The 576,716-nt window shown below is 44.0% G+C and overlaps 4 protein-coding genes and 5 long non-coding RNA genes across 29 annotated transcripts; 5 read left to right on the top strand and 4 right to left on the bottom strand.

The window, feature by feature from the left end:
- Nucleotides 1-195,683: 195,683 nt before the first annotated feature.
- Nucleotides 195,684-197,788, bottom strand: RPLP1 (ribosomal protein lateral stalk subunit P1). Its single transcript, XM_082383536.1, has 4 exons — nucleotides 197,585-197,788; nucleotides 196,804-196,878; nucleotides 196,032-196,149; nucleotides 195,684-195,819 (listed from the first exon to the last, which is right to left on the bottom strand). The coding sequence occupies exons 1-4, from the start codon at nucleotides 197,654-197,656 to the stop codon at nucleotides 195,740-195,742; spliced, it is 345 nt and encodes a 114-aa protein (XP_082239662.1). The 5' UTR covers nucleotides 197,657-197,788; the 3' UTR covers nucleotides 195,684-195,739.
- Nucleotides 197,789-197,928: 140 nt separating this feature from the next.
- Nucleotides 197,929-231,287, top strand: LOC309624843. The gene is made up of 3 exons (XR_014242141.1): nucleotides 197,929-198,290; nucleotides 224,857-224,971; nucleotides 230,972-231,287. It is a non-coding gene; the product is annotated as an uncharacterized lncRNA (long non-coding RNA).
- Nucleotides 222,259-263,219, bottom strand: KIF23 (kinesin family member 23; the record flags this gene model as incomplete). 10 transcript variants are annotated; one of them, XM_082383283.1, is made up of 24 exons in its annotated part: nucleotides 263,066-263,218; nucleotides 260,996-261,065; nucleotides 259,726-259,854; nucleotides 255,512-255,617; nucleotides 241,130-241,266; nucleotides 240,809-240,918; nucleotides 240,243-240,413; nucleotides 238,359-238,400; nucleotides 237,533-237,645; nucleotides 237,256-237,377; nucleotides 235,874-235,976; nucleotides 231,977-232,056; nucleotides 231,773-231,892; nucleotides 231,424-231,550; nucleotides 230,935-231,093; nucleotides 230,160-230,317; nucleotides 229,344-229,517; nucleotides 228,884-229,063; nucleotides 228,288-228,599; nucleotides 225,289-225,519; nucleotides 224,361-224,443; nucleotides 224,090-224,168; nucleotides 223,388-223,458; nucleotides 222,259-222,664 (listed from the first exon to the last, which is right to left on the bottom strand). In XM_082383283.1, the coding sequence occupies exons 1-24, from the start codon at nucleotides 263,074-263,076 to the stop codon at nucleotides 222,649-222,651; spliced, it is 2,904 nt and encodes a 967-aa protein (XP_082239409.1). In that variant the 5' UTR covers nucleotides 263,077-263,218. The 10 variants fall into 10 exon arrangements, with proteins under 10 accessions (XP_082239409.1, XP_082239412.1, XP_082239411.1 ...); XM_082383286.1 differs by lacking the exon at nucleotides 225,289-225,519 and having other exon boundaries at nucleotides 263,066-263,219; XM_082383285.1 differs by lacking the exon at nucleotides 238,359-238,400.
- Nucleotides 263,220-263,255: 36 nt separating this feature from the next.
- Nucleotides 263,256-354,166, bottom strand: PAQR5 (progestin and adipoQ receptor family member 5). 11 transcript variants are annotated; one of them, XM_082383474.1, is made up of 9 exons: nucleotides 353,957-354,123; nucleotides 340,537-340,670; nucleotides 312,317-312,483; nucleotides 292,926-293,053; nucleotides 290,069-290,274; nucleotides 286,026-286,152; nucleotides 277,813-277,909; nucleotides 275,096-275,237; nucleotides 268,714-271,981 (listed from the first exon to the last, which is right to left on the bottom strand). In XM_082383474.1, the coding sequence occupies exons 3-9, from the start codon at nucleotides 312,365-312,367 to the stop codon at nucleotides 271,740-271,742; spliced, it is 993 nt and encodes a 330-aa protein (XP_082239600.1). In that variant the 5' UTR covers nucleotides 312,368-312,483; nucleotides 340,537-340,670; nucleotides 353,957-354,123; the 3' UTR covers nucleotides 268,714-271,739. The 11 variants fall into 11 exon arrangements, with proteins under 11 accessions (XP_082239599.1, XP_082239598.1, XP_082239600.1 ...); XM_082383476.1 differs by lacking the exons at nucleotides 340,537-340,670; nucleotides 353,957-354,123 and adding exons at nucleotides 341,821-341,913; nucleotides 344,210-344,718; XM_082383477.1 differs by lacking the exon at nucleotides 353,957-354,123 and adding an exon at nucleotides 291,670-291,790.
- Nucleotides 290,281-302,244, top strand: LOC309624870. Its single transcript, XR_014242184.1, has 2 exons — nucleotides 290,281-290,417; nucleotides 293,240-302,244. It is a non-coding gene; the product is annotated as an uncharacterized lncRNA (long non-coding RNA).
- LOC309624866 lies at nucleotides 316,328-317,788 on the top strand. The gene is made up of 2 exons (XR_014242180.1): nucleotides 316,328-317,487; nucleotides 317,532-317,788. It is a non-coding gene; the product is annotated as an uncharacterized lncRNA (long non-coding RNA).
- Nucleotides 354,167-354,842: 676 nt separating the features above from the next.
- Nucleotides 354,843-379,765, top strand: LOC309624874. Its single transcript, XR_014242188.1, has 2 exons — nucleotides 354,843-358,162; nucleotides 361,790-379,765. It is a non-coding gene; the product is annotated as an uncharacterized lncRNA (long non-coding RNA).
- GLCE (glucuronic acid epimerase) lies at nucleotides 377,716-506,872 on the bottom strand. 2 transcript variants are annotated; one of them, XM_082383323.1, is made up of 4 exons: nucleotides 506,672-506,872; nucleotides 395,740-396,335; nucleotides 392,247-392,492; nucleotides 377,716-381,719 (listed from the first exon to the last, which is right to left on the bottom strand). In XM_082383323.1, the coding sequence occupies exons 2-4, from the start codon at nucleotides 396,320-396,322 to the stop codon at nucleotides 380,695-380,697; spliced, it is 1,854 nt and encodes a 617-aa protein (XP_082239449.1). In that variant the 5' UTR covers nucleotides 396,323-396,335; nucleotides 506,672-506,872; the 3' UTR covers nucleotides 377,716-380,694. The 2 variants fall into 2 exon arrangements, with proteins under 2 accessions (XP_082239449.1, XP_082239450.1); XM_082383324.1 differs by having other exon boundaries at nucleotides 377,716-380,423; nucleotides 506,672-506,803.
- Nucleotides 399,559-445,288, top strand: LOC309624873. The gene is made up of 2 exons (XR_014242187.1): nucleotides 399,559-409,137; nucleotides 443,258-445,288. It is a non-coding gene; the product is annotated as an uncharacterized lncRNA (long non-coding RNA).
- Nucleotides 506,873-576,716: the final 69,844 nt, after the last annotated feature.

Here is a 576,716-nt window from a genome sequence, read left to right as displayed (position 1 = left end):
GCCCTTTAAGAAATGCAACATCTCAGGTCCCTCCGGGAATCAGGGTTGTTACTTTGACAAGACCCCCCAGGGGATTCTTGTGCATATTTAAATTTGAGAAGGGCTGGTCTATACACCTTTCAAGTACTGGGACTTTTTCCAGCCTCAGAGGCTTCCAATTCACAGGCTGTTCCTGCACTTTGCTGCTGCCATAAATACCTTCATTACTGCCTTAGTGGGTTTACACTTGGGGATTCCCAAAGTACAGCTGGCCCTTGTGTACCTGAAGATGGTACTGGCTCTCCAGTTTCCAAGGAGGCGAGTCAGGGAAGCCATGGTCCTAAGCTGTCATCAATACACAGAGAAGGAGGTTCACAGAGGTCTCTTGGCTGTTCCTGCTTCCGTTCCTCCATCATCTCTGGCACATGATGCCTGCATGCCTTGCCCCTTAAACACTGTGTTTGTAAACAAACCCACGCATGAACCCATCAGGGCTGGAGCTCTGCATCGCCAAGACCCAGCATCTGTGTTTTTATGAAACGCCACCATCCTGGATCAGAGGAGACCAGCTTTTCCCCTTTCACTGTGATTCTTCTCCTCCAGTGCAATTTAATCATTTTTTAAACAGATGTCAGTCCCCATTTTTGGATAAATGGTAAAATCCTGGTTTCTCTTCTCTTTCTTCCTTCTCAACTGAGTCTCTAAGAGCTGGTATAAACATATTATAGAGAACAGCAGGGATCAGTGATACAAAGTCTTGGTGAAAACTAAGAAAGAAAATAGAAAAGCTTTCATCTTCTCTCTATTTAGCACAAAACTATAGTGGGAGGAACATTTTCTAATTCCTCAGTAAGGGAGTGTCCCATCCCCACCATGAGTCCCTGGGAAGGTGGGCAGATGTGTGTTGACATTACTTGTTAGAGGGGGCCCATTTGACCATATGTGCTATCACCAAAGAATTAAAATTAAAAACAAAACAAAGTACGGTGTCCCCCTCATTGTCGTTTATTTTGCGTTGATGGGATTTAACATAAAATACTGCTGACCCAGCTGAAATCTTCAGAATTTGAAGTCGGCATCAAATCCTCACGCACCATATTTTTGACTTGCAAATGCCTCCAAGAATAGCTGGAGTGTCCTTATTAAGCCCGGCTTGTGATGCATCCGTACTTTGCGCCGTCTGTTCCAGCACTGTATAATTCATGGACTTGCCTTATGAAGTTAAGGAGGGATCGAAACTGTGACCAGCCCGTGAACCCAAGCTGACACTTCCATTATTTTAAAAGGAACACAAAGAAAGCTGAAACCTGACCCATCTCTCAGCCCCATCCACCCTGCAGGGACGCCAAGCCCACCTTCCCTCAGCCAGGTCCCAGGTCCATCTGTCCGCATGGAATCTGGGGCCATTATATTGGGGGGACAGAAGACTTACTCCCATCCTGTGCTGGGCCATGACTCACCATCTCTGGTGACTATACAGAAGGTCAGAAAACATGCTTGCAGCCCATAGTATCTGGGGTTGAGTTTAAATAATTTTAACACGAAAGAGGAAACCCAGCCGTGATCATCATCACCATAGTTACCATATGGGGCTCTTCCTGCCTGCCAGGCCCTGGATCCTGCACCGCATTTAAGCCACACAGCAAAGTAGGAATTATTATCCCACCTTACAGAAGAAGAAAGAGTGGCCCAGAGGCGGGCCTAATGCCACACGGATAATCACAAGAAAGGCCTGGATTCAAACAGAGGTCTGTTGGGCTCCAAAGCCCATGTTCTTAGTCAGTGGTTCCCAAATGGGGTGTAAAATCTCCAAGCTGGACGTTGGTGAATGGGAAGAAATAACAGGATGGGAAGAAAATAACAGGAATGTTATTTACATTTTAAAATCGCATTTCAAAACATCTCTATTTGTACATTTTCGTTGTATACATAATATATTATTACATTTAAATGTGCATAATGAGTAAACAATACATATACATATATTGGTGGAGGTGGGATCTATTTTTTTCTTGATAGTGAGGCAGAGGTTGATATGCTTAGAGACCACTGCCCTTGGCTCCTCCCTGTCGTGACCCCTCCCTGCCGGGGGCCCCAAAAACGAGCTCCAGGCAGCCATGCCTGGGCCACCCTCCTCAGGACCCTTTCTGAGACCCTCATCTGAGACCCCTTTAGCTGCAAACATAATGTCTCCGGCCTGCCCTCCCGGCCTGGCAAATGAAGAAACTGATGGAAATGAAATTGAAGACCACTTGTAATTTGCACTGTGACCTCCGGCCACGGCACCTCCCCGGTCCTCGGCCCCTCTTCTGTTGGCAGGAGAGGCTTTATTGGGGGGGTCTTGCACCCTCAGGAGGGGTAGCCTGAGGCTCCACTCGCAGGTGCAAACGTGCCTCCTTGTGCCCGGTTTCCTAAGCCTGATGCAACTACAGGACAGGCAGACACACGCCCGCGGCTGTCCCTCCAGCCAACTGCGTCATCTTGACTGTGACGCTTCCCCTCCCTGGGTCTCCATACCTTCACCTGTGCGGGGAGTGGCCGTGGTCCTGCTGTGGAGGATTCTCCAGGGGACCTAATGCGCTAAGCGTCATGAACAATAGGAAAGTCAGAAGAACTTTCTAAATGAACTTCCTGTTCCTCCTCAGAGTCCTGTCATCATTTATCCAGCTTGGCAGGATGACGGGGGCTCGCATTCATTTAGGACAGTGCTCCCCAACCTTTTTGGCCCCAGGGACTGGTTTCGTGAAAGGCAATTTTTCCACGGATGGGGGCAGGAATTGTTCAGCCGGTAATGTGAGTGATGGGGGTGATGTTTCAGGTGGTAACGTGAGCGATGGGGAGCGATGCAGAGCGGCAGATGACACTTTGCTCGCTCACCCACCTGCTGTTCATCTCCTGCTGTGTGGCCCGGCTCCTAACAGGCCGCGGACTGGTACCAGGGGTTGGGGACCCTGATTTAGGAGATATTTACTGAGCACCTTCGGCGCTAGGCACTGGGGTCACAGCGCAGATTAAACGTCCATGGTCTTGGTGGGAGGGTTTCTACTGTCATGGGGGAGACAGAAAAGAAGCAAGAAACAATCTAATAAAAATAACACCTGGGAGTTTGGGATTAGCAGATGCAAACTACTGTATATAGGATGGATAAGCAACAAGGTCCTACTGTATAGCGCAGGGAACTATATTCAATATCCTGTGATAAACCATAATGGAAAAGAATATAAAAAAGAATATATATATATGTATAAATGAGTCACTTTGACGTCCAGCAAAAATTAAACACAACACTGTAAATCAACTATACTTCAATAAAATTTAAAAAAACAAAAAAACATAACTCCTGCTGGAGACATGTGCTCTGAAGATCATAAAAGAGGGCCACCTGCCCCAGGGCACAGGGACCCACAGGAGCTGGGTGGTCTTGATAAGAAAGAGTCCCCTGTGTAATGATCAGGTTCTGAGCGTCTCCAGGGGAGAAGACAGCCTTGGTTTACTCAGTGGGGCAGGAAACAGCCTGGAGTAGCTAGAGCAGAGGGAACGACTCAGCTGCCAGTGGGAGAGGCCAGGGAAGTGGGCAGGAGCAAATAGAGCCATAGATCTGGCAGCACTGCGTTTGCCATCATAGGTTGGAATCTCTGACCCCCCCCCCTCCTCACCTCTCCCCAGGTGATAATTCAGTGCAAAGAAGAAAACTCAGGGCTATCAGCACTCCAGGTCTGCTTGGTTCTTGAGCACCCAAGGAAGCCGTTGTCACTGAAGACCACGGATGGGAGAGCTAGCTGGAAGCTCAGATTGTACGGCAGGGCCTCCCCATCCCACCTCCTGATGGTGACTTGAGCGGCTCCCTGTCTCCCTCCCCCAGCTTCCTCCATCAGAACCGGGGTCTCGGCAGCTGACACGTGGTGGCGGAGGTGTGACTGGCCGGCAGCGTGTATGCAGCAAGTGTCCAGCCTGTGCTCTGCTCAACGACCCGCACCCCCTTGGCCGTGAAGCCCAGAGTTCACCTTGCAGGGCTCCTCCCCAGCTCAGGGCGGGACGGGGGGAGCCAGCGCCTTCGCTGAGTTCCTTGCCTCCCTGTGGGCGTTTGGAGGTGCCAAGGACCCCGGCCTCAGTTCTCAGGATTATCAGTGTGGAGGCGGGGCGGGGGCACACTGGGAGTGCAGTTTTCACAGCTGCCACCCACAGCTAGTGACACAAAGGCAAACAGGCCCCCGTGCGCCATCCGCTAGATCCAGGCCCCCGCACACACAGGGGCTCAGGAGAATCAGGCGTCCTCCAGGAGGGGAGGGCTAGGTGGTAGCTGGGGGTGGAGATGGGGGCCACCCCCGAGATGCCCCTGACACAAGCGAGCTCATGAGAGCAGTCACTGCCTCGGCTTGTGCACCCCCTGTGCCAGGTTCCACGCTGGGCACTTGATGCTGGGAACTCGGTCCCTCCCCCAAACTTCACTCAGTGAGCCTGAGGCTTGGGGTTATTACCACCCCACTTTATGGATGAGGACGCTGAGGCTCTGAGAGGTGAATTAAGATCCAAGGTCCTGCTGCTAGGAAGTGGCAGATGGGGGATCTGAAACCCACCCACCTGCTCCAGGGCCCACGCTGCCTCCGCCCCATCATTGCCTTCTCAGGGCCTCGAGTCTTTGCTGCCTGTGCCCCGGGGCCAAGCCCCAGGTCAGCCGCAGGGTGCACACAAGGACAGGCTCTTCAGAGTCGGTGGACTTAGAGCTGAATCACAGAGACAAGACAGCACCCAGGAAACATTCTAGAATAAAAATATGCGGTTGAATAAGGGAGAAAAACGCATTGATCTTGGGAATCAGACAGATGTGGTTTGGACCTGAGCTCTCTGAAGCTCAGTCTCCTCATCTGTAAAATGAGTCCTTCACAGGACGGTCCATAAGGATCCCGAGAGCACCTGCACAGTACTTGGCAAGGAGTGGGTGTTTCATGAAGGTTTCCTTGCTTCCTTCTTATCCTTATTTTCTTTTGCTATCCCTCAAAATGAGTGTATTAAGACTGGAAAAGGAAGCACTCCAGGTGGGCTTCCTGGAGGGGCTGGGACCTGGGCCTCCACTGCACCTGTGGCATCTGATCTCAGCAGAGACGAAGGTGTAATTGCTCTGAGCTTCAGTTTCCTCACCTGTAAAATGGGGATAATCAAAACTACTTTATAAATAACCATGCACCTAAAGGTAACTAACAGACTGTCGTTGAAGAGAATTAGGAGCTAGGAGCCCAGAGATTTGGGTTCCAGGCAGAGCTCTCCACTGTGGTGTGACCCTGGGCAAGCCATGTTTCATCTCTAAGACTTTGTTTCCTCATCTGTAAAGTGGGACTATTAAGTCACTGGGTGAGTCACATAGCCTCTATGGGATTCCTGCTTCCTCTGGGATTAAATGGCCTGGTTATAGCTCTCCAAGGTTTCCTCCTGAGTTTAAAGCCCCCTGATGCTTGGGTCCTAAGCTAGGGCTCAGCCTGTCCCAATGTCCTCCCCACCCTACATGCCAGCCAAGACCCCACACCCATGGGGAACAGTGTTCATGTCCAGGGTGGGAAAGGAATTGCTTCTGGGCCAAGTCCTTTTGCCAAATGGCCTTTGCAAGAAACAAGAAGAGAGACAGAGGACCAAGAGGAAGAAATCTGCCTTGAAAAAAATCCCAAGACAGAAATCGAGGTCTCCCATCTAGCCAATAGCAGGGCACACCTGTGCCCTTCAGAGGCACCTCAGAGCACTTCCTGCCTGGGTTGGAGGCAGAGCAGGCCAGGATGTTGGTGGCAGGTGACAAAATCTGGGTAGGGAGCCACAAATGGGCCCTGGGCTCCTCTCCTCGGCATGGAAAGTCTCCCCTTTCTTGTTTTCCTACTTCCTGGGATGCATTACTCTCAACCACCACCCCACATCCACACCCTCACTCAGGGACCAGCTAAATCCCATCCTTCCAAGACAGACAGGGGTCTACAACACACACGCCTTCAGCAGGGCTTTGCGGGGGGAGCGGTTTGCCAAGGTTCGGGGCTCGGGGTACTCAGTTTTGAGTACTCCTGCTACCCGGAGGGCTCCTCAGGGGAGGAGGTCTGGAGAATTGAAGCAGAATTTCCCTAGTCTCTACAATTAAGCTCCGCTTTGCAGGGAGTTTCCTCCAGCGCCCCTCCCCACCATCCCTTCCAGGATGACCTCCATGGAGAGGAGGGGAAGTGGCCAGAGCGGGAAAGTGGGGGGAGAGTGAGGGGTTGTGCAGGAGCCAGCTGGGTCAGGAGGGAAAGGACTAGTCAGCTGATGGGGCCGCACATCCCAGCCTGACCCCACCTATCTCTCTCCCTCCCCCTTCTTTCCCCCTCTCTCCCCATAGACATTAAAAGAGCACCTACTATGTGCCAGCCTGTCTGAGTTACTGCGTACCCAGCGGTCAGGGAGACAGGCATGGCCGTCTCGTGCTCTGACTCCTCATCCCCACCCCATCCCCGCTCTCCTGCTGAGGCTGAGGGGCCTGTGGAGGGTAAGAGCCGAAGGGCTCCTCCGCCTACGAGCCTGACCACCACCCCCATTTCCCAGATGTGGCCACTTCCCACCCAGGAAGGAGCCTTGCTCGAGGGCGCCCCTCTTCGAACCATGCCTCCAAGGCTTGCAGGGCTGAGAGGGCCCTGGCCGGGTGCGTGGACTCCAGCCACTGGGTGTCCCCGGGGCTCCGGCTGTGCAGCCAGCACTGTGTCGGACTGCGGGGACATGTGGTGAGTCAGGCCTGATCTGGCGGTTGGAGGTGCAAACACACACACACACACACACACGCACACACTCACAGCTGATTCACTCCTCCGGCTGGTGCAGGGGGCTAAGGAGGGCATGGGGAGAGAAGCCCAGACACCCTTGCCCAAGGGGCTGCCCCGGCCAAACTTGAGGCATGCCCAGCCACCTTTCATACCCCCAGAGGCCCAGGGTACCATTTGCTCACTTCTCACCACCTGCATGTTGGTACGGAGCCGGGCGCTAATGGCGTGGCAGGGGGCTGCCTCTACTTCTGCATCATTCGCTCCTGAGTTGAGAGCGTGAAAGAGGAGGGCTGGGACCCAAGTCACTTGTCTGAGCTGCTGGCCTTTCACCTGTTAACCCTCTGCCCCTGGCTGGCTCCCTCCCACCTCTAGCCTCCTCCCCACCCCACCCCACCCCCAGCACCCTCACACCTGCAGCATCCCAGGCTGCAGTTATTCAGGGAGCAAAGGAATGGAACACTACCGTGGAATTCCAGGACAGCAGGGCAGAAGCGGGGGTTCAGGATAGAGTGAGCCTTGCAGGATCATTCCTCACATGGCAGCCCAAGGGCACTGACAGGACTGACAGTGAGCATCCCAGTGCTGAGGCCCAGAGAGGTACAGCACCTGGCCCAAAGTCACACAGCAAGAAGGGGCAGCACTTGGCCTGGAGCCCAGGTCTCTGCTCCCATCTCAGACTCCATCCACCCTTCCAAGTGGGTGACCCCCTGCTGGTTCCACTCCCTGTTGGACGTCCAGGCCTGGTGTTCCTATAGCTCAGAGAGGGTGCCTGGTGAGGGATGGGGTGTTGGGGGGGGGGTAGTGTGGCAGGGAGGAGGGAAAAACAGAGAGTGCCAGCTGATTCAGATTTCTAAATGTCATGTTATTCCAGGCGTGTTCTCGCTTTGCCACCACCTTCATCCACCCCCTGCTTGCCATCTTGAGGACCGGCTGCAGAGCGGCTGGTGGGGGAGGGCTGTGAGACCATGGTCTGGGGGCTGTGTTTCCGCCCTGCCCCCCGAACGAGGGGTGGGGTGAGCACTGTGCTGGGAGCCAGGAGGCCTGCGTTCTAGCCCTGGTTCTGGACTGGGGGCTGTGGGTCACTGAGGCTGTCTGTACTCCTTCCGCATACTTCCCTGTGTAAGATGGGGAGGGCCTGTGGTTCCCAAGACTGGCTGCATCTCAGTATCCCCTCAGAACGAAACAAAACACAGAACAGATTCTTAGGCTGTACCCCTGGAGATTCTGATTCAATAAGGCAGAAGTGAGTCTGGGAATCTGTATTTTTAAAGCATTTCCCCAGCCCCGCCCCCCTAACATGGTCTACTCAGGGTGCTTGGCTACACGGTTCCATTCAGATTCTAATTCCTTTTCAGTACTCACTCACCTCCTCCAGAAGGCCCTCCTTGATTTACCCACCCCATCTGTCATCTCCAGTCCTCATCAGTCCTGGCCCTGCCCCCTACTCGTGCTCACCTACTGCTCCCAAAAGGCATTTTGTCCTCCGTGCGTGTGTGTGCAGGTGTGTTCACGTGTTTCCTATGTGAGTTCAGCAAGGTGAGCCTCCCTCACAGCACAGAGGAAGGTGTTCAGCCCTGGAGCCAGCGAGCCCCGAGTTCCAAGCTGTCCTCTGCTGCCTAAGGTTGGATGACCCTGGGGAAGTGACTTAACCTCTCCAAGCCTCAATGTCCACATCTCTGAAATGCGCCTAAAAAGACATTAGCTCACTGGGCTGCCCTGAGCTCCGCTGAGGTGAAGTGTGCGAGCACTTATCACAGGGCCCGGTGGGGAGGGGACAGGGCAGCTGGGTTAATGGCAGAATGCTCCCAGAGGGCCCCGACTCCCTGGGAAGCCTGCCCCCCATGTGTACCTGCAGGACTGAGCAAGCATGGGTCCTCAGAGAAGAACAGGGTCACTCAGAGTCCCCACAGGAAACAGAATCCCCCCAGATGGTTCAACCAAAGAGACATGAATGGAGGGACCGTTGACAGGTGTGGGCAGGGTTAAGGGAATCCAAAAGTGTGGTGAGGCTCTGGGAGACCAGCAATGACAGATGGCTGGCTGTTAGCACCCCAAACCTAAAGAGGTAGGGGCCAGAGGCATCACCAGAGCCCAGTGGGAGCTGGAGCCGTGGAAGAGGGGCTACCCCACAAGAGCAGCGGGCCAGAGGGAGGCAGCCATTCCCAGAGTTACAGCATCCCGGCAGGGAGAAGCAGAGAAGAAGTAGCCCTCCCACCCTGCCTTCTCATTCTAGAACCTTCTATAGGCCAAGCCCAGGCAGCAGCCAAAGGCAGCAGCCAAAGGCAGCAGCAGCCCCTAGAAGTCCCCTCCCAGGACACAGAGCAGGGCAGAGAAAGCAGAGAGAGTCTTTCCTGTAGACAAGTGGGGGGCCAGGGGGACAAATGGAGAATAACCAGTTCTCAGGCAGCCTGGCCATCACCCAGCTGCTCCACTCCCCACCCACCTTCTCCACTCCACAGGCGGCGGGGGAGGTAGAGGGCGCCTGACACAGCCCCATCTCTGCCACAAACACACAGGGTGACATCAGGAAGTCACCTCCCCTCTCCAGGCCTCAGTCTCCTCCTCTGTAAACCGTAGGGGCTAAACCAGCTGTCCCAGGCTACCTTCCCCAGTCCTAACCTGAGATTTTCCTCTTCTGCCTCTTCTAGAAGGGAGAGAGGCCCGCTCGACAGGAAAATGGGCTTGGAGAAGAAGGGATCTTAGCAAATGGAAAATTATTTCTGGGCGGTAAGGAGCAGAGGCTGTTGTTTGTGATGTATAACTTACTCTTTGTGTCAAACTGTGTACTGTGAATATCAGTGGGATGGCAAGAAAACCAAGATCTATTACTTAGAGTTTAATCTGTTCTCCTTGTTGGAGAAGGGAGAGGGAGGGGGGAAGAAGACTACAACTTTAATCACAGGCCCAACTCGAGATGTCAAGCTGCTCTGGGGTGTGCTAGTAAAATGATGTCATATTACAGGCCTCCCAGACAGCACCCTGCAACGCAGCTTTAGCTGCGGAGCTGTAAATTAGCACACCTACTTCACGCTCTTCAGGTAAAACCCGTAATTTAGCTGAAAAATACACACACACACATACACACACACACACACAGAGCATGGGAGGGGCGAGCTTAGGAGAGGGGGTTGCTCCCCTTGAGCAAGGAATAGCTAAAAACACGTGCAAAGACAGAGGAAATGACACGTGGACTTCACCTCCCGTCATTGGCGCCGTGGGCTCCTGGTGCAAGCCTGACGCTGGCCCCCCTTACTTTCTACCTGCCTCAGTGCCTCCCCCCACCCCCTGCCCCCCTTCTCACCGTGAACCGTAAATTACACGCTGACACCTTTAATTTGTGCAAAGGATGCCTGGCTGCGCCTGGCACCAGCAGCTGGCTGCTATAATAAGGTCAATCTATATTCATTGTCGCAGCACTTGATATGCCAGATAACACAGGGAGGCAGCCTGGGGTGGCTTCTCCGGGCCGGGCGTGGGGGGCTGGCGGTGCCCGCTGCCACTCAGTGCGGCCTGGCACCAGTTGGGTCATCACTTATGCATGTTATGATTTAGCTTAATCACCATCAGTTATTCACCCTACTGCTGCCTGGAGACAGCTGCTGCACACGCCGGCCCGCTCCAGCCAGAGGGGGGGCCCACCCACCAACACCACGGAGAGACCACCCAGTGGGCCTGATTGTCCTTTCTGGGTAGTGGCCCCTGGTGGTGGATGTCTCAGAGCCCCTAGCCTCGAGGAGCAGAAGCTGTTGGGGGCATCCCTCGGGGAAGGGCACTAATGTAATGTCTCTGCATCCTGGGGCCCAGCCAGGGACGGGCATCTCAGTGATGTGTCACACAGCACGAGGCCAGGCATTGAAGTCATGGAGTTCTGGGTTCTAATCCCAGCTCTGCCTCTTGCAAGCTGTGAGAGCTTTGTTAAGTCACTTAACCTCTCTGGGCCACAGATTCTTCACCTGTACAACTCCATCCCTGGCAGGGAGAGTGTAAGGATGCAAAATAATATATGGATATAGTTTCCAGCGTGCCTGCACATGGTAGGCACCCTGTCAACGGCAGCTCCCATTATCATAGCCCCAGCGGGTCCATCACATGTGTTTTGGATGAATGTCCGCTTTCAGTCGGGAATTCAGGTCCATAAGGCTCCTAAGGGGCGGGGCTGGAACCCACAGGTGAGCCCATTTTAAGACAAACCGCACTTGGATGGGGCTGTGTCGAGACAGATCTCAGATCCTAAAATGTTTAAGCTGAAGAGGACGTGAGACGCATCTAATCCACAGCTGGGGAGGGTCAGGGGGGCAAAGATGAAGCAAGTTCTCAGCCTCAAGCAGGCTGGAAGCAACAGATGAAGCACAAGTAGCCCAGTTTATCGCAGTGAAAGGACTTAGAGGTTGTTCAGCCGCACCTCTCCAGCTATGGATGGGGAAGAGGAGAGAGGACCAATGGGTCCGACGTGGCCCAGCAGTGAGGGGCAGAGCTGACGTCCCCCTGGGCTTCTGCCTTCACAGTTCTCCTCGCTGCCCCACTGGACAGCCTCAGAGAGAGACAGATGTCCATCAGTCTCCTGGGGGCTGCCCTTGGGATCACCAGGCACCCTCTCCCCTCTGCGTGGTGCTTAGTCAGGGGTGCACCACATGTGTTCCCAGCTTCATCCGTGGCCATGTGAGTGGTGGGAGGTACAAGGTCAAATCTTAAGGCCTTTGGCTGACCCTCAGTTTCCTTATTTGCACCATGGAGCCAAAAGCAGCTGCCCCTCAGGGCTGATGAGAAGATTAAGTGAGCCGTTTTCCCTTCAGTCAACAAGCTTAGAGTCTAAAGAGGGGTGGCTGGGAAGATACCAACCTCAGGGGCCACTTCAATCCAACTACACACAAAAAGCCAATTTAAATAATAAATTCTGCGGCCTGGAAGCTCATCCTCCTGCCACACCTTTGTCCCTGCTGTTCCCTTCCCCAGGAATGCCCTTCCCTTCTCACCTCTCCAGGTCCAGCCCATCCTCCCAGGTCCCGGTCAGATCCTGCTTCTTCCAAAAAGCCTTTCTTCCTCGTCGGCATCAGGAATGCCTTCCCCTGCCCACAGCCCCACACCTTTCCCGACTGCAAGTGGGCTCCTTCTCTGTGCACTAGTGATCTGACCCCAGATTAGAAGCACTGGGTAGAGGAGCCATTATTTAAGAGCTAAGCAGCCTTTGGCCTCGCTGGGTCTCCACCGGCTCATCTGCAAAATGGGCAGGAAAAGGAGACATGCGGTGCTCTTGGGGGCCCCAGGCATCACATTCCCAGGCAAAGCTTCTACCAAAATTTTGACTCTGAAAGGGTATCTCTATGGAAACCAGTGCCACGAGGTTAAATTTCCCCCATCTTGATAGGATAGTGACTCAGAGTCCGAATTAATTTAATTAAGAAATGCAAATGTTTTCACCCACCTGGTTTCTTCCCATTGCAAGGTAAAACCACCTGCCCTGGTGGGCCTGTGCCTGCCCCTGCCCCAGGCCAGCCCACGGCTGCATCTCCACGCATCTCTGCGTGTATCACAATTATCCACACACCTGTGTCACGAGTGCCTGCCCAGCCACAAAGCTTCCAGTGCTCAATTGCCCTTGAAATGCATTTCAGCTCTTACCTGCAAAACTTGGGCAGCGCGGAGGGCGGGGCCTGCCACAGCAAGCAGGGCCATCAACCTCCCACCACCAACTGGTGGATTTGCCTGGCTGGGCACCCCACGCCCGGCAGCCTCAAGCAAGATCGGAGAGCTCCTGCCTGGCTGGCCTGGGTCCAGGCCCACCCCCTTGTTTCATAGCATCCTTATATCATCCGTGACCATGATGCCATTTTGCTACTGAGGAGCCAGAAGCTAGAGGGCCATGGGGCTGGTGCCTCTTAAATGGAGCAGAAGCTAAGCCTCCCACAGAAACCAAGGCATCCAGGCCCTGGGAGCACCACGCTCTCAGCTCCAGGAGCTCAGGGCCTGTCATCCCAAACACCCCATCTCCCCAACATCTTTCCTGAACTTCTTGCTTTGACTGACACCTGGCTGGCCCCTGACACACCACTTCCTGCTCCCTCCCAAGTTCTCTCTTCCACATCCCACATCACCTGGGGCTGGGAGGCGAGGTGGGTGTCCTCCCAGCTCCCCGTTGTCCTCCCAGAACATTTATCCTCCCTCTCAACTCAAAACCCTCGCTCCTCTGAACTCCGTACCAAGAGACTTGACCTCTCACCACTGTCCTCGTTGCAGGGTCATGCACTGCCCCACTGCGTTGCACCCCTCATTCATTACAGAATTAACCAACACCCTCACCCTCTGTCTTCCTCACCACCCCCATGCTGGCATCATTTGGGGTGACTCCAACATCCACTCTGAACATCCATCCAACACTGGGGCCTCTCTGTTCTCCACCTGGTGAGTCCCACCCACCCACCTGCTCCCGTGGGTGTCCCACCCTTGACCTTACCATGGTGGAAATGGCAGCATCTCCACCATCTCCACCTCAAGCATCCCTCCGGGTGATCACCTGTCACCTCTTATCCTTCCGGGTCGCCCTCCCTCAGCCATGCTGGAGCCCTCCAGCCGCTGACTACCATTGACTCAGGATCCGCGCCGCTCTGCCGCCTCTCCTCCATCTTTCACTTTCTTTCCTCTCTCTCCCTTCTTTATTCTTAGAAACCATGCCCAACCTTGGTTAAATCCATCCACACACCTACTCGATGCCTGCATCCAAGCAGCAGAACACGGCTGGAGAAAAAGAGAGCTGACTTTCCTCTAAACTCCTAGCCTCGAATCTCAAAAGGGTCCCGTCATCACTCAGCAGCACTATGACAGTTGTCTAGCTACCTTGTTGTGCGTTCCCCATTCTCCCAAACAAGTGTCTCGTTTCTCCTCTCCACAGACCCCACTCACTGCCCCCACCCTCACTGGCCTTGTGCTTTGTTCGGAACATGGTCCCAATCAGAAAGAGCGCCCTCATCCTCCCATCAGGACACGTGGCAAGCTTCCCATATCTGCACCCACACTCTGCCTCCCTCCCACTCAATGCATGGATGAAGGTCACTGCTCTGCCCGAGGCAACCCCCCACCACAGGGCCTGGATCCCCACCTCTCACCTGCTCTAGGACCTGGGGGGGGTCCCCTCTTTCTGCATCACCATCTTCTCACTCTCCACCAGGTCATCCATGGCAGGAAGTGCACCTGCTCCAGGATCTCTGGTAATACACAACCAACTCTGTCCATCTCCACACCTGTCCCCAGCTCCCATCCCGTTCTCTTGCTCCCCTTCACTCCAGAACGTGTTGAAAGGATGGTCTGCAGCTCCTGTCTCCTCTTTCTCACTGGGCTTTCTGTCCACCACGGCTAGAGATGTGCATCTGCATCCCCAGCTCAGGAACTGATGGGCTCATGTCTGAGAGGAGGAGGGAAGGGCAGCTCCGGGGGAGAGGAAAAGACCTGAACTATGAAGGGCCTCGGAGGTCACACAAAGAAGTGGGCTGTTTCCTGTGCCAGTCTTCAGATTTGTGTTGTAGAAAGGATACTCTGGTAGCACTGGGTGGGGTGGGCTGGAGGTCAAGAGAGGCGACCAGTTAGGAGGACACATCGAAGTGATCCAAGTGAGAAATCAGGAAGGCCTGAATTAGGCCAGACAGCAGACACAGCGAAGGATGAATTCTGAAGACGGAGTGAGAGAGTGTAGAATCATCATCGGGACTAATGGACCAATTAGCATTTCCAGCATCAGGAAAGATCAGGAACTGACCTTCTCCTCTGCCTGGAACACTCCCTCCTACTCCTTGGATGCTGCTTTATCACCAGGTACTTTCTCATCATGAAACTGACCAGACTGGCTGCCTCTCAGTTTGTTTGGTGACTGTCTCTCCCACACTAGCTGTGATCACTCCACTGCCGGTGCCTTCTCACCACTGCCCTCCCAGCTCCTCCACCCCGCCCTTCATAGCTGGCACGTGGTAGGCACTCAGCACACATTCAAGGAAACGGTGGACGATGCAGAGGCAAGGATGGACTGGAGTGGAACAAAGGGCCAGGTTGTGGAGGTGTAAATGCTTGCCTCAGAGCCTGGATTTCATCCTAAACGGGTACCAGGGAGACACAGAGGGTTTTAAGTACAGAAGTGACAGGGCCAGCTCTGTGTGTGAGCTGTGGAAGATGAATGTGAATAGGACAAGACTAGAGGAAGACGGACCGGTCTGAAGCCTGTTCTGATACTCCAGGCAAGGGAGGGAGAATGAGGCCTGGTCTTGGGAAAGAAGACAGAACAGAGAAGAAGCCTCGGTCTTAGAAATACCAAGGAGGTCAGATTGGCGAGGTAGCAGGGTAAACTTGAATAGAGTTCATTGGTTGGTGGCTTAGGCAGCTGGGTAGATGGCGTCACTCTCTAGGATGGGGCAGTGGTGGGGGGGGGTGCTGTAATGAACTCCACTTTGGACATGTTGAGTTTAAGGTAACTGTGGAACATTCGGGGAGAAATACACTAGACTGGAGGGTAGTAGAGATGTGAGTGTGATGCTCACGGGGGGGCCCAGGACTAGAGAGGAGACTTGGGAGCCATGAGCAAGGAAGGATGGTGACCACGATGACAGGACGATGAGGGAGTCTCCCGGAAAGGTCACATCAAGTGAGAAGAGCAGCAGCTCCAGGGCAGAGCCATGGAGAGTGCCCAGCTTTGAGGGTCGTCAGAGGGAAAGGATCCTACAAAGAGACAGAGGAGAAAAGGAAACCAGGGGGAAAGCCAGGACAGAGTGGTATCCCAGGCGTCAGGGAAGAAGGTCCAGGAAGGACAGGTGGGTGGTCAGTGGGGTCACTACGAACGGCAGGTAGAGAAAGACTAGACGCGTCCACTGGAGGTGGCAGCATGGAGGTCACTGGTGATCTTTGCCAAAGCACTTCCCAGGGAGCCGGGGGGTGGAGGGGGTCACACAGCTCTGGGCTGAGGAGTGAGTCAGGAGTAAGAAAGTACAGGCAGCTCGATTAGTTAATCCATGTCTTTGTTATCATTGTTACTCTGCCTTCTTCCAAAAAGAAGCAATGTCTCAACGGTAAAATAGAGATTACAATGGATCAAACGATAAAACCTATTTAAAGAACTTAGAACTGTGCCAGGTGTGCAGTGCTACTCAGTACAGGTTAGGTGCACTTGACTCTTATATCAATAGGCACAGAGCCAATGAAGCTGTTGAAATAGAAAATTAAAAATCATGTTCAGGGCTTCCCTCGTGGCCCAGTGGTTAAGAATCAGCCTGCCAATGCAGGGGACACGGGTTCGAGCCCTGGTCTGGGAAGATCCCACATGCCACGGAGCAACTAAGCCCATGAGCCACAACAACTGAGCCCATGTGCTGCAACTACTGAAGCCCATGAGCCTAGAGCCCATGCTCCACAACAAGAGAAGCCACCGCAGTGAGAAGCCCGCACACCGCAACTAAATGTAGCCCCCGCTCGCCACAACTAGAGAAAGCCCACACACAGCAACGAAGACCCAACGCAGCCAAAAAAAAAAAATCACGTGCAGATACAGACAAAAAAGAATTAAAACAGGGGCCTGAACAGATACTTGTACACCCAGGTCCATAGCAGCATTAGTCACAATAGCCAAAAGATGGAAGCAACTCAAGGGTCCATCAGTGGATGGATGGATAAACAAAATGTGGTATATCCATACAATGGAGTATTACTCAGCCTTAAAAAGGAAGGAAATTTTGGCATGTAACAATATAGATGTTATGCTTGTGATGTCACACTAAGTGAAATAAGTCAGTCACAAAAGAGCAAATACTGTATGATTCCACTCATATGAAGTACCCAGTTTTAGTTTATGGCAACATGAGAGTCACTTGTTCAGACTGCAAGATTTTTTTATGGCAGAGACCATATCATACGGATCATTGATCCTCCAGGATATTGGACAAAATGCATATTTTTGAATGAATTTTAGCCTACTAGTGTAAAATGTTTATATTAATTCAAACAGTCAAGTTCATAGAGACAGGAAGTAGAATGGTGGTGGCCAGGGGCAGGGGAGAGTGGGGAATGGGGAATATTATTTAATGGGTATGGGTTTCAGTTTGGGAAGGTGAAAAGAATTCTGGAGATGGATGGTGGTAATGGTGCACAACAGATTGAACATACTTAATGCCACTGAACTGTACACTTTAAAATGGTTAAAATGGTAAATTTCATGTTGTGTCTATTTTACCACAATAAAAACAATGTACAAAATGAAAGAAAATAGGTATTACAGTGTGGGCTAATAAAATTAGTAGGACTGAGCATTTCTTTATGTTCTGAGCTTCCTAGTAACCAAGATATAAAGGGAAACGTTTACATCTTGATGTTTAATGAGTGGAAAAATATTACAGTATTTTTATGAAAAAATATTTCAGGAGATCTCAAGTCCACCCACCCGCATCCCTGGCCAGGACTGGTTATAACAGGCATGTGCCTTAGAGATTCTCACAAGAGGTATTCACAGAATAAAGGACAATTTATTCTACAAAGGTAGAAGACTAACACTATACAAGGACATATTCATTACATAACCATTTGTGGCAGTGATTCTTGAAGAAATGTGAGAGAAAAATCAATAAAACCTAATTCCAAAAAGACTTTCCGGTAGGAGTGAAGTTAATAAGGTCTAGATGTGACGATTTCCAGTGTGGGACTTAGAATTCCCCAAAAAGAGTGTCACTTAGTGCCCGTAGGATTTCTAGGGGGAGGTGTCCAGGAGGTGGTTGGCAATTTGCTCCCAAGCTCAGGGGAAAGGTCTGGTTAGAGGTGCAGGTCTGAGTGCCATCAGCACAGAGAAGGTGTTCAAAGCCATGGGCAAGAGTGCAACGAGCAGGATGGGTGTGGAGTCCTGGGAGACGCTGCCTCGGAAATACCCCCATTTCCCCAGGGCCAACCCAAGTATCGGAGCCGCAGGCGGCGGTGCAGAACAGGAGTGAGAACTCATGTCCTGACTCTCGGTCAGTGTACATCATTGTCCCAGGGCCCTTCTCTGTTCAGGAAGAAGAACATGGTGCTGGACATCAGCGGACCTGGGTGAGAATCTCACAGTCTCACTTCCAGCCTTGTGGCCTTGGACAACGTACACGGGAAGCTGGTGTCGACAATGCAAGCACGCTGCATCTGATGAGTGTGTGGAGGCTCAGGTGGAGAAGCCCAGGAGTCACCTGCACTTAGAGGTCCAAAACCCCCAAGGGGTCTGGGGGAAAGAGAGAAATGTGATGATCATCAGCAGAGAGGTAGAAGTGGAAATTTTCAAAGTATTCAATTATTAATGACTTTAACAGTGACTTCAATTGGGCATTAGGAAGGGACTGGGGAAGGTCTGAGAAGACTGGGGGGGTTCTACACACGTCAGAGTGTGCACCACACACACCTGCTCAAGCCCACGTGGGCTGGACCCTCAGCGTTCATGGCTCAGGCCTCTTGACGCAGGAGAGTCCGCAGAGAGGAGCCCTGCATTAGGTTGGACGGGCTTCCTCGCCGGACCCTTTCAGACACATCATCCCTTAAAACCGCAGCCCGGATGGCTGCGCTCAGCAATCATGTGTTTAAAAAGCAATAAGACTAAATGCTTTTCCGTTTCCCCTTTGAGAGACCATGTATGATAAATGATAGGCAATTTCATGGTTGGAGTTTCAATTTCCGAAAATATTAGCGCTAGTCCCCAAGCTCCACTTCAGAGATAAATTCTTTTTGGCAGCCTCCTCTGTTGTCTCCTAATTCCCTGATTCTGAATATATTTGGAAGTCTGGTGTGAATTTCATCCTCTCAGTCCCAGCATCCCCCTGTCTGGGCTGCGTTGGAAAGGGTATTACCCATCTGCCACTCTTCCGGGTTCTTTCTGCATTGGCTTCAAGTCGAAGGTGTTTATTAAGTGCCTCTGTCTTCCCAGCCCTGCGCTCAGTGTTGTTATGGTGGGTGTAAGGGAGCTACAATCAATCCTTCGATCGACAAACATCGGTCGTGGGTCTAGTGCCTCCAAGCTCAAAGCAATAGTAACGCTACAGTACCTGATACCTCATGTTTGTTTCACACTGTCCCCATTTCATTGCTGGGGAAACTGAGGCTCAGCGCTAACCTAGTAGAGTTGGGATGGACTAGTGGATGAGGGCAAAGTGGGAGAGAGCAAGAATTTACTGAGCACCTAGGATGGATCGAGTGCGGTGCTGAATGCTTGTTCAACCCTCGGCACAGGAGTATAAGCTATTCATCTGCACATAACTCTAGATGAGAGCAATTATCCCTTTTTTACAGAAGTGCAAACTGAGAATCAGAAAGGCTAGTCACCTTACCCAAGGATTCTCATCCACGGGACCACGCTGCCTCTCCTGGTGTCAGCAGAATGGATGGCGTCCCAATAATCGTCGCTAAACCACAGGAGTTCTCTTGTTGGAAAACATCAAAGCACCAAGTCAAGCCATAGAAGGAGACTAACCCACCTTTGCCCCTTTATCTGTCATTACTCAGCACCCTCTGCCTGCCCTAACCTTGGGCTCCCTCTTAAGTTTCCCAGGCCGGTGTCCTCATGTATCACCGGCCCTCGGGCCCATCCCCTGCTTTCTCTCATGTCAGCATCCTCCCCAAACCCTCCCCATCATGGGTCAGCTTAGATCCCTGTGGCAATCTCTCTCCTCTCTCCCATTCACTCACCCTTTAGAGGGGCTAGCTCGTACCCAGGATGACATTTTCTTCTTTTATAATCTCATAGATTGCTATCAAAATACCGAGCACAAAGCAGGTATTCCAAAAATCTTGAGGGAAGCACTGGAATAAAATGAAACGGAATGAAGTGGGGCAAAATGAGATTGAATCTCTCAGAATAGAGCAAGTGGAATGAATTGGAACAGAATGTAACGGAGTAGAACCAAGAAGAATAGGATGGCATAGGTGAAAAGAAGGAGAAAGAACAAAAATACAGAGTAGAACAGTATGGAACAGAATAAGAGAGGGTGGAACAGACTAAACAGGTTGAACTAGACTAGGCCAGCGTGGAACAGAATAGACCAGGATGGAAGAGAATAGAACCAGATGGAACAGAATAGAACAGGATGGAACAGATTAGACCAGGTCAGAACAGAATGGAACAGGATAGAAAAGAATAGAATTCAACAGACTAAAATAGAATGGAAGAGACTGGAACAGGTCTGAACAGAAGAGAGTGCAATGGAATAACAGGACTGTGGCTAAATGTTATATAACTGGATAAAATAAAACTCATTCCATTCATTCAATAAATATTTATCGGGTGCTAATCCATGCCAGGTGAGAAAAAAAATAGACATAGTTCCTGCCCTCATAGAGCATACTGTCTGGTGAAAGGGACCAAAAAAAAAAAGACATAAGTAAGCATTAATAAATACATAATTACCAAATATGAGTGTTCATGAGATACCATGAAAGAATGGACAGGTGGCCATTATTAAGAATAATTGGATGGGGAAAAAAAGAAGAATAGGATGGATGTGATAATATTAATAATAAAGAGGTCAGGAAAGCTGAGACCTAAAAAGTGAGGAGGAGCCAGAGACACTTGAAGGACTAGGGAAGAGCATTCTAGGCAGAGGGAACAGCATGTACAAAAGCCCTGAGGCAGGAAAGTGTTTAACCTGTTCAGGAGCTTAAAGAAGTTCAGTGTGAACAGAGCTCAGGGAGCAAGGTCTAGAGTGACAGGGGAAGATGGGGAAGGCAGGCAGGGGCCAGATGTCAGAGGGCCTGGGGGGAGTTTGGATTTCCAACTAAGTGTGATGAGAAGCCACTAAAGGGAGCAACAGGAACTACGGTGTGTTTCATGCTTCCTCTTTGGCTGCGGTAAAGGAATGAATTAGGGCAGGGAGGCCATTTAGGTCTCTACTGTGGTCGACCAGGTAGTGATGTAAGTGGCTGGGAGCAGAGTAGCAGTGGCACCAGAGCGGGAGAGATGCAGCTGACTGGAGAAATCCTTGTAAACACAGCCCAGGGATTTGCCAATGTTTTGGACATGGGGGTGGCAGAAAGGGCGATCTGAAGGCGCTACCGGGGGTTGGTGTTTCTATTTCCTGAGATGATGCTAAAGAGAGGTGGTTTAAGGAGGAAACTCAAGTTTTCTTTTAAATTCTAAGGCTCAGATGCTTAGGTCATGTCCAAATAGAGATGTTAAGCAGGTCTGGAGATAGAAGCCTGGAGCTCTGAGGTGGGAGGTCTGAGCTGGAGGTCTAAACTGAGGAGTTGTCAGCATATAAATACTGTGCAATGCCTTGGGATTGAATGAATCACATATGCAGTCGTGCAATGCAGAACTTCATCAAAGCGTGTTCCATGGACTCCTTGCATAGGAATCCCTCGGGGTGCTAGTTGAACGTGCAAATTTCTAGGCCTCCAGGCCACTAAAATGGATCTCTGGGGATGGGGCTCAGGAGCCTGCATGGTTAGCAATTGCCCTTGGAGTGTTTGGATGCCGTCTAAGATGTGTGAAACACTGGTCTGGGGAGAGAATAGAGGAGGGCAGAGCCCCATCACAGAGAAAGGTGTACATCTGCACATTGAGAAGGAGAAGCCAGCAAAGAAGACAGAGCAGGAGTAGCCAGAGAAATAGGAGATAAATCAGGAGAGGATGGTGTCTCAGAGGCCAGGAGAGGGGGTGTTATCAAGACCTGGTGCTCAACTGAGCCTGTGTAGGCTGTGCTGAGTAGGATGAGCCCAGGAGCGCTCCCGTGGGACGTGGCCATGCGCACACCACCGGGCTGGGGATGGCTGGGCCACACCAGAGTGGAGTGGACACGAGGAGGACACTCCAGCAACAAAGTGGGGGCGTGGAATGGACCACGTGCTAGACCTGCCATCCAAGTCAATGGAACATTTGAGGACAGACGCACCAACATATTTCACTTGCGATTTTATCCGCTCTGGTACCAGCTCCCAGAGTCCTCTGGCTGAGGGGAGTAGACAGGCTAGCACATACCACGAAGGCTTCCGTTCCCACCTTCCTCACACCGAGCCCAGCATCCTCAGATGTCCTGCTCCTCCCGAGAGACCACGCCGCTGAGGACTTCCTTTAGGTCCCGTCTCCCTCCCTAGGCATGTTCCCACCTGTGCCTCTCCCCTCTTCTTTAGAGCGCTTTGCAGGCTGCAGTCAACTGGTATATGTACTACGGACCCACTGTGATCTGTGCCCGCGGGCTCCACCTCCCAGGAGTGAATGGCTAAGGATGCAATATCTTGCCATAGCAGGTTGGCACTTTTTGGCAAGAAGGCCTTCCTGGCATCGCACAGATCTTCTTGACCACCCCCCTCCAACCCCAAGCAGCTGCCGGGTCCACCAGAGCCCTGATGCTCAGCTGGCAATGAAATGGGCACCTTTTTTTTTTTTTCAGAGAGGAAACCAAAGCTCACGTTTATTGATACCATCAAGGCTTGGCGCTGGGTCCGGGGTATAGAAATTGTTGCCTCGCCCCCATCTCCCCTCCGGTAGGAGTGAAGCCCCCGGAGAAGGGAGGGAGGAGGGCGGCGGCGGAAGGACCCTGGAGCCACAGGGACGGGCCGCAGGGAGCTCAAGGGGCACCTTTTAAAAGACACATTCAACGGCATATTCGACTTTCATGTTCACAAAACAGAAGCCAAAAACCTATCGCTTGCATAACACGAACCTCAAAAAGCAAGCCAAGAGCATTTTCTTGTTGATGGGGGCTACTGGAAACAAAAAGAGATTTTCAGCTGGGGACAAACCCCTGGGGGGATCTTTCAAAACCAAAATTGTTGGGGTGTTTATGTTTTTCAAAAGGTTAAATGAGGGCTTCCCTGGTGGCGCAGTGGTTGAGAATCTGCCTGCCAATGCAGGGGACACGGGTTCGAGCCCTGGTCTGGGAAGATCCCACATGCCGCGGAGCAACTAGGCCCGTGAGCCACAACTACTGAGCCTGCGCCCCGCAACAAGAGAGGCCGCGATAGCGAGAGGCCCGCGCACCGCGATGAAAAGGGGCTCCCGCTCGCCACAACTAGAGACAGCCCTCGCGCAAAACCAAAGACCCAACACAGCCATAAATAAATAAATAAATAAAATATTAAAAAAAAAAAAAAAGTTAAATGATATTAGGAGGTAGTGACAGGAGCAAAGCCCAGCCTTGCTTCCCCCAGGTGGGAATTTCATTCTGTTACAAGTGTGCCTCTCCAGCCCACGCTCCCGAGGGGCCGCACACAGCTCAGAAGACCTGAGGAGGCCCTGCCATCCATCTGGAGGCAAATTCCTGGCAAGAAGCAGCACGGAGAGACTTCACAGCCCTCCCTGAACCTCTCCAGAAGAATCTGCTGCAGCAGAGGGATTTTCCCCAGGAGAGCAAATGACAACACAGCTCCTGTTTGTTTTTGATGCAGCAAGGAGCCAGGAACATCTGCTCCAAGAAGCCACTTGAAAGATAATCAGGCAGCAATGTTGGCAAAACAGCTGTGTGGCAGGCAGGGAAGAGGGTGGCCAGGAGCAGGGAGGGTGGGGGAGTAGGAGGAGGGACCTTAAGCTCTGAGCTCGGAGCAGCCGCCTGGGAAGCCCCCCACCCCAGCCCACAACCATGGAGCTCAGAGGGAACTTCTGCTTGGCTGAGAGCAGCTCACATGAGAGACCCACTCTGCTAACATCCCTAATTATCCTCACGGAGAAATGCTGGATCTATTTCATATTTCCTGCAGGATTCAACTCAATTTTTAGGACAGGACTGAAAATGTTGAATTTTTCCTGAACCTGTGACCCTGGAACACAGCAAGGGTTAGAGAAATCCCCCCATCCTTTTTTGTTTCAGAACAAAATGTAGTTCATCATCATCCTTCCCCATGTGACTCAGAAAAGACTCATGATTTCCCCTTGTTTACCCATGACAGAGCAGACACAGACCCTCCAAATTCCATTCCCTTTCTTATAAATGATTAGCTGAACTGTTTTGTCTCCAGTAATCAAATGGAACAAGATGCTTGTTAACCAAACAGTTTAAGTTTCTCTCCTTCATCCAGGCCCCTGAACTTGAAGCCACCCTCAGCCTGAGCCAGCGTACAACCCCTCCTTAACGGCCCCTCTAAAGAACAGGCTGGCCTCAGGGTAAAACATCTTCTGATCTACTGTCCCTTTGAACTCGGAGGAGAGTGCAAGGAGGACAGATCACTCTTATTTGTTATTTCCGGGTCAGTCCATCACCATCATTCACACACACAGTGCTGATTACATTAATTAAACATGCGTGTGTGTGTTGTGTGTACGTGTGTGTGTGTGTGTGTGTGTGTGTGTGTGTGTGTGGTCTTAGTTTGGCTCCTCCCAGAGGGAGACCCTGAGACAAGAATTTGAGGGAAAGTACTTCATTTGAGAGGTAATCGCAGGAAACACCAAGAAGGGAGTGTAGGAAGCAGTCAGGGAAGGGAAGGTGGCCAGTGTGGGCTCTGTTAATGGGCAGGTGATGGCTGTGAGCAGCAATGGCTCATTTGGGAGGTAGCCAGGTGGCTCTTACTTGTCCAAAATCTACCTATACCCTAAAGTCCTCAAGTCTCCCCTCTTGTGTGGAATTTCTCCCCATGGATGTCCCAGAAGGTAGGAAAAGGAAGGGTCATTTAGGACTCTGGTTTTCAAGCTGCATTCCCCATGGAAACTCAGAACTCTGGGAGTTACTTCAGTGGCTACTAGTGCCAGGGAACTAGTGGTCAGAGCTGCCATCTCCACCCTCACTTCAACTGGAACATCTCAATTTTTTTCTCCTTAAAATACTGTGCTTTCACTTCCAATATTTTTGGAAAGGTTCAGCAGCTTAAAAGTAAAGGCCAGGTCTACTTCTGGTTCCAGGTAGGTGGAACAGATGTGCTTTCCCCTATTCCTCCGGCTAAGGACAACTGCATCCCTGGACATTATATATAAAACAATCATAGGCAGACTCTGAGAGGTGGATAGACAAAAGCAGACCAACTAGGGATATCAGGACCCAAGGAACTATACACTGATGAGTTCCTTGGTTTTTCTTTGTGCTTCATACATCCCAGACTTGGAGCTGAAAAAGCCAACAACCCAGAAACTTCAATGACCACAGACCAAAAAAATTTCCAATAAAAGCTTGTTCTCTTGTCAAAGCACAACCTAGAAAGACAGGAAAGAGTTAGACAATACTGTTCTACTCTAGGCAAACACCACAGGAAAAACTGTGGCCCCTTCCCTACCCATGCCAGCAAAGTTCAAGTGGGGAGCCTAGACTTCTACCCTACTCAGCAGTAACAAGGCATTCCTTCCTTCTCCCCACTGGGGTGTGGTGTTAGAGGAGGCCCAGTGGGGAGTCAAGACTTTTACCATAGCTCAGGGAGCAGGGCCACCCCCACCTCAGTAGCAATGTAGACTGCTGGAACTCCCAACCCCACCCAGGGGTGATGAGGGGTCCCCTCCTCACATGTCAGTGGAGGCTGAGTGCAGAATCTGGACTTCTACAGCACTTTGCAGTAACAAGTCAGTGTCTTCCCATCCCTCCCTGGCTGGAGTGGTGTCCAAAAAAGCCAGCTAACCCAGAGCATTTAAAATAAGATCCAGAGTCTCATAACACAATACAAAAATATCCAGATTTTAAAAAAAAAATTACTCATCATACCAAAAAAGATCTCAACTGAATGAAAAAAAGACAACCAATAGATGCCAACACCAAGATGACAAAGATGTGAGGATTATCTGACAAAGATTTGAAGGCAACCATGATAAAATGCTTCAATGAGAGATTATGAACATGCCCGAAACACATGAAAAAATAGCCTCAGCAAAGAAATAGAAGATATAAGAGAGAAACAAAAGGAAATTTTAGAACTGAAAAATATAATAACCAAAATTTAAAACTCACTGAATGGGCTCCACAGCATGGTAGAGGGAACAGAGAAAAGAATTCATGAACTGGAAGATAGAATAATATACACAACCTGAAAAGCAAAGAGAATATAGACTAAATAAATAAATAAACACAGCCTCGGAGATCTATGGGACTATAACAAAAGATCTAATTTCATGTCCTTGGAGTCTCAGAAGGAGAAGAGATAGAGGGCAGGATTGAAAAAGTCTAGAAGAAATAATGGCTGAAAACTTTGCAAATCTTAGTGAACCATAAACAGGACAAAGCCAAAGAAACCTATGCCAAGACTTCTGAAAACTAAAGACAAAATCTTGAAAGCAGGGCTTCCCTGGTGGCGCAGTGGTTGAGAGTCCGCCTGCCAATGCAGGGGACGCGGGTTCGAGCCCTGGTCTGGGAAGATCCCACATGCCGCGGAGCGGCTGGGCCCGTGAGCCACAACTACTGAGCCTGCGCGTCTGGAGCCTGTGCTCCGCAACAAGAGAGGCCGCGACAGTGAGAGGCCCACGACCGCGATGAAGAGTGGCCCCCGCTCGCCACAACCAAAGAAAGCCCTCACACAGAAACGAAGACCCAACACAGCCAAAAATAAATAAATAAATAAATAAATAAATTTAAGAATAGTTTTTAAAAAAAAAAAAAAAAAATCTTGAAAGCAGCCAGAGAGAAATAACACCTCAGCTATATAGGAAAAACTATTCAAAGGACAACATATTTCTCATCAGAAATCATGGAGACCTGAAGAAGTGGCACAATATTCTTCAAGTGCTGAAGGAAAAAAAAGGGTCAACCCAGAATCCTATACTCAGCAGAAATATCCTTAGAAAATGAAGATGCATACTGAATAAGGAAAATTAGGAGAATTTGTTTACAACACACCTACTCAAAAATAAATAAAGGAAGTTCTCTATGCACAAAGGAGACAATAGAAGAAGAAAACTTGAAACATTAGGAAGGAATAAAGAACACTGAGCATAAATGTGGGTAAAAAAAAAATAGACTTTCCTTCTGTTATTGAATTTTCTAGATTATGTTTGTTGGAGAAACAATTATAACACTATCTGACGTGGTTTTAAATGGCAGGAGGGGAAAGAGTTAAGACAATTTAAACTGGGGGAGAGTAAAAAGACATAAAAGGAGGTAAGGTTTTTACACTTCACTGGATGAGAAAAATGGTGATACCAGTAGATTGTGATACGTTATATATATATATATATAATGTAATACTGAGAGCAACCACTAAAATGCTATACAAAGAGATATGATCAAGACACTATAGATGAATTTGATAAAGTTGCAGGATACAAAATTAATGCACAGAAATCTCTTGTATTCCTATACACTAATGATGAAAAATCTGAAAGAGAAATTAAGGAAACACTCCCATTTACCATTGCAACAAAAAGAATAAAATATCTAGGAATAAACCTACCTAGGGAGACAAAAGACCTGTATGCAGAAAACTACAAGACACTGATGAAAGAAATTAAAGATGATACCAACAGATGGAGAGATATACCATGTTCTTGGATTGGAAGAAACAATATTGTGAAAATGACTATACTACCCAAAGCAACCTACAGATTCAATGCAATCCCTATCAAATTGCAAATGGCATTTTTTTTACAGAACTAGAACAAAAAATCTTAAAATTTGTATGGAGACACAAAAGACCCCGAATAGCCAAAGCAGTCTTGAGGGAAAAAACAGAGCTGGAGGAATCAGACTCCCTGACTTCAGATGATACTACAAAGCTACAGTCATCAAGACAATATGGTACTGGCACAAAAACAGAAATGTAGATCAATGGAACAAGATAGAAAGCCCAGAGATAAACCCATGCACCTATGGTCAACTAATCTATGACAAAGGAGACAAGGATATACAACGGAGAAAAGACAGTCTCTTCAATAAATGGTGCTGGGAAAACAGGACAGCTACATGTAAAAGAATGAAATTAGAACACTCGCTAACACCATACAGAAAAATAAACTCAAAATGGATTAGAGACCTAAATCTAAGACTGGACACTATCAAACTCTTAGAGGAAAACATAGGAAGAACACTCTTTGACATAAATCACAGCAAGATCTTTTTTGATCCACCTCCTAGAGTAATGGAAATAAAAACAAAAATAAACAAATGGGACCTAATGAAACTTCAAAGCTTTTGCACAGCAAAGGAAACCATAAACAAGACGAAAAGACAACCCTCAGAATGGGAGAAAATATTTGCAAACGAATCAACAGACAAAGGATTAATCTCCAAAATATATAAACAGCTCATTCAGCTCAATATTAAAGAAAAAAACAACCCAATCCAAAAATGGGCAGAAGACCTAAATAAACATTTCTCCAAAGAAGACATACAGATGGCCAAGAAGCACATGAAAAGCTGCTCAACATCACTAATTACTAGAGAAATGCAAATCAAAACTACAATGAGGTATCACCTCACACCAGTTAGAATGGGCATCATCAGAAAATCTACAAACAGCAAATGCTGGAGAGGGTGTGGAGAAAAGGGAACCCTCTTGCACTGTTGGTGGGAATGTAAATTGATACAGCCACTATGGAGAACAGTAGGGAGATTCCTTAGAAAACTAAAAATAGAATTACCATGTGACCCAGCAATCCCACTACTGGGCATATACCCAGAGAAAACCATAATTCAAAAAGACACATGCACCCCAATGTTCATTGCAGCACTATTTACAATAGCCAGGTCACGGAAGCAACCTAAATGTCCGTCAACAGACAAACGGATAAAGAAGATGTGGTACATATATACAATGGAATATTACTCAGCCATAAAAAGGAACGAAATTGGGGCATTTGTAGAGACATGGATGGATCTAGACACTGTCATAGAGAGTGAAGTAAGTCAGAGAAAAACAAATATTGTATATTAACGCATATATGTGGAACCTAGAAAAATGGTACAGATGAACCGGTTTGCAGGGCAGAAATGGAGACACAGATGTAGAGAACAAATGTATGGACACCAAGGGGGGAAAGTGGCAGGGAGTGATGGTGGTGGTGGTGGTGTGATGAATTGGGAGATTGGGATTGACATATATACACTAATATGTATAAAATGGATAATTAATAAGAACCTGCTGTATAAAAAAATAAATTAAATTAAATTAAAAAAAAAAGACACTATAGATAAATCAAAACGGAATTCTATAAAATGTTCATGTAACTCATAGAAAGTATGAAAAAGAAAACAGAGAGATAAAAAACAGAGAAAAGAAACAGAAAATAAAACACAAAATTAAATCTTGAAATATAAAACATTAAATTAATTATAAATGGTCTAAATATACCAGTTAAAGGACAGAGATTGGAAGAGTGAATTAAAAAGCATGACCCAACCAAATGCTACCACAGCACACTCACTTCAAATGCGACATAGGCAGGATGAAATAAAAGAAAGGAAAGATACATCATGCAAATATTAACCAAAAGGAAGCAGGAGTGGCTATATTAATAATCAACCAAAGTAGACTTCAGAGCACAAAAAAAATTACTGGAGACAAGAGAAGGACATTGTAAAACCAGGAAGACATAGAAATCCTAAATGCTAATTCACCAAAAAACAGTGATGCAAAATACATGAAGCAAAAGCCAATAGAACTAAAAGGAGAAATAATCAAATCCACAATTATAATTAAAGACTTAAATATCCCTCTCTCAGTAATTTATATACAACTATACAGAAAACAAGCAAGAATATAGAAGAAATCAACACCATCAACCAACAGGTTCTCATCAACTTTTATAGAACACTCTACTCAACAACAGCAGACTACACATTATTTTCAAGTGCCCAAAGAACATATACCAAGATAGACTATATCCTGGGCTATAAAATAAACCTCAAATTTAAAACAATTGAGACCATACAGAGTGTGTTCTCCAACAACAATGAAACCAAGCTAGAAATCAGTAACAGAAAAATAACAGGAAAATCTCCAAACATCTAGAAACTAAGGAAGCCACTATTAAATAACCCATAGGTCAAAGAGGAAGTCTCAAGGGGGATTTAAAAATACATGGAACTCAATGAAAATGAAAATATAACAAGTCAAAATTTGTGGGACACAGCTAAAGTCATGCTGAAAGGAAAATTTGTAGCACTAAGTGCTTACATTAGAAAAGAGGAAAAGTTTCAAACCAATAATCTAAGCTCCCACCTCAAGACCCGAAACAAAGAAGAGTAAAATAAACCTAAAGCAAACAGAATGAAGGAAATAATAAATATAAGCATAAATTTGATGAAATTGACAACAGAAAAACAATTGAGAAAACAAATGAAACAAAGAGCTGGTTCTTTGAAAAAATCAATAGAATTGACTAATTTCTAGAAAACCTCACAAAGAAAAAAAAAAGAGATAGAAAACACAAATTACCAATATCAGAAATGAAACAAGAGATATCACTACAGACCCTGCAGACATCAAAAGCATAACAGGGAATACTACAGCAATCTACATAAATAAATTTGATAATTTAGATGAAATGGACCAACTCCTTAAAAAATACAAACTACCACAATTCACCTAATATGAAATAAATCATTTGAATAGTGCTGTAATCTAAAATTATTCAAGGAAACTGAATTCACAATTTTTTTTTAATTCCCAGGAAAGAAATCTCCAGACTCAAATGGGTTCACAGGAGAATTCTACCAAATGCTTAAAGAAGAATTAACACCAATTCTACACAATCTCTTCCAGAAAGAGGAAGACTCAACAGAGTAAAATTGTCAATTCTTCCAAAGTAGTATATAGGTTTAACACAATTCCTATCAAAATCTCAGAAAGACTTTTTGTAGACAAGATTATTCTAAAATTTATATGAAAAGGCAAAGAACTAAAATAGCTAAAACAGTTTTGAAAAAGAATAAAGTGGGAGGAATCTATCTACCAGATTTCAGACTTATATAGCCACTGTAATCAAGGCTGTATAGTAAGGGCAGAAGGATAGACATATGTATCAATAGAACAGAACAGAGAGCCCAGAAATAGACCCACACAAATATGCCCAACTGATTTTGACAAAGATACAAAAGCAATTCGATGGAATAAACATAGCCTTTTCTACAAATGGTGCTGGAGCAATTGGACATCCATAGGCTTGCTGGGTCAGCTTCCAGACTCACCTGTGTCTTTAGAAAATCTAGATAATGGGTGAAACAAACAGAACGTGATAAGAAGCCCAAGTGTATAAATTGCTGTACAAAATTAAAGGGATTGAGGGAAGGAGAGGAGAAAGGAGAGAAACAGAAAGTCTGGGTATTGGAAAGAGTGTTGGTGGAACATTGAGGAGCAGGCATGTTTAGATGGGGAGAGGCCATAGAGCAGCTACAGGACTGAGAAGATCGGAGGAGAGGCAATGGGATTTTGAGAAGGGTCATCATGCGGATCTCCTTTAACGCCCTGTGAGAGATGCAATCTAGATTGGAATTGCTTTTATTTTTGTTTTCTGGAATATTTTCTTTGAATGTAATGTCGTGGTGAGACTGGGCACTGTGGGGCTCCACTTAATATTAGAGTTACACATTCTTCACGTCTCCTCCTCCCTAAAGCTCCGTGCTGCAGCCGAGCCAAGGAGCCATAGACAACATGGGTAACTTGCCTCCGGGCTTGACCTAGACCCTCAGAACCATCTACCTGCAAATCATGCTCCCATTCAGCTCTTTAAAGTCCACAAGGTGGCACAAATTTTAGGGACTGAAAAGTAAGATGACAAAAGGGTGCTTTAGGAAGGCCAGTTGGATAGTGATGTGCCAACTAGAGAGATCTACCACTGGGTACAAGTTGTCACCCTAGCACGGTGTCTGGTGTAGAGTATAATCCCTGGAAATATTTGACTGACGGCTGGCCCAATCGATCACATTACTGATGTGGACTAGAATTAAAGCAACAAAAACAGAAGAGAAGAATTAACAGAACTGAACGTGAGGCCCTTGGAGAGAATGATGAGATAAGACGACCATGAGATTTGGGACACTGGAGACTGGCAAGAACTTTCATTGCAGTAAGGAAGCCAGAAGGGAGACCAGGGTGGACAGGTGACCACAGTTTGGGATCTTCCAAGCTTGTGGTATTGTTGGGTTGTCTGAGTAAAGCTGTCCAGTGGGCAGGTAGACAAGGGGTGCTGGGGTCCAAGAGGCAGCTTTGGGAATCTTCTTCACCAAGGTGACCTCTGGAGCAAAGGAGACAGAAAGCAAAAGGTCCTGGCAGGCCACGGAGCCCCCTTTGCTGTCTGTAAAGGGAGAAAGAGAAGTTTCCAGTCCTGGACCCATGTCCTTCCAGCAACCACACCTCCTCCCACAGCTCCTCCATCCCCCAGAGGAACAAGGCCCCACCAAGATCAGATAAAGAGGTTCCCCATGATGTCTGTGCTCAACGCCAAAGCTGGCATGCCTAAGTTGCTTTCTGACTCTCTCCTGCTTCTTTTCCTTTTCATCTCTCTCTGCCTCTCTTTTCTCACCCTCTCTCTATCTCTCCGTCTCTCTGTTTCTGCCTCCCTCTCTTATGCTCTCTCTCTATGCTCACACAAACTCACAAGAACATATGAATTTTTAAGAGACCAAGAACTCAGGGAGACTCATGGAAAGGGCTCTAGCTGACTGGCATCAGCGGGCCTCCTTAGCCACCTTCAGTGGGTGATATATTATGGAAATACATTAAGGAGCTGTCCCGCTGACAGCAAGCTAAGGTACAATGTCAAGGTACCAGCCCTGGGATGATGAACGTCCCCCATAGATCAGGACACCATCACCCTGATTACACTCCAGCACTGTGTGTCAGTGTGCTGCGGGGGTGTGATGAACGGTGGGGATCCATCATCAGCTGATGGCCCATTCCCAACACAACACTCATATCCAGGAGATGATTTAGGGGCAGAGCTGGAACCCCTCCCAAGATGCACACACAGCAAAAGTGGACTTTTTCCTTTCTACTAAAGGGAGAAGTTTGAGGAGAGAAACACTTGTAGAGTATAGCTTCAGGGTCAAGGGCTTGGGATTCAGATAGTCCTGGGTTTAAATTCTAGCTCCTCTATTTAAAAGCTACATGACATGGGGGCAAAATTTCCTCTCTCTCTGAGATCATTGCCTTGTATGTAAAATGGGGATAATAATACTAGCCTCCCAGGATTAAAGTGAGGTTCAAATGAAATAATGCAGGTTAAAACATACAGCACAGAGCCAGACTCAGTGTCCTGGGACAACCACCCTGACCTGTTCAGTGTGCACACAGCAGGAGTTGCAAGCCCCAACCTCCAGCTGTTAGTGGAGGCCCAGGAGGCTGCAGACTCCTGCACCTCTCTTCAATTGCACCACCTTAACCTCTACCTTCCCTCTTCCTTCCCTGATGGCGCCAAGGCCTGTGGGAGAGGTCCTGAGGACACCCATCTCAAGTCAGCCACCTAGCCTTCTTTCAGGATTGCCCATCAATCCATCTCCCCATCCATTCTTCATTCACTTGATAGGTATTGAGTACCCACTAGGTGCCAGACACTGTTCTAGGCACTGAGAACACAGAAGTGAATGAAACAGAAGAAAACTCCTGTCGTCATGTGCCAACATAATTACTGAGTCCTTTGATCAATTGATACATCTGTCTGTGGGCAGTAGCCCTGCCAGAGGGCCCATGAGCCCAGCCCTGACCCAAATGAACTATGAGATGACTGTGACTTTTAACTGTGAGGTTCAAAGAGAATTGCATCATGAGAGCTCTCAACGGGACCATAGTCATGCCCTCATCAGATCCCAAGAGGCTGAAGTCCAGGGGTGGATGGTGAGTTGCCTAAGGTCATGCAAGGAGCATGAGGTTAAGTCAGGGCTAGAACTCAACAGAGTCCTGGAACTTAAAGTTTACCTGTGGATCTTAATGAACACCAGTCCAATTCCTCCTCTTATAGGTAAAGGAGCCACTTGGTTCCTGCCCTTAGGAAAATCCAGCCTCCCTGGAGAGAGGTGATACAGGTGCATGAAAAATTAGAACTTATATCATGTTCTCATAGGCTGTCCCATTTATCCTCACACAGCCCTGAGAGTCAAGTATCATGATCCCATTTTACAGGTGAGAGGACTGAGGGCAAGAAGTTAAGTAACAGGCCATGTTAATTCTTCCTCTCCTCCACCCTACACACAGAGGAGTAGCAAACTGAGATTCACTATACATACATGTGCACACCCTCACACACACACTTTTGATTATTTTTTAATTTTTAACATTTTATTGTAAGCATATTCCCATGTTGTTAAATATACCCTGATATATGCTTTTAAAAACGTATTCTACAAGATAAATATACCCCATTTTATTAATCTTTTGTTGTCATATGCCTCAATGACTTCCAATATTTAGGTTTGATAAATAATGTTGTGATGAACATTCTGACTCTATCACCAGTGTTTTCTCAGGGTATATGCCCAGTAGTGGGATTGCTGGATCATATGGTAGCTCTATTTTTAGTTTTTTAAGGAACCTCCATACTGTTCTCCATAGTGGCTGTATCCATTTACATTCCCACCAACAGGGTAGGAGGGTTCCCTTTTCTCCACACCCACTCCAGCATTTATTGTTTGTAGATTTTTTGATGATGGCCATTCTGACTGCTGTGAGGTAATACCTCCCTGTAGCTTTGATTTGCATTTCTCTAATGATTAGTGATGTTGAGCATCCTTTCATGTGTTTGTTGGCAATCTATATCTTCTTTGGAGAAATGTCTATTTAGGTCTTCTGCCTAAATTGGGTTCTTTGTGTTTTTTTTGACATTGAGCTGCATGAGCTGCTTGTATATTTTGGAGATTAATCCTTTGTCAGCTGCTTTGTTTGCAAATATTTTCTCCCATTCTGTGGGTTGTCTTTTCAACTTGTTTATGGTTTCCTTTGCTGTGCAAAAGCTTTTAAGTTTCATTAGGTCCCATGTGTTTATTTTTGTTTTTATTTCCATTTCTCTAGGAGGTGGGTCAAAAAGGATCTTGCTGTGATATATGTCATAGAGTGTTCTGCCTATGTTTTCCTCTAAGAGTTTTATACTGTCTGGCCTTACATTTAGGTCTTTAATCTATTTTGAGTTTATTTTTGTGTATGGCATTAGGGAGTGTTCTAATTTCATTCTTTTACATGTAGCTGTCCAGTTTTCCCAGCACCACTTATTGAAGAGATTGTCTTTTCTCCATTGTATATCCTTTCCTCCTTTATCAAAGATACGGTGACCATATGTGTGTGGGCTTATTTCTGGGCTTTCTATCCTGTTCCATTGATCTATATTTCTGTTTTTGTGCCAGTACCATACTGTCTTGATTACTGTAGCTTTGTAGTATAGTCTGAAGTCAGGGAGCCTGATTCCTCCAGCTCCATTCCTCCTTCTCAAGATCGCCCTGGCCATTTGGGATCCTTTGTGTTTCCATACAAATTGTGAAATTCTTTGTTCTAGTTCTGTGAAAAATGCCATTGGCAGTCTGATAGGGATTGCATTAAATCTGCAGACTGCCCTGGGCAATACAGTCATTTTCATAACGTTGATTCTTCCAGTCCAAGAACATGGTATATCTCTCCATCTGTTTGTATCATCTTTAATTTCTTTCATCAGTGTCCTACAGTTCTCTGCATACAGGTCCCTTGTCTTCTTAGGCAGGTCCACTCCCAGGCATTCCATTCCCTTTGCTGCAATGGCAAACAGGAGTGACTCCTTAATTTCCCTTTCAGATCTTTCGTCCTTAGTGTATAGGAATGCAAGAGATTTCTGTGCATTAATTTTGTATCCTGCTACTTTACCAAATTCATTGATTGGCTCTAGTAGTTTTCTGGTAGCATCTTTAGGATTCTCTATGTATAGTATCATGTCACCTGCAAACAGTGACGTTTTACTTCTTATTTTCTGATTTGGATTCCTTTTATTTCTTTTTCTGCTCTGATTGCTGTGGCTAAAACTTCCAAAGCTACATTGAATAATAGTGGTGAGAGTGGGCAACCTTGTCTTGTTCCTGAAGTGGAAGTGGTTTCAGTTTTTCACCAATGAGAACAATGTTGACTGTGGTTTTGTCATATATGGCCTTTATTATGTTGAGGTAAGTTCCCTCTTTGCCTACTTTCTGAAGAGTTTTTATCATAAATGGGTGTTGAATTTTGTCGAAAGCTTTTTCTGCATCTATTGAGATGATCATATGGTTTTTCTTATTCAATTTGTTAATATGGTGTATCACATTGATTGATTTGCATATATTGAAGAATCCTTGCATCTCTGGGATAAACCCCACTTGATCATGGTGTATGAACCGTTTAATGTGCTGTTGGATTCTGTTTGCTAGTATTTTGTTGAGGATTTTTGCATCTATGTTCATCAGTGATATTGGCCTGCAGTCTTCTTTTTTTGTGGCATCTTTGTCTGGTTTTGGTATCAGGGTGATGGTGGCCTCATAGAATGAGTTTGGGAGTGTTCCTCCCTCTGCTATATTTTGGAAGAGTTTGAGAAGGATGGGTGTTAGCTCTTCTCTAAATGTTTGATAGAATTCACCTGTGAAGCCATCTGGTCCTGGGCTTTTGCTTGTTGGAAGATTTTAAATCACAGTTTCAATTTCAGTGCTTGTGATTGGTCTGTTTATATTTTCTATTTCTTCCTGGTTCAGTCTCATATAGTTGCTTGTAGTAATCTCTCATGATCGTTTGTATTTCTGCAGTGTCGGTTGTTACTTCTCCTTTTTCATTTCTAATTCTGTTATTTGAGTCTTCTCCCTTTTTTTCTTGATGAGTCTGGCTAATGGTTTATCAATTTTGTTTATCTTCTCAAAGAACCAGCTTTTAGTTTTATTGATCTTTGCTGTCGTTCCTTCATTTCTTTTTCATTTATTTCTGATCAGTTCTCTGTCGAATCTGAATGAGATCCTTGCTGGGTAGAGTAATCTTTGTTGTAGATTTTTCCCTTTCATCACTTTAAATATGTCCTGCCACACCCTTCTGGCTTGCAGAGTTTCTGCTGAAAGATCAGCTGTTAACCTTATGGGGATTCACTTATATGTTATTTGTTGCTTTTCCCTTGCTGGTTTCAATATTTTTTCTTTGTATTTAGTTTTTGATAGTTTGATTAATAGGTGTCTTGGCATGTTTCTCCTTGGATTTATCCCGTGTGGGACTATCTGCACTTCCTGGACTTGATTGACTATTTCCTTTCCCATGTTAGGGAAATTTTCAACTATAATCTCTTCAAATATTTTCTCAGTCCCTTTCTTTTTCTCTTCTTCTTCTGGGACCCCTATAATTTGATTGTTGTTGTGTTTAATGTTGTCCCAGAAGTCTCTGAAACTGTCCTAAATTCTTTTCATTCTTTTTTCTTTATTCTGCTCTGTGGCAGTTATTTCCACTATTTTATCTTCCAGGTTACTTATCCGTTCTTCTGCCTCAGTTATTCTGCTATTGATTCCTTCTAGAGAATTTTTAATTTCATTTATTGTGTTGTTCATCATTGTTTGTTTCCTCTTTAGTTCTTCTAGGTCCTTATTAAACGTTTCTTATATTTTCTCCATTCTATTTCCAAGATTTTGGATCATCTTTACTATCATTACTCTGAATTCTTTTTCAGGTAGACTGCCTATTTCCTCTTCATTTGTTTGGTCTGGTGGATTTTTACCTTGCTCCTTCATCTGCTGTGTATTTCTCTGTCTTCTCATTTTGCTTATCTTACTGTGTTTGGGGTCTCCTTTTCACAGGCTGCAGGTTCGTAGTTCCCATTGCTTTTGGTGTCTGCCCCCAGGGGGTAAGGTTGGTTCAGTGGGTTGTGTAGGCTTCCTGGTGGAGGGGACTGGTGCCTGTGTTCTAGTGGATGAGGCTGGATCTTGCCTTTCTGGTGGGCAGGACCACGTCCGGTGGTGTGTTTTGGAGTGTCTGTGAACTTATTATGATTTTAGGCAGCCTCTCTGCTAATGGGTGGGGTTGTATTCCTGTCTTGCTAATAGTTTGGCATGGGGTGTCCAGCACTGGAGCTTGCTGGTCGTTGAGTGGGGCTGGGTCTTAGCGTTGAGACCAAGATCTCTGGGACAGCTCTCGCAGATTGATATTATGTGGGGCCAGGAGGTCTCTGGTGGTCCAATATCCTAACTCGGCTCTCCCACCTCAGAGGCTCAGGCCTGACAGCCAGCCAGAGCACCAAGACCCTGTCAGCCACACGGCTCTAAGCCACCTATATGCTTAGGAAGGTCGGAGAGCCACCTGTGGCACAGCACTTTGCAAGGTCAGGATGCTTTCCTATAGGCCATGAAACTGCCCTTAAACAAACAACCAATACATTGTATCATTACCCCCAGTAGCCAGATAACTCAGGAACTTGCTTCCAATCCCAGTGACTTTGGACCAGTGAGCTTGGCGGATTGATCACCAGTGTTTTCTTATGATGGATTCCTAGAAATAGAACTGTTGAGTCAAAAAACATTAAGACTGTTGAAATTCAACAGATTGTGACAATCTATGTTCCAGTTTCATCACACGGTCACAATATTTATTTCATCGTCTTCATCATCATTTTCATCATCATCATCAATCTTAACAACTGAACAGGTGAAATGGAATCTTGTTTTATTTTGCATTTCTTTGGCTAACAGTAAAATTAAACATTTTTTCATATGTTAGCCATTTGTATGTCTTATTTTGTAAATGTTTTTGCCAATTTTTCTACTGAGATCTTAGTCTTTTTTTTTTTTTTGGCTTTGTAAGAGCTCTTATAAGCTAAGGCTGTTAACCTTTTGCCATATCTGTTAGTAATATTTTTCTCAATTTGTCATTTATGTTTTAATTTTTTCATCTCTTAAAATATATTTTTGGAAGTTTTGCATAGACAATTTCCTTTGTGATTTCTTCAATTCCTTTTAAGTTTAGATAGGTGTTTCCCACTCTACGATAATTTAAATATTCACTTATGTTTTCTTCTATTGTTGTGGGGTTCCTTGTGTTTAATGCTATAATTTATCTGAAATTTACTTGAGAAAAAAGTAAAGATCTAAAATGATTGTCTCCCAAGTAGTCAACTTTCTCAACATCAGTTGTTAATCCACCCCTTTCGTATTGATTTGCAATGATTCTTTTTATCTCATGTGGCTTTTATACCCACAGTAAGGTTGGTTTTACAGTGATCAGTTATGTGCCACTGATACTGGCTGGTTCTGGAGCCAGTGCCTTGCTATACAATCGCTGCAGCTTTTAAATACATTAGAATATTGTTAAACAAATCATGTTTTCTTGCTCTTTCAAATATTTCTTAGCTATTTTTAGCTTGTTATTCTTTCAGGTTCATTACCAAATTACCACGTTTCCATTGAGATTTTGGTTCTAATTTTGCTAGATCTCCATATTAATTCAGGAAAAATGAATGTCTCTTCATCGTTCCTTTTTCCCAACGAAAAACATATTACAATTCTCCACTTACTCAAATCTTCTCTTACACAAAACTAATCAAGTTTTGTGGCTTCCTGCATGAAAATCCCACAGAATTCTCTCTGCGAATCATTCAGAGGCAGATGATGCTTTTGATTGCTTTTATCTTCAAACTGGTTATTGTGGGTATATAAGAAATTGATTGATTTTTGTATATTTTAGCTTGCATCTATTTTACCTTGCAGGGAGGAGAATATATTCACTAGCAATGTTCCCAGTGATTATTCACAAGAAAATTAGTGAGAGCAAAAGAATGGCTCTGCTCCCCGGGGTTCAGCCCTCCCCTTGCTGTGGGTGTGGGGACAGCCAGAAGGCACAGGATGCCCACTCCTCCAGCCATCTTCAAGTCTCAGACACAGGGCAGTGGGGTCCACCGGTGAAAGACAAAGTGTAGGTGGGAGAGGGGACCACAGTGATGAAAGCACCACCTGAATGGAGAAGCGCCAGGGGACGAGCTGCCACCATGAAAGTGTAGCTTTGGGAAGAGGAAAGAATGTCTAGAGAGAATTTCTGCAAAACTTTCTATGTATTTGGATGTGTAAATCCTCTGGGCATAGCTAGCCCTCCTAAGAAATCCTGCAGTAAAAATCCACATGATTCTTCAAGGTTCCTGCAGTCAAACTTAGGTTTCCTTTGAGTATAACTGTGTTCTGCGACTAAGCCACATGGGACCCTGAGGTTATTAGGGTTACCATTCCTTTGGCCACTTTAGCAAGTTCTATTATAAACTCTAAGAGTTCCTCTATTGATTCTCCTTGTTTTCTAGATATATGATTATATACCCTAAAATCCATAATAATTTTCTCTTATTTTCAATAGTTAAGGTGCTTTTTTTCCTGTACTTTATGAAATTTTGCCTTGGCTAAAAGTTCCAGGGAAATGTTTTAAAAGATATTGTTGACAGAGGATGTCTTTGTCTTATTCCTATCTTAAGATAGGTTTTCTTTATCAGATTAGGGAACGATCCTCTCTCCCAAGTCTTTTGAGTTGTATCTGGGTTGGGTTTTCTCCCCTGAGAATGTGTGCTTTCATGGTCATTTCAGTGGGAAGGGAGGGAGAGGCATAACTCCAATAACTCCTGCAGCACCAGCTATACCTCTACTAGTTACAGAGGACGCATGGGATGGTTCTGACTGATCACAGGGACACCATGCTCATGGCAACATACAGTGGACCAGAGGGAGAGGACCCCAGACGGCTGCTCCTTTGTCTCTCTGCAAAAGCAGAAACAGCCATCTGGAAAGGCAGTTGATTTTGTGATTAACCCCGAGGAGTTGGTCCTTCTGTGGCATTTTGGTTCTGTGGGATCCAGATATGTATCCCAAGTATTTGGGGCAAGAGATAGCCAAAGCTCTCGGGAGGGTGAAGCAGATGCCAGTGGCTTTTTCAACTCTTCTTGTTCCTCTGTTTTCTCTCCTTTTCTCATTCCCCTTTTTTCTCTTCTCTCTTTTCCTTTCTCTCCCCCTCCCTCTCCTTTGTTTCCTCCCCACCCCATCTCCTCTCTCCTCCTTTTCCCTCTTTTCCTTTTTTCTTCTCTCCCCCTTCCAGCCTCCCTGTAACTGTATCACTTCTCTGCCCATTGCCTTGTCTTCCCTATATTTCAACATCTTAACTTCTCCCTATATCATCTGTTCCTTTTCCTCCCTTCTCCCCTCTCTTTTTCTCTCTACCTTTTTCCTTTTCGACTCACATTTTTTACTTTGTTTCTCTCTTTCCTACAAAAAAACCCCAAAGAAAAACAAAACAAAAGACACACACACACACACACACACACACACACACAAACCACACAAATAAAATAGAGAGAGAACGAAAACAATTTGATAATGTTTGGATTGCCAAAGGCTGAAAGAGGCAAAGGCCATTTTATTACCCAAGGAGGAGCACCCATGTTTCTCGTCAAAGCTGGAGGGAAAATTACCGAGCTGTTACCTCCTCAAACTTCAGGTTCAACCAACACAAAGCCAAACAGTCAAGCACAGAAGGGCTGGAGGCAGGTTCTGACACAGTCTCCTGCCCATAAACCTCCCCCTCCCCACGCCCACCCATGCCTGCCCACATGCTCGCCTCTTCCCCCCACCCCCCGTCCTCCCTGCACACTTCCACTTACCTGGCCTGGACACCTCTCCAGAGCCCCATGAACATACACAAACCTTCACTTCTTCTTCTGCCACCAACCTCGGCCTATGCTCCCCTCATCTTTTTTTTTTTTTTTTTTTAACATCTTTATTGGAGTATAATTGCTTTACAATGTTGTGTTAGTTTCTGCTGTATAACAAAGTGAATCAGTTATACATATACATATATCCCCATATCTCCTCCCTCTTGCGTCTCCCTCCCACCCTTCCTATCCCACCCCTCTAGGTGGTCACAAAGCAGCGAGCTGATCTCCCTGTGCCATGTGGCTGCTTCCCACTAGCTATCTATTTTACCTTTGGTAGTGTATATATGTCCATGCCACTCTCCCACTTCGTCCCAGCTTACCCTTCCCCCTCCCCACGTCCTCAAGTCCATTCTCTACGTCTGTGTCTGCTCCCTTCATCTTCATCTTTGTAAATCCTCCCCAAACTCCCAAGCTGAGTTCAAATCCTACCTCTTCCGAGAAGCCTTCCCTGACCACCCCAGCTATCAGAAACTTCCTTTCTCTAAACTCCTGCAGAAGCACAGGATTCCAGCACTGCAGGAGCCTAAAACTCACCTAACCCAGCATCTCCCCAACCAAAACACATCTGAGACTTCAGAAAGCTAAATGACTTATAGAAGTCAGTAGCATCGATCAGCCCTAAGTGGTAAGAACAAATGAAAATACAACCTATGTGACTGGGAAATCATATATTACATTCTTTCCCATAGTTTCTCAAAGTATAAGCTTCTCAAAGTCAAGAATCACAACTTAGGGCTTCCCTGGTGGCGCAGTGGTTGACAATCTGCCTGCCAATGCAGGGGACACTGGTTCGAGCCCTGGTCTTGGAGGATCCCACATGCCGCGGAGCAACCAGGCCCGTGAGCCACAGCTACTGAGCCTGCGCGTCTGGAGCCTGTGCTCCACAACAAGAGAGGCCGTGACAGTGAGAGGTCCGCGCACAACGATGAAGAGTGGCCCCCGCTCGCCACAACTAGAGAAAGCCCTCACACAGAAACGAAGACCCAACACAGCCAAAAATAAATTAATTAATTGATTAAAAAAAAAATCACAACTTAGCATTCTTCTTATTCCCTAAAGTGGCCACAATGTAAATACTCAAGGACTTGAATGAATGAATGAATGGCTAAATGATGGGAGAGCAGCTAAATAAATGGAGTGACTATGTAAACGAATGATTCAGAGAGTGAGTGAATAAATGAATGACTGTAGGAACAAATCATTAAGCTGTTGTGTTAATAACTCAGGCAGGATAAGAAATGCCAAGGAAACTTCATCAGTAATGGTCCCCTTTTCAGTGATGGAGAAATCTGAAATGAGGATGAGGACAGACTGAGGTTGGGAGGTCTTGGAGTGGAGAGTGAAAAGCACTGGATTTAGATTCCAAAGACCTGGAGTGGTCCCTACCTGCCTCCCTCCTAGTGTTGCATGAGATCAAATGAGATCACGGATAGGAAAGCACTGGGCAAACTCTGAAGTGTTGTACATAGAACTTGTGGTGCCTCTTGACCACGATTATGAGGCCAGAGGGAGTCAATGGCGGGCCAGGCCATGTCTGCGTGTGAACAGGAACCAGGCCGACCTTGCTGACCAGGAGAGACCTTACCCACACAGGTGCTGCCAGTGTCATGCCTTGGCTGCTCTCCAAACCTTAGACACCTGGGACAAGAAGAGACATGCAAGATGCAAGGGCCATGGAGCACATGGGCTGACCAGGGACTTGTTCCTGGGAAGGGCTGCAGGCAGGAAAGGCTTTTCACCCACAGTGTGTACCACCCACAGTGGAAATGTCAGGTGCCCACCCAGCCCTCCATTCTCGCCCACATCCCCTTTGGACTGTGGGACTTTTAGCATCTGCATTTCGCTGAAGCATACACTTATAGCTTCTTATGAAAGAGTGTATTGGGCAGAGGAAATGGAAAACCTGGGGCCTGATTCACACTTGCCAATACTCAGAAAGTCCCCAAAACAGCCTCCATGGTGGGGACCCAGCTGCCTCATGATGGATGTCCCAGTTTGCTAATGGTGGCCACACAGACAGCATAGCCATGCGAGCCCTGCAGGACAGCTCCCCTCACTGCAGCCAGGAAGGCTTATATATTTCACCAGAGCCTTGCACCCCCAATGTCAGCTATACCAGAAGTTGTCAAGTCCTTTTGAAGTAATGGAAATCTTTCTTTGATTAGAAGGCTTAATGAAAGCCCAGTCATTAGAACAGATATAAGTGGAGCTTCCTCCAGTTGGATTGGGGGTGAAAAGCCCTGAATCCTCCCCTCCCCACCCTTAAAGCCACACACATACCTGGAGTCAAGTATGCCACCCCTTGAAGGCACCTGAGACATTGCTACAAATTTCTAGGACAGTGCCAAACACAGAGCTATTTTTTTTTTTTTTTTAGAGTTTCACTTAATTTTATCTATGTATTTATTTATTTATTTATTTATGGCTGTGTTGGGTCTTCGTTTCTGTGCGAGGGCCCTCCCCAGTTGCGGCAAGCGGGGGCCACTTTTCATCGCGGTGCGCCGGCCCCTCACTATCACGGCCTCTCCCGTTGCGGAGCACAGGCTCCAGACGCGCAGGCTCAGTAGTTGTGGCTCACGGGCCCAGCTGCTCCGCGGCATGTGGGATCTTCCCAGACCAGGGCTCGAACCCGTGTCCCCTGCATCGGCAGACAGACTCTCAACCACTGCACCACTAGGGAAGCCCACAGATCTATTTTTAAGGGTGAGTAAACTGAGACCTGAAGAGAAGACATCTCCGGGCCAAGACCAAGCAGCATATTAATGAGTGAGAATCCTGGCTCTGTCTGTCAGCCCAAGGCCGGTGAAGAGGCAGAAGAGCTATGACCGTGAGAATGACCTTCTGAGTCGGGGTGAGGTGATGATGAAGCACCAGTAGGAGTCATCGGGCAGTCTGCTTGGACCACGTGGTCTGACCCCGAAGCCTGCTCCTAACTGCAATGCTTGTAAAAGTGCATTGGAATCCTGAGTTTCTCAGGGAATCAATTAATCAGCGGGAGCATGAATGCCAGGGGCCTAGGTTCTAGCTCCTACTCTGCCTCTCACCTGCCAGAGACCTTGAGCCATTGCCTGTCTAACTTGAGTTTGACTCATGATCTTCAGGATCCCTTCTAGCTTCTGCGCTCCACATACAGGCAATGAGGTGAAGCTTTATCACCTACAGCTGGTACCAGAATTCCTCTAAGGCACAGAAGGTCTCTATTTGGGGAGATACCTTGAAGAGCAGATGGTGAGGTCTGAAGGCATGGGTGTGTGCCAGATCCAAGGCCATGGGGGCAGAGGTCAGCCTGCTCTGCAGGAAATGAGGCAAGGATCAGGGATTGCTTAAAATGGGGAAAATGAGAAGGGAGTGAGAGAGCCAGAGATGGGAGGAATTGGAGAGCAGAAGATGGTGCAAAAAGCTGTAGCTGCCTGGAGTAAAAGGCAAGGGAGAAGCATGAGTGGTGGGGTGGCCAGAGGGCATTTTAAGATCAGAAACACCTAATGTTCAACATGAAGTTGTTTGCCTTGCTGTGGTGTAAAACCTTCCTTCATTCCCACCCCCGCCCCACCCTGTATCTTCAAATTAATCTGCCTGACCCACAAATGCTTTGTACCATAGAATTGTTCTATGGAAAATGAGACGAGGCTGAACTTCCCGTCTGGGTCCATGAGCCATGAGATAGAGTAGGTGTGAAAGCAAGAGCCTGGGGCAGCGGGAGCTGATAGCATGTGATCCCCCAGCGGGTCTCAGGAATCTTGGGGTCCCTGGATCTCCACAGGGAGGAACTTTGGAGGTCTAAGCCAATCTTAGCTGGAACTCAAGAGGCAGAGACCACACATGACATATTAGCTGATTTCAATCATATGAAGTATTTATGTTGTACCCACTGTGTGTCCAGCTCAGAAGCGGAAGGCAGTGGTCGTGACATTTTAGTGCTTAATCAGGACCTTGGGAGCTTGTTAAAGATGAAGATTTCTAGGGCCAGATCTGACTTCAATGAGACTTAGACAACCACTAGGATGAGGTGGTGATATGATACCAGCCGTCAAGGAGCTTACAATGCCCCTGACTACTTTAGTGGCAGGATTCACCTGCAGGCCTCTGGCCACTGCCAGTTCCTATTGGTCAAGAGACCCCAGGCCTCGCACAGAGCAACCAATCTCAGCTGAGAGCCACGAGTCTTTGCCTTGGGATCTGAGCTCCAGACGCCAACATTACTGTCACCGGCACAGCGTTTCTCTGCCAATGTTAGCCCTCGGGAATGCTGTACCTTCTAGATGGAAAAACCCATTGACTTGAGCTCTAAAATCCTGACCTCACATGCCTGATCTCACATCCCCGGTGTCCCGGCCTGTTTCCAGCACCTGACTCCTTTCCTACCTCGACCAATGATTCCATCTGTCCTTCTCTGCCTCAGCTGGACCCTCTGGAATGACCTTGGCCAGCTTGCCTTACAGCCCTTCTTCTAGGACCAGTTTAGTTGGGGGAAATAAGACAAAGAGGATTAGAAGACAGAGAGGATTTCTCCAACATAGCCAAGCAAGTCTGGGAGGCTGGAGCCAAACAGAGATCAGAGCATCCAGAGGTACAGCCAGGAGGTCAGTCCAGTGGGAGGGAGAGAGTCTGATGGGCTGGAGGGGTTTCTGAGAAGGACATTAAAAAGGAATCAGAATGGGGAAACGTAAAGTTTTGTTCATTCATTCAGGCAGCAGACACGTGCTGAGGCCCTCTGCCTTAGGATACAAACATAAATTAGTCCAACCTTTTTCCTAAGGGGAGTGTACCATCTACCAGGGGGTGGAATCGATCCTTGAAGGTTGACAAGATTCTGAACAGTCAAAAGTTGGTGGAAGGGGACTTTCCTGGTGGCGCAGTGGTTGAGAATCCGCCTGCCAATGCAGGGGACACGGGTTCGAGCCCTGGTCCGGGAAGATCCCACATGCCGCAGAGCAACTAGGCCCGTGAGCCACAACTACTGAGCCTGCACGTCTGGATCCTGTGCTCCGCAACAAGAGAGGCCGCGATAGTGAGAGGCCCACGCACTGCGATGAAGAGTGGCCCCCGCTCGCCGCAACTAGAGAAAGCCCTCGCACAGAAACGAAGACCCAACACAGCCAAAAATATAAATAAATAAATAAATAAAATTTTTAAAAAAGAAAAGAAGTACATGGAGATACACTGTAACTCAACAGAACTTTCCTGTGCTCTGAGCCGGGCCTGCGCTGGGTGCTGGGGATGCAAAGGTGAATAATGCAATCTCTGCCCTGAATCACTAGAGCCAGTGTTACAACTCCAGAAAGTACAAGGGAGCCAGACGGCGGACGCCTCCTCTCACAAAGCATTGCCGTCCATCAGCGCGGGTGACACCGCAGACGCCGGGAGCCTCACCTCCCAGCAAAAGGACGGGTCAGCCGCTAATGTAAAGATAGCCGGCAGGGAGGGCTCCAGGGGCCTGAGAAGAGATGAAATTCAGTTTGGGGAGATAATCTCCCGCAGCTGCAATTAAGTCCCTGGCTCTGCCTGGGAGAGGCAGAGCCTTAATGAAAACAGCCCAAGAAAAACAAGTGGCAGCGAAAAATAAAATAAAATAAAAATAAGGTGGAAAAAAAAAAAAAGTGGCAGGACTGGTGCTCTTGAAGACAATGTAACCTAAATGGACAAACATAAAGCACCTACAAAAGGCAGGGTGGGGTGATATCCCCAGATGTGCTGCTTTCCCCTGCAGAATGATCCTGGGCAGAGCAGGCCGTGGGGAAACGCCTCCCTCCGATTTGTGCGGTAAAAAGGCTTCTCAGGTCAGGGCTGGGGAATCGCGGAAGGTTTTATTAATTTCTGGTTTTGTTGCTTTGTTGCTGTTGCTGCTCTTTTGCTTTTTTTGTTCTCAGTGAGGTCTGAAAAGTCAAGGTAGTTCTAGGTGGTGATGTTTTAAGCCAAAAGGCAGCCTGCTTTTTCACCAGGCAGCTTGTTGCGGGGTGGGGGGGGGGTGGGGGAGGGGTGGAGCTTTAGAGGAAAACACCCTGTCCTGAGAATCAGAGAAAGTCTGGCCCCGACAAGCTGTGTGACCTTGGGCAAGTCTCTTCCCCTCTCTGGGCCCGCTCCTCAGCTACCTTCCTCACCATACTGGGCGAGGGTCTATAACTATAAAAATAAGCAATTATTCCTTTTCAAGATGTAGAGAGAGAGGGAGAGGGGCAAGAATGAGGCCCTAGGCAAAGCAGGAGCTTCTGGAAGCAGATCTGGATCTTTGGCCAGCGTAAGTAGAGGTTGTTAGAAAAGGGGGCTGTGGCAGTAGGAAGTCTGAAGGGCGGTTCCCCTAGAAACAAACCGTGTGGGATGGGGTGTGCATTTCATCTGGTTTGGGAGTAGGGCTTGATTTCTAGCTCCTTCCCACCAACACAGCTTGAGGCTGAAATAACACCCTGTGTGTGTGCTGACCAGTCAGCTGAGGACCTCTAAGTGCCCGGGGAGATGCTAAAGGAGTGAAAATCAGAAGGACCACTACATCCAGCTTTTCCTTAACTCAGGGAGAGAGGAGATCCCAGAACTTTCTCTCTACTCTTTGCCAGTAGATGTTTTTTTTTAAAAAAAAACAAAACCAAAAACACACCTCATCAACGGATGAATGGATAAAGAGGTTGTGTTGTGAAAATTAGAATGCGTAACTTCTGTGAAAACCCCAATACAAAGCTGGTACTCCAAAATATCAAAGGGCTGAAGTACCTGCCCAGTGACGCCCAGCTCCTAAGAGAGCCAAGACTGGAACCCAGGGAAGTCTGACTCTAAAATCAGAACTTTTCCACACCAAACTGCCGCACCCTGACCTGCTTGGAGATAATGTCACTGAGCCAAACACTTAGTCACATGGTCTTTTCAGACAATGCAGTGACTCCCACCCAGGGTGCTCAGAATTCCCCACAGACCCCAACAAATAATGCAGGGGAAAAACAGCTCGTGCTGGGATTCACCAGAGGAAATAACCTGTTGAGAGACTGGAGGAGGAGGTAGGGAGAGACCAGTGAACCCCAGGCTTCCCTTCAGGCTGACGTCACTAACTTGATGCTGCAGAGGGACTTGGATTCACTGCCTCGGGAGCCTCCGCCCTGCTCCAGTACTACATGGGTTGTCACGTGTTGTTCTCTTTCCTTTAAACCATCTCAGTGCCCCACTGGTACTGTCAGCCAGGAGCTGGTAAGCAGACCTTCTGGTCACCAGGGAGGTAGGGAGCCAGGATCCAGCTCTGGGGGAGGCTGGGAGGTGTGATGGGGTTTGGGGGTTTGTCCCTCCACAGTTCTAGTTTATCTCAGTAAATTAAGGAAGGAAGGAGAGACTTTCCAATCAAGGTGGAAATTAACATCATTTGTATAATTCCCAGGACACAACTTTATTTTCCTTGAAAATGTGTGGTGCAAACAATGAGTTTCTTTCCTTTCACTAAACAGAGATCTGGGTGACCTGGAAGCTGCCTGGGGTGAGGATGAAGTGTGTTTACTGAGGGCATCCCTGTGCTGTGTCCTAAAGACCCATTCAATCCTCAAGACCACCCACAGGAGAGGGAGGGCTTAGTCTCTTTCAGGTGAAGAACCTGAAATTCCAAGAATATAAATGATTTCCCCAGGACACGTCAGATTCCACTTTCCGGCTACTTACATTCAAAGCCAGTCATGGTCCCACTACTTTCTTTCTGGTTTTTTTAAGTTTCCCCAAACAAGAACCCATCTCCTCCCTCTGCACCCAAGGTCATGGTGCTCCTAAAATCTCCTGGATTTTAGTTCTCTGCCAGCTCTGCTCTTAATTAAAGACAAAGATTGAACGCTCCTGGATTTGTTTTCAAGACCCCCCGTTGTGGAGCGAATGTTAACGTCAATAATCAAGGCTGAAGAAATTTTCAGTGTTTTTATTACAGTTTATCGAAATTGATGTGCCAATTGGCGACCAAGTGTCAGTCCGTGCCCATGCCGGGCTTGATGCAGGATTCAAATGAAGGCCAAGATGATGTCCTTAGCAGCCTGGCTGGTTAGATAAGACATAGGAAACGGCAGAGAACAATGTGGGACTGTTTTAACCAAGAACACAGAAACTCGGCTTCACCGCTGCGTGCTTTAATCTCTCTGAGGCTCCATTTCCTCATCTGCAAAATGGGAACAATGATGCTATCTGCCTACAGAGTTATTGTGAGGATTACACGAGACAGTCATCATAAACCGTTCAGCACAGTGCCAGCAGAACCAGCTTTAATAAATGCCCATTAAGATCGTTGTTGTCACAAGGGAGGTTGGAAACTGAAATTTATTAAGCAGCTCCTGTGTATCTCTGATCATTCAAGACAACTTTCAATCCTCAATCTAGTTAGTCCTCTATTATCATCTTTGCTTTCTAGATGAGAAAACTGAGGTTTGGGGACCCATCATGTGATGACTCACTAGCAAAGTGAAGATTGGGAACTAGGTCTGTTTGACAGTAAGACAGACACCAACAGATCAAAGCAAACAAACAGGTCTGTGGGTTTTTTGTGGGTTTTTTTGGCATTGTTGGGACCCTAAAATCTCTAGGATGTTCTGGACCAGGCTGTACTATAGGACATTCTGTGATGATGGAAATGTCCTAACTTGCACTGGCCAACACAGTAGAGCACTTGAAATGTGGCTAGTGTGACCAAGGAACTGAATTTTTAATTTTAGTAAAGTTTAGTTAATTGAAATGGAAATAGCCACACATGGCCAGTGGCTGCCATATTGGATAGCAAGGTCTAGACTGCAGCTCTCCATCCTCTCTAAACTTGCTTCCTAAACCCCCTCCCCACCCCTCCCGATGTCTCCCTGATGGTGACTCACTTACTCAGGTCCCCCCCCAGCACTGTGTTACCAACTCACATCCCACTTCAATCCCTGTCTCTGGTCCCTGGGTTTTGGTGACACTCCCTGTGCCCATCATGCCAACTTCTCCTCTTGAATTGACCTTTAGCTTCTCTCTGCCAACTGTTGTGCTCTGGTTTCCTGCTGCATCTAGCTCCCCAAACCAGGCCCAGGACCCTCAGAATCTTCACCCTTACCTGAACAGCCATCAACATCCCAGGCCCAGGTCCAGATGCCCTGGAGGGGCAACAAAGGGACAGAATGTTCAAAATTGACAAGACCAAGAAATCCCAAGATGTCTGGTTGTTTCCCTATGAGAAGTACACAGAGGATAAGTGAAGGTGCCCACTTCAGGGAGCTTACGCAGTCAGCGGGGAGACAGGATACACTGAAAATACCAAGAAGCCTATGGTTCCTCCAGGGCGAATGTGCTCCGGGGGCTAGGAGAAAAGAGCCGCATTCTGGGCTGGATTCCCCAGAGGAGCTCCCGGGAGAAGGTGAGGGCCCTCCCTGTCCAGGCTCCAGCCTCCTCCCTGCTGCTCTGACCTGTAAGGGCAGCTGGCAAGAAGGACATCGTGTCTTCCACCTGCAAGTTGGGTTTGGCCAAGTCGAGCAGCAGCAGGGGCTAGACGGCAGGAGGAAAGAGCAGGTCTCTGTGTTCCTCTGGCTTTCTCTCTGCCAGGTGGAGGGTTGGCAATGACCAAGTTCCTCTAGTGAAGGTGTGGCTCCTGCTTGCAGCCGTGGTTCTCTCGTGGTTCTGGTAAACGCTCCCTCCTCTCGCGCCTTCCAGCCAGGGATGGTAGCAGCTCCCCGCTGTCAGCAGGCGCCGAGCACTGAAGCATCACTTGTTGCTTTGCCTGTGCCCAAGCCACTCCCTTAGACTGTCCCTTCCTTAGTGCTCTTCAGTCATCCTTTCTGATGCATCATCACCAACTTCTTGCCAGGATCCTGATTTGATACAGGGTCTATGCTGGGTCTTAAAGGATGAGTAGGACTGATGCAGGCAGAGAAGAAAAGAAACTCAGAAAACAGGAGAAGACCAGGCAGAGGAGCAGGGGCAGAAGAGCCAAAGTCCTGGTCAGGATGGTGAGGCCAGGGGGCTGGAGACGGGACTCCGGGTCGGGGGAGCTGGAGCTGAAGCTGGGGCCGGGCGGTGGAGGCTTTCATCATAGGAGTCAGAACTGTGAGAGTGGGAAACCAAGGGACCCATGTCAAACTAGGATGATGCCCTGTTTCAACGTCCCTTGTGCACTGAAAGTTTCTATGGAACCAGGTATAGTAGGCTTCTAAGAGTCTCGTGAGCTAGGTGGGTGACCACACAACTGGCTTTTAAGTACACATGACACCACTGGTGAATAAACAAAGCTGCACTTGAATAGATTTCCTCTCTGGCTTCCATGAAAATCAAGTGAGAAATATTCCATTAATATTCAAGCTTATCTATCCTGTATCCAATTACCTATGGAGTCATAAATATATACTTCTGTCTGTTAGACAGGAACATTCAAATCCTGCCTCTTCGTATCTTATTGGCTAAGCAAATGCAAGGACACATTACGTAGTACCCAAGTGTAGATATATCACTGAGATCACTGTACTTGTCAATTTTCCCCTGCATAATTCAGATCTACTTTAGTTTGGGGAAAAAAAATGTTTCTAATACATATTTTATGCCAGATGCTGTATGAACAGAGTATGACATGCCTGAAATATTACATGTAATGAGACTGGGGCTATTCTTTAGCCATACTCAGCAGCTCCTAGGAAAGCATAGTGACCTCTGCTACCTTTATAGCCAAGAGAATGTGGGCACCTGGGCTGGCATTTGCAAAGACCCCACTGGCAGAATGACCATTGCTCCCTTAGCTGAAGGGATACAGAATTCTTTAATGGAATCATGAATTCATACATACAGAACTATGATAATACCTAAAAAGACAGGTGAAAAAATTCTGACTATATTTCTCAAACTTAAAAAAAGAAAAGATAGACTGCTTTGGCTGATATCTTGCCAAGATACCGTGATAACAAAAAGATTTTTGCATCATTTGCTTCCACCTGTTTACTTGCTGAGTGTCGGGATGATGGTACTTTGATCATCAGCAATGTTTTTAAAGAAAGATTTTATAAGGCTTATCCTTTTTCACAGGTTAATTGGTAACCTGAATTAACTAAATAGACCTAAAATTCAGGGTGAAGTGCAATGCCTGACTTGTTTGCATTTTTTTCCGCCATCCTTATTAATTCATGCAGGTAAAAAGTCCACAGTGAAGAACACACAGGAGGTGAAAAATAAATGTCCCAGTGACCCATTAGAAGCATTACCAATTAAACCACTGCTTTGTGAAAATCATTAACCAGCAAAATTGACAAAATTGAAAGTATCCATGTATTTGCCAAGGGAGTATGTAGAACAGTACAGCGTGTCTACACTGTTTTTCAATAGAATGTTATCTGTTCCTTTTATTTTTGACAATTCCTGTCCCTGTATCTTAAGCAGAACATTCTTTCTCCAAATTAAAACCAATTAAAAACTATTTAAGGAACACTCCTGCGACAACAACTTCTAACAGAAATAACAGCACTCACTGCAGAAACAAGGCAGCAGAAGTTGTGAAACTTATCGATGGCTTCGCTAATGTCACAATGGAGACATTCAAAGATTGCTTCTCATTTTCAAATTTGTCTGTGTTGACTGAATATCTTGGGGTGCTGACATGCTTTACTTTAGCGTATAAGTTTTGATGTTTGTTCAAATAGTTACTTTTTTTGCTCTATAGGATAGAATGGGATTTCATATTTAATACAGTTTCCTGTTTTATCATATATGGCTAAGGTGCCACATTAAACTTCTACTTTGGAAGTTTTACAGATGATGCCGTTGCATTGAAGGAGAATCTAAAATGCTTATATTTGCGCGGTGAATAGCAAAAACTAAACCATTACAGTTTTCAGAAGGGCAAAAGGGGGAAATTGAGTGTTCCGTCTGTATTGTGCACTGTATGATCCATTTTACTGCATTATTAATTTCCATCTTCCCAACAATTTTGAAAAGCAAGAATGTTTATTATCTCTTTGAACAAGTGAGGGGGCCCCCTTCACTCAGGGAGGTTTAGCAACTTGCTCAAGGTCAAGTAATATGGCTAGATTCCCACCTGGGTCTGTCTGGCTCCAAAACCCTCGTAAGGTCAAAGAGGGCTCTTTCCCACGAACCCAGGATCACGGGATGTTTCCTGCCAGCCTTAATGACCGTCTAAAATGGTGGAGCCAGCGGTCACCGAGGCAGAACTCGGCCCTCTGACGTGATCTGAGGGCACATTTGGCATCAGGCCAATCCCATGGCATAGCTCCAAGAGCTGCCCCATTTGAGTAGAGGGCACTCACACCATTAGCCCTACGATTACACTTCTGTGTTAGGTGCTCAAAGGGCCAGGCAGGTGCAGGGGTGAGTCCCAGCTCTGCCATATATAGACCTTGGGCTAAGCCGTAAAATCCACTGCACCTGCAAAAAAATCCTTAAAAATCAAAAAAATAAAGTGGGTGGTGGGTGGGAAATAATCTATCCAACATGAAAAGGCTGTCTGGAGGAATAAATTAAATGATCGGTGAAAAATCCTTGGAAAGGAGCATATACACAGAAGGCGTACGTCGGCTGCACGTAGAAGTTGTTAAGCCTGCAGTGAAGGGGCGCTGCCCCAGGTCCAGAGTGCTGCCTCGGATCCGCTATTCAAAGTGCAGCCCACAGACCAACGGCATCGGCATCACCCGGGAGATGGTTAGAAATGCAGGCTCTACCCCAGACCTACAGATTCCTTTCTAACAAGATTCAAGTGTGCGCATTCGAGTTTGAGAAGCACTGCCTTAGGCCTCCTGGTCTAACTCCCTAGGTCTCAACCTCCAGAGAGAGACATTAGCAATTATTCCTTATCACAAAAATAGAATCAAAGGGCCTGTGAAGCTCATGCAATCCAGGAACGGTGAATACCTGGCATAGGTGCCACCTTTCCGTTCCGAGCAACCAGGACAGACATTGCTAATCAATCAGGGAATTCTTTTTCACTGAGCTTCGAAGGAGCTGCTTTATCCTTCACGACGCACTCCAGGAACTCACTCTTTCTCTTGGCGTTAATATGCATATGAAACCTACTTCCTACCCTCCACCATGCTTTATTCATAGGTGGACCTTATCTCCCATTTAAGGCTGTTTTCCCAACTTTCCGACCAATTTAACATTTATCCCCTACAAAAATATTCCATTATCTGGTTACCTCGAGTCAGCAGAAACTGAGTGCTACCAGGGTTAAATGACATCCCCAAAGTAGAGAATCCTATTCCTCTGGCTCAACTCTTCTCTTTTTGTCCCGGTCCATCTCTGCTCCACCATCCACATCAGTGTTTCAGACCAAGGGAGGGAAGACTTGAAACCTCACAAAGAACCTAGGACATTATACTGATGCACACAAAAGCCAAGGTAGAAAGACACCAGGAAATTTTTTAAAATGTTCTGAGACCTTGAAGCACTCCTATGTGCCCTGGCAACCCAGCCCTGTCTCCTCCTGGGAGCTTGAGCCGGCATCTTTGCCAGCAGGAAAGGATGGTGTGCCGAGCCGGCCTCACTCCTGTGGCCTTCACCCAGTTTCCCAGCCGCCTGCCTCAAATGCTTTGTGCGAAAAGCTCCAAAATAGGAGTGATTTTCTGAACTTAATTTTTGTTCACATGTAATAGGAGACAGATACCCCCACTAAGCTGTTGTGCCAGTCGGCCAGTGGGAAGCAGCCCATATTTTTGGAAGATAAATCATTAAGAACTGGAATACAGGGTAGGCATATATACCAGCTGGATCCATTTTAAGTGAAAATTAATGGCAAATTCTTGTAACCACATTAAGGGCCATTGTCGTTCATTCGAAATCAGTTAAACATGAAAACCATTTTGAGTTCATGGAATATAAATATTTGTCTATGTTTTTTTGCCAGTGCTCCAGAGAGACTAGGAGGGGTTGGCAGATCGGTGCTCTATAAACACGCTCACAAAGGGCAAAAAATAAGGAACTTGACTCTTGTTGGGTTAAACTGTTTGTCAACTTTTCCATTTCCTCAGTCGGAAGATAATTAAACAGTAAGCAGATGTCAGAATCTAATTGTTTCAAGGAAAGATTGCTTAACGACTTATGTTGCCTGCAATTTCTGTGTATTGTCTGCAAACAACACTTTGGTGGGTACAGGAAGCAGAAAGCAACCACTTAGTCGCTCTCTCCATGGAGGCAAAGGCTCTCCTAACAAATACATCCAAGCAGTCACTCTTGATAACAAGAAGCAAGCAGAAAAGTCCCTGAAACAATGCTTTGGGTGCATTGGACCAGAGAAAACGTTGGCTTCTCAGAAGAAGGACAGAGGGAAAAAGAAGAAGGGAGGGGGAGATGGAAAAGAGAGGATGGGAAGATGGAGATGAGGAAAGGGAAGAGCTGGGAAAAGGAGGGAGAGAAAGAATAGGAGAAGATTCAGAAACAGGCAGTGTTTGTGGAGGGAGGGGACTGGATATGATCCCATCCAAAGGGCCTGGTCTTCAGAGTCAAGCCCACTGTTTGGTTCCATCACTTTCCACATTTGGGAGCTTGGACTATTTATTTGACCTCCCTGAATTCATTCCCTCGTCTGACAACTGGATGTATTGATAGTAATCCCTGCCCTAGCTCGATCACAGGCCTGTTGTGAGCTATAAAGAGTAATATATATGAATGTCTCAAAATTGTGAAACACTATACAATTGCTTTAATTTTTCATAGAAGAGCGGAGGGGAATTGGGTGGAGAGTTGAAACAAAATGAGGTCTGTCGGGGGGTGAGGGATGCGCTCTTGTAGGGGTCCCACAGCAGGGCTGCTTGGGATCCAAGGTGTTTCAGAATTTAATAAAACAGCTCCTTGAAGCCCTCCCCTTAAAATACACACACACGCACACGCGCACACACACACAGCCCTGCATGGGATTCAAGTATGTGTCCAGGAAGTCAGGTGAGGAACAGGCTTGAGAAACAGGCCCCATGCTGCGTTCCTAACTTCCGGTCACTTACACCTGGGTCAAAGGCATTGCTAGTGGCCTCTCCCTTCAGGATGAATCTCCTCCCTGGGGGTTGTCAACCACCCCTTACAAACAGACCCCCCAACTAGGGCACTCCACAGGTTACCAAGCATGGCCAGCATGGCCAGTAAGACTTAAACTCAGAATCCTATTATGTGATTTATTATGTAGTCTTTCCAAAAGAACCAATTTACTAATGAACTATGGGGCCCACACTCGCTCTGGGCTCAGCTCTGACACTCCCTTACTGTGTGGTCTCAGACCAGCACCAACCCCTCTCTGAGCTTCCATGTTCCCATCTGTGAAATAAAGTTGAACAGCTTGATCCTAAGGACCTTTCTCCTTGTGACATTCAAAGTTCTCGTCACTTACCCATCGGAAGTCTAAGGTATAAAGCATAGTCCAGAGTCCTCTCTGCCCTCCCGCGCTCAGCTGCCTGCCCTGGGGGGGGACCTGTGGGGACTACAGAATGGGCTCCCTTGCCCTCTGGCTTCTACGTGGCCTCAGCCAACAGCAAGCCCCAGCAGGAGGCCAGAAAGAGGAGACTGGGGTCTGAGTGTTCCATCTCCCGCCCCGTCCCTGGAAGCTCTCCCCCAGCGGACCACCTCAGCCCCTCCTTCTCCACCGGACTCTCTCCTTCAGGTGTGATGGGCAGCTTCCTCCCCTCTTTTCTGCAGGCCTGGGGGTGGTAATAGCCCTGCTGTGACTAGCCCTGGGTAACTGTATTATCCCCTGTGGTTCTCCCACTCCCTGGCAGCACCTTAGTAAGTGGCCCCTTTGTAAAGAACCCTCCTCAGTGGGGGAAGTCATGGGTGGTCAGTCACAGGAGACTGACCCATGAGAGGCATGGGTGGTCCAATGGGGCCGGGGGTGAATGAACAAAGGGACCAAGGGAGCAGGCAGGCCTTTGCCAGTTTGTCTGAGAGAACGTGAAGAAGTTTAGACAGACAAGAAGGGGATGGGAGAGGGCATTTTAACCGAGAGTCAGTGTGCGAACAGCTGTGATGCCAGCATACTCTGGGAAAGCAGAGAGGCCTGGTTTCCCCGGGGGGAAGACCTTGGTGGAGAAGGAATGAGGGACATGGGTGGAAAAGCTGATGAGGGCCAAACTGTAGGGGGCTTGAAGGCGAAAATGAAGCCTGGGACTTTATTCCAGGGGCAACAAGAGACTTTGGATTGTTCTAGAGCAGGGGACTGGCCCGATCACACCGAGACATTTTAGGAATGATAAGCTGGCTGTGGGGAGCAGACCACAGTGTTTCCAGTGGGGTAGCCCTGTGCAAAGGGCACACATGATGATGCCAAAATTGACTCACCCATCCCCCAATAAGGGAGCAGTGAAGGCAGAGGCAGCGCAGGTGTTACCCCGCCCCAAGCAATCTCACACTCGTGTCAGCCTCAAAAGAGCAGAGAGTGAAACGCATCGCATCCTGAAGATGAAAGGGAAAACACATTCTTGGAAGAGAGCTTCTCTCCAACCCGTCCACCCACAGCCCCCAGAATAAGGGATAGGCAATCTGCTTCTCCTGGCATCAGATTCAAAATACTCCTGAGGCCAAGAGGACCTAAAAGGGTACCTCTGCTCACGTGTGTGAGAACAGCCCAACGGGGGACCATCTGTCTCAGGATGGGCCCAGTGTGGAGGAGGAAACAGTAGCCCCCAAAGGGGTGCTATTTCAGAGTTTCCAGGAAAGCATCCCGTGAATACCCTCAGCCACTAACTGGAGATCTCTATTTAGCTCTCTGCTTAGTTCTTTGCTAAGTGGGAACCGCCCCCCGCCGCCCAGTGGTGGGTGCCACTCTCTAAGAGGTTCCGTCACTGGCATCTCGGCATGGACGTGTTTGAGGGAAGAAGGAGTCCAAGGGCTCTGATCTCCTGAGACAATGCAGACCCAGCAAGCGAGAAAAGTTGGAAGGATGCAGATTCGAGAGGCAGAGGCCCCTCAAACTACCTGCAAACACTTGTGCTCAGGATTAGCCCTACATCTCCTCCTTGGAAAGGTAGTTTTTAGTCCCAGATGGGTCTGGGAAGGGGCCCTCCTTCCTCAGGGGGGCTCCACAGCCTACTCTAGGGTCCACTTCCCTGGCCATCCCCTGGTGATGGGAAGGTCGCTGTAGTGTTCCCGGGGGGTCACGATGGTTGCATGGACCAGGGAGGAAGCAGTTGGAGAGTTTGGATGAAGACAGGAGGGGCTAGATCCAAGCTTTGGAACATCCAAATACTTAGAGGTCCAGTAGAAGAGATGGAGCCAACAGAGGACGAGCAATCGGTGAGTTAGAAGGAAAACTAGAAAGTGAGTGTCATAAAAGCCAGGAGGAGCAAAGCAGGAAGTAGTGGTCAGACGCCTCCAATTCTCATGGGGGGCGAATATCATGACCACAGTTACATAGGTCATCGATGATCTCTACAAGAGCAGTTTCAGTGGAATGGAGGAAACCAAAGACTGATTTCAGCATCTCACCTGCCCTCCGAGGGAGATATGATTATCCCATTTTATAGATAAGGAAGCTGAAGCTGAGAGAGATGATCTGACTTACCCAAAGCCTAGTTACCTGTTACCTAGTTACCTATCAGACTGTTACCCAACTGCCTGTGATCATGGGGCCATTGATGGGATGTCACAGTTGAGGTTGACGGAGACTTTGGTGGGATTGACAGTCATGATGATGTTGATGATGATGGTGATGGTGACAGTGATGCTGCTGGCGGTTGTTCAGACGGGGAAGTTGATAAGGACGGTGATGTGAAAATTCCCTGGTCTGCGGAATCAGACAGATCCAGATCTATACCCCAGACAGTCAGCAGCACATAAGCTTTTCAACTTCGGAGGCTTTTTGTTCCTAGCTGTAAAGTGGAGATAATATTACCTGCCTCAGAGGACTGCTGTGAGAATGACATGGATGGGAAAGCACCTTGAAGACTCCTAGTAGGCTCTCAATTAATGTTTGTTTAATTCATTTGTCTACAGGCCAAATTTAGGGAGTGCAGTGAACATTGCTGCATGAGCCTTACCTTCCCAGCCAGAGCCATCCCTTTCGGGTCTAACTCCACTCCCCAACCAGAGTTAACTCTACCCTCAAGGTCAGTCATGGCCATCTCGGTGGCTGCCTGCTCCCCAGCCCCACCACCTTACCTGCTTGCTCTGAGCACGCTGCCCTGCCAGAAGCCCCGCCCTCATGTCTGTCCACCCTGGTGGATGGGTGCCCAAGAGACCCTACAAGGAAGAAGAATGGGCGTGGAACAAACACTTACTGAGCGCTATGATGCATCCAGCTCTCTGGGCTGATTCAGCTGGGAAAGAGGGAGTGTAGGCTTATGAGTTTGGGCTTTGGAATCCGACATGCCTAGAATTAAGTACCTCTCCTCCTTCAAGTCCTTACCCAAATTACACCTTCTCCACGAGGCCTACCCTGACCACCCTGTTTATACTGCAGCCCCATCCATAAGACTTTCCCTCTCACCCTTACCCTGCTCAATTTTTTCATCCCCTTTTTCACTGGCAACATGTTTTTCTTATATATTATGTTTGTCTGTCTTCTTCCACTGGAACGTTGTTCCAAAGGGCAGAGGCTATTACCTGTTTTGTTCACTGATGCATCCTCACACCTGGCACATAGGAAGCGCTCACTAAACACGTATAGAATAAATGAAGTACCAGCTCAGTCCTTAGCAACACACACATAACAAACAGCTTACCCGTAACTGAAGTTGACCAGATCTGTCTGGCTCTAGACCCAGGGCCCTTGCACACCCACAATTTCCAGTTTTTTTCTTGTTCACAGCCCCTCCACCCAATCCCACCCATCATCTCTAGAACCCTTTCATTTTGAAGCCTCACTCTTACTTCAATCCATTGAAGTATTACAGGGTCGGGCTGCTATTTGAGGAAGATGGAATGTTTCCTAACCTCAAGAGAACCTCAGGCCCAGCTCAGGCACCTCGTACGGTGGCGACAGCACTGTGTGCTTTGAGGTAAACCAGCGAGAACGGCCTGACCCACCCCGGCCTGGCTTGAGGGAAGCCCTTTCAGTTTAAATGCTCCACAGTCAACTCAGGTCCAAGGGGCAGAAGGCAGGGCTACTCGGTGTTTGCTCCGAGGGGTCCACCTACTGGGAAAATGCAGGTAAGTCAAACAAGCCTGTTTGTTCTCCCAGTACAGCAAACAAAAAACAGGACTAATTCTCCTCCAAGGTTCCCCCCTGGACCCGGGAGGCATGATTAAAGTAATGGGAAGACAAATATTTTCCTGGAGAAAATGATAAAACTGGAGGCAGGAAAAGCAAACAGCATCTTCAAAAGGGCAGCTGTGGAGTTGGTGTGGAGTTGCCCCAGGAGCAGTTAGGGAAGGTTCTGGAACGGGGGGTGAGGTGGCAGGCGGGTGGCCTGTGGGCTCCTGGCTTGGAGGAATGGGCTGAGGGGAGAGAGGTCTTTTCTGAAAGCAACCAGCACACCCGGCATAGGGGGAAGCTGTGTGATTCACTCTCCCCATCATTAGGATTTCATTATTGTTACGGAGGTGGAGAGAATTCAGGTGACATGGTCCAAGACAGGCCAGAGCTTGAGCTGAGAGCCATTCATGCTTGGGCTTGAATTCTATCATTCATTCATTCATTCACTCATTCACTCCTGCGGTCAGTCAGTCAGCCTTTTCTTATAATACATCTATACTGAGCACCTCCTGTGCCCTAGGCTCTGGCCCGTGCTGTGTGGTCTTAAGTGAGTCCTCCATCCTCTCAGAGACTCCCTGTTTTCATCTGGTAAACAAGCTGGTGCAGGATTGTTGGAAGCCCCGCTGCAGGTCCCATCTTGCCTTGCATCCTCAGGACTGTAGCTGGGAACCCATTTTCCTCCTTCCTTTTCGGCCTCAGGTATCCTAGCAAGACCTTAAAACTCCAGTTCAGCAATTCTTCCTCCAGGAAGCCCTTCTTGACCCCCTCAGGCTGGGTTACCTGTCTTCCCTGTGCTGCTTCCCAGAGATCCGAGCTTACCTTGGCCAGCACATCGCCCCACCTGGCGTGGACCTGCATCTCACTCTCATGGTGAGCTCCACCAGGCCCAGGAACACGGTGCGTTTATCTCTGTGTCCTCAAGGTTGAGGCAAGGGCCTGGAACTTGGACGACTCAAGAAAGACATGTGACTCAGGGCTAGGCCCTAGAGCTGAGACAAGAGGTGGGGCTCTGACAACATGGGACAAGTGGACTCACCCCCATCACCTGGTGGGGGCGGGGAGAGAGGGGTGTCATGGACAGCTGCCAAGAGAAGGAAATGCTCTGAGAATGGAAGGAAGAGAAGAAATTAGCCAGAGACAGAGGGTGAGAAGGGAAGAGCATGTGCAAAGGCCAGGAGGAGGCTCTGGTGACACCTGAGAGGCTGTGGACGGACTGTGGCCAAGAGGCCTCTGAAGTTCTCTCTGGACCTTTTCCTCCAGGGATGGAAAGGCCCTGGGGAATCCTGAGCTAAGGTGGGGCCTGATCACACTGTGTCTTAGAAAGACCCTGTAGAGGGCTCTGTGGGTAGACAAGGGGGTCAAGAGACGTCACATTCTTATCTTGTTGCAATATTAGCTCCAACCATGGAAACCACAGTCCTAACAAATGTCAGGGTCTGCATTTGGGTTCAAAATGATGAACTACCCCAGGAACATCATGACCTGGCTGCAGTCCAGGTGAAAAAGACCTGAGGGTTTTAGGTGGTCCCACAGCTTCATGGGAACCCACTCAGGGCTGCGGCTGCTTCAGGAGTGAAAGGCATTCTGGGAAGGGAGATGCAGTATAAAGTTCAGGCCAATAGAGGTGACAGGCACAGGGCGCAGACTTCGTTTGGGAAGGTTCCAGCCCTGGGTGCCACTTCACTAGGAACACAGACGAGAATGTCACCCAAGCGGTGAGAAGTCAGAGACCCTTGCTTCTTGAAGAGGTATCTAGAGAGAATTCGATCACAGGGCTGGACAGAGAAAGGAAAGGCGTGGTTGAGCGTGGGCACCATCTTCAAATACCCATCATGGGCCTGAGCCAGCCTAGAGAGGCCGACCCATGTCCACGTGCCAGCTCCACCCCTACTGAGCTGGGGGATCTCAGCAGGGTACTTCATTCCCCTGGGCCTCAGTTTCTCCATTTGAAAGATGGGAATATGGAGTTGTGAAAGTTAAATGAGATGGCGGAGCTGGACACACAGCGGTGCTCAATAAAGCTTAATCTCCTTGCTTCTCTAAGATGTTGAAGGCCTGTGTTGAAAGGAAGAGCATGACTGTCGCGGTGGGGGGAGGGCCAGCCGCATGCACTCGTCAGCACATTTGCGGAGGGCAGAGTCCCAGGGAAATGTCCACCAGGATTCAAGGCCCCCAGAAGCTCTGCAGGAGGGGCACAAGCTACAAGCACCAAGGATTGAATGCTGCAAGTGAGGAGGGGGGACCTGGGGAGTCAGGGTTCACTGAAGACAACCCTCTCCTGCTTCAGACCCCCCGCAAGGGCCCATCACTCTCCCCACCTGCTCTGCCGTCACCCACAGCTAAACCCCATGGCTCCAAGGAAACAGTCATCTCCAAGGTCTTGGTTTGGGTCCCCCTCCAGAAGCAGACCCTGAACAAGGACACGGGTACATGATTGGGAGGCGTTCCCAGGAAGTGAGGATGGGAGCAAGGGGGTTAGAAGGGAGTGGGACAGGGAAGGAAGAAAAGCCAAACAAGTGAATTAGGAGCAGGTCACCACTGTGGACAACTGAGAGCCATCCGGTGGGTCCCCTCTGGGGAACTCAATGGACTGAACTCAGAGGCAGGGAGGCTGGGACACAAAAACCCCAATGGCATCCTGCAGGGGTGAGGATTGCCCTGGGACATTCGCTCCCCTGCGTCTCCAGGCTGTGCCTGTCTGCAGCAAGCTACGCTGAGGACAGCCCTTAGGCAGAGAAGCAGAGACATGCTGGGCGCTCTCACCGTGCTCCGGGAACAGCCCACAGCTGCAGGGTGACTCTGGGGAACGCAGAGGGGTTGCGGTAGGGAGTCCACGACTCTGCTAGGGTCACCACTGACCCCACCATGGCAATCAATGGCCTCTTCTCAGTGCGCCCCTTACAGCCCCTCACTGAGCTGCCACCTGTGCTCACCGCCTGCCTATTCCTCAGGACCCCAGTAATACCACCCCAGGCCCACCTTCCTCCTGCTCATCTCTCCCTTCTTGGGTGTGTTTGTGGACTTCTGTCTTCTCCTGCCCTTAAGTGCTGAGATCCCTGGGGTCTGCCCCTGAGCCCTCTCCCTGCCTCACTCTCCTTCAATATGTGTCACAGGTCTAACTGCATATGAGACCCTACAGGGGAGCATGTTAAATGCAGGTTCCCAGGGCTCACCCCCAGCCCTACTGAACCAGACTCTCTGAAAATGGAGCCCACGAACGTGCCTTTTCACAAGCTCCCTAAGTTGAGTTGCCAGATAAAATTCAGGATGTCCAGAGGTGCATGCCACATCTGAGACATACTAAAAACTTCCGTGTAGTTTATCTGAAATTCACATTTAACGGGGCATCCTGTATTTTCGTTTGCTAAACCTGCCAACCCTATCCCCAGGTGATTCTGATGCGCCATAAAGTTCAAGAACTTTTTTTTAACGTATTCTCCCTGAGTTACCGTATCCATGCCCCCAATTTCAGTTACCAATCACATGACAGTGACTCGGATTTCTTTCTTGCCCAGACCCCTCCCCTGAATTCCATAGATCTGATGGCCCACTGGACATCTCGAATTTGATATGTTCAACATAGAGAGCTCATTGCTCTCCACCTGCCCCCACACCTACTCCCCAAATCTGCGCTTCTTCCTTCTTTCTCTGTCGGTAGCCCCGCCATCCACTTGCCCAAGCCAGTAACCAGAGGGGTTATCTCAACCACTCCTTTCTCACCCCGCTCAACCCCTAGTCAGTCACCAAACTATTGTGTACATCTCTCAAAATCCCTTGCATCCTTGTGGTAGGCTGCCTTCCAATTATATCCACCTCCTAATCCCTGGAACCTGTGAATGTTAATTTATATGGTAAAAGGGCAGTCGCAAATGTGATTAAATGAAGGCCTTGAGATGAGAGATTATCCTGGATTATCCAGGTGGGCCCAGGATATCCACTGTCCTTGTAAGAGGGGTGCAGGAGGCTCAGAAGATGAAGTGATGATGGAAGCAGAGACTGGAGTGTTGTGGAGTGATTTGTTACAGCAGCAAAAAGAAACTAACACCGTCTATCATCTTTCTCCTTTCACATTGCCCCTGCCTGACTTTATTCTCTATCCATTGCAATCTCCCCGTGAGGGTCTTCTGCTTCCAGCCTTGCATCCTCCATAGCACCAGCAAAGTGGTCTTTCCCCTGATTCACGCCCTTGGATGACCCCCAGCACTAAGGAAAAGTCCAGACCCATCATCAGCTCAGCTTTCTGGGTTGAGCCCCTCCCCTGTCTCTCTTCATCTCCCTCCACTAAATACCTTCAGACTGCTGGCTTCTGAACTCAATTCCTGGTTTAATAAACCCTTGTTCTCCTTCTTTCTGACAAGAATGTTTTTCCCCACCTTTTTTTCTTGCCTAACTCCTATTCATACAGCAAAACCCAACTCAGATATAACTTCCTCCAGCAAGCCTTTCCTGGCTCTCTCGCCACCCACAAAAGAGTTAACGAGAGCCCACTCTAACCTCATACAACTTTTATTCCTTGACCAAATTCCCACTTTTGCAGTTTCCCCACTGGTCATCGTCTCTACTAGATTCTGAGTTCCTTGAGGACTGGAAAAACAGTTTCTTGTTTGCTTTTGAATCCCCAGGACCTAGGAAATACTCCATACATGTTTGTTGAATTAGCACAAATAAACGTTTCTCTCGGTTTCAATATTCAATGATTTTTATGCTACTGTTTTTTAGGCTTTTCTCCAAATCAGCTGTTCCCTACAAAGGAGCAGAAGAACAATTATTTTTTTTTCCATTGCTAGTTCCTGTTAATTCACTCAAGATAAATAAAAATTAATAGGCACTCATTTGTCATGTGGACTTAAGGATCCAAGATTACATTTGTCTTGGCCCAGAGTGTTAATACATTTCATAATATTTGTAATTTATGAAGAAAAATTTATGATCCAGTGTCTCCCTCACTTAAATGAATACACACATGCACACAGTCACAAATGCTGGCCTGGGGTCTGCAGGAACTAGGGAAGGAAAACAGAACAAAACTGTGGACTCCGAGAATCCCTAAAGAAAGCCCCACCCAGACCAGGAAGCTGTTCTTCATCAACAATGTCCCCAGTCCTCAAGCCAAAGCTATTCGAGGAAAAGATGGTGAAGCTCACGGAAAAGTGTAGTCAAAGGGACACAACTTTCTTTTTAGCTCCATTCCTAGATATTACACCTCGAGGTCCCACTCCTCTCCAAAGGAGCCTGGTCTCTGCCCTATAAAAGCCCCCCACCAGAGTGGAAGGAAAGAAATGAAGGTCTTTTTCTGGGCATTTCCCTCCCACAATCCTCTGCTACTTGCCAGCATTTTCTGGGCTGATAGGAAGCATCTCCCCCACCCCTTCCTGCTTGCTGTTCTCCAGAACCTGCTGTTACCCATCCCTGCCCAGGGAGGACAGAAGACGGACAGTCAGCAGGGTACCAAGCAGTCCCACAGGACCCTCCATGTAGAGTGGAATTATGTGTAATATTTGAATGAAGGATTCTGCTTCTAAAAGAACCTCAAAAACTACAGGTTGGAAACTGACACCTCGAGTTGTTTGAGTTTGATTCTAAAGCGAGAAGTATTATTTCAGAAGAAGGAAAGGGCCTGAAGGTTTAGTCCACAGTCAGTGGCCCACAGCCTTCCACGTCCTCTGATGGTTGAAAGGATTTCAGACGATTCTAGAGCAGCAGGGGCAGGAAAGACACAAGTTCTTCAAGAGGAAGTTGCACAGCGGTCAGCATGGTTTGGGAAATGGAGCAGAGGATTTGAAAGCCTGCAGATCTGAGTTCAGACCCCGGCCTCGCCCGGCAGCAGCTGTGCTGGACCGTCTGTCATCACCTGGGTATCCCGCCACCCTCCTCCACAGTCTCCCCCAGGAACGGGGCTCCCAGGTTCCCCTTCTGCACAGGGTCCCAATGAGATGCTCTGCTAATGAAACCCTCATGTGTTTTTTGGAAGGCAAAGGAGGGGAGAGGCCATTCTTCTCCAGAGGCACTGGAGGCAGGCCCACTGGCAGACGTGAGGTTTGCAGGCGCTTCCCGGCCGGCGCCTGCCCTCACCTGCTCCCAGCTGCAGGGGTCAGCACGAGCCTCCAGGAGGTTCCACACAGCCTCGGGGCCGGCTCTGGACAACCATCCATTTTGGAACCTGCAGGATGACCTTCAATGATGGCTTCCTGACCTTCGTTCTTCTGCCCTTCCAGCAGCTGCCTCAGCCTCTAATTCCCTGAATGAACAACCTGTGTACTTGGAATGCACAGCGTCAGTACGGCAGCTCTGCTCCGGCCTGGCCACCATCTCCTCCCCTACCAGGCCTCCGTTTCTCTGCCCTTTTACCCTCCCCCAACCCCACCCCCCAAACAAAGGCAAATGGCCATTTTATTTTATGGCCGGTTCTTTGTGAGTAATCTCGTCAGTGAGACTGACCTGCATGAGGTTCAGCAAACAGTTAATATTATTACCAATAATAAAATGGAAGAGCTGGAGATGAAAGGAACGAGGCAATGGAAAAGAAGAGGCTGGACATTTGAGAGGAGACCTAATCCCTGACGGGCCTGGCAGGGGAGGGGAGAACCAGGGAGCAGAGGAGAGGCTGATGGTGAAGCAGGAAGGGCGCCTCCTCCAGCGAGAACACAGGCAAGGAGACCAGGGGTTGTGGACACCGCAGGTGTGTAAACAGAGCAGGACTGGTTGTTGAAAGCAGTTCCCACCTAATGGCTTCATTTCCCTGTAAGGCAGGTGGCCCGGCGTTGCACTTGGCCTTCTTCACAATCCAGAGACTGATAATGATTGTTTGTCTGTTTCCCACTTTAGGCTGGGAGCTCCAGGAGGGCAGGGGCCCTGTCTGACTTGCACGGCACATAGTGGGTGTACGAGGTGTGGGTGCTGGGACGGGGGATCGAGGATAAGAGTGGAAGCTAGCAATGGCTGTCGAGGGGACTGGGAGACGGGGCTGACAACCATGAGAGGATTGCCAGGCATCCCAAAGAACTCAGGGGGGTGTGGATTCCTTGCCTGTGTGTGTGGCAGCAATCCCAGGGAACGGGAGGAGTGGAGAAGGTTGCAGTCTGGTTCTATCAACAGGTGCAGTGGGAAGCAAGCAGGGTCGAGGGACCAGGGTATGGGCACGAGTGCTGACATGTGGCTCCTGCGCTCCAGGCTGATGCGATGGACATTGACCAAGGCAGGAGGAGGCTGATGGACAGGAGGAAAAGAGAAGGGTCAGAAGCCTGGAAGACTTGATGAGGGGACCCAGTACGGTGAGGGAGGGGCCTGGAGGTGACACGTGTGGCAGGGGGTAGGCTGCTGTCAGGCTGAATTCCAGAGAGAGTCACAACAGAGGATGACAAGATCCAGGGGTCCCCAACCTGGCTGATCATCAGCATGTCAAATCTAGTTTCTGTGTCCCATTTCTGGAGTTTCTGGCACCTGGGAATGTGTATTTTAAAGCCCCCCAAATGGTGTTGATGAGAGCCAGCTTGGGGAATCCCTAGCCTTTAAGGTAGAACTGGGGGTGTGTGCAGTAGCATGAAGTGGTGGTGATGGCCAACAGGTCTGAAAAGGTTTAGGGGGTCCGTGAGGTGTGGGTGATGGATGCGTCATGCACAAGGATGCTGAAGTCCCCTGGGAGGATGGCAGGCCTTTGGGAGGAGGAAGACGGTGATCGGCCGCCAAGGCCCTAGATGAATATAGGGGCGTATTCTCACAGGGATGATGAGAAGTCGTCCTGGCGGCCGGAGCCTCCGTCCCCTCAGAGCTACCAACCAGTTCCACAAGCTCTTACCAGGTTTAGACTCTGCGCCCAGCCCTTGGTAAGATGCCATGGGACTGCAAAAGGGAGACCCGTGTCTACCGCATCAGGAGCTCAGCATCTTGTGGGGAAGGGGCGGCATCTGGGCCCTGCCCAGTCCTTGGACTATTTTCAGCTCCAGTAGGATGCAGATGCTGGCCAGAGGCCTTGAGGAGCTTTTAGCCCGAGGCTCTCTCTAGGATTTTGTGCAGTCTTAGGGCCCAGTGGCAACTGTAAAACCGAGTTGCACAGAGTGGCCCCCCATATTCTGCCTGGGACCTCACCCCATCTGACAGCGCTTCGTGGCAGACACACCCAGAGGCAACACCCTCGTCCCGGACAACGGCTGCGACACTCAGCAGCCTCGGGAGCAAACGGCATGGACAGGTGTGGGATGGGACACGACGGGAAGTGAGTGGTGACCACGGCGTGACGTGGCGCTTTGCGGGGATGTCAGAAGTGCTCGAGAAGACTCTGCAGGCAGTCCTGCCTGAGCAGCTGGACAGAAGAGTGTGGCGCCGTACGGCGGCCTCACATGCACCACCTGGTGAGGCCCTGGGACCCCGGGGTCACACGCACGCTCTTCCATTTCTCAGTGGGCTGTCCACATCACAGCCCCCACCTGCTTGTCTAGAATGCACATTCTCGGGCTCCACCCAGACCAACTGCATCAGAAGCTCTGGGTAGGAGGGCCAAGAAATCTGCATAACTATGCCAACATTTCTGAAGCCCTGCCTTACCCTGACTTCTTGTTACTCCTGAGTAAAATATTGTCAGACCCATTATACAGATGAGGAAATGACGGCTCAGAGAGGTTAAGTCTCTGACCTGATATCTTACAGCTATTAAGTGGCTGAGTTGGAATTCAAAGCCAGGGCTTTTGATCCCGTGTTCTTTCTATTAGCTCTCCGTCTCTCAAAGAAGGAAGAGATGATTGGGAGCTGGAGAAGTAAGGTCATCAGAGACTCCTGTAGGGCTGAACTTAGGCTGGGCTGTGAAGCTGGGCAGGGTCAAGTGGGTGAAAGGCGAGGGGCATCGAGGATGGACACTTCCTGAGTGCCTGTGACATTGTGCACAGCACCATTACCACGTACACATACCACCGCATTGCATTCTAATGCCAGCCCTATGGGCTAAATGTATTGTCGTCACCTTGCAGGTGGGACAACTTATGCTCAGAACAGTTATATCACCTTAAGGGGATGTGGCCAGTAAGTGGGGGGACATAGATTAGAACTCAGTTACTCCTGGCTTGAGAGTCAAATCATTTTCTACTACAACTGTAACTGCTCTTTTCTTAAACAGCACAAGCCTCTACTCAGCCAAAACCTGACACAGAATCTCAGGATGCAAGAGAGAGAGGAGAGAGGTCCTCTGGCTGGAACCATCGTGCAGAACCCAGAGCCGCCCTACCTACCCCCCTCGCTGCCCCCGAGGCTTCTCCATCCACGGCCACAGCCCCTCTTCACACCACCTTCCTGGCAGGAAGAGAAATACACCAGCAGGGAGTCAGGAACAGGCCAAGCAGCCTCCAGCCAAGTCTCTAAAGAAATAGGGCAGCAGGTCTGAAAAGTTTTGAAGGACTTCCGTCGCCCTGTGAGACATCGTCCTTTGCGATGTCGTGTCTGCGGCAGGTTTCTCGCACACCTTCTCCTAACCCCATCTAAGGGACAGAGACGTGGCGGGGGGTGGGGTGGTGAGAGCGAGGCCCCCCTCATGGGGTGCTGCAAGGAGAAGTGTGTGCGTTAACTTTGGAAAAAGCAAATAAAAAACAAAAACGAAAACTTTCTACCTTTCTGCAGCTGCTTAAACACATTAAAACTGCCCAGCTCCGCTCTGACTGCCCACGTCCTTCCTTCCTGACAATAAACACATTTCCTTGCTTTGCAACATCTGAGCACACAGGAGTCTTCCCTCCCCCTAAGATGCCACCTCCTGGAGCTGAAGCCAATGGGTATAGTGGGCAGGACCCACATCGTTATGGCTGCCTAGGGATGGCCCTCCCGCTCCTGCTCCCATCACAGCAAAGGGATCACCATGCAGGAAGGGAACACGCTTCAAGCTCACTTAATGGCCGGTGTCCTTATTGTCATTGCTAATCTACCCCAGCCTGGCCATCTTGAGAGCCCAGCCTGGAGAGGAAACCTCCAGGCCCTAGGACGTGGCCAGAGCTGTTCTGCGCAGGTTCTCTGGCCATCTTCCTGCCCCAGCTTAAGGGCTGGCAGCGAGGACAGCGGTTATGACACAGAAAGCCCCGGACACAGTCTCTGCCAGCCCCAGGCTGTAAACACTTTCTCTCTTGCCCTCCCAAGGGAGGACCAAAGGTGAGCCCGGAGGTGACCCTGCAGAGCGGCCTGTGCCCAGGGAGGGCCCTGTGGCTGGCATGCCCTCCCCTGGGACCCAGCCTTGGCTACTTGCAGAATTCAACAGTGCACAGGCCAACCCCCGGGTGGCAAACAGGAGGACGGAGAGCCAGGGACAGAGTGTTATAAATAGGCGTGTGTGACTGAGAAGGTCACCGGCCAGAGTGAAACATGCCAGAATTCTACAAGAGAGAGACAGATGTAAATTATCTGAGCGTCTCACAACCTTTCTCTCTCGGGATGAACTGAGGGTTCCAAGACAGGGCAAGGGTGAGTAGGCGGCCACAGATACTCAGCCAACAGCTGAAAAGCCTCTTCCACTGAAGAGGCACTTGGACATGGCATTTATTTCTTAAAGAGGCTGGCTTTTCTGGGTGCTCACGAGAGACTGGCCATCCGAGCTGGAGAGTGGGAGGGTCTCACCCTTTACACCCTCCTGCTCCTCATCCTGGGTCTCTGCACAGGGAGATGGGCCCCCAGGGACATTTGGCAATGTCTAGAGACATTTCTGCTTGTCATGCCTGGGGAGGGGGTGATACTGGCATCTAATGGGTGAAGGCCAGGGACGCTGCTCTACACCCTACAATGCACAGGACGGGCACCTCACAACAAAGAATGATCCAGCTCCAACTGTCAACAGCTCCGAGGTGAGAAATCCTGGCCCAGCCCCCCTCCCTGGCCCCTCTACCTCCAGACACCACCTCCTTTCCCATTCATTTCCAAGGGCCCTGTCGAGGCAGCCGGAGCCACAAGTACGCATAGCTACGCAAATAGCAACTCCTTATTTGCCGTGTTTGCTCAGCCAATATTGACTTTGCAGCCTAACACTGGTGCTATTGAGCCAGGGTTATTCTCAATATTGTTTGAGCAGCATTAGAACAGCCTGTGATAACCGGCAGCAGAACAGGAAGCTGCACCCCACCCCTGGCACACCCCCTTCCCCAGCCGCACCTCCTCCGGAGGACACTCCTGTAAAGACAGAGAAACCTGTGTGCTCGTGGAGTCAAGCGGACCTAACGCCCGCTCCTTGGCTGAGCAAACACACAGAGGTTAGAGAAGGAGCACGCTCTCCGCTCTCTGGCTGAGTCAACACTCCAGGGAAGCTGGAGCAACTGAAAAAGCTTACAGGGGAGGCCGACCTCTGGTGAGGGGGCTGGGCAGTGAAAAATGATGGCAAAGCAGCCCCAGGCTATACACCAAACCCTGCGGTTGGGAAAGACCCCCAGAGACTAGGGTTCTTTGGCTCCTGGTGACTAAGCAGTAGGATGGTGAATCCATCCATGAACCGAGCACCCATTAGGTGAGGGCCTACTAGGTGCCAGACACTGTGCAGATCAGGACCAGAAGCTTAGAATGAGAGGGCCCCTATGGATAAGCTAAGGCAGCCGCCATGTTTGAATGATGAAGACCTAGGAAAACAGCCTCCAGCTTGGGGCTGGTCTTTGCTGTAAGGGAGTAACCAGCTCCTGGGCACGAGTTCAGAACTGAGAACAACCTGGTCCTTAGGAAACACTCTCCCTGCCAGCTGGGCTCAAGTCCCTTTAACAGGAGCCAACATTGAATGTGCCATAGTGAGAGGCCTTAAACTAAGTCCAGGAGAGGAACTACGGTCATCTCCATTTGAATATATCTAGGTATAAGGATGGTTGTCATGTTCTTCCTGAGAGCCATCTCGGAGGGGTAGAGGGATCAGGGGAGAGAAACCAGTAGCCAGGCCTGTACAAGCCACATGGGTGATAAGAGGAAGGCATATCTCCTGCATTCCAGAGGGGAAGGAAACGAAACTGTGAAACCAATGTGGAATCAGGGCTCCTGAGGGATTTTAATGAGAATTATGATCACGGCCACCGCATATGGCTGTGTACCACCTGCCCAACCACAGCCAGCAGCTCCACAGTAAGACCAGACAAGACAGAGAATGTTTACAGATGAGAAATCCACATGGAATAAATGGGGCGGCTTTTCCTTGCCCACAGTGAAGTAAATCTAGGCTTAGCTGTACGTTTGGATCTGGGCCCATGGTATGTCTCTAGGTCAACATTAAACAAGTTGCCAGAATCATTGAGGGGGCATTCTGAAAATTAGCTCTGGCCAGCCCCAGTGGCCTGAGAACACCAAAATGGTCATTTGCTAAAATTGGTCATTAACACTTTCTACTAACTGCTCTCTCCAAAGACTTGGAAAATGAGGGGGGAAACTCCTCAGAAATCAGCTATTATGTAGGCCCTTATGATGACCCAAACTCTAAGCTTCAGAAAATATTCATTTTTAAAAGTATGTGGTGGGCCTTTTCTACACATGGTGGAATATTTTTATTCAACAGCCAAGTCATTCCACTTTCCCCCCAAAGCAGACATGTTAGCCAATGTGCCTGCCGGGTCTGTGCCCCCTTCTCTGAGGAACACCTTCCCACCGACAGGAGTGGTCCCTGCTGCCCTGTTTATCACCAGAATGCACCCTGTTGGAACAGAGACAGACACCTGACTAAAAAGAGATACCCCATTGGCTGGCCACTGACCAATCTGCTTCCTTCCTCTGGGAATTATTAGGATTTAGACTCTTGATGTCAGGTCCATGATCTGAGAGATCACGTCCCACTTGAGGTGAACATTTTTGGACCTAGAGAAGGCCAGTCTGCAGAGAAAAGAATGAAACAGACCGACTGAGAGAGACTGAGGTAAAAGACCACAAGGCCCCAGAGAAGAAGAGACACAGAGTGCAGGCAAACAGCTGTCTGGGGCTCTGATAACTTTCCAGTAGTTCCACCTTGAGCATCTCACGGGGACTGGTTGTCATCCCTGCCCTTGGATTCAGTGAGATTCCTCGTAGCCTTCCAACAAATTTATTATTATTATTATTATTATTGAGAGCTAAGTCTATAATAATTCTGATTCTTGCACCAAACAGTTATTGACCAAGACACCTAGTAAGAAATGCCCTGTTTTCTGGACTACACTTGTTCATCACTGAGCATCTCACCCTACCTATCTTCTTCCCCACCTTTGGTCTAACTTGATTCCTACCTCTCCCGGCATTTCCATGGAGATGGCTCATGCTTCCTTTGAGTGTTTCAGGTAATGATAACCCACAGTGCACCCCAGTGATCAACAGGTGAGTACGCTGTGTAACCTAGACACCACGTTCCACTCAGTGGTTTGTTTGCTCAGCCTACTTCAATAGAGGCTGTTAGACTACCAGTCAATAATTAGTCATTCAACAAACATCCATCAAGCTATATCCCAACCCCAGCAAAGACATGTTGAAAACACAAACAAACTTTTAAAGACCACAGAGCAAATGTAAGCACATTTTTCCATTTTCCTGTCACAGGAGAGGAGCAATTCTGATGCGTTATCAGCCCTAATGCAGCTAGAAGTCATCAGTTACACCAACCGCCCAGTCGGAACGAGAAGTGACAACGGAGGCACAGCTCTTGCTTTGCTAACTCTGGAGGGGTATTAGCTAGTTGTTGCCCATGAAGGGAAACAAATAGTCCCATTAATCCCCAAGATCAGTGGAAATATAACTGGACCACCTGTAGTATCAGGGCTTCCTTCAGGGACTCCCCACTGCCCTGAGTCCCCACCACAGGAGTAGACCTAGAGGGCATTCATCCATCCTATTTTTATTGGGTACCCTTTTATTATGTGATAAGGAACCTCAAGGAAACATCTCCCACCTCCATAAGCTTTGGTATTGTTCTACCTCTCAATTTTATTATTACTATGATAAGATTATAACTATTAACATAATAAGATAAACATTTAAAACCATCTAACAAATCACTCAGCCTTGCCTTTAATGCAATTAACAGTCTTTTCTTTTTTTTCCTTTTTTTTTTTTTTCGCACATTACCTTCCATAGGTAGTATTTTTACATAGACGTGACTCTACCAAGCATATCAGGTTGTAATTTGCCACTTGGTCTTATCTGCCACTTTTCTATGTGTAAGCAATGTTTCTCAGGCTCGTGTTCCCCACCCATGGCCTCCCACCCCATTCAAAGCTCTACCCAAGTATGCCCACATGGGGTGCCCGTTTTCCCCTCCTCTACTTCCCCAGCTCCCCTTTGGTGCCTCTGCACTTGCAGAGCTGCAGGATGGTACTGCACTCTTTCTCCCAGGGCCCGATGCCCAGCCAGGGAGGCCCCTTCCAGCTGGCACAGCCACCCTGCTGCCCACCGCCCCTCCTGCCTGGAATCTCTACACATGCCCATCACCCACCCACTGCCTTCCTTGGTCCCATCATTTCCCCAGAGCACTCTAGCCTTTGCAGGGACCATCACTCTCTTTTCTACCTTTGAATACCCAGCACCTGACACAGAACATAATGCATAGCAGATGTTCAAAAATTTTAGGTGAAAAAATGAGTGAATAAATTAACTAACGCTTTGTGATGACCAAATGAGCCATCGGGGCCCCCGGCTTCTTCTTTCTGCACATGCTTCCCCTCCACCCAGCGCTCTCTGCCACCCTGGCCAAAGTATGTACTTTGAGGGCTTATTCCCCAGACCTTCACACCCAGGTCCTGTAACCTGGACACACAAGAAGAGCCAGGCTGCAGGAATTTGGGCCTGGTTCAGTTCATGTGGTCTTGACAGAGAAAGAAGCAGCCCAGGACTTTTCTCATGGTTGCCTCTTCCCTCTCACTCCTTCCCGTCCCAGCTCTAGCTTCCCTTCCCATCTTGCCAAGAACTCTTCCCATCACATCTGGGCATTTCCCTTCCCTCGTCCGCTTAAAACAGGGAGTGAGCCCCTGCTGTGTCCCAGGTATAGAGACGAATCAGAGAGAATCCCTGCCCTCAAGGAGCTCATCGTCTGATCAGGGCCCAGAATGAAAAGAAATACAATAATGTAATCTCCTGGAGCAGAAGGTAGAAAGCCTCATTACAGAGTCAAAGTGGCATCTTCGGCTGTTGACATGAGTAGCTTACATGCCAAGCTGTGCTCGGGTCCCTCAGGGGCCTGCAGTGGGGTCTCATGTTCTGGTCCAGAGCTGTCCGTTCAGGTTAAGCATTGCCCTCCTCCTGCATCTGCCTTCAAAGGTGAATCCCCACCCCCATAGGAGACACCACACAGGCCCTCAGACTCAGTGGGGATCAGAAGCTCTCCTCCCTCCCAGGAAGGGTTAAGGTTGCAATAAAGTACATGCTTGCTGGGAGATGGGGAGAAGTGTAAAAGTGAGGAAGACACAGAAAGGGGGCCTGGAGGCTCCAATGACCCACTTTCACAGGCAGGATCAGCTCCAGGCAGGATGAACAGCAGGTACTGGCCGATATGCCCAGGTCTCTGCCTGCCTCCCCATCTCATGACCTCGTGCCCTGAAAGATGTCAGAGGCCTCATCTCCAACTGTCAGCAGAACTCCCACCCTGTAAGGGAATCTGGAGCCCTGTAGTCTGACCTGCTCAGTTTACAGCCGGAGAAACTGAGCCTAGAGAAAAGTAACAGGACAGAGTCTCTCTTTCCCTTTAATTTTACATTGACTCCTGTTATGCAAAATGACGTTGGGACATGTTTATCTCCCTTGATCAAATAATTCCATTTCTGAGACTCTCCTCTAAGGAAATAGTAATCCTAAGCACAGGAAAAGTTTGGGCACAAAGATGGTCATCACAGCATCATTCCAGCTAAAAGTGGCAGAAGAGAGGGCAGGCTAAGCAATTCCCCTCGATGGAAAACAGGTTGCAGGCAATCCACTAAAAATTATAGTTCAGTCTAGCTTTTAATAAATGGGAAGATTCTGGTATGATATTGGAGGGGAGGAAAAGATACCAATTTTTATATGAGCCTAACTATGTGAGAAAAGCAACTGCAGAGAAGCAAGACTGAGAAGAAAAAACTGGTTTTCTTGTGTGTTCCTTTTGTTCCTTGTGTATTTTTAAGTAACTAGCTATGATAGGTAGTGAGATTACAGGAGAGTCCCCTCAAAGAGACATTCAGATTGGGAAAAAATTAAAATTATATTTTTTAAATGATTATATTGGGGAGCCAATTTACTAGGAAAAGAAAGGTCGTTCCTGACAGCCTGGGGAGTTAAAGTTGCTTCTCAAAATTATTATAAAGGCCACTGTCAGAGCCACTCTTTCCTCAAACCATCCTGTAGGACCCTGCTAGACACCACATACTCATTGGGATATATTCATTCAAGAAAATTTACCTACTGGCACAAACAGTGCCAGGCACTGTGTTGGTTGTTAGGGATACAGGAGTAAACAAGGCCGATGGAGTCTCTGCCCTCATCAAGCACGCTGTCTAATGACAGAGACATTAAAAGGGTCTGCACATCACTAGCATAAACAATGATAAGCACTACAAGGATGTTCTCTCAATTGGGATTGTGTTTGGCTGCCAGGAATAGAAATTCAACTACAGTGATGAAAACAAATGAGGGTTTTAGCTCTTACAAGTCCAGAAATAGGCAGCCCAGGGCTGTAGGGATGGCTTCCACAAAGCCCTCAGGGACCCAAACTCTTGCTATGCTTCTGCTCTAACATACAAACATCCTTCATATCCTTAACCTAAAGGTCCAAGACTGCTGCGAGAGCTCCAGCCATCACATCTGTGTTCCAGGAATAATAAAGGAAAGACACAGAGAGCAAAATGCAAAGAGAAAAAGTAATCAGCTCTTTCTCAATTTCTCAGAAGCTCTACCCAGCAATTTCGTAGCTGTCAGGAAGGCTATGAAAGGTAGTCTTTTAACTGTACACATTGCTTCCCTGTTAAATTGGGATCTGATAAAACAAGAAGGTAATCATGTACGTCAGGAAAGGGCCAGCAATCTCTGATCCAGATGATGTTGTGGGAGCAAAACACAGAGAGATTCAACCAGGTCAAGGAGGGGACTCAAAGCCATAACGTTTAAGCTGAGGCCTAAAGGTTACATGGGAGCAAGATAAGCAAAGGGGTAGGGGAAGAATTCCGAGCAGAGGATCAGAAGCTCCACCCAGTGGACAACTCTGCTGTGAATTCAGCAAGGCCACGGGGAGAGCCTGAAGTGAGGTCAGGAGACATGGCTTTAAGTCCTGGCTCTGAGGAAACATCACATCCCCCTCTGAGCCTCTCCAGCTGTAAAGTGAGTACTCTGCACTCGAATCCTATGAAATATTTATCAGGGCCTCTGCTGGGTTATGTGGGGCAGGGAGAGGGCACACCACCTTATGCCGTATCCCCATTCTCTCAGGGCTTTCAGACAAGACGGACGGAGGAAACTCATACAATTTGAAAGCTGTAAGGGGAGAACTGGATCAGGCAAAGAAACCAAGCCCCACTGGAGGGTTCAGAGGAGTTCACCTCTGAGCACCACCAGCCTCATGTCAACCCTGGGATACAGGGACCACAGAGACCACAGCTCTCTCTGCAGGGGTGGACGGGGTGGCTGCAGGCATCCCTGAAGGCCTCTACTTGGACAGGATTCTTGACGATGCCACACAGTGGGGTGGACAGTGGTGGTGGCGTGGGGACGACCACCACTTCCTAAGCATGTTCTGCATGCCCGGCACTGGGCAGCTTTGCATCTATCATCCCGTGTAATCCTCCCAAGGGAGCCACTGGATAGGTATGAGTTATTTCCATTTCACAAATGAGAAAGCTAAGGCTCAGAGAGGTAATTTGTCCGCATGATGATTCAGAGTGATGGGAAACACTGGTGAAATCACGCTGGTGAGGGTCCTCTGAAAACCTAAATCTCTTCCCATGACCATGTGACTTTGGTCAAGTTTCGCCTTGGGGCTCAGTTTCCTCATCTGTCAAATGAGGTCACTTTGGTTTGCTACTCACAGCTGTTGCAGCTCTCATGCCTCCAGTGTCTGCCACATGCAGCCGCCTTCCCCTCCGTGTTTTGCTGCATCTTCACGATGCAGCCCTTCCGGGTAGGTGTTGTTCGCCCCAGGTCATGGACAAGGAGTTGACCGGGTCCCTCTTGGCTCTCTCTCCACCACGACAGGCTGGCTCGTGGAGATCCAGAAAAGACAGTTCCCTGTGCCAGGTGGACGCTGGCCCCTGCTTGACCTCTGTCCTCGCGAGCATCTGGAGCAGGGCGGGGATGCGCAGATGGGCCCATGGCTCGTGGGCCAGCCATGGGGAGACACCAAAGGAGGCCCATCACAGTGTTGCTATTCAGGTCAAAACACCTCCCTATGGTTAAACAATTACAATCCATAATTAGTTGCCATCACAGTGTAACAAGCCTGCTGTGGTTTCAAAATCACAGTGACTGCTTTATTTAGCTAAAGCGACCGCAGCTGGGGACCACTGGATTCTTTGTCAAAGAAAATGTCTCGGCTTTGGCTTCCCAACCTTCTCTTAGCCTGTCTCTCCTGGTTCCACAAGCACACACCCACCCCACCCACTGCCCCCTGCTCTACCGCTGTCTCAAGCTGGGCTCCTCGCACCCATCCTTGAGCTTTTCTATAGCTTATCCTTCCTCCTCAGCACTTCTTCAAACCCTGTCCGTCCTTTAAAGCCCGGTCTGGGACCTCCTCCTCCAGGAAGTCTGCCTTGACTACTGCAGCCCCATTGGCCTCTCCCGCCAATCCAGTCCCAATGCTCCTTCACACACTAGTTGGCTCACTGGTCTCTCAGTGTGGGGGCTGGGAGGAGAGAAGGAAGAGGAAGTAGACTATGGAACAGGAGGGAGAAAGATGGGCCACAACACAGGCCTTAGTACCAACCAAGCTCCTGTGCTCCAGGGAAAAGGGAGCCAAGCTGGGGGGTGGGAGGGACATGCTGATGGAGCAAGGCCAATGGGTCCTTCCTGCTTGGGTCTCGAGGGGTCTCAGCAGGACTAAAGCTCTGTATTTCTGAGGGAGGAGATTATCAGGGAAGGTATATTATCAGGGAGGAGAGGCTGGAGATGTGCCCTGGGGCACAGCTAGGTTCTCTCTCAGTGATGCTGAGCTAAGACAGTGCTTTCCTATCAAAGGCCAGGACTTGCGAGACATCAGGGGTGAGGACAAAAGATTCCCATGGTACTGAGAAACATACAGTCACTCACTTGCCAAATGCTAGAGGAAATTTTTGAATTTTTCTTAAGAAAGAACAGCTCAGTGTATTTCCTCCCAATAGGCTTTTCTAACAGGAATCTAGTGATGGTGGACATCAGGCCTTGTAATCCTTGTAACTCTGAGCGGTGGGTCTACAGTCAACCTGGCCCAGGGAGGCTGGGACAGGTGGCCGGTCAGAGAGGGGCCCAAGAGAAGCTGATGTTTCTCCCCCTTGCCCAGGGGGTGACCCCTCCCACACTGCTCACTTTTGGACTTCAAGCCTTTAAGAGCCTCCCACTGCTTCCAGCCCAGGCTCCAAAACAGACACACCTAAAATTACAGGGGGACTTCAGAAATCAGGCAGCTCAACCTCCATCTAATCATGAAACACTTCCCAACCTCCCTGGTGAGTAGTCATCCAGGGGCAAGATTATTATCCCATTCGACAGATGAAGAAACTGAGGCTCTGAAAGGGTGGACAACTCTCAGAAGCCTGTGAAGAGTCCTGTGCTGTCTCGATTCTTGGGGGCTGTACCCCACTTCCCATTCCCACGGGGCCTGGCTCTTAGCTCCTTGTCCATTGACCACCCCTCAAAAAAAAAATATGGCACTCAACAACGGCTTAAGGCATCAGGTCCAATATTTCTGAAAGAAAGGCATGCATCACTTACGTGTGATAGGTGGTTCAGGGAGTCTCAGTTTATTGCCTGGAGTCTGAGCCTCCTTCTCTTGCAAAGGTCAAGTTGAACTAGCCTCCCTTCAGCTCCATCGTTCTCTGGTTCCATAAAATATTTTTAAGAAGGGGCGGGAGAGGGGAGCACAACTAATTCTATACATTGTCCATGTATTTTTTTATATGTTTTATATATTTTTTTATATTTTTATATCCAGGGACATGGGGGAGGGGAGAGGAGCTGATGCAGAACGAGCTCACTGCCCTCTGAAGAAGCTGAAGGTCAGAAAATGGATTCAAGGGGTGAGGTGCCTGTGAGAAACCACAGGATTAGGGCTTCTTCCTCCTCAGCCCACCCGAGGCGTGCGAGCTGGAGACCTGTGTGGACCCCAGTCCACACACCCCCACCCATCCTGGACGAACAGGAAAAAGAAGGTACTGGCAGGAGGTCTTCCAGGTTCGAGCAACCCTTCTCCCCGAAGGGCCAGGCTAACTGCGGGCTCCGCAAAGACTAGGGGGCTTGCTCCCCCAGGCTGCCCTGTCCTGAGCCAGCCATCACGCTGACAGCGGATGGGACCGGTTGAGGTCCTCACGGCATTGCTGACCCAACTGGCCAGGCCTCCCTCCGAGCTTTATTCAACTCAGACTGCAAGTCCCACCTCCTCCATGCGGCCCCCGAGTTACCCTACTCCCCAGAGCTGCTTCCCTCCTCAGAACACCTTATTTTATGTGTCACCCAGGCTGCCCGCTGTGCCACCTCATGGAATGTTTGCTGATTGACGGACTCCAGTGCTCAGAGCAGAGGCCAAGACCTGAACTGGGGACAGACCAAGGAGGGAAAGTGAACCAAGCTCTACTGGGGAGTGCCAGAATGAGTCAAAAAGAGAAGTGTCCAGCAGACATTCATCCTTCCCTGCCCTGTTGCCCCAACTTCATTCATTCATTCAAAAGTGCTTAGCCAACACCTGCTATGTGCCAGGCACAGTGCTAAATGCTGGGCCACTGCAATGAACAAGACACAGCCTCTGACTACATTGTTTTTATAGATCAGTCAAAAGGGCAGACATTAAACAAATAATTACACAATGAATTAATTAACTGCCGTTGTAACTGATGCTGTGAAGAATAACTAAGGGCAGGTGCTAAGAGAGAATGCTTGCCAGGAGGTGCTTACCTGTAGGAGGGTCACAGAAAGTTCACAGAAGAAGGGATATCTTGGCTAAGACCTAAAGATGGTCTTTAGCGGGGAGATGGCAAAGTAGAAACAACCTGTGCAAAAGTCCCGAGGCAGGAAGGAGCATGGAACATTCCAGAAATCTGTGGAGAGTCAGTGTGGCTGGAGCTCAGAGCCATGCAGAGAAGAGGGGGCTATGACGAGGCTGGGGCAGCAGCAAAGAATCTAGTCTGGATGGGTGAGGAGCCCATGAAGAATCTCAGCAAAGAAAGAGCTCTCTGCTTTTTAACTTGGCCATGGCAAATTTTTCTTCTGGCCTAGCCCATCTCTCTTCTAAAGGTCAACAGACATTGGGACTTGCTCTTTCTAACCAGAATTTGGGCCATAATAACAGCCTACATCTGCACAACTCCATGAATGGTTACAGCGCTTTCCCACCCAGTATTTCTTTCCATACCCACAGGAACCACATCAGGGAGGCATTTTTAGCCCCACTTTGCAGATGAAGACATTAGGACTCAGTGAGGGCTTCCCTGGTGGCGCAGTGGTTAAGAATCCGCCTGCCAATGCAGGGGACACGGGTTCGAGCCCTGGTCTGGGAAGATCCCACATGCTGCGGAGCAACTAAGCCCGTGCGCCACAACTACTGAGCCTGCACTCTAGAGCCCGTGAGCCACAACTACTGAGCCTGTGCTCTAGAGAAAGCCCGCACACAGCAACGAAGATTTAATGCAGCCAAGAAAAAAAACAGACAGTGAAATTGATGAACCTGCCCAGAGGTCACCCGCACAGTGTTCTCTTCAAGATACCATGGTGGCCGGATGAAAGGACAAAGCAGAAGAAAAACTGGCCTTCACTAGGTACAAGTATGCAAATAGGTGCAAATGTAAATGAAGCCTACTAAGAAGGAAAATCTAGCAATAAAAAGTATCATGCATTTCAAAGCAAATGAAAATATTCAGAATGAATCTGCTTTTTGAATTGCCTACTAATAGATATAGGTATAGGGACAGATACAGATACAGATGTAGGTGTAGCAATAGGTAAGAGCCATAGAAAATCAAGAGTTGAAATAACTTATTTTTTCCTATAACTCTAGACCTTAAGCTGCTCATTTTGGGTGATTAGCAAATTTTATGGTCCTATGTGCTGGCAATGAGATGGTTCTAAACTAAATTTCAATCTTAAATTTAATAAATAAATAAATACAAGGTTAGAGCTCTTCATTTATAAATGCTATTTCAATGTCTATTGCAACGTCAATTAAAATGATAACTAATAATAACAGGGGCATGAATCCTAGATCACAAACCCAAGTATGCAAGAAATACCACTTTCTTCCATCCTTCTAATTACCCCAATGCAAGGTCCTGAGCCCCCTCAGAGGAAGGGTCTGAGCCTCCACTCCATCAGGGATCCACCTTCATTGCCCATATGCAAGGGCAAACACGGAGTAAGCTTGCAAAAGGAGAGAAGACAGAAACTGCATTAGAAGAGAAAGCCCACCTAGGAAGCAGAGCAGAGACGGATCCAGGGGCAGGGGTAGCGGGTGGGCAAACCCATCCTTTCCGTGTAAAATACTGAGGGCTGGAGTCGGGCTCAGCATTAGACATTTGACACTCATGTGAAATTCTGCTGCCAAAACTGCTGTGCAAAGGCACAGGGAAACTGAAATTTAAAAAATGAATCCTCAGTCCTATGGCAAATGAGTCATTCAGCAAATTGATCATTTGGCAAATTGGCTTTTAGCAAATTGATTTGGGCCATCTAGGCCTGCTCCTGGAAGGCTGTCTACTAGCCAGGAGAGTGTGCAGAGTCTGGTGGAGAAGAACACATCTCCCAGGGAGCAGACCTTTCCCCTCTGCCCCCCACAAGAGAGACCTCCAGGTGCACAGAGGTCCCCAAGTAGACGCAATGTCAGGGGATTTGGGGAAGCCTGGCCGCCTTCCAGGGCGGCCTGAGGTCTGAGTCCATGGGAAGCAGCTCTCCCGCCCACATAATGGACCTTGAAGTCATTTATGGATAGTTAAACCTCAAAGCTTAATCTGTACAACCGATGATCCTCCGCACCTCTGTAATCTTCTGCTGGGCTGCCCGAATCTGAACATCTGCATGGATGTCGGATGATGGATGGGGTGCATCTGTGCAGGGCCCTGCACTTGAAGCCCACCCACCTTGGCCCTCCCGATTCATGCAGGGCAGAGGGCTGGCAGGATCGCAGAAAAAGCCACTCACACTTGAGGGGCGCCATCCAAGCAATTTTTTTATCCACCTGTTATTTTCAGTCAGAGTGCACGCTCTGCAAGGCTTCCTCCTGCCCTGATATTTTGTGATTCTGAGGCCCAGAATCCTGTGGGTTACGACCTCCATAAATCGTAATAAAATAGAGTCAGGACAGTAAGTCAGCAAATCCTGCCCAGCCAGCCAGGCACTCAGCGGTCATTTAGATCCGCAGAAGAATAAGTGGGGGACACACTTTGATGGATGTCCTACTGAGTAGACACGTTACAGAGGGATCCATCAGAAGAAGGGAAGAGTGGGATGGAGCCCAGAAAGGTGGGCCAATGATGATGATGTTGATGAATTGACATCAGTGGAAGAGGAGGAGGAGGCATCTTTACAATACTCAAAATTCTCTCACACCCTCACCGTATCTTCGCAAGGCACACAGGACAGGTATTGAGTCCCATATTGCAGAAGGGGAAGTTGAGTCTCATCAAGGTTAAGCACCTCATCCAAGCTCACCTACCCAATTTGAACCCAGGTCTTTCATACCCAGGAGCCAGCTGTGTCCACCGAGCTGCCTCTGATGACCATCTGTGGCCCTGGGGTCCTCTTACATGCACAAAGAGCAGTGACTTTGCCCATGTCAATGGCCGATGTGCCATTACTGCCAGATAACAAATGAGGCAGCCTCTGGGGTCAAGATGACAAAGCAGGAAAACAACCCTAGACACTACTTAGTATAAACTCTTCCCCACCAGAACAGAGAGAGAAGGAATTCCTAGTGTCATAGACTCCCAAGCAGCAGAGCCTACTGACCGTAGTGCAACATCAGGGCTGGTGGCCGCCCCCCTCCCCACCAGCCTGGAGCACCGATGCCCACCGACCCATCAGCCCCACCCTTCCCTTTCCCCTGCAGACAGTGAGGGGATGGCATAAATATGGCCAAAGGCAGGCTCTGATCACAAGCTCTGCCCATCTGTTCTGCCCCCAAACACTTAGTATTTTATAATCATAGCATCTAGTGAGCATTTTGTCATTCTTTGCTGAATGAATGCATGCATGTATCCATGAATGAGTGAATGAATGAAGAAAACTCTGGCCTGTGTACAGCACTTCCTCCTTTACACAGGACCTTTGCATCCAGTATCCCATCTTATCCTTGGGATACCCTGGTGAATGCAGTATTGGAATCCCTGCTTTAGAGATGGGGCGACGGAGGCCCAAAGCGATGACCATCTCACACGAGCTAATGGCAGAGACTGGCCTAGAATCCCAGCCAGGTTCCCACTTCAGTGTTCCTTCCCTGTGCTGGCTGCTGACCTGGGCTACGATCTCCAGAGAGAGGAGCTTGGCCTCCAGAGCCCAGCAAGCCAGACTTCCCCTGGTCACCCACCTCACCACCAGCGGGGACCGTGGAGGCTGGAACTATGGGACATCCCCAGAGAAAGAGTTCTCACCCCTTGGCTAGGGAGGGAGCATTTGTGACTTTCCAAACAGGCCTCCACGTTTTCCTCAAGTTAGCTCCTAATTTCCAGATCTGGATGAGGACCGGAAACCACCCCTGTCCTTTACCTTTCTGATTGTGGCTCACTCTGGGAGCAAGGAAGTGGGAGGGGTGAGATGCCCAAGGCTCAAGTCTCACCAATCTTTTGGGTTTTTTTCTGGTAGCTTTATATTTTTTTAAAACAGCTTTACTGAGATATAATTCATATACCGTACAACTCACCCATTTTTTTTACAATACCATTTAAAAAATTTTTTATTTTATATTGGAGTATAGTTGATTTACAATGTTCTGTTAGTTTCAGGTGTACAGCAAAGTGATTCAGTTATATATATACATGTATCTATTCTTTTTCAGATTCTTTTTCCATTTGGGTTATTATAGAGTATTGAGCAGAGTTCCCTGTGCTATACAGTAGGTCCTCGTTGGTTATCTATTTTATGTATAGTAGTGTGTGTATGTTAATCCCAACCTCCTAATTTATCCCTACCCCACCCACCTTTCCCCTTTGGTGACCACCAGTTTGTTTTCTAAGTCTGACAACTCACCCATTTGAAAGTGCACAATTCAATGGCTTTTAATATCTTCACAAAGGGGCTTCCCTGGTGGCGCAGTGGTTAAGAATCTACCTGCCAATGCAGGGGACAAGGGTTCGAGCCCTGCTCCGGGAAGATCCCACATGCCGTGGAGCAACTAAGCGCATGCACCACAACTAGTGAGCCTGCGTGCCACATCTGCTGAAGCCTGCGTGCCTAGAGCCCATGCTCTGCAACAAGAGAAGCCACCACAATGAGAAGCCCATGCACCGCAACGAAGAGCAGCCCCTGCTCACTGCAACTAGAAGAAAGTCCACACACAGCAATGCAACCAATAATAAATAAATAAAATAAGTAAAACATAAAAAAAAAACTTCACAGAGTTGTGCATCCATCACTACAGTCAATTTTCGTACATTTTCATTATCCCAAAAAAGAAACCCTACACCCCTTAGCCATTACCCCAACTGTCCAAACTGATGACCCAGCCTTAGATGACAATCATCTACTTTTTTTTTTTTTTTTTGGCTGCGTTGGGTCTTTGCTGCTGCGCGCGGGCTTTCTCTAGTTGTGGTGAGCAGGGGCTACTCTTCGTTGCTGCACACAGGTTTATTGCGGTGGCTTCTCTTGTTGCAGAACACGGGCTCTAGGTGCACAGGCTTCAGTAGTTGTGGCACGTGGGCTCAGTAGTTGTGGCGCACGGGCTTAGTTGCTCCACGGCATGTGGGATCTTCCTGGACCAGGGCTCGAACCCATGTCCCCTGCATTGGCAGGCGGATTCTTAACCACTGCACCACGAGGGAAGTCCATCATCTACTTTTTGTTCTATAGATTTCCCTGTTCAATTCTCACCAGTCTTTAAAACAAAAAAGTCCCCTCTTTGACCCCTCAGTCATTCATTCATCAAAGTTTTCCTGACCACACACTCTACTGGGCACTGATTGCCCAGCGCTGTGCTCAGGGCCGTGCAGGCAGGGTGGGCACGGCAGCCTGCCTCTCAGGGGTCAGCACCACGGCCGACGCCCTCTCCTGCCAGGCGTGCCAATGACCTTCCTGCCCGAGGTCAACCCCAGGCTTCTCTGCCTTAGTCTTGGACGTGTTACTCCTCCTCCACAGCCTTCCCTTGACCTCCATCACACCATCCTCAGACTCTGTTGCCCACTCCCTTCCCTGCATCCTCTATCCCCTCATTAAATGCCGGTACTCCCCAGAGCTGTGACCTGGGCCTTTCCTTTTATCTCCCTCTATTCAGCCCCTTTAATCATCTCATCGACACCACAGGGATTCCAACGCTACCTGGATGCTGAGGGACACCCGAGTCAGTTCTCCAAACTCTACACCAAGTGCTTGTTGGACAGCCTCTCCTGAGGTGGCCACCGGCATCCCAAATTCAGCACATCCACACCTGAATCCACCCTCACGCCCCACACCCAACCTGCTGCTCTTCTCCCCGAGCCTGGAGAGTGAGGGGTGCCCCCCCCCCAATCAGCCACTGGAGCCAGGAACCTGGGGGTCAGCCTCAGCTGCTCCCTCTTCCTCGTCACCACGTGCAAATGGTCATCCCATTGGATGGCTTCTACCCACCCAGTGTCTCTGAGAGCTGTTCTTCTACTCCTCCCCCTGCCTGCCCTAACTGACCTCCCCCTCCTGCTTTCTGAACTAGAACACTAAGCTCCACATGGCCTACCAGCCGCAGCCCAATTGGCTGCTCTAGCCTGCATCCCAAGGCCCTGCTTGATCCAAGCCCCACCTTCTTCTCGGCCTCATCTCCAGCCCCCGTGCATTGGCTCCAGCAGCTCTGAACTCTCCAATTCGAGAGCAGACCCTGCTCTCTCCTCTGCCAGCTTTTGTGTGAGTTTTTCCCCTTTCCTGGGAAACTCTCTCCCAGCCCTCCATCCCCACCTAGGGAACTCTTACTGCTTTTCCTTCAACACCCAACTCAAACCTCACCTTCTGTGAGAAGCCTCGCTCCCAGGCCCCTTACCTGCAAGGCACCATCACTCGCCCCCCTGAACCGCAAGACCCATTCAACTCAGCCCCTTCGAGGACCGTGTTCTGCTCCTTCATCTCTCTGTACGTCTAGTCCCTGGTGATGTCACACCCACGGGGGCCTCAGCCAATGACTGAATGAATGAATAGTGCAGGTGGGTAGACTGGATGGGACACAGAGACGCTCACCAGGGACGGAGCGTGACAGCACCAACAGATCAAGAGGAAGGAAAACGCCCAAACCCCTCTGCCAGGTAAGCTGTTTACCACCAGCTCGTGCAAGACCAGACTCAACACATCAGACACAGAGGAATGGCTTACAGGTAGCGCTGCGGTGCCCTGATTCCCTCTAGGGCTCAGAGGAACCAGACACGGGGGAGAGCTGAGGAAGCCTTCGGAAGCAGCCTGCCTCTGTGCTGCGGCCCAGTCTTCCAGGATCTGAGCAGAACGAAGGTTGAAGGGTTGAAGGAGACACTGCTTCTCCAGGGAAATCGTACCCAGAAGGCGTCTTTTTTTTTTTTTTTTTTTTTAATTATTTATTTATTTATTTATTTATTTATTTATGGCTGTGTTGGGTCTTCGTTTCTGTGCGAGGGCTTTCTCTAGTTGTGGCAAGTGGAGGCCACTCTTCATCGCGGTGCGCAGGCCTCTCATTATCGCGGCCTCTCTTGTTGCGGAGCACAGGCTCCAGACGCGCAGGCTCAGTAGTTGTGGCTCACGGGCCTAGTTGCTCCGCGGCATGTGGGATCTTCCCAGACCAGGGCTCGAACCCGTGTTCCCTGCATTGGCAGGCAGACTCTCAACCACTGCGCCACTCGGGAAGCCCCAGAAGGCGTCTTCCAGAGCTCCAGGGCTCTTGCTGGGAAAAGCTTGGTGCCTCCTTTTCACCAGGGACCCTGACTAGCTGGTGAGGGTCAGGGAAGGGGTGACAAAGGCATTTCAAAGCCAAAGGCCGATGTTCCCCACCTACCCCACCCCCAAGGTCATGGCCTGGAGTGTCCATCTGCTTGACCTTGTGGAAGACAGGCCTGACTAGGGCTCCAGAGACCAGGCCAGACGCCCTGCCCAAGTGGGAGGGAAGCAGCACCAGGACACTCAGGAGGCGAGGGGCAGCACTTAGAAAAGGCAGGAAGGGAGGGCTGGAGACTCAGGTGCCACTGGCAACCTCTTCTGTTTGACTTCGGGCCAAGGTTAGGTGTAATGCTCTGCCCAACCTCAGTCGCGCTGACACAAAAGGAAAGCAAGTGGACACGGGCAACCCAGCTGCTCCTGGCAAATGTCACATCCAGCTAGCGACTCTCAGTGGCCCAAGTCCCCCCTGGCCTGCACCCTTTTCCCTCCCGGTAGCCCCCTCCTCTCCTTCCTCCCACCCCTTCCCCAGGGCCGGGCTTTGTCCCTGTTCCTGAGTGGGAAAATCTGCTCCCAGAAACATAGGTGCCTGGCCCCAACCCCCTTTTTACAGCCGAGGAAACTGAGGCCCAGAGAGGGGAAGGGACTTCGAAGCATCACACAGCAGCCCGCCCCCCAGGACAAAGCTCTTTGTGTGACTGTCCTCCCCGCGTGCTAGGCTGTCAGTCTAGGAAAAGCTGCGCTTAGCCCCGCCCCCCGACCTCCACCACATCCTCCCACCAAAAAGAGAAACAGGGCTGCATCTGAACGCAAATGAAAGCTGTGTGCTAAAGGGACAAATTCTAGTGGGGGGATTCGAGACATCAAGAGCAGAAGCCTCAGGGAAGGCCTGAGCTCACCCTGCTCTGTGCCCAGGTGGGCTGGCTCTGTGTAAGCCATGCCCGATACACTCCATCCCAGCTCCTGCCGGCAGCTTCCAGCCTGACTCTGGGCCTGATGTCTGACAGCTAAAGCAGAGCCAGGCCAAGAGAGAAAGAATGAAAGAAAGACCCGCTCTTTAGAAGCCGCAGCAGGGCCCCACGGCTCCTGGTCTCCAGTGTTCTCTGACGCCTACTGAGGGGCGAGGCTGCATCATGCAAACACTTGCCCACAGGTGCAGTGACACGGAAGAGGGGCAGGCCCTGAGGTCACTCCCTGCTTAGGGCCGGAGTGCCACCCTCCTCCAGTGCCAGCTTCCCCAACATCAACACCGGGTGATGGCACTGGGATGGGGAGAGCAGACACAGGCCTCTGGTGCCCTCTGCTGTTCAGCACTCCTGTCCCACAGCCTGAGGGATGGCACTGAGGCTGGCAGGAGACAGTAAAGGAATGTCACCAGTCCCTGGGGTTGCCCTAGCTCGTAGCAACCCCTCCATCTACTTTCTAAAAGGAGCCAGGACAAACGCCATGCTTAAGCCCTGAGAAGGGCAGTGTATCAGTCAGAATACACCAGGGTATGTCACGGTAACAAACACCCCCTAGAGTGAAACAGCTTGTAACAGTTTTTATTTCTTGGACCTGGGTTGTCTGGGGGTGATGCTCCACGTTTCCTCCCTCCAGGATCCAGGACAAGGGAGCAGCCATCATCTTGAATGTTGCCAGTGACAGTGACAGAAGGCAAGAGACTGAAGGGCCTCCACAGACCTTTAAGACTTCCACTCACAACTCATTGTCCAGATCAGGTCTCATGGCCCCGTCCTATACAAGGGGCTGGGATATGCAATCCTACCAGGTGCCCAGACATCTGGGGGCTGGAAATATTCAGAGAACGGTATGATGACTAGTAGTTAGTTTGCTCTTCGGGTCACCAAACATTCGGCTCATTCTCCCTCCTACAAGCAAAACACCCTCACCTCTCCCCGAGGAATACAGCCCCAAATTCCACCACCACCACCCCGCCCCCTGGCATAGTATCAGGACCAGGAACAGGACCTCAGGGTGGCCTGTTAGGGTTTCCTTATCAGCAATGAGATGTAATAATCCCTTTATCGCTCACAGGTGGGGCATCTCCTGATCCGGAGATCAACGACCTGAAAATTAAAGTTATTTGCCTCCCTCAAATTCAATATTCAATGAAATAACAAGTACAAGATAACGTCAACAATACACCCAGTTAGAAAGGATAAGTGGGAGACGCACCTCGGCAGACGCTGCTCCACAGTTACCCTGATGTTCCATGGACAGACCTTTTAAGGGTCCCTGCCCTAGGACTGGGGCACCCTCCTTGCTCAGGGACTGGGGCTGTCCCTCGGGTATCTCTCCCCATGGTTCCTTGTGCCTCCCCTGTCTGGCTGGCTCCCTGGGTTTCTTCTTACTCAGAACCTTGGGATGTTTGTAGCCCTGTAATGGCCACCCCACCCTTGAGTCTACTTGACCTCCAAGTTCCAGCATGACACCAGTTGCAATGTCCCTTAGGTCTCAGTTCAAATTCCAGAGAGAAGGAGAAAGAGAGAGAGAGAGAGAGCCTGATTGATTGGCACAGTTGTATCACTTAGGACCAGGCACACGAGTCGTAGTTACCCAGCTTATGAATGGACCTGCTTGGGAAGGGACCATATGCTGCCTGCACAGCCTGGGTTGCTCTGGAGGTAAAAGTAGGGAAGACAATGGATGCTTGTTTTCTCTGAGACAAATTGCTTGGAGTTGCCTTTGAATGACTCCGAAGAAAACACACAATTTGGGGTGAGAAAGTGAGGTTTGGCCTTCTCCCATCTCAGGCTGCTAAACTGTTTTCTTTATTTCCCTAAGTCTCAGTTTCCTCATCTGTAAAATGGGACAACAATCTCTGTCCCCATCTCTGTCTTCCACTCACTCCCTTTGTTCTCTCAGGCTCCCAGTGGAAACAGTCTCAGGTCCCAATTGCCTGAACTGGAACACAGTCCAGACTTACCTGTCGCCTCTCTCAAGAAATTTTGCATTTGTAATAGAGAACTCTCAGAGACTGAATAACCAAAGGAATACATCTCTAACAGTAAAGTGTAAGGCCGTGAGAGAGGCGAAAGGGGGAAATATTTTGGCAGAAAGGAGGGAGGAGAGATGGGGCACTCAAGGTCACCTAGATATGAAGTCTGCTCTCTATAGCTGACTTTCCATTTCCTCTTTTGTAGGAGAAGTGAGTCAAGGCCTATGTTGAATGATAACTCTTGTTACCAGAATCCTTGGTCATTTTCAGTGGAAAACTTGTGTTTGAGCCATGTGTGTGGGCATGGTGCCCACATAGGTACACGCTCTCCTTCCCTGTCCCCTGTCCTCTAAATTCTACCCCAAAGTGATTCAGGCATAGTTTTGATGATAGCAAAACTATTACAGCCCACATTTCTCAACCTCAGGGTTTTTCTTTGGAAAATTCTCTTTCCTCCCTCGTCTGTGGTAGTCTGAAGATTTGCTTTGTGTGTTTATTTCACCCTGTTTCTGAAGCAGAAGTCACATACCAGGGATGACTTGTACCATCTTTGTGTCCTTGCACTCAGAGCCCCAACATGGGTTTTGGTAAACATCTTTTTTAGGACATATCAAAAAAATAACAATAGCTAATGTTGGTACAACGCTTTCCAGTCTGTAAAACACGGCCACACTTATTATTTCATTTAAGACTACTGATGACTCCAAAAGGGTAATTATTTTACAGAAGCAGAAACTGAGGCTCATAGAGGTTAAGTGACTTGTCTAAGATCACACAGCTAGTAATAAAAATAATAATTGAGATTAAAATTCAGGTGTTTAGACCATACGCCCCTTCCACCTTATCAGATGGTATCTCTCCCACACCCCCTGGCTTGATGGCCACAATCCTTATTCCCCAGGGAGAGCACCTTTCATACCAGAGTCAACAAGAATAGACTTAGGGTGTAACCTTCCCCTCACTTCCCTGGGAAAGGGGACAGAGGGTCACAGAACGTCACCACAAAATGAGTTGCCTTGGATCTTAGTGAACTGTAAGGAAAGAAAAAAGTTGATTTTAAAGCCTGTCCACATGCTCTCCTATCACTGGCCTGGGTCTCTTTGGAGCAGCTGAGCTGGTTCTAATTTTCAAGGCCAGGGTAAGTGGTGCCCTGTCTACCCACAGTGACAGACCAGGGCTTCCCTGGGGCCAATACCTGCAGGTCTCTCCTCCCCTGCACTCCATTCCCGGTTTGCCACAGTCAGAAGCTAGTTGTACCCTTCTCTGCACCTCGGTTTCTCTCTCTGTAAGATGGGAATGATCTCTGCTTTCCTGTCACAACTCTCCAGTAGGAGTGGAGAGGAAGATGAAAGGGCACAAGTCACGGTTTCTTACAGAACTTTGGTCTTTTTATAGAGGTGATATCTGAATAAAAGATAAGAGCAAGAGTGGCCTCAATGCTACCTGGTAAGAGGACTCCAGAGGAGAAATTAATTCCCTGGTACATTCTGGGGAACTGAATTTTCTAAATGATTAGAAGTTCCTTTGATTCCAACTCATGTGGCTACAAACCCTTCTAGTATTCCAGAGAGAGAACCTTGCTGGGGCCATGACTGGAGATGGTTTTGCTGGTGTGGATCCTGCCCAGGTCCACCTTGCCCAGGGCGGGACCAGGGGCAACTGCAGGAGATAGCGGCCAAGTGGACCTGGAGCTCAGATGGACTCAGGAGTCACTTAGTTCTGAGTCCGTAGTTCCTTAGTTCCTTTGGTTCTTTCTCAAAAGGGTCAAGTACGGTAAAATTCCAAGTTGTGGAGGGGGAGGCAGTAATTCATTTTTTCACAGCCATAGAAAAGTGTACTGAAATGTATATGAATAGCTGCTATTATTTCTGTGAATAAATCTTCCTGGTCACCATGATCTGGTACCTCTGTCACTTTGATAAAAAAGCTCTCAAAGACATGGTTTCCTCATCTGTACAATGAAAGAGTTGCATTTCATTGTCTTTGAGGTCCCTTCTAGAGTGAATACTTGCTTGGAATAATAAAACATCAGAGACTTTAAGACTTAGAGGGAAAGAGACTCCAGGTTTAGTGGGGAGAAATGGTGTTGCTTGGCTGAACAATCTCCGCCTGTTTCCCTCCCTCTTGTCTTTCCTTTGGGAGTCCTTAACGCATAGCCCAACATTGCCACTGCTTATACAGAAATTGGTTACCATATTGGAAGCCTAGGCTGTTTCCTATAATTGTCTGCTTCTGTGCCTACCATCCTCCAGCAACATGTTAACGTGTGAGCTTCCTGAGGGAAAGGAGCACATCTCCATCTGTATTAGTCAGAGTTCTCCAGAGAAACAGAATTAATAGGCAATAAGATAGATGACAGATAGATAGATAGACAGATAGACAGATAGATGGTAGATAGATGTGTATATGTATACCTGTATATATACTGGGGGCTGGGGAAGCAAGGGAGGGAGAGAGGGAGAGAGAGAGAAATAGATTTATTTTAAGGAATTGGTTCATACAATTGTGGGGCTGGCAAGTCCAAAATCTGTAAGGTAGACTGACAGGCTGGAAAGTTAGGTAAGAGTTAATGTTGCAGCCTTGTGTTTAAATGCCACAGGGTAGCAGGCTGGAAACTCAGGCAGCATTTCTATGGTGCAGTCTTGAGAATTCCCTCTTCTTTGAGAAACTCAATCTTTGCGCTTAAGGCCTTCAACTGATTGGATGAGACCCACCTACAGGATGGAGGGTAATCTGCTTTACTCAAAGTCTACTGATTTAAATGTTAATTGCATCTAATAAATAACTCACAGCAACGTCTAGACTGATGTTTGACCAAATGGCTGGTCACCATAGCCTAGCCAAGTTGACACATAAAATTAACCATCACACCACCTCTCACTCACCTTTGTGTGCCCACCTGGCTCTTAGGGATGGCCAAGCCTAAGCAGATCAACAGTGAGGAGTCCTCAGTGTGCCCTGACGTATCTTGATTCCTCTCTTCTCTAATACTTCTTACTTTCCCACTTTTATTAACTCAGTTCTTCTGAGCCAAAGACTCAGCCCCATTCAGCACCATCCAATGCTCATCCCTTGGTCACACTCAGTGGATGTTGCAGAAAGAGGTGACAAGCCTGGACTTGACCCTTGGCTCCACCACTCATTAGCCCAGGGACCCTGAGCAAGGAGTTTAATCCCTTAGAACATGAGTTCCGTGTCTGCGAAGTGGGGGCGTGTGGTGCCCACGTCACGGCGGAATTTTTTTGAGGCGAACGGCACGATGCACGTGGCATGCCCAGCTCAGTGTCTGCCATGAATGAAGCACCCCATCATCTTAGTAATGTTTATTTTATTGCGTCTTTACACACAATTAAAACTCACTAATTCAGACCTATCAGAGAGGGCAGTCAATGGCTGGAAAGTCCACATTAAAAAATAATTTAAAAATAATGTCATTTTATTACTTTAAAATATATTACTCAATCCAGGCTAATAAAGTGTTGCATGGTGAGCCCTTGGGGGACTTATGTTAATGAACAAATAAGAACAATTTCAGGTTAGTCTATCAATTATTGGTGTGGAAAAGCGTGTCTTGGAAAGTACTTGAAAACAGTGTATTATCCTCTGTAGATTAAGTGTTCCTCCTGCAATCATCTTAATGCATTTTATTAATTTAACAACTTCTCACTACCTTGAGAGCCCTCCAGGCAACTTGGGTGTAGGACTGACTGGACTTCTACAAATTCTGACTCGGCGCTTACTGAGTATAAGATATTTCACTGAGTTAGGTCAAGACCTTTATTTCGTGTTCTTTTCTTTTCTTAGAAGCATATTTCGGGGTGGCCATCTTCACATGTAACTCCCAGAGGTAGAACTGTTTCTATCAAATAGCAAAGAGGCTGGACTTGGAAACCTGGGCTCTGGACTCAGACAGACCTGGATTCAAATCCCAGCTCTGGCTCTTGCGAGCTGTGTGATCTTGGGCAAGCCACTTAGCTTCTCTGAGACACAGTAAAGTGGAGATAAAACAACCTCCCTCACAGGGTTGCTGTGGGATTCAATTAGGTGATACATCAAAAGTAGCTGAAATATTGGCCCTGGTACAGGTGCCAATCCAGAGATGAGTCAGGAGGTCATAGGCATGGTCCGAATGAGGCTCTGAGGGTAGGGAATGCTGAATTACTATCCTGCATACTGGGCCAGTCCTTGGGTGAGTGACTAAAGTTACCTATAGACAGACTATGATCTCAGGGCAGGAGCCCAGGAATCATTGTCATTATTATTATTAGCAACAAAAATGACAATTTATAGCTCATAAGAGCTATCCAACTTCTCTCAAAAGCTCCGCTGAGACAATTTATATTTGAGGAAGGTTGTGCAAGGGCCACAGTATTTGCCTGTTTCTCTAGGCATTCCGAGTCTGGATTAGGTTCGCCCAGCCCCTGCGGAAAGGCCTTCCCTGAGTGCAGGTGCAGGTTAAGCCCTTGATTCTACTGTGCCTCAGGGTCAAGAACCACCAGTGAAGGGGAGTCTCATGGGAGACCCTGGGAGCATGACATCAGAACTTCCTCTGGGGAGGGGCGGGAGCTGTACAATCCCCTTACTCTGTCCTCGCTACAGCTACATCTGGCCACTAGTGCCCCCAACCCCAGTTTCTCAGAGGAGGGAGCTGAGTTCCAGAAGACAGGGGGACCTGCTCAAGGTCACAGAGCTGGTGAGTGAGTGGTGATCCTAGGGTATGAGCACAGCATGTCGGCCTCCAAAGGATGTTCTCTCTTCCTGTCTCAGGTTCTACGAAGGCTCCCAGACTTCTGCGAGACCCCTTGGGGCAAGTTCTCTCGCCCTCCTTTAACTGCCCAGACAATGGCCACCTGCCTCTCTCTACAGCTGCCTCTGCCCTTGCTCTGATTCCAGCCACACTCCTGAATGTCAAAACGGCCCCGTGAAGGCAGACCTGGGTCTTGTCTGATTTTGTTGACCCACGGTGGCCAGCACAAGGCCTGGGCCTAAAGAAGGCCCTTAATACCTGTTGGTCGACTGTGTTGACAAAATTAGTAAGAATTTCCCTGAGGACCTGTGGAGAAGCATTGGACCTATCTGCCTCTGTTACATGACCTTGCTCTAAACACAGCTGACTAAAGGTAGATGAAGGGCAACCCCAGGGACTGGTGACGTTCCCTCGGTCTCCCTGCCCGCTCAGCGCCAGGCATCAGGAGAGGATAGGATGATGAGCAGCCCAACGCCATTGACTCGGACCAGGCTACGCACGGGTGCTGCTATTCACAACAAAAGAGCCCAAAGAGACGCCTCTTCTCAAGGGGGCGGGAACCAGTTAAGGAAGAGAGTCTCATGGTAACTGACTTTGCCCCACCTTGATCCCTGCCTGAGACCCTCCACGCAGCCCATGTAGCCCAACCAGAGGTGGCCAATCAGTGCTGTAACAAGACTACTGGATACCCAGGAGATCATTTCTTTTAACTTATGCTTCTCCTGTACAACACAATTATTTTCTGGAAGACTCATGAAATGCAATGAACTACAAGAGTATAGGTGCGCCAGATATAGTCCCGTTGGCATTTCTTCAGCATTTTCGTTCACTACACATGATTTTGAAAGCAGTACCTACTTTTAAAAACCTCCAGACATGGTTTCAATTGCCTCCTCTCTCGTTCTTTTCATTTTTCTTAATTGAGCTCCACCAAATTCATGTCATTTCCAGTTGACACAAGTGTCCCCCTTGAAATTGCTCTAGACCTTCAGAAAAATGATGAGCCTCTTGCCTCACGGTAATGCAAGACATTTCAAGTCACTCCAAATGCCTATGGGGCAAAAAGGCACAATTATTTATACAATGGTTTTTATACATGCCTACCAGTTTGAAATTTGATCCTTCGGTTACTGTCTGGCATAATAATAATAACTTATGTAAATAATTATCCAGTCACCAGTGAGTGGATTTTAATAAAACTAAAATATCAGCAAAAGGTACAGTTATCGATAAATCCACTTTCTGGATTTTGTTCTGTCTTCTTAAAACACTTAAATAATAAGCTTCAATTTAAAAAATCTTATTAAAACTCAGTAAAACATTTCCAGCATGAGCTAAAATATGCACTTACTAAACAAAAATATGACACCTCACCGTTCACACCCTTGCACCGTTTTAAATTTTCAACAAAAATAAACTCCAGTGGTCCCCTAGAATGACTGAATTAAAGAACTCAAGTTACCTTTTTCCATTTTACAATCACTGCACTATCATTGTTCATTTCAAATCTACTTTTTAAGCGCAAGAATGCTCAATACCACAGGGAGTTGGAGACACAAACTGTACCCAGAGAGAAAGCAAACAATTCTGTAGCCTGACTCTCAAAACAAATGCATATGGGTAGGTCCATGTTTGGAGAGCCAACTCTATAACTAGGAGTTCTCCAAATTAACTTCTGTGTACAATAAAATGTTTATTAAAGGACAAGTAATAAAACTGTCCTAATGTGAAGGGTATATTATTATTATTATTATTATTATTATTATTATTAAACTCTACGGTATGACTACAATTGTTTACACCTTAGGCCAAGGAAAGATTGTTCATGGAGGAGAATTTTATCACTGACATTGCTTACAATTGCCAGTGTACAATGGTAATAAAAGTAGACCAAATTTCAGTCAAATGTATTGTTTTTTTGTTTTTTGGCGTTCTTTAAATTTTATTTATTTATTTATTTATTTTTGGCTGCGTTGGGTCTTCGTTGCTGCTCACGGGCTTTCTCTAGTTGCAGTGAGCGGGGGCTACTCTTCGTTGCGGTGCACAGGCTTCTCATTGTGGTGGCTTCTCTTGTTGCGGTGCACGGGCTCTAGGCATGTGGGCTTCAGTAGTTGTGGCACGCGGGCTCAGTAGCTGTGGCTCACGGGCTCTAGAGCGCAGGCTCAGTAGTTGTGGCGCACGGGCTTAGTTGCTCCGCAGCATGTGGGATCTTCCCAGACCAGGGCTCGAACCTGTGTCCCCTGCATTGGCAGGTGGATTCTTAACCACTGCGCCACCAGGGAAGCCCAAATGTATTATTTTTTTTTAACTCCTCTGCACCTGCTTATTGCTTGCACTAGGGGACTGTGCCTATCGTTCCACCCTTAGTACACAGGCCAAGATACCCTAAATAAAGCCCCCAGAGTTGTCTCTCAGAGCTGGCCAGAGGGAAATGCTATATCTCTTTCCTTCATAGACAATGAAAAGCATGTGACTGATTATATTGCCCTTACTGCTTTGGCACCATGAAGCTCAGAGCCAAATTCATGGCTCACTTTGTAGGACCTTATTCATTTCTCCCCTTTAACTTCTCCCCCGAGTGCTTAGGTGTCAACCTAATGTATACCTTCCCAGTCCCAATATTCAACTTACTGTTTCCAAGTTTTCAAAATGACTTCCCACACAGTCTCGTTAACTTGTAGCATCCTTCTGTTTAATTTTGTCTTTTGCGTTTCAGTGGCTTTAGGTGGGGCACAAAACCTCCAGTTTACCACAGTCTCCACCACTCCTTATGCACTGCCCTGTAGACTCTTTTTTTTTTTTTTTTTTAATTTTTACTTATTTTATTTATTTATTTTTTTGGCTGTGTTGGGTCTTCGTCTCTGTGCGAGGGCTTTCTCTAGTTGCGGCAAGCGGGGGCCACTCTTCATCGCGGTGTGCGGGCCTCTCACTGTCGCGGCCTCTGTTGCTGCGGAGCACAGGCTCCAGACGCGCAGGCTCAGTAGTTGTGGCTCACAGGCCTAGTAGCTCCGTGGCATGTGGGATCTTCCCAGACCAGGGCTCGAACCCGTATCCCCTGCATTGGCAGGCAGATTCTCAACCACTGTGCCACCAGGGAAGCCCTAGACTGTCTCTTTCATATCTTCTCTGCTTAGCCTCTGACAGACTTTGAGTTTGCAACCCATGTGTGGTTTTTTTTTTGTTTATAGATTCTTGTAAGCCAACTCATCTCCTCTGTGGAGTGGAGAGGGAGCTCAGTCCAGCTTGGTCTCGTGTGAGACGTGCTGTGATCTGGGAAGAGGGGCACCGTGTATCGGGCACTGTGCCAGGTTCTTTTGCATCCTCTCATTTAACCCCTCAATAACCTGCTGAGACAAGCATCGGCACCATTCTGTAAGTGAGGAATCGAGGCTCTGAGGAGGGAAGTGCCCCATCCCAAGTCACACAGAGTCTTGGTAGCAGAAATAGGATGGAAACCCAGAAGGGTCTGGAGCCTGCTCTGAGCATTGGGTGAGGGTGGAAGTGGACTGGAATTTTCCCCAAGGCAGCAGGGACGCCCTAGGGAAAAGGTGAGCTTCTATTTCTGCTGCCCCCCACTACCTCCTGGCTCCACGCAGCTCCCACAGAGATGCCCACCAGGAGGCCTGGCAGGATGACTGCATCGCCAGCGAGCGGTGCAGCCTCTCAGGCCCTGTCCTCAGAGGGACACCTGCTGGGTTCAATGCTCTGCTGTTGCCATCTTGAAATTCTCAATTTTTGAATGAGGGGTCCACCACCCACACCTAGACTGTCAAGTGACCGTGACAAGATGACCCGGCCACCACCAGGCTCCCCCGCTCACAGCGCCGTTGGTGTGTGGAGGACACCTTGCACCAGCAAAGGCTTCTGGGAGGCAGCACTCATAAACCCCGGCTCCTCCTCCTAGACTCCTAACAGCCAGAGTGCTTTGGTGTCATTGATACCCTAAGCTGCCTGTGCTTTGCTCTGGATGGTCGCCACAGCAACCAGAAGTTAGCCTCGGCCCCTGAATGAATCGGCAAATAATTATCAAGCACTGTGCTAGCAACTGTGGTGGAGAACAGACAGCTTCACTGGACAGTCCAGTCTTTAAATAATTTTAGTAAAAAATGCCCTAGAAGAAGGGGGAGGTAACATTTGTAAGACTCTTCCTCTCCCATCCTGGAAACCATGAGGTAGACACAACAGGTAATTTTACAGGCACAGACTTTGAAGCCAGAGACTTTGGGGTTCAAACCCCAGCCCCATCACTACTAGCTGTGCATCCTCTCTAAGCCTCAGTTTCCCCCTTAAAAGGTGAGGGCACTCACCCCTGCCCACCTCACAGGGCTCTCTCTTTAAGGATGAAGTGAGCTCATGTATAACAAAGAGCTTTGTTGACTGTGCAAATGTTAGGTTGTTCTTTCAATAAACATTTATTAAGCATTTACTCTGAGCCAAAACCTGAGTTAGGCATTAGAGCCTCTCAAATGTAAACGTCCTGGGCTCTTTGGGATTCACCCTTTTTTTTTCCAACTGAGGTGAAAGTCACATAACATAAAAGTAACCATTATAAAGCGAACACTTCAGTGGCATTTAGTGCGTTCACACACCATTATCAAGTTCCAAAACAGGAAAAGCCTGTACCCATTACACGTCCTCCTCTTTTCAGGGTATATTTTCTCTTGCTATCATTTTATTCTTCTCAGGAGTTGATTTCCTGGGCTTGATAATATCCTGATGTCCCTCTGATCACCTATGACTCCAAGCCAACCCCTGGATCCAACCTCAAGCTTCACAAGATGAAGCCCAGTTTCCTTTGCCAGCACTGGAGAAACCAGAGCCCCAAGCTGGCCATTTTTAATTACACTGGGGCTGGCTGAGCAGGTAATCGCTGTGTATTTCAGTAAATTACCTCTCATAAAGGAGCTATCATGTTTGCTCGTGTGCCCTTCTTTCCTGCAATCAGCTCCCTGTCTGCTACCATGGCCTCTTCCCAGCATCCTGTGCGCTTGGCGTGTGTCCATCTTGTCAAACCGAGGAGAGTCAGGTGCAGAGGGAGGGGATGGCGTATGGGCAAATATTGGACTTGGCCACACTTGCTGTCCATATCAGGAACCTGATTGGCGGTATTGATTGACAGATGCGGGGACCAACTGTTTGGAAAGCTGAGCCCCCTCGGATTGGGGTAGGTGTTTCGGCAAACAGCCGTAATACTGGGCAAACAGGCCTGTTGGAAGAAGTGCCTGGCGTGTCAGCAGAGCAAACCAAACGCTGAGCAAACAGCTTAAAAGAATGTGGCCACCTCCACGTAACCTCAACCGAGGTATTGATCCCACTGGAGGCGGGAGAGGGGCTGAGCAGGGAACAGAGAGGTACAAACCCCGGCAGAATGTAAATGTTATCTTTAAGCTGCGGCTGTCAGGGCCCTAATGGGCATCTGTTTGGAATTTGTCTTCTTGCAAATCTTTAAATCCAGGTCAGGGCCACGCACAGAATTTAATAACAACTTTTCAGAGAGATCGGGGCTTGGGACTGATTTCATTTTTCATAAGCCCAACTGGGACTTTCTATTCTTCTTGGAGGTAGCAGCCTCGCATGGAAACTTTCTAGGTGCAAGTTCCAAGCTAGGAAGAGGCAGATCTTCTGAACCTGAGCCAGAAGGCTACCAGAGAGAAGAAAATCCAGAAATAAAGTTTCTTTCTCTGACCCCTGAACTGGCCATGCATGAGAGCTGGTCGAATGGAAAGAATCCTGGAATCAGTGCCAAGAAACCGGGGCTTACTACAGCTGCTGGGTCTCCCTGACTGGGCCTTCCATCGTCACCTCCCTAGGCCTCAGCTTCTGCAACTTCCAAGGGGAAGATGCAGGCCCTGCCAGGGATACACAAGGGCACAGTTCAGACAAGCCCACTCAAGCTTGGGAGAACACTCTTGCCAGAGAACACGGCCCCTGTATAAAGAGTTGGGCTGTTTGCTGTGAGACCCTGGAGGATGCCCTTCCTTGACCCAAGACCCTCTGAGATCACCATGTGACAACGGAATGGACCACAGCCATGACTGTCATCTGTTGTTTTAGACAAGTGGCCACCTGGATCTTTCCTGCAAGCTGGGCAGGAGGAAGGAAATATACGATTTTGGCAAATCCCTTGAAAATCTAAAAACCATGCTTGCTTGCCTTTTAATATTTCTGTAAAAGAATAGAGTGGGAAATACTTGCTCCTGGGTGTCCAAATGATGTAAGAGGACTGTGATCAGATGTCACCATTGGTCCACAGCTTCTCTCTGAGAATAGTCACAGAAAGAATAAAACCTTGCCCTCTACCTCCTTCCCCTGACTGGCCTGGTCCCCTAGAAGCTGCCCCCACCCCCAGACAAGGAGGGGGCACGCCCATGCTGGGTCTTGGCCAGTTCAGAGGACTGACTCCTGTCTTTAATGGCAGCCATGAGCAGTGTGGCTAACCCCAGGGTATTACTTTGCATGGCATTTTATAAGAGTAAAAGGAGCTTATAAACCATTCTGGTCATCTCTGACTTTTGGCATTTGGTCTCCCGGTGATAAGAAGAATCAGAGAAGGCTGTGGCTCAGAGAAGGGAATGTTCCTAATTTTAATGGATCTTTAAACAGACACTTAATGGAAGGATGTAGGCCAAATGATTAAGAGTCGTGGGCTTCAGAGTCGACTGCCTGGGGTAGAATCCCAGCTCTGCCTGTCACTAGCTGTGTGGCCTTGGGCAAGTTACCTAACTTCTCTGAGCTTAACACTCCTCCCTGTAAAACGGAAATACTAATACACTCCTGAAAGGATTGTTGTAAGGATTCAATGGGCTACTGTGTGTAGGCCCCTCGGTGCAGCCACTCACCTACGTAACCCCTCAGGAAATAGTAGGGACTCATTACTTCTGTGACATGGGCATGACAGACCCTAGTGGGAACACGCTGTAACATCCATATGTGACTATTGGAGGACACCCCATTCTCAATGAGGAAGCCCATCAGTCTTGCCTAGAAAACCGACTGTCAGACTGGGGTCAGCACAGAGATTCTACCAGGCAAGTCGGGAAAGGCACTAAGTTTCTAAGAGCACAGCCTGTGAGAGCTTTTCAGGTGGACTTCCTCCCCAGAGGGGACACTCTAAGGCCTCCTGCTCCTGTACCCTCAGCCCTACCTGGACGCCAGGCAGCCAGAAGTCTACGTGCAGTGGAGACAAAGTGTGTCTCAGAGAAATGGACCGCTCTGTTATCCCCTGATTAGAGACGGGGCAGAGGAAGCCCCAGCAAGGGAGGGACTTGCCCAAGGTCACAGAGAAGGTCAGCTGCCCAGCAAGTTATTTGTGACAATAAGGAAATGGGTGATAAGACTGGGTCTTCTAAGGCAGGAGCACTGACAGGTTATCAGGAAGAAGCTAACGCTGGCCTTCAGAGAGGGGTGGATGGTGACCTAATTCATTCCCCTCACCAGAAAGTTCTTAATTAATTAGGGTTCTTCGGCTGCAACTGGAAACAAGTAAGTAAACTGCCCCTATGTTGATATTCCTGCTCTCATCCCGGTGACTAACCCACCCTCAGTGACACGTCTGTCTCCGCAAAGGTTGTCTCAAAACCATTTGCTTTGGGACACAGGGACAATCTATGATATGCTTTAAGTAGAGACGACGAGATTTCCCACATCTGCACAGCCTGACATCTGGATAAATACAGAAGATCCCCCTCTTAAGGAGAAGGCTCTTAGCCATGGTCATGCATTTGGTCAAAGTCCACCATGGCTGTCCCACCTCCCGGGCCTCAGGCGCCCCCCACTGCCCTAGTGGCCCCAGAGCTCAGGCAGAGCCGAAAGGTTCCAGGACCCCCTCAGACCCCTGCTTTCCCTCCTTCCCAGCTCTCCCCCCTAGCTCTTCAGAACCATGACATGGTTAAAAGTGAAAAGGGGGAAACTTGTTGAGTAAAACCATTGCTGTTTTCAAAGGTCCAGGAAGCATGCCCTCACTGGCCTGGAAGTGGGAAAACAGGGCACACAGCCATCACTCCACCCATCCCTGACCATCGTCAGGTTCCAGACCTTACTCTCACGTCTGTCGGGCAAAGTCCTCTTTTCTTGAACAGCGAGATGGTTGCTGAGCAGACCTGGAGGAGCTTTCGTTTGGAGGCAGAAGCCCAGCCGAGCGTGCGCTTGGTAAGGGTTTCTGGATGCCTCGGCCCAGAATGGATTAAGGAAAAGATAGAGATGGTTCAGAGTGGATCTCTAACCCCTCCTGCATCCACGCTGGGCCGCAGGAGCCCAGATATCCCATATCAGGTGCCTGCTTTACCTCACCTGCAGGGACCACCCCCTCTGAAAGCCTAAATCAGGAGGTAGGGAAAGCCTTGGCCCCTTCTTCTGCTGCTGTGGCATCTCCAGGCACATGCCGCATTCCTGCCGCTGCCAAGATGCAGGCCTGAAAACAGGAGCTGCGGTTCCCCCCCCACCCCACCCCCGCGTGTCCCCACTCTCTCCCCACATCACTGTACTCATAATTACCAACTGTTTACAGCAAAGACAATTAGACTGAATCCCCTGATAGAAGGGGTTAATTATTACAAGCCAGGAAAAGAGGGACTTATTGCAAGCTGACCCCCATCTACCTGGACACATAGTAACTAGCACTGCTTTGGAAAGCACCCAGGTTAGAAGAGGGTTTTCACTTGAGAAGCCCCAAGCTAATTACAACCATAAATGTGAACTACACAGCAGCACTGCTGATGAATCACTGAAAAGGCTGAGGGATGCCGAGAATGTTCAATTAACCATCCACCTCTGTAAAAATGTATCTCCACGGCCCGGTGCCCAGCTCTGGTGTAGTCTACTAAAATCATAGTCCTGTCTTAAATCACTGGACCTTCCATACAGACTCTCAGTATCTTCAGAACTTTGAACTTTGAAATAAGTAAATACAAATATGCACTTAAGCAGGACCGGCCTCATGGGTCGTGAGTCTGTGATCCACACAGCCACTCAGGGCCCGAGCTCAGAAGGGCCCCTCACGTGGTTTAATGCTCTGCTGTCTCTCTCTTGACATTCTTAATACTTTCTGAGCAGGGGCCCCCAGCATTTTCACTTTGCACAGGGACCTGCAAACGATGTCACCGGTCTTGCACCAGACTCTTAAAGGAAAGAACAAGATGACGCTAAGAGAAAGTGAAACACGGAAATCCATACATCAAGCCCCTTTGCCCTCATTTGAATCAAAACGCTCCATTCTTTTAAATTTCCGAGCAAGAGGACATCTGAGTTGCAGAATCTTTTTTGAGGAAAGGATTTGATTACATTAAAAAATTCCTAATGAGTAGGTCTGACTCTGTCCTCCAAGCTAAGCCCTCTCCTCCCGACCAGCCGCTGTCAGAAAAGCATCTTTCTGACAAATCGAGGTCAGGGAGAGTCAGTCTTTTCCAGCCTGCTTCTCAGTTGTTCAAAAATATTCACCCAGAGTCTCTACAGCAAAAACAAGTTTTGGAAACTCTAGGTCAAATAAAGTTAATGTTCTGAACTGCAAGACTTCTCAGAACCTTTAAAGAGTTACCAGAAATGTGATTCTCCACTAAGCAGACAGCACTTCCCAAGCTTATTTGACTACATCAATCTACCACCCACCCACTCAGGGGAGTATTTACCATCAGGTTCATGCAACTTTAACTTCAGAGCCTCTCACCTGCCTAGGTCATTCCAAGGCTCTAGAAGGACCCTATCAAAGTGTTCATCAGGTCATATGCTTGTGTATCCTTTGAAGAAGTAAGATCTTGCTTTATCTATCTTCTTAAAGAGCACCCCAAAAATTGTACAAGCTTTGGACCCCGCAAAATGTGTACCCTGCTCTGCACTCATTCCCACCTCTGGAGGCCCCATCCCTACGTTATGCCAAACATCTTAAAAATGCACTCACATCCCCCCCTTTCATGTGATTTATAAATAACTCTAGGAGTTGAGTTGGAGATAGCATAATGTCATTTGCTTAGTAGACTTTTAATTAAACATTCTTTCATATTGGTTTTGCTCGATTACAAGGAATGTTAATTTTGGAGGCAACATTTTTTACATTTCCACGTGGCAATCATTTTCTCAGGCCCTGGGGAAGCTGGTGGGCCCTGAGTACCAAGCTTATAATACCTAATGCGTAAGATGGTGCTGTGCTTACCAGCCTCAACCGTTTGAGAAACGCTGCACTAGATTATTTTCATAGTTGTTTCTAATTCAGGAGAAATATCTATCCAGTGTCTAATTCAGACTAAAGGGAGGTTGGAGTGGTGAGGAGAGAGGAGTCTGGATTATAGAAATGGAAATTTTTATTGTCAAGAGTCAGCAGGTTTCCTGGAACTGGGTTAACAAGGTGCTATCTAAGGAGACCTGAGAGGCTGCTTTAATGTTAGGACAAGATTGCTGTGCAATTAGCTTCTCAACTCTGTATATGGAAATGAAGGCTTTTAAAATATTTGAAAATGGCTCTTGCTCTTAAGTAATTGAACTGTTTCCCCTTGATGTTCTTCATTCTCTCCTGCTTGGACACTTCTTCCTTTAACTAAGCATTAATAGAAATACACCTTGTGCAAAGCGCTGTGCCCAGGGGGAGAAAATATGAATAAGGTCCAGTCCCTGCCCTCTACCAGCCTACCGTCTAATCAGGAATTGGCAACCTTTTTCTGCAAAGGGCCAGATAGTAACTATTTTCGGCTTTGCAGATCATCTCTGTGTCAAGAACACAGCTGGGCCCTTCTAGCACAAAAGCAGCCAGAGACCACAGGCAGATGAATGAGAGGAGTCATGTTCCATTAAACTTTCATTTACAAAAACTACCTGGGCTACAGTGTGCTGACCCCTGGTCTAACAGAGAGACAGACACATAAAGAATTTACTATGTGCAGGTAAAACCTAATTCTGTGCAATGACAGAAGAGCTGGCCAAGGACTGTGGATTGCAGAGGGGAAGGAAGAAGCAACTGATTGCCAGGGGAAGGACAGAGGCTTCCTGGAAGAGGTATCTGAGCTTATGGAACCATTGAGTCTCAGTTCAGGCCTTTATTGTTCCCCAGTTGCTTTGTTCTTGCCTGATTTTCCTCCCAGCGAGGCTGGCACCTCTGAGACCTGGCATCTCCTTGCATGATTCACGAGGCTTAGCTAAAATGGGTGCGTATGTCCTGCCTACAAAGTCTAAGTCAGCATCCAGTCAAATAAAATCAATGTTGTAAGAAGGAAACTCTTGATACCAGGCTCTGTCCCCCAGGCTTCAGATAACCATTTCTTGTTTGGGAAACCAAACCACCTGTGCCTTTGAGGGGAATTAGACAATGTAATCTCCTCCTGCGCTGCAACCTTGGCTGTAATTCTTTACTGTTCTTGAGACACTTTCTCTTTGCATTCTCAATATCCAAATGTCATGTAGTTTATTGTGACTTGTTTGCTCAAGGCTGGGCAAATAAAAGAACAAAGGCGGCTGTATCACCCCAGCCTTTGCTATCACCTGCTCTCACCCTGAGCTCAGCAGCCTTCAGCACCCCATCCCCTTCCAGCCTGTGGGCAAGGTTGCTTGAGACGTGGGGCTACCAAGATTGGACAGGAGACAAGGTACTTTCTGAAAGGCCTCCCAATAGCGTAGCTTCAATTCCACCAGGAACCGGGAAACTGATGACACCCTGGCAATAACAGCAGGTAAATGACTTACCCATTACAATGGATGGAACTGATAACGCCAAGAACCAGACGTGGTGGGGTCAGAGGTCTCACCAAGAGACGGCTAAGGGGGGTTAGTCCCTGCACCATCTCCAGCAGCCCCCCTGCAAAGCCTCTCTGAATTAATATCTAATCTACCTGTGAGTGCAGTGTGCTGGCTGGACCACCCATCTGAATACAGCCCCTGAGCTCCTTCTCCAGAGACATTCTAGAGTCCCCACTAGATGCCTGGTCCACTTATGCCTGGTTTACACCCGGAAGGAAACAACGCTCACGTGTGTGACTCCCTGCCAACACGTGTGGGACTCTCCAGGAAGCTAGAGGAGGTCAAACCAGAAAACGCTGGATCCAAAATGTACCTCCTCTCGGTTTATCAAATGCAGTTAGCACGTGCAAGCACCCTGCCCCTCACCTCCTAACCAGTTAGCACCCCAAGCTGCAGTTTTCTCATCTGCAATAGTGAGGAAGTATCTGTGACAAGCAGTCCTCCAGTTTCGAACCCCAGACCCTGGGTTGTGGTGAGATGTAACTGAGCGGCCAGCACAACTCCTGACTGAAGGGGACTCCCTCTCCCGTCTAAACCCGGCCAGGGTGGTCAGCATTCCACAGAGGAATCTCTCTACCTGGATGGCCCTCCTGCCTCCTCTCCACCTTCGCAGGTGTTGCCCACCCTTCAAGCTCCAGCTCCTGGCTGCCTCTTCCAGGAAGCCTGCCCCATCACCCTAGCTCTCCCACACCAGCCCCCTCTCAATACCCTTCCCCTGCTTTCAGGCAGGCTCACACAATGTCAAATTTAATAACACCCTGTCCAATCCCGCAGTCTCATTACTCTGCATGTGTTCATTATCTCCCCAGAGCGTGAGCTCGTTGGCTGGAAACTATGCCTTCTCTTTTAACCCCCTAAGTGCACTGCACGGGGCTAGACAAACAGCAGGTGTCCAATAAAGACTAGCTAATATAAATCCCAAGGATTTAAAAAGGGTCCAATCCCAGCTTCCTCCTCTTTTAAAAGACATGACCATAGCTGTAACCAATACCTGAAAGGCATCGCATATTTGAAAGTTATGCCACATTCATTATCTCACTTAATCCGCAACCCAGGGAGGTGGGTGGAATTAATCCCACAAGGCAGATGTGGAAACTGACAGCCAGTGAGAGTGGGTGATTTGCCTGAGAGCACAGCAGTAAGTGGCAAAGTCACAATTTGAAGCTAGGTCTTATGACCCCCAAGCCCATTCTTTTTTTCCATCATATGGGGCTGTGAGCCTTCAAGACCAAAAGAGGGTTCAAGGGATGACCGGCAGTTCTGCTAGAGAGAAAACGGCAACCGTCGTTACAGGAACCATAGAGAAGCAAGTTTCCACCAGACCTCGAAGAAGTGATGGAATCTGGATTAAAAGAGAGTCAGAGGAGAAGCGGCAGGAGCAAAGGCATAGAGGGAGCAAGCAGAGGCATCCGAGGCAGATGGCAGATGCCACCCCGACGGTGTGGCCAGAGCTGGGCTCGTGGAGGAGCTGTAAGTAAAAGGCAAAGCCGGCGGGGAGGTAAAGCAGAGCCAAACTTTAAGAGGGTCTCAAATCCCAAGTAGAAGATTGTGGGGACGGTGTGAACAAAGAGGAGAAGGAGGGTGGGGGGCACTGGTGAGCGACCTCTCTGCAGGAATCGGGAGGGACCGGACGGGGAGGGGAGCAAGTAAGAATAAGCCAAAGTCATTCCAAGCTCCCAAGCCAGAGAGATTGCTAAAATGTAGGTGTCATTAACCGACATGGGGGTGGCAAAAATTGCCACTGATTTTGACTGGGAAGGAAACAGGCAGTATCACACAATGTCAAATTTAATAATATCCTGTCACCAGGCACTATCTCATTATTCCACACATGTTCATTATCTCCCCAGATTGTGCACTAGCTGACTTTTAGAAACTGTACCTTCTCTTTTAGCCTCCACAGCTCCTTGTGCGGGGCTGAGCAGATAGCAGGGACCCAAGGCATACCAGCGTGTGTTAATTTCCAGACCATAAAACAGACCAAAACCCCAAGGTCAGTGAAGGGCATTACAGAGAGATAGACAGCAACTCAATGTTTTCTTAAAAGCACTTTGCAGTAGCAGCCAGAGGAATCCAACATAGCCCAGTAATGAAATGCTGCCCCTCGAGGTAGAGAGCTCCCCGTCACTTGAGGTATCCAAGCAGAAACTAGACAATCGTCAGAGGCTCCATGAAAGGAATTCCTGCATGGGAAGGGAGACTAGACAGAACAGCTCCTACAGCCCCCTCCATCTCTCAGACGCTATGGTTCAAAAATGCTGTGAATTTGATCTCCGGTTTCCTTGGCATGTCCCATTCAGAAATAGCCAGACTGATTTAAAAAAAGAAATCTCCATGCCTCTTTCTATTTCTTTCAAACCCTTTAAATGTCAAGTTCCAGACCACTGCTCTGCCTTGCCGGGTAGTTGGATACCAAACCCATGAGTGCTGGGTTTAGAATAGCACGGCTGGCGTGGCCAGAGGAGGGGGTCTGACTTCATGCATTCCTAATGCACGTCTATTTTTACAGCCATGAGACATGTCGCCTTCTTTCGCTGTTCACATCAATATCACACAGGGACGCTGACACAGGGCCATCTGTCCCCGCAGACACATTTTTGGGGGAGAGGAGGCAGAGGGAACCAGAGGGAGATAGATATGCATTTTTGTTCAAGTCTGAAAATTGATTCAGGATATGATAGCTCCCAAACTCAAGCTGGCCAGAGATGCCATTTGCCAATACCTCTTGGGAACAGAGTGTCTTATTTTTTTCACCGCCTTCTGAAGTTTAGCACAGTCGGTCAGTCCACCCACCCACTCACTCATTCATTCATTCACTCACTCATTCATTCATTCATTTGCCTGAGGCGGGCCAGGTCTGGGCCACCCATCCTCTCACCATGCTTGACTCTTCTGGAAGCCCGTGATGCAAGAGGGCATGGAGAAGAGAAGGGAGCATGACCGGGAGGGTGAATAGATGAAGCAAGTCTTTTTTGAGCACCTCCAGCACATCGAGGCTGTGCCCAAACTGAAGTCTGACCAGGTGGAGTTTTCCCCCAAAATAAGGGTTCCTGAGCTGAGACAGAAGATGAGTCCAGACTTGGGAGCCAAAGAAGGAGGGACTTCTTGTGTTCTTCCCAAGAAGAACCTACAAGTAGTCACAAGGGGAATGGGGGCTCTAGATCAGTGTGGCTATGGGCCCCAGAACTGGCCTGAGCCTGCTCTTCTGGGAGAGCCCCACACTCTGGGGAAGAAGATCTAGGAATGAATTTAAGGACCCACAGTGGGAGCCTACCCATTTGGGGCTTGTTATGGACTCCGATTCTTAAAGCCTTTGAGGGCCCATCACAATCTCCCATCTCCCTTCTCTGATAACACATCCACTTTTCCCTTGACACGCTGCTCCCCCATCCCTGGGGGTCCTGCTGGACCAGTCAATCATACGAGTCCACCTCCCCTTGGTAATGGTGCAGTGTCAGGCCCAGCCAATCAGAACAGTCCTCCACAAAGCATTAACGGCGATTAATTCAGGGAGGCACAAATGCTCCGGGTGTGATCAATTAGAGGCTGTCCTGGGATGCTTCTGCCAGAGCTAACAAGGAAGACGAACTCTCTCAATTGCTGTTGCTAAATTGAGAGAATGAGTCTGAAACCACCAGTTGCCCTCTTGCCTCCTCCATGAAAAGGACCTGTGTGTAGAATAGAACCAATCAGAGAGCACACAGGCCAAGAAGGAGAAGAGAGAAAAAGTCTTGATGATTTCAACTGACCCCTGGGTCCACCCTGCAGAAGCCAACCCCAAATATGGCCATGTGTGAAAGCCAATACATTCTTTTTCCCCTCTTCCTCAAGTGAATTCATTTTGAACTTGCAGCCAACAATTTCCTTACTGATTTGCACTGACAACTTCCATGGCCAGGTGGGGCGTTAAAGAACAGGACCGCAGGATGGCTTGTGCTCGCCCTCTGAGAATCCCTGAACCCTGATCTGGCAGGTGTCCTGGGGCAGGATGCAGCACCAGGGTCCCTGGTCCAGCACCAACACTCCAGTGAGGCAGCTGCAGCCCGCGGGGCATCTTCTTAGACCCCGCCCCAGACTTCAGCTGTCCCTGGCTTGGAGAGAGTCTGGGTGGCACTGCAGTTTCTAGATGCAAGGATCATCTTCTGGTCTCAGGAAGCTGTCCCTTTGTTCCAGCTCTGGGAATGGACTGGACTGACCCCATGCAAGGTTGGGGAATGCCTGGACATTTGGGAGAAGAGGGCCTGAGAAACAGGGCTCCTGGGACATCTGAGCGTATGGGGCCAAAACCTTCCTCTTTCAGCCATTACTGGAAAGAGCATTATTCATACTCTGACTCTGAAGTTAGTCACCCCGCCGGGTCCACAGGACTGCAGGGAAGAGGACCAGCCTCCAGGCTGCGAGTTGGACCACTTTCACTCCAACACATGGCAAATTTAGGAGTGGGGAGGTGACTAAAAGCCACAGGACACACACAGATGAAGACAAGATGGTCTTGCCCTAGAGGAGCCCACGACCCTTGGTTAGGAGACCCTCTCCCGAACAGAAAGCTATAATGCAGTATGGACTGAGGCGCACTTTTTCATCCAAAAAAATTTTTGTGGTAAAATATACATAAACATAAAATTTACTATTTTAACCATTTTTAAGTGTACGATTCATTGGCATTAAGTACATTCAGAATGTTGTATAACTATCACCATTATGTATTTCCAGAAGTCTTTTATCATCCCATATTGAAACCCTGTACCCCTTAAGCGATAATTCCTGTTTCCCACCCCAGGCCCTGGTAACCAGTACTGTGCTTTCTGTCTGTGTGTATTTGACTGTTCTGGGTACTTCGCATAAGTGGAGTCATACAATATTCATCCTTTTATGCCTGGCTCATTTCACTTAGCATAATGTTTTCAAGGTCCATCCATGTTGTAGCACGTGTCAGAATTTCCTTCCTTTTAAAGACTGAATATATTCCATTGTGTGGGTATACTACATTTTGTTTATCCATTCATCCATTTATGGACACTTGAGTTTTTTCTACCTTTTGGCTACTGTGAAAAATGCTGCAATGAACATGGGTGTACCAGTACCTGTATGAGTGTCTCCTTTCAGTTTTGGGGGAATTTATACCTAGAAGTGGAATTTCTAGATCATATGGTAACTCTGTGGTTAACTTTTTGAGGCAGGGCTGAGGCATATTTGAGGTACATGGATGGCAGATGGGTGGAGGGCACGAGGGGAAGAAATGGGGAGCGAAAGCTTTAGGTTCAGAGAAACCTCAGAGTCCCCACTTGGCCTCTTACTGTGGCTTTGGACCTATGATTAACCTTCTGTGTCTGTTTGTTCATTTATAAAGTGGAGGCAATATCTCCACCTCACAGGTGTGTGGTGAGGATAAGGTAGAGGAAAGTCATTGCCAATCACAGGTGGCCGCAAATCCCTCTTAGGGGAAAATTGGCCTTTGTTGAGATGATACTTAGCAAGTGCTTCTGATAGAAGCAGGAACGTCACATATGGTTTGTAGGTTATTCACTGGACAAGGGCACCTGTCCAAAGGGAAGAAGAGGGGCTGAGATATAGCCTGCTCTATACTCACCAAGCCAGGGACCCAGCATAGGGCTGTGCCCACCCCTGTTCTATTCCCACACAGCAGTGAAAGTGGGCCTCTCAATTCAAATCTGAGCACCCTCTTCCCCCAAGGTTCTGTGGCTCCCCACTGTCCTAGGGATAAAGTCCAAACTACACTGCAAGGCAGCAGATACAACCCTTACCTGCCTCCATAGCCCCCATTCTAGCTATCTACTCCTTGAACCCTAACTCCAGCCCTCCTGAATTTTGTTCCACTATTTCAAAGTGAAATTCTCCCTCTCTCTCCACTCAGATGGGGAAATTAAAGCTCTGTCAAGGTAAACATCGTGCCCAAGGTCACACTGCTGGCAGTTAGGTCAGAACCCAAACCCAGTAAAGCCAGAATCTATGGTCTTTGGCTACAGGGTTAGAGATGGCACCAGACCAGAGTGCAGAAAGCATTAGGGGTCAGAAGACTTGGGCAGATATGGCCCACACTAGCTGGGTGACCTTGGGCAATCACTCTTCAATGACTCTTGGCCCTACCACATAGTAGCTCTGTTATCACAAAGTACTATTCAACCTGAGGATCATTAGGGGATATTGCAATGAGCGTATATTATTGCTGTTATGTGTGAGTTGGCTGTTCTGGTCCCTCTGTCCTCAGTGGGAACTCTGTTGTGTCTTCTGAATAAACTTTGTAAAATGAAGCACAATTGGAAATGGAAAATTCCCTGGCTGGAGCAGCTCAATTTCCAATGGCCTGGGACATCAAAATGGCCCCAGTATCTGGGGATTGCTAAAGCATTCTAAATAAAACAGGCATCCAACTCCAGCAGTTCATTTCCTTAACAAAGATTGGAGAGAGCAGAGAAATGACACTGCAGAAATCTATGTTATAGCCCAAGATTGGAAAAATAAGAGAAAATGAATTTCCGTCCCTTCAATCTGCAAATTGAAGCTTTTCAACAGCCTGGCCAAATGCAATTGCACTGTGTCCGCATATCATGCAGCCAGGTCACGTTAGCTGAGCTCGAGGGGTCAGCTCACTGCAAGAGTCCCCAGGCTCTTGCTAGCCCAACCAGGGTTTAGAGTGCTTTGACCCACAATAGATAGTCCTCTGGGACAATCCTTTGGAATTTCTCTGGAAATGCTGGCCTCTGGCACAGACAATCTTCTCCCAGTAGCATTCACAGAATCTGACACTATTCTAGGGCCTTATGACTAGGGTATTCCATTCACCTACTCCCTATCAGTCAGATGGAAAAGGGCTGGACAAATACAAACAACTCCATTATATTCTTTAAAACATATTGATTCTCTAAACTATGCACATGATCTAAACTTGTACTGGAACACCCAATGAGCTTGCAACTCCCTCCTGGGTTTTGTTAGTTTGTATTAGTCAACTACTGTCGCATAACAAATTGCCTCAAAATTTAATGGCTTAAAACAATAATAAAATCCATAATCTCAGTTTCTGTAGGTTAGGGCAGTTTTGTGCAGTTTTGCTGGATGCTTCTGGCTTACATGAGTTTTCAGTCAAGACGTCAGTTGGGGCTCAGTCAACTGAAGGCTTGACTGAGGCTGAAGGACCCAGCTCCACGGTGGTTCACTCACACGGAAAGCAAGCCAGTGCTGGTTGTTGACAGGATGCCTTCTTCTCTCCACATGCATCCGGAGCCCCAGGGCTGCTTGAGTGTCTTTACAACATGGCAGCTGCTGTCCCCAGGGTGATCCAAGAGTGAGCATGTTTGTAATCTCATTTATGACCTCACCTTGGAAGTCACATTCCAGCCTTTCTGCAGTACCCGACAGACTACACAGGCCAGCCCTGTTTAAAATGGGAGGGCATGAATTTCAGGAGGCAAGAAACACTGGGCCTTCTTGGAGGCTGACAATGACACAGGCCCATATCCCACAGAAATCCTCACCAGGATCATAAGTTGATATGTGCAAGGATGTTTACTGCAACATTATGCAGGGCGGCCGGGAGTGGAAGTGCTCCAGGCAGAGAAGGGGATGTGGAGGACATGTACAATGGATACTGTGCATCAGGTCAAAGAAAGGGATTAAATGAACACATGGCAACATGGATGCATCTTAAAAACATGGTACTTTGTGAAGAAAGTAAACTATAGAGTGAGTTCTATAGCACCATCCCATTTACATCAGTTAAAACAACAAAACGTTTTGCAGGAACACATCCAAACTACAAGATACATGTTAAACCCATTGGAATAGCTGCCTGGGCACAGGTGGAAAGGGGAATGGAGATTTTTTTTTTTTTTTTTTTTTGGCCGCACCTCACAGCATGCAGGATCTTATTTCCCCGACCAGGGATCGAACTTGTGCCCCCTGCAGTAGAAATGCAGAGTCTTAGCCACTGGACCACCAGGGAAGTCCCAGGAATGGAGATTATTGGGAATAAATAACAAATATAAACAAATACATAGGGCCTTATGGGGACCAGTAAGAGGAGTGCTATGACCTGAGAAATAAATTAACTCAATCCTCTGCCCCTGAGACTCAAAAATACCCTTGCACAAGGAAAGAGACCTCTTTCCCTACAGCTGGGTCACCTGGAGTGACACCACCTACCACAGATCTCCCTTCAGAGCGGCTGATTTGTTGTTGTTGGTGGTGGTTTGGTGGTTTTCTTTTGCATCCAAACCCTTGTCTCCAACTCACTTTTTCTCTAGAATTCCAGACTCCATTCCCACCTGGGTGTTGCGCAAACTGAATTCATTTCCCATCCTGCAAATCAGTTCTCCTGTAGTTTCTCTCTCAGGCAGGAGCCCCCCCATCCACCATCCACGCCATCAGAAACCGTGTCATCATCCACCGTCCCGCCCTCTCACTCAGCCCCACATCTGGTGGGGATGCCCTGTAGATAGCAGTTCAAACTGTCATCATCCCTTGCTTAACAGACAGAACCTTCCTGTCTGCAACATGGAAATATGAGTGATACATGCCCTTCTATCAGCTCAGACACTTTGAGTTGCAAGTAACATACAAATAAACAGCTCAGACTGGTTCCAGCAAAAACAAGCAAACATATCACCAGGCCCTTGTTTTCTATCTTCAGCCCCAGCTCTGCTCTCCGCCTTGGGGAGACATCACCTACCCACGGCTCTCAGAGAGGCTCTCCTCTCGTGGTCACAAGCTGCAGGCAGAAATTCCTGGTCTTACATCCTCTCAGCTTCTCATCCTTGAGGGAAGAGTCAGATCTTGTTCCCCAGCGTCATTGGTTCTCCTTGGGTCACGTTACCATCCCTGAACCAACCACCATGGCCAGGGAAATGCTCTGATTGGCTAGGCCTGAGTCACGTGTCACATCTCTGCACTGGGGTAGAGTCACCTACAGAAGCACGAGGAATGAGAATTGAGGGGAATGGGTGCCCCATGGGAATCAGGACGTGGTGACCAGCTAAAGGGCAAATGGAAACTGGGTGGCTCCAGAGTTGATGACCTCCAGGACCTCATGGAGTGTCACGAGGATGCCATGAGATTATGTGCCTGGCACATAGAACATTCTCAGTAAACGTGGCTCTCGCCGGCACCTGCCTCAGTATCAGCATTATTAACTTTGGGTAATATTTGAGCATACTAATATTTTTAAAAGCTAGAAATTCCAAAACTTGGCAGTGCAAGTATACAGACCTTAAAATCCTTAAGACTTCTTAGCAACTTTAAATAATGCCCAATGACTTTATTTTGCTTCCATAAATTAAAAAGCTTTTACGTGTCACAACTTTCTAATTGAGTACATGCAGTATGGCAGAGAGCATCTCTGTTTTCCATTTGAAACATTGTAGTAAAGTGAATCACAGTCTCAGGGAGAAGAAATATTCCCATTTATCAGAATTCCTGCAGCTCTCCTGGTTGGTTCCACAAACACAAGTCAGGCCCAGAATTTTACCCAGGATCTTGTTTTATTCTTCAAGTCTTTTCTATGGTGAAGTCTTCCCACTTCAACTAAAACGTGTGCTCCTAGAAGCTGAGAGCTCATCTACACTTCCCCAAGCTCCCTAAAACAGTCTCCCTGGGTAAAGATTCTGAGTTGGTTGGCTGGCCGGCTGGCTGGCTAGACGTCTGGCCGGCTGGCCCACTGTCTGGCCGTCCGGCTGACTGACAGGGCAGCCTGGATCCCGGTAGCTGGCAGAATTCCCATCTGTCTGCACAGCCCACATACCCCCAGCTCCGCTGCCAACCAGGGCTTAGGCCCTGGCCATAAGAGACTCCATTTGTGCCATTAACGGCAACTTCAGCGACAGCTGTGGCAGCAGGTGCAAAGCCAAACAGAGCCCAGCTCTGGAGAGAAATCTTTTGCTCGTCAAGCCAGCTGTAGAGACAGTGAAGAGAAGTGGGAGGGGGGACGGTTCTTTCTGAAAGCCAGCTCAGAGCAGGGAAAGTTTGGTCTGGGCCTTTTTCGTCATCAAGTCAATCAGTCGGATGGGCCAGCTGGATGGCCACCCAGCCACACTAGAGCCGAAGGCCCCTCATCATGGGGACTGAGATCGTCCCACCTGCTCCTCTCATTTCCAAGGAGTTCTTGTCCCACCTCCAAATCCAGATTGCCCTCCTTCTCGAGAGAGGAGGGGACACATGCAAGAGAAGCAAAGGCACCGCTATTTAGAGCCTCCAGCCATAGATTAGCAGAACCCCCATCACCTGGAGACCTGAGAAATGCAGACTCTCAGTCTCTACCCCAGACCTCCTGAGTCAGAATCTGCAGTTTAACAATTTCCCCAGTGGATATGTGTGCACATCCAAGTCTGAGAAGCACTGGTTTGGAGACTCAGGCATTCACTTAATCCTTCGAAATTTTTACGGAGCGTCCACTCTGTGCCTGGCGGTGTTGTAGGTTCCGCAGGTACCTCGGTGACAAAAGAGAGAAAATACCTCAGCTCTTGCGGAGCTTACTTTCTAGTGGAGAGAAGCACAATCAATGAGATAAATACATAAAATAGTGTGCTACTGGGTGGTAACTTCTAAGAGGAAAAATTAAGTGGGAAAGAGGAACAGAGGATGTGAGTTGGGGAGGGAGCAGTTGTAAAGAGGATGCCTCGCTGAGACGTGGTGATGGAGTAAGGACCTGGGAGGAAGTGAGCCCAAGGGGAGGGGCGGGGGAGGGCACCCAACAGTTGCAGGGAGGGAATTCCTGGGAGTAGGACTTCCAATTTTAAAACCAAGACTGTCCTGGGCAAACAGGGACAGCTGGTCACCCTGGAAGGAAGGCGAGGGTAGTAGAGGCACTCAGAAGAGGGGCCACCGTCCTGGAGCCTCACCGCTCACAGTGTGGTCCTCAGCTCAGTGGCATCACATCCACAGGGAATGGGAGTATCTTCTTGTTAGAAATGCAGAATCCCAGGCCCTGCCCCAGACCTCCTGAATCAGAATCTGCATTTCATAAGATCCCCCAGGGGATTCGGACTACATATATGCTCCTTCTAGACTTTTATAAGGACTGAGGCATTTCCTTTGAGCTGGGAAACCATCACAGATGACATGATTTAGCATTTAACAGGCTGCTGAGTTGAAAACAAATTGAGAGGGGAGGGAGACCAATTAGGAGAGGCGTGATACAATCCAGGTGAGCAAAGATGGCAGCTTCTGGTCCCGGGCTGGTCACGATAGAGGTTGTGAAAGCGGTCGGATTCTAAATGTATTTTTAAAGGTGAGTGCAGGTTTGGGGTGTGGAAACCAAGTCTCTGAGGAGGTAAGCACATGAGCTACTTTTCACAACACGCTTTCTCTTAGGTTCACCTCCCTTGTATTTCTTGTAGTAATTTCCTTCCTTCCACCAACATTTGGGGGGAGGGGGCTGGTTTCTGGAAGTCCCTGTGCTGGAGGAATGAGGCCGGATCTATGTGATGTGCTCTCTGATGAAGAAAACCCCAGGGGCTCTGGGAGTCCAAGCGAAGAACCACTCAGTCTGGGTGAGGGTGGGGTTTGGGGTAAGGTTCCCCCAGAGGACTTGTTCTCACAGCAAAGCTAAATCTCAAGGAACCTGAGGTGAAGGATGTCGCAGATGCAGGAAGCAGCCCATGTGAGTCCCCGAGGGCAGGAGAGGGGAACATTCCTGGATGTGGGATCGAATACCCCAGGGCTCCCCGTCGCCCACAAGAACAAGTCCAATCTCTGTAGCTTGAAGTCCAATGCCATCCTCAATCAAGCCCAAATATATTTTCAATTTTATTTCCCAACTCTCCCCTCCAAATCTCACTCTCCTCTGCGACCCCACCTGGGCACCTCCACTCCTCGCTCCCCACCAGTAACAGCCCTCGATCTGGGCAAGAGGGCCACTGCTCTGGACCCGGCTCTTCTGGTGGCCCTTCTTCTGGCCACACCCCTCTCCTTGGAATGAGCAGTCTATGGGGCCACAGGGATGTGCCCACCTGGAGCCCACATACCCTTCTCAATGCTGCTACCGAACCAGGTCCTTGGGCTCGTTAATCAATAGAAATTGATAAGAGGACAGACGAGAAATTCAGGCAAGGTTTTGTTGGGACTTGTGCTGCAGCAGGGGGAGGGGGAGCGAAAACAGGTAACAGGTGCTTGCTCACTCTCTGCTCTCTGAGGAGGGCGGCCTGCTTTCTTAAATGGGGGGAGGATGGGGCGAATCGGTGGGTCTGAGTCAGGCGGAGGCGCAGCTTAGAGGGTCTGCCCACCCCCTTGGTGGTGCTGTGTGCAGGGATCATGCAAAGTACCCTGCTTTTGCTCCCAGTACCTCAGAAGTGGCAGCTGGCTTGTGGCCTTTTTGTATCTTACTGTTCATAATTGCCCCGACTGCACATGCATGCAGTTCTTTTTAGTTCCTTATAGTTTTTTGGTGTTCTGTTGCTTGAGGAGACGTTTGTCTAGGTGCAAGCACTCCGGTAAAGGGTCTCAGGTCCCAGCCTGTCTCAGTGCCACACTCCAGCATCTAGAGTCACAGCATTCACTGCTCAGATGGCCCCAGCTCCCTTCCACAGCCTGCACAGGCCTCTTTCCAGGCCAATCCCCCTGAAGGTGAACAGGGAATGTCAGCGTGTACGCCCAGGCCAGCTATTTCCAACGATTCAGACATTGGACGTGTGTGCTGAGGTGCTTCCTCAGTGTGGGAGGGAGTCAGGGGTGGAAAGAGGAGAGAAAGGCTACAGGCTCCGCTGTTCCATCTCATTCTGGTGCAGAATTCCAAGGATGCTGAAAATTCTGAATAGGAACCTGCCTTCAGGTCATTATGAAGGTACATGCATCTAGATGAGCAGAGAAACCTATTTTATTTAACAGATTGCTAGTGTGAGTTATGACTCTTTAATAGTTAGACATATGGTCTGTGGCCTGCATTTGGGCTCTTGCCTTGGGCCCACAAATATTCTGGCCAGGCCTGTGGCATAGCTTCGACCCCGCATTCTCCTTGGAATGCTCCTCACCTCCTCCTCTTCTTCTTTCTGAACCTAAAATGCACTCAGCGCCCATGTGGAGATCATCTGTCAATTTTGCCTGCCATCAATCCTATCTCCTTTCAGCTGGTACCTGAAACTTTCTTTTCTGGGAGAAACCCATTCCCTTTGGTTTAGATGGGACTGAGCAACTAGGGGCTATCAAAAAAGACCTTCTCCTTATGATGGAGAGACAAGCCAGCTCAGAGAGAAGAAAACATAAACCAGGATGGAGCAGGAGGAAGACAGAGCTCAAGGAAACCTTTGTCAGCTCCTGGATCCATCCATACCTGATCCCAGCCCTCCCTTGGCCTTTACAATTACCTCCAGTAAATGCCCCCTTTTTGATTAATCTGGTTGGAGCTGGATTTCCATTACTGGCAACTGAAACAGCCTTACTAATCATTCTAATTCATAGAATCATAGGTGTCAGAGCATGAAGGGGCCTTAGAAACCATCTGACCAACCTCCACTATTCAACACATGACGAATCTGGGACTCAGAAAGGTGAAAGGGTTTGTCCCAAGTCACACAGTAAATCCGGGCCAGAATTGAGACAGGAATATAGACCTTGCTCCTAAGTTGTGACCCCATGTTTCCTCTCCATGTCCCCTTCTTCAAACCTGCCTAGACCAGAGCTGCACCCTCTCCTTCTCCTCAGCTTGAGATCTGTTCCCAGCATCTCTGGGTCTTGTTCTGCATTTGTATTATCACTTCATTGGTCCCAGTGGGTGTTGTATCCAAATTCCAACAGCAAACCACTTGAGGGAGGAATGCCAGCCTTCCCTCATTCTGAAGCCCCCCACTGGGCCGAGCACCACTCCCATCACAGAGTAGGCACTGAATGAGCCCTTGCTAATTTACCAGTCAAAGGCCTTGATGCTTGATTGGCTAAATCCAGCCTCCTTTTCCACCCAAGGCTCCATCTCTGAGTTAATGTTTCTCACAGGCAAGACCTTTTCAATTCAACAAACTATTTCCCAGGCCATTAGAAGAAAGTACAGTCAGAGGTAGGAATGTTATGTGGCTTTTTTTCTCCATTTCTTTTTGTTTTCAATTTTCTGCCTGTGGAGTTTTGTTTTTTGGGGTTTTTTTTTTTTTTCTCTCTCTCTCCCTTCTTTTTTAACAGCCCAACTTGCTAAATTGCACATCGCCAGCAACTCCTGTGAGTTTAGTCCTTAAGTGTTACATTTCTGTAACAGATACTCCAAAAGCAGCACTTATCTTCAGGAGGGGCCTGGTGAGGCCCGCTAAAATTATATTTCCATTTCTGTTCCTATGTTTTTAAGCTGTTATTTTAGCATTTCTGACTAGTTCACAGTTGACACCTACTGATGGAAAATTAGATGAAACTTGGCCAAGAAGGAGCCTTCCCTCTCCTCCCCAGGCTGAGAACTAGCTCCTTTTTATAATGAGACGCAGCTGTGGAGAGGCCGAAAGACTCCTAGATTTGGAAATGCAAGATCCTGCTGTACTGTCCCAGCTCCGCTGCTAACTAGTTCTTGGACCTGGTGTCAATCAGCTAAGCCCTCTGAACCTCGTTTGTCTTCTCTGTCAAATGGGAATCATACCTGCAGAAACTGGGGTTATTGTGAGGTTTTCTATTATGTAAAAATGTCTGGCCAGACACTGACAACATGAATCCTATACCATGAAAATTCTTGGCACATAGTAGGTGTTCAATGAATGTTAGTTATTTGTAGGTCTTAGTCTTTTTTTCTTAGCCGTTTGATATCCTTTGGATTGGTTTATACTCTGAACTTAAGTGATTAAATATGGGAATTATGGGATTCCTCTCCTTCTCAGTTAAATTAGCAGACCATGCCCCAGATACAGGGACACTCAGGCCAAGGGGTCAGTCTCAGTTAAAACCCTTCAGCCATGCGCTGTTGTTCTGGAGATCGAGCCCAGACTCTATAACACTACGTACAGCAGAGGCAGCTCTCAACTCCCTCCTCCTCTCCTGACACAGCCCCACCTGGAATCTTTGGTCATACCTTTTCATCTGCCCAGGAGACCCTTTCCCTGGCTAACTCCCCTTCAAACTACGCAACAGTTTCATTGCACCCTGTCTTTGGGCTCCCACCGTGCCTTGTGCCTCCCCCTTAGGACCAGCATCAATGGTCTTGCCCATCTCCCACTAGACTGTGAGCCTCTCTGGCATGGGTTGTACCCTGTTCATCTTTTATCTTTGGTACCAGCAAAATGCTTGGCATATAGTAGGAGCTCAGAAAATATTTCTTAAAGTATAAGAGGGTTAGTATGTGAAAAATAAATGAGGACGTTTCCATATGTAAAGTCGGAAATTCTCCTTCAATTAATATATAAATTCAACCCATATTCTAATGGGGTTTTTATGAAACTTGAACGACTGATTCTAAAGTCTGTCTAAAGAGTAAATTCAAGAATAAGAAATAAATCATAAGAAAAAGTAAAATAAGCTTGAAAACCTGCTCTGCGAAACATCAAAATATATTATGAGGCTTTACCCTTTAAAACAGTTGATTTTGGTAGAAGAATAGGCAAGTGGATGTATGGATGGCACTCAAGAGTCCAGATATATACCTGGGTATAAATGAGAATTGGGGAAGTGATAAGCATGGCATTTTATATCAGCAGGGAAAGATGGACCATTTTAAAAGAACAGAAAGGCAATAATGAGCTGTCCATATGGAAAAAAGCAAAGGTATCAGCCTTATCAGCCTGACTATCAGTCAGGATAGTCTATGCTGTGCCGCGGTGATAAACTGCCCCCAAATCTCAGTGACTTAACACACTGAAGGCTGATTTCTGGCTCGGGGCACATGTCTGTTTGCAGGTTGGTAGGGTGGCTCTGCTCATTAAAATCACATCGGAACCAGCTGACGGAGCAGCCACAGTCTCAAACGTTGCCATGGAGGGTGTAGGCATGGGCTGGAAGGTCTTGCATTAGCAATTAAATGCTTGGTCCTGAGGTGACCCCATCAATTCTGCTCACAAGTCGAGCTAGAGCTAGTCACACCGCCCCACCCGACCACAAGGAGTGCAGGAAGTGAAGTCCTACCATATGCTGTGAAGTGAAGAGGACCAAAAGGGCACTGTGGTGAAGAGCACAACGACTACACACTACCTTCCCCGGTTCATGCCCTACCGCCCCCCGCAAAAAAGTATTTTTAATTTTTTTAAAGCAGAATAAACTATAGGGTAAAATTTTTTTTAATAACCTTGGAGAGGAAGATGACTTCCTATTCAAGGTATTAATTGCATAAAATTGTAAATTTTTTGCTTGGCAAAATAATCCATAAATGAAGATAAGGGTCAAGTAACAGACCAGGGAAAATATTTGTACCATGATGCATAACTGACAAAGGGTAAATATCCATAATATACAAAGAGTTCTTGAAAATCAATAAGAAGAATCAACATGTAGAATAATGGGCACAGGATAGATAGCCTTGTTTAGAGGATTTGGGAAAATAGACATGTTCATATACTTGTTAGAAGTAAAGTGATTTTTCTTTTTTCTTTTTTGAGAGTAATTTGAAAGTACCTATCAACATGTTAAATGCACGTACATTTGTTTTTGTTTTTCTTTAAATTAATTAATTAATTTATTTTTATGGCTGTGTTGGGTCTTCGTTTCTGTGCGAGGGCTTTCTCTAGTTGTGGCAAGCAGGGGCCACTCTTCATTGCGGTGCGCGGGCCTCTCACTATCGCGACCTCTCTTGTTGCGGAGCACAGGCTCCAGATGCGCAGGCTCAGTAATTGTGGCTCACGGGCCCAGCTGTTCCGTGGCATGTGGGATCTTCCCAGACCAGGGCTCAAACCCGTGTCCCCTGCATTGGCAGGCAGATTCTCAACCACTGCGCCACCAGGGAAGCGCAAAATGCACGTACATTTAATTCAGCAATTCCTCTAAGTCCTTATACAAAATACTATCTGTAAACGTGTAATGCACAATGTTATCAAACAAAATATTATTTACAAATGTATTTGTACCCTGTTGGTCATTACAGAATTACTGGTAATGGCAAAAAGTATTACTTTTAAAAGGACAAAAAGACTAATATATTGCTTTTAAACAAACATGGTACCTGCATGCCTTGAAATATTATGCCATCATTAAAAAGTGTGAGGTAGTGTTGTAAGTATGGACATGAAAAGATGTTCATGATACACTTATTGTGTGAGGTTTCTGGCACTCACTGATCACCCCTCCTGCCCTCCAATTTCTAACATAGTTGTAATGAATCCTAAGAACCAAGTAAGATCAGCTTTCATTGACAATGATATGGGATGAGAGGACTCAATGAAGTGTCCAGCCATATCCCATGGACCCAGACCTGACTCTTTACAAATTAGAAATCAATTTTGGTTTTTTTTTAAGTCCCTATAATTACAATACTAGTTCTTCTGGAATTTTTAAGCATAGAAAGAAAAGGGTTCCAGAGGCCACTTAACCTTGGTATGAAATGATATAATTGATTAGCCGGCCTAGGGTCACCCACCAGGCAGGTGGCAGACAGGGATTCAAATTCAGATCTGACAATAGGATGCCTCAAGGCACTTTCCCACTTCAAGGTTCCATGTTGTAAGACAAATCACCAGGAAGCTGCATTCCTGGGGTCAAGACTTTGGTGTCCTCCCTCCAAACCAATCTCTGACCTTAACGTTGTGATTTGACCTTCACCACTATTACCTCTGCTCTTGCTCCAAAAACAGAAGCCAGAGAGGTGCCTCCTGCTGGTCTGCATGGCCCCTGGGGAGATGGTGCCGCGTTCCTGGGGTTGTCCCTATTGCACAGGCAGGCCCTTCCCTGTAGTAGTGAGAACACCGTGACCCTGCCCGTGCTCCTCCCCCCTGCCCACTCGCCTCCTCCCTTAGGAAGCATGGAATCATATTTTGCCTTTAACAGCCAAAGAGGTATGCGATGCCGTTTCCCACTCCCAGCTACCTCTTTTTTCATTACATTTTGTTCTTCTGTCTGGTGAGCTCCAAGCCCATGGTGCCTGTATTTCATGGCACAGCCATGTGGCCCAGGTAGCTGGGGTTAAAGCCCAGCTCCATAAGACCTGGGAAAGTTCAGTTCTTTTTGCCTCAGTTTCCCTGTCTGTACAATGGCAGTGGTAGTCACAATATCTCTCTCATGGCTATATCCTCAGGATTAAATGAGATAATGCATTTAATCTGTACCTGTACACAGATTTTAACCATAGAGGTTAAAATCACCACTTTATTCCAAAATGGTTGAACTTGGCAATTTCATGTGGTTCGACCTAATTGGTTTTTTTTTTTTAATGTCTGAAACATTTATATTAACATATTTCCATACATATTTCCATACAAATACAAATATAAGATTTTTAGAAATTTCATGTAATGTCTGAAACAATTATATTAACATATTTCCATACAAATAACCCAATGAAAGTTTAGTATTAGTTGTTTTGTTTGTTTTTTTATACTGCAGGTTCTTATTAGGCATCAATTTTATACACATCAGTGTATACATGTCAATCCCAATCGCCCAATTCAGCACACCACCATCCCCACCCCACCACAGTTTTCCCCCCTTGGTGTCCATATGTCCATTCTCTACATCTGTGTCTCAACTTCTGCCCTGCAAACTGGCTCATCTGTACCATTTTTCTAGGTTCCACATACATGCATTAATATACGATATTTGTTTTTCTCTTTCTGACTTACTTCACTCTGCATGACAGTCTCTAGATCCATCCACGTCTCAACAAATGACTCAATTTCGTTCCTTTTTATGGCTGAGTAATATTCCATTGTATATATGTACCACAACTTCTTTATCCATGCGTCTGTCGATGGGCATTTAGGTTGCTTCCATGACCTGACTGTTGTAAATAGTGCTGCAATGAACATTCGGGTGCATGTGTCTTTTTGAATTATGGTTTTCTCTGGGTATATGCCCAGTAGTGGGGTTGCTGGGTCATATGGTAATTCTATTTTTAGTTTTTTAAGGAACCTCCATATTGTTCTCCATAGTGGCTGTATCAATTTACATTCCCACCAACAGTGCAAGAGGGTTCCCTTTTCTCCACACCCTCTCCAGCATTTGTTGTTTGTAGATTTTCTGATGATGCCCATTCTAACAGGAGTGAGGTGATACCTCATTGTACTTTTGATTTGCATTTCTCTAATAATTAGTGATGTTGAGCATCTTTTCATGTGCTTTGTGGCCGTCTGTATGTCTTCTTTGGAGAAATGTCTATTTAGGTCTTCTGCCCATTTTTGGATTGGGGTGTTTGTTTCTTTGATATTGAGCTGAATGAGCTGTTTATATATTTTGGAGATTAATCCTTTGTCTGTTGATTCGTTTGCAAATATTTTCTCTCATTCTGAGGGTTGTCTTTTCATCTTGTTTATGGTTTCCTTTGCTGTGCAAAAGCTTTGAAGTTTCATTAGGTCCCACTTGTTTATTTTTGTTTTTATTTCCATTACTCTAGGAGGTGGATCAAAAAAGATCTTGCTGTGATTTATGTCAAACAGTGTTCTTCCTATGTTCTCCTCTAAGAGTTTTATAGTGTCCAGTCTTATATTTAGGTCTCGAATCCATTTTGAGTTTATTTTTGTGTATGGTGTTAGGGAGTATTCTAATTTCATTCTTTTACATGTACCTGTCCAGTTTTTCCAGCACCACTTATTGAAGACACTGTCTATTCTCCATTGTATATCTTTGCCTCCTTTGTCATAGATTAGTTGACCATAGGTGCGTGGGTTAATCTCTGGGCTTTCTATCTTGTTCCATTGATCTACGTTTCTGTTTTTGTGCCAGTACCATATTGTCTTGATTACTGTAGCTTTGTAGTAGAGTCTGAAGTCAGGGAGTCTGATTCCTCCAGCTCTGTTTTTTTCCCTCAAGACTGCTTTGGCTATTCGGGGTCTTTTGTGTCTCCATACAAATTTTAAGATGATTTGTTCTAGCTCCGTAAAAAATGCCATTGGTAATTTGATAGGGATTGCATTGAATCTGTAGATTGCTTTGGGTAGTATACTCATTTTCACAATGTTGATTCTTCCAATCCAAGAACATGGTATATCTCTCCATCTGTTGGTATCATCTTTAATTTCTTTCATCAGTGTCTTATAGTTTTCTGCATACAGGTCTTTTGTCTCCCTAGGTAGGTTTATTCCTAGGTATTTTATTGTTTTTGTTGCAATGGTAAATGGGAGTGTTTCCATAATTTCTCTTCCAGATTTTTCATCCTTAGTGTATAGGAATGCAAGAGATTTCTGTGCATTAATTTTGTATCCTGCAACTTTACCATATTCATTAATTAGCTCTAGCAGTTTTCTGGTGGCAGTTTTAGGATTCTCTATGTATAGTATCATGTCATCCGCAAACAGTGACAGTTTTACTTCTTCTTTTCCAATTTGTATTCCTTTTATTTCTTTTTCTTCTCTGATTGCCGTGGCTAGGACTTCCAGAACTATGTTGAATAATAGTGGTGAGAGTGGACATCCTTGTCTCGTTCCTGATCTTAGAGGAAATGCTTTCAGTTTTTCACCATTGAGAATGATGTTTGCTGTGGGTTTGTCGTATATGGCCTTTATTATGTTGAGGTAGGTTCCCTCTATGCCCACTTTCTGGAGAGTTTTTATCATAAATGGGTGTTGAATTTTGTCAAAAGCTTTTTCTGCATCTATTGAGATGATCATATGGTTTTTATTCTTCAATTTGTTAATATGGTGTATCACATTGATTGATTTGCATATATTGAAGAATCCTTGCATCCCTGGGATAAATCCCACTTGATTGTGGTGTATGATCCTTTTAATGTGTTGTTGGATTCTGTTTGCTAGTATTTTGTGGAGGATTTTTGCATCTATATTCATCAGTGATATTGGTCTGTAATTTTCTTTTTTTGTAGTATCTTTGTCTGGTTTTGGTATCAGGGTGATGGTGGCCTCATAGAATGAGTTTGGGAGTGTTCCTTCCTCTGCAATTTTTTGGAAGAGTTTGAGAAGGATGGGTGTTAGCTCTTCTCTAAATGTTTGATAGAATTCACCTGTGAAGCCATCTGGTCCTGGACTTTTGTTTGTTGGAAGATTTTTAATCACAGTTTCAATTTCATTACTTGTGATTGGTCTGTTCATATTTTCTGTTTCTTCCTGGTTCAGTCTTGGAAGGTTATACCTTTCTAAGAATTTGTCCATTTCTTCCAGGTTGTCCATTTTATTGGCATAGAGTTGCTTGTAGTAGTCTCTTAGGATGCTTTGTATTTCTGCGGTGTCTGTTGTAACTTCTCCTTTTTCATTTCTGATTTTATAGATTTGAGTCCTCTCCCTCTTTTTCTTGATGAGTCTGGCTAATGGCTTATCAATTTTTTTTATCTTCTCAAAGAACCAACTTTTAGTTTTATTGATCTTTGCTATTGTTTTCTTTGTTTCTATTTCATTTATTTCTGCTCTGATCTTTATGATTTCTTTCCTTCTGCTAACTTTGGGTTTTGTTTGTTCTTCTTTCTCTAGTTTCTTTAGGTGTAAGGTTAGATTGTTTACTTGAGACTTTTCTTGTTTCTTTAGGTAAGCTTGTATAGCTATAAATTTCCCTCTTAGAACTGCTTTTGCTGCATCCCATAGGTTTTGGGTCGTCGTGTTTTCATTGTCATTTGTCTCTAGGTATTTTTTTATTTCCTCTTTGATTTCTTCAGTGATCTCTTGGTTATTTAGTAACGTATTGTTTAGCCTCCATGTGTTTGTCTTTTTTACGTTTTTTTCCCTGTAATTCATTTCTAATCTCATAGCGTTGTGGTCAGAAAAGATGCTTGATATGATTTCAATTTTCTTAAATTTACTGAGGCTTGATTTGTGACCCAAGATATGATCTATCCTGGAGAATGTTCCGTGCGCACTTGAGAAGAACGTGTAATCTGCTGTTTTTGGATGGAATGTCCTATATATATCAATTAAATCTATCTGGTCTATTGTGTCATTTAAAGCTTCTGTTTCCTTATTTATTTTCATTTTGGATGATCTGTCCATTGGTGTAAGTGAGGCGTTAAAGTCCCCCACTATTATTGTGTTACAGTCGATTTCCTCTTTTATAGCTGTTAGCAGTTGCCTTATGTATTGAGGTGCTCCTATGTTGGGTGCATATATATTTATAATTGTTATATCTTCTTCCTGGATTGATCCCTGGATCATTATGTAGTGTCCTTCCTTGTCTCTTGTAACATTCTTTATTTTAAAGTCTATTTTATCTGAATATGAGTATAGCTACTCCAGCTTTCTTTTGATTTCCATGTGCATGGAATATCTTTTTCCATCCCCTCACTTTCAGTCTGTATGTGTCCCTAGGTCTAAAGTGGGTCTCTTGTAGACAGCATATATATGGGTCTTGTTTTTGTATCCATTCAGCCAGTCTATGTCTTTTGGTTGGGGCATTTAATCCATTCACGTTTAAGGTAATTATCGATATGTATGTTCCTATGACCATTTTCTTAATTGTTTTGGGTTTGTTTTTGTAGGTCCTTTTCTTCTCTTGTGTTTCCCACTTAGAGAAGTTCCTTTAGCATTTGTTGTAGAGCTGGTTTGGTGGTGCTGAATTCTCGTAGCTTTTGCTTGTCTGTAAAGCTTTTGATTTCTCCATCAAATCTAAATGAGATCCTTGCCGGGTAGAGTAATCTTGGTTGTAGGTTCTTCCCTTTCATCACTTTAAGTATATCATGCCACTCCCTTCTGGCTTGCAGAGTTTCTGCTGAGAAATCAGCTGTTAACCTTATGGGAGGTCCCTTGTATGTTATTTGTCGTTTTTCCCTTGCTGCTTTCAATAATTTTTCTTTGTCTTTAATTTTTGCCACTTTGATTACTATGTGTCTCGGCGTGTTTCTCCTTGGGTTTATTCTGTATGGGACTCTCTGCGCTTCCTGGACTTGGGTGGCTCTTTCCTTTCCCATGTTAGGGAAGTTTTCGACTATAATCTCTTCAAATATTTTCTCTGATCCTTTCTCTCTCTCTCCTCCTTCTGGGACCCCTATAATGCGAATGTTGTTGCGTTTAATGTTGTCCCAGAGGTCTCTTAGGCTGTCTTCATTTCTTTTCATTCTTTTTTCTTTAGTCTGTTCCGCAGCAGTGAATTCCACCATTCTGTCTTCCAGGTCACTTATCCGTTCTTCTGCCTCAGTTATTCTGCTATTGATTCCTTCTAGTGTAGTTTTCATTTCAGTTATTGTATTGGTCATCTCTGTTTGTTTGTTCTTTAATTCTTCTAGGTCTTTGTTAATCATTTCTTACATCTTCTCAATCTTTGCCTCCATTCTTATTCCGAGGTCCTGGATCATCTTCACTATCATTATTCTGAATTCTTTTTCTGGAAGGTTGCCTATCTCCACTTCATTTAGTTGTTTTTCTGGGGTTTTTTCTTGTTCCTTCATCTGGTACATAGCCCTCTGCCTTTTCATCTTCTCTATCTTTCTGTAACTGTGGTTTTTGGTCCACAGGCTGCAGGATTGTAGTTTTTCTTGCTTCTACTGTCTGCCCTCTGGTGGTTGAGGCTATCTAAGAGGCTTGATGGGAGGCTCTGGTGGTGGGTAGAGCTGACTGTTGCTGTGGCGGTCAGAGCTCAGTAAAACCTTAATCCACTTGACTGTTGATGGGTGGGGCTGGGTTCCCTCCCTGTTGGTTGTTTTGCCTGAGGCAACCCAACACTGGAGCCTACCCGTGCTCTTTGGTGGGGTTAATGGCAGACTCTGGGAGGGCTCACGCCAAGGAGAACTTCCCAGAACCTCTGCTGCCAGTGTCCTTATCCCCACGGTGAAACACGGCCACCACCCGCCTCTGCAGGAGACCCCCCCAACACCAGCTGGTAGGTCTGGTTCAGTCTCCCCCAGGGTCACTGCTCCTTCCCCTGGGTCCCGATGCACACATTACTTTGTGTGTGCCCTCCAAGAGTGGGGTCTCTGTTTCCCCCAGTCCTGTCAAAGTCCTGCAATCAATTCCCACTAGGCTTCAAAGTCTGATTCTCTAGGAATTCCTCCTCCCGTTGCCGGACCCCCAGGTTGGGAAGGGGAAGCCTGACGTGGGGCTCAGAACCTTCACTCCAGTGGGTGGACTTCTGTGGTATAAGTGTTCGCCAGTCTGTGAGTCACCCACCCAGCAGTTATGGGATTTGATTTTTCTCTGATTGCGCCCCTCCTACCGTCTCACTGTGGCTTCCCTTCTGTCCTTGGACGAGGGGTATCCTCCTTGGTGAAGTCCAGGGTCTTCCTGTCAATGATTGTCCAGCAGCCAGTTGTGATTCTGGTGCTCTCGCAAGAGGGAGTGAGAGCACGTCCTTCTACTCCGCCATCTTGGTTAATCCTCCCTAATTGGTTTTTTGACGAAAGTCGGCAGGCTGTAAATAAAGGTGATGCACTTTCTCTTTTTTTGTGATTTTTCATTTATATTGGAGTATAGTTGATTTACAATGTTGTGTTAGTTTCAGGTGTACAGTGAAGTGATTTGGTTATACATATGCATATATCTATTCTTTTTTAGATTATTTTCCCATAGAGGTTATTACAGAGTATTGGGCAGAGCTCCCTGTGCTATACAGTAGGTCTTTATTTGTTACCTATTTTACATATAGTAGTGTGCATATGTTGATCCCAACCTCCTAATTTATCCCTCCCCCCACCACCTTTCTCCTTTGGTGACCACAAGTCTGTTCTCAAAGTCTGTGAGTCTGTTTCTGTTTTGTAAATAGGTTCATTTGTATCATTTTTTAGATTCCACATATGTGATATCATGCTATTTGTCTTTCTCTGTCTGATTTACTTCATTTAGTATGATAATCTCTAGTTCCATCCATGTTGCTGCAAATGGCATTATTTCATTCTTTTTAATGACTAATATTCCCTTATATATATGTACCACATCTTCTTTATCCATTCATCTGTAAATGGACATTTAGGTTGCTTCCATGCCTTGGTTATTGTAAATAGTGCTGCTATGAACATTGGGGTGCACGTCTCTTTTCAAATAGAGTTTTCTCCAGATATATGCCCAGGAATAGGATTGCTGCATCCTGTGGTAGCTCTATTTTTAGTTCTTTAAGGAACCTCCATAGTGGCTGTACCAATTTACATTCCCCCCAACAGCGTAGGAGGGTTCCCTTCTCTCCACACCCTCTCCAGCATTTGTTTGTAGACTTTTTAATGATGGCCGTTCTGACTGGTGTGAGGTGATACTTTATTGTAGTTTTGATTTGCATTTCTCTAATAATTAGTGATGTTGAGCATCTTTTCATGTGCTTTTTGGCCATCTGTATGTCTTCTTGGGGAAGTGTCTATTTAGATCTTCTGCCCATTTTTTGATTGGACTGTTTGGTTTTTTGATATTGAACTGCATGAACTGTTTGTATATTTTGGAGATTAACCCCTTGTTGGTTGCATAGTCTGCAAATATTTTCTCCCATTCTGTGGGTCATCTTTTCCTTTTGCCTATGGTTTCCTTTGATGTGCAAAAGCTTTTGAATTTAATTAGGTCCCATTTGTTTATTTTGGTTTTTATTTTCATTACTCTAGGAGGTGTATTCAAAAAGATATTGCTGTGATTTATGTCAAAGAATGTTCTGCCTATGTTTTCCTCTAACAGTTATATAATATCCAGTCTTACATTTAGGTCTTTAACCCATTTTGAGTTTTTTTTTTGTACGGTGTTAGAAAATGTTCTAGTTTCATTCTTTCACATGTAGCTGTCCAGGTTTCCCAGCACCACTTATTGAAGAGATTGTCTTTTCTCCATTATATATTCTTGCCTCCTTTGTCGTAGATTAATTGACCATAGGTGTGTGGGTTTATTTCTGGGCTTTCTATCCTGTTTCACTGATCTATATTTCTGTTTTTGTGCCAGTACCACACTGCTTTGATGACTGTAGCTTTGTAGCATAGTCTGAAGTCAGGGAGTCTGATTCCTCCAGCTCCGTTTTTCTTTCTCAAGATTGTTTTGGCTATTCGGGGTCTTTTGTGTTTCCATACAAATTTTAAGATTTTCTTGTTCTAGATCTGCAAAAAACACCATTGGTAATTTGATAGGGATTGCATTGAATCTGTAGATTGCCTTGGGTAGTATAGTCATCTTGACAATATTGTTCTTCTAATCCAAGAACATGATATATCTCTCCATCTGTTTGTGTTGTCTTTGATTTCTTTCATCAGAGTCTTACAGTTTTCAGAGTATAGGTCTTTTGCCTCCTTAGGTAGGTTTATTCCTCAGTATTTTATTCTTTTTGATGTGATGGTAAATGGGATTGTTTCCTTAATTTCTCTTTCTAATCTTTTGTTTAGTGTATAGAAATGCAAGAGATTTCTGCGTGTTAATTTTGGTTTTTTGTTTTAATTTGGTTTTTTGTTTTTTTTAATTTTGGTTTTTTGTTTTAATTTGGTTTTTTGTTTTTATTTATTTGGTTGCGCCAGTTCTTAGTTGCGGCAGGCAGGCTCCTTAGTTGTGGCAGGTGGGCTCCTGAGTTGTGGCACGCAAACTCTTAGTTGCGGCACGCATGTGGGATCTAGTTCCCTGACCAGGGATCAAACCTGGGCCCCCTGCATTGGGAGCACAGAGTCTTAACCACTGCGCCACCAGGGAAGTCCCATCTGTGTATTAATTTTGTATCCTGCAACTTTACTGAGTTCATTGATGAGCTCTAGTAGTTTTCTGGTAGCATCTTTAGGATTTTCTATGTATAGTATCATGTCATCTGCAAACAGTGCCAGTTTTACTTCTTCTTTTCCAATTTGGATTCCTTTTATTTCTTTTTCTTCTCTGATTGCCATGGCTAGAACTTCCAAAACTATGTTGAATAAAGGTGGCGGGAGTGGACATCCTTGTCTTGTTCCTGATCTTAGAGGAAATGCTTTCAGCTTTTCATTGTTGAGTATGATATTAGCTGTGGGCTTGTCATATATGACCTTTATTATGTTGAGGTATGTTCCCTCTGTGTCCACTTTCTGGAGAGATTTTTTGTCATAAATGGGTGTTGAATTTTGTCAAAAGCTTTCTCGGCATCTGTTGAGATGATCATCTTGTTTCTATTCTTCGTTAATGTAGTATATAACACTGATTGATTTGTGGATATTGAAAAATTCTTGCATCCCTGGGATAAATCCCACTTGAACATGGTGTATGATCCTTTTAATATATTGTTGGATTCAATTTGCCAGTATTTTATTGAGGATTTTTGCATCTATGTTCATCAGTGATATTGGCTGGCCTGTAATTTTCTTTTCTTTTCTTTTCTTTTGTGGTATCTTTGTCTGGTTTTGGTATCAGGGTGCTGGTGGCCTCATAGAGTGAGTTTGGAAAGGTGTTGCACTTTCTACCCCATTGGTCATAGTTGGACATAGATGGTTTCCTATTTGGTAACTTTGGAGGCCTGGCATGCCTTACAGTGGCCTGGGGGTGGGAAGGAGGGGCAGCCAGGAGGCAGCTGAGAACCCTCGGTCAGGAGATAGGAGTCTCTGGAGGGACACTGGGAAGCGGCAAAGGAAAACTTTCTTGGCTCTGATGTTGCCCCAACACATCCCAAACCCTGAGCCTCCCTCTGCTCCAGTGGTTCCCAACGCCAGCCCGAACCCCACCTGGCCTTCAAAAGGCAGCTTCCTGGCCACAATCGGCCTTGCTACCCACCGGATGTATGCCTCACTCCCCACATGGTGGCTTTGCAAAGAGCTGGGGTCTCAGGCCCCTGACAAATGTGCCTGCCTCCCCATTGATGGTGAACTAGGACAGGCAGGCCCCCGTACCACCTGTGTAGTCCCCTAAGGCTTAGCTTGGTGTGTGGGACCACCAAGGACTTAGAAAATGATTACTGAAATGAAACTTCACTGAGCTCACAGTTTTCCCTGGGGGCCAGTTCTATCATCCTAGTGGGATATTAATCTGATAAAGCTGTTCCGCTTGGGAGGAAAGGAGGGAGCGGGGAAGGGGGATAAAAGAACTCCTGTAGGCAGGCACCAGAGGCAGCTCAGAAATTTCTACCCAGAGGGCTGAGGGGCATTCCCAGTTGGGAAGGGGGTTGCTTAGAAATGGTCTCAAAGCCGCATTGACATAGCAAGCTGACTGCTTCAACTTATACGGCATGTTTATTTGGGGTGGCTTGGAGGGCAGCTGATAGAAACGGCAGCTGGAGCCACCAACCCTTCCCCCAGCCACCCAGGCTCGCAACCTGAAATGCATTCTTTCCCTGCTAAATGTAAATGCAATCCTTTCCCTGGCATGGACCCTCGCCTGATTTCAGATAAAGAGCATCAGCCTCTGATGGTAAACTGGGCTGCATCTTGGCCCCATCCCTGCCGGGTGACCTTGGCAAACCCACTTAACCCCTGGGACCTCAATTTCCCCCCGCTGTAAATTGAGCTCAACTTCTCTGCCCCCCCTTCTCTGCATCTTGAACCAAGCCCAAGAATCCTGCGGCCCACCTCCTTGGAGACATCCACACAAAAGGGAGCGATTTAGAACTGGAGCCCCGGTCTATGGTATCATGGATCTGAGCCAGCGTTCCGTCCCTGTGAGAGGCACAGGCTGCAGCTGGGGGATTACAGGGCCGTCTCCAGAGGCCACCACCGGTGGCACCGCCTGCCCAAGAGGCCCCACTCTCGTCAGAATATTAACACCCTGGATGCATTTGTGTGTTACTCATGATTGCGACCACGGTTCCAAAAGGATTCTGCAGCATGCATATTTATGAGACAAGCCCAGACAAAGACTACCACATTTTAAAAGATGCAATTATCTCTAAAAAGTTCAGCTTTATTTTCATGCTAATGAATACAATATTTTTAAGCAAACCTAATTGGTTTGCCTGGGTTCCCATAAAAGCTCTCAACTCATTAGAGCTCCGAGGTCCCCTTCAAAAGGGGCTTTAGAGGGAGCTGGGGGGCCAGCGAGGGGGCTGGCACCCAGGCAGCGTGTTTTCAGAAGTTTTCAGCCCATGCGTGCTGCTGTCCCCTTCCCAAGCCCTCCTGCTGGATGGATGACAGGTGAGGCCTTTCAGGAGGGGCCGCCCCAGGGGTCTGGGCCCTGGGAATGTGGGAGCGTCAGGAGAACCTGAGGGCCAAGGGGAATGTCCTCCCTTCTCTCTGCAGAGGAAGCAAGGCCAGTGTCCCCATCCCACCCTGCTGCTCCCACAAGTCTCACTCACCACTGTCACAAAACCCCTGGCTCCCTGGTGGATGCTGGAATTCCACCCAGAAACAGGGTCTTCTACCGGGTCATCAGCCCAGGCCTCAGGCTCAGAGCAGAGGGAAGGGGCTTCTCAGACCCTAAGCCCCCATCCCAGGTACTCCTGTGCTCTGCCATCTGATCATTAGCTTTGATGCCCCCAGCTCTCGGCTTTTGCCTTCTGCCTCTGAAGCACTGCCACACCTATTTTCTCATCACCTGCCCTTGTAAATTACATGTTGTTTTCACTCTTTTACAAGCGAGGAACCTGAGGCCTGGAGCTGCAGAGTGTGTTTGCGCCCACCTGCAGGCTCCAGATGCTCCCCATCACAAGGCAGATACGGGGCTTTCTGGGAGAAGGGCTGTCCTCTTTCCTGCTGAGTTCTTGCCCTGCTTCTTTCCTGGTCTCAGCCACGTCCCTGCAGTTTAAGCTGGGTCTTTTCTTGACATGCCTACATACTCCCTGGTTCTTGGCCCCAGGGCACAGTGTACAGCTGTGTGGGCTGTGCATTGTGCAATGCCAGGGGACGGTATAGGCTATGAGTGGCGCCCCCTGGAATTGTGCGGCACTATGTCCTCCCTACTCAGCATCTTTACCTTCCACTGGCTTCCTGCTGGGCCATTCGGGGATCTTGGGCCTGCGAGTTGCCCAGGAAATCCAGGCAGTGGAATTTCAGAGTGCTGTTCAGGAAATGACTAGTAAGTTGAACGAGGGGCAAAGAGGGGGGTTAGAGCAGAACAGAAACAATGCAAAATACAGGCTGGGGTAAGTTCCGGCCTGGAAGTGAAGAGATAAGAGAACCAGGCCTGGTCCTGCCACTAAGTGTCTTTGTGCCTCCATTTCCCCCTCCATGAAGGAGGACGTGGGGCCCGCTGATCTCTGAGGGCCCATCTCTGAGGGGCATCTTTTGCTTCTACTGAAGATATTCCAGCGAATCCCTGAAAGAAACGATGACATAAAACTAGATTGTTTTGGGCCTTATAAAACATTATAAGGGTCAAAACCTTATAACCTTATAACCATTCATCCGTTTCCACTCCTGGCTGGGGACGCAATCCCAAGGTCAGGCTCAGGGGGCTCAGGGAGGTGGCTCAGAGGCCAGCAGGAGTATATAGGAAGGAGGGTATTGACTGAACCTTAAAACCTAAGCCAGTTAACCAGAGAAGAGGAGGTAGGATGTTCCAGAGAGGGCTGCATGGCCCTAGCAACAAGGGGGACCCAGAAACGATGGTGAGCTGAGTGGCCAGGCCAGGAAAGCTAGCCAGCTGCTAAGAAGGGGGAGAGAGCAAAAGGGAGGCCTCAAAGGGCATCTGTGGTTTATAAAGCCCCATGACGATCATCTCCTGTGATTCTCACAACCGCCTGAGAAGGAAGCTACTGTGTTTCCCATTTTATAGGGGAGTAAATGGAAGCCCAAACAGGTGAAGGGGTCTGTCTGAGAACACCCAGCATGGACTAGGCCAGGACTGAACCTAAGACCTCAGTCTCCTCATCCCCAATTTGGTTATCATTTTCCCTAAATTACCAGGAGGCCAGATTCACAGGGCCTTGAATAATAAGATCAAGGTTTGGGATGGTGTCTTACGGGCAATAGGGAGGCCCTGGAAGTCTCTGAGGAGAGAAATGACCTGGAAACCCAGAGTTCAAGAATGAGCTTGAACGGCTGGAACGGGGGGGAGAGAAATGGAGGTGGTCCCACTTAGGAGGAATATTGTTTTGGATTTATTGAGAGATCTGTCCAAGGCCCTGTACGGTTTTGCCTTGGAGAAGCTGAGTTACATGCTCTCCACTGGGCCTTCAAGAGGTCCCCAGGGGTATGGCCCAAAGGGCTTAAGAACTGAACTATGGCCCTGGGATGTCACTGCAGGGACCTAACCTAAGCTCAGGGCCAAACCCCGCACCCCAGTTGCTACACTGCCTAATTGGCTTAGATTTATCAAAGTAATTTTTAAAGTGGAATTTTATATGAAGGTAATTACGCTCAGCTGAACTAATTTTATTAAACAATGCTGCTTTAATGACAAACAAATTTGTTATTAATTTGTAACCAAGCAGCTATTTCATTCAATTTGTAGCATCAGTAATGAGCCCTGTGGCCAGAATAGCCGAGAAGCACCCCTTTCTGAGGAAGGCAGCATGACCACCCAAAGGCCAGAACCCTAACCTGGCCCCAGCTTTGCTGTGGACTTGGTGTGACTCCCTCTTCTCTCTGGGCTGTGTCTCTCTGTAAAATCAGGGCTTGGTAAAGTGCCCAGAAGGAATGCCCACTCAACAGCTTCAGGGCCTGAGAGCCTGTTTGGACATTCAGTCCTTTCTGAGTGCCTCAGTTTCCTCATCTGTAAAGTGGGGAGAATAATAGTGCCCGTCTCAGAGGGTAAATGTGAGGATTGATTGAGTTAGTCCATGCAAAGCTCTTCAGCCAGTGCCCAGGCTCATAGGAAGCATTATGTAAACACTTCTTATTTGTATTAATATTCCCAGAACCAGGGATGTGGGCTGGGGATGGCAGAGAGCCCATTGCCACGGATAGCATGAGTGAGCGTCCTGCTTCCCCTAATGGCTATCATCCCTTGATTCTGGGTTCCTCAGCTGCAGGGCCTCCCAACCCCTCCTAGGAGGGTGAGGAACCTCACTGCAGCCAGTGGAAAGGGCCTAAGGAGTGAGGTTCCAGACTCCACCCTGCCCTCAGGTGACCCTGGGCATCACCTTGGCCTCTTTAGCTCTCCCATGCGGGTTGATCACCCTGCCTGCCCAATCGCCAGGCCATCCCAGGGCTCAGACAGGCTCAGTGGGTGGCACTCAGACATGCAGAGTGGGTCAGGATAACCTGGAGCGCTTATAGGAAAATGCCAATTCCTGGGCCCTGTCCCAAGAGACTTGATGCCATGGATGTCTCCCCAGATCTGTGCACCTGGGGCATCCTTTTGAGAACCCCTGAATTTCTGACACCCCCCTACAGGTCTGCAGGGCACTCCACACCCGCTGCCTTTGGAGTCTTACTGGTCTGTGTTCATTTGAGGAAAGAGTAGTTTCTCAAAATTAACTGACTTGCACACATAAGGTTAAATGGGGAGCAATATCCATCACCAGATCCATGGGTTCCCTGTCCTTTGGAATGCACTGGTGTGGGAGCAGGGCAGGACAGTTTGTACTGGTTTCAGTCACCATGGGGCTGGGATGATGGGACACCTCTGAGTCCACCTGCTGTAGAGACCCGCCATGTTGGTGGCTCTAGAGAATGAACCACTTGAAAGTCAGCCTTTCAATGAGTGGCTATTTCCATACCATCCATGGACTGTCACACAGACAGTCTCTTATCCAGGGTCCCAAGAGCCCCCAGGCCCATCACAGTGCCTGACCTTCTGCAGTTAGGGAGAGGAAGATTGCGTCTCCACAAGGCCTCTATTCCATCCCGACATATAAATGTACATGTATCATGTAGCCCCTTAGTGAGGTCTGAGTTTTGTCCAGAAAACTTTTCCTGAGGTTCATTGCCCAGGGCTGCACAGAGAGGCGGAGCCAGCTCCACACAATCCCCTTTATCCAAAAGGAAGGTGAATTCTGGTCAAGAGCATAGGCTGAGGTTGAGAGAGCAACAGAGACTCCCGCAGGCCCCACTGCATTGGCGACAAGAAGGGGACCCTGAGGATTCGGGGGCATTTCACCTCAGCTGGGCCCACGGTCACCCTCAGCAGGGAGGTTCACAGGGAACGCTAGTCAGCCCTCCAGTGGGCCCATCAGGGAGGATGGGGAGTTTCATTCAACACCAGGGTCAGGCCAACATCCATCGCTTTCTGTGGCCTGATCCTCTAAAGTCCCCTGTCTCCCTCTTCTCACTCCATCCAACATCAAAATTCTACTCATCCTTTGGGCCTAACTCTGTCCCTACCTCCTCCTCCTAGAAGCCTTCATGTACTTCTTGGCATTTCCCCATCTCCCTTCTAGTTGGGTGGAGGTCATGTGACCTCTGCTGGCCAATGAAATGTGGCTGGAAGTAGCCCACATCTCCTCTGGGCTGGGGCAGTAGGGAGCTGGTGGGCTTCCTCCTTTGGTGACAAGTAACCGAATCCCTGACTAACCATGAATTAAGGGCTTTTATTATCTCATGTACCGAGAAGCCTCACAATAGGCAACCTCTTGTCATTTCATGGTTCCAAGATGGTTTTATGAAGTGTATTTATCATCAATCGCTGTGTAACAAATGACCCCAAAACATAGTGCCTTAAAACAATAAACAGTTACAATCTTCCCCAGTTTCTGTAGATTAGGAACTCTGAAGCAGCTTGACTCGGGAGTTGTGGCTTGAGGTCTCTCATGAGGGGGCCATCAAGATGCTAGCCAGGGCCGCAGCCATCTGAAGGCTTGGCTGGGGCTGGAAAAGGAGCTCCCAGGGTGGCTGATGCACACGCCTGGCAAATTGGTGCTGGTTGTTGGGAGGAAGCCTCAGTTCCTCCCCATGTGGGTCTCTGCAGGCTGCTTGAACATCCTTATGACACGGCAGGTGGCTTCCCCCACCTACTGAGCAGTCTGTGAGAGCAAAACTAAAGCATCAAGATCTTTGTTAGCCTGTCTTCAAAAGGCACACAGCTTCACTTCTGTCACATTCTCTTCATTAGAATCAGGTCACTAAGTCTGGCCCACAGTCAAGGGGAGGTGAGCTAGGCTTTACCTTTGGAAGGGAGAAAGATCAAAGATATAGTGGACATGTTTTTAAAACAACCAGAAATTGTGTCCATACAGCAAGAGGGTAAAGGAAGCAAAAGGGTTCCTCTCCACACCACTCTGTCATCAGAGAAGTTTTTCCCACGAGGCCCTGTCAGTCTTTCCCTCGTGTGCAATTGGCCATAAATGAGGCAGATGCCTCCAGACCCATCACTGGCAAAGACAGAATTCTATGACTCATCTTCCAAGATCTGCCCTGAGAAGGGTGTTTGCTTACTTTGGTCTGTTTTGTCCCTTGGGTGGCGTGGTTTTAGATGCAGAGGACCTGGCGTGGAGCCCCTGCTCTATCACATCTGCTACACGAGCCTGGACCACAGGGTTGCCCGTGCAACCCTGCAGAAGTTCAGTTACCCTCTTTGCAAGAATTCCTGCTTCACAGGGTTCTGAGAAGAGTTGAATGTGCTTTGTAATATAGCAAGCATTAGGCCCATGTACATTCTGATCACTGCCATTTGCCCTGGGTTTTGGGTGAGAGGCCAGATACCACCAGAGGTTTTTTTTTTTGTCCCCTGTTTCTTCTCATCTCTAATTTCCAGCACAGAGCGCTCAGCCAAAAAGAGGAGATCTGGGCACAGAGGCCAAATCCCCAGCGTAGAAACAGTGTGCCATTGTAAACGCCTCCAGCAATGGCACCCCACCCAGCTGAGGAAGCCTTGTTCCCAGCCCCACTTAACAACGCGCCGGATTTAATATGAGCAGCTGATCTCATTGCTTCCATAGCAAGTTTAATTTGCTGGGAAAGTGAGTTGGTGAAGTTCTAATAATGCAGAGCTGCAAATAATACCAAAGAGAGTTTGCATTATGATAACTTTCCAATTAAAATGGATTAATGGAGGAGACACAGCAGCAGTAGTGTCTAGACAACATGTTACTAAATCCTTGGAGAGGGAGATGGAAAGGAGTTGGGGGAACAGGAGAAATAAAACAAACAGGGGAACTTCATGAGTTGGAGGCACCCTTGTGTGACGTGACAGGAGATACCAGGAGTGGGTGCCTTATCCCTGGTGTCGCATCTGTTACAGTGCCTAGAATTTCCGTCATTTGGGAGAATCAGTCTTTCAGGACTCAAAGGCCTTTGGTCTGTGGACATCCTTTATTAAAATGCAAACAGCACCTTTAGTTTCCTTGGCTGGCCTGTCACTGGGATTAGGCTTCAGCTACCTGACGGTGCTGTGTGCGACAGAGCAAAGGCCCTGGCTGAGAGTCAGGGGAGCAGTGTAGACCAGATGTGCACATCTGTAGTGGCAGATGTGTCTGGGCTTCACTGCAGGACCTGTTGAAACAACTCCTCCACATCTGCACGGTGACACTGACCCCTGACCATTGCTGAGTGATCCAGGAGGGTTCGTTCAGAATCTCTCTCCTGGGAAGCTGAATTTTAAACCTGAGAGATACAAGACCTGGGAGGAGCAAGAGGTGGGGCTCGGTCATGTAGGGGCTTCCAGGAGAGAAAGGGCCACCGTCTGCTGCCTGTGGTTTTTGAATAGCCTCGGGCCCCGGCCCCTTGGCCCAGTTGACTGGGCCAAGCCAGTCAACCCTCTTGCCGTTCTGTGAGATGCCTCAGGATCCATGTTCCTCCCCTTTGCTTAAGCTAACTAGTCATTTCTGTTGCCTGCAAACAAAAGAAATGTAACTAATGATCACTTCTTATCTGTGGGACCTAGGGAAAGTCACTTAAGCTCGCTGAGCCTCTGTTGTCTTTTCTGTAAGATGGGGATACACACATCCCTGCCTTGCCAGGTTGCTCGCCTCCTGCTTTGGTTAAAATGATGTATCAGGGTTAGATCTCCATCTAGGTCCCTCTCAGGTCTGAAGCTGGGAGATTTTATAAGTGGGTCCTTGAGGGACTGGAGAAGAGTTTGCCTGGAACCACCGGGACCAGGAGACCAGGAAGCCCAAGACCCCAATTTTACCAGCATCACTACTTTGCAGGGCAGAATCATGTGCGTCTCAGCAACAGAGCTGAGCCTCCTTCCAGAAATCCTCAGTGTTCCCCTATACCTGGGAAGGCTTTGATTTCTTGCAAAGCCCATAGGCCCCTGAGCCAGTCCCTCAGGGGTGAAGTACTGGCCAGGTGCTGCCCCCTGCAGGCCTCCATTTCTCATCAAATAAGCGAAGAAAAATCCTATTTGATTAAATACAGTCGCATGTGCAGCATTTAGCATGAACAGTCATTCTCCCGTTTTATCTCATCCTTTCAAGTCCTTCACTATCTACAGGTGGCTATGAAACTACCATTGAAAACAAGTAATTCTGGGGATAAGGGAAAATATGAGGCAAGAAACCACGAGGGGACAAAGATCACCACTTCATATTCAACAGGCACTCCGCTTCATCCCACCTACACACACACACACACACACACACACAGTCAGAACTGGGTCCCGTGCAGCTTTGGGTGGGGAGAGGAGTCACATTCATTGCACACCTGCTGTGAGTCATGCATTATATCTTCCATTATCTCATTGTTGTCATGATCTTTCAAAACAAGTAATGCCAATGCCCATTTTACAGATGATGAAACTAAGGCTCAGAGCAGTAAACTTGCCCACGGTCAAGCAGTTCACAAATATAAGGTGTGTTTGAGTTCAAAGATTTCCCTCTTAACCAAAGGTTTTCAACTTTTTTTTTGAGTAGAGGCTGTGTTCTCAAATGAAATCTCATGCCCAGTGCATAAAAGAAATAATAAAAGCAGAGCTCTCTGGTTGAATGTGTTGGTGGCTGTCTGGAGATGTGGAGAGGAGAGCTTGTCCAGCCCTGCCCACCCGTCCTGTCTCTCAGCCCTCCCCTTTGGGCACAGATGCTGGGACCCCGAGTTTAGGGGGAGAGCAGCTGCTTCTCTTCCAGGCAGGTTTTGTTGGAGGCCCTAGATCAAACCAACAAGGTTTTCCAATTAACCGAATAGAAAGAACTCCCGCTTTGCAGATCTAGGTTGAAATTCTGGTTCTGCCACTTACTAGCTATGCAAGTTTCTCAGCTAATCCAAGCTTCCTCAGGATACTGCAGTACCCAATAGAAATATAATATGAGCCACACATATAATTTTAAATTTTCTAGTAGCCTCATAAAAGGCAAAAAGCTACAAAGGTAAAAAGGTGAAATCAAAATTAATAATGTTTTTATTTAACCCAATATATTCAAAACATTATTATGTCAACATGTAATCAATACACAAAATTATTAGTGAGCTATTTCGCACTCTTCTTCATATTAAGTCTTCAAAATCTGATGCACATTTCACCCAGTACATCTCAATTCAGACTCTAAATTGGCATTGGAAATCTTTGATCTGGATTTAGATTTTGTAAAATTTATAGTGAAAGAAGTGAATTCCTGAAGCCAAGTTGTTCCAAACATTTTTTAAAGTTTTCCAATAAATAGGGGGACTATCTGTTTTTAAATAGAAATTAAAATTAAATAAAATTGCTCTGGGTGGCATCGTAGTTTGCCATTCTAATAGGTATGTAACATTGTAGAGATGCTCTCAAAATATCTTTCTATAATGGTCTGAGGGTGGGAAGGCTCCAGAAAGCTGCCATGGGGATTTAGGATAGGAATTGAAGTCCAGCCGCGCCTCAGATGCCTCTGGCGAACGTAGGGACAAGGCAAGGCCATGCTGAGTCAGCGCTTCTGACACCAGGGGAGCTGCCAGCTCCTCAGAGGCCTTTGACCCGTCTCCAGGAGTGTCTGGACCTTGCCTCCACATTGCTCAGTTTCCCCAGCAAGGACTGCTGTCCTGGTCAACTAGCACGTCCACATTACCTGAAGAATATTGTAGAAAACTCTCTGCTTTTTTTTTTTTATAAAGTTATTTATTTTATTTTTGGCTGCATTGGGTCTTTGTTGCTGTGCGTGGGCTTTGTCTAGTTGCGGCAAGCGGGGGCTGCCCTTCGTCACGGTGCGCGGGCTTCTCATTGCGGTGGCTTCTCTTGTTGCGGAGTGCGGGCTCTAGGCGCGTGGGCTTCAGTAGTTGTGGCATGCGGGCCCAGTAGTTGTGGCGCACGGGCTCAGGTGCTCCGCGGCATGTGTGATCTTCCCGGACCAGGGCTCGAACCAGTGTCCCCTGCATTGGCAGGCGGATTCTTAACCACTGCGCCACCAGGGAAGTCCAAGGCTCCACTTTTAAAGAATGGGCTCCTCTCCTGCTTGGATTTTTTTTTTTTTTTTTTTTTCAGTTTTTAAAACTTGTGGTAAAATACACATAACACAAAATTTATCATTTTAACCACTTTCGAGTGTACAGTTCTGGGGCATTAAGTATATTCACGTTGTTGTACAACCATCACCATCATCCATCTCCAGAACTTTTGCATCTTCTCAACTGAAACGCCGTCTCCATTAAACTCAAACTCCCCCTTCCTCCTCCTCCCAGCCCCTGGCAACCATCAGTCTATTTTCTGTCTCTATGAATTTGACCATTCTAACTACCTCATGTATAGATGGAATCATACAATATTTGTTCTTATTCCACTTAGTATAATGTCTTGAAGATTCACCCATGTTGTAGTGTGTGTCATAGTTTCCTTCCTTTTGAAGGTTGAATAATATTCCACTGTATGTATACACTACAATTTGTTTTCCATTCATCCATCAGTGGATACTTGGGTTGCTTCTACTTTTTGGCTATTGTGAATAGTGCTCCTATAAATTTGTGTGTGCAAATATCTGTTTGAGACCTTGCTTTCACTTCTTTTGGGTATATACCCAGAGTGAAATTGCTAGATCATGTGATAATTCTATGTTTAATTTTTTGAGGAATTATACCGTTTTTCACAGTGGCTGCACCATTTTATATTCCTATCAACACTGTGAGAGGGTTCCAGTTTCCCCACATCCTTGTCAACAGTTATTTTCTGTTTGTTTTTTTTAAAAATATAATTGCCATTCTAATAGGTATGTAGCATTGTAGTTTTGATTTGTAGTTCCCTAATGATTAGGGATATTGAGTATCCTTTCATATGTTTATTAGACACTTATATGTCTTCTTTGAAGAAATAATCTGTTCAAGTCCGTTGCCCATTGTAATCCGGTTGTTTTGTTGTTGCTGAGTTGGAAGAGTTCTTTATATATTCTGGATATCCATCCTTATTAAGTATATGATTTGCAAATACTTTCTCCCATTCTGTGGGTTCCCTTTTCACCCTGTTGATAGTGTCCTTTGATGCACAAAAATTTTTAATCTTGATGAAGTCCACCTTATCTATTTTTTCTTTTATTGCCTGTGCTTTTGGTGTCATATTCAAGAAATCTTTGCCAAATATTAATACAATGTCTTGAAGCTTTCTTCTTATGTTTTTTTCTAAGAGTTTTATAGTTTTAGATTTTACATTTAGGTCTTTAATCTGTCTTGATTTCATTTTTGCAGGTGGTGTAAGGTAAAGGGTCAATTTCATTCTTTTGCATGTGGATATCCAGTTTTCCCAATATCATGTGTTGAAAAGACTGCTTTCCTCATTGCAGGTTCTTGGCACCCTTGTCAAAAATCATTTGACCATATATACAAGAGTTTATTTCTGGCTTTCTATTCTATTCCATTGGTCTATATGTCTGTCTTTATGCCAGTACCACACTGTTTTGATTACCATACTTGGTAGTAAGTTTTGAAATCATGAAGTGTAAGACCTCCAAATTTGTTCTTTTTCAAGATGGTTTTGGCTATATGGGGTCCCTTGAGATTCCATATAAATGTTAGGATGGATTTCTCTATTTATGCAAAAAAAATCTTTGGGATTTTGATAGGAATTGCATTGAATCTATAGATCATTTTGTGTAGTACTGACATATTACAAATATTGTCTTCCAATCCGTGAACATGGGATGTTTTACTATTTATTTATGTTTTCTTTAAGTTCTTTCAGCAAGGTTTTGTACTTTTCAGAATGCAAGTCTTTTGCCTCCTGGTTGAGTTTATTCCTAAGTAATTTTTATGCTATTTTAAAGAAATTGTTTTCTTGATTTTCTTTTCAGAGTTTTCATTGTTAATGGATAGAAATGCAACTGATTTTTGTGTGTTGTTTTTGTATACTGCCGCTTTGCTGAATTCATTTTTCCCTGTTTGTTTCTTATGCTGGGTGGTGGGTATATGGTTTTACGTGTTTGGAATATTTTATTAAAAAAAAAATACCTTGAACCCCAAACTTGCTCCTGCTAAAGTAACTAACTCCCTTCCAGCTACAGTTGGAAGGGGGAGCAGTCTTTGGGCTCTTACTGGCCCCATAGAGAGCCCATCTCTTTTCCATACCCTGGGAGACACCAGCTTCCCAAAACGTAAAAAATGCTTCCTGAGCTGAGCAATACCACCAGGGAACTGTCTAAAGAAGCAAAGGGGCCCCCTAACCAGTGTCAGACCTCTGGGTGGGAGGACGGGTTCCATCACCGATGCTTGTGGAGCCCTGATAAATCCCTTCCTGGGCCTTAGTTTCCTCCTCTGTCAAATAAGCAGGTAAGACTCGATCTCCAGGGCCCTTTGAGTGTAAAGAAAGCCAAAGGTTGGGCAGGTGGAGAGAACGTGGGTGGAGTCACCAGGCTTTGATGGCAGTGAGGTTCTGGTCCACGGCACAGCATCCCTTCATCTGGCTGATCACTTTCCCCAGGCCACACCCAAATTCCATCATTTCCCTTCCATGTGGAATGCTACAGTCAGAGGACAACATGTAAGGAACGTAGATGGTAGTCGTATTGATATATCTGCAAGATGTGAGGAAGGTGGAGACAGGGAGAGAGACAGGGAGACAGGGAAACAGGAAGAGACTAAGACTGACAGAATTTTTGACAGGGGTACCAAGATCATTCAATGGCGGAAAGAGTGGTCTCTTCAACAAATGGTGCCAGGACTAGATATTCACATGCCAAAGGATGAAGTTAGACTCTTACTCCATATTCAGAAATTAACTCAAATGGATCAACGACCTCAATATAAGAGCCAAAACTTTATAAAAACCATCAGAAGAAAACATAGGGGTAAATCTTCATGGTATTGGATTTGGCAATGGATTCTTAGACGTGACACTAAAAGCATAAGCAACAAAATTAAAAATTGGTAAATTGGACTTCACAAAAGTGAAAAATTTTGTGCATCAAGGTTTATTATCAAAATGTGAAAAGACTGGGCTTCCCTGGTGGCACAGTGGTTAAGAATCCGCCTGCCAATGCAGGGGACATGGGTTCGAGCCCTGGTCTGGGAAGATCCCACATGCCATGGAACAACTAAGCCCGTGAGCCACAACTACTGAGCCTGTGTGCCTAGAGCCCATGCTCTGCAACAAGAGAAGCCACTGCAATGAGAAGCCTGCGCACCACAACAAAGAGTAGCCCCTCCTCGCCACAACTAGAGAAAAAGCCCACACGCAGCAACAAAGACCCAACACAGCCAAAAATAAAATATATATATATACACAGATGACCAGCAAGTGCATGAAAAGATGTTCAACACCACTGGGCAGTAAGGGAATGCAAATCAAAACCACAATGAAATACCACGTCATACCCACTGCAATGACTATAATTTTTTTTTTATAGTTTGTTAGTTTCTGCTTTATAACAAAGTGAATCAGTTATACATATGTTCCCATATCCCTTCCCTCTTGCATCTCCCTCCCTCCCACCCTCCCTATCCCACCCCTCTAGGTGGTCACAAAGCACAGAGCTGATCTCCCTGTGCTATGCAGTTGCTTCCCACTAGCTATCTATTTTACGTTTGGTAGTGTATATATGTCCATGCCACTCTCTCTGTCACATCTTACCCTTCCCCCTCCCCATATCCTCAAGCCATTCTCTAGTATGTCTGTGTCTTTATTCCCGGACTATAATTTTTTAAATGAGGATATTTTTAGTTAGTGAGGTTGTGGAGAAATAGAAACCCTCATAACATCACTTGAGGCAGGGGGCAAGGGTTGTAAAATGGCCTAGCTGCTGTGGAAAACAGTATGGTATTTCCTCATAAGGTTAAATATACAATTAATATATGACCCAGCAGTTCCACTCTTATATATCCAAGACAGATGAAAAAGTATGTCCACATATAACCTGTACATGAATGTTCACAGCAGCATTATTCATAATAGCCAAAAAGTGGAAACAGCCCACTGTCCATCAGCAGATGAATTTATAAACAACTTGTGGTACGTCCATACAATGGAATATTATTCAGCAATAAAAAGGAATGGAGTACTGATGCATGCTACAGTTTAGATGAACCTCGAAAACTAAGTGAAAGAAGCTAGATACCAAAGGTCACATGTTATATGATTCGTTTTATATGAAATATCCAGAATAGGCAAATCCATAGAGACAGAAAGTGGATTAGTGATCAACTGGAGATAGGAGGAGGAAGGAATGGGGAGTGTTTACTTAACAGGTGTGGGGTGTTCTGCTGAGGGGGGATGAAAATTTTTGAAACTAGAGAGAGCTGGTGGTTGCACAGCATTGTGAATGCACTAAATGCCACTAAATTGTACACATTAAAATGGTTAAGTGTATATTGTGTGAATTCCACCACAATTTTTTTTTTAATTTTATGTTATGTGTATTTTGCCACCATTTTTATTTTTTTTTAATAAATTTATTTATTTATTTATTTTTGGCTGTGTTGGGTCTTCGTTTCTGTGCGAGGGCTTTCTCTAGTTGTGGCAAGCGGGGGCCACTCTTCATCGCGGTGCGCGGGCCTCTCACTGTCGCGGCCTCTCCCGTTGCGGAGCACAGGCTCCAGATGCGCAGGCTCAGTAGTTGTGGCTCACGGGCCTAGCCGCTCCGCGGCATGTGGGATCTTCCCAGACCGGGGCACGAACCCGTGTTCCCTGCATTGGCAGGCGGATTCCTAACCATTGCGCCACCAGGGAAGCCCCACAATTTTTTTTAAGTGACATTGAGATAGCTAGGCCAAGACAGAAGCAGGGACCTGGAGAGAGGGAAGAGATGGAGAAATCAGGACAAGCTGCAGCCCATTACAGGGAATTTATTAGTACTGTTCGGTCAGCGGATTGCCAGCTAAATGTAATATAGATCTATATACAAAGAAAGTGCCTCTTTCTAGATAATGAATATTTAATCATGCATGGGTCGGGCAATTTCACAGAAGTAATTAAAAGCAGTCTTTTGTTTATTGCTCAAAAATGATAGTGACCTGCTGACCGGAGCTGCAGACACAGTGACATATTGAAAATGTTACCTACTAACATATGTTATTAAAGAGGAATTAAGGGTCACTTTCTTCCCCTCCCCTTAAAAGCTAATCATTCCTAAGCCTCCTGTCTGCTCACGTGCAGAGTACAGCTTCAAGGGGAGCCCACCTCCCAGATGAGGCCAGAGAGCTAGGCTGACCCCCCTATATCTACAACCTTCCCTCCACGACCATAAATTGAAACAGATGAGATGGTTATTGAGAAGACCATAGAGAGGAAATAGGCCACAATATGTAGTCTCTGTGGAAAGTTCTCCCCACTCTCCTGCCATATCCAGCCAGTTGCAAAATCCTGTAGATTCTACTAATTCTACTTCAGCGACCCTTGTCACAGTGTCTCCTCTTTGTCACTATCTCTTTCCTGCTTCAGCTCCCCACTGCTCCTGAAGTTTTGTTCCTCCCCATTCTGATCTACTGATGACTCTTCCTGGATCTGTGAATCAAGTCCCTACTTTGCTCATGCACCACCCATGGCTTCCCATTGTCCGTAGTCCTCTTCACCCTGGCATTAAAAGCCCCGTCGTCTGACCATGGCCCCAGCTGACCATTCCACATCAGGGTTCTTGGTTCCCAACAACAGAAAGTGACTGTGGCTAATTTAAGGCAGAAAGAACCTATCAGGAAGACACTAGGGAGCTCATAGAATCAATGGGAAGCTGGGAAGTCTGCCAGCAAAAGGCAGAGATAAAGTCATGTGTACCAGGGGGTGGTCCAACCAGGATGCCACAGCTGACACCACCCCTGGGCACTTGCCACCATCCAACAGCCCTACAGGCTCCATGAATAACCCCTAAGCATCCCCACCTCCTCATGTCTGTCTGCAGACTCCCAGTCCTATGTGGGAGTCTCCAACAGAGACTGGTCTCCTTCTGCAGCCTCATCACCACCATCCAGGGAGAAAGGAGCTGGCCCTCTTCCACAGGGAGAGGTGAAGCCCTCACTTCCCAAACATACTGCCTGTCCCACAGCTAAATCAATATTTCCTTCATACCCCCCATCCACTCGATGCTCTCCCATCACCCCAACTCTGTTTTTGCCTTCTCTCCCCACCGGAATGCCTCACCCTACCTCCTCATAACCAGTTGGATCATCCTTCAAATGACCCAATCAAATGTCACCTCCTCTAGGAAGCCTTCCCTGATTGCCTCCACCACCCCCAATCTAGATGTGTTGCCATCTGGGTCTCTCTGGTGGCATTGAAGGCTCTCCATTGTGTTTTATAGCTTGTCACGCTCCTGGGTGACCCTCCCCTATGAGACAGTGAGTCCCTAGAAGGCAGGACTCATGACTTCTCTTAACCCCAGAGCCAAGCACAGAGCCAGCCTGGTGTGTGCACAGATGCCTGGATGGGCAGAAACGAGGTCTGGTCCAGAATTTCTATTGCATTCCTGGTCTGCAACACATGGTTTGGGTGTCCTTTATTTTCCAAGTGTGTTTTGGAAACTATGCACTATAAGGGCCCATGAGTATGGGGATAACATTTTTTTTTAGATATCCCCTCAATTGATGGCACAGGGCTGGGCACATATTAGGTGCTTAATAAACACACGATTCGACCTTCCCCTTTCTTGCCCCTATTGTGTCTTTTGAGTTTCCTGAAGTGCATCACCATTGAGCTGATATTGAATCAAATCAAACCTAAAAGAGCTTAATAGCAACCACAGCCTTGCAGATTTTTTTTTTTTTGACCATTTCTTCTAGCTCGTGGCAGAGAATGCCAGCTGTCAATCAAAATCCCTTTCCCTTCCTCCAGAGTATTAGCAGTGTAGCCCAGCATACAACTATCTGGTTATTTCCCAGACTCATTTGCACTTAGGTGTGACCCTGTGTCCAAGTTCCTGCCAGTGGAATGTGAGAGAAAACTCCAAGCCCAGTGCTCTCTTAGCACTGCCTCAAGGATACCCATTTTTTAATTCCTTTCATCTCTTTACATAAGCTCTCTTAGGAAGAATCCTATTAAAAGCCCAAGTGGGTCAAAATAGGAAGACATATGACATTCAGCAAGTCACTTTGCCTCTCTGGGCTTCCATTTCTCCAGCTCTCACGCTGAATGAGTCTAAACTGAACCTGCATATTCCCTCCCCACATTTCCCCTTTTCACCTGCCCGCACTTGCTGCCAGGCAGGTGGGCTAACACTGTATCTGGGAAACAGCTGTCTCTGGGATCCCTTCTAAATCATCAAGTCCCAACTCTTTCTGACTTTTAAAGACCTGCATGCCTCCCCTCATGATGTTTGAATGATAGTTCAATTCTGTTGATTTCCTGGGGAACAGTAGTTTTCTCAGATATTCTGCTGCAGACTGCCTCTCCCTAGAATAGAAAACCCCAGAGAGCTGTCCCAGGCAGGTTCCCTCTCCGTCACCTGCAGCCATGGTCAACGCCACCAAACCTTCCTCACAGAGCCCCCCTGACCTACCTTTGGGCTGAGGGCAGCCCAGCATGGGAGCAGGGAAGAGCCTTATATCCGACATGGAGATGTGGCCCATATATAGCAATGTGGCCATACCAGTTAAAATATTGAGACACACAGATGTAGAAAAGAAACTTATGGTTATCAAGGAGGAGAGGGTGGAGGAGGGATAAACTGGGAGACTAGAACTGACATATATACACTACTATATATAAAATAGACAACTAATAAGAGCCTACTGTATAGCACAGGGAACTTTACTCAATACTCTGTAATGACCTATATGGGAAAAGAATCTAAAAAAGAGGGGATATATGTACATGTGTAACTGATGCACTTTGCTATACAGCAGAAACTAACACAACATTGTAAAGCAACTATACTCCAATAAACATTAATTAAAAAGAAAATATATTGAGATGCTTTCATGAATAGCCACTGCCCCTAGGCCTCCTCCAAATCCCTCCAGGCTAGCCGCCCCACCGTGTCCCATCCTTACCTGGTAAAGGACATCTGCACAGGGCAACAACAATGTCCACATTATGATTCTGGATTTTGTGATGTCTGTGGTATTCGTCAGCTTTTAAAATTTTCTGTTTTATTATAATTTATTATCTTATTCTAAATAAGCATTCAGTCTTGTTTTGTATTCTTTTTATGAGACGGTCAGTCAGGTACGGCCACAAGAGGAGACAGAGAAGAGGCTCAGGAAGACAGTTTATTGCACTCAGAGGTCCTAGGGACAGGAGGCAGGGCTCCTGCAGGGCCACATGGTAAAGCACCAGGCTCAGGAGGCAGAAGACAGTAACAAGGAAGTGCTTACACCATGGCCTTTATTGAGGTTTCCATGGGAAAGGCAAGGCAGGGCAGGGTGAACAGCTTAGGATTGGCTAGTTTAAATAATTCCAGCAGGTTTTGGCCATAGGAGCTGTCCCCAGATTCCTGGTACCAGGCCCTGGAATGATTAAGGCAGAGAAATATTGCCTCTGGGGTGCAAGGCCCAGGTGGAGGGGGTCTGGCTCTGCATTGGTTAGTTCGCATATCAAAGGCCTGCTCTCCAAGAATTGGCTAGCCCCCGGGAGGGACAGTCTCTCCTCAGCCACAAAGGTTTTTTTAAGATGTCAAGACATCATAAAATATAGTAAATAAAATGATGGATAGATATAGGTGTAGGTACAACTTTATACCTAATTTTGTATTCATAACTGTGTATTCTTAAAGAGAACCCCCAAGCTGCATGTGCCTCAAGCCCTACAAAACCCTGGGTGCCCCCCACCTTGGTGATCACTGGTCACAGGAGTGTAGATAATGAAGAGGTTCACACACCCTGCAGGCCAAACATCCACCCACATTCCCTCCATCTACTCGGTGAGCTCTGCTTGTTATGGGTTATGGATTGAACTGTGTCACCCCGAAAGATATATTGAAGTTCTAATCCCCTACACCTCAGAATGTGACCTTATTTGGAAATAGGGTCCTTGCACAGGCCATTGGCTGAGATGAGGTCGTGCTGGAGTAGGGTGACCCGTAATCCAATATGACTGGTGTCCTTATAAGAAGAGGAGAGACAGAGACACAGGAGGAGAAGACAGCTGTGTGATGAGGGAGACAGAGACACGTGCTGTAGCTGCAGGCCAAGGAGGGCCAAGGATCGCCAGCAAATGCCAGACCCAAAGAGGAAGGCAAGGGAAAGATTCTGCCTGGCTCTTCAGAGAAGTATGGTCCTGCCAACACCTTGATTGTGAGAGAATAAATTTGTTGTTTTAAGCCCTCCCAGTTTGTGATGCTTTGAAAAAAAATTTTTTTTAATTTATTTTTAATTTCTTTATTTTATTTATTTATTTTTGGCTGCATTGGGTCTTCGTTACTGTGTGTGGGCTTTCTTTAGTTGCAGTGAGCAGGGGCTACTCTTCATTGCGGTGCACAGGCTTCTCATTGCGGTGGCTTCTCTTGTTGTGGAGCACTGGCTCTAGGCAGGCGGGCTTCATTAGTTGTGGCTCATGGGCTCTAGAACACAGGCTCAGTAGTTGTGGCACACGGGCTTAGTTGCTCCGTGGCATGTGGGATCTTCCCCGACCAGGAATCGAACCTGTGTCTCCCGCATTGGCAGGTGGATTCTTAAAAACTGCGCCACCAGGGAAACCCCCAGTTTGTGATGCTTTGTTACAGCAGCCCTAGGAAATGAATACACTCCTACAGGAAGCTCCTTCCTAGGTGCCATTCACTGAGACCTTATCTCTCCAGCTCCCAGAGAAATAGTGCCAGCACAGAGGATAAAACGGGCAGAACAAAAGACAGATGACAGACAGAATTAGGGCAGTGGGTTTGAGGAAGTAACAAGGGGCTGGACAAACTGTTTAGGCCCTCAGCACAGAGCACTAGATGGAAAGGGTCAGAAGAAGGGTTTGACTGCAGCAGGAGAGTCGGGCCCGAAGAACAGCGCACAGGCCAAGTCCCAAGATCAAGTCTTGGCAACTGGAGCAGGCTTTGTCCCCAACGTTTCAGTGATCTAAGCGCCAGGGAGCACAGTGACCTGGGCACCTGAAGCCCAGGTAGAAGTCCACACCCTGCTCATTCAGAGCCCATAGCCAGGGAACCGTTGGATGGAGCGCCAGGCCATCGAGTCAGCACTAGTCAGGGGCCCGTATGGCTGACCTTTCTGCTCACGGCTCTCCCGGGAGCCGGGCTGAACATAATTGAGGTCTGTGCATGAGCCGTGAAGGGACTTTAACATGTGATACCAGAGTGTGAAGGACAGAGAAAAGGGTAGCACTCCTCACCAGCAGGACCTGCCCTCAGCCCAGTTGTCCTCAAGATGAAATTAAAGAGATCAACTCAATTATCTCAAAGGCCTCTTCTGCTTCAATTTCCTCAACTCCGGTAACCCACACCCTGCCAGGGGCCACGCACTTTCATTCTCCCTCCTGGCTTCCCAGCCCTTCATCCGCATGCTGCAGACCTCCCACCCCCAAGCGCATCATTACAACCTGCCAGGACCCTGCCCCAGCCCAGGTTCTGCTCTGCCGCAGAAATTCTGCAGCAGCCAGAAAGCCATTAAACTAATCAAGTCATGAAAGCCGGGTACAGGCAACTCTCTCTATGAGGTTTTATAATTAAAAAGGAGGCAGACTGCTTGAGAACAGGGACCATGGCTGCTTTTATTCACCATCGAATCCCTAGCCCTAGCACAGATCTGACACACTGCAGGTGGTCAATAAATATTTGTTGAATGAATGAATGAACGAACGAATGAACAAATGAATGGGAATCTCAGTCACTGCAACAGAATGTGCAAGGCTGGGATGGGAGGAGCAGAGGCCTTCCTAGGCCCCTTCAACTCAAACTTTTAAACACAGGGTCTGCTGTCTCCCCAGACTTGGAGACGAGTACCCAGCCTGTTAATGCTCGAGCTACACTCCCTCCCAAGGGGCCAGAAGGACGCTGCCCCAGTGCCTGAAATCAACCCAAAACAAGTCATGAGGCTTGCATGGCTGCACGCATTGCATATTTTCTCAACCGTCTGGGGCTAAATACAAAACAATGAAAATGAAAGGAGGTGGGAAAGGAGACTTGTTGAAAGGAGAAATCAAAGAGGAACCAGCCATCAGCTTATGTTTAGCAATAAGCAGGATAATCACAAAGGAAATTAAAAGCGAGTCTCCTTGAAGGAGAAGAAGGAGGGGGAAAAAAACTGTAATTGGTTCCCTCTGCTCTGAAATCACCGCACCTGCCCTCCATCTGCACCCAGAGAAGTGGCCCGAGGTCGGGGGACAGATCTGCCAAAGCTCTTTCAGGCAGTCTCGAAATGCACACGTGCACGTGCATACACACACACACACACACACACATGGGCCGTCCATGTGCTATTTAAAACACACAAAGCTTCAGTACTTAGAGGCCAACACTCGGACCCATCCTCCCATCCTTCATTTTGTATTATATTGATACTAAACCTTCAATCACCTGGAAGGAGAATTTACAGGTAGGAGCGGTGACCCTCTGATAGGCAGTGATTGGCTGTGAAGGGCGGAGCAAATAATTTGTTACTGACAGATGTCAAAGTTCGGGAATGGTTTATTTAACTGTATAAATTGGAGAGGATTCAAAGTTACACCTATGGCATCATCACTTTTTTTTTACTGAAGTAGAGTTGATTTACAATACTGTGTTAGTTTCAGGTGTACAGCAAAGAGATTCAGTTATATATAATTTTTTTCAGATTATTTTCCACTATAGGTTATTACAAGATTGGATATAGTTCCCTGTGTTATACAGTAAATCCTTGCTGCTATTTTACGTTTAGTAGTTTGTGTCTGTTAATTCCATACTCCTAGTTTATCCCTCCCCCACACCTTTCCCCTTTGGTAGCTGTAAGTTTGTTCTCTGTGTCTGTGAATCTGTTCCTTAATCGCACTTACACCCTTCTGCTTTCTCATAGGCAGGGGGTGGAGTCGACAGCCAGGACACAGAAAATGTGCTTTACTGAGAGGAGTGAGCAGCCCTCCTTGATGGTCTCAGCCATGCGTTTGCAGCAGAAAACTGTCGATCGTCTCTAGTCCAGAATGTGGACCACAGAAGGCAGGCAAAGTTGAAGACACATCTCAGAGAGGGGAATTGGCCCATCAGCAACCAACATTAATTAAGGACCTGGGGCTAGATGCTAGTGGAATCAGCTGATCTAAATGTGAGAGAGAAAGTCAGAGGGAGACAGAGAGAGACAGAGAGAGCAGCGAAGAGAAGGGGCGAGGGGGAGGGAGCCCAGGTTCCTGTCGGCTACAGGCCTTTGTGACGCTGTCCTGCCCTGTGTTGTGTGACCCACCCCCTCTGCTCTCCCAATCAAGTCACCTTTTTGCTTAAGCCAGTTTAGTATTGATAGAATCCTGTGACTTGCAAACAAAGGGGCCTCGGTCAAGGCCCAACCCTTGGCTTACCAGCTGCAGAGGGTTAGATAAGAGGGCTCAGGGGATCTCCCAGAGGCCACGAGGAGTTAGGAGAGCGCGTTGAGCCTGCCGGACTGCACAGCTGAGCTCCTTGGAGCTGTCGGGGTTCTGGAGAAGACCCCAGGGACCAACCCATTTTCTCTTCCAGTCTAAGTTTGGTTTGAACAAAAGTTCCCATGGCTTGACTTTTTTTGAAACCCACTGGTCAAGGTACAAGACCCTGGCAGGAAGTCTGGTTGGTTTCTAGCTGTTCCCACTCCCTCTATCACTCGTTCTACTTTAATAAGCAGAGGGAAACTCCAGCTGCTTATTATTTCAAGCTGATCAGCCAGGGAAAGGCTTGAGCGGAAGTTTGAAGGGGGGCCACCATCTTGCGCGTCTACAGTGGTGATGTCGGTACTGTGTCTGTGGAAGATGCCCCTACTAGGCCCTCGCACATTGGCAGAGGAGGCCCCTAGGGTTCTTGGCAAGTGGAACCCCAGGTACAGCAGGACCACATCTTCGGCTTCAGGCACAGAGAGCGACACGGAGCAAACGCTCCTCCCCGAGATGAAAGCCCTGCCGTGGAGATCCCTGCTGGGTGCTGCAAGGGCCCCGACCTCCCTGCAGAGTGGACGCTGCAGGCAGCGAAGAGTCTGAGGGCTTTCTGTCCAATAGGAACTTTCAGAGACCTGCTAATCCAGTACCTGTTTCACAGAACAGGAGACCGGAGGCCTCCGAGAGGGAAGGACTTGCCCCAGGCTACACAGTGAGTAACTCGTCACCAGATCCCTCCCTTGGGATAATGTCCCCTGAAGAGCCAGTTGGGCCCTTCTCTAGGTTACTGAGCCGAGTGTCCAAAGACTCAAGTCCCTTCTTCCAAAGGATTGCCAGGCACTTTCAGCCCCCTTCCCCTCTAGCTTCGGGAATCCGTGATATGATGCCAGAGCCGGGTCCAGGACTTGGCAGCTAGTCTGTCCCACAGGACATCATGGGACAGTAGAAGGAGCACTGGAATTGGTGTCCAAAACTGTCTTTGAGGCTACACAGAGGAGTCAAGTCAAAGACACCACTTAACCTCTGGTTCCCGGTCTCCTCATTTGTACAATGGGATAATAAAATCTGTCCTGCCGGTTTCTCAGGCCATGAGGATCAAGTAGGATAGAGTCTGGGACCAGGATGGCCACGCTGGTGGAAGTGTTACTTCCACTCCCCCAGGAGAGCCCTCAGCTCACCTGCCTGATGAGGCATTCCTGGTCCCACACTCATCTCTTATGGAATTTGCCTAAAGCAACTGCCTTTTCGCAGTACCTGGCATGGACCCTATACACCAACATTCAAAACACTCCCGTCTTGCTTTTATGGGGTATGGGGACCAGGGACCATCCTAGCCGAGGCTTCTAAATATAGGATCCCATGATGCCAGGGACCCACAAAATGTGGCCCTGGAACCTCCAGCCTATTATCAAGATTTCAAAAATTCTTACGGAAGATATTTCCCTAGGTAAACTCAAGGGCCAATCTTCTTTGCTTTGGACTAGAATGTTCTTTCAAAGTGTAGTAGTTAACACCATTATCTCGTGTTAGCCAGGAGCTTGGCTTGGTAATACAGATGTTTCTGATTAATATAAATGCACACCCTAATTAGCTGTTATATGATATGTGAGGTGCGTTTGTTAGGAAGATCTTTTTTCAAAATGTACAATCTCCAGCAATTCCACTTTTAGGTATTTCTACTAAGAAATAATTATGAATACATGCAATGATTTATGGACAAGGCTATTTGTTGATACCTTGCGTACATTTTTAAAAGTTCAACAGTTGGTTAATGTTATGGTACATTCAAATGGTGGGATTATATGTAGTCACTAAAAATCACCTTTTAGAAGAATATTTAACAACAATGTGAATTATGATTTGAATATTGTTGAGCAGAGGAGAAAAGCTCACAAAGCTGCACATCTAGTATGATTCCAATTTTGTGTATTAAAAAGAAAGATTATACAGACCAATGTTAAAAACAGTTATGAGATCAAAAGTGACTTTTACTGTACTTTTCAAGTTTTCTACAAATAATATGTATGATTTTTATAATTGGGGAGGAAAGGCAGGAAATGTCCTTTTGAGAATCTCTGCAAGAATAAAGTCTCTAAAAGGGTCTTGAAAGTTGAGAGTTCAAGGAGACCCCAAGGGCAGGCACTAGGAAGCCTCCCCCCCCCAACTTGTAACATAACAATTGGTTTTCAAAGCTTTCATACCGCCATTTGTCAAAATCTCAAGCTGGCACGCCAAGTGTTGGTGAGCATGTGGATGTGTGGTATCTCTTGCACATTGCAGTGGAGTGGAAATTGGTGCAACCGCTTTGCAAAACCCTTGACTTTATCTCCTAAAGCTGAACATTCCCATACTTAACACTCTACAGGGAACACGTGTTCATTAGTAGCTATTACAAGAGTGGTCATTAACAGCGCTGTTCACAATAGCAAAACCCTGGAAAGACCCTTGTTGTTCATCAACACAGAAATGAATGAATAATCTATGGTGTATTCCCACAATGTGCAGTAGAGTCAAATCAAATTAATTGGTGTTTCAGTTCGAGAAGGTGAAAAAAGTTCTGGATTTGGATGGTGGTGACGGTTGCACAACACTATGTACTTAAATGCCACTGAATTTGTACACTTAAAAATAGTTAAAATAGTAAATTTTACATTATATATATATAACCATAATAAAAAACAAATTAAATAACAGTGAACTCGATAATACAGATTAACTTAATCATGATAATATTAAGTAAAAAAAAAAAAAGAAACTGCCGAAGGTGACATACAGCATGATGTCCTCTTTATAAAGTTAAAACAACTAAAATTTAAAATAGGCTTTTTGAGAAAGCAAATAAAATACAGTACAAAAAAATAAGCAAAGCAAGAGAACAGTGAACAGAGAATTCAGGGTGCTAGTTACTCGGGTTAGGTAGGGTAGCTTGATGTGGGCTATTATTAAGGTCCTGCCTTTTGTTGGTGGAGCCACAGGTGCTTTTTACATTAAAAGAAAGAAAATGGAAGGGGGGGAAGAAAGGAAGAGAAGATGAGAGGGAGGGAGGAGAGGAGGAGAGAAAGGTGTCCTACCAGAGATGAGGGTATGCCACGAAGCAAGGATTTTGATTCATCCAATTCTGGTCACCCGGGGTCCTTTAAAAAAAAAAAAATGCTAGGGACTTCCCTGGTGGCGCAGTGGTTAAGAATCTGCCTGCCAAGGCAGGGGACACGGGTTCGAGCCCTGGTCCGGGAAGATCCCACATGCCGCGGAGCAACTAAGCCCGTGCACCACAACTACTGAGCCTGTGCTCTAGAGCCTGTGAGCCACAGCTACTGAAGCCCGCGTGCCTAGAGCCCGTGCTCCATAACAAGAGAAGCCACCGCAATGAGAAGCCCGCACACCACAGCAAAGAGTAGCCCCACTCACCGCAACTAGAGAAACCCCGGGCACAGCAACGAAGACTCAATGCAGCCAAAAATAAATTAATTTTTTTTAAATTGCTAAACGGAGCATATATTGTTCAGTAATACATAGGCACATGAAAAGCATTTGTAAAGTGTAAACGGATGACTTTGCCGGGGGGGGAGGGGGTGGTGTTCTAGAACAGTGCCTGTGCACATAATAGGTGCTCAATAAATATTTGCTGTTTGTTGAGGGGGAAGAAAAGTAAATGGATGTTTAATACAACATTTAGGATAGTGATTGCTCTGGGATGTGGAGGGGGATGTGTATGTGGCTTCCCTGATCCCGGCACTCAATTTCTTAAACTCAGTTGTGGATACACAATTGTTCATTTTACTATTATTCCTAAAGCATGCACATACTTTATATGCACTTTTTTGTATGTATGATTTATTTCACAATTAAAAAGTAAAAAAGGAGAGAGTATAAATTAAATAGAATGCAAAAAAAAGAGAATTTTTAGTGTTCTCTAAAAACACTAATAGATCATCAGCTCTGGCAAGGTGGATCAAGAAAGAAATAGAGAAGGCACAGATATTCAGAATGAAAAAGAGGATAGAACTACAGATACAGTCGAGTTTTTTCAACTCTTTAATGAATTCTGTGACCAATTCTATGCCAGTAAATTTTAAAACAGACCAAATAAGTCATGCTCTAGAAAAAATAAGTCATGCTCTAGAAAAATGTGTAACAGGATATTAAAATGGGACTTTCTCCATCTCCGCTTCAGCTGAGGGTCCCGAGACCAAGAACTAGATGCAGTTGCCAAATGCTTTCCCATTCCTAAACAAGATGCCAAATGACCTCACTCACTTCTGCAGGGTGAGCTAAGGTTTTGTGAAACCACTTCTGCCGGTGCTGGCCTTCACCGGGTCGAGCTGCTAAAAGGGTACAAATTGGAGAGGCCTGGAAGAAAGGAGGATGTCTTAGGAGATGGGCCTGTAGGCAGGTGCTTCCTTTTAACCTCAAACCAATTGAGAGGCGCTTGACGAGGACCGCTCAGAGGGCTTGAGGAGCTCCCAGGACTGGGAGTAATAAAGGCATACAAGTACCTGAAAAACCTAAAGGCAAGTCACGGTGAGTTGCCTGGCAACAGAGGGAGAGTGCGGAGCAAGGGCTGTCTTAGGGAGCTGTACTCTGCTGACAGTGGGCAAGGAAGCAAAGGGCCGGAGGGAAGGAGGTGAAGAGAAAGGAGTCTGCCCTCTGGGGGACAGGCCCAAATAGACAGGATCTGGTGGAGAAGACCAGAGAGCCAGCTGGAGTCAAGATGTCACCATGCCATAGGCATTGCAGCTGGAGATCCCAATGGAGCAGATGGGGCTCTGAGAAAATCCAAGTAGAGTAAGAGCCAGCTTTAGACATCCACAAGCCTAGGAAGCACCAACCCTTCATAAATGTCTTCTACAACAGTGCCCTTTCCCTTATAGCCCTCGCCCCAGATGGTCCTGCAAATTGAATGTGGTAACCTATCCATCTGTCTTTTTATCTGTCTGTCTATCCATCTATCTATCCATCTATCCATCCATCTATCTATCTATCCATCTATCTATCCATCTATCTATCCATCTACCTATCTATCTATCCTGGCCAAGTAAAGCTTATCCCAGAAATGCAAGGAAGATTCAACTTCAGGAAAATGTCTAATGTGATTCACCGTATTACCAGAGAGAGAGGAGAAAAACTATATGAAAAAACATTTGATAAAATTCAAACCTACTTATATTTTAAGTCAAAGCTTCATATGAGGGACTTCCCTGGTGGCACAGTGGTTAAGAATCCACCTGCCAATGCAAGGAACACGAGTTCGAGCCCTGGTCCAGGAAGATCCCACATGCCACAGAGCAGCTAAACCCGTGCGCCACAACTACTGATCCCACGCACCTAGAGCCCGTGCTCCACAGCAAGAGAAAAGCCCCCGCTCGCCGCAACTAGAGAAAGCCTGCACGCAGCAACGAAGACCCAACACAGCCAAAAATAAATAATAAATAAAATTTTTTAAAAAAGCTTCATATTAAAGACAACTCCTAGAAAATTAGGGAGAGTGAGATCTTCCTTAACTTAATAAAGGGTATCTTTGGAAAACATGCAGCAAATGTTGTACTCAGAGGTGAAACATCAGATGTATTTTCTTTAAAATGACAGATCATGTTATCTGGCATTAAATCTAACCGAAAAATGCCCAGGAACTATAAGGAGAAAAAAGGAAAACTGTTTTGAAGGGCAGATTTAAATAATAGAAGTGATATAGCACATCTATGGATAGGAGAACTCTACATCTTAAAAATCGTGATTCTCCCCACTTCTGTCTATAAATTCAATGCCACTCCCACTAAAATCCCAAAGGGTTTTATCACAGAACTTGATAAGATTATCTTAAAGTTAATATGGAAGGAAAGAGGGCCAAGAAAAGCCAAGGAGATTTTGAAAGAACAAAATAGGGAGACTTAGCTTGCCAGATATGAGGAATTATTATAAAGCTATTATAATTAAAAACAGGGTGGTATTGCTCCAGGAATAAATAAACCATGGAATAGAATATAAAGGCCAGAAATAAACCCATAAACATAGCTTACATGTAACAGAATTACAAATCAGTGTAATGAATTATTCTATAAATAATAAATGATTAGATGAATTATTCTATAAATGGTACTGGAAAAATTGGTTAGCCATTTAGAAAAATAGTAAAATTAGGCCTTTTCCTCACATTGTATATACACACACACCACACGCACACACAATCCAAGGAGATGAAAGATCTAAATGTGAAAAACGTCATTTTTTTAATTTTCAGAAAAAAATAGAAATATAGAAGGATATTTTTATACTATCAGCATAGAAAAAATGTATCAAATTTTTATCAAGATATGTTAACTACAAACTATAAAGGAAAATTTTGTAATGTTGGAATATATTGAAATTTGAAACTTCTGCCTGACAAAGACTTTTATAAATGAAATGGAAAAGACAAGTGACAGACTGAGAAAAGACATTTTTATTTTTTTAATTTTATTGAAGTATAGTTGATTTACAATATTGTGTTAATTTCTGCTGTACAACAAAGCAACTCAGTTATACATATATATATTCTTTTTCATATTCTTTTCCATTATGGTGTGTCACAGGATATTGAATACAGTTCCCTGTGCTATACATTAGGACCTTGTTGTTTATCCATCCTATATATACTAGTTTGCATCTGCTAATCCCGAACTCCCAGATAACATCCCTCCCCAACACTCCCTCCCTCTTGGCAACCACAAGTCTGTTCTCTATGTCTGTGAGTCTGTTTCTGTTTCGTAGATAAGTTTATTTGTGTCATATTTTAGATTCCACATATAAGTGATATCACATTGTATTTGTCTTTCCCTTTCTGACTTACTTTGCTTACTATGATAATCTCTAGGTCCATCCATGTTGCTGAAAATGGCATTATTTCATTCATTATTTCATCATATGGCAACTCTAGTTTTAGTTTTTTGAGGAACCTCCATACTGTTTTCCATAATGGCTGCACCAATTTATATTCCCACCATCAGTGCAAGAGGGTTCCCTTTTCTCCACACCCTCTCTAACATTTATTATTTGTAGACTTTTTGGTGATAACCATTCTGACCAGTGTGTGGTGGTACTTCATTGTAGTTTTGATTTGGTTACTCTAATAATTAGCGATGTTGAGCATCCTTTCTTGTGCCTATTGGCCATCTGTATGTCTTCTTCGGAGAAATGTCTATTTAGGTCTTCTGTCCATTTTTCGGTCGGGTTTTCTGTTGTTATTGAGTTGTATGAGCTGTTTGTATATTTTGGAAATTAAGCCCTTGTTGATTGCATCATTTGCAAATATTTTCTCCCAGTGCATAGGTTGTCTTTTCGTTTTGCTTATGGTTTCCTTTACTATGTGAAAGCTTGTGAGTTTGATTAGGTCCCATTTGTTTATTTTTGCTTTTAGAGAAAAGATATCTAACTACCAAAAGATTAGTATTCAGAATATATAAAGAACTCCAACAAATCAGTAAGAAAAAAACAGAACTGGGCCAAGCGTATGAAGAGGCAATTCACAGAAGAAGAAAGCAGGGTGGTGAATAATCATATAAAAATAGGCTTAATCTCACTAGGATTCAGGGAAGCAAATTGCAACAACAGAGAGATTCCATTTCACACTGATTAAATTGGCAGTATCTTGCAAGTCTGATTGTAACAGATTCATAAGCAGTGGGGGAAAGGAACTCCTATACTTGTTGATGGGAGAGTGTGTTGGTACAATCACTTTGTGGAGGAGTTTGAGAATATCTAGTAGATTCGAAGATGGTCAGACCTCACAACACAGCAAAACCAATTCTAGGTAACCACTCTAAAGAGAGTTCCAGGTGTACAGGGAGACAGGTATGAAGATGTTTGTATGAAGATGTTTGTTGCAGACCTATTTGTAATAGTGAGAAAGTGGAAATAACCATTAGGAGAATGGAGATCTAAAAATGTGGTTTATTCACCCAATGGAATATCATACAGCAGTTAAAATGAACTAGATGTATACATATTACCTCTCACATTTGCTCCCTACGCTTGCTTTATAGATTCCACCTCTTTGATGTCTGTAAGATCTGTTTGCTCCTTTCCATCACCCCGACAATCCCATGCCACCATTTTTGCTTAGATGATGTAACAGACACCTAACTGACCCCCCTACTCCCCATTGGTTCTAGGCAGCCAAGGGCATCTTTCTAAGGTGCACACCTGACATTGTCACTTACCTGCTTAAAAACCCTCCAATGACTGTAGCCTACAGGACCAAGCACAGATGCCTTAGCAGAGCTCAAGAAAGCCTCATCTTTCACTTTGCCCCTTCCAATCCAGCCTCATGGGATTGTTCGTGGTTCACCAGACAGGCTGGGTATTCAGCCACCCTGCCTGGATCACGTGACTTGCTCCCTCTGCCAGGAGGGAGCTTTCCTTTAACTCAGCCCCTTCCCACCCGCACTGATCCACCTGGCAAAGTGGATCCGCCTGCAAGCAGCCATCCCCAAAACTCAGCTCAAGAATCTGTGTGAAGAATTTGCCCACAGACCCCTCTCCCCACATTTTGCTTTCTACTGTGATCCCCTCCGGCCACACCTCAAGGCACAAGACCGAACTCTCTTCTCTGTGGGAACCAAGGCAAGTCATTTCCCACTCCGAGCCAAAGCTCACCCCTGAGCAATTGCACCCGTCATCGCTTGCAGCTTCTCTGCAGGCCAGTGCCGGCTGGAGAGCAGGGTGAGAGGGCAGTTCTCACCTGGATGCCACTGCGCCTTCCCACACCTTGTCAAACTGCATCACTTTCCCTGGCTGTTTCCCTGCCTCCTTCCTCCTCATTCCTGCATCAAGTTCACACTCTGGGACCAGCAGTGAAAACTCACCAGTTGAGCCCCCAAATCCAGGTGCTCAGACTGGTGGGGCTTATTGTGGGAGAGCTTCAGGAGGGGAGAGCCCCCGACCCCCACTCCAGGAGGATTCCTGTGAGCAGATGCTCCAAGCTAAACTCCCATGGCCTCCTCCACTTCCCACAGACATGGTGCAGAGACTCAGCCAAGGAGGAGAAGGAGCCTGGCTCGCCAAGGAAGGAGGACAGTCAGGAGAGAAAGGTTGGACTCAGCCAGGGAGGAAGGAAGGGTGTCAAATGTTAGCGGATATTCTCCTAGGTCGGTCTGCCGGAAAGACAGTGCAGGGCTCAGCCTGTGGATGGTGAATTAGAAGTATGTAGTATCATCACCCCGATCCCGCCCAAGTGGCATCAGACTGTAGCCTCATAAAACCTTTTTTAAAATCTTTATGATGACACCTCCTTTCTGTAGAAGGTTGGTCCTATTAAGTGGGAGTCTTTTTGCCTGGCAAGTACCCTGACAGGTTTGGTGTGTGCGCTTGTAGGTTGGAGCAGCTGAGTGGTGGAACGGCTCTGCAAAATAGAAGGAAAAGAATCTGGACATCTGGGGGATAGAGAGGAGGAGCGTCAGAAAAGGAAAGAGAGGGAGAAACCAGTAAGTGGGGGAGTTTGGGCAGTTGGAGGTGAGGAGGTGAGTCAGCATTTTAAAATAACAAAGACCAGGGTTATCCGTGCTGGGGGATGCTTCGTGGGGCCCCACACCCGGGGCGGAAGAATCTGCCACATTCACGGATCTTGGTGTGCGCGGATCTCTTAGGTGTGGAGATGGAGCGATGGGTCGTGTGGAGTGAAAGAGAGGGGTCTTGGATCTGCACCTTGAGAGCCTGGGGTCCCTTGGGGATCTGTGGAATTCTTCAGAGAGGCGGAAGGAGCTTCAGAATCGGAGTTCAAGACAGGCTGATCTAGATCTTAACTGCCTACAGCTGACATCTGGATCACTCTTGTTAACTGCATATCATCTAATAAACTTAGAAAATACTATTCACCTTTCCAAAGTCCATCAGAGCCCTCTAACACACCATTTCCTCAAGAATAAATGGGTAAGTGTGCACATCCAGCACACGTGGTGTTTAACCCCCCCCCCCACCCCCCCTCGCTTCCTTGCACTTGGCCACAGGTCAGAGTCACTCAGAGTTGTGGAGGCAGGAGAGATAAGCCAGGTGAAAGCCTATTTAAAGACTGGGCAGTGGAGGCTCAGAGAGGGAGAGCAACTTCCTCAAGACCACACAGCTAATGGGGGCAGAGCTAGGACTTATTTTTTCCTGCCCCCAGGTTTGGGCTCCCCCCTCCCTGAGGACTGCAGCTGCTGTGAGTTAGGATGGAGCCAATTTGGGTCTGAGGGCAATTCATTAAAACATATCCTGAGAGAGCAGGAGACAAGGAGGCCTTGTTTTCTAAGGGATTCTCCCAGGGCTCTGAGCTCCAAGCAAACACATTCCTGAATCTTTGCCACCACATTTAAAACCAGAGGAGAAAAGTTATAAATGGACTTTTTCTCTCTACAGATAAGAGAACCACAGAATATTAGGTCTGTGAGAGATGGGCTAGCAAGACGTCTCCCTGCCCAGACTCCCTGTGACCTAAGAATCTGAATTCTCGCCATGCACTTTTAGAGTCCCATAGGCAGAGATGTGTGACCTTAGTAGCTTCTTCAACAAACATTGTAAATATTGTTAAAGTTTTTACTTTTATCATAGAAAAATAATAGGCATTGAATGAATTACATGGAATATTTTGCAAAATTCTAATTTATTCAACTAAGCAAGAATTTGTTTATTCAAGGAATGGCCAAACGTTCACCACTGAAGTTGGAACCTGGACACATTGGTCTGGGGGGTGGGGTGCGGGGTGTCATTAAACTATTCTCTTTATTTTTTAAATGTTTTCAAAATTCTGTAATAAAAAGTTAAAACTATATGTATATATATATTTTTATAAATTTATTTTATTTATTTATTTTTGGCTGCATTGGGTCTTCATTGCTGCGTGCAGGCTTTCTCTAGTTGCGGCGAGCTGGAGCTACTCTTCATTGAGGTGTGTGGGCTTCTCATTGTGGTGGCTTCTCTTGTTGTGGAGCACAGGCTCTAGGCGCACAGGCTCAGTAGTTGTGGCGTGTAGGCTCAGTAGTTGTGGCGTGTGGGCTCAGTAGTTGTGGCTTGTGGGTGATAGAGCGCAGGCTCAGTAGTTGTGGTGCACGGGCTTAGTTGCTCCGCAGCATGTGGGACCTTCCCGGACCAGGGATCAAACCTGTGACCGCTGCATTGGCAGGCAGATTCTTAACCACTGCGCCACCAGGGAGGTCCCTATGTGTATTTTTTTTAAAGTTTGCTGCTTAAATAAGTGTCAGAAGTAAGAACTTCCATTGTAAATATTTTGCATGTTGATTTTTTTAAAAAATGCCAATTTGCTGTCAACAAACTCAGTCTGTCAATCTGTCCTTGTATCAAAGTTCTCATTTTAAAGGTACAATTAAGGGAATTCCCTGGCGGTCCAGTGGTTAGGACTCTGCACTCTCACTGCCAAGGGCCCGGGTTCCATCCCTGGTCAGGGAACTAAGATCCCACAAGCTGCGCAGCACGGCCAAATAAATAAATAAAGGTGCAATTAAAAAGCGCTTTGTTTAAAGTGGCGATTAGGACTCAATGCAATTGGGGGCACTATATAACCCACACCATAAGTTGAGGCAGCATCTATGTCTCATTACTCCTTGTCACAATCATTTCACACTAGTGGGCACACACAGACACAACCACACGTAAAACACCAGCGGTGAGTAGATGGAGCCCATGCTCATCACTCACACTGCTAGGCTCTCTGACTCCCTAGCAAAAGCAGGTGCCCCATAGCACCGCGTCCATCCCGCTATCCCGTACCTGCCGCACGTTCTTAGAATTCCTTACTATGCATCTGCTTCCCCAGCTAGTTGCTGAGCTCCTTGAAGGCAAGGATGAGGCTGGCCACTCTCTGGGTCCTGGTCTGGGACCTTGCCCCATAAAGAGTGAGGACTCAATAAATAAGTGTTAGATGATATAAAAGTCAAACTGTGTAGCATTCTGGGCTTGGCGTAGAGAATTGGGAGAAAAACAGAAGAGAAGTGACCTGGGACGTGGAGCAAGGTCGGGGCTCCCTATCTACCTGATTATATGTGGGGCCTCAGTCTCTCCATCAACAAAATGGGAATAATTATCTTTACTTTGCAGAGTCGTGGTGAAGAAGAGAGATGATGGCTGTGCGGTGCTACAGAAGAGGCTGCTATACCTAGAATGATGACCCTAGGATGAAGATAACATCTGGTGCAGAGCTTGGGACAGAGGTGAGTGTTTTAAACACAGGCAATGAAGGGTTACCAGGCTGACATTAGCCAAAAAGCCCAGGATCTTTTAATAAAAGTCAGGGAGGAGAGAGAGAGTTCGCAGGTATTTAGTTGTTTTGTATGCCGTGACTTTAACTAATCCTCATGTCAACCTGTGAAGTGCGTGGTTTGTGACCAAGTCCTCAGGAGAGGAGGAGGAAACATTAACACAGGCTGGTGCAGCCCTCAAATCTCTCAGGGAGGGCAAGGCTGGAATTTCTGGCATGTGGGGCAGGAAGCGTTTCTGGGCTCCTTGTACTCTCCCTATTCTTTTTAAGTCAAATCAAGTCCTGGAAGCAGCTCAAAGCTCACCCTCTTTGGGGCCCAGTCCCTGTACCTTTGTTTAACAACAGACACAGATTCATTCCAGGCTGGCCTAGTTCAAGTTGACCTGGGCAGGGCTGTTGCCTGGGAGGTGGACAGATCCTCCCTTCCCCTCCCCACTGCCCAGTCAGAGGACATGACTCTCTCTCTTCTCCCACCTTGAAACCCTGCTTGCCTGGGGTTCAGCTCTGAGTACTTGACCCTGGAGACCCCTTACCCCTTGGAACATGGAATGAAGAGCTTCCAGGGGCTCAAAGGACAGAGAGGTCCCCTTTGTTCCCATCTTAAATATTTCCCTACCGAATTTTGTATCACAGTCCTAGATTCTTTTTCCTAAAGAGCGTTCGCAAAAATTAGATAAGCTTCAGGTCCCACAGAGTCTGGTCTGCCCCTGGTGGTCAGGACAGGTCTCTCTGAGAAGGTGACATTTGAGTAGAGACATCAATAAATAGAAAGTAGCCATTAAAATGAGCAAAACAAAATTATTGGCCCTAGGTTGCCCACTCTCACCACTATTATTCAACATAGTTTTGGAAGTTTTAGCCACAGCAATCAGAGAGGAAAAAGAAATAAAAGGAATCCAAATTGGAAAAGAAGCAGTAAAGCTGTCACTGTTTGCAGATGACATGATACTATACATAGAGAATCCTAAAGATGCTACCAGAAAACTACTAGAGCTAAACAATGAATTTGGTAAAGTAGCAGGATACAAAATTAAAGCACAGAAATCTCTTGCATTCCTATACACTATTGATGAAAAATCTGAAAGTGAAATTAAGAAAACACTCCCATTTACCATTGCAACAACAAGAATAAAATATCTAGGAATAAACCTACCTAAGGAGACAAAAGAACTGTATGCAGAAAATTATAAGACACTGATGAAAGAAATTAAAGATGATACAAATAGATGGAGAGATATACCATGTTCTTGGATTGGAAGAATCAACATTGTGAAAATGACTCTACTAACCAAAGCAATCTACAGATTCAATGCAATCCCTATCAAACTACCAATGGCATTTTTCACAGAACTAGAACAAAAAATTTCACAATTTGTATGGAAACACAAAAGACCCCGAATAGCCAAAGCAATCTTGAGAAAGAAAAACGGAGCTGGAGGAATCCGGCTCCCTGACTTCAGACTATACTACAAAGCTACAGTAATCAAGACAGTATGGTACTGGCACAGAAACAGAAATATAGATCAATGGAACAGGATAGAAAGCCCAGAGATAAACCCACGCACATATGGTCACCTTATCTTTGATAAAGGAGGCAAGAATATACAGTGGAGAAAAGACAGCCTCTTCAATAAGTGGTGCTGGGAAAACTGGACAGCTACATGTAAAAGTATGAAATTAGAACACTCCCTAACACCATACACAAAAATAAGCTCAAAATGGATTAAAGACCTAAATGTAAGGCCAGACACCATCAAACTCTTAGAGGAAACTATAGGCAGAACACTCTATGACATAAATCACAGCAAGAGCCTTTTTGACCCACCTCCTAGAGAAATGGAAATGAAAACAAAAATAAACAAATGGGACCTAATGAAACTTCAAAGCTTTTGCACAGCAAAGGAAACCATAAACAAGACAAAAAGACAACCCTCAGAATGGGAGAACATATTTGCAAATGAAGCAACTGAGAAAGGATTAATCTCCAAAATTTACAAGCAGCTCATGCAGCTCTATATCAAAAAAAAAAAAAACCCAATCCAAGAATGGGCAGAAGACCTAAATAGACATTTCTCCAAAGAAGATATACAGATTGCCAACAAACACATGAAAGAATGCTCAACATCACTAATCATTAGAGAAATGCAAATCAAAACTACAATGAGATATCATCTCACACCAGTCAGAATGGCCATCATCCAAAAATCTACAAACAATAAATGCTGGAGAGGGTGTGGAGAAAAGGGAACCCTCTTGCACTGTTGGTGGGAATGTAAATTGATACAGCCACTATGGAGAACAGTCTGGAGGTTCCTTAAAAAACTAAAAATAGAACTACCATACGACCCAGCAATCCCACTACTGAGCATATACCCTGAGAAAACCATAATTCAAAAAGAGTCATGTACCAAAATGTTCATTGCAGCTCTATTTACAATAGCCAGGACATGGAAGCAACCTAAGTGTCCATTGACAGATGAATGGATAAGGAAGATGTGGTACATATATACAATGGAATATTACTCAGCCATAAAAAGGAACGAAACTGAGTTATTTGTAGTGAGGTGGATGGACCTAGAGACTGTCATACAGAGTGAAGTAAGTCAGAAAGAGAAAAACAAATACAGTATGCTAACACATATATATGGAATCTAAAAAAAAAGAAAAAAGAAAAAAAAAATGGTCAGAAGAACCTAGGGGCAAGAAGGGAATAAAGATGCAGACCTACTAGAGAATGGACTTGAGGATACGGGGAGGGGGAAGGGTAAGCTGGGACAAAGTGAGAGAGTGGCATGGGCATATATACACTACCAAACGTAAAATAGATAGCTAGTGGGAAGCAGCCGCATAGCACAGGGAGATCAGCTCAGTGCTTTGTGACCACCTAGAGGGGGTGGGATAGGGAGGGTGGGAGGGAGGGAGATGCAAGAAGGAATAGATATGGGGATATATGTATATGTATAACTGATTCACTATGTTATAAAGCAGAAACTAACACACCATTGTAAAGCAATTATACTCCAATAAAGATGTTAAAAAAAAAAAAAAAATTCTTGGCCCTGTGGGAGCCAGTGATTCTGAAAAGGCCCCAATCTATCTGCTTTGCTAAGTTGAAAGACTGCATTTGAAATTCCATCTCAGGCCAGGTCTCCAAAACAAGTTGAGCCTAAAAGTTTACATGTATCTCCAGACCCCACCCACCCACCCACCCAGGCTATTGGCCTATGCCAGGCCTGAGAAGCAGGGCAGAGAAGGCAGGAGAGCCTGGGAAGATGAGAGGCATCAATCGGCAGGCCTTGGGTCTCAGAGAATGATGGGTAGTGGAGACCAGTAGGAGGAAGGAACCCAGACAGACAATATCAAGCGTTGATGAAATTGTGGAGCAACTGGAACCCTCATACACTCCTGGTGGGAATGCAGAGTGGTCCAGCTACTTTGGAAGACAGTGTTGCAGTTTCTTACAAAGTTGAACACATACAGGGACTTCCCTGGTGGTCCAGTGGTTAAGAATCCATCTTGCAATGCAGGGGACGCGGGTTCGATCCCTGGTCGGGGAACTAAGATCCCACATGCTGCAGGGCAACTAAGCCTGCACATCACAACTACTGAGCCTGCACGCCACAACTAGAGAGATGCCCGCACACCGCAACGAAAGATCCCATGTGCCACAACTAAGACCCAACGCAGCCAAAAAAAATAATAAAATAAATGAATAAATATAAAATATGTTAAAAAAAAAAAAGTTAAACACATACAGTTGACCTTTGAACAACATGGGTTTGAACTGCGGGGGTCCACTCATACGTGGATTTTTTCAATAGTAAATATTACAGTACTACACGATCCACAATCCGTTGTTTGTTGAATCCCTGGATGCAGAGGGACCTCGGGTACAGAGGGCCAACTGTGCTGAGGGTTGGTGCCCCTAACCTCCACGTTGTCCAAGAGTCAACTGTACTTAATACATGACTCAGCAATACCTTCCCTGGTATTTACCCTAGAGAAATGAAAACTTATGTTCACATAAAAACCTGTACACAGATATTCATAGGAGCTTTATTCATAATAGGCAAAAATTGCAAAAAAGCCAAAAACAGCCCAAATGTCCAACAACAAATTGTGATGTGTTCATGCAATGGAATACTCCTCAGTGTCACAAAGGCACAGACAACTGATACACCCAGCAACATGCATGAATCTCACAGACGTGCTGACTTCTGGAAGAAACCAGACTCAAAAGAATTTATCTGTAGGATTCCATTATATGACACTCTAGCTATAGGAACAGAAAGCAGATGACTGTGCAGGGGCACGAGAGAATTTTCTAGAGAGATTGAAATGAATCTTGATTGTGATGTATGCATTTGTCAAAACTCATTGAATTGTGTACTTAGGGGCACATTTACTATATAGAAGTTACAGCTTAATTAAAATATAGCTTAGTAAAATTGATATAAAAATCACACCCCAACACATTGTCCACTGGAAAAACCCTCCTTGAGGTCAATCATCTACCCCGTTCGCTTTACACATCAGGAAATGGAGGCCCGGAGAGGGCAGTGACTTCTCCAAGGTCACACTCTGAGTTAGGACTATTATTGCACAGGGGAATGTCTAACTGAGGTTCACAGGGCACGTTCTCAACCTCCTGACTTAGTGCTCACTACAGCTTTGTGAGGCCGCAGTCATGCCATTATGCCCAGATTTCAGATGAGCACACTAAGGCCCAGAAGAGTTGGAAGACTCGCCCGAGTCCACACATCCAGCTTCACCATGACCTAGGCTGCCTGGGCAGCTGCCAATGGAGCAGGAAGGCAAACCCAGGTCCTCAAAGCCCAGATCTTCCCTCTTCCCCACAGTCCACCTCCTAGCAGAGGATGTGTGAGCTGGAGACCCTTCACTGAAGCCCAAGGGCCCAGAGCCCAGCCCTGAGGCAGGCAGAGGAGGGAAAGGAGAATGTGGAGCATCTGTGAGCTTCCCCTGGTGAGGTTGTGGGCTGGGCGACAGGAGCCACTTCTGTTCCCAGTGGGGCAGAGCCAGGGAGTAGGTGAAGAGACAGCCCTGGCTGTGCTCAGAAAGATCCGGTTTCCCCTGGATGCTTTTTCCAGCATGGCCTGCCAGGAGAGATTAAGATCACAGAGAGCAACACGATGCTCTGGAGAAAGAGATTAGTGGGTTCCGGGGTGTTTGTCTCCCTGAGAAAGGCGGTTTGTTTGGGATCTGACTCCAAGCCACAGCTGAAGCTGTGCCAGGTCCCACTGGAGTTGACATGAGGAGAGAGAAGGCCCCTCAGGCAAGGAGGCCAAGCATAACAGGACTAGGCCTTCCAGAACCCTGAGAGGCGGTGGAGGGTGATCTGGGGTCCCCTGTAAGCCTTGCTCCAACGCCTCCTGCAGAGGATGGTTCCCATCATAGCAGACCCCTGGGTTTGCTGAGAACACAGATGGCCTTCGCCCTGCGGAGCTGGCATGGACTGGGAAGAACCTAATTTGTTTTCTCCAGAGTGGGAGGGTCTGGACCCAGAGGGTGGGGGAGGGCTGGTCCCAAGAGAGGGAGGGGGAAAAATAGCCAATTAGCACGGAAGCTGGGAGAAATTTTTTTTAAATTATTTTTTATTTATTTATTTTTTGGCTGCATTGGGTCTTTGTTGCTGTGCGTGGGTTTTTCTCTAGTTGCGGCGAGAGGGGGCTACTCTTCGTTGTGGTGTGTGGGCCTCTCATTGCGGTGGCTTCTCTTGTTGCGGAGCACGGGCTCTAGGCATGCGGGCTTCAGTAGTTGTGGCTCACGAGTTCTAGAGCACAGGCTCAGTAATTGCGGCGCACGGGCTTAGTTGCTCCGTGGCATGTGGGAACTTCCGGGACCAGGGCTCGAACCTATGTCCCCTACTTTGGCAGGCGGATTCTTAACCACTGTGCCACCAGGGAAGCCCCTGGGAGAACTTTTTAAAACCTGAAATGCGTTAACATGAAATATTTCTGTGGCTACCATCGTAGAGGGCACGATGAGACACGATGGTGACCCAAGAACCTTCAGTAAGGTTTCTACTGACTGAGCGACTTTGGAGTGAAAGATCCAGGAGAACGACCCAGGCCCTATGTTTGGGGCAACTCCAGGGGAGAGAGAAGGCACAACTGCAGGAAAACAGAGGCAGGTGTCTAGAGCCAGAGTGGCTGGTGACAATTTGCAGGAATTTGCATTTTAAGGGCTTTGGGTTCCCCACAGGGATGGAATGAGGTTTCAGTCTGTCTCATTCGGGTTTTGAGGAGCTGAGGACTCTGGCTGCCATCTGAGTTACATGTGCTCCTGCCAGACACAGCGGTGGAGGTGGGAGAAGTCAGGAAAATGGAGGTGGCTTGTCTTCTGCCCTCAATGGGCGCCAGTGGCATTCAGCAGATAGGACAAAGCACACAGCCAGTGTGTGTGAATAGAAAAGGGCACGTGGAGGGAGCAGAGAATGATGGAGGAAGATAGAAAAGGTGAGCGAGAGTGAGGAAGAGCCAGGGAGAGGGACAGAGACTGATTTTTTTTTTCCAGCCTAGAGACGGTAACATAAGGAAGCCTTCTGAAGGGACATCACATTTAGGGCCATACTGTTGGATCAGTAGGATATGGCCCTGGTGATATATGGAGGGGTCACTCCCTGCAGAGAGCACTGCCTAAGCAGAGGCCCAGAGGGGCAAGGCTGGGCGTTTCCAGAGCGCTGAGAAGCTGAAGCGATGGCAGGAGGTCTGGGGACCCCGGGTGATCACGTTGACCCTCGTCCTTGCTAGTCATGCCAGGAGCTTGCTCGAGGCTTGCGGTCTAGGGAAGGAGATGCATATTAAATAACCCCACAATCAAATACAACGTTATAGATGATGGTAGTGTTACAAAGACACCGTTTAAGGAGGCGTTTCAGAGCCAATAGCAGAGGGCACTTAGTGGGCGGTGATGTCTGCATTCACACCCGAAGGATGTGCAGAATTGAGTGGGTAAGGAGGGGGGTGGGGAAGAGCACACAGGCCGAGGCAACAGCCCGTGCAAAGACCTCGAGGCGGGTCGGAGCACGTGCCGCCCCCGGCCCACCATACCCCCTGCCGTCCAGGGACTCCCAGGGAGTTTTCTCCTCCTACCTTCCCCACGGCACCGCGCACAGGCCTAGGCACACTGACTGTGCTCTGGAATTCACACGCCCACACCCCCTGCTGATTAGCTCCCAAGTTTATCCCTTCCAGCCACTCGTACTGATTGCCTCCTGGCACCACCTTCCCATCCCCTTGACCGCCTATCTTACCCCCCACCCCGGCCCCAAGGTCACCTGCTCCCCACAAGATTTGCTCCGTTTTGTGAAGGTACCACCAGCCTGAGTCTGGCTTGGGGCCCCCTCACTCCCCCTCCTCACTCATCCTGCCCCAGCCCTTTTCCAGGATGCCTGGGGAGCCGAGGGGCAGGAACATCCCATGGTAACCCCGGATCAAAGGGGGATGAATAAATGGTGTCCTCCTTCCCCCGCAGGCTGTTCTGAGACTTGTTGTGTGCATTTTGCAGAAGGCCCTGTGACACAGAAGAGAGGCAACTCCATCTTGCCTCTGGTGTTGGTTGCCCCTGCCCGGCTTCACTCTCCCACCCTGCACTCTGCTTCCTGGGCATCGCATTCCTGAAAAAACTCCTCCACCACAGGCCTCTAACTGGGGTTCCACTTTAGGGAGCCAGAGCTAAGACCCCCCCGTCAGGATGAACCTGTATGTCTGAAGCAGGGGCTGCCTCAGACTCTCCCCATCTCCAGCAACGCGTGCATCAGTGGGCTTTTCAGACCCTGGGCCCCAAGCCCCTGGCCCCTCTGCTCGGCTGCCACATCCCTGACTCGACCCTGTTCAAACGCCCAGTCTCGTCCCCGTGCTGACTTCTGTAAATAGCCAGGCAGCATGTTTACCAAGAACACTTTTTTTCTTAGTTTTTTTTTTTTTTTTGGCTGCGTTGGGTCTTCGTTGCTGCGCACGGGCTTTCTCTAGTTGCGGTGAGCGGGGGCTACTCTTCATTGTGGTGCGCGGGCTTCTCATTGCAGTGGCTTCTCTTGTTGCGGAGCACGGGCTCTAGTCGCACAGGCTTCAGTAGTGGTGGCACGCGGGCTCTAGAGCGCAGGCTCAGTAGTTGTGGCGCACGGGCTCAGGTGCTCCACGGCATGTGGGATCTTCCCGGACCAGGGCTCAAACCCGTGCCCCCTGCATTGTCAGGTGGACTCTTAACCACTGTGCCACCAGGGAAGTCTTACCAAGAACACTTTGACACTTACTTTCCAATGGCAGAGACAGCATGGTACATTACTTGCTTCTTGTTTGCCATGGTACATGGCAAAGTGACTGATTCCCCAAACCTGTCTGGTGGCCTGTATTTCCACAGGCTGCTCCAAAGCCAGCCTGAAGTCCTGGTGTAGAACCCAGAGCCACTGCCTGGATGCCAGCAGCCTGGGCTCCCAGCCAGATTCTGCCACAGGCTCTTTGTGACCCTAGACAAGCCGCAGGTTCCTTGGTCTCTTCCTTGTGAACTGAAGAAGGAGAGACATTCTCCAAGGTCCTTTGAGTTCCAACCAGAGAATCATGCTCTCTCCAGTGCCCAGAGAAGATCAAGTTCGGGTCTGCCCTGCACACCACACCCCCAGCTAGCATTCTCCCTAGAGATCACGCCTTTATAGAACACACATGTCTTCAGTACGATGTTTTCTGGCTGGTATTTACGTGGGTGGGGACTTCCCTGGCGGTCCAGTGGTTAAGACTCCGTGCTTCCACTGCAGGGGGTGCGGGTTCCATCCCTGGTCGCGGAACAAATATCCCGCATGCCACACCGTGCGGCCAAAAACAAAAAACAAAAAACAAAAAAAAAAACATGGGAGAAAAAAATATGTGTACAGCTCCAAAATTTAATATTTTTTTTTTTTGGCCATGCCGTGTGGCTTGCAGGATCTCAGTACCCCCACCAGGGATTGAACCCCGGGGCACTGCAGTGAAAGTACCGAATCCTAACCACTAGACCACCAGGGAGCTCCCTAATACAACATTTTTTAATGAAACAATGTGCAGGAAAAGAATCAAGATACTTTCCAAATACAATTAGTAGAAGGTTTAAATCAAGTTGTGTTTTGAAGAACATGAAAGTAATGAAGTGGATGGTGTCTCTTAGCTGTTGCTGGCACTGAGGTCAGATTCCTGTATACTGAGCAGCTGCTTGGTTTTTGTTGTTGTTGTTTGTTTTGTTTCTGTTTTATTTTTAAAGAGGCTTTTATAGTCCTGTCGGTAAGAAAATACATAAATACAAAGATCAGCATATCAACCCACGTGGTCTGGTTGAATGAAGATTGGATTTATCTGACAAAGCCCACTAGAGGGGCACATTCTTTTTTTTTCTTGAAATATAGTTGATTTACAACGTTATGTTAGTTTCAGGTGTACAGCAAAGTGATTCAGTTATGTGTGTGTGTGTGTGTGTTCTTTTTCAGATCCTTTTCCATTATAGGTTATTACAGGATATTGAATTTAGTTTCCTGTGCTATACAGTAGGTCCTTGTCATTTATTTCACAGAGAAACTGCTTGTTAATGTCCCTATTAATTATAGGTGACCAGGAAGCAGAGCTTTAAGCATCTTACAACCTAACCTGATCCTTTGTTACATATATAAGCATTTTACCATATTTTAGTTAGACCTAGGAAATTGGTTAAGGGATTGGGGTGGACAGATAACAATATAATTTTCCCCTTTAAAAAGAAGGGAAAGGGACTCCCCTGGTGGCACAGTGGTTAAGAAGCTGCCCGCCAATGCAGGGGACACGAGTTCGAGCCCTGATCCGGGAAGATCCCACATGCCGCGGAGCAACTAAGCCCATGCGCCACAACTACTGAGCCTGCGCTCTAGAGCCCGCGAGCCACAACTACTGAAGCCCGCGTGCCTAGAGCTTGTGCTCCACAACAAGAGAAGCCACCACAATTAGAAGCCCGCGCACCGCAACGAAGAGTAGCCCTCACTCGCCACAACTAGAGAAAGCCCATGTGCAGCAACGAAGACCCAATGCAGCCAAAACTAACTAAATAAAATAAAATAAGGTTTAAAAAGAAAGGAAAGAAAATAAACAAAAGGAAAGGAAAAGAAAGGAAAGATGTTTCCAGAAGCATTTCACCCAGAACATCTCATTTTCAGGAATAGATAACTGACGTTAAATAGGAGATGCCGTACGATCTTCTTCATGTGCCGTTCACATGGTAGTCATATTCCTGGGAAATTCAGTGGATATTAAAACCTTGCAAATATACTTGGTGTTTATTACGTAAAGCAGAGTTTAGTTTTGAGCTCAGATAATCACCTACATCAGTGTCGTGAGAGACATTCAGAAGTCGCGTGGAGGGCAAGGCAATTCTTCACCGTGAGCTGGCCCCAGGCATTGCAATATGTCCAGCATCCCTGGTTCCTCATAACCCCCACCCCAGTGCCAGCAGTGCTCTCCTCAACATGGGGACCCCCAGAAATACTCCCATATGTAGTCATGCCCCTTGGGGCATCCCTACCTGCATGGAGAGATTACCCTTAAAAAAAGTATAAACTGTAATTTTAGTATAATCACAAAGTTGTGCAACTGTCACCACTATCTAATTCCAGAACACAATCATCACCCCCAAAAAAGGAACCCTGTACCCATTAGTTGTCACTCCCCATTCTCCCCTCCCCCAAGTCCTAGCAACCACTAGCCCACTTGCCATCTCTGTATCTGCCTCGTCTGGACATTCCATACAAATGGAATCATATAATACGTGGCTTTTTGTGTTTGGCTTTTTCACTTAAACTAATGTTTTCAAGGTTCATATATGTCGTAGCCTGTATCAGTACTTCATTCCTTTCAGTGGCTGAATAATATTCCATTATATGGACATACCACAATTTATTGATTCATCAGTTGAGTGGTTTCCTCTTTTTGGATCTTATGAACATTCATGTATATGTTTTATGTCTTCCATTTTTATTGAGATATAATTGATGTACAGCACTGTGTAAGTTTAAGGTGTACAGCATAATGATTTGACTTTACGTAATCATGAAATGATTATCACAATAAGTTTAGTTAACATCCAGCATCTCATATAGATACAAAACTAAAGAAATGGAAAAATATATTTTTTCTTGTGATGAGAACTCTTAGGATTTACTTTCTTAACAACTTTCCTGCATAACATACAGCAGTGTTCATTATATTTATCATGTTGTACATTACATCCCTGGTACTTATAACTGGAATTTTGTGCTTTTCGACTGCCTTCATCCAATTCCCCCTCCCCTCACCCCTCATCATGTACAAATTCTTGTGTGGATGTATGTTTTCAATTCTCTTGGGTGTATACCTATAAGTTTCTGGGTCATATGGTAACTCTATGCCTAACTTTTTGAGGACCTGCCATACTTTTTCCAAAGTGACTGCACTATTTTAAGATTCCGCCAACAATGTATGGGGGTTCCAATTTCCCCACATCCTTGCCAACACTTGTTATTGTCTGTCTTTTTGATAATAGCTGTCCTAGTGGGTGTGAGGTGGTATCTCATCAGGGTTTTGATTTGCATTTTCCTAGTGACCGATGATGTGGAGCAGCTTTTCATGTGCTTATTGGCCATTTGCACATCTTCTTTGGAGAAATGTCTATTCAAGTCTTTTGCTCATTTTTAAATTGGGTCATTTGACTTGCTGTTGTTGAGTTGTAAGTGTTCTTTATATATTCTGGATACAAGCCTCTTATCAGACATATAATTTGCAAAATTTTCTCCCGTTGTGTGGGATGTCTTTTCACTTTCTTGATGGGGTCTTTTGAAGTACAAACATTTTTAACTGTGATGAAATTCAGTTCGTCTATTTTCCTTTGATTGCTGTGTGCCATGGGCTTTGAATCAGTTGTCCTAGCCCCCACCTCATGGCCAAGGCCAGGAAATGGAGGCTGCTGTAATTTGACTGGGGGCAACATCTTCCAGCTTCAAAGGCTCTTGATGGGATTCCATATATAGAGTTTAATTTCTCTAGATAAAAACTCTATACCTGCCAAGTTCAATGCCCTCAGAATGAGTAGCACCAGCGCTCCCAGTCATTCATACCTTAGAGCAAACTAGTCCATCAGACTAAGAGCAGACCCTGCTGGGGGTGGGGACCCTGAACCCTGGGCGTGCACCAGGTGGGTAGAGGCACACGGGAGAGGCAAGCTGGACGTGAGGAAGGCCAAGGTCGCCTCTTAGCTGAGGGAAGTCGCCACCAGCTCTCCTACATAAGCATTAGCTAAGAGCCTCCCCATTCCCTACCTCAGGCCATACTTTGGGTTTTGCAGCAAAAGGCCCTGCTAAAACGTAAATATGTTTGCAGGATGGGGACACATTCTTAGATGGCTGGTGCTGGACTAAGAGGAACCTCCATGCTTATCTCCTGCAGGCCCTCCAGCTGTGCATGGAGAAACAGAGGCCCAGAGAAGGCAAGGGACTTACAGCAAATCCACAGCAGGGCAGGGACCACGTGGCCCTCCCACTCCCCACGGCCCTCCCACAAGCACCTTGGCCCTAATGGGATCCACAAGCCTCTGACAACAAACATTGTCCTTGGGCATAGGCAGTTTGCTTGGGCAGAAAGAGGCCCACATAGGTCAGTGTCCCCGGGGGGGTGAGCCCATGAAGGGCCGCAGCAGGGGGACAGAGCAGCACAGGGCCCCAGACCTTGAGGGGAAGGGGCCTCACCTCTTTGGGACGACCCTGCAAATCACATATCTCTTAGTAATAGCTGCCATTCACTGAATGCTCATGAGGTGCCAGGCGCACGCTAAGAAATGTACCCACATCATCACACTGATCCTCCCAACAGCCCCATGGAACAGATTTTTTGGTTTTGGTTTTGGTTGAGGCCACTGAGGCTCCAAAGAAGTGAAGCGACTTGCCCAGCATCACATAACTATTGATAGAAAGAGCTGAGCAGACTTTCAAATCCAAGTCCACCAGCTCCAAAGTCAGGGCTCACAATGCCCATTCTGACTGACTTCTGGAGACCCCTCTAGTTCTCAGCTCCCATGTGGAGGATGCAGTGTGGACCCGTAGGCTCGTGTCCTGCTGCCCGCCTCATGCAGCTGAGCTTTGCCCAGGAGCAGTCAGAGCCCTGGGTCCGTTCCCAGGGAAGCCTCGGCCCTCTTCCGCTGTCACAGTGCCCCCTGCTGCTCTCTCCCACTCTCTTCTGCAAGACCGTTTAACGCCAAGGGGCTACCTGTTAACAGAGGCTCTGGGGGTTCCCCCAAATAGGAGCCCCAGTCTCTCACTAACACCCCTGTCTTCTCGAAAGTTCTCTAGGTTTGGGGCAAATCAGAGAGAAAAGTGTGATGTTATTTCTGGGCTTTTAGGTCTGTGCCTAGGGGGCCCAAAACCCCCGCATTGTCCTACCCTCCTGTCACAAAGCAGGCAGAGGGGCTTTCCTGGTGGTCCAGTGGTTAAGAATCCGCCTTCCAATGCAGGCGACACGGGTTTGAGCCCAGGTCAGGGAACTAAGATCTCACATGCCGCGGGGCAACTAAGCCCACACGCCACAACTACTGAGCATGCGAGCCACAACTAGAGAACCTGCACACTGCAGCTACTGAGCCTGCGCACCACAGCTAGAGAGAGAAGCCTGCACACCACAACGAAGAGGCCACATGCCGCAGTTAAGACCCGAAGCAGCCAAAAATAAACTTAAATAAATAAATAAATAAATATTAAAAAAAAAAATAAAAGCAGGCAGAGAGGAACTCTGGACTTTGTATCAGACACTGGAGGTCAGCAACCCAACTCCAATTCTTCATAGTCCTACAGATGTATGTAAACTGAGTCTCAGTTCCCTGATCTGCCAACTGGAGACAAAAGTGCCCACCTCTCTGCTGGGGGTTGTCTAGAGTCTAATATACAGCAAGTACCCAGTAGCTGAGCGTGTCTCCTTCCTGAGCCTCAGTTTCCTCATCTGCTGATGTCCCTTGGCACCTGACCTTCACCCACATTACCTCACTCAATTATCACAGTAATACATAAGGTAGAATAAGGAGAGCTCAGAGGAGTCAAGCAAGTTGCCCAAAGTCACACAGCTGGAAAGACGTAGAGCCAGGGTTCCAACCCAAGCAGCCTGGCTCCAGGTTCAAGGCTTGTAACCACCACGTCACAGTGCCTTCCAGTGGCAACGTGCCTTATATACTATGAAATGTGCAGAGTCTGTGCAAAGCTGGGGCGATGTGGAGTAGGAAGAAATTAGAAAAAAAAAATAGTACTTAGAAAAATGAAGCCAGGATGGACAGACTCCTGCAGTTTGCATCTATCACAGCAGACTTCCTGGAGGAGGCGGGGACTGAGCCAAATCTCCCCGTGTCACAGGGTCCAGAGTGACTGGTGGAAAGGATCCTGGCTGCCCTCCACTTGCCCATCTAGAAATGGGGGTGTTTCCCAACCTTGCAGGGACTGAGAGAGAACAAGGCATAATGGGACTGTCCTGATAGTGAAGACATATATTGACTGTTTATACAGACCAGGCACAGTACTAAGTGCTTTACGTGGATCATCTCCTTAAATCCCCCAAGAGCCCTGTGGGGTAGATACCATTATCGTGGCCCCTTTACGCTTGAAGAAACTGGCTTTCCCAGAGGTTAAGAGGCTTTGCCAAGGTCTCACAGCAACTAAGAGGAGGAGTCAGGATTCAAACCCAGGCTCAGAGCTCTACTCCTATATGTCCAAGCCACAGCTACACTTCCCCAGGAAGAACGTCCCTGGCTGGGATCCACACTTTCCTGCCATCTCCATGTGGCCAGCCCTACTGGACATTCTCTCTGGTGACTCTTCTCTCAGCTGAGGCAAACATAAAGAAGAAAGACTTCCTTTCTCCCCATGTCCCAGCATCCAGAAGTGGTCAAATGGAGGATGCTTGGAGAATGAACTGGCCTTGCTGGAGGAAGGACGGATTACCTATGTCTCTGTCGCCCCCTCCTGCCCCAAAGGGGAACTTCACAGGACCACGGCTCTGGGGAGCACCCCAGTGCAGGTTGGAAAATGAGGTCAGGCGCAGTGCTTCCTAAGACATCCGTGGAAAAGGACCACGCTGTCACTTTTTTTTTTCAACTTTCAATTTGTCATGGACCAATACTTTTTGTTAAAATTCATAAAAATGAATTACTTTTAAAAAACGAAATGCTGCTTGAATGATATGGCACTGTCAAGTTGCTATAAAAGTTTCTAAATACTTCCTCACAAGTCCTCAGTGAGTACTTCCTGTACCTGTCTTCAGGTAACAATAGTTCGTGAGCCAGCACAGTTCTGGGATCACACTTTGAGTGGCACTGGTCCAAATGGCCACTGGGCAAAATGTCTGCCTGAGGTCCCATGGCTAGTCATGAGGAACCCATTCCCAAGGGCACTGCCTCAGTAGAGGCAGGGACTCTGTGCCGTCCTGAGACTTGGGTCCTGATGCTGACTCGGGGTGCATCCCTGCACTTGCAGCTGGAGCAGAGGGATAGCATAGGCCTGAGAAATCCCCAGGGGCAGGGCCCCAAAGACAGCGGTCAGAAGCCAGATCCTGGGTTCTGCGCTCTCCATCTGTGAGAGACATGAGCAGGAAAGCTGAGGCTGTCAGAGCCAAGGAGGCCTATGGGAAGGCAGATCCTTCCCCTGGCAAGCTGGGAGGTAGGGGTGGGGATCTTAACCTGCTGTAGGGCAAGGGTGATAGACACCCTAAGCTTAAGTCCAAAATTGGATGGTCACATCACCTTGCCACTCTGAGCTTCCTCTTCCACAGATGCTCTCTGAGATCCTTTCTAAATCTAATATGCTGTGCTTGTCCGGGAAGATCAACTGCCTGCCCTCAGGGATGGGGCGACAAGGCTGTTCCACTGCCGAGAGGAGAAACCAGACCAAGCGGAAGGAAAATGGACAGTAGTTGTGCATTGCAGGCTGCCCCCAGCGGGCAAGGAGGATCCAGGCCCGGAAAGGCCAGAGAAGGCCTCTGGGCACGGTGCACCCAGGGGATGCCTTGGAGGGGAGAGGTGTTTCCGATCAGCTGGGGAAGGCTCTTGGTGGAACTGAAGGAGCGCTTGAGGGAAGTAAAACCAGCCCTCTCCACGTTAACATCGGCTACATGCACACAGCCGCATTCAACCGGCCCCACTGTCTCTGGTCCCCACCGTCACCTCTAAGTAAAGTAACCCAACAGCTTGAAAGAAAGCAAACAGCTGCAGAGCAAGGAGCAAGCTTCCCACTCATTCCCAGCCAAGGTGAACAGGCCGCGAGTTTGTTGACAGAGAAAAAAGTCATCAATTTTTCATGAGCCAGCGAAGGCAACAGCGTGTCTCCGGATGTCAACAGTTTCCAGGCAACGAAGACAAACCAAATACACAGTCCCCTCACCTGCAAAGGTGTTTCCTTCACAAGCATCAGCTTGGATGGGGAGCCGGGAGGAGATGGAGACGGAGGCAAGTGAAAGCCCTTGGCAGCCACAACGGCTGATTCAGACGTTGGGGGTTTGTGGTTGTCTGCAATGACCCCATTAGCAGATCTTGTCAGACGATGACTCAAGGCCAAGCCGGTCTTTGGGGAGGATTCGGCCACAAGAGCAAGGCGGGAGGGATCAGCTGGCGTGTCTTATTCATCCATTTATTCAACAAACATTTTTGAGCGCTCTTAGGATCAGTGCTCAGGCCCCGGGCCCAGTCTAGCTGGGGAGATGCACAAGGAAACCACTTCCCCTCACCCTATGGATGAGAAAGCCAAGAGCCAGAGAGAGGAAGCAACTGTCTCAAAATCACAGGGCCACCTAGAGGCCAAGCTGTACTTGATCCCCCAGCCCAGGTTCTTTGCAGCTGTGCCAGGAAGGAGGTTGGCACAGACACGGTCTCGTCCAGAATTAATGCTGCAAAAGCTTTCCAGAGCCCTTTAGCCTAAGTGTTCAGAAACCGAATCTAAAACCAAAAAGGAGATCATTAGAATCTCGTCATGAGGTACATGACTGTTATTTTTAACTATCGAGGTGGTTCTAACCAAAACAGAAAGGATGGCCCTTTCCAGAGCACTTTGTCAGGGCTGCAGCTCCCAGGATGTCTCCTTGTGTTTGCGTTAACGTTTCCCAGTGAATGTCAACGGAGGCTCGAGAATAAGTCAACACAGGTCCTCACAGTAAATGGCAAGGCTTCTTAGCAGAGTAAACCGTGTGCTTAGCCTGTCTTAAAAGAATCTTTGCTGAGTAAACAGAAGGAAGGCTTTACTTGAGAGTAAACAGAGCCAGGAGCTGTGGTGTGGAGACTCCACTGGCACCGGCTGCTTCCCGGGGCCCTGGGAGGGAGCTGGCATCGGCCTTGTGTGAGGCAGAAGCTTCCTTGCAAGCCCTTCATGCCAGGAGGGGTGTGGGGACCAGAGAGGTCATGGGACTTATTGTCACACAGCCAGCTGAAGCAGAACCGGACTCTGAAAGGACCCTCAGAAAGGAGAATCTGAGAGTCCATCTCATTTGCTCTGAGGTGTCAAGGAACTTATGTCTTAACCTTCCCAGGACAATTTTTATACTTAAAGACCACTTCAAGGAAGTGAAGCCCTAATGAAGACAGAGATGAGAAAATATTTTTCGTCCAAATAGGTGACCAACTTTCTGTCTGCAAATATTAATGCTGATTCAATATTGTCCTTAGTGGTAGTGGCTAAGGAAACAAACCCTAATAGCTTCTGGTCCTTTGCCCACACCTCATAACTTCCTTGATGGCCTTGTTTACATGAGCTTCTCATTTTCCCAGGTAAAAAAACATTTGGGTCTGAAATCTTTGACCCGTAAACTTGTTAGTCTCAAAAACCCAAGTGCAACCACTGACTTAAAATCATCTCAAATAACTTTACACACACACACACACACACACACACACACACCAACCAACTTGAAACATTCCACTCTTTGTTTAATTTATGGATTCCTTTCCTCTTTCTTGAAAGGATATGAGAACATAGATCAAAGTACAAGTATGCCGTGAAGTCATTACAAGAGCCACAAAAAAAGAAAAAAAAAATTTTTTTTAAATCAGTACCAAGAAAAGGATGAGGAAGCAAATCCATTATCCATTTAGGTCAATTTAATGGCTGAGATTGGGCATTAAGCCTGGTGCTGTTTCTCAGGCAGAGACGCGAGCGTGATAAGTCACAGAGCTCTTGTTATTATAAAGGAGGACTGGCTACCAATTCCCTGGAGGATACAAACTTTCTTCTGGTCCTAAATTTTTTTCTTTTTTAACAAATTTATTTATTTTTGGCTGTGTGTTGGGTCTTCGTTGCTGCATGTGGGCTTTCTCTAGTTGCAGCGAGCGGGGGCTACTCTTCGTTGCGGTGTGCAGGCTTCTCATTGCGGTGGCTTCTCGTGGAGCACGGGCTCTAGGCACACGGGCTTCGGTAGTTGTGGCACGTGGGCTCAGTAGTTGTGGCTCGTGGGCGCTAGAGCGCAGGCTCAGTAGTTGTGACGCACGGGCTTAGTTGCTCCGCGGCATGTGGGATCTTCCCAGACCAGGGCTCGAACCCGTGTCCCCTGCATTGGCAGGCGGATTCTTAACCACTGCGCCACCAGGGAAGCCCCTTCCAGTCCTAAATCTAAAAGAATTTTTCACACAAGACCTTATTTAGGAGACAGTAACAACACAACAGCCTCCATAAGTTTTATGGAAAAAGCAGAAGTGGTTTTCATGTGGCCGTTTCTTCCAACAACCTTGGAGGAAAGCCAAGGGTACAGCAGCTTGCACAGCAGCTCAGTAAAGTTCTTCCTTGTTCTTAGACAAGAAATGAACTTAGCACATTTGACTTTTCCTCTTAATATGCTTAAGTAAATTACACAGGAGGCAAGACCACGTGAAAATGCACTTGGTTTCTTCCTGACTGGGTCACTGGTGGGCACACAAACATGCCTTTCCTTTCATATGTGTGGACTGCCTTGCTCACCCCTGGGCCGACAGCCCGCACCCCTACCTGCCTGCCTCACCACACAGGGGCAGCACTGAGCAAGCATCTGGAAGAAAGAAACTTTCAAAAATTCCATTTGTAAGCAAAGCCGTCCGGCATGAATGCAATTCTACCAATCTACTAATTCCATTAATCCTGAAAATCCAGTATGTGGCTGTTTCCATGAAAATTTAAAGGGTGTAAAAATAAAACAGCTGCTCCAATAGTAGGCATTTTTTCTCTGATACTCTTTTTAATTTTTTAAATGTCAATCCATCATATGAGATAGCAAAGAAATGCTAACATTTTTTGAACAGGAACTGTGCTAAGTGTTTTACATGTGCCATCTCATTGAATCCTACAAGAACTCTATGAGGTCGGTATCATCATTAACCCCACCATGCATATGAAGAAACGGAGGCACAGAGAGGTTAGACAGTTCTCCTAAGGTCACACAGCCCTATTTAGTGGCAGAGTGGGATTTGAGTCAACCCAGGTAGTCTGACATCAGAGCCCTTAACCCTCTATCCCAAAAGACTGATGGGATCTCACTAGTGGAAGACATATCTAGTCCACACTCATTCCCTAAACAGACATTGTCTTATTTATCCCAGCCTCTGCCTAATGCCCAGCAAAGTTTTTCCCTATTTGGAGCTAAAACGCTCTCAAAATTGGTCAGAGTTCTTCCCTCCATAGCTCCCTGGAATAAAGTGAGTTTCTCTTTCATATTAAAGCCCCTCCAATTTTTGAAAAATTAATAATAACGTTCATTGTTGCTCCCCAACCCTCAAATAGCCCTACAGCAAGAACAGGGTGATTATTCCCCATTTACAAATATGTCCCATCCCGTTCCTGCTGGCTAATGAAAGTGCTGGACGCTCCTGACATAGACGTTTCACAACAGATTAGTTGCTTTAATCCACTCACCAGCGTCAGAGACCACATTGCCATTACTAAACCGGACTTAAGAGCTATTAAAAGTAATGCATGGTCATGGTTTTTTTAAATGCAAGCAATATGGAAAAGGATAAATTGAAATGGAAAAAAATCTCTCTCCTGCCCTGTCCAATCTCTCCTTTCAGAGGTAATCACATGTTACTTTTGAATCCTTCCAGAAATTTTATTTACACATATAAACATATGCATGTGAATCTTTTAGGGATATTATGTATAATAGTCTGTAATTTGCCTTTTTCACTTAACAAGGTGTCATAGATATCTTTCAATAGCAGCACTCCTGTTAATGGCTACATGAAGGCCTCCTCTCATGCACTTTTTTTTTCCCCCCTCTTACAAATAATGCTTCAGTGAAATTGTACATATATTTTTGGATGGGTTCCTATAAGTGAAATTCCTGAGTGGAAGGTAAGGGCACTTTAAATTCTGAGAGATGGAAACCAATTACACTCCTTAAAGAGTTGTAGTCATTTTTTTTTTTTAATTTATTTATTTATGGCTGTGTTGGGTCTTCGTTTCTGTGCGAGGGCTTTCTCTAGTTGTGGCAAGTGGGGGCCAGTCTTCATCGCGGTGCACGGGCCTCTCACTGTCGTGGCCTCTCTTGTTGCGGAGCATGGGCTCCAGACGCGCAGGCTCAGTAATTGTGGCGCACGGGCTCAGCTGCTCCATGGCATGTGGGATCTTCCCAGACCAGGGCTCGAACCCGTGTCCCCTGCATTGGCAGGCAGATTCTTAACCACTGCGCCACCAGGGAAGCCCAGCTGTAGTCATTTTCACTCAAAGCAACGGTCCATCTTCCAAGTGTTGACAACATGGTTTATAATTCAACTGTTAAATCTTCCTTCAGTATCTGAAGACAGTTATTAATTGTCGTTCTTTTTGTTTTGTTTTTAATTTTTATTTTATATTATAGTTGATTTACAATGTTGGGTTAGTTTCAGGTGTACACAGTCATTCTTTCAAACAATGCTTATTATGCACCACCTACATGGCAGGCACTGCGTGAGGAGCTGGGTTTGCCCTAAACCAGGAGTTCCCAACCCTACTCATCAAAATCCTCAGGAGAGCTAGTTAAAATGCAGACTCCCTGCCGCCTTCCGGGAGGTCCTGGTTCATCGACCTGTGGAGGGGTCCAGGAAGCTATTTAGTTGTTGTTTGTTGCATTCGGGTATTTTGTTTTGTTTCGTTTTGTTTAATAGCTTCCCAGATGACTCAGCTAATGATAAGCAGTCAAAAGTAGAACAAATCTTCCCGCTTCTTTCTCTGGGCAAAAAACCGCTTTCTGGAAACCAAGGTGCTGGGAACAGGTAGGATCCACTGCCCCCAAAATAAAAGAACAGGGAGCTAACTCCGTGATATTAATTAGTAACGTCCAAACGCCGAAATCTGTTGTTGCTCCCCACCCCTCAAAAAAACAGCCTTATGGCAGGAATGGGCTCATTATTCCCAGTTTACAAATATGCCCCATCCCATTCCTGTTGGTTAATGATAGAGCAGGAATCTCCTGACCTAGAGGTTTCACAACAGATTAGTTGCCTTGATCCACTCACCGGCGCCCGCGACTGCGATGCCGCCACCAAACCAGACTTAAAAACTTTTACTAGCGGGATTGATGGTAACGGGCACGCGCAAAAGCCCCGAGGCGCGCGCGCCCCTAGCGGTCAATAAGTCTCAGTGCAATTGAGGAGTTCGCTTCCCTTGGCCACACTCCTCTTCTAACCCCGCCTCCCGTCCCGCCCCTTCCTCCCAGCGCGGACGTTGATTGGCGAAAGGCGCACTATAAGAATTTGAGCGCGGGTGCCCGAAGCCCAGGCATCAGTGCCAGTTGAGGAGAGTGATTTCGCTGGAAGGTACGGCTGAGGAGAGCTGAGAACACTTCACCCGGTCGCCTGGTCTCAGTCTCCAAGATTTCCTGCATATTCTCCCCTCATCCCAGGCGATGTAGACGTGATGGGGGAGGTGACAGGTCACAGTGTCCGGAAGGAAGTTTGCGGGCTGCGGGGCGCCACTCCTTGCTTCTGCTGTCCCGCCTGCTGAGAATTCCACGCTCATCAATAAGGCGTGGCCCTGGCATCACTTGGGGGAATGCCGGGACGCTCTCGTTTGAGTCCGCGGACCCGGGTCTTGCGGATTCAGGATTATGGAATGAGTAAAGCCAGACCTGGTACCAGCGTCTTGCGCCTTCAGTCCTCATGTGGGTCCGTGGGTTCCCATCTCAGGGCCTGAACACCTACATCTGTACCTGGCGACCTGGAAGGTGCGTACTAAGTGTGAATTGACTGAATGAGGCTTGTGGTAGGGGGCAGGCCTGCTGCAGTGGAAAGGGCATTCGCTAGTCCAGAGACTTGGGTTCCACTTCTGGCTTGGCCACTCACTGCTGCTGAGCAAGGTCCTCCTTCTGTCTGGGCACTGATTACCTTCCGTGTGAAAGGAGAGGGTTTGGCTCTGATAAATATAAGAGTAATGCCAACAATAAGCCAGGCGTTGTGATAAGTACTGGGGATACAGGTGAGCAACACAGCCCCGATCCCCGAACTCACTGCATGGAGGCAGGAAGATATTGAACAAACTGTCAAAAATGCACAATTACACATTTACAAATTATGGGGGAGAAAGGATTTGACACATTTTATTTGAATTTGTAGCAATATACCAAGTTGTTTTGTTGCATAAATATTTTGAATTCTTTCAATTGGTTTTTCTTTTCCAAAAGGTGGTTTTAAAACTTCACATTTCATGTATGGATCTCTCCTTATCATTTTTAGCTGAGAAGAAAGAACAAAAAAAAAAAAAAAGAATTAGAGTAAAACAGTTGATAGGCGCTTCGGATTTTTTTTTAAACCTATCCCATTGTCCAACACATTCTGTGGACTTTTTTTTTTAATAATTTTTTAAAAATTTTATTTATTTTTGGCTGCGTTGGGTCTTTGTTGCTATGCACAGGCTTTTCTCTAGTTGCGGCGAGCGCAGGCTTCTCATTGCCGTGGCTTCTCTTGTTGCAGAGCAAAGGCTCTAGGCATGCAGACTTCAGTAGTTGTGGCACATGGGCTCAGTAGTTGCGACTCGCAGGCTCTAGAGCACAGGCTCAGTAGTTGTGGTGCAGGGGCTTAGTGGCTCGGCGACATGTGGGATCTTCCTGGACCAGGGCTCAAACCCGTGTCCCCTGCATTGACAGGCAGATTCTTAACCACTGCACCACCAGGGAAGCCCCTGCGAACTTTTTAAAAAGTTGTCTTCTTAGGTGGTTTGTCAATGAACATGTCTGTTCCCAAGATTCTTCAGAAGATGAGGATTAGAGCCCATATACCTAATGCTGGCTTCCTGCTAATGCAGGATTATTAGAGGGGTGAGTGAGCTGGCCATGGACCGAGGTATGCTTTCAGTAGCCACAGGAGATGTGAATAGAATTTTAAGAACAAGGAACTGTTTAAACAAAGTAACAAGTATGCTTGGTGAACATCAGAAGTGTGAAACTATAAGAAACCAACCAGGTACGCAACCCTCAAGTGTCATAATAAAGAAGCCATGACTGGGCAGGATCGGCAGGGAGGGGGCTTGGGGAGCACAAGGTTGGACCTGGGATTCTGGAAACCAGGGATGCCAGCTGTGTTGTGCCTTATGCAGAAGGGAAATAACAGTCGCATGCCAGCAAGCATTACTTCGTTCATTCTCTAACATGAAGGAGGTATGATTTCCATTTTGCAAATCTGAAATCAAGGCTCAGAGAACTTAAAGGTCAGTGGAACTGGACAGGTTTTATTACTGATATCTAATGAATAAAAGACTGGCATTCCTATATGTGGATGTGGGTCCCCTAATTTGATTATCAGATCATTCTTTGGAAAGGTTTTTTAGCTCTATTAGATTCTTACTATATTAAAGGTTTCTTTTAAAAAGCTGGGCCATCCATTAGGCCATGTTAACATGAGTCTTGCTAGAGTGAACGTTTGCGATTGCATTGTTTGGTTTGGATAACTTAAATTTATAATATCCCAATTTACCACTAATTTTCAGCTGTTTTAGATGCTGTGCTTTTATCTTGTATTCTCTTTAACCCATCCAAAAAATATTTCAGCTAAGTGAAATGTGGATGTTCCCTCCTTGAATGCTAGATGCAAGGAAGCCGTTATCTCCAAACTCTAGAGGATGTACTCTCATCACTTCAGATGAGAAAGCTGATGCAGGAGGAAGGAGCAGGAGCATGGGGAGATGCAGTTAAAGCAGGCTTCCAAGTCATTGCCTGGTTTTAATCCTTCCAGGCACTTACTACTTTGTAACCAAAAGGCATGAAAACCTGAGCTTCTACTTATCCACCTGACGTGGGGTCTTACCAGCATGGGATTGTTGTACAGAACGACGCCTGAGATTAGCACAGTGCTGGCCTTCATTTAGGTGAGCTATGGATGAGGAAAGTGAGGAAAAGTAGGCACTTACCATGTGGATGTAGATCATCTTTGTTTTATGACACATTCCTTAGTGCTCCGCGATGCCCTTTTCCATGTCTAAATTTGAACCATGACGTCTATGTTCTCTCATTGTATCCCACCCACCTCAGGTCCTAAATTATTTACCCTACCTTATCTTTTTTATCAGATATGAATGCCTTAATTTCTAAAAATTTGAGCTTTACAAAAAGGGTAACGTGCTATATATATGTTATTTACTAAGACTTGCTTTTAAATTTCACTCTGTAAGAATTCCTCCATATCTGTAGTTTCCACCACTGACAACTTAGGGCCACTTATTTGATGGACCTCTGAGATTTTCATTTTTCAGCACTGCTTTAAACATTACCAGAGATGTATCTTGATGTCCAATTTTACAGGATACACCAGCCACTTGCCCAAATGGCTACAGTAACATATACAAATGGTCCTGTACACTGGAGTGAGGACGGCTGGGGCCAGGAAGTCCTGCTCAACTCCTCAATCCCATGTCCCCAGCTATTAATTGCACAGATGTCCCAAGTGCCTGTCACCTAACATGCTCTGAATACACAAGAATCATGTTATATAAATCCCAAGTTCTAGGGTGGCCCTGGCATTTTGAAAAGCGAACCAATTTCCACTTCACACCACCATTCAATCACCTCTCCCCCAAAAGCTACTTCATTTGTTAGTTTTTCAGAAATCTGAGGGCTGGATCACCCCCAACAGTGACTCTTATCGAGGTCTAGAGGACAGAGCCTGTAATCATGAAGTCATGTGGGCAGTCCGGACAAGGTGTCTGCTCTGAACCTTTCTCCTCCTGCCTCTCCATGCAGTTCTCAATGCTGCACCCAGCTTCTTCTTTCAGGAAGAGACCACTGAAAGCCACAGTTCATCTTTACACAACACATCCCCAGAACTATCAGTAAGACCAACAGCAGCAAAGAGCTCAGCTTTTTATTGAACGTGCTACTAAAGAGGTTTAGTCAAAAAGACCAAAGCCCATGTCATCATCAGACTCTTCAGATTCTTCTTTCTTTGCTTCCACTTTCTTCTCCTCAGCTAAAAACAAAACAAAAAATAGTCAGTTACCTCTCTCAAACTCCAAAGAGCTCCAGGCCCTTCAACTTACGCGGTCAAAAATACCCTAGATTTCCCTCATCAAACTATGCCTCTGGTTTTAAGATTTCTATACATCATCTACTCTTAGCAAATGAAGAACAATTTTGCCTATACTACTTTTAATCTCCACGCTCTGATACCAAGTTTCCTACCTGGGGCAGCAGTGGTGGAGGGGGCAGGACCTCCTGCTGGTGCAGCACCAGCTGCTGGGGCAGGTCCACCTGCCCCCACATTGCAGATGAGGCTCCCGATGTTGACATTGGCCAAAGCCTGCAATACACACGCATATATAGGTAAATGCCTAGTTCTGTCCTTTTGTTCTAGCACCAAAATGCTGGCTTAACTTGCTAGGAGAAATTTCAAGCTTCCTTAAACACTCAAACCAAGATGCTTTCCACAGTTCATGTCTCCTCTTTAGAATGAATTCAGTTTTTTATACTATGTAATTCTAGGACTTTTCCCAAGGGAATTCACTGAGGATGATTTAGGAACAATGTTTCCAATCTTTCAAGTCTCAAGGTTGAAGGACAGGAGGTGAATAGTTAGAGGCTATCAGTTTCACTTGCCAGAGATTAAGTAGCCTACACAATGGAAGGTAGCCAGTGCTAAGTTCCTTGGGTAGGAATCCGGTTTTCATTAGTCTGTTACCTCCTGGGTTACCAGTTTTATGAAGGAATGACCTGGTTAATATATTTTCCTCATGATTTTAGAACAGAAGGAAACAGAAAGCAGAGTCTGAGACCAAGAGAAAAAGACATAACAAAGGAAAACCTTAATTAGCTCCTAGAGATAGAAATGAGGAAATTATTGCTCATACTTGGACAAGTCCAGTGGAATTCTGGCACTTCTGGAGGTTAGAATGAGCACCTGACTTAATGGCCTTACAAAATTTGCTTCTCCAAATCACTGCCACCATCACCTTACCTTTGCAAACAAGCCTGGCCAAAAAGGTTCAACATTTACACCGGCTGCTTTAATGAGGGCATTGATCTTATCCTCCTAAAACAAATAAAAACGGCAATCCATCAGACAGCAAAGTTTAGCTTTCCTAAATGTCTCCGAAATACTGCAAATTGAAAGCAAATCACTCGTAACATGTGTACAAAACTACGTTTACCCAGTTCAAATATTCTATCGGCACCGCATGTATGCTAATTTAAGACGACTCTTTCTTCCACTCTAAAGGCAAAAAAAAAAAAAAAGCCTCTGCTCTTGTGTGCCAGGTACTTTGCACGGCCTCGAGTTCATCGCTGCCACTTCACAGGCTGGGACTTGCCCAAGTCACGCAGCTATTTTAAGTTGTGAGGCAAGGCCAGAGGTGGAGCAGAGCCTCCACACCACGCAGCCAGGCCCCAGGAGGTCTTCTCAAGAGCACGAAAGGAAATCACACCAAATGGAGGTATAAAGCGTCCTGGGGCATTTTCTAGCTGCGGATGAGGCTGCCCACGTGTTGCACAAGTTTCTCTAAATACAGGTTCTCAAAGCCCGAGCGCGCCGCCGCCAAGTGAAAGCCACTCCCTCCGGGGCGGGCACGTGGCCGAGGCCCCAGGCCGCCCCGCACATGGGACCACCCGATGGGAGCCCGTCCCGCCCGTCCCCCTCCGTTGGGGTGTCGACTGCCGCGGCTCCGGCCAGAAGAGTCCGCCCCGGACGCCTGCGAAGGCGGGGAACCTGCGCCCCGCCACCGGCCCACGCCCGCACTCACCGTGACCGTCACCTCATCGTCGTGCAGGATGAGGGCTGAGTAGATGCAGGCGAGCTCCGAGACGGAGGCCATGGTGCGGACGAGTGCTAGGCAGGGTCTGCCGGGCGCGGTGCTAGTCGCCGGATGAAGTGAGGATCTCACCCCAACGCGGCCTTAGCTTCCTCGGAAGGACCGAGCACCTTAGCGGAAACTGAGGAAAAGGAAGTGCCCGCCTTCGTGCAGCATCTTATACTAGCCAAGCGGACCAATCGGCGCCCGAGTCTACCGGAAGAGGCGGGACTAGAACATCTCGCGACAACACACCAAAGACGCCTGCGCAAACACGTATCTCTCTCGTTTGCGGCTTCAAAAAGTTAATAGGCGTTTGCAGACGCTAGTTCCCGAGGCTTGGGTAAAAACTTAGGGCTTGTGAACAGTAAAAATATTTTTAGCAAAAAGTTGCCTAGATAAACAGGTATCACTCCCACCTTCTGTAGCCCGTGTGAGAGTGTTTAAGCAGGCAGAGACCTGCCGAAGAGCAGGAAACAGGTTTTAACCTGGAGGTCCCGGTGCTTAGCGCAGCTTCTCGGATAAAATGCTAAGTGAATATAGGAGAAAATGAGAAACCTGCAACGTTACTGTAGCAGAGGCATTTGAGCGCCTACTGTGACCCAGGCACTGAGCCACACTCTGCAAGGATTCGTTTAATCCTCACCCAGTATAAGAGGTAAGTACTATTATCTCCATTTTGTGGATGGCAAAACTAAGGTGTAGGCCCGGTAACTACACAAGATTCCGCAGTTACTACGAGGCCGAACCTGGATTTGGAATCTAGGAACCTAAATTCAGTGCTTCCTTGTGTGTGCAGAGAGGGATGGGTTTGGGGATTATGAGTAAATTTTGTCTTCTTTTTTTTTTTCCCTCCAAAGCATAAAAGATATATTAGGAATATAGGAGAACTTGCCACTTAAGCTTCATTTTTTTTTTTTTTTTTTTTTTTTTTGTAAATAAGGGAACCCGTGGTTGGATGTAAATGCCTTGAAACTGTACTTGTGATGTTAAAAGACCTCTTGATGTAACTGCTGTCTGGCTAGGTGCTGTATTGCCTTCTCGGGTCCTTTGAAGCTAATGAAACTGGTGTTGGGTTCATGCTGAGAGGTTTTCTTTAGAATTTTTTAAATTGAGGTATAATTGATATATTAGTTTCAGGTGTACAACATAATATTCGACATTTGTTTGTACTGGGAAGTGATCATCATAATAAGTCTAGTTAACATCCATCAATCATACATAGAGAACAAATTTATTTGTGTGTGATGAGGTCTACTCTGTAAGCAACTTTTCAGTGTGTGGTACATTATTCACAGTAGTCACCATGCTGTACCTTACATCCCCATGACTTATTTATTTTATAACTGGAAATTTGTAGCTTTGATCCCCCTTCACCAATTTCACTCAGCCCCGCATCCCCACCTCGGGCAACCGCAAATCTGTTTTCTGTATCTATGAGCTTGTTTTTGGTTTTTTTGGTTTTTTTTTTTTTGTCTGTTTGTTTAGATTCCACATATAATGAGGTCATATGGTATTTGCCTTTCTCTGACTTATTTCACTTAGCATAACGCTCTCAAGTTCCACCTGTGTTGTCTCAAATGGCAAGAGTTTATTCTTTTTTTGCTGAATAGTATTCCATCACATTTTCTTTATCCATTCATCCGTTGGTGGACGCTTAGGTCGTTTCCATGCGTTGGAGATTGTAAATAATGCTGCAGTGAACATGGGGGTGCAGGTATCTTTTTAAGTTAGTGTTTTCCGTTGTCTTCTAGTGAATACTCAGAAGTAGAATTTCTGGATTTTTTTTTTTTTTTCTTCCCATGGATCCAACTCATGTTTAATAGCACCGATGTGTAGCAGGGACACGAGGTTGACTGCTGGAGCCCTGCCCTAGGGGCTCACAGTCAATCCAGAGACACAGGTCGTTACAGCGCTGGGCGTGAGTGCTGAAGCAGCCAAGTGCACGAGTGGGCATGGAGGCAGGACTCCTGAAGAGCAGAGGGGAGGGCAGCGCGGGCCCTAACAAGACTAGCTGCTAACACAACAGGCAAGTGCCTGGAAGGGAGCCGAGACTGGCGAGGAGGCCCCGCACCCCACCCTCCTGCGTTGAAGCTGTCCCAGTGGGCCAGGGCTGCTGGTACGCCTGTACATAGGGAAGCACCCTTCCCTGCCAAGACACCCTCCCACTTACACTGAATAATGAGAGCAGCTGCTTCCTGCATGCAGCCTTCCTTAACTTCCAGTCCAGAGGACAGGGGACACAGGGAGCAGAGACTGGGGCAGGGGTCAAAGCAGACACTACAGGAGTTAGGTCCAAAAGGGCTGGCACGGCGGACCCAGTCCAGTCCCAGCCAGCACCGAAGTGGGTGGGTTTGGGGGGGGAGTAGTTACAAGGACTGTACAAACTTGATGGGAACTGATCTACGCAGCTCTTTCCAACTAGCGGGAACAGGCCAGGTGAGAAGGCGCTCCCCAACAAGGTGTGGGGATGCAGCCGAGAGCCCAGTGGGAGGCAGCCTCTGGGCCACTGAGGGAGTCGGAGAATGAGGGGCACAGAGCAGAGGCCATTGTCCTGCTTTGCCCTCGGGTGGCGGTTTAAGGGGCACTGTTTGTGCCGACACATGGTAGACGCCAAACAAGTGCATCTCCTGCCCAGCAGTGGGGCAAGTGGACAGGGCACTACCTGGTGCACTATATCTAGAGTTGGCTGGCAATGCCACACTGTCCTGACAGGCGGCCGTGGGGTTCCCTGGCCACGCAGGCCACTTCATGACAAGGGGGCACTGCCACAACTGCCCGGGCCGTGTTTGGAATCCAGTGCTGTGGGTTGGGGCGTGGGACAGATTATAGTAGTTTTAATTTTCGAAGGAACCTCCATACTGTTTTGTGTAGCGCCTGCACCAATTTACATTCCCACCAACAGTGCATGAGGGTTCCCTTTCTCCCCATCTTCGCCAACACTTGTTAGCTCTTGTTGATGATAGCCATTCTTAACAGGTGGGAGATGATAGCTCATTGTGGTTTAAGTTTGTGTTTCCCTGATTAGTAGCGATGTTGAGCACCTTTTCAAGTACCTGTTGCCCATCTGTATGTCTTTGAAAAAATATCTATTCAGATCTGCCTGTTTTTTAATTTGATTGTTTGTTTTTTTGTTATTGAGTTGTATGAGTTTTTAATATATTTTGGATATTAACGCTTTGTCAGGTACATGATTTGCAAATATCTTTTCCCATTCAGTAGGTTGCCTTTTCATTTTGTTGATAGTTTCCTTTTCAGTGCACATGCTTTTTAGTTTAATGTAATCCCACTAATTTGTTTTTGCTTTTATTGCCTTTGCTTTTGGAGTCAGATCCAAAAAATCATCACCAAGACCTGTGACAAGGAGCTTACTGCTTTATGCTTTCTTCTAGGAGTTTTATGATTTCAGGCCTTACATTCAGTTCTTTAATCCGTTTTGAGTTAATTTTTTGTGTATGGTGTAAGATAGTGGTCTACTTTCATTCTTTTGCATGTGGCTGTCTAGTTTCCCAATGGCATTTATTGAATATTGTATATTCTTAGCTCCTTTGTCATAAATTAATTGACTGTATATGCATGAGTTTATTCCTGGGCTCTCTATTCTGTTTCATGGATCTATGTGTTTGTTTTTATACTGTTTGATGACTATAGCTTTGTGATGTCTCCAGCTTTGTTCTTCTTTATCAAGATTGCTTTGGCTATTCAGGATGTGTTGTGGTTCCATATAAATTTTAGGGTTGTTTTATTTCTGTGAAAAATGCCATTGGAATTTTGACAGGGATTGCATTGAATCTGTAGATTGCTTTGGGTAGTATGGACATTTTATCAGTATTCTTACAACCATGAGCATGGAATATCTTTCCATTTATTTGGGTCTTCAGTCTCTTTCATCAGTGTCTTAACTTTTCCTTTATTTTTGGTATTTTGAATTGTCTACAACGTGTATGTGTATCATTTATTACATATCTGAACCTTAAATATAACTCCTACTAACAAAATGGTAATCTTTACATTTCATCAATTATTTCCCTCTTGGAATTTGCCTAGTTTCCTGGAAAGGTGATTCAGTTTTTTGTTTTTTGTTTTCCCCAGGAACCTGCTTTGTTTAATCAATGCCATTATCTCATCATCCCTGACCAAACATTTCCATTGGAATCCCCCAATTTAGAGTCCCACTTGGGTTCATCTTATCCACAAATGTAAACATATCTTAATATCCCAAACTTTTTTTTTTTAAAGTGATGGGAGTGTCAAATCTTCTAGATTTTTACAAGTTTTGTTTCCCATCTTATCTTCTTTTTTTAAAAAATATATTTATTTATTTATTTATTTTTGGCTGTGTTGGGTCTTCGTTTCTGTGCGAGGGCTTTCTCCAGTTGCGGCGAGCGGGGGCCACTCTTCATCGCGGTGCGTGGGCCTCTCACTGTCGTGGCCTCTCATTGCGGAGCACAGGCTCCAGACGCGCAGGCTCAGTAGTTGTGGCTCACGGGCCCAGCCGCTCCGCGGCATGTGGGATCTTCCCAGACCAGGGCTCGAACCCGTGTCCCCTGCATCGGCAGGCAGACTGTCAACCACTGTGCCACCAGGGAAGCCCCCAAACTTTGTAAAAAGCTTTTTAAAAAAAAACTATCAAGGTTTCTAAAAATAAAACTTGTTTTGAGTTTTCATCTAAATCTAGGAAGCAGTTATAGTGGAATTTGGGAGGAAAAATGTAAAATTATTGAAAAATTCAAACGTTTCCAAAGCCAGAATGAATCAGTCCAAAACATACTTCCCTCACCAGTGTACTTAACAAAAAACCGATCTGGTGAATATAATACATATCAACACACAGTAAAACAAGATTTTTCCCATTTTAAACTATACTAATAAGAAATAGTTTTTTTTTATTGAAGTATAGTTGTTTTGCAATGTTGTGTTAATTTGTGCTGTACAGCAAAGTGATTCAGTTATACATATATGTACATTCTTTTTTTTAACGTTCTTTTCCCTTATGGTTTATCATAGGATATTGAATATAGTTCCCTGTGCTATACAGTAGGACCTTGTTGTTTATGCATTCTATATATAATAGTTTGCATCTGCTAACCCCAACCTCCCAATCCATCCGTCCTCCAACCCCCTCCCCATTGGCAACCACAAGTTTGTTCTCTGTGTCTCTGACTCTGTTTCTGTTTCATAGATAAGTTTATTTGTGTCATATTTTAGATCCCACATACAAGGAATATCATATGGTATTTGCCTTTCTTTTTTTTTGAATTTTATTTATTTATTTTATACAGCAGGTTCTTATTAGTCATCAGTTTTATGCACATCAGTGTATACATGTCAGTCCCAATCTCCCAATTCATCACACCACCACCCCCAGCCGCTTTCCCCCCTTGGTGTCCATACATTGGTTCTCTACATCTGTGTCTCTATTTCTGCCCTGCAAACCGGTTCACCTGTACCATTTTTCTAGATTCCACATATATGCGTTAATATACGGTATTTGTTTTTCTCTTTTTGACTTACTTCACTCTGTATGACAGTCTCTAGATGCATCCACGTCTCTACAAATGCCCCAATTTCGTTCCTTTTTATGCCTGAGTAATATTCCATTGTATATATGTCCCACATCTTCTTTATCCATTCGTCTGTCGATGGGCATTTAGGTTGCTTCCGTGACCTGGCTATTGTAACTGGTGCTGCAGTGAACATTGGGGTGCATGTGTCTTTTTGAATTATGGTTTTCTCTGGGTATATGCCCAGTAGTGGGATTGCTGGGTCACATGGTAATTCTGTTTTTAGTTTTTTAAGGAGCCTCCATACTGATCTCCATAGTGGCTGTATCAATTTACATTCCCACCAACAGTGCAAGAGGGTTTCCTTTTCTCCACACCCTCTCCAGCATTTGTTGTTTGTAGATTTTCTGATGATGCCCATTCTAACCTGGTATGAGGTGATACCTCATTGTAGTTTTGATTTTCATTTCTCTAATAATTAGTGATGTTGAGCAGCTTTTCATGTGCTTCTTGGCCATCTGTATGTCTTCTTTGGAGAAATGTCTATTTAGGTCTTCTGCCTATTTTTTGATTGGGCTGTTTTTTTAATATTGAGCTGCATGAGCTGTTTATATATTTGGAGATTAATCCTTTGTCCGTTGATTTGTTTGCAAATATTTTCTCTTATTCTGAGGGTTGTCTTTTCGTCTTGTTTGTAGTTTCCTCTGCTTTGCAAAACCTTTTAAGTTTCATTAGGTCCCATTTGTTTATTTTTGTTTTTATTTCCATTAGTCTAGGAGGTGGATCAAAAAAGATCTTGCTGTGATTTATGTCAAACAGTGTTCTTCCTGTGTTTTCCTCGAAGGGTTTTATAGTGTCCAGTCTTAGATTTAGGTCTCGAATCCATTTTGAGTTTATTTTTGTGTATGGTGTTAGGGAGTGTTCTGATTTCATTCTTTTACATGTAGCTGTCCAGTTTTCCCAGCACCGCTTATTGAAGAGACTGTCTTTTCTCTCTTGTATATCTTTGCCTCCTTTGTCATAGATTAGTTGACCATAGGTGTGTGGGTTTATCTCTGGGCTTTCTGTCTTGTTCCATTGATCTATATTTCTGTTTTTGTGCTACTACCATATTGTCTTGATGACTGTAGCTTTGTAGTATAGTCTGAAGTCAGAGAGTCTGATTCCTCCAGCTCTGTTTTTTCCATCAAGACTGCTTTGGCTATTTGAGGTCTTTTGTGTTTCCATACAAATTTTAAGATTTTTTGTTCTAGTTCTGTAAAAAATGCCACTGGTAATTTGCTAGGGATTGCATTGAATCTGTAGATTGCTTTGGATCATATAGTCATTTTCACAGTATTGATTCTTCCAATCCAAGAACATGGTATATCTCTCCATCTGTTTGTATCATCTTTAATTTCTTTCAGCATTGTTTTATGGTTTTCTGCATACAGGTCTTTTGTCTCCCTAGGTAAGTTTATTCCTAGGTATTTTATTCTTTTTGTTGCAGTGGTAGATGGGAGTGTTTCCTTAATTTCTCTTTCAGATTTTTCATCATTAGTGTATAGGAATGCAAGAGATTTCTGTGCATGAATTTTGTATCCTGAAACTTTACCAAATTCATTGATTAGCTGTAGTAGTTTTCTGGTGGCATCTTTAGGATTTTCTATGTATAGTATGATGTCATCTGCAAACAGTGACAGTTTTACTTCTTCTTTTCCAATTCGTATTCCTTTTATTTCTTTTCCTTCTCTGATTGCCGTGGCTAGGACTTCCAAAACTATGTTGAATAATAGTAATGAGAGTGGACATCCTTGTCTTGTTCCTGATCTTAGAGGAAATGCTGTCAGTTTTTCACCATTGAGAATGATGTTTGCTGTGGGTTTGTCATATATGGCCTTTATTATGTTGAACTAGTTTCCCTCTATGCCCATTTTCTGGAGAGTTTTTATCATAAATGGGTGTTGAATTTTGTCAAAAGCTTTTTCTGCATCTATTGAGATGATCATGGTTTTTCTTTTTCGATTTATTAATATGGTGTATCACATTGATTGATTTGCATATATTGAAGAATCCTTGCATCTCTGGGATAAATCCCACTTGATCATGTTGTGTGATCCTTTTCATGTGTTGTTGGATTCTGTTTGCTAGTATTTTGTTGAGGATTTTTGCATCTATATTCATCAGTGATATTGGTCTGTAATTTTCTTTTTTTGTAGTATCTTTGTCTGGTTTTGGTATCAGGGTGATGGTGGCCTCATAGAATTAGTTTGGGAGTTTTCCTTCCTCTGCAGTTTTTTGGAAGAGTTTGAGAAGGACGGGTGTTAGCTCTTCTCTAAATGTTTGATAGAATTCACCTGTGAAGCCATCTGGTCCTGGACTTTTGTTTGTTGGAAAATTTTTAATCACAGTTTCAATTTCAGTGCTTGTGATTGGTCTGTTCATATTTTCTGTTTCTTCCTGGTTCAGTCTTGGAAGGTTATACCATTCTAAGAATTTGTCCATTTCTTCCAGGTTGTCCATTTTATTGGCATAGAGTTGCTTGTAGTAGTCTCTTAGGATGCTTTGTATTTCTGTGGTGTCCGTTGTAACTTCTCCTTTTTCATTTCTAATTCTATTGATTTGAGTCTTCTCCCTCTTTTTCTTGATGAGTCTGGCTAATGGTTTGTCAATTTTATCTTCTCAAAGAACCAGCTTTTAGTTTTATTGATCTTTGCTATTTTCTTTGCTTCTGTTTCATTTATTTCTGCTCTGATCTTTATGGTTTCTTTCCTTCTGCTAACTTTGGGTTTTGTTTGTTCTTCTTTCTCTAGTTCCGTTAGGTGTAAGCTTAGATTGTTTGAGATTTTTCTTGTTTCTTGAGGTAGGCTTGTATTGCTATAAACTTCCCTGTTAGAACTGCTTTTGCTGCATCCCATAGGTTTTAGATCATCGTGTTTTCATTGTCATTTGTCTCTAGGTATTTTTTGATTTCCTCTTTGATTTCTTCAGTGATCTCTTGGTTATGTAGTAATGTATTGTTTAGCCTCCATGTGTTTGTGTTTTTTACGTGTTTTTCCCTGTAATTGATTTCTAACCTCATAGTGTTGTGGTCAGAAAAGATGCTTGATATGATTTCAGTTTTCTTAAATTTACTGCTACTTGATTTGTTACCCAAGATGTGATCTATCCTGGAGAATGTTCTGTGTGCGCTTGAGAAGAGTGTGTAATCTGTTTTTGGATGGAATGTCCCGTAAATATCAATTAAATCTATCTGGTCTATTGTGTCATTTAAAGCTTGTGTTTCCTTATTAATTTTCTGTTTGGATGATCTGTCCATTGGTGTAAGTGAGGTGTTAAAGTCCCCCACTGTTATTGCGTTATTGTCGATTTCAACTTTTATAGCTGTTAGCAGTCGCCTTATTTATTGAGGTGCTCCTATGTTGGGTGCATATATATGTATAATTGTTATGTCTTCTTCTTGGATTGATCCCTTGATCATTATGTAGTGTCCTGCCTTGTCTCTTGTAGCATTCTTTATTTTAAAGTCTCTTTTATCTGATAATGAGTATTGCTACTCCAGCTTTCTTTTGATTTCCATTTGCATGGAATATCTTTTTCCATCCCCTCACTTTCAGTCTGTATGTGTCCCTAGGTCTGAAGTGGGTCTCTTGTAGGCAGCATATAGATGGGTCTTGTTTTTGTATCCATTCAGCGAGCCTGTGTCTTTTGGTTGGAGCATTTAATCCACTCATGTTTAAGGTAATTATCGATATGTATGTTCCTGTTACCATTTTCTTAATTTTGGGGGGTTTGTTTTTGTAGGTCCTTTTCTTCTCTTGTGTTTCCCACTTAGAGAAGTTCCTTTAGCATTTGTTGTAGAGCTGGTTTGGTGGTGCTGAATTCTCTTAGCTTTTGCTTGTCTGTAAAGCTTTTGATTTCTCCATTTGAATCTGAATGAGATCCTTGCCGGGTAATCTTGGTTGTAGGTTCTTCCCTTTCTTCACTTTAAATATAGCATGCCACTCCCTTCTGTCTTGAGTTTCTGCTGAGAAATCGACTGTTAACCTTCTGGGAGTTCCCTTGTATGTTATTTGTTGTTTTTCCCTTGTTGCTTTTAATAATTTTTCTTTGTCTTTAATTTTTGTCAGTTTGATTACTATGTGTCTTGACATGTCTCTCCTTGGGTTTATCCTGTATGGGACTCTCTGCGCTTCCTGGACTTGGGTGGCTATTTCCTTTCCCATATTAGGGAAGTTTTCGACTATAATCTCTTCAAATATTTTCTCTGGTCCTTTCTCTCTCTCTTCTCCTTCTGGGACCGCTATAATGCAAATGTTGTTGCATTTAATGTTGTCCCAGAGGTCTCTTAGGCTGTCTTCATTTCTTTTCATTCTTTTTTCTTTAGTCTGTTCCGCAGCAGTGAATTCCACCATTCTGTCTTCCAGGTCACTTATCCGTTCTTCTGCCTCAGTTATTCTGTTACTGATTCCTTCTAGTGTATTTTTCATTTCAGTTATTGTATTTTCATCTTTGTTTGTTTGTTCTTTAACTCTTCTGTGTGTTTGTTCTTTAATTCTTCTAGGTCTTTGTTAAACATTTCTTGCATCTTCTTGATCTTTGCCTCCATTCTTTTTCCGAGGTCCTGGATCATCTTCAGTATCATTATTCTGAATTCTTTTTCTGGAAGGTTGCCTATCTCCACTTCATTTAGTTGTTTTTCTGGGGTTTTGTCTTGTTCCTTCATCTGGTACAAAGTCCTCTGCCTTTTCATTTTGTCTGTTTTTCTGTGAATGTGGTTTTCCTTTTACAGGCTGTAGAATTGTAGTTCTTCTTGCTTCTGCTGTCTGTGCTCCTTGTCTTTCTCTTTCTGAGTTACTTCACTTAGTATGATAATCTCTAGTTGCATCACGTTGCTGCAAATGGCATTATTTATTTCATTTTTATAGCTGAGTAATATTCCATTGTGTATATGTACCACATCTTCTTTATCCATTCATCTGTCGATGGACATTTAGGTTGTTTCCATGGCTTGGCTATTGTGAATAGTGCTGCTATGAACATAGGAGTGCATGTATCTTTTTTTTTCTTTCAATCAAAGGGAGAAGTTATCTTTTTCTTAAATATATGTTTTATTTATTTTAGTACATTACAGTTGCCATTCTTTTTGATACTCTAATTATCTTGTTTCTGACCGGTGGGAACCATTTCCAGTTGTCTCTTGAGTCTTCTAATATCCCGATAGTCTTCAATAGCTTCTTTGACTTCTGATATTCTCTTTTTTAAAAAAATATTTATTTACTTATTTATTTATTTATTTTTGGCTGCGTTGGATCTTTGTTGCATGGGATCTTCATTGCAGCATGGGGGATCTTTCATTGCGGCACACGAGCTTCTCTGTAGTTGTGGCATGTGGGCTCAGTAGTTGCGGCATGCGGGCTCTCTAGTTGTGGCGCGCGGGCGCCAGAGCACGTGGGCTCTGTAGTTGTGGCGTGCAGGCTCCAGAGCACATGGACTCTGCAGTTGCGGCGCGCGGGCTCTCTAGTTGTGGCTTGTGTGCTCAGTAGTTGCAGCGCGCATGGTCTTAGTTGCTCCATGGCATGTGGGATCTTAGTTCCCCGACCAGGGATTGAACCCATGTCCCCTGCATTGGAAAGTGGGTTCTTAACCACTGGACCACCAGGGAAGTCCCAGGGTGCATGTATCTTTTTGAATTACAGTTTTGTCTGGATATATGCCCAGGAGTGGGACTGATGGATCATATGGTAATTCTATTTTTAGTTTTCTGAGGAACTCTCATACTCTTTTCCATAGTGGCTGCACCAACTTACATTCCCACCAACAGTGTAGGAGGGTTCCCTTTGCTCCACATCCACATCCAGCATTTGTTATTTGTAGATTTTTTAATGATGGCCATTCTGACAGTGTGAAGTGGTACCTTATTGTAATTTTGATACACATTTATGTAATAATTAACGATGTTGAACATCTTTTCATGTGCCTATTGGCCATCTGTATAAGAAATACTTTTTGAATTAAATTAATACTTTGTTCCACAAGTTGTTTTATAACCGTAGTAACAAAACCTGAACCTTAGAGTGCGAGAAAGGTAAATTATAGGCTCGTCTCAGTTATGAATGTAAACACATTCCAAAATAAAATATTACTGTCAGTTATATCTCAATTAAACTGGGGGAAAAAAGCCAAAATATTAATGAACTGAATCTGTACTGTATGTAAAAATATGGTATATCATTACTAAACAGGATAGTTCAACATAATGAAATCTATTAAAAATAATTCATTAACAAAGAGGAAAATCTACATGAACTTCTTATAGACTCAGAAAAATCACTTGATAAAATTAAGTAACTATTCCCATAGATTGTAGAAAACTGGGTTAGAAGGTAACTTCCATATCCTAAGGTATCTACCAAAAATGTACAGTAAACATCATACTTAATGATGAAACTTTAGAAACAAACTCCTTAAAATCAGGAACAGAAAAGGATGCCTGTTTTCTCTGCTTCAGTTCCAATTACTATTTTAGAGTTTAGCCATCTCCGGAAGATAAGAAAAAGTATTAAAATTGGAAAGTCGTAAACTTCATTATTCATAGATGATATGATTGTTTACCCAGAAGTTCCAAGAGGTTCCATAGACAAACAGTTCAGATTAATAAGTAGTTTGGCAAGGTTACTAGAGTCAAGATTAATATACAAAACCCAGCAGCATTCCTGTACTCAGCAGAAGTCAATTAGAAGATACAATATTAAAAGATATACCTCATACAATAGCAATTAAAGTCATATGGTTTCTAGGAATAAATCTAGCAAGATGTGGATGGCCATCATTTTAAAAGTCGTAAAATTTTATGGAACAACATCAAAAGCAAACTAAAAAGAGTGATACATTCACAGATGGAAGGATCTTTTTTTTTTTTTTTTTAAATTATTTTTGGCTGTGTTGGATCCTGGTTGCTGCACGCAGGTTTTCTCTAGTTGCGGCGAGCGGGGGCTACTCTTTGTTGCGGTGCATGGGTTTCTCATTGTGGTGGCTTCTCGTTGTGGAGCATGGGCTCGAGGCGTGAGGGATTCTGTAGTTGTGGCTCACGGGCTCTATAGTACAGACTCAGTAGTTGTGGTGCACGGCTTAGTTGCTCCGTGGCATGTGAGATCTTCCCGGACCAGGGCTCGAACCCGTGTCCCCTGCATTGGCAGGAGGATTCTTAACCACTGTGCCACCAGGGAAGTCCGTAAGGATCTTAAAGTGGGTAATTCTCTCCAAATTGTGTAATGTCAATCAAAATTCCATTATGCTTTTCAGTGGAATTTGACAAATTGACCTTAAGTTTTAATGGAAGGATCAAAGGCCATTAATAGCTTTCTACGTTATAAGGGAGGATTAACTTTAATGTAAATTTCACTGAGGGCACAAACTGTGGTTTACTGCTGCATTTCTTATTCCTAAAACAGTGCCTGGCACATAGGAGGTACTCAGATAAATACATATGGAATTAATTAAAAGTGTTATTGACATACAAATAAACAGACCATCAGAACAGAGAACCCAGACATACACTCTATTTGTAAGGGAACTTGGTAAGGTCACAGGTATGGCTTTATAAGTGGGAAAGAGGTGGTTAGGAGGAAGAGTACCTTTTCAAAAACCAGCAGTGGGACAACTAGTTTTCTATCTGTATGGGAGTGGGGAAAGAATGTTTTTAATTCCCTCCTCATACCATACATAATGTGAAAAGCAAAACTATAAAATTTTAGAGGAAAACATAGGAGTTTTTCTGTGATATCAGTGTATGAAAATTTTCATTAGGCACAGAATAGAAAGGAAAAGATTGATGTGTTTGATAACATTAAAATTGAAAACTATTCTGTTGGCCAAAAGGTTCATTAGTTTTTTTCCGTAAGATGGCTCTAGTAGCACTCAGTTGTCTTTAACTTCATTCAAAACAATTTTGTTAGATTGTATGTGACAGTTGAAATATCAGCATGCATTTAAAAAAAGATTTATCAAAATTGGTAAATTTTTGTGTAGCCATTTTAATATTGAAGATGGAAGAAAACATTTTTGGCATATTATGCTTTATTATTTCAAGAAAGGTAAAAACACAACTGAAACGCAAAAAAAGATTTGTGCAGTGTATGGAGAAGGGGCTGTGACTGACCGAACACGTTAAAAGTGGTTTGCGAAGTTTCGTGCTGGAGATTTCTCACTGGACGATGCTCCACAGTCATGTAGACCAATTGAAGTTGACAGTGATCAAATCGAGGCATTAATTGAGAACAGTCAACATTATACCACACGAGAGATAGCCGACATACTCAGAATACCCAAATCAAGTGCTGAAAATCATTTGCACCAGCTTGGTTATGTCAATCGAAATGGCCTACCACCAACCACACCAAAGGCTGGTCTTTATCCAAAGAAGGTGATGTGTATTCGGTGGTATTGGAAGGGAGTCCTCTATTATGAGCTCCTTGTGGAAAACCAAACGGTTAATTCCAACAAGTACTGCTCCCAATTAGACCAACTGAAAGCAGCACTCCATGAAAAGCATCCAGAATTAGTCAACAGAAAATGCATAATATTCCATCAGGATAATTCAAGACCACATGTTTCTTTGATGACCAGGCAAAAACTGTTATAGCTTGTGGACTTCCCTGGTGGCGCAGTGGTTAAGAATTGCTTGCCAAAGCAGGGGACACGGGTTCGATCCCTGGTTCGGGAGGATCCCACGTGCTGCGGAGCAAATAAGCCCGTGCACCACAAATACTGAGCCTGCGCTCTAGAGCCCGTGAGCCACAACTACTGAGCTCATGTGCCACAACTATTGAAGCCCGGGCACCTAGAGCCTGTGCTCCACAACAAGAGAAGCCACTGCAATGAGAAACCCGTGCACCACAACAGAGTAGCCGCCTCTCGCCGCAACTAGAGAAAGCCTGCACGCAGCAGTGAACACCCAACGCAGCCAAAAATAAATAAATTTATTTAAAAAAAAAAAACTGTTACAGCTTGGCTGGCAAGTTCTGATTCATCTGCCATATTTACCAGACATTGCACCTTCAGGATTTCCATTTATTTTGGTCTTTACAAAATTTTCTTCATGGAAAAAATTTCAGTTCTCTGGAAGACTGTAAAAAGCATCCAGAACAGTTATTTGCTCAAAAAGATAAAAAGTTTTGGGAAGATGGCATTATGAAGTTGCCTGAAAAATGGCAGAAGGTAGTGGAACAGAAGGGTGAATACGTTGCTCAATAAAGTTCTTGGTGAAAATGAAAAACGTGTCTTTTATTTTTACTTGAAGACCGAAGGCACTTTTTGGCCAATCCGATAAAAGCCAAAAGTCTGAAAAAACCAAGTCTGAAAAACTGTCACAGCCAAGAAGAGCCTAAGGAAACACAATGACTGAATGTAATATGGTTTCCTGCGTGGAATTTTGGGAAAGACAAAAGATATTAGGTAAAAACTAAGGAAACCTAAATACAATATGGACTTTAGTTAATATATCAATACTGGTTTATTAATTGTAACAAATATATTGGTGTGTTAAAAAATAGGGGCAGCTTGTCAATCAGTGGGGCTTAACCGCTGGTTGTGGCCAGGGAAAGAAACAGTCAAAGAGAGCCCTGCCGAAATCACTGCCATCCCAGAGTGACTATGCATGCTCAAGGCTGCTCCATCTAAGAGCAACGTTAGTTGTTTCGCAGTGTGGGGAGAAAACAGACTTCACTAGACTCATCAAGCCAATCACTAAACAAATAAGCAAAAAGCCAGAGAACCAATACCTAGTCTTGCTATGTTACCTAAAATGTCTAGTTTCCAAAGGGAAAAAAAAGAATGCAAGACATACAAAGAAAGGAAAACCTACATGTTTGGGGAAATAGGCAACAAAAACTGCCAGTGAGAACAATCGCATATTAGATTTAATAAAGACCTTAAAGTAGCCATTATAAATATGTTCAAAGAACCAAAGGAAACCATGCTTAAAGAAAGAAAGGAAGAAGTGTTGACAGTGTCTCATCAAATAGAGAATATAAAGAGATTATTAAAATTAATGACTTTTTCAGTAAATTTCAAAATTTTTCAATAAAGATATCATTAAAAAGAAAAAAAATAGGGACAGCTAGCTGTGAGATATGTGGGAACTCTCTATACTATCCTCCAATTATTCTGTAAGTCTTAAACTTTTCTAAAAATTAAGTTTTTATTTATTTATTTGGCTGCACCGGGTCTTAGATGCGGCATGTAGGATCTTTGTTGCGGCATGCGGGATCTAGTTCCCCGACCAGGGAGGATTGAACCCGGGCCCCCTACCTTGGGAGCGTGGAGTCTTAACCACTGGACCACCAGGGAAGTCCCTTAAGTTTTTTTTAAAAAAATACTATAACCAAAGTGGGAAAAGAAAGTCAGATTGGGAGAAGATATGAGGCCCAGAGTACCCAAAGGATATATAAAGTTCTACAAACCAATAAGAAAAGACTAAAAACTAGTCCTGTTTTGTAAAACATCAGAAATTATCAGGTGAAATTGACTAGGGCTAAGAAATGTTTAGTTAAACTATAAAAATGAGTCACAGTCATTAGCAAAGTAGTTAACAGCTTTGATGTCAGACTTGGGTTTAAAAATCAGCTCCATCATTTATGACTTTGGGGGGGTCCTTGAGTGGGTCATTAACTCTTTCCATCTATTTCTTCACCTGTAAATGATAAATAACACCTTTACAGGGCATCAGAGACTGAGCATCCAATTAACTACAGCTATTCTTCATGACTATTTAAGAGAGCTATTTAAGCAAAACATCAACTGCCCATGCATTTCCCTTTATTTTGTGTAGTTCAGGGGCTTACTAGATTCAACATACTGTTCAGACAAATTCTACTACCCCACGTTCCCGTATCATAGTAAAAACTTCCTGTTAAGATGTATTTCACAGGAATTCCCTGGTGGTCCAGTGGTTAGGACTCCACACCTCTGCTTGGGACCCGGGTTTGATCCCTGGTCAGGGAACTGAGATCCCAAAAGCCACGTGGCATGGCCAAAAAACAAAAGTATTGCAATATGATATTTAAAAAAAATAAAAATAGTCAAGAAATAGAAAGATGAAATACAGTAGCATCTATTGAGAGAGGTGCTCTGAAGCATTTCTAGAAACACACCTATGACACTGCTTACTACTATACTATTAGTGACAAGAAAGTGGATTTTGTCTTTTTCCTTAACCTTTGAATCTGTGTTTGGCTAGGACTAATATCATGCCTTCACTATTAATAAAAAACAGATAAACTATAATTTTAGTAATAAAAAGGTTCAGCCTCAAAAAAAAACAACTAACTTATAGAAAAATGTATGTTCACCCAGATAAGAATGGATATTTCACCATGATGTTCAATAGTACTTCTAATTTATGTTGTCCCCCAACCTTGTTTTTTGTTGAAATGTCTAGAAGAGCATACTTAATACATATATATTATGGTTGTCAGGCAATTCGTTGAATTCATGAATTCAGTGGCAAATTATTTTATATTATCTAGTGCTTTCTTTTTTTTTACAATTGCAAAAATCTACTTTTCATTTTTTATTGAAATATATTTGACATATAACCTTGTGTAATTTTAAGGTGTTCAACACCTTATAATGTATAGTTAGATCATTTATATATTATAATATTGCCATTGTAGCAATACTTAGCACCTCTATCACATTTCATAATTATTCTTTCTTTTTACTAGTTGGAATAATCAAGTTCTAGTCTCTTAGGAAGTTTGATGTTTATAATACAGTATTGTTGTCTATATTCACTGTACTGTGTGTTATATCTCTAGGGCTTATTTATACTTGTTGCAAGTAAACTTAACATCTTTCCTGTCCTCCCACCTCCTATCCCCAAGTAACCACCATATTACTCTCGAGTTTTACAAGTTTGGCTTTTTAAAATTCCACATATAAGTGACATCAGACAGTACTTCTCTAACTTATCTCGCTTAGCAAAATGTGCTCAGGGTTTATCCATGTCGTCTCAAATGGCAAGATTTCATTCCTTTTTATAGTTGAATAATATTCCATTGTTATTATATATAACACATTTTCTTTGTCCATTCATTCATTGGTGGATGCTTAGGTTGTTTCCATGTCTTGGCTATTGTAAATAATGCTGCAGTGAACATGGGGGTGTAGATATCTTTTCAAGGTAGCATTTTCGTTGTCTTCAGATAGATACCTAGAAGTACTTATTTATTATTTATCTTTGATGTCTGGATCATATGGTGGTTCTACTTTTAATTTTTTGAGGAACCTCCATACTGTTTTCCATAGTGCCTGCACCATTTACATTCCCACTGACAGTGCGTAAGGGTTACCTTTTCTTCACATCCTTGCCAGCACTTGTTACCTCTTGTCTTCTTGATGATTGCCATTCTTAACAGGCATGAGGTGAGCTCACTGTGATTTTAATTCGCATTTCCCTGATGATTAGTGATATTGAGCATCTTTTCATGAACCTATTGGCCTTTTGAAAGTATTCTTTGAAAAAATGTCTGTTTAGTTCTTCTACTCACTTTTTAATCAGATTGGGGTTTTTTGTTTGTTTTTCTGATATTGAGTTGTATGAGTTTTTTAAATATGTTTTGGATATTAACGCTTTATCTGATACATAGTTTGTAAAAATTTTCTCTCATTTTGTAGGTTGCCTATTCATTTTGTTAATTGGACCTTACTGTGCAAAACCTTTTAAGCTTGATGTACTCCCATTTGTTGCTTTTGTTGTTTGTACTTTTGTTGTCATATCCAAAAAAATCAATGCCAAAACCAATGTTGAGAAACTTCTTCCCTATGTTTCATTCTAGGAGTTTTATAGTATCAGATCTTATGTTTGAGTCTGTGATACATTTTGAGTTAATTTTTGTGAGTGATGTAAGGTATGGGTTTAATTTCATTGCTCAACATATGTTAATCCAGTTTCCCAGCACCATTTGTTGAAGAAACTGTCTTCTCCACTTTGGGTGCTCTTGGCTCCCTTGTTGAATATTAGTTGACCATATAGGCTGGGGTTAATTCTGGGCTCTTTATTCTGTTCTTGCTCTGTGTGTCTATTTTTGTGCCAGTACCATACTGTTTTTATTACTGTAGCTTTGTAGTACAGTTTGAAATCAGGAAGTGTGTGATACCTCCAGCTTTGTTCTTTTTCTTCAGGATTACTTTGGCTATTTGGGGTCTTTTGTGGTTCCATACAAATTTTAGGATTTTTTTTCTATTTCTGTGAAGAATACTGTTGATATTTTGATGGGGATTGCATTGAATCTATAGATGGTTTTCAGTATTATAGACATTTTAACAATATTAATTCTTCTGATCCATGAGCACAGATATTTTTCTATTTGTTGTGTCTTCTTTGATTTCTTTCAGCAGTCTTATAATTTTTGTTGTACATATCTTTCACTTCCTTGGTTAAATTTATTCCTGGGACTTACCTGGTAGTCCAGTGGTTAAGACTGTGCACTTCCACTGCAGGGGGTGTGGGTTTAATTCCTGTTCAGGGAACTAAGATCCCACATGCCACGAGGCACAACCAAAAAAATTAAAAAAAAAAAAAAAACTCCTAAGTATGTTACTGTTTCGATGCTGTTGCAAATGGGATAGTTTCATTTCTTTTTCATATGTTTTCTCCTTAGTGTATAGAAATGCAACTAATTTCTGTATGTTGATGTTGTATCCTGCAACTTTACTGACATCATTGATTAGTTCCAACAGTTTTTTAGTAGAGTCTTTGGGATTATCTTTATACAGGATCATATCACCTGCATTTCTATATACAGGAAGAGTAACTTATTCTTCCCCAATTTGGATGCCTTTTATTTCTTTGGCTTGCCTAGTTACACTATCTAGGGCTTCCAATACTATATTGAATAAGAATAGTGAGAGTGGACATCCTTGTCTTATTCCTGATCTTAAAAGAAAAGCTTTCAGTCTTTCTCCATTGAGTATAATGTTAGGTTTGCATTTGTTACACATGACCTTTATCATGTTTAGGTATGTTCCTTCTATACCCAATCTGCTAAAGGTTTTTATCATGAAAGGATGTTGTATTTTGTTAAATGTTTTTTCTGCATCTATTGAGATGATCAAGTGACTTTTATCTTTCATTTTATGAATATATATTATGTTTATTAATTTGCATATGTTGAACCATCCTTGCATACAAGGCATAAATCCCACTTGGTCATGGTGTACAATCCTTCTTAAGAGTTCTTGAATTCAATTTGCTGATACTTTGTTGAGAGTTTTTGTTCCTATATTCATCAGGGATATTGAACTATCGTTTTCATTTCTGTAGTGTCCTTATCTGGCTTTGGCTTCAGGGTATTGCTGGCCTCATATCAATAGAATCAGTTTGGAAGTATTACCTTCTCAAATTTTTGTAAGAGTTTGGGAAGGATTGATGTTGATTATTCTTTGAATGTTTGGTAGAATTCGCCAGTGTAGCCATCTGGTCCTGGGGTTTTCTCTGTTGGGAGGTTTATTATTACAGACTTAATCTAGTTGGCTATTATTGATCTGTTCATATTTTCTATTTTTTCCTGATTTAGTCTTTTTTTAATTTATATTTTATATTGGAGTGTAGTTGATTAAGAATGTTGTGTTAGGGCTTCCCTGGTGGTGCAGTGGTTGAGAATCTGCCTGCTAATGCAGGGGACACGGGTTCGAGCCCTGGTCTGGGAAGACCCCACATGCCGTGGAGCAACTAGGCCCGTGAGCCACAACTACTGAGCCTGCGCATCTGGAGCCTGTGCTCCGCAAGAAGAGAGGCCACGAGAGTGAGAGGCCCGCGCACCATGATGAAGAGTGTGGCCCCTGCTTGCCACAACTAGAGAAAGCCCTCGCACAGAAATGAAGACCCAACACAGCCAAAAAAAAATTAATTAATTAATAAAAAAAGAATGTCATGTTAGTTTCAGGTGTACAGCAAAGTAGTTCAGTTATACATATACATGTATCTATTCTTTTTCAAATTCTTTTCCCATTTAGGTTATTACAGAATATTTAGCAGAGTTCCCTGTGCTATACAATAGGTCCTTGTTGTTATCTGTTTTAAATATAGTAGTGTGTATATGTCAATCCCAAACTCCCAATTTATTCCTCCCCTTTGGTAACCATAAATTTGTTTTCTAAGTCTGGGAGTCTTTCTGTTTTGTAAACAGGTTCATTTGTATCCTTTTTTTTTTTTTTTTTTTTTTTAGATTCTGCATATAAGTGATATCATCTGATATTTGTCTTTCTGGGTTTTTTTTAAATATTTATTTATTTAGGCTGCACTGGGTCTTAGTTGTGGCATGTGGGCTCTTAGTTGCGGCACGCGTACTTCTTAGTTGTGGCATGCTTCTTAGTGGCGGCATGCAGACGCTTAGTTGTGGCATGCGAACTTTTAGTTGCGACATGCATGAGAGATCTAGTTCCCTGACCAGGGATCAAACCTGGGCCCCCTGCATTGGGAATTCGTAGTACCCACTGGACCACCAGGGAAGTCCCTTTCTCTGTCTGACTTACTTTACTCAGTATGACAATCTCTAGGTCCATCCATGTTGCTGCAAGGGGCATTATTTTGTTCTTTTTTATGGCTGAGTAATATTCCATTGTATATATGTACACATCTTTATCCATTCCTCTGTTGATGGATATTTAGTTTTCTTCCATATCCTGGCTATTGTAAATAGTGCTACAATGAACATTGGGGTGCATGTATGTTTTCAAATTATGGTTTTCTTTGGGTAGGTGCCTGGGCATGGGATTGCTGGGTCATACAGTAGTTCTATTTTTAGTTTTGTAAGGAACCTCCACACTGTTCTCCATAGTGGCTGTACCAGTTTACATTTCCACCAACAGTGTAGGAGGGTTCCCTTTTCTCTACACTCTCTCCAGCATATATTATTTGTAGATTTTTTGATGATGGCTATTCTGACCAATGTGAGGTGATGTCTCGTAGTTTTGATTTGCATTTCTCTAATAATAATTAGTGATGTTGAGCATCTTTTCATGTGCTTTTTGGCCATCTGTATATCTTCTTTGGAGAAATGTCTATTTAGATTTGGGTTGTTTTTGATTGGGTTGTTTTGTTTGTTTTTGATATTGAGCTGCGTGAGCTGTTTGTATATTTTGGAGATTAATCCCTTGTGGGTAACATCATTTACAAATCCCATTCTGTGGGTTGTCTTTTCATTTTAGATATTTTAAATATAGTAGCGTGGATGCATCAATCCCAAACTGTGAACTTATCCCTCCCCTTTGGTAACCTTTGGTAACCAGAAGTTTATTTTCTTAGTCTGTTAGTCTGTTTCTGTTTTGTGAGTAGGTTCATTTGTATCCTTTTTTTTTTTTTTTTTTTTTTTGATTCCACGTATAAGTGATATCATATATTTGAAGTGATTATTGGTATCACTCCTTTCTGTCTCCTTTCTTTTTTTTTTGTTTCTACCTTTGTAAAGTGGTGGTTTTCCTTAGTGATTTGCTCAGTCTTCCCCCCACTCCCACCCTTTTTTTTTTTTAATGTTTCATGCCTCTAGATTTTTGTTCTGTGGTTACCTTGTGGCTTATAATATATCTCATAGGTAAAATAGTTCTTTTCATGCTGTTGATAGCACCTTGTTCTCATTCACCTATAAAGATTCAACAATTTTTACTCCTCCCCTTTTATACTTTTGATGTCCCAATTTACTTCTTTTTATGTGTACTTTCATTTGTTTTTATGTCACTAATTAGCATCATTCTGTTTCAGCTGAAGAACTCCTTTCAGCATTTCCTGCATGGCAGGTTTTGTTTGTCTGGGAAAGCCTTTATTTCTCCTTCATAGCTGAAGGTCAACTTCGCTGGATAAAGTATTCTTGGCTGGCTGTATTTATCTTCAACACTTTGAATATGTCATTCCACTCTCTCCTGGCCTGTAGAATTTCTGCTGGGAAATCCGCTGATAGCCTTGTGGGGATTCCTTTGTAGGTTACTTTTTTTTTTAACCCCTGGATGCCTTTAAGATTTTTTCTTTTTTTTCTTTGATTTTTGACAGTTTCATTATAGTGTGTTTTGGAGGTTTTTTTGCATTGAGATAATAGGGTGTCCTGTTAGCTTCTTGGACTTTTATATCCAATTCCCTCCCCAGGCTTGGGAGATTCTCAGCTATTATTTTTTTAAATACACACTCTCTGCTCCCCTCTCTCTCTCTGCTCCTTCTGGTAGACCATTATTCTTATATTTATTTTCTCGTCATATATGAGAGTTCTCGTAGGTTTTCTTCACTTTTTAAAAATCTTAGTTCTCTCTCCTCCTGAGTCGTTTCTAAATTTCTACCCTCCGAGTTGCAGATTCTTTCCCAGATCTCATCTGCCTTATTTCCTAAGCTTTCTATACATTCTTGATCTCATTCATTGAATTCTTCAGCTCCAGAATTTGTCTGGTTCTTTTTAAAAATTTCAGTATATTTGGTAAACAACACCTTACATTCAGTAACTTTATTTCTATATTCTTGAATTGCCTGAGTTTTCTTGTAGCTCAGCAAATAAATCCTTCATCACAGCTGTTTTTAATTCTTTATCAGATCACAGTATTCTGTGCCTTCGGGTTCAGTTGCTGGAGAATTATTGTTTTTCTCATTGTGATACCATATCACCGTGATTTTTCATAGTGCTTGGTAAAATGTGCCCCTGCCACATTTTTCTTTTATTAGTTGCTTACTTTGTTCAACACTGGCAATTAGAAACCTTGCTTTTATTCTCCAGAAGGTGGCACCATAGCTCAAGTTTTCGGTTTCTCTACCTGAGCTGGCTCTGGGGCTGTGCTAGGGAGTGCCTGTAAAAAAGCTGGCAGCAGAGTGGGCACGTGTGGGCTCAGCCCCTGTGGTTGCCCACAGCCTGGCAGGGAGATCCTCCACTGCGGGGAGCCCCCAGAGGGCCATGCATGGACCTCCTGCTGAAATCTGAGGCAGACGGCAGGGAGTGAGATACTTCAGTGCCCTTTGTTCTTGTCTCCCTCTTTCCACTTCCACTCGTCAGGGAGGTGGCTCCTGAGGAATTCGTGCTGCTGGAGAGAAACAGGTTCGTCCAGCTGTGACCAGCCAGGCAGCCCCATAGAGGCCTCTGTGAGGGAGGTGGCCGCTGTCCCTGGCAGTGGGCGCCCAGTGTGCTCCTGCTCCTCCTCTGCCTCCAAACTGGTCTCCGTCCCGCTCCCCACAGTGTGCCTGGTTCTCTGTCGGGCTGGCTGGACTCCTGTCCACCCGGTGCTGCACTCTCCAGTCTAGCTTCCCACCGCGCCCACAGCAAGTGGGGCTGAGGCAGGCCCAGCAGCTCCCTTGGATCTGCAGCCCTCTCCAAGGTCCATCCACCTAACCTTCCGAAGGGCTCATCGGTAGAAATCTTTTGGATGTTCTGGTGTAATGTACAGGGGTACTTTTATTCAGTTATGAACGACCCATTAGTTGTTCCGTTTTTTTCCCTCTTTTATTTACAACTCACACTGCCGTGATGCTGCCATCACTTGCTCCTCTACCTTATATCTATGCATGTGAGTTGGGTATAATATCAATAATTTAAAATTTTCATACCTGGAGACTGATGAGTGCTGGGCTTGAAACCCTAAGTTGAATGAAGTAAAAGGAAGATTCCAAATCAAACACAGTCTGTGTGTGAAGGATTGCCCAGGGGCTGCAGTACACCCAGTGGGCTGGGAGAATATTCCTGGTTTTCAGCAGAGGAAATAGCCCCTTTTGAAGCTGTTCCTTTGCATGCTGAAACAGGTATCAACGTGGTGAGAGAAATTTCTAGTGCTTTCTTTTAATTCATCCCACAAATGTGCCAGCTAAATGCAAGGCACAATGCTAGGTTCTGGGACTAAGTGTTAAATTACTATCACACAACCTTGTATTTCTTAGTGCTTTTTGTTTCAATTCTTTTGGTATATCTAAATGTCAGAAAGTACATACATACAAAATTCAGAACACCTTCCTAAAATGGTTTTAGTATTGGCCAGTCTCTGACATCTTTATTTATTTTGAAAGTTTGAATTGTCAAATATATGTCTAAAGTGCATTCTTGCAGCTAATCAATAGCAGCATTTGTTTTGTTTATAAACCCTTAAGAAATATTCAGACAAGAAGTAGAAAAGTCACAATAAAAAGCAAAGCGTGATCTAGATATATTCTTCCTTAATCACCCAAGACAAATACATGCATGAATTAGTTTATAAGTATACAAGAAATATACAAAAAAAATAGCATTATAAAAAAGTTCATACGGCATGAGAAAGAGGGGTCTTTCTCTGCTATTAATATTAAATATGGCAAGGTGTATAATATAAAAAAAGTTTGTAGAATCCTAGATATCTTTGGAGCCATGGGGGAATCTTTATGTAGGCCAGTGTATGATGATATATCTGAGGTCTGTGGTATTCAACAAAGCTGGAGTTCTACAAGATGATTCATTCAGAAGACTCCTTCTGGTATTGCTTTGGAGACATCACCAACACAAGTGAAAATGTTCTTTTGTTATTGGGACTGTCAATTCATGGTTTCTTGCGCCTAAAATGAAAAAAAATGAAAACCAGCATTTAGTGCTGAATTTTGCAATGAACCTTTAGGAGGGCTTTGAGAGAATTCCTGTTTTATCATGGGAAGAGTTAAAAGTCCTTCAAAGAAAGCAAATAACTTATAAAATATGCTTATCTAGTATTAAATTTAAAAAACAGAACTTTCCATCTTTATCCTGTTGCATTGACTTTCCAAACTGCCTAAGGAATACGTGTGTCAAAAATGGACACATGGACCTGTATAGGTAGATATTTGAAAAGCAGCGGGTTTGATTAATATGGGGAGAAAAATGGGCCATAAATTCTGCCATTCTGTTTTATTTTAGCGAACACTTTTTGCTGTAACAAGAGGGGAATTAGGAAAGAATGAATTACACGAGGAGCTGTCATCCCTGACTCCAGCCTCCCATCCTCATAGCTGATCTCAGTTCAGCCTCTGAAAACTTTATGAGCACAGGCAAAAACAGGAACAAGAGCGAATGTTCTTACAGCTCTAATTGCTCTTATTCAGCACCCCCCGCCCCCGCCCCCGGGTTCTCAGCACTGCTACTGCCTAGCGCAGTCTGCCAGTAGGGCCCAGATATTCCAACGGGCAAACAAAAACCACATAGGTCCTCTAAAAAAAAAAAAAAAAAAAAAAAAAGTGGTTGGTAGGGAGAAGGGGTGGTGGGGAGGGAAAACACAGAGAGAAAGGCCACACATGGTCGGTACTCACTTGGGTTGTGCGTGGTGCTGATATCCAGGCCCCAGCTGAGACCCTGCTCTCATCTCTACAGCCACAGAACACTGAGAGAAAAACCACAGAAGAGGAAAGATTAGCTCCTCTCAGCAGTCTATTAAACAGACCTATTTAGATAGATTCAACCAAGGTGAAATCCAACATTGCTTTCTAGTCCAGTGCAGATACGTATGTTAAAATACCAATCAGGTACTTGAAATTTATTTGATGTGCCACAAAAATTGTGAGGTAGAAGGGTCTTTAGAGATCATACAGGTAAATCTCCTCATTTTCTATCAGGAAGAAGAAAGTGGCAAAGGCTAGAGCTTGGCCGGCTGACCCCCACCTTCCCATGATCTTTATGTGAATCTCTCCTCAGGAGTTAACAGTTGCACAGGGAAGTTCTTCTCCTGAGAAGATTCCCATCAGTTTGATGGGCATTCTTGTTATTCTAGGGTGATGCTCTCTGACTGGATTCTTGGGCCCTATCCCTCTACACTCAAAACGGGCTTTGCACTGAAGAGCTCCAGGAAAACCAGAGCAGAAAGACAAATACCTTCTCCGCTGTGCTGGGGACAGGCCTACAGGCTGCACTGGCCATGTGGGATCAGACCTTAGTTGTTTGTTTCAAAGAGCATGAAAAGCTACAGCTGTAGGGCTTCAAATATGACATCCCTAGCAAATACTTCGTCCTCCTACCCTTGTTTCTACGTCGGTCCATTCAGACTCTGTTCCATCTGGTTGGGCAGGTGCTCCTGTGGAAGATCTTCGTTTTCGACTACAGAAAAAGGGAAAACACAATGCAACAGTTATTTTTTGTATCTAAGAACAGGAAATATATTAGAAATTGGGAAATACCATATATACTCCTTCAGAGAATTGATACATTTTACAGGCTAGTCTGTTCCTCAAGAATGAGCAGCTAAGAAAATGACAGCCCTCTAAAGAAAGGAATTTGATGATCACTCACCCAGTTGGTGATTCTTGTTTCAAAGTCTCAATTTCAGTAAACTGGACGGATTGTCCACCACCCCTTGTTTTATAAACATCACCCTACAGCCAAGAGAAAAGGTCACCATTACACTTTTTATACATCCAAAGGATAAATTTAATTTGATATACATATGTATGTTTAAGACTCTGTTTTATGGAAACTCCCATCCACAAAGCCAGATGGTGCTTGGACTGCTGGGTCTGTACTGTTAAAATACTTTAAAGATTTGTGTACATATCTCTCACTAAACAAAAGAAGTCCAATGCAATATAATTAGTAGCATTCTTAATTGCAGAAAATAACATTCCTTTTTATTCAACCTATAATTTAAAAACTACACTAGAGATCAAGAAATCTGTCAGAAATTTGTAAATGTTAGAAGGCAATATACTTTCTTCTCTGGATGTACCCCTCCTCTCATATTCAAATAACAGTACAGTTGTTTTTGTTTTTGTTTTGCCGCACTGTACAGCTTGTGGGATCTTAGTTCCTGGTCCAGGGATCGAACTCGGGCCCTCAGCAGTGAAGGCGCAGAGTCCTAACCACGGACTGCCAGGGAATTCCCTCAAGTGACAGTACAGTCAAAGGTAGGAGTTCTTTGTTTGGTTTACTTCTTAAGTAGGGGTTAAAACAAAATACATATTAATTAAAAGCACATAATACATCTGGAGTTCCTCTAACAAATCTGAGACTCTAAGCGTCATTTGACGGAAAGGAGCAGATTTAGTTCCAATTTAGCAGATTCATAATCTAAGTAGTTACTTTAGTTTTCTAACAAAGAGGTTTTATCAAATACCCATTTAAGTTCCAGTTGACACTGCCTGTGTGTCATCAGAGGAAGAGTAAATGGTTTTTTGTTCAGTTGACTTTTTGAATATTTTCTTCTCTTGTGTAAATTTTTTACCTTAATTAGCTTAGTTTCAATCTCCCCATCGGAGGCTAGTTCCTGGTGGGTCAGCATGTACTTCTCACACTTAGCTAGTGCCTTTTCATTTGCAACAGATACAGTGATGGCATGAGGGACATGTGGCTGCATGACTGTTTCAGTTTGCAGGTTAGAGGCAGGCTTATGATCTACCCATCTGTCTCCCGCAGAGCGTGATCGTCTGTGTCGCAGACGAACTGGTGGTGCATTCTGATCAGGTTGAAAGAGGAATCAAGAAACAAGCATAACCCAGAATTAATTTAAGGGGGCTATTAGAAGTGCAGCAGTTTTGGCTACATTAGTTGGTGACAATATCAAAACAAATGCATGAACCTTTTCAAAAGCTAAACGTTACTCAGGCAATTCAAATGTTCTCTTTGTATTTAAACAAAACCAACGAACATCTTTTAACACCAGCTTGTGTATATGTATTATATATTCTACTAGGGAGCTTCCCTTTCAACAAAGAATGGAAGGAAAAGTTCTGGTCATGCCGCTAGTCTTTCCTGCATAGGTGGTATTCAGGACAAGTAATTCATTTTGCATTCTTAATCAAAAACCAGTATTTGTGCCTGTTATTGTGAGGTAATCTGTTAGGTCCATGACTATGTTAAAAGCTTCAGAAAGATCAGCAGAAGCCCTAAACATATCATAAGCCTCTAAACAAAAGAGAAAATACTCCTATTACAAACCAGGACCCTCCCCAAAGCTGATGGAGCTGTAGACTACAGAATGCTAAAGAACATAAGGTATAATGAGAACCTTGTGTATAAAATGATTAAAAGAATGTAAATAAAATACTTCTGAGTACTTTAAAAAATCTCAAAACAGAACTTTTTGAAAAGTTCAAAAAACAGTAATGGCTAAAACATACCAACTTTTTTCCCCCAAGCGTTTCATAAAGGTTCCAAGAACTAGATAAAGAATATACTGTCAAATCAGCCTCTATCATACAATGAAAAACTAAAGGCTTCCAGTAAAATGTTATATAACTTTAGGACAGTTAAATTTAGCACATTCAGCCTAAGGGGGGGAAAAAAAAAATCACATACAGAACATAGTTAATAGTTTCTTTGTAACTTTGCAAACATCTTTCTGTTTACAAAACTGAAAGGAAATGAAACAGTCTGCCACAGCCCAAATCCTTCCAAGCTGGTCAAGTATGAACATCTAATTTAAAATGCGTATATGGAGAACTGAAGTGTTTTTCCCTGTACGAGAAACAAGTGAAGCACTAGTGACAAATCAGGATACTAAAACATGGGCAACAGAGGTTGCCACTATGGATGCCCAAACCTCACAACAAGCAGGAAACTCCCCATTCTTAAAATAGCTTAATGCTGAAAAGGAAGAATGTGGCTCTCATGTCCTACCATTTAGCAAAGGTGACGGATTTCTCAAACACACTTAGCAATAAATACATTCTGAGACAAGCTTTGGAAAGATGACAGTCCTTACATTCTACTATCATTTATGAAATAAATGATATTTTAAATTTCTTCCTCACTGAAGTATAAATTCAGTCCACCTGACCTAATTTTTGACCAACAAACCTAGATGCATAGATACTAGCCTAAACTTTTCTCTGCTGCACTTCTAAAGAGATTTTGATTTCAAATGAAGAAGTTAAAGGACCTCTAGTAAATCCTCTTAAATATCTCATAGCCAAATTAGATATTACATTAATGTTGACCAGGCATAAGTAGGCCTTGAATAGTTTTCAGTCTATAGACTTGCATGAAATAAGGGGGATTTATTAGAGTTGATCAGAAAGACCAGCCACCATGATTTGCTCCCGAAAAGGGTTTAAAGCAAAATCTGCAAAGTAAAGAACTTAAGCGATTTTAGAATTATCCGTTGCCTTGGTAAATACCTTGTAATTCATCATCATCCCTTAATAATCAGGAATGCAGGCCACCTGAATGAAATTTTTCTGCACCCTAAATTATACAACAAGAAAATCTAAAGCAAATATTTACTGTAAGATTAAGTTGTTTAGAAGAAAAATTCTTAGAGATATATTAAAATTTTACTAAATGTAAATTCACAGTATTAACTTTGTCCACTTACTCAGATTCAAAGGAAAAGTTTACCTTAACCCTTAAGAAGAAAATATAGACATGACTTTGTTTAAACAAACACCCTTGAATGAGGCAGAGCCCTTGTAAATTGTAATAAAGGCCTTGAGATTAAAAGCAATGTATTGGAGATGGAAACCTTCCTTCAGCAGTTATAAAACAGCTGGCCTGGGCTCTTCAAAAAATAGTCAATGTCATGAAAATCAAAAAAGGGGAGGATGGACTATTTTATATTGAAAGAGATTAAAGAGAGATAATAACCACATATAATGTCACCTTGATAGGACCAAGGTTTGAAAAAAGAAAAGCCATTATTGGGACAACTGGGGAAATGTAAACATGAACTGTATGTTAGAAGGTACTTTTCAGGGTTAATGCTTTCTTAGGTGTGATGAAGATTGTGGTTATGTAGGACACGAAGTCTATGACTTACTGTCAAAGGTTCAAGAAAAAAAATATTTACAAATCTATTTTTCAAAATAAAAGTCTGGGAAAGCAATTTTAAAAATGAAAGTTCGAAAACAGCAAAAAGTCTAATTTGGGGAAGAGAAACCAAAATCAGAAATGGAAAACGTGCTCTTAAGACACTCAGTCACTGGCTTTGTGGGTGCTCATCAGTTTATGCAGCTGAAAAGCACATGTGACTCTGGGATGTGCCCCACTGACCTGCTTTCACTGAACACGAGGCAGTATTTCTGTGCCAAATGGGTTTAGGCTTTTTCAGATGAAGAGCTAGGCCTCAATTTCAGGGTGATTTGATCTTTCAAACTAACAGAAAAATTAGACCTTGTTTATATTAGAGCTCACCCATCTTTCCGTTGAACTTTCTGAACCAAGTTAAAAAAACACAGACGATTAAAATCTATTGCTACGATGCTTTAAAATAATACTGGCACTAACCCTGCTGCAGTGATCCTCTTCTATTTCTATCTCATTTCTGAGTGAAGGAACCACCTCCCTGCCTTCAGTCCAGTACATCCCTCGCCTTCTGTCTGACACGATACAAGTTTTACTTTGTCCTGGCTCCCGCTGCCTACGCCTTGCAATAGATGTGACATTGAGAGGTGTGTTGTACGCAGGAATTTTCTGCTCCCATTCCGAAATACAGGAAGCTACAGAAATGCTGCTGCAAGAGTTAGAGCGCCTATGTAGCTGTGGCTGGCTCATGAGTTGCTGGCCGTTGGAAATCTGAGCAATATAGTTACTAGAAGGCTAAAAAAATTGAAGAGAAATTAATGAGCAAGACTTGAAAAAGTGAAACAGTTCATTACTTTTCTATAATATTAGCACGGGAAGACAACATGATAATTTTTGTACTAAATTACTAACTTTTATACTAAATTTGTGTTTATACTAAATTTTAAAATATTTGTAAATAGAAATTTGAGAAAAATAATAATATAAAACAAAAAATTGATTCTCACAGAAATAGTCACCTAATCTGAACAAACTTTCTCTAGTACTACTAAGTTACTATACAACTACAAATAACTTACAGGTACTGGTGATGGAGAAACAGATCTTCGAGTAGCTTTTTCTCGATCGCGCTCCCGAGAGGGTCTCTCTGGCCTTTCAGTTTTGGGTTCAGTAACGATAGCCTTCAGTTGTTTCAGTTTTTCATCTTTCACCCAGAGTTTATTTTGCATCTCCAGCTGTTTGGCTGCCACTCGACGCTCCTGAAGATTATGTATGGCGATAAATATTCTAATTAATTCAGTTCTAGCAAACAAGTGCGCCAGTTTACCTGAACACTTTACTTCCTAAAGATGACAGTTCTCCAGTTCTTCATAATGCTTATTAATTTGTTGTGACTTGTAAGGGCAGAGGAAGGAAGGAACTGAATAGGGGCTGCTGTGGCCACCACCACTAAAACCCTACCCCAAGTACAAGTGATTCAGAATGCTACAATTAGAGGTGAATCATCCCTGACATGAGCACCGTGTGAATGACACTCACGCATTCTTTCTCCCACTTCATGGTTGTTTCTGTCACCATGCCTTGCAGCCTGGCTTCTAGTCTGCGCTTGTCAGAAAACTGTCGCTGAAGTTTCTGATTCTGGGTTTCCAGCTCCTGTTGCAGATTGCGCTTATCTTCTTCATAGATAGTCGTTGTTTTCTCTAAAATCTCAACCTGGGAAAGTAGCCCATTATGTTCAGCATTTGGTATGTAAACATTTCAAGTAGCTTTAAAATAATCTCTCTCATAATCTTCTTATGCAAGCATAGTTACGGAAAGAAAAATCACGGAGAAAGCGTTTCCTTCTAAAATTTCATCTGAATTCCCACCTCCATTCCTAGAAATGAGAACTTTTAAACAAGTTCCTCACTGGAAGATGAAGTTATAACTGATTTCATGTAAATTACTTTTCCTGAAAATTAAGGCCTAAAATTTAATTTTTAGGCTACTTTCAGAATAGAGAACACTATATTGGTTGAGATTAGCTTCTCTCTAGAATGAATGTGTACCCCCTAAATGATCCTCAGTAAATGAGAGAACAAACATTACACAGTAGTAAATCAAAAAGCAAGCTATAATCAATGCTACACTGTAGAACATTCTCTTCGATTGCTATAGAGTCTATCTCATAAAATTAAAGAGTGTATTATCCCTTTTATGCTTTTCACTCATATTTCCTCTTTTTGGGGATGGGATGAAGATTAGTAAATAACCAAATGATAACTCCCAGTAAGCAGCAGCTGCAGGCCAGTCTAGCAGAACGGCTAAGTCAGAGACCAGTGCTAAATATACATCCATTATAATACCAAAGCCAACCTTGTATTCTAAAGTTTTGTTTTTCTTCTCCAGTCGTTCAATTTCCGATTTCTGTCCTGAGATCACCTTTTCCTTTTCATTTAGTTTTCCTTGAACGTAATTTTCTTTATTTAAAACAGCATTGTCAAATTCTTGCAACAAAGCTTTAAAAGTAATAGCTGAAACAAGAGCATGCAGGCCAAGTTTACTCCGATTCAAAAATAACCAATGAAATCAACTTTTATGTGATGTGGGCAAGTTGTTATTTTTTTCTGAGCACATTTCCTCATTTCAAAATGGGGATTTAAATACCACTTATCTCACATTTTTCTTATGAAGATGATAAGTGTAAGTACATTCACTGAGCACTTACTATGTACCAAGCTGTTCCTGTCCTACATGATTTTCATACATTATCTCATTTATCCTTACAGCACCCTCTGAGGTAGGAGCAATTACAATCCCCATTTTGCAGATGGAAACTAGAAATAAAGGATTAAGTGATTTTCTCAAAGATAGTTATTATGATGTAATACATGTTAAATGCCTTGCAAATAAGTAACTAGTAGGAACTAAAAAGTAGCTGTTATCCCTTTGATCATCACTGTTGATTTTTGAAAGGGAGAAATTCATACTCACTTTTCTCTTTTGCTTTACTTTCTTGGAATATAAAATGATGCCTTGGGGACTGCTAAGTTCAGAGACAAAATAACCCTTCCTTGCAGATTCTATCCCAACATAGAACTGAATTCCCTGCAAATTTCTGGTGTTAAAATGACTGCAGTTTTGCCCTTACACTGTTTGTGAAACTCATCAATCATCATTTGTCGCAGGTGATGTCGTTTCTCGAGTGCTTCAACCAGCCTGGGGAGAGTCCGCTCGTCATTGATATCCAAAATTTCGCAGGATGGCAGAGGTGGAAAACTCTGCAAAACCACTTCTGAAACCAGCAGTTCTGTATTGAGTTATTAAAAATAAAAAGTTACTTACACAGGAAAAAATGTTATTCAAACAAGTTTTAACACTGTGGTAAGAGCCCCAGTCCAGTTAACATTGTACCTTGTTGGGCTGTCATTAATACTTCCTTAAAAATGTGTTATAAAGAAGGAAAAATGAAAAAAAGGTATATAATAAAAGAAATGTCACTTATACTTTGGTTCAGATTTTTTTTTGCACTTGTCTTTCGAGGGGAAAGGAAGTAAACAGTTTTCTTATGTGAAACAGATTTTTTTAAAAAGAGAGAGACAGAGACTCATCAGTGGGCAAATGACATAGCAGCTCATACCGTCTCCAACAGGACCTCCCCGGGCCTGGTTTCTGTATCGCCTTCCCGGCGTTAAACCACATATTGCCTTGTCTGTTGGTCTTGCTACTTCAACTTCTTGGGTCACTTCTGCAAATCTCATGACTTGCTAAGACACAAAATAAATGGGGTTTGTTTTTTTTAAACAAATAAGCGTATCCAAGTCTTTCTAAAGAAATTAGTAAATGAAACGGTAATAGATTGGTCATTAGTTCACTTCTGTAACTAATGGTTCTGTATCAGTTTAAAAAATGTTCAAAATGTTATTTTTCACATCCAAATGGTTGTTTTCTCTATAGAAAGTCAGACTCTATAAAGGCATTAAAATTACCAAGCTTTCTTCATAATCTTCGGCCTTTGGATTCACACACACGATCAGGCGTACTTTCCCTTCCCCGTCAAAGTAGTTCTTGAACAGATGGGTTAACTTTGAATCTCGATATGGAACCATCTATAAATATATTCAAATCCAAATACATAAGGCAGAAAATGCACACAAACAAAACTATACAAATGTCCAAAGGCTGCTGCTTACCTTGTTAGTTCCATACGTTTGGTTCTCTCTCAGGACCTCCATACATGTTCTTAGCGTCATTAGTGACTGATTAATGTTACCTGACAGAAAAATGTACACAGAAGACATTTGAAGACAACAATTGAGTAGCTAGAGTGTGGTCTGTTTGCCTATGAAATCCCTGCTTCATAGAACTAGTGGATGGAAATTACAAATGACAGATTTTAGTGGCTCAACTTAAAGAGCCGTCCATATCTGGCAGTGTTGCAGGAGAGGGTGAGTACCGTCCTTCGGGGACTCCTTCATAAAGACCCTCCACTGAATGCAGCATTATGTTTCATGACCCATAAAGTTTCTTCCAAATCTTAAATACTGTGATGTGAAAAGAGTATATTAGATACAGATGTTTAATATCCTCATAAGAAACTATTTTCTCTAAAGCATGACCATTTCAGGCTACAGTTGGCTCCATCCAGACACTGAAGTCTCCCCTGCACCAGGAGGAGCTCCTGTTTCTACCAGTCAAGTGTCTTGAGAGCCAACTAAATCTGTTCCCTCAGTATCTAAACAAGGGTTTCTTAGGCAGCATACTTGTTAGTCCTGGCCACTCGTTTGAATTTCTGAGTCAAGGCAAGTCTGACAGATCTATCAAGCCAACAATACAGGAGAGCTCACCTGCATAGACCCCAGAAGTACCTGAGAATTTTTTCATCCTGAAACCTTAAGGTCAGCTGACTCCACCATGCTTTCATTCTTAGCCACCTCTCAAAACACAGAGCTTGGGCTTCCCTGGTGGCGCAGTGGTTAAGAATCTGCCTGCCAATGCAGGGGACACGGGTTCGAGCCCTGGTCCAGGAAGATCCCACGTGCCGTGGAGCAACTAAGCCCGTGCGCCACAACTACTGAGCCTGCGCTCTAGAGCCCGGGAGCCACAACTAGAGAAAACCCGCACGCAGCAATGAAGACCCAACACATCCAAAAATAAATAAATAAAAATTAAAAGAACAAAAACAAAACCAAAAGACCACAGAGCTCATCTGCACCTCCGTGATATTCCATGATGCGTGCTTTATTTTTCTTGACCCCAACTCCCACTGCCTTTCCTCCTTTTCTTCCATTGTGTCTCCAAAATCGATATTCCTGTTAACAGACTTCCCTCATCCTCAGGCCTCTCACAGAATGATCCATTCACCTCTTTCCCTAATGCCAGGGGTTCCTAACCTGGGGTCCGTGTTGTCCATGGGTACACTTCAGGGAGTCTGCATACATGGATGGGAAATAAATTACATCTTTATTTCTATTGATCTCTGAAATTTAACTATTCCTTCCATTATGAATGTAGGCCAAAAACCTACAGTGGTGGTAGTAGTGCCACCTGTGATTTTTTAATCAGTAGAAGTCACAGATACTTTTATAACACTATGGTTTATTGCTGATCTCAAGATACTTTGAAATTATGCAGTTATTAGACATGCTGTTGGGATTTTATTTAAGGCCTTAATAAAGCACATAAATTATGACAGAGGTTTTAAGAATACTTTAAAAAACACATTTCAGTCTAATCGGTTTCCTTTTTAATCCTGTATTTTATGTTATACATTCTAAAATACCATTCTGAGTCGTGTGCACAAGCTTCACCCCACCCCATGGTGCAAAGCCCTGCAACCTTACTTTTATTTCCCAGAAGGGTGGTGCTTCCCCTGCAGCCCTGTAGTCTTGTGAATAAAAGTTGCTTGTTTTCTAAAGCCTGACATTTTAAAAGGATGGTGAGTAGAGGGAGGCCAGCAACATTTTCCTAGTTCCTTACTGCTGCCTTCAAATAGATGTGCCCCATACATGCCAGCTCCTGGGTCAACTTCAGGATCTAAGAGGAAGGTCACTCTGACCTGCCATCAGAGAGCCCCAGCCTCCTCAAGTCCAGTAATCTTTCTCTCTTTACCACTGTAACCACGCCCTGAACCTTGTCACTCAGAACTGCAGCACCTCTAGAAACCTGAGGCTAAACTATGCCCCAGGCACAATATCCTCTTCTTCTAGTTCTCACTCCCTAACCATGTCACACCTGTTCCCCATCCATATCAACACTGATAGTCCTTTCTGGTTTTCTCCCCAAAGCATCAGAACCCTCAGGTTTCTACTTTCCTCCCAATCCAGCTAGACCTCTTTTCCCATCAAGGTTAATCCTTCCTCTTGTGATCTGGATTCTGGATGCGCTGTCTTCTTATAAAGATGTGTATAAAGTGTGTGTGTGTGGTTAGTCATTCCATACTCCCTCAAGTCACCTAGCTACCCCCCCCCCCCGACTCTCTCCTTCCCAGTCTCTCTAAATTAATCATCTCAAGGACTTGTCCTCAAGGCCCTGCCCTCAGTTTGTTCCTCTTTGTTTTCCATGAATAATCTTATCTTCCCCATTGCTTAAATCATGCTTTTATTGGCAAAACCTAAACCTATAAACCTCAAGTCAAATCTCTTTCCTTCCAAATCCATGTACTTCTCTGCATCCAATTACTAGGCACCTACACTTGAATAAATGGAATATATCCAACACAAAACTCTTAACTGCCCATACCTGCACCTCAGGCTACTTCTCCTCAATCAAGATCTTCCTTGATTTACCCTCTTCTCTTCCTTCGTCTCCACATCCAGATGGGCCTACTTCCGAACTAGCTCTTAGTTTCGGCTGACCTTTGCCTCCAGGTGACACGCTGGCTCATCTGAATTACTGCAAGAGGCTCCTGACTGCTTTTCATCTCTCTAGACGTGCCTCTGGTAAATTAATCTGCTACACTGGGGAAATGGTCTTTCTAAAAGTAATCCTTCATTGACTGTGTAACAGCAGAAAGATACAGTTCTGAAAGTTCAGCCAACCTGGGTTTGAACCAGGCTCTAACCTTGGGAAAATTACTTAACCTCTTCCAATCTGAAAACTGGGTATGATACAACCCTGAAAAGTCACAATCAAGAAATCAAGCCCACGTATAGTAGATACTAGGACACACACTAGCCCCTTAGTAATTGGTAGTCACCATTATTCCTTCAAGAAAAAATTCAGACTTTCTAATATGATAGTCAAGGGTCTTAATGACCTTGCCTTGCCCTCCTGCCTCAGTGGTCACGGTTCACAAATCCACACCCTACACTTCAGCTACCATGACCCTGCCATGTTCTCTCAGGAATGATGCCTTTAATTCTATCCTCCTTCAGAGAGCTCACGCCTCAGTTTAAGTGTCAACTCCACACCTTCTTCCCCAAAGCCCCCCCTCACACACACAGCCCCAGAACGGCTGGAGCAGCCCTGCTCTGCACTCCCACAGCACCCTGTGCTCTCCTCCTTCATACTCTACTGAGACACTCTAGTTACCTGCCTCTCTTGTACTAGATGGGCTCTCTAGGGCAGGGTGCCATCCTTTATATCTGTGTTCAACTCCTGTAACACAGTAGGTACTCCATAAATGTTATTAACATAAAACATAACATGAATGGCTGTACTGAATGAAAGATTAAAAGAGAAAAACACACACAGATTTCCTTTCAACTGGCTTTTGTATTCAAAGATTTTTCCTATCTCCAGAAGCCAATCTTTACCACTTTGAATGTTGGAGTAACTATTCGATCACTTAATTTAATGCACCCAGTACTGACACACCAGCCATAGATATAGTAGACACTTTCAATATGAATATAACCTATTTTATATTTATTTTACTCAGTTTTCCTCATTCTTAAAGAAATCAATGTGTTGTAATAGATCAATACCAAACCAGCATAACTGAAGAAAAAGCACTGGTCACTTAGCCTCTAAATTTTTAGTCAAATTGAAGATAGTTATGCATAAACCACCTATCAATAAGTGACGATAAAGTGGCAGGGCAAGTTTTTGAAAGTTGTAGCAATAAGTAAGTACTATGCTTTGCTCACCAGCTTCACGTAACCTGTTCCCTTCTGCTTTTGTCCGGTTGGTTCTTTCACTTCCAGCAAGATCTACCAAGGACAACTGGCTAATAGTGATTTGTTCTTTTTCCTGAAGGGAAGATTATAATGCCAGTAACATAAGTTATAACTGGTTTACAGTGTTCTTTAAATATATTCAAATCAAATTAAGTCTGACGAATACAATGTTTGCACAATACAAAATGTATAGCAGGGGCGAAGGATACATGTTTTTGGGGAAGAGTTTGCTAAAAGCATATGATAAATATCCTCATGACATTACTTGCCCATTGTCTGGTCTTCTACATTATACTGTAAGCTCCACAAGAACAGGAGTTCTACCTTTTAACCACTTCATCTCCAGCACCTTGCACAGTGCCTAGCACTCAGCAGGAGCTCAATGTCTGCTAAATAGTGAGTCTACAGCAAGGCTAAATATCTGTATAATGAGATCTTTGATAATTTTACAGTCTAATAATTTCATAATACTCTAATAACTTATAAGAAATGAAAGTCAAGAGATACTGTAATATTAGCTGTGATTCCATGGAAAGCAAGTGTATAGAGACTTGACTTACAAGGATTTTCTAGCTAACATTTATCAAGTGCTGACTGTAAGCCAGGCAATGGACTAAAAACTTTACATGCCTCGCCTCCTTTAACCCTCACAGCATTACAAGTTTATTACAATTAGGTGAGACAAGCTAGTAAATGCCGAGGAATCAATTCAAATCCTGGCGGTCTTTAGTACCATGCTGTACCATCTACTCCTGCTACCTGAAAACCTTCGTGATATACCACAATTTCACAATATGTTTTGAATGGAATTACATTTTAATAGCTTAAAGTTATTAAATGATTTATATATTCAGGCTCAAATGCTGTTACTAATTGATATAAGCCTTGTAGCATGACAGGCCCAGCAGTAAAGCGTGATCAGCAGATGGGGGGCCCTACTGGCCTATCAGCCAAGAGGAGAACAATTTAGAATTGGCCACTCCTGAACTGTACCTAGCCTGGAAAGTTAACTGCTGACATTTAAAAACCATTAACTGAATTTCTACATACAAAATGAGTCTTCAGAGATAAAATAAAATATATGTTATGATTCATTGTTTTATCTCCTCTATTAGATATTTATAAAGATTTGTAAACCTTTTTCACAACAAAATTCCAGGTTCTAAGATTTAATAGCCAGTTTCCCAAAACTATACTACCTAATTAATGGAACATTTTTTTTTAAATGTCATCACCTACACATATATTAATTCTAGAGCAATATTCAGTGTAATGAAACCTCCATGATTTACCTCTGACTCACAAAATTAAGGATTCAGAACAAGAAAACACTCCACACATTAAATCTTTACCTGTAAGACATTGTCTCCATCTGCATCCAAGGGAGCCTGAACTAATTTAATGTTGAACACGCTATGGGAACGGCTGGACTCATGATTCAAATGTGTGTTAGCAATTCGTCGCTTTTTCTGGCCTACAGTGACAGAGAAATCACTGATCAAATCTCTACCGAGTCATTTCAGTGTACATACTTTCTACCAAACCAAAAAGTATTGTCAAATGAGAGCAGCAACTTGCAGGATTCTATTTATCACTGTATATATCTGTAATTCTAGCTCTGCTTCTAACCTCTCCAGAAAACTTCAAAAGCCTCCTCAGTAGACTTCACTTCTACTTCTGTACATCCTGCAACGTACATGTTATGGTTCTTATCTTCACGAAGCAACTTAGATTGTGGAGGTCTATGGGAAAGAAAAAACATTAGTTTCCTATATTATGAGATACTGATATTGCAACTTAAGACAAGGACTAAAATGTCAGGCAACATGACATCCATTCTTATAACGGGAATAAGCCTAAGCAAGACTCCAGAAGCATATTACACTTGGATAAGAATAAGGATATATAGTAAAAAGATTAGTTACATAACAGGACAACAGGAATCTATTTTGTTTTAAAAGCTTTGCTCTAATTTGTTCTAACAAAGCACATGAAACAACACTTACTAAACAACTAGAGATCAAAGTAGTAGTATAGCACCATCACATACATGCACAGGTTAAGCATCAAAATGTAGCATTTTCTTAATTTTAAAAGATCAACAGATAGAGCTGGTTCTGACTTCAGTGTCAACAAAAAACAAATTCAGAAGGAGTTTGGTATATACCAGGAGTGGCAATCCTTTCAAAGTGGCTGGTCAAGTTTTAGTCTAAGGTAGGTTGAGGATGGGAAAGGTGCTGCCTGTTTGGCCTCAGTCTTGTGAATGGTGGGGGTAGAAACATTTACCAGCCACCATTATTCAGCAAATGGCAGATTTCTCAGGGACCAAGGAGGGGCTTAGAAGTAGCAGCCGGCCCAGTACCAATGAAAAACCACCTACATGCAAACATGCCACAGATGCCAACCACTAGTATAACTGCACCCTTCTCCTTAAGAAAAGAGCACCATCACATACACAAAATCTGTGTTCCTCATGGGCGTGCTGCAACTATTCCACCTACCAAAGGAATAAGGTAGAAGTTACTGTTTCTATAGCAGCCATCTCACAGCAACACGTTCAGTCCAGAGTATCTGACAGTCAAAATGAGTCGTATCTTAAAAATCCTCTGCTTCTAATATTTCTTCATTGTATTAAAAACTAAACCTTAAACCAGCTCAAAAAAAGCAGGTTAATCACCACCCTAACAAATAAAATCTGAATTCACTGCCAAATAAGCACCCTGTGAGTTCATTCAAGTAGTTACCAGAAAGGTTACAAGGCATAGTCACATTTGTCAGTCTTCATTTACATAACAAAACCAAGATAGGCTTCTTAGAAAACAATCTCATTTGCAACAAATCAAACAGAAACTTGGCACATGTGCAGACATGAAAGTAATTGGTAGCAGTGAATGACATCACAAAAGTTTAGGAAAATGGGTACATACAACTGATACTCTGAAACAAATGGGAAAGTAATTAGTCTATAAATTGTTTAATATAAATAAAAGTGGATATACAGACACCTGTTCTCAGTCTAATGGTTTTCCAAATCTAGCTGTTCCTCCAATAATATTCACTGAGTCATATACACAAAAGTTAAGTAATACAACACAGGTCTTAATATTATTTGTCTTGAGAGGCCCTGACAAAGACAGCATTGAAGATAAGCATTTAGCTTAAGAACAAAACCATCAAGGAACAAGATAACCGTTATTAGACATGAGATTCCAGAGTCAGCTCTGGCACAAATGTAGTTTGTGATGCCAGATTGTAATTGCTCTTCAGTCTCAGCAGGGCAAGACCCAAGGAAATCTAAGTAATAGTCTTTTAACTCTGGTGGAATGACAACACAGATGCCACTTCTTATTGGTCAGTGATGGAAGGTCTGTGACTATTGTGCAGACAACAGCTTTAGGCTCCATTCTGTGGGGATCACCAGAACACAGATTAGAGGCTACAAACTCCCAACATTAAGTGTCAGGTTCTTAAAGGTAGCCCCAGGGCACATCTATAGGGACACTTCTTTATACAATTAAGGTCCTTGTCAAAATACAGCCCAGGGCCCACATATATACAGTAGAATATTACTCAGCCATAAAAAGAAATGAAGTTGAGTTATTTGTAGTGAGGTGGATGGACCTAGAGTCTGTCATACAAAGTGAAGTAAGTCAGAAAGAAAAAAACAAATACCATATGCTAACACATATATATGGAATCTAAAAAAAAAAAAAAAAAAGGTTCTGAAGAACCTCGGGGCAGGACAGGAATAAAGACGCAGACGTAGAGAATGGACTTGAGGACATGGGGAGGGGGAAGTGTAAGATGGGATGAAGTAAGAGAGTTGCACTGACATATATACACTACCAAATGTAAAATAGCTAGTGGGAAGCAGCCACATAGCACCGGGAGATCAGCTCGGTGCTTTGTGACCACCTAGAGGGGTGGAATAGGGAGGGTGGGAGGGAGATGCAAGAGGGAGGGGATATGGGGACATATGTATACATATAGCTGATTCACTTCATTATACAGCAGAAACTAACACAACAGTGTGAAACAATTATACTCCAATAAAGATGTTAAAAAAATACAGCCTAGGGCCAAGAGTTTTTCAAAAGTAAAGTCTAAGGTGAATATTCTCCTTAGATGCCTTAACCCAGTGGTTTTCCTAATACAGCTACATATCTAGTTAATATACAGAACTATTCACCAAGCACCAACTGCATGATATATGAGTTACATTTCATTTTGAAAACAAAAGTAAGCTTTATCCCCATTTATAGCTGAGGAAACTAAACCTCACTGATGTGAAGTGATTTCACCAAGGTTAAGCAGCTAAGGGACTCTCTCCACTACTTACTTAGGCTTTATGGGATCAAATGGCACCTCTTCCAATAGATCATATATGTAATTATTATATATTTCAATATAAGAGACAAATACACCGTAGACACTATCTTCATCAACCTCTTCTGCTTTGCAAAATTCTTGTACATTTATCATATCTGCAAACTCTGGATCTACTTGTCGTCTGAAAAAAAGAAAAAAAAAGTCCCAAAGTCTCATCTTACACACTGTGAGGAAATAAATGACCTCCATTACAAGCAGGAATGCACAGAGCAACTTTATTCATACTCATGGTTGGGCCAACAGTTCTCCCAAATCTCCCCAGATATACAACACAGGCTTTTACACCCTCTCTCACCAAGAGTGGCACCTTCCCTAAACAGTGATTCAAGGGCAGTGTGCTCAGAACCAAACAGAACATCTGAGCAAATAAACTCACTTAAGAACATCCCTCAACTTTGATCTCACTAAAGTCAACTGTCAGACCAACTTCTCCACTTCTGTTCACCATTCCCTATGCCTGAGGAAACCACTGGACAGGGTTCCCATGAGGCCAGTGTTACAAATGTAATTACTTACTTGCTAGAGGGGGTCTTTGGATTGGGCGTGGCTTCTCTTTTCTGCCGTTCTAATAAAGCATCAACTTCACACTGTATATCCATACTATTCCTATCATTAGATTTAAAAACCTTAAAGTGGGGGCAAAAATCAGACCATAATTTTTAGACTTTGACTTAAATAGTAAGAAATATATTTAAGAAATAAAAAACAATATTTAAACATATTTAAAGTTTCAAAAGGTATCCGATGCCTTAGTTCTCCCTTAATACTACTGTATCCACAGGTATTTTGGCACCTATGCCCTCTAGTGAGTCACAACACACACAAAATTAAACTTACGTATCGTTTAGCTTGAAACGACCCTATACTGTTAAAGAGCATGTCCAAACAGCGAGGAAGCAGTCCTCCTTCCCTTGGAGAACCAGTCATAGTGTGAGTTTTTCCACTTCCCGTCACACCATATGTAAAAAGGAGACCTACAATGTAACAAGTCACAGTTATATATTAAATGTCACACTTGGCTATATCTTAAAAGTCCTCCACGTATATTTTTTGTATTAGAAAACACTTAAAATTAACTGCTCAACACCTCAATATATAAGGCAAATGCTAACAGCCATGAAAGGAGAAATCAACAGTAACACAGTAGGGAGACTTTAACACCCACTTACATCAATGGACAGATCATCCAGACAGAAAATCAATAACGAAACATGGGCCATAAATGAAACATTAAACCAGATGGACTTAATTGATATTTCTAGAACATTCCATCCAAAAGCAGCAGAATACACATTCTTCTCAGGTGCACATGGAACATTCTCCAAGACTGACCACATGCTGGACAACAAAACAAGCCTCAGTAAATTTAAGAAAACTGAAATCATATCAAGTATCTTTTCTGACCACAACGCTAAGAGATTTGAAATCAATCACAAGAAAAAAATTGTCAAAAAAAACAAACAAGTGGAAGCTAAACAATATGTTACTAAACAACCAATGGATCACTGAAGACGTAAAAAAATACCTAGAGACAAATGACAACAAAAAGATGACAATCAAAAACCTATGTGAGGGGCTTCCCTGGTGGCGCAGTGGTTGAGAATCTGCCTGCCAATGCAGGGGACACAGGTTCGAGCCCTGGTCTGGGAAGATCCCACATGCCGCGGAGCGGCTGGGCCCGTGAGCCACAATTGCTGAGCCTGTGCGTCTGGAGCCCGTGCTCCGCAACAAGAGAGGCCGCGATAGTGAGAGGCCCGCGCACTGCGATGAAGAGTGGCCCCCACTTGCCGCAACTAGAGAAAGCCCTCGCACAGAAACGAAGACCCAACACAGCCATAACTTAATTAATTAATTAATTAATAATAATAAAAAAAAAACCTATGTGACGCAGGAAAAGCAGTTCTAGCAGGGAAGTTTATAGCAATAAAATCTTACCTCAGGAAACAAGAAAAATCTCAAACAACTTAACCTTACACCTAAAGCAACTAAAGAAAAAAGAATAAACAAAACCCAAAGTGAGTAGAAGGAAAGAAATCATAAAGATCACAGCAGAAATAAATGAAACAGAGATGAAGAAAACAACAGGAAAGAGCAATGAAACCAAAAGCTGGTTCTTTTAAAAGGTAAACAAGACTGATAAACCTTTAGCCAGACTCATCAAGAAAAAAGAGGGCTCAAATCAAGAAAATCAGAAGTGAAAACGGAGAAGTTACAACAGACACCACAGAAATACAAGCGATTATAAGAGACTACTGCAAGCAAGTGTACGCCAATAAAATGGATAACCTAGAAGAAATGGACAAATTCTTAGAAAGGTACAAGCTCCCAAGACTAAACCAGGAAGAAATAGAAAAATATGAAAGGACCAATCATAAGTACTGAAACTGAAACTGTGATTAAAACCTCCCAGCAAACAAAAGTCCAGGACCAGATCGCTTCAGAGGCAAATTCTATCACACATTTAGAGAAGAGTTAACACCTATCCTTCTGAAACTATTCCCAAAAATTCCAGAGGAAGGAACACTCCCAAATTCATTCTACAAGGCCACTATCACCCTGATACCAAAACTGGACAAGGGTAACACAGAAAAAATTACAGGCCAGTATCTTTGATAAATATAGACACAAAAATTCTCAACAAAATACTAGCAAACCGAATCCAACAACACATAAAAAAGGTCACGGGCTTCCCTGGTGGCGCAGTGGTTAAGAATCCGCCTGCCAATACAGGGGACACGGGTTCAAGCCCTGGTCCCGGAAGATCCCACATGCCGCAGAGCAGCTGGGCCCGTGAGCCACAATTACTGAGCCTGCGCGTCTGGAGCCTGTGCTCCGCAACAAGAGAGGCCGCGATACTGAGAGGCCCGCGCACTGCGATGAAGAGTGGCCCCCACTTGCCACAACTGGAGAAAGCCCCCGCACAGAAACGAAGACCCAAACACAGCCATAAATAAAAAATAAAAATAAAAAAGCTACATTAAAAAAAAAAAAAAAAAAGTCACACATCATGACCACGTTGGATTCATCCCAGGGTTCCAAGGATGATCCAACATACATAAATCAATCAATGAGATACACCACATCAACAGAAGAAAGGAAAAAAGCCTCGTGATCATCAATAGATGCAGAAAAAGCATTTGACAAAATTCAACATTCACTCATGATAAAAACCTTTATGAAACTGGGTAGAGAGGGAACGTATCTCAACATAATAAAAGCTATTTATGACAAACCCACAGCCAATATAATATTCAATGGTGAAAAGCTGAAAGACTTCCTGCTAAAATATGGAACAAGACAAGGATGCCCACTCTCACCACTTCTCTTCAACATAGTATTGGAAGTCCTAGCCAGAGCAATCAGACAAGAAAAAGAAATAAAATGTATTTAAATTCATAGGGAAGAGATAAAATTGTCATTACATGCAAATGACATGATAATATATGTAGAAAAGCCTAAAGACTCCACACTAAAACCACTAGAACTGATAAATGAATCCAGCAAGGTAGCAGGATACAAGATTAACATACAGAAATAGGTTGCACTTCTTTACACTAACAATGAAATATAAAGGGAATGTAAACAAACAATCCCTTTTAAACTCCCACAAAAAATAAAATACTTAGAAATAAACCTCACCAAGGAGGTGAAAGACTTATATGCTGAGAACTACAAAACATTATTAAAGGAAATTAAAGATGATTCAAAGAAATGGAAAGATATCCCATGCTCTTGGATTGGAAGAATTAATATTGCTAAAATGGCCATACTACCCAAAGCAATCTACAGATTTAATGTGATCCCTATTAAATTACCAATGGTATTTTTCACAGAAATAGAACAAATAATACCAAAATTTACATGGAACCATAAAAGACCCAGAATTGCCAAAGCAATCCTGAGGAAAAAGAAAAAAGCAGGAGGCATAACACTCCCAGACTTGACTACAAGGCTACAGTAATCAAAACAGCATGGTATTGGCACAAAAACAGATATACAGATCAATGGAACAGAAGAGAGAGCCCAGAAATAAACCCACAAACCTGTGGCTTAAAGACCTAATTATAAGACCAGACACCGGGAATTCCCTGGTGGCCTAGTGGTTAGGATCTGGCGCTTTCACTGCAGAGGCCCAGGTTCGATCCCTGGATTGCACCATCCTGCATACCGCATGGCACGGCCAAAATGGAAAAATATAAAAAAGAAAGAAAAAGACACCATAAAACTCCTAGTAGAGAACATAGGCAAAACATTCTCTGACATAAATCATACCCATGTTTTCTTAGGTCAGACTCCCAAGGCAATAGAAATAAAAGCAAAAATAAACAAATGGGACCTAATCAAACTTATAAGCTTTTGCACAGCAAAGGAAACCGCAAACAAAATGAAAAGACAACTTACGGACTGGGAGAAAATATTTGCAAATGATGCGACTGACAAGGGCTTAATTTCCCAAATCAGCAAACAGCTCATACAACTCAATAACAAAAAAAACAAACAACCCAATAAAAAATGGGCAGAAGACTTAAATAGACATTTCTCCAAAGAAGACAAACGGATGGCCAATAGGCACATGAAAAGATACTCAATGTCGCTAATTACTAGAGAAATGTAAATCAAAACTACAACGAGGTACCACCTCACACCAGTCAGAATGGCCATCAATAAAAAGTCTACAAATAGCAAATGCTGGAGAAGTTGTGGAGAAACCCTCCTACCCCGTTGGTGGGAATGTAAATTGGTAGAGCCACTATGGAGAACAGTATGGAGGTTCCTTAAAAAACTAAAAATAGAGCTACCATAAGATGCAGCAATCCCATTCCTGGGCATATATCCAGAGAAAACCATGATCTGAAGGGATACATGCACCCCAGTGTTCATTGAAGTGCTGTTTACAATAGCCAAAACATGGAAACAACATAATGTCCACTGACAGATGAATGGATAAGGAAGATGTGGTACATATATACAATGTAATATTACTCAGCCATAAAAAAGAATGAAATACTGCCATTTGCAGCAACATGGATGGACCTAGAGATTATCACACTCTAGGTATAATAGTAAGCGAAGTAAGTTAGAAAGGCAAATACCATGATAAAACTTATTATGTGGAATCTTAAATATGACACAACTCAACATATCTGTGAAACAAAAACAGACTCACAAATATAGAGAACAGACTTGTGGTTGCCAAGGGGAGGGGGGATAGGAGAGGGAAGAAGTGGGAGTTTGGGATTAGCAGAGGCAAACTATTATATATAGGATGGATAACAACAAGGTCCTATTGTATAGCACAAGGAACTATATTCAATATCCTGTGACAAACCATAATTGAAAAGAATACGAAAAAGAATATATATATGTATAACTGAACCACTTTGCCATACAGAAGAAATTAACACAACATTGTAAATCAACTACACTTCAATAAAATTAAAAAAAACACTCCCAACAAACAAAAGTCCAGGACCAGATGGTTTCACAGGCGAATTCTGTCAACATTTAGAGAAGAGTTAACACTTATTCTTCTGAAACTCTTCTAAAAAATTGCAGAGGAAGGAACACTCCCAAACTCATTCTACAAGGCCACCATAATCCTGATACTAAAACCAGACAAGAATATCACAAAAAAAGAAAATTACAGGCCAATATCACTGATGAATACAGATGCAAAAATTCTCAACAAAATAATAGCAAACTGAATCCAACAATACATTAAAAGGATCATACATCATGATCAAGTGGGATTTATCCCAGGGATGCAAGGATTCTTCAGTATCCACAAATCAATCAGTGTGATACACCACATTAACAAACTGAAGAATACAAACCCTTTGATCATCTCAATAGATGCAGAAAATGCTTTTGACAATATCAACACCCATTTATGATAAAAACTCTCCAGAAAGTGGGCATAGAGGGAACACACCTTAACATAATAAAGGTCATGTAAGACAAACCTACAGCTAACATCATACTCAATGGTGAAAAGCCTAAAGCATTCCCTATAAGATCAGGAACAAGACAAGTATATTCACTGTCACCACTTTTATTCAACATAGTTTTGAAGTCCTAGCCATGGCAATCAGAGAAGAAAAAGGAATAAAAGGAATCCAAATTGGAAAAGAAGAAGAAAACTGTCACTGTTTTCAGATGACATGATACTATATATAGAAAATCCTAAAGATGCTACCAGAAAACTACTAGAGCTGGTCAATGAATTTGGTAAAGTTGCAAGATACAAAATTAATACACAGAAATCTCTTGCATTCCTATACACTAATAACGAAAGATTAGAAAGAGAAATTAAGAAAACAATCCCATTTACAATCTCATCAGAAAGAATAAAATACCTAGGAATAAACCTACCTAAGGAGGCAAAAGACCTGTATGCAGAAAACTATAAGATGTTGATGAAAGAAATTGAAGATGACATAAACTGATGGAAAGATATACCATGTTCTTGGATTGGAAGAATCAATATTGTCAAAATGGCTATACTACAATGCAATCTACATATTCAACGCAATCCCTATCAAATAACCAATGGCATTTTCCACATAACTAGAACAAAAAAATTTTTACACTTGTGTGGAAACGCAAGAGATCCCCAAGAGCCAAAGCAATCCTGAGAAAGAAAAACGGAGCTGGAGGAATCAGGCTCCCTGACTTCAGACTATACTATAAAACTACAGAAATCTGGCACAAAAACAGAAATATAGATCAATGGAAAAGGATAGAAAGCCCAGAAATAAACCCACGCACCTACGGTCAATTAATTTAGGACAAAGGAGGCAAGAATATATAATGGAGAAATGACAGTCTCTTCAATAAGTGGTGCTGGGAAAACTGGACAGCTACATGTAAAAGAATGAAATTAGAACAGTCTCTAACACCATACACAAAAATAAACTCAAAATGGATTAGAGACCTAAATGTAAGACCTGATACTATAAAACTCTTAGCACACTCTTTGACATAAATCACAGCAAGATCTTTTTGGATCCACCTCCTAGAGTAATAAAAACCAAAAGAAAAGTAAACAAATGGGACCTAATTATACTGTAAAGCTTTTGCACAGAAAAGGAAACGATAATCAAAATGAAAAGACAACCCACAGAATGGGAGAAAATATTTGCAAATGATGAGACCGACAAGGGATTAATTTCCAAAATATACAAACAGCTCATGCAGCATCACAAAAAAAAAAAAAAAAAAACAACCCAATCAAAAAATGGGCAGAAGACCTAAATAGACATTTCTCCAAAGAAGACATACAGATGGCCAAGAGGCACATGAAAAGGTGGTCAACATTGCTTAGTATTAGAGAAATGCAAATCAAAACTACAATGAGGAGGATTAACCAAGATGGCGGAGTAGAAGGACGTGCTCTCACTCCCACTTGCGAGAGCACCAGAATCACAACTGGCTGCTGGACAATCATTGACAGGAAGACCCTGGACTTCACCAAGGAGGATACCCCACGTCCAAGGACAGAGGAGAAGCCACAGTGAGACGGTAGGAGGGGCGCAATCAGAGTAAAATCAAATCCCGTAACTGCTGGGTGGGTGGCTCACAGACTGGCGAACACTTATACCACAGAAGTCCACCCACTGGAGTGAAGGTTCTGAGCCCCACGTCAGGCTTCCCAACCTGGGGGTCCGGCTACGGGAGGAGGAATTCCTAGAGAATCAGACTTTGAAGCCTAGTGGGAATTGATTGCAGGACTTTGACAGGACTGGGGGAAACAGAGACCCCACTCTTGGAGGGCACACACAAAGTAATGTGTGCATCGGGACCCAGGGGAAGGAGCAGTGACCCTGGGGGAGACTGAACTAGACCTACCTGCTGGTGTTGGGGGGTCCCCTGCAGAGGCGAGTGGTGGCTCTGTTTCACCGTGGGGATAAGGACACTGGCAGCAGAGGTTCTGGGAAGTTCTCCTTGGCGTGAGCCCTCCCAGAGTCTGCCATTAACCCCACCAAAGAGCACGGGTAGGCTCCAGTGTTGGGTTGCCTCAGGCAAAACAACCAACAGGGAGGGAACCCAGCCCCACCCATCAACAGTCAAGTGGATTAAGGTTTTACTGAGCTCTGACGCCACAGCAACAGTCAGCTCTACCCACCACCAGAGCCTCCCATCAAGCCTCTTAGATAGCCTCAACCACCAGAGGGCAGACAACAGAAGCAAGAAAAACTACAATCCTGCAGCCTGTGGACCAAAAACCACAGTTACAGAAAGATAGAGAAGATGAAAAGGCAGAGGGTTATGTACCAGATGAAGGAACAAGAAAAAACCCCAGAAAAACAACTAAATGAAGTGGAGATAGGCAACCTTCCAGAAAAAGAATTCAGAATAATGATAGTGAAGATGATCCAGGACCTCGGAATAAGAATGGAGGCAAAGATTGAGAAGATGCAAGAAATGATTAACAAAGACCTAGAAGAATTAAAGAACAAACAAACAGAGAGGAACAATACAATAACTGAAATGAAAACTACACTAGAAGGAATCAATAGCAGAATAACTGAGGCAGAAGAACGGATAAGTGACCTGGAAGACAGAATGGTGGAATTCACTGCTGCGGAACAGACTAAAGAAAAAAGAATGAAAAGAAATGAAGACAGCCTAAGAGACCTCTGGGACAACATTAAACGCAACAACAGTCGCATTATAGGGGTCCCAGAAGGAGAAGAGAGAGAGTAAGGACCAGAGAAAATATTTGAAGAGATTATAGTCGAAAACTTCCCTAACATGGGAAAGGAAAGAGCCACCCAAGTCCAGGAAGCGCAGAGAGTCCCATACAGAATAAACCCAAGGAGAAACACGCCGAGACACATAGTAATCAAAGTGGCAAAAATTAAAGACAAAGAAAAATTATTGAAAGCAGCAAGGGAAAAATGACAAATAACATACAAGGGAACTCCCATAAGGTTAACAGCTGATTTCTCAGCAGAAACTCTGCAAGCCAGAAGGGAGTGGCATGATATACTTAAAGTGATGAAAGGGAAGAACCTACAACCAAGATTACTCTACCCGGCAAGGATCTCATTTAGATTTGATGGAGAAATCAAAAGCTTTACAGACAAGCAAAAGCTAAGAGAATTCAGCACCACCAAACCAGCTCTACAACAAATGCTAAAGGAACTTCTCTAAGTGGGAAACACAAGAGAAGAAAAGGACCTACAAAAACAAACCCAAAACAATTAAGAAAATGGTCATAGGAACATACATATCGATAATTACCTTAAACGTGAATGGATTAAATGCCCCAACCAAAAGACATAGACTGGCTGAATGGATACAAAAACAAGACCCATATATATGCTGTCTACAAGAGACCCACCTTCGACCTAGGGACACATACAGACTGAAAGTGAGGGGATGGAAAAAGATATTCCATGCAAATGGAAATCAAAAGAAAGCTGGAGTAGCTATACTCATATCAGATAAAATAGACTTTAAAATAAAGAATGTTACAAGAGACAAGGAAGGACACTACATAATGATCCAGGGATCAATCCAAGAAGAAGATATAACAATTATAAATATATATGCACCCAACATAGGAGCACCTCAATACATAAGGCAACTGCTAACAGCTATAAAAGAGGAAATCGACAGTAACACAATAATAGTGGGGGACTTTAACACTTCACTTACACCAATGGACAGATCATCCAAAATGAAAATAAATAAGGAAACAGAAGCTTTAAATGACACAATAGACCAGATAGATTTAATTGATATATATATAGGACATTCCATCCAAAAACAGCAGATTACACATTCTTCTCAAGCGTGCACGGAACATTCTCCAGGATAGATCACATCTTGGGTCACAAATCAAGCCTCAGTAAATTTAAGAAAATTGAAATCATATCAAGCATCTTTTCTGACCACAACGCTATGAGATTAGAAATGAATTACAGGGAAAAAAACGTAAAAAAGACAAACACATGGAGGCTAAACAATACGTTACTAAATAACCAAGAGATCACTGAAGAAATCAAAGAGGAAATCAAAAAATACCTAGAGACAAGTGACAATGAAAACACGACGACCCAAAACCTATGGGATGCAGCAAAAGCGGTTCTAAGAGGGAAGTTTATAGCTATACAAGCCTACCTAAAGAAACAAGAAAAATCTCAAGTAAACAATCTAACCTTACACCTAAAGAAACTAGAGAAAGAAGAACAAACAAAACCCAAAGTTAGCAGAAGGAAAGAAATCATAAAGATCAGAGCAGAAATAAATGAAATAGAAACAAAGAAAACAATAGCAAAGATCAATAAAACTAAAAGTTGGTTCTTTGAGAAGATAAACAAAATTGATAAGCCATTAGCCAGACTCATCAAGAAAAAGAGGGAGAGGGCTCAAATCAATAAAATCAGAAATGAAAAAGAAGTTACAACAGACACCGCAGAAATACAAAGCATCCTAAGAGACTACTACAAGCAACTCTATGCCAATAAAATGGACAACCTGGAAGAAATGGACAAATTCTTAGAAAGGTATAACCTTCCAAGACTGAACCAGGAAGAAACAGAAAATATGAACAGACCAATCACAAGTAATGAAATTGAAACTGTGATTAAAAATCTTCCAACAAACAAAAGTGCAGGACCAGATGGCTTCACAGGTGAATTCTATCAAACATTTAGAGAAGAGCTAACACCCATCCTTCTCAAACTCTTCCAAAAAATTGCAGAGGAAGGAACACTCCCAAACTCATTCTGTGAGGCCACCATCACCCTGATACCAAAACCAGACAAAGACACTACAAAAAAAGAAAATTACAGACCAATATCACTGATGAATATAGATGCAAAAATCCTCCACAAAATACTAGCAAACAGAATCCAACAACACATTAAAAGGATCATACACCACGATCAAGTGGGATTTATCCCAGGGATGCAAGGATTCTTCAATATACGCAAATCAATCAATGTGATACACCATATTAACAAATTGAAGAATAAAAACCATATGATCATCTCAATAGATGCAGAAAAAGCTTTTGACAAAATTCAACACCCATTTCTGATAAAAACTCTCCAGAAAGTGGGCATAGAGGGAACCTACCTCAACATAATAAAGGCCATATATGACAAACCCACAGCAAACATCATTCTCAATGGTGAAAAACTGAAAGCATTTCCTCTAAGATCAGGAACGAGACAAGGATGTCCACTCTCACCACTATTATTCAACATAGTTCTGGAAGTCCTAGCCATGGCAATCAGAGAAGAAAAAGAAATAAAAGGAATACAAATTGGAAAAGAAGAAGTAAAACTGTCACTGTTTGCGGATGACATGATACTATACATAGAGAATCCTAAAACTGCCACCAGAAAACTGCTAGAGCTAATTAATGAATATGGTAAAGTTGCAGGATACAAAATGAATGCACAGAAATCTCTTGCATTCCTCACTAATGATGAAAAATCTGAAAGAGAAATTATGGAAACACTCCCATTTACCATTGCAACAAAAAGAATAAAATACCTAGGAATAAACCTACCTAGGGAGACAAAAGACCTGTATGCAGAAAACCATAAAACAATGCTGAAAGAAATTAAAGATGATACCAACAGATGGAGAGATATACCATGTTCTTGGATTGGAAGAATCAACATTGTGAAAATGAGTATACTACCCAAAGCAATCTACAGATTCAATGCAATCCCTATCAAATTACCAATGGCATTTTTTACGGAGCTAGAACAAATCATCTTAAAATTTGTATGGAGACACAAAAGACCCCGAATAGCCAAAGCAGTCTTGAGGCAAAAAAATGGAGCTGGAGGAATCAGACTCCCTGACTTCAGACTCTACTACAAAGCTACAGTAATCAAGACAATATGGTACTGGCACAAAAACAGAAACATAGATCAATGGAACAAGATAGAAAGCCCAGAGATTAACCCACGCACTTATGGTCAACTAATCTATGACAAAGGAGGCAAAGATATACAATGGAGAAAAGACAGTCTCTTCAATAAGTGGTGCTGGGAAAACTGGACAGCTACATGTAAAAGAATGAAATTAGAATACTCCCTAACACCATACACAAAAATAAACTCAAAATGGATTAGGGACCTAAATATAAGACTGGACACTATAAAACTCTTAGAGGAAAACATAGGAAGAACACTCTTTGACATAAATCACAGCAAGATCTTTTTTGATCCACCTCCTAGGGTAATGGAAATAAAAACAAAAATAAACAAGTGGGACCTAATGAAACTTCAAAGCTTTTGCACAGCAAAGGAAACCATAAACAAGACCAAAAGACAACCCTCAGAATGGGAGAAAATATTTGCAAATGAATCAACGGACAAAGGATTAATCTCCAAAATATATAAACAGCTCATTCAGCTCAATATCAAAGAAACAAACACCCCAATCCAAAAATGGGCAGAAGACCTAAATAGACATTTCTCCAAAGAAGACATACAGACGGCCACAAAGCACATGAAAAGATGCTCAACATCACTAATTATTAGAGAAATGCAAATCAAAACTACAATGAGGTATCACCTCACTCCTGTTAGAATGGGCATCATCAGAAAATCTACAAACAACAAATGCTGGAAAGGGTGTGGAGAAAAGGGAACCCTCTTGCACTGTTGGTGGGAATGTAAATTGATACAGCCACTATGGAGAACAATATGGAGGTTCCTTAAAAAACTAAAAATAGAATTACTATATGACCCAGCAATCCCACTACTGGGCATATACCCAGAGAAAACCGTAATTCAAAAAGACACATGCACCCGAATGTTCATTGCAGCACTATTTACAATAGCCAGGTCATGGAAGCAACCTAAATGCCCATCAACAGACGCATGGATAAAGAAGTTGTGGTACATATATACAATGGAATATTACTCAGCCATAAAAAGGAACGAAATTGAGTCATTTGTTGAGACGTGGATGGATCTAGAGAGTGTCATACAGAGTGAAGTAAGTCAGAAAGAGAAAAACAAATATCGTATATTAATGCATGTATGTGGAACCTAGAAAAATGGTACAGATGAGCCAGTTTGCAGGGCAGAAGTTGAGACACAGATGTAGAGAATGGACATATGGACACCAAGGGGGGAAAACTGCGGTGGGGTTGGGATGGTGGTGTGCTGAATTGGGCGATTGGGATTGACATGTATACACTGATGTGTATAAAATTGATGCCTAATAAGAACCTGCAGTATAAAAAAACAAACAAAACAACTAATACTAAACTTTCATTGGGTTATTTGTATGGAAATATGTTAATATAAATGTTTCAGACATTACATGAAATTTCTAAAAATCTTATATTTGTATTTGTATGGAAATATGTTAATATAAATGTTTCAGACATTACATGAAATTTCTAAAAATCTTATATTTGTATTTGTATGGAAATATGTATGGAAATATGTTAATATAAATGTTTCAGACATTACATGAAATTTCTAAAAATCTTATATGTTCTGGTATAATGTTATAAGTAATAATCCTAGTTATTACTTTAAAATGTATATCTCAGAAATAACTAATTTTCTTGTCAACTGCATTATTATGAACTTTCATCAAATCTTTAACCGTGGTCATTTTTAAGTCTTTTGTCATTTACAGACAGTTCTGGGTGTACTCTGATGATTTTGCAAATATGTTCCTATAAGAGGGTTTCATCTTCAAGAAATTCATGGAAAAGACTCTGACAAGTACAGGTTTCTGGTAACTGACTGTACTGCTGAACTGAATGAATAAGCATTTTCAGAACTCTAATGAAAAACTGATGAACTCATAAAAGTGCTAACAAAATATCAAGATGAAAAAAAAAATGAATTACATGGGACTGAGTGAACTGATGAGGATGAGTATAATTTTTGTGACTTTCTGTCTGAATTTAAAAAAAAAAAAATCCCACAAGGACTCAGAGGCAAAGAATATACAAATCAATTTTCACTGCAAAGTAAAGGAGCTGTTACAGTGGAGGATTACTGGACTGAATGTCAATATTATGACATAGTATGAGTGTGTTTCATGTTTGGTAATTGCAATCATTGTTGCTTTTGTTGTGGTCATCCATGTACAATGCTTGGTGTCAGTCTATTTATCTCTTGTAAAAATAAAATACAGTGGGTGTGTGTGAAAAAAAAAAAAAAAGAATAAACAAACACAATCTGGGTTCAAAAAAAAAAAAGAAATACTACAATGAGATATTGCCTCACACAAGTCAGAATGGCCATCATCAAAAAGTCTACAAATAACAAATGCTGGAGAGGGTGTGGAGAAAAGGGAACCCTCCTACCCTGTTGATGGGAATGTAAATTGGTATAGCCACTATGGAGAACAGTATGGAGGTTCCTTAAAAAACTAAAAATAGAGCTACCATAGGATGCAGCAATCCCAGGCCTGGGCATATATCCAGAGAATACCATGGTTCAAAAGGATACATGCACCCCAATGTTCAGTGAAGCACTGTTTATAATAGCCAAGACATGGAAGCAACCTAAATGTCCATCAACAGGTGAATAGATAAAGAAGATGTGGTACATATATAAAATGTACATATATAAAATGGAATATTACTCAGCCATTAAAAAGAATGAAATAATGCCATTTGCAGTAACATGGATGGACCTGGAGATTATCATACTAAGTGAAGTAAGTCAGACAGAAAAAGACAAGTATCATATGATATTGCTTATATGCAGAATCTAAAAAATAAAAAAATAAAAAAGTGATACAAATGAACCTATTTACAAAACAGACTCACAGACTTAGAAAACAAACTTATGGTTACCAAAGGGGAGGGATAAATTGGGAGTTTGGGATTGACATATACACACTACTATATTTAAAATAGATAATCAACAAGGACCTACTGTATAGCACAGGGAAATCTATTCAATATTCTGTAATAACCTATATGGGAAAAGAATCTGAAAAAGAATGGATATATGTATAACTGAGTCACTTAGCTGTACACCTGAAACTAACACAACACTGTAAATCAACTATACTCCAATGCAAAATAAAAATTAAATTTGAAAAATAAGCAAATTAAAAAAATAAAAATAACTGCTCAGAAAAGCAGGTTTAACACTACTCTGGAAAATTAACTGGGTTCAAGGCTGAACATAAATCAAATACCTAAGTATCAAAAAAGTTTTATCAGAGGGGGAGAAAAAGAAAAATTCAACAAAACTCCAAGAATCATACCATTTTTGCCATGAATGAGGTCATCTACCAAGGGATTAGCCACAACATCAAAGAGCTCCTTTTGGGTGGTATGAATGCCAAATACTTGTTTAAATGAATACTGAGTCTGTGGAGAAGGAAAAAAATAAAAAGCACATAAACGGAATTCCACTATAGCTAGGCTAGAAATATATCTGTTTAAACATATTCAGATGTTTCCTTATGAACAATTAGATCTAGACATGAAAAAAAAATACCAATAGTCTTTAAACTTGGAATCTTTAAAAAATTCATGACATACTTAAATTATACCAATTATAAACTGGTAAATATTTACAGTTATAACTACTGAAGAGACTGTAGAAAAGTCTTGTCTACTAATGCTTCATAGACTAAGGCTGATTTTGTTTTAATTAAGTGACAAAGGAGTTCAAAAGGTATTACAACGATTCAGTCATAGACTTGTGAAAATCCTCAAGCATTACTTCATATACTATTTTACTGCTATCTATTTTTCTTTATAAAGGTGTCATTTAAAATGGCATAGCAGTATAAAACCAAGAGTTTTGATGTACTGCTTTTTTAAAACTAGAAAATAACTGTCAATATAATCTCATCTGAGTTTTTTTGTTTGTTTGTTTTTGGCTGTGCCACAAGGCATGCAGGATACTAGCTCCCTGACCAGGGATATAACCCTGGTGCACTGGAGTGGAAGCATGGAGTCTCAACCACTGGACCACCAGGGAAGTCCCTCATCTGAGTTCTTCTATGAAATAAATTTTAAATAAACTGTGACCTTTAAAAAAGCAATAATACTTCAATTATCAAATCTTTCAAAATATGACTATTATTATAAAGCATATCTATATTATCAGAAATATTACCAAACTCCTACTTGGAAAATAAGACTGGGGACTAGGGTATATATTTCAAGGTAAATTAAAATGCCCTAATTGTCCAGGGACTGGAGTTCTATTCTTTCTATATTTGTTGTCTTCAAGCTTTATTAGTTTGTAGATGTTGCAATTGTTCCTGTAGGCTTCCTGAATTTCTTGCAATTTTTGCTCCATGAATGTCAATGCTATTATTTGGTGCATGAGTATTCACTAGAATTTATTGTGGATTATAGCCTTTGTCACATGACCCCTTTTCCATGTTTTATACGTTTTATCTTAAATCCAACCTGCTCACATATCAATATCATGACCCTTATGTTTTTAAAATTAGTAGTTTTGTCCCCCAAAAGGAGACATGTATAGATTAGGACTCAAATACATCATCATCATCATAACAACAACAACTTGCACTTAACACTAACCATGTCCCAAGCACTGCCTTAGCATATTAGTGAATCATCATTTTTACAACCTTTGATGTAGGTACTATCAATTATTATGGCTCATTTTATAACTTGTTAAAGATCACACACCTACTTCAGCTAAGCTAACTCTCACCTTTGTAGAAGTTTTTATTCCAATCCTGTAAAACAGCTTTAGAGTTCACAGAAAGAACAAAGACTCTTAGAACTGAAAAGATACATATAGGTTAGTGCTGACAGGTCAATCAGATGACCTCCAAGTCCTCATGAACAATCCCCACCCTCTTCCAGGTGAAGAAAACTGAGGCAAGAAGGAACTTGCCCAAACTCATGAAGCTAATTAGTGTCAAAGCCATTTTCATTCCAACACTTCTTCCATTATCCAGTGTTGCCTTCTGTCAAAAAGCACTGAGAACTTTTAATCCCCACCAAACCTTTAGTACTATTTACACATACATGAAATTAACTCTAATAAAGAAGCAAAATTCAATAAGTCAGTTCTCAACTATTTTACATTCTCAAAGGCCTACTCCTCCATGAAGCCTTCCCAGACCATTCCTTCATGCTTAATCCGTATCTACTGAGTGTTTGGCAAACAGGACAGATAAGGTACATATCCCCTAGAAGTGCATATTACACCAGGGGAGAGACAATAAACAAGTAAATAAATCTATAGGTTGGGGTAAGTGCTGTCAAGGAAGTATAGAGAGTACAGACCAGGAGAGAAGTGGGAGGGGTGCTACTGTTGATGGGGGTAATCTGGACACACTCTCGGAGGAAGTGATTTAAGCTAAAACCTAAGGATGAGGAGCCATCCTGCTAAGAGCTAAGGGAAAAGCCCTGAGGCAAGATTCTGGCTTATCCAAGCAATTTAGGATTGTATGAGTACTAAGAGGTGAGGTGGAGAGAGAGATAGCAGGAAGATTAAGCAGGACTGCGCCCATTTGAAAACTTTATTCCTTAGAAGGTTTTAAACAGGAAAATGGTGACGGGAAGGGGGGGGGGAATTAGGAGTTTGGGATTAGCAGATACAAACTGCTATACATAAAATAGATAAACAACATCCTACTGTATAACACAGGCAAGTGTATTCAATATGTTGTAGTAAACCATAATGGAAAAGAATATGAAAAAGAATATATACATATATGTATAACTGAATCACTTTGCTGTATACAAGAAGCTAATACAGCATTGTAAATTAATGGTACTTCAGTTAAAAAAAGAAAAAGGAAAATGTGAGGTCTGATTTCTGCTTTAAAAGATGAGTGGCTGCTCTGTGGCAATGGATTAGAGAAGATTCAGAGTGGAAGCAGGTGGTCCAGCTGGCTTCAGCATAGTCTTGTTAATGTTACTCAAAGTGTGGTCAGCAGGCAGGCCAATGCCCCTCTGAGAGCTGTCTGTCTCCAGTCCAGGGAGGGGTAATTACAGAGATGGAGGGTAAATGCTTAGAACCTCTGTAGCCATTTCACATGGCTGCAACATCCCAGCATGTGACCAGTGGGTTTATCTCTGAACAGATTATAAACCAGTCCTCTGCTGTCTAACTTTGCCTAACAGTTGTCTAACAGTTTCTTGTGGCAAAGCTGCACAAAAGTATCAGTCACCATGCATTGAAAATAAAAAAGCTGCTTCTTCACCACAGTTTGAGAAGCACTTGTCTCAGTAATTAATAACAGGCCTCAGACGAGGGTAGTGGCAGTGGAGATAGAACTGAAAGGACAGTTTCAAGATACACACTGGAGTAGAACTGATAGGATCTACTAATGAATGGGATATGAGGGGGGACAAGAGAAAGGTAGGGACAGGGTGTCTGGTTTGAGCAAATAGATGGTGGTGGTGCTATTTATTGACAAGAAAAAACAAGGGAGGAAGTGATCTAGAGGGGAAAAAACTCAAGAGTTCTTTTGGACATGCCTGTGTGACATCCAAGCAGTGGACGTTCAAGTTGAGAGAGAAAAGATTTAGGCTGGAGATAAAAATTCCAAAATTATTACCATATCATCAACCTGTAAAGCCATGGAAAAGTATAGATAGGGAAGAGAGCCCTGGGTATAGCCCAACCTGGTATTTAGAGGTTGGAAAAGGAGGCAAAGCCTGCAGACGGTGGCCAGTGAAAGACAGAACATGGAGCATTGGAGCGGAAGACAGGACAGTGCTGCTGAGAAATAGATCGTAATGAAGACAAAGAGGCGTCCATCACATCTAGCAGCAAAGAGGCCACTGGTGGGCTTTTGACTAGCAATCTCCCTCGAGTAGTGTACACGAAAGAGTGAAGGCAGCTTGAAAGAAGAGATGACACCCTGAATTAATCCTTTCTTCTGCATTCCCAGAGTCCATTTCTTTAAACACACCTGTCTTACCAATGAGGGTCACTTGCTTAGCATCTGTGCTCCCAACTAAGTTGTAAGCTCCATAAAGGCAAGGACCGTGTCTTACTCAGTTTTTAAAGTCTCCTTCTATGCTCCAGCTTAGCACATGTTTGTTGAACTGAATTGAACTCTCTTTGTTTAACATTTTACTAAAAATAAAAACACTTCATAAAAGATCGATACAAGTATACAATGCCTATTAAATGTTATTTCAGTCCCACACATGAAACTACATATACACATGTAACTGCCTAGCACCATCAGATATCATTCCACATTAAACTATCCCTAATATATGCTCTAAAAATCAATAATTATCCAATACAAGAAATTAATCATCTAAAAGCAATCTTCTAACTCCAGTATACCAAAGGTGTGTCTGTACAGCCCAGAAATTAAAGATACTTTTGATATGGTGGTTAGAGTGAAGTAAATAAGTCTTTCAATAAAGTGGAAACACATGAATGTTGTTAAATGTAGAAAATGGAAAAGCCATTCAGGAAAGAACCTATCAATTAAAAACAGTTGCTTCCAACAGGAATTACCTCCTTATAGTCTCCATTTCGGTTGAGCCTATAACCCTCAGGAGTATGAAGTTGAACTGTTGTATTATTGATCACTTCTATGCAACACTCTTGCTCTGGGAGGCTCAGTGGGCGTACCCTGCAGTACACCTGAAAATACAAGAAGGTGCTTAAAGAACAAAGGTTGACTTTTTACCTGACTTTTCATTCATTCATTCATTCAAACATTTGGTCTCTAAACTTAAGTATATATACTTAGAGCTATGAAAGCCAAGATCTGCTACCCTGCTACCCGATTTGCTGATTGTCAAATGCAAACAGATATTTTAGATATGAGAGAATTTTAAATGCACATAATATCAAAACTCACTCTAAAAATCAAAAACATATCACACAACGAGAATTATTTGAAAAGCTGTTAGGATTGTCTGGAATTGGATGTCAGTTAAAACTTGCCAGCTTAACACTTAGTATACTAAAGTGCGAGATCTGAAACATGGTCTTCTTTTTTTGTTTTTTAATTTAATTTTATTTATTTAATTTTTGGCTGCGTTGGCTTCGTTGCTGCGTGCGGGCTTTCTCTAGTTGCAGCAAGCGGGGGCTACTCTTCGTTGTGGTGCACGGGCTTCTCATTGCAATGGCTTCTCTTGTTGTGGAGCACGGGCTCTAGGTGCGCAGGCTTCAGTAGTTGTGGCGCACGGGCTTAGTTGCTCCGCGTCATGTGGGATCTTCCCAGACCGGGGCTCGAACCCGTGTCCCCTGCATTGGCAGGCGGATTCTTAACCACTGTGCTACCAGGGAAGTCTGAAATATGCTCTTCTTAATCAGTGATAGGGTTGAGGAAAAACTGGTCAGCACTACATGCAAGGCATCTGGTTCCCACAACTCAGATCAAGAAATACATTCCAGTGCCAATGAAGGGAAGATTTAAAAACCCCAGAGCAAACCACCTTTCTTTTATTTGCCATTTGCTTTTAAAAGCAAGTTCCCAAGCCTGCATGAAGAATTCTCCAAGATAGTTGAAGAATATTTTTTCATTATCTAACTTTTCAAATATAATTAGTTATAGGAAGTATGCAACTGACAACCAAACACTTCATTTTACTGGCCTAATGTATCCAACATAGAAACAAAATTTCAAAGCTGGAACCAGCCTAAGCAATTTAGTATCGTCCTTTTAGCTAAATGTTCTTTGACTCCACTTGCACGTCTCCATCCCTTCCAAGCATAAGCATAAGACATAAAAGGACTGAAGAAAGAAGACACACACAAATTCACAGGGAGACCTTACCCCAACGGGGTCTTTAAGACTCGTTTGGGATCCTTTCTTCACTGGTGGTTTCCTGGGTGTCTTAGTTCTCCTGGTCATAGATACAAAAACATTTCAGTTCAACACTAACATATAAAAACTTCACCTGTAATTCATACAGAGATGACCTTCCTAGGGTTTATAAAATTATTCTTTAGCAGTTCCACAACACTATATCCCAAATAACATGAATAAGAATAAATTTCCTTAGTAGAAGAGTGTTTGTGGCATGGATAACCCAAAAGTAATTAAAATTTGGCTTAGGAGACATTTTTGCTACTAAAAAATAGAGATAACAGGCCCAAAATGGGGTCACTTGTGCTAAGCCCCACATCACCAAACTGAGACTTCATACCTAACTTAATTATAGTTCCAACCTCTCCCAGGAGTAGAATCTTAAACCAATCTGGAACTACCTGGTCAGCGCTAGTGAGGTAATCTGCCTGATAGACCCCTGCCATCCACTAAAGGATGTTCACCTTGCCACAGACAATCCACTCATTGCTAGTATAATTCCCTTGTTCCATCCCCCTCTGCCTATAAAAAACTTCCATTTTGTACAGCTCTTAGGAGCACCTTTCTGTGTGCTAGATGGATGCTGCCTGATTCATGAATCACTGAAAAAAGCCGGTAAGATCTTTAAAATTTACCTAGTTGAATTCTGTTTTTTAATATCTATTTATAGTTCTGTATGTAAAATAGCTTATTTTCTTGAGCAACAATTTTACAGACACTACAAATTTGAAAAATCTAGATAGTTGACCACACTTATCTCGAAAGTCATTTATGTAGGTACATAAGCACACACGCTGTGCCAACAGCCCACTGCCAAGGCAGACTGGCAAGTGATTAACTTCAATAAATTATAAAAATGCAGATGGAGGAATCCATTCTTTCATCAAGATTTGTCTTTACTTTCAAGGAACAAGGGATTATTGAATTCTCAAAACTATCATCCTTTGTCCTCAAACAAAATGTGGTCCCCAAACTGCAATTTCGTGCTCTCTTAAGTAGGGACAGTAGCAAAAGATATTTTGATTTATTCACCATTTCTCTAGCATGCCACTCTCCCCTTTCCCCCATTTATCTATAGACTAGAAAAACATTTAACACTAAGTGAAATTACTGGCTTGGATTTTAGGTTATTAAAATACTTCTACAACCCCTTCCCAGATGAAACAAGCAAATTCGTGTTTTAAGTGCAAAATATTACGGTAGGTTTACTTAAACTCAACATTTTTCCCCAACGATTTTGACTTTAGCCTCTTAAGAAAACAAGCTGCCTTTGCAAACGACTAGCTACGTGACGGTGCTAATTATAAAGGCAGCCCTCTTCTTTGCACAAGTATTTCGTTACCCAGCAGCAGTCAAGGAATTAGGCTGAGCTGCAAATGTCACCGACTCCGAGAGGAATGTGGGCGTGGGCTTTTGTGTCGGGGGCGGGGCTGTCTGAGACCCAGGAACAGAGCAAAATAACTGGCCTTCACCCGGGGGTGGTCGCGGCCCCCAGGCTACCGCGCTAGGCTAAGAAAATCACGCAGTGCGCTCGGACGCCGGGGCTCTCCGGGGGCTGAGAGCACCTACCCAACCCCAACCCCAGGACACAACACTCGGCCCACACGCTAGACGACCCCCGGCCCGCACTAACTCCGCAAAATGCAACCCGCGGGTGCGGGCGGCAGGGGATGGAAAGGGAAACTTAAGAAAGGGTTGAGGCGGCGGTCCCGGAGCCAGGTGGAGGGCGACCTGGCTAACCCGAACTGGGGTTGCCGCCCAAACTTCCCCCTCCTCCCAACTTGGGGCCGACATTTCCTGGCCGAGTGAAGCTAGGGCGGGGAGCCGGGCGCCCGACTCTGGGCGGCGGGGAGCCAGACGGGGTCGACGCGGACAGGGTCTCCGCTCCCGGTCTCCCCCTGGGCGGTCCTGATGGGGGCTCCCTCCCACTTTGGGGGCCGCGGCCCGGGAGACGCGGGGCTCGGTACCGACGGCGTGTCCCGGGGCCTGCTGCGGCATGAGGAGACGCCGGCCCCGGCTCCGCGGCCCGGTACTCACGCTGGCTTCATGGCAGCAGGCTCCGCGCTGCCCAGACGCGTGCACGGTACGCCGGACTCGGTCGGGCGGGCTGGCGAGGACGGCGGGCCGCAGGGACGGGCCGCGGGCACCGGGACTCGGCAGCTCAGGCGCGGTGCTCAGAAAAGCCTGGAGAACAGCTCCGGGACCAGGTGAGCTCGCGCCCGGCGCATTTCAAACGGGCCAATCAGCGCCCGCCTGCGGGGAAGGGGCGGGGCCTCAGGAAGCGCCTGCGTCTCCGGGAGAGGCGCTCGTCTCCTAGGAGACCGACGCAGAAAGGGCAAGGGTTGTCTGCGTGCCTGGGCTTCAGGGCTGGAGGGGGAAGTGGAGCTCAAATATTAGAAAATACAACCCCTTGAATTTTCTGATAAGGACACTGAGAGTTTCTTCTCCCACAGCACAAGAAGTCCAATGGAAGGGCAAATCCAGGGTTGATTCAGAAGTCAGCTGTGTCGTTCCGGCCCAGGAGTGTCCTATCCTTGGGCTGTACCCTGCGCAGTCTCAGGCTCCCTCTCTGGCTTCCAGAGCATCACAACACCTTGGCTTCCTTTCTTATCTCGTCTTCACCCTTCCTGGGATCTCCCTCCAGCTCTTTCCAGAACCAGTATTTTCTAAGATGAACTGATTCTATCTCACTTCAACCTTTGCGCCTAAACCGATGACTATCAAATATGCATCTACATCTGTGCTCTCATGGAACTGTAGTCCCATCTCCTCAACTTCCTACAGGACCAGACACCAGTAAGGATACACATAATTAATATCCTCGGCCCATAATGTTCCACATAAAGATGGTTCCAATCTCTGCTGTTACAAACATACAGTGAATAAACTTGGAAATTCATCATTTTACACAGAATGGCTGTGTTAAAGAGTATATGTGTACGTAATATTTCACAGGTATTGACAAATTGTCCTCCATAAAGGTTGTCCAAAGGCACAATCCCACCAGCCATGTATGAGAGCACCTGTTTCTCCACAATTCTCAGATAGCAAAGTGTTACCAAACTTTTCTGTGACTGTTGATCTAATAGATGAAAAAAAGTCACCAATTTAAATTTCTCTTATGATGAATGAGGTTGGGCATCTGTGCCTACGTTCAATAGCCATTTGTGTTTCCTTCTCTGAGAACTAGGTTCATATCCTTTGCCTCCTTGTTCTATTGGGTTGTTAGTTTTTCTTATTGATTTGTAAAAGCTCTTCACATATTAAGGAAATTGGTCCTCATCCAAAATCTGAGTTCAAAGATTTGTATAGTTCATAACTTGGTTTTTATTTTAATTAGTTTATGTTGTTTTGTGACAGCTTAAGAAAAAACTTAAGGTAGCCAAATTTATCAGCCTTTTCTTTTGTGGCTTCTGTTTTTGTCATACTAGAAAAAATTCTTCTTAAATTCTTTAAGAGGAATTTAAATTCTTCTTAAATTTTTTTAATCTTTTATTTTTCCTAGTGCTTTTATTGCTTTGTTTTTTATGTTTAAGTCTTTGAACCATTAGAACTTTATTTGTTGTCAAATGAGAGGTCTGTATTATTTAGGAATTGGGCTGGGCTGCTGGCCACTTAACCTCTTAATTACACTGCAGCCTGGCTTTGGCCTCAGTCTTTCCACTGGAACTCTTCTCACCAAGAACACCACCTCATTGATGCTGAATCTATTTGACCCTTCCCCACCTTTATCTTACTTGACCTCTTAACACACTAAAAAAATTTCCCATTCCTCTCTTCCGGTGCCTTTGTTTTTCCTCCTAGCTTTCTAACCCCTCTTTCTCAGCCTCATTTGTGAGTTCTTTTTTCTCCCTTAAATACTGTGGCTTAGGGTTTTCACCTGGTGGTCACTAGCTGTGCCCTATCTGCAGGCACTCCCAACCATTCCTATGACCTCACATGCCACTCACATTTGCTCTTCTGAGCTCCAGAGTCATATGTACGACAGCCTACTGAATTCTCCACCTGGGTGCCCCACAGGCACCTCACACCTAACACATCCTAATCTCTTCCCCTGAACCTATTCTCCCTCAGTGGATGGCATCGCCATCTATCCACCCACCCAAGCCCGAGTGCAAGGTACCATCTTTGCATTCTGCCTCTCCTTCTGTTCCAACGTTCAGTCACCAAATCTTGACAATTCTACCAACTAAATAGCTTTTAAACCCCTCCTCTCTGTCTCCTTGGCCACTACCATCTCTTGTCTGGATGACTGCAACAGTATCCTAACAGGCTTCCCTGCTGCCATCTTCCAATCCTGGTTCCATTTTGCAGCCAGCTCACCACTAAATCACAGATCTGATCATATCATTCCCCTGCGTGTAATACTACAGTAGTTCCCATTGCTGGAGACCCTCAACAGGCCCTGGGGCTCTTCCTCTCCAAGCTCATCACCTATCATTTCCCCTTGCATCCCTCCAGCCATGATAACCTTCAGTGCTCACACACCATTCCCTCTGCTGTTAAGCTCTGCTCCCTCCCTTCCTCTGACAATGCCTCCTTACCTTCAGTTCTCAGCAGATCTTCTGCCAACGACCCTGCTCTGGATGCTGGACCTCTGTTCTCTATCCACAGTGCCCTGCACTCCCACAGTCACTGCACCTGTTGATTTGCTTCGGAGCTCGCATCCCAATTTTCAATCGCTGCTTATTAGTCTCCTCTACCAGCGTATCCCCACATCCTCAATAGATGGCGCTGTTGCATCCCCCGTGCCCAGCAATGAAGATGTTCCATACATGTTTGCAGGAATGAATGAACCCATCCCTTCACAGAACACCCCAATGGAGGGCCCAGTTACAATACACCACCCCCAGCTTTTCTTTTGGCCAGTTTCTTCTTTCTCACTCATCTATATCCTTATTAAAGCTCACTGACTTAATTTTTAATGCCAATTCATTATATCATTTTCTCTGTTCAAAATGGTCAAGCACTCCCCACAGCTGGTAAAAGATTTGCATTTTCCCCTAGAATGAGAGATCCAGACCAGGGTGAGGGTAGAAGAGGGGTAGAGAGTAGAACTGGGAGGCTTTTTTAAAGATCAGGTTTATTGCAGTATAATTTACATACAACAAAATTCACCCTTTTTATTTGTCCCATGTATATATTTGACAAACATACACCATCCTGTAACCACTGCCATAACCAAATGTATAATATTCCCATCACACTGAAAATTCCTTGTGCAGACCCTTCGCAATCACCTTCCGCTATCCCCAGCCCTTGGCAACCACTTTTCTGATTTCTTTCCTTAGATTTCTGTCTTTTCCAGAATGTCTCTTTTTTAACTCAGCATAATGCTTTTGAGATTCTATCCATGTGTTGCCTCTGTCAATAATTTTTTCCCTTTTCATTGCTGATTAGTATTCCATTGTATGACAATCTACCCATTCACTAGTTGATGAACATTTAAGCTGTTTCCACTTTTTGGCGATTATGAATGAAACTGGTATAATTATTTGCGTAAAGTTATCTATGTAGACATAGATATTTTCATTTCTCTTGGGTGGGATTGCTGGTCTTGTGGTAATCGTAACTTTAACTTTATAAGAAACTGCCAAACTGGACTGGGAGGGTCTTATGCAAATCACTGAAGAGGGGCTGATACTACAAGAGATTTGAAACCATAATTAATCCGATCTCCCAGCTAAACGAGACCAGCTGTGGGAACCTAGTAACCAGCAAGCACCAGAAATTACCAAAGCCCAGAGTGTTTGAGGAAAGGTGGTAAGCTGGAGACAGGACGCCTGTGAGCCTCCAACACACTCAGCACACCCAAGGCTTCAGTGGCTTTGGCAACATAATCTCACATCCCCAGGCCATGTGACTCTCTCTCCCCAGGCCATCTGTAAAACCAATGATTGGATGTTAATGCTTTACATGCTCCAGCAACAACCACAAATTAGTAAAATCAACAAGCTTGGGGGAGGGTGTACAATTGATACAAAAACCCACAAAAGATCTGAACAGAACTTCAAACGAATAACATACACAGAAGGGGAGTGATCACTTACCCAAGGTATTTAGACTATTTGGACTAAGTATATGCCCTCAGGCTCAAGACAAAAAAAAAACTTGAAACCGTATACTGAATTCTGATTAGTTGGCCTTTTTGAAGACATGGATTAGTAGTTCTGAAAGGACATTCTGTACATTCCAGGATTGAGCAAATAAGTAAATACATTGTGGATAATGGGAACCAAGTTTCTCACTGTTAGAGAGTAATATAAATATCCAAAGGGGGAAGGGTGAAAAGTACCTGGGAATTCTTTGTACTATTTAGCAACACTTTTCTAACTATGAAATTATGTCCAAAAAAAAAAAAAAAGAGAGAGAGAGAGAATGGTTGGACTATATCAGTGCTTCTTAAACTCCCTTATGGTATTAAAAATCACCTGGGGCTTCTGATAAAAATTCAAAACTCCAGGACTACGCCCACCCCCAGCACCCTGGGTGAGTCTTCTACATCTGTGCATCTGGGCCCTGAGCATGTGCATTTTACATCATCAAACACATTTTTTAAAGGCTAGATTAAATTTTCTTTGAGGCTCGTGGTTCCATGCTCTGGAGGAGCCAAAATGTGAGCCAGTTTTAGAAACCCGTTTCTCAACACGGAGAGAATGTGTGTGACAACCATTTGCCGAAGTACGTTTATTACAGAGTTGAAGAATTCATACAAATACCAAGGGGCCATAGGAAGACCCCTTGGGCAATCTCCCAGGAGGAACATTCAGGAGAAATTTCATAGTTCTCTGAGTCATGCCGATGTCTTCTGGAGCTATACATTTCAGGAATGAGTGGCCTGATTTCTATCCTTCCAATAAGACAAACGCTTACTGGCCTTAGGGCCTTTGCACTTACAGCTACCTGGACCTGAAATACTCTCCCCCACATGCTGGCAAAGTTGGTTCCTTTTCAACCATCAAGTCTCTCCTCAAATACCAGTTTATCAGAGTGCCCATCCTATCTCAGCTGCCCTACCCCACCCCTCCCTATTCCCTCACCAGGCATCTTTTCTTTTCTTTTTTTATAAATTTATTTATTTATTTATTTTTGGCTGTGTTGGTTCTTTGTTGCTGCACGCGGCTTTCTCTAGATGCAGCAAGCGGGGGGCTACTCTTCGTTGCGGTGCGCGGGCTTCTCTTGTTGCGGAGCACAGGCTCTAGGTGTGCGGGCTTCAGTAGCTGTGGCTCACGGGCTTCAGTAGTTGTGGCTTGCGGGCTCTACAGCGCAGGCTCGGTAGTTGTGGCGCATGGGCTTAGTTGCTCCACGGCATGTGGGATCTTCCCGGACCAGGGCTTGAACCCCTGTCCCCTGCCTTGGCAGGTGGATTCTTAACCACTGCGCCACTAGGGAAGTCCCAGGCTTATTTTCTAAGCACTTACCATTATCTGAATTTATCTATATCTCTTGTCCTACTGACTGACATAGAACATCAGCTCCACGAGGGAAGGATGGTTTGGGTTTTGTTCTCTTCTGTATCCCCAACTCCTAGGATGGTGTTTGTTCTATATATACCAAGCACTAAATAAATGTTCATTGAATGACTTAACAAAACACACGTACAGGAATCTATTTCTCATGATGAATGAACATGTTTGCAGTGGGGTAGGTGAAATATAACCAAGTCAAGTGAGAAACGGGAGGACTTTCCTATAATAAATACATTTTATTTTATTTTTTCTTCCACACAGTTTAAGAAAACCAGACATTAGTATAAGTTGGAAGAACATCTCTGAGTTTGGACATAGGTCTCTGCCTTTTCATCCATAATGTATTGTCAACTGGAAAATCAGAGGCTGGCATTCAACAATATGTTATAAAGTGTTGTTATACAGTGTTAATAGGTGTTTCATATAAAAAGGGTACCATGACCAAAACAAATTTGGGACACAGCAGATCCAAAGGAAAGGTTTCTCCAATGCATCCAAAAACAGCATTCTTCTCCACCCTGCCTTCCTCAGAACATCTCCTGGGAGCTGAGTTCCTTCCACAAAAAAACTTTGAGAAAGATTGCAGCAGACCAAATATTTAAATCACTTTGTACTCAAAAGGCTTCTGAACATCCCACTTTTAACTCTAATCAACAATGACAAATTCATGTCTTTAGAAAGAAGAGGGAGAGTTCCTTTCTAAGAACTGAGCAAAGGAAAATGAAACTCTGGGGCAATTGACTAAATGGCCTCATTCAAACATATCTGAGTTTTATCACAACAAAAATGACTGGCAAATTTTAGAGTAGTGTTTGTCAAGCAGGAGGAGGGGGAAGAAATACATCTCTTTAGGAATTCTCTCCCCCGTCGCTCCCCCCTGCCTTTGGAGACAGCAGTGGGAATATGGTACATCTCTAAAGTGTATTGAGACATGAAAACAATGAGAGAACTGCTACATTAAAAGACATCTTCCCAGTGAGGTTTCAACTGACCCACTGCCAAACTTTTTAATTTCCGGAATGGCTTAGGCAAAACTATACTCACGTTAGACTTCATAATACTTAATGATAATTAATATATTTGAACCCATTCTCACTCAACATTAGAAGCGTCCAAATCAGTGTACTGCAAACTGTTATAAAATTTTAATTTGTAACACTGTCCAAAAGTTACAATGGGACTAAGTTTACCAAACTTATAAAAACATTATGAAACATCTGGTCTTATTTTGTTGATTTAACATTTCATTTTCATCATTAAGCATGCTGAAAAAGCAACGTAACCAAAGATTAAATTAAATAATCTAAAAGTCCTTCAAATTAGTCACCCGTTATCTTTCAACTACTTCTGAGCTAAATGAAGAACCTTATTTTACTCTCTATAAACAAGAGAATTTAAAAGCCTTCATGCCTTTGGCATTACTAGAATGGAGTATTTAAACTTTGTACCTTTGTCCACCATAAGACTGAAGTTACAATAACATGAAATGGAAGCCCACAGACCCTGCTGGAGTAAGATTCCACTAACAATGTCAGCCTCTTGCCAAAAGAACAAATTTTGTCATGCAGCTGGCAATTAATGTACCAAAAATTTACCAGCCCATATAATTCTATCAGTCTACCTTCCCCAGAGGAAGTAAACAGATAATAAAACTAATGAAATCATATTTCTTGACCACTCGCATCCAATATAAATTGTTACTTGTCCTTAGAGGATTGGACGATGAGCTATTTATAAGGCCATTCGAGTGTCTGGGCCAGTAAACCACAGAGGCAGTATACTAAGATATGGGGGTGCTCCTGAGTCAGCAAAAGAGGATCCTGCATTGTGATGGATGGCCCCTTAAGTCATTAGCAAGTGCACATTAGGGAGTGATGGGCTTCTGTTAAAAACTGTTTTGTGTCAGCATTTCTGTACTCTCTGAAAACATCATGAAACAGTGAACTTTAATTAGTAATGCAACAGATGAGAAAATACTCAGTGTTTTGTAATACTCCACAGAGTAGAAAGCAGGGGACACATTCTTAGGTGGTGAGTTGCTAAAAGTTAGACCAATCAAAACAAAGCTGATAGGCCAAGTACCTTCTGGAATTTGTGACATCAGCATTTCTGCAAGTTTGGCCCATGGCCCTCCTGACTCAGAATCACCTGGGGGACTTTCTCCAGTGTAGATCTTCTCCAGGAAACCAACATTTTAAACTAGTAAAGCAGCATCTCCTGATTTGCCTGGGGAATCTACATTTGTCACAAGCTCACCAAGTGTTTCCATCCCTTTGGCAAGGTCTTTAGCATCCTCTGCACATGAACACTAAACTCAGCAGCATATATGAAATGCTGAAGCAACATCAAATGTATAACCTCCCCAAATATCGTGATGTCATTGGCTTAAAAGGTGACAGACAAGCACAACCAATTGGGATTGACTCAGCCAATGCCCACTGGGTAACACATTTTACCTGTGCTGCATAATACTTGGCGGCATCAAACTGGTGACAAGAAAACAGAGCAAAACAGAACATGCAACACTTAGCCACAGGCTGTGGACTTTTAAGAAAATCCAAATCTATAATGACATGGGAAGCTTGCATTGTGAAAAAAAATGTACTTGTAGGAAAAGAGGACTCTCTTTCTATTCATTCCCTTCACTAGGTGGGGAAAGGAAGAAGACCACTCCCCAAACCAGGTTTCTTCATTCTGGAATGCCTTCCCAGCCCCCAGGGCTCCCACAGACCCAACTTACTCTTTCTCAGGTTCCCCTACTGACCTTTCCAGCTCATTCTCTTCCCACTGTGGGAGCTCTTGGGAGAGGCTTTGTTACATGAAACTCATCAGATGAAGCACGTTGCATTCTGCAAGAGTAATACTACAAGGGTAGTAAAGCTTAATCCACTATTTCATAGTAAAGCTACAAGGGAGGTATGCTTAATCCAATTGTTTAAATAGGATTGGAGAACTCACTTTAAATAAATTAAAAACTAAATGAAATATTAATGATTTGCCTGAATGAGGACTTACTTGAACCCATGTTCCCCTTTTAAAATCACACGTACGGAACCAATGCACGTCTAGAGAAATGTCCCCACGTCAATACCTTATTGACATGAACCCATTCAAAAATGCTAAGACACCAACCATTATAAATATTTTAGGCCACTGTAAACTGGTACCATGACACCGGCTTATGGTGGTTAGGAAGTTGTAGCTTAATGTTGACATTTGGCACAAAAATCTTATGGTCTGAATTATGTTTCTTTTTTATGTAATTCTGGCTCAGGAATCCGATACAGAGCAGCTGAGAAATAAACTATGTTGCTGAGGCTGAAGATGAGACACAGAAGTATGGCTCCGGCTATCTGAGAGAACAACAGGGGCCTGGAGTGGGCCAGGAGCCATTCCTTCCTTAGAGTCTTGTCCAGAAGGATGGCTTCCATCTGCATGTGTGTGGCCAGGATCACACACACATGAAACAGCTGGTGACTATGACCTATAGCAAACACACAAAAGACCACCAAGATCAGCAACAAAAAAGGAATGGATTATTGATACATGCTATGGCATGTATGCTAAAAACACTATGTGGTGTGAAAGAAGCCAGATACAAGAGACCATATACTGTATGATTCCATTTATATCAAATGTCCAGAAAAGAGAAATCCACAGAGACAGAAAATAGATTAGTGGTTGCTTCAGGCAGGGGTGGGAGTTGGCTTTAACCGTACATGGGCACAGAGGATCTTACTGGGGTGATGAAAATGTTCTAAAACTCATATATGGTGATGGTTGTACAATGTGGTAAATTTACTAAAAAATCATTGAATCATATACTTGAAATAAGGGTATTATGTGATATGTAATATATACTTTAAAAATTTATTTTTAAAATGTAATATGAGAAAAATAAAAGAGCAAACTAAATCCATTTTTAAAACAACTTATCCACCAGTCCTGTTTTTCACATGAAAAAGTTCTGCCAAAGGTTACCTCTTGAGAGCTGTCACTGATCAGCTCAGATTCTGACTTCAACACCAAAGGAGAAGCCAGCCAAATTTTCTGTTGGCCTCTTATGAGGTGCTCCTCTGCCCACTGCTGGTTAATCCCCGACACAACCAGGGGCTCTTCCTCTCCGATAACTTACAGGACCCCAGTCACCATGTATGCATCCCCAGAGGGTGGGAGTCCAGTGGACGGTGGTTGGAGTGAGCATGGATGTGCTGATTTGGTGATTGGTGAGAAAAGGAGTCCGTTGCCCAGGGCTGGGGATTGCTTTGGGGGACAGCCTGCAGAAACCATGTTTCATGGGCTAAGTTGTATCTCCCCCTCCCAAATTCATATGTTGAAAGTCCCAACCCCCAGTACCTTAGAATGTGATCATATTTGGACATAAGGTCTTTAAGAGACAATTAAGTTAAAATGAGGTCACTAGCGTGGGACCCACTCTGATTGGTGTCCTTATAAGAAGGGGAGATTAGGACGCAGACATGCACGTACACAGAGGAAAGACCATGTGAAGAGAAATGGAGATGGCCATGGGCAAGCCAAGGAGAGAGGACTTGGAAGAAACCAACCCTGCCGTCCCCTTGATCTCAGACTTCTAACCTCCAGAATTATGGGAAAATAAATTGCTGTTGTTTCAGCCACCCAGTCTGTGGTTCTTTGTTATGGCAACCCTAGCTAATACGACACAAGAGTTAAAGAGTCTCCTTCAGTTTAAAAAAAAAAAAAAAAAAAAAAGAATTCAGTGTTGTACCCCCAGGACTTAACCCAGAGTAAGTATTCAATAAATGTGTCCACAGAAGGGACCAACCTGGCCATCTGCCCAACTGAGCAAGGGCAGAGTCAGGAATGAGGATGTAGGAGAGTTGAGTAGGTGGCCAACGAGTTCCTTAGGGCAGGGAGCTGTCAGCACCCCAGTCTGCATCCCCCAGGGAGGAAGTGTGCCTGGAGGGGCCACCCTTGCCTCACTCAAGCCATCCTACTGGGCTGTGTCCAATTTCCAAATCTGTGTGTGATGCAACGAAGTGGTTTCTTATCCAGCGAGAGCCGTGTACTCCAAGGACACAGGGCCAAGCAGAAGGAGGTGACCAGCTGTGCTCACCAACTGAGGCACAAACCTGTCTCTGTTAGGGCAGGAGATAAAAAGACAGAAGAGCCACGAGCACTGAACAGATGTGAAGTGTGCCTGCAGCAGGAAGAGCGATTTCAACAATCCCGCCTGGCAGGAATAGGGAGGCGTTGGAGATGGAGCCCAGCATCTGACTGACTCTGTTATTTAAGGACGGAGAACTTTCCAAACCCTTTGTTAAAGATCTGTTACTAACTGCCCATCTGGTCAATCTCCCCCCATAGGAGTGTCTTTCTGCTCTAGGCCCAGGAGTACAGGATAGAGGCAAGTAAATAAAATGTTATTAAGAAGCCAGAGCTCGCAAAACAAGGCTCAGGGCTGTTTTTCCTGCCCCCCGCAGACTTCGTACACTACCACCTCTATTTCATCTGGCTGGAGCTGGAGCCGTGGACGTGCTGGGCAGGTTCTGTAGGCAGGTTCCAATCCCCTGGCCCTCTCATCTCCCTCCTTTTTTGAAATCTGCCCTCTAAGCATTTTGCTCATTGTAATCCCTTCTGGCAGGAGAGAAGAAGTAAAGGAGATGAAACTCTAATCAGAGCAAACAAAGCAAAATCTGGCCATGTGTCTTGGGCAGAAGATGGAAACCCATGGACAAAATGGGCTTGGGGAGAACCAAGGTTCCTGCCCGCCACCTGGGGATGAGGATCTGAATCCCCATGGTATTGATAGCTTATCTAAGGAGCTCTCAATCCAGGACTCGATCAGCCTCACCAAAAGTGGCCCAAGGGTCCCTCCTCCAGCCAGTCCCAGAGCCAGGGTGGAGGAGACACGTTCCGCAGTGCCACCCACTTCCCTAGACAAAGAGGAAGGAACCCTGCTGGCAGGTGTAAACCCCTGTGGTTCCGACACCTCCTCTCCACCACATGGCTTCTCTAACTTGAGTGAGCTCAGGCTCACCTGGAGAATCACACAGCTTCTGAGACACGGGATGTCTGGGGGCTGGGAGCCAAGAATCTGCACGTTCCCAGGTGGTACTGAGAATGTTGGTCCAGGGGCCATACCTGAGAACCACTGCTCTGCCACGATTCCTGGCCCCATCGTACCCACCGGAACGAGACAAAGACACTTTCCTCTCCTCAGCACAGCCCCCTGCCAGCTGGTACCCTCAGAGCCAGCTGTACTCTGTTTTTCCTCTTCCTCTTTACGGCTGCCTTACATGTTCATTTAATAACGGGATTTCACATTCTAGGTAATAATGGGACTCTCCTGTCCCCACACCTGCTGGAAATGCTTTAGAATCCTAGATCCACCTCCTCTCCATCCTCCGCCATCCTCCCTGGTCGTCCGCTGGCTACGTACATCCTGGCCTCTGTCACCTTACAATTTCACTAACCTTGGTCTGAGCCTGGAGAACTTCCTGAAGAATTGCTTCTCTCCCTGCCCCGGCCTCTCTTTGCAACTATGTGCACTGGTGTCAGGGATGGGCACCCTCCTTGGACAGGAGGGCAAGGGGCATCGGGGCCACCAGGCACTCACCGATGTAGTCGAAGCGTCCAGGAGCCAGGCGCTCCGGCAGATGCGCGGAGTAGAGGAAAGAGGCCAGGAGGGTCATGGCCATGTGCTTCTGGTGGTACAAGGTGGCTTCGTTCTGTGCACTCTCCCCGGGGAAGAGGAATAGCTGCAGGTATTTAAAGAAACGTCAGGTCTTAAAATAGATAACCAACAAGGACATACTATATAGCACAGGGAACTCAATATTCTATAATAACCTAAACGGGAAAAGAATTTGAAAAAGAACAGATACATGTATATGTATCACTGAATCACTTTGTTGTATACCTGAAACTAACACAACATTGTTAATCAACTGTATTCATTATAAAGTAAAAATTTTTAAAAAGAGAAGGAAAGAAAGAAAGAGAGGAAGGAAGGAAGGAAGGAAGGAAGGAACGTATGTCAGGTCTTGAGAGGAGGCCTGCGGACATCCCCGCGCCTATGTGTGGACTCTGTGGGCCAAGGCCGTTCCCTCTCCAGTCCTGTGGCTTGGAAAGGGAACTCACAGGGACCGTGTGAGCAGGCTTCCTGTTCTGAGTGTGATCAACTGAGACCCAAGGCAACTGTATTTTAATCCCCCGCATGCTCATGAGAGCCTTTGGATTATTTAATTCCAAAAAAAAAAAAAAAGAGAAAAAGGAAAGAAAGAAAGAAAGGAAGGAAGAAAAGAAAAACAACAGAAGTGAAGACAAAATGAAAGGAAAAGAAAAATCCAGTTAGATATATCGCTACTTTTTTCCTGGGGCTAAAACGTAAGTATAGTAAAAAATGGCCTATTCACACTTGAACTCACTTCTAACCAGCACATCCCCTGAACTGATGCTCCTAATTAAGGCTTTAAGGCCTAAAAATCCCTGGACGGCCTTCTGAGTCATCAAAAACTCTTAATTATGGACATAACGCTGGTGTGGAGTTCAGCACGGTTTTTGTACGATTGTTATAAATAGCGGCGGCAGCCACCTCTACGGAGGGCACTAGGCCAGGCCTTTTACGTGCATCACTTCATCGGAGCCTCAGCAATGACCCCAAGGCAGACACTATTCCCCCCATTTCGCAGATGAGGAAACTGGGCTGGAGGGGGACTTGCAAACCACTCACTGGCAGTGAAGTCAGGCTGCTTCCAGAACCTGTGTGCACAGACACATCACCACGTAGGGTAAGCCCTCCCCTCCCCCGCTGCCCACTGGCTGACGCAGCCGAGTGCCAGGAGCACCCAGCGCTCATAATAGCAAGAACCTGTGCTGTATGCCTTGGTGGCCTTGTGGGACCGGCTTGTTCTTTGCTCTGGTCTCCTGTGTGTGGTCTGTGTCCTCGAAGAAGGATTCAAGGGAATGGGCTGCATCCCCATCTCTGGGTCTCCCCCAGGCCCACACGAACTGAACAGGAGCACATGCTCAGTGCCTCAGCGAATGAAGCCAGCTCGACCCCTCTCCTGTATCCCTGGGCGCTGCCATCCTGGCCTCATGCAGCAGACCCTTACGCTGCCTCTGGGAGGGGAACTCCACCCACTGGGCCTGGGCTTGGCATTGCTGAGTCCATCAGTTCTGTTTATTTGATTATTCTCCTCTACCCCCCTGTGAAGGACAGGATGTCAGCCTCGTTTAAAGATGAGGAGGACTGCCCTGGTGGCGCAGTGGTTGAAAATCCGTCTGCCGATGCAGGGGACACAGGTTCGAGCCCTGGTCCGGGAAGATCCCACGTGCCGCGGAGCAACTAAGCCCGTGCACCACAACTACTGAGCCTGCACTCTAGAGCCCACAAGCCACAACTACTGAGCCCGCATGCCACAACTACTGAAGCCTGGGCAACTACAGCCCATGCTCTGCAACAAGAGAAGCCACTGCGATAAGAAGCCCACGCATCGCAACAAAGAGCAGCCCTGGCTCACTGCAATTAGAGAAAAGCCCGCGCGCAGCAACGAAGACCCAACGCAGCCAAAAATAAACAAATAAAATAAATTTATAAAAAATTTAAAAATTAAAAAAAAAAAGATGAGGAAACTGAGGCTCAGAGAGCTTATGTTCATTGCCTAGGGTCACACAGCCAGTGAGCAATGGGACTGGGATTTGAACGTGCATGAACTTTCCCCCTTCTTGTCTTTCCTCCTACACCCTCTTCCTTTGTGTTCTCCATCTAATTCCCATCTATCCTTTAAGACCTTCATTCATACATTTGCCTTCACTACTACTATGTTAATTGATGATAATATATAATCCTGCATTTACTGGACTCTCACCACCAGCTAGCACTTTACACATTGTCTCATATAATCCTCCCCACAGCCTGACAAAAGGAAGTGTTATTACCAGGCCATTTTACAGATGAGGGAAATCAAGACACAGAGGTGGAAGATAACTCGTCCAATGTCTTGCAGTGAGTAAATATTAGAGATTTGCTTCCAGAGCCCGCTCTCCTGGTCACTCTACTAAACCCCAGGCTGCCTCCCCTGCCCAGCCCTCTGCGATTGCTCCTGAGCCCCCAGTCAGCACTGGCCACTGGTGCATCTCCTATGTTCATCAGGACCTCTGGGTTCATGCCGTCTCTTCACTAGTCTGCAGGTGCCATTAAGGGAGCACCTGGGGCTCTACTCCTGTGTGTCCCACTGTGACCAGGACGGCGCTCTGACCCCCAGAGCTCAGGACACAATTGATTCCCTGATGTTGCCAACAGGCAGAGAGGGGTTGGAGCTGGGCCCTTACCCTGGAGAAGATGGGAAGGGAGTCCCAGGTGTAGGGATAAGCGAAGGCCAGGACACGAAGCATCTTACAGAGCCTGGGCTTCTGGACCTCAAGAAACCTAAATCAGGGAAGGAAAGGGGGGAGAAATGAGAATGAAAAAAGTTTCAGTAAATAACACAGACATGCATATTAAAAATAACCAAGGGCGAGTCACCCACGAAGGACAAGCATTTTTGCACAAGCGCCCCCTATGGCCAGCAGCTTCTCCACCAGCGCTCTCCACTTCTCCCACCCTGATGGGAACGGCTCAGTCTCAGATGTGGAAAGAGCTCAGGGTGGGCGGGGAGGGGGAAACCATCTCCCAGCATCCTGAGAAGCAGTGGCATCCAGACAAAGTCAGGAAGGAGGCACTGAGCAGAAGCCCTTCAAGGGCCAAGTTATCTAGCTGCCAAAGAGCCTTCTAGAAGTCCAGTAACCACCAGGACAGGGAGACATGTTTAGAGCGGGTGGGCCCAATGGCACAGGCTCCTGGGGTGAGCACCTCTGCAAAGGTTGAGATGCTTAATTAGTCAGAGGCGCCAGCTGATTACCCTGCACAAGCCCTGGGTGCAATTAGGTGTTTAATTACTTAAGAGATTTCTGGAATATTTAATACCACACACAGGGATACTGGGCTGCGGAAACTGAGTAAGCATGGTCCTTCCTTCTCTCTTTCATCATCACCCCCACCTGCCTCCGGTTCAAAGACAGATGAAGCCAGCATTAAAACGAGTGGTGCTGACTGTCGCAAAGACAGGCAGCTCCTCCTGGATGGAACACGATGGGGCCTCAGCTGGCTTGGGCCCAGCCTGAGGAGGGGGCAGCAGCTGAGGGGGTGGGGAGCCGGGCAGCACAGATGGCAGGCTGGATACTGGGAGGGGAGGGGTAAGGAGAGGCTCCACACGAAACCACAGCCCTGAACTGGGGCTCGGGCGAGGGAGAGCTCACACGCGCAGGCTGGGCATGGAGGCAGGGCAGGTACCCGCTTCAGCAGCACAGCGTATTGTGGGGGATGGATCCTCCCTTGGTGCCCACAGGCCTGCGAGGCCAGAGGACCCCCAAGGGTGGTGTGCAGAGCCCGGGCGCCGAGGCTCATGGGGTAGCTGTTCTGGTGCAGCCCGTAAGATGAGGGAGGCGCTGGGGCCATCCCAGCCCCCCCTCGACAGTTCTGCCCCTCATCACACTCTCCAGCGGGGGTGGAGTCTATGTCCCACCACTGCTCCTCACCTCTGCTCCCCAGATACCCCGTCCCAGCCCACTGGCCTGCGCCTTCTCCACCAAACATAGTCTGCTGCCCCTGCAGCTCGGGCCCATCTCCCCCTCCAGGTTATTCACGTCCCCTACAAGCCAGTGCAGTCACCTGACTACAAGCCCCACTGTGCCCACATCCTTTGGCGTGGAAAATGGCAGAGACGCCCACATCTGCCTCCTGAGTGGTCGGGGAACTCTCCTCGAGGGCAGAGCTGGGTCTGCTCAGCTCTCCATCCCCAGCGTCCAGCTCAGCATCGTGTCTGAGGACGTGACATCGCCAGGCTGCTCTGTGCTGTCCAGCTCTCAGGGCAGCCCAGCCTGGGGACCCCTGTTCTGGGTAAGAGGCGGCCACCGTGGACCGCGAGAAGCCCCATAACCTCCAGAGATCAGCTCCAACTTTGCTCCAGCCCATGGGCATGTCCCTCCTTCTTTCCTGACCCTGTGGACACTGGGCAGAGATGGAAGAGAAGTTCAGGAAGGAGGAGGAGAAATAAGGGACCTCAATTCATCGTCCACCAGAACAGAACCCCAGTCGTGGAAGGAACAACAAACCCCCAGGATTGGTGAGGCTGCACAGGGCCACGATCTGGCAGACACCCTGAGTCTGATCCCGTCCCTGCCCTTTGTGACCATGTCATCCAGCAGGTGATGTGACCCTTGTGTGCCCCAAAACCCTCATGTGTAACATAGGGACAACAACAGAATCCCTGCAAGGGATTGTTGCAAGGGTTTGAGAAAATGATGCTCGCAAAGAACTTATAGCTGTGCACGGCACAGAGTAACACTCAGGAAATGGCAGCTTTTAAAAATAATGTGTGTTGTAGGAGCCATCCTCTCGCCCTCCCCATCCTGTAGCTACGTCGTACCAGAAAATAGGAACAGGAGGGACCAGATGAGTTCTGGGTGATTTGCCTAAAATCACAGGAGCTAATAAGAGGCAAAGCGAGGATTTACAGGCAGGGCCATCTGGCTGGCTTCCCACCCTCTCCCCTCGGGCAGGCAGAGCGGGCATCTGACCACTACCCAGCCTCTGTCCTTACCTTACTGACACCCCTCTGCCCCCCAGGAGGCAATCGGAACACATTCCCGCTGCCCCAGGAACCAGGGCCCATCTCGATGGCCTTCTCAGTCCACGCTGGCAGACCCTGTCCAACCACGGCAAGCCCACTCCCTCCCTCCCCATGCACTGCCACCGCCTATCACCTCTGGGTGCAAAGAGACTCGCTATTAAAGCACGCTCTTTCTGCGGCCACTTACACAGGAAGAAGGCTGGCTCTGGCTGGCGAGGGCCATCCCCCAAACCATGGATTTCCTGCGACTTGAGACATTTCGCCCGGCCTGATAAAGTACTTTCCCAAGGGCAAACGAACCAGCCTCTCCAGCTGCAAAGCCGAGTCTACAGGGGGAAAAAGGAGAAAAAGCAGAACAGAAGAGAGACAGCAACAAAGAGTAAGAGGCAGAAGGGCCAGCAGCCACAGAGCCGGGGTGGGGGGGGTGGCGGGGGCCTCCCACTACCAAGGTGCAATTCCAAATCAGGCCACAGGGTGTCGCCACAGCCAGAGATTCCGAGAGGGACGGGAGGGAGCCACAGCGTCCTCCAAAGCACCCCACACCCCAAAGTCTCCAAAGCCTTGCCTGGTAAGGCAATCCCTGCACCCCAGAGCTGGGAGTCAGGGAGCCAGGCCTCCTCTGCCTAGAACCAGGTGAGCAGGAAACACTGGATTTTGGGAGAAGCCTCCAGCAAGAGAGGGTTGATACAATACCAGTCTATTCTGAAACCTGATAAATTCTTGTTGCAACCAAAGCTGGAAAGATTTGCAGGTGAATTCTGGAACTAGTGCTTGAAAGAAGTGGGCCTTTGGAAACATCATCCTGTTGCAGAGGTGTGTCTGTATGTGTGATGGGGGCGGGTGTTACGGTAGTTTGGTTGTTGTGTGGGTGACATAGCGGGAATGTGGACATTTCCACATGCTGGCCCCTGGCCCTAGCAGCACTCTGTCATCTGACTGAGCCCTCTGACCTCCAGATGTGTCTGAGAACCACTGTCTGCTAAGCCTCCTGTCTCCAGCTCTGACCTCCAAACCCCCTTCCAGGCCTGCCCCATGCCTCTCTGAGCTGCCACGACAACACTGCCACGGCAAGGCTCTCACAGCACAGCTCACTATTCACCAAGGATGAAAATTCATCTCTCCCTCACAGCACCGACCACAAGGCATTTCACTGAGCAAGTATGTGTCGGAAAACCAACGGTTGGATGCTTTGAATGGATGAACGGAAAAGTGCGTACGGTGACCCGTGGTGAACAGCAAACACTGTGTAACTGACATTCCTGAGAGAGTGGTGGTGCCTTCCTGGGCTTTCGGGTGGTCGGCGGGTATGAGCAGGCAGGGTCTCTGTCACCCTCACCTGGCTCCGAGAGCCACAGAGAGGTCACGCGTTCTGTCATTTCCCCCCCTCAAATACTGCAGAACAAGAAAGCAGTTTTCTGGAACGTGTTCCTTTGAACTGAATTCCATGATAATAAGGATCGAAAGACCAGTTGGGGAGCCCACGTCTCCTAACGGACATGTATCGTAAGGGAATGAACGCCACTAGGACCACGCTACTCTGGGAAGCATGTGGATAACTAAAGCATGACTCCTGAGCTCCACGGTCTGCCACTCAGGGAAGGAGGTGGTTCTCGGCCACCCCCGGCCATACCACGGACTGATGGAGCGGGAGGGGGGAGGCAGACGTGGGCTTGGTGGGTAGGGAAGAAGGCAAGGAGAGAAATCTTGGAAAAGGCGCTGAAGCGGACATCATAGAATGCCCAAACCAGAAGGAACCCAAGGGACATCTTCTTAGATGCCCCTGTTTAAAGGTCGTGATTGGCCAGAGGCCGCACAGCAAGTCTGTGAAATCGGGACCCCAGACGGCCCTCGCCCTCCTCCACCTGCTTCTCCTGAAGTTAATCAGGGCCAGAGCCTCTCCCCACACACGAGTCCCCTTCCTCACTCCTCAGACACTGAAGACAAAGACAGAGAATGAAAACAAAGGGGACGGGCCTTGTAAGAGCAGGGATCCACCGACACATGGAAAGGAGAGCGGACAAGATGCAAAGGAGGCCGGACGGGCCCACGGGGGGACATCCCACTCTATCCTTGACTCTGAGCATGTGGCGTTTGCCCCTCTCTCCCTTTCTGTCCCCCAAGCCCCCACTTAAGCCCCGCAGGGCACGGGAGCTGAGTCCACAGAATTGTCTTCCTAGGAAGTTTACTGTCCTTCACGAGTATAGGGCCAGTCCTCTGTAGGACACACGAGGTGCTTCCATTTCCCCCGCCTCTCTCTAGCCCCCCTCTAGCTTCTCTCCCCGCTTCCAGTCCCACAGGCTCTGGCAATTCTGAAGCTCCTTGTTGCCTCCCAATGACATCCCATCCTCTCCGGGCCCTCGCCCTTGTCCAGGCTGTTGGCTCTGTCCAAAAGGCCCTTCCCTCCTCTCCAGCTAAAGTGTTCAACCTTCCTCAATACTCATTCCTAAGGCCACTTCGCAGAAGCCTGGGAATCCAAGCAGGTGTCATTTTGTATTATCATTATTTGCTTATGTTATATCCTGTAATGCTACACACTGAAAGCCTTTTCTTCTGGCCTTTAAAGGAAATGATGACTCCATCTGGACTTTTTGAGGGTCTGCAGTCTGCTTCTCATACTGCATGGGGCACTCTCTGAGGACAAGGACTGAGCCTCACTCACCCCTGTATTCCCAGATCTTAACATGACACTCGGAGCATGGCAGGCATTTAAGGAATGTTGAGTGGTTGGTTGGATGCATTGATGGAAGGATGGGTGGTTGGGTGGGTAGATCGATGCATGAATGGGTGGGTGGATAGATGGATGGATGGATGGATGGGTGGATGGGTGGATAAACTGAATAAGTGGATGGGTGGATGGATAGATGGCTGGGTAGATGGATGGATGGGTGGGAAGATGGATAGGTAGGTAGATGGATGGATAGATGGATGGATGAAACAGCCACAGATACGCCCCATAAACAGAAATAATCCATTTCATTGACAAGGGAGAAGCCCCAAATGGACATTCAAGAGATTCCTGGCCAACCTGCCCTGCCAAACAAGTTTGTCTAAAGGTGCCAGGCATGTCACATCCAAAAGACCCATTCAGGGACTTCCCTGGTGGCGCAGTGGTTAAGAATCCGCCTGCCAATGCAGGGGACACAGGTTCGAGCCCTGGTCCGGGGAGATCCCACATGCCGCCGAGCAACTAAGCCCATGCGCCACAACTACTGAGCCTGCACACCACAACTACTCAAGCCCACGCGCTCTAGGGCCCGCATGCTGCAGCTACTGAACCCACAAGCCACAACTACTCAAGTCCGTGCGCCTAGAGCCCGAGCTCCGCAACAAGAGAAGCCACCGCAATGAGAAGCCTGCGCACCGCAACAAAGAGTAGCCCCCCCTCGCCACAACTAGAGAAAGCCCGTGCGCAGCAACGAAGATCCAACACAGCCAAAAATAATAAATTAAAAAGAAACAAAAAAAGGAAAAAAAGACCCATTCATTGTACCTGAACAATCAGGGAGGACTCCTGGCTAGAAGAAAACAATATACCCTCATGGCTTATAGGTGATTCAGGAAGATTAAAAAAATAATAATAAGTTCCAATAATTTGCATTGGGAGTTCATGGGAAAGCAGTCCTGGATCATGAATGGCGGGACTGTTTCTTCCACCCGTGAAGCCCACCTGCCCCACCAGTCTGCAGTGCTCGCCTCCCTCTGATCCTAAGTTCGCAACAGCAGAGCCACACGGCCCCGCAGGAGCTAACCAGGCAGGACAGTGGCTCGTCCAAGCACCTGATCCAGGTGTGTCTTTGGCCCAGGCCTGTCAGTGAGCCCTCGCATCCAGGCACTGTGCCTCCGGGCCACGCTTCATCTCTCTTGGGCTGTTTTTAGCATCAGTGTTACTTTTCTATGTATGTTACGCCTTGTCTCACCCAAGGCATGGACCCGATCTCCTTCTCTCCCCCATCCGTGGCAGCCCTCACAGCTCTGGCCTGGCACAGAGGTTGCGCTTCAGAAAGAGCTTTTAATCGCCAGAGCCCTTGAGGAATTGGGGGAGAAGGAAATAATAACCCCATGATGTCTGATTCAGTTTTCTACCCTCTGGGCAGACCCTATCTCCTCACAGCTGGAGGGGCGCTCTGACTTCCAGGAAGAGGGAAGGGGGAGTTTACCCCCGACTCCCACCCCAGGGACGAAGCAACACAAAGCCCAGTCTCGAGACTGAGCCTGGAAATGAGACTCACCCCATGGCAAGCAGCTCTGTGCTTCCCACCACCTGCCTCAGGACAGGTGAGTGGAAGGCAAGTTGGGGCAAGCATTCCCGATGCTGTTTAAGGCTCTATCCTTTGATTTTTAAAGAAAACCAACCTGTCAAGTTTGGAGAACTTGCCTACCTCTGGATCCCACAAAACCAAAGTGTCACCCAAAGAAAGCTGGAGCCAGAATCATTGCGGGGAAGTTGCAGAAGCATACCTCTCCCTCCCTGTTTTCTCCTGGGGAGGGAAGAGTTGGCAGCTGCCAGGAATAAGAATTCTATGAGGCCAGCAGCAGTCTATTCGGAAGACTCAAACTGGCTTAGTGGAGTCGCGGGTAGGGGGACAGATGGCCAGGGGTGACCACCAGCCTTCCTTGGCACTCTTCCTAACCCACCATGAAAGGCCCCCAGCTCCCAGCACCATCTACACAGGGATGTTACCCCAATACCACCATTCCAGAGGTTTCCCAAGTAATTTAGGGTAGTTCATTTTTACCAAGAGCTGAATAAACTAGAGTAGTTATCCTAAAAATTGCCTCTTGTACTCATACTCCAATGAGCTTCCTTGAGTGGAAGGAAAAAAATGGAAGGAATAAGAGCCAGTTAGCTGGGCATGACTCATGGCCACCGGTCTTCCCCTGGGGATGTGTTGGACATTTGAATATCATCCATCACCCACCACACAGATAGGCACATCTTGTTTTATTGCACTTTGCCTTATTGTGGTTTTTGCAAATTGAAGGTTTATGGCAACCCTGTGTTGTCAGATGATAGCATTTTTAGCAATAAAGTATTTTTTAATAAAGGTGTATACATTGTTTCTTTAGACATAATGCTATTGCACACTTAATAGACTACAGTGTAAATATAACTTTTATATGCACTGGGAAACCAAAAAGTTTGTGTGACTTGCCGTATTGTGATGTTGGCTTTATTGCGGTTGTCTGGAACCGAACCTGCAGTATCTCCAAGGTGTGCCTCTATCAAGAGGCCGGCCCCCTCTGTCCCTATTAGCAGATGGCCCATTTATGGGGCACCTCCTATGGGCCAGGCTAGTGTTAGGTGTTCTGGATACATTACCTGTAATCCTTACATCCGTCTCACAAGGTAGCTGTGTTGACCCCACTTTTTTTTTTTTTTTTTTTTGGCCACACCACACAGCTTGCAGGATCTTAGTTCCCCAACCAGGGATTGAACCTGGGCCACAGCAGTGAAAACACCAAGTCCTAACCACTGGACCGCCAGGGAACTCCCTTGACCCCATTTTATAGATAAGCAAACTGAGGTTCAAGGAGGGTAAGTGACTTGTTCAGCCACAGGACAAACTACATAACTTGTAGAGCCCAGAGCAGAAGGAAAGTAGGGGGACCCCCTTGTTCAAACCTCATTAAGTGTTTCGAAACAACAACAGCAGGGAATTAAACCAAGTGGGGAGCCCTCTTGATCACAGGGCCCTGAGTGCCTGCACAGGCGTATGCCTGTGAAGCTGGTCCTGCCCGGCCACTGGAAGTCCATCTGGAACTGAGTCCCAGGCTCCCGAGCGTCTTTTCTGCTGTCCCTTCCAACAGTCCAGGAAGCTGTGTGCTCCGCGCCGCCCCGCACCCCATCCCATCTGAGACAGAGCAGCCGGGTACCTGGAATAGCAGGAGAGGCCGGTGCTAATGCTGGTGTTCAGCACAGCCAGGGCCACGTAGTAGTCATGGAAGACGGTGTTCACCAATGCGTCCGGGAACACATAGGCAGAGTAGGCGATGGCGGAGCCTGGGAAGAAAAACCAGCCTTGGGCAATAAGCCAGGACTCAGCACTGTCTGGGCTCCTTGGGAAGACCAACCCCCCCACCCCCCCATCTGGCTGAGCCCCCCATCATCCCCACAGACCACGAGCAGTCCTGCTGCTGCACCCTTGCTTATGCCATCACCCATCACCGCCCCCCCCAGCATGAGAATATTCTGTGAGCCCAGCACTGCTCCAAGGGCTTGACATGCATTAACTCACATAAACTTTACAACCACCCTCTGACATCAATCCTGCACTTATCCTCATTTTACAGATGAGGAAATGGAGGCACAGAGAGGTTTAGTAACCCTCCCAGGGGCACACAGCTAGAAAGCAGCAAAGCCAAGCTTCAAACGCAGGCAGTTCAGCAACAGTCCCTGCTTTTAACTATGGTCCACGATGACACCCCAGTGTGCTCAGCTTTGCTCTGAGTGTGCACACATCTCACCTGCCTGATGATATGGGTGTCCCTTGTGGAACAATCAAGGCTGCAGGGGAGGGGGGGTGGGATGAGGGAGGGCCCTTGCTGAGGCCAGGTGTGTCACATCAGCGGGCTGGGGGACTGGCCAGCTGAGAGGCTGGGCGTGAGATGCTAGCCTCAGCATTTTGTTTTGTTTTAGGTTTTGGAGTTTGTGAGAGAAGGGTTACTGAAGGACCTTCTAGAGACCTGTCTGCTGCAGCTTTTGTTTGAAAGAACAGGGGAGATCACTGTCCTTTTCAAAGGGGACAGATGTGTCCAGGAGCCTGGACCAGATGGCCTCTCCAGGCACCCTCACCTGCTGAGGTCCCTTTTGGGAGAGGCAGCTGCAGGCCTGTCAGCCCAGAGCCTAAGATCAGGCCTAAGGACACCTGTTATCCAAAAACAAAGAACCCTGGAATGCTAGTTCAAGGCTGAACTCAACCTCAGGCCATGCAAGTTCAACCTCTGCCTTTGATACCATGTGACTGGTGAAATCTAATGAAGCCCAGGGATGTGCCCAGGGTCATACAGGCAGAAAGGGCCAAGAATCACTACTCCTGGTACAGTGCTCCCCACTCCTGCAGGCTACCTGTGAGATTTCAGCTGGAACTGCCTCCAGGGGGACAGATTCTTGGCTCAGGCCTGACACCATGGGGAAGCTCCCACGTGGACCAGGATGCATCTGCTCTGTGTGTACTGACTGGGGCCAAGCTCCATGGGGGATACAAGAGCGAAGGAGACTCAGTCCCTGCCAAAAACCGCAGTGGAAAGGGAAACTGGTGAGTGCCTCCAGGCGGGTTCCAGGGTGAGGTGGGCGTTCAGGATGGGCAGGCATGCAGTCAAGCGGCTGACCTTGGAAGCATCCTTGGAAGATAGGGGATTCTTACAGGTGCCTGAGGGCAGGGATGGCTTTCCAGGGAGCAGGAGACACCTTTGGATGCCAGACTAAGGAAAGTGAACGTCCCCTTTCAGGCAATAGGGGGCCCACCGAAGGTTTCTGAGCAGGGGATTAAGATGGTCAAAGCCTAGTGAAAGTGCACGGGAGGTCCAAGAGGGAGGGGAACAGCTGGACATCGGGGAGGAAGCTGAGCAAACGCCACCCTCCAGGGATTGAGGGTTTCCACGGGGTCGGGGAGGAGGAGAGATGGCTGCAGACAAGGAAGTCCCAGGTGGATCCCACAGGCTCTCTCGGCTGACTAGACCTTCCTTCCAGGTTTACTGAACACCCCCATGTCAGGCTCTGGGCTACGGACTGGAAAACCAGATGTGAAAGACGCATGGCTGTCCTCAGGGAGTTGTTCCCAGTGAGGGGCAGAAATGAAGGAATCAGACAGAGCTCCATGGAGGTGGATCCAGGCCCAGGGACTTGGAGGAAGCCACAGGCAGGGGCCCTGAGGCTCCCAGGCCCTGGCTCTGCCATTCACAAGCTGCGCGACCTGGGTAACTTACCTTTAGTGTTCTCACCTATAGCGTGGGTATAATGATGGTCCCCACCTCAGGGGCCTGCTGTCAGGGTTAACTAGGTAATCGTGGTAATCTCTACCTTCTGTTGCTTACTAAGTGCCAGGCACTGTCCGACACGCTTCACTTACAAAACCCATTTAATCTTTATAACACTCCTATGAGGAAGATACTATGCCAACTGTATCTTGCCTAAGAGCATATAAGTATTAGGGGGTGGTGCAGTTAGGCCGCTAAGCCCCGCGTTATGCCACCCCTTGGTGACGTGGGATGTGGGTCGGGTGCTCGGCATGGAGCCTGCCGTTATGCCTCCAAAACGCTTGCTCTTATCATAAATGAGTCTGGGGCAGGCGATCGAGGGTGATGGAAGCTGCCGGGTTAAGGAGTTTGGACTTCATCCCAGGTAACTGGGAACCTGGAAAAGTTGAAGTGGGAGGGGTGCCATGGTCAGAGGCCTTGAAGAAACCCCACACGGCAGCTGGGTGAAGCCCAGGGGAGAGGTGTGAGGGACTGAGCCAAGCCAATGGGGGCACGGCCGATTTGAAAAGTATGTAGGAGAAACTCAACTGAGTTTGCCAACCGATTAGACAGGATGGTGAAGTGGGATGGGTGGGGGGTGAGAGGCAGGGGGAACTTGATTATTCACAGATTTCTGACTCGAAGGGGAGTAGATGCAAGGGCAGGCGCGGGGAGGATGTAGACGGTCTCGGTCCCAGGGCTGGATGTGGTGTGGAGCTTGGGTGAGCAGTTTACTAGAGATGGGGTTTGGGAGTGTCCCCCAGAGGTGTTGGGGGATGGTGTGGGCGCAGAGGAGATCTCCCAGGGAGCCTGACCACGGAAGAACAGAGGCCCAAGAATGGACTCCCAGCTGGCGCACCTATGGGGGGACGGAGGAAGGGGAACTGGTGAAGCAGGATGACCATGTGAATGGGTGGGAGGAAAACCAGGAGGGAGTGATGCAACAGGGGCCAGAGGAAGCGGGGGAGGTTTGGGGAGCACGGGGGTGCCCCTGCATCAAAGGCTGGAGAGAGAGCCCACGGGGCCTGCGTGGATCCTGAGAGTCAGGATGAGGCTGGGACCTCGGCAACAAGAGTTGTCTATGTATATGGGTTTGTGTATGTGTATGTACGTGTGTGTTACTAGTGAAGAGAGAGGGAGAGGGGTGGGAGAATAGGATGGAAGTAGATCCTCACACACCCTCTTGGGCAAAGGGAAGACGGTGACTTTGCTTTCACACCTGGAGCAGGATCAGGAGGGAGGAAGCGGCCAGAGCTGGGATGCAAGGGGACAGACGGATGCCCACAACTGGGGGAGAGGAGAGGAGACAGGAGGAGGGCGTTTCAACCCCCCACCTCCCCTCACTCTATCACTGCAGCTCTAACCCCTACAAGCCTCCAGACCGATGGGGTCTGTGAGCACCCCCTTCTCTGCGGGGCACGACAGAGACCAGCACTGATGTGTGGAGTTGGCTCATGCTGGCCTGTGACAGCAGATTGTTAGTGTCAGAGAACTCGCAAGCCAACTGTTAAACACAGCCATCATTAAAAATTGAATGACATGAACTTACAGTGACATGCATCATGTTAACAAGAGCAACAACTGTTCAGTCAATGCACCCGCTGTATCTGTACAGAGGAATGGCTACGTAATGGGAACCTACCACGCATCTCTCCCCAGCCCTGTGTTCAGTGACGTTGGCAGCTTGAAGCTGGCCGTGGCAGGAGTATTTACACCACAGCAAACCTGCCAAAGCCACAGACTGGGACTTTGGTCCACAGAGAGCCAGTTGTTAAATATCTGCCAGCACGCCTTTGGACAAGTTTCTTATAAAACACTCATCAGGCACCCGGGCAGGGGCACTGGCATTGCGGTGACTCTTCCGGAAGCCCACCAGAGCCTCACGGTGGCCCCAGCTCCCAGGGGAAAGGGAAGGTGATTCAGTCACAGGGAAGAGGAGACAAGAGCAGAGCCTGACGTACCCAGGCTGAAGAAGTTGACGGCGCCGTAGTCCAGGAAGTAGCAGATGTGTCGGGCGTTCCTGGACATGGAGCTGAAGGTGTGTGCACAGCTGGATGCGAGGGGGTACACACAGCTGGCGCCCATGTACACGAGCAGAGGCCAGGCGTAGCTGTCATTCAGGACGTCCGTCACACGCAGGGTGCTCACAAACCTCCACGAGAAGAACCTGGAACACAGGGGGACACCCTCAACCTCCGAGACAGGGGCTCCTCTTACCGTCCTCAACCGACCGTTGTCTGCCTTCCATTTCCCTGGGATGACCGGCTCCTACATGGTCTCACTTTGGTGACATACCATGAGCGAGGAAGGGTGAGTGGGGTCCTTTTTGGTTGGAAATATGCAGGATGGGCAATGGTCCAGTCCCCTCCCCCTGCATGTGGTGACAGATCCCTTTTACAGCAGCTTGCCCAGGTGACTCTCCAGCTTCAGCTTGCACGCTTCCAGGGATGGGGAGCTCACCATCTCTTGAGGCAGCTCTGAGTGCTGCAAAGTTTCACTGAGCCTCCATCTGTCTCCCTGGAATCTCTCTCCATTGGATCAGCCCTAGTTCTCCCCATCAGCACCACAGAAAACAAACCCATCAAATATCTCAAGGCTGTCTTCATAATCCCTCACGCCTCTCTGAGCGTCACATTAAAAAACCTCAGTGCATTCAACCATTCCTCATGGGATCCAAATTTGGCCTTGTCGTCATCCCTGTGGTTGGTCCAAGTTCCCCTTGCAGGAGGGCACCTCAAAGAGAAGCAATCTCCTCTGTGGGGTCTGGAAAGTCTGGAAGACAACGGGACGATTTTCTGCCCCCTCTTCCATGCAATTTCTCCACTAATATCACCATCTCTTTTCTGAGGGGCCTGGTCCCACGGCTGAGTCTCGGCTAAGCCTAGGCCTCCAGACTCTTCTCTACATGGAGACACTGCACAGTTCTGTGTCAGATCTGCCTAACCTATAACCCATGCGTGGGGTTCTTGCTTGTAGAGCTGCCCGCTTCCACAAACCGCCACTAGAGAGCCAGGCCCTTTGCCCACAAACTCTCCCAGGGAAGGGACTAAAAGCTTTTCACGCAGGAACCCCAAGAGCATCGCTAAATTCTCTGGCTACATTTGTGATCTTTTCCCTCCTGTCCCAGCAGAAATCAAGCTTAAGCTATCTGCTATTTTTCAAAACGTACCCTTTTATCATCTCGAGATTACTGCCGAGTCCCGCTTCCCTGGGGCATCTTTCTCCGGCTCTCCCAAGCCCTCCTTGCTGCTGTGTGTTACGCTCTCAGGGCCTGGCAGTACAGGGGCGTCATGCCCAGTGGGGCGCCCTTGCCAGCATGTCTCAGCTGTAAAACAGCTACAACGGGATCTGCGCACAGCAACTCAAGCCCCACAAACAGGGATGGTCAGGCTGGCACTTTGTAGTGGCACAAACTTCAAAATAGCCTAAGTCGCCTGTGGTTCATCCAGAAAATGGAACACCGCGCAGCTGTTCAAAAGCCAGAGAGGCTTCTGTGGGGGTCAGACAGAGATCTCTGGGGGAAAAGCAAGGGAGGAAAGAACCAGGTGCTGGGTGTACACACATGTCACAGATGCTCGAGTCTCTAGAAAAGCGTTCTGGGAGGATGCACAAGCAGCAGGTCACCCCGGCAGCTCCAGAGAGGACGAAGAGGGGCCGGGGGAAGACTCCGACTCTACTCCCTTCTGCAATGTTATAATTTATTATCATTTAGACTTTTAACTTAAGTTTACTTAAATTTAAAACAACGAACAGCCTCCGTGAGCAGATCTTGCTGCCACCCGGACCAGTCTGCAGGCCCTAGGGTTTCTTTACAGGTGGTCCTATCCCACCCCAAGCCTGAGCTCTCCCTCTTCTCCACTGGCGACGTTTCTGGCACCAAGCAGCCTTCCCCTGCGTTTTGCCCTGGGTCTGTCTCTGACTGCTGGCCAGGCAGGCTGCCGTCCTCGGGCCCCTCTCTGCCTGCAGCACACCCTGGGGTCCTTCCTACTCTCTTGGCTTCTCAATATGATTGGGAGGGGGAGTCCAGAGACCAACCTGTGCCAGAACTTGCCAGGGGATGTAAGCAAGTCACTCTTTTCTCTGGGCCGCATCTGTGTCAGCCAGTGGTGGTCTGAGTCGGCTGGTGGCCCGCATGACCCCCATGGTCCTTCCAGCTCTCGTATACTAGGACCCCATCTCCACCCTTCACTCGCTATGCACAGGCACCAGGTATGTGAAGCTGGTCTTCGGTCCCCACCTTTCTCAGCCAGGTCCCTCCTCACCTTCCTGGCAATCCCCATTTGTGCGTGTGCACGTGCCGGAGCGTTCTCCTGGCTGGCTCCACTAAAGTGCTGCCTGACCAAATGCCTCACAGCTGCTGTGGTCCCAGGCACCCACAGCTCTGTGCCCGATGCCTTTTCCAATGCCTCATCCCCTAATCCTCAGGGCAACCCCAGGAAGGGCGCAGACTATCCTGCTTTGCATATGGGAAAATGCGAAGCCCAGAGAGGTTAAGTGACTTGCTCAAGCTAGGGAATTTTAGCCAGGGCTTCCAGAAGACCCAGAAAGCCTCCAAGACTGAATAAGACAATCCTCTCAAATCAGGCCCCGAAGCAGGGGAGCAGGGAAAGACCGGGGAGCTGCCAGGAGCCCCTCGAATCCTACTACAATCTGGGTCCTAGAGCTCACCCCAGCAGAAGACCCCACGCCTCCCAGCACCACGGGGGAGTCCCCCAAATCCCATCACAGAATCTCAGCTCTCTACACCCCAGCTGTGTTTAAAGAAGCCCCAGTTCCCAGGCTATGAATGAGCGGCTGGTCAAGGGGGCTGGGAGGTACCAGAAGGGCAGCAAGTGCGTCCAGATGTTGAGGGTCTCATTAGTCATTTGGAAAAGGCTGAGGAGACAGGCCGTGGCGGAACTCTGTGGATGTCGGTAGCCGAAGAGGATGCCCTGCTCGTGGAACACCTGCAGGGGGAAGAGAAAGGGGCGCCGAGGTGAGACGAGAGGGTGGCGGGAAGGTCTCAGGAGGAACATCTCCGGTAGTCTCTAGCTTTCTCCCACTGTAGCCTGGAACACTTGACCCCGAGTCCTTGACCTGTCAAGCTGCTCTTGCCTCCTTCCCATCGCTTCTAAACTCCCATGTCCTTCCAGAAGCCTGCAGCCAGCTGGAGGAGAGGATTCAAGGCCCTGACTCCCTTTGGGAATCCAGCCTGTCTTTGCATGCCAGATGCACTTACTCCTGTCATGAATATTGCCTAAGAATCTGCTTTTGCACCCTCTGCCTGGGGCCTACAGCCCAGTCTTCGGATGCCTTCATGGTTGGTTGACATATATGCTGCCTGTTCGAGCCAACAAGCCCTGGATGTCAGGGGCTGGTGGGATGATCTCTGATGAAGATCCCTCCCCGCTGGGGCCAGGATATATTCACCAAGGCGCTTCATAAAGGCCTGTTGATAATGAAAACTATGATGGCATCAGCCTGTGCTGCAGGTGGAGGAGAAGGATGGTCACAGCAGGGCCCACGCAAACTCCCCACCCCACGCAGCCCACCTGGCAAGGCTCTCAGTAACCACCCCGGATGAGAAACTTGGATTGGTCAGGTAAAATAAGGGGTGTCAACCTGCTTGGAGGACTGCATCACATCCATTAAAAATGGTAATTATGGAGACAATGAGGCATGAGGGACAAAAGCTCAGGATGCGATATTAAGTGAAAAAAAGTGGAATGTCAACTGTATTCCTGCCATGATGATTAGAACTATAGAAATTTTACGCACACGTAGTGGGGTGGAGACTGGGAGAAATACGGAAAACGGAAGAGTTTTATTTGTTGAACTAGCAGGATTTGCGGGAGATTTTTTATCCGCTTTTGTGTTGATCAGATCAGTGTTTCTCAATCTTGACCCTGTTGACATTTGAGGCCAGACAATTCTTTGTGCTGGGGGGGAGCTGTCCTAGGCATTGTTTAGCAGTAATGTGACAACCAAAAATGTCTCCCGATATTGCCAATGTCCCTGGGGGCAAAATCTCCCCCAGTTAAGAACCACTGACTTAGCCGAATGTTGTTATAACCTTTGAGAAGTAAGTAAAAATGAGTAGATTAATTGAGGCAAATAATGACAATGACAATATTAGTAATCGTAATGTAAATTGAATCATAATCAATTTTAAAGGTTTCCCTCTGATTTTCTAGGGCTGTGGGAGGAATGGAAGGCTGGGAGAATTCCTACCTAGCCACTCATTTCCCATTTGGGTTACCAACTTCTTAGTTTAAGAGAGGATCTTGATTCAAAAATACACAATATTTGTAATGACCTATAATGGAAAAGAATCTGAAAAAGAATATATATAATAATAACTGAATCACTTTGCTGTACATCTGAAACTAACACATTGTAAATTAAATATACTTCAATTTTTAAAAAGGGTTTAAAAAATAATAAATAAATAATCAAAAACAAAACAAAAACCACAAGAATAGACAATGTAGGGACTTCCCTGGTGGCACAGTGGTTAAGAATCTGCCTGCCAATGCAGGGGACACGGGTTTGAGCCCTGGTCTGGGAAGATCCCACATGCCACAGAGCAACTAAGCCCATGCGCCACAACTACTGAGCCTGCGCTCTAGAGCCCGTGAGCCACGACTACTGAGCCTGCAAGCCACAACTACTGAAGCCTGCGCGCCTAGAGCCTGTGCTCCGCAACAAAGACAAGCCACCGCAATGAGAAGCCTGCGCACCACAAGGAAGAGTAGCCCCTGCTCAACACAACTAGAGAAAGCCCGTGTGCAGCAACAAAGACCAAACGCAGCCAAAAATTAAAAACAAATTTTAAAAAAGAATACACAATGTATGGCATAACCTGGACTATCTCTTGAGGTTCTGAGTCAACAAGTCTCATGGAACAGTGGAGAAATTAGTAAGGGGATATCAGAGTAAAGAGTCAAATCTGGGCCCATTAGGTGCCCTATGACCTTGAGCTGGGCCACAACTCTCAGGGCTCCGTGTCCTCACCTATGAAATGGGGGGCGTTTGCTCACCAGACGGTGAGGACATTCCCATCTTGGTTCAATTCTGGGTGAAACTAGTCAACTAGGGGGAGGGGGAGAATGAAGTTGGTTCATGGTCCAGTGAAGAAATACTGTTTGAATTAGGTTTGGGTTTTAGCTAATTAAAGCGATTTGTTCCAGTTTTTGATTCACTGTGCATTTCTGCTGACATCCCCGGTTTCCAGTGGACAAGCTTCTCTAATGGGCAGCAGGCATCTCCGCTTGCAGCTGCCCACCCACCAGGGTTGCTGACCAGGCGGCAAACGGGCTGATGGCCTTCAGCCTTTGAGTCACGCGAGGAGGATGGCACGTGCTTGGCAGGCACGCGTAAGGCCCTCCAGCAGAAACTATAGGTCTATCATTCTACCTGTTATATTTCTTGTTTTCTTCCTTAAAAAAAAATTTTTTTTTAATAAATTTATTTATTTTATTTTTGGCTGTGTTGGGTCTTTGCTGCTGCGCAGGGGCTTTCTCTAGTTGCAGTGAGCAGGGACCACTCTTTGTTGCAGTGCGCAGGCTTCTCATTGCGGTGGCTTCTCTTGTTGCGGAGCATGGGCTCTAGGCGCGCGGACTCAGTAGTCGTGGCTTGCGGGCTCTAGAGCGCAGGCTCAGCAGTTGTGGTGCACAGGCTTAGCTGCTCCGCAGTATATGGGATCTTCCTGGACCAGGGCTCGAACCCGTGTCCCCTGCATTGGCAGGCAGATTCTCAACCACTGCGCCACCAGGGAAGCCCTCTTTTTTTTTTTTTTTATTAAAGCATTGGCCTCTTGTTAAAATGCAAGGACTCCAGAAAGGAGCAATTGTTATTAATTATTCACTGCTTCATGTGAATAAGTTCAGCAGATCCCGTGTAGCAGGAGATCTTACGACAAGGGGCCTACGGAGCCCTGGGCATGTGAAGGTGACACACAGGGAGGAAGCAGGGCGGGGCTGCAGGACAGCTCAGATGCAGTGACGGCCACAGCTGGACGGTGGATGGACGGGACCCAGAGCAGGGGGGAGTCTCCCACATTTTGTCCACGGTGACTCAGGATATGACTACTGTCCTTCTCTCTTTGGACCCTGCATTCTGAGAGGCAAGAGAGGATGCTGATAGAGTCAAAAGCCAGAGGGGAACAGAGGGGCTGGGAAGTCCACAAACTGGACAACTTGACCACACTGAAGAATCCGGCCCCAGACCTGGGGAGAATGCCTTACCACCAAGGCCAGGGTTGGGCGCAGATTAAAAGAACTGCTTCCCTCTGACCGGCTATCCTGACGCCAGACATGGGGGCAGGATTTTAAGCAGCCCCTCCAAAAAAAAAAAAAAAAAGACGGATAAAGGATGGATAAAAGAAAGGGAGCCCCTCTGTCCCAGAAGAGTGATTCTGCCTCCTGCCTCTCCACCTTGACCCCCCGTTCATGAGGCGGCATTGCTATGTCCACTCCTGCTCTGAGCCCCTCCAAGCACAGGAAGGGAGACGCGTTCTCTCCCTTGTCCGGCTCCAGCCTTAGCAAAGCACTTTGCATAGAGTAGATCCTTACAGAATGCATGCTACATAAATCTGAACAGCAAAACACTTGAAAACAATTTTGTGTTCGTGCCTAGTTTGACCCCCAAAGGCAAACTGTGGTCATTGCCTTAATACTCCATAGCTGGGCCTCATTTGTAAGCGGCCCAAAGTTAGCAGGCGCTGGCATATTTGCACAGCAGAATTGATTTGACTCCACCTGGCCTCCCAGGTTGCAGTCCGGGCAATTTAGAATGAAATGAAATCAAATTGCGCGCAGCCTATAATTTAGGAGCGCGAACCCCCAGGCAGCCAGGTGGAAGGGCACGTCAGCGGGTTTTCCTCTTACTGCCTGTCACGAACTCGGCTTCCAAGAACAGCCCTGTGCCCCTGCTAGCTGATGCCTGAAATTCCACTGCGACCATTTTAAACCCTTGGTTTTTCCAGCTATTAAACTGCAAATCACCTGGGGAAAATAATCGGGCATTCTGGCTAGCAGTAAATAAGAGAGGATTTTGATGGCAGGCAAAGCACAGAGGCTGTCAGAGTGGGGTCAGCAGGCCACCAGCCTCGGCGTGGTAATCTGCATTTCCCATCTAGATCTCACTGAATCCTCAGGGCCTCGTGAGCGACAGCCTTTTACTGTCCCCATTTCACAGAAAAGGAAACTAAGGTCTGTGGATGTTAAGGCATTTATCAAAGATCACAGAAGTAGGGGGAGCAAAGCTGAGACATCAGACTCCGTGTCCTGGTCTCTCACACTGTCCTCCCTGCCACTCCAGAGGGCTTGTCGGAGATGAAGCTCTCACCTCTCAGCCTGCAGTGTGATTGTGGACCGTCACACACTTCTCTGAACCTTAGTTGCCTCTTCTTTAAAGTGGCGTCATTGTTCTGAATTGCATCTCTCACAAAATTCACATGTTGAAGCCCTAACCTCCAGCACTTCTGAATATAACTGTACTTGGAGATAGTCTTTAAAGAGGTGATTAAGTCTAAACAAGACAGTTAATCTAATCTAACTGGTGTCCCTCACGAGAAAAGGAAATTTGGACACAGAGGGAGACACCAGGGGTGTGCGTGCACAGAGGGAAGACCATGTGAGGACACAGCAAGAAGGTGGCCCTCTGCAAGCTGAGGAGAAGCCTCAGAAGAAACCAACCCTGCCGGCACCTTGATCTTGGACTTCCAGCCTCCAGAACTGTGAGAAAATATATTTCTGTCGTTTAAGCCACCCCGTCTATGGTACTTTTTACGGCAGCTCGAGCTAATACAAAGTACAAGTGGTGAGGCTGGGGGACAAAGTCTCTAAGACAGCGCCTCCCTGACTTTCTTCTGCAGGTGTCTGCAGATCACCTAGGGATCTTACTGCAGTTCGGTGGGGCCGGGGTGACTCTGCATTTCCAACACACTCCCAGCACATGCTGATTCTGCAGCTATCTCCGGCTTCCCAGCCCAGGCTCCTGCCTCAGCATTGTGCTGTCACCTCCCTGTCCAGAATCTGTAGCTCATCACAGAAGAGGAGGTGCCCTTTAGGTATGTTAAGATGAACCCAAAGACACAGGCATGAAAAGCAAGGGAGGGGACAGTGAGAGACCAGCAAGGAGTCTGGTGAGGTGTTGGTAGGCAGAGGCATGGATAGAATGGGGAGGAAGAGAGCGGGCCACAAATTGCTGTGTCAAGTATAACCCGTCATTTAGAGAGTATCTGCCACGTGCCTGACACTGGGTCGGACACCAAGCCACTGTCTCATGCAGGACGGACCATGCTTGGTCCTGGTAAAAGAGAACACTTAGGTTCTCAATCTAAAACACATAAAACATCACTGGTACACAACCCACATGCAATTACTAGAACTGTAAATTGGCTGAATTAATAGCCAACCATTGTTGGTATTAAGCAATTACAGATAAAGGTCAATTTAGAACACTGGGGTGATGTTCTTTAAAAAATAAGCGTCTAATATTCAGTCAAGCATAAGGATGCTTTCCATACATGCAAGACAATATTTATACAAGATGAGGGTAAACTTCTTTTGGCCGAACATGTAAGATGGATACAAAGTAGTGAAACAAATGACCACTGTATCTAGGATGGAGGATCTGAAGGATATTAGTACTTTAATGAGCAATAAAGTGAAAAAAACAAAGACACATAGGATGTTTTTAAAAAGTAAATGTTACTCAGTACAGGTAGGTGTACCAGGGTGACAAGTCCCACTGAATGACGAGCATTATACGGAGTGTTGATCTGCAGAAGAAGGTGACGAAGTTGAAACAATGGAGCATTCCATCAGTTTTACTTTATTATAATAATACAGTCTTTGATTTAAGAACTAGAAAAATAATCTTAAAATTTAGGCATTGATTCAAAAATCGGCCATGGGCAAGCTTGTGATAACATGATTTGAGAGTCTGTCGTAGGCAAAATAATTGCCTCTCAAGGATGTCCATGTCCTAATCACCAGAACCTGTAAATATGTTAGGTTACACAGCAAAGGGGAATTAAGGTCACAGATGGTATTAAAGTTGCTAATCAGCTAACCTTAAAATAGGGAGATTATCTTGATTATCCAGGTAGGCCTAATGTAATCACGAGGGTTCTTAAAAGTGGAAGGGAGAGGACTTCCCTGGTGGCACAGTGGTTAAGAATCCATCTGCCAGGGCAGGGGACACAGGTTCGAGCCCTGGTCCGGGAAGATCCCACATGCCGTGGAGCAACTAAGCCCGTGCGCCACAACTACTAAGCCTGCGCTCTAGAGCCCACTAGCCACAACTACTGAAGCCGGCGCGCCTAGAGCCCGTGCTCTGCAACAAGAGAAGCCACCACAATAAGAAGCCCACGCACCGCAACTAGAGAAAGCCCGCGCACAGCAACGAAGACCCAACGCAGCCAAAAATAAATAAATAAAATAAATAAATTTTCTTTAAAAACCTTTAAAAGCGGAAGGGAGCCGTAGAAGGGGATGTGACTACGAAGAAGGGTCGAGAGATGCAACATTGCTGGCTCTGCTGATGGAGGGAGTGGGCCAGGAGCCAAGGACTGTAGGTGGCCGCCAGAAGCTGGAAAAGGCAACAGGTTCTCCCCAGAGAGCCTCCATCGACACTTTGATTTTAGCCTAGTGAGACCCATGTGAGATTTCTAACCTACAGAACTGTAAGATAATCAATTTATCTTCTTTTTTAAGCCATCAAATTTGTGGTAATTTGTTATGGCAACAACAGAAAACTAATACAAGGTCAGGATTTGTCCAAAAATCCAAAAGCATTCTTAGAGCTGGAGATGGCAGCACATGGTTTCAATTACTAGGAGAATTGATGCCTTCCTTTGGAACAATTCAAAGATTATATATGACATCCTCAGAATCTTCCCCAATGTGGGATATCTTCCTGAAACACATATCAAATTTGACCACAAACTACTCTTATTCTTGCAATGGGAATGCCAAATAACTATCATTAAACACTTAGGTAAAATTTAGGCAAGATGCAAGATGACTGAAAGAAATCAGCGAAACAACAGAAGGTCCTCAAATACAGAGCAAATCCCATCTTTGGTGGGAAATGACATTAGGTTTGAACCTGAGCTGTCCACAGATATATGTTATGGGATGTTGTTAGCAAAAGCCTACAAAAAAAAGAAAAGAATCTAGTTTGGCTATTTCACTTTTAAAGGGATTAAAAATGCGTATTTATTATTTTAAATATCTCTGGGACCTTTCTAAACTAAAGGAGCCACACATGAAATATGCAACAAAAATGATATTCCAATAAAATAAAATTCAAATAAGGAAACAAAAATGTCTGTGGACCATGAAAGAGAAGATTTACATACAAACAATCCTGAAGTTGATTTCCACAGAAATTATTTTTCTGGCCATTGCAGACTGAGGTATAATTTTGACTGAGCAAGATGCTATTTTGTTTTCTTTATATTTTTTTCTTGGAAAAAGAAAAATCAAGTAAGTACGATATGGATCTAGATATTGTTTTAAGGAAGTGAAAACAGCAACATAAAAGATGGTGATCCATATGAAATTAAAATATTTAATAATTTTCCCGCTTAATTCTAACTATCATATGAAACCTCATTACAATGTTTGAACTTGGTATGTAAAATTTATACTTATTCCTGATTCTAAATGTGGCTTTAAGAATATTTTTTGATAATTCCAGTTGCTCTGCCTCAGCAGAATTGAATAAAAACTCAACAGAAGTTTCTCCCAAATGAAATTAATTAAAATAAAAAAAAAATCTAAGAACTACAGTGATTCAAGAATAATGGTCTATTTTGGCATCACTCTTAACAGAACACAAATTATGTGATAATGTTGATTACAACATCTCAAAATTTTGCTGAAATGAAGGCAAGAAAAATAAATTTTATAGACCAAACATGTAAATTTATGAATTATGTTATGTATGTTATGCCCATCTGAACATCACTAATCCATCAACATTATATCCAGACATGTGCAATAATAAAGTTTAGTTGTCTTTGACATTTTGCTGGCGTTAGCTATACAAAAATCAGAGCTTTACATACTGTTTTTTGTCATTATGAAGGAATATTTGTCAAGGTAGAATTTATATAACTATGAGCTTCATTTGTGACTTTTACATGTTTAAGGCATATGGTCTATGGCCTCTATTTGTTCTCCTGATTCAGATCCAGCACATGGCAGGGGCAGACCCGATTTTATTTGCTCATCGTGAGAGCACTGAAAGGTAGGGATTGTCAAGCCCATTTTACAGATTAGGAAACTGAAGCTCAGTGAGATGGAACTTCATCTGCTATTTCATAAGAAATAGCAGAACCAAAATGCAACTCCTGGTTTGTTAGGTTGAAAAGCCCAGGATGCTTCACTGCATACAGCCTAGTGGAACCAAGGATTGCTACAAACATTTCATGGATATACTAGATGTTATACAAGTTTTCAGAAGGAAGGGATCACTGGACCCATGTGATGCAGGAAGGACCTGGAAGAATAGCTGGGGAGCATCTGGTTCTGGCAGAATGATGGTCGATTAGATGTCATGAAGGATCCTTCCAACGAAAACAATTAAAATGCTGGATGAAGCCTGCATTCTACGCTGGATAAATTTATCAGCAAGATGGCACAAAAGCAAGGAAGTCACAAAACCCTCAAACAAAGGGAAACTAGGAACCCTGTGAGGTATGCTGCTTTCACCATCAGAGTTTCTGCTGCCAGCCTTTGCAAATGAGAGATGAAATCCAAGGCCCATCAAAGGCAGGGAATCTAATAGGAGACCTCATCAATAAAGCTAGGACTTTCAAGATAAGTGAATGTTGGGCTTCCCTGGTGGCACAGTGGTTGAGAATCCGCCTGCCAATGCAGGGGACACGGGTTCGATCCCTGGTCCGGGAAGATCCCACATGCCGCGGAGCAACTAAGCCCGTGAGCCACAATTACTGAGCCTGTGCTCTAGAGCCAGCAAGCCACAACTACTGATCCCACATGACACAACTACTGAAGCCCACATGCCTAGAGCCCGTGCTCCACAACAAGAGGAGCCACCACAGTGAGAAGCCCATTCACCGCAACAAAGACCCAACGCAGCCAAAAATAAATAAAATTAATTAAAAAAAAAAAAAAGATAAGTGAATGTAAAATAAATCTTACCAGACAGAACAATACATTTACAAAAGTTGTCTCTCTGAAAAAAAATCTCTCTCAAGAATTCAGAACCATCAGTTCATCTTCATAGGGGTTTGTGGTCAAAATCCACGCTACCATTGCGGTCCAAGAACTCTGAAGTGGAAAATTTAAAGTGGTTACAAATAGATAGAGGTCAAAGTTTTGTAGTTCCCTCAGGTAAGCAACAAAACAAATGCAAATCCTCTCTGAAGGATTTCTACGTTAAAACAAGCATGCACACACCTGGAAACAAAATGCCATGAATGAGAAACAGCAAAAAATAGGAGATAGCAGAAAGAGAGATCAAAGAACAGATACTGAAATATAAAATGACTATGTCCAATATGTTTAATGAAAGAGCTTAAAAATATGAACAATAAGCAAGCAGATTTGAAAAGAACCTCATATAACTTATAGAAATTAAAAAAAATAATAATTGAAATAAAAAGTCACTGAAAGGATAAATAGCAGACCAAGCTGATGAGGAAATTAGTCAACTGAAAGTAGATCCAAAGAAAGTATCCAGGATGTGGTCCAGAGAGATTAAGAGACAGAAGATGTGAAAAAGCAAACAAGAGACATAATGAGGGCTTCCCTGGTGGCGCAGTGGTTGAGAATCTACTTGCCAGTGCAGGGGACACAGGTTCGAGCCCTGGTCTGGGAAGATCCCACATGCCGCGGAGCAACTAGGCCCGTGAGCCACAATTACTGAGCCTGCGCGTCTGGAGCCTGTGCTCCACCACAAGAGAGGCCGCAATAGTGAGAGGCCCGCGCACCGCGATGAAGAGTGGCCCCCACTTGCTGCAACTAGAGAAAGCCCTTGCACAGAAACGAAGACCCAACACAGCCAAAAATAAAAAATAAATAAATTAAAAAAAAAAAAGAGACAGAAGATGTGAAAAAAGCAAACAAGAGACATAACGCATATTTCTCTAGAAGGAGAAAATATAATGGTTCTGATGTGATATTTGAAGAGATAACTGGTATATGTCTAGAACTGTGGCAAGTCACCAGTCCTCAGATCCAAGAAGTTAAGTGAGGCATGGTAGAGACAGTTGGTGCTCACCAAATATCACATGTGCTTTCTTACATTTCTCAGACCGTCTTGTCGTTAGGTTGGGGCCATGTTGACTATTTCTGGTTAAAGTTAATTCCAGGCCAGGGCAGTCAAAGAACGGTGCCTTCTTGTAGGAGACATCCTGATGGATTGGGGATGCAACTCTTCCCCTTTTCAGAACTGAGCCACTATCCATCTCTGGGAATCACTTGTGGCCAAAGGCTGCTACCTTGCCCACATTATACTCACTGTCCAGGGGCAGCACGTACCCACTAAGGATGGATACAGAGTCCTGACCTTCTTTTCTCATTGGGGACAACTCTGAAGGGTCAACCCCACTCCAGAGCTCCCTGGGTGGTCAGCCGAGGCCTCTGATGCAACGTCTCCTTCTACCCAAGCCTGCTTCCCCCACTTCCTTACAGGTGTTCCTGAGAACACTCCCTCATGAACTTCCTGCATGTATATCTTTGTCTCAGAGCCTGTTTCTGGGAAACCCAACCTAAGACACCTCTCTCTCTTCCCCTTCTGTGGCGACCTAGAAGGCCACATGTTCCAGATGGAGCAGCTATGAGGTGGCAGACCTTCCATCTGCCTGGGCCCTTCACAGTTACTCACTGACCACTTAGCTATGTAATGTGAGGGTGAAATAAATCTTTGCTCTGTTAAGTCACTGAGTTATCTGGGATAATGTTTAAACTCAGCATAGCCTAGCCCTTCTTGCTTCCTACAGTTATTCATGTAAAGATAGCTGGAGTAACCATTAAGCTGATAAATTCAGAGAATATTTCTAGCCTATTAATTATAAAACAAGGGCAGGGGAAAACAGCATGTTCAAAAGGAAAAAGAAAAGAAGAATGTAAAACTCAGTTCAAAGAGCGCAGGAAGGGAAGGGCAACAGAGAAAACAGGACAAATAGAAAGCACGTAAGACGATCAAAATAAATGCAAATATTTCAATACTCATTATAAATATAAACAGACTAAACCGTCCCTTTAAATGACAAATACTGTCAATCTAGATGAAATCCAACTATGTGCCATTTACATGAGACACAACTAAAATATAAGGACTAGGAGAGATTACAAGTCAAAGTAAGGAAAGAAATAAACCAGACATAACAAAAACAACAAAACTGGAGTCACTGTACAACTATCAGACAGATGCTAAGACAAAAAGTATTACTAGATATAAAGAGAATCACTTTTTAGAAATAATAAGAACTTTACTTCACCAGAAAGATACAATTACAAACTTGGATGGACCTAAAAAACACAGGCTCAAAGTATATAAAGTAAAAATTGACTTACCTACAAGGGGTAATTCACAAATCTGACACCATTAGGAAAGATTTTAACACATTTCAATTATGGATACCTTGAGCAATCGTTAAGTTGCATAAAAAATCAAAATGGAAGTTAGAAATTAATTAGAACTGCATATGTGGACTGCAGTTAAAGCAATACTTAGAGAGAAATATATATATATTTAATTGCTTACATTACAATGGTAGAGTGATTAACTTAAGAAGTTAGAGCAGTAACAGCAAAATAAACCCAAAGTAGAAAGAAAATAATAAAAATAACAAAAAGACATTATAGATATAAAATACATAACAGAGAGGCTCCACGAAGCCCAAATCATCTTCTTTTCAAATTTTTTTTTAAAAAAAGACAAACTGACAAGATTAACCAAGAATAGAACAGAAAAACAAAAATGACATATTCATGTCAATAGACACAGAAAAAGCATGTCACAAGATCCAATACCCTTTCATGATAAGAGAATACTCAACAAAATAGTAATAGAACTTCTTTAAACCAACAAAGGCCATCTACAAGAAACCCACAGCTAACATACTTAATGGAATGCTTTTCCCCTATGATCAGGATGTCTGCTCTCACCACTTCTATCCAGCATTGTAGTGGAGATTCTAGCTAGGTCAACTGGACAAGAAAAAGAAATAAAAAGCATCTAGATTAAAAGGAAGAAGCAAAACTATCTCTATTTGCAGATGACATGATCTTACATACAGGAATTCCTAAAGGATCCACTAAAATACTATTAGAACTAATAAATTAGTTCAGCAAGCATGCAGGATATAAGATAAATATACAAAACTCAGTTTTCTATATTCTAGCAATAACAATCTGAAATGAATTTAAGGAAACAATTCCACTCACAACAGTACCAAAAACAATAAAATACTTAGAAATAAATTTAACAAATCATTTTAATGGTGCAAGACTTGTATACTGAAAACTACAAAACATCATTGAAAGAAATTAAAGAATAACTAGACAAATGGAAAGACAGACCATGTTCATGGATTTAATTTACTTAATATTATTAAGATGGTAATGCCCCCCAAATTGATCAACAGATTCAGTACAATCCCTCTCAAAATCCTGGCTGGTTTTTTTGTTGGTCTGTCTGTTTGCAGAAATTGACAAATAGATCTTAAAATTCATAAGGAAATGCAAGGGACCCTGAACAGCCAAAACAATCTTGAAAAAGAAGATCAAGGTTAAAGGACTTACACTTCCCAATTTCAAAACTCATTACAAAGCACAGTAATCAAGACAATGTGGTACTGACATAAGAAGAGACAAACAGATCAATGGAATAGAACTGAGAATCCAGAAATAAAGCCTCACATTTACAGTCAATCAATTTTCAATAAAGGTGTCAAGATAATTCAATGAAGAAATAATGAATAGTCTTTCCAATAAATGGTGCTGGCACTGCTTGATACCCACATGAAAAAAAGAAAAGAATAAAGTTGGACCCCTATTTCACACCACATGCAATAACTAACACACAAAAAATGGATCATAGACTTAAATTTTAGGGATAAAACTCTTAGAAGAAAATATAGGAGTAAATCTTCATGACCTTGGATCAGCCAAAGGTTTTTTTGCTATAACATCAAAATCACAAGCAACAAAAGAAAAATAATAGATAATATTAAATTTTAAAACTTTTGTGCTTCCAAGGATACCATCAATAACATGAAAATGCAACACACAGAATAGTAGAAAACATTTTCAAACCATGTATCTGATAAGGGACTTGTATCAAAAATATATAAAGAACACTTACAACTCAATAACAAAAAGACAAATGACCCAACTTAAAAATTGGCCAAAGACTTGAGTAGACATTTCTCCAAAGAAGATATACAAATGGCCAATAAGCACATGAAAAGATGCTCAACATAACTAATCGTTAGGGAAATTCAAATCAAAACTACAATGAGATATCACCTCATATCCATTAGGATGGCTACTATAAAAAAAAAAAAAACAGAAAACAACAAGTGTTGGTGAAGATGTGGAGAAACTGGAACACTTGTGAACTGTTGGTGGGAATGTAAAATGGTACAGCCACTGTGGAAAGCAACAGGGTGGTTCTTCAAAAAAAATTTTTTTTAATGGCCAAATGATCCAGCAATTCCACTTCTAGGTACATACCCAAAAGGATTGAAAGCAGGGTCTTGAAGGGATATCTCTACGCCTATGTTCATAGCAGCATTATTCACAATAGCTAAAACATACAAGCAACCTAGTACTTATTCATGGATGAATGGATAAGCAAAATGTGGTATGTACATACAATGGAATATTATTCAGCCTTTAAAAAGAAGGAAATTCTGGTATATGCTATAATATGGATAAACCTTGAAGATATTATGCTAGGTAAAATAAATAAGACAGTCACAAAAAGACAAATATTATATAATTCCACTTATATGAAATACTTAAAGTAGTCAAATCATAAAGACAAAAAGTATTAATGGTGGTTGTCAGAGGCTGGGGTAGGGGAAAATGGGGAGTTCTTATTTAATGGGTACAGAGTTTCAGCTTTACAAGATAAAAAGAATGGAGATGAATGGTGGTGATGGTTGCCAAACAATGTGAATGTATTTAATACCACAGAACTGTGCACTTTGAAATGGTTAAGATGGTAAATTTTATGTTAAGTATATTTTGCCACAATAAAAATAAAAGTTAAGCATAGAGTTACCATGTGACCCAGCAATTCCACTCCTAGGTGTGTACCTAGGGGAATTGAAAATATGTCCACACAAAAACTTGTACACAAATGTTCAGAGCATTACTCATAATAACCAAAAATTGGAAACAACTTAAGTGTCCATCAATTGAGGAATGAATAAACAAACTGGTATATCCATAAATGGAATATTATTCAGCCATAAAAACAAATGAAGTACTAATCCATGCTACAGCACACATGAACCTTGAGAACACTATGCTAAGTGAAAGAAGGCATTCACAAAAGGCCACCTACTGCATGACCCCATTTATATGAAATATCCAGAAGAGGCAAATCCGTAGAGACAAAGTAAATTAGTGGTTGCCATAGGCCTGCGAGTGGGGGCAGTGGGAAATGTCTGCTAACTGGTACAGAGTTTCTTTCTGCGGTGTTAACAATGTTCTAAAATTCAATTTGGTGATGGTTTTGTACAACATACTTTGTGTGTGTCAACATACTAAAACCCACTGAGCTATATACTCTTAAAGGGAGAATTTTATGGTATGTGAATTATATTTCAACAAAACTGTTATAAAAAAAACTTTCTACAGAGAAAATGCAGCTGTAGCATCGAGTTGCTCCTTGCACAATTCCACAGTCTGTCATTCACGTAGACTAAGAGATAAACAATGCTCCCTTGGGTGGGCAACATGGTGGCCCTGCTCAGACAATTTTCCAGGTAAATTCTACCAAGCTGTCAGGAACGTATAATTCTAATATTATACAAATACTACATATATTTTCCATAGAATAAATAGGCAACACTCTCCAGCTCATTTGTGGTTGGCACCATCTTAATCCCCAATCCAGGGGAGGGCAGTATAAGAAGGAAAAATTTCAGGCCAACTCAATAAATAGATTTAAGGATCCTAGACAAAATATCAGCTGATTTCGGCGATAGATTAAAAAGATACTCCATCATGACCAAGTAATATTCAAATGCAAAGTTGGGGACTTCCCTGGCGGTCCAGTGGTTAAGACTCCACACTTCCACTGCAGGGGGCACAGGTTTAATCCCTGGTCAGGGAATTAAGATCCCGCATGCTGCGTGGTGCGTCCAAAATAAATAAATAAATAAATAAGTAAAAATAAAAAGAATAAATAAAATAAATAAATAAATGCAAGGTTGGTTTAACATTAGTAAATCAATCAATGTAATTCACCACATTAATAACTTAAATGAATCATATATGGCCATCTCAAAAGATATACTGATAGAAAAAAGAATTTATTACTGATTAGAGGGGAAAAAAATCCTAGGAAACTAGGGATAGAAAGGAATATTCTTAACCTGATAAAGGTTATTTATACACATACACACACACACAAACACACATACACACCCATACACACAGAAAGAGCTAACATTATATTAAATGATGAAATGTTGAAAGCATTCATTTGGGTTAAAATCAAGAACAATACAAAAAGCCTGCAATCATGACTCCCTTTCGTAAGCTCCCAGGTATTCTCGTGGTGGTGATCCAAGCGCCCACTTTGAGAAATTCTCAGCTGGAGAAACCAGTTGCCTATTGAGATGGCTTCTTGTTTCAGGTGCCCAAGCCCACCTACCCAACACCACTCCCAGCCACTGATCTGGCTCTGCTTCCATTCCTTCATAATTATCCCACTATTCTATTTCATTTTTCTTGGCTCTTCACAATAGCTCTGTGAGACAGATATTATCTCCATTTCATAGATAAGGAAACTGAGGCTTGGAGAGGTTACAAGTCTTGTCCAAATTCCCACAGTAAGTGGCAGAGCTACAGTGCAAGGCTGGGAAATGCTTTGTAGCACCTCTGGAATCCTCCTGCCTGTGCCCCTAAATTAAGGCTTCCAGGACAATGTGGTGAGTTTACCTGTAGCCTGGGGGCCAAGGCTATCATTAACAAAAGATTCTCAATTTGACACAAAATACTCTTGTTTCCTGGCCAAGTGTCATGCCATGTTCCATATGAACTTGCTGTCTAGACTTCCCTGTTTGTCTCTAGGTTGGGTCTGTCTAGGAATCAACACCTAGATACTTATTCCATTCCGTGAACTGTTTGTTCACATCTTTCACAACTCCCTAACGTACCCAGGTCTGTTATTAGACACAGGGAGACTTGAAATTGTGAGGCATGTACCCAAGTCCTACCTTCTACGGGAAGGGAGAACTGTCCTTTCCTGTGAGTAGTCCATTAGGAGGAATGCACCAGAATTAGAACCCTGAGGATGCCAAGAGGCGGTGCCCCACCCTCCTCTAATGGGTGAGGCTCAGAGAGGGTAGGGAAGTGGCCCAGGCCACACAGCTGGTTGATATACAAAGGGAGAGGTGGCCGTATAGGGTAGCCTGCAGAGGTGCCAACCAACAGCTGAAGGGGCTCAGGGAAGGGAGAGGGCACCTGCAGCTCCACGGAGAAGGAGGCCAGAAAGGGGGATGGAGGGGCAGGGGAGGTAAGCCTTCTTCAAACAGAGATCAAGAGAACTGAATGTCCAATCTGGTGGGAAGTCTAGAGAGAGCACCAGTGTGGCTGGAGAAGAGGGTTTACAGATGAAAAACAGTGGGGGAGGTGGGTAGGGGTTGGGCCTGTGAATACCAGGCAGGGAGCTGGGGTGGGAGTCTGTGGGAGGGGCTGCTCAACGTCTCCTCCCAATACACCCACCCCTCCAAGTGTGGAGGGCACAGGGGAGCTGATAATAATAATAACGGCCAACATTACTGACTTCACCATATGCCAGGCACTTCCCATGGGTTACCTCATTTAATCTTCACCATTACCTGAGAAAGCAGATTCTAGCACCACCCCATTTTACAGATGCAGAAACTGAGGTAGGGAGACTAAGGGCACTCTGCCCAAGGTCATTCTGCAGACCAAGTACTGGAACCCACAGAGCCCACCAAAAGTAAGCTTAATATTTCTATGAAGTCTCCTATTTTAAATACTCATTAAAATTATGCATTTTCTCCTTAATATGTTTGCATCTGTTTGAATATTTTTAAAATGCCTTTCCCCCTCCCCCACTAAATCCTCAAATAAAACTACCCTCCAGGCAGGCAGAGACACTGTGTTTTCTCTGTGGCCGCATGAACCTTAGGCATGATGCTGGGAAACCCAGTAGCGGATGCAGGAGCCCAAGAAAGGTTCTGAAGTAAACGGATGTGAGGTGTGATGTTGGGTCTCTGCCTCTGACTAGTGCCATTTTACTAAAAAGAAAATTGTCATCTCCATCATTTATGAAAAACTGGACAGAGAAGACACATTAATCTTCAGCCCTCAGGGGCCGTCCGGTCCTCACCCCCAGAACCCCCATACATTCAGAATCCCAGCAGTTTACCCAAGGTCCCCAGTGAGACCATTCTCTCTCCTTCACTTCTTTCCTGGGCACAGTCTCTGAACCCAACCTTGACCAAAACTCCCAGGGAGATATCCAAGCAGATACCCATAATCCCCGCCCCAAGAGTCCCCACACCTGCCCCCTGGTTTCCAGCTCCAGGCCTTTACTCATGCCATTCCTTCACTTGGGGTGCTCTCCCCGCCTCCCAAATTCTACCCGTCCTCAAACCCAATCTTACAGATCGCCCCCTTCGTGGAGCCGTCCCTGATCCCCTCCTCCCCCATGATGGAAGTGACCAACCCCTCTCTGAACCCATCTGCCCCTCTCTGAGCACACACCCTAATCCACTTTGCAATGGAAGTGCTCCTGCACAATTTTACATCTTCCCAACCAACACAGAGCCCCTTAAGGGCAGGATTTGTATGTGATTCTTCTCTGGGCCCTGCACAGAGTAACACCTTGAACATAGCAGGCAGTCAATAAAAATGTCACGAGTGAATGAATCAAAAGATCACTGTGTCTCCACTAATCACAGCCACTAGTTCTGTGTGGGTAGGACCAACCGGGGCAGGGCACCAGGAAGAGATGTCTACAGCCTTGTGAGAACAGAGGTGGGCCACCTGCCCAACAGCATTGTGGGAACCTGGTCTCATTGCCAGTGTGTCTGTTACCTGCCGCATCCTCATCTCTGCCCCTCAACAGCTCCGCATCCTTCTGATTTTCCCCCAATGCCATCTTGCTGGCATTACCTAGCCGCACAGGCTTTTAGGAAGAGGGTTTGGTGGTTTGTCTCCTCTTAACCTTCCGTTCATGCTGCTGAGATCATTTGGGATTTATTTTTCTGGGGAAAGTCGTAAGGGCTTGGCGGTCGGCTGGGTGGAAGGGAGATCTCCCCTCCCTCCGTGACATCCTCCAGATGAAACATCCATGAAACAACAGTCATTCTTGTTCAGTCAAAGAGGAAGGAAACATAACACCGAAACAAGGGTGTAATGAGATGACGTTTACTTTGCAAGGGAAGGAGGAGGTGCACCGCTGGCACAGCTCAAAAGCAGCATGACCTCGCCTAAGGCTTATTAAAAACGCAGATTATCAATGCATCCCAGTTGTTTTGGGGTAGCTGCCCTTGAGCACCCAGGAACAGGCGGATCAATAACTCTCTTCATCGCCTCAACACACACCTGGCCTGGGCCTCCTGCAAGGGATGAGGACAACAGCAAAGCCACACTCTGAGGTGACTCTGCCCCTGGCCTGCTTTCAGGCACCCATGGGAGGGTCCTTAAAAAACTGCCACTCAGACAAGTGCTGCTAGCTTCACCTCTGTAGCTTGAATCCGTAGTCTCAATAATGACTCTGCTTCGGGAAAAAATACAGATGTCACAGGGAAGGGCTACAACTTAAACGGTTTTAGGATCACTTCCGTTTCCAGGTTTGGTGTAGGTGAGGGAAACAGGAGGCTCGAATTCCCCAAGGGAGTCTGGGAGGGGCTCCTTGAAGAGAGTGGGTGTACACAGAGCAGACCGGTTGAAGACATAGCAGTCGCCATGTTGCAGAGGCCAAGCCCTAGTCCCAGCCTGGAGCTCAAACACCGGAACAACAGCACGTACCTGGGGCACCTGTTCTATGCTGAACAGCCTGGGGAGCTTCAGGCTCAGCATCCTGAAGCGGAGCTGGGAAGACTGGTGGGTGACAGCTGGTCCCTGTCACCAGGCCTCGCTCAAAGTTCTGACATGGCTCCGGATGCCTCTGGCCAGCCGGTGTCCGAGCCGCTTCACTGAAAGAATACAGCGTGAAGAACTCCAGTGAGTGTCAGCCTAACTCCAGCTGGATCAAGACTGTCAGATTGTTTACCTAAGGAACATACCCTTGCTTGTGATGGCAAAATAACCAGGCTTCCTTCAAAACAATAGTGAAACTCTCAGACTGCTGAGTCATTCACTCCGAGAGTGACAGAGGGAGGTACTTAAATCATAATAGGGCAATCATAAAATTACAGCGCTGGAAAGGGCCACAGAGGTCACCCAATGCCCTCATGTTGCACAAGAGGGTCAGAGGGGTGGAGTAATCTCCCCAAGGTCACACAGCTCCGGGAGAGCTGGGGCTGCTCACTCTCCCTGCATCAGGTGCTACACCTGGACAGACAGTGGGATCCCGGGTCCGAGTCCATCAAGCGCTGTGCTCCAGATCACCCAAAGAGATGCAGCACTTCCAGAAGGCAGACTGGAGCGTGGTTGCCCTAAGACACACCAAAGGACCAGACCAGGGAAGTCTGAGGCACCTTGAATCAGAGCAACAGGGCTGCTTAAATGCAGGATTCAGACTGTTTAATAAGCTGTGAGTAATGTAAACTAGAGGAACCCAAAGCCCTCAGGGCAGGCCCAAGAAACTGAAAAATACTAGCTGGGTTCCGCAAAGAAAGAGCAGAGCTAGGAGTTTACCATAGTCCGTGCCTCACCTACTCCCCAAATCTGCCACCTCCTCAGAGCCCCACGGACGGGTTCTGTCCCTGCCTCCGAAGGCCCCAAGACCTTGCCTGTACCTCTCCTGCAGCACCATCCACATCTGCCTGCAGGCAAAGCTACCCGCCTAGGCCTTGTCTCCCCTGCACCCCCATCCGCCCCAACTGGGGAGGACCCTCCTGAGATGGTTGGAAACGCCATCCATCCAGGGTGTGTGCCTGGCTCATCCCAGGCCTTCAGCAAATGCTTATTTAATGATGCAATGGTGTTCATCCTTTGAACTTAAAGTGATTTTTTGTTTTTGTGGTTTGTTTATACTTTTGTTTTTTATTATAGTTCTTTAGGTCCTACGCGTTATTATCTGGAACTATGTAGCAAAATATAATATATTTATGTTTCATCATAAATATGCATCTTTATGGTGTAAGCAATCATTCATAATAATTGCTGGTGTAAGCAGCAATTATAAGCATAATAATTGCTGGTGTAAGCAATTATTCATAATAGTCAAAAGGTGGAAATGATAGGGATAGAGAAGGATAATTAAATAGTTAGTTTAGAAATCCCACTAGGGGATTAAAGACAGGGAGGAAGGGAGTTTGGGAGACTGTTGTAAACTAATGACCACTCAAGAAAAGAATCCAGTAACCTAGCAACAATCAGCACTACCTTGAAGGAAGACCAGGTGCATCCAAGCGCCAGACACACTCAAGCCACAAACCCTGATAGTTAAAACACAAGACAATAGATATGGGGTCTGAATCCTGTTACATGAAGTTAGGGAGTTAATGGTCCTTAAAGAGTAGCATCTCTGCATGTAACCAAGACAGGAATATAGGTGAAAGGGGAAAGAAACTAGGTGAAAGGGGACATGATACTAAAACCTGAGATGAATTACCATATTTTAGTATATGTTACCCCTCTTTTGCTAATATACATATGATTTAAATAGTGCCATGACAGTCCCGGTTAAACCATGTAGGGTCAATGGAGGAACTAATGATGTAAGCCTTGATGTCTGCCCAAGAGTGAGGAAGAAGGTGGTCTTCTCCCCTCCCCACTTTTGCTTTGATTATAAAAATGTATCCCTCTTTGTTCTCGGGGCTGTGCTCCCTTGCCTGCCCGCTCTATCTCTCACAAGCATCCTACGCTAATAAACTCACCCTTTGCCTATTGCTTTGCCTCACGCTGAATTCTTTGTGCAATGAGACAAAAGAACCTGAGCTTCAGTAAGTCCTGACACCAGGTGAGCCATTTCAATGAAAAGATAGTGGGTTCGAGACCCCTCCTGAGTCAGAGCTCGTGGGTTCAAGTCCCAATCCGAGGTGTGGCTGGGTTAGAGTACCATCCAAGAAGGAGTGCTTCAGAAACAACCCAAGTGTCCACCAGCAGGTGAACAGAGAAACTAGCAAATAAGCAAAATGCAGTCTACACATACAATGGAATATTACTCAGCCTTCAAAAGGAATGAAGTTCTGATGCACGCTACAACATGGATGAAAACTTGAAAACATTATGCCAGGTGAAATAAGCCAGGCACAAAAGGCCAAATGTTGTATGATTCCAGTTATATGAGGGACCTGGAATAGGCAAGTTCACAGAGACAGAAGGCTGGGGGGGAGGGAGGAACGGGGGTTGTTGTTTAAGGGGTACAGAGTTTCTGTTTGGGAGGATAAAAAGTTCTGGAAATGGGTAGTGGTGATGGTTGCTCACTACTGTAAACATAAAATGCACTTAAAAATGATAAATTTTGGGTTTTCCTGGTGGTGCAGTGGTTGAGAATCTGCCTGCCAATGCAGGGGACACGGGTTCGAGCCCTGGTCTGGGAAGATCCCACATGCCGCGGAGCAACTGGGCCCGTGAGCCACAACTACTGAGCCTGCGCGTCCGGAGCCTGTGCTCCTCAACAAGAGAGGCCGCGACAGTGAGAGGCCCGCGCACCGCGATGAAGAGTGGCCCCCGCTTGCCACAACTAGAGAGAGCCCTCGCACAGAAACGAAGACCCAACACAGCCAAAAATAAATAAATAAATAAATAAATTTATTTTTAAAAAATGGTAAATTTTATGTTGTGTACATTTTACCACAATAAAAAAAGTTAAAAAATATTTCTGAATGACAAAATAATATAGAAAATAATTTTTTAAAGCACATGTACATTTTACCCAGGTTAAAAAATAAAAGTTGATACTTCGCAAACAAATGAACAACACTGATGTAAGTGGGCCTGGCACGCCTTGGTTTTCCTGGTTTTCCGATCTAAATCACCAAGACACTTTCACTCCCAGATGTACCACTAATTCACCTGGTGGCAGGATGAGAGGCAACGGTCTGGTACCAGGGGAGACTCAGGCACATCTGAAAAACCTCTAGCAATAATGGGACCAAGGTTGGGTTTCCACGGACTTGCCCACCTTGGTCCCCTGGTTCTCCCTGGATTTCAATGTCATCGGCAAGAAAAAGGAAAGAAATGGTCCCTACTCTCATAGCACACACCATCCAGGAAGGATGACCCGACGAAACATACAAAAGGAGAGTAATACTTAGTAGCATACGATTCACACACTTCATTCAACCAGTGTGTCCGGCATTTTTATCATGTGACGAATAAGGTTAAGGGCTCAATGTAGAGCTGATTACACCCTGTGAGCTGCAGCAGCTGGAGGGAAAAGGAGAATTTAACTGAAATAAAAATTGCATAGGTTTGTGACACACAGAATGGAGGAAAATAGGTGTCCTCCATACCATTGTATTCCTATGTTGCACAGGAAAAAAAAAAAAAAGATGAAAAGACAGTCCTTGTCCCCAAGAAATGTATAAAGGAAAAAAAGAGACAGATATGCACCCAACTAACCAGGACCAGTCACCCTCGAAGGAGGGGAACCCTCACACACTCTGTGCCAAGCCTGTGCTGGTCACCTTGCCTGCCCACCTGGTCTCCTTCACCTTCACCACTCCGTCTCAGGAATTAAGGCAGAGCAGTTAAGGGCCTCGGGGCTGGATTCAAGCCACATGGGTTTAAAGACTGGTTTGCCATTTCCTGTGCAATTCCAGGCAAGGAACTTAACTCCTTGTGCCTTGGTTTCCTCATCTGTGAAATGGAAATAACAGCAGTTACTTTCTTCATAGGGTGGTGGTTATGATTAAAAGAGAGAGCCTATGTAAAGGGCCTGCCATAAAGTAAAGATCCAACAAACATTTGCTATTGTTATTCATTTTCAGATACAAAACTGATTTTATATTTTGCAGGCAGGAAAACCGAGGCGTTGAAAAGTTAGGGGGCTTGCCAAAGATGCTATCATTTGATTTCCGGTTTGTGTGATGTCTGTGGAGGGAGGTTGGGGTGGGGATGGGGATGCTTCTGGAGTTGTGTTATTTGATCTGAGGACTACAGGCTACGTAGAGAGATTGGAGACTTCGAAACTGCATTCTGTGGGACCCTAAGTTACATTCCAGGGACCACTTTTTTGGGGGTGGACGTTGTACCAGTAACTAGGAGAAACAGAAAGGTTACTTCTACCCCTATTTCAACCAGAAGATGTCTTGGTTGAAATTTTTCTGAATTATAGTAAAAATATAATAACACAAGTCCTCTCTTTGAGAAAGAAAATATAAGAGGCATAAGCTTCCTTTTAAGAAGAGAAGTAACTTTAAGGGGAATTAAGTCCTAGCACAAAGCACTAGGACTTAATTTTTCTTTGCTACTGAGAAAAGATGAAAAATACAGTGTTCACAATGATGTTTATAACCTAGATGCTAACAATGACCCTCTTTGCCAATTAATCAGGTTGAGACAAACTCACAGGTAAGAGCAAACTTGACCTTGCTGTTTCAACAGTTGGAGATTTCTTGTGTGGTGTTTTCCCACCATTCAAAGAAATAAGGACTCTCCCATTGATACATTGTTATTTTGCATGTAAAATGTAAACCTTTATGTTTGTCAATACTGTGAAACATCCATGGATGATCATGGGCGGTGATTAAAGCATAGCTGATGATTTGTATGTTGTGCCTATTGTTAATCATTTCAGATTAACTGCACATAAAATGAACTCACTGGTCTTTTTAGCCATCACAAGCTAAAGCTCTTAATTTCACCAACATTGTAAAAACCAGAGTGTAATTTCCAGTATTTCAAACTGCAGCTTGGTTTGTTGTCTCTTTTCACAGAGGTCTAGAAATAAGACTGAATAAAACAAAAGGCTTCAGAGAATTCTGAAATCAAAACACAATGTGAGGGACTTCCCTGGTGGTTCAGTGGCTAAGACTCCGTGCTCCCAATGCAGGGGGCCTGGGTTCAATCCCTGGTCAGGGAACTAGGTCCCACATGCCGCAACTAAGAGTTCGCATGCTGCAATGAAAAGATCCCACATGCCGCAACTAAGACCCAACACAGCCAGATACATAAATAAATATTTGTTAAAACCCACAACGTGAAGCTTTGCTGATATTTCAACAGTATATTGGTGTTCCATATAGGATTTCATTTAAAAGACGATCCACAGCTTTAAAATATGTTTTAAAGCAGCTTTTTAAAAAAAAAAAGGAAAATGGGCTGTTACACACTTTCAGGGATCTGCCAAGTTCTCCTGATTTAGCCCTAAAAAAAAAAAAAGACAAATCACAACAACAAAACCAGCACCAGGAGGTTTCAGGCTAGTCCTGGCAGATTTAACCAAGGGAAATTAACAAGAGGTGAAATTTGCACCTGACTTCTTATCTGTTTGAGGCTAGTGCTCCATCCATATTCCTGGACCCTCCCCCAGTAAATTTTAGCCTACACACTGTGTATCCCAGGCCTTAAAGGACATGGCCAGCAAAACTTATCACCTCCTGAATGAATATGTTTACATATTAGGTGGCTGAATATAAACTGATGGGCTGTTTCCCCAATGAGAGGGTCCAAAAAAATATACAACTTCTAGGGATGCAAATTGTACACACTCTCTTTATCACATTAATTTATTAATTTAGTTAGACGTACCTATTTAGAATCCCTTACTATATCCAACATAGTATTAATTTAATTTTATTTATTTATTTTAATATATTTATTTATTTATTTATTTTGGCTGCGTTGGGTCTTCGTTGCTGTGCGCGGGCTTTTTCTAGTTGCGGTGAGTGGGGGTTACTCTTCATTGTGGTATGAGGGCTTCTCATTGCAGTGGCTTCTCTTGTTGCGGAGCTCGGGCTCTAGGAGCACGGGCTTCAGTAGTTGTGGCTTGCAGGTTCAGTAGTCGTGGCTTGTGGGCTCACTAGTTGTGGCTCGTGGGCTCTAGAGCACAGGCTTAGTAGTTGTGGCACGTGGGCTTAGTTGCTCTGTGGCATGTGGGATCCTCCCGGAGCAGGGCTTGAACCCCGTGTCCCCTGCATTGGCAGGCAGATTCTTAACCACTGCACCACCAGGGAAGTCCCAGTATTAATTTAAAAATATTGTTTTTCCACTCCTAGTTCATAGAAATGTGTGTTCACAATCTTTGCATGCATCTTTGACAACAGTACTTCATAACACAGCCACTTTTTGGAGTCACCTAACACAGTTTAAACAAAATATTCTCATTTCCATCTAAGTTATTTGAAAGCTACACTTTTTGAAGCTGTGTTTGCTGTTATGACACTGTAGGCAATTTGCATTCAAACACTTCACAAAGACAGTGTGATGTGAAAATGTTAGTTTTAACCCATACCCCTGGGGTGGTGGTTCATTAGCATTTGAAAGGCAAACCTTAAGCTCACATTCCAGAGGCCACAACTTTGGTTCAGTTGGGGTTATTTTTGATCAACACCAGAGGGTTTACTAATTAGCCAGATGGATGCTGTCTCATTAGAGAAATGAGTAGAATTAGAGATATGTACACTGATGAGAAGTGTTGCCCGGGCACCCTCCCTCCTGCATGAGCAGAGGGTGCCCCAAAGTGGCTACCCCTCTGAATGAGCCCAGATGAGCCCATAAGGAGGATTCTGGGCTTGAACCCACAAGAAGTTCAGCTGACGCGTGCCACCAGACAGCTGTCACGTCAGCTCACACGAACTTTCAAGAAAGGTGCTTAAGAGCCCCTAAGAGGGTAGGTTGCAGGGACTTCTGCCAACAAAACAGGTCATCTTAATGTTTTTGTGCCCGCTTGCTGGAAAATATTTGTATAGGGGGAGGGGACGGGGGGGGGGGGGTGGGACTCAGCGTGAGACTCCCACTGTGCTGCGCCACCTGCCGGTCAGGTTGCAGGTCCTCTAGCCCTCATGGACCTCGAAGTACGGATAGGGCCTGAGACTGTATTTCCAGGAACTTCACATGTGATCGGCTGGAAGTCACACCACCGCTTTGTGTACCACCAAGACCGAAAAAAAATTGTCGCCAATTATAATCATGAGACAGCACTGACTGGAAATGAATCCTGATTTCAGAGCTGTTTTAATGTTTAAAAAAAAAAAAGTGCACATAGTAATTGATGAAATACAGTGAGGGTAAACGAGTGATTGGCTTGGGTCAGTCTGCATAGCTACTCTCTCCAGACCCACCACTCTGCTTTTTACAGGGATCATTAAAAGCTCCTTTACAACAAAACCAGTACTTGCAAATGGAAGACCAGATTCCTGGGAATAAATCTCAATCTGTATTACATATTTTGTCCTTCTCTCTTTTTAAATTGATTGTGTATGTCAGGTGTCTTCTGAAAGGATCCCAAACAAGCATTGACGGCGAGAGTTTCAGGTGACTGTGACTTCCTTCAAGCAGCCCATACAGCCCATTGTTCAAAACACAGGAACAGAGTGACCCTAAATAGGAAGAACTCTGGATGGACCCAGCTCCCTCTTTTCTGAAAAATATTATGTTGGAAAACATAAAATTCCTTGCTGGGCATACATAGCAAAGGCAAAGAATGCTGTCTGGTAGGGAATCTCTCCATTGCTTGCTTTTAGAAAACTACAAGCATGAGATCAGGAAGCTCCTGAGAGGTCATCTAGTCCAAATTACCAGCGGATGCATGGATGTCACGGAGGGCATTTCAGACAAGAGGTCATACATTTGACCCAAAGAAGTGAGGTTACCAGCAGGAGTTCCGGTTCCGTGAGAAGCCAGTGGGGAGTAAGTGGAGAGAGGACCAGAGTCACCTTTTGCCCCTACTCATCGGCCCATCCTAGGCTGGGTGGGCCCCAGAGCTGTCTGAACGCTGACTGGTCCTGATAAGGCCCCAGCTTCCTGGATGTGGCAGGAGGCTGTTGGCTAAGGGGCAGCTGCTGGTGAGGCTCGGGGTCTGAGTCACACTTCAGACCCTCTGCCTCCTCCAGGCCTGTCGAGATGTCCTTCACGGTAAACAGAAAACAGCCCTGAGCCCAGGAGGTGACCGGGCAGAATTTCCATCCCATCACTGTACCAGAGGACCACCAAAGGTCCTCAGTACCACAGAGGACTAATGTGCCCTTGGGGAAGAGGGTGGGAGGCAGAGCCTAGAAGTGGCCCCCACGCCACCTTCAGACGTGAAAATTAAAATCTTTTGAGTATCAAAGGACACTATCAAGAAACCAGTAAGAGCCCATCGACAGACGAATGGATAAAGAAGATGTGGTACATAAACGCAATGGAATATTGCTCAGCCATGAAAAGGAACGAAAGTGGGTCATTTGTAGAGATGTGGTTGGACCTAGAGACTCTCATACAGAGTGAAGTAGAACAGAAAGAGAAAAACAAATACCGTATGCTAACACATATATATGAAATCTAAAAAAAAAATGGTACCCATGAACCTAGTTGCAGGGCAGGAATAAAGATGTAGACACAGAGCATGGACTTGAGGACACGGGGTGGGAGGGCGAAGCTGGGGCGAAGTGAGAGTAGTATCGACATATATACACTACCGAATGTAAAATAGTTGGCTGGTGGGAAGCAGCCACATAGCATAGGGAGACCAGCTTGGTGCTTTGCGATGACCTAGAGGGGTGGGATAGGGAGGATGGGAGGGAGATGCAAGAGGGAGGGGATATGGGGACATGTGTATGCATATGGCTGATTCCCTTTGTTGTGCAACAGAAACTAACACAGTATTGTGAAGCAATTATACTCCAATAAACATCTATTAAAGAAAAAAGAGAGAGAAAAACAAATATCATATATTAACACATATATGTGGAATCTAGAAAAATGGTACAGATGAACCGGTTTGCAAGGCAGAAATAGAGACACAGATGTAGAGAACAAACGTATGGACACCAAGGGGGGAAAGCGGGGTTGGGGTGGTGGTGGTGGGATGAATTGGGAGACTGGGATTGACATGTATACACCAATATGTGCAAAATGGATAACTAATAAAAAAAAAAGAAAAAATATATTATATTGACAGATTTAAAAAAAGAAAGTAATAAGACAGCCCACAGAATGGGAGAAAATATTTGCAAACCACATATCTGATAAGAGACTAATATCCAGAATATATAAAGAGCTCCTACAACTCAACAACAAAAAAATCAAACAACCCCGTTCAAAAGGACTTGAATAGACCTTTCTCCAAAGAAAATATACAAATGGCCAATAAGCACACAAAAAGATGCTCAGCACCACTAGTCATTAGGAAAATGCAAATCAAAACCACAATGAGATACCACTTCACACCCATTAGGTTGGCTAACAAGTGTGGATGAGGATATGGAGAAATTGGAACCATAGTGCATCGCTGATGGCATTATCAAACGGTGTAACTGCTGTGGAAAACAGTAGGGTAGTTCTTCAACTGGTTAAACATAGAATTACCATATAATCCAGCAATTCCACTCCTCAGTATATATGCAAAAGAATTGAAAGCAGGGACCAAACAGATGTTTGTACACCCATGCTCGTAGCAGCATTAGTTACAATAGTCAAAAGGTAGAGACGATGTAAGTGTCCATCAACAGATGAATGGATAAGCAAGACGTGGTATATACATACAGTGGAATATTATTCAGCCTCAGAATGGAGTGAAATTCTGACACATGCTACAACGTGGATGAACCCTGAAACCATGCTAAGTAAAATAAGCCAGACACCAAAGGACAAATATTGTATGATTTCACTTATATCCGGTACAAAGTCAAATCCATAGAGAGAGAAAGTAGAATGGTGGTTGCCAGAGGCTAGAGGGAGGAAGGAATGGGGAGTAATTGTTTAATGGGTACAAGAGTTTCTGTTTGGGATGATGAAAAAGTTCTGGAAATGGATAGTGGTGATGGTTGCACAACACTGTGAATGTACTTTGTGTCACTGAATTGTACACTTAAAAATAGTTAAAATGTTAAAGTTTATCTTGTGTATATTTTACTGCAATAAAAAGTAGTAAAAAAAAAAAAAAGCATTGTGAGTTTTATAGTCTGCGCCATAACCTAGCTATGTTTGTATTAATATAAAATTTTATTTTCTCCAAATCTTCCAGAAAAAGTATAAATCACAAATATACATATTGTCTTAGTCCCTACAGGTTACTATAACAAAATACCATTACCCGGGTAGCTTATAAACAACAAATATTTATTCCTCACAGTTCTAGAGGCTGGAAGTTCAAGACCAGGGTACCAGCATGGCTGGACTCTGGTGAAGGCCCTCTTCCAGGTTGCAGACTGCCAACTTCGTGCTGTGTCCTCACACGGCAGAAGGGGCAAGGGGGCTCTCCTGGGCCTCTTTTATAAGGGCACTAAACCCATTCATGAAGGTGCTGCCTAATTACCTCCCAAATGCCCCACCTCCTAATACCAACACACTAGCGTTAGGATTCCAACATATGAATTCTGGGGGGATGTAAATATTCAGACCATAGCATGCATACACACACATATACATACAGAGAAATTATATACAACTTACTGCTGCAAAATCCCTCCTTCTTTGAGAAGCACAGACTAGTACAACCACCCTTAATCCTATTCTCATGATAAAGACCCCCAGATAGGAAATGACTTGTCTGAGGTCACTCAACGTAGGCTTGGCAAGGTCAGGATGAAACGAGGTCTGTAATGAACAGTGGGAACATATACATAGATGGACAACAGGATTTGAAAGACCAGCAGTCCCAATGCCAGTTCCGAAACCCACCACAGGGAGAGAAGAACCAAATCCCAGGAGAGTGAGCGGGTCTCTCCTTAGCTGGATGACTTGTACCTGAACTCCAGCCTGCCCACGGCCAGGGTCACATGCCCACCTCGGCAAAATACACACAACTTCCAGATAGCACTCTAGTAATTAAAACCACGATTACCGAGTCTGTTAATGCAGTGTTTTCCAAACTGAAGGTCACAACCTGTCAGTAGATCACAAAATCAATTTTGTGGATCATGGCTAGCATTTAAAAATAGAATAGTTTGCAAAATAAAAGAACAGAAAATATCAGTGTATTGCATAGGGTACAGATAAGTATCATTTTGTGATATTTCTGTTAGGTATGTTATGTATATTTGTGGTATTACATATGACCATATGTGTGTACTGGGTTGTAACATAAAAAGTATTTCTTTTTTTTTTAATTATTTTTTCCAGCTTTATTGAGGTATAATTAAAAATTATATATATTTAAGGTATAGAACTTGATTCGCTCTATATATTCATCATGAAATAATCACCACAATAAAGCTAATTAACATATACATCTCCTCACAGTTACCATATATTTTTTCACCATGTGAACACTTAAGAGATCTCCCCTCTTAGCAAATTTCAAGTGTACAATACTGTATTGTTAACTACAGTCTCAGTATTGCACAATAGATATCCAGAATTTATTCATCTTGCGTAACTGAAAATTTGTAGCCCTTGACAAACATATCCTCATGTCTTCTCTCCACCGCCCCGCCCAGCCCCAAAGGTATTTCTTCCTAAAAAGTTTCTAATGTCACAGGTCACCTGTACTGATTTGGGGGAGCTATGGCTTTTTTTCATATAGAGTCACACACACACACACAGTGACGTGTCCATGGAGTTTAGGGGGGCCCAAGGCTGCCAGGTATCTAGACAGAAGAATAGCTGGACCAGAAGCGCCCCCCTTGATATACTGTAACAAGCCCCCTAGCCGGCCTGAGCTTGATGGACGCTCGGAAAGTGGCGCGCCAGCCCCTCAGAGGATCCGCCCCCTCCCTCCGCAGGCCAGGAGTGGCTCCAAGCCGTGGGAAACAGCCGGACCCTCTGGGTGTGTCTACCAGTCAGTGAATGAGGGCCGCCTTCTTTCCAGAAAGCTGTTCCTGCCCGAGCTGCCCCACCCTGGAAGCTGGCCCCGTGGGCTGGGCAGGGCATCCCCTCGGGAGATGTGCTCCCGGGAGCCGGCTCTGCAGCCTCCCACGTGGGAGCACCTGCACACACAGCCCCACCCCGCGGACGCAGGGAGTGTGCCGCTCACGCAGACCCGGCTCTCCGTGGGGCCCGGCCGGGGGAAGGCCACCGGGACCCAGCAGGGCACTGCTAGTACCGCCACCTCTGTGGGCCCCCCAGAGTGAGCACGGGCTGGGGCGGGGCCGCTCCGACCCCAGGCCCTGAAACTCCTGGGGTCGCTCCACACTGTCTAGGCTTCAGGCCCGTCCCGGAGCCTCGAGCCTCAAGCATCGCACAGCAGGGCTCCTCCTGCAAGGAGCCTTCCCCAGACCGCGCCGCGCACCCCCTCTCGCTCCTTTCCCTGAGCACCTCTAGACGAAGTGAGGGAGTGGCAATCACAGACTCTGGGGTCAGGCAGACCTGGGCTCCAGTCCCAGCCTCTCTGTCCACTAGCTGGTGCCCCGGGGCATGTTGCCTAACCTCAGTGCGGGTCCCATCCCTCACGCGTGAGCTGCGGGAGGAGTGAAGCAAGCAACGTGCGTGGGCTCTTTGCATGGAACCAGGCCTGCAGCGGACACCTCAGTAACTGGCAATTATTATAACTAGCCCGGTTGCATATTGTTCTCTGATTCTTTTAGGTGTGGTTGTTTAGGCAGCCACAATTTAGACTCCTTGAAGACAGGGCCTGGATCTGTTTTTATATAAAAGAAGAGACCCAATAATAGCATGTTGAAGCATGTTGACTGTTCTACTCTGAGGTGGTCCATTGGGAATTCCCTGGCGGTCTAGTGGTTAGGACTTGGCGTCTTCACTGTGCCCGGGTTCAATCCCTGGTCGGGGAACTAACATCCTGCAAGCCGCGTGGCGCAGCCCAAAAACAAACCAAAAGAAGGGGTCCATTCATTCATGTGTCCATCCATTTATCCATGAAATGAGGCTGCTAGGTGCCGGCACTCCACTGAGAGCTGGGATGTAGGGTGTAACCACAAGCTACGCCTTGTGGGAGGCACACACAGAACAAGGGAGGCGCACAAACCAGTGACCCAGTGGGTTAGATGCTACGTGGATGATGGAAACAGTTCTGTGGAAGCATCTGGGGGAGGGGGGGGTGCTGTCAGGCTTGAGGAGAAGGTTAGGGTCAACTTTACAGAGGAGGTGACGTTTGTTTGGGGCGTAAGAGGCCAGAGAGGATCCGTCAGTTTGGAGAAGGCACAGCTGGCAGGAGGAACAGCTCGTGCAAAGGCCCAGAGGCATGTTACAGGAACAGCAAGTCACTGCTTCGGGCTCCGTCAGCAGAGTGGGAGGTGTGTGTCCTCTTCTGCCTAACTGGGGGCAGAGTTGGGCGGGTGCCCGTAGGAGGGACCCCAGGGTTGACATGGGGGCTGGGGGCGAGGGGTTGGGGGAAGGTCAGCTTCACTAGGGAGGTGTTTTTGATCTGTTTTCCCATACTTGCTTGCTCACCCGTTTTCCCACAGGAGGCAGCTGCTTGGGCGGGAGGGGAAGGGACAGGTGGGGGGAGCAGGGGGGCATTCTCTGGGGGCATCTCCTTCCCTGTTCCCTGGAGACCTCCGCTCACTCCTGCTAAAGATTCAAACATCCCACCACCCAGAGCTGTGTTTGTCCTCAACTTTCCCCTCTTTAAAACTGGACTTACTGGGACATCTCTTCTCCCTCCCCTCCGTGCAGCCACTGAAACTTGAGATTTACCCGGGTCTCTGTTGCTTGCCCCCTGCCCTCTCCCTGTCGTCAACTGCACCCAAAGCATTTTCCCTGGAAGCCCCAGACCCGGCCCATAAGCAAGCATTGACACAGGCTATAGTGAGTCCCCAAAGCATTCAAGCCCCTGCCCCAGGCACTGGGGAGACTCAGCCTTCTAGACTTCTTAGCCTTCTCTGAGGGCCTCAAGGAACTTACAGTCTGTTGGAGAGGTGAGAGGGACAGGAAACTGTCCATGACCAGGGATAGGGAGCTCCAAGGAGTCCAGAGAGGTGAGAAGACCTGCGTACAGGGCGGGGTAGAGACAATGCAAAGGAGGGGCGTAGTGGGAGGAGAGTGTGGAAAGCAGACTTAAATGGCATGACACTGCCATGATGGATACATGACAGTGTGCACTTGTGAAGGCCCGTAGAATATACAACACAAAGAGTGAACCCTAACATTAGTTAACAGTCATGTGTCAATATGGTTCATCACTTGTAACAGATGTACCACACTAACGCAAGATATTAATAATAGGAGAAACTGGGGGGGGAGGGAAGGGGCACTGGGAACCCTTTACTTTCTGCACAGTTTTTCTAAAAACCTAAAACGGCACTTACAAAAAAAGTCTATTAAGGAAAAAAAAAAACAACCTAGGCCAACGTTAAAAAATCAAGGGACCTCACGTAAAAACCTGGACTCCAGTTTCTCTTGACAAATCTAAAGATCTACAGCCCTGGGTCAAATTCGCCCATGGCAGCAGCTGGCTGTCCTTTCCTGTGGGGAAAGTGAGGGAAGCCTCTGAAGTTCATGGTAGTCCCCATGTGCCAACCAGGCCTGGCCGGGAGCTCTGCCTTTGGAGACCTGGTGATAAGGGTCAGGTTTCTGATCACAGGGGTCTCAGAGCGTCATGTCCCAAGGGCTGGGAAATGGTGACACCCATGAAGGGAGGGAGGAAGACCAGGGCAGTTTTCAGTCAAGTTGGATTCGCATAGATTGCAATTTAAAAATGTGACCACATTTTGGAGGAGAAGTCGAGGCTACATATCAATTTAGGAGGCAGAGACAGGTGACTTTCAAGGCACTTGAGGTTTCTCAAGGAGAGGAGCCACAGACAGAGGAGCCCAAGGAATGAGAAAAGCGTTCCTAGGACTGATGGGGCAAAACTAACAAAGTTGGGATGGGGAGGTGGGGCAGGGGCGGTGATATAAAGGATTTGCCCAGTACCTCAGTTTCCCTGGCAAGGCAAGGGTAGGAAAAGAGGTGACTGGGGCTTAAGGAGGATGGAGCTTGGGGCCAGCTGTTGTCGGGCAACATTGGGGAACCAGCCAGGAGAGAGGCGGGGAAGCGGGGAGCGGCTCCTGGTGGGCAGGGTGCTCATCCAATCTGCTTGGGTTAAAGTAGTCCCTGGGGCTGGAAGCAGAAATGGAGAGTGAACAGGAAGATGCTTGGTTAGTTACTCATTCACTCAGCATACATTTACTGAACAGCCACTCTGTGTCCAAGGCTACGGTAGGATGTGGGGATGGAGAAACGAATATGATGAATCCACCCCTTAAGAGCTCACATTTTAGGAGCTCGGTACTGACAACTGACACAGAGTACATCTGATGGTCAAACTGTAGTTAGAACCAGATGCTTCCAGGGGAACACAGAGGAGAGACATCACATTAGGGAGTCAGGAAAGACCTCTTGAAGAAACGAAGCTTGAGCTAAGCCTTGAAGAACAAACAGGAGGGCTTCCCTGGTGGCGCAGTGGTTGAGAATCTGCCTGCTAGTGCGGGGGACACGGGTTCGAGCCCTGGTCGGGGAAGATCCCACATGCCGCAGAGCAACTGGGCCCGTGAGCCACAACTACTGAGCCTGCGCGTCTGGAGCCTGTGCTCTGCAACGAGAGGCTGCAACAGTGAGAGGCCCGCGCACCGCGATGAAGAGTGGCCCCCGCTCGCCGCAACTGGAGAAAACCCTCACACAGAAACGAAGACCCAACACAGCCAAAAATAAATAAATAATTAATTTAAAAAAAAAAGAATCCGCCTGTCAACGTAGGGAACATGGGTTCGAGCCCTGGTCTGGGAACATCCCACATGCCGCGGAGCCACTAAGCCCGTGCGCCACAACTACTGAAGCCTGCGCGCCTAGAGCCCGTGCTCCGCAACAAGAGAAACCACCGCAATGAGTAGCCCCAGCTCACCGCAACCAGAGAAAGCCCATGCACAGCAACGAAGACCCAATGCAGCCAAAAATAAAAATAAATAATAAATAAATTTATTTTTAAAAAAAGAATAAACAGGAGCCCAGCAGCCACGGAGGAGCGAGCATTCTAAGCTGAGGGTGCAGCAGAAGCCAAGGCACGGAGGAAGGAAGAGCTGTCCATAGTTCAGTGTGGAGGTGGCATAGGGTGTGGAGTGGCAGGTGGCCAGGCGGAGCCTGGGAAGAGCCCAGATGAAGGCTCAGTGCGGACCCCGTCTGAGGCGGTGGGAATGAACGCACTGGAGGGGTGGGGAGCCAGGACTGGAAGTCTCAGGGATGGGAAGGGAAGGGAGGGTGGCTGGCGACCCTAGGTCAGGTAAGGAGGAGCGGATGCAGGCCACTTTCAAACCCGGGCTCCATCATTTACTGTGTGCCCTCGGGCAGATTACTTAACCTCTTCAATTTGAATTCTCTTATCAGCTAAATGAGGATAATAAAAGTATTGATGGCTCTTGTGAGAATGAAAAGCCATGGTGTCTACCAGAGAACACTACTGCATCCTAAACCATCTCAATTCTGCATTAATGCTCCTTCATGCTGCTTCTGTGTTGGTTTATAATTCTGCTTGAAAATGGATTGTTTCCCCTTGTCTCTGACCCACCTCCCTGGCTGGAGCTTAGGCTAATGGGTGTGCCACACGTGGGGCGGGGTTGCCATGGTGACCTCCTGTGCAGCGTGAAAGGAATCTTTCTTTTGTTCCAGCTATCCCAGCTATTCTAGATATTTACTGCTAGGCAATTATTGCACATCTAAAAAAAAGCTGAATGATACTCTTTAGCACGTTGTAGAGAAAAACTGGAAACAATCCAAATTTCTGGCAATAGAGAGCTGGCTGGGTAAGTTATGGTACATCCATGTAAAATTGTACTGTGGGCTATAAAAATGTTACAGATCTGTGGTTATGGACAGGAAACGGTGTCATGACATGCTATTAAATGAAAAAAGCAGCTTATGGAACAGCATAAATCTTGTAATGCCATCGATATAAAACTGTGTTCCATTTAAGTGCTTGTATTTACGGACAGAAAAGTGTTTGAAAGGATTCCGCAAAGTGTTCACAGTTGTTCTCTCTAGATGGTAGGGTTTACCTCTTGGGATTTGCTTTATTCTCTCGCTTCTACTTTTCTATAACATTAGAGTTTGCCCACAATGAGCATGTGCATTACTATTTATTTATGTATTTGTTAATTCATTTTCTTTTTTTTTTTTTTACCAAAGCGCCAATGCCATTAAAAGGAAATAAATGAATGAGTCCTCCAACCGTTGGCCAGTCTTGGATAAACTAGCTATGCGAGCCAGCCCAGCCAGGGGTTGCAAATATTGGCATTTCCTCATGAGACGCTCTCGTCTCAAGCCTTCCTCCACGCGCCCCCGGCCTGCCTGCTGGCCCAGGGACAACGCTGGCTTTGCAGTCCCCCATTCAGGGTCGCTGGGGCCCAGATTCCAAAGCCAAATAGCTGACACGTTTTGGAAAAGCCACCGCCTTTCCCCAAGCCGAAGGCCTTAGGGGGCTCCCTCTGTGCCGGCCATGGTGAAGGGGGAGGGGGACGGGTGCCCTGCATTGGGAGCGCCGGAAGGTCATCAGTAGTAGACACACAGTGAGCCCGTTCTGCGTGCAGGGCACCGTGCTCGCCCTGGAGGCGCAGGGAGGTCCAGGCCGACACAGGCTGCCCCCAGGGGAGGGGCTCCAGTCTAGCGGAGGCCCCGCCCCACGAAGGGCCAGGAACTCCAAGTAACTTCAGAGTTCCTGCAAGGCTCCCAGACTCATGGTCCACACCTTAGGCTCCTACCACAAAACTGTGGGGTCCCTTCTGGAAGGCCCCAGAGGCCCCTGCTCCTTGTAAGGCATATCCTCGAGCCCGCAGTAGCCTCACCCGTCCCCAGCCTTGAGACACCCCCGACGCCCACCACCCATCACTGCCCTCGCACGCACCGGGCTTTCACACTTCCATGCTTTTGCCCTTGCCGACTACTCGGGGAGAGACACCGCTCCCTCCACGCTCTCTTCTTGACGGAATTCTACCCATTGCTCCAGGCTATGCTCAATACCACCTGCAAGGGTCTATATCATGCCCTTTGCAAACTTCACGGTGAAATGAGCTCTGGCTCCCCTCAAGACTGGCCCAGTCTGTCTTGTTCACTGCTCTGTCCGAGGTGCCCAGCCCAGGACTGGGCCCGGCGTCACTGTGGAATGAACACATGTTTACTGAATGACTGAACGATTCTGCCGTCCACTGCACTCTGAAACCTAGAGACAGGGTCTGGCCCACTTGTCTAGAAACTTCCACCCAGTGGTTGCAGGCTCTGTTGGTGAATCCTGCACTTCCATGCCAAATGGTCTCTTTTGCTTGGTCTAAAATTTTTATTTCAGAATTTTTTTTTTAAACATCTTTATTGGAGTATAATTGCTTTACAGTGTTGTGTTAGTTTCTGCTGTATTTCAGAATTTTTAAGATCTGAAATCTCAAACCAACTGTGAAAAAAATGTATGAGACAACTGGGAAAATCTGAACATGGGATTTTTTATGATAACAAGAAATGATCAATTTGTAAGATATAATAATAGGATGATGGTTACATTTTTTAAAGGGCCCTTTTCACTTAGTGATGTATACTAAGTAGTCACAGAAGAGATGAGATGATGTCTTGAATCAGCTTCAAAAGAATCTGGCAGGAGCAGGGTGTATGGGTAGGGGTATAGGTGAAACAAGGTTGGCCATGAGTTGATAATTGTTGAGGCCAGGCATGGAAATTCATTATACTAATCTCTCAATTTTGGTATGTTCTTAAAAGAAGACAATCACAATGTAAACAAAAACAAAAAACAAAAAAAAACACTGAAATGTGAAATATGTCTTAAGGCCTTTTCAGACATCGCACGGCAGTAGACAAAGCAAAATGCTGTTGCAAGAATAATTATTACTCTATTCACAGACTTTCCTAACGTGTGGAATATCAACATGACACTTTTGAAACTGACACAGGAAGTGTTGCATCAGAATCTCCGTCTGAACAAGGTAAAACTAAAGGACTTAAGGACAAATCGGAAATGCTTTAGAAACAAAAACTATGGCTCCTTATAAATAAAAGACTGCAGTCCCAGAAAAAAAAGCCAAAAGGCCTTGTCAGTGGAAAATGTTCGAAGATATCTCACAAATATATCTTCTTACCATTCCCCAACTAGGGTAGAGTCAGGGAAATCTTTTTCTAGAAAATGTTACAGATAAAAAATACTTCTGACATAATTATACAGCCAACTTTGATTTTAAGATTCTCCTCTAAAAGGGATCAAATAATCGATCTTACATTTTTCATGACTAGATTTTATGCTTTGGGGTTTGTTTTGTTTTGTTTTTATTAAATTTATTGGAGTATAGTTGCTTTACAATGTTGTGTTAGTTTCTTGCTGTATAGCAAAGTGAATCGGTCATATGTATACATATATCCACCCTTTTTTAAGATTTTTTTTTTTTAATAAATTTATTTTATTTTTATCTTTGGCTGTGTTGGGTCTCCGTTGCTGCACGTGGGCCTTTCTCTGGTTGTGGCGAGCGGGGGCTACTCTTCGTTGTGGTGTGCAAGCCATTGTGGTGGCTTCTCTTGTTGGGAGCACGGGCTCTAGGGACACAGGCTCAGTAGTTGTGGCTCACGGGCTCTACAGCTCAGGCTCAGTAGTTGTGGTGCACAGACTTAGTTGCTCCTTGGCATGTGGGATCTTCCCGGACCAGGGCTCGAACCCATGTCTCCTGCATTGGCAGGCGGATTCTTAACCACTGCGCCACCAGGGAAGCCCCAGATTTTATGTTTTTGAAGTGTGTAGATTTCAATGTTTTGAATACTTCATTTTTGTTTATCTGTTAATATAGACCAGAATTACAAGGTCTGTTTTTATAAGTTTACATTTACTTGAGGTTCCAAAATGTTACACATTTTTTGTCTTTAAAGTTATTAAATACTTACTTTTACTGATTTAAACTTTTAAATACCTTCTTATAAAATACAAAGACGGAGCCTCATCCACCAGAGGGCAGAGAGCAGAAGCAAGAAGAACTACAATCCTGCCGCCTGTGGAACAAAAACCACATTCACAGAAAGATAGACAAGATGAAAAGGCAGAGGGCTACGTACCAGAGAAAGGAACAAGATAAAACCCCAGAAAAACAACTAAATGAAGTGGAGATAGGCAACCTTCCAGAAAAAGAATTCAGAATAATGATAGTGAAGATGATCCAGGACCTCGGAAAAAGAATGGAGGCAAAGATCCAGAAGATGCAAGAAATGTTTAACAAAGAGCTAGAAGAATTAAACAACAAACAAACAGAGATGAACAATACAATAACTGAAATGAAAACTACACTAGAAGGAATCAGTAGCAGAATAATTGAGGCAGAAGAACGGATAAGTGACCTGTAAGACAGAATGGTGGAATTCACTGCTGTGGAACAGAATAAAGAAAAAAGAATGAAAAGAAATGAAGACAGCCTAAGAGACCTCTGGGACAACATTAAATGCAACAACAGTTGCATTATAGGGGTCCCAGAAGGAGAAGAGAGAGAGAAAGGACCCGAGAAAATATTTGAAGAGATTACAGTCAAAAAATTCCCTAACATGGGAAAGGAAATAGCCACCCAAGTCCAGGAAGCACAGTGAGTCCCATAGAGGATAAACCCAAGGAGAAACACTCCGAGACACATAGTAATCAAATTGGCAAAAATTAAAGACAAAGAAAAATTATTGAAAGCAGCAAGGGAAAAACGAAAAATAACATACAAGGGAACTCCCATAAGGTTAACAGCTGATTTCTCAGCAGAAACTCTACAAGCCAGAAGGGAGTGGCATGATATACTTAAAGTGATGAAAGGGAAGAACCTACAACCAAGATTACTCTACCCAGGAAGGATCTCACTCAGATTCGATGGAGAAATCAAAAAGCTTTACAGACAAGCAAAAGCTAAGAGAATTCAGCACCACCAAACCAGCTCTACAACAAATGCTAAAGGAACTTCTCTAAGTGGGAAACACAAGAGAAGAAAAGGACCTACAAAAACAAACCCAAAACAATTAAGAAAATAGTCATAGAAACATATATATCGATAATTACCTTAAACGTGAATGGATTAAATGCTCCAACCAAAAGACACAGGCTTGCTGAATGGATAGAAAAACAAGACCCATCTATATGCTGTCTACAAGAGACCCACTTCAGACCTAGGGACACATACAGACTGATGGAAAAAGATATTCCATGCAAATGGAAATCAAAAGAAAGCTGGAGTAGCAATACTCATATCAGATAAAATAGACTTTGAAATAAAGAATGTTACAAGAGACAAGGAAGGACACTACATAATGATCAAGGGATCAATCCAAAAAAAAGATATAACAATTATAAATATATATGCACCCAACATAGGAGCACCTCAATACATAAGGCAACTGCTAACAGCTATGAAAGAGGAAATCGACAGTAACACAGTAATAGTGGGGGACTTTAACACCTCACTTACACCAATGGACAGATCATCCAAAATGAAAATAAATAAGGAAACAGAAGCTTTAAATGACACAATAGACCAGATAGACTTAATTGATATTTATAGGACATTCCATCCAAAAACAGCAGATTACACTTTCTTCTCAAGTACGCACGGAACATTCTCCAGGATAGATCACATCTTGGGTCACAAATCAAGCCTCAGTAAATTTAAGAAAACTGAAATCATATCAAGCATCTTTTCTGACCACAACGCTATGAGATTAGAAATGAATTACAGGGGAAAAAAGGTAAAAAACACGAACACATGGAGGCTAAACAATACGTTACTAAATAACCAAGAGATCACTGATGAAATCAAAGAGGAAATCAAAAAATACCTAGAGACAAATGACAATGAAAACACGACGATCCAAAACCTATGGGCTACAGCAAAAGCAGTTCTAAGAGGGAAGTTTACAGCTATACAAGCCTACCTCAAGAAACAAGAAAAATCTCAAGTAAACAATCTAACCTTACACCTAAAGGAACAAGAGAATGAAGAACAAACAAAACCCTAAGTTAGCAGAAGGAAAGAAATCATAAAGATCAGAGCAGAAATAAATGAAATAGAAACAAAGAAAACAATAGCAAAGATCAATAAAACTAAAAGCTGGTTCTTTGAGAAGATAAACAAAATTGATAAACCACTAGCCAAACTCATCAAGAAAAAGAGGGAGAGGACTCAAATCTATAAAATTAGAAATGAAAAAGGAGAAGTTACAACAGACACCGCAGAAATACAAAGCATCCTAAGAGACTACTACAAGCAACTCTATGCCAATAAAATGGACGATCTGGAAGAAATGGACAAATTCTTAGAAAGGTATAACCTTCCAAGACTGAACCAGGAAGAAACAGAAAATATGAACAGACCAATCACAAGTAATGAAATTGAAACTGTGATTAAAAATCTCCCAACAACAACAACAACAACAACAAAAACACGAAGACGTACTTTAGTATTAGGTGATAGACATAATAAGACGGCCCTGGCTGTTTTACTCCAGTGAAACTATTTCCACACATTGTAGGAGCTGGACAGGTGGGTGTTGGGCACCTAGCCCAGTGGTTCTCAACTCTGGATGCACCTTAAAACTACCCAGGGAGTTTTTTGGGTTTTTTTTCAAGAGACAAAATTTAATATATGCACACAGTTTTATATATAATGCAGCATCACACCATGTAGGGCATTTACTCTTATTTTATACATTCAGATATGTTTGAAACACTTCTTAAGGCTACAAAACAACATAGAAAAATAAACAGGAATGTATTCAACACTTAAAAAAGTGATATGATAAAGAATATAAAGTACTATTTTCCTAGGGAGTTTGAAAACATACTGATGCCTGGACCCACTACTCAGTTAACTGAGGCCTCAGAAGATCAGGGAGCGAAGCAGGAGCCCAGGTGACTCTACAGCACAGCCAGGGTGAGGCCGCTAAGATTCTAGGCCAAGGCGAGAGCTGAGCTGGTCCTCCACTGAGCCCTGGAGAATCAGGACCAGGGTGCGTAGGCTACACAGCCTGTTGGCCTCCAGGGTGGGTGCAGCAGGCAGTTCCCTCCCCCAAGGTTGGGAAAGGGTGAGTCCCTGCCAGGCTGATGGAAGGTGAACCAGGCCCTGACTGTGGGTGCTCCCCTCCCCCCAACAGGAAATGTCAGGCTGCTGGGGAAGGCACGATCCTATCTCCACCCTCCTCCCAAGCTGCTAATCTGATCAGAAACTTAAAGTCTGAGACAAGGCTGTCAGCCTGTGAGACGGAGCCCAGACCACAGGAGGAAGGAAGGCAGGGAGACCCAGTGAGGGCTCCGGGCAAGGGTGAACGCCTTCCCACATCCTGGGGAAGCAGCCCTGGAAGCCTGGAGGAGGCCATGCAGAACCAAGACACCCCCGCCCCCCACATGGGAGCTTCTGGGAGGCAGGTGTCAACTCCAGCCACAGAGGCAGGGCCCAACGAGGGTCCCCCAACGAGGAAGGGCCGCTCTACGCGCACTGAGCTCCCCACCCGGAAACTGTCCAGGTGGGGTCTGGGGTGCTGACTCTGGGGAGGGGGTGAAGTTAGGGATAGAGGCAGGAGCCTGGAAAAGCACTCTAGCAGTAAGTCCCAAACCCAACCATGCATCCAAATAACCCAGGGGCCGTGAACGCAGAACCTACTGGGTAAGTCCACCTCACGCTTTTTCAATCCGAACCCCCAGTGCGGGAGCCTGGGAATCATCCCCAGTATCAAGCGCCGGTGGGGATTCCCGCGCATGGCCCAGGCGGGAAGCAACTGCCCTGAGCTCCTGGGATCGGTCACCTTCACGTGGCCCAGAATCCACTGTGCACTGAAGGAGGTTAGGTTCGAATCCACATCGCTCGGTGAGCAGGTGCTGCAGCCCCAGGTCCCTGGTGAGCAGGGGATAGGAAAGCACGGCCACCCGCACAGAGAATCCCTTCTTTCTGAGAAACCAGACATGTCCAGTAGTGAAACCATGAGGGAGCGACAGGAGGGAGGGAAACAGACTTCTCCAAGGGACCACCAGCCTCCTGGACACACCCACCTGGGCGATTCCTAGGTGCCTCGAATGCCACACATCCGCAGGTGAGGCATCACCCATCCAGCCACCAGATCATGCCTCTGTACTTAGTACACACCATTCCCTCGGCTTCGAGATGCCTTTGCCCTCACTCCGTGTCTGCCCGGAAAGTTCCACCTCATCCTTGCCCGAGCCCCACTTCATCAGGCTCCAGTGCCCCTCACCTGCCCACTGCCCCCAGGTCCTCGGGGCCTCCCTGCCACACCTCAAGCTGTGTGGGTACTCCGGGAGCATGTCCAACCCCACCTTGCCCACTGCTGGGTCCCCGGAACCAAGCACTGCCCCTGACATGGCAGGGAGCACTCAGAAAAGACCTGCCCGATGGCCCCGAGGAGCCCAGAAAAGGGACCCAGAGCAAGGATGTCAGGACAGTCAGTGAAGGCCCCTGGGGGGAGGCAGCGCTAGAAGTGGACCCCAAATGAGGGGTAGTACTTGCTCCGGCAGAGAGGAGGGGAAAGGAGATGAGCTTTAGAGCAAAGACCCCGCGCGGGGAAATGGGCTGGCTGCGAACAGGGAGGCCTGCTGGTGCTGAATTCAGACACGAGAGATGGGAGGACGGCAGGGGGCAGGGAGGGGGGGGCACAGGAGCCCCTGGGTGCACCCCTCCTCCCAGCCATCAAGCTCAGCGTGACCTCCTCAGATGATCTGCATCCTGAGAAGCTTTCCTGGCAATCATTAACTCTGAGCTTCACCCACTAGGACTGGGGGGAATTATTTACTGATCTAACTGGCAAGTGAGCCATTTCATGTAATTATTACCCAAAGAACACACCCCACAAGCAAGGGGGAAATGGTCTGGGGCAGCCAAGGAGCCAGGGAGGTGTGAACTGGCAGGAGGAAGGAGGTCACATGGACCGGGCAGGGGACTGGCATGTGCCCAGACCTTCAGCGGAGACTAGAGGACATTGGGGGTCAGAGAAGGACATGGGGCCCAGAGGGGGAAGGGGAAGGACACAGGGCCCACATGACTTTACAAGTGGCCCCATAGCCAATGAGGAGTTCAGACAGTGGGGTGGGGGGTGCAGGGGCAGCTCTGTAACATACAGTTATTCCCATCGGTGATGAGTGAGTCTGGGCCCTGGAGTCAGGTGGACCTGGCTTTGAGTCCTGAGGTCTCTCTAGGCCTCACTTTCCTCCTCTGTAAATGGCGATGATGGCATTGATTTGAAATCCCTCTTTCTGAGCACTTGGTCTATTCCAAGACCCTTATGGGCATTTTACACCCCACTGAATTTTCACAATCTGCCTCCGGGTGGGTGCTTTTATAATCCCCAGAGTGACTACGCCATTGGTCTGTCTCGAGCATTAACAAGAGCCCATGTGTAAGGCCCCGGTGCACAGCAGGCGTGCAGAAAGTCACCTGCCCGTACGACATTGTTATGACAGAGGATGTTCTTCTGCTGGGCTGCCGCAGGCTACAAGGTAGACCGCAAAACAGATCCTCCTTCCTCCTCGCTGCCACGGTATTTTTCCTGCTAACCAACGTCAGAGGCAACACATTTCACAATATTTGAAGGCAACGGTGGATTAAGAGCCCCAGTGGCTGAAGTGTGACACAAGGTCATTACTCTAGTATTATTAAGCACAGGCTTTTTTTTTTAAGGGCTGAGGAAAAATGCATTATTCAAAACCCCATGAAGAATGGGAATAATAGTTGCCTTCAAATCAGCCCCCAAGAAGGAGCAGCCAGAGCTCGGGAAGTTGTAAACAGTTAACCCTGCCCTGCCGGAGCCTCTGCTGCCAGACCACCTCTGAGGCTTCCGGCTGGCCTTGCACCCCTGCCTGGAGGCCGGCCCAGAACCCGAGAGGGCCCACCAGAGGCAGCAGCGTGGGATCAGCAAGCAGGCGACAGTGGGTGCGGACTCTGGCTGCAGCCGTCCCTGGCCATCCCTTCCTGACCCTCAAAGCCCCACCTGTTGCTGGTTTCTGTGGGCAGTGATTCACTCTGCCCAGGCATGGAAAGCTGGACCTCTGTACGAAAAGTGAGAAAGGAAAAAATCATTTCCATGATTAAAACACCTCTCCCAATCACGTCCCCACGGTGTCCCACAGAGCCCTGGGAAGCAGGAAGTACCATCAAGGTGGAAACACGCCTGGAGATAGGTCCCTTTATTTCTTGGCCCAGGAATGTCAGACTGCACTGGCATCTACACAAGGAGGTGGCAAAATGGTCACCTCTGCAGTTTGAGTCAAGGGCTACCTCCATACTATGAGGCTAGAAATTTTACCATTAGAGATTCATTTCTTTGGGCCTTTAAGGAAGGGCCTGAGGAACATGCTGATACTCTGGGGAGAGGAGAGGTGTCATGGGGAGTAGCGGAAATTATCGGAGGAATTTTTTCTCCCTCTTACTTTTCATGCCGAGTCCCTGATCTTCCTTCCTGCACAAAGTGAATTCATTTCCACGCTAACTAGTGGCAGCTGGCACTTCAGGGGGATAAATCCGAGCATGAGGGGTGAAATGAAGGGGCAGAGAACCCAGCTGTGTAGTGTCCATCATAAACAGTTTGTGGGAAGAGAGCACTGGACAAGGAGTCAGAAGACCTGGTCAAGTCTGACTGAGCTGCCCTGGGTGGCCCAGGTGACCCCGCATGAGCTGCGTGACCTTCTGGGCCTCAGTTTCCAAATCCCAGTGTGAGAAAGCGGAGGTGGTGATACCTGCCAGTACCAGGAAGCGCTAGGGGAACAGTGCGAAGGCACGGCTGGGCACCACCAAGTGTGTGAAACCCTTTGGCTCTCCCAGAGCAGGGATCACCTAGCCCCACAGAGACCCTGCCCAGACTCTGTCCTCCTCACACCGGCGGGATACATGAACTGAGCCCGGGAGCCCAAACAAAGCTGACTTGCATGGAACAAGGCCCACTTTATCAGGACAGGCGTTTTCCCTTTGAAAGTCAAATCTGAGGCCTTCGAACAAGGAGGGGTATTCACAGCACACCCAGGTCGGTGGGGTGGAGGCCCGGGCAGAGGCTGCCTCCCTTTCCCTTCCCCTCCCTCCCTGGCCCGCTGCCTGTGAGAGCCTGACCACTGGACTTCACTTCCTCAGACTCCCCTTATGTTCTTTCAGGCCCTGATGGAAATCTGAAGGGTGGTAAGCAAAGACTTGATCATTAGAAAGAGCCTACAAGGTACCTAAAGGTCAAAACTGATACTTCCAGAAGAGAAGTCAGGTGTTAAACCGGGGCCCAGAGATGTTAGGAGGCCTGCTCAGGGTCACCCAGCGAGGTGGTCCTAGGGTAAGTCCAGAAGCCCCCAGCCTTGCTAAGGGACAACGTAGAAGCAACATTCTAGCAGCTGGGCACCCGCTGGACTCGGAGGAACTGTCCCTGGGAGGACGGTGAAGATTAAACCAAACCAGACCAAGAGTGGGGAGGGAGGAGGGCAACAGCCACTTTCCCTTCTTCCCGAATCCCACCCCCCGCCCCGCCCCACCTCATGCTTAAGCCAGATGTTTCGTCATCCTTCAAACAATTGCTTTTTTAAATCACAACTTTTCTTAAAGCATCGGTCAGGTTCTAGAGAGGATGTGTACCAAAAGCATCTAAGAAATAAACCACTGACGTCCCATATTTCAGAAACGGACACCCCCCCCTCCCCCACTATTGGCACCCTTCTCAAAGCTGCTGCTCCCCAGTTCCACCCATCAAAAGAAAGGACCCCAGCGAGAAGCATTACTGGGTCCTGATCTGGGAAAACACTTGTTTCCTGCCCTGAGGGCCACTGAAGGATGCTTGAGGGGACAACAACCGCCCAGCTGGAAGCATTTTCAAAGCCTCACCGTCCCTCCCAGAAGTGCAAGGTCACAGTGCATCCAGCCTGCACGCAGCCCCCCAGGGCTCCCCTCCCGGCAGAGAGGCTGCGACACTGTTGACAGAGCGCAAAGGGGCTCTCCTCCTCCCCCCCAAGTCCTGTCTCCTGTCCCGTCTCCTGCCCCATCCCTTCCCAGGGGCTCACCTGTCGCCCCCAGGGCAGCCATCACCCGTCCTCCTGCGCCCCAGGTGGCCTGATTCTCAACCTCCCCGGAGACACCTGGCCTCACCTGGCCTCACCGGGCTCCTGCTGCCTCCTTCCCCTTCGAGGAGACCCACTGTCTGCTTGAGCTCTTCCTCCTTCTAGAAGTCATCTCTGCCAACCACAGCCCAGCTGGTTTCCCTTCATTCTCTGCACTGGTATCTGGGGTGATAGAGCATATTGGAGAAGGGGACACCGTGCCTTTGCCGGGGAAGCAGAACAAACACAACAAACTTGCAAGACCCACAACGCCCAGTCCAGTTCAGAGTTCAGGGGAACTAGGTAAACACTAGCTGAATGTGAGGCTATTTCCCCACAAATTCCACTCTCAAAAAGGTAAATAACTCCGGAGGCAACAATAAAAGAAAAATCGCAAGATAGCGTGAGTGATTGCCAAGTGTGCATGTGTTTGTGAATTTCCAGTGGATTTACTGACTTAGAGCACACAAGACTGGGAGGTAGACCAGCATTACTAGAATAGGCAAATCCTCCCCCAGCACACACACACACACACACACACACACACACACACACATTCTGTGTGATTTGAGGCAGTGTGGACCAGGGCCCCCAGCTCCAATACCGACCGTTCTACCATTACTGCTCTATTCTCCATGTTTTGATCTTCAAGAATTCTTCTCTCAAATCCAATGCCACTTGAAGAACCAGCTGCCAGGGATGAGCATCCGATCCTGGAGGAGGGAGGCTCCCGGAGGGAGGAGGGAGCTTTCATGGGGGAGGCAGAAAGCACCAAATGGTGGGGATACTAGAGACAGGAGGGGAACACCTCTGCGGTGGCACAGGCAGACAGGGGTGGGAGGGGGCAAGCTGCAGGGGTGAAGGCAGATAGCTGAGTTCATCCAGGGATAGGGTTTCATTAACGTGACATCAAAAAGCCAGAGCTGGGTTAGACCCATGTCATTTCCAGGTCCTTCACCATCTGCAGCTCCACAGCCCCACCCTGAACTCACAAAGGGAGTTAACACTGGGAATTTAAAAACTGTCTTCAAGAAGCATCCACAGGACCCAGCCTGCATCTTTGACCCCACGGCTCCCTCCTTCCCCGTACACAGTCAGATGCACCTCCTCTTTGCATATTTTCCTCCAGCCTCCCAGTTCTGATCACCCCAGCCCCCCGCCCCCCCACACACAGTTCCCTGTGCCTCCCAGTCTGTGCTCCTGCCCTTCCCACCACGAGGCCTCTCCTCATCTCCAGCCACCTCCTCCAGGAAGTCCACCCTGAGAGCCTGCTTATTTAACCACTCACACGGTGACAGCTCTGGAGCCCCACTGGGACCTGCAGTTTACTCACCCTCACACTCTGTCCCGTCCAAGGGTCCCTCTTGTCTTAACTGCACCCATAGGATTTTAATTTACGGAGGTGTCTGAATGGCACACGGTGAGGCTAATGACATTGAAAGAAAAACGCATTACTTACATTTCCCGAGAGAAGGGGACACAGCACAGCACACAGGACCACAAGGGAAGCACTAGGCTTTGGTCAAGAGGCAGAAGCAGTAGCAAGGGGAAGGCCTAAGGCCAGAGCCTCTGTTGGGGTTTCCAGTGGGAAAGGCATGGCAAAGCAGCTTGGGATTGGCTGGTCTGAACAGTTCCAGTGGCCTGTACGGCATCGGGGCTGTCCCTAGTTGTCTGGTACCTGGCACTGGATTGGTTTAGGGCAGGGGAAATATTGGCTTGTGACAGAGTGAGATAAGCAGGGGCTTCAGAGTATGGGGTCTGATCGCAGGGGAAATGTCACCACATTGGCCGTTAGCCTGGTCTGGTGATTACTGCGTGCCAAACAGACAAGCACACTATCTAAGAAAACACAGGACACCCATCCACTCACTTCCCCTCCTCTTGCTCTGGTGTCAGCGTTCATGAATCCGATCACTCTCTTGCTAATACAGAAGTTCTCCTGCCCTCTAACTTTCTGATAACTTGTTAACACAATCCCATGCCTGGACGAACCCAGCTATCTGCCCTTGCTCTCGAAACTCGCTGCCACCAACCCCCTGGCACCGGCACCGTCCTCCCACCTGCCCTTCTGCCTGTTACACAGCAGAGGTGTTTCCCATCCTGCTCTCAATCTGGAACCCACTCCAATGCTTCCTCAGGGACCCCTGAGCCAGGGACCCCCACACCCCGGCAAATCTCTCCCATCAGCGTTCATAATTCTGAAAACATAGCAGCAACAGCAAAAAAAAACAAAACAAAAAACTTCCTTGATTAACTGGGGGGGGGGGAAAATGCTTGTAATTTACATTCCCAACAAAAGACTAGTTTCCCCTAATACACAAAGATCACCTCTAATTCAATGAGAAAAGGGCCAACAACCTCATAGAAAATGGGCAAAACATATGAATAGACAGTTCATAGAAATGGAAATACACATGGCTCTTATATCTATGAAAACATGTTCAACCTTACTCAGAGCAAGAAAAATGCAAATTAAAACTACATCAAGAAACTATCTTTGGGACCTCCCTGGGTGGCGCAGTGGTTAAGAATCCGCCTGCCGATGCAGGGGACACGAGTTCGATTCCTGGTCGGGGAGGATCCCACATGCCGCGGAGCAACTAAGTCTGTGGGCCGCAACTACTGAGCCTGCACTCTAGGGCCCACGAGCCACAACTACTGAGCCCACGTGCCACAACTACTGAAACCTGCGCGCCTAGAGCCCATGATCCGCAACAAGAGAAGCCACTGCAATGAGAAGCCCGCGCACCACAACAAAGAGTAGCCCCCGCTCGCCGCAACTAAAGAAAGCCTGCGCGCAGCAATGGAGACCCAACACAGCCATAAATAAATAAATAAATAAACAAACAAACAAACAGTCTTCCAGATTGGCAAACATCAGTAAGTTGGTAACACTCTATTTCGGAGGGTGTAGAAAAATGAGCATCCTTGCACACTACTGGTAGCAGTGTACATTCTTATAAATTCTATGGAGAGCAACTTGCTGATATCTTTCAAAATACAAACCATCCGACTCACCAATTTCATTTCTGAGACGTTTCCCCACATGCACCCACCAACACTGCAAAATGACTGAAGCACAAGGAGATTCAGTGAGACACTGTGATGTCCCCAAACAGGAGATTTGTTAAATAAATTACGTGCCATCCATATCATGGAACATTATATAGCTGTAAAGGAGAATGAAGAAGCTCTCCATGTACTGACCTGGAAGCTTCTCAAGAGAGCTAAGTGGAAAAAGACCAAATCAGGGGTAGAGGAACGCATAGAGTGTTGCTACCATGTGGAGGGAAAGACCACATGTGCACTTACTGATCTGTGCATGAAATATCTCTGGAAGAATATGTTAAGAAACTGGTAAAGCTGCCTCTGAGGAGGGGAGGGCACTGGGAGGCCAAGGGAGATGGGGGTGGAGACTTTTTCACAGCGAAATCTTCACAATTTTTGAATTCTGAACCATGTACTTTTATTTTCTAAGAAAAAAAAAGGGAGGATGAGGGCAAAACAAGCAAGATTAAACAAATAAAACAAAACCCTCCCTAACGCACTTCCCTTCTGATTTCCATGCTCTCTCCTCACCTTCTGCTGACACTGGTTTGGAAAAGCTATCTACCAGCCCCCTCCCTTCCCTCCTGCCCCTTCCTCAGCGATCCCAGGCTGACCTCCCCCGTGGCAGCCACCGGACTCTAAATCCAGGGGCCACTTCCCAGTTCTCATCTTACCTGAAGCCTCCAGAGACTTCACCGCAGGCTAGGCCCCCATCCTTCAGCATCCTCGGGCTCCTCCAGCACCGGGCTCCCCGGGTTCCCTGCTCCCTCTCTGGGACACCTCCCAACGCTCCGTCTCTGAATGCTGGCACCCCTGGAGCTCACTTCTAGGCCCTCCTCTCTGCTCTTCTCTTCTTGGTCCACACACTCCCCCTGGGCCATCTGGTCTACCCAAGGCTAAGCTCATCATTTACACGCATGTCACTCCCAAATGTGCATCTCCAGCCGGACCTCTCTTTTGAGCGCAGGGCCCCACCTGGATGACTCCCAGGTATCGCTCACCCAACAGGCCCAAAATGTAACTTGCCAGCTTCCAGCCACTTTCATCCTCCACACCCAGGAGGCTCCCTTGCCTGTGTTCCCTCCTGAGTATCCCTGAATCCATCCGCTCTTCCCTGCCCCCACCACTGCCCACCTAACGGAAGCCTTCCTCATCGGCTCCCCCAGCCTCCTCACTCTTTCCCACCTCAGGACCTCTGCAAACAGTTACCTGTGCCCCGAATATTCCCCTCCACTCCCCACCCCTGCTTTATCTTGATTCTTATCTAACTTCCAGAACTCAGATTACCATCATTTTCTCAAGAAGTCTCTCCTGGCCCCTAGGCAAATGGCTCTCAACTGAGGGTGACTTTGCCTCCCAGGGGACATTTGGCAATGATGTCTAGAGACATTTTTGTTGATCACAACTGGGGATGGGGTGTGTGTGGTTACTTACTAGCATCGCGTGGGTGGAGGCCAGGGAAGCTACTAAACATCCTGCAACACACAGGACAGACCCCACGACAAAGAATTACCTGATCCAGAACGTCAAGAGTGCCGATGTGAGAAACCCTGCCCTAGATTAAGCATGTCCCCTGACACACTTTCATAACCTCCTCCATTTCTCCTGCATAGCACCTATCCCAATTGTGTCAATATTTAACTGTGCAAAGGTATTGGCCAAGTTCCATTTTCTAAGCTTTATGGGATGAATAAATGAATTAAAGTCACTGGCTTGGGTTTATCTCTCTATCGCCACCTCTCGTGCCCAGCCTCAAGCTCAGAGCCTTGAGCTTGGCAGTGAAAATGTGCAGATCGATATGAAATACGCAGGGCAGGGACTGAGCGGTACTGAGCAGAGGTCTCCCTGTGTCCTGGCCTCCAACTCTGCTGGGTCGTCCGTGCCATCCGATGGCGGTCCTTTCCCTGCCCTGGACCAGCTTCTCCCCCTATTCCATGGCACCTAGCTCTGCCCAGCTTTGCACAGCCCTCAAATCCTGTCTCTACCCAGGTGGCTCCATGGCCCCTTCAAGCCAATGGAGATGCCCTCATCATCTTGTCAAACCGGCTGCTCCTACTATAAGCTTATCGGCAGCCTCACCACCACTCACCCAGCGCCAAAGCACAAACCTGGGCACCCTGTGCAGCGCACCCACCCCCCAGACCTGCTCCCTCCACCCGCCCTAACCACGAGGCTCCAGTGTTACCCAGTTTTCTCCCACTTGGTTCTTGCCTTAAGCCTCTTTCCCTCCCAGACCATCTGTGACATCACTCCCAGCTCTGTCCATCTAAGATGATAATAGGCCTGTAACACTTCCTGATTAAAACCCCCTTCAGTGCTTCTCACTGCCTACAGTGTGGAGCCCAAGTTCCTCGCCTGGTCCAAGACCCTTCACACCCTACCCGTCCAGGGCCCCGTCTCCAGCCCCAAGCACAAACACCACCGTGCCACTTGTCTCCTGCCCTCCCGCCCTCCCCCTCCCCCTTTCCTTCCTCCTCCTCTACTTAGAGGCCTGGAGAGCTCATGTTCATCCTTAAGATCTAGTTCCAACACCTATTCCTCAACGGTATGGTGGTTCCTCAAAAAATGAAACAGAATTTCCATATGATCCAGCAATTCCACTTCTGGGAATACACCCCAAAGAACTGAAAGCAGGGACCCAAACAGATATTTGTACACCCGTGTTCATAGCAGCACTACTGACAACAGCCAAAAGGTGGAAGCAACCCGTGTCCATCGACAGATGGATAGATAAACAAAATGTGGGATATCCACACACTGGAATATTACTCAGCCTTCAAAAGGAAGGAAATTCTGATGTATACCACAACACTGATAAACCTTTAAACATGATGTTAAGTGAAAGAAGCCAGACACAAAAACTCACATGTTGTAAGACTCTGCTTAGGTGAGGTACCCAGAATAGTCAAATTCACAGAGACAGAAAGAAGCATGGTGGTTACCAGGCTGAGGGGAGGAGGGAAAGGGGAGTTAACGGGTACGGAGTTTTGATTTTGTAAAGTGCAAAGAATTCCAGAGCTGGATGGTGGTGATGGTTGTACAACAATGTGAATGTCCTTAATGGCACTACTGTATACTTTGAAATGATTAAAACGGTAAATTGTATGTTATGTATATTTTCCCACAATAAAAAAGGCAAAAACCAAAACCCAAACCCAGCTCTCCTCGTTGAAACCCTCTGCACGCTACCATTACCTCCCCAAAACACCCCACGCACGCCCCCACCCGCCATCCCCAATGCCCTACCTCACACCCTGGGTGGAGCTGACCAGACCCTCCCCTGGGCACTGCAATTACAGACTGACCTCTGTCCTCCCAGACAGCAGGGTTCTGAGGCAGGGGGCTTGTCTGACTCCCTGCTCCTTCCTCAGCATCTAACCTGCCGTCTAGAGCAGTCTCTCTTCCTTCAATGAGAACTATAAGAATGAATAACCCAAACCGATCATTTTGGGTTAACACTACCCCAAATTTCTGAGCCTGTTGTCCTCAGAACAGTGATTTACTTCCAAGATTCATTGAAAACTCCTCCCATTCCTGGAGAAGATAAATCTTCACCCTTCCATTAAGCAACAAGGTCAGAAGGGGCTTCCATGGGCGGTTAATAAACAACTAACTTGGGAGGAATAAACAAAATAAAACCAGGGGTGGGTTGGGGTAAGGGTGTGCGGCCCTTGGGTCTAACACTGCTGTGCTCCACTTTCCCCTTCTTCTGCACTGCGGGTGGGCCGATTCACTTCCTGTGTCCCCTCCCAGGGCGGTGGGAGAGGGGACCATGGAGGAGCTAAGTCCTTAGGGCATGTAGAGATGATTAGTCACTGGCTGGAAGGCTGCTGACCTTAGTGCCTGGGCCAACCACAGGCCTGCTTCCCCCACCCCCCTACCTTCTTATGTAACCCAAGGCCTGGGAGGCAAAGAGACCTTGGCCTTGGCTCTCAGCAAGAGGCCCAGTGGGCCCAGAGCCTTTCCTGTTCTCATAGCTCACATCCTACCCTGTAAGCCCTTGGAGACCCCATGCACAGGCTCCTTGTTCTCACACAGTCAACATCTCCAAAACAGGGGCTGAAAGAGAAAAGTGTCTTCCTGGTCCTGAGGGTAATCACTGGGAGGGTCTTCAGAGACCATCTAACCCCGTGGTTCTCAACCAGAGACGATTCTGCCCACCGCGGTCGTTTGGCAATGTCTGGAGACATTGCTGTTTGCCAGGAGAGAAGTGAGAGGTGGTGTTACTGGCATCTAGTGGGTAGAGGCCAGGGCTGCTGCCGAACATCCTACAAAACATAGGACAGCCCTGCAGCAAAGAAGTATCTGGTCCAAAAGGTCAACAGTCCCTGATCTCAGCCAAGCTGTCTCTTCTACAGATGAGAAAACTGGGGCCCAGGAAGGGACAGGGCCAAAGTCATACTGTGAGTTAGATCGTGTCAGAATTAGAATCCAGGGGGACTTCCCTGGCGGTCCAGTGGTTAAGACTCCGAGCTTCTGCTGCAGGGGGCCTGGGTTCAATCCCTGGTAGGGGAACTAAGATCCCGAATGCCACGCAGCGCCAACAACAACAAAAAAAAGTATATAAAAAAAAAAATTAGAATCCAGGGCCCCCCACCTGCCACACCAGGCCTTCAGCTCCCCAGACTCCAGTGACCGACTCAAAGACCGGTGGCAAGCTGGCTGAGTAGCCGAATTCAGGCCCCTGGGATCTAGACACCCGTGATGGCTGGGCTCTGTGCCTCTGGCCGGCTCCAAATGCATCCCACCAAGGTCATCCTGACCACAGGGCTCCCACATAATCAAAGAGGAAGAATATCTTAAGGGGCTACAGTGTGTCCAGGCAAGATGCCCATTTGAGGCTTAGGCAAAATTCATCACGCAAGTTCTCCACGGAGCTCTCTGGGGGTGGTCCTAGTCTGGTGTCAAGGACGGAAGAAAGGACAACTCTGTAAGATAAACCCTGGGTTAGAGGACAGGGCATGGGCAGAAATCACACCTGGGATCACTGCTTTGGGGGAACGCTGTCTTTTTCCCTAGCTGCCAAAAATGATTGTATCTCTCACGCCTGTTGGCTCCTCGCTGCCATCCTGCACAATTTCAGAATAACACCTAGAGTCACCCTTGTCCTTTTCCCTCAGGAGCCAACACTATGTCTCCCACCGTGGACCACACACTAGGGCACAGGTCCAGGCATTAGCACTGACAATGCAAATCCATTATTTGTGAAGGACTGATTCATGTCATGTCACAACAGGCGTACTTTTCCATCTACTGTTGCTGAAAGCCACCAGACTTGTAGTGATGGTGGTAATAAAGAGAAGGCAAGGGACAGGAATGCATAATCTATGTCTCATGTCAGGGTCTCCCCTCTTCACAGGAAGGGAGCCCATAAGGAGTGGTTGGGGGACAAGAATCGGGGGAGGGGAGCTACAGTGGCCTCAGACACAGGACGAGTCACTTTTTTTCTTTTTTTTTTTGGCTGTGTTGGGTCTTCATTGCTGTGTGCTGGCTTTCTCTAGTTGTGGCGAGCGGGGGCCACTCCTCGTTGTGGTGTATGGGCTTCTCATTGCGGTGGCTTCTCTTGTTTTGGAGCACGGGCTCTAGGCACGCAGGCTTCAATAGATGTGGCACGCAGGCTCAGTAGTTGTGGCTCACAGGCTCTAGAGCTCAGGCTCAGTAGTGGTGGCGCATGGGCTGGGTTGCTCCGCGGCATGTGGGATCTTCCCGGACCAGGGATCGAACCCGTGTCCCCTGCATTGGCAGGTGGATTCTTAACCACTGTGCCACCAGGTAAGCCCAGGACAAGTCACTATTACGGACTCATATCTTCAGGCAAAGCATTATCATTGTTCCCTCCACGTGCCTTGCCTCCATTCCTCCCCAGTTTTCCCAACACGCTGGTAAACTCCTACACATCCTTCAAAGCCCAACTTCTGGAGTCTCTCTCCCAACATCAATTTCAGCTCTTAATGTGGCAAACCACAATGCCAATGGGAGAAGATTTGGGGGTCAATAGCAGGGAAAACGCCAAAGTTCCCTATGGATCTAATGTGGGGGACTGCACAGGAGCTGCTTCCCCTGTCTCCACGTGTGTGCCGACCACCCTGGCCTCCAGGCTCTTTGCCCTGTCTGTGTGGCCTACTTGGCTGACTGAGGCAGCATAGCATGGAGGCTAAGGCTGCAGGGTCTGGAGCCAGACTAATTCTGGTCCCCCTCTCCCTGCAAGTGTCATCTTGGGCAAAGTTATGCCACCTTTCTGAGGCTCAGTTTCCCCATCTGTAAAATGGAGATGATACGGTTTCAACCTCATGGCTGTTGTAAGGACTACCTAGTACAAGTAAAGTGCTTAGAAAAGTGCCTGGCATCCAACTAGCACTTATTGCATGCTTATTACTATTATTAAAAATGTAACTCAGGGGACTTCCCTGGTGGTGCAGTGGTTAAGAATCCGCATTCCAATGCAGGGGACACGGGTTCGAGCCCTGGTCCGGGAAGATCCCACATGCCGCGGAGCAACTAAGCCCGTGCACCACAACTACTGAGCCTGCGCTCTAGAGCCCGTGCTCCGCAACAAAGACAAGTCACCGCGATGAGAAGCCTGCGCACGGCAGCAAAGAGTAGCCCCCGCTCACCGCAACTAGAGAAAGCCTGCGCGCAGCAACGAAGACCTAACACAGCCATACATATGTACATACATACATACATACATACATAAATTTAAAAAAAAAATGTAACCCTGCTCCTCCAAGCAGTTAGGAAAGAAGGAAGGGTCTACATTCCCAGTGAGTGTGAGGAGGAAAGACACCTCCAGGGACCCCATCTCCTGTCTTTGTTCCTGCAATAGCCTCTTTGGGAGGTCTTCTTGCCATAGGTATCTTTTCCTCCAATCAATTCCACACGGCCTAGAGTTTTCCCTTAGAACACAGACAAAAGTCCTTTACAGAAACAACAGTGGCCAGCAGAATGATGGGGTGGGGAGGGAGACTGAAGTTGCTTGGTGTTTGTGGATGTGTCTCCCATATTTTCTATCCCATAGATAGTTCCAGCTTCTACCCTATCCCCCGCCCATACACACACCCAAGCTTCTCCATCCTGCTTGTCCTGACACAGTGCCTCAGAAGTTCAAGCTCTTGGGGGCTCCAGAAAACCACTCATCAGATTCCTAAGTGAGGCCTCAGAGCCCCCCACTTTCTCCTGCGCCTTGGGCAGAATAATATCCTCGCTCTTCCTGGCCCACACATCTGGTTGCGTCTTCTCAGACTGGTTTGTTATCCTTGGCCCAGCAGATCTGAAGCTCCACCTCTTTCCCCAGGGCTGCCAGGGACTTGGCTTGTCCGCCTGGGTCGTCCAGTGCTCCGGGGGAATTTAAAAAGGCTGCCTGGAGCGGGCACTGTTTTCACCACTAATAGAGGCACCACCCATCTTTGGAAAGCAGCATTAGGAGGTTTCTTTTGGGGACGGGGGGTCTAACCGGGAGCGCTCCCCCCTTTGCTCTCTCAAATCACTCTATGTGGATGGTGATCTGTTCAGCTAGGAGCTGCCCCTCTGAGTAACTGGAGGCAGCTGGTCTGAAGGTTCTTTCCAAGGCAGCTCCTAAGCACCCCTAGCAACCTGGTGCAGGGGACAGAGACCCAGCTTAGAATTAACTCGAGTCCGATCAAGAAAAGCTCCAGCTCTGTCTTCAAGAGGTCACTCCTATCTCTGGGCCTCAGTCTCCCCAACTGTACAATGAGGAAGCATGGCCTGGATGTATTCATTTACTCAGCGCATATTAACTAAGCACCCACTGCACACCAGGCACTGCTCTGACTCCTGGGAATAGAGCAGAATAAAACAGACCGAAAGCCCTGCCCTCATGGAGCTGATACTCTAACAGGGAAGACAGCCAAGAAACAAGATTCTTCAGTATTCTTAATATACAAGATGTTAGATGGTGATATGTGCTATGGAAAGTAAAGCAGGGAAGGGGTGTAGAGATATGACCTCTAAGGCTTATTCCAGCTGAGATATTCTGTGTCTAAAGCTCATACTCCACTGGGTTCTTGTTAAGAGCCAGGAACAGGCAGTAGGAAGCTGGGTGGGCCCTACGTGCACAAACCCCTGGGGAGGAAACGGTGGTGTGTGTGTGGGCGGGGCGATGGGAGTGGGGATGTGCAGGGGCTTGAATCCCAGCTATGTTCTCAGTGGTCTCCCCCAAGGAGCAGAACTGGCCAACTCTGGGTGTCCTGGTCTGTCCTCAGGCCAAAGCAGACACCACATCTGCTAAGGAGTCCAAGGTTATAAGGTTCCTGGCAGAGCCTCAAAAGTCTTCAGGGCACTGCCATGGAAGGTCTGCTACGCCCTGCCTTCCCACTCATTCCTGGTCTTGGATCTCAGACCTCTCCCGTCCCTCCTAGACCCTCCCCTGTATTGTAGAGTGTCCCCTCTCCTTACATGGGGGTGGGGGTGGATTTTTCACCAATTTTAGCAATTCCTCTTCCATTCCTGTGAACCTACTGTGTGCTCACAATGAGGAGAGCTCTCAGAGGGATACCAAGATGTGTGATCACTTCCCAGAAGGAATATACAGCCCACCTGGGGAGGTCAGGCTAACAAACACGTGAGGGAAGAAAAATCATCTCTCACAGTCTGCTTTGCAGCTTGCAGAGCCCTTTGGACCACACACTCTCGTGTAAAGCCATGCAGATTCTATTGTCTCCATTTTACAGATGAGGCAATTGAGGCTCAGAAAAGCAAGTCCTCTTCCCTGAATCCATGAATCCACAGATCCAACCTGAATCCATGATTGCCCCATGGAAGGATCAGGGAAGAGGCAATGAAGATTAGAGTTTCCAAATCAGATTTCCTGGAGAGATGGGTAAGACTTTGGTATAGATGGGCCAAGGGTCCTCTGCCTCCAACCTAGAGCAGGGCCAAGTTGGGCATGGAACCCACTTCCTGCTGCTTCTCCTAGCCTGACAAGAAGTAGATTGGGGGTAAGGTGAAAGCTTGGCTGTCTGGAAAGGCACATGGGATTATGGATGTGCTCACTGGCTTAAAAGAACCAAGTGGGGTAAGGATTTCAAGGACCCTCAGTGATGGCATTGGGCACCTTTCTGGTCTGACTTTTAAGAATGCCCTTTCTGTTCACCAAGGGCAAAGATCCGTCAGCTGGAAAAGAGTCTCTGCTATTTCAGGTTAATTCATTCCATTCTTGTGGGGCACCTTCCGAGTGCCAAGTACTATGGTTACAGACGTGAACAAAACAGGTCCTCGCCTCCTGCAGACCTCCTAGCTTAGCAAGGAGCCGGCCCTCTCTTGGAGGAGCTTCCTGACCAGATTTTATTTCTTCTTGGAGGTGCACTCTCTGGGCCTACCCCTTTCAGGGGAAGAAACTCAAGGGAGAGGGAGAAGAAATGAACCCCTGCTGATCAGGGGCCCAGCAAAATGGAGAACCAACCATCTGACTGTGGTTTGTGGTCCAGGTCCACCACTTTTCTCCAGCAAGTTACTTAACCTCTTGGAGCCTCCTTTTTCGCTCATCTGACAATGGAATAAGACCTACTACCTCACCGGTTAACTGGGGAGGGGGTGTGGATGAAATCAAGGAAGTGTCCATGTGAGTGCTGTTAGCTCTTCTCTGATCCCCTGACCTCCCCCACCTGTCCTCTCTGCTTCTGCGTGGTTAGGACCATCTTTCATCCCCTTTCCCACACACAGCTGAGCCCTCCTCGCAGCCAAGGCAAGAGGAAGCCCATTCTGTTCAAATCGTCAAGGGTTATAGAGGTCGCTCTAGATCCCTGCCTCTGCCCACCCTCTCCCCAGTGCTCATCTCGAGGAGTGCTGGGGGAGCCGAGGATGCCCCGCCGGGCTGTGACCTGCGGGAGACAAGACAGAAGCCCAGAACTCCCCGTGGCTGGGCACCCACTTCAGCAGGGCCCAGACGGCGCCCGGCCCCCACCCCACGCCCGGCAGAGGGCCGCCCCCTCACCCGCACCCTGTCTGGCTCAGCCCAGTCTCCTATCGCACATCTTGGCCGGAGGAGGCGGGAAGCACAAACGTAAACATCCCTTAAGAAATCGCCAACTCTGCCGTCCCCATCTAAGGATATATACATATTTTTAAAGGAACTGAGGGACCCGTGGGAGGGACGCAAACGCTCAGAAGAGTGAAGGATGGGAAAAGCGAGAAAGCAAACTTTCAACCGATCTCAGCGGAGACCCTGTGCACCGGCAGCGGCCACCCCACCGCACCGGCTCCCGGGCGGAGGGCGCGGGGGCAAAAGTGGCTGCATTTCGCCGCCGTCCGGTGCACGGCCTTCCGGGCGCAAACTTTCCAAGAGCCGTCCGGGGAGCGGCCGGCGGGCTCCGGGGAGCCTGGGGGGCGACCGCCGAGGCGGGGTGCGCGTGGACAGGGAGGCGGGAGGACGCGTGCCGCGGGAGAGTCCCGCCCTCGGTTACCTGGGTTCTGAGTGTCCCGGGCATCCGGCCGAGAGGGCGCAGGGACGCAGCACAGGCAGGAGGAGACCCAAACTCTCCTCCCAGCCGCGTCCGCCACCGGACAGCCCGCGCTGCACCTGGCTGGGAGGTCGGCGCGCTTCCCCGCGGGCCCCGCCCACCCCCCCGCGCGGGGCGGGGCCGGGAGGGGCGGGGCGGGGGAGGAGCCAAGACAGGGCACAGGTCCCACCGTAGGGCCTGCACCTAACAGTGTGCCAGCCACGCTGGGCTCCGTGACCTCCAGAGGGTCGCCCCCTCACTCGCCAACCTGCGGTGCGAGGCAAGCCCGGAGCCCAGGTGGAGTCGGGGGTGTCCATAGGCCCCCTCTCCCCTGCCCCTTCCACGCCCTTCATGCCCACCCCCACTTTCAGGGGCAGAGACCTGGGAGCCCCGAGGCCTCCTGGAGGGCAGGGCCGCTGAGCCTGCTCTTCGGAAGAATGCATGGGGTGGAGCACAGGGAAAAAAACAACTGGGCGCCCGCAGCCCCACCCGACCATGAACTCTCCCCCGTGGGAGAGGCTCCTGGCTGTTCTGGGCCCCTGTCATCAGTTCCACCCAGCCGTCTCGGAAGTGCCCCAGCAGGCGGGTGCTTTGCCACCCTCACCCTTTCCCCAGGTCTGGAAGGTGCTGGGCCTGGACCTCTGCCACTCAGAGGACACGGTGATAAGAGTCAAAGGCACACAGAGGGCAAAGAAAAAACATTACCCCCCCAACCCCCGCCACCCAGACTCCGTGGCTACTCCCAGGTGCTGAAGGAACAGGTTGCAGCTACTTCCTGCCCTCACTCCTGCCCCTCCCAGAGGAACTCAGGAAAGTCCACTCTTTGGATAAAACTCCCAGACTGAAGTGGAGGTGCATCCCACCCGTGGCCCCAGGCTGTCTGAGCTTCTGCTCCCTGCCTTGCCTTGTTTGCTAGGTGTGCAGGCAGTGGCAGGAGTACTGGACCTGGAGTCCAGAGACCTGGGCTCTAGCCTCCATTTAGCTCTGTAACTTGGAGCAAATCTCTGTCCCTTTCTGAGCCTCAGTTTCCCCATTTGCAGTGAATGGGTTGCAGCTGATGATCGCTAAGGTCCTTTTTTATGGATCCTCAATCATGCTATTGAGCATCTGGCTTATTAGGTTTTCCTGTGGCTACATATCTTGTAAAGGGGTGTGTGTGTGTGTGCCCCTCAGTCTAGACTAGCTTGTCCTCTCAGACTTAAGTTCTGGAAGGGAAAGTGATGTGTCTGTACCAATAGGTAGGCAGTCATCCTGTGCAAACCAGAGCTTGACAAGGGAGCGGGGATCCCAGTCCCAGCTTATGCTGAATTCAGAGTGGCCTCAGACAGGTCCCTCGTTAATCCTTGCTCTGCCTTCCCAAGGGTACTGGGGGACCAGATGAGCCATGGGATATGAAGGCCTTTGAAGGGGGAAGGCGAAGGGTGTGTGCGTTCTTTTGATGCCCATGGCAGCGATGGGCTTCGGAGACAGAATGGGGCATGAGCTGTTTGAAGCCTAGAGCTGGCTCGTCCCCACCCTGTAGGAGCTGCAGCCGGCACAGGTACCCCCACCTCCCAGCCATACACAGACACCAGGAAGGTGAACAGAGATGCAGTTCCCCACCAGACTCCAGGCCCCTGCAGGCCTCTGGGTGTGCAGCTTGGGAAGCGAAAGAAGGAAGATGAAGAGTCTCCCAACATAAAGGGAAATGGTCAGTGGGTTTCTTTCTTTCTTTCTTTTTTAAATTAGTTTTGGCTGCGTTGGGTCTTCGTTGGTGCGCGCAGGCTTTCTCTAGTTGCGGCGAGCAGGGGCTACTCTTCGTTGTAGTGCCCAGGCTTCTCATTGCGTTGGCTTCTCTTGTTGCGGAGCACAGGCTCTAGGCGCGCAGGCTTCGGTAGCTGCGGCGTGTGAGCTCAGTAGTTGTGGCTCGCGGGCTCTGGATCGCAGGCTCAGTAGTTGTGGCGCATGGCTTAGTTGCTCCGCGGCATGTGGGATCTGCCCGGACCAGGGCTCGAACCCGTGTCCCCCTGCGTTGGCAGGCGGATTCTTAACCACTGCACCACCAGGGAAGCCCCAGACACCTTATAAAATGTAACTCATATAATCCTTTTGGGAGATTAGCCCCGCGCATCCATATGACTTGGAGTCTCCCATCTCTCCCTCTGCCCCTCCCTGGCACCTGCGCTTTTAGGGTGCAGGTATAGGAAGTTACTTTTCCCAACCAGGCGCCTACTCCTCAGGGGGCCAGCCAGCTCCTCCTGGGTGGGCCCAGACTGTCCTCTTTGTTCAAAAGGCTGTCTGAAGGCAGAACAGTGCCAAAGAGACCCTCACCCCCTCTTAATAGCAGAAGGTGGGTCCCTTGTGCGTTCTCAGGTCCCTTGCACCCAACCCTAACTTAAGCCATCAGAGCCCCTCCCCACTCTTATCTCGCCTGTGATGGTGTCATCAGGTCAGGGCTTACAGCTCCACTTTGAGAAAACTGAGGCCGGGAAAGGTGCCAGGACTCACCCAGCAGTGGCGGATCTGGCACGGCACCTCCCACACACTGTCGGAGCTGCCCTGCTGACGAGGCCCTTTCCTAGGCATCATCTCATCAGGGCTGGAAGCATTCACCTCCTTTCACAGAGGCAGAAATGGCCACTCAGGGAGAGCGTGTGGTTGATGGGAACTTCTAGAAGAGCATTCCTTTCAGCCACTGTGTTCACACAAGTGGGCAGTGCTGGTATTAGTTTCCTAGGGCTGCCGTAACAAATTACCACAAACAACAGAAGCTTAATCTCCCACAGCCCGGGAGGCTGGAAGCCCCGAATGTAGGCGTCAGCAGAACCACACTCCCTCTGAAGCTTCCACAGGAGGGTGTGTCCACGCCCCTTCCAGCTTCTGGTGGCTGCGGGAGTTCCGGGGTTGTGGCAGCATCACTCCAGTCTCTGCTTCCGTCTTCCCGTGGCCTTCTCCTCTGTCACTGTGTCCTCTCCTCTTTGTGTAAGGACACCAGTCATTGCATTCAGGATGATCTCACCTCGGGATCCTTAGTTACATCTGCAAAGACCCCTTTTTCAAATAAAGTCACAGTCACAGGGACTGGAGGTTAGGGCGTGGTCTCACCTTTTCAGGGGAGTCCCAAGTGTGCTGTTTTTGTTGGGTGGGGGCTTTATTTGGGGTGGCTTGGGGGGAGGGCACTCACAGAGATTATGAAGGGGGCTTAGCCCACCCTCCCTTGCAAGCACCATTGTTACCCCACAAGGTACCTTCGTTTTCCCCTACTAGCCTCAGAAGGTCTCTGTCCCTGCATCCAAAGATGCCCTAACAGGAAAATGTAACACCTGGTCCAGTGGTTCTCAACCCTGGCCAGATGTCAGCATCAGCCACCAATTCAATGGGAATCTCTGGCGGTGGGCCGAGGTCTTCTGTAAAGCTCCCCAGGTGATTCTGATGTGCAACCGGGGTGCAGACCCCCAGGTAGTGCAATTCCTTTGGCTGCCTGACTCTGGAGTGACTAGCGAGCCAAGGCCACGTCTGCGTCATCGTCCTGCCCCGAGGTGCCCTGGGTTGGCCCAGCACGCAGCAAATATAAATACAAATAAATGTGTGAGGGGGCAGGGGGAGCCCACCCCGACGGCTCCAGCACCCAGTGATGGCGGTGGATTTTCCCAGCAGCGATGGCACTTGCACTTCTTGCCTGATTTCTGGGCCGCTCATTGCTCACCACTTCCCTGTGTTTCTCCCTCTCCCAGCCCCCTGAGCCTGCGGGGCACTGGGGGTGGATGCTGTAGAGCTGGAGGGCAGTCAAGCACTCCAGAAGGGGTGGGAAGACGGGAGCTCCCCTGGGCAGCCTCTGGCTTCTGCTCTCAGCCTGAGGCTGCTGCCTTTCCTGCATGGCTAACGACCTATAAGGACTGCCCCCCCCGAAAAGTGTTGACTGCCCCCAGTGAACCCAGAGATCCCCCTCCCTGACCCCTGGCTCTGTCTCAGCCCCCAGGTACCCGCTCTCTGCAAGCTCTGGGCAAAACCTGGACTCAGCTCTATTTCAAGAGCCACACAAATATCCATCACCTTTAACCCCGCAATCCCATGCCTGAGAATGCATCCTAAGGGAATAATCCTCAAAGAATGAAAACGCTCTTTGAACAAAGTTTCAGCGTTCTAACAGCAGGAAATGAAGGAACCTACGTGTGCAGCTCTAGAGCGCTGGTAAGCAACAGCGCACCCATTTTAAAAGCTAATTGTGAAGACCATTGCACCATGGGAGAGCGCCGATGATACTGTGTTGAGTGTAAAACTGCACTGGGCCGGAGGCCAGCTGTGAAAAAGTTGTATATGTGCACGTACAAGGGCTGGAGGGGAACTGGGGGGAAAAGAAAGAAAACCGAAACGCCCATTTACTAGGTTTGGGATTGTGGGTGATTCTTTTTCTAACTTCTGGTATTGTTGTAATATGTTTGTGCAATAAATATTTGTATGAGCATATAATAATAGTAATTATTATTAGTCTTGCGATCAGGAAAGGCTCCTGAAGGCACCTATTCAAAGCAGGTGTAAATGAGCACAGGTCCTAATGCGGGCTGCCTCCGTGAAGTATTTGCATTTGAAAGAAGCTAAAGTTTCAGACAAACAGTGGCCTTCGGGCTGGGGCGGTAGAGCTATTTTACAGGCAGGGTAAGGTCCTGCAGTCCCCACCTGTGGATGAGCGCCTGTCTCTGCACACCCACTCCCAGCAGCCTTCTTTAACTCAGTGTGCCCACTTTATGGGGCAACGGAGGAAGGGAGAGCTTACAGGTTACTCAGCCTCTGAGCCTCACCTCCTCCACACATTATTTTATCCAATGATAAGAATATCTGTGGGGGGACTTCCCTGGTGGTGCAATGGTTAAGAATCCGCCTGCCAATGCAGGGGACACGGGTTCGCGCCCCGGTCCGGGAAGATCCCACAGGCCGCAGAGCAACTAAGCCCGTGCGCCACAACTACTGAGCCTGCGCTCTACAGCCCGCAAGCCACAGCTACTGAGCCCATGTGCCACAACTACTGAAGCCCGCGCGCCTAGAGACTGTGCTCCACAACAAGAGAAGCCACTGCAATGAAAAAAAAAGCCTGTGCACCGCAAGGAAGAGTAGCCCCCGCTCGCCGCAACTAGAGAAAGCCCGCGTGCAGCAACAAAGAACCAACACAGCCAAAAAATAAATAAACAAATAAATAATTTATAAAAAAAAAAAAATATCTGCGGGGTCAAACAGGAACACCTGACTAGGTTCATAGCTAGTAAAAGGCAGGGCAGAGAGCTGAACCCAGGTGGGTCTCAGCCAAAGGCAAGGGCCTCCTCCCCTCTGTTTTGGGGTCTTCCCCCTGAGGTGGGGAGGTGACCCAGTGCTATCCACAGCCACCTCAATGGCAGCCTGGATGGGCAAGGACACTTCTAGAAATAGGGCTGGGACAGAGTGCTGACCCCAGGGAGGAGGGGGGTTGGCACTGGGCCTGAGGCTTTCTTAAAGTCTGGGTGTGGACCTTTTGAAGTTTGTTCTCAGGAAAGGCCGGAGAAGCCTTGCTGTGATCTCTGTCTCCACCCAGCTCAGGAGCTGTGAGAGGTGGAGGCAGAAGTGCTCCCCTGTGCTCTCCTGGGGGCTGACCGGCTGGGCAGGGCAGCTCGGGTCAGCTGATGAGCCCTGTGACGTACCCGGCTGCTTAAGGCGCGGAAGTCCAGATTTACACAAAACATTTAGCAGAGCGAAAAGGCTTCACTTTGACAGGAGGATTTCAAGTGATAGTCATAACCACTGTTTACCAAGCTCTTACTACAGGCCAGGTGCCCAGAGCTCTGTAGACACGGAATCTCATTTGACACTCATCAAGAGGCATGTCTATCTTTATCCCCATTTCATAGATTGGAAAGTTGAGGTAGTGACTTATACAAGGTCACACAGCCAGGACTCAGGACTGGTCCAGAGTTTGTGCCATCAATTGCTGTGCTACAGTCTTCCTTGGGAACCAGAGGGTACATTTCAATTTCCAAAAATTAAATATATATACAATTTTCCCTGGAGCACATCTGCTCTGAGGTTCACCACAGCATATATCCTACAGGTAACATTGAAAATATGACTCCTATTCACATTAGCCAGCCAATCTTGAGGCTTTCACAGGATCGAGCCTTTGAGAAATGGTCCACTTATGGGAAATAGGGCATGCTTGTAGTCAATTTCTTACATTAGAATACAGGGATGTAGAGATCTATTAGGTATTGTAGGAACAGCGAACTCCTACAAGGGCAAGTGACTTCCACGAATTAAAGGCTGAATCTGCATTAGATTGCCATCTGCCCTGCTGGAGTTTCTCCCTCCTCAAAAGTTGTTGTGCAGCTATTTTCGAGGTGGTTTCTGAATGAATACTAGAAAGTCCCTTTGGGTCCAGCCTGTGTCAGACCTAGCCTACATGATTTGTTTTTCTTGCCCTTTAAAGATTCAAGTGCGATGTCTCTCTTCTAACACACAGATCTGGGAATCTGCTAAAAGCAAGTGGTCACCACCGCCCTCACTCTCAAGTAACTTTCTGCACCACAGCTGGGTTTGAGAATACTCCTGAAATCCCTGCTAAATATTTTAGCGTGGGGAGGGAGCTGCTAAAGAGAGGGAGAAGATAATTGAGGGTTGTGTAAATATTTAATTTAGCCCCAAGCTAGTATCCTTAATTACAGAACATTGATGTCTTTATCATAATATTCCCCAGTCTAACTAACGACAAACAGCCCTTTCTCAAGCTCACTTCAAACCCCGGGTCAGAAGACTCCAGGCAGAGCCTCTTTCTATTACTTGCACGCTCTGTTCCCTCTGTCCTCCCAGTCCGCTCCCGTGTTACCCTTCACCTCCCTGGCACGTCCTCACCACCCAGGGCCAAGGGAGGGGTGGGATGGATTGCATCATCTCTGCTCACAGATGGGGAAACTGAGGCTTAAAGGGTCAGCAAAGCTGACCGAGCCCAGGTGTCCTCACCCAGATCCTGAGTATTTTCTGCCCTACCTTGGGGCCCACAGGGAGGCCCTCTGGACCACTGGGGCCCCTATGGCTCCTCCCCGCTCTGAGTTCCGTTCTCTGTAATGAATGAGTAAAGCGAGTCAGCAATTGCACAGAGAGAAAGGGCCATGGACTGCCTCACTCTCGCCCAGGACTGCCAGGGCTGGGGGCCAGGGGCCTCTGGGTAATTGCCAGGCGACCAGGCAGAGTCAGCACCCGCCCCACCACCGCAGCCCAGGCCCTGGCTGCAGCTCCCCATTTTGCACCCTCCATCCCTGCCCTCATTCATCCCTCCAGGGCCAGGTACTTCATGCCTTATCTCTGGTTCTCACGACAACCTGACAACCTGGTGAGGCTGGCGTTGCCATCCCACATTGCAGACGAAGTCACTGGGGAGGTGCAGAGTGGTGAGGTGGCTTGTGCAAGCTCGTGCACTTGGCAAATGGCTGAGTAAGGACTTGACCCCAAAATGTGTGTTCTCCAGACACCAAGCTCTCCATCTGGCACCCCAGTCTTCCCCTCACAGCCCAACTTCCGATGGCGGGTCTGCCTGCCCCAGCGCTTGGTGAGGGCCGCCTGCCGGGCTCCGTCCTGGCTGGTAGAGCCTCAGTTTTGAGCCTCACCTGCCCAACATACACTGCACCTAGTCACTTGCATTGAAGGATCGATGTGCTGAGAAGCACTGCAGGATCCCATCACCCCGGGGACCAGGTCAGATGCTCACAGGTGGGCTAGGGCTCACAGGGTAGGGAGGGTGAAGCTTCCTCTGTCTCTGATTTCTTTCTTCATTCACTCACTCATTCATTCTTTCTTCAGCTCCTTGCTGAGAATCTGCTCTGTGACAGAAGCTGAATAATGGCCCCTCAAAGATGTTCACGTCTTGATCCCAGATCCTGTGAATATGTTACCATACATGGTGAAAAGGATTTTGCAGATGTGATTAAGTTAAGGAGCTCAAGATGGGAAGATTGTCCTGGATTATCAGAGTGGGCCCCTTGTAATCACAAGGGTTCTTACGAGAGGGAGGCGGGAGGGTCAGAGGTCAGAGAAAGAGTGTGACGATGGAACTAGAGGTCAGAGGAATGCAGCCACAAGCCAGAGAATGTGAGCAGCTTCTGGAAGCTGGAAAAGCCAAGGAAATGGATTCTCCCCAGAGTCTCCAGAAGGAACACATCTGTACTAACACCTTGATTTTAGCCCAGGGAAACTGATTTTGGACTTCTGATCTCCAGAACCATAAGATAATAAATTTGTATTGTTTTAAGCCGCTGTGTTTGTGACAATTTGTTATAGCTGTACTAGGAAACTAATACAGATATGAAGATAAATGAGATGTGGTTCCTAACCTTGAGGAGCCCCTTATGAGGCCCGTGCAGAATCCCCTGAGAGCTTGTTAAAACACAGATTCTGGGCCCTACCCACAGAGTTCCTGTTTCAGTAGACCTGGGGCGTGGTGAGAGTTTGCACTCTGACAAGCTCCCAGGAGATGCTGAGGCACCGGCTGGGGAACCACACTTTGCCGCTGATGTACAACAGCGGTTCTCAAGTTCTAATGTGCATTCAACTGTCCTGGGGACCTTGTTAACATGCTGGTTCTGAAGTTAATTTGTTCATTTGTTTGTTGCCATGTTAATTGCCTGAACTCTCTTTAGAATGTCAGGTCTGTGAAAGCAGCACCTCTGCCGTTGCTGTTAGAACAGGGCCTGGCAATAGATACTCGATAAACATCTGCTGTTAGGACGGGTGAATGAGCAAGGGTTTGGAGCTTGCAGGAACAGTTTAGGCCAGACATCGTAATGTGGGTGTCCCGGGTGCCCTTGCTGATGCCACAGAGTGAATGAAATCCCAGGGGGACAGAATGAAGATCAGGAAGGAAAAGGGGCTGGAAGGGGTCCCGGAGGACCCCATCATAGGAGAGGGCCGCAGGAGTATCCACAATGGAGGAGGAGCAGCTGGAGGAGAGGGGAGAGCGAGGAGACAGCCAGGGGAGAGGGTATTCAGGAAGGAAGGTCTGCAGCCCCAAGAGCGCAGAGGGCCAGAAGGGGCTTCCGGATGAGGCTATAGGGAGGGAAAACTTCAGCACATAGCTCCTGCTATTGGGAGCTGGGGTGGCATCTCCTAGGTGAAGGACTGAATGATTAGGGGGGACTTAAGGGCTCACCTACTATGCATCCATTTTTCTTCTCTCTTGACTTAGACAATTTGTAAAAGCAATATGTGTATGTTGGGAAATATTTTGGAGAATTCTGAGAAGTATAAATAAGAAAACTGAAATCTTTTATCATTGTCATACCCTGAAATGAGCCCTATTTACATTTTTATGCATTTCCATCTTTATTGAATACATGTATGTAATACATAAAATTTTCCTTCAGATTGGGATAAGACTGTTTATATGTTTATATCCTGTTTCTTTTACTTAATACATTCTTCCATAAGTATTTTTCATGTTATTTTGAAGAGTAAAATATAATTTTGAAGGGTAGATAATACACTTTTGCACAAATGCACTGTAATTTAACCGTACCCTTGTTTTTGAGTATTTAAGCTGTTGCATTGTGGTTTTAATTCGAATTACCTTAAGGCAAATGATGCTCAGCGTCTTTCATGTGTTTATTTGCCTTATTTCTTCTTTTGCAAAGTGTCTGTTGAAATCTTTTGCTTATTTTTGGATTGGGTTATTTCTTTTCCTATTTTTGAGTCCTTTATATATTCTGAGTATAAGTCCTTTGTCAGAGATGTGATTTGTAAATATTTTCTCCCAGTCTGGGTTTTCATTTCCAGTGTCCTTCGCAGAGCAAAAGTTTTTAATATCAATGAAGTCCAATTTATTATTAATTTTTTTCTTTTAAAGATTATGCTTTTGATATCTAAGAGCTCTTTGCCTAACCCAAAGTCACGAATATTTTCTCTTGTATCTTCTAGAAGTTCTATAGGTTTGCATTTTACATTTAGAACTATGATCCTTTTTGGAGTTAATTTTTATATAAGATGTGGAGTAAATTTTGTATAAGATGTGGAGTACGTGGTCTTTTTGCTTTATTTTGTCTTGCAAATACATGTTGAATTGTCCTAATCATTCATGCACTCGTACAAAGCGCGTGAGTGTGCACCCTGGGGCCGGCACATCCCCATTTACACACAGCAAGGACACAGGAATTTGCCTTTGCACCACACTCCCACACAAGGGGAGACCATGCTTGGCAAGGAGCGCCCTAGGCTCGGGATCAGATCTCTACTCTGTTTCCAGCCTGCCCCTGACTCTCAGGAAGAAGTTACACCATCTCCCTGGGCCTCAGTTTCAACATCTGAAAATGGCAGTAACAACCCTGACCTCACTGGGTTGTTGTGAGGCTGCGGAGGTGTAACTTGGTAGCAGGATTCTAGACACACACACGAACAAACTGAGGAGTTCTGTAAGGCAAGGAGATGGGTCTGAGCGACAGTTTTGGGTGGAGGGATGGGGTTGGCTTGAATGGGAGAGGAATTCTTTTTTTAATGCATTTTTTATGTATTTAAAAATGGAAGTATAGTTAATTTACATGTGTTGGTTTACAAGATATTGAGTATAGTTCCCTGTGCTATACAATAGGTCCTTGTTGTTTACCTATTTTATATATATCGATAGTAGTGCATGTATGTTAATCCTAAACTCCTAATTTATCTCTCCCCTCACCCCATCCCCTTTGGTAACACAGTTTGTTTTCTGTCTGTGAGTCTATTTCTGTTTTGTAAATAAGTTCATTTGTATCATTTTTTAAAGTTTCACATATAAATGATATCATATGATCTTTGTCTTTCTCTGACTTGCTTCATTTAGTATGATAATCTCTAGGCCCATCCATGTTGCTGCAAATGGCACTATTTCGTTCTTTTTTATGGCTGAGTAACATTCCATTGTATATATGTACCACATCTTCTTTATCCATCCATCTGTCAATGGACACTTAGGTTGCTTCCATATATTGGCTATTGTAAATAGTGCTGCAATGAACACTGGGGTGCACGTCTCTTTTCAAATTAGAGTTTTCTCTAGATACATGCCCAGGAGTGGGATTGCTGGAGCATGTGGTAGCTCTAGTTTTAGTTTTTTAAGGAACCTCCATACTGTTTTCCATAGTGGCTGCACCAATTTACATTCCCACCAACTGTGTGGGACAGGAATTCTTGATGGATTTCCAGGGAGCTGTATCTCTGCAAACCCTGGGAAGCAGCTAGAAAGACTGCCTGGGGTTTGTCCTATTCTCTGTTTCCCTTCGGTGAAAAGGGCTTCCATTGCAGTCTGAGGGACTGAGGTTAGACGTTGGGAATAACTTTCCCTCTGACAGAGGAAGAAGTGAAAAGGGATAACTGAGTTCATGGTGCAGGGAGTAGCGTGGGTCTTTCCTGGTTGTGCCTGTCCAGACTTCCTTCCTTCCCTGAGGGACCCAGCTGGGCCTCTCCAGGCTGGGGTCTGACTTTGATGCAGGCAATTTGCTGGAGAAGGGCCTTGCTGCCCTGCAGGTGGTGCCCTTGAGCCGGCCCAGGAGGTGGCTCGGACTTCACCCAGCACTGCAGCTGCTCGAATGGGCGGCCAGAGTCTGGTTCCCACCCTGTGCCCGCAGGGCCTCAGGCTAGGGGTTGCAGGACCCGAGGCCTCAGGCCTGAGTGAGCCAGAAGTAGCTGCTGTGGCATCAATGTGAAGACGGAGAAAAACCCTGGGTTTGGGGGCCGCCCACCTGCCCAAAACAGTTCAGGTGCCCCGCCCTGTGGGCCTTTCCAAGGGTGGCGCTCAGTGTGTGGTGACTCAGAAAAACCTGGTACAGATCTTAGTTCTTCCCCTCACTGCCTGATGACACCCGGGCATGTCCTTAGTTTCTCCGTTTTCCCACCCAAAAGAGTGAATGATCCGTCCTCTTTCATAGGGCCATCAGAACACCTAATAAGCACTTAATAAATGTTAGCAATTATTGTTATTCAGCAAACGCGATGTGTCAAAGCGTCAAGAAAGATTGTATTGCCAACTAGATGGATATTGAACGCTAGAATCACAAGTGGTTTTATTTTTAGAAAATATTTAAGAAGATTTAATTATAATTTCAAAAAATTAAATTGAGAATTCCAGGTTTAAGTAAAATTTTGATTTTACGTTTTGCTATCCATTACTTATCATTTGTATTTGGTCTTTAAAGTTTAATAGATATGTTTTAATATTTTAGAAAAAATAAAATTTTTTTCACATACATAACTTTTCAAAAAAGTTAATGTTTATAACTGATTTAATTTACATTTCTATGATGAAAATGTATTCAAATTTTATACTCTGGATGTAATTCATTTTATTTTTAATCCCTTGGATCATTGAGAATGAGTGCAAATAGACATGATGATAGAAAGAGCAATTATGGAAGTGGAACTCAGACAAAAAAAGGCACAAAGAAACAGAAAATCTTGAAAGAGACCGTCTGCTTAAAATTTAAAAAATTGCCAACAACAAGTGAGCAGCTTTCACTGTACCCCTCCCCGTCAAAAACCCCACTTATATGATTACTAGAAATGAAAAAGGAGCTGAATAAACCGCCAATGGTGGATAGTCTTCAATAAAGATAATAGGGAAGGTTGATGAGATTTTTTTTTTTTTTAAGATTTTATTTTTATTTATTTATTTATTTTGGCCAAGCCAGGTCTTAGTTGCGGCAAGCGGGATCTTCACTGTGGCATGGGGGACTTTTTAGTTGCAGCAGGCAGGCTTCTTAGTTGCAGCACGCATGCTGGATCCAACCAGGGATCGAACCTGGGCCCCCTGCACTGGGAGCGCAGAGTCTTACCCACTGGACCACCAGGGAAATCCCCAACAAAATGGTCTTAAAGGGATCAGAGATAATTTGGACAAGATACAGTAGCACTAGAAGAGTTCAATGAAACAGCAGATGATCCTCAAAGAGCAAACCATGGACTTTGGCAGAAAATGAAAGTATCTTTAAAAGTGTGTTAATTATTTGCTTGCCACTAATAATGTTAGCAAAGGGTTATTTTTAAAAAACACAAATCTAAGTTGGCTGTGTCATTTTTTAAAGGACTAAAAATATTTTTAAATGTTTAGAGAAAAAAGTTTTTATAAGTAGAAAGAACCTTCATATGTAATATGCAGTAAAAGTAATATTCCAATAAAATGTAAGGAAACTAGAAAGCAGAAATAAAACGCTCATATGACCATAAAGGAGAAGATTCACATTCACATAGTCCAGTTTATAGAGACTATTTTCTAGCCATTTCTGCCTAGATTAAGGCAGAATCTCAATTGAGAGATTTGAACAAATGAGCAAAATACTGGTATTTGGGGTTTTCTTTATAATGTCCCAATGTGAAAGAACTTAAGAAATGCTACATGGATTCTTCATGCTAATCAAGGAATATAAATTAACACACTGCTTCCTTTATCTGGAAAGTCCTGCTATGAAAAAATACCAGCTGAATTAAAGAGTGTGCTTGCGGGGGTACAGTCTGTCACAGCCACCCTGCCTCATCACAGACCTGCAACAAATACTTTATGGTTTGGCGTTTGGGGTACCACCAAGCTAGATACTGCTTCACGAGATGTTGAAATCTATAATGAGAGAAATTCCTAGGGGACAATTAGAATATTATGTAATGTTTCCTGTGATAATGATGAGTTATTCTATATAAGCTTATCACACTATTTGAACATGTAAAATTTATGATTCACTTCTGAACCTACGGACCACTTTAAGGAATATATGACTAATTCCAGTTGCTACTGTCTCAGAATATTGAAGTTTTTCCATACAGAATTTAAAGAAAAACTAAGAACTCAAGAAAGGTTGTCTAACTTGGCATTTCTGGCAGTAGAACAAAGTTTTGTTACCAATTACTTAACAACAATGTGATTTTGTTGAAATAAAGGAAGAGATGCACTAAATGAATAATGTATAACTTACCTGTTTTTATTTTATTAGTCTTTCAAACATCACTAGCCCACCAACAGAACACTCAGACATACATAGTAATGATTAAATTCAGCCATCTTTGATATTTTACTAACTTTCAGCCATATAAAAGCCAGTTTTCAGTCACATGAAAAACACTATTTTCAATTTTGTCATTATTAAGGTATATCTGTTAAGGTAGGAGGAGAAAACAACTTTCTTTAAAAGGCTTGTAAGCCTGATTAAGAACTTTGAAATATTTAGTCATGTGGTTGGTGGGTCTCCATTTGTACTCTTGTTCCAGGCCCCAGAAATGTTAGGAGACCACCCAAAGACCCTTCTTCAGAGAGGCTGTGAGGCATAATGGAGAATCAGTGAGTATGGAACAAGAAGACCCACCTTACTGGACTTATTTTCCTTCCTCGTCCATGAATCCAAGGTGACACGGCCTGCCTCCCAGCACCATTTAGAATTCCCAGGACATAGTACATGTGGAAGTGCTTCCTGACACGGAGACAACTCTCCAGGTTGTCTGGCCCAAGACCCCTGGTTTCATGCCTTACCTCCTTTGTAAAGGACACTGGCTTGCCCCAGCTGTTGACTCACTGGCAGTTCTAGGCCATCGTATTTTATACCACAGCCGTCCTCTTCCCCCTGGTTGACCAAAGGGTGGTCAAGTGACCTATGACATAAGAGTAGACAAAGATGAGCTGGAACGGAGAATATTTCCACCTTCCCATCGACCCCACCCCTTTCCCCAGGACATCCTGTGTGTACTCAGCAACTCAGGAGTGCTGCTAAACTTCTGTCTACTCTGCTGGCCCTCCTGCCCCACCCCATCTCTCTAGCTCATAAATGCTCATAAAGTCTCAATTTTCTTGTGGTATGAGCTAGGAAATTGTTACAGACTCATCTTTTATCTAATGCAGAGAAAAACTGAGATGGCTAAATTAGACGGGCTGTTATCTACTACAATTATGAAAGAATCAAACGATCCTGACCAAATTTAGAACAAAATTTGACCCTAGAAAATGGACTTGGTAGAAATAAAGCTCACAAAAGAGAACTTGCCATGACAGAAACTATCATCAGTGAAATCTGGGACTGACCAAAATGTGATTTATGAACCAAATTTCTAACCTAAAACTTAAGTGAAAAAGAATTGGTCCCCATGAAAATAGTTTTAGTCAACTCGAAATGAAAAAGTGAAAAAATTGGAAATGGCTTAACTGGGCTTTATAGAAAATTGATCAAGGAATTAAATTGACTTAATGGAGTCCATTCTGGAAAGCCCTTTCCCAAGGAAAATTCATCAGAGTCAGCATACTTCCTAGTTATATCTTTATATTCAAAATGTCTCCAGTGGATTCTCTGTGGAATTTTCATTAAGAAACAAGAGGTGGTTCATGGTGGTTGCACCTGAAAGGTCGCGGTGTAGAGGGGCTGGGGAGGGTGTGGGCAGGGTCTTTGTAGGTGGGCTCCTCTCTCCTTAAAAATGTACTAGAATTATATGACTGCATTGGTATTACGACAAATATAATCCAGGCTGGATTCATTGTTTTCTATTCGCCATTATTATATTCGTCTTTTTCTTCTGATTTTAAAAGAAATTAAAATTAAAACACTTTTGTGGGCTCCTAAAAAGCATTGAGGGCCTTAGGTGCTGTGACTAATGGATAAGTTGGCCCTGGAAGGGGCCCAGGCCAAGGGTAAGCAGGAAAGTCTGAATGAACCTGGGGGTAGGGTGGGGCCGGATGGAAGGAAGAGACAGGGCTTTACCTTCACCTTCTTAATGGAAGTTGCCAGGGTGACAGCTCCCAGCCCAGCCTTCCTTCAGCTGCTCTGCTTTTCCTAAGGCCTGGTTTCCATTCACATATCTCTTTACAGTGAACGTTCCATCTCGCAAGGAGCCCTGGGTTTCTGTTCTTGCTACCTTAAGAGCCCAAGTAAACAAACAATTCTAAGGGCCTCTATCCACACTCGTGAAGCCCCTCTCAGCAATCCACCTCATGGTCGGTCGTCCTGTCTCAGTTGAGTTGTCTGTGTGGAGGAGAGCCGGTGTGCATGTGGTCCCCTCCCTGACTCAGCTGTGCACTACTGGGGCCAAGATTGGCTTTCTCTTTAGACCCGCCCCCTAACCATTCCACCTCATCAACATTTGAGTACCTCCTGTGTGCCAGCCCCTAGGTCATAGAGCCTGGGGCACAGCATTAAACAAGACACAGCCCGCCCTCAAGGAACTCATTCAGGGCCAGCCCAGGACAGGGTTTCTCAACCTCAGCACTATTGACATTTGGGCTAGATAATTTTTTGTGTGGGCAGCTGTCCTGTGCATTGTAGGATGTTCAGCAACACCCCTGGCCTCCACTCACTAGGTGCCTCCCCCAGATCATAACCATCAAAATATCTCCAGGCACTGCCAAATGTCTCCTAGGCGGCAGACATTGCCCTAGTGAGAACCACTGGTTTAGGCAATGAGTGTTGACAACTGAGTCAAAGGGCTCAGGGATCACAGTGTAGCTCATCGTGGGCACCCCAGAACGCCCATAGGAGCTGGAGGGGAGAGAGATGCAGGGATGCAGGTCTGGCTGTCAGGGATGCTTCATGGCTGAAGTGCTGTTTTAATTTGGGCCTTGGAGCTGAGCAGAGCCCTGCAAGAACTGTCAACAACATGGAGGAGAAGAATTGAGAGAACTCTTACGACATACGATTGAGGAGAAACGCTTATGCTCCAGTAGGAATGATGGGGGTTAGATAATGGGTAGGTCTCATTATCAACTGGAGGGCGGGGAATGTGTAAATACCTAGGAAATCCTTAGACAATACTTAGGTTACCCATGAGTTAAATCTAGTCTCAAAATGCATTTTGTTTGGTTCATCTAGTAATAATTTAATTTTTGACATGATTTTAAATGCTTTGTTTTAGCCACAGTCCCCACTATTCTTTATCACTCACTGACCCAATTATTCTTTTACAGTTATTTCACTTGCCACGTTTCTGAAGGCTTGTAAGTTTACATCTTTAAATATAAACAATATAGTGACTTTTCACTTGGGAGTTCATAGATACTTTCCAGATCTTTGGGTAAAATTCAGGGCATCAGGAGGCTCAATAATCGGCTGAGACCATGGGGCCCAAAAATGTATCTAAACTTTTCTGGGCATTTTTCTGGTGAGAGAGTCTCTGGCTTTCATAGAACTCTCCAAAGGGTCTGCCCTTCTCTCCTGAAAAAGGCCTAGCTAGGTGGGGCAGAGGTCTTTGCAGGTCCCTGGAGACATTTTGTGCAATCAGCAAAGGAGAGACTCAGGGCTGACTTCCGTTCACCTTTTCCTCTTAGCCTAGTTTAATTCAGTTAGTAATTAAAAATATGAATGCACTGTGGGATCTGCTTAGAGCACGGGCAGGCGTTGCGGCGGTCACCAGAGGCCTGGGTGCATTGATTTAAGATGTCTGGGCAAACTTTGTGAACCAGAGAGAAAGCCTTCAGTTAAAGATTTCTTCCACCAATTAAGAGGCCCCTTTGGAGGACACAGAGCCAGAGGCAAGACAAGAATCGCAGCTTGGAGGTGCCAGTCAGCCAGGGAGGACACGGGCAACGGTGGTGTGGTCCACGAGTGGTCTCCCTCACCCTCCTCATCCCCCTGGCCCCAGGGCCCGCAGGCTGTGCCACCTCCCAGAAAACCACTCTCACAAAGGATCTGGTCACTCCATTTACACCAAGGTGTACATGATGAAGCAGCTTACAATTAGGTTCGCATTTTGACTGTAATCATGTTTTAGCCCAAGAGTCTCTGATTTCACGGGTAGCTTGCTGGGGGCGAGATAAGGGTGGAGGATAACTTTGGGGAGGGGTCTGTGAGGTGGGGATTGGGGGAAGGGGCAGGGGTCCCGTCCTCAGACTCAAAGCCCTTTTCCTCAACTGAGAATTGGAATTGTTCTTTGAGCTGCAAGGACAGCTGGGGCATTTCTTCTGGGTGGTTCCAGTGTGGGCAAAGACTCTCCTTCCCACTGAAAAGACAGCAGCTGTGTGTGATTTCCCTGACTTCTCTGGGTTTTCTGTTAATCCTACCTCTCTGTAGTTTTTGCTCTCAGGATCTGCTGGGCCCACCAGGCCTGGGCTGAGTTCTGAATTTCCCAAGGGGGTGGGCAGGCTGCACTGTGTGTGTGTGTGTGTGTGAGCGTGCTCACACACATGGGTCTGGGGCTTACCGTGACCCTGACCCATCTCCCAGAGAACTCTGTGCTGAGAACTCTGGGGAACCGGTTTGTTCTGGGGGATGGAGAAAATGAGCAGCTGTAGGGAGGCCTGCACTCTGCCATTAAAGTGGATGCCCACTCCATTGGTCCCCTAGGACCACCCTGAGGATAAACTAAACTAATGGAAGGATGCTAAAAGGTTTAATGTAGGAAAGTTCTTTAGAATCTCATTAATTCCAACTCAAATTTGGAATTTGTAATATTTTTAAATGTTTTGTTTTCATAGCAAAGAATAAAAAACGTATGCCTCCTGAATCTGTTACTTTTGCAGATTATATACGGCAGGGACCCATTCTTACTCATCACTGCCTCTCCAGCTGCTGGCAGGCTGCCTGGTAACCGCCCGCTGAATCCTTCCAGATGTTTCTTGTGCATTTACATACGTGTGTGTGCATTTGCACACACAAACACACTCTCCTTACATCTTACTCTGTAACATACAGAGCTTTTGAAAGTCCATTACGGAAGACGGTAAACAGCAGGAGGGTGCCGGAGGGGCTGTGATGCTGGGTCATCCAAGATCTAATGTATACAGATGGTCCAGGGATGCAGAAGAAACGGGGCACATACCAAGGAGACTTGATCACTGAAACAACCTCCTGTTTCCAGGCTCTTCTAATCATTTAGTGGAGCAAGTATCAATTTCAGCAGATCTCATAGAGTCCACAGAGGAAATGGGCTCATTTTCCCATCTGTGGGCCAGCACTGGGGCTGAGATCTGCACCCTTACTTGAGCCCCCTGGGGTGGAGTCAGGAGCTAGCGGGTAATGGTTATTGCTTGGGGATGATGGCTGGGAACATGGAATCTGGGGGCAGACATACCTGGCTTCCAGACCTTGGCTGTCAAATTACTGACTTCTGGCGAGTTGTTTGACTTCTCCAAGTTTGTTTTTTCATCTGTGAAGTTCACATAGTACTTCCTCCCAAGACTGTCAAAAGAATTAGTGGTACATGTGGAGTCCTTTTGCCAGAGCCTGACTGTGTGCACGCAGACACTTGAGCTGCCCATATTCCCACTACTACTTGGCTTTGATTTGGGTGGGGGAGGTTACCCAAAGCCTACCCTTGGAAGAGCGCTCCTGGCTGTGGCTCAGGGCAGGCACGGCATCTTCTTACCTTTGCTGTCCTGGCAGCTAGCACATGAAAGGAACTGCATGACCTTGAGCAAGCTGCTTAAACAGCGTTTTGTTTTCTCATCTACCACCCGAGTCGGGCTGAGTGGTAAATGAGGTTGAGCTTGGGGGGCACCTACAATGGTGCTTATTCCCTCTCCTTATTCCTAAACAAAGAACAAGAAACACCAATCCAGGGACTTCCCTGGTGGTCCAGTGGTAAAGAATCCACCTTGCAGCACAAGGGATGCGGGTTCAATCCCTGGCTGGGGAACTGAGATCCCACATGCCGCAGGGCAACTAAGCCCGCGTGCCACAACTACTGAGCTTGAGCACCTCAACTAGAGCCCGCGTGCCACAAACTACAGAGCCCACGCACCCTGGAGCCTGCGTGCCACAACTGGAGAGAAGCCTGCGCTCTGCAATGAAGAGCTCGTGTGCCCCAGTGAAAGATCCCGCTTGCTGCAACTAAGACCCGACGCAGCCAAAAATAAATAAAATAAAATAAAATAAAATAAATAATAAATAAATCTTAAAAAAAAACCCTTTCTATCATTCTACTTTAAAAAAAAGAAAAAGAAACACCAATCCAGAGCCATTGTTGGCTGTACTTTGCTGTACCCTGATACTCAGAGCTCTGAATGTTTACTCAAGCTGACAAGAAGCTGCCTGGGTGACACCTCCTGGTGGGTATTTCCAGATGGAGACAGTACCCTCTTTGTTGCCTGCAGGAGTTGAGAAGATGCACTCTCCTCCTCCTGATTACCTTGCCACACCATTGATGGGATTTGGGAATTAGTTTGGGGCCTCCCACTCTGTATTCGATTGAATTGCAGAGATTTAATCTCACCGGTGTTAAAAAAGAAAAGACAGAGTAACAGGCATTAAATTAAGCTCCTGCACTTTTGCCAAGAACCCTCCACCCCCACCAGACCTCAGGGATTTACTTCCTTCTCTAATGCCCAAAGAGATTACTACTCTACTAGTTTTTCTAAACTGAAATGGAACAGCCATTCTTATCTCGGGGATTTCACTAGGTGCTGATGAGAACTGAGCAAAATCCCAGGAAGGCACTGGCTCTTCCAGGTGCACTAGAGGCAATGTGGGTGGGGTTGCCTAATAATATCCTCCCTAAACCGTGTGTTTACCAGCAGTTCGTCGGCTGCTCTATTTCTGATCCTTCCCAGGACTTTTTTCTTCCTCTTTCGCTGTTCTCTTGGCTACCGCTCGATGATTTGCTTTGCAGTCCTGTCATTTCACAAAATCTTACTTCTGGAAAAGGATTAGAAAAATTACACAGTGTTGCTGCTACTTAACATTCAGGAAATGCAGCATCCACACACAAGTTACCAATCATACTTACCAGATGGTAACTGTATCTTTTCACTAGAAAGTGAGCCACAAACATTGAAACTCATCACCAACACATTTAAATTCACATCCATTTTCAATGTGACATCCTTAATGAGTTGGTATAATGAAAATCAGTATTTTATCCCTATATTGTTAACTATTTGTAACAATAATGCTACAATAACGCAGACTTGATATTTTTTAAATTGTCATGAAACAAAATCTCACCACAACCTACAATTCTGATATACTCTGTACCTAAATATATTTTTTCAATACTTCAGAGTTCTATATTCAGAATGGGCTAATGGAAATGGCACATGGCAGGAAGAATAAAAATCTTGCAGCTGATGATGGTGTCTATATACTTTTTTAGCACCAGTGCTTAAGCTTAGTGGTTACTTTTTGATCAACTATTTCCCTAAAAAAACTTTAAGATCAACTAGTTCTCTCTTATTGGACTTGTGTTAGGAGGCAACTGAAGCCCACGGGGGTGGAGTAAGTTCCTGATGTGATAACAGCAGAGCCAGAGAGCCTTGCCTCCCGAGTCCCCGGTCTAGATTTCAGTCCACCTAACACTCCCCAAAGATCTCTGAGTTTTGGCCTTAGCTGGTTGTCAATAAATTAAATGGCAAGCCTGGCTAGTTTGGTTTCTGTGCACTGAATGAGTGAAGAATGGTTGCTAATGGGCTGAATTGTGTCCCACCCAAAATCCATGTTTAAGTCCTAACCACTAGGACCTCAGATTGTGACTGTGTTTGGAGAGAAGACCTTTAAAGAGGTAATTAAGGTAAAATGAGGTTTCTGAATTAATGGGCCCTGATTCAATATGACTGGCTAGGACACAGACAACACACAGAGGGATGACCATATGTGAGGACACAGCAAGAAGGCAGCATTCTGCATGCCAAGGAAAGAGGCCGCAGAAGAAACTGTCCCTGGTGACATCTTGATTTTGGACTTTTACCTTCCAGAATTGCGAGAAAATAAATTTCCACTATTTAAGCCACACAGTCTGTGGCTTTTTTTTTTTTTTTTTTTAATGGCAACCCTAGCAAATACAGTGGTCCAGACTGAAGGAAAATGTAGAACTCACATTATACTTTTCTTTATAATAGAGACACTATGTTATTAAGTAGGGCTCATTTATCCTAAGGATACAGTGGAATCTCATGGAACCAGAGTGGAATGCTGATGGCCTCAGAAATGCATTGGAGGGACTTCCCTGGTGGCGCAGTGGTTAAGAATCCACCTGCCAATGCACGGGACATGGGTTTGAGCCCTGGTCCGGGAAGATCTCACATGCCGCGGAGCAACTAAGCCCATGCGCCACAACTACTGAGCCTGAGCTCTACAGCCCACGAGCCACAACTACTGAGCCCGCATGCCACAACTACTGAAACCTGTGCACCTAGAGCCCGTGCTCCGCAACAACAGAAGCCAGCACAATGAGAAGCCCGCGCACCGCAACAAAGACCCAATGCAGTCAAAAATAAATAAATAAATAAATTTATTAAAAAAAAAAAAAAAAGAAATGCATTGGACCCAGGGCCTGGAGCATTGTCAAGATTCTGTTTTCATCTCTGCTTTTCATTGTGTATCTGCTTCAGTTTTGTTTTGTTTTGTTTTTTAAATCCATCCCAATTTCCAATTCCTGGGGGAGAGAATGATTGGCCCAGCTTGAGTGAGGGACTCACCCCTGGTCTAAGAGTCATGTTAGAAATGACTGTTAGAGGGAGGCAGAGTCACATGGCACACCATGGCCCTCACAGCCCTGTGGAGGGCTTCCCTGGTGGCACAGTGGTTAAGAACCCACCTGCCAATGCAGGGCACACGGGTTCGAGCCCTGGTCCGGGAAGATTCCACATGCCGCGGAGCAACTAAGCCCGTGCGCCACAACTACTGAGTCTGCGCTCTAGAGCCCGCAAGCCACAACTGCTGAAGCCCACAGGCCTAGAGCCCGTGCTCCGCAACAAGAGAAGCCACTGCAACGAGAAGCCCATGCACTACAACGAAGAGTAGCCCCCGCTCGCCGCAACTAGAGAAAGCCTGCGTGCAGCAACAAAGACCCAACGCAGCCAAAAATAAATAAAAATAAAAATAAAAAAGCCCTGTGGAGACAAAGGAGGCGTTCTCAGGAAAGGAGCTCACCAGACTATGGAATAAGTCCTGTGCAGCATGGAGGGTCTGTCTCCTCTCAAGGGCAATGGGGAGGCAAATATGTGATGCTCAGTGTGCTAAAGCAGAATGGCCGATGTATTAACAGTTTGGCTACAGATAGCAAAATTAAGGCAAGAGCAGTGCAAGACCTCATTCAGACCAAGGACTGCTTGCAGTCTTATGGCTGTTTCCCAACTGAGGATGAGAGAAAGAAGAGATGACAACAATGTTGATTAGCAGCCTGTCAAAGTATGTGCACTCATCAGGTAGAAAAAGTTGATTGGTGATCAATTGGAATTCCATTATAGAAATGGTGCAGAATGTTTATAATCTAAAAAATAATGTACAATGAAACATAACAGGAAGCCAGACTAGTCTCTGGTTTCATACATATTAGGGAAAGTAAAATCATTACTTTCTGAGAGGAAGAGGGGGCAGAGATTAAATAATGCTTTTTGTTCTGGAGAAGAGGTTATGTATGGGAAATACAGCAAAAACAAATTTTCAAATAAATCGGAATCAGACAAAAGTGGTTACCAGCCTGAATTAGCATGGGAAAGGGCATCCTCACAACTGTCACAGCACCTTGCTTTTGCTCACGTTACCCCTTCTTCTTCCACCTGGTACCCAGGCCTGAAGCCCCTGCTTAGGCTATCTCCTCTGTAACACCTACCCTGACTGACCACACAATTGGGCATTTTATTTTTCTGAAACTGTTTTGTGGACATTGTGTTCCCCCTATAGACTAAACCTCCTTAGGATGAAGGCCCATATGATATTCCCCACTTTCTCTTAAAGGGCCTGACACACCTTTAATGAACATTTGTTGCCTGACTAGTTGTCACCAGCTGAACAGAAAATGGTCAGAAATATGCTTGCTGGGCTCAAGTAATCTTAGAATAATCAGAGAAGAAAGAGAAACATCCAGGTATGTTCCTTTTAAGATAAAAACTTTATTTTACAATTATATAAAGCTGCTTTACATTAAGCACAAACAATCGATTTACTTTGTATAGAAACAAAATACCTTTTCATCTGCAAAAAATCAAGTTTTGCTGTATATAAAACTAACATGTGCACATTGTGCTTAAACTGCAAAGTCTGTACAGCTTTACAAAGGACTACCCTTCAGAAGGGCATCCAGTAAACACTTTATTGCATATTTAACACATGGTCTATAACCCACATGTACAATGGAAGAGAAACAAGAAAAACAATTAAAAGGAGGATGAAAATAGCAGCTTTCAGTGAAAGTTTGCACACCGACAAAGAAAAAGGTCTGCCACATCTGTAGAGTTGTGCTTGTGTGTCATTTTTGTACTTGCTCACATACACTGGATGGTTTTTGGATGAAGCCTTTATGTACAATAACTCTGAAAGGGTCAAACCTGACCTTCATCTGGAAACTTTTGGCTGGTTTTATAACTGAAGTGGCAATAGGTTTAATTTAATATCAAAGCTAACTCAAGGTAAGTGTAAACAACTAATACCCATATTCTTGGAACAAAGAAAAATTTAAAGAAATAAAACAAAACTTTAAAATACCTTCCCCATTCTCGCAAAGCTCAGACTAAATAAACATTTTGCATGATTTAAAATCCTAGAAAACTCCACAGGTGTTTAGGAAGAAAAGTGTGATGGATGGTCTTGGGCAGTGTTTCTCCACATATATCCCCCGGTTCACTTGCATCAGAATTACCTGAACACTTTTTTTAAAAATGCAGATTATCATGCTTCACAGGCCGATTTACTGAATATCTGGAATCGGTACTTCAGTAAAGCTCCCAGGTGATTCTGAGGCATTAGTTTGAGAACCACTGGTTTGTACAGCCAGTGCTGCTACAGGGTCAACTCACCCTCTTTGAAAATTCTGGGATCACAGGAAAAATCAAGTTGCTGTTGCAACGTGGAAGGCAGTGTGAAACCAACAGCAATGAAATAGCAATGCCATTTCTAGATCAAAATGTCTTTCTTTTTTCAGTGGAAAAAGACAGCCACATTGTTAAGGCACTGATATTTGTCACAGAAGCAGTACCATACTGTTTTCATTGATTCCCTCAATCTGAAGTACCAGTATGCAAACACAAGGCAGAAGTCTGGACTGCTCTAAATAATAACAAATACGATGGAGTAAAAACGATTTCCAGATTGGAGAAGGTTTATTTTTGAGCCCTGAAATAAAAAAAGCAGGAGTCCAGATATTCTTGTTGAGACATCTAATGTGTAAGAACTACAAAGGTCAACGGCTAGGGGGAAGCCTAATAACCCACAACTGTTTTGTTGTGGGCAAAATCGACTTGTGGTCACATAAATTGGGAGTTTAAACTTACTTTTCCATGGCCAGTTTAATATTGTCTTCAGTTGTAGATCTTCGTTCCTGCCCCCTTTGCCACTGATACATATATTTTGTACATAGATACGTATGTATTCTCTGGTTTCTAAGTGGTGTTGGTAGGCTGAGTTCAATCAAGATGTAGTGTGCAGGCAGGTGCCCACCTGGCTCTTGATGTGCATTTCATACAGGTCACACACAAACTGCACGGTGTGTGTCAGACTCAGTCCCCTGAAAATATGGGGTCTCATGTTTCCATTCTGTATAAGTTATTGTATTGATTTAGTGTATTGTCATACACTAAAACAAAGACAGCAAAATCAGCCTCCTTCAGTTCTGACCTACTGCCTGAAGTCTTATAGCAGACACTACCCAGGGTAGAGGGCTATGATACCTATTTATGTGAGGTATAAAACCAAAATAAAGGTCTGATTACACATGTACAGCTAATGCAGTAGCATCACTTTTATCCAATAGCTGAAATAATTTAAAGTTAAAATTGCAAAGGAAAAACACTGATGCACAAAAGGCAATAGTTTGGAAAGTTGTCAACCAAGAATGATCTAAGTAGAAAAAAAAAAAAACCTGCTACAAAACCTTATAATATCTGACCTAGTAATTTTCTTTAAAGGGGAAAAAAAATCTTAAAAAGACAGTGGTAGTGGACTTATCAAAATTACTACCTCCTCTCCAAATTTAGGTTTATAATAAAAATTCCCAAATGTCCCCCCAACATAGAAAAAACTCTCTAGCATAGTCTGAAATGAAATACAAAATTCTAGATAGTGACAAAAAGAAACCACCACAATGGGGGTAGAGGAGGGATAGAATGATTATCAAACCTTTACTGATTGTAGATCAAGTTTCATAAAACAGATAACATTTCTGTAATTTCTTGTGCAGTCAACAAGTTTCATTTTAGTTGTGCTTACATTATATAACTGTGAAGCCTGAACACTGGTTGTGTTTTTAATTTACACGTTTCAAGAAAACCATAAATTCAAAATATTCTCCATATATAACAAATTGAACAAATCCAACAAATGTTCATTCACTCCCAAAAAATTAACATATAGAAAAGAAACATCATTTTTAAAGTTGCACAGTCCACTATTCAGGCTACAAGTACATATTTACTGTATTACAGCACATTATATTTTTAAAGTCTGCTTTCAACATAAACATAAATAATCACATTTTAAAAGAGCCCCATACTAAGTTTGCAGGCAAGTGCTGGACAGTTGGCCAGTAAGAGCTACTTACCATTGTCTTTCCCAAACCGAAAGGACTGGACTATCTGTGGAACTATCTGTATAGGGTGATAAGCAAGGCCAAGTTAAACATTTTCATTCACCCATTGACTAAACACTTTTCTGCTCCAAATGCCACCTCCATTTCTAAACACCCAACTCATCGAATGCAATTATCTCAGAAGACTGGTTTTAAGGATCATTTATCACTTTGATGTAATCCACAAAAACCTAGTATACAACCTTTTAAAATGTGCCTATGCTCTGCTGACAGAGAGCCCGTAGTTTTTGTGTACAGCAGAGGCTGAAATATGATTTTGGTTCTGAGCTCTAGTTGTGCTTTGCCCTGCTGCCTTTAAGGTAGCTTTTCCACCTCTTGACAAATTCTTTGAAGATTGGGGACTCATCAATGGTGCTGAGTAGCTGCAGTTGATTGATGTGGGTGGTGTGATAGTCCCAGCGGGCCAGGTTGGGGGCAATGCCAAGCATGAAGTGCCGGAGGTCATAGATGGTTCCTGAGCCAGTGTCGTACAAGGGGAGCATGGCTTTAAGGGATTCCATGCCACGCTCATACAAGGACCTCGCTTCTTTCCCGAGTTTTTCCCCTGCAGTTTCTTTTAAGTCATACAGCCCAATTAAAGAATACATAAAGCCATTTAAAACAAAAGAGCTAGGTGTGGTTGGATATTCTTCATACCAGTCATGTTTATTCATAAACACAGCTTTAACTCCATGCTGCTCTGACAGAAATTTGTAAGGGGCTGTTGCCCTTAAAGCTGAATTGAGGAATACATGGTCTTTTGTTAAGAGATAGGCCCTGACTAATGTAGAAATGGCTTGCCCTTGGGCCATGGCAGAGTACCACCCTGGCTCTAAAGACTTGAACCCTTCCCCTAACTTACGGGTCACCATAATTGGCCAGCCACCTTTCTCATCCTGGTTCCTCACCAACCAATCACTGGCAGCAAAGAATGCGGCCATGTGGGCTGTGGTAGAGATGGTAATGTTGTCGAGGAAGCCTTTCCCTTTTGCAATCAACCTAACTACCTTCTTGGGCATTATTTTGGTTGGCTTGACAGCTTTTGTATTGGAAAGACCCACTCCTTTCCGGAGGTCAGTGACCAGGTCCCTGGTAACCGTGCTCCATGAAGTTCTGGGCCCAATGCCATAGTATATGTCTCTTTCTTTAAAAGCAATTAGCTGGGTATTTGAGACATAATGTACAGTGAAGAGCTGATTCTTTTCTGTGGTCTCCAGAACCACAGACACACTTCCGTTTGTTAAGAACTTGAGGTCAAATGAAATAATAAAATCTTTTGTGTTCCCCAGTTGCAAGGATACACCATCACTGGTTTCTGTAGGGGGAAAATATACCAAAAAAGACTGGTTAGACTAGAAGCTCTTTGTATTTAAAAGTTACTTGCAATTCATCCTTGACAATCACTGACCATACAAAATTAATACTTCAATTTTTTTTTTTTTTTAGCCTAGCTTTATTTATTTATTTATTTATGGCTGTGTTGGGTCTTCGTTTCTGTGCGAGGGCTTTCTCTAGTTGCGGCGAGTGGGGGCCACTCTTCATCGCGGTGCACGGGCCTCTCACTAGCGCGGCCTCTCTTGTTGCGGAGCACAGGCCCCAGACGCGCAGGCTCAGTAATTGTGGCTCACGGGCCCAGTTGCTCCGTGGCATGTGGGATCTTCCCAGACCAGGGCTCGAACCCGTGTCCCCTGCATTGGCAGGCAGATTCTCAACCACTGCGCCACCAGGGAAGCCCACTTCAATATTTTATATGTCAGATTTTTAAAAAAATTTTTATTTTTACTAAGTTAACCATAAACAGATGACAACTGTTGAGTCCGTGATGGCTTGTGAGCATCAGGGCAAAGCTCTTACCTTTTGGCCTGTCTAGTTTACATTAGAGGGGCTAATGGCCTTAGCAGATAGCTAAGGTACTGTGGTCAAACTGCCTTTTCTAGATCAAATACTGGCTGACCAATAATCAATGACTGTCTAGTATACCCATTCTACAAAAAGAAGAAATATAGCCAAAAGCTGGCTCAGCACATAATATTACAAAAAAGAGCCTAGAAGAAAAGAACAGTTAAGACATGAATTAAAAAAAAAATTTTTTTTTTTTTTTTTTGGCTGTGCTGCGTGGCTTGCGGGATCTTAGCTCACCAACCAGGAATAGAACCTGGGCCACCAGCTGTGGAAGCATGGAGTCCTAACCACTGGACCACCAGGGAATTCCCTAAAAAATTTTTATTTACTTAATATTTAGTAAGTATTTACTATGTTCTAAGTGCTTTACACATATTAACTCATTTAGTCATTATAACACTTACAAGAGTAGTGCTATTATTACTCTTACTTTATGAATGATGAACAGAGACACAGAAGTTAAGTAACTTGCCTAAGGTACAAAGAGTTGAACACAGGTTGTCTAGTCTGGCTGTATGATACATGCTCTGAATCACCAATTGATGTTGAAAATGATAGGTTTGTTTTCAGATATTCATTGGAATTGTGAATAAATTCTGGAAATTAAGCAATCGGCTCATGTAGTCAACAAAAAGTGAGGAATACTGGGGGAGGCTCTGGAGTTAAAACAAACAAACTTTGTTTGGATTCTCACTTCATCACTTACTAGCTTTGAGATGTTCAACAAGATACACCTATTTGAGCCTCAGTTTCTTCACGTGTTAAGTAGAAATAATATTACTTTGCAAGGTAACTGTGAGGATTAAAAAAAAAGGATAGTGGCTTGGAACATAGTATAAAATGATGATGATGATGATGATGATTCTGAAGCCAGTGGTTTCAGAGGCTGATAAAATAGCAGAGCTGTTTTATTTGGCAGATCGTCAAATAGGAAATTTCTCTTGCATGTCTACAGTACAATGATGGTTGACTCTCAGAAAGTTGACTTCTACCAAGAAAAGAAACTGAGCATATTAAAACCAAACAGTAGCAGCAGCAGGAAGATGAAGAGGAAGAGGAAGAAGAAGAAAAAGAGAAAGAAAAACAACAAAAATATATGTAGCACAAATTTTATAACATTAAAGGTAAATGTGAATATCTTGGTCTATACAGAGCTTAAATCTTTTTTTTTTTTTCCTCCCTCCCGCATCTCCCTCCCTCCCACCCTCCCCATCCCACCCCCCCAGGCGGTCACAAAGCACTGAGCTGATCTCCCTGTGCTATGCCGCTGCTTCCCACTAGCTATCTATTTTACATTTGGTAGTGTATATATGTCCATGACACTCTCTCACCCTGTCACATCTCACCCCTCCCCCTCCCCATATCCTCAAGTCCATTCTTTAGTAGGTCTGTGTCTTTATTCCCATCTTGCCATTAGGTTCTTCATGACCTTTTTTTTTTTTTTTTCCTTAGATTCCATATATATGTGTTAGCATACTGTATTTGTTTTTCTCTTTCTGACTTACTTCACTCTGTATGACAGACTCTAACTCCATCCACCTCATTACAAATACCTCCATTTCATTTCTTTTTATGGCTGAGTAATATTCCATTGTGTATATGTGCCACATCTTCTTTATCCATTCATCCGATGATGGACACTTAGGTTGCTTCCATGTCCTGGCTATTGTCAATAGAGCTGCAATGAACATTTTGGTACATGACTCTTTTTGAACTATGGTTTTCTCAGGGTAAATGCTCAGTAGTGGGATTGCTGGGTCATATGGTAGTTCTATTTTTAGTTTTTTAAGGAACTTCCATACTGTTCTCCATAGTGGCTGTATCAATTTACATACCAACCAACAGTGCAAGAGGGTTCCCTTTTCTCCACACCCTCTCCAGCATTTATTGTTTGTAGGTTTTTTGATGATGGCCATTCTGACCGGTGTGAGATGATATCTCATTGTAGTTTTGATTTGCATTGCTCTAATGATTAATGATGTTGAGCATTCTTTCATGTGTCTGTTGGCCATCTGTATATCTTCTTTGGAGAAATGTCTATTTAGGTCTTTGGCCCATTTTTGGATTGGGTTGTTTGTTTTTTTGTTATTGAGCTGCATGAGCTGCTTGTATATCTTGGAGATTAATCCTTTGTCAGTTGCTTCATTTGCAAATAGTTTCTCCCATTCTGAGGGTTGTCTTTTGGTCTTGTTTATGGTTTCCTTTGCTGTGCAAAAGCTTTTAAGTTTCATTAGGTCCCATTTGTTTATTTGTGTTTTTATTTCCATTTCTCTAGGAGCTGGGTCAAAAAGGATCTTGCTGTGATTTATGTCATAGAGTGTTCTGCCTATGTTTTCCTCTAAGAGTTTGATAGTGTCTGGCTTTACACTTAGGTCTTTAATCCATTTTGAGTTTATTTTTGTGTATGGTGTCAGGGAGTGTTCTAATTTCATACTTTTACATGTACCTGTCCAATTTTCCCAGCACCACTTATTGAAGAGGCTGTCTTTTCTCCACTGTATATGCTTGCCTCCTTTATCAAAGATAAGGTGACCATATGTGCGTGGGTTTATCTCTGGGCTTTCTATCCTGTTCCATTGATCTATATTTCTGTTTTTGTGCCAGTACCAAACTGTCTTGATTACTGTAGCTTTGTAATATAGTCTGAAGTCAGGGAGCCTGATTCCTCCAGCTCCATTTTTCGTTCTCAAGATTGCTTTGGCTATTCGGGGTCTTTTGTGTCTCCATACAAATTGTGAAATTTTTTGTTCTAGTTCTGTGAAAAATGCCATTGGTAGTTTGATAGGGGTTGCATTGAATCTGTAGATTGCTTTGGGTAGTAGAGTCATTTTCACAATGTTGATTCTTCCAATCCAAGAACATGGTATATCTCTCCATCTATTTGTATCATCTTTAATTTCTTTCATCAGTGTCCTATAATTTTCTGCATACAGGTCTTTTGTCTCCTTAGGTAGGTTTATTCCTAGATATTTTATTCTTTTTGTTGCAATGGTAAACGGGAGTGTTTTTTTAATTTCACTTTCAGATTTTTCATCATTAGTATATAGGAATGCAAGAGATTTCTGTGCATTAATTTTGTATCCTGCTACTTTACCAAATTCATTGATTAGCTCTAGTAGTTTTCTGGTGGCAGTTTTAGGATTCTCTATGTATAGTATCATGTCATCTGCAAACAGTGACAGCTTTACTTCTTCTTTTCCGATTTGGATTCCTTTTATTTCTTTTTCTTCTCTGATTGCTGTGGCTAAAACTTCCAAAACTGTGTTGAATAATAGTGGTGAGAGTGGGCAACCTTGTCTTGTTCCTGATCTTAGTGGAAATGGTTTCAGTTTTTCACCATTGAGGACAATGTTGGCTGTGGGTTTGTCATATATGGCCTTTATTATGTTGAGGAAAGTTCCCTCTATGCCTACTTTCTGCAGGGCTTTTATCATAAATGGGTGTTGAATTTTGTCGAAAGCTTTCTCTGCATCTATTGAGATGATCATATGGTTTTTCTCCTTCAATTTGTTAATATGATGTATCACGTTGATTGATTTGCGTATATTGAAGAATCCTTGCATTCCTGGAATAAACCCCACTTGATCATGGTGTATAATCCTTTTAATGTGCTGTTGGATTCTGTTTGCTAGTATTTTGTTGAGGATTTTTGCATCTATGTTCATCAGTGATATTGGCCTGTAGTTTTCTTTGTTTGTGACATCTTTGTCTGGTTTTGGTATCAGGGTGATGGTGGCCTCGTAGAATGAGTTGGGGAGTGTTCCTCCCTCTGCAATATTTTGGAAGAGTTTGAGAAGGATAGGTGTTAGCTCTTCTCTAAATGTTTGATAGAATTCGCCTGTGAAGCCATCTGGTCCTGGGCTTTTGTTTGTTGGAAGATTTTTAATCACAGATTCAATTTCAGTGCTTGTGATTGGTCTGTTCATATTTTCTATTTCTTCCTGGTTCAGTCTCGGTAGGTTGTGCATTTCTAAGAATCTGTCCATTTCTTCCAGGTTGTCCATTTTATTGGCATAGAGTTGCTTGTAGTAATCTCTCATGATCGTTTGTATTTCTGCAGTGTCAGTGGTTACTTCTCCTTTTTCAGTTCTAATTCTATTGATTTGAGTCTTCTCCCTTTTTCTCTTGATGAGTCTGGCTAATGGTTTATCAATTTTGTTTATCTTCTCAAAGAACCAGCTTTTAGTTTCATTGATTTTTGCTATTGTTTCCTTCATTTCTTTTTCATTTATTTCTGATCTGATCTTTATGATTTCTTTCCTTCTGCTAGCTTTGGGGTTTTTTTGCTCTTCTTTCTCTAATTGCTTTAGGTGCAAGGTTAGGTTGTTTATTCGAGATGTTTCCTGTTTCTTGATGTAGGCTTGTATTGCTATAAACTTCCCTCTTAGCACTGCTTTTGCTGCATCCCATAGGTTTTGGGTCGTCGTGTCTCCATTGTCATTTGTTTCTAGGTATTTTTTGATTTCCCCTTTGATTTCTTCAGTGATCACTTCGTTATTAAGTAGTGTATTGTGTAGCCTCCATGTGTTTGTATTTTTTACAGATCTTTTCCTGTAATTGATATCTAGTCTCATAGCGTTGTGGTTGGAAAAGATACTTGATACGACTTCAATTTTCTTAAATTTACCAAGGCTTGATTTGTGACCCAAGATATGATCTATCCTGGAGAATGTTCCATGAGCACTTGAGAAAAATGTGTATTCTGTTGTGTTTGGGTGGAATGTCCTATAAATATCAATTAAGTCCATCTTGTTTAATGTATCATTTAAAGCTTGTGTTTCCTTATTTATTTTCATTTTGGATGATCTGTCCATTGGTGAAAGTGGGGTGTTAAAGTCCCCTACTATGATTGTGTTACTGTCGATTTCCCCTTTTATGGCTGTTAGTATCTGCCTTATGTATTGAGGTGCTCCTATGTTAGGTGCATAAATATTTACAATTGTTATACCTTCCTCTTGGATCGATCCCTTGATCATTATATAGTGTCCTTCTTTGTGTCTTGTAATAGTCTTTATTTTAAAGTCTATTTTGTCTGATATGAGAATTGCTACTCCAGCTTTCTTTTGATTTCCATTTGCATGGAATATCTTTTTCCATCCCCTCACTTTCAGTCTGTATGTGTCTCTAGGTCTGAAGTGGGTCTCTTGTAGACAGCATATATATGGGTCTTGCTTTTGTATCCATTCAGCCAGTCTGTGTCTTTTGGTGGGAGCATTTAATCCATTTACATTTAAGGTAATTTTCGATATGTATGTTCGTATTCCCATTTTCTTAAATATTTTGTGTTTGTTATTGTAGATGTTTTCCTTCTCTTGTGTTTCTTGCCTAGAGAAGTTCCTTTAGCATTTGTTGTAAAGCTGGTTTGGTGGTGCTGAACTCTCTCAGCTTTTGCTTTTCTGTAAAGGTTTTAATTTCTCCATCAAATCTGAATGAAATCCTTGCTGGGTAGAGTAACCTTGGTTGTAGGTTTTTCTCCTTCATGACTTTAAGTATATCCTGCCACTCCTTTCTGGCTTGCAGAGTTTCTGCCGAAAGATCAGCTGTTAACCTTACGGGGATTCCCTTGTGTGTTATTTGTTGTTTTTCCCTTGCTGCTTTTAATATGTTTTCTTTATATTTAATTTTTGACAGTTTGATTAATATGTGTCTTGGCGTGTTTCTCCTTGGATTTATCCTGTATGGGACTCTCTGTGCTTCCAGGACTTGATTAACTATTTCCTTTCCCATATTAGGGAAGTTTTCAACTATAATCTCTTCAAATATTTTCTCAGTCCCTTTCTTTTTCTCTTCTTCTTCTGGGACCCGTATAATTCGAATGTTGGTGCGTTTAATGTTGTCCCAGAGGTCTCTGAGACTGTCCTCAGTTCTTTTCATTCTTTTTTCTTTATTCTGCTCTGCAGTAGTTATTTAAATCTTTTTAAAATTTATTTAATTAATTAATTTATTTGGGCTGCATTGGCCTTCATTGCTGCACGTGGGCTTTCTCTAGTTGCGATGAGCAGGGGCTACTCTTCGTTGCGGTGCACGGGCTTTTTTTTCCATTGCAGTGGCTTCTCTTGTTGTGGAGCACGGGCTCTAGGCGCGTGGGCTTCAGTAGTTGCGGCACATGTGCTCAGTAGCTGTGGCACACGGGCTTAGTTGCTCAGTGGTATGTGGGATCTTCCCGGAACAGGGCTCGAACCCATGTCCCCTGCATTGGCAGGCGGATTCTTAACCATTGCACCATCAGAGCTTAAATCTTAAAAACACATTCACATGTATTATCTCATTTGTTCCTTACAATAATCTTCTGAGGCTGGTAGAGCAGGAATTACTGCTTCCATTTTAGAGATGAAGATATGGAGGCTTTGCAAGGGTAAAAGGTTTGCCCAAAGCCGAATGCTAACTAGTGGTAGAGCAGGGACTAGAAACCAGGGTTCCTGGGTCTAAGCTCAAAGATTGTGAGAAAGACATGATATTGGAAATACCATCCTCATGAGAATAACCAGTGGAAGAATTATTTCTCTTAAACATAGCTATAGAATCAGATCTACTTTAAGGCGTCCTTGAGGAAATCTTGGGTGCTCCTTATTGGAGCAATGATTGGGAATGTGAACTGATGATAGTGTATACAGTGTGATTAGCTTGGACAGTATTATCACCATGTTGAGCTGATCATTTAACTCTTCCAACACTGGACTCTACCAGTGTGGATATAACTGACCCAAGGCTCTTAATTACTTCATTTGATGGAATAGACAATTACGGAAGTTGTGTTGAGAATGAGAACATCTTGCTAGATGTATGATGCTTTGAGTGACTTTTTAAAAAGTGATTTCAGAAGTATATTTCTAACACAGTAAAAATCCATTTTATCTGGAGAAATGTCAACATGCAACCTCTCTCTTAGCTGGCATTTTCCTGTATCTATAGTAAATGGAATCTGATGCTCAGTACAACGTACTTGATGTTTCAGGATGTTTCGCAGGATTCTGAATTGACTTATGAATTACTCAAGATTCAATTATATTCAGCAGAGGCTATCTTGAGTGCTACTTATTTTTTTATTCTTATGGTAATGCCTCATTAATCAGACAACACTGTTAACTATGGCATCCATTCTCACCACCATCTTCAGAAGTCCAAATGGGAGAAAGTTGAAGAATTATATTTTCTTCTCAGAATTCCATTCTAATTTTTACTTTATGTATACAAATCTAATGAAATGATATAGTTCGATCAATCACCTTATGTTTCAATGTAACAGATTACGTAGTTCAAAGAACTCAGTAATGAATGATGTCATTTAACACCACCAGAGGGGGTTACTGAGCCACAGAGGAGAAGTGACAAAGATGTCGCAATCCCCAATTTAAATCAATCCACAATCATATGAGACAGGTCTTTTAATTCCTATTTTATAGATGTACAGAGAGGTTAAATATCCTGTCTACGTCACTCAGAAGGGTCTGAATGGTAGCAACTGGGACATGACTGTGGTTGTGGCAACCACTTTGGAAATATACCAGGCAAAATTTTGAGCTCTACTGGAGAGTCCTAAGCTATCTGGAGACCTGTGCTTTAAATCTACTAATAGAAAGTTTCGAGCTTCCTGTCGCTTGAAATCCATGACTCCTCTCTCTGACCAGTTATTCCCAGGAGTCACTATAAGTGTCTATTTTTGGTATATGTGGTACATATAAATGTATTTTAGGCAACAAAGGATGATAAACACTTAAGAATAGTCTTTAAATTAATGTTTCCACACATAACATGAACTGTTATTAATCAACAGGTTTACTATGTGGAGTGAGAAGAGGCCTTACTCAGAACCTCAAGGAACAGAGAGACAAGGATCAGGCAGAAGAAAAGTTCATAAGAAGCCTCAGAAGGAATGGCTACACAGAGAGGGGAAAGTGAGGTCATGGAAATGAAGTGAAGAGAGTGCTTGGGAAAGGGAAAGCTAATTTAATAAAGCAGGACAGGTATAAAGTTTCAATTCATTCAATTTTAAAATTAGGTAGAAGGAAAAAAAACATTCTTCAACAAACAAAACAATAAAAAATATGCTGCAGACCCATGTTATGGTTTTTCCCTCTAGATAATCTTATTTCCTTTCAGGGAAAAAAATTCAAGGCCAAAAAGGAAAAAGACCAACAGCATGTAGCCTCTGGTCTTCCAGAGCCTCACTTCACTTAGGCCTATGCTTTTATGCACAAGTTCCAATTTCTTCTCATCAATGATTCTCTGAATTTATCTCCCAAGAAGACTATATCATCTAAAAAGCCTCATTTCCCATTCCTACGTTTCAATAAACGTCTCACCTTTTTGATTTCCTTCTCCTGCTCTGAGCAACAACTCCAACTAACTCTCCCTCATATACTTGTATCAAATGCAACTCCAGACACATCCAAGATATCAAAACAAGCACCACATTCTTAGGTAGCACACTCCTACCAACAGAGAGTTCCAATTGTGAGTAGCTAGTGTGCCACTGGCTGAATGTCTGTCACAGACAGTTCTCTCCTCCATATGCTTAAACCCACCTTGGGAAGTAGTTTCATCTCCGGTTGCTGGCTGCAGAATGAAGGGTTAAAGTGAAGGCCCTTCACTTAGTATGAGGAGACCTATTGTTTGTATTAACCAGGGTACCCAAAAGTGCACAATGAAATCTATTGCTCTGAATAGGGCAGAGTTCAAGAGATGGTTCTAGAAAACCTCCCAGCACTTGAGGAGATCGAGATGAGGGCTGCTGTTTTCCACCCTAATCCAGACTACATTATTAATCAGTGTGAAGATAAGCCCTCTAGATGCAACCAAAATCAAATGTCCTTTTTAGTCTAATAATTTCCCGCTATAAATCATAAGCTAAATATTCTTAAACATCTCTATGTACTTTCTCACCCAGCCAAGCCTGTTGTTTTACAATAAGCAAAGATGCTCTATGTACTGGAATATCACAGAATGCCATAGGATAAAAGAAGTTTTAGTCACAGAATAAAAAGTAAAGGTCACCACCCATTATTTGCATTGCATTAAGCCCTCATAAATCCATTACTTAAGGCCATCTAGAATGAGTAGATTTGTACTGCTGTTTTCAAGGTCTGTGAATTACACAGTTATCAGTAAAGGACAAGGACAGAATACAGAAAAGGTCTTATAACCTTTTCTTTTTATTTACCAACTGGCAAGGTTGGTGGGAGGGAGGATGAGTTCTGTTCTTGACAACATTTCCCCCCCCCCCCCCCCCCCCCCGCCGAAAATTAAGCCTGAGGTGCTAACTAAAATTATTCTATTGTCTTTTTAAGTAATGAACTCATTAATTCTCATGGATATTGATTAGTGGAGAGAAATACATTACATCCCAATTAATGGGACCGTCTTAGTAAAAGGGGAAATGTTGCATAAAGTTAATTTGATTTTATAAAAGATTTTATTAATGAAATGCCTTTATATGAAGTTCGAAACAATCTAGTACATTAACAAAATTCAATATAGAAAGCAGGCCTGGTTGGTAATGCTATATTACTTTGAAAAAATAAAAAGCTACTGGTAAAAAATAGGCAAAGGAAAGGATGGCTCTCGCTATAAAGAAAAATTTCTACCTTAATGCAAAATAGTTTAAAAATTAAAGGATGAGTACTGTGCTGAAACATTAAAATAAACTGAGAAACTTTATTCCTGTGGGATCTGGTTCCCTGGAAGGAGAAAGACATCATGCAGTAACCTGGTTCTTGTGGCTTGGCTCTTCATGCAGTAAATATTCCTTATATAACCTTAAATTTTTTAGCTGATCCTTTTTTAGATCTCACTTGGATGACACTATTTGTTTCTTCATATATGTAAATATCAAGCGTCTGCTAATGTGTTTTTTAAAAACCATAAAAACAGTTTTAAGGGAGTATCAGGTGCCATAAATCGACATAAAATTAGCAAACACATATAAAAGCACATCACTCACCTGGAGCAGTGAACTGTTTAACATTGGTGAATCTAGACTTATCAGCCACACTGGCCATAAAGCAGCCCTTTGGCACGGTCCAGTCATTGGGCTTGCTATTTCTGCCCCTGTCTTCTGCTGTTTCATATACCTCTATGTGAGGGGGTTTCTCAGTTAGATTCTTGCTGTAATGACTTAACCCATACTGTGCAATCTGGATTGGGTAGAAATAGCCTTGAGGTCCCCATTGTGTAGATAGAGGTACACCTATAAAACAGAGAAACAAAATAAATAACTATCTGCAGACATTCATAATCCTATTCTGAATACCACTCTTCACTGTTTTACTTCTGGGGGAGTTATAGGGTTATCAGCAACTTTTAAGCTTCCTTATTACACTGTTTTCATAATTACTAAAAACGAATACCAAATTAACCAGAAATGAAAAACAGAACTAAATGCTCATTCACTCTCATTCATTATTTGTTGACAGACAGCAATGCAATGTTGTAGATCATCTTTTTAAGGACTAATTGTTAATGTGTGCTACTTTTGCTCATAGCTACAGATGTCATATTTCATAATTCTGTTTCATACATTCAAGTTTTACACAATTTAAATACATATAGTTAATGTTACCAGCTTTATTCTGGAATATTAAACCTGAAATTTTCTTAACATCTGTACTTAACAGTCAAGTTAATTACATACTAATCTTTCCCTCCGGTGTCAAGATGTGGTCTAGTAACTTTATCATCTGATGGTTAAAAGTATTTGCTTAAGAAGCCAGCTATGACTAGGTAACTTAAAGTATAAACACAGTTTGCAATTCTTTTTCATATCCTTCACATCAAAATGTAACTCTTGAGAACAAAGAGTGCTTTTTTTAAAGAATGAATTAAAGTTGTATATTTAACCGTAGATTCTTGATAAATTCATTAATGGATTACCTCTTGTAAAGTTCTAAGCAAAACTTTTAAATGTTTGGCATTAGTGTTTATTTTAGTAATTTCCTACATGGGAAATACAATAATACCACACTGTACAGAATACTGTATTATTGCATCATGGTGTATGTGTTGAGAGATAAACTCCTATTTGTAGTCCTAAAATAAATTAACAAGCAACAGATGGGCATGGCAGAAACTGGGAACCTACAAAACTATATGTGTTTTGATGTAGTTTCAAAATAGTTTAAGGAATTAGAGACCATATAGGCTAAGAAACCTAGGCTACAGATAAGCTTTTTAACTTCAATATTCTTTCTCCAAGGGTAGATTTTTTTTTTCCAAAATTCAAACAGAATTATTTTCACTTAATAAAAGGAAGGTTTACACTATCTCATTTGATGGGTAATAACTACAGTAATGTGCAATTGGCCTAAGAAGTGATAGACTGATCGATGGAACAGAATAGTAGGCCAGAAACATACTCTGGTAAAGATTTAGAAACATACTCTAGTTTCAAAATATTTTAGTATAACGATAAAGATTGAATCATTGATCAGCGGGGAAAAGAGATTATTCAATAAACGTTAAGGGAAAAAAAATCTAAAATTAGGCCCTGACCTTGTACCATTTGTCAAAATATAAATCAGTTTAGCTGGACTAAAAAGTTAAATATTAAAAAAACCCCATAAAACTATTAGAGAAAATACAGATGAACAGCTGATCATGGCATGGCAAATGATTTTCTAAGCATAAAAGGAAGAATTAAAAAAAAAACCCTAAGTTTAGTAAACAGAACTAAAAATTTCTAAAACTAACAAATCATAAATAAAATGGAGACAGCCAAATTAAAGAAAATATCTTTAACAAATGCAACAAGGTGCTACCACCCTTGCTATACATATAAAAGGTCTCACAAATATATTTTTCTAAAAAACAACATTAATCACATTGAAAAAGGGGGAAAGAACATCAAGCCCATTCTGTAACGGTTAAAAGCATATGAAAAAGATATCTGACCTCACTAGATGCTACAGAAAGCAAATTATGAGATCCCCTTGTAAACAATAGATTAAAAAATAAACTTTCATGATGGCAGGAGTTGGGTGACAGAAGCACCCTTATACTCTGCTATTGGAAGCGTGATTAGGGTCAACCTTCTTGGAAAGTAGTTTGGTAAAATAGATCAACTGATACTATTTGACATGGTAATTTATTTCCTAGGGAACTACTCTGAGAATACAATTAAAACAGCAAATGATTAACTATGAATATCTATACCATTATGTATAATGGCAAAAAAGTGGAAATGACCTAAATGTTCAACTAAAGAGAAAGGTTCCATACATTATTATGGCATGTCCTTATTATGAATATTAGTGATTAAAATATTCAATAACAAGAGGAAATAATCATAATATGTTGAACGAAAAAAGAATACAAAATTGACTATACAGCATGATTCTAATTTGTTTAAAAATGTATACCTACAAAAACAACAAAAAGATTGGAAAAGACATCAAAACATTAACAGTGGTTATGGTTGCTTTTTACTTTTTCTTTAGCATCTAAGCACCTATTAAGCTTATACACTTCTAAAAATTACTGGAAAAAAAAAAGGTTTGGCGATGGATATCTTTCAAGCCTCTAAAAAACGATTACCCTCCTGAACACTGCATAATAAATATCATTATAACTATGTTAAAACATATACCTAGGTATAAAGACCTTCTGAGAATATACAAAAATGGTAATAATTATCTTGAATGGTAAGAATATAAGTGAATTTGCCCCCTTCCTTCTTCTAAACATTCAGTAAAGATATTACAAAAATTAAAATATTAAGATATTAAAATCACTTTCTATAACAAAATGAGAAAAATGAAATAAAACCCAAACTAAGCAATCTTAAAACACACTAAGTTCTTTCCTCTGATTAAATGATATACTTTAAAGTCAAATTCAGTATGGCTTTCTGATCAATCCTAGGTTTGAAATACAAATTCCAAAATGTATTAATTATACCCATAAGGAACCCCCAGGTTTTAAAGACAATGAAAGACAATATGTAATAGACTATGGGAGTTCATGAAGTTCAGAGAAAATGGTATTATGTATTATCTTGTTCTGAGAACTGTAAACCTCCATCCAGGGATGATACCTGGCTAATCTGGTAATAAGACTTGGTACATTGATGGGTCCACTGGATGGTCTGTCTCCCTTTCTCATCTCCTCTCATAGGATATGATAATAACCGTACAGGATAATAACTGTATATTTTAATGCAAAATTTCTGGAGATGCTGTGCCTTGACTTTACTGATGATAATTTTAGTTTCTGGGGCAGGTTAATGGCATAATCCTATTTAATCAGGTATGATCTTACTGTAGCCCTTAAATCACACCATCTAGAAAGTTCAGGTTTAACCTGTTCCTCCCTGTTAAGTCAGAGTGATGAAAGGTCTCTTGATAGTAAGCTATGTAAGTCCTTGCTATATAATTAACACAGTCTCTTATTCCTCAACACAATCAGGACAGAAAAACGCAGTGGAGTAGATGGATACCAACCTTCAACCCCACTTATGCACTTGACTCTGTCTCGGACTTCCACATTGTAGCCTTCAAAGGACATAAATACACCATCAGGGTGATAAGGGGCTCTCTGTGCATAGACTTTGGAATAGCTATGAGAGAATTCAAACCGATCATAGCCATCGTACTGAACCACCTTTCCGTAAACGTCAAAATATTTCTCTACCCAGGTGAATGGAAGAAAGACTTCATTCCCCTCTCGTCTCCCTTTAATTGTGTGTTCATCATTTATGAGACAGTCAATTTCTTCATATTTGAGCCCTAACACCTTGCTTCCCCCATTGCTATTGAAGCCCCCAACAACAGGGGGCGCTTTCTGCTGTTCCTGAGGGAATGCCTCCTCAGAGTGCTTGGCCATGTGGTTCACATCGTTGTTGCTCTCAGACGCTGCTGCTCTTTTTTCTAACGCATCCACTCTGAAGCCACTACTCGAGTGCCGTGGAAACTGGATCGCTTTGTCGCTGGAACACTTATTCCACAAAAGTACTGTGACCAAAGTGAAGAGTGCGCAGATGACAATCAAAGTCTTATAGTTGACCCGAGCTGCCAAGCAACGCATATTCAGACCATACCTATGGAGGCAAGAAGAAAAATTCACACAAAGATGTACTTACTGACATTTTATAGGGTAAGATTTACTTTTTTATACTGAACCACCACATTAGGGCAATTTTATTAACTGCATGTAATCTGATCAGATTTAAAATTGCTAACTCAAACTTTTCAGCAGAGACAAAGAAAAGGCAAGAGGTGCTTCCCCCTCTTAAAATGCTCAGTTAGCACGATCCTCTAAAGAAAAGATTCCCAATCTTTCTCTGTTTGTCGCTCCCTGGGATTCTTAATAATTTTTACATGAAGCCCCTAGGTCAAAAAAAAAACCTATTACTTCCATTTGTGAAGTAGTTGGGCTCAAACAACTTAATACATATTTTTGTCCTAACAACTGAGTAGCTGTTTGAAAAAAATATAACAGGTCATGTCAAGGTCAACACTGACATCCATGTTGCCAAATCCAACAATGAATTTTTAGTGCTCATCCTATGTTACTTCTCAGCAGCATAAAATAGTAAACGATTCTTTCCTTCCTGAAACACTTTCTTCCCAGGACTTCCAGGGCACCATTCTTTCTTGGTTCTCCTTATACCCCAACTGGATGCTCCTCCTAGTCATCTTTGATCATTCCTTCTCATCTCTCTGAACCTTAACGTTGAAATGCCTTAGGGTCCCAGTCCTCAGACCTCTTCCGTATCTCTATTCACTCCCAGGTGATCTCACCCAATCTCATGGCTTTAAATACAATTTATATGTTGACTTTTCCCAAAATTCTATCTCCAGGCCAGACCTTTCTTCAGAACTGCAGGCACATATACCTATGTGCCAATCCAAGAATCAATAACTGACATCTTTATTTGAAGGTCAAATGGACTTCTGAAACATAACATTCAAAATTTAATCCCTAATCCTTCCCTTCAATCTGTTCCTCCTTTACCGCTCAGACCAGAAATATTGACTCCTTTCTTGTTCACCCCATATCCAACCAGTCAGGAAATCCTGTTGTCCCTACCTTCAAATTATACCCAGAATCTAATCACTTTTCACCAACTACACAAGTTACCAACACATCAGAGCCACTGCCATATTTCACCTGGAATATTACAGTGATGTCTAACCTGCTCTCCCTGCTTTTACCCTTGCTCTACTATTCTACCCCAAAGTCTATTCTCAACATAGCAGTCAGAATGATGCTTTTAAATATAAGCCAGATCCTGTCTTTCCAGTCATGATGGGAGAAGAATTTGATGCTGTTGTCCCTACTGGCCATGTGGTGTACCAACCAGTTGTGATTGTACTGTAGGTAGTCCTGGAATGCTAGCTGCTGGGGTGGGAAACATGGAAAATTATGGGTTAGTTATATGTGCAACGTATGGAATATCTCTGCCCACTGAGAGTAAAGAGAGTAGGCTTACTGCTGTTTGCTACAGTAGCTCTGTAATTTATTTTATGGTGTAAATCCAAAACTACTTATTTTATGGTTGTAATCCTTCTTCCCCCTTTTCCTCTCAATAAACCCTTCTGGCAGCAATGAGATTAAAAAAAATCAAACCGTAAAACGAAAACGTTTAATGAAAAATTACACAATGATTTTCTGTTTTTCAAGAAAGCTGATGGTGTTTTTCAATTAAAAGCTCATTTCTTTTAATTCCAAGAGGAGGTAAACCCTGAGTCCTTGCATGTCTGAAAGCAACTTTATTCTGCTCTCACCTTTGATTAATAGTTTGGCAGGATATAGAATCCTTGGACTGCATATTATTTTCTTTCTAAATGCTGTAGGCAATGTTTTACTTTCTTAAAGCATTATGGGCTACTGATGAGAGGTTTGACTTCAGTCTGATACTTGCCATTTTGTACATGACTTCCCTCTGGATCTTGTGTTTACCCTAGGAATTCTGCAGTTTCGCGAGAATGTGTTACAGTATGATATGTGATTCACTACTTCAGCACTTGGTGTGCCCTTTCAACCTGAAACCTTGTGTTCTCTTATTCTTGTTTAATGGATGTAGTATCTTCTTGCAGCTCTGAGTATGTTAGAGTTCTGTTTTTGTAAAGTTCTCTCTGATTATCTCTGTTTTCTTTAGTGGTCATTTTTCTGGTTATATTAGTCTCTTTCATGGTGTTAGCTTTCTTCACACGCCTGTGATCTTTGTTTACTCATTCATCTTTAGGCTTGAATGACTCATTAGCCAACACAGATTTCCTCTGTTATTGTGAAGATGGCCTGATTTTTAGCTAGATTGTTCTCCTGAGAGGGGCTCTGTGTGGGTTGGGTACAGGCGGAGTGACAGTGTTCCTTTAGGGTGTGTGGGTGGGTAGCCAGCAGGCCCTCTAAATACCAGAATGAAGATGACTTTTTCTTTTGTCCTGGGGACATAACTCGTACTCTAGAAGCCTTCGCTTTTCCCAATTTCTCTAAAGAAAATCTGGCTGGTGTTCTGGCTGGGGTTCACGCCAGCTATCTATAGTTCAAGTGCAGGGGTGAGAGAGATAAGGGGAAGGAAGGAGAGGGTACAGCCATGCCTTCTAGTACAGGAACAGAGATCCGGAAATCTGTTTAATTATCACCCTATGGTAATCTTCCTATTTATTGTTATTGGCTTCTTCATTTCTTATTTCTATATATTTTATTTCAGTGGGGCATCAGGAGGGAAGGTAGGCAAAGATATGGGTCTGGTACAACTTGGAAATCATACACAGATTGTAAGAGCTGGAATCCAATAATATATTTTATCATCTGCATTATTACTATGAGAAAATGTGTTGAACACTAAAAAAAAAAAAGTGTGGTAAAAGCAAACCTTCAGAAGTCATATATTTATAAGTTGAGGATTTCCTTATATAGTGGCATGGGCAAATTGATAATACTAAGTGATGTTCTTTGTTTTAATTTTATTTATTTATTTTTATTTTTGGCTGCGTTGGGTCTTTGTTGCTGCGCGCGGGCTTTTCTCTAGTTGCGGTGAGCAGAGGCTACTCTTCATTGCGGTGCGTGGGCTTCTCATTGGGTGGCTTCTCTTGTTGCAGAGCATGGGCTCTAGGCGTGCAGGCTTCAGTACTTGTGGCGCTCGGGCTCAGTAGTTGTGGCTCACGGGCTCTAGAGCGTAGGCTCAGTAGTTGTGGCGCACGGGCTTAGTTGCTCCGCGGCATGTGGGATCTTCCCGGACCAGGGCTCGAACCCGTGTTCCCTGCATTGGCAGGCGGATTCTTAACCACTGCGCCACCAAGGAAGCCCCTAAGTGATGTTTAAACAAACAAATAAAGCCCTCCGTTAAAAACATTTATGTGCCAACATTTGAATCATCCATCAGCTATACTAACATTTAGACCAGTTAAAACAGAAATATAAAGCTTTTGTCCCCCCTTTGAGACGTGCCCTTCCTCCATGACCCAAAAGAGAGTAAACCTGCTTATGGAACTAGTAGGCTACCATTATGATGAGGCATGTGATGGGAAAATAAAGAAAAGTCAAAATTAAAAACTTTCAATAACCTTTATGTCCAGATTTTGTTATCTGATACCATTCCTTACTAAAAGCAATCGGAAAAAAAAATAATAAAAGCAATCAGGGCTTCTTAGAGAAATCAGTCTGAAAGGTCCCTTTCCCCATTAAGTCAAAGCTGTGAGAATTATGACTGACGTTGACTGAAACACACTGAATCAATAAAGATCCATGAGTCTATAATGATATTCAAAAAAGGAGATAGCCAGAAAAAATACTTAAATCATCTTCTGACGAAAATTGGTAACTAAATGAAAGAATTTATTTATCTATCTTTGCCGGAGAACACACCAATAGCCCCAGATGACAAAGAATTCTATTTTACAGAAAAAAGGTGGCTAATAATGTGGAAGAAAAAAATTAAAATCAGAAAATTAGTATTATGCAATTCCTCATGAAATTACTAATTTAGGCAAGTGTTATATTCAGGCATATGTTTGATAGGGATTTAGTGATTCATACTGTGCAAAGTAACACCAAATACATTATTTCCTAGTCACAAGGAGAAAAAGGTGAAACTCTACAATGAAGGGATCAGTCAGCACCCTAATTCAGTGGTCAAATTCAGTCTCATTAATGATGACTCATGCAGATGTTGTGTCTCTTGATGAGTTAAAATAAAAAGTACATAACCTATTGTATATCCCAGCCAAAGATGTTTAACTTGGATCTCTCTGGCCCTACGATTTAATTTCTAGTTAACAGGAAATACAAGGGAAAGAGGAACAAGTTAAGTGCAGATGCAACCAGTACATCAAGAAGGTGAGACATCCTGCAGGAGAGTTGGCCCCATCTCCTTAATAAATTAGTGGTATGAAAAGAAAAAGGAGACTCGGTTAGACTTTTTGAAAAGAGGCTTAAGAAATATAACAACCAGATGTGAGACTTGGTCCTAAGCTGGGAAATCTGACTATGGACTTGGTAAGAAGGAAAGATGGAAGGACATATGGAGGTTGTTAACTGAAAAAAGGAGGTTACAGAACAGCACATATAGTATGATTTTCTAATTTTCCATGAATATGTTTAATGTGTTTTTAGACCATAAAAAAAGAAAATTAAGAAGGTCAAAGTCACTTTTGTTAAAATATTTAAAGAAAGAAATATAAATTTTTAGTTAAAATTCTTAGTTTTCAAAATAGGCACTGACATTTTTTGGAGGGGAGGATGGAGAGAAAGAAAACTCTGAGTATTGACATGCAGTACAAACTACCAAACAGGCTTATCTAAAGGTAAGTACATTAATTTTATTATGTTTCTCATATTATACAAAACTGACTATAGAAACTTTCAAATTTCAAAAAGTAAATTACATTGACATTTTGCTAAGTATAAATGATAGTAACTTTAAAAGCTAAAACCAGGGTTTTCTGCTGAGTGGTGATAAGCTTCCTACTCATTTTAAATCTTTTGCTACATCCATGAACTAGATTAACTTTTCAAGTTAAAGTAAAAAAAAAAAAAAGTAAATAAATAAATTCAAAAACCTTGAAAGCTCATGTATTGCTGATCCTAAAGATTTATTTCATTAGAAACATAATCCAATAAAATTTAGTTTTAGTAACTTTAGAGATCTACAACAGAAATAACATTCAGTAAACATCATAAAGAAACTGTGGAATAAGTTCTTTGCACAAACAGTTAAAAATTAAGTAAAGCAAAATATAACTTAGTTTTCCTTTGGGAGAGCAAACTGTTCTCTTCTAAAATGATGTGCAATTCAAAGAAATTTTCCTGATACCTTACTTTTCAAATTCATTTTCCTGAATAATTCAGTAAACGTTAAAACTGTGGATATCACCATGAGTTTTTAAAATATGAAGGTCATATTTCAGTTAAGAACAACCTTCAAATAAATTTGTAATAGATTTCAGTGAAAGAAATTATTGGCTTTTTCTTTCCTCTGAATAATGTAGACCAATGCCTGCTTGCCCATTATTTTCTCTTTTTTATTTATGTATCTAACAATTTATATTCTTATAATCCTTCGGTAGCAACTAAATAGAAGGAATAGTAGTTGCTCAATAGAAAAGCAAACTGACTGGTTCAATCAGTATCTATTCGGCAGCTAACATGTGGCAGGTAAGGCACAATCCCTGTCCCTAAAGGCCAGATTGGTAGGAAACATGGGCATAAGAAACAATAACGCAATGATACACAAACTGTAAAAAAAAAAAAAAAAAAGTTATGTAGAATGTGTTATGAAACACAGTAACGTTTTAAGTGAAAGCTTCCAGGTGGAATGAGTAGACTTACAGTCAAGCATGCTCCGAAATCAGGGTGTTTGCATTTGCCATTCCCTCTGCTTGGCAACCTGTTTCCCCAGTATCCACTTGGCTTGCTCCCTTACTTCTTCAGGTCACTGCTTAAGGGTCAGTTTATTAGAGAGGCCCTCTCTGACCACCCTATCCTAAATAGCAGCTCTCACCCCATCATTCTCTAGGTCCTTACTTGGCTTTATTTTTCTTCATAGCATTTATCACTACTTGATATTATACATATTCGGATTATAAGCCCTCTCCAATCCACTAGAATGTAAGTTCCACAAGGGTTGCGATTTTGCTTCTCCTGGTCATTGCGGCATCCCCAATGCCTAGAAATGTGCCTGGTTCAAGTAGGCATTCAATAAATATTTAATGAATGAACACTGTTAAGCATGCAATTTTAAAAAATAACAGACATTTGAAATAGACAATTTTGTTTCCTTCCCCATACTTGGGTATTCTGAAATCATAATCCAAATAAAAATGAACATAACTGACATAACAGAATATGGATTGTGATGCTGTATATTGGCCAACTCTTTAAAACAGATTTATAATTTAAGTACTGCTGTTAGTAATGTTCCATCTGTTTACTGCTTGATAGACCAAGATTTAAATTACACAGTCAAATGTTTAAGTATTCTGTGATAGCTCCAACTCAAAGGAGAACTGCCTAATACTTTTGGTGGTCAGGACTCTTCCAGTAATGCAAGCAAGTAGTATTCCCTAGCAACTACTGAAAATAAAGGACAAAATGAAAAGGTAATTCTGCTAGTCCATTAAAAAAAAAAAAACAAAGTTAAAATAATCTTTGATACAAGTGGCTCACAATGCTTCAAATGAGATTATATTCCTAGGCAAACATCCCAAAGAAACTGAACAGGGGGTTTATAGTATATTATATTATTCACATTTTACAGATGAAGAGACTAAGGTATAATAGCCCACAAGGGATTCATTAAAACAGAGGACAAGGACAAAGCCAAGATAGCTGAGAATTTAAGATTAAAAATTATATTTCTATTTTACAGATGATGAAACTGAGGCTCTGTGATGTTAAGTAATTTACCCTAGGTCATGTGATTATTTGATGGTTCACTAGAGATTTGAACTCCAAACCCTGTGCTCTGACGTTCACAGGGTATCTTTGAGCTGATATATATTTTATTTCAGAAGCTGAATACCACCCTTTCCCAGGAGATACTCTAATTTATAGCAGGTTACCAGATTGTGAATTGAACTCAGACATTAACAGATCTTATTCTAGATAAAGCTGAATTGTGACCTTGAATCAACAGTTTACATAGGTAGAGTACAATTTTAGAAAACATTACCTAGTTATTTTAACAGCGTATTAGCATTTCTAAATGAAGCTACTGTTATTTTTGAATTTTCTTCAAATCTAACAGTATAATTACAAACCATGTTACTATCAGAAAAGAATAGAAAGGGAAGTCATAATTATGATATTTATGTATACATAGCCCAGCAAAGCTACCTGGTCTGCAGGTGGATTAGAATAATTAAGCTCTTGAAAATAGGATTCCCATTGGCCCTACAAATCTAGCAACAGCTTACAAATTCATTACAACACTTCATTTTGCCAATAATCATAATGATGTTCTGGGATAGCTTGTTGAAGCAAAACCTTTCTCCAGAGATAAAAATGGAGCTTAATAACAGTTTCATCAGTCCATGTTAATTTGAGGCTTTGAAAATAATGTACTGGTGTCCTAAAAACCCCACAGTGGCAGTATTTATAAGAGTAACTAACATTAGTATAAGGACTAATTACTAAACTAAAATTAGTAACTAACATTAATTCAGGTATAAGAAAGTAGAAATCTTAAGATAAAAATTTTTTATTCCATGATTGCATTTTTATTAGCTGTGGTGGGGGGGGGCGGGGGGAGGGAAGAAAAGAGAAACAAAGAAAAACCCGGAATATAAATGCTTTAACTTTTTTTTTCTACTTAGCTTAATTTCTGATAAGAACATAGAATCTTTGATATAGATTATTTGTAATAACTCTCAGAATGAAAATTACCCAAGACATCAAAGCTCAAATTTATCTGCTTGGTTACTCAACACAAATCTGCTTAGAAGCAACTTAAACCAATACTTCTGCTTTCCATTCTCTTATAAACATTTCCATTGTCATGAAAGGAAAAAACAAAACAAAAACGAAAAACTTCAAACTATAGAGATAAAGGAGAACCATGTATACAGCAGCAATTAACACATTATAAATCAACTATACTTCAATAAAAAAATTTTTTAAAAGGAGAACCATCTAATGAAGAATATGTTAATTGTATAAATAAAAACTCAAAATAGAACTCAGGAGTTAGGGGAAGGTATACTTGTGGTTCTGTCTGTGCTCTATTTGCAAGGAGACCTGAGACCACCTGGTGTCTTCTGTTAGCCCAGAGTGTAGAAGTGCACATTTTTTTTCCAATTTTTTTTCTTGGGTGGTAAAATGCAAGTAACATAAAATTTACTACCTTAACCATTTTTAAGTGTACAGTTACATGGTATTAAATACATTCACAATGCTGTGTGGCCATCACTACCATTCATCACCATAACTCTTCCCATCTTGTAAAACTGAAACTCATACCCATTAAACAATAACATTTCCCTATTCCTCTCTCCCCACCAGCCCCTGGCAACCACACTTTCTGCATCTATGATTTTGACTAGTCTAAGTATCTCATATAAGTGGAATCATATAGTATTTGTCTTTTTGTGACTGACCTATTTCACTTAGCATAATGAACCCAAGTTTCATCCATGTTGTAGCATATGTCAAATTTCCTTCCTTTTTAAGGCCGAATAATATTTCATTATAGGTATATACCACATTTCGCTTATTCATTCATCAGTTGATGGGTACTTGGGTTGCTGCTGTGAATAATGCTACTATGAACATGGGTGTACAAATATCTTTTTGAGACCCTGTTTTCAATTCTTTTGGACATAAATCCCAAAATGGAATTGCTGGATCATATGGAAAGTCCATTTTTAAGTTTTTCAGGAATCTCCATACTGTTTTCCACAGAGATTGTAACATATTAACATCCTCACCAAAAGTGCACAGGGTTCCAATTTCTCCACATCCTCGCAAACACTTGTTATTTTTTATTTTATTTTTTTAAATAAAACCATCCTAATGTGTGTGAGTATCTCATTGTAGTTTTGATTTGATTTGCATTTCCCTAATGATTAGTGATGTTGGGCATCTTTTCATGTGCTTATTGGCTATTTGTATATCTTCTTTGAAGAAATGTTTTTTCAAGTCCCTTGCCCATCTTTGGCTTTTTTTTTTTAATCCGGGCTGCGCCGGCATGCAAGATTCTAATTCCCCGACCAGGGATCAGACCCACACCCCCTGCAGTGGAAGCCAGCGCAGAGCCTTAGCCACCAGGGACCACCAGGGAAGTCCCCCATTTTCGATTTTTTTTTTTTTTTATTGTTGAGTTTTAGTAGTTCTCTATATATTCTGGATTTTAATCCCTTATCAGATACATGATTTGCAAATATTTTCTCCTATTCACCTCAGCAGTCTACTGTCTTGTAAACTCATTTTCCATGTCTTAATCCAAAGACTCCACAATTTTTTAAATTTCCAAGCATAAAAACCAATTTCTAAAATTTCCTTGTTATTGAAATAACCTGTGATATCAAGAGTATGCTTTTGCCTCGTATTGAGTGCTACCTTCCTCTCTTTTAGTGGCTGCAATGTGTTACTCTGATTCCATCCCTGGGTACTTCATATAAACTAGTAGCTGATTCCACAGCTTGACAAAAGTAGGGTTTGATTTTTCAGCAAGAATACTTTATGGTAGAGGTGTGAACTTTCATCAGGAAATATATGTCTGGTAGTCTCTTTTTTTTTTTTTTCTGTTAGGATTAATCTGTATGTTCAGGTGTTGTCAGCCTGATCTAGTCATTATAAAGTTCTGCATTAGCAATCCATCAAATGGTTTTAGCAACCACTGAAAATTCTTTCATTAGGGGGGCTGCAAAATGGTGATATTATAATTCTATTGGCCTTTCTTAATGTAGTAGCTGAAATATTTCTGTTAAAGAAAATCTTGCCCTTAGCAGCTATTTGGTTATCCCTATACAGTTTGTACAGGAAAGCCAGAATTAATGCTTGAATCTTTCCTTTACCAATTTTTGAAATAATGAATTGACTCCCTAATAACCTCCAAAAATAAACAATGACTTTTTAAAGGTAACATCTGAATTCATTAGTTTTAAACATACTTGATATGTTTCAATCCACCACAGTTACTACTACTTTTTTTTTTTTAATGCTATTCTTGTCTGCTTACATTCTTTTTATTTATGTATGTATGTATGTATGTATGGCTTTGTTGGGTCCTCGTTTCTGTGCGAGGGCTTTCTCTAGTTGTGGCAAGCGGGGGCCACTCTTCATCGCGGTGCGGGGCCCACTCTTCATCGCGGTGCGCGGGCCTCTCACCATCGCGGCCTCTCGCCGCCGAGCACAGGCTCCAGACGCGCAGGCTCAGTAGTTGTGGCACACGGGCAGAGTTGCTCCGCGGCATGTGGGATCCTCCCAGACCAGGGCTCGAACCCGCGTCCCCTGCATTGGCAGGCAGACTCTCAACCACTGTGCCACCAGGGAAGCCCCCCACAGTTACTACTTCTTGATGCTCAAATTATCCCATCTTTAGCCAGTGCAAATCTCTTCAAGTTGATTCCTAAGTCCTTTTGACACAACCCAAGTAGTTTCTGAGAGCTTCCTTCTATGAAAAGGTATCCCAGGTTCATCACGCACACTTTCTACCAAAGACCTGAAACAGCCATTCTTCAAAGAGCTCTAGTTGCTTTCAGTGGGAATATCTAGGTTATTTCTAATAGAAATTTCTTGACATTTCTATATTTCAGGTATATGAACGTGCCTCTTCTATGTTTAAGTGCTGGTGTACTATTTTTAGATATTTTAGTGGTGACTAGAGGTGGGTTTAGAAGGAGTCAGATGCATATATCCAGACTGCTATCTGAATCAGTTTGGATTAGGTTCTGCTGCTAGTAACAGATACCAGAAACAAACCCTTATATGTTCCACCCATTGATATTTTTCACTTATGCTAAAGAAACCCAGAATTAGGCAGTCTAGAGCTAATATACAGCTACATGGTCAAGGACCTAGGCACTTTCTATCTTTCTACATCACACTATGGCCCAAGAAAGTTATTGAAGCTTCAGCCGTCATGTCTGTGTTGCAGTCCAGAAAGAAGAGGAAAGACAGAAGGGCAAACGAGCACATCTCTCAGTAGAATGTCTTATCCAGATCCACTGTAGTAGGTACTCCATAAATATTAAATTGGAATGTGCGTTAGTCACGCGGGAGGTCTGTATCTAGTCACAGTGTTTATAGCCATGTACATTTTCAAACTAACCTAGTCTTCCCATAGTCCAGAGTTTGTGCTGAAAATCATTACCAGCACTCCATGAGTAGGTCAACTCTGCTATCTTCATCTATCTCAAACCTTCAGGAGACATATTTAGGTTAGCAACAACAAGTCACATTTGAGTGATAAAGGAAGTTATTCTTTTTTTGAGGGTGTAGGGGAAAGATTACAGGGAAAGGAAATATTTAGAGTGTCTTACCATCTGCCAGGTGCTATACATACTTTCAGTTACTGAAATCAAACCCTAAGAAGGAGCTCTTCTTATCACTACCATACAGTTGAGGAAACAGTGCCGAAGAAAATTTAACTCTGCTGAAGAAAAATTGTTAGCAACCACATAATGGGATTTAAACCTAGATTTATCTGGCTTCCAAGTGTAGGTTCTTTATATCAGACCACAACAGCATATTATCTGGCTCCAAATCACTATTTATTTTCTCACCAACTAGATAAGAGCAGAATGAGTTGCCCTTGGTTTGTGCAGACATTTTAAACTACTAGCATTATGCAGCAGCTTCTGAAACTAAAATTTGTTTCTGAAAAGAGCTCCCAAATGTATTCAGCTTAATTCTCTCTAGCACTGAAAGCAATAATATAAAGAACTAGGATAGGAATGTTTTTTAAAGAGCAGAGAGCAGCTTTGTATCCAGAAAAGCTGAACAGCTACAGCGTAGCTAAAATGGTCTTTCAAGTATTATACAGTACTTAACTAAAAAAGCTCTCTGCTTCTTCTAAGCAAGTGTCAAACTAAGCATATGCTATGTAAATATATCAGTTCAGAAAGGAATCCCAGGCTTCTTCAGCTGTGTAAGATTTCTCCCCTCATTAAGAAAGCCAAGAGAAAGAAAACCTAATGATGTGTTTACTCTTCATGGCTCATGCATAGGAGGACTTTACAGCACAAATTGGTATAACTATCCTAAGAGGTTCTACAGAATAGCTGCTGATAATAAGTTTTTATCAAGATTGGTGCAATCCTGCAAAACAGGAATGACAGAAGGGGAAAGGTTCATCAAGTTGCTTGCTTACAGTAATTTTAAACAATCATAGGGCATAAAGATAAGAGCCTTGGCCATGCAGAAGAAGCTGTATGTGGAAGAAATCAGTGCCCAAGCTGATTTTCAAATATGAGTAATTACTGGGCTGACGGTTGACACAGAAGTAGTAGAATGCAGTTTTGAGCTACTGCACAAAGCAATGCAGAAAGCATCACATTGGAAAAAATGATTGGAGAATGTGCTAACCGGAATCATGTGAGAACAATCTGTCAGGTTGTTAGACTATATGGTGAAATTCTATTTGCTAGTCAACTTAATGTTTTTCTAACGTTTATGATAAAAAGAAAAATCTAATATACCAGCCCGCTGACATTGTATAATCTTTTGCAATTAAAAGAAAAAACATGGTAAGGTTAGCTCCCACGTTTTAAATTCTCGTAATAAATAACAGAATAGCTGGGCAGGAGACAAGGAAAGGGGGACCTTTATAAAAAGGCAAGGAGAACATACAAACTACTATATATAAAATAAATAAACAACAAAGTCCTTCTGTACAGCACAGGGAAATATATTCAATATCCTGTAATAAACCATAATGGAAAAGAATCTATACATATGTATAAGTGAATCACCTTGCTGTACACCAGAAACACAACACTGTAAATCAACTATACTTCAATTTAAAAGGGGGGGGGGCAGGGAAAGCAAGAGACTAGCAGTTTTGAGTCTTATTAATATAATCACATTTGATTCTCATTAACTACAAAGTGAGTATTATCTCCATTTTCCAGAAGGAAACCGTAAGGAGTCAAATGTTGACTCAACCACCATTGCCAGTTGCTTCACTTCTGTGAATCACAGTTTACTCACCAGTAAAATACCACTAGTACTATATACCTCATAGGTACCTCATATGGTGATCTTTAGGACTAAATGAGATAATGTATATACTTAAAAATGTGGAAATGTTAGCCCCATTTTTCTTGTAGAGATGTTACTAATTTGCTCAAAGTCACAAAGTGTTAGAAGTCTAATAAGAGAGAAAACTGGAGATTGAAACCAGATTAAATGACTAGAACCCCATTTTTAAACTCTTAGTCCAGTGTTTGCCATTACACTAATTTTCATTGTACTCCACTTTGTATTATTTATCTTTCTACTACTACAGCATGCTAAATTAAACAACAAAAAAAGTATGTCCCAAATGTCACATACTACCCTCCAAATTTTCATTGAAAATAGTCAACAAGTTTCTTCATTCCTAATTTCTAATGGAGGGCTCATATTTTAGATTATTTAAGACTAAGGAATCCATGAACTAGTCACTGAACAGAATGCCATGTCCTCAAGATAATGCCATATTAACCCAGATATTCTAAAACTAAACAGGTTATAAACATGAATGTATAGCAGTTTATTCACAATAATCCCAAACTGGAAACAAACCAAATGTTCATCAACTGAGGACTGGGCAAATAAACTGTGGTTCATCTATACAATGGAATACAACTCAGCAATAAACTGAAACCTGATATCGGCAGCAACATGGATGAACCTTAAAAGCATTTGCTAAGAGTAAGAAGCCAGACACAAAAGGTTACTTAATATGATTCAATTTATATGACGTTCTGGAAAAAAAAGTTATAGGGATAAAAGATCAGTAGTGGCAGAAAGGGAATGACTATAAAGGGGCATGAGGGACTTTTGGGGGGTAATGGAAATGTTTAAATTCCATTTTGATTTTGATTGCTATATATACATGAGTATATACATCTGTCAACTCATCTAACTGTACACTTTAAAAGGGGTGCATTTTAGGGACTTCCCTGGTGGTCCAGTGGGTAAGACTCTGCGCTCCCAATGCAGGGAGCCCAGGTTCGACCCCTGGTCTGGGAAGATCCCACATGCCGCGGAGCAGCTAGGCCCGTGAGCCACAATTACTGAGCCTGCGCGTCTGGAGGCTGTGCTCCGCAACAAGAGAGGCCGCGATAGTGAGAGGCCCGCGCACCGCGATGAAGAGTGGCCCCCGCTTGCCGCAACTGGAGAAAGCCCTCGCACAGAAACGAAGACCCAACACAGTCATAAATAAATAAATAAAAATTAAAAAAAAAAAAGGGGTGCATTTTAGGGACTTCCCTGGTGGTCCAGTGGGTAAGACTCTGCGCTCCCAATGCAGGGGGCCCGGGTTTGACCCCTGGTCAGGGAACGAGATCCCACATGCATGCTGCAACTGAGAGTCCACACACCGCATGCTGCAACTAAGAAGCATGTGGAGCAGCCACAGATAAATAAATAAATAAATAAATAAATAAATAAATATTTTAAAGGGGTGCATTTTATTGTATGTAAATTATACCTCAATAAATCTGACTTTTAAAACAACTTGTAAAATTAGTCAAGAATAAATGCATTGGGCTTCCCTGGTGGCGCAGTGGTTGAGAATCTGCCTGCCAATGCAGGGGACACGGGTTCGAGCCCTGATCTGGGAAGATCCCACATGCCGCTGAGCAACTAGGCCCGTGAGCCACAACTACTGAGCCTGCGCGTCTGGAGCCTGTGCTCCGCAACAAGAGAGGCCGCAATAATGAAAGGCCCGCGCACCGCGATGAAGAGTGGCCCCCACTTGCCGCAACTGGAGAAAGCCCTCGCACAGAAACGAAGACCCAACACAGCCATAAATAAATAAATAAATAAATAAATAAAAAAGAATAAATGCATTGCCATTGGTCTTTTGAGCAATAAATGTTATGAAAATATAGAAGAAACTAATAAAATAGGTCAAATAAGCAAAAAGAGATAGTATATTTTGGAAAAATTCTGAAATTTTGAGCCTGATAGGCCTAAATTTGAATACTGGTAAGCTAGACAATGCTGGACTAGTTAGGTAAGCTTTCCAAATCTCAATTTTCTCATCTGTAAAGCTGAGATAATACCTTCTACTTCATAAAGTAGTTGTAAGATTAATTGAACAATTTGGTTCCTACCACATAGTAGGCAAACAACGGAAAATGTCTATGGATGAAGTGGTATTTCTCTTTTTAAGTCAATAAAGAGTAATCTTCATCTATCTGTATCAGTCCATTTAATCAACACATATTTGTTAAATATCTATTATATGGTATATTAACATTTTCTCAAATAAGCAATCTCAAAAAAAGAGAAGTACATGTGTCCCCTGAAAAGAACAACTTTCTCTAAGCTTCTGTAATTTTTATCATCTCAGAAAAGTTGATAAGAACAGCAATCAAGAAACAGTACAGGGCTACCCTGTTGGCGCAGTGGCTGTGAATCCGCCTGCCAATGCAGGGGACATGGGTTCGAGCCCTGGTCCGGGAAGATCCCACATGCTGCAGAGCAACTAAGCCCGTGCGCCACAACTACTGAGCCTGCGCTCTAGAGCCCACGAGCCACAACTACTGAAGCCCACGTACCACAACTACTGAAGCCCACGCGCCTAGAGCCCGTGCTCTGCAACTAGAGAAGCCACCGCAACGAGAAACCCACGCACTGCAACGAGGAGTGGCCCCTGTTCTCCAAAACTGGAGAAGGCCCACGCGCGCAGCAACGAAGACCCAGTGCAGCTATAAATGAAAGAATGAATGAATGAATGAAACAATACAATCTGCCTTTCCACAGAATGATATATTGGTAAGGAACATAAATTTTATCAGCAATAAATGTGAATTAAATAAGATTTAAGCTAAGATTTCCCAGATATACAATTTTCTAAGCAAATAGGAAGGTTACCAAATTAAATTAACTTCAGCACCGTAGGAACTTTCATTTAACTCGTACTTAAGACCTTTCTGCATGCTAAGCAAGGGGTATAGATACATTGTGGGTTTTAAAATTTGAGATGAATGTGAATTACACAGAAATTCCACTTACCTAAATAAATAAGGTGATTGAAGTAGAAATAAAATGTATAGAAAATAGAATTTTTTAATGTGTAGAAATACATTTCTATACATTTACTAAGGGTTGAAACTAAGTTTTCAGTGACATTTAAATAAACAGTCTCAGATCTTGGCACTAGAATTATTTACAAAGGTGAAACTTGAATTATAAATATTTGGCAAAGATAAAATTGTATCTTCTGTTTTTCTTCCCAAATCAAAATCTTTTCCTCCACATATGTAGGTGTATATCATGTATACTTCATATATATATACATACATTGTTCCTGCAACAAGCCCCATCATATAGCCCATACACTGCTTCATATTTTTAAAAAATTGCTCCTTTAAAACAGAATTTAAAGTATTATCCCACATCTCATAAGCTTTAGGTTTCAAAATGTGGCAAGTATTGATTAAGGAATAAGAAATTAAGATGACACACAAATCTTCCCGTCTCTATAAAGTCGAAAACAAAGCAGCTATGGCCTCCAAACAATCCAATAGGAATCTGGGTTATAAATCGAGCTTCTCTGTGACGCACATTTATAATAAGGATAGAGAGCATTCTTTTTTGTTAGTGCTAAAACTCCATCTCTAGGAAGCAGAGTGAATTTAAAAAGAAGCTTAACATTATACACTAAATTTGAAGACATGGCACCAATGTTTTCTACCTCTTTACTATCGCCTGGAGAAAGGAAGGGGAAGGGTGTTCAAGCAAGTTACTGATGTCTATTTCTTGACTGAAAACTAAATTCTTCTAGCAGTTTCTTGGTGTAAATTTACAGTCTGAATGCAAAAATCAAACAAAGGGACTTTGTTTATAAACTAAAAACAAACATAAAGTCCGTGAAACTTTTATTTCTCATTCTCCACTTTAGTCATAAGAAGTAACTACAGAGGTCATAGGAATTTGGTGGTTTCAAGATTTTTGGGGGTCATATGGAATCTTTTACATGTTTTTCATATATTTTAGAAACTAAAACTCTTGGAGGTTATAGAGTACCCTAAAGTTAAATATGCCCAACTTGAACATAGGGAACTCCTTTTCTATAAGGAACCCCTTAAGGTGACTCATCAAATTCTAAGCCAGTATAACTTCCTTCAGCCTTTCCAGGAAAATGAGAGATTACCCTAAAATACCTAAATATGGATATTCTACAATATTTAATAATGCCAAATAAATTATTTCTTTACATTATTAAGAAATTATTACTCATTTGTATATTCTCTGCCTCATTCCTTACTGTCTGCTCTGCCTCCCCAAATAGTACATCCTCTACTCAAACAGAAACACTAACAATTAGTCTATGATTTTAGACTAACCTAAAGCTTTTAACTCTCTCGGGATGAATTTTATATGCCCTCGCTGTTGCGTTTATATCAGAAAATAAACTCCTTAAGGAGAGAAACCATGTGTAAATGGATTTTTTTCCCCCTCCTGAAGTGCCTAGGACAATACTGGATTTTTGTTTTTTGGTTTTTTTCTTTCCATATAATGGTCTAATTATTCTTGGAATACATTTGAATACATTTCTATGGATATAATTCCCACCCCAAATTCTACTTTGCTAGCCTAAACATGGAGTTATTTTTTCCCTGTAAGGAGAAGTAGCTAGTTTGGGAAGTGCAAAGGATCCCAAGCTCTGCAACAATTAAAAACATTTAGAGAGCAATGCTTCAATTTTTTTTTGTTAAGTATTTGAAATCTTTAAGACAAATGGCAGAATAAGATACAAGTACAGCAATTTCTATTTTCACTACAAATAAACCTAGGAGGAAGGAAGGAAAATGGGCACATGAGTGTACACATATACACACACACACAAAGAGGATTTATGTAGTTACACAAATCCCATTGTACCAAGTGACAAATCAAGATCTGTTTTCCTGGAAAAACATTTTGTAATATAACATAATATTATGTATTTCATTTAAGGTGCTGTTACCTAGAAGTATCACTGATTATTTAGAATATAATATTACAGCTGGATCAGTCCAGAGCTGCTAATGACTATATTCAACCATATTCTACCAGACTGAAACTATTGTCTTGACCCATCAACATACTAGCTACATACAGGAAGTTGTCCTCTAGCTTAAATAATTAGAAATACATTATTTTCCTGCAAATAAAAGGAAACTATGATCACTCAGACAATATTCTGTTTTACTCCATCCAAAGGTGTATATGAAAAAATGAAACACATATATATCCTAAATGGGAAAAGCTCATAAGCATATATAAAGATATATATCATAAATGGGTGTTGAATTCTGTCAAATGCTTTTTCTGCATCTACTGAGATGATATGATTTTTGTCCTCTACTTTGTTAATGTGTCATTTAGGCCAGTGTTTCCTTATTGACGTTCTGTCTGGATGAGCTATCTACTGATGTAAGTGGGGTGTTATAGTCCCCTACTATTGCCTTACTGTCAATTTCTCCCTTTTGGTTTGTTAATAATTGCTTTATATATTTTGGTGCTCCTATGTTAGGTGCCTTCTTTATGGATTGTTCCCTTTATCATTATATTATGCCCATCTTTGTCTCCTGTTACCTTTTATGGCTTGAAGTCTATGGTGTTTGATATGAGTATGGCTACATTCACTTTCTTTTGCCTGCCATTTACTTACAGTATCACCTTCCATCCCTTCACTTTGAACCTGTGTTTGTATTTAGAACTGAGATGAGTCTCCTGGAGGCAGCATCTAGTTGGACCTTGTTTTTGAATCCATTCAGCCAGTCTAGGTCTTTTGATTGGAGCATTTAAGTTCATTTAAATTTAAAGTAATTACTGATAGATATATATGTACTTATCGCCATTTTGTAAATTGTTTTGGGGTTGTTTCTGTAGTTCTTTTTGTTCTTTTCTTCTTCTTTTGTTCTCTTCCCTTGTTATTTGATGACTCTCTTTAGTATTATATTTGGATTCTTTTCTATTTTTTTTTTTGTGTGTGTATCTATCATAGATTTTTGGTGTTTGGTTACCATGAGGTTTATATATAGCTATCTATGTGATTATTTTAGTTGCTAATCTCTTAAATTCAAAGGTATTTAGACAACTCTGCATTTTTACTCCCCTCCCCGCCCAATTATTATTTTTGACATATTTTACATCTCTTTGTTTTGTGTATCCTTAACTACTTATTGCAGATATACATTTACTACTTTTGTCTTTTAACCTTCCTACTAGCTTTGTATGTGGTTGATTTATTATCTTCACCATGTATTTGCTTTTACTGATGAGCTTTTACCTTTCAACTTTCTAGTTGTGGCCTTTTCTTTTTTGCTTAGAGAAGCCCCTTTAACATTTCTTGTAAAGTTGGTTTGGTGGTGCTGAACTCTTTTAGCTTTTGCTTTGTCTGTAAAATTTCTCATCTCTCCAGTAAATGTGAATGAAAGCCTCCTTGGGTAGAGTATTCTTGGCTGTAGGATTTTCCCTTTCATCACTTTAAATATATTGTGCCACTCCTTCTGGTCTGTAGAGTTTCTGCTGAAAAGTCAGCTGATAGCCTTATAGGAGTTCCCTTGTACAAGACTTGTTTTTTCCTTGCTGCTTTTAATATTCTCTCTTTAATTTTTACCATTTAAATTATAATGTGTCTTGGTGTGGTCCTCTTTAGGTTGATCCTGTTTGGATCAACTCTGTGCTTCCTAGGCATGGATGTCTGTTTCCTTTTCCAGGTTAGGGAAGTTTTCAGCTATTATGTCTTTATATTCTCTGTCCCTTTTTCTCTCTCTTCTTGTGGGACCCCTCTAATGCAAATGTTAGTACATTTGATGTTATTTCAGAGGTCTCTTAAACTCTCATTTCTTTTTACTCTTTTTCTGTTCAGCTTCAGTGATTTCCACTACTCCTTCTTCCAGTTTGCTGACCTGTTCCTCTGCATCATTTAATCTACTGTTGATTCCTTCTAATGTAATTTTTATTTCAGTTATTGTGTTCTTCATCCTCCTCTTTATATCTTCTAACTCTTTGTTAAAAACTTCTAACTCCTCACTCTGTTCGTACATTCTTCTCCTGTGTTTATTGGTCATCTTTATGATCATTACCTTGAATTCTTCATTGGGTACCCTGCCTATCTCCACTTCACTCAGTTCTTCTGGGGTTTTATCTTGTTCCTTCATTTGGAACATGTTCCTCTGTTGCCTCATTTTGCCTAATTTTCTGTTTTTATTTCTATGTATCTGGTAGGTTGGTTATGTTTCCCAATCTTGGAGAAGTGGTCTTTTTAGGAGATGTCCTATGCATCCCAGCAGCATACTCCCCTCTGGTCACCAGGGCTATATGCTCTAGGCGTGCCCCCTATGTGGGCTACGTGGGTCCTTCTGTTGTAATGGGCTGACTACTGTGGGCAGTCTGGTATGCATGGCTGGCCCCTGGTCTGGTTGGCTGCCAGGTCCTGCCTTGAACAGAGGCTGCTGGCTGTTGGTTGGCAGGGCTGGGTCACAAGGAGGCTGTTTTCCAGGGTGCCCGAGGGTCAGTGCTGGCTCACTGGTAGGCAGAGCCAGGTCCCTGGGTGGGTGGTTGCAGATTCCAGGGTGTCTCAAAGCTCATGCTGGCCTGCTGGTGAGTGAGGCTGGATCTTGGGCCGGTTGGTCCAAGGTATCTCAGAGCTGGTGTCTGACTACTGGTAGGCAGGGCTGCGGCCTGGGTGTTCCTGGGCTACTGCCAGCTCGTTGGTGAGTGGAGCAGGGCCCTAGGGTTCCCAACACTGGTGTCAGTTTGCTTGTGGGTGGAGCTGTATCCTTGAGCTGCTGGCTAAGGGGCCCAAGGTGTCCCAAAGCTGGAGTTGGCCTGCTGGTGGGCAGGGCTGGGACCTAGGAGGTCTCTCAGAGTTGGTGCCGGCCTCCTGATGTGTTGGCAGGGTTCTGACAAGGCAGACTATAGGGCAGTGGTCCCGGGGCCAGTGTCAGCCTGCTGGTGGGCAGAGCTGGGGTCCAGGAGATCCCAGGGCTGGTGCCTGCCCACCAGTGGGTGAACCTGGGTCTTGGGGATAGTGCCGGCCCACTGGTCAGCAGAGCTGGGTCCTAGGGTCTCTGGCTGCAGGGCCCAGGGGTCCCAAAGCTGGTGCTGGACTGCTGGTGGATGGGGCCAGTTCCTGACACAGCTGGCTATGGGGTCCGGGGTGTCCTGAAGCTTGTGTTGGCCTGCTAGTGAGGGGGGCTGGATCCTGGAGCAGCTGGCTGAGGGGGCCAAAGTATCTCAGAGCTGGTGTTGGCCTACTGGTAGATAGGCTGGGTCCTGCCACAGCAGGCTTCAGTGGTCCTGGGGCTGGTATCTACCCACTGGTGGGCAGGGCCAAGGCCAAGGGGGTTCTGGGGCTATGCCTGTCCACTGGTGGGCAGAGCTGGGTCCTGGGGTCTCTGGCTGCAGGGCTTTGGGGGTTCTGGGTCTACTGCCTGTGCACTGGTCTGTGGGGCCAGGTCCTGGGCCCTCTGGTGTACAGGGCCATGTCAGGGGCAGCTCTGGGCTCAGGGGATCTTAAGGCAGCCTGCCTGCTGGTGGGCGTGGCTGTGCTCAGCTAGTTGCTTGGCTTGAGGTGTCCCAGTACTGGTACCTACAGGCTGGTGAGCAGGGATGGGGCTAGGTCTTGAGCCTAATAAGTTAGAGAGAGGATTACAAAATGGTGCTCATTAGCACCAGTGTCCCTATGGTAGAACAAGCTTCCAAAAATGGCAGCCACCAGTGTCTATGTCCTTAGGATGAGCTCCAGCTGCCTCCTGCCTCTGTGGGAAACTCTCCAAGATCAGCACGTGGGTCTGACCCAGGCTCCTTTAAAATTACTTCTGCCTTGGGTCCGGGAGTGTGTGAGATCTTTGTGTACACTCTTTAAGAGTGGAGTCTCTACTTCCCACAGCCCTCTGGGTCTCCTGAGAGGTCCATGTTGGGATCCCCAGGCCTGGGTTCCTGTACCAGGAAGATGAGCCCTCAGACCATTTGGCTTTGAAGGCCAGTGGGCCTTGCTTTTCTTTTTTTCCTGCCATTTTCTGAGTATTTTTTATGATTCCATTTTCTCTACCACTGACTTATCAGCCATACCTCTTTTTTTCTTCCACTTACATTGTAAATACCACAATATATTGTTATTCTTGATTTAAACAATTATCTTTAAGAAAAAAATTTCTTAAATGAGGGGGAAGAGGCTTTTACATCCACCTACATGTTTACTCTTTACAGGGCTCCTCATTTCTTTTCATAGATGTAAATTTCCATTTGATATCATTTTCTTTCTTCCTGAAGAACTACTTTTAACATTTCTTACGGTGCAGGTGTGTTGGTGACAAATTCTCTAAGCTTTGTTTATCCCCAAAAGTCTTTATTTTGCCTTCATTTTGGGAAAATCTTTTTTGTCAGATACAGAGTTCTAGGATGAGTGGGGTTTTTTGTTTGTTTTTTAAATTTTTATTTCCAGCACGTTAAGGATGCCACTTCTGGCATGTTTCGTTTCTGACAAGAAGCCTGCAGTAATTTTTATATATTTGCTTGTCTGTTATTTAAGGTGATTCCCCACCCCCCACCCTTGACTGTTTTTAAGGATTTTTTCAAGATTTTTGTCATTAGTTTCAACAATTTTTGTGCCTGGTTCTTCTGCTTAGAGATTTGTGAACTTCTACAATCTTTGGGTTTATAGTTTTCAACAAACTTGGTAAATATTTGCCCATTACTTCTTGAAATAGTCTTTCTGTCTCCCTATCTCCTTCTGAAACTTGTTACACTTACGTTAAACTGCTTGATACTGTCCCATAGCTCATTGGTACTGTCAGTTTTCTTCTTTTCTTTTTCCCCCAAGTATTTTTTTCTCTTGGTGTTTCATTTTAGATAATTGCTATTGCTATGTCTTTGGGTTTTAACTAATCCTGTTCTCCTGCAGTCTGCTGTATTTTTCATTTCAGATATTGTATTTTTCATCTCTAGAAGTTCTATTTGGGTTTCTCTTTTTAAAAATAACTTCCATGTCTCTTCTTGGCATGTTCATGTTTCCCTCTACCTTCCTGAACATATGGAGTATACTTATAATTGCTGCTTTAATACCCTTGCCTGCTAATTCAATCATATGTGTCATTTCTTTCTCTCTTCTTATTGGTTGATTTTGTCCCAGTTATGGGTCATACTTTCCTGCTTCTTTGCATGTCTGGTAAATTTTTTAGGATAAAGACATTATTTTGTATTGTTGGGTATTGGATATTTTTTTCAGATTTGTTATGGATATATTTATCTTTTGTGCTTCACTATATGGATATGTAGCATATTTTTAAAAAGCAGAAAACAGTATTTATAGCAAAAATGAATGAACCAATGAATCTGTGCAATTTATTTAATTATTTATTTACCCTCAACAAATTTTTAAGTGTACAGCACTGTTAACTACAAGCTTAATGTTGTACAGGTGATCTCTAGAACTTTTTCATCTTTCATAACTGAAATTTATACTCATTGAACAGCAACTCCCTATTTCCTCTTCCCTCCTGCCCCTGGCAACCACTATTCTACTTTCTGCTTCTATGAGTTTGACTATTTTAGATACCTCACACAAGTGGAATCATGCAGTATTTGTCCTTCTGTGACTGGCTTATTTCACTTAGCATAACGTCCTCAAGGTTCTCCCATGTTGTTGCATGACAGAATTCCTTCTTTTTTGAGGCTAAGTAACATCCCACTGTACGTATATACCACCATTTTCTTTATTCATTCATCTACTGATGAACATTTGGGTTGCTTCCACCTCTTGGCTATTGAATAATGCTTCAATTAACATAGAAGTGTAAACATCTCTTCAAGATCCTGATTTCAATGATTTTGGATAAATACCCAGAAATGGGATTGCATTACATGGTATGGATTTTTTTGCATTCTTTTAAGTGTTTTTGAGCTTTGTCCTGTGTGTAGTTAAGTTACTTGGATATGGTTTGATCATTTCAAGGCTTACTTTTAAACTTTGTTAGGTAGGGCCAGAGTAGCTTCTAGTCTAGGGCAATACCCTTACAACTTTACCCAATGCCTGTCTATTAGGAGGTCTTTCCACTCTGGCTGGTAGGGCCACCTTACTCTCTGTAATCTCTGAGGATTCTTCTTCCTACTCTTTCCAGTGGTTCTTTTCCTGGTGTTTCGTAGTTATTTCACATGTATGCACAGATTGATATTTAGCCAAAGACTTGAAGGGGCCCTCTATAGGTCTCTGGAACTCTACATTTCTGCAGGCCTCTCCTTTAACTTTCTTGCCACATAGCTGAACCCCAAACTCAATCCTATGAGACTCCTGGGCTGTTAAGGTTCCCTCTCTCTGCACTGTGGCTTGGAAACACTGTAGGATCACCTCATTTCTCTTCTCTCAGAGATCATTATCCTGGATTGACTTTTACCTAATATCTGAAAAACAACAACTAGGAAAGGAGAAGTAAAATTGAGAAGTCAGTTCTTACCACTAATAAGTTTCATTTAATTATTATGCCATTGTTTTGCTGCAACTTAAAAAGCTTCACTTCATTTGTAGCTGACTTCACAGGGGCAAGTGTTAATTACTCAACTACCTCATAAAATATAGTTCTTCTAAAGAGTACATTTAACTCAAGCATGACTGAAAAGGATAATCTTCCATGGAAATGTAAATTTTTCTTTGTCTCTTCTTGTGCTATAAACAACATGAAAACTTTGGCCATCACTCCAAATATACTTTTAATTTTTTAAATATTAAACTTTTAAAATAAGCTTTTAATCACAATGTAATACATACAATGTAATACACATTGATTAATTTTCATAAAGTGAATGCACCCATGTAACCATATCCAGATCAAGAAATATACTATAAGAACACAAGGTTGGTTTAATACTCGGAATTCAAATTAACAGAAAAAAGAGAGAAAAACCATATCATCTCAATAGATTTTATCAAATAGAAGCATTTAATAAGATTTATCCAGTGATGAATTTATTAAATATTTATAGCAAACTATCAGTAGAACAGAACTTCCTTAACCAGCTACAGAGAAGATTGCCTCGTGTTATTCCCCTGTCAAAACCCTTCTTCCTAAAGTAACAACTCTCCTGTCTTCTAACACAATAAATCATTTTTTCCTGTTTTTAAACTTTATATAACTGGAATGATATAAAATGTATACTCTTGTGACTGGGTTTTTCCACGGATCATTAGGTCCCTGAGATTCATCCACATAGTTGTGTACTGCAATACTTCATTTCTTCTCATTGTTGTATAGTATTCCATTGTACAAATGTACCACTATTTAGTTATCCAGTTTGTTGTTGTTGAACACCTAGACTATTTCCAGCTTTTGGCTACGTGACTACTGTTCTCTGAACACTCTTATACATGTGTTTTAGTGAACATATATTAGCATTTCTACTGGGTATACACCTACGAGTGAAATTGTAAGGTCATGTGGTTTTGAGTATGAGTAAGTTAAGCTTTAGTAAAAAAACAATTTTTAAAGGTATTAACCAGAGTGGTTAAAGCAATTTATATTCCCACCAATTCTGGAAAATGTGTTGCAGATGCAACATAATCTCACCAACATTTGGTATCGTCAGTCTTTTAATCAGGTATATGTAATGCAAATTGCAAATACCCTTTCCCACTCTGTGGCTTGCCTTTTCATTCTTAATGGTGTCTTTTAATGAACAGACTTTCTTAATTTTAATGCAGTTCAATGTATAATTTTTTCCTTTTATTGTTAACGCTATATGTATTCAGTTTAAGATTCTTTGCCTACTACAGGGTCACAAAGATAAGGTTTTCTTCCAGAAGCTTTATTGTTTTACTTTGCATATCTATAATTTATCTTTTGAGTCTTTATATGATTTGAGGTCAAGATTCATCTTTTTTTCCCCCACATGGGTATCTAATTGACCTAGTACAATTTATTGAAAAGAATGTCCCTTTCTCTCTGCACTGCAATGTTATCTTTGATATATATCAAGTCACTATATATCTGTGCATCCGTTGGCTCCATTTTGTTTCATTGGCTTATTTGTCTTTTCTCGTGCCAGAACCATGCTGTCTTTACTATTGTAGCTTTATAAAAGGTCTTGATATCCTGTAGTAAAAATCCTCCAGTTTTGTTATTCTTCAAGACTATCTTGGCTATTCTTGGCCCTTTGCATTTTTATAATTTAAGAATCAGCTTGTCAATTTCAAAACCTAACAAACAAATCTTCAGGGATTTTGCTTGAGACTACACTGAATCTATGTGAGGAGAACTGAAATCACACAACACTAACTCTTTCAATCCATGAACTGATATCGTCTTCTATTTTTTTGTCTTAATTTTTCCTAATGTCTTAAATTTTTCAGTATAGAGGTCTTTTGTTTGATTAATTTTGTGTATTTGATGTTTTTGTATACTAATATGGTATTATTTAAAATTTTTTACTTTTTGTTTATTGTTAGTATACAGGCCTAAAATTGATTTTGTATACCAATCATGTATCTGGCAACCTTGAAATATTAAAATTCACTTTTTAATTCTATCAGTTTGTAGATTCTTTCAAATTTTCTTTGTAACAATCATGTCATCTGTAAATAATTGCAGTTTTATTTCTCTCTTTCTAATCATTATGCTTCCTCCCTTACTGTACTGCCTAGGTCAGCACTATCCAATAGAACTTTCTGTGATAATGGAAGTGTTCTATATTTGTGGTATATAGTAGCCACTAGTCACATGTGCCTACTGAGAACCTGACAGGTGGCCAGTGTGACTGATGATCTATAATTTTAACTAATTAAAATTTAAATTGCCAAATATGGTACTGGATAGCCCAGGTCTAGGATCTCCAATATAATGGTGATACACGTGGTTATGGCAGGGATCTTTGTTTTATTCCTGATTGCAATATAAATGCCTTAAACGTTTTGCCACTATATGTGATACTTGCTGGAGGTTTGCAGGGGAGGCGAATAAAACACCCTATCAGATTAAGGAAGGAGTAGTTTGCTATAAGCATTTAAAAAAATCATAAGTGGGTAAATTTTATCAAATACTATTTGACAAAACCAATTGAGATGATGTAATTCTCTCTCTCTTTTTCTATTAATTTAGTCAGTTACATTCATTGAGTTCTGAATCTTATAACAAACTTAACGCTCCTATAGTAAATTCAACTTGGTCATGACATCTATTTCTTTATCTATCTATCTAGATTTGATTTGCTAATATTTTTAGAATTTGTTCACCCATGTTCCCAAGAGAAGTGGACTTGAAATTTTCCTTTCTTATGATGTCTTTATCAGGTGTTGATATTAAGGTTATGTAAGCCTCAAAACGGGTTGGGAAATATTTTCTTCTTATTCTCTGAGTTTTAGTAATATTGATGTTATTTTTTTCTGAAAATTTCTTGGAAAAATGTATTTGTGAAGCCACCTGGACCTAAAAATTTCTTTGTGGGAAAGTTCCAAATTACAGACTCAATTTCACTAATAAATATGGAACTATTCAAATTTTTAATTTTCTGTAAAGTTTTAGCAAACTGTTAATTTGCCCATTTCATCTAAATTTGTCCATTTCATCTAAATTTTGTCCATTTCTAAGAATTTGTCCATTTCATCTAAATTTTCACATCTTCTAGCATAAAGTTACTTTTTAAATTCTCTTATTATCTTTTTTAATGTCTGTAGGACCTGCTAAGATGTCCCTTTCTCATTCTTGAAATTGGAAATTTATGCCTTTTTCTTTTTTTCTTCATTAGTCCTCCAGAGGGTTATCACTTTTATTAGAAGTACTGATTTTGTTGATACTCTCTTTTGTACTTTTGTTTTTACTTTGTTAATTTTGTCTCTAACTTTTATTTTCTGCCTTCTACATTCTTTGTAGAAGAATGCTTCTTGCAGGGCTTATGTTTGGCCCAAAGCTTTTGCTTAAAAAAGATTACACTGGTTTTTTTTTTTACTGTCATGAAAAAATAAGTTGATGACTCCCCTGATTTGATTATCTAAGAGTTCATTCTAGGGAATGTTGTGTTTTCAGAAGCTTCCACTGACATACCTACTCTAGCATCAACTCTACAATGAGCAGTCAATGACTAGTGACTTGGTGTGTTATAGGGCTTCACTAATTCTGTGTTCTCTCTCCAAAGTATCATTTTATATAAATAGGGGTCTCTAATGATTAATTGGATACCCTTAGTATAGAACATATGAATTAGCTTAGTCAGGATATTCAAGGCCTGGGACAGTAACAAATATTCCCTACACTCTTAGTGACTTAGCAAAACAAATTTATTTCTTGCTCACATAGGGTCCAATGACTCAAATTGTATTTAAACAATTAGTCACCACTGACTTAAGTAGGCAATAATTGTATACATGTATGTGTATGTATGTATTGATATATATGTATATATATTTATGTATTTATAAAATAAAAATTTTATATATATATATATTTGTCTACTGAAATCTACTCAAGAAAATACTAATTACTTAGCAGGCTTACTCTGGCCATAGACAGAAATCTATATTAAGAGTCCTGATTTACAGATTAGGAACATGCATGAACATGAAGTCCTTATAATGTTTCTATATAGCCATATTTTGATTTTCACTAAGGAGTTGGGATTTATTTTAGTATAAACTTTCCTGCTGGCAATTTAGCTTTACCCTGAAGACCCATTGTTCCTATGCTGTTTTGCAATAAACACTATGGACAAAAAAGTAAAAATGCTACATTTAAACAGTGACCGATTGACTATATTATTGCCTCAGATTTTCCCAACTTCTGCAACTGTACATTTGTGAGACAGGCAAGGCTTATACAGACCAGGAGGTTTATGAGATATTTGCAAAAATACTCTATTTGCAATGTCTACCTTAATACAGTACTCATAATTCTATCTAGCATGACACTTCCAACAACAGCAGTGTTTGGAACTTTGCCAAAATCATGTTTATTACTCATGGAATGGTTCTAAAATGTCAATAGTTTGGAACAAAAGACACATCTTTATCCAACTCAACTAACGATAAGCATGTTAGTGATAGAAAATGCCATGACCACAAGATAGTCTATTACTCTCCCTAATAACAAGGAATTGAAATAGGGTGTGTGTGTGTATGTGTTTGCAGGAGGCTGAAGTTTGATGAATTTAGAGCCTTAAGTTAGACAAAATCTGAAAATTCACATATATAATACTGGGAAGCTGTATAGCATAGTTAAGGATGTAGGCTTTTAACTGTTCTTTCTCAGTTTGAGTCTCAGCTCTATCACTTACTGTGTCTCTAAGAAAGTTATTTAACTTGCTTACATCTCAGTTTCCTCATATACCATATGGATTTAAAGAATAACTACTTCATAGGGTAGGATTAAATGAGTTAATGTATGTAAAGTGTTTCGATCAATGCCAGGCACATACAAAATAATCATACTAAATTTTTAAAAAGTGAGAGAAAGAGTCTTTAATAATAAAAAACGTAAGTCAAAGTTCAAAATTTAAACATACTTCACAGGAAGCCACACACTTTCAACCTAATGTCTACCCAAGTTTCAAAACCTTCACTACTCCACAAAATAATATTATGCTTTATATATGATGACCTGATCAATAAATATTTATTGAACATTTATTAGGCACTGGGATGTAAAAACAAGAGGCATAACAACTGCCCCTTAAAACCTTATAATCAGCATTAACAAACAAATTATTTAGAATATAAGACCATATATAATTAAGTGCTAAACTCTGTGGTAAAGAACATAAATCCTGGCTAAGAAGACAGGGAATTCCATGAGAGCTGATGTAGGGATGCCTAGTGTACTGCAGGCATTCCCATAACTCAGGGTTTACTCTGCATTATGCCAAGTCCTAGAGAGAACTAAATAGTCTAACCCTTCCCTACCATCCTGCAAAAAAAAAAGCTTAAAATATATTTGACTAATGTAGTCTTTTACTTCTAGTGGTAAGAATCATACTTTTTACATATGGTGTACTACTATAGGTATATATAGTACTTTAAGCACCTAACTTCATCAGCATAGTTGTGTTGGGCTGCCCATTCTAAAAACAAAATACGAAATGAAAATCAATATTTATCAGTTAAGAGCCAGAAAAGAAAAGTAGACCAACTATACCTTTTAAGTTAGGTTTAGTACTGACATAATTTCTGATGTAAAAATCCTAGAGCTGAGAATATATATATTGAAACAATTTTCCATGCAGTTTTATCATACTTGAAATGTTTTCTATATTTATTGAGAATTTTAATATGCTAGAAATAAATACTAAATAACTAGTGACTTGCCTATATATAAATTTACATTAAGTGTACAATAAGACCACTAACGTAACAAAAATGTTAAGGAAAACTCTTACAGCAATTCTACATATAGTTGTTAATTCTGACAGCATGACATTACTACAAGGGTAAAATACCATTAAGATAAAGACAGTTTAATCAATGTGCAAATGGAATTTATTGATCTACCATAAAATGAGCTTATTGACAAAATAGTTTAAAGCATTATTTGCAGCTATACAACACTTTGATTGCAAATGTTATACTACGAATCATTTTTCTAAGAGTTTAATTAGACTATTAAAAAGTTACTGCAGGGACTTCCCTGGTGGCGCGGTGGTTAAGAATCCGCCTGCCAATGCAGGGGACACGGGTTCGCGCCCTGGTCCAGGAAGATCCCACATGCCGTGGAGCAACTAAGCCTGCACGCCGCAACTACTGAGCCTGTGCTTTAGAGCCTGCGAGCCACAACTACTTAAGTCCATGTGCCACAACTACTGAAGCCTGCACGCCTAGAGCCCGTGCTCTGCAACAAGAGAGGCCACTGCAATGAGAAGCCCGCACACCACAACGAAGAGTAGCCCCCACTCACCGCAGCTAGAGAAAGCCCGTGCGCAGCAGCAAAGACCCAACAGAGCCAAAAATAAATACATAAATAAATTAATTAATTAAAAAAAGAAAAAGTTCCTGCAAATGTCTTGAATTTTTTTTTAAAATAAATTAATTTATTTATGTATTTATTTTTGGTTGTGTTGGGTTTTCGTTTCTGTGCATGGGCTTTCTCTAGTTGCGGTGAGCGGGGGCTACTCTTCATCGCGGTGCATGGGCCTCTCACTATTGCGGCCTCTCTTGTTGCGGATCACGGGCTCTAGACGCGCAGGCTCAGTAGTTGTGCCTCACGGGCTTAGTTGCTCTGCGGCACGTGGGATCTTCCCAGACCAGGGCTCGAACCCGTGTCCCCTGCATTGGAAGGAGGATTCTTAACCACTGCGCCACCAGGGAAGCCCAGTGTTGAATTTTTGAGATGAATATTTTTACTGCTAACACCACTGCAGGCATGTGTTGTTTGATTTATAGATGATTTTTATTTTCAAGAAAGCTATTATCATTAATATCATTAGAGAATCCTTCCTGAGACATCAATTGGCGACGCAGTCATATGATTAGCATTAATGAGTATTATGCTGGCGGTTCTTTCATATAACATGTGTAAAATAGGCTTTCCAAAAGTGAAGCCCCTTGAGGTTGAAGAAAACACTATATAAGGTTGAAATAATCTCAGTCTTATCTAATTATTAGTTTCCCTCCCAGAGGCTTAAAAGTTTAGAAAGATTTTCTAATAATTTGCATTACTTTTCTAATCTTAGAAGAAGCAGTATAGTGTAGTGGACAAGCGTGTAGATTTTTAGGCCAGAAAACAAAAGTTCAGATTCTAACTGTGCCACTACTAGCTGTGTTACCTTGGATAAATTTTCTCTATTTGTGAAATGTGGACATACCATGTAGGCTAACTGTGAGGATTAAATTAAATAATATGGAAAACAAGTGCCTGACTTGGAGTCAACCAAAGAACAGCTGCTCAGAAGAAGCTAAACTCCATCCTTCCTCAATTTTGCAATTTTGGAATGCTGATTTCAACACTGGAAGGTAAAACTGATATTGTCAACTGACACACAAGCACAACTACTTGTAGTTGCTACTTAATAGTCTCAGACTCTAAAGTATACTCAACTGAAGTCACAAAGTTCACCTTCCTAGCCTTCTAAATATAATAAGGAAGTAGGCTGCCATCAAACCCCTAAAAAAAAAAAAATATGTATATATATATATATATATATATATATATATATATAAACTCTTCTGGTGTTCTGAGACCAATTCCAGTGTGTGTGTGTGTGTGTGTGTGTGTGTGTGAGAGAGAGAGAGAGAGAGACAGAGAGACACAGAGAGAGAGAGAGAGAGAGAGAGAGAGAGAGAGAGAGAGAGAGAGAGAGGAGGGGGGTTCCCCCACATACAACCAGGCAATTCTCAGGACCAGCAGGGCATCCAAGAATTCAACTCAATTCCGACTATCTACCTGGAGACAGAATAAAATTCCACAGATGGGCTCAGTCCCACAAGATGGCCCTCTACTTCAGAGGCCAATCAAGTCCAGGTTGTTACCTGTACTTCTGACTGACTGGCTATAAATCAGAGGTTCACACAACCCCTTCCTCAGGTTTGATTAATTTGCTAAGATGGCTCACTGAACTCAAAGAAACACTTTACTTCCTGGATTGCCAGTTTATTACAAAAGGATATGATGAAGGATACAGATAAACATTCAGATGGAAAGGATGAGTAGCGCAAGGTATGGGGAAAGGGAGTAGAGCTTCCATGCTCTCTCTGAGCTCACCACTCCCTCTAAATCTCCACATGTTCACCAACTTGGAAGCTCTCTGAACTCTCTCCTTTTGGGTTTTTATGGAGGCTTCATTACATAGGCATGCTTGATTAAATCATTGGCCATTGGTGACTGATTCAACCTCCAGCCCCTCTCCCTGGAGGTCAGGGGTGAGACTGAAAGTTCCAACCCTCTAATCACATGGTTGGTTCTACTGGCAACCAGTCTTCATCCTTGGGTGAGAACCAAAAGTCACCTTCCCTGAAGTGTTTTCAGGAACTGAGGACAGGAGACCAAATATTATCCCGCTCTTATTGCTCAGGAAATTCCAAGGGTTTTGGGAGCTGTGAGCCAGGAATTGTGGTGAGAATTTTTCCTACAAATCACAATAGTACTTTTTTCCCCTTTCACAGGGCTAGGAAAACACTGTTTGTCTTATTTGTATCTTATTTACAAAGAGAGCCTTGAAGATACAAGAATATAGGTTATGTACAGTGATCAGAGCAGCCACCATAGAAAGATCTGCACTTTCCAATTTAAAACTTGCAGGTTTAAATTCAAAGACTGTCATCATCATAAGAACAACAACCACCCTGGTTTAGCCACTAGAAATATCAGTGATGTAATCATACTGTCAAATACCATATTTAAAGAGATGTGCTCATTCTAAAGCATACAAGGAAGTCATCCTCTCATTTGTAATAACTTCTAATCCTAACATCATTTTCAGAATCTATGTAAATAAAATACTACTTGGCTGGCTTTCTCCTCCTGGAATATGGGATAACTTACTCAGTTAACTAGAATCTGTATCAAGAGAATCAATCATAATTACCCAAACAATGTGACAGAAATGCTATCCTTTAAGGCATATAGCATTTTCCAAATTTAAGCATATATTTTATGCAATATATTAAGTTCTTAAGAGGAGTTTAAACAGCAAACAGAAAAATCTATTTAAACAATATGGTGTCCCTGCACATATTCTAAAAGATCAAGTATAGGTCTTTACAAAACAGAAAGAGTAAATATAAAATTCAAATAGGGTAAAAATCACTCACTAAAGCTAAAAAATCACTCACTCAAGTTTAAAAATTAAAACTTGATGTGACTTTATTCCATTCTGATAAAAGCTAAATGTAAGCCAAGAACTCAGTTACTGAATTTCAGGTTTTTCAGCAGTAGTCTTTGAAATGACAGGAAGTAGGTTATGAGTATTCCACATATTTTTATTAATTCAGATCAATGAAGCAATATATTAATATATTTTTAAGCTGTCAGTCAATATAAATGTTTATGTAAAGTGGCCCAAGTTTAAAACATGCATTTTTTTAAAATTAATTTTTATTGGAGTATGGTTGCCTTACAATGTTGTGTTAGCCTCCACTGCTCAACAAAATGAATCAGCCATACACATACAGATATCCCCTCCCTTTTGGACTTCCCTCCCATTTAGGTTACCACAGTGCATTAGGTAGAGGTCCCTGTGCTATACAGTATGTTTCCATCAGTTGTCTACTTTATAAATAGTATCAATAATGTATATGTGTCAATCCCAGTCTCCCAATTCCTCCCACCCCACCTCATTCCCCCTTGGTATCCAAACATTTGTTCTCTATGTCTGTGTCTCTATTTCTGCTTTGCAAATAAGATCATCTGTACCATTTTTCTAGATTCCACATAAATGCGTTATTATACGATATTTGCTTTTCTCTTTCTGACTTATTTCACTCTGTATGACACTCTCTAGGTCCATCCACATCTCTACAAATGACCCAATTTCATTCATTTTTATGGCTGAGTAATATTCCACTGTATACATGTACCACATCTTCTTTATCCATTCCTCTGTTGATGGACATTTAGGTTGCTTCCATGTCCTGGCTATTGTAAATAGTGCTGCTATGAACATTGGGGGTCCATGGTTTTTTTGAATTATGGTTTTCTCTGGGTATATGCCCAGTAGTGGGATTGTTGGGTCATATGGTAGTTCTATTTTTAGTTTTTTGAAGAACCTCCATACTGTTTTCCATAGTGGCTGAATCAAATTACATTCCCATCAACAGTATAGGGTTCCCTTTTCTCCACACCCTCTCCAGCATTTGTCGTTTGTAGATTTTCTGATGATGCCCATTCTAACTGGTGTGAGGTGATACCTCATTGTAGTTTTGATTTGCAATTCTCTAATAATTAGTGATGTTGAGCATATTTTCATGTGTTTGCTGGCCATCTGTATGTCTTCTTTGGAGAAATGTCTACTTAGATCTTCTGCCCATTTTTTGACTGGGTTGTTTGTTTTTCTGATATTAAGCTATACCAGCTGCTTGTATATTTTGGAAATTAATCCTTTGTCAGTTGCTTCGTTTGTAAATATCTTCTCTCATTCTGAGGGGTCTTATTTATGGTTTCCCTTGCTGTGCAAAAGCTTTTAAGTTTAATTAGGTCCCATTTGTTTATTTTTGTTTTTATTTTCATTACCCTAGGAGGTGGGTCAAAAAAGATGTTGCTATGATTTATGTCAAAGAGTGTTCTGTCTATGTTTTCCTCTAAGAGTTTTATAGTGTCTGGCCTTACATTTAGGTCTTTAATACATTTTGAGTTTATTTTTGTGTATGGTGTTAGGGAGTGTTCCAACTTCATTCTTTTACATGTAGCTGTCCAGTTTTCCCAGCACCACTTACTGAAGAGATTGTCTTTTCTCCATTGTATATTTTTGCCTCCTTTGTCATAGATTAGTTGACCATAGGTGCGTGGGTTCATCTCTGGGCTTTCTATCCTGTTCCACTGATCTATATTTCTGTAAAACCTGCATTTCTAATCTCTTTCACCTAACACTAACTGATTAGTTTTGAGAATATACCAAAAGTTTCACATATTGACAGACAGTCCAAGAAAATATCAGGTTTGTTTGTTTATTTGATAGTCAAAGGGGAAAAAGATCTCACCTAATACTCTAATATTTCTTTTTCTAAAGTGACATTTGTCAATCCAAAGCCAATCATTAGCACTAGCAGAGTTTATTGCACTTTACCTCGCCCTACAAGTCTTTTTAGCCACAGATGTAATCTATGAATGCATTCTTATAAAGTAATCTAGCTTTGGACAACAATGAAATTATCATTCAAGTATTCAGCTATACAAAAACTATACATTCATTCCATTGTAATAAGTACAGAAAACCAAAACTCGTATATGGAAATGTGCATATTATAAAATATAGCCAAATATTCAGAGATGATGGCAACCAGTACAATAAAAAATATATTGGACCAAAAATAAATAAATTAATTTAAAATAAATATATTGGAAAAGATACTATCCACCCAGTTGATCATAAAAGGAGAAAATCAAGAGAAATAAGAGAGACCAGCTGCCCATCCACAAACATATGGATGGCATATCAACATCATTAGTCACTGGGGAAATGAAAATTAAAACCACGAGATACCACAACACAATATTAGAACAGACAAAAACAAACTGACAATACCAAAGTGATGACAAAGATGCAGAGTAGAAACTTTCATACACTGGTGGTAGAATGCAAAACTGTACAGCCACTTGGAAAAAAGGTTGGCAAGTGGCTTATAAAGTTAAGTACATATTTAAAATAAGGTCCATAAGCCCACTCCTAGATATTTACCCAAGTGAAAAAACAACAATGACAAAAAAAAATCAAACACAAAAAAACCTTTATGTAAATGTCTGTAGTACCTTTACTCACAACTGCCCAAAGCTGAAAACAACCAGATGTCCCTCAATAGGTAAATGGATAAACAAATTGTGGTAATATAAAAGAATGCTACTTGGCAATAAACAGAGAACAAACCAATGATTTATGCAACAGATGGATGAATATTAAATGCATTTTTAAGTGAAAAAAGCCAGTCCTAAGAAGCTACATATTAAGGCTAACTGAAGGCACAGGAAACACATCAGTGGTTGCCAGGGTTTGGGGTAGTAAGAGGAGTTGACTACAAAGGGACTCACAACACAAGGGAATCTGTGAAGTGATGAACTGTTGTTGGTAGATACATGACTCTATGCATTTCTCAAAACCCAGAGAACTGTATAACACAAAGAGTGAATTTTACTGGATATACATTAAAAAAAAAACAAACAAAACAAGGGTGTCAGGGAACCAAAAATGGAATACAAACTGTGACAAATGAATCTAACTGCATTACAAATGAATGACATAGCAGACTGAAGGAGATATGGAAGAAAAGACCTGACTTAACTAACTTTGGAAAAGAGCTAGGTAGTGTGAGAATAAAGATTAAAAGATATGTATACAAATACTGTATTCTATTTGATAAATTTGTTTCTCACAGGAGTATGGGTTAGCAATTCTGAAACTATTATACTTGTATAGCAAATACATAAATATGTTGTAGATAATAAGAGTCAGGTTTCTCGCTGTGAGGGAAAGAAATTACAAATAAGCAAAAGCAGAATGCTAGAATAGTCCCTACAATGTTAGACTGGAATTGGAGGTATCAATATGAACTAATTTGTTTCATGTATATACAGATAGATAGTATATACAGAAAAAAACATAGATGTGTGTATACATGCATACACTTCCTAGCTCTGACCTCTGAAAGGCGTAGAAGTAGTGACCCTTCAGTAGCAATCTAGCGCCCAGATGTTGGTCTCTAAATACTTTTCTCCAATAAGATGGACCTGGGCTCCTTGGAGAAGTGGGTGATTCCAGGCCTGGGTCAGGGAAAACAAGATGAGCCTGGAGTATCTTGTGGAGCCAGAAAGTAAGAAATTGCTTTAAAAAAAAGAGAGAAGACATGTTGAAAGGACACAGAAGCAAACTTCAAAGGCTCCCAGGGGAACAATTTGAGCAACAAAATAAATAACAACAGTACTGATTCCAATCCAGAGAATGAAATAAAAATCCAAGAGTGTACACTGATATAAATGATTAAATAAATAAATATGAAGGGGGAAAACTCTTTCTTACAGAAGAATTATAATTAATAAATGTAGAAGGAAGGACTGGAATAGAAAATCACCATCAGAACATCAGAGTATTAATTGCTGCAGGCAAGATCCACCAATTAATGCTAAAATTAGTGGCCAAAAATTTAAGGAGAAATAGAATATTCGTGTAACCTCAAAGTATTTTCCCTCAAATTAAGGGAAAAATAATTAAGGGAAAAATAGTAACTTTACAGTGGAGAAATCTGGCAGACACCACCATAATCAAGTGATCATGGTTAATAACATCACCAGTAATGAGACATATTGACATCATATAACCCCTGATACGATGCACTGAGAAGGACATATTACCTCTCTGGTATTCTTTCCCAAAAGCTGTAAGTTCAGTCTAACTATGAGAAGACCAAACTGAATGATATTCTACAAAATACCTGACCAACTGTCTTTCCAAAGTGTGAAGGTGATGAAAGACAAGGAAAGACTGGGGAACTGTCAGAAATTAGAGGAGACGAAGGATAGAAATGTAATGTGGGATCCTAGAAAAGGACATTAGTAGAAAAAATCAGTGAAATTCTAATAGTCTATAATTTAGTAGTCAATGCTGATTCTTTCGTTTTGATCATTGTACCAAGGTTATATAAGATGTTAATACTAGGGAAAGCTGAGTGAAGAATATACAAAAACTCTGTGTTATCTTTAGAACTTACCTGTATTATTAAAATTATTCCAAAATAACAAGTTGTTAAAAAAAGGAAGCTTTAGGGCTTCCCTGGTGGCGCAGTGGTTGAGAATCTGCCTGCTAATGCAAGGGACACGGGTTCGAGCCCTGGTCTGGGAGGATCCCACATGCCGCGGAGCAACTAGGCCCGTGAGCCGCAACTGCTGAGCCTGCGTGTCTGGAGCCTGTGCTCCGCAACAAGAGAGGCCGCGATAGTGAGAGTCCCGCGCACTGCGATGAAGAGTGGCCCCCACTTGCCACAACTAGAGAAAGCCCTCGCACAGAAATGAAGACCCAACACAGCCAAAAAAATAAGTAAATGAAAATAAACAAACGTGGGGTTAAAAATAAATAAATAAAATAAATAAAATAAAATACAACTTCTATTAATTATAAAAAAAAAGGAAGCTTTAAAAGAAAAATAGCCTTGATTCCTCTCTTTCAAATGTGTATATACCTTTCTTGACAGCAAATTCTATGAATAAAATTGTTTTTTCCCTCTAAAACATATTTGATAGAAAATAAAATGACTGTGTTGAAAAAAAGCCTTATAAAATACATTACTTAAAGTTTCTTTAAGAAAAATCCCATAATGGTCAACTAAAATAAGATATTTTTACATTATCTCTTGTGAGTATAAACTTTGGAGGTTCATTTCCAAACTAGTTTCTTTATTGCCCTAAAGGCTATATAATAACTTTGATCAGGGTCTACAAAATTAAAAAGTTGATTGCTATAGACTGAATGTTTGTGTCACCTCAAAATTCATGTTGAAATCCTAACCGCCAATGTGATGGTATTTGAAGGTAGGGCCTTTGGGAGGTGATTAGGTCATCACTGCAGAGCCCTCATGAATGGGATTAGTGCCCTTATAAAAGAGGCCCCAGAGAGCTCCCCTACCCCTTCATGTAAGAACACAGCAAAAAGACAGTCATCTATGAACCAGAAAGCAAGTCCTCACTAGACCCTAAATCTGCCAGCACCTTCATCTTAAACTTCCCAGCCTCCAGAACTGTGAGAACTAAATTTCTATTGTTTATAAGCTACCCAGTTTATGTTGTTATAGCAGCCCAAATGGAATAAGACATTAACATTCTTTTTTAGTCTGAATACCTTCGAAGATATGAACAGAAAAAATTCCAAAACAAAACCATCTAAGCCCTTTCTTATCCAGCCATATATACTCTAAAAGACATGCATAGTCAACTTGAAGAAATTCTGCCCCTGTCTTCAACACACACATATCTAATTTCAATGATACTGTCAAACTAGCAATGACTCAGTATTTGATTTTTAAAATGAAATGTTTTATGTTGACCTAGAAAAATCTAAATAATCTAAATTTGTATAGAAAATTATATGGAAGAAAAATATCAAAATGTGAACTTTTCTATAAGCTTATTTCTCCTTCTTCTACTTTTAAGTACCACACTGAAACATAAATTAGGGAAGCTTAAAAAAAAAAATGTCTTAAGATATGATCTTGCTAGAGGTAAAAAGCTTTAGCAATACCCACTTATATCATCCATTATTTAAAAAAGAATTCTTATTCAGGAGAAGCTCTCTAGTTCTGGTACTAGCAGAAGGAAAGGGATCTTCCAACACTTATAAGAAAGTATGGAAATCCCTCTCCCCCTTTTTTCTCGATTCTCTCAAGCTTACCCTCCTGTGGCAATGGAGGCCATCATGAACCTAAATGTCTGAGGCAGGGGAACACCTTCCTCTTTGATAAGAGGAGCTGTGTTCCCAAGAGGATGTGGTGAATCCCTGATGCTTTTTTTTTTCTTTTATCTTTCCTCCTGCTACTTGGCCCTGGCTATGGGCACAGTTGTAGTGAATGCACATTAGAAAGGGATAAATAAAGCCCTACCTTTCTGGTCAGAGAATGTAAAGGGGAGCCCCAGGAAATCCGAAAACAATGTTTCAAAGTTGTTTATGAACTCCTGGGCTCACCCTTCAGCAGCACATGTGTAGATTTGACCCAAAAAAGCATACACAGACTTTGAGACTTGAACTATGGGATAGACCACTACCCAAGTTCCGACTGGCCAATGGTGCACATTTGGGACATATCCAAATAGCACAGCAAAGGCTTTGAAAATTGAACCAGTGTTGTAATCACGACCCACAGGAACTTGCAATCTGAACCTAACTGGGTTGATTGCTCACTAAAACAAATATATCAACATTCTGCATAGGATTTAAACAAGACCTAAAGTCTCATAACATAATAGTCAAAATGTTCAGGGTATAATTGAAAACTACTTGGCATTTAAAGACCCAGGAAAATCTCAACTTGCATTGGAAAAGATGCCTACACCAAGAAAACACAGATGCTGGAATTATCTGAGGAAAATATTAAAGCAACTATTATAGAATGCTTCACCAAGTAAGAGCAAACATTCTTGAAGCAAATGGAAAAATAGAAAGGCTTGCAAAAGAAATAGAAGATATAAAAAAAGAACCAAATGTAAATCTCAGAAGTGAAAAAAATAACAACCAAAATTAAAAGCTCACTAGATGAGCTCAATAGTAGATTGGAGATGACAAAAGAAAAAGTGAACTTAATATACATGAATAGAAATTATCCAATGTGAACAGCAGAGAGAAAAAGATTGAAAACAAAAAATGAAGAGTACCTCAGGTCCAGCATTTGTGACACTAGAATCCCAACAAGAGAGAAGAGTTTGGTGTAATAAAACATTTTAAGAAAATAGTTTCCGAATTTTAGACATAAACTTACAGATTCTAGAAGCAAACCCCCAAACAGAATAAACACAAAGAAATCCATGACCAGATACACACTAATAAAACTTTAGAAAACTGAAGATAAAATTCTGAAAGCAACCAGAAAAATTTAACATGACCTATACCCCTATAAAATTGCTCAAATGACTATGGATTTCTCTTAAGTGAAACATTTTTAAAGTTCTGAAAGAAAAAAAACCGTCAACCCAGAATTCTATATCCAGCAAAAATATTCTTCAGAGATGAAGATGAAATAAAGACATAAAGGAAAACTAAGAGAACTGTGTTGACAGTATAAGTGCTTTGAAAGCATTGCTAAAGGAAGTTCTTCCAAAAGATGGTAAAGACACCATAAGGAAACTCTGAAACATCAGAAATGAAGAGAGAGCAACACAACTGTTAAACATCTGAGAAAATATAATAGACTATTCTTATCCTCTTGAGTTCTTTGAAAATTTTTGATAATTGAAAGCAAAATGTATAACCACTATCTGATGGAGCTTTATACATATACAATATGTATACTGTAACATATATGTAATTTATATACAATATATATAAAACAACTACTACATAAAGGAGGAGTAAAAGGACTTGTATGGTGGCACAGTTTCTATGTGCCAAAGGAAGCAGTAAAATAGTGATTAGAAGTAGACTGTGAAAAGTTAAGTACACTGTAATCCCTAGAGCAACCACTAAAAAACAAAAAAACAAAAAAACAAACCCACACATACACACACACACACAAAACTATACAAAGATACAGTAAAAAACACAATCAATAAATTATAATGAAATACTGAACCAAAAAACAAACAAATTCAAATAATCCAAAAGAAGGCAGGAAAGGGAAAACAGAAACAAAAAAACAGGCAACAAATGGAAAAAAAGAAAAAAAGAAAATGATGACATACATCCAAATATATCAATAATTACATTCAATGTAAAAGATCTAAACACACCAATTAAAAGTCAAAAAAGAATAGTAGAAAGAAACATTCTTTAAATATAATACCATAGGTAGTGAGGCCATTGCTGAAAGGAACCATGAACCAAGGAAAATGAGTACCTCTAAAAAGTGGGAAGAACAAGGAAACAAATTCTCCCATAGAGCATCCAGAAAGGAATGTGGTCTTGCTGACACCTGCAATCTAGCTCAGTGAAACTGGACTCAAACTTCTGACCTCCAAACAGTAAGAAAATACATTTGTTTAAGCCACTGTTCATGGTAATTTGTTACAGCACTGATAGAAAACAAATACACTGGATCATAAAACAAACCTTCACAAACTTAAATCATACAAAGGATGTTATTGGACCATAATAAAATTAAACTAGATATTAATAACAGAAAGATAATAGGATAATCTCTAAGCAGCGTGAAATTTTAAAACACACTTATAAGTAATCCATGGGTCAAAGAGGAAGTCTCAGGGGGAAACAGAAAATATTTTGAACTGAACAAAAAAAGTAAGACAACTTAGCAAAATTTGTGGGATGCATCTAAAGCAGTACTTAGAGGATAAGTTATAGCACTAAAATGCTTATATTAGAAAAAAGTCTAAAATTAATAATCTAAACTTTCATTTTAAAAGACTAGAAAAAGAAAAGCAAATTAAAAAGCAAGTAGGAGAAAGGAAATAATAAAGAGCAGAAAATCAATGAAATTGATAAGAACAAAGTAATATAGAAAAGCAATAAACCCAAAACTGGTTCTTTGAAAAAAGCAATACAAGCAACTGACAAGGACAAAAAGGGACAAGACACAAATTCTCAATATCAGTATAAACGAGATTTCAAAATAGACCCTACATGCATTTAAAGAATAATAAGGAAACACTGTGAACAACTCTATGCACATAAATTCAACAACTTAGATTAAATGGACGAATTCCTTGAAACCACAAACTGCCAACACTTACCTACAACGATATGGATAAGCCGCATAGTCCCATAACTATCAAATAAATTGAATCTGTAGTGAAAGACTTTCAAAAAAAAGGAATTCTCCAGGCCCAGATGGTTTCACTAATGAAATCCAAAGGTTGTTAGAAAAAATGATTAAAGAAAACAATTTAGGTGATACAAACAAACATTTAACACTTCATGAGGTAGACAGTCTCTACTCCTAGAACTGCAAAATGGGGTGGAAGGCAGAAAGCTTTTATAGGATAAAGAATAAAGAACAAGAACTGGCAAGGGAATCCTGGAAACAGGAAGTCACGGCTGCCGTGGCTTCCCGCCTCGTGGTGTCTCAGAGTTCTCCGTGAAGAGTGTGGCTCACGTCACCTATCAAGCAAACCTCAAACCTCCTCAGTGCAACACCGTTCCCTCCACCTTCCTTGCTCAGAGTCACAGTGAAGCGGCACCTGGCTCCAGAGGCCTGGCCTGGTCGGGGAATGGAGCTCTGGCCCAAAGGCTGTGCAGGGGTGCGATGTCTTGAACCTTAAGGTAGTTTATTCTGATTTCTGCCTGAAGGCTCTTTCATTAGCCACCTGCCAAAGGAGTAGTGCACAAAGGAGACTGTCTCAGAGCCCCATGGAAAAGGCTATACCAGGATGTTTCCCTAGCAATACCTGAAGATTCTTCTGTGTAGAAACAAGAGACCTGAAGTGATCTCAAATTACAGAAAGATAGAGAAGATGAAAAGGCAGAGGGCTATGTACCAGATGAAGGAACAAGAAAAAACCCCAGAAAAACAACTAAATGAAGTGGAGATAGGCAACCTTCCAGAAAAAGAACTCAGAATAATGATAGTGAAGATGATCCAGGGCCTCGGAATAAGAATGGAGGCAAAGATTGAGAAGATGCAAGAAATGATTAACAAAGACCTAGAAGAATTAAAGAACAAACAAACAGAGATGACCAATACAATAACTGAAATGAAAACTACACTAGAAGGAATCAATAGCAGAATAACTGAGGCAGAAGAACAGATAAGTGACCTGGAAGACAGAATGGTGGAATTCACTGCTGCGGAACAGACTAAAGAAAAAAGAATGAAAAGAAATGAAGACAGCCTAAGAAACCTCTGGGACAACATTAAACACAACAACATTCGCATTATAGGGGTCCCAGAAGGAGAAGAGAGAGAGAAAGGACCAGAGAAAATATTTGAAGAGATTATAGTCGAAAACTTCCCTAACATGGGAAAGGAAATAGCCACCCAAGTCCAGGAAGCACAGAGAGTCCCATACAGAATAAACCCAAGGAGAAACACGCCGAGACACATAGTAATCAAAGTGGCAAAAATTAAAGACAAAGAAAAATTATTGAAAGCAGCAAGGGAAAAACGACAAATAACATACAAGGGACCTCCCATAAGGTTAACAGCTGATTTCTCAGCAGAAACTCTGCAAGCCAGAAGGGAGTGGCATGATATACTTAAAGTGATGAAAGGGAAGAACCTACAACCAAGATTACTCTACCCGGCAAGGATCTCATTTAGATTTGATGGAGAAATCAAAAGCTTTACAGACAAGCAAAAGCTAAGAGAATTCAGCACCACCAAACCAGCTCTACAACAAATGCTAAAGGAACTTCTCTAAGTGGGAAACACAAGAGAAGAAAAGGACCTACAAAAACAAACCCAAAACAATTAAGAAAATGGTCATAGGAACATACATATCGATAATTACCTTAAACGTGAATGGATTAAATGCCCCAACCAAAAGACATAGACTGGCTGAATGGATACAAAAACAAGACCCATATATATGCCGTCTACAAGAGACCCACTTTAGACCTAGGGACACATACAGACTGAAAGTGAGGGGATGGAAAAAGATATTCCATGCACGTGGAAATCAAAAGAAAGCTGGAGTAGCTATACTCATATCAGATAAAATAGACTTTAAAATAAAGAATGTTACAAGAGACAAGGAAGGACACTACATAATGATCCAGGGATCAATCCAAGAAGAAGATATAACAATTATAAATATATATGCACCCAACATAGGAGCACCTCAATACATAAGGCAACTGCTAACAGCTATGAAAGAGGAAATCGACAGTAACACAATAATAGTGGGGGACTTTAACACCTCACTTACACCAATGGACAGATCATCCAAAATGAAAATAAATAAGGAAACAGAAGCTTTAAATGACACAATAGACCAGATAGATTTAATTGATATATATAGGACATTCCATCCAAAAACAGCAGATTACACGTTCTTCTCAAGTGCGCACGGAACATTCTCCAGGATAGATCACATCTTGGGTCACAAATCAAGCCTCAGTAAATTTAAGAAAATCGAAATCATATCAAGCATCTTTTCTGACCACAACGCTATGAGATTAGAAATGAATTACAGGGAAAAAAACGTAAAAAAGACAAACTCATGGAGGCTAAACAATACGTTACTAAATAACCAAGAGATCACTGAAGAAATCAAAGAGGAAATCAAAAAATACCTAGAGACAAATGACAATGAAAACAGGACGACCCAAAACCTATGGGATGCAGCAAAAGTGGTTCTAAGAGGGAAGTTTATAGCTATACAAGCCTACCTAAAGAAACAAGAAAAATCTCAAGTAAACAATCTAACCTTACACCTAAAGAAACTAGAGAAAGAAGAACAAACAAAACCCAAAGTTAGCAGAAGGAAAGAAATCATAAAGATCAGAGCAGAAATAAATGAAATACAAACAAAGAAAACAATAGCAAAGATCAATAAAACTAAAAGTTGGTTCTTTGAGAAGATAAACAAAATTGATAAGCCATTAGCCAGACTCATCAAGAAAAAGAGGGAGAGGACTCAAATCAATAAAATCAGAAATGAAAAAGGAGAAGTTACAACAGACACCACAGAAATACAAAGCATCCTAAGAGACTACTACAAGCAACTTTATGCCAATAAAATGGACAACCTGGAAGAAATGGACAAATTTTTAGAAAGGTATAACCTTCCAAGACTGAACCAGGAAGAAACAGAAAATATGAACAGACCAATCACAAGTAATGAAATTGAAACTGTGATTAAAAATCTTCCAACAAACAAAAGTCCAGGACCAGATGGCTTCACAGGTGAATTCTATCAAACATTTAGAGAAGAGCTAACACCTATCCTTCTCAAACTCTTCCAAAAAATTGCAGAGGAAGGAACACTCCCAAACTCATTCTATGAGGCCACCATCACCCTGATACCAAAACCAGAAAAAGACACTACAAAAAAAGAAAATTACAGACCAATATCACTGATGAATATAGATGCAAAAATCCTCAACAAAATACTAGCAAACAGAATCCAACAACACATTAAAAGGATCATACACCACGATCAAGTGGGATTTATCCCAGGGATGCAAGGATTCTTCAATATACGCAAATCAATCAATGTGATACACCATATTAACAAATTGAAGAATAAAAACCATATGATCATCTCAATAGATGCAGAAAAAGCTTTTGACAAAATTCAACACCCATTTCTGATAAAAACTCTCCAGAAAGTGGGCATAGAGGGAACCTACCTCAACATAATAAAGGCCATATATGTCAAACCCACAGCAAACATCATTCTCAATGGTGAAAAACTGAAAGCATTTCCTCTAAGATCAGGAACGAGACAAGGATGTCCACTCTCACCACTATTATTCAACATAGTTCTGGAAGTCCTAGCCACGGCAATCAGAGAAGAAAAAGAAATAAAAGGAATATTGGAAAAGAAGAAGTAAAACTGTCACTGTTTGCAGATGACATGATACTATACATAGAGAATCCTAAAACTGCCACCAGAAAACTGCTAGAGCTAATTAATGAATATGGTAAAGTTGCAGGATACAAAATTAATGCACAGAAATCTCTTGCATTCCTATACACTAATGATGAAAAATCTGAAAGAGAAATTATGGAAACACTCCCATTTACCATTGCAACAAAAAGATAAAATACCTAGGAATAAACCTACCTAGGGAGACAAAAGACCTGTATGCAGAAAACTATAAGACACTGATGAAAGAAATTAAAGATGATACCAACAGATGGAGAGATATACCATGTTCTTGGATTGGAAGAATCAACATTGTGAAAATGAGTATACTACCCAAAGCAATCTACAGATTCAATGCAATCCCTATCAAATTACCAATGGCATTTTTTACGGAGCTAGAACAAATCATCTTAAAATTTGTATGGAGACACAAAAGACCCCGAATAGCCAAAGCAGTCTTGAGGCAAAAAAATGGAGCTGGAGGAATCAGACTCCCTGACTTCAGACTCTACTACAAAGCTACAGTCATCAAGACAATATGGTACTGGCACAAAAACAGAAACATAGATCAATGGAACAAGATAGAAAGCCCAGAGATTAACCCACGCACCTATGGTCAACTAATCTATGACAAAGGAGGCAAAGATATACAATGGAGAAAAGACAGTCTCTTCAATAAATGGTGCTGGGAAAACTGGACAGCTACATGTAAAAGAATGAAATTAGAATACTCCCTAACACCATACACAAAAATAAACTCAAAATGGATTAGAGACCTAAATATAAGACTGGACACTATAAAACTCTTAGAGGAAAACATAGGAAGAACACTCTTTGACATAAACCACAGCAAGATATTTTTTGATCCACCTCCTAGAGTAATGGAAATAAAAACAAAAATAAACAAGTGGGACCTAATGAAACTTCAAAGCTTTTGCACAGCAAAGGAAACCATAAACAAGACGAAAAGACAACCCTCAGAATGGGAGAAAATATTTGCAAACGAATCCACGGACAAAGGATTAATTTCCAAAATATATAAACAGCTCATTCAGCTCAATATCAAAGAAACAAACACCCCAATCCAAAAATGGGCAGAAGACCTAAATAGACATTTCTCCAAAGAAGACATACAGACGGCCACGAAGCACATGAAAAGATGCTGAACATCACTAATTATTAGAGAAATGCAAATCAAAAGTACAATGAGGTTATCACCTCACTCCTGTTAGAATGGGCATCATCAGAAAATCTACAAACAACAAATGCTGGAGAGGATGTGGAGAAAAGGGAAACCTCTTGCACTGTTGGTGGGAATGTAAATTGATACAGCCACTATGGAGAACAATACGGAGGTTCCTTAAAAAACTAAAAATAGAATTACCATATGACCCAGCAATCCCACTACTGGGCATATACCCAGAGAAAACCGTAATTCAAAAAGACACATGCACCCGAATGTTCATTGCAGCACTATTTACAATAGCCAGGTCATGGAAGCAACCTAAATGCCCATCAACAGACGAATGGATAAAGAAGTTGTGGTACATATATACAATGGAATATTACTCAGCCATAAAAAGGAACGAAATTGAGTCATTTGTTGAGACGTGGATGGATCTAGAGACTGTCATACAGAGTGAAGTAAGTCAGAAAGAGAAAAACAAATATCGTATATTAATGCATGTATGTGGAACCTAGAAAAATGGTACATATGGGCCAGTGTGCAGGGCAGAAGTTGAGACACAGATGTAGAGAATGGACATATGGACACCAAGGGGGGAAAACTGCGGTGAGGTGGGGATGGTGGTGTGCTGAATTGGGCAATTGGGATTGACATGTATACACTGATGTGTATAAAATTGATGCCTAATAAGAACCTGCAGTATAAAAAAACAAACAAAACAACTAATACTAAACTTTCATTGGGTTATTTGTATGGAAATATGTTAATATAATTGTTTCAGACATTACATGAAATTTCTAAAAATCTTATATTTGTATTTGTATGGAAATATGTATGGAAATATGTTAATATAAATGTTTCAGACATTACATGAAATTTCAAAAAAAAAAAAAAAAAAAGAATAAAGAACAAGGAAGAGAAAAGTAGAAAATACCTGATTGGCTTGGGCCACAAAGTCAAGTTTGTTTGGGGTGAGAAGGCCCAGAGTTGGCTTGGTGTTTGGGGATTGGCTGACTGGATATACCCCTTCTGGTCAAGTGGAGCATTTATAGGGGACTTGAGAAGTTTCAGTTTGCTGATGTGGCACCCGGGGCAGGAGCAGCTCCATCTTGGGCCTAGAAAGTTATTTCAACAAGGTGAATGGATAAACCAACTGGGTACACCCATACAATGGAATACTCTGCATAAATTAACTATTTGATTCATGCAGTGACATGGATAAATCTTAATGCATTTTGCTAACTGAAAGAAGTCAGATCCAAATGCTACATATTATATGCCTGCATTCATATGACACACTGGAAAAGGCAGAACTATATGAAAAGAGATTAGGGATTGTCAGGGATTGGGGAATTCGGGAATGGCTGACTACAAAGTGGAGGCACATGTGCAATATTGTGATTGATAAGAAATATACACATTTGGTTATTCAGATGACTAAAATATATTTCTCATATATATTCGGTCTTCATCTGTGGTAAAACTCTTGGAATTTCCTGAGCAATAAGAGCAATGGGAGCATCCTTTGTTATAATATTTGGGCTCTTGTCCTTGGTTCCCATAAATGCTTCCAAGGTAGGGGAAAAATGAGCTGACGTTAAGTAACCTTGGGAAACAGTGTTTTGAATGGAAACTTTAAGGCTAACTACAAAAGAACCTGTATATTAACACCGTACTCTAGTTGGTAAATTTATTTCTCATGGGGGTACTGGTCAACAATTCTGAACTTGCACTACATGTATATTGGGGTCAAACAAATAAGTAAATGGATGACTGGAGCCAGGTTTCTCACTGTCAGAGAAGTTACAGATAAACAAAGGGGAGAAGGCTAGAGTAAACCCTGTGGTAGTGGATTAGTCACAGACATTGTTATGAACTTAAACATATATACTGCTTATTACGTAATACAGATGGATAAACACAGAAACAACTACAGATATGTACAGATACATGGATTAGTATACAGATGAATAATTCCTAGCTCTGTCCTCTGAGAAGCCCTAGAAACAGTGATGACCCAATAGCAAGGAGTAAACTCATAACCCAAACATCAGTCTCTAAATGGAGTTCTCTAGTAGAAGAAACCAGAGCTCAGAGAAATGACTGACTCTAGGAGCAGGGCACAGAAAATACAGGATGAGCCTGGAACATCCTGCAGTACCAGAAATCAAGAAAGTACTCAAAAAAGAAAAAGGATGGGGACAGTTTAAGAGACATGAGGGTTAACTCTGGAAAAATTTTAGCAACAAAATAAATAACATGGTATTGGATTATAAGTCAATGTATAAAATAAGTACACATATTGAAATAAATGATTCAATGAATGACTGAATGAATGGAAGAGAAAGGACAAACTTCCTTACAGAAGAATTCCTAATAATACATGTAAATACGCTCCCATCCATAAAATGAAGCTTAATCACCCCAACCCCTTGAATGCAGTTTGGAATTAGTGACTCACTTCCAAAGAACAGAAGATGGAACGGCAAAAAAAATAACTTTACAGTGGAGAAACTTAGCAAACACTATGTAATCATGTACTCCCTGATATAATGTGATGGGAAGGGCATTTCACGTCACTGTCACCTCTGATATTCTTCCTTAAAACCCTTAACTTCAGTCTAATCATAAGAAAAAAATCAGACAAACACAAATTGAGGGACATCCTACCTGCCTAGTACTAGTACTCAAAACTATCAAGGTCATGAAAAACAAGGAAAGACTGAGAAACTGCCACAGCCCATAGGAGACTAAACAGACATGGAAGTTGCAATGTGGAATCCTGGACTGGATCCTGAACAGAAAAAGGAGACTAGTGGAAAATCTGCCAAATATGAGTTTAGAATTTAGAATTTGACTAATGTACCAATGCTGGTTTCTTGGTTTTGATAAATGCACTTGGTTTTAGTTTTGTAAAATGTTATCATGGGAAGCTGGATGAGAGATATACAGGAACTATCTGTATTATCTTTGCAACTTTTCTGTAAATCTAGTTATTCCAAATAAAGTTTCTATTATTTTAAAAAATGGACAAAAGACTTGAACCAAAGAGAATATGTGTATAGCAAAAAAGCACATGGCAAGATATTCAAAATCATTAGCTATTAGGAAAATATAAATTAAAACTATTATCAGATATCATTCTAAACGTATTAGAATGGCTAAAATTAAAAAGACTGACCATACCAAGTGCCGACAAGTAGACAGAACAACTAGAACTAACATACATTGCTGATGAAAATACAAAATGGTACAGCCACCTTAGAAAAGTTTGGCAATTTCTTACAAAGTTAAATTATATATTTACCATATGATCCAACAGTCCCACCACTATATATTTACCCAAGAGAAATGAAAACTCACATTCACACAAAAGCCTGTACACCAATGTTTATAACATCTCTATGCAAAATAGCTAAAAACTCGAAACAACTCAAAGTCCTCAATAAATGAATGGATAAACAAACTGTGTTACAACCACACAACTGAATACCACTCAGCAACGAAAAAGAAGGAAATACTGTTACACAAAATAACTTAGATAAATCTTAAGGCATTATGCTGAGTATATGCATGTGTGATAGTCTCAAATGGCTACATTCTGTATGATCCCATTTAATAGCTATTTTTCAGAAGACAAAACTAAAATGACAGGGTGGTTGCCACGGGTAATGTGTGTGGGATGGTACAACTACAAAGGGATAGCACAAGGGAGTTTTATGAACTAATGGAAGTGTCTGGATACTGACTGTGATGATGGTTACATGAATCCACACACATGTTAAAATTCATCAACTGTACACAGAAAAAAGTCAATTTTACTGCATGTTTATTTAAAAACATAAATTTCTGATACTTAAACAAATAAACTTCAAGTCATCAAAGTTTTTCCAGGATATTTAGTTTGGCTTTTTATAGTCTGTAAAAATCCTCTTGTTTATTTTGGCTACTTTTAAGATAGCAAGTGACAAATTTCTCGGCTCAGTCCTGACATGTAGAATCACTGGGGAAGCAATAGCCTAAACGTCAGTTACTCTAGGCAGTGCATCACCTGCAAAGGAGTCTAATCAGCTAACAATCATAATCCCACCTAATTGAAGAGTAAATCCTAACATCTACTTAATGGCATCATAAAAAACTTTCATTAAAGTTTTTTTTTTTTAAGATTTATAGTCAGAGAATTCCAGGGAGAGAAAAAATGTGATTAGTTCCACTTCAATTGCAAAGACAGCATTCTTAAAAATGAAAAGGTCAATCATTTGTTCCCACCTTTATTATCAGGGAAAAAATTGTTTTATTTGAATAAGTAGGATAAAGCGAAGCAATGATATAAATCAGATAACATAATATTTCAGAATTAATTCTACTCATCTGCAAGAGTTTGTCTGACATCAACTAATATAGTAGTACTATAAGCTTCCATTATATTATACATACAGATGGCACAAAGCATTCAAACCTACATAATACAGGAATTTTAAAAATCTGAGTACAAAGGTACTGCCTCTCTTGAACATCTTTATCATATTATCTATTTGATTCCTAAGTTTATCTTAGGTGTTATTTTAAAAAATCATATTTAGCCAACTACTTGTATTTAAATGAAACAATGATTACTTGTTTTTAGGGATATAATTGTTCTCAGTTATGCTAGTAAATTTAGCAACAATTTCACATTGTTATACTTTATTGAAAAGAAACAGGGATTTTTTAAAAAAGTCAATCTGCAATCACGCTAATTTCAAATTGAAAACAAAAACCCTCTATGAGGAACAGTTTCTGCCTTAAGGCCTTTGTTTTTCTAGTATTACATTTAACTAGAAGTGAAATGACCTGCTTTAAGAATTTAGCTTTATTTTCCCCGGAAACACATTTGGAAAAATATATGATTTACACCTAGAATCATACCCTTTCTAACTGAAGCCATTTGTGTGCAGTCACTATAATGGTTCAGTGAGGCCATTTAAGTTTTGACATCCATTAAAACAATGCCTACTGTAAATCTGTATGCTTATTCCTCCATGTAATCTTCTCAGTAGCTGTTCAATGTACTAAACAAAGGCTACTTTAATCATTCAAACCTGACTTCTAAAGATGCAATGGACCTGTCAAAAGCTTTCAGAAAGCCAGTAAATTTCATCTGTCTATCATGGCATTGCATACATTTAAGTCACTCTTATACTTAAATGTTGAAAACCATGGAGGATTTTTTCCCTCTCTTTGTAAAATAATCAAGAGAACGCCAGTCATTTTTATTATTGCACGATTCACTGTTATACTTCCAGCTTTCTTCAAAAGTTTCTATTTAATAAAAAGTTTTACATATGAACTAAATCCAACAGGATACACATTCCTAGACACTGAGGCATCAAAAAAAAAAAAGTCCACAGAAATCAACATTATCTAGTACATTAAACTTTTAAAGATTACAGTACATTAAACCACCTCAATAAAATAAAACTAGCTATCACCTTCCTTTACTCAAGTTAATATCACCCAAATGTAATATAATAGCCATCTTTATATAGGCAAGTCAAATGAATTTTCCATCTACCACTCCAAAATTTCTTTGACCAGGAATGAAATCTTATATAAATATATTTAGGCTATTTGTTTGGATAGTCATATTGATAAGAAATTATCCATAAATAATGTTAATCTGCCAAAGAATCATGAAGGAATTTTGGATAGAGAGCTTGGTATGTATTGCAATTTAGAAAGTATCCTAAGACCCCATGTGATATTTACACTCTGTAGCTCAGACTTGGGTAACAAATATATTTAGCCACTTACCAATAGTTCTGATAAAAAAGTTCTGTGATGGTCTCCTTTGAAATTACTGCCTGGGTATATTATCCATAAATCTCACATACACTTACTCCAACCCGTCACTATTACTAAAGCTCCCCACTGCTGCTTCCGGAAACTACATTACACAGAATTGTAACCTTGACCATCACTGAAAAAATTAAAAATAACTGTCCTCAGAAGTCTCTGAACAACTGATAAGAATCCTGTGGTTTTCCATAAAGAGTAAACTGACACCCAGCACATAGTGGGAGCATAACAGGGAACTGTATATGAGGAAGAGAGCTCTAAGAGTAGTAAATAACAGACAGTACATCTTTTTTGTTATTTTAAAAGTCTATCCATCCACAAAAAAGCCATATTGAAAAGTTTACTTTAATGTGCTTCTGGGTTGTCAATTCTTCACTATTTATTGATGAATACTGGTTTAGAGCAACTGCTGATTTTTTAAAAAATTAGGTAGATAACTACTTTCTGGCTGTTGAATCGGAGGGTGGGGGCGGGAGGCAAAAGTTTGCCACTTAATACAATGATAACATTTGTAAAGCTGCCTTTAGCACTTTAGTGTTTTTACTAAGAAAAGGAAAATGGAGTACAAGATAATACTTAATGCCTTTTTAAAAATTCTTCAGTAGGTATCTGATTAAATCTTACATTATCATCTGAGTCTGGATTGCTGAACTCAAAACTCCTCTCTTCTTTTGGAGTAGAAAATAGTAGAAAAGAGAGACAAGTCAAGTTCCTAACAATGCAAAGGAAAAACAAAGAAAGCCTCTGTGAAAAACACCTGTTGAGCATGTAAAACACTATTGTAGTGGTAGGGTGAGGAAAGGGCCAAAACAAAGAACACTAATACCTGCTTTCAAAGACTTCATGTAACTATGAAATATGTGAAGAATCCTTTATAAAACACTGCTATATCTGTTTTGCTTGTTTTTGTAAGTATACTGCTATATACATAAGGGCAGGGACTGTGTCATGTCTTGTCCATTCACCACAATAAGCCCAGTGCCTATTGCGATGCCTAGCACAAATAATTCAAAAATTATTTTTTGGATAAATGAAGACTTTCAACAGCTATGTCAATACTGTTACTTAGCTTCCTTGATTTCAGTGACCTAGTCCCTTCTGACAGGCAAATAGTGGTCCTCCAAAGATGTCTTTGCCCTTTCCTCTCCCACCCTCAGCCAAGCTTTCCTTACTTGGCAAAAAGGACTTCCAGTTATAATTAAGGTTAAGGACATTGAGATGGGGAGATTATCCTGAATTATCCAAGTGGGTCTAATCTAATCACATGAGTCCTTTGAAGTCGAAGAGAAAGACAGAAGGTGGGTCAGAGAGATGAGACTGAAGAAAGAGGAGGAGATAGTGGAAGTGTGAAAGAGACCTGACCTGCTGTTGCTGGCTTTGAAAGTGGAGGAAGGAAGGCCACAAGCTGAGGAATGAGGGTGGTCTCTAGGAGCTGGGAAGGGCGCTCATCTAACAGCCAGCAAGGCAACTAGCATGTAAACCCCCACTGCAAGGAAAAGAAACCTGCCCTACAGCCTCCAGAAAGGAGCACCGCCCTGCTGAAATCTTGATTTTAGCCCAGTGGGATCCCGGTGTTGTCCTACCGACCTACAGAACTGTAAGATAATACATTTCTGTTGTTTAAACCACTAAATTTGTAGTGATTCACTATGGTAGCGATAGAAAGCTAATATATCCCCTTTAACCTCTACTCTAGCAACCCAAATATACAGCCTCTTGCCATCACCCTGACACAACTTCAATAAAAGATCTAAAATTCTTAAATGCTTCAATCTGATCACAATCTCCTATTCTTAACTCTTCTACTCCATATTCTCATACCTGTCATTATGAAGGAAAGATCTTGTTTAAAAAAAGGGATATTTTGAAACAAATGTCATTTATCCAGCATGAATTAGTATTTTCTAGTTACGTTTGGTCAGCATTGTACCAAAGAGTACATGATAGCCCCACGGAATGATTATAACCAGACTGCAAATTTCACATTCCTTACAACATGCAATACGAAGGACATACACAGAAATGTATTATTAAACTATGCAGTGTGTCAAATCCTGACTAACTTACTTCAAAGGAAGTCTTTTGTGTTTTAAATCTGGAACCATTTCTTTGCCTCTTGATATTTATACACTTGCTCTAAAATATTAAAGACAACCTCATAAACAATCTGTTTAGCAGTAATTAGAATTTTATCTAGTTAAAACAACAGCAGAGCATGCCACAACACAGATGGCAGAAGACTTTCTCCTTGCCTGATCAGTGTCAAAAAACTGTTCTCCTATTCATGATTAAGAATAATTTTATCACAGGCTACCTCATTTACAAAATATACACTAGTGAGTGAAAAAAAACAGCTTTATTAAGAAAGCCTTTGTTTAGCAGAACTCTTGGCTATTTCTCAATGTAAAGACTTCTCTTACTGCCCAGATAAAACCTAGCCAAATATATAATTAAGGAATCAGAATGGACGGAAGTCTATACTATTGATTTCACTCTGGTTTCAAGTGCTTAAGCACACTAATTCCTTATGGAACAGTTCCCAAACTTGGAGCTTTTAAAAAATGAGGTGGATCAAGTTCCACCTCATACCAATTAACTCAAAATGTCTGGGGATGGGACAGGCATAAGTATTTTTAAAGATTCCCTAAGTGGTTCCAGTATGATTTATTATTGGCAATGTGGCATGGTACAATGCACTGAATGGAATCAGTAGGCCTGGGATCTGGCATTGGCTCTGCTACCAGCAAACTTGGGCACATCACTGGGTACCCATTTCTTCATCTGTAAAAAGTTAAGGTAGGAAAATTCATTTCTAATATCTAACATGTTATGAATCTCGGATGAGGTTCTTTAGTTCTCTTCTAAAGATTAAATTGCTTCAACATTTAAACTATGCAAAAAAAACAATCAAAACCCATGATCTGATATTTATTCCAATCTATTAGGAGCTTATTTTTGTAAGGAAAGATTATTTTATAGTAGGTTTCAAATTTAACTATACTTTAATCCCACAGACTTTGATATATCATTATGTCTATCCAGGTCATAAAATGACATGTGTGTTGGCAATGACTGAGAAGCTTGAATTATCTCCAAATGTAGCTTGCTATTAGACTATTTCTTGAATTCCCATTAAATTATATACTGCACATATTCTGATTTTCTTAAATAGAATTTCTGGTTTCATAAATATAAAACGATTTTACCTTTTCACTAAATATTAATTTATTTCATAAAAGTACATCATTAATGACACCAGGAACATGGGATAAAAGAATCCCTGAGTAGCAAGTTATTGTTTGATAGTCTCAAACTGAATTCTCACCCTTGGCCAGCCCTCTTACAAATGTATGCTACCTGTTATGAGGGTGCTTGGGAAAAGGTTAATTCACTCAACACATTAAGCATTTTATAGTACCAGGAGCTGAGGACTGAGTGGCAGACTTGTAAGATGCACCTCCAGTGATCCCTGCGTCCTGCTATTCATACGCTTGTGTAATTCCCTATTCCTTTGAGTGTGGGATCGGTCTAGTGATTTCCTTCTAAAGAATAGAATATGGCAAAAGTGATGGGATGTCATGTCTGCGATTGGGTTATAAAATTGTGATGTCCTTCTTGCTAGCATTCTTTTTTACTGGCACTCTTTTTTGCCCTCTTGTGTACTTGCTTGGAGGGAGATGCTCTATGGAGAGGTCCATGTGGCAAGGAACCACAGGAAGCCTCTGGCCAACAGCCCATCGGGGAAATGAATTCTGCCAACAACCATGTAAGTGAGCTGGGAAGTGGATCCTTCCACAGCAAGCTTTTAGAATAATGCAAGCTCAGCCAACACATTGATTTTTGCCTTGTAAGAGACCCACCTAGGCCATTCCTGCATTCCTGGCCCACTGTGAGATAATAAATGTCATTTTGTGCTAAGTTTTGATGTAATTTATTATGCAGCAATAGGTAACTAAGATAGGCACGTAGCAATGAATAAAAACACTGTACTGAAGAAACCAAGAGTTGAGTAATAAGTAGGTTCAAGGTAACAATAATCTAGTAATGGGTGAGAGACATGTAAATAAATGTAATAAAGTGTTTTAGGCTGTTTGACAGAAGTACACACGTGAGGGTACGTGGGGACATAAGAAAGGGTTTGTGTCGGGAAGGGCACAGGCACTGAAGTTCTTTAAAAGAGAGGAATGTGAGTTATAAGCATAAAAGTAGGAAATATAATGGTCAGCTTGGGAAATTATAGGTAATCCAGTAAGACTGGAACATAGAGGGAAGAGATGATTATTCATCTTCCAACTTCAAAAGTGTACAAACATTTACAGGTAGCTTAAGAGTCAAAGAGGTCTCTAGCACTGTGTATAGTATAATTTTAGTTTTATCAGTATAGTAGACTCCTAACCTACACTAGATTACAGATCATCATTTTATTATGGAATTGTATCACTGATTATGAATAAACTGGTCCATGCTCCAACATAGGATCTGACCAGGGCCAACCCTTCTACCCGTATACTAGATCCCGATTCTCTCCCACCTATTCAAGGAAACTGCTCCAGCAATTATCTCTTCTCTCTACTGCACTGTCAAATATCCCCTCTCTACTGGGTCATTCCCATCTCATATTTTAAACAAGCAAAAAAGCCCCTCCCTTAACTCTATATGCCATGTATGCATAGCTTCCCCTTTATAATAAAACTCAGAAGTGTTGTCAGTACTCACCATCTCCACATCTCCTCCCATTTTCTCTTGTATCCACAACAACCAGGCTTTTTTCCTCTACCTATCTGCCAAACTCGCCCTTATTAAAGTCACCAATTGACTTCCACATTGCTAAATACAATGACCAATTTTCGGTCTTCCTCTTACTTTACCTATGACCAGCAGCTGACACAAACAATAACTCCTGCCTTGAAATACACGGCTCCCAGAACACCGCATTCTCCTGGTGTTCATCTTTCTCATTCATTTTCTTTTGCTGATTCCTCAATTTCTCTACCCTCTAGAGTGTTCTAGATCTCAGTCCTTGGACCTCCTGTCTCTTTTGTGATACTCTGACTTATAATAATATTATATATATTTGTATTTGGTATTGGTCCCTGTTTCTGACACAGAGCTCCTAAAACTCTTGGAATTTTGGAATTTCCTAACAGATGAGAGCTATAAAAGGTGTCTTTTGTTATGTTAATGAGGTAAGGTGACTTGGAAAGCACTAAAGATGGGGGCTAGTTGCCAGGAGAACAAACCATGTGATTAGAGGGTTAGAATTTTCAGTCCTATTCCCTGACCTCCAGGGAGAGAAGAGGCACTGGAGGTTGAACCAATTGCCAGCCGTCAATAATTTAATCGATTGTGCCTATGTAATGAAGCCTCTATAAAAACCCAACAGGAAGTGTTTCAGAGAACTTCCGGATTGGTGAACACGTGGAGATTTGGGGAAACTGGCATGCTCTGAGGGGACATGGAAGCTCCGTGCCCTTTCCCTGTACCTTGCTCTATGCATCACTTCCATCTGGCTGTTTCTGAGTTCTATCCTTTTGTAATAAACCAGTAATCTAGTAAGTGAAAAGTTTCTCTGAATTCTGTGAGCCACACTAGCAAATTAACCAAACCCAAGGAGGAGGGTGTTGGAACCCCTGATCTATAGCTGGTGGGTCAGAAACACAGGTGACTACCTGGGCTTGCGACTGGCATCTAAAGTGGGAGCAAGGGTAGTCCTGTAGAACTGAGCCCTTAACCTGCGGAATCTGATACAATCTCCAGATAGACAGTAAAACCTGAGCTGAACTGTAGGACCCCCAGCTGGTGTCCAAGAATTGCTTGGTGTGGGGAAAAAGCCACAGTATGAAATTGGGTGCAGAAAGTACTTCCATTTACACTTACTCCTTATGTGGTCTCCTCCAGTCTGAGGTCTTTAAGTACCACCTACAAACTGATGACTCCCAAAATTATTTATAGATAGAAAAACAGTTCCTCGCTCCATAATCGTCCTCTAGTACAACCAACTACCTACTCAACATTTTTTACTTGGACATTTCTTAACATTTCTTTTCAAAACCGAACTCCCAATTAACCTCACCACAACGCCACCCACAAACCTGCTCCTCTCCCACAGTCTTTCCCATCTTAGCGAATGACAACTCTAAGCTGCTAGTCGCTCAGACCAAAAATTATCTGTTAGCCCTGTTTCCTCTCTCCTTCTCCCTCTTATCCCTCATCTATCAGCAACACCTGTTGGCTTTACTTTTAATATAGAATCCAACCATTTATTACCATCGCCACTGCTACCAAGCTCACATTTAGTCTCCTAAATGATCTATTTCTGCCTCAAACCCCCATTTGCCCACCAATGGTAATCTTTAAAAAAATAAATAAATAAGACAGGCTATGTGATCGCTCTGCTCGAAAGTCTCCAATGGCTTCCCTTTTCAGATTAAAAGTCAAAGTCCTCATAAAGTTCCATTAACTAGATGCCATTACCCCTCTGACTTCATCTATTACTCTCCCCTAAGCTCACTCCACTTTAGTCACACTGGCCTCCTCCTTGGCCCATGAGCACACTAGGCACACACTTAGGGCCACACACTTGCTTCACCTCAAAACAGGAATGCTCCTCCTTGAGATATTCATCTGTATAGATTGCTCCTTCAGGCCTAGGGTCAAATGTTATCATCTTTCTATGGCCTGTGCTCCTCTGATCCCCACGCCTCCCAACACTCCCTATTCCCTACCCCGGCTTTATTTTTCTCTACAGTACTTATTGCTATCTGACATACTATGTATTTAATCTGCTATTATCTGTCTCCCTTCACTAGAATGTAAGCTCGATAAGGGCAGGAATTTCTGTCTATTTTGTTTACTGTTGGATAGTGTTGTAGAACAGTACCTGGCAGTAATAGGCACTGTATTCCTATTTGTTTAATGAAAGACTAAACCAACCAAGGGGATTCTCTCACTGATCCATTCTAATACAGGGGAGTAATTTGAATAATTTCAAAGGTACCAAAATATTACATTGATTGTGATTACGTTCTGACAGAATTTAACTCTCTAATTATACTCACACTGGGCTTATATTAAATTAGTATGAGTTGCCCTCACTACATATTAATTAGGAAGGGAAGAGTAGTCCAGAATCATCCTAGACAAAAGGAACAATTAGACTGATTTAAAAAAATAACTTTCCATAGATAATCCAAAGTTGGAAAATCCACACGCAACATTCCACAGAATCTAACTGTTAAGGATTTACAAAACATAGGACTAGAAAAGAGGATAAGTAAAAATTTCAATCAAATTTTATTAGTACCAAAAAACCAAAAACCTTTTAAGGAGATTTTACAAATTTTCTCATAGGTAACTTATAACCTTTGCCTAAGACACCATCATATATTTCCACCCATTTTTTAACCTACATCTTCTTCATTTTCCTTTTTCTAAACTATCAGTGATAAAAGAAATAAACTATTTAGATGAAACTATATTTACACAGTCTCTCAAAGAAGAGGACTTAATTGAACTGAGATAAAGAAATTTTATAAATATAGTTTTACATTTTTATTCAGTGTTATATACATTTTCCAAAGTGCTTTCACATCTTTATTTATGATCTTCATACTGACAAGTACAATAAGCAGACAGATATTATCACAACCTCCCCTACCTCCCACATACTTACACTTTACAGATGGAAAAAATTTTCAGTCTCGAAGAGATTAACTGACTTGCTCAAGGTCACAAAGCTGTAAGTGGTTCAACCTTGACTATAACTGAGTTCTTTCAAACCTAAGTCCACTGTTTTCTATCATAATGACCTATTATCTCACTCAGTGATTAAAGAAAGGTACCATTGCATAAGTCTACAAAGACTTGACTGTAAAAGCATCTTCCTTCAACACTGGGGATTTTTACATTCCAATCTATTATAAAAATGCTTTGAAGATGGTACAAATGTGCTAATATTCTTAGAGGAAAAAAAAGGGGAAAAAAGCCCAAGAAGTCAATAAAAATCAAGTAAAGAAAATTTAGGATCCAAAGCAGTAGTAACATGAGATTAATGTTTATTCTCTGCATACAAGATCAATGTTTTAGAACCTCTGAACTGTCAAACAGATGCCTAATACCACTGCACCCAGACAGAGGAAGACATTTAACAGAAGCATTCCAGGTAAAATCACTTATTACCACTAGAACTCACACTAGATTCCTATCTGAATAACCCTGGAAATCTGGACTGAAAATATAAGAATGAATGTTTTCTGCCCTTCTCTCCAAGGCTTAGCTCAGTTTCAGATAAACAAATGGCTCCATGACTCATTTCATCTGTATTTCTTCCTGGTCTTCTCTAATATTCTAAGATGAAGAAAGAGGGATTTCTTTTTCATTCCAGCTGCACCCTAAAGCAATCCAACTGTGGGTCAAGAGTCAAAAGAACTCAAAAAGAGTACATTCCATGTGAGATCAAAAGCTTCAATTTTCTCATCATCAGAGCATAACTGTGGCTCTGACCCATATTAAAATTTCTCCTAGTAGAAATCAAGACTCATTTCTGAAGCCAAGTCAGGCTTACTTGGGACTCTCAAACTGCAAATAAGGCTGCAAGCCCAGTAGGTAATAGCACACATGGAATTAATAGAATCTAGCCCAGGTAGGGAGAGCCATTCATTTCTAGGGCCAGGACAGACTAACCTAAAAATAGATAAGGCTTCAGTACACATGGTTTGGCTCTGTGGAACAGTATTTGCCACCTCAGATACTCTTTTCTTTCTTCCATTTCTCAGCCAATACCAAGGGACTGACATGTTACATCAGATTTTATTACAGTTCCTTCAAGAAAATAAGTGGTTGGAGAGAAGTTAAAGTAATTTAACTATGAAGGTTAAAAAAAAAAAAAAGACTTAAACCTATGCTAAAGGAAATACATGATCTAGAGTTAATAGTGATTTGGAACCAATGTCCTAGGTAGTGAAAATGATCTTTGTCTAGAATATCCCCTGCAAAGCCTAAAATAAAGTGAGGCAAGCAAGGTAGTACGTAGGAGAAAAAAATTTAAGGAGGCACTGACTCCAAAGGCTGATCAAGTGCAAGACTGGCACCTGAGAGTGAGCATCTCCTTAAATTTTGTACCCTAAATGCCCCACTTGCCTCACCCTATTTAGAGCCCTGATCCACTACGAGATATATATATTCCTCAAAGGCATAGCAGATTTTATGGCTACAGCAAGAACCTGAGCAGAATTTGAAGTCTAGGATCCTGACCACATTCATCATGGCTATCTTCTGAACACAGTTAAGAAAAGAATAGGAGAGGCTTGACATTTTTGCATATATTCTGAAATAAAGTTGCCTTAGAAAAAGGAAGTTTATAGTGAAAATGGAAGTATAGTGCTTATAGGGAGATTTCCACTTTGAATGTGAAGAACAAAGAGGGTCTGGAATTACCCTTCTGTGTAAACAACTAAAAATTAGAAAAAACATAGGAAACAACTATTTTCTGATGCTGAACAAAGGCAGCACAATACTGTGATCCCAGATTATTGCCCTAAAAGTGCAATATATGAGACAGCCCTCCAGCTTTATGCCTAGAGGTAATTTCCAGACAACAGTACAGAGAAGGGTAACCTCCAAAGAACCCACTAACCTTTCTGAGTGGAAAAGACACATATCAGAGTTCGGGGAGGCCAAGGTGAGTAGAACTGGGGGGGGCAGAATAGCTGAGAGGAGAGATCTACACAAAGAAAGAGATTCAAAACAACTTTCGCACGTGGAGAATGAAACCCCAAGAGGCAGGGCAAAATCAAAATCAACCTCTAGGGAAAGAAAATTACCGTCGGCCCTCTGTATCTGTGGGTCCTGCATCCATGAATTCAATGAACTGCAGATCAAAAATATGTGGGGGAAAAAATTCCAGAAAGTTCCAAAAAGCAAAACTTGAATTTCCTGCACTGGTAACTATTTACATAGCATTTCTATTGTACTTACTACTATTTATATTGTATTAGGTATTACAAGTAATCTCGAGATGATTTATAAGGTATATGGGAAGAAATGCATAGGTTATATGCAAGCTCTATGCTATTTTTTTAAATTTATTTATTTATTTTAAAATTTTATTTTATTTTATTTTATTTTTTTAACATCTTTATTGGAGTATAATTGCTTTACAATGGTGTGTTAGTTTCTTCTTTATAACAAAGTGAATCAGTTATACATATACATATGTTCCCATATCTCTTCCCTCTTGCATCTCCTTCCCTCCCACCCTCCCTCCCTCCCTATCCCATCCCTCTAGGTGGTCACAAAGCACAGAGCTGATCTCCCTGTGCTATACGGTTGCTTCCCACTGGCTATTTTACGTTTGGTAGTGTATATATGTCCATGCCACTCTCTCACTTTGTCACAGCTTACCCTTCCCCCTCCCCATACCCTCAAGTCCATTCTCTAGTAGGTCTGTGTCTTTATTCCCGTCTTGCCACTAGGTTCTTCATGACCTTTTTTTTTTTTTCCCTTAGATTCCATATATATATGTTAGCATACTATATTTGTTTTTCTCTTTCTGACTTACTTCACTCTGTATGACAGACTCTAACTCCATCCACCTTACTACAAATAACTCAATTTCATTTCTTTTTATGGCTGAGTAATATTCCATTGTATATATGTGCCACATCTTCTTTATCCATTCATCCGATGATGGACACTTAGGTTGTTTCCATGTCCTGGCTATTGTAAATAGAGCTGCAATGAACATTTTGGTACATGACTCTTTTTTTTTTTTTTTTTTTTTTCGGCTGTGTTGGGTCTTCGTTTCTGTGCGAGGGCTTTCTCTAGTTGCGGCAAGCGGGGGCCACTCTTCATTGCGGTGCGCGGGCCTCTCACTATCGTGGCCTCTTTTGTTGCGGAGCACAGGCTCCAGACGTGCAGGCTCCAGACGCGCAGGCTCAGTAGTTGTGGCTCACGGCCTTAGTTGCTCCGCGGCATGTGGGATCCTCCCAGACCAGGGCCCGAACCCGTGTCCCCTGCACTGGCAGGCAGACTCCCAACCACTGCGCCACCAGGGAAGCCCCCATGACTCTTTTTGAATTATGGTTTTCTCAGGGTATATGCCCAGTAGTGGGATTGCTGGGTTGTATGGTAGTTCTATTTTTAGTTTTTTAAGGAAATTCCATACTGTTCTCGATAGTGGCTGTATCCATTTACATTCCCACCAACAGTGCAAGAGGGTTCCCTTTTCTCCACACCCTCTCCAGCATTTATTGTTTCTAGATTTTTTGATGATGGCCATTCTGACCGGTGTGAGATGATATCTCATTGTAGTTTTGATTTGCATTGCTCTAATGATTAATGATGTTGAGCACTCTTTCATGTGTTTGTTGGCAATCTGTATATCTTCTTTGGAGAAATGTCTATTTAGGTCTTCTGCCCATTTTTGGATTGGGTTGTTTGTTTTTTTGTTACTGAGCTGCATGAGCTGCTTGTAAATTTTGGAGATTAATCCTTTGTCAGTTGCTTCATTTGCAAATACTTTCTCCCATTCTGAGGGTTGTCTTTTGGTCTTCTTTATGGTTTCCTTTGCTGTGCAAAAGCTTTTAAGTTTCATTAGGTCCCATTTGTTTATTTGTGTTTTTATTTCCATTTCTCTAGGAGCTGGGTCAAAAAGGATCTTGCTGTGATTTATGTCATAGAGTGTTCTGCCTATGTTTTCCTCTAAGAGTTTGATAGTGTCTGGCTTTACACTTAGGTCTTTAATCCATTTTGAGTTTATTTTTGTGTATGGTGTCAGGGAGTGTTCTAATTTCATACTTTTACATGTACCTGTCCAGTTTTCCCAGCATCACTTATTGAAGAGGCTGTCTTTTCTCCACTGTATATGCTTGCCTCCTTTATCAAAGATAAGGTGACCATATGTGCGTGGGTTTATCTCTGGGCTTTCTATCCTGTTCCATTGATCTATGTTTCTGTTTTTGTGCCAGTACCATACTGTCTTGATTACTGTAGCTTTGTAATATAGTCTGAAGTCAGGGAGCCTGATTCCTCCAGCTCCGTTTTTCTTTCTCAAGATTGCTTTGGCTATTCGGGGTCTTTTGTGTTTCCTTACAAATTGTGAAATTTTTTTGTTCTAGTTCTGTGAAAAATGCCAGTGATAGTTTGATAGGGATTGCACTGAATCTGTAGATTGCTTTGGGTAGTAGAGTCATTTTCACAATATTGATTCTTCCAATCCAAGAACATGGTATATCTCTCCATCTATTTGTATCATCTTTAATTTCTTTCATCAGTGTCTTATAATTTTCTGCATACAGGTCTTTTGTCTCCTTAGGTAGGTTTATTCCTAGGTATTTTATTCTTTTTGTTGCAGTGGTAAATGGGAGTGTTTTCTTAATTTCACTTTCAGATTTGTCATCATTAGTGTATAGGAATGCAAGAGATTTCTGTGCATTAATTTTGTATCCTGCTACTTTACCAAATTCATTGATTAGTTCTAGTAGTTTTCTGGTAGCATCTTTAGGATTCTCTATGTATAGTATCATGTCATCTGCAAACAGTGACAGCTTTACTTCTTCTTTTCCGATTTGGATTCCTTTTATTTCTTTGTCTTCTCTGATTGCTGTGGCTAAAACTTCCAAAACTGTGTTGAATAATAGTGGTGAGAGTGGGCAACCTTGTCTTGCTCCTGATCTTAGTGGAAATGGTTTCAGTTTTTCACCATTGAGGACGATGTTGGCTGTGAGTTTGTCATATATGGCCTTTATTATGTTGAGGAAAGTTCCCTCTATGCCTACTTTCTGCAGGGCTTTTATCATAAATGGGTGTTGAATTTCGTCAAAAGCTTTCTCTGCATCTATTGAGATGATCATATGGTTTCTCTCCTTCAATTATACTATTTTATACAAGGAACTTGAGCATCCATGGTATTGGCATTGGCGGGGATCAAGAAACCAATTCCACACAGATACCAAGGGACAACTGTACCAGGAGACTATAAGATAAACAATTGTCAGAGCTCACAAAAGGCCAGGAACTGTTAAAGTTCCCACTATCCAAAGCAGAAAAATCTTGCTGAATACAGAAGCCAACAGTGACCCCAGAAAGGCCATGCCTTAGAAGTGAGGTTAAATTAGCCCTAATGACTACTATAGGTTTGCCCTAAAACTCTTAAAAATAAACCACAAAAGGATCAAATTTACCTCCAAGTAACTAAGCAGCTTACCAGAAAAAAACTCAACATTCTTTAAAGATAATACAACAAAATCCAGCAAACACCACAAAATTCACAATCATGAGCACACAATCAAAAATTATTAGACCTATGAATTAGTAATGAAATGTGACCCAGGAACTAGAAAAACAGTCAACATTAACGGAACCAGAAATGAAAGAGATGATCAAATTAGAAGATGAAGATGTTAAAACAGCTATAATAAATATGTTTGCTCAGTGACATAACAGAAAACCTGAACATAATGAGACAAGGAACCATATACAAAAAGAATTAAATGGAACTTCTAGAGATGAAAAATACACTATCTGAAATAAAAATATCACTGGATAGGATTTATAGCAGATTAGCTACTGCAAAAGATTAGTAAACCCAAAGACTCAGGAAAAAAACTATTCAAAAGAGGAGATAAAGGGTAAAAAAAGATGTCCCCTTCCCTCAAATGAACAGTCTCAGTAACCTGTGTGACCGTAAGCAATCTAACATGTTTAACTGAAGCGTGAAAACAAAAGAGGTGGGGCAGTGCTGGAAAAAAAAATGGCTGAGAAAATTTCAATTTGTGAAAACTACAAACTCACATTTCCAAGAAGTTCAAGGAATCCAAAGCAGGATAAACACAAACATACATTCATACATGCAGGTAAGGCACATCATAAACAAATTACTGAAAACAGTGATAAAGAAAAATCTTAAAAGCAGTCAGAGGAAAAATGGTACTTCACATACAATGGAATAGAGATAAGAATCATCACAGATTTCCCCCAGAAGGTCTGCAAGCCAGAAGACAACAAAATAAAATCTCTAAAGTGCAAACAAACAAACAAACAACAAAAAGGCAACCTAGGATGCAGAAAAGAGTCAACACAGCAGTCTCAAGGCTGCCTGCAAGGTTAGCCCCTGGCTGGTGCCTGTGAACTGGGATTTTGGGAAGATTCCTAACATTCTCTAACTAATAAGGGTCATTTTCTGTGCCTAAAGTGTTTGTGCAAACAATAACAATATGATTTATGCTAAATACCAGTTTTGCTTCTGGATTCTGGAATTTTGGTACTTGCAAGAGAGAGGATGCCTGTGTGACTAGTCCTCAATAAAAACCTTGGGCACTGAGTCTCTAATGAGTTTCCCTGTTAGACAACATTTCACAAGTGCTGTCACAATTCATTGCTGGAGGAATTAAACATGTTCCCTGTGACTCTACTGGGAGAACTCTCCTGGAAGCTTGTGCTTTGTTTCCTCCAGACTTTAACCATGCACTTTTTTCCTTTGCTAATTTGGCTTTGCATCCTTTTGCTGTAATAAATCTTGAGTACAACTATATGCTCAGTCCTGAGAGTCCTCCTAGTGAATGACCAAATCTGAAGGCAGTCCCGGAGACTCTTGACACGCTAAAATTCAGTACCTAGCAAAAACATCTTTCTGAAAGGTTGATGAAATACTTTTTCAGACAAATAAAAGCTGAGAGAATGTGTCACCAGCAGACCTACACAATAAAAAATGTTGTGGAAGAATTTTTGCAGAAGAAAAATGATACTAGACAAAAATGTGAATCTATACAAAAGAATGAAGAGCACTTAAATGAGAAAATTTGTGGAATAATGTACATTTTCTTATTTTTAAAGGCTTTTGAAAGAAAACTATTTAAAGTAAAAATAATAATCATCTATTAGGAGTTTACAGAACATATACAGAAGTAAAATGTATGACAACATTTGGACAAAGGATGGGATAAGGGAAATGAAAATATACTGTGCTTAAACTCACACATTACACATGAAGTGGTATAATATTATTTGTGGGAACACTATGATGAATTAAAGATGCATATTATAACCCTACAGCAATCACTAAAAAAAGAAAGAAAAAAAGGTACAGTTAATAAAGCAATAATGGAGGTAAAATGGAATTCCAAAATGTACTCAATCCAAAAGAAGGCAGGAAAAGAGAAAAAAACGCAAAGAACAGATGGGACAAATAGAAAACAAATAGCAATATAGCAGACATAAGCCCAATCACATCAGTAATCACATTAAATGTAAGCGGTCTGAACTCCTGTTTGAAAGAGAGAGATTGTCAGATTGGATAAAATGCTGTCTACAAGAAACCCACCTTAAATATAAAAAGGTTAAAATTAAAGGATTGTAACTAATCCTGTAGGCTAATACTAATCAAAAGAGATCAGAATGGGACTTCCCTGGCGGTCCAGTGGTTAAGACTTCACCTTCCAATACAGGGGGTGCGGGTTTGATCCCTGGTCAGGGAGCTAAGATCTCACATGCCTCGCGGCCAAAAAACCAAAACAGAAGCAATATTGTAACAAATTCAATAAAGACTTTAAAAATGGTTCACATCAAAAAAAAAAAGAGAGCAGGGTAATTATATTAATATCAGAGAAAGCATATTTCACAGCAAAGTCTACTACCAAGCATAAATAGGGTCATTTCATGAAAAAGGAATCAATTCATCAAGTGGATAAAAGAATCTGAAACTAATAACAGCTTCAAAATACATAAAGAAAAAACTAACAGAATTGCAAGGAAGAATAGACAAATCCACAATTATTGTCAAAGATTTCAACATTCCTCTCTCAATAACTGACAGAACAGAAAATTAGTAAGGATATAGCAGACTTGAATAATACTACCAACCAACTTGATCTATCTGACATTTATAGAACATTTCACCCAACAACAGCAGAATACACATTCTTTTCAACTATACAAAGAACTATTACTCAAGATAGACTATAGTCTGAGCCATAAAACCATTCTCAATACATTTTAAAGATTTCAAGTCATACAAAGTATATTCTCTGACCCCAGTGGAATTAAATTAGAAATTAAAATAAGAACAACATCTAAAAAATCCCCAAACATCTGGAAACTAAATGATACACTTCTAAATCTTAGATAAGAAGAAAAGTCTGAAATCAATGACCTAAACTTCTACCTTCAGAAACTAGAAAGAGAACAAATTAAACCTAAGAAGTAAGTAAAGTGTTCCCTCCTTTTCTGTAAGAAAAGTAAGCAGAAGAAAAAAAAGAGATGAAAAAAAAAAAAAAGAGCTGGGGAGGGAGGAGGAAAAATAAAGACATAAGGACAACAAACTAGAAAACAGAAAAATGTCATTAGGACCAAAAGCTAGTTCTTCAAGATCAGTAAAATGAAAAATGGTAAAGACATTCTAGAAGACAGTTTGGCAGTTTCTTTATAAAATTAAACATATTCTTACCATGTAATCCAGCAATCATGCTACCTGGTATTGACCCAAATGAGTTGAAAATTTATGTCTACACAAAAACCTGCACATAGATGTTTATAGCAGCCTTATTCATAATTGTCAAAACTTGAAAACAACCAAGATGTCCTTCAGTAGGTGAATGGATAAGCTGTAGTACATCCATACAATGGAATATTATCCATCACTAAAAAGAAATGAGCTATCAAGCTATGAAAAGACATGGAGGAACCTTAAATGCATATTACTAAGTAAAGGAAGCCAAAGTGCAAAGGCTACGTATTGTGATTCCAGCTCTATGACATTGTGGAAAAGGCAAAACTATGAAGACAGTAAAGATCAGTGGTTGCCAGGGCTTAGGGGGGAGAGAGAGATGAATAGGCAGAGCACAGGATTTTTAAGGCAGTGAAGCTACTCTGTATGATGGTAAGTACATGTCATTACACATTTGTCCAAACCCACAGAATGTACGACACCAAGAGTGAACCCTACTGTAAACTATGGACTTTGACTGATAATGATATGCCAGTGTAGTTTTATCACGATGTGTCACATTATGTAGTTTCGTTGATTGTAATAGATATAGCACTCTGGTGAGGAATGCTGGTAGTGGGGGAAGCTGTGCATGTGTGGGAGCAGGAGGTATGTATATGTGAACTCTGTACTTTACATTCAACTTTGCTGTGAACTTAAAACTAAAAAGCTCTAAAAAAATAAAGTCTATTTAAAAAAAGTTTTAAGAAGTCAATGAGACCACCAGTCCCTCCCATCAGGAAACTTCCACAATCCTCTTAGATAGCCTCATCCACCAGAGGGCACACAGCAGAAGCAAGAAGAACTACAATCCTGCAGCCTGTGGAATGAAAACCACATTCACAGAAAGATAGACAAGATGAAAAGGCAGAGGGCTATGTACCAGAGGAAGGAACAAGATAAAACCCCAGAAAAACAACTAAATGAAGTGGAGATAGGCAATCTTCCAGAAAAAGAATTCAGAATAATGATAGTGAAGATGATCCAGGACCTCGGAAAAAGAATGGAGGCAAAGATCGAGAAGATGCAAGAAATGTTTAACAAAGATCTAGAAGAATTAAAGAACAAACAAACAGAGATGAACAATACAATAACTGAAATGAAAACTACACTAGAAGGAATCAATAGCAGAATAACTGAGGCAGAAGAACGGATAGGTGACCTGGAAGACAGAATGGTGGAATACACAGCTGCAGAACAGAATAAAGAAAAAAGAATGAAAAGAAATGAAGACAGCCTAAGAGACCTCAAGAGACAACATTAAACGCAACAACATTCGCATTATAGGGGTCCCAGAAGGAGAAGAGAGAGAGAAAGGACCTGAGAAAATATGTGAAGAGATTGTAGTCGAAAACTTCCCTAACATGGGAGAGGAAATAGCCACCCAAGTCCAGGAAGTGCAGCGAGTCCCATACAGAATAAACACAAAGAGAAACATGCCGAGACACATAGTAATCAAATTGGCAAAAATTAAAGACAAAGAAAAATTATTGAAAGCAGCAAAGGAAAAACAACAAATAACATACAAGGGAACTCCCATAAGGTTAACAGCTGATTTCTCAGCAGAAACTCTACAAGACAGAAGGGAGTGGCATGATATACTTAAAGTGATGAAAGGGAAGAACCTACAACCAAGATTACTCTACCTGGCAAGGATGTTATTCAGATTCAATGGAGAAATCAAAAGCTTTACAGACAAGCAAAAGCTAAGAGAATTCAGCACCACCAAACCAGCTCTACAACAAATGCTAAAGGAACTTCTCTAAGTGGGAAACACAAGAGAAGAAACGGACCTACAAAAACAAACCCAAAACAATTAAGAAAATGGTAATAGGAACATACATATCAATAATTACCTTAAATGTAAGTGGATTAAATGCTCGCACCAAAAGACACAGGCTTGCGGAATGGATACAAAAACAAGACCCATATATATGCTGTCTACAAGAGACCCACTTCAGACCTAGGGACACATACAGACTGAAAGTGAGGGGCGGGAACAAGATATTCCATGCAAATGGAAATCAAAAGAAAGCTGGAATAGCAATACTCATACCAGATAAAATAGACTTTAAAATGAAGAATATTACAAGAGACAAGGAAGGACAGTACATAATGATCAAGGGATCAATCCAAGAAGATATAACAATTATAAATATATATACACCAAACATAGGAGCACCTCAATACATAAGGCAACTGCTAACAGCTATAAAAGAGGAAATCGACAGTAACACAATAATAGAAGGGGACTTTAACACCTCACTTACACCAATGGACAGATCATCCAAAATGAAAACAAATAAGGAAACAGAAGCTTTAAATGACACAATAGTCCAGATAGATTTAATTGATATTTATAGGACATTCCATCCAAAAACAGCAGATTACACTTTCTCCTCAAGTGCGCAAGGAACATTCTCCAGGATAGATCACATCTTGGGTCACAAATCAAGCCTCATTAATTGAAGAAAATTGAAATCATATCAAGTATCTTTTCTGACCACAATGCGATGAGATTAGAAATCAATTACAGAGAAAAAAACATAAAAAACACAAACACATGGAGGCTAAACAATACATTACTAAATAACCAAGAGATCATTGAAGAAATCAAAAAATACCTACAGACAAATGACAATGAAAACACAACGATCCAAAACCTATGGGATGCAGCAAAAGCACTTCTAAGAGGAAAGTTTATAGCTATACAATCCTTCCTCAGGAAACAACAAACATCTCAAAAAAACAATCTAACCTTACACCTAAAGAAACTAGGAAAAAAGAACAAACAAAACCCAAAGTTAGCAGAAGGAAAGAAATCATAAACATCAAAGCAGAAATAAATGAAATAGAAACAAAGAAAACAATAGCAAAGATCAATAAAACTAAAAGCTGATTCTTTGAGAAGATAAACAAAATTGATAAATCATTAGCCAGACTCATCAAGAAAAAGAGGGAGAGAATTCAAATCAATAAAATTAGAAATGAAAAAGAAGTTACAATGGACACTGCAGAAATACAAAGCATCCTAAGAGACTACTACAAGCAACTCTATGCCAATAAAATGGACAACCTGGAAGAAATGGACAAATTCTTAGAAAGGTATAACCTTCCAAGACTGAACCAGGAAGAAACAGAAAATATGAACAGACCAATCACAAGGAATGAAATTGAAACTGTGATTAAAAATCTTGCAACAAACAAAAGTCCAGGACCAGATGGCTTCACAGGTGAATTCTACCAAACATTCAGAGAAGAGCTAACACCCATCCTTCTCAAACTCTTACAAAAAATTGCAGAGGAAGGAAAACTCCCAAACTCATTCTATGAGGCCACCATCACCCTGATACCAAAACCAGACAAAGATACTACAAAAAAAGAAAATTACAGACCAATATCACTGATGAATATAGATGCAAAAATCCTCAACAAAATACTAGCACACAGAATCCAACAACATATTAAAAGGATCATACAACATGATCAAGTGGCATTTATCCCAGAGATGCAAGGATTCTTCAATATATGCAAATCAATCAATGTGATACACCATATTAACAAATTGAAGAATAAAAACCATGTGATCATCTCAACAGATGCAGAAAAAGCTTTTGACAAAATTCAACATCCATTTATGATAAAAACTCTCCACATAGTGGGCATAGAGGGAACCTACCTCAACATATTAAAGGCCATATATGACAAACCCACAGCAAACACCATTCTCAATGGTGAAAAACTGAAAGCATTTCCTCTAAGATCAGGAACAAGACAAGGATGTCCACTCTCACCACTATTATTCAACATAGTTTTGGAAGTCCTAGCCACGGCAACCAGAGAAGAAAAAGAAATAAAAGGAACACAAATTGGAAAAGAAGAAGTAAAACTGTCACTGTTTGCAGATGACATGATACTATAAATAGAGAATCCTAAAGATGCCACCAGAAAACTACTACAGCTAATCAATGAATTTGGTAAAGTTACAGGATACAAAATTAATGCATAGAAATCTCTTGCATTCCTATACACTAATGATGAAAAATCTGAAAGAGAAATTAAGGAAACACTCCCATTTACCACTGCAACAAAAAGAATAAAATACCTAGGAATAAACCTACCTAGGGAGACAAAAGACCTATATGCAGAAAACTATAAGACAATGCTGAAAGAAATTAAAGATGATACCAACAGATGGAGAGATATACTATGTTCCTGGATTGGAAGAATCAATATTGTGAAAATGACTATACTACCCAAAGCAATCTACAGATTCAATGCAATCCCTAGCAAATTACCAGTGGCATTTTTTACAGAACTAGAACAAAATCTTAAAATTTGTATGGAGACACAAAAGACCTCGAATAGCCAAAGCAGTCTTGAGGGAAAAAAAACGGAGCTGGAGGAATCAGACTCCCTGACTTCAGATTATACTACAAAGCTACAGTCATCAGGACAATATGGTACTGGCACAAAAACAGAAATATAGATCAATGGAACAGGATAGAAAGCCCAGAGATAAACCCATGCACCTATGGTCAACTAACCTATGACAAAGGAGGCAAGGATATACAATGGAGAAAAGACAGTGTCTTCAATAAGTGGTGCTGGGAAAACTGGATAGCTACATGTGAAAGAATGAAATTAGAACACTCCCTAACACCATACACAAAAATAAACTCAAAATGGATTCGAGACCTAAATGTAAGACCGGACACTATAAAACTCTCAGAAGAAAACATAGGAAGAACACTCTTTGACATAAATCACAGCAAGATCTTTTCTGATCCACCTCCTAGAGTACTGGGAATAAAAACAAAAATAAACAAATGGGACCAAATGAAACTTAAAAGCTTTTGCACAGCAAAGGAAACCATAAACAAGACGAAAAGACAACCCTCAGAATGGGAGAAATTATTTGCAAACGAATCAACGGACAAAGGATTACCTCCAAAATATATAAACAGCTCATGCAGCTCAATTTGAAAAAAACAAACAACCCAATCCAAAAATGGGCAGAAGACCTAAATAGACATTTCTCCAAAGAAGACATACAGATGGCCATGAAGCACATGAAAAGCTGCTCAACATCACTGATTATTAGAGAAATGTAAATCAAAACTACAATGAGGTATCACCTCACACCAGTTAGAATGGGCATCATCAGAAAATCTACAAACAACAAATGCTGGAGAGGGTGGGTGCTCTCTCTTGCACTGTTGGTGGGAATGTAAATTGATACAGCCACTATGGGGAACAGTATGGAGGTTCCTTAAAAAACTAAAAATAGAATTACCATATGATTCAGCAATCCCACTACTGTGCATATACCCAGAGAAAACCATAATTCAAAAAGACACATGCACCCCAATGTTCACTGCAGCACTATTTACAATAGCCAGGTCATGGAAGCAACCTAAATGCCCATCGACAGATGAATGGATAAAGAAGATGCGGTACATATATACAATGGAATATTATTCAGCCATAGAAAGGAACGAAACTGGGTCATTTGTAGAGACGTGGATGTATCTAGAGACTGTCATAAGAGTGAAGTAAGTCAGAAAGAGAAAAACAAATATCGTATATTAACGCATATATGTGGAACCTAGAAAATGGTACAGATAAACCGGTTTGCAGGGCAGAAATTGAGACACAGAAGTAGAGAAAAAACATACGGACACCAAGGGGGGAAAGCGGCGGGGGGTTGGGGTGGTGGTGTGATGAATTGGGAGATTGGGATTGACATGTATACACTGAAGTGTATAAAGTGGATGACTAATAAGAACCTGTTATATAAAAAAAAATTAAATTAAAAATTAAAAAAAAAAGTCAATGAAACCAAAAGCTGGTTCTTTAAGATCAGTAAAATTGATAAACCTGCAGCTGGTGAGGGGTGGGTGGGGTGTGGGCGGGCAGGACAAAATATCAGTATCAGAAATGAGAGAGAGAAATCACAGACATAAAAAGAGGGACTGTCATGAACAACTTTATGTCAATAAATTTAATAACTCGGATGAAATAGACAAAGTCCTTGAAGACAAACTACCAAAGCTCACTTAGGTAGAAAAAGATAAGTAAATAATGCTTTATCTATTAAAGAATTTGAAATTATAGTTTTAAATCTTCTCATAAAGGAAATCTAGGCCCAACTGGCTTCATTGGTGAATTCTACCATAAATTTAAGGACAAAATAATACCAATTCTAAAAAACATCCACAAAATTGGGAGACATAAATGTTATGTACTTAGTATGCTTGTGCATAGTAACAAGGTCAACATTTGTTAGTTCCCTTCTTATGTGTGTAAGCCAATACACATTATCTCCCATGTAAAAGAAGACATACTGTAAGGTTGGTCTTCTCATTTAGAAAAGGGTACTGCCCCAAATTTAATATGATAACAGCAACTACCTCAAAACAAAAAGTTGAATGCTATCAACTGAAGAAGCACAAATGCTGTTTCACCAATAGTAGTAAGATACAAAGAGAAACTATGTAATACTCTATAGTTTATTAACACATTCAGGTTCAGTATGTACATTAACCTAAGACATGATAAATAATTAGTATTTTACAAGTCAAATTCCTTATCATCATCTTAATTTCATTCAACTCTAAATACAAAGTTTTGCTTTTTAGAGTTCTCAGTTTAGTAATAACAACAAAACTCCACCCACATTTCTGTGTGAAACCTCAGGGTTCTTATAAAGAATAATGTTCCAAAAAGGAAGACAACAAAGTGCATATGAGAAAACAGCCGATAACTGGAATAAATGAATGTATCCATCATACCCTCCAAGCCACATAAAGCACTTTAGTTTACAATTTACTCCATAGTTGATATCTTCAAAAACATCTTTAACCAAAAAAAAAACCACAGCAAATATTTGAAGTAAACAATTCTGGGGAACACTTACCTGAAAAGTAGCTGGTAGGATACACTAGCTAGAATCAAGTATCCAAATACCTGTTCTATGATAAACCTATTTTATTCACTAAGCATCTAATGTGAAAAAAGCTACACACATCCCTTATCATCTACTGATACGTCTTGAATACGCAGAATCTAAGATCAATTATTTACTTTTTAGGACCAGAATCTCCTGTGTTATTTAGTTCTCCTCCCCTTAACCCTTCTTCATTAATGTAATAATTAAGACATTTAAAATTGTATGCTACTCTATACTTTTCAATTCCTTGAACTGAAAATCACATCACTTTATTTAACTCCCATAAGAACAACTTGGTGAGAAGATAGGTACTATTATCTCAGCTTATAGAGAAGGCAGTTGAAGGTCTGAGAGATGAAGTGATTTGTCCATAATCACATAACTGGAAAGTTGTGAAGCTAGAATTAAATAGAACCTTAATCATGACCCAGTTCACTTTCTACTTTAACACAATGCTCCAGGCAACTTTTGAAGAGAGAAAGGAGATACAAATCAAATCACTAAAGTCTCTATGTAAATGGTAACTATGTCAATTACCTGGAAGTAAAAGAGGTTAAATATTATGGGTTACAAGGAGATACAGATTCAAATTTGCCAACTATCTTCAGTCTTTTCACTACTCTTTTTTTTCTCTTTTTACAGACAGAAATGCTTAATACTGCCATATTGCTTTATGTGATAGCAAGCTCTAACATGGGCAATTATACCCATAAAGATGACTTAGCATATTTTGACTCATTATAGGAGTACAACAGAAAAAGAATGGATTAAAAAATCTCAGAGCACTAGGACACAACCAAAGCAGACACTGTGACTGCTCCAATATCCATTCCAATGCCATTCGACTCTAAGTGGCAGCAACCTGGAGAATTGACTTCAGCTCAAAGATGGGCCTATCCCACTGCCAGAAACTGATTCAGACGTGAGGAGAAATTGTGCCAATGAGATATGAAAAGACGTTTTCTGGCAGCTTCTGGTTAAGTTTGTCCTTTCTGATAAGAGGAGGCCAGATTGTTTCTTATTTGTAGAACATATGGTTCCTTCCTGGCACCCATAAGACAACTACAAAGAGAATCCTGCTTGGTATAAAGCCAGCATTAAGGAGTGCAGAGTGGAACAATGGAAAGAATCTGAATCTTTGGTGTCTTCATTAAGGTACTGACCAACTAATTCTGAAGCCAGCTGTGCTTCTGGACTTCCAGTTAACATTAACCTATAAATTTCCTTATTGTGTGAAGCTGTTTGAACTGGGCTTTCTGATACTTAGAGCTGAAAGAAGCCTGACTGAAACAGACATTGAAATTAATACACCTAGCTGATGGACTACAAAAGATACCTAAGAACCAAGATGAGCTCTTGAATTTTTAAAAAGATTTTAAGAACACTGTTATTAGTAGGTAATTTCGATGTAGTAATATAAAATAGATAAAACAAATTATAGAACTGGAAAAGAAGTGGAAACTTTATGCTTATTTTTTATAATTATAATTTTTCTCTGATTTGGATAGTCCTGAAAAACTTGGAGGGATGCAGGGTTCACCAAGGAGGTGTCATTATTCTGCACTGCATGCCCAGAGCTATGACTAAATTGAGGAGGTGGTTGGGAAGCTTCAACAAAAATCGTTGTTAATGGTTCAGGATGAGTCCTAGGAAATATTAAACCAAGGCCCTGCTGATTTCAGTCTTGGGGCTGAAATTTTCTGGATGCTGAAATACAGAGAATGCTTGTAAATTCTAAGTACTACGAAAAGGGATAAGGCTACAAAGACATCAAACAGGGGTAAAACTCAAATTCCAAAACTGCACTATAATTTTTGCTGTTCTCCAAAAGTAGTACCTTCTATGCCTCTATTTGGGATGATCTTCACCAGCTCAACCGGCTAAACATTGTAGTGCCCCAAATACCTGTCCTGGGACCTTTGCCTATTTATCCTTACTCCTTTGGTGAAGCCATCTGGTCTGATTTCTTTAAACACCATCTAGACATAATCCCCAAACTTAAATCTTTAGCCCATACATCTCCCTTGAACTCTAGACTCATACATTCAGCAGTCTCTCCACTTAGATACCTACTGGATATCTCACATTTACCTTGTCCAAAATCAAACTTTTCTCCCCCCAAATCTTTTTCTCCAGTTTTACCCATCACAGCAAATGGTTAATTCTGTTCTTCTAGGTGCTCAAGCCAAGCACTCTGTACCATCCTTAACCTCCTTCCTTCCTTCACTCTGTCTCCCTCTTTCTCCCCCTCGCAACAACTCCTGTTGACTCTACCTTCAAAATACCAATTACTTACCATTTCCACTGCTACCATTTTGGTCTAAGTTGCCATCTCTCACCTAGATTATTGCAAAAGCCTCTTAAGTGGCTTTACAGTTTCTGCCCTTGTCCTTCTTCAGTCTATTCTCAAGACAGTAGCCAGAATGATTCTTTAAAAGGAAAGTCTAATCACATCACTATTCTGTTCAAATCCACCCACTGTCCTTCTATATCACATACCACTTAGACTAAAAGCATAGGTCCTTAAAATATAAGACCCTGCTTGGTCTAACCACCATCCACCCACCACCACCACCCTCTGACTTCATCCTCCATTTACTCCTTTACTCCACACCAAACAGACTTCTTGGAATGTAACTACCTCAGGCATGCCCCAGCCTCAAGGACTTGGCATTTGCTATTTCCCTGGACCTAGAATCTTTGCATTGGTCTGCATACCTCATTCACAGACTGCCTTCATGTTGTCATTTAAATGTCACCTTCAGCAGTGAATTTTCCTAGCCATACTTTGAAGTGCAACTCCTCCCATGCTCTACTCCACCTTCCCTGCTTTATTTTTTCTCTTTATTATTTATCATCTGACATGCTGTATATTTACTTATCTTTCTTTATCATCCCATCTAAAATGTAAGTTTTATGAGGGTAGGGAATTTTATCTGTTTCGTTCACTGATGTATTTCCAGGGCCTACAGGAGTGCCTGGCATAAAGTGGTCATACAAACATTTGCTAAGTGAATGAAATCATTTCCCTCCTTCAAGGATGATATCGAATTATCCACAGTATCAAGATTATATTGAAAGGGGCCAATGAAAATCTCTCTCCCAACTTCCTTATTTTAAACATATCTAGTTAGTTAGCAGCTGGTTTATGCAGGATTAGAACTATAGCTAGTTCAACTAATAACTATACTAATACTGTTTCCATAAAGATTTTTCTGATCCCTCTTTTCTAATCTTTGATCACCCTGAGCTCTCAAAGCAATAAATATGTTCTGCCTTTTGGTATTTGCCAAGTTCTGTTCTTTGTTCAGGATTGTTTGTATATCTTTATTATCTCCCCATCAGCCTATATACTCTTTACATCCAAGGACTCCATCTTCTCCATCTTAATACCTTTAGCATTTAACACAGTAATTTATTCTCAGTAGAGTCTCAAAATATTTGTTGAAATGAATATGTAAGAAAGTCAAACAGAAACAAGTGCTAGGAAGCAAACTATTCTGTTTTGCTTATGACAATACTGAGGCCCAAGAACCAGAGACCGTGACTGATTTAGCAGATTATATTCATAGACAAGTTATAGACCTAAAACCTACAATATGAGTGTTTAACTTGGGGTCCAAGTAAAGGATTTGGGGAATATGTGAACTCCCTGATATTATACATAAAATTTCCTTCTGGGTTGCAACTTTTAAAATATTCTCAAAGAAGTCTATGAAGAAAGTGATTGCAAGCAAACTTTTTAAGGAAACCATTCTAAAGTTACACTTTCTATTATTTTCTAATGTAGTACTGATCGAATCAGCACTTTTAAAAAATTTAATGAATGACTCCAGAACACATTTCACTACAATTTAAATTTTATAGTTCTTCATAATCCCATGACTAATCAGATGGCTAACTATAGCACTCCACCTAAGAACTGCCACATTGATTTACCTTGTTTCTAAAATAGTAAATTCTATAATATGTAATTATATCATTTAAAATCATAGTTCAACATCAATACCACATTTTCCAGACTACAACATATGGCATCACAGATATTAATGCTGTTTAGAAAAGGAAAGACAATTATTATCTGACCCTAGCCTGACATTTTTCCTTAAGAAAAGATTTGCTCCCAGGAAGGTGGTTTGGACTGAGAACAGTAAATGTTTAGTAAAATGCATTCAAGGCAATTTAACAACAGAAATAAAAGCAAAATGAAGTTCACACAAGTTTGCATTTTACCTTTTAAAAAAACTTTACAAAACAGATTATAAGCCTTAGGTTTCCTACAAGGGAAAATAAAGGTTTTTAAATTTGTTTTGTTTTGATTTAGATACAAAGGATACCAACGACCCAACAAAATAATCTTTGAATATTCATCCGATAAATTCCTAAATGTACCTAAAGAAATGGGAGGATTTTTTTTAATGAATAAATCATAGTCCCTACCATGATGAAGCTTAAATGGAGGGATAACAATTAGTGGTTTCATACATCTTAAAATACAAATCATATGTTAAATTCAGTGTCTTGGTCTGTTCGGGTTGCTATAACAAACTACCATAGACTGGGTGGCTTAAACAGCAAATATTTATTTCTCACAGTTCAGGAGGGTGGGAAGACCAAGATTAAGGCACCAGCAGATTCTATGTCTGGTGAGGGTCTGATTCCTGGTTCACTGATGGTCTTTTGCCATCACATGACAGACAGGGGTGAGGGATCTCTCAGAGGTCTCTTCTATAAGGACACTAATGCCATTCATGAGGGTTCTGCCCTCATGACCCAATCACCTCCGAAATGCCCCACCTCCAAATATCCTCACCCTGGGGATTAGGTTTCAACATATGAATTTTGGGGAGACACAAACATTCAGTCTGTAGTATGCAGTAAAAGGAATATAAAGTACCATAGGTGTCCACAACATAAAATGATACCTAGTACATATATCTCTGACACAAAAAATTCATAAAATAAGCATATACAATACATATACACTACACTACACTACACTACACACACACACACACACACACACAATCTGGTATATCTACTACATATACTATACACACACGTTAATATACTATATGTACTCAAATATATCGCCTGGTGGTTCTGCTTATTCCATTGTCTAAATTTATAGTAAATAAGCCATTTCCCATTGTTCACTTTACTTGTCAATTGACACAGACACCAAAGGTCACAATAGCAAGCAGAACTATATGGCTATAACAGTAGTAACTAATATACCTGTCACAACTTTCACAGATAGCTATATGAAACAAACTTAATAATCAGTTTAAAGAGTAACTTCTTATACACCTAAAGTTCCATATTAATAAAGTACTATGCAAAATCCCTACACCACCAGATACAAAGCAAAAATGCCCCCTTAAATCTTTTTACAGAGATCTTACTAAGTGCAAGGTACTGAATCTACCCTCAAGGAGCATATAGTCAGCCTTTCTTAAAAGACTATAGTTAATATACCAATAATTGCCCCTTAGCTTACACTCCCATATTAGAGAACCCACCCTGCTCAACTCCTGGATGGTAGAGCCCTATGTGCCAAGTCACCTGGTTCACCTAAACCAATGAGCTACAGTCTCTCTCCCTATAATTTGGAAAATGACACAAAGAGAATGACTAAGTTAAATACAGTGATCTTGGAAGTAAGATGAAATATATTCAGATATGGAGTTAATGCCATGGCAAATCAAACCATGTACAACCCAAAGTTATGAGGTAACAGATACTATGAGTATACAGAGGGACCTACATTGCAGAAAAAAAGAAGAATGAAGCAGGCATGCAGAAAGAAGCAAAGACAGAGAGCATATGGAACCAGGAGAAAAGAAAGAAGTTACAATCGTTCACTTTAGTTGAATGTCCCCCATGGAAGCACAGCTATATTTTATTTTCAGTCCTTGGTCACTGGTGAGATTGCTCGTTCAACAGCAGGGAAATGGCTTATTTACTATAAATTTAGACAATGGAATATTGGACAAACATCAAAAAAAACTTGTTTTCAAAAATGTTTTATCACATGGAAAAATGTTCATGAATACTGGTAAAAAGCAGGATAAAAAATTATACATGCATAATACTTTTGTTTGTTTAAATGCACAGATAAAAAACAGTGCACAGGAAAAATAATAGAAGAAAACAAACCCAAGAGTAAACAGTGGAAAACAGTGCACAGGAAAAATAATAGAAGAAAACAAACCCAAGAGTAAACAGTGGTTGGTTTTGGAGGCAGGAAATACAGCTGATTTTTTTTTTAATTGTTTATTTTATTTATTTAGTTTTGGCTGCATTGGGTCTTCATTGCTGCACGTGGGCTTTCTCTAGTTGCAGTGAGCGGGGGCTGCTCTTTGTTGTGGTGTGCAGGCTTCTCATTGCGGTGGCTCCTCTTGTTGCGGAGCACGGGCTATAGGCGCGCGGGCTTCAGTAGTTGTGGCACGTGGGCTCAGTAGTTGTGGCTTGCAGGCTCTAGAGCGCAGGCTCAGTAGTTGTGGCACACGGGCTTGTTTGCTCCACGGCATGTGGGATCTTCCCAGACCAGGGCTCGAACCCGTGTCCCCTGCATTGGCAGGCGGATTCTTAACCACTGCGCCACCAGGGAAGTCCCCAGCTGATTTTTGTGTCCTACAAATATATTCTAGTAAACTGATAGTAAGATTAATACTGCAAAAAACAAGTGAGGTTATAGTAGGCAAAATGTAAGTACTTGGGCTTCCCTGTTGGCGCAGTGGTTGAGAATCTGCCTGCCAATGCAGGGGACGCGGGTTCGAGCCCTGGTCTGGGAAGATCCCACATGCCGCGGAGCAACTAGGCCCGTGAGCCACAATTACTGAGCCTGCGCGTCTGGAGCCTGTGCTCCGCAACAAGAGAGGCCGCGATAGTGAGAGGCCCGCGCACCGCGATGAAGAGTGGCCCCCGCTTGCCGCAACTAGAGAAAGCCCTCGCACAGAAACGAAGACCCAACACAGCCAAAAATAAATAAATAAATAAAAAATTAACAAAAAAAAAAATGTAAATACTTTAATTCAATTGCATGCAGATGTTGTGTGGTTATTTAAATGTTATATAGTTAGTATTCACACAAATGCTTCTACATTCTAAAAACTAATTTTGAAAAAAAAATCTTTTCCTTCCCCTTAAATGACAAAATTCTTTTCTTTTGTTTTAATTTTGTTCCTAGTCTTTTTTTGGTATGTTTTGCCTATTATCACTAATAAATGATAACATTCCCATTCATAAGAGAAGCATATACATACATACTCTATTACAACATTCTTAAGAGAATTTCATGCTTCCTAATACACCTAAAAAAATTCCACGGCATGAGTGTATCAATGCATCTAGCAACTATTCAATGTAATAGACTTATTAATCAGTACTATAAAGTAAGAACTAATACCAGGTATAAAATGTTTTGAAGTTATCCTTTTGTTACAGAGGTGTATTTATGAAAGGTAGGAGCAGAAGAACCAACAGCAGGAAAAAGATTCAAAGCTTCTGCAAGACCAATGTTATTCAAAGATCTAAAGACAGATTTTAAAAATAGAGCAGTGATATAGTAGCATTCTCTCATGAATCAAAGCAATTTACTTTAGCTGCATAGATTTATTCAATTAAGAAATTTAGGGCTCCTCAATAAAGTAAAACACACTGGTCTCAAAATCAGTCCTTTAACAAGTTCCTCAAAAGGAGCACTTTTACTTCATTCACATTTACTGCAGATACATCATTACATAGGTTGTAAAGTTCAGTCTTTTCGATCTCAAAAATTCATAGGCAAAAAATAATCTGTTTCTTTAATAAAAGGAATTTTCACTGAGGTTTTTCAAAAATAAAAGATAAACTGTTAGATTTTAATCACTGTTGAAACATGTTGGATTTTTAAGATAGAATAATTTAGCATACCCACTCCTTTGATCAGGACATTCATTACTGAAAACTGTTACTGAACTTTCTTATAGTTTATCAGAAAAACAGTAACAAAGTATTTGGGAAAACTGGGTTCTTGTTACAGTTGTATGACTTTGTGCAACTCAACAGTCTCCCTAGGTATTGTTTTCTCCACGTGCAAAATAAAAAGTTCAAACTAGATTATCAGTGGTTTCTAAACTATTCTATGGAAGTACTTCAGGTGTTTTGCAAAGATCTACTTTGAATTTCACTTCTTTATTTTAGCTATAATTTTAAAAACATACTCAAACGTGTTACACCCAAGGGATACAATTAACATATTATAAACATAGCAGAGTAACTCATTTTGAGCAAATTTCAGAACAACTTTTTTTATATATAGTAGGCTTTTTTGTAAATGTGTCATTATTTAGCAAAACTGCAACTCTGAACTACTGTTTTATTTAATCCAGGTCCATGTATAGCCCCTGAAATAGAATTCATTACCAGCAAACAAGTAAACAACATATATGTACAAACACATTTTCAGTTCACATGGGGTCAGGCTCATTGCCTTGTCAAAATGTATTGACACAGTTAAAAAAATAACAACTAAAATCTACCATTTCTAACCAAAATAGAGTAACAGGGACCAAATTTACTCTCTAGTCTGAAAATAGAAAAAAAAATACATTAAATAGTTTCAAGACATTGGCTATCAGGCTATGTAGGGCAGTGATCCCTGAAGTGAGAAACAATTAAGGATGAGCCCTATTATTAGCCCCATCTTCCCTTCCTGCCTTGAGAGAGTTTCCAACCCATGGTGCAGGGAGGGAGAACTGAGGCAGAGCACAGCACACTCTTTGAGTTAAGATGGAGCTGAAAGTCTAAAAGACCAAGGCAACTAGAGTTAACAGAATAGAGTACTAGAGAAGTACACAGCGAGTACAGAGAGAACATCAGGTATCTGCAAAGGATTCTTCTCAAGCATTCAGCAGAGTACTAAGCAGTGCTTGCATGTGAGGAAACTACTGGAAGATGAGGAAAGAACCATCTGAAAGGATTAGACAAAACAGTCCCAGCACACACATGGGGTCACGAACAGTGTCTGTACCCACCAGCCAGACTGGAAAAACTCCTAAGTCATGGATTGGGTGGACTACTCATGAAAGTCTTGACTCAGCAGTGGAGAATATTGCCTCTTGTTTGAGCACTGCTCCAGGCCCATCTGACAAATCACAAAGGCAAGAACTGAAAGCCTCAAACTGTTTTCAAGTTACTTGACAGAAAGTAACCTAACAAAAATATGTTAACATGAAACTATCCAGCATCAAAAAAGAAAAATTCACACTTTCTGCCATCCAAAGACTAGCAGGCATAAAATAAGATAGAAAAAGATGACCTGTCATTAGAAGAATAATCAAAACTGACCCAGAAGGAGTGGTATTACTGAAAATGGACGAGTAGACAGCTCAAGGATCCATCCCTCCTCTAAGGCAACAAGTAAACTGGCAAAAACTGTTAGAATCAACTTTTTTAAACTCTGGAAATTAATCAAAAAATGTACAACTAAAAAAAAAAAAAAATGTACAACAACCACAGGAGTGCTTATGAAGAAAAAAGTTTACATAGTTCAATAAGACATTCAAAAGTTCAAAAGCATTGTGGCATTTTGGTTTAGCAGCCTACCATCCCCCATTCTCCAGCTCAGAGGTAGACTTGTGGATAGCAGCCCACATTACTGGTGCGACTTGCTGGTGCCAGATGGGGCAATAAAACCTTGTTCTCAAAAAGTATAGTTGTGGGTTTTAACGTGTCTGGTGGCTTCCTGAAGGAATGGCTCAGGGGCTTGTCTGTGTTTTGCACACCCTTGGAACTCTCTCAGAGCTGAGGTGGCCTCCCATACAGCATCTGTTGAAAACATTTAAAGGCGTATCCGTGGTTACCTGGGGCAACAGAGGGGTTAAGCAGCCAACAGAGCAAGAAGCCTAGGAAGATGGCAGGGAAGGAGACAGAGCTGTGAAAAGCTCTCCTATGAACTGGGGAATCTAGAAGGCCACACACATGTCCAGGGCTAGATGCATGTCAGAATATAGCTAAAAAGATCCTAAGCTTTCACCTCTTGCTCATTTTTAGGCTCCATGTAAGCAAAAAGTGAGGAACTGTAAACAGCCTCACTAAGCACTGAAGGAGCACCCCCAACTCAAAGTCAGTCTACAAAGTCCAGAAGAAAAGTTTTTGTTTGTTTGGATATTGTTTTTGTTTTCTTTTTGGCTCCAGGTGTTTAGAGAAATCTGTCAAATCACTAGCTGACCACTAAGCTAATGGAACAGAGATGTCAATGACCATACACAACAAAGAATACTCTTTGCAAAAATAGTTTAGAAAAATAACTAAAAAACAAAAATCTACAACCCATAACAAACAGCAATAATAAATACTGGGGTGGTGGGAGACTTTGTTCTCTAAAATTACCACATTATTAAAAATGTCCATATATTAAAAATATCCAGTTTTCAACAAAAAATTATGAGGCATGCAAAGTAACAAGAAAGTATGGTCTACTCACAGGAAAGGAAAAAATAGAAACTGTCCTTAAGGAAGGCTAACATTAGACAGACATATTAGACTAACTGACTTTTTTTTAATTTTTAATTTTTTAAAGGTTACTTTCCATTTACAGTTATTACAAAATATTGGCTATATTCCCCATCTTGTGCAATATATCCTTGAGCCTATATTACACCCAATAGTTTGTACCTCCCACTCCTCCACCCCTATATTGCCTCTCCCTCTTTCCCTGGTAACCATTAGTTTGTTCTCTATATCTGTGAGTCTGCTTCTTTTTTGTTATATTCACTAGTTTGTTGTATTTTTTAGATTCCACACATAAGTGGTATCATACAGTATTTATCTTTCTCTGTCTGACTTAATTTCACCTCACATAACACCCTCCCAGTCCATCCATGTTGCTGCAAATGGCAAAACTTCTTTCTTTCTTATGGCTGAGTAGTATTCCACTGTACAGATACACCACGTCTTCTTTATCCATTCATCAGTTGATAGACACTTAGGTTGTTGCCATATCTTGGCAATTGTAAATAATGCTGCTATGAACAATGGGGTGCATGTATCTTTTTGAATTACTGTTGCTGTTTTCTTCAGATATAAACCCAGGAGTGGAATTACTGAGTCATATGGTAGTTCTATTTTTAGTTTTTCGAGCATCCTCCATACTGTTTTCCCACAGTGGCTGCACCAATTGACATTCCCACCAACAGTGTATGAGGGTTCCCTTTTCTCCACATCCTTGCCAACATTTGTTGACAGCCATTCTGACAGGTGTGTGGTGATATATCATTGTGGTTTTGATTTGCATTTCCCTGATGATTAGCAATGTTGAGAGTCTTCAAATGCCTGTCACCCATCTACATTTCCTCTTCTTCTGCCCATTTTTAAATCGGGTTGTTTGTTTTTTTATGTTGAGTTGTATTGAGCTGCTTATATATGTTGGATATTAATCTCTTATCAGTCATATAATTTGTAAATATTTTTTTCCCATTCAGTAGGTTGTCTTTTCATTTTGTCAATGGTTTCCTTTTCTGTGCAAAAGCTTCTAAGTTTAATTAGGTCCCATTTGTTTATTTTTCCTGTTATTTCATTTACTTTAGGAGACAAATCCAAAAAAATATTGCTGTAATTTACATCAAAGAGTGTTCTACCTATGTTTTCCTCAAGGAGTTTTATAGTATCTAGTCTTACATTTAGGTCTTTAATCCACTTTGAGTTCATTTTTGTATGTAGTGTTAGAGAATGTTTTAATTTCATTCTTCTACATGTAGCTGTCCAGTTTTCCCAGCACCACTTACTGAAGAGACTGTCTTTTCTCCATTGTATATTCTTGCCTCCTTTGTTGTGGATTAATTAACCATAAGTGTGTGGGTTTATTTCTGGGCTCTCTATCCTGTTACACTCATCTATGTGTCTGATTTTATGCCAGTACTACACTTACTGTAGCTGTGGAGTATAGCCTGAAGTCAGGGAGCATGATTCCTCCAGCTCTGTTCTTCTTTCTCCAGATTGTTTTAGTTATTCAAGGTGTTTTGTGCTTCCATACAAATTTTAAAATTTTTTGTTCTAGTTCTGTGAAAAATGCCATTGGTATTCTGATAGGGATTGCCTTGAATCTGTACATTGCCTTAAGACTAACTGACTTTAAATCAACTGTCTCAAATATGCTCAAAGAATGAAAGGAAATCACAGACAAGGAATTAAAGGAAACCAAGGGAATGAGATCTCATCAACTAGAGAACACTAATAAGGAGATATAAATTATAAAAAAGAACCAAATAAAAATTCTGGAGCTGAAAAGTACAATAACTTTGAAGAAAAATGAACAGAACCAGTGGGATATCATCTTACATACCAATGTATACATAAAGGGAGTTCTGGGGGGGGAAAAAAAAGGCAAAGGGTCAGTAAGAATACAGGAAAAAATACTAGCCAAAAACTTCCCAAATTTTATAAAAGCTGTAAATCTACATATTCAAGAAGCTTAAATAACTCCAAGCAGGATAAACTCAAAAAGATCCTCATACTGCCAACCCAATATAATCTGTCCAAAGTTAAAGACAAAAAGACAATCTTGAAAGCAGTAAGAGAGACGCAACATGTCGCATACAAGGGATCGTCAATAAGATAACGGTAAATTTCTCATCAGAACCCATGGTGGGATGATATAAAGTGCTTTTCAAAAAACTCTATCAATGAAAAATTTTATATTCAGCAAAGCTCTCCTTCAAAAAATGAAGAAACTGGGAATTCCCTGGCAGTCCAGTGGTTACGACTCAGCACTTTCACTGCTGGGGCCCAGGTTCGATCCCTGGTCGGGGAACTTAAATCCCACAAGCCACGTGGTGCAGCCAAAAAAAAAAAAAAAAAAAGAAGAAGAAACTAACACATATTCAGGTAAATAAAAGCATCACCAGTAGACCTGCCTTATGAGAAATGTTAAACAGAGTCCTTCGGGCTGAAATGAAAGGACACTAGACAGTAACTCAAAGCCATACAAAAAAGAACTCTAGTAAAAATAACTACATAGATAAATAAAAAAGCCAGCATTGTTGTATTTGTGATTTTCAACTCCTTTTTTCCCTATATAATTTAAAAGACAAATGTATAAAATAATTATAACTCTAGGTCAATGGACACACAATGTATAAATAAGTAATTTTTGACAATAACAATAAGAGGGAGGTTGGAGCTATATAGGACTAGTTTTTGAATACTACTGAAGCTATGTTGTTATGAATCCAAACTAGTTTCTTGTAAGTTTGAGATCAATATAGCCTTAATCCTCAGGGTTAAGGAAAAGAACTAAAAAATATACAAAAAATAAAACGAGAGGGAATCAAAATAGGACACTAGAAAAAATAAACTAAACACAAAAGAGGGCAGTAATGGAGGAAATGAAGAACAAAAAAGATATAAGATTTTTTTTATTAAAAAGAAGACCTTAGCTATGAATAGTTATTTTAAATAACTATTTTATTTAATTTTAATTCTTCAATCAAAAAGCAGAGATTGGTAGAATAGATTTTAAAAAGTGATCCAATTATATACTGTCTACAAGGGACTCACTCTGGATCCAAAGACACAAATAGGTTGATAGTGAAAAGATGGAAAAAGACAGTCCATGCAAACAGTAACCAGAAGAGAGCTGGGGTAGCTACACTCATATCTGACATAATAAACTTTAAGTCAAAAATAGTTATGAGACAAATAAGGACATCATACATTGATAAAAGGGTAAATCCAACATGAAAATATGTCAAACATAAACGTATGAACCTAACAATATATCTCCAAAATATATGAAGCAAAAATTAACAAAATAGATGAGAGAAATGTTCTATAATAATAGCTGGAAACTTTAAAAAATATCCCACTTTCAAAAAGAAAAACCAGGCAGATAACCAATAAGAAAATAGAAGACTTGTTGAACAACACAATAAACCAACTAGACCTAACAGACACATACAGAACACTCAACAACAGCAGAATAGTGCATTCTGGAATACTCTTCTCAAATCCATGGGGAACATTTTCCAGGATAGAAACACAACAGAGCGAATCAACAAAACCAAAAGTTGGTTCTTGAAAAGATCAACAAAATCGACAAACTTTTAGCTAGACTAACTAAGAAAATAAGAGAGAAGACTTAAACTATGAAATTTAGAAATTATTATGGGGCATTACTACTGACCTTAAAGAAATAAACAGGATTATAAGAGAATACTGTGAACAACTGATTGTGAACAAATTAGACAACCTAGATGAAATGGATGGATTCCTAGAAAGACATGATCTACCAAAATTTACTCAAAAAGAAACAGAAAACCTGAACAGAACTATAATAAGAGATTGAATCAGTAACCAAAGACCTCCCAACAGGAGAGTGGCAAAGATGGCTGAGTAGAAAGACCCTGAGCTCACCTCCTCTCTCACAAGCACACCAAAATCACAACTATCTGCAAAACAACCATTGATGAAAAAGAATGGAACCTACCAGAAAAGGTCTTCTACAACTTAAGACATAAAGAAGGAACCACAAAGAGACAGGTGGGTAGGAGGGGTGAACTCACAATATAATCAATTCCCATACCCCCCAGGTGGGCAACACACAAACTGGAGGATAATTCTATTGCAGAGGTTCTCCCACAGGAGAGTTCTGAGCCCCACAACAGGCTCCCCAGCCCAGGGGTCCTGCACTGGGAAGACGAGCCCCCAGAATATTTGGCTTTGAAGGCCAGCAGGGCTTTAATTTCAGGAGCCCCACAGGACTAGGGGAAATAAGAGACTTCACTTTTAAAGGGCCTACACAAAATCTCATATGCACCAGGACCCAGGGCAAAAGCAGTTATTTAATAGGAGCCTGAGCCAGACCTACCTCCGGGTCTTGGTGAATCTCCTGGAGAAGTGGGAGATGGCTGTGGCTCACCCTGGGGACATAGACACTGGTGGCAGTCATACTTCGGAACATTCTACCACATGAACGCTGCCATCTTGGCTCATTATTGCTAAGACCTCGCCCCACCCAACAGCCTATAGGTGCCAGTGCTGGGATGCTTCAGGCCAAACAAGTAACTGGGCAGGGACCCAGCCCCACCCATCAGCAGACAGGCTGCCTAAAGACTTCCTGAGCTCACAGCCACCTCTAGAAATGCCCCTAGACACAGCCCTGCCCACCAGAGGACCAAGACCGAGCTCCACCCATCAGTGGGCAGACACTGTCCCTTCCCTCCAGGAAGCCTGCACCAACCTCTAGACCCACCTCACCCACCAGGGGGCAGACAACAGATGCAAGAAAACTAAGATCCCACAGCCTATGGACCCAGCCCACCCACAGCAGGCCAGACTCTACCCTGGAACCAGTTGGGCCCTGTCCACTTGCAGGCCAACTCAAGCTTCAGGACACCCCAGACCCCAAACTCAACTGTGTCAGGACCCCTGCCCCAACAATCTGAAATGAACTCTGGGATCCCTGGGCTCTGCAGCCAGACTCCAGCACTAACCCCAGGACCTGGCTTCACCTGCCAGTGGGTGCACAACAGCTCCGGAGTCTTCAGGACCCTGCCTCCGCCCACCAGTAAGCCCGAACTTTATACCCACTAGGATGGCTATAATTTCAAAAACAAAAATAACAGCTAGGATGTAGAGAAAGTGAAATCTTCATACATTACTGGTGAGAAGATAAAATGTTATAGTTGCTATGGAAAACGGTGTAGTAATTCCTCAATAAGGTAATCATAATTTCATATTACACAGCAGTTTCATTCCTAACTAAATACATCCAAAAATTGAAAATAGGTGTTTAAACAAAAAAATTTACAAAAAAAGTTTTTAACAGCAGTATTCACCATACCCAAAAGGTGGAAATAACTCAAATATCCATCAATGAACAAACAGATAAACAAAATGTGTTATATCCATACATGGAAGTATTGTTCAGCCATATAAAGGAATGACATGGTGATACGTGGTATAAAATGGATAAACCTCGAAAACAATGTGATAAGCAAAAGAAGACATAAAAGGACACATGTTGCATTATTCTATTATATGAAGTATCCAGAATTGGCAAATCCATGGAGACAGAAAGTAGATTAATGGTTGACAGGGGCTGAGGGGATAGGGGGAATGGGGAATGATTGTTTAAAGGGTACAAAGCTTCTTTTTGAAGTTATAAAATGACTGGGACTAGATAATGGTGATGGCTGCACAACACTGTTAGTGTATTAACTTTCACTGATTTGTACATTTAAAATTATTAAAATTGTAAATTTTATGTTATGTGTATTTTACCACAATGATTTTTTGAAAGACCCAAAACTGCCACAGACATTAGAATTAAGATAGAAGGACACTAAAATCGTCGTTATAACCACACTCCATGTGTACAAAAAGTTTAGCAGAGACATGGAAGATATTTTTTAAACAGAAATTTTAGAAATGAAAAGTACAGTGATTAAGATAATAATACACTAGATGAGATTAGCACAGAATAGACAATACAGAAGAAAAGATTAGTGAACTTGAAGGCACAGGAACAGAAACTATCTAAAAGAAAGAAAGAGAAAAAAAGGAATTAAAAAAAAAAAAAAGAACATAGGTAAACCACTGAACTTCAAGTGGCCAAATATATGGGTAACTGGAGTCCCCAAAAGGGAGGAGGAAAATATATTTTAAATTTGCAGAAATAATGGCAAAACTTCTCAAACTTAATGAAAATTATAAAGCTAGCTGGGGTTTTATAGCATATATAAAAGTAAAATTCATAATAACAATAGCATAAAGGCCAAGAAGGGCCTTATAAACAAGCTCAACAAAACCCAACCACACACACACACAAATCAACAAAACTGCATCAACATACATCATAATCAAATTGCCCAAAACTACTAATAAAGAGAAAATCTTAAAAGTAGCTAGAGGAAAAAAGACATGTTACGTACAGAGGCATAAGAATAAGGACAACACCAGATTCACAGAAACAATGTAAGTGAGAAGACACTGGAGCAACATCTTTAAAGTACTGTACTAAAAGAAAAAAAAAATCAACATAGAATTCTATACCCAGAAAAATTATCTTTCAAAAATGAAGGCAAAAGTAAAGCAACCATACACCAATAACAATTAATTTAAAAAAAAGAGAAAAACAAACAAACAAAAATGAAGGCAAAATAAAGACATTTTCAGACATTCAAAAACAAAAAGAATTCATCACAAGCAGACCCACATTACCAAAAATGTTAAATGAAATCCTTCAGACAGAAGAAAAATCTTGATACAAATATGGATCTACACAGAGGAATGAAGAACACTAGATATGGTGATTTCAAAGATAAATATATATTAATATTTAAATCTCTTTAAAAGTAACTGACTGCTTAAATAACAATGTACTGAGGGTTTATAACATATTTAAAAGTAAAATGTATCATAACAATAGCATAAAGACTAACAAAAGAGAAATGGAAGTATACTTTTCTAAGGTTCAATACTATATATGAAGTGGTATAATATTCTTTGAAAGCAGATAAAGATGTATACTATAAACATTTATGTACTATAAACCCTAAGCAAACACTAAAATAACCAAATAAGTAGTTATAGCTAATAAGGTAACTGATGTGATCAAACAGAATCATAGAAAATACTCAACTAATACAAAAGAGAACAGGAAAAAGAGGAATGAAGGAACAAAGAACAAATAGGACAAATAAAAAACAAATAGCAAGATGACAGACTCAAACAATCACATCAATGATCATATTAAATGTAAATGGTCTAAACACTCCATTTAAAAGATAGATATTATCAGACTGGATTAAAAGCATGACCCAACTAGAAGCTGCCTACAAGAAACTCTTTAAATATAAAGACACAAGTAGGTTAAAAATAAAAGGATGGGAAAAGATATACCAGAAAAAAGCTGTAGTGGCTATATAAATGTAAGACAAATTCTTAGAGTAAAGACTGTAATCAGGAATAAAGACAGTCATTTCATAATGATAGGTGAGTCATTTCATCATAAAAACATAATAATCCTAAATGTTTATGCCCCTAATAACAGAGCTTCAAAATACATGAAGCAAAAACTGATAGACCTGCATAAGAAAATAGACAAATCCACAATTATCCAATACTTCTCTCTCAAAAACTTATGTAACAAATAGGCAAAAAGACAAAAACTAGAAATGAAAGCATGGATATAGTAGATTTGACAACACTATCAATGAACTTTATCTGATTGACATTTCTAAAACACACTACTACCCAATAGCAGAAGAATACACATATTTCTCAAGAGTACACAGAGACCTTATGAAGAGAGACCATATTCTAAGAAATAAAACAAGGCTAAATAAATTAAAAAATGATTCAAGTTGTACAAAGTATGTTCTCTGACCACAGTGTAATCAAATTAGATAACAATAGCAAAAAGATTATAGGCAAATCCTCAAATATCTGGAAATTAAAGAATACCCTTCTAAATAATTCATGGGTTTAAAAAAAAGGGGGGGGGGAACTAAAAGGAATTATTAACTGAATGAAAAGAAAAGCAAAACACATCAGAATTTGTGGGATTGTGCTAAAAAGGTATTTAAGGAGAAACTGACAGCAATGAATGCTTGCTTCTACCTTTTAGAAACTAGAAAAATAATAGCAAAGTAAACCCAAAGTAAACAGAAGAAAGGAAATAATAAAGATCAGAGCTGAAATCAACAAAACAGAAAATAGAAATAATAGAGAAAATCAATGAACTCGACAGCTGGTTCTTGAGAAGAGTAATAAAATTAGTAAGCCTCTAACCAGAATGATCAGGAAAAAGAGAAATATACAAATAACCAATATCAGGAATGAAAAAAGAGACATCATTACAGATTCTACAGATACTAAAAGGATAACAAACCATGATAAACAACTTTATGCCAATAAATCTGACAACTTAGATAAAATAGACAAATATTTGCAAACCACCTATATGACAAAGAACTCATATCTAGAATATATAAATAACTCTCAAAATTCAAGAGTAAAAAACCAAAGATTCAAGTAAAAATGAGCAGAAAACATGAAGAGACATTTCACCAAAATGGATATACAGATGGCAAATATGATAAGTTCAACATCATTAGTCAACAGGAAATGAAAATTAAAACCATAATGAGATACCACTACATATCTATTAGAACACCTAAAATAAAAAACAGTGACAATACCAAATGCTAATAACGAAGACAGAAAAACTAGACCTCTAATACAATGCTGATAGGAACATAAATTGGTACACCACTCTGGAAAATGGTTTGATAGTTTCTTAAAATACACTTAACACTTTCCTAAATATATTTACCATACTACCCTGGAATTTACACTCCGAGACACTCATTCCAGAGAAATGAAAACTCATGTGCACACAAAAACTTGTATACAAATGTTGATAGCAGCTGTATTTGTAATAGCCAAAAATGAAACTGCTCAACTATCCGTCAGTGGGTGAAGATTAAACAAACTCTCATACATTTATACCATGGGATACTGTTCAGCAATAAAAAGGAACTATTGATACATGTAACAACTTGGATGGATTTCAAGGGAATTATGCAGAGTTTTTAAAAAGCCAGTCTCAAAGGTTACATACTGTATGATTCCATGTATATAATATCTGGAAATGACAAAGCAGTAATGGAGAACAGATTAGTGGTTGCCAGAGGTTAGGGGATCTTTCTAGTGATGGAATAGTACTGTATCTCAATTGTGATGGTGATTACACAAATCTACACTTGATAAAACTGCAAAGAACTACACACACAAAGGAACACATGTAAAACTGGTGAAAAAGGAATAAGATCTGTGGATTGTACTAAAGTCGATTTCCTGGTTTTGATATTGTACTATAGTTATTTAAAATGTTACCACTGGGGCTTCCCTGGCGGCACAGTGGTTAGGAATCCACCTGCCAATGCAGGGGACACGGGTTTGAGCCCTGGTCCGGGAAGATCCCACATGCCGTGGAGCAACTAAGCCCATGCACCACAACTACTGAGCCTGCGCTCTAGAGCCCACAAGCCACAACTACTGAAGCCCGCGTGCCTAGAGCCCATGCTCCACAACAAGAGAGGCCACCGCAATGAGAAGCCTGTGCACCGCAACAAAGAGTAGCCCCCACTCACCACAACTAGAGAGGGCCTGTGCGCAGCAACAAAGACCCAACACAGCTAAAAATAAATTAATTAAAAAAATTAATTTTTTTAAAGTGTAAAAATAAATAAATAAATAAATAAAATTATTATAACAAATATTTTCTTAGATACAGTCCACCGTTCTAATTATTAAAAATAAAGTGGGCTGGGGAGGATCCTGATTCTGTCACATAACATACTAGCACTCCCTCACAATTTTGAGAATAACTTATGATAAACATCTTAAAAGGTCTTAAAAGGACATGGGGGAAGATAGCATCTTGAGGCTCACCACTAAGAATGGACTGCAGTTCAATTTTAACATCAGCCCATTCATTAATCAATTACAAATCCACCTGCCTATGCAATTATTAACTACATTTCTATATCTTTTCTACAAAGATATAATAAAAGGCTATCAAATGCTACCTGTATAACCTTTGGGGCCCCTTTCCTCATTTGTAAAACAGGACTAAATGAGGCAATCTATGTAAAGTGTTTAACCCAGTACCCAGCACAAAATGTAAAATCCAATAAATGTAGCTATAATTCTAGATATATTATGGCCAGAGCATCTCCTGATGTACCTACCAGTTTACATACCCTATAAGAAAAAAAGTGAGGCTAGTGTGGCATGACTTGTCCTCTGTGAACCCATGCTGGCTCCTAGTGATTACTGTCTTCTTTTTCGGGTACCAAAAATATATGTGTTCAATAATCTGACCATTTGTTCAGGAATAACACCAAGTTCACCATTTTATTATTATTATCTGCAACCTTTACTTCTTTTCCAACATTGTGTATCAGCAGCTAAAACACTCTGTTACACATAATATGTGTTCAAAAAAAAAAAGTTTGCTGAATTCCCCTTTAAAAAAATCAGGATTAATTTCTTAGTTTTGATAAATTTGCCATGGTTATATAAGATGTTAACATTAGGGGAAGCTGGGTGAAAGGCATATGGGAATTCTTTGTACTTTGCAATTCTCCTATAAATATATAACTATTTCAAAATTAAATGTTTTTTTAAAGTCAAGAGGATCTTTTCCCACCTCTGGTAAATTCTTTCTTAAAACTACTCATATATTACCAACCACTATTAGGTGCAAATTCTTTAGCAGCCTTTACAGCCCTATAATTAATCTGGAATAGGAGACATGAATTCCAGCAAATAGGAACTCTCATAATACCCCTAACTTATCCTGGGCCACACAGAGTTAGTATTCAGTAAACAATAGTCATCCCCAAATTTTATCTTTGGAAACATGGGCTTAAAAAGAAAAATCTATCCCCAAAGCAAATATCTTTTCCCTAAAGCATTAAAGCTCTGTAGAATCCAATTAAAACCTCTGACTCTTACTGTTCAAATTACTTATTTAGCAGTGGCCTCCAAGTCAAGCTCAAAAAGATCTTTGATTGTATGAGACAAGTTACTACTATATTATTAGCATGAAAATCTTTTAAAAATGTTTTAAAATATTTTATATCATGGCTGATTGGTTTTTGAATTAGGTAAACAAGAGTTTAGGGAAATGATGAATTTCATTCATAATTATTCAAGCTCAAACTTTCTCTGTTAAGCAACAAAGTCATGAAAATTCTGATACAACTGTACTTGCCAAAGAAATCCTAAAATACCTAAGAAGAAAGTATCTTGTTCCTAAACACCTCCAAATAGCTTTTGTACTTTAAAGAGTTTCTTTCAGGCATCAACTAATTTTCAAAAACTTGGCTTTCCTTTTTGGAATAGAACTACAGAATCGGTACTATAAACAGAAGTGCTATTGTCAAAGAATCGATCCAATAATAAAAAGAGCTAAGGCCACTTGTCTTATAGAAAATTACTGCCAAATGCTGCCAGACCCTGCTTTTCTTCCTTCTGGGCCAGTAGCCAGATACTAATCATTTTTAGACCCTTTCCAATTTTTAGTACACAGTTTAGTACACAATGCCACAACTGAACTAGACAGTATTTTAATGAATGTTCTCCATAATTCGTCTAATGTTTTGGCACACACACACATGATTTACAATATCTTTGGAAGTACATATAAGAAACTGGTAACAGTAGTTGCCTCTAGGGCAACTGTTTGGGTCTTTGAATTTTGTCAGTTTTTTTAATAACTATTCAAGAAATTAATTTATCTATTAAAAGAAAAAACTACAATAATAAAACATTAGTTCCAGTTAAAACATTTTACCTTATAACATAATGCATATGGTATTCTTTTAAAAATCTTTTCTTTTAATATGTAACTTTTAAAAAAATTTTTGCAATGCTCTTCAGTTATAATCAAAGAAATACAAATTAAAGTCAGATCATTTTTGCTTATTAAATTAGAAAAGGGTTCTTTTTTAAATTTTTTAATTAATTTTTTTGGTTGTGCCGCACAGCATGCAGGATCTTAGTTCCCCGACCAGGGATCAAACCCGTGCCCACTGCAGTGGAAGAGTGGAGGCTTAACCACTGGATAACCAGGGAATTCCCTAGAAAAGGTTTTTAAAACTAATACTGATATTGGCATGTAAAGGGGCATAACCTTTCTAGAAAGTAATGTGGCAATACCTAACTTTTTTAAGATCTTACCTTTTGACTCAACATTTTTATTCCTATCCTAAGAAAATAATCAAGTATGGAGAAATATTTATGCACAAAGATTTTCTTCAAGTGTTACCTGCAGAGGAAAACAATATTCAGTAATTGGAAATGGTTAAATCATTACACATCCATTCAACAGAATATTATGCTGCTATTAAAAATTCGGTTTTGAAACAATTTTGACAAAGTACGAAAATCTTTATGATATAAATTCATGGTGGGAGAATAAGCAGTATACAAATGAATAAATATATTCATGGAAGGAGGAAGAATGTGTACCATAATGTTAGCAATGCTTATATTTGAGCTGAGGCATTAGATCTTTGTCTTTAGTATTTCTCCACGTATTTAAAATGAGTTCCTAGAACTTATAAAATAAGGGGGAAAAACAAGCTACACACACATTCCTAAGTTTATAATATTGGAAAACTGATGTGATATTTAAACAGCTGAAATAAATTAAAGCCTTCTAATTAATAACATTTACAAAAGCTGGTGACAAACTAACTCAAATTATTATGTATCATTAAGATCATTCCTACTGTATAATAAGCACTACCAGCTAGCTTATTTTTTAATCAATACAATAAAAAAGAAGACTTTGAACTATCATATGGTACAACATGGACAAAAATTAAATCCCATCAAACAGGGTTAAAAATGTAATTATGGGGGCTTCTCTGGTGGCGCAGTGGTTGAGAATCTGCCTGCCAATGCAGGGGACGCGGGTTCGAGCCCCGGTCTGGGAAGATCCCACATGCCGCGGAGCAACTAGGCCCATGAGCCACAACTACTAAGCCTGCGCGTCTGGAGCTTGTGCTCCGCAACAAGAGAGGCCGCGACAGTGAGAGGCCCGCGCACCGCGATGAAGAGTGGCCCCCGCTCGCCGCAACTAGAGAAAAAAGCCCTCACACGGAAACGAAGACCCAACACAGCCAAAATTAAAAAATTTTTTAAAAATGTAATTATGAGTTAAATTGTAATAATACTTATTATATAATGAGCAATAATATCCCTGGAAGAAAAAAAAGATTAAACTAACATATAACATCTAAATTAATAAACATAACCAAACTTTTCCTTTAAATGAACTGAATCTGCCACTGGGAAAAACATTATTAATGAATGGGTAAACTATCATTGCTCAGACATTAATCGGTACAGTTTCAAATGTAGATGGAGTTTACCCCTAAAGATTATTTCCACCACTACTGCCCCCTCGAAAATCACAAATCTCACAAGGTCACTATTCTGCTTAGCACCCTTCAGTGGGTTACCACTTCCTTAAATCCAAATTCCTTACATTAGTTTTAAGATCCTCCATGATATGGTCCTTGCTTTCACTCCCCACTCCTTCCTCTCACTTGCTTCCTATGCTCTGGCCCAGTGGTTTGCAAAGTGTGATCCTTGAACCAGCGACATCTCTACCACCTGTGAACATGTTAGAACTCCAAACTCATGAGCCCCACTCCTACCAGGAGATTCATATTCACATTACAGCTTGAAAACCACTGCTCTAGCCCTCCTGAATTGCCTGCAGATTCCCAAATCTGCCCTGCTCTCTCTCTGCAAAGACAGCTCCCCACCTACAGTGCTTTTACCGGGCATCTCATCCACCTTGTTTCCTACTCATCTTTCAAGTCTTAGCTTAGAAATCACTTCAAAAGGGAACTGAAAACTTTTCCAGAATTAGAAAAATATTTCTCATGATTTCTTCTATCATTGTAGGGGTTCTCATTTGCATTCTTAACCAACTAAAGCCATTTCTAAAATTTCTTAAGACCATCAAAGAAAGCCTTTGCTTGACATATCCCAAAACATAACTTATGCATTGGTATAAATGATTTCAAACTGTACAGAATAGTAACAAATATATATAATGTACAGTAGAACCAAACTGTCAAAAAGAAATGACTTTTTTAAGTTGGGAAAATATAGAAAAAGAGCCAACCAGTTCTGAAATTCACACCTTAAAATGAATTAATTTGAATTTCCTCTTTTCTGGACATATTTCTCCCATCTTCTGGAGAAGGGGCACCAACTAATAAAGAACATGATTTTAAAAAAAGAGGCTAATCAAGAGGAAAGAGAAATGTGTATAGCCTGGATAAAGTTAAGTGCTACATGTTTTAAGTCAGATATATGAACAAAAGCACGGACCAGAAGCTGTTCTCCAATATTTTTAATAAGTTTGAGATAATCTCACAGTACATGATTAGTTAATAATTTATCTTCAATCATTTAATGATCATCTATCATGTGCTAAGGACCACATGGAATTAAGAATTATGTATATGTATCTATATATCTATATCTATATGAAGATGAGGTTAACTTCTAGTTTTTTAGCCAAGAAATGAATCTTTATGCCCACGAAAAGACAGGTACAAAATTGTTCTTAGCAGCTTTGTTCCTAAGAGCTAAAGCCTGGAAATGGCCCAGATGTCTATAAATAGTACAATAAAAAATATATCCTCACACAATGGAATACTATACAGCAATGAAAAAATGAACTTCTGCTAACTTAAAAATTGATTTGATTCCATTTATTGGGTTGGCCAAAAAGTGCCTTCAGTTTTTAAGTAAAACTAAAAGACACATTTTACATTTTCACCAAGAACTTTATAGAACAACCTATTCACCCTTTTGTTCCACTACCTTCTGCCATTTTTCAGGCAACTTCATAATTCCATCTTCCCAAAACTTTCCAGCTTTTTGAGCAAAGAACTGTGCCAGGTGCCTTTTACAGTCTTCCAGGGAATTGAAATTTTTTCCATTAAGAGAATTTTGTAAAGACTGAAATAAATGGAAATCCGAAGGTGCAAAGTCTGGTGAATACGGCGGATAAATCAGAACTTCCCAGCCAAGCTGTAACAGTTTTTGCCTGGTCATCAAAGAAACATGCAGTCTTGTATTATGCTGATGGAAGATTATGCCTTTTCTGTTGACTAATTCTGGACGCTTTTCATCGAGTGCTGCTTTCAGTTGGTCTAACTGGGAGCAGTACTTGTTGGAATTAATCGTTTGGTTTTCCGGAAGGAGCTCATAATAGAGGACTCCCTTCCAATCCCACCAAATATACAACATCACCTTCTTTGGATGAAAACCGGCCTTTTGTGTGGTTGGTGGTGGTTCATTTCGCTTGTCCCACTATCTCTTCCATTCCACATTATTGTACAGTATCCACTTTTCATTGCCCATCACAATTTGTTTTAAAAACGGAACGTTTTCATTAAGTAGAGAACCGTATGTGGAAATACAGTCAAGAAGGTTTTCTTTGCTTAACTTATATGGAACCCAAACATCAAAGCGATGAACATAACCAAGCTGGTGCAGTGATTTTCAATACTTGATTTGGATATTTTGAGTACGTTGGCTATCTCCCGCGTGGGATAACGTTGACTGTTCTCAATTAATGTCTCAATTTGATCGCTATCAACTTCAACTGGTCTACCTGATCGTGGAGCATCGTCCAGTGAGAAATCTCCAGCACGAAACTTCACAAACCACTTCTGACATGTTCGATCAGTCACAGCACCTTCTCCATACACTGCACAAATCTTTTTTGTGTGTTTCAGTTGTGTTTTTACCTTTCTTGAAATAATAAAGCATAATAGGCCAAAAATGTTGGCTTTTTTTTTCTTCCATCTTCAGTATTAAAATGGTTACACAAAAATTCACCAATCCTGATGTCTTTATTTAAAGGCATGCTGATATACAGCTGTCACATAAAATCTAACAAAATTGTTTCAAATGAAGTTAAAGACAGCTAAGTGCTACTAGAGCCATCTTACGGAAAAAACTGAACGAAACTTTTGGCCAACCCAATATATGAAGTTTAAGAAAAAGCAAAACTAATCTACTGTGATGGCGGTCAGAATAGTGGTTACCTTTGGGAAGTACTGACTAGCAGAGAGTAAGGAAGGATGCTGAGGTCCTAGAAGTGTTCTATATCTTGGCGTGGTTGGTGATCACATGCTTACATATGTAGAAATTCATTGAGCTGTTTATGATTTCTGCACTGTATACAATTTAAGTCCTAGAAACAAAATTTTTTTTAAATAGAAGAGAAAGTTCCTCGTCCTCCACGCCAGCCAGCAAGGAAGGAAGGAAGGAGAGAGGTTAGATCAAACAATCTTCAAGTTTCCGTTTTAAAGTTCGATTGTCTTATTCGTGTAACAAAAATGTGAGTACCTACTTTGTAAAAGGTAAAATGTGAGCATCTACTTTGTATCCCCTGGGTGCTGGGGATATAGCACTGAATAAAATGGGTAAAAATCCCTGCTCTCATGGATCTTACATTATAGTAGGGTTAGAAAGATAATAAAAGCAGTGTGTTGGACTGCAGAAAAGCACAAAAAAAGAAACAAAGCAGGGATAGGAAGAGTATGTATAGGAGGGATGCTGTAATTTTAAACAAGGTATCAGTAAAGGCCTTTCAGAAAGGGGTGATACTTTAATTCAGAACTGAAAGAAGGACGGGAGGGAGACATACAGATATCTGGAAGAACATGTTCTAAAACAGCAAGGAGGCCACTGCGGCTAAAGGGAAGTGAACAAGGTTAGATTAAAAAAAAAATACACACACACACACACACACACAGCCAGATATTCTTTTCCCCAGTCTTTCCTTCCAATTCCTCATTTGAAGACTAACTTAAATCAAATCTTTTCTACGTAGAAAATTCTGCAGCCACTAGCCCAGTCCACATTCACCTTTATCTTCTGAGCTCCTGGAGCTGCATCACTCATGGCATCTTTATATACTGCCTTGCAATTAAATACTTACTGCCTCCCACTCCCAATAAACTGAGCCTCTTCAGGCAGTGACTAGATTTTATGCTTTTTTGTATCCCTGTTAGTTAGTCCACGGCTGGCATGTAAATGGTTACTGGTCAGGCTGCTGCTAATAACTTTAGCAGGCAGAAGATTAGTAAACTGTGAATAGATTTTTTAAAAGAAAAAAGAGGAAGGAAAGAAACCAAGACTAGGGAGCTACGTGAGTGAAGAGGCACTGAGGCGTCTCCATGTGTCATGATCCAGAGTCTGGATTTTCTCTGAGCCATGTCCTTAAGACTCTGAGATCCTCAACATCACTTTTCTAAAAGCCACTCTAGGCTTTTTTCCTGGGGGGAACATCAGGCACCTGGTTCCCTTTCAAATAATGGTTTTACAACACCAATGGTCATAACTAGCTTAATAACAACAACAAATCTTAACCAACTACAAAGCTGTATGATCTTGAGCAAGTCATGTAACTATTCTTGTGTATGTCAGTTCCCTCATATGCTAAATGTAGGAGTTGGATTAAGTGGTTTCTAAAGTCCAATCAATCTCAAATCCTCTACTTTAGCTTTTTTTGAAAAAGCTGAATGGATAAACCTCACAATCTACTTCTTCAATTTATAAAATGAATAAAATATCTATTAATAATTTTAAATACACTAATAAGAACTCACATTCAGAAAGCAGTGTAGTATTTTGAAAAAGCATAGAATCTGGAGTAAGACAGACCTGGATCTACATAGCCTGCTTCTTAGTAGATAAATAACCCTGAGAAAGTTACTATATTTGCAGGATTTGTTTCGAGAATTAAAGGTAATGTATGTAAAGCAACTATTAAGCCAATATAAAATCCCATACACACTGGCAACAATCATTTCCCATACAGAAAGCAGCCAAGGTAAAATATCTACCAAATCACTGATGTCTAAGATCTGAAATACTCAAACTAGTTCATAACTCTGCTAACAACTTTAGATACAGGGATTAGTGGTTGCCTCAAAATTCTGCATGACTTTTCTGCAAGTTTAACAGAGTAACCCCTAACTCCTACAGTGCTCATAGTCTCTTTTCTTAAACATGAGGATAAGAACTACAGATCTAATGTCAGTTTGTGGTCATAGGGGCAAGAGAATAAGATAATTTAGAAAGCCCAGCGTTTTAGAAAAATAGGACAAGACTGAGATTTGGGCTTAACTGAGACATTATGAAGATATTAATCTTGGCACTGAGAGTTCAAATCTGTAATGAGAGCCAACTGTATAAGCAATAGATATTCAATAAGTAATAAGACAAATATACATCGGCTTTTGAGTCCAGGAAGAGAGAGACATACATAATTACAGCATACTAACGAACATAAGAGAATGAATGAACAAGATACAGAGAGTGAATAACCTAGTGGGGCTGGAAGAGCGAGGACCAGAGCACACAGAAGATTCAAAAAGCAGATAGCGCTTAAGTTGTATCTTGAAAAATCACTAGACTCTGTCAGTAAGACAGGAGAAGGAAAGGCATTCTAAGCAGCAGGGAGAATATATAAGAAGGCTCTGAGTCAGGAAAAAGTATGGCTCTTTCAGTAAACTGATGTTACTAGTACAGTTGGAGCTTGAGACGTATGGTGGGAGAAATGCAGGAGATGAGCCCGATGATGAAGGGCCTTGTAACCATAGAACTAAATACTGTAGGTAAGGGAGAAGTATGGGTTTTAAGAAAAAAGCACTGAACATATTTGCATTTTAGAAAAATCACATTGGCAGCAGTGTAAAGGATAGATTAAAGGGGGTCAACCACTAGAGACCTCATTCTACACACAGAGTTAAATAAGGACATTACATTATCATATAGATACTCTATTACAGAACCAGGGATCAGAAGCAAAAATAATAATGCTTTAACAGATAAAGCTAAATTGCCAAAAGGAAATCATTTACCTTCATGAATGTATATTCTTGAATTAAATATTTCCTATATATCTTAAAATAGAAGAGGCTCTACAATTAGGTATGATATATAAAAATTACATGGAACTAGTTGTACCCTGAGAACTAGCTACTCTTATGGCATCTATCCCTTTTTGTACATATAATACTGTAGATCTGCAACATAAAAACCTATGTAATAAAAACCTTGGAATTGGAGTTTATATTGATTACTGACAGGGACTTCTCTTTCTTTAATTTTATATATACGGAAACTGAGGCCCTGAGAGACTAAGGAATCATCCAAGGTCAGATGGTTAGCAGCACAGTTAAGACTGGAATTCATGTCTTATGATTTCCTTTCTAGAAACTGGCTTAGTACGTCACATTTATAATTTCAGAATTTTGAATGATAATCCAAAAGACACTGGTATTGTCATTTTCAGCAGTGTAATAATGAACTATAAAACTATTTTTGTTTCATATGCCTCACAAGAAAAACAACTATTAGGTGTCCATATGTCTGACAAAAAGAAATCCCATCCTGAAATCTGTGCCACAATAAAAACACCTCCTGCCCCGCCACAAAAACACAACCTATTCTTCTCTAGGGAGTCTAAAAACTTCCTTTTTCAAACTCGGGAAACAAATTTGAAATAAGAAAGGCCTAAGATTAATTTATCTTTGTATAATTAAAGATCCAACATCTTTACCATGTTCTAAGATTTAACTTGGGCCTCAGTCTTTTACTTATTCTGTTGTGCTCCTCTCCCCATCCCATTCCTATAATTTTACATACTTGAAATACATTTTTCCTTCACTAGTACACACAGTAGAAGTGGCAACACTGACAAAATGCCTTATAAATACAGTACATTTCACAAATTTGCATAGTGACCAAAATTTTAATTTTTAGACTTCTCTAATTTACCCTTAAGTAATGTCTGCTCACCGAAATAAATTCAAATAGTATAAAAGCATATATTAATAATTAATAACTCTCTTCCATGCCTTTGCAACTCTCTCCTGAAGAATCCCCCGAACACTTAAAAGTCTGATATTTATCCTTACAGACTTTTTTTATGCTTATATTACAGAAGGTGCTAATCCTCAGAGTCAAAATATATTTAACACTCAAACTCTACTGATCATAATTTAATCTTTATTAATTCAGAAGGTAGATCGTTATCTTGCCTGGTTTCTGGTTAACATGACAGACATCAATTATATTATCATTCAGAGGTTATTTTTTTTTAAGTGAGCAAAACCCCAACTATCCTGTTTATTTCTTCCTTATCAGCATCTCAATTATTTTATGTATTTATTTTATTTACTTGTTGTCTTTCTCTCTCTCTTGATATAGGTTTCATGAGAGCTGGAATCATTGTGCCTCCATGCTGTGACACTTAGCAGACAATCAAATATTTTTTGACTGATCAGTATGTTTACTTAGAAATTATGAAAGCTGCTTTTTAAAAAGTTACTGACATCTGCTTAATTTTTCATTGGCTTTCAAAAATAATAAGGAAAAAAGATCTGCTTAGAGTTTTTTTGGCTGTGGTTCCAATCAAATGTCTGCTCAACTGATCAGTTTTGATAGTCAAAACTATCTTATAAAAGTCAATCAGGCATTTTGGTTTGATCAGGAATTTATAACCAAAACAAAAACCAAAAAAACTTAAGCTTTTCAGAGAGTTATGCATTGCTATGCAAAATTCCCTTGTTTTTTAAAATGATTACAAAAGTCAAGTATTAAGTAGATTATCACTAATGTTTCTGGTTCTAAGATCAAAAGAAATGTCATTAAAAAAAAAAAAAACTGTCACTAAGAAAAAGAATGAGGCAGGCAAAGTTCTCTGCTTCGGCACACTCAAATTTGTCTGTTTATCCCAAATTACAGATTACTGTGAGTACAGGTTCCACTGCCTGTCACATCAGACTTCATTTACAGGCCTCTATGATAAAGGAGCTATCTAACCAGAAGAACTGTCAAGCAAAGGAACAGACTTTCTGACTTAAACATAAAAAAACAAAAACAAAAAAACCCCCACATACACATATACACAGGTCATTTTATTTGAATTCCACCTACGTCTGGGCTAGTTACCAACGACTCTGCATAGGAGTCAAGACTAACTGTACCTTTACAATAAAACTGTTAAGCAGGATTCTCTAAAAGAGCTGTTAGCCATGCTTACAGGTCTCAAATGACGCTTCTGCAGAGCTCTAGCTTTGGAACTTCGAATTCCAATGCGTTATTTGGAAGCTGAACTTGAAGTTACCTCTCTCCACAAATGCTTTTCAAAGGGCAGAGAGAAGCCAGAACACACTTCCCAGCACTGCTTGACTGCCTAACACTCGGGCAAGACTTCAGGACAGACCTAATAATGCAGGATCAGCAAAGCGGACCACCTAGGAAAGGAAGCCAAAACCTCACAGCCTTCCCTATCCTCAGCGGCTTCCACGCTGACGCGGAGGACACTCGCCTCCTTAAGAATCTACAGTCTACATGCCCACTTAAGGTGCTGCCTGCCACTCTCCCGCTCCCAGAGCAGGGAGACCAGCACGCCTCCACAGGGATCCCGGGACAGAGAGAAGAAAACTGCAGAACAAACCCACTATTTCTCCAACTAGGCAACAACACGGATCAATCCTTCAACTGAGCATTGAGTAAATCTCATCTAGAAAGACATTTGTTCCAGGATGCTGACCAGCCACAGGCTGTGTACTAGGCTGGCTCGGGATGTCACCAGAGTCCCCTTCCCGCCCCGAGCCGACCCAGCGCCTGCAGAGCCGCACCCTCCCTTCGAGATCTCCCGGGGACCCGCTAACTCGCCCAGTCGCCCCCGAAAAGACTGGAGGCCGTGCCAAGTTACCGCCCCCCTCTGGGCAAAGCAGAAACCCCAATAAAGACGCTGGTCTCCGCTGTAAACCCTTCCACCCCCAGCAGCCCACCAAGGCGGTCCCGGCCCCTGCAGGACGCAGATACATCGCCCTCTCGCCCGGAGACCCCGATAAACAGACGGAACCCCAATACACTGCTTCTTTATCCCAGGAAGGCGAAACGAGACGCCCACTCTCGCTCAAAGGACCCCCAAGACCCCATGGATCTGCCCCTTCAGAGACCTAGGACCTTGCTAAACTGAATCCTCTGCCCCCAAAGAGCCTGAGACCGCGATAAAAGGACCCCTTGTCCCGGAACCGCGCTATACCACCTCAAGGAACCGAAGGATCCTGATAAATCTCCTTCGACCCCGAAGACCCGGGACCCAATACGCTGCCAGCCACCAACCCCCCCCCCAAGCCGGAAAAAACCCCGGACCCCCATTAAACCGCCTCCTCACCCCGAGGAGCCCTGGCACCCGCTACACCGCCCTTGGGCGCCCGCACCCGGATCCCATCCCGCCGCCTCCTCGACCCCCGCACTCACGAACCCCTCCAAGCCTCGCGCCCACCAGGCAGCGCCGCGCTGCCCGCGGAGCCGCCCCCGTCGGGAGCCCGCCTGCCCCGGCTGCTCCGTGTCCCCGCTCCCCGACCGCTCCTCAGCGAAGACGAGCTCCGGGCTTCCTCACCTGGGTAGCGTCGGAGGGCAAGAGGACCGGGGAGCCCTCAGGAAGAGAAGGAGGCGGCAGAGAAGGGGCTGCCCAGGCCTGCGTCTGCCGCAGCTCCAACCCCTCCGCGAGGAAGCGCTTCTGTGAGGAGAGCCCTCCCGCTCCGCGCGCAGCCGGGAGACGGAGCCACAGCCGTGCCCACCGCTCTTCCCGCGAGATTCTAGCCACAGCGAGGGGCGGGGCCACGGCGAGGGGCGGTGGCAGAGGATCGAGTGACAACCGCGAGAGCCTGTCTGCGGCGGGGCAGGAGGCGGGACTTGGAGCCTAATATTACCAATCGTAAAATAGGAAAGGTGATTCGCCTACCGCTTCTCTTTTCCGTCGCCCCTCATCAATAAACTAGGCAAAAGGAGCGGTGACGTTAAGTAGTCAGGGGCAGAGGGAAGGTATCTTGGATGGAGAGTTTTGGCTTGTGTCTGGTCCTGGTCAGCCTCCGTAGATATACCTAGTTAGGGAAGAAGGTGGTTTTCACACCGCCGTGGACTGGGGCGCTGTTACCCTCGGTTACCACGCGGCCTGAAGTGCTCAAGAGGTTCACCTCTTCCTGGTTGAAGGCGCACCCTCCTCGGGTTACCCAGGTCTAAACCGGTTTTACCCCCATCGGGGCCTCTCCTCCCTCTCCACCTCAAACAGGGCGCCATTGTTGAGATGCCGGTGTTTTCCCAACCCCTACTAGGGACGTCTGGTCTGACAAAGGACACCCTTCTGACTCGTGTTTATTTCTACTGAAAGCCTTCTAGAAGAGTAAAAAGTAAATCTCAGTCACCATTATAACAAGTTCCGAAATTAAATGAAAAGTTGTATCTCTGTGGACCCCAGTGTCTGGCACACGCAGGGCACTGAATAAATGTAAAAGGAATGACTGAAGAATGTGATATTTAAATACAGTCCTCTCTCAGTATCCTGGGGTATTGGTTCCAGGACCCCTGCAGATACTAAAATAGTGGATGCTCAATTCCCTTATGTAAAATGGCTGTAGTATTTGCATATAACCTACCTCCCATATCCTTTAAATCATCTCTGGATTATTTATAATACCTAACACAATGTAAATACTATGTAAATAGTTGCTGGTGCAACTTTTTAGAACTTTCTGGAACTTTTTTTCCTGAATACCATGATTGGTTGAATCCACAGATATGGTGGCCAACTATGTATGAAATCTGAACCCACTCCAGAAAATTCGGGCTTTCCTAGCCTTTCCTGTACAATGACAGCCAACTTTTTTCACCCTTAAGCCCAGTCTCTTCATTATTATGCCTATCCTATAGCCTTCATTCGTTCCTTGTCCCACAGCAAGAAGTGTCCTTTCTCCTCATCAAGGTTAATCCCTGCACCTGTGCACTGGATCACAGCCATTCCCAGATTTTGATGAATCAACTATCGTTTCCTTGTTATCAATTTTCCCCTCTAATCTAGCTCTTTTCTCTCACAAACACAGTCTCCTCCATGCTTTGAACAGAACAAAACAACTAACCTCCTCCACCCTTTCAAACTACTCTACCTCCTTTCTTCTCAGAATCAGTGCTTAAGAGACATGAAACTGTATTTGCTGTCTTTACTTTCTCATCTCTTATTTTCCCCACTGCAATGCTGCTTACACCCACACAACGGGCTGATCTCTCAGTGACCACAAAAGACCTCTTTCCTCTTTCTATTTTGGGGGATCTTTCCCAATGACCATATTGCAGCCTTCTGACAATGCCAGCCATCTCCTCCTTTGGTACCTGCCTAACTACTTTCTCCAGATTCTCTAGCTACTCTTCTGATTTTTTTGTTTTTTTAATCCTCTTTCCTCATTCGAAAACTGTTGCATATTGGCATCTCCTTATCTTATAGCCATGCCTTGTGCGTAATAAGAAAAATGGTTTCCACACATGGTTCCACACTTTGAGTGTCAATAAGTTGCTCAGACAAAGCTGTTAGAAGAATCCAGAGGGAGGAGACATGATTATGAGGCTGGGTCTTAAAACAGTAGTTGGCCCATACAAATGCAGAGCAGAAACAGAGGCTTTTCAGAGAAAAAAATAGAGTGAACCTGAGCACAGAGGAAAGGATGTAGGCCGAGCCTGGCTATGGATTCACCAGATTGGTCTACAGAGGATTCCTGCAGAAGAGCAGTAAAAGGTAAGTTTAGAGAAGAACCCATAGTTAAAGGCCTTAAAAACCAGGCCAAGTTGATTCAACTTGATTCTGTATCAAATGGGAAGCCAGAGCCAACCCTAGCATTTGTAGGGCCCACAAAAGGCTACACATGGAGTTCCACATATCAAATGTCTAAATATTATGTAAAAGTTATAAAACAAGCTAACAAACTGTGAAGTTAAAAAATATATCCTTTCACTTTGACAAATTTTCATAACAACTTGGAAGGCCAGGTTCAAACTTAGGGTTCTGGGACTTTTCAGAGTTCCCTGCTTGGAACAGAGAGAGCTGGCCCACACACAGAGCAGTCTTCTGCCCTTTTCTTCCCACAGCCAGTTCACCCCCCACTCTATGGGTACCCCAGCCCACATGTCCAAGCTCCATTCCCACTTTTCCCTCTACAAAACTATAATTTCTTAGCCACTCCACAAGTCCAGGAGTTTATATTTCAGGCTCTAGGGGGGAAGCCCACAGAGGCCCTGGAAGTGGGCTCATGGTCATTGGGGTAAAGAATTTTGGCTTCCAATACCTGGAGCAAGGTCTGAAGGGGTGAAGTCAGCTTCAGGTGGGCATATTCCTTTGGTTTGATGGATTCCCGTCCCACGTAGGAGTGCAGCTGGAGAAGGGCCAGAGCAGAGCCCCTTAAAGGTAGGCCCCTCTCACCTGCATCTAAGGTGGTAGCAGGTAGCAGCAGAGCCCCTGAATGTCTTTAGTAGGGTAATGACATATATAGTAGATCTATAGCTTGAAATATAAATCTGTGTATTTTCTGTTTCCCACCTCCTCTCCTCTTGCACTGGTATCTTAATGGCAGGAATGTACTGGAAAGAAAACTCTATTCTTGACTCCACTCTCTCCTTATGTGGCAACTCCTCTCCAATGCCCGGTTTCACAAATTATACTATTCTATGACTCCCTTATTAATCAGTGTATTAGAAACCTGGGTGTCTCTAAATGTGAGAAAACAGAAAAGCTATGAAGCACTCTTAGCCTGGACTGGAGGTTGGAACACTCACATTTGACTTCTAAATTAAAATGCTTTGGAAATAGAAGCTCCTGAAGAGGCCCAATGTGAAGAGTACACAGGCAGGAAGAATACCAAAAAGGCAGTAAGCCACCACAGACGGGGGCACCCCTCTCACCATCTGTCTTTATGGCACGATGCTTCACTCTGTGGCCTAACAGTCATGCTCTGTCCTCGCAACCTCTCCATCTGGTACCAAGTACACCCTTCAGCACATTGTATGTTAAGAGCTGCCAAGGAGCCAGAACTACCATGGTTTCTGTTTTCAGGATCCAAGCCTAGAATTCTACCCGTGGATCCTGTACATCTCTCAGTGGTGCTGCAGATGATTTCAGCAGGAGGCTCTGACGCTTCCTTAATCCCAGGACCGACATCTACACATAGCCACACTCTCACTCAGCATCTGTGGCTGGTCTTCGCCAACCAGCAGCAGAACAGAACCAGCTAACTTCTTATTCAGGTCTTACCATCTGCTGCCTGTGTCTAACCTGTTAGTCCAGGTAAGTACAATCCAACGCTTCTATCCCTGTTCCTTTCTAGCCCTTCCATCCTTACTGGTGTCCCCCTCTCTGAGCATGTGCTGGGGAAAGCTTCCTCCTGGCCGCTGCATATTCATGAGGGGCATAGAAAACAGTATCGTTGGAGAATCTGCAAGAAGAAATCTGGCTCTCTCAGACCCAACCTCCACTCCACCCTTTTCAAGTTTTGGAGGAGCACCTATTTGGTTAGGTTAGAAGGCTGAAATTCTGCATGAATTACCCCAAGATTGAGGGAACAGTATTCATCTGTCCATTTGCTGACCACACGCTAAACCTCTGAGTTTCGTTTATTTTGAAGATACCCAGTTACAAAAGGGGGAAATCAAGAGGGTTGTAGTGGTTTATAAATATGTCCACAAAACTTTTGATACATCTCCCTTCAAGACGTGGAGCTTAATTCTCTTCCCCTTGAGTATGGGATTGACCTAGTGAGTGATTCACTTCTAGCAAAGAGAATATGGCAGAAGTGACAGTGTATGACTTCTAAGACTAGGTCGTAAGAGGTATTGCAGCTTCCTCCTTAGTTTCTCTCTTTGATCACTTACTCTGGACAAAGCCAGCTGCCATGCCTTAAGGACGTTCAAGCAGAGGCCCACATGGCAAGAAACTTAGGCCTCCAGCTAACAGTTGTGTGAGTGAGCCATCTTGGAAACCTCAGTCCAGCTCCAGTTAAGCCTTCAGATGCCTACAGCCCCAGGCCAACACCTTGACATAACTTCATGAGCCGGGACCACCCAGCTAAGCCTCTCCCAAATTCCACACAGAAACTGTGTGAGATAATACCTGTCTGGTTTTTTTTTTCTTTTATTGAAGTATAGTTGATATACAATGTTGTGTTAGTTTAAGGTTACTCGTCTATTGTTTTAAGCCATTTCCTTTTGGCATCACTTGTTATGCAGCAATAGATAGCTAATACAAAAGTGTTGAGAGTAGTTTAGTCTACTCCTACTCCTGGGCAGATATCTAAAAACTCACATCAGGCACTAACATTACCTAAAGAGCAAGGAACAACAGATTTGTAGCTATAATGGCTACATCTAAAATTCAAGCGATGCTGCACCGAAAGAATGTAGAAGAAATCATTTCTTGGTGGGAACAAAGATTCCAAGGCCTTCAGACTATTAAGAGCATCAGAGCAAATTGGAGATTGCAACAATCGTGGAGCCATTTGGAGGCAGTTAATAGTAGGTCTTGAGCAGTAGGAAACTTTTCACCCTCAAAAGCTTAGAGTGCTTCACAAACATACTACTGTCATCCAAGTTTATGGGAAAGTATATATTTCCATGAAAAGAAAGGTGGAAAAAACCTCAAACATCCTCTTATCCATCCATATTAACCAAGAATAAAAAGTTGAAGATTCCATCTATAGGGATCCTGTCAAAATGAAATTGACATCCTGACACCATTAGTGCCCATGTGAGAGCAGAGTATGTTTGACAGCAAGAATATTGAAATTCTTTCTTGCATATAAAACTATATTTCTGAAGTCTTAACATTGTGAATTAGGATTCAGTGGGAGAGCAATTTCCCTATTAAGTAAAAAATGAGGAAAAGACATAAAAAGGAGACCAGTTAACTGAGTTACATACATTGCCTGTCTAAATTCATCTTACATCTGTAAGAACCATCTAGATGGGCCATATATACAAAGAGTCAAATACTTTACAAGTTAACCAGAAAATAACTTAGAACTAAGAAGATATACTTGAGGTTCATTTGCAGGTCCATGATTCAAACGACAGCAACACAGATGTGGGATCTTTCATTTCCTGCAGCAGTGAGGGCAAAAATTAAGTCTTTGAACAACAAGGCCCTAGAAAGACTCTGAATTCTATACCTTTCTCTCGATCCCTCACCATCAAATTTTTTTAATCAGCAAATACTTATTGAATAGCTACTAAGTGCAAGGCATTGTGATAATGCAGAGTATAAGCCACTGTTCCTGTCATTAAAAAAAAAAAAATCATATGAACGAGATGAGAATCTAAAACATGCTGTGCCTTGCATGTAGTACTCAATTGCTAGCAGGTAAGTTGATGAAAAAGCATCCTGGGCAGTTACTCTTGGCTACCTAGGCAACAGCAAGAACACCACCCCTTCCGTTTTTCTAACAGAGCCCTGCTTTTGTTCTCAGCTCCAGGAATGAACCTCGTTTGAGCTAATCCAATCTCAGCTCTTCCATTCCCCTTTGCCAGATACTCGCTTTCCCTGCCTCCTCACCAGGTGATCCAAGTTTCCTGAATGGTCTCTAGGGAAGCTTTCTTTTTTGTAGGAAAGTCCTCTCTCCACCTGCTCCCTTCTTCTTTCTGCTTGGAATACTGGTGTTTGAGGCTGTGGTTACGGTCTAGTGACTATGGGGAAATAAGGCCATGATGTTAAGTGATAAATAAATAGTGTAGACAAAAAAGAGCAACAGGAATTCAGAGCCAGGAGAGCCCAATTACATCTGGAGTGGTAGAATGGATATATGTTGTTTTTGCCTGCCTGGTGTCCATCCAGTTCCCCTTCTGGTAAAAGAATCTAAATTTTCCTTTGGGGAGCCACCCAACTCCCACTGTCCATTAAAGCAGTTTTGAGAGATTTACTCCACCCATAGTTTCCAGGAGTGGACATATGACCCACATCTGGTTAATCAGAGCACCATAGCAATGGGTTCAGGATGGGCATGTGACCCATCCTTCTCTATGACTTTTGCTGGAAATTTAAAGAAAGAGAAGTTCACTTTTCCTGAGGTTGCTAAGCAGGCAGGATTTTAGCCTTGAGTGTATGGGGCTACCGCGTGAAACATATTGTCACCCACTCCCTGGTAAAACTAACTCAGAATGAAATCAGCAGATCAAAAGAATCAGCAGAATCAGAAGGGAGAGAAGGATTACTGATGATATTTTACCTAAAGTCGTATTTAAACTCTATCTCTGAACTTATCAATTACATGAACCAATAAATTCTGTTTTTTACCTAAACCAATTTGAGATTGGCCTCATCATTTACAGCTGAAAGGTTCTAACACAGGTGGCTAGGGACTGTTTTACAGAGAACATGGGATATAAGCTGTACTCTTAGGTCGGATAGAAGTTTGGTAACAGAAGAGAAGGTGGCACTTCTGGGGGGAGTAAATAATATAAGCAAAAGCTTACAGTCAGTGGATAAAAATATCTGGTGGAACAAACAATTTACCTTAGAGAGTAAGTAAGTACAGAAATTTAGGTCAGAATCAGATTAAAGATGGACTTGAAGGTCAGGTGAAATCTGAGTTTATTCAGTAGCCAACTCTTTTAAGCAGAAGAGTCACCTGGTCAAATCAGTGTTTGGGAAATGTTAATCCAGTTGGATCTCACAGGGTGGACTGAAATGGGGAAAGCTCAAGTGTGAGACAATGAGGGCAGAATCCAAGTACAGAGTCTGCCCAAGACAAGAGGACCTAAACAGTAGGTAACCACTCAGCAGGGCAGAGCTAATCACTTTTTCTGTTTTGTTTTTTTGGGTTTTTTTTGGCTGTGTTGGGTCTTAGTTGTGGCATGCGGGCTCTTCATTGTGGTGCCAGGCTTCTCTCTAGTTGTGGCGTGCGGGTTTTCTCTCTCTAGTTGAGGCCCACGAGCTCAGTAGTTGTGGTGCAAGGGCCTAGTTGCCCTGCGGCATGTGGAATCTTTGTTCCCGACCAGGGATCCAACCTGCGTCCCTTGCATTGGAAGGTGGATTCTTTACCACTGGACCAACAGGGAAGTCCCTAACCAGTTTTTAAATTACCAAATAGTAAGCAAACTCTTGATGAAGTTTTGACTTAGAGACACAGTACTTAAGATTAATAAGTACTTACGATTAGTACCTGTACAGTACTTATGATTGGTCGTGGGTACGTTCTACAGATATTTACTATGAGCCCAGCACTCTGCCAGATGCTTCGTACATAATAATAAACACGACAGCTGTGAAGTCATGTTGATGAGGTATACATCCATGAAACAAATAACTGAACACAACCATGATAAGTGCTCTGAAAATTATTGGGTACTATGAGATCATGTATCAGGGAACCTAATCCCAGCCTCACTAGGAGTCAGGGAAGGCCCCCCCCCCAGAAGAAGAAACATTTAAAATGAGACCTGGGGACTTCCCTGGTGGTGCAGTGGTTAAGAATCTGCCTGCCGATGCCGGGGACATGGGTTCAATCCCTGGTCTGGGAAGATCCCACATAACGCGGAGCAACTAAGCCTGTGCACCACAACTACTGAGCCTGCACTCTAGAGCCTGTGAGCCACAACTACTGAGCCCGCATGCCACAACTACTGAAGCCTGCATGCCTAGAGCCCGTGCTCCGCAACAAGAGAAGCCACTGCGATGAGAAGGCCACGCACCACAACGAAGAGTAGCCCCTGCTCACTGCAACTAGAGAAAGCCCGCATGCAGTAACAAAGACCCAACACAGCCAAAAATAATAAATAAATAAATAAATTTATTTTTTAAAAAAATGAGACCTGAAGCAGGAATAGGAGTTATTATGGTGAAAGGGGTTGATGAGCAGTACACTCCAAGCAGAAGCATGCTAAGATTAGATGGTATTTCTAACAAAGATCTGACAAAATTCCAATGTGGCTTTCCTCCAATGGTGCAGAAAGAGTCTAAAGAGTTAAGTAGGAGGCTGGATTAGGCAAGGTCTTATGTGCTAGGAAAAGGATTTGGAGCTTTATCCTAAGAGCAATGTTAGCATGTTTTTCTGAGATTGGTCAATTCCATTCTCTGATGTGATCACAAAAAGGAGCCAATGAAGGCACCAACCTCGTGCATATTCTAAGTGGGTGGTCACCAGTTGGTGGGACCTAAGGTTTTGGAGAAGTTCCTCTACTTTGAAACTCTCTCTCCTGCTTGCAAACTGATGTCTAAAATTTATTGAACATGGAATATTTGATACAACAAATGGAAAATCAAATGTCAAATGCTGATTTCTCCAGCAAGAGGAGCACTAAGGTGCAAACGACTGATAGCTCAACTGCCCTGAGAACAGGTTTTGAGGTCACAGAGAGGTGGAGGAAAGGAGGAAATCTGATACAGAAAGCAGTCACAGAGAGGGGAAAGGGATACATGAAAGAAACACTGGAGGCACCAGAGAGAATACCTAGCACGTAGTACGTGCTCAACAAATACTTGTAGGCAGAAATGGAGGAAAGGAAGAAAGAAATCTCATAGTTTTATCAAGACTTGGCATCTATTTTGGGCAAGCAAATTGGCTCTTTTCTCCCTGATCCCACACATGTCATGTATTAGGAAGACCAGGGGCAAGGAAAGGAGAGGAGAGAGCACAAATACATCCTCCGGAAGTCCTCGGGGTACATGGAGCATGAGTTGTGATTCAGTTGGTTCCTGGGACCACAAGGTAAGACAATGGGTTTGTCTTCCAATGAGGAAGACATCCAAATTTTCCCCAGGAAGGTGAGGAGCCTGGGAAATGGGCAGGGATGGAGCCCTGTGAGAATAGTGGGCAGAAAACCATGGCAGACACTGCATTTCTGTGCCTGCAAGGTTGAGACCCAGCATCTGGCCTGTGGGACGCTACATCTCTGAGGCCTTGCTCTCAAAAACCACTGCCCTTCTTCTGACATTTCTTTAGTAGCACCTGGAACAAACTGTTCGTTAGCAACCCCCAGAGGTTTTGTTTAAACAGACATATTGAATCATTATTACTGACCAAGAGTCATCCACACCTATGGGCTTTAGTTGGGACAGAAAAATCTAAGAAAAACTGCTTTTGAATAGTTAAGGACGGTTTCTCTTTTTCTTTCCACGCAATACAAAATATACACATTCCATTTTCCTTGCGCACATTTCAATTAAATATGTATTTTCGCCATATAAGCCTCTGCTGTCAGAATTAAAATACTTCTGGAATAGCTCAGTAAACTCACCGTGTTACTTGGTAACTTGACCTTTCACTGCTTTTAAATTAACCAACGGGGAAACAGTAAGTTGCCTTAATTAAAGCATTATCTTCATTAAAGATTATTAGATAAATAGGAAAAGGGATCCCTGAAAACCAGCATGTGCTCTGTGGTTATAACAACCCCAGCATTTTGAAAGTAGCATGATTGAAGGGTCTGGAATTGAGTTCGGTGATTGGGTATCTCTGTAAAATATGAACCATGTTAACAATGATTCCTTCTCCCTAGTGTGTTCTAAAGATTGTTTCCATGGCAATCTACATTGTTTTGTCTAAATTATTCTTCATGCCATTTTTTTCTCTCCATCTAGGTATTTGTAAAGCACCTATCACTTGAGTATCTCTTCTCTGAACAAGTCCCCAGGAGGGAAAAGAGAATATTTCTTGGAAGAAATGAAAGGCTGACACTTGTCTAGAAGAGCCCAATTTGTGAGATTATGTAGGGCCTGAGGTTCTCTGTAGACCGCCCCACCGCCTCCCACTGGGATCCACCTTCTACTCAGGTGATGGGAAGGCAAAAAAGCCCTGGTCTACATATCTGTCACTGCTGAGATGTCTTCTCAGGAGTCCAGTCCTTTCTAGGCTTTGAACAGAATGATAAACTGGGGGTGGGGTGGGAGCGATGGGCTCTTAGAAGACAGATGCGTCTACTGTGTAGCAGAGACAATGCTACTTGTACACCAAACAATTCTATTTTCTCCCAGCACACAGGAAGATTTCATTTTCTAGGTACGGCCAAGCACTAGTTCTAGCAGAAGCAATGAACTCATCATTGCTGCCTCATCAGAGCAGAAGCAATGAATACTACTTCTTGGCCGGGCCCTAAAATGTCCTGAGATATCCTTTGCTATCTCTCCTCCCTCATCTACTGGCTGGCTGGATACGGAGGAACCAGTGAAGGATTCCAAGGTCCTAGAAGATGGAGGGACCACTGGATGGAAGGAGAGGGTCCTGAATCACTGTGTGGTAAACTGTCATACACTTGAACTGATGTGAGTGAGGAATAACCCTGTTATGTGTTAAGCTACTGACATTTGGGGTTGTCACAGCAGCTGGCCTAATGGATGAGATATGGCAGGTTTCTGGGCAGAACCAGCAACAGATGGCAGCAGAAACTCTGTGTAGGGAAACAAAGTGCAGTGACCAGAGGTGAAATGGACAGGAGAATGGTCAGAGTCCAGATCATGGTCTTCAAGGTGGTATTAGCAGCCATAGCTTGACATTAGCTGAGCATGACAAGAGAGAGTCTTGGGATCCAAGGACTGGGGCTCCCACTGGACTTCAGCCCTTGAGGGCACAGTTTGCACAGTAAGGGTAAGACAGGGCCTACATTTCAAAGGAATGAAGTGAAGCATTTAGGAAGGAATCAGGCAGGGCAGGGGTTTGAGCAAAAGGATAAGACACAGACCTGGTGACTGGGATTGCAGCACAATGCAGAGGGTTGGACACGGGAGAACAAGATAAGAACTTCTTCCCAGGCCCAGGGACATGTCAGAGGAACAAAAGTGGCAGCTACAGCATGGCTGACTCAATGTCAGTCTCCTGGGTTAATAATACTCAGGGAGCGATCTGGTCGAGTTGTACTTATAGGAGCGTACAAAGTGGCCTTGGCAACAACAGAGGACAGCAGAGCATGGAGAAAAACCCATCACACAGTGGGCAATCAGGAAATCAGAGCTCAGGAAGTCAGACAAGAGTCAGGAGACCATCTATGGAGTCAGGAGCTGAGAGATGGTGACAATAAGAGGTTAAAAGAGTAATCCAAGAAAAAGCAGCAAGAATGGAGCTTAATGATCAGTCAATTGCCTTCTAATGCCAGGTCAGGTAGACTTCAAGGATGGCAACAGGTGGGCTATGAGAAGGGGCACTGATGAGCCAGGAAGTCAGGCTGTACCTGACACCAATCAACAAGGAAAGGAAACCAGTCATCGCAAGGAAGCATCCTCATTCCTCCCTTGCAGCACTGTGAACGAACTGTGTCAATGCACTGGTAAGGTCTGGCTTTCCCCAAACATCACTATAACCCACATGTTCTCACACAAAGAATCAGCACTCATCTCATTCAGCTGGTAGGAGGTGGAATTATCACTCTAACTGCAGGCACTGGACAATCGCCTGTTAGACACTCATACAAGAGTTTTGTTAGGCAATGAGCTATGAGACTGTTAACATTTACATTCTGCCCCATGCCTAGGAGTTTGGCTTGCTGTATGTGAAGGATACAGGTTCTGCAGGTTGATCGTTATGAGTTGGACTGTATTTTATTGGGAGACGTGGTTAGCTTCTCTTGGGATAATTAAGCTCTCATCCAGAGAACAGGGGAGCTCAAAATGACCAGGAATGGTACAGGCACATTGAGTTGGACCAATGGCTAGTTGAACACAGGATTCTGACTCTGGTGAAGAGTGGTAGATGTTTCCCCACAAGACACTCACTGTGGGCTGAGAGTTCATTGGTCACAGGAAGGATCTCCACAACATTCTTTCAAACAAGAGGGACACAGCCTTTTATTTTATAAGCTGAAATCAAATTTCTAATAATCATAAAACTCTCCAAGAAAGAACTCACTTCTTATAGGCTATGAATAATCTCATTTACACTATGGTGTAAATGACTGATATCAGACACTTTCCAGAGTCCAGATTTTAATTGTGGAGAGGCAGAGAACAGGGTCAAAGAAGTGGGAGCAAAGTGGGACTATAAGGAAGGGGAAGCTCACAGACAGGGTATAGCTAGGGATGCTACTGGTACTCCTTTACAAGGTGACCTCAACTTACTGCTCCAGTCTCCTCCCCTGCTTGTCTACTCACCTTTCACACCTATCCTTCAACACTGACAGGTGTCTGCCTTTCTCAAGACACATCGTAACCTTTCTTCTCTGCCTCCCATGTGTATTCCGCATGCTTGGGACTTCTTCCACCACGCAGTCTCTGCCTGGACAGCTCTTACTCTCCAAGTCCAGGTTAAATGTTATCTCCCCTTAGAAGCCAGCCAACCTCTCAGGCAGTGCCTGTTGCTGCTTCCTCTGTGTTCTATCAGCACTTTGGTCCTTTAGCACTAGTTATGTTAGATATCTTCTCCTCTGGGCTGTGAAGCCCTCAATGGCAGGGACTGTTGTTAACTTGTTTCTGGATCCTGTGTCCAACACAGGACCAGGCATTGCCACTTCCCAATCAATGGTTACTTGATCGGTAAAAAGTTTTCTACTTCACAACTTCTCCCAAAGTCCAACTCTTTCCTCAGCCTCTACCCTGTGTCCTAAGCTCTCCCTTGGTCTCTCAGCTCTCATTTTTCTCATTGGTGAATTGGAAGTAAATATACTTAGGTGTTGTGAGAATGGATGAAGAGAGAAGTAGACTCCAAGTAGGAACAATCAAAGCATCAAAGCAACCTAAAAGAATTGTTTATATGGCCTTGACTCTGGAAAGGATTTAAAACAAAATGCTGATTCTTTTCAAAAAAAAAACAACCAAACAACCCTTTTCTAAGTACCGATTATGGTCCTGATGCTGGACTGGAAAACAGCCTTTTACCTCAATTTTAATGGAATTTATATACATTTTCCATTCCAATTTTCTTTTTTTTTTTTTGAGGTGTAATTGATGACAACATTATATTAGTCTCAGGTGTACAACAAAATGAGTCAATATTTCTATATGTTGCAGAATGATCACCACAATAACACTTCAATTTTCTCAGAAGAGAGACAAGACCAAAATGTTCCATCCACTAAAATATATTGTTCTCCTTGGCTGGTCATGCACCATCATGATGAGGATTCATGTTTGAATCAGTCTATTCACTAAATTAATGACCTGTTAATTCAGAAAGATAAAACGCAGATCCAAAAGCATCATGGGAAAGTAGAAGGAGCTCAAATCTGAAGGACTTGGTTCTAGTTCCAGCTCTGCCCTTAGTAGAAGGGTACCGATTCTTTGTCTATCTCTTCACCTCTCAAATGAAAAGGGCTTGACAGACTATATTCTCTAATCATGGCCACAACACTAGCTCTCATTCCACAATCTCTTCTTACAGTGGGATAATGATTCTTGTCCCATCTTGTTCTTTCCCTTGATCATGGGACTGCTTCAACCAATAGAATATAGCAGAAGCAGCACTGTGTGACTTCTGAGTCTGAATTATGAAAAAGCAATGCAGTTCTGCCTTGCTTGTGGAACAGCAGCTCTTTGAACTCAGCTGCCATTATATGAGGAAGCACAAACTAGACCATGTGACAAGACCACAGAGAAAGGCCATATATAGGTGTCCCAGTCAACAGACAGACCTGTGAGTGGAGACACATCCAGGGGAGTCTAGCCCTTGGCCATTCAGTCATCTCCAGCCTTTGAGTCTTCCCAGCTGAGGTCCTGGACCTCATGGAATTGAGAAAGCATTTCCTGCTGTGCCTGTCTGAAATTCTGACCCAAAGAATCCCTGAACATAAGAAAATGGTTGTCTTATGCCATCCAATTTTGGGGTGGCTTGTTATACAGCAATAGGAACTGGAAGAGATGGTAATGTCTCTCCTGACTACCTTACAACGTTGCGAAGATCAAGTGAGATTAGTATGTAAGACCATGCTCTGCACAGTTAAAAATAGCCTACAATAAAATTCAATAAGTGGGACTTTCCTGGTGGCTCAGTGGTTAAGAACCTGCCTGCGGATGCAGGGGGCATGGGTTCGATCCCTGGTCTGGGAAGATCCCACATGCCGTGGAGCAACTAAGCCCGTGGGCCACAACTACTGAGCCTGTGCTCTAGAGCCCGCGAGCTACAACTACTGAGCCCGCGTGCCACAACTACTGAAGCCCATGTGCCTAGATCCCATGATCCGCAACAAGGGAAGCCACCGCAATGAGAAGCCCACGCACCACAAGGAAGAGTAGCCCCTGCTCAACTAGAGAAAGCCCGCGCGCAGCAAAGAAGACACAACGCGGCCAAAAATAAATAAAATTTAAAAATAAAATAAAATAAAATTCAATAACCTGATGTGAAGCAGCTGTGCCTGGCCTCACTAACCTCCCCACCTCCCTGCCCTTGTAGGTTCAGAAACACCACTATGGAACGATAAGACCTTGAGGAACCCAGTTTGAAAACCACCCTTCTCATCCAACCCATTCATTCTATGGATGAGAAAACAGGCCTAGAGTGACTCGTCCAAAGTCACACACTGGCTATGTGCTTGTTCCAATTTGTCACGCCGCCTCCAAAAAGAAAACTATTTCAGGTAGGACCATCCGTGTCTGAGAGCCAGAAAGTTGCAAGCAGGGACAAGCAAGATCATTGCGTGATATTTCTTTACAAGTCTCCAACAGACACTTTGAGCTGTTGCCCAAACATGCCAAAGACAAGCCTACTTTATTCCCCTTATCCCCTCCCTGCTCCTCTCCCACTCAGTCCTGGTAGCATAGATCATTCCGTTGGGTAAAACAGAAAGACCAAGCTGCATGTTCCACGCAGAGCTCTGCAGGCTGTCAGCTTGGTGATGAGTGGAGATCTGAACTCATGCAGAGGTCTGCCTGGTTTGGGTGAAGCTCTGATCACCCGTCATTGGCATTCAGGGAGAGTTCCTCATTGTCACTTGGTGATGGGGTGCTGCTCTGTGGTTGAGTGCATGGGAGCCTCTCTCGGTTATTAACCTGTATGTTGCCCCAGTAGCAGTGAGGGCAAAGGCAGGCTGGGACTCTGATCAAGTTATACTTAATGCACTGCCTCTCTTACTCAGCAAATATCCCAACTATTTCAACGGAAGGAAAAAAAAAAACAAAACACAAACCCCCAAACCAAACCAAGCAGAAAGGATAAAGGTGAAAACTATTGACCCAAGTACAGTAATGTCTTTCCATCTGATGTGATATGTTCCTCTACCTGGGAAGGCCCTAGAGGTACTGATGAAGGACCCCTGACATTCTGAAAGCCACAGATTCATAAATCATTGAGTCTGAAAAAGGCTTTTGTGCCTGTCCCCTGAAATAAGGGTGTCATTCATTTAGGATTTATGGCTCCGAGGAAGGCTATTTATCTAAATGACTACAGAGAACATTAATGGAAAACTTTAGTGTTTCTGACCCAGTGGGAGCCATGGAGCTGGATGCTTTACATGGGAACCAGGGAATATCAGGTTTCAATGAACTTTCAAAAAATCTATGGATGTAGTAATTACTGAACAATCATTTGGTTGGAATATTAGTGTCAGCATACTCGAAGAAGAGATAATGAATTATCTTTAAAGACAAAGCAAGATGTTTATTATAGTGTTTCATGGCAGAGTACTGGGATTTTAAATTTTAAAAAGATTAGAAACAAGCATTTTTATTACTATAAAAGTGCATGTTCACTGAATAAAACTCAGTAAATATAGAAAGTCTAAAGAAAAATTAAATCACCCATACTCTCACTCAGCAATGATAATCACAGTAAACATGCTGGGTGTCTTTCCTTCCAGTCTTTTTTTCTGTGAGTATGTGTACACACACATTCACACACACACACGATTTTATGTTATAGGTATATATATATATAATTTTAAATTAAGAGTTTTGCATTACAGCTTTGCATTCTGCTTTTTTATTTGACATTATGTGAGATCATTTCACATCCTTCAAAAGTATGTTTTGTAGAAGCCACACCACATTTAGTCATATACGTGTACCATAGTATATTCAACAGTTCCCCTATTATTAGACATCTGTCTAGTTGTTTCCAGCTTTCACACTGTCTCTGAAATTTTCTTTATGTTTAGTCCTAGAAGTGAGATTTGTGGAGGAAAAGATCTATACTTTTTTATAAGGCACTCAACACAAATTGCCTTTACACTCTTCCAGTCACCTTATTTTCTCTTTTCTTACGCAGTGGGCCATGTGTGAGCTATGGGACTTCAGCCTGACTTTGTACCCCTTCTCCAAGAATGATCACTGGGTGTGTCATTCTGCCCCATGACTCCTAGCCCCAAGGTTCCACGGTTCAGTTGTTTGCCCTTGTGTTTACTTATTCCCACACCTTCCCTAGGAACTTGTTTACTCAGTGTTCTTTGTGTTTATGTTGCCTTGCCACCGGCACTCACTTTCCCCCTTTTCTCTTCTTCCACAAATCACACCCATCTTCAGGGTCCAGTTTAACTCTCTCCTCCCCCGCAGAGCCTTCCCAGTACCCTCTATCCACAGGCTTCTCTCCTGAACTGCTCCATATTTTACTGTCTTCATACCACTCCCCTGATAATCACCACTTACCAGCTGCCTGACCTTCAGTAATCCCAGAAGCTTGTCGTGAGAATTTAATGAGATCAAGCCTATAAAATAAATACCTATCACAGAGCAGGGCACATGCTGCAGTTGAGCAATAAATGGAAGCTGTTATTGTTATTATGGCCGGTTGGCCTTGTGACATTTCTTCTGTGGAATGTTACATACATCCTCTTCCACTGCTATTTAACTGTGTGTAACCTGGATTCCGAATTCCCTGAGGCCAGCTGCTCCCTGGAACCCAGAGCAGTGTCCTCGCGGAAGAAGAGCACAGGGAATATTGCCCAAGTGGTAGGGCCATCCAAGTCCCTCTCCCTTGCTCTCCTCAGTTAGTTTTGCTTCTTAGATGACCTCAGAACCCAAAGCTCTGAACTTTTCTGCCTCTTAAATGACTGTATATGCTGCTGGAGCACATAGCGAGATTCAGCAGGATGCGGTGGTTCAGGGCTAGTTTTGTATTTAATTTGATTGAGGAGTAGAAATGTGAGTGCGTATGTGCATCAGAGTTTCTGAGTTGGAAGGACACTTAGAGGTCTCCTTGTCACTTGCACCCATTTTCCAAATATGGGGAGATACCTTAGTGCTGTGCCTGGGTTGAGTGCTAGGAGACCTGAGCTCTGGTTCTTCTATTTACAAATCTTTGTGTCCTCGACAAGTCACTACCCTTTCTGGTTTTCAGCTTTTTCATCTATAAAATGAGACAGTTGGACTAGATAATATCTTAAGTGCCTTCCAACTAAATTTTATGATTCTATGAAACTGAAGCCCAGAAAGGTTAAGAAACTGTCCCTAAATTATGGAGAACACAGACTAGAATAAAAATCTGACTTAAATTCCAGCTCTTTGCCTATCCCTCTAGTCTAACTTGCCAATCACAGGCACTCATCTAGTGCCTTCCATGTGCTAGACATCCAGAAGGATCACAAGCAGGGATAAGTCAGGGGCCCAGTTTTTATGGAGTTCATAGTCTAGCTGGGAACACAGACACAAACAGAAAATTACCAACCAGCTAGGTTCTTCCCCAACATCTATTCTCCCCTTTCACTCACACAGTTCATAGAATCCCCAGTTTTAGCTGAGCATGTATTCATGCAGAATGAAGTTGAATCTCTCAACCTTTGTTGCAGCTAAGTGTGGCCATGGGATCAAGTTGTGGACAGGGCAATGTTCTCAGAATTGTTCTGTGCAACTCCTAGCTCACTGCTCTCCCTTAACTCATTTTCCCACTGACTGGGATGTGGACGTGGTGCTGAGCCATCTTGGACCGTGTGAACAAAGGCACTATCCCAGGGATGAGCAAGACGATAGCAGAAGTCTGGGTCCTGGTGCCCTGGAGACACCACTGGACTGATTATTCTTGCACTGTTACAGAATACAAGCATATTTCTAGGTGTTAAATGAGGCAAAACTGTTATTTTGGGTCTCTGTTACAGCTTCTAAACTCACATCCTAATATATTTGCCAGCTGAGGGCCAAAGGTGTTCATGGAATACAGATGAGAGGGCCATTCCTGGAAGCCGTGATGGTCAAGATCCTTATAGATGGAGCGTGAGCTGGGCTAAAAGAATGATGGGTAGGGCTTCCCTGGTGGCGCAGTGGTTGAGAGTCTGCCTGCCAATGCAGGGGACACGGGTTCGAGCCCTGGTCTGGGAGGATCCCACATGCCGCGGAGCAACTAAACCCGTGAGCCACAACTACTGAGCCTGCGCGTCTGGAGCTTGTGCTCCGCAACGGGAGAGGCCCGCGCACCACGATGAAGAGTGGCCCCCGCTCGCCGCAACTAGAGAAAGCCCATGCACAGAAACGAAGACCCAACACAGCCAAAAATAAATTAATTAATTAATTAATTTTTTAAAAAAAGAATGATGGGTAGAAATAGAGAATAGCATGCCTAAGTGAGGTTCATGTCAATGAGCCAAGTCACAGAAATGGGAGTATAGATGGTAATTTGGAAAGGGACTAAAGGGAAGTCTTTTGTAAGATGATGATTCCCAACTTATCATCATAATCAATTGGGAGGCTTAAAAACAGATTCCTGGGTCCCAGCAACAAATATTATGATGACAGAAAACCAGACATGGGATCCGGGAATCTGTATTTTAAAGCTTTCAGGTGATTCTGATGATGGAAAGCACTGTGTCTACAATAAGAAGCAGCTAGAATGAGACTAGGTCATGGAGGACTTTAAAATCCATGCTAAAAATCTATTGCTCCCCAAGACTGTGCTTGGAACCACCCGAGCATCTTAGACTGTGCTTTTAAAACGAATTGTCAGGACTACCCTGGTGGTCCAGTGATTCGGACTCCACGCTTCCACTGCAGGGGGCGCAGGTTCGATCCCTGGCCGAGGAACTAAGATCTCGCATGCTGCATGGCACAGCCAAAAAATTAAAAATTAAAAAAATTAAAAAAAAATAAAGCTAATTGTCAGGTAAGAGGAATTCTAAGAGGAAGTCCACATGGTATCCTAGAAATATCAGACCTGGGCTCTCATTCTGACTCTACCCCTGGTCAACTGTGTGACCTGGAGAATGAGCGTCAATGTCTTTATTAGGAAAAATAGAGAAAATAAGCATTGCTGTGGAGATGAAATGGGAAAATGTACGCACAAATATCTAGCTCAGTGTAAACACCCTATAATGTCATTGACATGTTAGTTGCCCTCCGGGCACTGAGCTCTTTCTCTACCTGCTGTGCACGAGGTGGGTTGATTAGGAGGTGTGTACGGGTGGACGTGGGGGTGAGGGTGGGGCTGGGGGTGGTGGTCTAGAGACCAGGATTGCAGTCCTGCCTCTGGCATCCACTCACCTGTGACCTTGGGCCCCTGGCACTCTGCTGGCAGTGGACCACACCATCATGAGTCTTTGGCCCCTGGATAAATAATTCAACCTTGTTATTATTTAGCATTCTGTAGTCAAGGCTGGAGACCCGCCAAAGTCAGGCCAGGCCTCTGTGGCACTGAAGGGCTCTCGTGGACTCCCCTGCAAGCTCAGCCTTCAGCCTTGATTTCCATCAGTTCAGGATGGAGGAGAAAGGGCACATTCTAGAAGCTCCCAGGGTTCTACATTGTGACTTGGAGAAAATAAAAAGGTTTAATTACTGTGGGCTAAAGTACACAAGCCTTTGACATTCTGAAAAATGGTTTTATGACATTTCTTTGATAGGTCTGGACCAAAGGCAGCTGCTTATACTTTAGGGAAGTGACAGAAAAGGGGAAGGAGAGAGAGCAAGTGAGGAAAAGTAGCATTTTAACAATACCCCTAACATTTACATTTAACAGCTCCTGGGAGCTGCTTTATACTTTTCAAAGCAGCTTTACATTCATTACTAAATTATTTGATTTTTACAATTACTGAGCAAGAGAGAGAACGGGGGTGAAGAAGTTCTGCCACTTACTAACTGGATGTGCCTTGTCAGATTAACTTCTCTGACCTCAGCTTTCCCTTCTTTGAAGTGAGGATATTGCCTGCTGTGCGGGCTTGTGGTAACAATTAAATGAAATGCAAATTGTAAACAAAGTCCCTAGCGTAGCTGATGGCACAGAGCAGATGCTCACTAGCTGTGAGTTTCCTTTGCCTCTCATTATATAGATGTGCCAACTGAGGAGAGAGAAATAATTTGAGCCCATAACGTGTTGGAACCAGTGCCTGGCCCAGGGATTTTTCTCACTACAGCATATAGACTCTCAGGAAAGGCTAGTTCCCAAAATACAACAAATGCTGCTTGTGGCTTTCCCCCCAAATTCCATACTGGAAGTAGAATCTGAAATGGGTTTGTGGGGCTCCTAATAGCAGAGTGACAGGCAAGTAGGAGGAGAGAGACTCACTGTGGAAGGCAACAGCCAAGCAGATGGGTGAGGGGAGAAGGAAGCTCATGGTGAGTCTGGCTTCAGGCAATGTGTCTTTCTGCCAAGCTTCCAATAGAACAGGCTGGCAGAAGGTACAGAACAAAGGGCATCCAGAGCTATGGGAAGTTCCAGCACCAGGCTGGGAAGACCTGCCACAGCAATGCAACACCAAATCAAGGCCGGAAATTATCTTTACAGATCGAATGAAATGAGTAGGATGAAATCCAAAAGAACTAAACGCAAGGTCATGCACTGAGTTCAAAAACCCAAGGGCACAAAATATTGAATGAGAAAAACTGACTTAAAAGCAGAAGATGCTTTCCACTTCCTTTTTGAAATGTCAAGCAATCAGAAGGCGGCCTCACGTAAGAGAAAGAGTACCTGACCAGTAGGAGTCCCTATTCTGTCCTCACTCTACATAAGCTGTGAGTCACTTAACCTCTCTGGACCTCAGTTTCCTTTCCTATAAAATTAGTGGCTTGGACTATTAGATAATTCTTATGGTTTATATTAACTTTAACATATAACTCTCTCATTTTATCAAGTCAGGAAGACTTGGTAGGGCTTCCCTGGTGGCACAGTGGTTAAGAATATGCCTGCCAATGCAGGGGACATGGGTTCGAGCCCTGGTCCGGGAAGATCCCACATGCCATGGAGCAACTAAGCCCATGTGCTGCAACTACTGGGCCTGCGCTCTAGAGCCCGTGAGCCACAACTACTGAGCCCGCCCACCTAGAGCCCGTGCTCCACTACAAGAGAAGCCATTGCAATGAGAAGCCCATGCACTGCAACGAAGAATAGCCCCCGCTCGCCACAACTAGAGAAAGCCTGCGCGCAGCAACGAAGACACAATGCAGCCATAAATAAATAAATAAATAAATAAATAAAATTTAAAAAACAAAAAAAAGAAGAAGACTTGGTAGTTTTAATTGGCTGTAAGTTCAATAAGAGCCAGTAGGATGCAAATAGTAGTTGACAGTAGAAATATAGTGGTCACTTAAGACAAGGCAGTAGCCCAGCTGACCTCAGTTGCTGGGCAGACCTCTTTATAGCAGTCAATTTGAGGGGAAAGGGCACATTTTGAGGGGTCTATAGGAAAGCTAGAGTCTGCCCAGAGAAAGCTCTTCAGGATTGTGAGAGCTCATATTTGAATTTGGAAAAGTTGAGAAAACTGGAAATATTTACTCTCAGGAAGAAAACCCGGAAAAGGCACGGAATAGCTATAATTCCAATATCTGACGGGCTGCAGCTCAAAAGGTGAATCAGGATTATCCTGAGCTCTAACTTCTGCAGTCCAGACAAAGTGGGTCAGCTTGCGCTCAACATATGAATCTGCCACAGTGGAGCTGGGACAGGAGGCCCATCACTCAGAGGGAACAGCCTCGGGAGGCGCAAGGGGAAAACACATGCATCCAAGATCTCTTTTAATTCTGAGATCTGAGGATTCAAATCAAGGAAGGAGCAGGAGGGACTGAAGACAAGACCACTGGGAAAATGAGAGGAGCAGGGTGAAGGGGGGTAATGAGCAGAGAGGGCCTGGCTGCCTCTGTAAATGCCTCATTCATCCCATGGCCACTGCAGGCAGCGCTGTTAGACCAACTAGCAAGTGTGCAAGAAGCAAAGCAGCATGACCAGTGGACTGCCCCTCACAACCTGAGTGTTTTGTCTTTAGTTTGTTGATCCCCAGAGAGCAGGGATCTTATTTAGATCTTCCTGCTCCCCCACCAGTTAGCTCCTGGCTCCACTTCACACACACCACTGGTGCTCAATAAACATCTTGTCAAGTGCCTGCATGAATGGACGAAGGAACAGCTGGAGCTCAGTAAACAGCTATTGACTCAATTAATTAATTAATTAATTGATGGGAAATTGACCCGGCCTTTCATTCTGCTCTCAGGAGGGTGAAACTATAAGAAAGGAAGCTCACAATGGAAACAAAGATGGAGGAGATGAAAACTAAGGAGGTAAGAAACATATTGGCAGAAGGAAAGGAGAGAGAGGTGGGGAGGAAAAAATTGCAAATAAAGATCAGTAATAGGGGACCACCAATACTGGCTTCCAGGCGCCCCATCCATCCGTCCATCTATCTATCCATCCATCAATTCATTCCATGATTCCTTTATTCATTCCCTTGAGCAGCCTTTTTAAAGGGCCTCCTATCACTCCAGCTTGTTCTTGAGACTACCTGAGACACCACGAGGCATAAAATCCAGCTACTGTTTCTAGTGTCTATATCAGAGGCTCATAAAAACAATACTGCTAGAAAATAATATAAGATGCATGATGGCTCAAGATCACACACCAGCTCTGTAGTTTGCTAAATCACCAGGGGCCGGATTGGAGGCAAGCTCTAGGAATACTATTTTTAAAATGTTTGTCTGGCTGCCTGCGTATTCTCAGGCACCTCAAATTTCTTCCCATGTAGTTCTGAGGGTTATCAATGGGTGACACACTATGTTTATGGCGGTCTCAGGGCACCTGACACCAGCCTGATCATCGGCCCTGCCTTGCTGACCTGAAACCTTCAGTCACCTTGTGCAGCAGCCACAGAGGGTGCCTGCCAAAACCTGGCACACCGCGGGCACCACCAAGGGCCCTGCTGCTGTTGCTGGCGCTCTCTGGTACTTGTATTGAAGCCACTCATGTCCCAAACCTGCCCATGCTCCACACTTGCCTATATCCAACACCCAGCGTAGGTGACCAGGCTGGAGACACTCCTTCTCTTCCCACTGCGGCAGCAGTTGCTGGCCCCAAAGCAGCAGCTATCTGAGACCATTAGCACCTATGACTGTCATTATAAGACTGTTCTTTTATAATTTTTTGGTAGCTCTTCCTACAGAAAAGGGCTCAGACATTAGACCAGTGGACCTGGGTATAAGTCATTCTGAGTGGCAGAATCCACATCCCCACTCCCCACACCCTGGGCCATTACTCTTAAATCTAACTTCTGTGTCTCCCTTCTCTCTTCTCTTAGGATAAACTCTTTTCCAGGAGACTCCTTGGTTCCTCATGTAAATAGAGCCCTAGTGGGTCTCCCAATACCCACAAAACTGGGACTGCCCAACCATCAAGGAATGAACCATATTAGTTGTACAGGAAGTGGTCTAGGTCCTAACTCGTTATGCAGACTGGAATGGTGGGTTGAGAATTCAAGGCCTACAGAGCCCAGTGCAGTGATTGATTATTGATGCCTGCCACATGCACTGGAAGGGCAGGGGCATCACATGTGCCAAATGTAGGCCCTCCCTGATCTAGGTTACTGTTTGCCTTAGGAGGGTAATGAGTGGACAGGAAGGGAAGGGACTTGAGATTTGATTATACAAAATATTTTCACAGAGAATATCTCATTATATCTCACAACAACCCTGAGAAAGAGATACTACTAATAATCCCTTTTACAGATGAGAATCTAAAACTCAGAAAAGGTAAGTGATTTGTTTAAAGCCAGACAGCTACCAAGGGCATAGTCAGTATCCACGCACAGGTTTACTAGACACCAGAAGCCATGCTTTGTCCACCATGTCTCTTAGTGCTTAGGTTGAAATGGGATGGACCACAAGACCATTGAAGGCGGTGATGAGGATTTGGGTCTTATCCCAGACAGAGTTTTATCCAAGCTCCACACGTCAGCAGGCATTTCAGTAACTCACCCTGGCAACGATGATGGCTGGCAATGATAAAGACTGTGGGGATATGGACCAGGTCCCCCTCCTCATAAAGGGATGGACTTCACAGGAGTAGAGAAAGGGTTAGTTGCCCCCAAAGGCATCTTTATATGTGATAGATTATCAGACTAACTCCTGATCATTTCAAAACGCACATATTCATCAGCATTATCCAAGCCCCACAGGAGCAGTCTGCCAGGAGATTCACCCAAATGCTTTTCCTAAATGCAGACTCTGTCTTTGTCCTCCTTGCTGACTCCGACCACGGTGGCCGGTCACCTTTGACTCCCTGCTGTTCTTGACCATCAAGGTGTCTGTGTGCAGTAGCTGGATTTTCTGCCTGAAGCTTTCCTGTGACAGTTTCCAGGTTAACAAAGCACGACACACACATGCTTCAATTCGACATTTATGTATCTCCAAGTCTAGCCACTTCAATTAAGGAGTGTTAAGGTTCCACGAGAGGCATTAGAGTATGCTCTCGTGTTTACCCTGCTCCATGACACACAGCAGCAAATTCCCCCCTTCCCCTATTCCACGCTGCTCTGGGGGCAGGAAGTGGAGTTACAGCCCAGGTCGGCTACTTTCTTCAATAACAGTGGATCATCACAGATGTACTGAGCGCTCAGCCCAGGGCTGATCACCGTGGAGAAGACAAGAAAAGATAGAACTCACAGACTCTGCCCTCCGAGAGATGAGGCGAGTCTCATCTCATCACCAGGCACAACCACACCACGCAGCAGAGAATAACGTGCTGGATTTTGAGGCAAACAAAAAAAAAAAAAAAGAAAAGAAAAGATTTGTAAAGTCAGAGGTAAATATAAACCCGCCTTGTCAGGGAAGGCCTCATGAAAGGTGGCAGGGGGTGGGAGGATTAAATCTGGGTCTTAAAAGAGGCTAGGATTAGAATTCAGAGACAAATCTGGGCTGGGGGGGCTGGGCTCTGTCCCTCACTAACTGGGTAACCTTGACCACATGCCTTCTCTGTGTCTCAGTCTCCTAATCTACCAAATAGGATAATCATATGCCCTCCTAGGACGGTGGTCCTGGCCACCCCTTGTCCCCCAACATGTGCCCAGTAAAGTGTCAGAATTACAGCACAATCCCTTAGCAGCAATTCTGATATCCCTAAGGCTCTGAGAACCCAAAGTGATTTTTGTAAGTCATTTGGCAGCTACATCTGACCTGACTTGATGTACTGAGTGGTAGAACCTAGCCTGAATTGATGGGAACCTGTGGATAATCTTATTTATCCCACGTAGTGGGAATAGTCATATATTTCACTACAGAAAAACATTAATGGGTTTGATTATGGCATGCTGCCTCAGACCCCACAGGGTGATATATAATACACTACAGAGTATGTATTCATATACCAAACTCTGAACAGTTCTGAGGTCTGAAACGCCTCTGGCCACAAGAGACCTCTATTATTACACCTGTATTATTATACAGCCTTGTCTAAAGGGAGAGCAGCAGGCATTTCCAACGACTAACCCCTATGACTGCGGCAATTGCTATGTAGAGCAAGGCTCGGCAGACTTTTTTCTCTAAAGGGCCAGATAGTGAATATTTTAGTCCTGGTAGGACACATGTGGTCTCTGTTGTAACTGTTCAACTCTGTAGCATGAAAGCAGCTACCACAAATGGGCATGGTTGTGTTCCAATAAAACTTTATTTGCAAAAAACAGACAGCTCGTTGGGTTTGGCCCATGGGCTGTGATATGCCAACTCGGATGTAGAGGAACAGGTTTGAGACCTGGAAAGAGCTCCTGAGGTCACCTACTTCGTCTCACCCCCATTTCACATTCTGATCTCCGAGAGGGGCAGGAAAAGGCTGACCCAGGTCCAAAGGGCAGGCCTCTGGCCCTGTCAATACCCGTGTCGGGTGGCAAGTCTCCCCTCCTCCCTGGAGTGCACTCCGCCCTGCCACACAGGCCTTCCAACACCTGGGAGCAGGGCAGAGAGACAGTGAGCCTCTTTGGATCCTGATTCAGTGCCAGGGAGCGTCGGAAGCAGAAGAGAATCTGAATTTCCTCATTCAACAAGATGAAAAATGCCAACTCAAAAATCAAAAGCGATGCGAAGTAGAAAACCAAGTCTCAGTGCTCTTGGCCCACTCGCCGGGCTGCAGGGTGGGTGTTGTCAGCCCAGACCGCAGCCAGAGTGAGGGTGGCAGATGACAGCCACCCAGGGCCCGGGGGCAGGGGCAGCTCTGCTCGCCATCTGCCATGCTCCTTCCCGCTCCTCAGCCAGCTCGGGAAGAGGCCTGCCTTTTGGCCAGGCACCACAGGGTGCCAGCCCCTCCCAACTTCACGCCAAGAAGCAGAAAGCAATGACAGATGCACACCGAAGGCCCTGGCGTGGGGTGAGAGGGCACAGCTTGGGTAGAAGCCACAACCCTGTGCCTGCTGAGAGAAGGGCAGCTGAGGGCAGGAGCTGTGCAGCCAGCCTGGGCCCAGGAAGCCAGTGGAAAGACAAGGCCCTGAGGGCAGTACCGGAATCACAGAGCCTTAGCACAAGGAGCTTTAGCAATGCCGCACTTCAACCCCCACTCCCATTTTACAGGGGAAAAGACTGAGACTCGACATCACACACTCATCAGCAGCAAAGTGGGATGTATAAGCCCGGTGTCCTGACTCTTCTCTTACCTAAAAGGCTTTTGACCATGGGAAATGTGTCAGCCTATCGAAATGGATATGACAGTAGTAGCTACATCACGGGGTTGTTTTGAAGGTTAAAAGAATAACTACACAGTATAAGCTTTCCCAGAACTGGATTTCATCACTTGGGCTGTCCTGTTGCTCCTCTTTGTTGGTTCAGACTGACTAATTGATTTTTTTCGTGGATGAAAAGAATGGCCTAACTGGTCATTGATCGGCTCAGCATAAAGACTTCTGCCTTTGTATTAGCCAAGAGAGGAGGGATTATATGCTGCTGACTGTAGGTATATATCTCCATCCTCCATCCATATCTGTCTTCTATCTCTATCTCCCATCTTGTTTTCATATATACATATATTTAACCTTGTCCTGGAGACCTGCTTAGAAACCAACCAATCAAACAAAACAGTCACTTTCCACTGTCTACTCTTCCCTCCCCCAGAATAGGGAGAGGGTGGGCAGATAGCCCAGAACGCCTTCTCAGGTGCCCCCCTCTCTGCAGTAGCCCTCACTCTCAGAAGCCCCAAGAGGCATCATCAATTGCCAGGTGGATGCTTCCACCTCAAAGCAGCAGGTCCCAACCTGGAAGCATCAACCTTCTCATACACTGGCTCCCTTTCTTGATCATACTGATGGAGCCAGGATCACATAGTGTATGAGATCTCAGGGTCTGGGACCCAGGATGCTGGGTTCACATGTCAGTTCTACCATTTATTTGCCAGGTGACCTTGGGCTAGTTAACCTCTCTGTACCTTGGCTTCCCTCTCTGTAAAAAGGGAAGAAGAATGGTACCTCCCTTATAGGACTATTGTGAGAATTCACCAGTTAATACACTATATACACATATTCAGCACCATACAAACGTGAGCTAATAGCGTTCCATGCCTACAGCCCCCACTCTTAACTTTTCCCAGGCCCAAAACGTGGAGCAGGCTTGGCTCCAGTCAGAGTGGGCCACAACTCTGTGCCCCAAGCATGCTTTATACTTCCGGCTCTGCCCTCGCATATGCCAGAGCCTCCGTCGTCTTCTCCATCCCACCTCCCCTTTGAGTGGCCCCTGTTGACCCCTGTTGATAGAAGGCTTTCCTTTCTCAGAAATCTTAAGCACACCAATTCTGCCTTCCTCAGGGGCCACTCTCGGGCATGGCCTTGCACTGTTGGTTTCCTTCTGTTTTTCATGAAGAAGAAGAGTTTGCTTTCCAAAATTTTTGTTTCAGAACCCTTGAATTTTACTTCCTACCACTGAGTCAGCTCTGCTAACAAGGTCTGTCAGTGTAGACACTCATACCCTGTTCCCCTTTCCTTCCTTTAATATTTAAAGTCACTGGGCAGCTTTCAAGAGTGGCTCACTTTTTAGAACACGTGACAACATTTTCTCTCTAACAAAGGCCTCGGGCAGTGATCAAGCACCTCAGTTGGATTGTGTTCCCCAGAACACCTTGAGAAGTGCTCAACACAGACAGAGCTATTGGTCAGGTGATCGGCTGGCTGATTGACAGTCCTTCCAGTGAGCCTGGCGCAAGGCCCCGGGGCCAGCTCACAAGGGAGGGGGGGCCTGGTCCTGGGCCACAGCATCCAAAGGAAGCGAATGTCAACTCCACCCTAGTTCCTTTGATCTTACTTTGGTTTCCCCTCTCCTTGGGGACACACTTAGGCTCAAACTGGCTCCAGCAAAGATCCTGCTGGGCTCCTGTTCTATCAGGGCAGTACTCTGCTCCCTGAGTAGTGAGTACTGGTGCAGCCTTGATGGATTCTGCCTGGCAGGGGGACTGGGGCCTAGTTGCCCAATCGATACTGCTCAGCAGAGGCCTTTTTAGAACAGAGCCAAAGAGAAATAGAAAGCGTTGTTTGCTTAGTAAATGGACCTTTGCTGGATGGGGATGGTATTTTTTTTTTCCTCTTAGCTACTTGTCAGTCATTTTATCTTCTCTTTCCTCTTCTTTTTACCCTCCTCTGCCCTCCCCTCTCTCCAACACAGTAAAAGGTATTGTATGTCTTACGGTAACAAAGTCATAGCTTTTAGTTTTGTTACATCTGCCTCAAATAATTTTTGGAAGAAGATGAGGTATACAATAAATGGATGGATGGATGGATGAGTGGGCCACAGCTATCTAAGCATATGGCCCTTGAGCTTGTTGGCCAAGTCTTGCCTTTTTTTCACCTGGTTTCCTGAAATCATTAGGATAGGGACAAATTAAATGCTAAGCAAACCCTCCTGATAATTCTGTTTTCTTTTAATTGGGGTTCCTCACTTGTATTTGTAGATTGGGTTCGTCAGGCTATTTCATCCTTCCTGGGTAATATATCTGTAATCTAGGTATGCTGTCACCAGGTAGCAGGTCACTGATGCCCCTTTGTGGCCTGCTATCTAAATGTCTGGAGTTTCCATCGTCAATGCTAAGAAACACAAAATGAACTTCCTCATTTAACAATTGGGGAAGGTAAGGATTAGTGGGGTTAGGTGACCAGTCCAAGGTTATGCAATGAGTTAGTGACAGAGCCATGGCTAAGGTAGACAAATGGCACGAGTTTCCTGGAACCCAAAGCACGGTTATTTGGGATTAGAGTCAGTCGATGCCTTACTGCAGTTGGACGGGTAGAGGAAATTCCAATGACTGGAAGACCCAAGGAACCCCACAACTTAAGTCACCTTCCCCCTGGATCTTTAATTTCTAGTTTGCTGACATTTGTGGAAAAGGACAGAGTGGAAGTTTCTCTCTTTCAGATACATGTGTTTTTTTCTTTTTTAAGGCAATGGGGGAAAGAAACAGAAGACAAAAAGGTGGTGTGAAAGCATGAAAGAGGATAAATTTTGGCTGGGATTTGACTGAGGAACACAAACTTGGGAGGCCCACTGTTGCGAAGTATGAGGATTATAAAAATAACCATTTCTCTGGTGCCCCAGGAAACAATGTGCTGGGTGCTACACGTGCATTACCTTGCATCACCACAGCCAAGAGTATAAGTAAAATATTTAACAGTCAGGAAAGCGCAGACACCAAACTCTCAGAACTGACCCTGCCCACAGCTCAGGAACCGGGTCCGAAGCTCCTGTTGTGTCGGACATGGCCTTCAGGCTACTGATGCTATGGACGTCTGAGGGTCCCAGAAGCGGGTGGCTGGAGTGTTTGGGAGTGAGGGAAATCCAGGGGCTTAGGGCAGTGATTTTTCACCAACTGCTACAGATGCATCTGAATGTTCTAATAAGCAGAACACCTCCACTGGTGTGTACCAGCTGAACAGCAACCTGCAACTCAGATGTTGCTACCCCAGTTTCATAGATGAAGGTACCAAGGCTCAAGGGGTGAGGAGATTTCCCTGAGGGCCCATGGCTAGTAAGTGAAATGCTTGGCTGGGAAGGAAAGGATGTCAGAGTTGCTAGGCGGGTGTGGGAGTGTCTGGGCTGTGCTTCAGAGCGAGTGAAAGATTTCAGCTAGGAAATCTCCCCTGACAGTTCTCATCCGAGGAGCTTAGAGAAAAGCAGCTACTCATCGAAGAGCTTACAAGGGAGGATCTCAAGGCAACTTCTTCCTCCCCAGGGAGCCCCGAGTCTCATGGTAAATACGATGAAAGCTCATCAGCCGTGACCAGACGCTGAGGCCTCCCACCCCGCGAGGGACAGCACAACATTCCAGCTGCTCAGCTGGCCAGCCCTGTGTGCAAGGAACAGAATAGAATGGAATGTCCAGATATTGCCGGGCTGAGAGCCATGGAACAGAACATCTCAACGTGGCTGCAGGAAAGGCTGGCAGAAGTCAAACCAACTGGCCGATCATGAGCATTTAGGAAACACTTGGCATGTGGAGCATTAGCAGGTGTAAGGGGTCAGCTGAGAGGCCTTCCACTGGTGTCAAGTCACACAGCCAGTGAGGAGACAGCTTGTCCCTTTCACCCCATCTCCCATCTCCAAAGTGCATATATACCCATTAACAGCCGACTGATGCTTTAAACTCAGCACCAGGACATTAATTTTTGCAAACTGAAAAATTATTTTTACTGGATATTTAATCTAGGCTCACTGGAAGAAAATTAGGAATTATATATTAGAAATAAAGAAAGAGGAAAAATCACCCCAAATCTCATTTTAATGAGATATTCTTCCAAACATTTTTCTATCCAAATGAAATCCTACCTTATTTCTTTAGCAAATTCACTTTCCCGCATTTCTCACCTCATGTTTCTTTGAGCAAATAGAAGCCCTCCCTCAGACATAAACTCTCTTATCCTCTCACCACCAGGCCTGTGAACTTCCTCTCCATCTGTACACACACCCTCACCTTCCCTCCTATTTCAGAGGAAGTGGACTTGCTCTTGTCAAAAACCAATCCCTCCAGCCACTGAGGCACTGGATGCCATCCTCTCTCTCCTCCTGGTGACTCCACTCTGGCCATTACCCAGCACTCCTGCATCCTCAGGGTCTCATTCTCTTCATCATTCCCAGTAGCATACAACCTCTCCCCTGTTTAAAAATCCCCTCATGGAATGTAAATTGGCGCGGCCACTATGGAAAACAATATGGAGGTTCCTTAAAAAACTAAAAATAGAACTACTATATGATCCAGCAATCCCACTCTTGGGCATATATCTGGAGAAAACTCTAATTCAAAAAGATACATGCACCCCAATGTTCACAGCAGCACTATTCACAATAGCCAGGATATGGAAGCAACCTAAGTGTCCATTTACAGATGAATGGATAAAGAAGATGTGGTACATACATATTATACAACGGAGTACTACTCAGCCTTAAAAAAGAACAAAATAATGCCATTGGCAGCAACATGGATGGACCTAGAGATTATCATACTAAGTGAAGTCAGACAAAGACAAATATCATATGATATCACTTCTATGTGAAATCTAAAAAATAATACAAATGAACTCATTTACAAAACAGAAACATACTCACAGACATAGAAAACAAACTTATGGTTACCAAAGGGGAAAGGGGAAAGGATAAATTAGGAGTTTGAGATTAGCAGATACAAACTACTATATATAAAACAGATAAAAAACAAGGTCCTACTGTATAGCACAGGGAACTATATTCAATATCTTGTAATAAACCATAACAGAAAGAATCTGAAAAAGAATATATATATATGTATATATATAGACTGAATCACTTTGCTGTACACCAGAAACTAACACAACATTGTAAATCAACTCTACTTCAATAATAAATAAATAGATAAATATCTCCTCCCAGACCACTGCATTCGTTTCCTATGGCTGCTGTAACAAAGTACCAGAGACTGGGTGGCTTAAAACAACAGAAATGTATTGTCTCATAATTTTGGAGCCTAGAAGTCCAAAATCAAGGTGTTGGCAGGGCCACGTTCCCTCTGAAATCTGTAGGTGAGAATCCTTCCTTGCCTCTTCCTAGCTCCTGGTAGTGGCTAGCAATCTTTTACGTTCCTTGGCTTGCAGCTGCCTCTCCAGTTTCTACCTCTGTCCTCATGTGGCATTCTCCCTGGGTGTTTCTGAGTCTCTTCTCCTCTCTTATAAGGACACCAATCGTTTTCTATTAAGGGCCCACCCTACTCCAGCATGACCTCATCTTAATTTACACCTTAGGATGTAAATTTCAAAATAACAGTCACAGGTACTAGGGGTTAGGACTTCAACATAACTTCCAGAGGGGACACAATTCAACCCACACAACCTCTACAGCCCTCCTGCGTCTACTCCATCTCCATTTCTCTCCCCCATGATACTTCTCCAAAGCAGTTCCATCTCACTATCTTTACCTCTGTACCTCCCTGTCTTACTCTCCAACCCTCCACAAGCCCACTGTACCATGGAGATTACTTGTGTCATCATCCAAGCAACCATCACCAGAGTACTCTTACAGACTCTTAACTGGTCTCTCTGCTTCCACTTTTGCCCCTCAATTCATTCTCTGCACTAAGCCAGAGGGATATTCTTAAATATAAATCAGATCATGTCATTGCTCTGCTTAAAACCATCCTTTACATCAAACTTAGAATGAAAGCTAAATTTGTACATGACCTACAAGGTTCTTCTTTATCTGCCCCTGCCTGCTTCTCTGACATCCCCTCCTCCACACTCCTCTTTGCTCACTCATCACTGTTTATAATGACCTTGCTTACTTCTTTATGATCTCTTCCCTCCCCCTCCCCTAGAATGTGATCTCCAGGGAAACAGACACCTTGTCTCTCTTTTTGTGTGTGCACCCTCAGTGCAGAGGCAGTAGGGTCTGATGCTCAGCAGGTACTCAAAAACTATTTATTTATTTATTTAGGTAGATGTTATTTTATTTTATTTTTTTAACATCTTTATTGGAGTATAATTGCTTTACAATGGTGTGTTAGTTTCTGCTTCACAACAAAGTGAATCAGTTATACATATACATATATCTCCATATCTCTTCCCTCTTGCGTCTCCCTCCCATCCTCCCTATCCCACCCCTCTAGGTGGTCACAAAGCACCGAGCTGATCTCCCTGTGCTATGTGGTTGCTTCCCACTAGCTATCTATTTTACATTTGGTAGTGTATATATGTCCATGCCACTCTCTCACTTTGTCCCAGCTCTTCCCCCTCCCCTTATCCTCAAGTCCCTTCTCTAGTAGGTCTGAATCTTTATTCCCGTCTTGCCCCAAGGTTCTTCATGACCTTTCTTTTTTTTTTTTTAGATTCCATATATATGTGTTAGCATACAGTATTTGTTTTTCTCTTTCTGACTTACTTCACTCTGTATGACAGACTCTAGGTCCATCCACCTCACTCCAAATAACTCAGTTTCTTTTCTTTTATGGCTGAGTAATATTCCATTGTATATATGTGCCACATCTTCTTTATCCATTCATCTGTTGATGGACACTTAGGTTGCTTCCATGTCCTGGAAAAACTATTTATTGAATGAGTACAAACATTGCAGTAGATGGCCCTCCAAGATGACCCAATGATCCCTGCCTCCTAGTATTCATGTTGTTGTGTAGTCCCTTCCCACATTGCATAGGGCTAATTTCCATAATCAATAGAATATTGCAGAAGTGACAAGGTGGGACTACTGAGGTACGTATGAAAGACATTGTGAACTTTGTCCTATTCTCTAGGATCCCCTGCTCTGGGGGAAGCCAGCTCCTATGCCATGAGGATACTCAAGCTGTCCTATGGAGAGATCCATGGGGCGAGAAACTGAGGCCTCCTGGCAACAGCCATGTGAATGAGCCATCCTGGAAGCATCCTCTATCTGCATAAAGACTTCAGGTGACCGTAGCCCCAGCTGACATTTTGACTATAACCTCATGAGGGACTATGAACCAGAAGCCACTTCTGAATTCCTGACTCACAGAAACTGTGAGGCAACACGTGCTTATTATTTTAAGGCACAAAGTTTTGGGAGTAATTTGTTATGCATCAATAAATAATTAATACACTTGTAAATGCTATATTTTTTCGTTAAAAGATAAGATCATAATATACATACAGCTTAGAAAACAACTTTTTCATTTAAATAGTATATCATGAATATCTTCCATGTCATTAAATCCATATCTATATTCATTTTTAATAGATATTCAGAATTTCATTGAATAAATGTACCACAAATTAGCTAATCACTCTTCTAAGTCTCAAATTTTTCACTACTATAATAAAAACTGCAATGGCCATTTTTGTGAGTAATTCTTGATGACATTTATGGGTTTCTTAGGATACATTTAGAAGTGAAATGCCTGGATCAAAGGGTATATTTTGGGTGACACATTTCCAAATTGTGTCTCCAGAAAGCTTGCACGTTTCCTTCCAGGAGGATCTGAGAGCATCTGTGTAGTAGGCAAACTCTTCAAAAAACTTTTACTATTTTGCCCATCAGATAGGCTTTCAAAATGGCCTTTGATGATTTGAACATCCATCTCTTTGATTCTTAATTACAGCAGCTTTGAAACTATGTATATGAGCAGCCCTGGGTGAGGAGGTCTCAGAGGTGGAGAGGGCTCTGCCAGCCTCCTCCTTTGCCCAGCCCACCATCCCCTCCCCACACAGCCCTGGGGGAGGCCTGGACTTCCTCTGTTTCTAAGCCATCCCCTTCTTCTTCTCTCCCCGGGGCATGGGCAGAGGAGGAATAAGGGGTTTCCTTCTCGAGGCCAGGCTTGGTTTGCCCCTGCGGATGAAAGCTCTGGCATTGCTAGGCCCCCCAGCCTGCCAACCCTGTCCTGCGGGCTGGCGGGCTAGCGTCCAGCTGTCTGTCCTCTCCACCGTTCACTGGGGAGAGGCCTGTTCTCACAGATAAGGAAAAAACACTTACCTGTAAGGAGAAGGAAAGAAACGGTATTTAAATTAGTAATGCCACCGGCAGGAGTCAGGTTAACTTTGCAGTCAGACTAAGCCATTTAGAGCTCCACTCCTCAGAAAGAAGATGGGTTCCACTGTTCTCAGGGAGGCTTCCTGACCCTCCTGCTTGGGGTTCCCACAGCTGGGAGCTCTCCAGTGGGCATGCTTCTCTCCACTTTCTGGAGTGTGAGGAGAAAGCAGAGGGAAAGGGGAGAAGGGGGAGGAGTATCAGGCCAGAGGGGAGGGAGGGAGAGAGGGAGGGGAGGGAGGGAGAGAGGGAGGGGAGGGGGGAGGGGAGAAAAAGCGAAGAAAGATATGGGGGAGAGAGGAAGGAAGGAGAAAAGAGCAAAAGCAATGAGGCAGACGGATTATGGGAACCCAGGCCGGGTCTGTCTGGCAGTTAGTGATATCGTCAAAACACACGACTCAACCCCCAGCACTGGGGTGAGCCATGCGGATTTTATGGTGATTCCCTGGGGAGAAGGAACGGGTTGTGTCACACCTCAGAACAGCAGGCCCTAATCAAACTTTCCCATTTTCCTCTCGCCTAACTCTCCCAAAGTCTATCTTTGAAAAATCCCTTCGATTTCCAGATGCTTCGGATCTTCATCTCAGCTTAGGTACCCCGCAGAGCACGAGCAGGACGACCCCTGGTCTGCAGGTTGGCCAAGCCCCTCACACCTGGAGGCCCTCCTGCCTCCCTCTCCATCCCCCGCTGCTCCCCGGGTTATTCCAGAAGCCAGCTCAGCACTCCGCCCAGAGTTGTGTGGTTCCCTCAAGGCTTCTGTCTCCCTGAGTCCCCACGACCACTGCAAGACCCAGCTTACTCCGCCAGCATCTCCCTAACTTGCTTTTTCTCAGGAACGGGACAGATGGTGACGCCTGGTGGATGGTAGGACGTCAGGGTGTCGTGAAAACACTCACCTGTCCTCTGGAGCTGTTCATCCCCGGAGCGTGTAGGGGATGCCCACCTTCCTTCTAGGTAATGAGAATTCTGATCTTTTATATACCCAGTGCCTGTTTACACATGTTCACACAGTTCACGGTTATCTCCTAGAGGTGGGACTGAGAGGAAGGGGAGAAGAGGGGCCCTCAGTCCTCTCCTGCACTTGTAGGCACTGAACCAGGAGAAAACTGCAACCCCAGGTGAATGATTTGCTCAAGGTCATGGGGTCAGCAGGTCTGAGGTGGGACCACAGCTTTGTCTCCAAACCCCATTCAAATCTCTTCCATACCCCACACTCCGGGCTGCATTTTATGATCCCCCTGGACCCTAGGCACTTATGTTTTTGTGGACTTCTTCTCCCATAAAAAATATTAAGACAAATATAATCCTGGTGGGATTCATTATTCTATATTCATTATTATTATATTCATTTTTTCTTCTGATTTTAAAATCAAAACCTTTTTATGGCCCCTCAAATTCCCATGGGCCCCAGGCACAGTGCCTGCTGTCCCAAGGGACCATGGGCCCACCCTGCTGCCTTGCCTTAAACACTGTGCACGGATACACCGCAGTCCAGCTTTTCAAAGTGCTTCCACAGCTTTGGAGGGAGATGAGATTATTAGGAAGGAAAAAAAGATCTAGCTGATTAATAATGTAAAACACCTGTGCGCCTTACAGACCGCCAGCTGTGAAACACACAAAAGCCACAGTTGATCTGACAAATAGCCAAGGGGCTGGAGTTTGAGTTCCCCTGGGATGCTCACCCACCTCTTAGTCTCCACCTTCCCACCCCACCCTGACAAAACCAGCTTCACCAAACATCTGCCTAACGCCACTACAGAGAGAGCACTCCTCTTTCTTTCCTGGCGAGTTGACATCAAGGACTTTTATCACAAAGATCAAGAGGAGGTGCGCTGTGACTGGGGACAGCTCCACCATTCCAAAATGATACCGGGGGACGGTGTTCAATTAAGAGGCTGAGTTACTCTTTCTGTGTGAGCCTTTGAAGATCCCAGGTCGTGGCTTCTATAATTCTACTGCAGGTATCTGCAAGAGTCACAGCCTGTCTTTTTGCCTTCAGGGAGGGGGCAACTAGAGCAGAGATGGCAAATGTGGGTGCGACTGGGTCCCTTGCCCAGATTGGAGCAGATACTTCCACTCAGTCATGCACTCTGTCTGCAGAGACTGGGGTCGCCTTGGAATCCTTCACAGCCCTGATAGAACAGTGTTCCGCTGGCGCCTGCAAGTTCACCCATGTGAGACCTGCTAGCCATTCCCGGTCTCAACCATTCTCTTCGGTCCTTACTCCCTACACTCTTTTTGAAACTTTAAAGAAATACACGCATGAGAAACCCAAACAGCACTGCATATTTTTAACCCTTGAAATTATTATAAGTATATGCATACACTTATATATATATAATCACTGTTCCCATTTCACAAAGGCAGAAGGTGAGGCTTGACGAGGTTAAATATTTAACCCAGAACATAATTACTGACAAATGGTAGAGCTGGGGTTTGAATAGAGGCTGACTCACCCAAGCCAGAACATAGCTTAATGGAGATGCAAGTTCTAATAGGGATGCCTTAAATTAATGATGAAACATTGGCTCTGGAATTCCTGGCAATGGGAAGCTAGGGAAATTGGGGTATCATTACCCCAGAACCACGTCAGGTGAGCCTGCCTAGTGAGACTGAGATCTTAATTTGTCCTCCCATCAAAGGCTCAAGAGGCAATGGGAAGACTGTAAAAGAAAGGGAAGCAGGCTGCTCTGGGACACATGCATCTGTTTCTCCAGGGCCACATCTGCCTCTCTTCAGATGCTCTCAGCTGCCTGCCTTTTGGCTCCTTGGGAGACCCTGGCAGTGTCTGTGCAAGAGTCAGGTCCCCAGGGTGGCCTCTGTATCAACTGCTGGCTCTCTTCTTAACCCCGATGACCCAGAGTTACAGGAAAGTTCCCCATTTCTATATTTCCACCAGTCATCTCCCTGCAGGAAACCTTTAGATCTGTAAGTCATGTGCCTGAAACAGGTTAGAATCAAGTAGGGGAAAGGTGAGCAAAGAATCCACCCCACCCAGCATCTGGGAAGGATGGTGGTGAGACTGGGCCACTGGAGGTGGACCCTGCCCCAAAGGGCCAGCCCCTGCAAAACAGAGGGCACCAGAAGGGTGAAGTCTGAGGGGAGCTCCTTATTCTGCCTTCTGTTCCTCCTTCTCTGTCTCAGCATCCCATCCACCTCTATAGGCTTTCTCTCCTGATCCACGCCATTGCAATTCACAAATCCCCATCTGTGTGATCCTCTACCCTACCGTGGCACTTGACCTAGACTCCTCTATGAGAAATGAGGTGAGGTGGGGTGAGGAGAGGATATGAGCACTCATTAAGCACTTAGTATGTGCAAGTACTTCATGTATCTTATTTCGTCTTCGGCCCTTTGAATTGGCTGTACAATCTGAATTTTATAATGGTGCAAACGAAAGCTGAAGAGATTGAGTAATTTGCCCACAGAGCTTGAAGGCAGTGCTAAGAGTCTGTCCCGAGTCTAAACACAGATAGTCCCTCCCCCAGATCCTGATTTCGGAGTCTGGCGTGGAACCTAAGAATTTGCATTTTTTAAAATATTTATTTATTTGGCTATGCCAGGTCTTAGTTGTGGCATGCAGGATCTTTTAGTTGTGGCATGTGGGATCTAGTTCCCTGAACAGGGATCGAACCCCGGGCCCCCTGCATTGGGAGTGAAGACTCTTATCCATTGGACCATCAGGGAAGCCCCAGAATTTGCATTTCTAATGAGCTCTCAGGTGCTGCTGCTGCTGGGGTAGAGGGGGAACCACACTTTGAGAACCGCTGCTTTAAATCATAAGATTGGGTATCTAATGGTGGAGTTTCAACTTTCTAGCAGGAAAATATGTGGGGCTCCAGGGATTTTTTCCAGCGACCCTGGAATCATATCAAGTAGACAGCTGCCTCCGCATCCCTGGGCAGCCTGCTTTTGCTCAAGCCTTTGATGTGCTTAAAGGTGGAGCCGTAGCGTGTGCCCAGTCACTTGATCTTTGGAGAAGGGCACCTCAGTGCCGGGACTCTAGTCCTGGTTGTGCGGAGGGCTGGAACTGCCGAAGCACATGGGAAACAAGAGGAAAGGCCAGGACCGCAGCTGCGGGGCTGCTTCGGAGGCTGCAACTAAGCTTTTCATCAGCTGGAGCCCTATTTGCCCTCAGGGTGAGTCTGACGGGGGCTGACAGGCCACAGCAGATGCTGTCCGGGCACAGCAGCTGCTTCCACCTGCCCTGTAATCAACACAAAGCAGCAAGGAGGTTAAAAGGCAGAGCAACTGCTCCCCTCGGGGCTCCCCACCCAAGGCTGGGGAAGCTGACACACAGAGGGCGGAGGAAGGAGCTTCCTGCTCACCCAGGCTGTCTCAGGAACACTCTCCTTAACGGGGTAGGAAACCCAGGATCAAGAGAAATTAGGTAATGAAGGCAGCATCCAAATGCCCATGAAGGTGCAAATAGCAGCCCCGCGCCCCCATTCTAATAAGAGCTCACATTTATTGGGCTTTTACTATGTTCCAGGCAAAGCACATTAGATGGATTACATAATTTACTCCTTACAACAGCGCTATCAGAAATTTACTATCCTCATTTACTATCCTTATCCCCTGATAAGGAAAGTGGGGTTCAGAGAGATTGAGGAAACTGCCTAAAGCAGCACAGCTACTAAGTAGCAGAGCTGGGATCTGAGTTGAAATCTATCTTCTCCAGATGCCATGCTCTCTCTTATAATGCCTCCCTACTAAGGTTGGATTCCCATTGTTCATTTATTCATTCACTCATTCATTCATTCCTACATGCATTCCTTCACTTAAACATTTTAGGCACTGGGAGTAAGAAAGGAAGACCTAGTCTTTACACTCAAGAAATTCACAGATGTGGAGAAGAAAAACAAGTGATTCACAGAGGGATAAATGCCATGAAGGGCAAGTACAAGAGTGCAAGGACTAGGGGTGTTAGATGAGGGCAGCTCACCCACGTGGGCAGGGACAGAGCCCTGGATGCATCGTCAGAGGTGGTAATACTTGAATAAATGAATGAAGAAGCCAGTCTCCTGACCCCCAGTGAAGGGCTGGCTTAGTCTGGATGTGGCACAGGTGACGGCAGATCATCCCATTTAGGAGGCTTGTGAGCTTCCTAGTCCAGTGGTTCTCAACTCTGTTGCACAATGGAATCATCTGGAGAGGTTCTAAAAGTCCCTATGCCCTGGCCCCTGCCAGTCAATCAGAATTCTGGGGTAGGGACTCCCCAAGTGGTGCCAGTATGTAGCAGAGTTTGAGAGCCACTGTTCTAGATGGACCATGGGCGCTCCGATAGAGCTTTGCAGGCGTTCACCCATTGCTTGCTCCTGTTGCCCATCAAATGAGCCAGGGTTCAAGGAAAACTAAAGTGGGCCCTTGGTGAGTCTGGAGTTTCAAGCAGAGGTGTTCTAAAGGCCTGGGAACACCAGTTATGCTTTTGTGACTTCTTCCAGCTGAAGGTTGAAACTTCAGAAAAGTGGTTGTGAGAAGGGAACCGCTGGATAAATACGTAGAGTGAGAATGTTACTCCAGATCTAGATTTATCTTTAGCTCTCTCTCCAATTACACAGTCAGATCTCGGGATCTGGTACTTTGACCCATGACTGATGCCAAAGAAATGGTTACCTCATAGCAAGGGACTCAGTGCATCTCAGGAAGACATGGAAGAGCCTTTTTGGTAAGAGAATGGTAACAACAGCAATGGCCATTTTTGAGTTCTTACTAAACACTGCTCCAGGCCAAACACTATTCCTTTAATCCTTACACCAAATTCGAGAGGTAAGTATTATTCTTCTTCCCATTTTAGAAAGGAGGAAGTGGAGGCCTAGAGAGGCCACCCAGCCAGTAAGTGGTAGAAGTGAGATTTGAACCCAAATTCCAAAGCTCTTCCCACTGGACCATGTCATCTCTATTGAGTATAAGGGAGTCACTGACATGAAAAAGGGAACTTTAATCTAAAATTGAAGGGGAGTGAAGGAAACCAGATAATACTGCGAAACCAGACTCAGTGGAAGACTCTCCTCCATCAATTTTTCTCTATTTGACCATTTCCATCAGTGAATGTAAAATCGTACCTCCCATCTTGTAAAAAGCCCTCCCTTGACCCCACTGCCCCCGCCTCCCCGATTACTGCTCCATTTCTCTGCAAAGCACAAAGTTGTTTGCATCGGTGTGAGCAGAAGTGTGCGAGATGAGCTGGGAAGGGAGGTTTGGGGGCATCCTCTGGACTGGGGGGCTTTGTGTCCTTCAAGGTGCTGGTGGGGAGGCTAATCCTGGCTTCCTTTTCCCATTTCTCTCTCTGCCTCCCAGGAAAAGCTGTGTCGAGGCTGGGGCAGATGAGGGGTGCGGATGGTCAGACAGGGTGGGGGCAGTAGGGAACGGAGGCTAAGAGCTGAGATCAGAGCCGAGATCCTGCTCATCAGAGGTCAGGCCAGAGCTGCCTGAGATGTGGTCATTATTCAGACCATATTCTCCCAAGCACAGTTATAACTCAACTAACTCCCACGGCAAATCGCTGAAGAAAGTTTGTTCCCATTTTAGAGATGGGAAGTCTGAGGCTCCCAGGTTATTTCTTTGGGATCTGAAGGAAACCAACATTTGCAGAAACCCTGCAATGTCCTAGATACTTTGCTAAGTGTTGAACATACTTGATTTCATTTACGCATCAAACAATGTCGTAGGGAAGGATGTCTTCATTTTACAGAGGAGGAAACCAAGGCATGAGAGATTAAACTCCTTGACCGAGGCACCCAGCACGTGTTAAGCTAAAACTTCAAACCAAGAAAGGGCCCAGGAGGAACCTGCCTTGCTGGCTTTATCTCAAAGAGTATCCCCCAAAATTTGCGGGCTGGGGGAGAAGGTAGCTCAGTGGCCAAAGTGACCTGAAACCCACTTAGACTGTCATTTCATGCCTCATCCTTGGGAGGTAAACAACCTGACTCCAGCCCAGATGCTGGGCCAGCTCACAGGGAACATGGCTCTGTGATCACCAAATCCACACAATTCATAACCATACATGTCAGGAGGAGCCCCAGATGCCATCATTTCAAACAGGCTGTAAAGAGACAAGTGAGGGATAATTGGGGCAATCTCATGATTTAGGCAGCTTGGCTGGGGGCGGGGGGGCTTCCCAGAGGAAAAAGGGTTTCAGAAATGCTGGGTTGGGAGTCAGGTCAGGGTAGTGCTTGGAAAGGGGGATTTGGACTCAGCTTGGTTTCTAACCTGGCTCTGCTTACCAGCTGTGTTGGCTAACTTCTCCCAGCCTCAGACTTACCATCTCTAAAACGGGAACAAACTTTCTTCAGCGATTTGCCATGAGACTTTGGTGGGGTAAACTGCGGAGCGCTGGGCACATAAATGGTAACTTCATGAGTGGCAGCCAGCTAATAGAGAGACAATCGGTTTGGCTTTTGGAAGCAAGGGGAGGAAAGCCATAGCTCAGAGATAAGTGAGACTGTTTCTTTCTACCCTCAGACCTGAGAAAGGACAAGCTCAGCATCTGGGCCACCTCCTTCAGGATTCTTGGAGAAGAATCCTAAGAATTCATGGAGATTCTCCATAGATTCCTGCAGAATTTTGCTCTCAGTTGCTAGAGGACAGAGATTTCCTAATGTCTAAATGTGACTTATTTCCCCGCAGCTCCTTGTGAAGGGAGGATGGGAGGAGCCACTGCCCACACCTCACCTACCCCAGCAGTGGGGCAGCTCTGGAGTAATAACGAGGTGATCTGGAACAGCCAGGGATGTGGTTCAGAACTAAGAATATCTCAGGCACAGTTGACAAGAGACAGCTTTCCAGGCCAAGCACCGTCCCCACAGATGGGCACGTCCTCTGCCTGCATCCCCGAAATCCCATTAGCCTGCCTACCACACGCCGCTCCAGGGCAGGGCTTCCTGCTCTCAGCACACCTGAATTGTCCACCTCAAGACAGCCCTGAAAACAGGACACAAAAGAAACAGGTGTCATCCTTTTTCAGGGAAGGCTTAGAAATGGCTTCATTCATTAAGCAAGAAGCAGGGACCACAAGGCATGTCCTTGCTTTCAAGGGAATGTACTACACAGCTGAGAGCGTGGAGAGACATCACAAAGCAAGTTATTAAGGATCAAAAGGCGCGCCCCATACAATAAGCACTTGAGCTGTTTGAAGGAGACTGATCTCTGGAGGGTGGGGTGCAGATGGGAAGGCTTAATGGCAGATGTGGGGTTTGGGCTGGGCCTTGGGAAAGAAGGATTTTACTGAGAGAGAGAAATGGAAAAGGTTTTTGTTTTCTTTCGGATGGAGTGGCTGGTAGGAGCAAGGTGTGAGGGCAGGAAAGCGCAGAGCATGTTAGGAGGTGAGGAAGAGGCAATTTGAAGGGCAATCTGGGTACCGGCGGGGAGCAGACGCAGGGGAAGTAGGGGAAGCCGTGCCCACCAGGCCATCGCGGGTGGTGAGGGCGGCCGAGGACTGACGGACGGGAGGCTCGGGCTTGATCATGGGGGCAGTGGGAAGTGGTTGCAGGATCTTGAGTCGGGGCTTGTCTGTTCACCTTGGCAGAGAGAGGCATGCAGGGTGGACTGTGGGGTGGCGGCCAGGATGTAGCCATGCAGAGGTGAGAACCGAGTGGAGATGGGGACCCAGATTGCTTGTGGCAGCCGCAGGCACAGACAGCAGTAGATAGAGGCAGCTTCCAAGGGAAGAAGGCTTGAAGGGGTGACGTGACTCACTGCCCTGTGGGAGCGGAGGGGGAGACAGGAGTCCGAGGTGACTCCTACTCTCCAGCTAGAGTGACTGGATAAAAGGAGTCATAGAATCATGAAAGGCAATGAGGTAGTGGGGGAGGGGCTGGCTTTTCAGGGCAATTGGCCGGAAATGCAGAATGCACACTGCTGTGTGTGGAATAGGGAATGAGGAATCTGGAGATGGGTGAGATGGGTCTTGAGAAGGTTTCTCTTCGACTCCAGACACAATGCATCAATATCAGATGCTCCCTGGGGAAGGCTCAGTGCAAATGCACACCCATCCCCGCCTCCTGGACCCCTCTTTTTGCCCCACCCCTAAGTCATGAGTAGAAGCTCCAGAAAAAGCCCTAGAACTGCCCTGATGTCCTCATCCCACATCATCGTTTAATTATTTCACTCCCAGACCGTAGGTGCCATGTAATAATATTGTTGCGGCCAACAGCAATTGAACAGTAAAAAGGTTAATTGCATTTATTACTAAAAAACTCTGTGCGAGAGGAAGGTGTTCAAACAGTTGGGCAGACTTGTTGAAAGCTAATGCTGTCACTAAATTGAATTTCAAATGAACTTTACATCCATAGTTCATTTTGCTAATTTCATTCTCTGCATCTTGCAATTTGTTGACAGTGATTGACTATTTAAGTGAATAATATCTGTGTACCGGGATCATTTAGTAATAGAAGATGCCACACATGATCATAACGTTAATGAGTATTGTTTACTTAAATTTTCATCACCTACTTAGTCTGTAGAAGGTATTGGCTCATCAGAGCTAGCCCCAAAATTCAGGGGACCAGAATGACTGTAGGAACACAGGGCATTGGAGTGATCTTCACACCAGGGGCTAGATGGGTTCCTATACATTTAAGACACCCGACCACAGATTCACATCATTCATGGGCCATCTATCACAATTTTTTTTTTTTTTTTTTTTTTTTACAGCAAAAAGAAGTCAGAAACACACACAGATTTCTGGGTTTGGAATCTCAGAATCTCTTTTGGATGGATTACTGACTATGCTGGTGATGAGAAAAGCATGACTTGTACATGGGGAGTACAGAGGCAAGGTGAGGAGGGGTTTAGTATAGAGCTACAATAGTGCTATCTGGATGGAGCTACAAGTAACAACACACACACACACACACACACACACACACACACACACACACACAGCCTAGGGCCTGAAATTCTCAAATCTCAATGTGCATCAGAATAATCTGGATGCTAGTTTAAAAATGTAGATTCCCAGACTCTACTCTTGAAGACATCTAGGAAGGGGCCCTAAAATCTGCATGTGAAATAAGCACCTGAAGTGATGCTAATCTGGGTGGCTCTTGATGACACTTTGAGAAACACTATTCATCCCTAAACATTCACCGTGACCTGCCTCAAATTCTTTTCCCAACGGTTTTGGATCCATTCTACTCCTTACTGCCTCCCCTCCCACCCTCAAAACAACTTTATGAAATAATCCCTATTATTATCTCTAGGCTATGATTGAGGAAACTGAGGCACAGAGAGGTTAAGTGTACAGTGATTACAAGTCCAGATTCTGGTAACAGACCAGGAAAAGAATCTTGCTTTTGATTCTTACTGTGTAACCTTGGGCAAGTAAATTACTTAACCACTCTGACCTCAGTTTCTTCAACTGTAAATGCACTATTAATCCCCCCCCAAAAGAGGATTAAGTGGGATTAGGTACTAGATATAATGCCTAGTGCCCAGTAAGCATCCAATGAACTGCAGCTGTTACTCTTAGTTGGCTCTGAACACAAGCCCTGCCCAGAACGAGACCAAAAGAAGCAGGGAGCACGGACAACGAGATGGCCAGCCCAGAATTTTGAACAATATGTATGCATGACATATTGAGAAAATTAATAATAATTAGAAATAGAAAAAGTGTACTAACAGCTATTTATTTACTCATTCACAAAACAAATGTTCTTTTAATGCTCAGTTCTTTTGCACATCCGCTTGTATGGAAAAGTAAGAGCAAAAAGAGGGAAGGCAAACCCCCTGCAATTTGAGTAAATTCCAATACACTCTCCAAAAAGGACCTGGACCGTCACACCTCCAAGTTCATCTTCACTACAGAAGATGGTTCCCATTTTTTATTTTTTTCCAAACAAAAGGCCAGTCAGACACATCAACTCAGATCGAAATTACTGCCTATCGGAATGGCATTAGCCAACCTGTGTCCATTTCTGCAGCCTTCAACCCCCAGTTCTATTTGGTGAAAGATGAGAAACAAATACATTGGCAGCTTGTCATGAAATATTTTCTCCCTAAATCCAATATACCATGTGTGATTCAAATCTAAGTATACTCTTAAAAAATTAAAATCAATGCTTCTGTTTCCAGTATGGCCATTTGTTCTTAGTGAGTTTGACTTCACAATGAAGAGACTATAAAGTCTGGTGAGAACTTTGTCCATTCAGGAAAATTGTGTGTTTCTGCAGGTGGTTGATGGGGCCAAGGTCCTGGCATAGGCAGAAGTGGTCAGCACGAGCAAAGCCAAGGTCAAAGTTGTCATATTTTATTGACTGTCAGTTTAGTTATGTTTTATGGCCACAGAATGTAAGTCCTTGAAATTATGCTTTGGGGGTAAAAAGGAAGGCAGTAATTTGCCTACGTATTGGAGTTTCAGTTGGTACAACTGATTCGTACGTTGCTTGAGATGTGCATATTCTCCAACCTGGTCATTCCTCGTATGGGAACAGAGCCTACAAATATCCTCACGTATGTGCACAAAGCATATTGCTAGGATATTAACTGAAGCACTCTTAGTAATACCATAAAACTGTAAACAACCTGAAAGTCCATCAACAAACACATTTTTTGTACCATCTATAAAATGGAATACTATGTATTTTATGAAAGCCTGGATGTATAAGTTTGCTAGTGCTGCCATAACAAATGCCACAGAATGGGTGGCTTAAACCACAGAAATTTATTTTCTCAAAGTTCTGGAGACTAGCAGTCCAAGATTAAGGTGTCAGCAGGGTGGTTTCTTCTGAAGCTTCTCTCCTTGGCTTGCAGACGGCTGCCTTCTCCCTACGTGTACAGGTGCCTGATGCCTCTGTCTGTGTCCTAATCTCCTCTTCTTAAAAGGACACTAGTCGTATTGGATTAGGGCCCACACTAATGACCCATTTTAACTTAACTACATCGTTAAAGGCCTTATCTCCAAATACAGTCACATCTTGAGGCACTGAGGGCTAAGGCTTCAATATATGAATTTTGGGAGATATAATTAAGTCTGTAACACTGGACTAGCTCCATGTATTCTGACTTGGAAAAGTGGCCATGAAATTCTGCTTAGAGAAAGAAGTAGGTTGCAGAAGAGCATGTATGGTATGATCCTGACGTTGCTTTAAAAATAATGTATGTGCGTGTGTGTGTGTGTGTGTGTGTGTATAGAAAAATGTCAGCAGAGACATACCCTAAACAGTTAACAGTGGCTCTCTCAGGAGAGTAGAATTGGAGTGCAGAAGACGCCAACTTTTTATTTTATAAATGCCTGTATTGTTAGTTTGATTTTTTTTTTTTTTTTTTTTTTTACCACAACCAAGCAATAAGTTTGTAATTCAGTTTTTGCAAACCTGGCAGGAAAAAAGGAAGGCTGCTCTTTCTTGCTGGGAAGGGCCAAAGACAATGTCTGCCTCAGTATCTGTGTCATCATCACCATATCAAGTGCCTACTCTGTGCCTAGTATTTCACTACAAATCTCATTTGATCGCCCGCCATAATGCTGTAAGCTACATATTAGTGCCCACTTTTTACAGATAGAGTACCTGTGCTCAGAGAGAGTAAACTACTGGTCCCGAGTTACCCAACAAGTAAGTGGCAGAGGCAGGAGTTAGGCCTGTGCCTTCCAGAGGCCGTCCCCTGGGCCACGTGGATGGCTTGAACCAATCCTTTCCTTTCATCAGAAAACCAGCTTGGGGTGCCTGCTGCTGAGCTTGGTGGCGGAAGGGAATTAGTGACATTTCCTTAGGGAAGGGGGTGCCCCCTCTTTGGCGCCTGGGGGCTAGATCAGGAGGTGACCAGCATGAGTTCTCCAACTGCTGCTACTTCAAGCTAACATTCATGAGTGCCCACGACATGCCTGGCTCTGTTATAAATGCTTAACATCAATTAATAGATCCCTCAAAAACACCCCCATGTTATAGATGAGAATAGTGAGCTATTTCACAAAAAGAGAAGGAATCCGAGGGAGCATGTACTGCTGGCTTTGGGCAGGCTGGTGAACAGCTCGGTGCCCTGCTCGCAATTACTCACAATAATGAGGAGGCAGGAAGAGCATGAATAATACAAATTCCCTGATAATCAAAAAGGGCCAACTGAAAAATGTGGGCCAGATGGCAGTGGGAGCATGCGGATTCACCATTAAGTGAGATCATGCATGCTGCCGTGCCAAGGACAGTGCCTGGCACAGTGTGTGTCCCCCTGGCCAAGCAGGAGTTCAGTCTCAGGCACAGGCAAAGGGCTGGGTGCCTGGGGTGGGTGCTGAGCAGGGGCCACACTGATCCTTGGGCTGCCAGGCGAGGGCTGACATCCGGAGCTGAGACTGAGACCCAGAGCCAAATACACAGTTCGATCAGGAACCAATCTGGGAATTGTAGACCAGAGCTGAGAGTTCAGACTCAGTGATATGGGGTGAAGCCTGGGGGTTCTTCCTTGGCCACAGGGGCAGAGCTGCAGAAGGGGTCTCTACAGTGGGTGGGAAGTGAGGATGGAGGGAGCTGGCCGGCTTGAGCTCAGAGTAGGTGCCAAACACAGGCTAGTTTCCTTCCATTCTGAAGCTAAGGGGTGTTATTAGCGCATTGGCGACATTTGGGGTGCCTTGGAGCTCCATATTTCTAGCCGACATTTTAATTAATGCCCTTAAGATGGGTCAGAATTCATCCGGGTATTGGGTCCAGCTGGTGATTTCGTGGAAGGAGCATTGGTCAAAGCTGCATACAAAGGCAGGGAGAAATAGACAAAACTCTCCAAGACAGAATGGGGACCAACAGGGAGGAACGCAAAGTCAGACAGTGAGGTTCAAAATATCATTGCAGGGCTTCCCTGGTGGCGCAGTGGTTGAGAGTCTGCCTGCCAATGCAGGGGACGCGGGTTCGAGCCCTGGTCTGGGAAGATCCCACCTGCCGCGGGGCAACTAAGCCCGTGAGCCACAACTACTGAGCCTGCGCGTCCGGAGCCTGTGCTCCGCCACAAGAGAGGCCGCGATAGTGAGAGGCCCGTGCACCGCGATGAAGAGTGGCCCCCGCTTGCCACAACTAGAGAAAGCCCCCGCACAGAAACGGCCAAAATAAATAAATAAAATAAATAAATTAAAAAAAAAAATCTGCACAAGATGGCTGGAGAGGCAGGCTGGACAACCCTGTACATGAAGTATAATGTGATACAGCTGCTAGGAAAGCTCCTGCAAATTTAGTCTGCATTCCCAGAAGCATGGTGTTTAGGTCAAGCGAAGTGAGGGTCCCATTGTCCTCAAGAGCAGTCGTAGACCAGCAGCCCAGGGGCTGGATCCAGCCTGCAGACCCACTTTGTTTGGCTTATAGCACGCTGCAGGAAAAACAAAAAAGAAAGAGAAAACTGATCTGATAAAAATCAAAAGTTTTCCAGTAGAAACCCAGGTTTCTGGCAGCTTTTGAAGAGTTCAGAAACTCTGGCACCACCTTTATGACGGCACCAGCTAGAAGTGAACACTGTCTGCTTTCTTTCGGTCATGCACTCGCTTCGCAGTTTGCCACAGTGCTCACCACCCCCTGTCGTCCCCAAATAGCGAGACTGAGGGCTAGTTGCCTTTGATGGTTGAATTTGCAGAGACAAACTTTTCAGGATCCGTGTCTCTATGAAAAGTGGGAAAATAAAAGAAGGAGAAGCCCATGTGATTTTACTGTACCTGGCCTGCTCTATTTATTTTCATTACTAGTCTGGTGTCTGTAGAAGTTTGAATTTGCAGTCTGAGTGCAGTACACGCAGAGGAAGAAGCACAGCATGTAGGAAGGTCTTACAGGGCAGGGTTACAGTAGCTGTAGATATTTAGCCTGGAGAAGAAAAGGCTCAGAGGATGCATGATTCTGGAACTGCAGATATTGGAAGGACTGTCAGAGGACAGAGAGACTGGCTTATGTGTTACTTTGGTGGGCAGACAGAGGACGCAAGTTCCAGAAAAGCAGATGTCAGCTTAATATGTGGAGGAATGTTTGAGAAACCAAACTTTCCAAGTAGGAATGAGGAGAAATGCCGGCAAAGACAAACCAGTCTCTGGAGGAGTGGAGAGCTAAAAGAGCCTGGAGTTGTCAGGGGATGGGATAGAAAGAACTAAGGAGAAGGCAGTACATATTCAGGAATTCTGGTCCAGCCATTTATTCACTGTGGCCTTGAATAAGTTGCTTAACTTGATGCCTGGAAGACAGACATTAAAATCATGCCACCTTTTAGAGATGTGGTAAGGGTAAAACTAAAGTAATAAATAAAAATCAAGTAAATTATTTTGTATAACATTTGGCATGTAGTAAATAAATGTTAGCTATTACTATTTGCAATTGGGTGAAAGGTTAGATAATTTATTTCTAAGAGCATTGCCAAGTCTAAGTTCCGTGACTTTTATGTCTTATTCATCTCCATTTCCTCCCTCCAAGAAGTTGCTGAAAAGAAAGAAAATGAGTGAGTTCCAATCTCATTTTCTTTTATTGCTTTTCTCCCACTCCCACCAAGCCACTTCTAACTCACGAAATGGCCACAGGCTAACTTTGTGAACTACAGACTTTATTTTTAGCTCCTTCTATGGCCTCTTCTTTTGTGCCACACATCCTGAAAGTCAGCTAAGGTTTGCAGAAGGTATGCCCATTTGAAAATGTCTGCTCATGGCCATTGCTTCAAATCTAAAGTTGACTGCCCTGAGATCTTTTATCAGGAATGATGTTGTCAATGGACTGAATCAAGTTCAAGATCAATCAGCTTCTTACCAAACGAACCTGGAACCAGACTGTTGTGTATTGGTTTGATATCATTTCCAATCCACTTGTTTACGACTTAAGTGAAATTGTTTTAATCCATTTATGACAAAGACAAAAAAAAGTTGGTTTTAGAAGTAAAATGGTTTTGATGTAAGAATGAAGTAAGCTGTATCAGGATGTCATCATCTCATCTGTTGTCAGTGGATAAAGCACTTAGTAGCTCAGCTGCTGAGGGGCCCTGCTGGGGGCTTATCAGTAAGAACAAGTGGAGAAGCAGCTATGGCAAGGGGACATTTAGAATATAAATAGCAAGTGTTGTATTGGGGAGTTTAAGTCTGGGCAAAGCCACCATTTGCTGACCTAGCTCTCCAAAGATCTTGAGACACTCATTCCTGCGTGGCCAGGCTGCTCTTGGTCGGCAGAGGTGTTAAACCGTGTGGCAGTCTCAGGAAGAGAAGGGACATCCGTTCCTGCCTCAGGGAGGTACTCCTTCTAAGCAGTGGTGCAAACCCTGCCACAGTCCCTGGAGTGATAACCCTTGGAGCAGCCTAGCCTGCCCGTCAACGCTGGTGCACCTCCGTTCCCTAGTAACGTGCTCTAGCAGCAAGAGACTCTTATTTTTGCCCTGGTAGCTGGATGTCAGCTCTCAGCTGACAGAGCCAGCTCTCCCTAGAAACCACAGCTCATAGAAAAGGTACACCTTGAACTAAACTTGGACTTCTTTCTGTCATCTCCCCTTGCCTGGAACAATAGTGTGATTAATCTGTCATCTGTTTGGAATGTGTTATTTCTTTGTTGGCTTATTAAGAGACATTATCCTGGATGCTATCGGCTTGTGAAATTACTATAATTCCCACAGTGAACCTGTGTTAAATAAATTGCCGGCAAAGACAAACCAGTCCCTAAGCTTAATTTGCCACTCCCCAAACAAAACACAGACAGACAAATATGAAATGCTGAGCCATTAAATTAATAGAGACCTCATCCTTGGAGCATGGGATAGATGTGTGCTGCGTGTACAGGCTGCTGGGCTGGTTTAATGGCTACATTTGGTAGAGAAGGGGAAAATCGTGAAATACACATTTCTTTTTCCAGCAGAAGCTGGCTGCGGCCAACACTGCAAAATATATACCCGTTCCTCCTTCCTCCTTACTAGTCGAAACCCCATTTCACTGGGGATGTGAATGCGCCTAGCTAATTGCACTTCCCTAGTCCCCCTTGGTGCAGCTGATTCTGACCAATGATTAACAGGTTATTTCTCCTGACATGAGCATGATAAATCTCTTACTTGCTTAGGCCACTGTTTATCAGATGTTCTGCTACTTCCAGCCAAACGGAATCTCTACAATTCTCAAATCCTCAACTGGGTGTCCAACAGTTCAAGTCTGACACTCTTACTTGGAGTTAGCGTCAGACCCCACGAGTTAAGGGCTCAGTCCCACGTGACTGTGCCCACTTTAGATGCCAATCATGAGTCCTGGGCCACCTGTACTTCTGACCAATGAGCTACTGGGGGTTCTCACGACCCCCTCCTCAGGTTTGATGATTTGCTAGAACACCTCACAGAACTCAGGAAAACACTTTACTTAATGCTTACCGGTTTATCAGAAAAGACAGAATTCAGGAACTGCCAAGTGGAAGAGATGCGTGGGGTTAGGTATGGGTGTGTGTGTAGACACAACTGACTAAAATCATTGGCCGTTGGTGATTAAACTCAGTCTCCAGCCCCTCTCCCTTCCTTGGAGGCTGGGTGGGTTAGGGTTCTAAGTTCCAACCTTCTAATCATGCCTTGGTCTTCCTGGTGAGCAGCCTCCAACCTGAAGCTATGCTGAGACCCCAGCTACCAGTCATCTCATTAGCATACAAAAGACATTATCATTCAGGGGATTCCAAGGGTTTTAGGAGTTCTATACTATGAACCAGGGACAAAAACTAAATATTTATTTTTTATTCTACCACAGAATCATATCTGATTCATAGGCCAACTACTCACTAGGTGTCTCCATTAATTTTCACTGAATAACAAAGTACAGATGGTCCCTGACTTATGATGGTTCGACTTTTACCATGGTGGGAGAGTGATACGCATTCAGTAGAAACCTAATTAGCATTTTGAATTCTGATCATTTTCAGGGCTAGTGATATACGGTAGGATATTCTCTGGTGAAGCTGGGCAGTGGCAGTGAGCCACAGCTCCCAGTGAGCCCCAAGATCCCGAGGGTAAACAACCAGTACACTTACAACCATTCTGTACCCAGACAACCATTCCGTTTTTCACTCTCAGAACAGTATTCAACGAACTACATGAGATATTCAACACTCTTATAAATAGGCTTTGTGTTAGATGATTTTGCCCAACTGTTGGCTAATGTGAGTGTTCGGAGCAATTTTAAGGTAGGCTAGGTTAAGCTATGATGTTTGTAGGTTAGATATATTTAAAACACATTTTCAATTTATGATCTTCTCAATTTATGATGGGTTTATCAGGATGCTTAATCCATCGTAAGTCAAGGAAGATCTTTACTCATAAACTTAGTGGCTTAGAACAACCACCATTTTATTATTTCTCATGACTCTGGGTTGCCTGGGGCTCAGCTGGATGGTTGAGCCCATCTGTTGGTCTCTCTTGGGGTCTCATGTGGTTGCAGTCAGACAGTCCAAGATGGCTTCATTCACATGCCTGGCACCTTGGCAGGGACGGCTGAAGGGTGGGGACCTCTTTTTCTCCCTACATGGTCTTTCCATATGGCTAGCCTTCACATGGCAGCTGGATCCCAAGAATAATCATTCCACTGTGCAAGGACTTATCAAGGCTTTGCGGCGTCATGCTCGCTAATGACCCATTGGCCAAGCCCAGAGTCACTATGGGAGGGGACTCCACAAGGGCCACCAAATTAACAGTCTACCACACCAGGGATGTTGTAGAAGTGATATATTCTTTATGTAGAGGATAGGACCATATAAACCCCCAGGTCACTTCTAATAGTAGATTCCTTCTTTTTACAATGTTTTCCCTGATTTTCATCTTTCTTCCCCTTCTTACTCTTTTCCTTTTCCTCTTCTTATAGCTAACCCTCACCCTAAAAAAGCAAAAAATGTGCCAAGTTCCTGCAGAAGCATTCCAATGAATTGGGATCTAGGAAGTAGAATCTGAACTCTTTAAACTAGTGTTATAAATTGATAGCCCACAGACGTGTTTTGACTGGGGCTCAGTTTTTTAAAGTTGGGAAATTTCGTATTAGAATTCAGACTCCCAGCTTCTCTTGAAATTCAAAACAGCAAACCATTCCTGGGCCTACATTCTTCCCTGGCAACAACAGCAAGAGCAGAGCTGAAGGGGAACAACGGGCTCCCCTTCTAGAAGGGCCAGGTCTTCCCAGTTCACCATGTCCCCCTGCCACTCCATGTTCTTATTCAAATCGGAATCACAGATTCTAATTTGACTTGTCTGCCTCACTCATTTCTGTTATCCGTCTGGCCTCTGAAGGTTTTTGAGTTGCAACCCCTGCTTTATTATTTATTTATTTTATTTATTTTTGGCTGCATCGTGTCTTAGTTGTGGCATGCGGGATCTTTCATTGCAGCACATGGGCTCTCTTGTTGAGGCACACGAGCTCAGTAGTTGTGGCACACGGGCTTAGTTGCCCCACGACACGTGGGATCTTAGTTCCCTGACCAAGGATCGAACCTGCATCCCCTGCACTGGAAGGCGGATTCTATACCACTGGACCACCAGGGAAGTCCCACAACCCCTGCTTTAAACCTACTCTTTTTTACCATTACCACTGCCCTTCCCCCCATTTATCTCCCCTCTGTAAAACGTGCACATTGTTATTTTTCACTCATTCACCACAATTCCATTCTTGCACCCTATGGAAAGCCTTTCCCAGATTGAAGTCAGCTCATCAAATAATTCCTTGCCTTCCGTTTAAGCAGTGTCAAAAATCTCACCTCCTTTTAAAAGCCTTGCTTGACTTAATAATGGTAGAACAGTATGGATTCATCTGGATTCCACGTGTTTAAATCCAGGACCCTGGATTCAACTCCTCCTTCATAATGCCTCAGGCCAAAGCTTGATTACAAATACCACTGTTTCTGGGTTATAGATAGATGTCCAAGACACAAGCACGGTCATCATGTAAAGCTACAGTCTATAACATTAGGACCAAGAAACACAACTGAGTCCTTTTCAGAGACCCATTGGGTCCAAACTTGGAGAATCACTGAGGCTAGTGGTTCTCAAAGTGCGGTCCTTAGAGCAGCTTCACCACCAAGCTTGTTAAAAATGCAAAGGCTCGGTCCCACCCCTGACCTGACGGATCATACACTCTAGGATGCAGGGCCCAGCAATCTGTGTTTTAAACAGCCTTCCAGGTAGCTCTGATACATGCTGTAGTCGCAGAACCGCTGACTTAGAGCCATGCCACACCATTAGACTTCATGGTTCCAGTCTGAGCTAAGTAGAGTAAGTGGACCCACCCCCCCCACGCAAGTGGCAGCTGGTTCTGCTGCTTTTTTTTTTTACATTTTCCAAAGTCCCTTGTAGCTGCAGGCAAGTGATTCCCAAAGTGACTCAGCATGGGCACTACCTGTGGAGTGATTTCCAGCCCGCCTCCCCATTCCCAATCAATACATCTGGGCTGGAGCCCAGAAGTGTGCAGCTCTAAGGAGCTCCCGGTGACGCTGGTGACCACGTGGGTTTGAAAACCCTTTGTAGAAAGTACCTGCTAACGGGGTCACCTCTTTCCACCTCCCACTACACACAGGCTGGGGCAGTTTGGCACTTGAATTCCTGGAAAAACTGCTTTCAGAGCCTCTCGGTTCTGCCGCTGGCTTTGGAAGGCCGCTGGGTGGCCGCGCAGCATTTGCAGAGCGACACGTTGTACCACTTGCACATGCAAACTTCTGCTCTCCCACCCAACTGCCGACGTGGCCAAACCATTCGGTCGGCCCACCCTTTGGGGCTTTCTGTAATGGCATTTGACCCATAATATGCTTTCTGACTGGCCACAGGGGATTGTTTGCAGACCTTCTGGAGGGTTAATGAATAAATGATGGGCTTCTTTCTGGCCACGGGAAACCATCTCAAGGTCAATGCTAGTTCAGAGCAGGGCTTCACAGAGCTTGCTAAGATTAAAAAATCATCAGCTCCCACTAACCACATCCCCTCTTTTCTGAAATTTTGAAGCTTCGCTGCGGCAAAAAGGAGCACAATTAAGCCTCGATAAAATTTTAATAGCGGGGAATTATGCACTCTGCAACCAGCCTACAATTAGCTGTTGCTATGCTACGGGCAGAACCTAATCACGATAATGAGGCAAACAAAGGGAGGGAATTAATCAGGGCTATAAGGTTAGCACACAGCCGTTCCATCTCAGAGCACTGATTTCTGAAACACAGCAGCTGGGCCCCTGGGAAATCTCAGTCCTACGCCAGGTTAGATTCACTGGCGTGGGGTGGGTGTGTGTGTAATCTTCTGAGCAAGGAAGGCTGTTATGCGCAGTATCTTTTCTACCACCACCTTGAGGATGCATTCATTTTAAAAAGTGATGAGGCCCCTATGCTGTGCAGGAAACCATGCCAGATTCTGCGAGAGAGATACTGTTATCCAAGACACAAGCCCTGCCCTCTAGAACGTTGCTATTCCAAGTGTGGTCCCAGGACCAGCAGCAACGTACCATCTGGGAGCTTGTCAGAAATGCAGGCTCTCAGCCCCCCACCCCCAGACCTCCTGAATCATACCTGGATTTTAACAAGATGCCCAGGTGAGCTGCGTGCACACTGCAATTGAGACGCCTGCTCTGGGAGATTTCGACCTAGTAATAAAAACAGTTGTTATTACAAAGATAATATCAATTGTTTCTGCCAGGTCCTGTGTGAGGCATTCTACATGTGTGACGATCTCATTTCATCCTCACCATAACTCTATGAGATTATCCCCATTATGCACGGGAAGAAATTGAGGCTCAGGGAAGTTAAAAAACTTGAGAGGGACAGCAAAATGAATAAGGCACAGAAGCAAACACATGAAGCTCACGGGAACTGAGTACCAAGTGCAAGGCCTGAGCTCACTGCTTTACAGACATTGCTTTTCTGAGCCCACTATGGCCCCCTGAAGTGACTTGTCACCCAGTTGCTCAAAATCCAGGACGCACATTATAATCACCTGGGGAGCTTTAAAAAATACCAGGACCTGGAGGCCCTCCCACCCCCCTAAAGATTTGTGCACTGTTACTGCATTGAGTGACGGTCCTGGTCTAAGGTGGTGAGGGTCTCAACTGGATCTTGGTGGAACCTCCAATTCTGTCGATGCCCTTCAGCCAAAGACCACCAGGAAGACATCTATAGTTAAACCAGCTGAATTCGTTCTTCACTGTGGAGAGGGAGAGCGTCCCCGTGGGGAATCCTGGGGGTGTTCTGCCGACTAGAGGGTCTTAGAAAGAACCCATCACGGCACTGAGCTTTGATGGGGTGACTTGGCGGAGGGTCTCAGGAAATGAGGTTGCTCTAGATCGGATGGCTTCAGAAAGTGGGGCACGTCTATGACTATTTCAGTAAATCTCACCTATGGGGAGGGGAGACTAGAATAAAGAAAGTTGAACTTGGGAAAGAAGTAGCAGTCACTCATTTTGGCCAAGACAGGAGGTATCTGGTGGGTGGCTGAGCGACTGTTTTTGTCTTAGACAACATTGTGAAGTGGCCTTGCTTCACGTCATTTTATCTTAGTCTCAGAGTAAGCTTGTCTGAGGTTGGCGTTCTGTGAAATCATTTAAACCTAACAGGAGTAAAACCCGGCTTAGCTGTGAGCATCAGGCCGGCTTCTGAAATGTCAGGGCTGCCGGGTTTTTCCTTTCTCGCTGCCCGTGCCTTCTTGCCACTCCCCATCCCCCATCCTCCTCCTCCACCACCCGCAAAGGAAAAAGAAGACAGAGTAGCGGGGAGAAGGAAGCATGCAGAAGGTTCAAATTTAAGAAAGTGAAAAGAGGAAAGAGAAGGAAACTGTGAAGGTGGGTGTGGGGAGACTAAACCGTGTGGGTTCTGCTTCCCAGCTGAACATATGTGGCAGGGCAGGAGGGCCCTGAGCCACCAGGATGACAGGGAAGCCACTCGGTATCTTTCCACTGCCCTGTAGCCCAGCCCTCACTGTCAGCAGTGACCTTGCTGCCCATCCCCCCTTGAAACAAGCGCTCTTTCCCGCCATCTGTTTGGCATCAGGCGATTGGTGATGCTCAGCTTGGTGTGAAGGGGAATCTGCTCGTGGAAGGGGAGGCGGGTGAGCAGTGAGAGGATCGGGGGAGGCGGGTGAGCAGTGAGAGGATGCAGGGAGCCAGGCCCACGCAGCATTGTGTGTGTGTGTGTGTTTGTGCATGCATGTGTGTGCTCCCTCTGGCTTAGAGAAATCTTGGCCAGACTATTCCTACCCAAGGTGTGTGGACTGAGGGCTCTCCCTGAATCTGGAGTCTGGCCCCAGCGCAGGTGTCTGGGACCTCCCCACCCAGCTCCAATTTATGGAGAGGAGGTGGGGGCACAACACGCCGGGCCCACCTGGCTTGGGGGCTGCCGTCTGAGAGGCCTGGCCATTCCTCCACTTTGGGGCTGGCTCTGTGAAACCCGGATGATTCCGGGGCCTTGGAGGCAGCAGGAGTCAGAATGGCAGCAACAGGCCATCTTTTGTGTCTTTCTTGCCTTGGCGCAGGCTTCCCCTCTTTCTGGAAAACCTGTGCTACCCTGCCCTAGTCAGCCTTGTGACAAAGTGAGAGTGGCATGGACATATATACACTACCAAATGTAAAATAGATAGCTAGTGGGAAGCAGCCACATAGCACAGGGAGATCAGCTCGGTGCATTGTGACCACCTAGAGCGGTGGGATAGGGAGGGAGATGCAAGAGGGAAGAGATATGGGGACACATGTGTATGTATAACTGATTCACTTTGTTATAAAGCAGAAACTAACACACCATTGTAAAGCAATTATACTCCAATAAAGATGTTAAAAAAAAAAAAAAAGACTGAATGCAAATGCCAACCTCCCCCAGCGGAATCAATTATCCCCGCCTCTGCTCTCAGAGGGAGGCCTTTGCCCCCTGCTTCTGCTTACACTCTACTTCTTATTATATGTTGCTTACCTGCGTGTCCCTCCAGCGGGACAAAGAACTGGCTTATTTATCACTTGGTCCTCAGCTCCTGGAACTCGGCCAGACTCATGGTGGACATTTGGTAGACGTTTGGGAAGGTAAAGGGAGGGGAGGGGAGAGGATCGGGTTGCCCTTCTAAACCCGCAGCAATGTCCTAGGCGGGGCGAGAGCTGCAAAAGCCCTCCCTCTGCAGAGCAGTCAACCCGTGCCCGGATGCTGCTGAAAAGGGCAACGGGCTGCTCACCTGGGCCAGGCTGCAGCTGGGGCCCCTGCCCTTGAGTCAGGAGTGAATGAGGCAGACCTGGGAGAGTGCTAAGCTCAGGAAGACTCGAGGCCCCAGAAAGCAGCAGGTGTCTTGGCGTTATTCGGGAAGTTCTCAAAGGAAGGGCGACTGGCAGGTGGCTCCCCTGTTGACACAGCCTGGTGACTATTTCAACCCAGTGACTTTGGTTGCTGTCTAGAATCAGCTCCTCACCGAAGCCACAGAGAAAATCCAAAGCAAACCAGAAACTAAAGGAAAGTTCCCAGGGAAATAAGATGGGGCAGTTGGGGATTAGGAAACATCACTCACCCCCTGAGCTCCCCTGGGCAGAAGCAGAACTATGGCAGCACTCACCTGGGGCGGCCGGCTCCCTGGGCAGATGCAGGCTGTCCCCTCCTGGCCTTCATCTGGGCCCCTGCAGAGGGGACCCTTACACCAGGATGGTCAAGCGGAGCAGAGCCTCCTCTGTGCAAACTCAAATGTGGAGCTTTTCAATTATGCCCTCGGCCCCAGAGCTTCAGTGGAGACGCTAAATGAAAATGGCCATCGGCACATGCATAACGATTCAGAGCAGTTGTAATTGGTGAGGCACATAAAGAGAATTGGGAGAGGCAGTTCAAGCGGGGGGGGGGGGGGGGGGGATTTCTTTTGTTTTTTTTCAGCTTGAAATGAGCTTGGTGGTCAGCCTCAGGACTCATCACCTGTCAAGTCCTACCTCGGCCCCGTCAGGAACCACAGAGGCTCAGCGGATTCACCGGGGTGGGGGAAGGGGGAGAGAGTTGGGAATAACATCTGAAATGTCCCCCTGAGTCCATCCCATGGGGCACGAAGGGACACAGGGGCAAGATCTTGGCGGTCGAGATTTCAAAGTGGCCTGGCATAGTCGCAGGAGCGAAGACTTGGAAGTCAGGTAGGCCAGGGTTCAAATCCCAGCTCCAGCGCCTACGAGTTCTGTGATCTTAGACAAAGCACTTGAACTCCCCGAGCTTCTGTTCCATCTTCTGTAACAGAGAGAACATGGCCTCCCTCTGAGGCTGTGGGATTTGGATTAAATTAAAGGAGATGGCCTACAGGACAGGAGGGAGCACAAGACCTGGCATATTGCAGAGGCCGGGAAAGGAAGTTCCCTTCCCTCCACCCCACCCCCTTCACAGGATAGCAGCACGCCCTCCCAGCACCCCGCCCCCAAAGCACGCCGCCCCCTCCCCACCCCCTCGCCTCCACAGCCAATGACATGCCAGACAGCCTTGTTTCCCACAAAATTAATTATCCAGGAATTCACCAGAATCTAAACACTCTGTGGGTATGTCTTTGGCAAAGAGGAAGCAGCTGGCTGGAGGTGGTGGTCGGTGGGTTCCAAATATGGACTCTCCTATGGGTAAAGCAGAACTTCTAATTTGTCCTAAAGTCTATCCATCCAACTGCAGGGAGGGCTTCAAGCGGGGGCAGGCGGGGACTGGACAAGGGTCTCTCCTTCCCCATCATCATTTTATCGACTCTAATCACCTCTCTGTCCAGACTTCCAGCCTCTTAAGTTTTCAGCTGCAAGTGATTCATCTCAAAGGCCACCCCCATGGACCCCTCATCTGCTGTTTAATTGGAGAAGGGGGTGCTAGAGTCCCCAGAGCCTTAATTGCATTTGTTAATGGGTAGGTGCAATTATCCCTGCCACACTCCTGCACACTGCCAGGCAGAAAGAAGATGATTAAGGGGATCTTGAAAACTCCAGCTCCCTACAGCCCTCTCCGCTAATTGAGCAGTGGAGGAAGCGTTATTGAGCTCCCCCACTCCTTTCTTTAAATTAACTCCTGGCTCCGAAGCCCTCCTTGGCACAGTGCTTTGGCCACATGGCTCAGAACACTCAGTTCCAACCCCATCCGTCACCCGTCACTTAGGCATGGGACCCAGCCAGATCGTCAGTGGAACCATCCATCGCCCACAGACTGGGAGTGAACTGTGGGTGGGTGGTGACTGCATGGGTCCCGGAGGGTGACATATAGACTGACTGTAGCACCCAATTTAACTGCGAGGTGGCTTAAAGCTGTCCCACCGTCCTCTGTCCTTGGCCACCTGTATTCAGCCCCAGTCTGGACCACCACATCGCCTACTGACGGGTCCGTTGCTCCCTGATTTAGTGTGTTCTTCACCCGGCAGCCAGAGGGATCACTTTGAATCATAAATGGGGTCAAGCACTGATTCCCCAGAATACAATGGGTAATCCTTGTCATGTCCCACGAGGCCCCAGGGGGCCTGGTGCCTGGCACATACCCCAGCATCAAACTGTATCCCCCCTAGCCCTTGCTTACTAAGCTCCAGCCACACTGGTCTTATCATTCCAGTGCCCCAAACATACCAAATTCTTTCCAGCCTCAGGGCCTTTGCATGTGCTCTTTCCATTGCTTGGAAGAATTTGCCTTCACACATTTCACCATCAGCCCCTTCTCACCCTTCAGGTCTCTGTTTAAATGGGTTTTTTTTTTTTTTTTTTTTTGGCTGCATTGGCTCTTCATTGCTGTGCATGGGCTTTCTCTAGTTGTGGCGAGTGGGGGCTACTCTTCGTTGCGGTGCACGGGCCTCTCATTGCAGTGGCTTCTCCTGTTGCGGAGCACTGGCTCCAGGTGCACGGGCTCCAGTAGTTGTGGTATGTGGGCTCAGTAGTTGTGGCTTGCAGGCTCTAGAGCTCAGGCTCAGTAGTCATGGCACATGGGCTTAGTTGCTCCACGGCATGTGGGGTCTTCCTGGACCAGGGCTCGAACCCGTGTCCCCTGTATTGGCAGGAAGATTCTCAAGCACTGTGCCACCAGGGAAGCCTTCTGTTTAAATGTTGCTTGAGAGAGGCCTTCTGTCCTTCCATGACTGCCATATCTTAAGTAATTTTCCACCTTCTTTTTTTTTTAACACTATGTGTTTACTCTAAAGCATGTATTACAATTTTTCATTAGTTTAGTTTTATTCTTTTGCTATATATTTGCATTGTTGTTTCTGTGTTACTAGACTAAAGCTCTGTGAGGTCAGGATCCTGCTTTCAGTTCACTACTGCACCCCGAGTGCCTATTGGAATGCTTGGTACTTCCACACTCATTCAGCATTTACTGAGCACCTGCTATGTGCCAGGCACTCTTTTATGCACTGAGGACACAGCAGTGAACAAATAGGAGAAAATTGCTGCTCTCCTGGGTCTTATACACTAGAGGGGACAGGAGAGGCAGGCAATAAACAACTAACATAAAAACATAATAAGGAAATCATATAGAATGTTAGAAGTTTACTAGGGCTCTTTCTAACAACCAAGGCTAAAAGCTAAGGAGAATAGGAGTGTGTGTGGGGTGTGTGTGTGTGTGTGTGTATTGGGTGTGGAAGGTCACTTAACAGCGTGGATAACATTGTTTGCCCCAGCATGGTGTAGTACAGTCAGGTGAGTTTGGGTTTTGGCCTGCCTGGGATCATTCATTCCCCTTTCTTCTGGAAACAGCATCCCAAGTTTTTTGGGGGACCTCTCCCTACCCCACTGGATATAGGCTTGGTAGGCCTGTCAATCACAGCCCCTGCCCTCTCCCAGTCAACAGGTGGCACTGGACCCAGGGCCTTCTGAACCTGAGTCCTAAATGGAGAGCCAAAAAGATTTAAAAACAGAAGTTTATTCATTCTGATGAAATGACTGTTCATTCCCCCCACCCAGACCCTTGAAGCTGCCCTGCTTCCTGTTCTTTCCAATCACGTGTCTCACTTTTCCTTTTTTCTGACACCGCACCACAGTCCCTCCATACATTCTTTTCTGTTTACAAAAGTTTCTGTTGCTTGCAGCCAGAGATCCTGACTTGTGCTGACCCATGCTGAGTGCATCAGTACAAACTGATACAACTGCAGACCAGTTCTCTTGTTTGTTGGTGGGTGAACCTGGACCTCTACTTCCATGTCAGTAAAATGAGAACAATAATAGCATGCTCCTCTCAGGGTTATTTTGAGGATTAAAGGACTTGAAGTGTTTGCATGTCAAAGTGATGCCACCTCCCTGGCAGTCTGGCCCTCATCCCCCATCCTCTTCCTAACCTCTCCCACAAGTCCAGGAGGACCTGTGGTGAAGTAGGGACAGCAGGCCCCCACAGAGGTTGCTATGGGAAGTCCAGCTACTTGTGCAATATCCTGGGGGTGCCTGCAGATGCTGAGGGGTTGGCTGCAATGATTCTGCCTTTTGGAGCAGAAAGGCCCAGCTCTTCCCCTCCCACCAGGTCCCGACTCAGCTCAATTCACAGAACTGCAAACAGAGCATCTGTGCAGCTTGGGAAGACAGGCAGAGGAACGTACTTTGTACAGCTCTTGGTTTCCGGGCTCAGGGAAGGCTGGCAGGGAGGAAGACCGTCCCTCAGCTCTGAATTCTCAGACTGGAAACAAGCCTTCAGAAGCCATGTAGTCGATCAATCCAACGACAAACCTTCAGTGAGTCACTTCTGGGAGCCCAGCACCAAACTGGGTAGGCAGTGAGAGGGATGGAAAATCAGAAAACACTAGTGGAAGGACGTCAGTGAAAATAAAAATAGAAATTAAAAACGGCAGCCACAGTTATCATTTGTGGAGCACCCACCGCGTATTAGCCACTCTGCAAAGTTCTCTCCACGCATCTCTGCAGCCAATACTGTCAGCTCTGCCCGGAGGCGTTCGTGGGTCCTTTCACCCCCATGGAGGCTGAGCTCAGAGAAGCTACAGTGCATACTGTAGCTCTCACGTGGAGAGCCGGCACGGGCAGCTTCTCCCAGGAGTTCCCTGGCTGGAGCCTGAGTGCCTGGGACACCAAGCCAAGAGCTGAAGCTAGATTGCAAAGGGCCTTATATGAGATGCCAAATGATTTGAATTATATCTGGTAGGAAAGGGGAGCCCTCTGAAGGGTTTTAAGCAGGGAGTGATGTGGACAGATTTGCCTGATACCCAGGCCACCCCTGCTCTTGTGTGTAGGATGGACTGAAGACTGGACCAGAATAGGGGCAGGGATCCAGCCAGGATGGGGTTAAAAGGACTAGGGCTGTGGCAGGGTGGGAAAGAGGGACAATTAGGAGAGACATTTCGGAGATGGAATCAGTAGACTCTCATTGGCAGGAGGCTAAGGACAAAATTATGTTCCTTGCCAGAAACCTCCGAGTGTGTCTCTGTAGTGATTGCATGTGCACGTGTGTGTCTATCGACATGTCTGTCACATACATGCACGCCTGCATGTGAGGATGCTGTCTGGATGCACTTTGGGGGCCATGTACGCGCCCGTGTGTGTGAGCAGCGGTGTGCGCTCAGGCACATCTGCACGACCGTATCTGTGTGTCTGTGCCTGTGGCCTGTGTGTCTGTGCCTGTGGCCTGTGTGTCTGTGCCTGTGGTCTGTCTGTCTGTCTGCTGCTCCCAGTCTGGCTGTGAGTCCCTCCCCTCTCCCCTTGTTGTGCTCCAGGCTTAGTGCAGGATTCTGTGTGCCAGGCACCCCCAGGGACTTAAGCTGCTTTAGAGGCTCCCAACTGCTAATGCGAGCTGCATCTTCCATCCCTGTTTGATGCTGCAACACGAACCCCAAGGCAGTTCTTCAAAGGAAGCAACTGGGCATGGACAGCAAGAAAGTAAACATCAGGATTAAACCTGTGCACTCACTCCGCTCCTGCTCCAGCCCTGGCCCAGCGAACTCCGCCGACTGCATTTTCCCCAGGCCGGGATCCCGGGGGCTGAGAGCGTTCTGGGAAGGGCTTGCGGGAGTGGGTGGGGACTCCACAGCTCGGGGAAGCAGGCAGCCAGTGGGCCTGCCCCCAGGGGCATAGACAGAGGACCCCCCTCCTTTCCTTCCTTCCCTCCCTCCCTTCCTATCTCTCCTCTTCTCTCCTTCCTCCACCCTTCCCTTCCCTTCTCCTTCCCTAACTGCCATTTCCAGAGGACTCCAAGGCTTGAAACTGACTCCCGTCTGTGTACCAACTCTGATTTTTAGCAATTATGTGATTGTGGGCATGGTGGCCTCTGTTTTACAGGACAGCTACTCTTCCCTCACAGGGTTGTTTGGATGAAGTAAATCCAGCTGTGTGAGAGCACAGCGCCATGCCAGGCCCATCAGAGGAACTGGCCAACGGCAGCCATCAGAACTACTGTCATCGCTGTACAGCCATCAATAAGGCATCTCCCCATCTCAAACACCTTCCTCCACATCAGAGGTTTACAAAAGGCAGGATGCTTGGAGGGGGCTCAGAAGGGCAAGGGCCCACTCTTCCTAGAAAAGGGGTGGTATCCCAGAGAGCTTCCTGGAAGAGGTGACTCCTGCGTCTTAAAGGACAGCTGAATTTCACCAAGTGAGTCCGGGGTGAGGGCATCCAGGCCAAGGAGAGGATTTTACAGAGGTGTGAGAGGGGAACTGCAAAGACCCTGCAGTGCCTCCAGGCCTCGGGGCTTGTGTGGGAAGCCTGCCTCGGGCTGCAGTGCCAGGCACGTCCTGTGAGCGAGCAGCGGCCCTGGAAGAATTCAACCAAACTGGGCGTGCTGGAGCTGAAGAGCCTCAGAAAATCTTTCTAGGCCGAAAGATCCTTTCGACCCAGGCAGCAGGCCGCCTGTGGAGGCTGCCCAGATACCCCTTCGGTGAGGGACCTGCCGGGAGGGTTGTAGCAGCCCCAGCGCTCAGCCCCTTCAGGAGAGCCTCAGCTGCAGAGGGAAACCTGCCCAAGATCCCTCCTTTCCCCCCATGGCCCACATCCAGCTACTGACAGAGTGTAAAGATCTGGCCATTGCAGTCCAAGTCAGGAAAACGCTGAGGGGTGGATCAAAGCTCCAGGGCTTCTCCGAGGGGTCAGCTGAGGCCGTCGTGGGCTGAACCTCAGCCTGACCTTTCCCCTGTCCCCTTCCTTCACTCCCTCCCACTGGCGTGGAGCCCAAGGACCCTCCCCAGGGAAGGCTCTGCTCACCAACACCACTCAACTCCATCTCAGCGTCCACTGCTCACCACCTTGGGCGGCATGTTGTCTTTCCATACTTCTCTTCCCTCACTCCCACCTTTTTTTCGAGTAAACTCTTTTGCCAAAAGGTGCAAAACTTGATGAAGTATGTACAACTCAAATCTTTGCAAAGTGCACCTAGCTTATAACTGTCACCCAGATCAGGAAACAATTTTACCAGCACCCCCAGACTCCCTTTGTCTTCCACTCCTTCCCAAAGGGAACCACTGTCCTGACTTCTGACACCATAGACTTAAGGCTTGCTTGTTTCTGAACTTTAAATTAATGGAATCATATAGTACATACTCTTATGTGTCTGGCTTCTTTCACTCAACCTTGTGTTTGTGAGATTCACATACGTTGTTACAGGTAACAGGAGTTCATTCATTCTCATTGTTCCATGCACGTCCACTGTCTACATTACTACATTTAATTTATCCATTCACTGCTAAGGGTAGTTTGGGTAGTTTCAAGTTTGCGACTGTCACAAATAGCTCTACAATAAACATTCTTGTGCATGACTTTTGGTGATTTATAAACAAATTTCTGTTAGATACATATCTAGGCTCTGGATTTCTGGGGTAACTATGAATACGTCCATCTTTAGTGACACTTCTGAACTGTTTTCCAAACGGGCTGTACTAATTTACCCTTTCACCAGCAGCATAGGAGAGTTCCAGTTGCTCCACATCCTTACCAACACCTGACATTATCATTCTTTTTAATTTTCGCCATTTGGGTGCAGTTCTAATTGGAATTTCCCTGATGGCTAATGAGGCTGAGTGTCTTTTCATGCTTATTAACCATTTGGAGATCCTCCTTTGTGAAGTGGCTACTCTAAGTTTTTTACCTATATATTTACTGGGTTTTTTTGCCTTATTGATTTGTAGGAGCTCTTTATATATTCTGTATACAAGTGTTTTGTCAGATCCCATTGCTCCTTTTTTTTTTTTTTGAGATTCAAATACCCTCAAAGGAGGGGTGGGGGAAAGGTGGGGGTGAGGAGGGATGGGGCCCAGCATCACCAATACCTGTGTGGTACCAAATTGCTTTCTCCTGTCTGGGTTTGGGAAGCCCTTCCAGAAAGAGGCCTCCTCAGTGAGGCTGCATTTCCCTTGCTCTTCTCAGCCTTCTCTCAGCTGGGAGAAACTGAAATACAAAAGAGGGTACACAGAGAGGAGTCAGGAGCGAGGATCTGGAGTTTCCACAGCAGGGGAGAGGAACCCCGGGGAAGAGTTTGACCTCTCCCTCCGCCTTCTGGGTACTAATATGTGGTGAGCATCAAAAAACAAAAACCAAACAAACAAAAGAGGGACTTCCCTAGAGGTCCAGTGGTTAAGACTCTGCGCTTCCACAGCAGGGGGCACAGCAGGGGGCATCTCTTGCCACACACGGCCAAAGAAACAAACAAAACAAAACAAACAAACAACAAAAGTGGTGAGCATCTGCCTCTGAGTGAGGAGATGTGGGAGGACAGCAGGAGCTTCCAGGCTCAGGACACCTGGCAGGGGACTGGGGGAGACTGAAGCACTTTTCTTTCCAGAGGGACAGTGTACTGCGCCCAGGGGGGCACTGGAGAAGGAGATGAGAAGGAAAAACCAGGGGCCAGAATGTCTTGGGGGACGATGTGATCCCCTCAGTGGCCAGGACTCCATCTTCTTCATTCCTACATCCCTGGCCCTTAGCAAAGGAAGTGCCCCAGATTTGCCCAGCAGAAAGTAAGAGACATGTAGAACTTCCTGAAAGTAAGCTCTGTGAGAGGAGGGCCTGTAGGTGCTCATTAGAATGAGTTGAATGAATGAAGTTCAAAATGCCATGTAAATAATAATAGCTCCATTTCTTGAGCCTCTAGCAGGAGTCAGGCACATTTACATACTAGCAGCTCATTTAATACAGTAAGTAGTTTCCGGTTACTTAACTTGCCCAAGGTCACTAAGCTGGAATCCACAGCCAGCCTGCCGGACTGCCCCGTGCACTTTCCCCCTAAGCCAGGCAGCTTCTCATTAGGGGAGCCAGAGAGGGCAGCTGTCCAAGGTCTTCCACATGCAGGAAACCCACGCTCTCCCTTCCAGGTGACGGATTACAGACACCAAATCAGAGGGGCTCTGAGTAAAGGGGGGGATAAAGGTGAAATCACAGGCACTATTCCTCTTATCCTGCCTATGACCTCCCTCAGGCTCTACATCGGCACCTTCCTCCCTCCCTCCCTCCCTTTCTGCCACACTTACTGAGCACCTACTGTGTGCCAGGCCCTGCGCTAGGACCAAAGTGAACACAATAGACACAAAAATCCTGCCTTCACGCAGGTTAGGCTCAAGTGGTGAACACGGGAGACGGTCATTAATCAAGTGACTACGTAATCAGGAATGGAAGGGATGGTGGAGATATTCACACGAGCTTGCTCTCCCCGCGGCAGACACTGCCCCCAGCACAGGAGGAAGCCCAGCGTTGGCGAGTTCTGTTCCCAGAGGCCTTTGTGTTGCTGGGTGAACCTGAGCTGCAGGCTGCTGTTGCCAAGCACCCAGAAGACACCCCTCCCCTTCCTGGCTTTTGTTTTGTGAAAACACATTTTCGGAGGAATTATGCTGCATTGTCTGAGAGAGGGAGGGCTGGGAGGGGGCAAGATGGAAGCAGCTGGAGTAGAGAATTGGGGAGCTTCTTCCAACCAGAAAAGGGCGCAGGTTTGGGAGGTGGGGACTGTGCCTTGGGGGGACCTTGGACAGGAGTGGCCTTCGGGCACCCTACTTGTCACGCAGGCTCCCAACCTTCGCAAAGATGCAAATAGTCCCCTACACACACACACACACACACACACACACACACACACACAGACACACACACACACACAGACACACACACGCTTGGCAGGGACATCCTAGAGATTCCAGTCTTCAGGGTCTAGGAAATCTGGACACAGCCATTACCTGTGGCTTCCAGGGTAGAACATAGACCAGAGGACCTAGCCTGACCAATATGGATTCTCTAGGTCCCTTGAGACACTTGCTTGAGTGGGGAGGAGCCCCAGTGTCCAATGAGATGGAGTTTCTCGCACCCGAGATCACCCCTGGCTCCTCACCTGTTTCTCCCCACTTCATGTTCAAACTCTTACCTGGCCTCTGGACAGTCATATTTTGTCTAACCTTCCTCATTGACCCTCCACCCATTCCCTAACTCCAGGGTTGACCTCAGTCCAGAATCCATGTCTGCTTTTCCAGCATCTTCCCCCATGTCTGAATCACGGAGACAGGGGTGACACTCTGGGAGCGATGGGGGTGTGATAATAGCACTATACGTTGGGAAGTTGTGAGGATTCAATGAGACAATCCATGTGCAGCATTTCGTGCTGTGCCTGGTCCATGGAAAGTGCCCCCCAAACGTGAACTAGTGTTATTAACGATCTCTCCAGGCAGAGGGAAACGGGCATGCAGGCGCACAGGCGTGGAAAGGCATGGCATGTTCAAACAGTTTGATGACAAACAGTGGGTGCAGTGCTGGAATCACGTGAAGGTAGCCAAAGAAGGAAGGGACCTACCATCTAGACCATGTACGTGACCACATGCACCATGCTAAGGGGTTTGCAATTTATTCCAGCAGGCCATGGGA

Source organism: Balaenoptera borealis, assembly GCF_965194805.1.
Source record: "Balaenoptera borealis genome assembly, chromosome: 3".
NCBI lineage: Eukaryota > Metazoa > Chordata > Mammalia > Artiodactyla > Balaenopteridae > Balaenoptera > Balaenoptera borealis.
The sequence above is the reverse complement of the archived record's forward strand: the minus strand, read 5'-3'. Positions and strand labels throughout refer to the sequence as shown.

Bases quoted from the DNA above. Each gene is read 5' to 3' on its own strand.
- RPLP1 (XM_082383536.1), bottom strand. From the start codon at position 197,656: ATGGCCTCCGTCTCGGAGCTCGCCTGCATCTACTCAGCCCTCATCCTG. The intron at 196,879-197,584 runs GTGAGTGCGGGC...TATTTGTTTTAG, and splicing joins ACGATGAGGTGACGGTCACG to GAGGATAAGATCAATGCCCT. The intron at 196,150-196,803 runs GTAAGGTGATGG...TGTGTATTGCAG, and splicing joins GGCCAGGCTTGTTTGCAAAG to GCTTTGGCCAATGTCAACAT.
- PAQR5 (XM_082383474.1), bottom strand. From the start codon at position 312,367: ATGCTGAGCCTGAAGCTCCCCAGGCTGTTCAGCATAGAACAGGTGCCC. The intron at 293,054-312,316 runs GTACGTGCTGTT...TTCCCCCTGCAG, and splicing joins GCATAGAACAGGTGCCCCAG to GTGTTCCACGAGCAGGGCAT. The intron at 277,910-286,025 runs GTACCCGGCTGC...TCCCTGATTTAG, and splicing joins GGCCTCTCCTGCTATTCCAG to GTTTCTTGAGGTCCAGAAGC.
- GLCE (XM_082383323.1), bottom strand. From the start codon at position 396,322: ATGCGTTGCTTGGCAGCTCGGGTCAACTATAAGACTTTGATTGTCATC. The intron at 392,493-395,739 runs GTTGGTATCCAT...TCTGTTTTATAG, and splicing joins GTGCATAAGTGGGGTTGAAG to GTGTACCTCTATCTACACAA. The intron at 381,720-392,246 runs GTGAGTGATGTG...TTCCCCCTACAG, and splicing joins TAAACAGTTCACTGCTCCAG to AAACCAGTGATGGTGTATCC.